This window comes from Molossus molossus, unplaced genomic scaffold (genome assembly GCF_014108415.1).
Source record: "Molossus molossus isolate mMolMol1 unplaced genomic scaffold, mMolMol1.p scaffold_m16_p_31, whole genome shotgun sequence".
NCBI lineage: Eukaryota > Metazoa > Chordata > Mammalia > Chiroptera > Molossidae > Molossus > Molossus molossus.
The window spans coordinates 1856-555424 of NW_023425368.1; the positions used below are offsets into that span (position 1 = coordinate 1856).

General features: G+C 61.4%; 11 protein-coding genes and 1 non-coding gene across 22 annotated transcripts in view; 6 read left to right on the plus strand and 6 right to left on the minus strand.

Moving 5' to 3' along the window:
• The first annotated feature begins 24533 nt into the window (after positions 1–24533).
• On the plus strand, positions 24534–37011 carry CD81 (CD81 molecule). 2 transcript variants are annotated; one of them, XM_036281129.1, is made up of 8 exons: positions 24534–24632; positions 33195–33309; positions 34139–34236; positions 34978–35052; positions 35324–35428; positions 35733–35831; positions 36304–36390; positions 36466–37011. In XM_036281129.1, exons 1-8 carry the CDS (start codon positions 24567–24569, stop codon positions 36526–36528), a joined length of 708 nt encoding a protein of 235 aa, XP_036137022.1. In that variant the 5' UTR covers positions 24534–24566; the 3' UTR covers positions 36529–37011. The 2 variants fall into 2 exon arrangements, with proteins under 2 accessions (XP_036137022.1, XP_036137023.1); XM_036281130.1 differs by lacking the exon at positions 24534–24632 and adding an exon at positions 31673–31796.
• Positions 37012–38190: 1179 nt separating this feature from the next.
• Positions 38191–41235, plus strand: TSSC4 (tumor suppressing subtransferable candidate 4). 2 transcript variants are annotated; one of them, XM_036281106.1, is made up of 3 exons: positions 38191–38234; positions 39233–39362; positions 39461–41235. In XM_036281106.1, the coding sequence occupies exon 3, from the start codon at positions 39483–39485 to the stop codon at positions 40452–40454; it is 972 nt and encodes a 323-aa protein (XP_036136999.1). In that variant the 5' UTR covers positions 38191–38234; positions 39233–39362; positions 39461–39482; the 3' UTR covers positions 40455–41235. The 2 variants fall into 2 exon arrangements, with proteins under 2 accessions (XP_036136999.1, XP_036136998.1); XM_036281105.1 differs by lacking the exon at positions 38191–38234 and having other exon boundaries at positions 38982–39362.
• Positions 41236–41760: 525 nt separating this feature from the next.
• Positions 41761–69264, minus strand: TRPM5 (transient receptor potential cation channel subfamily M member 5). The gene is given in 27 exon segments (XM_036281031.1): positions 41761–41867; positions 42117–42183; positions 42420–42492; positions 43059–43191; positions 43435–43616; positions 43991–44144; positions 46513–46687; positions 47201–47333; positions 47462–47580; positions 49126–49384; positions 49493–49585; positions 49753–49865; positions 50120–50265; positions 50566–50689; positions 50771–50914; positions 50916–51269; positions 51637–51755; positions 52348–52450; positions 52763–52954; positions 53105–53169; positions 54256–54439; positions 55023–55189; positions 55671–55851; positions 56238–56364; positions 65241–65310; positions 67364–67469; positions 69214–69264. Coding segments are annotated over 27 exon segments (3741 nt in total).
• Positions 69265–72456: 3192 nt separating this feature from the next.
• KCNQ1 (potassium voltage-gated channel subfamily Q member 1) lies at positions 72457–355863 on the plus strand. The gene is made up of 16 exons (XM_036281174.1): positions 72457–72788; positions 110766–110856; positions 142390–142516; positions 142985–143063; positions 143414–143510; positions 144035–144175; positions 152018–152128; positions 152979–153074; positions 155337–155459; positions 156242–156386; positions 198144–198264; positions 288903–288978; positions 293748–293842; positions 294514–294560; positions 295286–295347; positions 355613–355863. Exons 1-16 carry the CDS (start codon positions 72457–72459, stop codon positions 355838–355840), a joined length of 1971 nt encoding a protein of 656 aa, XP_036137067.1. The 3' UTR covers positions 355841–355863.
• Positions 355864–385060: 29197 nt separating this feature from the next.
• On the minus strand, positions 385061–387064 carry CDKN1C (cyclin dependent kinase inhibitor 1C). Of its 2 annotated transcripts, XM_036281156.1 has the most exons (4): positions 386934–387064; positions 386080–386747; positions 385414–385548; positions 385061–385325 (listed from the first exon to the last, which is right to left on the minus strand). In XM_036281156.1, exons 2-3 carry the CDS (start codon positions 386735–386737, stop codon positions 385415–385417), a joined length of 792 nt encoding a protein of 263 aa, XP_036137049.1. In that variant the 5' UTR covers positions 386738–386747; positions 386934–387064; the 3' UTR covers positions 385061–385325; position 385414. The 2 variants fall into 2 exon arrangements, with proteins under 2 accessions (XP_036137049.1, XP_036137048.1); XM_036281155.1 differs by lacking the exon at positions 386934–387064 and having other exon boundaries at positions 386080–386923.
• Positions 387065–401497: 14433 nt separating this feature from the next.
• On the plus strand, positions 401498–419359 carry SLC22A18 (solute carrier family 22 member 18). 2 transcript variants are annotated; one of them, XM_036281133.1, is made up of 10 exons: positions 401498–401750; positions 403900–403997; positions 404604–404764; positions 404967–405099; positions 411273–411391; positions 412323–412430; positions 412949–413049; positions 417089–417190; positions 417394–417514; positions 419172–419359. In XM_036281133.1, exons 1-10 carry the CDS (start codon positions 401613–401615, stop codon positions 419357–419359), a joined length of 1269 nt encoding a protein of 422 aa, XP_036137026.1. In that variant the 5' UTR covers positions 401498–401612. The 2 variants fall into 2 exon arrangements, with proteins under 2 accessions (XP_036137026.1, XP_036137027.1); XM_036281134.1 differs by lacking the exons at positions 404604–404764; positions 404967–405099.
• Positions 419360–421561: 2202 nt separating this feature from the next.
• On the minus strand, positions 421562–421991 carry PHLDA2 (pleckstrin homology like domain family A member 2). The gene has a single exon (XM_036281032.1). The coding sequence runs from the start codon at positions 421946–421948 to the stop codon at positions 421562–421564; it is 387 nt and encodes a 128-aa protein (XP_036136925.1). The 5' UTR covers positions 421949–421991.
• Positions 421992–430634: 8643 nt separating this feature from the next.
• On the minus strand, positions 430635–468564 carry NAP1L4 (nucleosome assembly protein 1 like 4). Of its 5 annotated transcripts, none has more exons than XM_036281069.1 (15): positions 468540–468564; positions 458228–458257; positions 457367–457425; positions 456460–456559; positions 454357–454498; positions 454042–454128; positions 452067–452198; positions 447239–447310; positions 443679–443818; positions 442304–442449; positions 438557–438579; positions 438088–438207; positions 435897–435926; positions 435434–435490; positions 430635–431621 (listed from the first exon to the last, which is right to left on the minus strand). In XM_036281069.1, exons 2-15 carry the CDS (start codon positions 458239–458241, stop codon positions 431583–431585), a joined length of 1161 nt encoding a protein of 386 aa, XP_036136962.1. In that variant the 5' UTR covers positions 458242–458257; positions 468540–468564; the 3' UTR covers positions 430635–431582. The 5 variants fall into 5 exon arrangements, with proteins under 5 accessions (XP_036136962.1, XP_036136963.1, XP_036136967.1 ...); XM_036281070.1 differs by lacking the exon at positions 468540–468564 and adding an exon at positions 461512–461537; XM_036281074.1 differs by lacking the exon at positions 452067–452198.
• LOC118643212 lies at positions 446066–446192 on the minus strand. Its single transcript, XR_004961967.1, has one exon. It is a non-coding gene; the product is annotated as a small nucleolar RNA SNORA54 (small nucleolar RNA).
• Positions 468565–475081: 6517 nt separating the features above from the next.
• CARS1 (cysteinyl-tRNA synthetase 1) lies at positions 475082–513563 on the minus strand. Of its 2 annotated transcripts, XM_036281147.1 has the most exons (23): positions 513483–513563; positions 506221–506469; positions 502789–502880; positions 501519–501607; positions 501043–501139; positions 500545–500643; positions 498914–499063; positions 491152–491292; positions 490981–491069; positions 489156–489277; positions 483630–483742; positions 483094–483222; positions 482602–482731; positions 482403–482506; positions 481232–481329; positions 480918–481107; positions 480595–480663; positions 478371–478452; positions 477882–477962; positions 477374–477441; positions 476684–476743; positions 476305–476388; positions 475082–475778 (listed from the first exon to the last, which is right to left on the minus strand). In XM_036281147.1, exons 1-23 carry the CDS (start codon positions 513505–513507, stop codon positions 475644–475646), a joined length of 2496 nt encoding a protein of 831 aa, XP_036137040.1. In that variant the 5' UTR covers positions 513508–513563; the 3' UTR covers positions 475082–475643. The 2 variants fall into 2 exon arrangements, with proteins under 2 accessions (XP_036137040.1, XP_036137039.1); XM_036281146.1 differs by lacking the exon at positions 506221–506469 and having other exon boundaries at positions 475085–475778; positions 513483–513533.
• Positions 513564–523245: 9682 nt separating this feature from the next.
• Positions 523246–532202, plus strand: LOC118643126 (tumor necrosis factor receptor superfamily member 22-like). Its single transcript, XM_036281033.1, has 7 exons — positions 523246–523311; positions 527288–527411; positions 528026–528154; positions 529757–529865; positions 531130–531203; positions 531583–531608; positions 531969–532202. The coding sequence occupies exons 1-7, from the start codon at positions 523246–523248 to the stop codon at positions 532200–532202; spliced, it is 762 nt and encodes a 253-aa protein (XP_036136926.1).
• Positions 532203–535844: 3642 nt separating this feature from the next.
• The window catches only part of LOC118643209 (tumor necrosis factor receptor superfamily member 26-like), a 22070-nt gene continuing 4345 nt past the window's right edge, over positions 535845–553569 (plus strand). Inside the window, exons 1-6 of one of the 2 annotated variants that reach the window (XM_036281179.1) lie at positions 535845–535965; positions 545470–545548; positions 546784–546909; positions 548801–548915; positions 550112–550188; positions 553205–553345. In XM_036281179.1, the coding sequence (XP_036137072.1) occupies positions 535924–535965; positions 545470–545548; positions 546784–546909; positions 548801–548915; positions 550112–550188; positions 553205–553345 (580 nt within the window). In that variant the 5' untranslated portion in view covers positions 535845–535923. The remainder of the gene's footprint in view (positions 535966–545469; positions 545549–546783; positions 546910–548800; positions 548916–550111; positions 550189–553204; positions 553346–553569) is intronic. The other variant, XM_036281180.1, reaches the window with a different exon arrangement.

Here is a 553569-nt window from a genome sequence, read left to right on the forward strand (position 1 = left end):
GAGGACCGGGTGCCCCTGTGCAGGAGTCTGGGCGCCCCAGTGATGGAGTTCCGAGTTTCTTGAAGGAATGCCAGGTGCTCCTGTGAAGGAGTTTCGGGTGCGTCTGTGAAGGAGTTCTGGGTGTCTCTGTAATAGTGTACCGGGTGTCCCTCTGAGGGAGTTCTGGGCGTCTGTGAAGGAGTTCCGCGTGTTTTTGTGAAGGGAAGCAGTTGTGGGTGTCTCTGTAAAGAAGGGCCGGGTGCCCTTTGTAGTACCGGGTGCGTCTGTGAAGGAGTTCCGGGTTTCTGTGAAGGAATGTCAGGTGCTCCTGAGAAGCAGTTCCGGGTGCGTCTGTGAATGATTTCCGGGTGTCTCTGTAATAGTGTACCGGGTGTCCCTCTGAGGGAGTTCTGGGCGTCTGTGAAGGAGTTCCCGGTGTGTTTCTGAAGGGAAACAGTTGTGGGTGTCTCTGTACAGGAGTTCCGGGTGCCTCTGTGAAGGAGTCCGGGGTGCCCTGTTAAGGGGTTCCGGGTGTCTGTGAAGGAGTTTCGTGTGTGTTGGTGAAGGGAAGGAGTTGTGGGTGCCCCTGGGAAGGATATTCAGGTGTCCTGGTGTCCCTGTGAGTAGGTCCGGGTGCCCCTGTTAAGGCGTTCTGGGGGTGTATGAAGGAGTTCCGGGTTTATTTGTGAAGGGAAGCAGTAGTGGGTGTCTCTGTAAACGAGGACCGGGTGCCCCTGTGCAGGAGTCTGGGCGCCCCAGTGATGGAGTTCCGGGTTTCTTGAAGGAGTGCCAGGTGCTCCTGTTAAGGAGTTTCGGGTGCGTCTGTGAAGGAGTTCTGGGTGTCTCTGTAATAGTGTACCGGGTGTCCCTGTGAGGGAGTTCTGGGCGTCTGTGAAGGAGTTCCGGGTGTGTTTCTGAAGGGAAGCAGTTGTGGGTGTCTCTGTAAAGGAGGACCGGGTGCCCCTGTGAAGGAGTTTCTGGTCCCCTTGTGAAAGAATTCCGGGTGTCTGTGAAGGAGTTCCGGGTGCCCCTGTGAAGGAGTTCCGGGTGTCTGTGAAGGAGTTCCGGGTGTCCCTTTGAAGGAGTTCCGGGTGTGTTTGTGAAGGGAAGCAGTTATGGGTGTCTCTGTAAAGGAGAACCGGGTGCTCCTGAGTAGGAGATCCGGGTGCCCCTGTGAAGGAGTTCCGGGTGCGTCTGTGAAGGATTTCCGGGTGTCTCTGTAATAGTGTACCGGGTGTCCCTCTGAGGGAGTTCTGGGGTCTGTGAAGGAGTTCCGGGTGTGTTTGTGAAGGGAAGCAGTTGTGAGTGTCTCTGTAAAGGAGGACCGGGTGCTCCTGAGTAGGAGTTCCGGGTGCGTCTGTGAAGGATTTCCAGGTGTCTGTGAAGGAGTGTCAGGTGCTCCTGAGAAGGAGTTCCGGATGTGTTTGTGAAGGGAAGCAGTTGTGGGTGTCTCTGTAAAGGAGGACCGGGTGCTCCTGAGCAGGAGTTCCGGGTGCCCCTGTGAAGGAGTTCCGGGTGTCTCTGTAATAGTGTACCGGGTGTCCCTCTGAGGGAGTTCTGGGCGTCTGTGAAGGAGTTCCGGGTGTCTGTGAAGGAGTGTCAGATGCTCCTGAGAAGGAGTTCCGGGTGCCCCTGTGAAGGAGTTCCGGGTGTCTCTGTAATAGTGTACCGGGTGTCCCTCTGAGGGAGTTCTGGGCGTCTGTGAAGGAGTTCCGGGTGTCTGTGAAGGAGTGTCACGTGCTCCTGAGAAGGAGTTCCGGTGCGTCTGTGAAGGATTTCCTGGTGTCTCTGTAATAGTGTACCGGGTGTCCCTCTGAGGGAGTTCTGGGCGTCTGTGAAGGAGTTCCGAGTGCCTCTGTGAAGTGTTTCGGGTGCCTCTGTGAAGGAGTGTCCGGTGCCCCAGTGAAGGAGTTCCGGGTGTCTGTGAAGGAGTGTCAGGTGGTCCTGAGTAGGAGTTCTAGGTGCCCCTGTGAAGGAGATCCGGGTGTCCTGGTGTCCCTGTGAGTAGGTCCGGGTGCCCCTGTTAAGGCGTTCCGGGAGTCTATGAAGGAGTTCCGGGTTTATTTGTGAAGGGAAGCAGTTGTGGTGTCTGTGTAAAGGAGGACCGGGTGCCCCTTTGTAGTACCGGGTGTCCCTGTGAAGGAGTTTCTTGTTCCCATGTGCAGGAGTTCCGGGTGTGTCTGTGATGGATTTACGAGTGTCTCTGTAATAGTGTACCGGGTGTCCCCCTGAGGGAGTTCTGGGGGTCTGTGAAGGAGTTCCGGGTGTGTTTGTGAAGGGAAGCAGTTGTGGGTGTCTCTGTAAAGGAGGACCGGGTGCCCCTGTGAAGGAGTTTCTGGTCCCCCTGTGAAAGAATTTCGGGTGTCTGTGAAGGAGTTTCGGGTGCCCTTGTGAAGGAGTTCGGGGTGCTCTGTTAAGGGGTTCCGGGTGTCTGTGAAGGAGTTCCGTGTGTGTTGGTGAAGGGAAGGAGTTGTGGGTGCCTCTGTGAAGGAGATTCGGGTGTCCTGGTGTCCCTGTGAGTAGGTCCGGGTGCCCCTGTTACGGCGTTCTGGGGGTCTGTGAAGGAGTTCCGGGTTTATTTGTGAACGGAAGCAGTTGCGGGTGTCTCTAAAGGAGGACCGGGTGCCCCTTTGAAGGTGTTTCTTGTGCCCCTATGCAGGAGTTCTGGGTGCCCCTATGAAGGAGTTCCGGGTGTCTCTGTAACATAGTACCGGGTGTCCCTGTGAAGGAGTTCCGGGTTTCTGTGCAGGATTTCCGGGTACCGCTGTGAAGGATTTCCGGGTGTCTCTGTAATAGTGTACCGGGTGTCCCTCTGAGGGAGTTCTGGGGGTCTGTGAAGGAGTTCCGGTTGTTTGTGAAGGGAAGCAGTTGTGGGTGTCTCTGTAAAGGAGGACCGGGTGCTCCTGAGTAGGAGTTCCGGGTGCGTCCGTGAAGGATTTCCGGGTGTCTCTGTAATAGTGTACCGGGTGTCCCCCTGAGGGAGTTCTGGGCGTCTGTGAAGGAGTTCCGGGTGTGTTTGTGAAGGGAAGCAGTTGTGGGTGTCTCTGTAAAGGGGGACCGGGTGCCCCTGTGAAGGGGTTTCTTGTTCCCATGTGCAGGAGTCCGGGCGCCCCAGTGATGGAGTTCCGGGTTTCTTGAAGTAATGCCAGGTGCTCCTGTGAAGGAGTTTCGGGTGCGTCTGTGAAGGATTTCCGGGTGTCTCTGTAATAGTGTACCGGGTGTCCCTCTGAGGGAGTTCTGGGGGTCTGTGAAGGAGTTCCGGTTGTTTGTGAAGGGAAGCAGTTGTGGGTGCTCTGTAAAGGAGGACCGGGTGCTCCTGAGTAGGAGTTCCGGGTGCGTCCGTGAAGGATTTCCGGGTGTCTCTGTAATAGTGTACCGGGTGTCCCCCTGAGGGAGTTCTGGGCGTCTGTGAAGGAGTTCCGGGTGTGTTTGTGAAGGGAAGCAGTTGTGGGTGTCTCTGTAAAGGAGGACCGGGTGCCCCTGTGAAGGGGTTTCTTGTTCCCATGTGCAGGAGTCCGGGCGCCCCAGTGATGGAGTTCCGGGTTTCTTGAAGTAATGCCAGGTGCTCCTGTGAAGGAGTTTCGGGTGCGTCTGTGAAGGATTTCCGGGTGTCTCTGTAATAGTGTACCGGGTGTCCCTCTGAGGGAGTTCTGGGGGTCTGTGAAGGAGTTCCGGGTGTGTTTGTGAAGGGAAGCAGTTGTGGGTGACTCTGTAAAGGAGGACCGGGTGCTCCTGAGTAGGAGTTCCGGGTGCGTCTGTGAAGGATTTCCGGGTGCCCCTGTAAAGGAGTGTCCGGTGCCCCTGTGAAGGAGTTCCGGGTGCCCCTGTGAAGTAGTTCCGGGTGTCTGTGAAGGAGTGTCAGATGCTCCTGAGAAGGAGTTCCGGGTGCCCCTGTGAAGGAGTTCCGGGTGCCTCTGTGAAGGAGTCCGGGGTGCCCTGTTAAGGGGTTCCGGGTGTCTGTGAAGGAGTTTCGTGTGTGTTGGTGAAGGGAAGGAGTTGGGGGTGCCCCTGGGAAGGATATTCGGGTGTCCTGGTGTCCCTGTGAGTAGGTCCGGGTGCCCCTGTTAAGGCGTTCTGGGGGTGTATGAAGGAGTTCCGGGTTTATTTGTGAAGGGAAGCAGTAGTGGGAGTGTCTGTAAACGAGGACCGGGTGCCCCTGTGCAGGAGTTGGGCGCCCCAGTGATGGAGTTCCGAGTTTCTTGAAGGAATGCCAGGTGCTCCAGTGAAGGAGTTTCGGGTGCGTCTGTGAAGGAGTTCCGGATGTCTCTGTAGTAGTGTACCGGGTGTCCCTCTGAGGGAGTTCTGGGGGTCTGTGAAGGAGTTCCGGGTGTGTTTCTGAAGGGAAGCAGTTGTGGGTGTCTCTGTAAAGGAGGACCGGGTGCCCCTGTGAAGGAGTTTCTGGTCCCCCTGTGAAAGAATTCCGGGTGTCTGTGAAGGAGTTCCGGGTGCCCCTGTGAAGGAGTTCCGGGTGTCTGTGAAGGAGTTCCGGGTGTCCCTTTGAAGGAGTTCCGGGTGTGTTTGTGAAGGGAAGCAGTTATGGGTGTCTCTGTAAAGGAGGACCGGGTGCTCCTGAGTAGGAGATCCGGGTGCCCCTGTGAAGGAGTTCCGGGTGCGTCTGTGAAGGATTTCCGGGTGTCTCTGTAATAGTGTACCGGGTGTCCCTCTGAGGGAGTTCTGGGGGTCTGTGAAGGAGTTCCGGGTGTGTTTGTGAAGGGAAGCAGTTGTGAGTGTCTCTGTAAAGGAGGACCGGGTGCCCCTATGCAGGAGTTCTGGGTGCCCCTATGAAGGAGTTCCGGGTGTCTCTGTAACATAGTACCGGGTGTCCCTGTGAAGGAGTTCCGGGTTTCTGTGAAGGATTTCCGGGTACCTCTGTGAAGGATTTCCGGGTGTCTCTGTAATAGTGTACCGGGTGTCCCTCTGAGGGAGTTCTGGGCGTCTGTGAAGGAGTTCCGGGTGTGTTTGTGAAGGGAAGCAGTTGTGGGTGTCTCTGTAAAGGAGGACCGGGTGCCCCTGTGAAGGGGTTTCTTGTTCCCATGTGCAGGAGTCCAGGCGCCCCTGTGATGGAGTTCCGGGTTTCTTGAAGTAATGCCAGGTGCTCCTGTGAAGGAGTTTCGGGTGCGTCTGTGAAGGATTTCCGGGTGTCTCTGTAATAGTGTACCGGGTGTCCCTCTGAGGGAGTTCTGGGGGTCTGTGAAGGAGTTCCGGGTGTGTTTCTGAAGGGAAACAGTTGTGGGTGTCTCTGTACAGGAGGACCGGGTGCTCCTGAGTAGGAGTTCCGGGTGCGTCTGTGAAGGATTTCCGGGTGCCCCTGTAAAGGAGTGTCCGGTGCCCCTGTGAAGGAGTTCCGGGTGCCCCTGTGAAGTAGTTCCGGGTGTCTGTGAAGGAGTGTCAGATGCTCCTGAGAAGGAGTTCCGGGTGCCCCTGTGAAGGAGTTCCGGGTGTCTCTGTAATAGTGTACCGGGTGTCCCTCTGAGGGAGTTCTGGGCGTCTGTGAAGGAGTTCCGGGTGTGTTTCTGAAGGGAAACAGTTGTGGGTGTCTCTGTACAGGAGTTCCGGGTGCCTCTGTGAAGGAGTCCGGGGTGCCCTGTTAAGGGGTTCCGGGTGTCTGTGAAGGAGTTTCGTGTGTGTTGGTGAAGGGAAGGAGTTGGGGGTGCCCCTGGGAAGGATATTCGGGTGTCCTGGTGTCCCTGTGAGTAGGTCCGGGTGCCCCTGTTAAGGCGTTCTGGGGGTGTATGAAGGAGTTCCGGGTTTATTTGTGAAGGGAAGCAGTAGTGGGTGTCTCTGTAAACGAGGACCGGGTGCCCCTGTGCAGGAGTCTGGGCGCCCCAGTGATGGAGTTCCGAGTTTCTTGAAGGAATGCCAGGTGCTCCTGTGAAGGAGTTTCGGGTGCGTCTGTGAAGGAGTTCTGGGTGTCTCTGTAATAGTGTACCGGGTGTCCCTCTGAGGGAGTTCTGGGCGTCTGTGAAGGAGTTCCGCGTGTTTTTGTGAAGGGAAGCAGTTGTGGGTGTCTCTGTAAAGAAGGGCCGGGTGCCCTTTGTAGTACCGGGTGCGTCTGTGAAGGAGTTCCGGGTTTCTGTGAAGGAATGTCAGGTGCTCCTGAGAAGCAGTTCCGGGTGCGTCTGTGAATGATTTCCGGGTGTCTCTGTAATAGTGTACCGGGTGTCCCTCTGAGGGAGTTCTGGGCGTCTGTGAAGGAGTTCCCGGTGTGTTTCTGAAGGGAAACAGTTGTGGGTGTCTCTGTACAGGAGTTCCGGGTGCCTCTGTGAAGGAGTCCGGGGTGCCCTGTTAAGGGGTTCCGGGTGTCTGTGAAGGAGTTTCGTGTGTGTTGGTGAAGGGAAGGAGTTGTGGGTGCCCCTGGGAAGGATATTCAGGTGTCCTGGTGTCCCTGTGAGTAGGTCCGGGTGCCCCTGTTAAGGCGTTCTGGGGGTGTATGAAGGAGTTCCGGGTTTATTTGTGAAGGGAAGCAGTAGTGGGTGTCTCTGTAAACGAGGACCGGGTGCCCCTGTGCAGGAGTCTGGGCGCCCCAGTGATGGAGTTCCGGGTTTCTTGAAGGAGTGCCAGGTGCTCCTGTTAAGGAGTTTCGGGTGCGTCTGTGAAGGAGTTCTGGGTGTCTCTGTAATAGTGTACCGGGTGTCCCTGTGAGGGAGTTCTGGGCGTCTGTGAAGGAGTTCCGGGTGTGTTTCTGAAGGGAAGCAGTTGTGGGTGTCTCTGTAAAGGAGGACCGGGTGCCCCTGTGAAGGAGTTTCTGGTCCCCTTGTGAAAGAATTCCGGGTGTCTGTGAAGGAGTTCCGGGTGCCCCTGTGAAGGAGTTCCGGGTGTCTGTGAAGGAGTTCCGGGTGTGTTTGTGAAGGGAAGCAGTTATGGGTGTCTCTGTAAAGGAGAACCGGGTGCTCCTGAGTAGGAGATCCGGGTGCCCCTGTGAAGGAGTTCCGGGTGCATCTGTGAAGGATTTCCGGGTGTCTCTGTAATAGTGTACCGGGTGTCCCTCTGAGGGAGTTCTGGGGTCTGTGAAGGAGTTCCGGGTGTGTTTGTGAAGGGAAGCAGTTGTGAGTGTCTCTGTAAAGGAGGACCGGGTGCTCCTGAGTAGGAGTTCCGGGTGCGTCTGTGAAGGATTTCCAGGTGTCTGTGAAGGAGTGTCAGGTGCTCCTGAGAAGGAGTTCCGGATGTGTTTGTGAAGGGAAGCAGTTGTGGGTGTCTCTGTAAAGGAGGACCGGGTGCCCCTGTGCAGGAGTCTGGGCGCCCCAGTGATGGAGTTCCGAGTTTCTTGAAGGAATGCCAGGTGCTCCTGTGAAGGAGTTTCGGGTGCGTCTGTGAAGGAGTTCTGGGTGTCTCTGTAATAGTGTACCGGGTGTCCCTCTGAGGGAGTTCTGGGCGTCTGTGAAGGAGTTCCGCGTGTTTTTGTGAAGGGAAGCAGTTGTGGGTGTCTCTGTAAAGAAGGGCCGGGTGCCCTTTGTAGTACCGGGTGCGTCTGTGAAGGAGTTCCGGGTTTCTGTGAAGGAATGTCAGGTGCTCCTGAGAAGCAGTTCCGGGTGCGTCTGTGAATGATTTCCGGGTGTCTCTGTAATAGTGTACCGGGTGTCCCTCTGAGGGAGTTCTGGGCGTCTGTGAAGGAGTTCCCGGTGTGTTTCTGAAGGGAAACAGTTGTGGGTGTCTCTGTACAGGAGTTCCGGGTGCCTCTGTGAAGGAGTCCGGGGTGCCCTGTTAAGGGGTTCCGGGTGTCTGTGAAGGAGTTTCGTGTGTGTTGGTGAAGGGAAGGAGTTGTGGGTGCCCCTGGGAAGGATATTCAGGTGTCCTGGTGTCCCTGTGAGTAGGTCCGGGTGCCCCTGTTAAGGCGTTCTGGGGGTGTATGAAGGAGTTCCGGGTTTATTTGTGAAGGGAAGCAGTAGTGGGTGTCTCTGTAAACGAGGACCGGGTGCCCCTGTGCAGGAGTCTGGGCGCCCCAGTGATGGAGTTCCGGGTTTCTTGAAGGAGTGCCAGGTGCTCCTGTTAAGGAGTTTCGGGTGCGTCTGTGAAGGAGTTCCGGGTGTCTCTGTAATAGTGTACCGGGTGTCCCTGTGAGGGAGTTCTGGGCGTCTGTGAAGGAGTTCCGGGTGTGTTTCTGAAGGGAAGCAGTTGTGGGTGTCTCTGTAAAGGAGGACCGGGTGCCCCTGTGAAGAAGTTTCTGGTCCCCTTGTGAAAGAATTCCGGGTGTCTGTGAAGGAGTTCCGGGTGCCCCTGTGAAGGAGTTCCGGGTGTCTGTGAAGGAGTTCCGGGTGTCCCTGTGAAGGAGTTCCGGGTGTCTGTGAAGGAGTTCCGGGTGTCCCTTTGAAGGAGTTCCGGGTGTGTTTGTGAAGGGAAGCAGTTATGGGTGTCTGTGTAAAGGAGAACCGGGTGCTCCTGAGTAGGAGATCCGGGTGCCCCTGTGAAGGAGTTCCGGGTCCGTCTGTGAAGGATTTCCGGGTGTCTCTGTAATAGTGTACCGGGTGTCCCTCTGAGGGAGTTCTGGGGTCTGTGAAGTAGTTCCGGGTGTGTTTGTGAAGGGAAGCAGTTGTGAGTGTCTCTGTAAAGGAGGACCGGGTGCTCCTGAGTAGGAGTTCCGGGTGCGTCTGTGAAGGATTTCCAGGTGTCTGTGAAGGAGTGTCAGGTGCTCCTGAGAAGGAGTTCCGGATGTGTTTGTGAAGGGAAGCAGTTGTGGGTGTCTCTGTAAAGGAGGACCGGGTGCTCCTGAGCAGGAGTTCCGGGTGCCCCTGTGAAGGAGTTCCGGGTGTCTCTGTAATAGTGTACCGGGTGTCCCTCTGAGGGAGTTCTGGGCGTCTGTGAAGGATTTCCGGGTGTCTCTGTATAGTGTACCGGGTGTCCCTCTGAGGGAGTTCTGGGCGTCTGTGAAGGAGTTCCGAGTGCCTCTGTGAAGTGTTTCGGGTGCCTCTGTGAAGGAGTGTCCGGTGCCCCAGTGAAGGAGTTCCGGGTGTCTGTGAAGGAGTGTCAGGTGGTCCTGTGAAGGAGTTCCGGGTGCGTCTGTGAAGGAGATCCGGGTGTCCTGGTGTCCCTGTGAGTAGGTCCGGGTGCCCCTGTTAAGGCGTTCCGGGAGTCTATGAAGGAGTTCCGGGTTTATTTGTGAAGGGAAGCAGTTGTGGGTGTCTGTGTAAAGGAGGACCGGGTGCCTCTTTGTAGTACCGATTGTCCCTGTGAAGGAGTTTCTTGTTCCCATGTGCAGGAGTTCCGGGTGTGTCTGTGATGGATTTACGAGTGTCTCTGTAATAGTGTACCGGGTGTCCCCCTGAGGGAGTTCTGGGGGTCTGTGAAGGAGTTCCGGGTGTGTTTGTGAAGGGAAGCAGTTGTGGGTGTCTCTGTAAAGGAGGACCGGGTGCCCCTGTGAAGGAGTTTCTGGTCCCCCTGTGAAAGAATTTCGGGTGTCTGTGAAGGAGTTTCGGGTGCCCTTGTGAAGGAGTTCGGGGTGCTCTGTTAAGGGGTTCCGGGTGTCTGTGAAGGAGTTCCGTGTGTGTTGGTGAAGGGAAGGAGTTGTGGGTGCCTCTGTGAAGGAGATTCGGGTGTCCTGGTGTCCCTGTGAGTAGGTCCGGGTGCCCCTGTTACGGCGTTCTGGGGGTCTGTGAAGGAGTTCCGGGTGTGTTTGTGAAGGGAAGCAGTTGTGGGTGTCTCTGTAAAGGAGGACCGGGTGCCCCTGTGAAGGAATTCGGAGTGCCCTGTTAAGGGGTTCCGGGTGTCTGTGAAGGAGTTTCATGTGTGTTGGTGAAGGGAAGGAGTGGTGGGTGTCCCTGGGAAGGATATTCGGGTGTCCGGGTGCTCCTTAAGGCGTTCTGGGGTCTATGAAAGAGTTCCGGCTGTGTTTCTGAAGGGAAGCAGTTGTGGGTGTCTCTGTAAAGGAGGACCGGGTGCCCCTGTGAAGGAGTTTCTGGTCCCCCTGTGAAAGAATTCCGGGTGTCTGTGAAGGAGTTCCGGGTGTCCCTTTGAAGGAGTTCCGGGTGTGTTTGTGAAGGGAAGCAGTTGTGGGTGTCTCTGTAAAGGAGGACCGGGTGCTCCTGAGTAGGAGTTCCGGGTGCGTCCGTGAAGGATTTCCGGGTGTCTCTGTAATAGTGTACCGGTGTCCCCCTGAGGGAGTTCTGGTGTCTGTGAAGGAGTTCCGGGTGTGTTTGTGAAGGGAAGCAGTTGTGGGTGTCTCTGTAAAGGAGGACCGGGTGCCCCTGTGAAGGGGTTTCTTGTTCCCATGTGCAGGAGTCCGGGCGCCCCAGTGATGGAGTTCCGGGTTTCTTGAAGTAATGCCAGGTGCTCCTGTGAAGGAGTTTCGGGTGCGTCTGTGAAGGATTTCCGGGTGTCTCTGTAATAGTGTACCGGGTGTCCCTCTGAGGGAGTTCTGGGGGTCTGTGAAGGAGTTCCGGGTGTGTTTGTGAAGGGAAGCAGTTGTGGGTGTCTCTGTAAAGGAGGACCGGGTGCTCCTGAGTAGGAGTTCCGGGTGCGTCTGTGAAGGATTTCCGGGTGTTTTTGTAATAGTGTACCGGGTGTCCCTCTGAGGGAGTTCTGGGGGTCTGTTAAGGAGTTCCGGGTGTGTTTGTGAAGGGAAGCACTTGTGGGTGTCTCTGTAAAGGAGGACCGGGTGCCCCTGTGAAGGGGTTTCTTGTTCCCATGTGCAGGAGTCCGGGCGCCCCAGTGATGGAGTTCCCGGTTTCTTGAAGGAATGCCAGGTGCTCCTGTGAAGGAGTTTCGGGTGTGTCTGTGAAGGAGTTCCGGGTGTCTCTGTAATAGTGTACCGGGTGTCCCTCTGAGGGAGTTCTGGGGGGTCTGTGAAGGAGTTCCGGGTGTGTTTGTGAAGGGAAGCAGTTGTGGGTGTCTCTGTAAGGAGGACCGGGTGCCCCTGTGAAGGAGTTCGGAGTGCCCTGTTAAGGGGTTCCGGGTGTCTGTGAAGGAGTTTCGTGTGTGTTGGTGAAGGGAAGGAGTGGTGGGTGTCCCTGGGAAGGATATTCGGGTGTCCGGGTGCTCCTATTAAGGCGTTCTGGGGGTCTATGAAAGAGTTCCGGGTTTATTTGTGAAGGGAAGCAGTAGTGGGTGTCTCTGTAAACGAGGACCGGGTGCCCCTGTGCAGGAGTCTGGGCGCCCCAGTGATGGAGTTCCGGGTTTCTTGAAGGAATGCCAGGTGCTCCTGTGAAGGAGTTTCGGGTGTCTCTGTAATAGTGTACCGGGTGTCCCCCTGAGGGAGTTCTGGGGGTCTGTGAAGGAGTTCCGGGTGTGTTTCTGAAGGGAAGCAGTTGTGGGTGTCTCTGTAAAGGAGGACCGGGTGCCCCTGTGAAGGAGTTTCTGGTCCCCCTGTGAAAGAATTCCGGGTGTCTGTGAAGGAGTTCCGGGTGCCCCTGTGAAGGAGTTCCGGTGCCCCTGTGAAGGAGTTCCGGGTGTCTGTGAAGGAGTGTCAGGTGCTCCTGAGAAGGAGTTCCGGGTGTGTTTGTGAAGGGAAGCAGTTGTGGGTGTCTCTGTAAAGGAGTTCCGGGTGCCCCTGTGAAGGAGTTCCGGGTGTCTCTGTAATAGTGTACCGGGTGTCCCTCTGAGGGAGTTCTGGGCGTCTGTGAAGGAGTTCCGGGTGTGTTTGTGAAGGGAAGCAGTTGTGGGTGTCTCTGTAAAGGTGGACCGGGTGCCCCTGTGAAGGAGTTTCTGGTCCCCCTGTGAAAGAATTCCGGGTGTCTGTGAAGGAGTTCCGGTGCCCCTGTGAATGAGTTCCGGTGCCCCTGTGAAGTAGTTCCGGGTGCCCCTGTGAAGGAGTTCCGGGTGTCTGTGAAGGAGTGTCACGTGCCCCTGTGCAGGAGTTCTGGGTGCCCCTATGAAGGAGTTCCGGGTGCCTCTGTGAAGGAGTCCGGGGTGCCCTGTTAAGGGGTTCCGGGTGTCTGTGAAGGAGTTTCGTGTGTGTTGGTGAAGGGAAGGAGTTGTGGGTGCCCCTGGGAAGGATATTCAGGTGTCCTGGTGTCCCTGTGAGTAGGTCCGGGTGCCCCTGTTAAGGCGTTCTGGGGGTGTTTGAAGGAGTTCCGGGTTTATTTGTGAAGGGAAGCAGTTGTGGGTGTCTCTGTAAAGGAGGACCGGGTGCCCCTTTGTAGTACCGGGTGTCCCTCTGAGGGAGTTCCGGGTGTCCCTTTGAATGAGTTCCGGGTGTGTTTGTGAAGGGAAGCAGTTGTGGGTGTCTCTGTAAAGGATTTCCGGGTGCCCCTGTTAAGGCGTTCTGGGCGTCTGTGAAGGAGTTCCGGGTGTGTTTGTGAAGGGAAGCAGTTGTGGGTGTCTCTGTAAAGGAGGACCGGGTGCCCCTGTGAAGGAGTTTCTGGTCCCCCTGTGAAAGAATTCCGGGTGTCTGTGAAGGAGTTCCGGGTGCCCCTGTGAAGGAGTTCCGGGTGTCCCTCTGAGGGAGTTCCGGGTGTCCCTTTGAATGAGTTCCGGGTGTGTTTGTGAAGGGAAGCAGTTGTGGGTGTCTCTGTAAAGGATTTCCGGGTGCCCCTGTGAAGGAGTCCGGGGTGCCCTGTTAAGGGGTTCCGGGTGTCTGTGAAGGAGTTTCGTGTGTGTTGGTGAAGGGAAGGAGTTGGGGGTGCCCCTGGGAAGGATATTCGGGTGTCCTGGTGTCCCTGTGAGTAGGTCCGGGTGCCCCTGTTAAGGCGTTCTGGGGGTGTATGAAGGAGTTCCGGGTTTATTTGTGAAGGGAAGCAGTTGTGGGTGTCTCTGTGAAGGAGATCCGGGTGCCCCTGTGAAGATGTTCTGGGTGTCCCAGTGCAGGAGTCCAGGGGTCCCTGTGATGGAGATCCAGGTGTCTATGAAGGAGTTCTGGTTGCCCCTGTGTAAATGATCCGTGTGCCCCTGAAAGGAGTTCCGGGTGTCCCTTTGAAGGAGATCCGGGTGCCCCTGAAAGGAGTTCCGGGTGTCTCTGTAACATAGTACCGAGTGTCCCTGTGAATAAGTTCCGGGTGTGTTTGTGAAGGGAAGCAGTGGTTGGTGTCTCTGTAAAGGAGGACCGGGTGCCCCTGTGATGGAGTTCTGGGTGCTCCTGTGAAGGAGATCCGAGTTCGCCTGTGTAGGAGATTTGGGTGTCCCTGTGCAGGAGTTCCAGGTGTCACAGTGCAGGTGTCTGGGTCTCCCTGTGAAGGAGTTCCGGGTGTGTTTGGGAAGGGAAGCTGAAATGGGTGTCTCTGTAAAGGAGGTCCGGGTGCTCCTGTGAAGGAGTTCCGGGTGCCCCTTTGCAAAAGTTCCGGCTCTGCCTGTGGTGGAGTTCCCTGTGTCTGTGACAGAGTTCCGCGTGTCCCTCCGCGTGTCCCTGGGCAGGAGGACCGGGTGTCCCTGGGCAGGAGGTCCGGGTGTCCCTGGGCAGGAGGTCCGGGTGTCCCCGGGCAGGAGGTCTGGGTGTCCCTGGGAAGGAGGTCTGGGTGTCCCTGGGAAGGAGGTCTGGGTGTCCCTGGGCAGGAGGTCTGGGTGTCCCTGGGAAGGAGGTCCGGGTGTCCCTGGGAAGGAGGTCTGGGTGTCCCTGGGCAGGAGGTCTGGGTGTCCCTGGGAAGCAGATCCGGGTGTCCCTGGGAAGGAGTTCCAGGTGTCCCTGTGAAGGTGTTCTGGGGTCTCTGCACATGAGAGTGGCACTGAGGACAGTGGACTCCGAGTAACAACCATCACTGTGCACAGCGAGGTGAGCCTCGTCCAATCAGTCGATGGCCCTCAGAGCAACGATGGAGCGTCCCCAGAAAGAAGAAATTCAACCTCAAGACTGCAACGCGGAAACCCTGCTGAGTGTCCTACCTTCCCACCTGCCCTACACGTTTCCGGTTTGTCCCCACAGTGGCAGGAACCTAGTCCTTAAACTCTCGCTCTGTGTCCTCTCTCCCTGTCGTCAATGTAAGACCCATCCAAACCTGGAAGAACTTTTTACGAGTTTATTTGAGCCCAAACTGTTGACAGTTGCTAGGAAGCAAAGTCTCCACGGATTCAGAAAACCCGAAAAGGGCAGCTTTGCCCTGTATTTCACACATGACGATCAGCGCAGGAGGCACAGGGCACGACCCTGGGATGGAGAGGCGGTGGGGGGAAATCTTTATCACGTGGGTGTCGGAGTTAACAGTGAGCAATTAACATGATATTAACAAGGAGGGGATTTGTGGTGGTGTGGCTGTGCTTTGAGGGATCTGGGAAACAAGAAAATTCACTTTGATTGAAATTTGATATTCCAAAGGTGTATTATCAGGTATGTTATCACAGATGCAAAAAAAAAAAAGACAAAGACAGGCTTAGTTAAGGTGAAGATTGGCCTTTGTCAGGGAAAAATACCGGCCTAGGACAAGCCTGCCTGCCGTAAACTGCTCTTATTTACAAAGTTTTCTTTCTTTCCTTTTTTTCAAAAAAATATTTTTCTTTACTGATTTTAGAGAGAAATAGAAACACCGATGAGAGAGAACATTGGTTGGCCGCCTCTTGCCTGCCCCCCACTGGGGATCGGGCCCACCACCTGGGCATGTGCCCAGACCGGGAATCAAACCTGCGACCTCTTAGTGCAGGGTCAACACTCAACCACTGAGCCACACCGGCCGAGCTAGTTAGAAGTTTTCATGTCAGACCATCCTATGTGGTTATTTCGGTCTCTGAGTTTGTAAGGCTGCTACCCAGGCCTCTCCTGAGCTTGCCAGGTGTAGCATGTGACCCCTTTTTGTCCACACAACACACACACAGGGTCATGTCCCAGGCTAGACTTTTCCCTGACAAAGGTCACTTTTTATCTTAACTGACCCTGTCTGTTGTCTTTTTTTTTTTTTTTTTTTTTTTAATCCTCACCCAAAGATATTTTGAGGATATTTTTCCATTTATTTTCGGAGTGGGAGGGGGGGAGAGAGAGAGAGACAGAGAAGCATCAGTGTGAGAGAGACACATCAACTGGTTGCCTCCCGCACAACCCTGACCACGACATGGACCACGGCCGGGGACTGGACCTAAACCAAGGTACATGTCCTTGCCCAGAACTGAACCCGCAACTCTTTGGTCCGCAGGCCGACGCTCTAACCGCTGAGCCAAACCAGCCAGGGCCTCTGTTGTCTTTTTGCATCTAGGGTAAGAGACCTTTGGGATGTCAGGGCAATTTCCTTTTTCCAGACCCCTCTGGGCGCAACCAGTGCGCCAAGACGGAGACTACAAGTCCTCTGGTTGCTGAGTTAGCTGCCGACTGTTAGCTATACCCACCTCTGCAAAGAGATGTGCCACCCTGGCAGGCGGTGCCACTCAGCCGCGCAGCATCCTGTGTACCAAAGGGGCATGGGTTTCGGGCTCCATCCCCAGTAGGGGGCGTATCGGAGGCGGCTGATCAATGTTTGTCTCTCTCTTTCTTCCTCTCTCTTTAAGATCAATAAAAACACCCCTGGCCGGTTTGGCTCAGTGATTAGTGTCGCCCCACAGACCAATGACTGGCGGGTTCGATCCCGGTCAAGGGCATGTTCCTCGGTTGCGGTTTGTCCCTGAGGCGTGTAGGAAGCAACCAGTCAATGTGGCTCTCTCACATCGATGTTTCTCTCTGTCTCTCTCTCTCTCTCCCTTCCTCTCACTCTGTCTGATGATAAATGGAAAAATATCCTCAGGTGAGGAATTAAAAAAAAATTTTTTTAATAAAATAAAGTCATTAAAAACATTTAAAAAAAAGAGAAAGAAACATTGCCCGGTTGGTGTGGCTCAGTGGTTGAGTGTCCCCATGCACCAAGAGGTTGCTGGTTCAGTTCCCGGTCAGGGCACAGGCCCTGCTTTGCTTTCTCCCCCCGCCCCCCCCCGATCTATCACAATGGAGTCCATGTCACTCACTGACGTCTCCTCTTGTGATTGTCATGTATAAAGTAAGGGGCAAAAGTGCCATTCTCGGGAGCATTTTCTGCATCCGTTGAGATTCTGCTTCCTGGAAATTGTCGACAGTTTGGGCCCAAATAAACCCACAAAAATTCTTTGTTGACACACATTTACTTTAATAGATGCATGAATGTAAGTTTGTTTGTTTTTTAAATTGTTTTCTTTATTGATTATAGAGAGAGAGGGAGAGGGAGACAGAAATGGAAACATCGAGGATAGAACATCAATTGGCTGCCTCCTGCATGCCCCCCACTGGGGATTTGACCCACGACCTGGGCGTGTGCCCTGACTTGGATCAAACCCTAAACCTCTTGGTGCCTGGGTCGACGCTCAACCACTAAGCCACACCGGCTGGGCTGAATGTAAGTTTTTAAAGTAAATTACAGACATCATGACCCTTCAACCCTAAATAAATAGTTCATCAAGGTGAGCATTTATCTCCAAAAACGGAAGGGATTCTCCAGCAAAACCACAAACCCACTGTTGCACTCAGCTGACAGAAAGTCCCCAATGGCATGAAAAAGGAAGCCACAGTCAAATGTCCCGTGTCCCCAGGTGGCTTTTATTGCTGGTTTGTTCAAGGTGCAATCAGGGCCCTTGTTTGGGTCTCGCTTTTTAAAAAAATATATGATTTTATTTGATTTTTTTGTTAGAAAGAGAGGAAGGAGAGAGAGAGAGATAGAAACGTTGATGTGAGAGAGAAACATCGATAGGCTGCCTCCTGCACACCCCGCAGTGGGGATCGAGCCTGCAACCCGGGCATGTGCCCTGACCAGAAATCGAACCGAGACCTCTCAGTCCATGGGACGATGCTCCATCCACTGAGCCACACTGGCCGGGCCCTGTTTGGGTCATATCAGTCTTTTTTCATTTACAGCACCCAGGACCTTACCCCTCACCTCCCCGCCGACGCCATGAGCTCTTTCAGGAGCCCAGGGCCCGGGGTCAAGTGCCTGACGGTCCCTGGATGCTAGTTCCACACGGAGCCACGCTCCTCTGTCTTCCTGTAACTGGAGGTTGGCGCTGAAGGATGGGTCGGATGGGAGCTCAACCACTCTGAGCAAGAGCCCTCCACTCCCAGGGACACGGTGTCTGACTGTCCCACATCAGCGAGACTGTTGGATCGCTGGGTGAGAGCCAGTATTTCCACTGTAAAGTTATATCTCTTCTTTGCAACTAGCCAGCAGTCTGTGGTGTCACCTGACACCCGCCCCCTCCTCCGGAGTTGGGCTGGCCCTAGTGACTGCTCCTGATGGACCAGATAAGGTCCAAGTGATGCATGTCACTTCTGAGATCAGGGGGCACGGCACTGAGCCATGTGCGGGTTCCTGGCCCGCAGAGGCTGGGCAGTGACAAATGGCTCATTTCAACGATGACGCTTTGGGCTGGTTGGCCCCGGCGTGTGTCCCTCAGCCGGCCCTCTGGGAAGAACGCTTTCCCGTGTTGCCAGGACGACTTGTGACCTTGCAAGATTCTTCATTTGATTTCCTCCTGAGTCCGTTTTGTCCACTTTTCATTTTCTAGCCATGTTTTCATTGCGTTGAGTTTTTCAAACGTCATGGCTTGGCGCTTTTTTTTTAAACACTCTATTTTGAGAACCATTCTAGATTCGCAGGAAGTTGTCAAGTGTACAGGGAGGTCGTGCACCCTTCATCCAGCTGCCCCTCGGGGGTCTCACCGATGCTGAAGACATGACACCCACGAGAAAACGGGGAGCGAGACGGGCAGTCGAGGGGGGTCCTAGCCATGTGGGAATCTTTGGAGGCCTAAGAAATTAGATTAACAAAAAGGACATGGTTGAGGGTGAACCAGAGGACTGAATACAGCACTCTCGAGGTTGGGTGGGCCAAGGGACCCCTTCTGGTCCCCCAACATTCAAGGGCCCCAAACGAGTCTGCTCTGTTTACCCCCCTCGGAGGGATTTAAAAAGCAGGAGGGCAGCCCTGGCCAGTTTGGCTCAGCAGTTACAGCGTCGGCCTGCGGACCAGGGAGTCCCGGGTTCGATTCTGGTCAAGGGCGCGTACCTCGGTTGCGGTTTGTCCCCGGCCCCGGTTGGGGTCGTGCGGGAGCAACCAATCGATGTCTCTCTCACATCGATGTTTCTCTCTCCCTCCCTCCCACTCTGTCTGAAGATAAATGTAAGAATGTCCTCGGGTGAGGATTAAAAAATAACAATAATTTAAAAATAAAATAAAAACAGCAGTAAGGCGGAGACCATGCGACAGACCTAGGATGGCCTAGGGGAACCATCAGGACGTTTAACCAGGATGCAGACCCAAGGGTCAGGGTCCCTGTGCTCAGCCCCCTCTGGGGGCCCAAAGCCTCTCGAACAAGAGCGGGTACAGGGTCAGGGGGCGAAGGAGAGGCGTTCCCATGACTCCCCGACACAGGAGCCCCGGGAGCCCGGGGTGCTGGTGCCACAGCCACTGGGAGACCCTGACGCAGCTCCGGCTGGGCCGGAGGACACGTAAGAGCTGCCGGGATGAGGAAGAATGAGACGCGGAGCCGGCTTTTGCCGGGTTGTATCATGGGGCCAGACATCGTGTCCTCGGGACCCAGAGCTGCCCGACCCCCACGCGTGCCTTTATGGGACATCGTTGATTAAAACTCATTACTTCTAAGAAACAAGGCTCCGAAAAGCAAACAAACGAATAAAAACCTTTGCCCGGCTCCCTAGCTGCCTAAGAGAAGGGAGATACCATCATAGATGACTCCAGTTGAGCGAGGCCTCTGGCAGGGAGGAGCCCAGCAGAGTTCTCTGATCAAAGTCCTCCCTGGTCCCCCTGGAAGAGCCGCCCGGCCAAACACTGAACAAACATTAACTCTTGTTATCTCCCTGTGAATCGCCTGCTTGCTCTTTGAAAGCAAGACCACAGCCCACCCCACCCCCTTCTCCTGAGCTCAGAACGGAGCTAAGCTTCAACTGCCCGGCTGGGGTCGGCCCTGGGGTCCCACATCTTAAGGACGACCCCGTACGTACATATGTGATAAATCTGGTTATGTCCCCTGTTACGGTGTCTCATGCTGATCTGATGATGCGTCAGCCGGAAGAACTTGGACAAGCAGACGGACCGTGAGTTTTCCTCCAGCACGTGTCTGACTGGGGGCGTTCCCCTACCCGGCGCTGGTAAACACGAGGCCGGCGATGCCCTTCCAGCAGGGGACACGCTACCCGAGAAGCGTGCCTGAGCCACAAGGAGTGGAGCAGGAGCCAGAGTGTCACCAGGGACACCTTCTCTCTGCGGTGGCCCTACGTGGGGCGTACACAGGGGCTCAGAGCCAAAACCTGTGCGCACCTCCCAGCGATGACCACGAGGACTTCAGACCAGAGAATGTCCGTCTAGGGAGCACCGGCGAACTTGTCAGCGGGTATTAATGGAAACTGCCCTGACTGAAGGACATGAAATACTCCTGGAACCTGGTATGCCCGTGACCTCTTGGGCGACAGCAGAGGAACTAGGTCCTGCTGGCCTGTGCTCGGAGGAGCCCGAGGGGACGCTCGCGAGGGGGAGACTCTGGTTCTACTGTTACGTGGGTGGTGCCCTGTGAACAGCTCTCGTCCGACCCGGCAGGGAGCTGCCTGCTTTGCGGATGGCAGTCCCCCGGTGCCTGAACCTCTGGATCGGAAGGCCACCCCCCGCACGGAGAGACGGAAGACAGGCCAGCCCAGTGGGCGGAACGGGATGGTTTCCCCGCACTGATGGAAGAGCTGACCGTGGAACCAGCCCCATGGTGGGGTGTCTGCTGACCCCGGGCAGTGACAACGGCTTGGCCATGTCGTCTGGCATGGGGGCAGCGGAAACCCGGCCTGTTAGGGAATGCACGTAGGGGGCACGGCCGCGGGGAATCACTACAGGAAGTTGAGGGGTGCATCAAAGGAGGGCATGTCAGTGCCCCCTTGCAGGCTGGGAAGGTGACTGGCATCCAGAAGCTGATACCCCACATGCTCGCACACGGTCCACCAGTACGACCACTGTGTTTTTCCTCTCTCCCCCACGCCACCTCATGTTCCCCCTACCGGATGCACTGGTCACAGGGCCCAGGCTGCTGCTCCCAGTGTTGGAAGCAAGGGTGATCCCCCAAAACACTACGTTTTTATTATTTTTTTAAATCCTCACCCGAGGACATTTTTCCATATTTTACTCAGATAGAGCAGGAAGGAGAGAGAGGAAGAGAGAGAAACATCGACGTGAAGGGACACATCGAGTGGCCGCCACCCACACGACCCAACCAGGGCCGGGGACAAACTGCAGCCAAGGTACGTGCCCTTAGCGGGAACCGAACCCAGGTCTCTCGGGACCGCAGGCCGACGCTCTAACCGCTGAGCCAAACCGGCCAGGGCAAAACACTACGTTTTTAAAGCTGACATCCCTTCCACAGGTGGCAGGTGTTGGGTGTACATGGCGAGCAGGAGGAACAGCAGCTGAGAACAAAGGCGTGGGTCACGCCGGTGACGAGGGAAACCACGGGGCGGGCTCGGCTGGAGAGAGGCTGCGGCTGGAGATGAGCTCTGAGCCCGCTCCTCCCGATGCCGGGGGCTCGGCTGCACGCGGGCCCCTGGAGCCTGGCCCCGGGGAATGGAGGCTGCTGCCGGGGGCTCGGCTGCACGCGGGCTCCTGGAGCCTGGCCCCGGGGAACGGAGGCTGCGGGATGGCGAGGCTCACTCTGGGCTCTCCTTTGCTCTCCAGTCTGTCCTAAGCCGGGACCACACTGTCTTTGGTGGCTCCGCCGTAAGTCTGAATTGGGAACCGTGTGTCCAACAACTTTGTTCTTTCCCGAGCTGATTTTGGCGGCTCTGGGGCCCCTGCATTCATGTGGTGTTTGGGGTGAGCTTGGAGAAAGGCAGCGGTAATTTGGGGAGCACTGCCCCGTGCACAGCGGCCATCTTTCCACGATGTTAGGCCTCAGTTCCTTTTGGACAATGTGTGGCCGTCCCCAGTGCACAAGCCCCACACCCCTCTCCTAAACGCATTCCCAGGTATTCTGCTCTGTTTGCCGCTCTCCCAAACCAGAGGGCCTTCTTCGTTCCGGGTCCGCGCACTGCTGGGGCACGGAAGTGAAATCGATGTCTGCGTATCGATCTGACCTGCCCACTGCTGAACGCATCTATTCGTCTGCGTGGGTTCTGGGTGGGTTCCTCGGGATTTTCCGTATGGGATGTCGTGTCCTCTGCAAACGGAGAGAACTCACGTCCTGCTCCCGGGGCGGGTGCCTTTGATTTCTTCCTCTGCTCGACAGGACCTCCGGGAGGGTGCCGAGGGGCAGCGAGCGGGCCGTCCGCGTCCGGCTCCTTGGCGGGGGGACGCCCAGCCTCCCACCGTCAGGAGTGGCGTCAGCGGGCGGCGTGTGTGGATGAAGGAGTGCCCTTCCATCACGGGCAGCCGGGGGTCTCGTCTTGACCCAGTGTGGCTTCATCACCTGCCCCCCCTGCGTGTACTGAGACGCTCGTGGGATGCCTGTCCTTTGTTCTACCAACACGGTGTAGCTCCTAGGTTGTTTGTAGGAAGTTCAGGTCTTCCTTTCTTAAAAAAGTATAGCACCCGCTGGTGTGGCTCTGTGGCTGAGCATCAACCCTGCACCAAGAGGTCGCGGGTTCGATTCCCGGTCAGGGCACATGCCCAGGCTGTGCGCCCGATCCCCAGTGGGGGGCGTGCAGGAGGCAGCCAGTCGATGTTCTTGCTCATCGATGTTTCTCTCTCTCCCTCTCCCGTCCTCTCTCTCAAAAATCAAGAAAAGGGAAAAAAAAGTGTTAAAAAATATATAGGACTATCCCCCTTGAGGGGGCCTGCCTTTGGGTCTCAGTCGAGTGCCCTGAGTGTGGCCGACTCCCTCATGCGGCTTTCCCTGCATCAGCTCCCTGTCTCGTTCATTGGGGTGGGCTTTGTTTGTTTCCACAGGAAATCAAGGCGCAGGGCGGGGTTCAGCGCTCCCCCTACAGAGCGCGAGCCCCAGGAGAGAGTGAGTCACTGGGGCCTGGAGCTGCGCCTGGCAGAGAAGCCGCTCAGTCCAGCAGCTCAGAGGAGGCAGCAGCCTCCTGCCTCCCACGGGCCAGGCCCCAGGCCACGTCCTCGAGCCCAGCCTCGCGCTCTGTGGGACCACCGAGGAACCAGCCGAAGTCACGGGAAGGGGGACTCAGAGCCTCACGCAGCAGGGCAGCAGGCCTGGTCTCCCCTCACACCATCAGCCCCACCTGTCCTTGGTGGTGGGTAGGGGGGCCCAGAGGGGGTGTCCCATCCCAGGTGTGGCACAGGCCAGCCCCCACCCCACCCCCCACCCCTGGCATTCTCTATCACAGCCCAGCTGGGCGCTTGTCTCTGAGTCTCCACCATCCAGCCCCAATGGGAGCCTTTCCCAGGGTGTGGTCCCGGGTGCCCACCTGCCCTCACCACATTGGCACACATCATTGCTGCCTGTGAGGGTCAGTGTCGTGTGTCAGTGCGACTGGCCATGGGTCCCAGATGGGACATTCTTTTAGGGGTGTCCCCAGGTGAGATGAGCGTTTGAGTGGGTGGGCTCGGTGCAGCAGGGGCCCTCCCACGTGGGTGGTGGCGGGTCATCCAGCCCACGGAGACCTGAGCGGAACCGGAGGCGGAGGAAAGAGGAATTCTCCCGTTTTTCCTGCCTGGCGGCTGAGCTGGGACACGTCGTTTTCTGTCGTTTTCTCCCGCCTTCCGTCTGGGACTCAGACCGTCGGCTCCCTGGCTCTGGGGCCCCCAGACGGGAATTGAACGACCCCACCCACTTCCCAGGTCTCCGGCTCACAGGCGGCAGGTGCTGGGCGTCCGGGCTCCATAATCTCCTTTATAATATATAGTATGTCACACACACACACACACACTGGTTCTGTTTCTCTGAACACGGGTAGGTCCTCTTCAGTCCTCGTAAGCTCAATTGGTGGACCACTGGGCCGGGCACTTCCGAAGGCAGCCTTGGGACGGCCCACATGTGCCAGCGCCTGGAGGTGGCCCTGACCTACGTGGCCCATTTTCCCAGTGAGCCCCAGGTGCCTGTGAGTATGGGTCCCACCGGGGGGCCCAAGGCCGCCGGCTGCCACTCTCGAGGCCACTGAGCCTGGGAGGCCTCCAGCCGCGCTCCCTGCAGTCAGGACGGAAGGAGCACCGCGCTGGCCTCGACCCCCGTGCCAGCCCTCCTCCCCACCTGCCCTACGCCATTCTGCGGTGCTCTTTCAAGCATCCTAGGAATTTCCTCCCTTCTTAGAATTGACATGAGACACCGTGGGTTGACATCTGTCACTGTCACCAGGGCATAAGGACCTTGAGGGGAGGCGTCCTGGCTGCCCAGCTCCTCACCGGCTGTACCTGGAATAGTGCCTGGCACACTGAATATCCGATGCTGGCACAACCAGCTCTGGGGATGGGCACCAAGGACCGGAGTGCATGGTCATAATGCATGGTTCTGCCCTGGCCCCGTCCCTGAGGGTGGGCTCCATGTCCTCTCCACGCCCCTCCCAGAGGGCCCAAGGAAGGCCGTTCTCCGAGGGAGGGTTCAGGTGACTGTGGACAGGGGGGCTGGGGGTGGGGAGCAGGTGCCCGGGACATCTGAGTGAGTGTTTCCTCACGCCAGAGGCCTGTTCTGCCTCCTCAACGAAAAGAAACCTAGCCGACCCCCAAGCAAAGACTTTTGTCACTCTTACTACAATGTCGCTTGGACACGCACAAACGTGACGCTGGGTTCCCGCGTACATCTGGAGCTATCACGCAGGCGTGAAGCCGCAACACGTGTTTAAATTCACCAAGGACGCTGCAAAGCCAGTGGGCACAGATGGACACGAAAGGCTGCCCCGCCCAGCACGCGGCCCCTGGCCACCCACGGCTGCTGCTCACGAATGCAGTGAAGACCCGGTTCTCGCCGCGGCGCTGGCCAGATGTCAAGTGGTCAGTAGTCATTTCCATGTCTTCCCTGGCTGTCACCTTGCTGCAGGCTGTGAGGTCTGGCCCCCACACTTCTGCAGGAGGTGGGGCACCACCCCCACCCCTTGTGCATAAAATACACAAGATGGGAGCTTCTCCTACAGGTGGCTTGGGCTTCCTGAGCACTTGACACTAGTCTAGGGGACGCCCTCAGTGACCTGTCCAAACACAGACTCCTGTGACAGCGTCAGCAGCTCCCGGGGCCACAGGGAAGGGGCTCAGCTGCCCGGAATCGCCTTCCAGGATCTCGGCAGAGGCCCCCCGCTGCTCTCAGGCCTCATCACCCACTCGGGCGCCCCGCCGCGCTGGGAGCAAAGCGGGCTGCTCTCCTGGCCTTAGCCTTTGCTGGCACGTCACCTCTTCCAGGGAGCCTCCGTGGGTAGCGCGAGGCGCCTGAGGAGGATGGTGGGAGGGAGGGAGAGGTTCTCCCCTGGCCTTCCTGGCTGCAGGCCTGTTCTCCGACGCAGCCCCTCGGGGGCTCCAGGGTGCCCAGCACGGCGCGCCCCGGGCTGGGGCCCTGGCTGCACCCAGACCCTGGAGCACGCAGCGCGGGCCGGGGGCGGGGCCTGCGGGGCGGGGCCTGGCGGGGGCGGGGCCTCGCCCTCCGTAAGTAGCGGCGCGGGGCGCGCGCTCCATCAGACAGCGAGCGCGCAGCGGCGGTGACGGCTCCACGCGTCGCGACCCGGCCTCCCGCGCCACTCGTCCCGCGCCCCCCGCGCGTCCCGTCGCCCGACCCCGCCGCCGTCCGGGCCCCCGGCTGCTCGCCAGGCCCCAGCGCCGCGCCCCGCCGCCCAGCACCGGCCCGCGCCCCGCAGGCCCGCCGCCCGCGCCGCCATGGGGGTGGAGGGCTGCACCAAGTGCATCAAGTACCTGCTCTTCGTCTTCAATTTCGTCTTCTGGGTGAGCCGCGGCCGGGGGGGACGGGCAGGGGCGCCCCCAGAGCCCGCAGGCCGCGGGCCCCGCTAGGCCACGCCGAGGGGCGCAGTCGGGCCGCCAAGTTGTGGGGCCACCTGTGCGCGCCCCACAGTGCGGGCTGGGGGTCCTGGGCGGGCAGGCCGCGGCGGGGGGTCGTTCAGGCCACCGCGTCCCTCGCTGGCGGCTTGGGGGGCCTGTGGTCGTCGGAGCCCGGAGCCCCGCAGCCGGGCCGGGGCGTTTCGGGGCCTTTCGGGGCCTCGGGTCCCTTCCCGCTTGGTGGTGGGTGCGCTGCGGGGCGGGTTCGGGCTCCTGTATCCGGCCCGCTAACCCCCTGGCTGCTGTCTCTGGGACCACCCTGCCTCGCGGGGTGGGGGTGGGGGGCTCGAGGGCGGGGCTTACGGCGACCCGCCCCCATGAGCTCATCCGGGCCACCGCCCCTAGGTGGGTGGCCCGTCTGGGGGGGTTGCATCCTGGGTCTCAGTCTTGGGGACCGTCTACCCCACTCCTGGCCCAACCCAGCTCATGCCCCAGTCAGCTGTTGCCACTCTGGGGATCGCTTGGGGGGGGGGGGATGTCCAGACTCCCTGGGCCTGGTGTGGCCTGTGTGCTGCGGTGCCTGCACCCTGGTGGCCCCAGTTTGTGGGGCCCGATCCTCTGCCCTCCTCACCCAGACCAAGATTCCAGCCTGGCTTTGCCCCTGGCGGCCAGGGAGGCCTTCAGGGGAAGGGAATGGGGCTGCCGCAGCCTTCTCGTTGGCACAGGGCAACCGCCTGAAGACCTGGGGGTCCCTGAGCTCGGGGGCCTGGGTCGGGCCTTGGGCACCCACTTTGGAAAGAAGCGCCCGCAGGATGGTCATGTTTGGGTGCAGGAGAATCTCGGGGCTTCAGCCTGAGAGTGTTTCCTGATCTGGGTCTCAGCCAGTGACGGTCGGGCTTTGACTTTTGTTTTCACTTCTGTGGTGTTGGGATTGGAGAGGGGGTGGAGGGACCGGGACTGGGCGGGTGTCAGAAGCCCCTCATGGCCATGCCCTGCCTCCCCTGGCCGGTCCCCTCCCAGCCCCCTCCACGCTGCTCTGCTGCTGGGCTGCTCACCCCTCTTCAGGTAGGACCAGGATGCTGTCGGGTAGACAGTGTGTTTCTCAAGTGGACACAAGAAGGGGGAACTTTTAAAGTGGCTCCTGGAGCAAGTATGTGGGGTGAGGACATCTACTTTCCACCTGGACAGCCAGGACTCCAGGGTGGTTCTCCGGCAGCGAGGGATTTGGGGTGGAGAGGACAGGGACTGGACTGAACCCTAGGGGTGGAGTGGGGGTGTAACATCAGCGTGGGGGTGGGCCAGGCGTGGACCAAGCAGGTCCCAGGGCCTTTGCTGAAGGGGTGGCCTCATCATGGACTTAGTGTTTGCCTGCTTTGGCCCTGACAACTAGGGGTCAAAGGGGCACTCGGACACCCCCCTGTGGCCCCTGAGCCTGGATGTGAGGGCAGGGACTCTGTGCAGGAAGTGGACGGTAGGCGGAGGAAGGGGACTTCACCAGGACTGTACTGTCCCTCCCACCTGCCCAGCTGGGGCTGTCTCCAGGGCAGCCCGCCCCGCCCCGCCCTGCCCCCCTCTGAGTTCAGCTGGTGAACCTGGTGGTTTCCCAGGCAGCTGGGGTGGAGGCCTGACACTCCCCAGGGGCATTCTTTATTGAGACAGAAGAAAATGTTTCCAGGGCCTCTCCCCTCCAGGGCCTGCCCTGCCCACCCATAGTCACCATGGTCCAGTCACTGTGGTCTCACCCACCCATCTGGGTCACCCTGAGGTGGGGGATACGGAGCTGAACCGTGTGGGCTGGGGCACACCCTGGAGGAGCCCCTCGTACCCCCCTGCATCGCCTGGCTGAGAGCATGGTGCCTTGGCGTTGGACCTGGGTAGAGGCCCCTCCCCACTGCTCTGGTCCTGGGCCTCGGCTTCCTCCTCTCTAAAGCGGGACCCTCCGAGTCCTGTCTCCCAGGAGTGTTAGGGATGAGCTCACACCCGGGCCAGGCTCAGGAGATGGATGTGGCCTGGTGTGGGCCCTGCCTTGGGGAAGAGGCTCCGGCCCTGGGTGGAAGGAGGGTCCCAGTGCCCCGCCTGATTTGCTTGTTGTACATCCCGGTCACAGAGCAGGAGTGGGTGCCGAGGGCGGGAGCCAGAGGAGAGGGTGATGGTGGTGTCTGGATCCGGGAACGTTTAGGTTACATTTCGGAGAGTAAGCGGCTCCCATGTGGAAGTGGCCTCAGGCAGCCTGGCATGCGTGTCCAGGAAGGTGCCCGGTCGCCCTGCACGCCCACACAGGCATGCACCCCTGCTGAGACCCTGGGCCCCAGGCGGCATCCCCTCGGTGTGCCCGCCCACCGCCTGCTCGGGGGGCTCCCTGGCTGGCCGGGCATCGGCTGTGCGGCAGGGACAGTGCAGGAGGCCCAGCAGCAGCCCGGCCTGAGCAGGGACAGTGCCAAGCAGCATGGACGTCCTGCCCGTGGGGGTGGGCCGGGAGCTTCCTGGCAGAGGTGGCCGGAACCCGAGGTGCCGCTGCTGGGCAGATCAGGGAGGTGCTGACCTGAGCTGCTGACCTGGGGCAGGCGACTGGTCTCACCTGGGAAATGAGTGTGACGATAGCCCTGGAGGTGCCACTGGTCCTTGCGGGAGGAGAGCAGCGAGTGTCCCCTGCCTGGGACTGGCGGTCCCCCCACCGAAGGCCGTTGGTGGCTGCCATCCAGAGGCAGGGTGGCCGGCCTGGCTGGGAACTGATGAGAAGCCTCGCTAACTGGCATTTAATTTCCCTCCCAGACAGCACATGACCGTCTCTCAGTGATTCCGCCGCCTTCCTTCCGGGAGAGTGGTTGTGGCCCTGGCAGGCTCTGGGCGGGGTGGGCGGGCAGGGATTTCTTGCGCCTGGTTTCAGGGGGTGGCGAGTGGGCACCTCGTGCTCCTGGGCTTTGGGGAAACAGCTTTGGGTGAGGCCAGGTTGAGAGGAGGAAGTCTGAGGTCTGTCCCTGGGGCGGGGGGGCCTCAGCGAGGGGCCTGGGACCCTCCCCGTGGCGTCCCCAACACTCAGCCCAGTTATGCTTCCTGTCTGCACGGACGGCCCCAAACCACCTGCCCAGGGACTCGGGCCCAGACTCCGCTCTGCGCCGGAACCATGAAGGGGAGGAGCTGGGCTGTAACATCAATAAGGATGATAGTCCAGGAGCCGGTGGGCGGGCGAACCGTCACCTTTGCCCTGGCCCCGTGGTTTGGAGAGGGCCCTGGGTGGGGGGTGGGAGGGAAGCCCAGCGGCCCTGGCACCCCAGGCCGGGCACTAAGCGAGGGCTAGGTGCTCAGCCGGGAGAGAGCAGCTGTGGCCAGACAGACAGGCTCACCTGGGCCTCCCTCCTGCCCAGCAGAGTGTGCTGTGAGCCAACATTTCCAGAAGCTTCTGGGCCTGCCCGTCCCCACAGACACACTTTGTACTTTGGGGCCTGGCCCCGCCCCTCCTGATGGCAGAGCAGGCTTGCATAAGACCACTCGGGGGCCTCCACGTGGCCCTCAGATGCTGGGGAGAACCCGAAGGCAGCCAGGGGCCATCCCCAAAGGGCTGACAGTTGGATCTCCCATCCTAAGCTGGCCATCAGTGCCTTGGCAGTAAGGACACCTGGGACAGGGCAGCCACCCTCCCTGGGCACAAGGGTTGTGAGGGTGCTCCGGGCAGGGTGGCACCCTAAAGTGCCGTGGAGGTGTGGGGAGCAGGGACCTGCTCTCCCTCTTCCTTAAAGCCATGGCCCTGCTACTAACTTTGGATGTTATTGGTGTGACGTGATCATTGTCAAGGAGCTGAAGGGCCAGGAAGCTAGGGCTGCCCCGCTGGGCAGAGCAGGTAGGCAGGTGACCCACCTGGCGGCCTTGCCGCCACACAGGGATCTTCTGTACTGACCGTCCTGTGCCCAGGTCAGCCTCAGGGAGACGTCTGGGGCACCTGTAACCTGTCTTTCCTGTGCTATTACCTGTGGGTGGCACTGAGGTTGGTTCTGTGCTGCAGCTGAACCCAGCTCCTGGCGGTGGGCATGGAGACTCGGGCCAAGACCCCTGAGGTTCAAGGCACTGGGCGCAGGTGTGGGAGCAGGAGAGAGGGCCCCAGAGCTCCCTGCTGTGGGGCTTGGGTGCGGGGGCTTCTGAGGACAGTGGTTTGGGAACCAGTGACCGCAGTGTGCCCTGCCGCCCGGGCTCACAACTGCTGCTCTGCTCCCCACACGAGGGGCCCGGTCCCCCACCTTCTGGAGGGACAGGCAGCCCTTCCCTCTGTACGACCTGGTAACAGCTCCGCTCACACGAAGGCTGACCCCTGTGCCTCCTCCTGGGCCAGGCCCCTGTCACGGGGAGATAAGGACACTGAGGTTCACAAGTGACCATGTGAGGAAGTGGTGGGGCAGCTGCACGGAGCTGCAGACCCGCGTGGTTTCTAGCCCAGCACGGCCCCAGGGCCCTGGGCTCCCCGGGCGGGCGGCCACACCTGGCGGGGAGCGGTGCTGACCCTGGACTAGCCTGCGCCAGGCAGCTTCTCGGTGCTGCTGGCCGGGGACACCCTGCCTGGGCCCACCCACACCCATGTCCCTCCCCAGTGGTGTCAGGCCCACCCAGGTGTTCCTTGTCGGAAGTGTGGCCCCTGCACCCTTGTCTGGCAGGGCGCTGGGACCTCTGTGTCCACATGTCAGCAGGGCCCAAAGGGCAGAGGGGGGCTTCCCACAGCAGAGGCCTTCCAGCCAGTGCAGTGGTCTGGGGCGGGGGGGCACAGGCCACCTCCTGGACTCCCTGAGCAGGCAGTGGGCAGCCAGCTTGGGGTCTGCCCGGGTCCACTCCCCCGTGCACTGAGAGGTGGCTGGGGTTCCAGGGGCCTGCGGTCACCTCTCGGGGGGAAGTGTCACCTGTGTTCCCCAGCAGTGGGGCCCAGGAGGGCCAGTGTCCTCCCGGCTCAACTCCCACACCTATTTTTAGATCCCTTGCTAGGCGGCTTTGTGAGGTCAGGGAGCCAGGGAGGTCTCTGCTTCCTGGTGGGGTGGGGTCCCTGCTCGTCCGTCCGAGCGCACGTCTTCCTGCCTCATCCGGCCGGGGGCAGCGCCCACCTCGGGGGAGCCTGAGATGGGCCCTGGGTCACCAGGAGGGAGTCTGGCCCTGTCCGCTCACGGCGAGCGGGGGCGATGGCCAGCCTGCGGGGACCTCTCCCCCACTGCCCTCCTCCATTCTGCGTCTCGTCTGGAAGTGTCTTTGCTCGGCTCTGGCTGGTCCCCCGTGTCGCCAAGGGCGTTTCCTGCCCTACTTCCTGCCTCTGGCCTGCCCTGGTCTCCAGGCCCCAGGACCCCCAGCTGCCCAGCCAGGCAGGGGGGTGCAGGGCGTTTCCCCAGCGAGCATGCGCTCCCCTCGCCGTGGCGGGGGAGGTGGGGAGCAGAGCCCGGGCCCTGGGTGTCCCTGGCTGGCACCCTCCCTGGTCACAGTGGGCTGCCCTCGGAGAGGATGAGCACTGGGGCCGGAGCTGGAGACCGGCCGTCCTTTAGAGGGAGTTGTCCTGCTGCCGTGGAATGCGTGGGCAGGACTTGGGGGGGCTCCGGGGCCTGCCTGGTGGGGGTGGGGAGCCGGATGGCTGGCCTGGGGGGTGCCCCTGTCTGGGTCTTTGCAGAGGGTGGGGTGCCAGCTGGGCTCTGGCTGGGGGTGAGGGCGCCTCAGGCCTGCCTGGCAGCACCCCCCGGAGTTCCCTCGCAGCAGCTTCTTGGAAACGGGGCGGCTAGGCAGCCGTCCAGCCAGTGCCGGCGTGTCTGCTCTCGGTAAGGCGGGGTAAGGAAACAGACAGCCCTCCGGGTCACGGAAGCCAGCGGGGGGGGGGGGGGGGGGGCTCTGTCCCAAGAACTGCCTGCCCCCCAGTGGGTGCTTCCTTCCCGCCGCCAGCTGGCAGGAGAGGTGCCTGTGGCCCGTGTGCATGGCCGGCGACACCTCCGATCAGCCGGACTCCTGCTGGTGACGAGGCTGCCGTCCGAATAGAGCAGCACGGTGCCCGGCGCCCACGGATGTCAGCCTACGTCCGGTCACTCCCTGTCCCACAGGAAGGACGTTTCTGCTGGCCTCCCTGAGCGCGGGGCCTCGTGAGGGGCCCACGGGGGTCCTCGGCCCGTGCTCACTGGGGCCGCCGCAGAGGGGCCCAGAATGTCCGCTGCCCCTGATGGGCCACAGCCACCGAGATGACAGCTCAGTCCTTTGGGACCCAGAAGAAGCCTACCCCTAAGGGCCTTGCTGCCTAGAAGCTCAGCCACCAGGGGGTTGGGGGTGGGGTGTTGTTTTTTTTTAAGTTCTGATGTGAGTAGAGGCTGTGAGCCCGCCCCGCCCCCACAGCGGTGGGCAGTCCGCCAGCCCCACGTGTCCTGGCCCCGCGCTCCCTCCAGCCCCCCAAAGCCAGGCAGCCGCCAGCCTGGGGGGCGAAGAGCTTGGGGCCCAGCGTGGGTTTAGCCTCAGCAGTAGCCGTCCCGTGGCAGCCCTGGTGGGTGGTCCTCGGCAGCGTCAGGTGGCCCCTCTCGTGGTTCGGGGCCTCGTGGGGTTTGCGCGTCCCCGACGGCCGTGACGGGAGCTGCTTTCCACAGGGGCGCTCGCCATCCAGATGTCCTCTCTGGGGAGGCGTCTGTTCGGAAAGTTGGGCCGTTTTCTTACTTGGTGTTTTGAAAGTGCTGTGGCAGCTTGGGGCGCCGGCCCTCCTTAGCGCACCCAGCCCGGCGCTGCTGTTTCGGGGCCAGGGTACGGGTTCTAGGCCTGCAGACGCCTTCCCACCTCCCTCTGCTCTGCAGTGTGGGCAGCTGACCTTGCAGGCCTGGGGGGACCGGGGCCGCTGGAGGGGGCACTTCAGCCAGGCCCCCACCCTCAGGCCAGGCTGGGCATCTGGAGGAGCCCTTCCTCAATGAGGGTGACGGCTGTGGAAGCCCCCAAGGGGTCCTGGGGTGAGGAGCTAGCTGCGCAGGGAAGGTGGGGTGGCCCAGGCGCCTCTGCACACTGGGCTTCCCTCTGCCCGGAGACCCAGGCTCTGACTGCAGCGGGAGGCCCTGGACGGGCTCCCGCCCCTCCCCCTGTCCTGGAACATCTCACAAAGCCGGCTCTGGACCACAGTTTCAAAACAGAGTAAGTGATGTTTTCAGGCCAGAGTTACCACGGCAACCCTCAGCCTCCCCGGAGCCACAGATGGCAGCCAGCTCTGAGAAGGGAGGACTCTGGGCACCTCCCTGCCCCCTCCCACCCCTCCCCCTGTGCATGTCCAGGGGCCCCCCAGCCCTCTCACAGGTGTGACAGGCACCAAAGAACAGGGACAGGATGTGGGGTGCCTGGGGCCCCGCCCTTCCAGGGGCATGCAGGGGCCTTGGAAGGGGACCTTGGCCAGCAGGTGCACAGGGGACCCTCAAGGATGGAAAGGGCTTCACCGCCGTGGCCCCTCCCTCTCTGGGTGGGGGGTGGGGGACCCAGGCCCCAGCCAGTGGGGGTGGAGGGTGCCAGGGGTGCCAACAGTTTCCCCTTGGTCAGAGCCCAGCTGCTGCTGGATGCCTGCGGTCCCTCGAGCCGCGCAGTGTGGAGGGTCCCGGGGGTGGGGCGCAGCCCTCCTGCTGCTCGCCGTTGCCCGTGTTACCTGCCTGGGAGTCCCTCGGCTCCTCGGCGGTTTCCTGGGGGTGGGTGGTGGTGCTGGGCCTGAGTGTCACACACAGAACGTGTGCCCCGTTACCCAGACCTTGGGGACGAGCACGGGGCTGGTCAGCTGGCTTCTCGGGGTCTGTCTGGGTTTTTCTTCCCCAGTGGACACGTAGCCGTGGGTGTGGGGTCCCCGTCTGGAGGTCCTGGTGCTGCGCTGGGAGGGCCTCGGCTGACGCGTGGACGGCAGGGAGGCCGAGGCGGCGGGAGCTGGGGAGCTGGCAGGCTGCGGGCCAGGCCTTCGCCAGAGCTGTGGGAGACGTCCCTCCTCGGTGGGCACTCCGGCCGGGAGCCCGGCGGGAGGCCTGGGCAGCGGGCTGCCACTTGCTTGCCTGGGTTGGTCAGATGCTCAGGTGGGCAAGGGCCCGGTGCAGCAGGCTGGGCTCGTCACCAAGGGCAGACCCCTTGCCACTGAGCCACAGTTCGGGGAGGGCCCTGGGAGTCCCCACCCCTCGCAGGCCCTCCTTCCTGCCCCCTCTGCTCGGGCAGCTCCCTCCCGGCCCATCTGGAGAGTGTGGCGGGTGCTTCCTTCCTGGGGCTGCAGCTGCCGTCCAGGGGGCACTTGGGTTCATCCCGCACGCCGGCCCCTCCCTCGCCCCGGCTGCCTCCCCTCCTCCGCACCAGCCCCAGTGGTGGGTGGGGGCCAGCAACGTGGTCCCTGGTGGTCGGAGCGTCCTCGAGACCCCGGCCTCCTGGGGCAGAGCAGACAGCAGAGGCCCTCGGGCCACAGGCTGGCGGAGTGGAGGCCGGCACCTGCCTCTCCGGTGGTGCGGCGTGTTCCAGGTCCCACATGCACAGTGCTGTGGGCCACCTGTGACACCTGCCCTGTCCCTTCCCCAGTTGGCCGGAGGCGTGATCCTGGGTGTCGCCCTGTGGCTCCGCCATGACCCGCAGACCACCAACCTCCTGTACCTGGAGCTGGGAGACAGGCCCGCACCCAACACCTTCTACGTAGGTGAGTTCACGTGGGCCGCCTGTCCTGGGCTGGGCCAGCACGGTAGCTCAGCAAGGTATCTGGTCATGAGCTCCACGTGGCCAGATGGTCCACGAGGAGCCAGGGCCGGAGTGGGCTTGTGGGGGGCTTGTGGGGGGCTTGGGGCTTGGGTGGGCAGGAGGCCATGAGGAAGGGCTTTCTGGGCCAGAGGGGAGACGGAGCCAGAGAGCCTGTGGGGTTCGGTCAGCCTGGGGCCTCGAGGCCGGAGTGGGGCATCGGGGCCTGGGCACCCCCCACCCTAGGTGTCCAGGGACCCTCCCAGCCTTCAGGCTAGCCCCCAGGGTGGGGCCTCGGGCAGAGTCGAGCCCCAAGCACCAATCCCAGGCGCTGCCCAAAGCCGCCAGGTTTGACCCCCTGCCCAAGGGCAGGGCAACAAGTGGGCGCTGCATGTCACCAGCAGGGGGTGCAGCAGAGGATGCCCCCAGATCCCCAGGCTGCCCCCTCCACCCACCTCCTAGGCCAACAGCTGGGCTCTCTCCACCATGGCACCAAGACAGGGTGGTCACCCTCTTCGGCCCACCATGGCCCAGCGACCTGTGGGAAGCAGAGCGGTGCAGGTTGTAGGGGTCACACAGGGAGCGGTCCCCTGAAGCTCGGACACCTCGTTCTCTGAGCACTCTCCAGAGTGCCACTGGTGCCGCACAGCGACTGGGCACCGGGAACTCACTGGGGCTGAGCTGCTCCAGGAGGCGTCGGGCATCAGCCCCTCCCTGGGCAGTGGTGTGCGCACGGCCCCCGGGGTGGCCCCGGGCCAGCGGGCACTGAGGGGCCTGTGTGCCCTCGTTCTCAGGCATCTACATCCTCATCGCCGTGGGCGCCGTGATGATGTTCGTCGGGTTCCTGGGCTGCTACGGGGCCATCCAGGAGTCGCAGTGCCTGCTGGGAACGGTAGGTCCGGGGCAGGGCTGGGAGGCGGAGGGGGCCGCGGGGGAGGCTGCGCGACCTGGGTCTGGAGCTGGGGCGCCCCGCTGCCTGTCTGGCCTTGGCGGCGGGGTCACGGCGGCCTGGCGACCGTCCCCGAAACGCTGGTGCCCCTTTCCCTGTTCGGTTCTTCACCACCACCGGGGCCGGCTGCTGCTGCGTCCAGGTCCTCAGTCCAAGTTCCCAAGTTGCTGTTTTTGTTTCTTAAAATGCCACAGATACAGTAAGATAGGGAGTGAGGCCCAACCTCGGGTGTCCCTGGACATGCCTCTGCTGACGTAAAGCTGAGATCTGGCCGTGGCATCCAGGGCCTGGCCCGTCGGGAGGCATGGCTGTGGGAAAGGCTCCAGGGGGGGAAGCAGGCACCCCACGTGGCCCCCTTCCTGTGGGAAGAGGGAGGAGGGGGCATCTGTGCCTTCCACTGGCCAATCCCCGACGCCATGGCCCTCCAGCTGCCGCCCTGCAGAGCCCCAGCCCGTGGGGATGACGGGAGCACAGGGCCACGCCTCGGACTCCGTGCCGCTCGCTCCCTGTGGCTCTGGGATGTGGGGGGGTGGGTACTGCCATCCACATACACGCACCCGTTGGTCATCCGTGGAAGTCGAGCCCCAGCCCGCATCCCCGGGCCAAGGCCCCTGGCAGCCCTGGGTCATCCCTGACCTGCTCTGACCCCTCCTTCTCTGTCCCCACCTGGCCCTGCCTTTCCAGTTCTTCACCTGCCTGGTGATCCTCTTCGCCTGCGAAGTGGCCGCGGGCATCTGGGGCTTTGTCAACAAGGACCAGGTGAGCTTGGGTCCACTCGGAGAGGAGGGAGGAGCACCCACTGTTCAGTGTGGGGGGACAGGTCCGACTGGGATGCTGTTTGGGGCTCCTCCTGGGGCCGGCCTGGTAGGAAGGCCCCAGAGGGCTTTCTGGAGGGGGTGGCATGGGGGCTGAGCTTGGGGGGCAGGGCTAGGATGGCTGGATCTGTCCTGGAAGCGGCCCGTCTTGGAGAGCCAGGGAAAGCATGTCCCCCGGGGACCTGCCCTCAGTTCTGTGACTGTCCCATCCCCAGATCGCCAAGGACGTGAAGCAGTTCTACGACCAGGCCTTGCAGCAGGCCGTGGTGGAGGACGATGCCAACAACGCCAAGGCCGTGGTGAAGACCTTCCACGAGACGGTGCGGGGCTGGGGAGCTGGGAGCCGAGGGACGGCGCGGTGGGGTAGGGGCGGGCTGTGGGGCCCCCTCGGTAAGCAGAGTCAGGGGTGCAACCTGTGTGTCCCTGGTGGGAATCAGATAGGCCAGGCCTGCCAGGGTGCTGGGGTCTCTGAGCAGCACAGCTGAGCAGGAGGAAGGGAGGGAGGGAGACCTTCCCAGCCCCCACCCCTAGGTGGGGCAGCTGCAGGGGCTCAGGGTCCTTGGCCACCTCCCCTCGGTCATTTCCCTGCTCATGCGGCTGACTGTGGGCCTCCCTTCTCTGCAGCTCAACTGCTGTGGCTCCAACGCACTGACCTCACTGACCACCTCCATTTTCAAGAGCAGCCTGTGTCCCTCCGGCAGCTCATTGATCAGCAACATCAAGGTGCGTGGAGGGGCGGGGCCTTCTGGGTGGGTCCTGGGTGGTGGCCAGGCTGCGAGCAGGGACTTGGCCCCACTGGGTGGTGCTGTGTCCCGAGTCAGGTGCTCTGCCCAGGAATTGTTTTGCCAGTGGCCCAGGGGGAAGGCAATTGGGTTCCCTGTTCTGATGGGGCAGCTCTCTGAGTCTGACTGCCAGTGGGCGTGGAGGGCACCCTGACCTCCTGGGTCAGCGCCCATCCTGTGCTTAGCGATCTCCGAGTGGAAGAGGACGCACACAGCAGGTCCCCCGTTCCGACTTTATTTTAAAACGATGTCAGATAGAACACGGCCGAGACAGGCCCCGATCACGCTTCTCCTGAGGGGCCGGGCTCCTGCGGCCCAGCGCTCTTTCCGCAATGACCCTGGGCTGCTGCACTGCCCATGGGGTCTGGTTCCTGGACATCGGCGCCCTGACCCCCCCTGGCTGTCCTCCACAGGAAGACTGTCACCAGAAGATCGACGACCTCTTCTCTGGGAAGCTGTACCTCATCGGCATCGCGGCCATCGTGGTGGCCGTGATCATGGTGAGTGGGGTGGGTGGGGCATCGCCTCAGGCCCCCGGGGCTCCTGGTACTGAGCGGCCTGCCCCCCTCCTGCAGATCTTCGAGATGATCCTGAGCATGGTTCTCTGCTGTGGTATCCGGAACAGCTCCGTGTACTAAGGGCTTCGCCACTCAGGCCGCTGGGACCCCTGCGGTGCCCCGGGACCTGGACATTGCCGAGGGGCTGTCATCCCTGTGTGTGTAACTTCTCTGGTATTACTCTGCTACACCTACGGGCCTTTTTACTTTCGAGGTGTTTTGTCCTGAAGTTTCCCGTTACCCTTTGGAGCTGACATCACCCAGAGGTGGCGTGTGGCCTGGGGGACTGCAGGGCAGGGTTCCCTCTGCTTCCGGGGCCACCTGGGCGCCTGCCTGCCCGCCCCACCAGGCCTGTCCACCGGGCAGGCACCTCTCTCCAGCCCCCCAGTCCCCATGGGTCACGTGGCTCCCGCCTTTTTAACCCTGTTCCCGTCCTGCCCCGTCTCTCGAGCTGGTCTGTGAACAGCCTTTGTCGCACCTGCCCTTTCTAACGCGTCACTTTTCATTGTAACTACACCTTGGAAATCATTCAATAAACAAGGAAAAACCAGGCATGCTAACAAACCAGCCGGCCCCTTCCTGTACCCAGTGTCTGGGACCTGGGGGCCCACGGGGCGGAGGGGCCCGGCACAGGCGCTGGCTGTGGTCCCGGCTGGGCCCAGGTGTGCCGCCCTCCCTGTGGTGGGAGGTGATGGGGTCCCCGGGGGCACCCTGAGTGGCAGGTGCCCTTTGCCGGGCCCTGCGCCCCAGGGAACATCCTGCACCCCAGCTCAGCCACTCCCACTCCCACGTGGGCTGCGGGAGAGCGGGGGGGCGGGACGGGGCGCAGGTGCAGGTGTGCTGGGGTGGCCTGGGCTCCGAGGACGGGTGCGCTGCCCCCTGGGCGCTCTGCAGGGGCTGGGTGCGCCCGCCCAGCTGCACCCTGCAGCGGTTGCCGGGGTCGGCACAGGCCGCTGCAGTGGACCTGGCCCGGGTCTCCTGCACCAGGCTCCCGCCCCGCGGGGAACGCCGGGTGACGTCACCGCGAGCCTCGTGCTGTGTGTCCTTTAATCTGACCCCGAGGCCACGAGGGCCTGGAGGCCTCCGGCGACCTCCCCGGGGCTGACTTTGGAAAGTAACCCCAGCCCCGCAAAGGGGGCCGTGGGCCGTGGCAGGTCGGCCCCTCCACAGCCTGGCCGGGCGGCGGGCTGGAGAGCGGGGTGCCCCGGCCGGGACCTGCCCCGCCTCCGGCCGCAGTGACCGGGGGCGAGCCAGGCCCACTCCCGAGCGGGGAGTCCCGGCTGCAGCCGGCCGACGGCGCAGACAGCGCTCATCCGGGGCTTGCCCGCTCCCAGGACCCAGAGAAGAGCGGCCGGCCCCTTCCGTCCAGGGCCGGAAGTGCCCGCAAACGACGCAGCGCCCGCCGCGCTACGACGCACTTCCGGCCTTAGGGTCCGCTATCCTCACGGCTTCCGGCAGGGGGCGCCGGGGCCTCAGGAGGGTGGTGCTGACCGTTAGACGCCGAGCATTCTGGGAGTCGCCGATCGGTTCCCCCAACCCCTTATATTCAGTTCCGGGTTATCTTCGTAAAGGAGTGACGCCATTTCCGGGGAGGGGAGGCTAGAAAGTGGGCGCATGCGGAAGGATTACATTCCCGATAGGCCTCGGGAGTAGTGGCCCCGTGCCTTGTGGGAGATGTAGTTCTTCAGGCATGGCAGCTGCGGCGCTCGGCCGGCGAAGGACTCGGTTTCCCAGAGGGCCGCGCGCCGACGCAAGATGGAGACGGCCGGGCCGCAGTAATCCCGCAGGTTTGAGGAGAGGGAGCGCGGCGGCGCGGGCCGGTCGCACTTGGGGGTGGCCTCTGTGTGTCCCGTGCCTCCAGGCCTGGCCCTGGGGACGTCGAGTGTCATGAGGCCCGGACCGCGGCCCACCGAGCTCGGCTTGGCCCCGAGACCCGGGCCTGCGATGGGAGAGCCCGCTGCGCGCGGGGCGAGGCTCCGGGCACCTCCAGCGGAGCAAGTCAGGCTCTGCTTGCAGGGCGCAGCGATGGCGGGACGCCGGGGGCCCGCTCCCAGCCCTCCGAGTTAGCCGGTGCTCGGAGAGCGCCTCCCGGGGCTCCGTCCCCGTCCCCGCCGCAGTGCCCCCCGCCAGGCCGCTTCCCCGGGGGTGTGGGGACGGGGGTGCGAACTGGGGCAGGAGTCGGCTCGGAACCCCGGCCTGGCCTGCAGCCCGCCCCCGCCGGCCGGAGGTGTTCCCTCGTTTGGGGAGCTGAGTCCCGGGGACGGCCTGGGGGCCGGGCGGTCCCTGGACCTGGAGACCGGCTCGAGGGGCCACGCGGGGCGCCCAGAGCCTGTCGGCAGCCCGTCTGCGCGCAGCTGGGGAGCGGGGCCCCTGGGAGCGCCAGCGGCATTGCTGGTGGACACCCCTGTCCCGCAGACCTGGGCACGAGGCTGCACCCTCTGGAGCGCCCGGGGTCTCCCCGCAACAGGCCAGGCGGGTGCCGGTCCCCGTGGGGCGCCTGCTGCGCGCCCCGCGCCGCGCTCAGCGGCCTGTAATGGTCACACCTGGTTGAGGGTGTTAGGGTAGCGCCGACGCTGCTTTCGGCCCTGGGTTCGAGCCCTGGCTGCCTGCTGGGTACCAGCCCCCCACCAGCAGGCCTCTTAGCCGCTGCATTTAGACCTAGTTGAGAGGAACGTTGATGCTGAGCGAGGTGACTTGTCCGAGGACCTGCTCCCTGGCCTGGGCACTCCCTGCTGGTGGCACCGCTCCTGTGAGTCCCGGTCTAACGTCGCTGTCCCTCCCGCAGCCGCAGTGGAGCAGCCAACAGAGCCCTGCCCAGGACGCCCGGGTTGAGGACACAGGCCAGCCATCGCCGCCTCGGCCAGCACCTGCCCACCAGCGCTTGGGCATCAGTGCTGCCCCTGGCACACCGGAAGGTGAGAGGGGGGCTTTCGGGGGAGAGGAGGACCCAGGGGCAGGGGCTTTGACCGCCTGCTGTCCTCAGAAGCCAATCTCATGAGCCGGTCTGGTCTAGGTGTGCTGTGGCCCAGGGACACATGGCGGAGGTGGGGGCAGGCGAGCCTTCCCCTGCCTTGGAGGTCGAGCAAGGGACGGAGTATGACGTCCTGCCTCGCCATACCGCCTCCCTCAGTGACTCGGATTCGGACTCCAACCTCAGCCTGCCTGGCAGTGCTGACCTAGAGGCTCTGTCCCCAGAGGGGCTGCCTGCGGGGGCCCCAGGGGACTCGGGCCCCGACACACCACCCTCACCACCCAGGATCCTTTCCGCAGCTGCGGTGCAGCCTTTCCACCTGCGGGGCACGAGCAGCACCTTCTCCCAGCGCAGCCGCAGCATCTTCGACTGCCTGGAGGGGGTGGCCAGGCGGCCTGCACCCCCGACCGCCCAGGCTGGCGTAGGCGGTGGCGGGAGCTTCGAGCAGCCCCTGGTGCCCTCAGGCCAGCCTCTAGCAGAGAGCTCAAGCAGAGCCAGTCAGAGCCTCGTCCCCCCGAGGGTGCCCCCCGTCCCCGACTATGTGGCCCACCCTGAGCGCTGGACCAAGTACAGCCTGGAAGACGTGGCCGAGGCCAGCGAGCAGAGCAACCGGGCCGCCGCCATGGACTTCCTGGGGTCCCAGAGCTTGACTGCCCCCAGTGACTACGCACCCTCCTTCAACCAGGACCCCTCGAGCTGCGGGGCAGGGAGAGTTGTCTTCAGCAGGCCGACCCGAGCTGCCGAGGCCAGACCTGAGAGGAAGAGGGGTCTGAGGAAGGCGGGCGAGCCTGGCGGGGACGAGGGGTCAGTGCAGCTGGCCCACCTGGCCAGGCCTGGGAGCCCAGAGGCTGAGGAGTCAGGCAGCCCACACGGGGGCCTGCAGGAGGTGGGCATGGCAGAGGGGGTCCCCCACAGTGGGCCAGTGGCAGGCGCCCCGGCAGTGGAGACTGTTGGCTTCCACGGCAGCAGGAAGCGGAGTAGAGACCACTTCCGGAGCAGGGGCGGTGGCCCTGAGGCCCCAGGTGCTGAGGGCTGACAGCAGACTGCCCCTGGGGCAGGGAGCCAGGTGGACTGCCTGGAGGTGGCACCAGTGGCCCTGGCTGGGGCTCAGGCAGAGACTCGCTACGGGGAGAGTGGAAGCCCTGACCCACTGGGTGCCCGTGGGGAACAATAAAAGTTTTGGGTGTGCTCAGGCTCAGTGTCTCTGTAGCTGCCCCACAGACCCATGTGGCTGGGTCTTCCCTCCTCAGCCCACCCCGTCGCCTGGTTCTCACACTGATTCTCCTGAGTGTCGTGGGCTCGGAGGGGTTTAAGTTCCTGTGTTCACCAGGGCAGGTCATCCCAAAGGGATTGAAGTGACCCCGCTCTGTCCAAAGAAGGCCCAGGGCTCTTCCAGGGGTGGGCTTGTGCCTCAGGCATGCAGCCTGTGCCCTAGAGGTCTGCAGAGCCAGGGTCAGGGGCAAGGGTGGTTGATAAACTTGGTGCGAGGAGGCCAGGGTTGGGGTGGAGGCCTCCGCAGCCCTGGCCATGCTTGCCCCTCTGGCCTGCCAGGGCCACATGTGAAGATGCACTGTCCTGGGACCGGGTTGCTATGACAACTGGGTTTGGTGCCGTGCTTCTAGCAGCCAAGGGAAGGAGGACGGTCCCCTCGGTGCCGGGGAAGGCAGCCAGAGCAATCACAGCTTCCGGTGACGGGCAGCAGGATTTGGGGTGAGGGGTGCCAGCCTGTGGTGCTGACCCCAAGGGAAGGAGGGACAGAACTGGCTGGCCCTCACCTGGCACAGGTGAGGCCTCTCGGCTGCACATGGTCTATGACGGTGGCCTGCATGCCTCCCACACCGAGGGGTCCACCTTGGTGTGTGGGCTGCAGCCCTCCTGTGGGCCTGTTCCCCAGGTCCCTCCCAGGGAGGCGGCTCCCAGGTGGGGGCCGAGCGCAGGGCAGGAACGACGCGCGCTGAATCTGGCCCAGGTCTTTCAGGGAAGAAGTTCTAACCAACATGGCAGAGACATCAGCTTCTTAGCAGGCTACACAGGTGGGGTAGGGGTTGGGGTAGGGGTTGGGGTGGGCCCCAAGACTGGTGTCCCCTCAGTGGGAGGCAGGCAGGCTCGGCGTGCGTGCTGTCCCCATGGAGGCTGGCTGCCTCCAAGGGGCTCCGTCCACCGGGAGGGCCCCCAGGCTGAGGGAGGCCCCAGAGCCAGGAAGGGTGGGGCGGGGGAGCAGCGGGTCAGTGGGCCCTGGGTCACCAGCGAAGCGCCATGGCTCCCGCCCATCCTGGTCCGGGCCAGAGGGCCAGGCCTGGGTTCTGGGGGAGGTGGGCCCGGTGTGCCGACAGTCCTGTGGCTCAGATGTCCGCCGGCAGCGGGCCAGCCTCCAGGTGCTGCCTGTCACCTAGGCCCCTTCTGTGCTCAGCAGGAGCCTGCTGGGTCCGGAGGCCAGAGTCCCAGGAGCCTGTGGGGAAGGGGCTGCTCAGCTGCTGGGACCAGGGAGGCAGGAGGGGGCAGCTGCCTAGCAGCGAGCAGCCAGATGGGAAGGACTGGGCAGAGCCTTGGGGGTTGAAGGGACCACAGCCTCCTGACTGGCTGGGTCACTGGGCTCGGTCAGGGGCATCTGCTCCACCTGGACTATGGGCCAGGGGAGGGCCCCACCCTGGGAGGGGACGGGACGGGACGGGACATGACAGCACGGCCTGACACTTACCGTGGTAGGCGCTGCCCAGGCCCATCCTGTTGGCCATGGAGGATAGGAGCACCGTGCAGTAGCCGACCTGCCAGAGGAGAGGCGTCGGGGAGCCCAGGCCGAGCCCCAGAGCTCTGGGCACAGCACAGGCAGCCTGCCCAGCCGCCCCCCCTCTCCTGCCAGGGCCCCTGCTTCTCCAGCTGGGCCGGGAGGGTGCGGTTCCAGCGAGTGCAGAGTGGGAGGGCACCTGGCTCAGGGACGGTGGGGCAGGGATGGGTGCCGAGGCCAGGTGGTGCACAGTTTGGAGGTGGGTTTGAAGCCCACCTGTGACTCCAGGCCCCGGATGCGTTTCTCCTGCTCTCTCAGCCCCCCGAGGTGCTTGGCTGTGATGTCCACCCTGTGGCAGAGCAGGGGGACAGCAGGCGACCATTGGCCACAGGACGCTCTGAATTTAGGGACTTCTGTCCTTCCTCATCCTCTTCTCCAGGCCCTTTGGGGTCACTGAAGCCTCTGGGTGCCTGAGTCTGGGGTGCTCTGGCCCGCCCCCCTTGCCCCAGATCTGAGTTCCCAGCGCTTCTGCGCTCCCTGTGTGCACCAGGGGAGCTGGGCACCCTCCGGAGGGGCAGGACCACCCCTCCCCGGGCAGGCCGACTGGGGGCCTAGGGAGGGCTGGGGTGCACCCTTCTGGGGAGCATCTGGAGAGACGGAGGAAGGGTGGGGTTCCACTCGGGGCCCTGGAGCAGGGAGGACACCACACATATTGGCCCCTGTCACCCAAATGTGGGGCAGGCAAGGCCCAGGAGAGCCCTGTTCAGGGTCAGGAGGCAGGGTGCTGGGTTCCCGAGACCCGGCCATGTCCTTGCCCCTCAGCCAGCCTCAGTTTCCCCAGCTCGCCCTGAGTGGGGGCCACACTCCGCTTTAGGGCAGTGACGAGGGCCGGAGGTGACCTCAGCCCGCCTGCACCTGTGTGCGGTCCTCCGCAGAACCTCCTCCTGGCTGTCTCTCTTCCTCTTCTCCAGCTGGCTCAGGTAGCTCTCCTTCTGCACCGCCTCCCAGGTGACCATCTTCTGGTCCAGGGGCTCCGGCAGGTCTCTCTCTGGGAAGGCCGGGCAGCCTGGGCTTGACTCCAGCCAGGTGGGCCTTGGGGGCAGGGAGCCCAGGGCAGCCCCCACCCCGCCCCACGTCAGGTCAGGTCACTGTGCCTGGGGCCAGGACACATGACCCCGCTGCAGGGACCTCAGGCTCAGCCTGTGCCAGTTGCCCCAGGGACTGCGGAGGGGGCCCAGGCCCCCCCCCACCTGCCCACCCAGAGTGCCCTCTCCCAGCCCCGTGGCCTCACCCAGCTGTGCCCGCTTCCGCCGGACCTCCTTCCGGAAGACCCTCTTGAGCACCAGGCTCAGGTGGCTGAGCAGGATGAAGGGCGGGGCCAGGGCGGGGCGCTCCTGGTACTCCACGATGAGGTGGCAGCGCTGGAACTTCCAGAAGGTGTCGGCGTTGCCCTGCACCACCTGGAACGTGTAGCTGCGGGGCCGCCGCCTGAGCCGCCCGCCCGCACCGAGCCCGCCCCATTCCCGCCCCTCGGCCCTCCTCTGGGGTCGTCCCCCCCGCTCTGCTGTCCTGGGCGCATCGTCAAGACCCCTGCCCTGCTCGGGGGTCGGGGCGGTGCCTGCGGAGCAGGGACCTGGGTGGCCGCCCCCACCCCACACCTGCCTCTGCACCTGCCTGGGGCCTGCCCTCCACTTCCTGCCCTCCAGGCCCGCCGGACGGAGCCAGGGGACGGCGACCCCTCCGCACCCAGGCCTCTCCCCACTCGGCCCCGTCTGGAGGCTTAACGCTGGCTGGGACCAAGGAGCTCGGTCAGCAAGGCCACCCACAAGGGGACGGGCTCAGGGCACCTGAACATGGCAATGAGCAGGTTCATGAGCAGCACGTTGGTGACCAGCAGGAAGGTGACCAGCAGGAGGATGACCAGCCAGTTGGCGTAGAGGTTGGGGCAGGCGGGCGAGCCCTCCCGCAGCAGCTGGTGCACAGAGCAGTTCACGCGGGCTCCTGAAGGGAGAGCAGGCGCTGGGCAGCCTCCGGGGCGGGGTCCCCAGGGCAGAGGGCCTGGCAGGGTGCCCCCTCCCCTGGCTTTCTGGTGTTAGTACTGGGACACCCCCTCACGGGACACCCCAGTCCCCGGCAAAGCGGATGGATGGTCAGCGCTGGCCCCTTCTCCAGGCTGCAGGAGAGCTCAGGCCATTGGGCGGGACAGAGGCCCCAGCGGCTGCTGGCTGCTTGCTGGGGGATTAACGCTGCCCCTCCCACCTCCGCCAGGCTCTGCTCCAGGCACTGGGGTGAGTGAGGAGAGCTGGCCTAGGGTGGCGCTCCTCAGGCCTTTCGTGACACCAACGCTGTAGCACAGCGCCCCTGGGGAGCAGGCTGAGCGCCCCGCCCTGGTCAGGGACATCCTGAGGAACAGAGCTCAGCCCCTCAGCAGCCAGCCCTGGACCCCAGCCCAGCCCTCAGCACAGGAGGGGCAGGAGAGGCCCCAGGTGCTGGGGTGTCCCGACAAAGGGCACAGCGAGCTGTGACTGAGCCCAGGGGACCAGTTCTCTGTTCCGAGTCTGCGTGTCCCCGCCACTGTGCACGCCTGTGGTGGCGGGCCTGTCTCCGTGTGTCCCCCTCGCCGGCATCCCTCTCCTTTCTCCTGGGGTCCTCCCCGCCCCCGCCTTCCTCTCCTTCCCAGGGCTGACTCCTGACCCTCCCCCTGCCCAGGTTCCTGGGAGGTGGGCTGGCAGCCCTGGCTGGCGGGTCTGTGAAGCTGTAAATCTGTCTGATAAAAGCGGTTCTGCGGTAATGAGACCCCCAAGCTTCCCGTGACTCACCAAGGCGCCACCAGGCCGGGCTGCAAATTAAATTGTCCCCAGGGCCTGGAGCCCAGAAGGAGCCGTGCCCTCAGCTCAGCCCAGGGCTCCCCCAGCCTGGCGCAGGGAGGCCGGGGACTGCGGCGCCTGAGGGGCTCACGGAAGCGGCAGGGTTTAACCCCAAGAGGTCACTCTGGGTGTGGGGACCTTCGCCCAGCCCTGGTTACAGGGTCCCCGCTGCAGGTCTCTGCCTGCCCGGCCACAGCAGCAGTTCATGCCCCCTCGGGGAGTCTGCACGCCCTCTGCCCTCCCCAGCGGACCCCACACCACACCCCACCCCAGCCCTGGAGGAGCCCCCTCGTTCTCCTCCTGCCTGTGCGGCAGGGCACCATCCCCCGCAGGGGGGCCCGATGGCCAGTGCGACGGGGTCTGCTTAGCAAACAGCCTGGAAACTAAGCTGTGGAGGAGAAACACGGAGGAGAAACACGAGGGGGCACAGAGGGAAGGGGGTGAGAGAACAGCCCGTGGAGATGGGCCCCTCGAGACCCCCCCCGGGAGGCCGTTTCCAGGATGCAGCCCCCCCTGCCCGCCTGCTCACTCCAATCAGTCAGCCCTTTGGCAAATGTTTGCCGAAGTATCTGCCTCATTAGCCTCGCGGGTCAGGTCAGGTCTCAGGCCCGGTGTGCTGTGACTGCCTGTGCCCTCCACCCCTGCTCTGCGCCCCAGGAGTGTCCCAAGGGGCAGGCGCTCTGGGCCCCCACACTGGTACCGGGCTGCTGGCTCACCTCTGTGCAGGGGGCCAACCCTCTCCCCTCGGCCTCCCAGGGGCCTGTACTGGTACCGGGCTGCTGGCTCACCTCTGTGCAGGGGGCCAGCCCTCTCCCCTCGGCCTCCCAGGGGCCTGTACTGGTCCCGGGCTGCTGGCTCACCTCTGTGCAGGGGGCCAGCCCTCTCCCCTCGGCCTCCCAGGGGCCTGTACTGGTGTCCCCGTCGCCCCAGGCAGCTCTGCGCCTGCTGGGTCCCTACTGTGGGGACTTCTTGGAGTCTCCACGAGCCCCCTGCCCAGTGCAGGGGTGTCTTGAGACACCATGCCCTCAGGCCACACAGCCCACTGTAGGGAGGGCACATTGGGTGGCCCCAGAGAAGCTAGGGCGCCATCAGGAACGGCCTGGCGGCAGAGGCCTGTCCAGCAGGCGGACCCAGGGCCAGGGAGTAGGTGACAGGCAGGTCCTGCAGGGGGGCAGAGGCCCGGGGACGTGGGGCCAGCCCTGGGCCAGACTCCAGGCGATGGTCAGGGTGGATGGGCATGGATCCGCTGTCCCTACAACAGCGTCCATCCCCGCCCCCGCCCCCGCCCAGACCGTCCAGAGCAAGGCAGCCCGGGGGCTCTGCGGCCTGGCCTGTGCGAGTGTGAGGTCTAGGGCTGGCCTCAGGGACTCCCCGCTCTCGGCCGGCCAGCTCCAGGCCACCTGGGGTGTCCAGACCACACGCCCAGGGACTTGCAGAAGGAACCTCGGTAAACTGCACACAGCTGGGTCACCGAGGCGCACCCCACCCCCGTGGAGGCTGACCGTCGATCTCGTCCAGGGGGATCTGTCCGAAGATCTGCAGGTAGGGCCGGTAGAGCACGCGGCGGAACACCCACTCCAGGCGGCTGTCGTGGGGGTGCAGCAGCGCCTGGGTGGCCACGCCGTAGGCCACGAGCCACACGCTCAGGAAGAAGAGGAAGAAGAAGACATCCTTCATCTGGGTGTGGGCGGGGAGAAGCATCCACAGCTCAGGTCAGTGGGGCTCACCATCCACTCGGGGTCGGGGCCCCGGGTCATTGGGGGTCATCGGGGGTCATCATCCTGGGTCGGGGGGCTCACCATACCCCCGGGGTCAGGGGTCCGGGTTAGCGGGGGGCTCATCATCCACTCGGGGTCAGGGGCCTGCATCAGTGGGGGGCTCACCACACCCTGGGGTCGGGGCCGGGTCAGTGGAGGTCACCATCCACCGGGGGTCAGGGCTGGGTCGGGGGGGTTCACCATCCGCTCGGGGTCGGGGGCCCGGGTCAGTGGGGGTTACCATCCACCCAGGGTCAGGGCTGGGTCGGGGGCTCACCATCCGCTCAGGGTCGGGGGCCCGGGTTAGTGGGGGTCACCATCCACCTGGGGTCGGGGCGGGGTCAGGGGGGGCTCACCATCCGCTCGGGGTCGGGGGCCCGGGTCAGTGGGGGTCACCATCCACCCGGGGTCGGGGCTGGGTCGGGGGGCTCACCATCCGCTCCACGACGATGATCTTGGGGCCCAGCTGCTTGTGGATGGCGAAGATGTGGATGAGGCGGAGGGTGAAGACCATGAAGTCCATGGCGAGGACCGTGCGTCCAGCCTCGAACACCGAGGGCAGCATCCTGCTGGGCCGGCGCTGCTGTCAGAGGGAGGGCCCCCGACAGCACGGTGGGGGGGCGGGATTCCTGAGGCCCCGAGGGCTCCGTCCCGGTGGGCCCTGCCCACTTGAGGCCGCCCCCGGGCGGCAGACCTGCAGGAGACCCCGACGATGAACAGGAAGATGGCCACCATGTCACACTTGTTCCAGTTGTCATCCACGTAGAGCGCGAACTTCTTCCTCAGGTTTGTGTCCTCGTCCGTGAAGAAGCCCTGCCGGAGGGCCAGACAGCCACCGGCGTGGGCTCTCCTCGCTGCGCAGCCCCCAGGCCGGCTGGGGTGGATGGTGCTCGGGGCTCAGTCTGGGGCCGGGGCCGGGGCTCAGTCTGGATCCGGGGTCGGGGCTCAGTCTGGATCCGGGGCCGGGGCTCAGTCTGGGGCTGGGGTCGGGGCTCAGTCTGGGGCCGGGGCCGGGGCTCAGTGGGCTGGGGTCGGGGCTCAGTCTGGGGCCGGGGTCGGGGCTCAGTCTGGGGCCGGGCCGGGGCTCAGTCTGGGGCCGGGGTCGTGGCTCAGTGGGCTGGGGTCGGGGCTCAGTCCTGGGGCCGGGGCCGGGGCTCAGTCTGGATCCGGGGTCGGGGCTCAGTTGGGCTGGGGTCGGGGCTCAGTCTGGGCCAGGGGTCGGGGCTCAGTCTGGAGCCAGGGGTCGGGCTCAGTCTGGGCCAGGTCAGGCTCAGTCTGGGGCCGGGGTCGGGGCTCAGCTGGGGCCGGGCCGGGCTCAGTCTGGGGCCGGGGGTCGGGGCTCAGTTGGGCTGGGTCGGGGCTCCAGTCTGGATCCGGGGTCGGCGCTCAGTCTGGATCCGGGGTCGGGGCTCAGTCTGGGGCCGGGGTCGGGGCTCAGTCTGGGGCCGGGGTCGGGGCTCAGTCTGGGGCCGGGGTCGGGGCTCAGTCTGGGGCCGGGGTCGGGGCTCAGTCTGGGGCCGGGGTCGGGGCTCAGTCTGGGGCCAGGGGTCGGGGCTCAGTCTGGGGCCGGGGCCGGGGCTCAGTGGGCTGGGGTCGGGGCTCAGTCTGGGGCCGGGGTCGGGGCTCAGTCTGGATCCGGGGTCGGGGCTCAGTGGGCTGGGGTCGGGGCTCAGTCTGGGGCCGGGGCCGGGGCTCAGTCTGGATCCGGGGTCGGGGCTCAGTGGGCTGGGGTCGGGGCTCAGTCTGGGGCCAGGGTCGGGGCTCAGTCTGGAGCCAGGGTCGGGGCTCAGTCTGGGGCCAGGGTCAGAGCTCAGTCTGGGGCCGGGGTCGGGGCTCAGTCTGGGGCCGGGGTCAGAGCTCAGTCTGGGGCCGGGGTCGGGGCTCAGTCTGGATCCGGGGTCGGGGCTCAGTGGGCTGGGGTCGGGGCTCAGTCTGGGGCCGGGGCCGGGGCTCAGTCTGGATCCGGGGTCGGGGCTCAGTAGGCTGGGGTCGGGGCTCAGTCTGGGGCCAGGGTCGGGGCTCAGTCTGGAGCCAGGGTCGGGGCTCAGTCTGGGGCCAGGGTCAGAGCTCAGTCTGGGGCCGGGGTCGGGGCTCAGTCTGGGGCCGGGGTCGGGGCTCAGTGGGCTGGGATCGGGGCTCAGTCTGGGGCCGGGGTCGGGGCTCAGTGGGCTGGGATCGGGGCTCAGTCTGGATCCGGGGTCGGGGCTCAGTCTGGATCCGGGGTCGGGGCTCAGTCTGGGGCCGGGGTCGGGGCTCAGTCTGGGGCCGGGGTCGGGGCTCAGTGGGCTGGGGTCGGGGCTCAGTCTGGGGCCGGGGTCGGGGCTCAGTCTGGGGCCGGGGTCGGGGCTCACCACTGACCTGCCGGATCTCCTCCAGCACCAGGGTGAAGACCCAGAAGTACAGGGCGACCTCAGGCCCTGACGGCCCCTGGGGAGGCGGCCTGAAGTCCACCAACAGGACGTAGGTGAACAGGAAGAGGAAGGCGAAGTACATGACCACGTTCCCCAGGAACACGGTCACAGGCGCACCCCAGAACTTCCGCCAGCGTGTGAGCAGGAAGGCCGCGCGTGGGCCCCGGCCGCCCTGGGTCCTCCGTGGCTCGGCCGGCTCCTCCGCCCTGGCACAGAGGAGGCCACACCCTGAGGCAGTGCAGGGCCGCGGGGAAGCCCAGCCCTCGGGTGCCCGCTGGGCCCTGCTCCCTGTCCACCCGCCTCAGGGCCCGTACCGGCCGCCCGGGCCCCCGAGCAGGCTCTTGTCGGTGTCCAGGCTGTCCAGCTCCTGCAGGTCCTCCAGGCCCTTCTTCAGGGGGGCCCCCTCGCTGCGAGCACAGGGACCCTCAGGGCCCATGGGAGGGACGCCCTGGTGCCCACCACGAGGGATGTGGGGTGCACAGAGAAGGCTTGCAGGTGGGGTGTGCCCAGTGGGACCCTCAGGGATGCTGGACCGAAAGCCCCCAGCGGCCAGAGCCGACGGCCGCCCGCAGACCTGAAGGCGATGAGGCCGGTGTACAGGAGGGCGGGGCACAGGAAGGCGCCCAACAGCCGCAGGATGGGGGTGCCCGTCGCCATGTCCCCCCACCAGATCTTGGTCAGGAAGGCCTGAAATAAAGGCTCTGCTGCGGCCTCGCCCTTCACCTCTGCCCGAGCGGAGCCCTGTGCTAGGCCGGCCCGCAGGGCCCCGCGGGAGCCTCGCCCCTCCCAGCCCTGCCTCCTGGGCCCCGTCCTGGTGGGCAAGAGGGGAGGCCAGGCGTGGGGGGGGGGCGAGGAAGTGGCGCTTCCGCTGAGGCCCGAGGGCCATGGGCACGCGGAACAGCGGCCACCCCTGCCCGCCCGCCCTGGGGCCAGCGGCTCACCTGCACCCCTTCGTGGGCGAAGAAGGCCTTGGTGTCGGCCTCGGTGGCCAGGTGCAGGCAGGTGGTGCGGCTCCAGGAGCGGTTCCGGCGCACCAGCAGGGCGAAGGCGCGGTCCTCGCTGTTGCGGTAGCACTCGGAGAACAGGCCTGCCCCCGGGGCACGCTCGGACCAGGCGCCCTGGACTCTCCGGCCGCCTACCGCCAGGGCACCCCCCACCCCCAGCCAGGGCACCCCCCGCCGCCCGCGGGCCCTCTGTCTCCGTCAAACCTTGGGAACCTCAGCCACCCCGAGTGGCCCCGTCCCTACCACAGGTCCAGCGCGTGCTGGGGATGGGGCTGTGTCGTCGACACTGCCCATCTGTCCCTCTGTTGGGATGCTAAGGCCCCCACTGCGGTCACCCCGGGCCCGCACCGCGTGGGTGGGTCCGATGCCAGGCAGAGGCTCACCCAGGGCCAGCTGCTCGTACGAGGCCTCTCGCGTGGCGCGGTCCACCTCGGCCTCCGTCTCCAGGTGCGACATTTCCCTCAGGATCTTGCAGGCGGCCAGCGCGGTGGCCACACCCTCCTGGCCCTAGGGCAGGGGTCTGAGGAGGCTGGCCTGCCGCCCTGCCCCCCTGGGCGCCCCGCGGAGTGTGGCAGCCCGGCCGCTCACCATGGCCCAGAAGTAGGTGGCCATCTCGTGGCGGTGCTGCAGCACGGCCCACAGGAACAGGTCCCTCCACGGGTTCTCACTCCTCCGGCTCAGGTCCAGCAGCCACTTCTGGCCGGCCGGCCGCCTGGCTGGGCCCCTCTCCTGGAGGACAGGCCGTCAGCCGTCTGGCCCCGCCCCGCCGCCCCGCCGCCCCGCCGCCCCTCACCTGGTAGAGCCCGCGGCAGGCGTCCTGCAGGAAGTCCTTGAGCACCCGGGACACCTCGTGCAGGGAGAAGGCGGGCGGCCCTGCGGGCGGGCCCCGGGTGTGCGGCACCTCCTCCAGCTTCCGCTGCAGCAGCGTGAACAGCAGGGACTTCGGGGACACGGCCTGGTACAGCTGCTGCAGCCGCCCGTAGGTCAGGAAGTCGGCCACGTCTGCACCGTGGTCCACGAACAGACGTACGAACTCCGGCTTGTCGCTCACCAGGGCGTCCATCATCACCTCCTCCAGGTCGCAGGACTGAGCGGCCACGGGGACCAGCCAGAGGCAGGGACACAGGGAGAGTGAGGGGAGCAGGTGGAGAACCTCGGCACAGAGCCCCGCTCCCGGGCACACAGCCTGTCCCTCGGGTGAGCGGGCGGGCGGAGCGCGGGGCTTCGGGCCGCTGAGGGTGTTCCAGCCTCCGACCCATAACCAAGGGTTGCTCAGCCCATCCCGTGGGGGCGGTGCAGGGGAGCTGGTGAGTGACCTGGTGCCCCGGCCCCCACTTGGTGGCCCCAGGGAGAGAAGGGACCCTGGCCCTTAGGACACCGCCGGCCCCCAGGCCCTCAACAAGTTCCCTGGCCTCCACTGGCCGGAAAAGCTGACCCCAGGGCAGGGAGGGCACCTTCCACTCCACGTCGCCGTTGAAGATCTCGCTCTTGGCGATGTCCACGCGGTCCCAGGCCACCGCCAGCTTGAGCTCGTCCAGGTAGTCCTGCGCCTTCTGGCTGTGGTTCTTGCAGGCTGCAGACGAGGTCACAGGGGTGAGGGCGAACCCGGGCCCCCCAGGGGGCTCTTTGCGGGACAGGGCTACGGGAACTCTGCCCTGCTTCGTGCCCTCTGCATAACAGCGAGAGGAGCACAATGCACACGTGCCCCGAGCCAGCGCCGGGAGCCCCGGCAGAAATGCCAGGCCTCATGCCCTGGGACCCCCACGGGGCCAGGCGGGTGCGGTGGCCCCTCCTTGCCTGGGCCCGTGTCCGGCGGCCACCGTCAGCCCCAAGGTGTTGCTTATCACCAATAAAAAGGTCTCTGAGTCTGGCCGGTGTGGCTCAGTGGTGGAGTGTCGCAGGTTCGATTCCCGGTCAGGGCAGAGGCCCAGGTTGTGGGCCTGATCCCCAGTGGGGGGCGTGCAGGAGGCGGCCAGTTGATGTTCTCTCTCATCCATGTTTCTATCTCCCTCTCCCTCTCCCTTTCTCCCTTTCTAAAATTAATAAAGGGGAAAAAAAAAGCCCTCCGGGCCAAAAAGTGGTCAAGGTCTAAGTGTCCCTCGACACCACCCGCCCCGTGCCCCGTGCCCTGTCGGGCCTCCGGCGGCGAGCTGCCAGGCCCTCACCTTTCACCAGCGCCTTGAGGATGACAGTGTCCAGCTCCTCGGAGCCCTCCTGCTCGAAGTCGTGCACGGTGAGCAGGTGCGGGCGGGAGGCGATGTTCTGCAGCTGGGACACCAGGACAGAGGAGGTGGCCGTGGGCAGGGGAGGGCCAGCGTGGGTGGAGGCCCGGGCAGTGTCCCCAGCCGAGCACCAGCCTGCCGCCCTGTGCACCAACACCCCCTGGCCTGGCGCGGAGCCCTGCACACTGGGGGCGGGGGGCTCTGTTCCCGGGACCCCCGCTCCACAAGGACCTGAAGCCGAAGCGAGCTTGGGGGCTGAGGGGTGGGGGTGGGGAGGGGGCACAGAGCTTCCCCGAGGAGTGGGGTCCGAAGCAGGGAGCAGGGGTCACGTTCCTAACGGGTCTCCGGGGGCTCCTACCAGCTCTGTCCAGTGCAGAATGTCCTCCCAGGAGAAATGCTCGCTGGGGAACTTCTCTTTAAACTGCTTCTCGGTCACCTGGGGGACCAGCAGGTGCGGCTGGGTCACCAGTGCCGCCAGCACGTCAGCGATGCCCCCGGAGCCCGCCAGGATCAGCCACGGGGCAGCCTGCTCCACCGCTCTGCAGACCCTCTGAGGTACGGGGGGACAGAACCCCCGGTCAGTTCCTGGTGCCGTCCCGGCCCCCAGGTCACGGAGGGAGACAACCCCCCATCAGCTCCTGGTGCAGGTGTCCCCGGCCCCTCCCCCTCACTGTCCTGTGGGGAGGGCCCCCACCCCTACCTCCAGGGTGCTGGGGTCGCCGTTGACCAGCAGACAGAGGACAGGTATCTCGATGCTGCTGGTGCCTGCGGAGGGGGCACTGGTGAGGTCCTCCCAGGTGCTGGGGCGAGCGGGGAGCCTCCCCCTCCCCGGAGGCCGAGCATCCAGGCCTCAGATCCTCAACCTACCACGTTTTCTGAGCAAACACTGGCCAAGGGGCCTTTTCTAGGGGTCTGTGTCTCAGAGGCCCTGCGACCTGGGGACAGGGACACCCACCCTCCCACCCCCGGCTCTATTCTGTGGTTCTTTACACGTAAAATAACTCAAGGGCAGTTAAACATTCCGTCCCGGGCTGCACTGGCCACACTAAGCGCTGGGCCGCTGTTCCCATGACAGCGGAGGCTTCGTCCACCCACTGGTGGGAGGGGCCGAGGAGAGGCCTGGGTGTCTCCAAACGGGCCAGCGAGGAGCCTGCCGGGTGAGCAACATCCCTCCAGAGATGGGGCCTGTCGAGTCTGCTGCGAGGAGCTTCGGCCCCTGACCAGGGTCCCCTCTAACTCCGGGGGTGCCTCCTGCCTACCCCTGAGGGGCGCCAGGGCGTGTGGCCCAGCCAGGCTTCCGCAGCCCAGAGCGACGGTGCCCACTGGTGATGGTTTAAACACCGCTGTTGTGTTTTCATCTTTCAAGAGTAAACACTGTCGGTAAACACTTCGTATTGTTTATAAACATAAGCAACTCGACACCTTGTTTATAAATATTAGTAAACACTTTTGGCAAACACTTCCTATTGTTTATAAACATAAGCAACTCGACACCTTGTTTATAAATATTGGTTGCACAATAGTATTTCTTAGTAAACGCAGTTCTCAAAGCCCACAGCGGCTCCCATTCCTTGGGCGGCACTGCCCCCTGGTGGCGGTGCTCCTCATGGCCGGTGAAATGTGCAGTTCATGCTTCCTCCCAAAGCCCTGAGACCCCGGCCAGAGCCTCAGGCCGGGGGAGGCCCAGGGGCCACGGAGCGGCAGCTACTCCCAGCAGGATGACTCCACCAGCTTTGTGCCCACCACCCCGGCGGCAGCTCCCCCGCCCAGGCCCCCATATGCCCCTTGGTGCCTTCTGCCTGGAATGCCCTTCCCCGCCCAGCTGGGGGTGGCCTCCCTGGGCGTCCTCACCCCCGTAGCCGGTCCTCTGCTCTGAGATGTGCTTCTCCAGCCTCAGCCACAGCTCCGTCGGCCCGTCGCCCTTCCTGGGGGCGCCCGGCTCCACCAGGATGAAGTGGGACTGGTTGTTGTCCAGGGAGCACAGGGGGCCTTGGCCACAGCTCTCATCCATGGGGTAGTGGACGAGGCTGTGCTCCTGGACCCCGTGCACACTGTGAGGCCGGGCACACCTGCTGCCCGGGCCTGTTCCTACCCCCTCGGGGCTGGGCTTCTGGTCAGGGGTCCCCCAGGACGAACTCAGAGCTACAGGAGGCCCCTCACCAGGGGCAAAGGGCATCTTCTGGCCCTAGACACACCCTGGGGTGGGAGCAGAAGCCACTGCCCGGGCCGCCCAGGCTTGTGCTGCAGCGGCCGACACGGGCACTGTCCTGGCCTGGGTCCTCGGAGCCCAGGTCCCCTCCCAGGTCTGCACCCCTGCCCATGCCCTTCCCTGGGCAATGCTGCCACCTGCTGGCTGTGTGCCAGGCACAGAGCTGCCCGGGCCCCGGTCCCCTGCCTCTCACAGGGCACCTGCCTCGCTCTCCCCAGCCCCCCGAGCCCCGAGGGCAAGGTCTGGTCTGCACAGCAGGCCTGGCACGTGGAGAGTCCGTGGACGGCGGGGTGTGGTCAGTCTGAAAGACCATGCTGGGGGCCTCCGAGGTGTGCCTCCCTTCCCCCAGGGGTGGGCGAGACTCGGGGACCGGGTTCCTGGGTTCACTTGCTCCAGGCTGGACCCTCACCTGGGCGTCATCCAGGAGCCGACGGTGCAGCACCTGGCCCAGCGAGGCAATGCCGATGGCCACCACGCGAGCCTTGGAGGACGTGCTGGCCAGTGAGTGGTCACGCACCGCCTGCCCGACGTACGGGGCGAGGCCCACGCGGAGAGCACTGGTCAGGATCCAGGCACCTGCGGGCACAGGGTCACTGCCTGGCGGCCCCAGGCCCTGCGTGGCGCCCTCCTGCCTGCGGGGCGGCACCACCCGGGTGCACAGGGCAGTGTCCAGCCTCCGGGGCGGGGCCAGAGCCCAGGGAGGTCTTCTCCACACAGCTCTCCTTCGCTCAGTGCGGCTGTGCACTGGGTTCTCTGCAGACCCAGGGGCCTGAACGTAAACCCAGGGGTTTGATTCTGACCCTGACGACTGGCCGGCCAGACTGTGCACTGACAGTCCCTGCCCTCAGGGCGTCTCGCGGAGGCCGTGGGCCCTATGAGCGGAGGGCTTCTGCCCACAGGGTGGCCCTGACCCTCCTGGGGGAGGCTCTGGACCTGGGGGCAACCCTCGGTCCCTCTGCCATTTCCCAGGGCTGTTCCCGCTGCAGGCCGGGCAGAGGGAGGGTGGCCGTGGGTGGGCGCTCCACTCGGGGGGCTGTGGGGGCCTGGGGGACCTCACCTGTGCTCTGAGCTGCCTTCACCAGCCCCTTGCGCAGGATGTCCCGCAGCCAGGACTTCATGGTGAAGGGCTGCTCCATGCCCACCAGGGACACCACGAGGTTGGGGGCCGGCAGGTGCCACTCAGATGTCAGGAGGTCAAAGAGCACGGAGGGGGCCACGCTGCTCGGCACCTTCACGAACTGCAGGACGGGGTGGCCAGCAGCCTCAGGGTGCGGACGGGCATCCCAAGATGGGCACTGGGCACGAGGGCATGGGGCAGGCAGCAGGAGGCCGGTCTTCAGCCTGACCTGCCCTGTGACCTGGGCAGTCCCGGCCTCAGTCCGGGCCTAGCTTCCGCCTCCATGCCAGGCGAGGGCTGGAGAGGGAGGGTCCTGGACACACCTCATGGGCGGGGTGCAGGGGGCACTGCCAGCTCTGAAATCCCACCCACGGGGGCTCTGAACAGCCCCGACAGCAGCCCTGGGGAGGCAGCAGGTGCTGGGTACTCAGTGTTCCGGGGAGGAAATGGGGCCCAGGGACCTGGGATCGCGTGGGGCTTGTCGCCCAGGGGTGGGGGTGGGCTTACCTTGCTGCGCTTCTTCCCAGACTCTCCGAATTCGATCTCACCCCTGCACAGGCCTGGGCCCCGCCTGTGCCCAGCACCCCTGGGGCTGCCAGGACAGGTGCCCCCTGCACCTGGCATGAAGACGTCTCTGCAAGGACAGAGGATGTGAGAGGCGACCCTGCCTCCCTCCCAGGGGACGGGGCCTTTGCCGGAAGAGCGCCGTGCCCAGCAGCGTGCTGGCAGCCGTGTGGGGCCACCGAGAGGGCGCCTGCCCCGGGCCCTCCCCACTCGCCGGCCCTGCCTGATGCCCACTGCGGGCGCCTCGTCCCCGTCCACGCTGTCCCCGGAGCACCCACTTCAGTCACCGGACCGTCCGCTGCGGCCGGGTGGGGATGGGTCCCTCCCGGCCCCCCACCTGTCTCCTGACCCCCCCTGTCTCCTGACCCCCCCACCTGTCTCCAGGCCCCCCACCTGTCTCCCGGCCCCTCCACCTGTCTCCTGACACCCCCTGTCTCCTGACCCCCCCCACCTGTCTCCCGGCCCCCCACCTGTCTCCCGGCCCCCCCACCTGTCTCCCGGCCCTCTTACCTGGCTCCTGACCCCCCTGTCTCCTGACCCCCCCACCTGTCTCCCGGCCCCCACCTGTCCCCTCCCGGCCCTCCACCTGGTCTCCCGGCCCCCACCTGCTCCCGGCCCCATCTGTCTCCCGGCCCCTCCACCTGTCCTCCCGGCCCCCCATCCTGTCTTCCGGCCCCTCTACCTGTCTCCTGATCCCCCCTGTCTCTCCTGACCCCCCCCACCTGTCTCCCGGCCCCCACCCTGTCTCCCGCCCCCACCTGTCTCCCGGCACCCCCTGTCTCCTGAACCCCCTGTCTCCCGGACCCCCCTGTCTCCTGACCCCCCTGTCTCCCGGCCCCTCCACCTGTCTCCCGGCTCCCCCACCTGTCTCCCGGACCCCCACCTGTCTCCTGACCCCTCACCTGTCTCCCGGCACCCCCTGTCTCCTGACCCCCTTGTCTCCCGGCCCCCCACCTGTCTCCTGGCCCCCCACCTGTCTCCTGGCCCCCCCACCTGTCTCCTGGCCCCCCACCTGTCTCCTGGCCCCCCACCTGTCTCTTGGCCCCTCCACCTGTCTCCCGGCCCCCCACCTGTCTCCCGGCCCCCCACCTGTCTCCCGGCCCCTCCACCTGTCTCCTGGCCCCCCACCTGTCTCCTGGCCCCCCACCTGTCTCCTGGCCCCCCCACCTGTCTCCTGGCCCCTCCACCTGTCTCCTGGCCCCCCCACCTGTCTCCTGGCCCCTCCACCTGTCTCCCGGCCCCCCACCTGTCTCCCGGCCCCTCCACCTGTCTCCCGGCCCCTCCACCTGTCTCCCGGCCCCCCACCTGTCTCCCGGCCCCCCCACCTGTCTCCCGGCCCCCCCACCTGTCTCCCGGCCCCTCCACCTGTCTCCTGGACCCCCACCTGTCTCCCGGCCCCCCACCTGTCTCCTGGCCCCCCACCTGTCTTCGGCCCCCCACCTGTCTCCCGGCCCCCCACCTGTCTCCTGGCCCCCCCCACCTGTCTCCCGGCCCCCCACCTGTCTCCCGGCCCCCCACCTGTCTCCTGGCCCCCCACCTGTCTCCTGGCCCCCCACCTGTCTCCTGGCCCCCACCTGTCTCCTGGCCCCCACCTGTCTCCTGGCCCCCCCCTGTCTCCTGCCCTCCCTGTCTCCCGGCCCCCACCTGTCTCCCGGCCCCCCACCTGTCTCCTGGCCCCCCCACCTGTCTCCCGCCCCCCACCTGTCTCCTGGACCCCCACCTGTCTCCTGGCCCCCCACCTGTCTCCTGGCCCCCCCACCTGTCTCTTGGCCCCTCCACCTGTCTCCTGGCCCCCCACCTGTCCCCTGGTCCCCCCACCTGTCTCCCGGCCACCCACCTGTCTCCCGGCCCCTCCACCTGTCTCCCGGCCCCCCACCTGTCTCCTGGCCCCCCCACCTGTCTCCTGGCCCCTCCACCTGTCTCCCGGCCCCCCCCCTGTCTCCTGGCCCCCCCACCTGTCTCTTGGCCCCCCCACCTGTCTCCTGGCCCCCCACCTGTCTCCTGGACCCCCACCTGTCTCCCGGCCCCCCCACCTGTCTCTTGGCCCCCCCACCTGTCTCCTGTCCCCCCACCTGTCTCCTGTCCCCCCACCTGTCTCCCGGCCCCCCACCTGTCTCCCGGCCCCCCCACCTGTCTCTTGGCCCCTCCACCTGTCTCCTGGCCCCCCACCTGTTTCCCGGCCCCCCACCTGTCCCCTGATCCCACTTCTCACCTCTTGCGGGGCACCACGGGCAGAGCACTCCTGTCGCCACTTCTGAGGAGGCTTTGGTGGGGGGTGTCCTAGAAACCCCAATAGACTCAGCAGAAGTCCCCCAGACTTCCGGACATGCAGCCCACCCACCCCACCCCACACCCCTGCAGGGACCTGGGTGGAGAGGGGTGGGCAGGTGAGAAGGTGAGGGGGTGGAGGGGTGGCTGGGGCGGCAGGGAGCTGGGGAGGCCGTGGGGGGCCTGGGGAGCTGGGCGTGGAGGAGGGGTGGACCCTGGGGGTCCGAGGAGGAAGGCTCTAGCTGCCCCCCCCACCTGGGCTCTTCCCTCCAAGTTCCTGCCCCCAGGCTCCCTGCCCAGTGCTGTGCCCGTGTTATCTCCCCGCAGCCCCGAGGGATCCGGGGTCTGGCATGTTGGCCCCACTCCACGCAGCAGAGACCCGGAAGGCCAGGGGCCAGGACTGGCCAGTGTGACGAGGAGCTGGAGCCCACCAGCCCAGAGAGGCTGGCCTGCTGCCTGCTGCCCAGTGTCTCCCACACGCCAACCTCCAGCCACGGCCTCCACGGCCTCCTGGCCACCACGGCCTCCACGGCCTCCTGGCCACCACGGTCTCCACGGCCTCCACGGCCTCCTGGCCACCACGGTCTCCACGGCCTCCACGGCCTCCTGGCCACCACGGCCTCCACGGCCTCTATGGCCTCTATGGCCACCACGGCCGCCACGGGCCTCCACGGCCGCCACGGGCCTCCACGGCCACCTCGTCCACCATGCACCATCTCTCTCGAATGGCTTCCTCTGCAAACTCCATGGAGTGCATCTACCTCTGCACCCCCTCCCAGAAACCAGCACCCACTTGAGGAGCAAAGGTGCCCTGGTGGGGCCCGGGACAGGGAGAACCTCAGGCCCAGCCCCTCGAGGCCCCGTGAAGCTCAGTCCACTGCTCCATGCCAGCCCAGCCGGCCAGCGGTGTTGGCAGCCCCCCCCGCTGAGCCGCTCCCTGCTTCTCCGTCGTGCGCCCAGCCCTCTGTCCCTGGAGGCGGCCTGGGCAGAGCCCGGCAGGATGGCCCTGTGAGCGCAGAATGGGTCCCCTTCCCGCTGGTGGCCCTGGTCTTAGGCCCGTCCCCTGTATACGCGAGGGGACGGAGGCAGGAGAGAGGGTGCCCGCAGGCAGGACAATGACTTGCATTGTCACAGTCCCCCCAGGAAGGTGTGTCTAGGTCCTAAGTCCTGGAACCTGTGGTGGGGCCTTGTGGAAATCAGCTCTTTGCAGGAGGAAGCGGCCGGGGCAGGTCTTCATCCAGGGGCCGGTGGCCTTAATAAGAAGCATGTGGCCGTGGAGGGGCTCAGCCACAAGCCAAGGAGGCCAGGGTCCCCGAAGCCAGCCAAGGTGGGAAGGAGCCTTCCCGAGGGAGCGCGGCCCCGTGACACCCGCTGTGGGACGTCTGGCCACAGAACTGGAAGAGCCCACCCCTGTTGTGCCCAGTCTGTGGCCATCTGCTGTGGCTGCCCCAGGGCACACGCAGTTACCCCCAGGGGGCCGCTGAGGCACTGGCGGACTTGGGCCCTGCGCTGGGCTGGACACACGGGCCTCAGCTCCCTTCCAGCGCAGGCACTTGGTGCCGGGGCTGCAGGGCAGCAGATTTGAATACAGTCACTGTTTCTACACCGCTGGCGTCTGCAGATGGGGCCTGCGTGTGTGGGGGGACACGACAGGAGCCGTGTGGGCGTGTCCCGGGGCAGCTATAACACAGTCCCACACTGGGCACCCAGGTGTCCCCAGGCCACCACCCCCCACCCTGAGGCTCCAGAGGAGGGTCCTTCCTGCCGGTCCCCAGCTGCCCGGGCTCCAGGCCTTCGTCCCTGGGCTTGTGGCCACGTCCCTCCAGTCTCTGCCTCCGTCTTCATGTGGCCTCCCCGTGTGTCTCTCTGCCAAATCTCCCCCTTGGGACAGGGACACCGGCACTGAAGCAGGGCCCACCCTGCTCTGCCCTCATCTGAACTGAGCACATAGACAAAGGCCCTGTTTCTAAACAGGGCCGCATCCCGAGGCCGTGGGTAGACGTGCATTTGGGGGCAGGCCTCACCCCAGGATACAGGTGGCGAGGTGGGGAGCGTGCCACCCTGGCAGAGTGAGGCGTGCAGGGGCCGCCCTCGTCCCACTCGGGCCCTGTCCTGCCAGGCCACCAGGAGGGCCACTTCTGTCCACATCTGGACCTGAGTCCCAAGCAGGGGGGTTCACATCTCTCTGCACCCCCTTCCAGGATGTGTGTGGGTTGGGGGTTCGGGGCCTGGACTGGTGCTCATGCCCGGGCCTCAGGCTGGTGCAGAGAGGAGGTGGGGGCAGCCCCTGCCAGGGGTCCTGGGGCTCCAGTCTCTCCTCACCGACGGGGCAGCTGGTCCTTCCGGGCCACCAGCCCTCACCCCACACGCCACGGGCCTGGGCCGTGCCCTCTGTGTCCTGGGTGAGGGGTCAGTGGGGCACCGCAGACGCCAGGCAAATGGGGCCACCGAGCGGGCAGGGATGTAAATGAGTGGGATTTGCATGAGCAGGTGTCCGAGTTTCACTGTCCCCCTTGTTCCTGGAGGGGGTGGGGCAGCTGGGGTCCTGCATGCCCCTGGCTGGAACCCTCCTGCAATCCTGAGAGGAAGACAGAGCTCAGCCCCAGCCCGGAGGTGCTCTGGGGGCGGGGAGATGGCCCCCGTCATCGAAGGCCATCAGGGAGAAAGCTCAGTGTGGGCAGAGCCCATCAGTGCAACCCTCCATCCCCTCCGACTCTCTGGGCCCCGTGTCCCCTCCATGAGATGCAGGAAGGGGCCGTGACAAGGAGGCCCTGGCCCACCGGCCCACGCTCAGCAGGCCAGTGGTCAGCACCATGGCCCTTCTAACCAGCAGGAACTCAGGGGCCGCCCCAGGCTCTGAGCCCCACGCCCTCAGGCTCTGAGCCCCACGCCCCCAGGCTCTGAACCCCACACCCCAGGCTCTGAGCCCCACGCCCCAGGCTCTGAGCCCCACGCCCCAGGCTCTGAACCCCATGCTCCAGGCTCTGAACCCCACACCCCAGGCTCTGAACCCCACGCCCTCAGGCTCTGAACCCCACACCCCAGGCTCTGAACCCCACGCCCCAGGCTCTGAGCCCCACGCCCCAGGCTCTGAGCCCCACGCCCCAGGCTCTGAGCCCCACAGCCTCTCCTGGCTGCTGCACATCTGACCCAGGGTAACAGAGCTGTTCCCCCTCCCATCCCACCTGTCCTTCCTGCCCAGGAGGAGGGCACCCCACTCCTCCCCACCTGGGAGCCGATGGCGGGGGCACCTACCTGCCTGCCGTCTTCCTGGCGCGCTGACATGCTGCTGGCCAAGGGCAGGATGGAGGCTGCCGTCGAGCAGAGTTCCCGCAGCCAGCGGCTGGCTCCTCCTCCTCCCCGCCCAGCACACTGGCACCTGGGCTATGGGGTGCGGGGTGGGGGGGCACCTCAGCATAGCCTGGCCTACAGGCCTGCCCTGGCCAAAGCCAGGGAGGTGACCCCAGGTGGGGTGGCTGCTGGGCCACCTTATTTGCCAGGACTCCCTGTGGGCTACACCTGGGGATGGCCGCTGGCCCGGAGCTAAGCCCAGACTGTGTCTCCCTGACATGTCTCAGTTTCCCGCCCAGCCTCAGTTTACCCCTCCAACCAGTGGGACCAGCCGACTCCAGGGCGTGCGGCCCAGCGGCCCATGGGGGTCCCGTGGCAGAGGTGGCCCTTCCCCCTCCTGGGGTCCTGCGAAGCCCCAGGGCGTCAGTCCCGGGGGGTGTTGTCCTTCTAGGGAGGTGGTCACTGTCAGTCACTGTGGGCACCACCTGGGTGCTGTCCCTTCACCTGGGGCAGGACGGATGCCAAGAGAGTGAGCCCTCTGGAGTCTCACAGTCCCGGCTCACCTCCTGCGTACGCTTGAGACTCCTGAACCGCTCTGCGCCTCAGTTTCTCTGAAAAATGGGGGCCCGGCCTTGGGGAGCTTGTGGGTAACACATAACAAACCAGAACCTGCAAAATACTTGCGTGTGCCCCTTCCCCAGAGAGCTCCCCAGGGCCCCCTCCCAGAGCCCCTTTGTCCCCCCAGTTCCGGTAGCGGTGGTGGGGACAGAGTCCAGGCCCTGCCCGCTACAACTCCCGTCCTCGCCAGTCTGGCCTGTCAGCCACCAGAGGGCGCCCCAGGACCGTCGGCGGAGGCCCAGGCGGCGGCCCTGCCTGCCACCTCTGCTCTGGACCAGGACTCAGGTCACCCCACAGCAGCCACCTGAGGGTTACGCACGCGCTGTGGCCTCACCTGGAGCCACCCGGGGAGGAGCAGGGCTGCCGGAGGTCCCTCAGGAAACAGCGGAGTCCGGTGAAATGGGACTTTGGGGCAGGGGCCCCACAAGCTGATGGGCCAGGTTCTGAAAGCAAGAGGCTGAGCTTGGGGACCCTGGCAAGGCCTGAGTGCCCCACCCCGCTGGCCTGTGGGTCCTGCCAGTGTCGGGGTATGTGGAGAGTGAGGGGTGTCCCAGACCCTCGGAGACTGAGGGGCGGGTGCACACTTCCTCTTCCAGCCCTGCCCCTCTACCTCTGAGCCTCCGCCCCCAGCCCAGGACCAGGCTGTGCTCCTCCTCTGCCTACAACCCTCCATGGCTCCCTATTGCCCCAAGGAAAACACGGAATCACCAGCCTGCAGCCCTGCCCTACCTCTGCCCTTCCCACCTCCTTCCCCGTCCAGCCTCAGAGCCTTCCCCTCCGCTGCCCTGACCCCGGGCACGCCAGCGCCGGGCTGCCCTGGGTCTCCTTCCCCGCCGCTGGCGTTACTCCCCAGGGAGCCGGACCCTCGGAAGTCCCCTTGCATCCGCTCACGGCCCTCGGCTTCCCGCTGGGAGCGGCTGCCTGGGCCCAGACCAGCTGCTGGAGGAGGGGGTGCAGGAGTGAGCAAGTGTGTGCTGGGTGTCTGCCTGAGCTGCCGCGGGCAGAGGGGGTCCCCACAAGTCCCTGGGACCGTGGGCTGTGGTGCCTGGTGGGCAGGGCAGGGAGGGGCCGGGCTCAGCTTGGCTGGGGCTCCACAGCCCAGGGTGGGAGGTGCCCGGGGACCACCTGTGCTCACTGACCCAGCTGGCCCGTGCTCCGGGCTGTACCTTTGGCCCCTTCTGTCCCCTTTGCTACAGTTGGCCCCAGGGCCAGCGCCGCACAGGACGGGCCAAGTTCAGGCGATGCTTCCTCTGAGGGAGAGGGAGAAGCCTGCCCGCAGAGCTCGGGCCCAGCCCCCAGCCTCTGCTCCGGGACACAGACCCGCCGGCCACGGCCACCCACCGGTCTGCCACTGGCCCCGGCCTGCAGGGAGGGGGAGGGCTGAGGCCAGTCTCCCGGTGCATGTGGGGGGCCCATGTGGGGTCTGACTTGCAGGGAGACGCCAGCCCTCTGACGCCGCTGCTGCTTTGTCTCCTAGGACGCGGCCATGAGCCCGGAGGGGCCTCTGCCAGCCACGCCGGAGGCTCTGCAGGATGGGCCACCGCTTGTGGACTCCGGGCCGACCCAGCATCCTCCGGGAGGCCGAAAGCCCAGTGGGCACTCCGCGTAAGGGACACCCATGCTGAGTAACCCGTCCCTGTCGCAGTGCGGTGGACAAGCCCTTGCTGACCCCCACACTCTCAGGTCTTCTGTGGCCTCACCCACAGGGCTCAGGGGACCCAGCAGCCCCTCCTTCCCGCAAGGGGTCCCACCATTTAGCAGCTGTGCCTTGTGGGTCCCCACAGCATGGCCAGTGTCCTCTCCTGAAAGGGGCCATCAGGGTCTTATAAGCCCTGGATCCTGCATCCAGAGGGTGTCTCCTAGTCTGTGACCTCTGACCCCAGAGCAGAGACTGGGAAGGGCCAAAGGGTGGCAGCCAGGCCTCTGGCCCGAGTCCCATCTGGCTGGCCTACAGTTGGCCACCCCCCTCCCGCGTGCCGGTCCTTCCGTCACCCTGGAGGGGCACCACTCTGCACAGGTGTGGGGACAGAGGCCGAGAGGCCGGAGGCCGGATGGAGCTGAAGCTTGCCCTCTCCCTCCCCCAGCCACTCTGTCCCCAGAGCTTTCTGGGGCTCCAGGAAGGAGGCCTGAGGGTGCTTGGCGGTCACACGGCAGGACTGTAAATAAAGGTGTGCCCCCTTCCTCGGACGTGCGCTCTGGCCACTGGAGAGGGTGCCAGCCCGGAGAGCTGGGTGGGCAGCCCCGGCGGCTCCCTGAGCAGCTGCGGGTCCAGGGCACCGCCACCTCCTGGGCCTGTGCAGGAGGGCACCTAGGACCGGCCCAGTCGCTGGACCCGAGTGCCCCTGGTGCCCCCGGCTTCCAGTGAGAATCCGGGCGAGGGCCAGTGGTATGTGTGTGTGTGTGTCTGTATGTGTTTGTGTGTTTGTGTATCTATGTGTGTGTCTGTCTTGTGTGTCTGTGTGTATGTGTGTGTCTGTGTGTATGTGTGTGTCTGTGTCTTGTGTGTGTCTGTGTGTCTATGTGTCTGTGTGTGTCTGTGTGTCTGTGTGTCTATATGTCTGTGTGGTCTGTGTGTCTATGTGTGTCAGTGTGTCTGTGCGTCTATGTGTGTCTGTGTGTGTCTATGTGTCTGTGTGTGTGTCTGTGTGTCTATATGTCTGTGTGGTCTGTGTGTCTATGTGTCTGTGTGTCTGTGTCTGTGTGGACACAGGCTCTTGCCCTGCAGGTTCCAGGGGAGCTCCCGATGTGGCATTAGCCAGGGGGACCCACCGGTCCTCAGCTGCCCCTTTGTCCCCTTCCTCTTGGCCCCTGTGGAGGCTGAGAAGCCAATTCTCCTTTTCTGGGGACCACAGAGGAAAAGAGGTGTTTAGGTTCATTACACTCCAGGCACCTGAGGACCCTGCCCCGCTCTGTCAGGCCCCGTTGTCCACCACCCACTTTCTCAGCCACCCCTCACACGGCTCATCGTCACTGAACAGATTTGTGAGTGACTTCCACGCGCCAACAGCATGCTGGGCGCCAGGCAAGACGGACAACGGACGAGAAATAAATAAGAAGTAAGAAAAGAAAGAAAGAAATTATGCAAATGGTGTGGAGAAAAATAAAGCAGGGGAGAACCAGTAGTTGGGGGATTTTATTTTTAAATGAGTTGGTCAACCCATTTATTGGGGAGGTAACATTTGTGCAAATCACTGGGAGAAAGGTGGTCCATCTGCCCACCATCCATCCACTCACCTACCCACCCTTATCCATCTAAACGCCCATCCATGCCTCTGCCCACCAGTCACAATCCATCATCCATCCATCCATCCATCCATCCATCCACTCATCCATCCATCCATCCTTCCATCCATCCATCATCCATCTACTCATCCATCCATCCATCCATCATTCATCTACTCATCCATCCATCCATCCATCCATCATCCATCTACTCATCCGTCCATCCATCCATCCATCCATCATCCATCTACTCATCCTTCCATCCATCCATCCATCCATCCATCATCCATCTACTCATCCATCCATCCATCCATCCATCATCCATCTACTCATTCTTCCATCCATCCATCCATCCATCATCCATCTACTCATCCATCCATCCATCCATCCACCCATCCATCCATCCATCCATCATCCATCTACTCATCCATCCATCCATCCATCCACCCATCCATCCATCCATCCATCCATCATCCATCTACTCATCCATCCATCCATCCACCCATCCATCATCCATCCATCCATCCATCATCCATCCATCCATCCATCCATCATCCATCTACTCATCCATCCATCATCCATCCACCCATCCATCCATCCATCCATCCATCATCCATCTACTCATCCATCCACCCATCCACCCATCCATCCATCCATCCATCCATCCATCCATCCATCCATCCATCCATCCATCATCCATCTACTCATCCATCCATCCATCCATCATTCATCTACTCATCCATCCATCCATCCATCATCATCCATCTACTCATCCGTCCATCCATCCATCCATCCATCATCCATCTACTCATCCTTCCATCCATCCATCCATCCATCCATCATCCATCTACTCATCCATCCATCCATCCATCCATCATCCATCTACTCATTCTTCCATCCATCCATCCATCCATCCATCCATCCATCCACCCATCCATCCATCCATCCATCCATCCATCCATCTACTCATTCTTCCATCCATCCATCCACCCATCCATCCATCCATCCATCCATCATCCATCTACTCATCCATCCATCATCCATCCACCCATCCATCCATCCATCCATCCATCATCCATCTACTCATCCATCCACCCATCCATCCATCCATCCACCCATCCATCCATCATCCATCTACTCATCCATCCATCCATCCATCCACCCATCCATCCATCCATCCATCCATCATCCATCTACTCATCCATCCATCCATCCATCATCCATCTACTCATCCGTCCATCCATCCATCCATCCCTCATCCATCTACTCATCCGTCCATCCATCCATCATCCATCTACTCATTCTTCCATCCATCCATCCATCCATCATCCATCTACTCATCCTTCCATCCATCCATCCATCCATCATCCATCTACTCATCCATCCATCCATCCATCATCCATCTACTCATCCTTCCATCCATCCATCCATCATCCATCTACTCATCCATCCATCCATCCACCCATCCATCATCCATCCATCCATCCATCATCCATCCATCCATCCATCATCCATCCACTCATCCATCCATCCATCCATCCATCATCCATCTACTCATCCATCTGTTTGTCCATCCATCCATTTGTCCGTTCTTCTACCCGTCCACTGAGCCATCCATCCATCCACCCAACCGCCCATGCATTCATTCCTCTCTCTGGTCACCCACTCACCACTTGTTAACTTCTGGGTGCCCAGGCACACAGAGGGTGAGTCAGCTCCAGCCCTCAGGGCGTCCACACACTGGAGCAGGGACAGCTGTCTCACAGGCTCATGCAGCTGTGGGGGGAGCAGGACAGGGGTCGGGTGAAGCACAGCATGTGAGGTTGTCACATGGCTTCTCCCTCAGTCTCACCAACAAGATTACGATCCCCCAAGGGCGGGCCTCGCCTTCCGCTCATGTGGTCTCCCCCATACTGCCAGAGCCCCGTGAGGCTGGGAACTCAGTAGGCGCCCAATAAAGGCAGGCCAGCTGAGTCATCCCTGCCGCCCCCTCTCCCCCATTCATCCCATTTTACTGTCGGCTCCGTCACCCCAGACTCCTGCTGGCGGTGGTCTGACCGGCTCACCTGGCCACTCCGAGTCTGCTGTGCTGAGGCCCGGCCTGGGGTCTGGCTCTGCGATGGGCCCAGGGCCAGCGGCACAGGGCCAGCCCCACCAGCCGAGCGCGGTGGACAAGGCGCTGGCCAGGAGCCTGCCTACCATGTCCCAGAAGGACTAGGGACAGGCCACCCAGCCCAGGTCTCCCGCCCTCCATTCTCCAAGGGCTCAGGGACACGCGCCTGGCTGCCCGCCAAGGCAAGGCCTGGCCGCTTCTCGGGTGCCCAGACAGGTCCGGCCTGGCTCCTCAGATAGGCGGAGCCTGCTCCCCAGAAGTGCCACCTGAGGGCTCGCGTGGTGGGTGCTGGCTCTCTCGGGCCGGGGACCCGTGAGGGCTGGGCGGTCTCGGGTCCTGGGGGTCAGAATAGGGGCACGTTGGCCCTCCCTCACCCCCAGCTTGCTCTGGGCAGGCACATGCCCCGGGTCCCCCCAGCTTATGGAGCCTTCTCGACCTCAGGCCACGCAGGAAGTGAAGGATCAGGGCGAGCGCCTGGGGGTGCACACTGAGGGGTGATCTCACTGGGGAGGACCCCAGCCTGCGCGTCCGAGGACAGCTGGACACAGTCGAAATGAACTCGCGTCTTGATTCCGCAAGTAGTTGGTGCCAATGGCCAGCATAGGCATCACAGGGTGGAAGCTGCCCGGAATCCCACACCTGCCCTCCTGCCCTGTGACCGCTACTCGGGCCTGCGGGGGAGACCCTGCCCGGCTCCAGGGCACTGGAGGTTCTCGGGCTGGTCCCCAAGACACCCACTTGGAAGGCTCAGCACGGGTGGGAGGGTCACTGGAGGGGACCCCGGGGAGCTGGCAGCACTGGTCACAGCCCTTCGCCGAAGCTACACCCCCCCCCCAGGCACAAAGCAAGTGCCAGCCGCCCCCAACTTTTCTAAGTCTCTTGCTCGGCTGGGACAACTGGACTGGAGCCCCCGTGTCGGGGCTTTCTATCAGCGGGGCTGGGCCCTGGGCTCTCTGGGAACAGGGCGGGGAGCATGAGACTCACTCGAAGGAAGTGGCCACATCAGATGATTGTACCTCAGACCAAAGAAGACACATGGGAAGCCCCCTCCCCGGCACTGGGGGCCCCTGGGCCCTGGGCGGGTGAGTGTGGGAGTGTGGTTCCACTCAGGGCAGCTGGGCTCCTCCACGGCTGGCCTCTGACCCCACAGAACGTGGGGTGGCATGGGGAGCAGAGGGGTTTGAAAGGGCTGCTGAGGGAAGGTGGGTGCAGTGTTTCCAGAATGTTCTGAGGCCTAGAGACAACCATGGGCCTGCATGCGGAGAGGGGTGCCTCAGGTCCATTCATCAACCTCTGTGTCCAGGCTCCCAGGATGTGCCATGTGCACCCCGAGTGAACTCGGACCCCCACGCAGGCCCGGGGAGGAGGCTGCGGCAGGTGGATTTCCTAGGCAGAGGGGAACCGGACCCAGGGGGCTGGGTCAGGCCCATCGTCCACCAGTGAGCAGGCCTGGCTCATGTCGCCTGCTTCCGTGGGCTGGCCCTGCCCACCCCACCCAGCTCTCCTCCTAGACTCAGCGCCCTTCCTTCCCTGAGCCTGGCTCAGCCCCAGCCCTGGCACCGCACCTGGGCACCTGGCCTCCCTCCCTCCACTCACCCGCCCGTTGTCCCCAGTCCCCCACCCCCACTCCTCTGAGCTTGCAGGAACCTCCGGGAGACCCCTTTCCAGCCCTGGCTGGTGTGGCTCAGCAGTTAGAGCATGGGCCCGCGGACCAAAGAGTTGCAGGTTCGATTCTGGTCAAGGGCACGTGCCTCGGTTTTGGTTCGGTCACTGGCCCTGGTCGGGGTCATGCAGGAGGCGACCAATCGATGTGTCCCTCTCACATTGATGTTTCTCTCTCTCTCTCTCCCCCTCCTAGTCTGTCTGAAAATAAATGGAAAAATATCCTCAGGTGAGGATTAAAAAAAGAAGAGACCCCTCTCCAGCCCCCCCCATGTCTCCGTGGCAACAAGGCCAGGACTCCTAGAGCAGGCTCCCGGGAGCTCAGGCGCCGCCTCCAGAAGCCTCCCCAGGTGCTGGGTGGCAACTCGTTACAATGTTTCACACCCGGAACCAGGCACAGAAGTACAGCTCCTACCGCGACTGTATTCACCATCAGCTCCACAATGGCCAATTGAGAGGCCGGCGGGTTTATCTGCACCTTGACTCCGGCCCCTCCCTGTGCATTATTGATAATGTTCGTATTAATAATGGGCTGCATGCAGCTGCACCATAACACTGAGGGCGTTTGGGTTGTTTCCTGTCTGTCATTAACACAAGGGATGTCGCAATGAATGACCCTATGTGTAAATCATTCTCTATTTTTCCTCGTATCTCCGGATCAGGTCCTAGGCGGGAACTGATTTGCTGGGTTCAATGGAACCTGCACTTTTGTTAACACCGCCAGGCCCCTTCCCCGATGACGCGGGCGCACCTGCTTCCCTCGGCCCCGCCCATGGAGCCTGAGGCTGGCGCCTGGACTTTCCCTGATTGCCCCGGTCAGCAGCGGTCTCAGCCCTTTCAATGCGCATTTTTCTTGTTACAAGTGACGCTGGATGACTGAACCCATCCTTTGCCCACTTCTCCATAAGGCAAGCATTTTTCCTCGGTTCGAGATGTTCTTTTTTAAAACTTTTTAAAAAATTGATGTTAGAGAGAGGGAGAGGGAGGGAGAGATAGAAACATCGATGAGAGAGAACATCGACTGGCTGCCTCCTGCATGCCCCCCACCAGGGACGAGGCCCACAACCCGCGCATGTGTCCTGACCGGGAATCGAACTGGCGACCTCTTGGTGCCTGGGTCGGCGCTCAGCCACTGAGCCACACCGGCCGGGCAGTTTGCGATGTTCTTAATGTATCAGTGCTATTCATTTTTTGCCCGTGATTTAACCTACAAGGACAGTTCCCACTGGTCCCTTCTCCATTTCCTTTGCCGATTCCAGCCACTGTCTGGGTTGCAGACAGGTGGGGACCTCTCCCCACGCGCAGGTTGTTGAGGACCCCCCCCCTTCCTTCTGGTAGAATCCACACGGCTTCACGTCTGCGATTACCCTGCAGCCTCTCAGTCATTCGAAGTGTATTCTCCTGCGCTGTCTGCAGCTGAATCAACCTCGTCTGTTTTTTCTTTCTCCGCAGGTGTCCTCCCACGGCCTAGGAGAAGGCCCCCCTCCCGTAGACACTGTTCCCTCACCGCATTCATTCGGAGAGCGTGGCCAGGTGAGAGCCTGCTGTGCGCCCTGGCGGTGCCCTGCGGCCCGGCCCTCCTCTGGCTCTCTGCCCGTTTGCCTCCGAACCTACGCGCCTCCCAGCAAGGTGTCCTCGCTGCAGCGGCCGGCTTCTCTGGTGCCCGGCACAGGCTGGGACCCTCATTCATTCTCCTGCATGAACTGCCCACTGTGTGCAGGCACCACGGAGGGTGGGAGTCAGGGGAAGGGCCGAAACGGCTCTCTGTCCACCGTCAGGAGCTGACTTCCTGCTGGGGTTACGGTAGATAATTCACCCCGGGGTGCTCAGTGAAGACCTGGAAGTGTCTCATAAGTCACAGCACCCTGACATGGCGGGGACAGTTACGCCTGGTCCCAGCAAGGTGTCTGGAGAGAGGCTGCTTCTTCGTCACCCTATCTCCCACCCCCCCATGTCCACTCACTGTGCAGGGACACACCCAAAGGCCGGTGCAGCGATGGCCAGAGGCCGTGTGGGGGCTGGAGTGACCTTCTGACCTCACCCCTCCTCTACACCCACCCAACCAGGGAAACCCACTGGGTGCAGAGGCCGCTCTGTCAGGCCAACAGGACAGAACAGCCATTCCCCATGCCCCTAGGGAGCCAGACAGTCCACCCACCGTGCTTGTGGGCCAGAACCCAGCCTTGCCCTCTCCAGCAGGCCCCACTTCCTCCCCACCCACAGGCCTCCCCCTGGGCTGCCCCTGACCTTCGATGGCCCCCCCTTGCCTCCCAGGTCGGACAGCCCTAGTGGGCACTGACCCCTCGGCACCCCAGGGGAGCTCAGAGTGTTCAGGGACTAACACACTATCTTGCAGGTGTCAAGAGGGTTAGTCCGCCAGCGCCTCAGGGCGCCCCTCCTTCCCCTTTTGCCCCACTTCTTCTTGGGAGAGACTCAGAGGGGTAAAGGGGGAGCTGGGCCCTAAACTGGGCTTCTGACTGAGCTGCGCCTTCTTCCGGGTTCAGCTAGGGGCTCTGCTCTGGGCGGAGCAGGTGGGCGTGGGGACAGGTACGTGGGTGCAGGTGGGCCTGAGCAGGTGCGATGGGGCGAGCACGTGGGAGCAGGCGGGGCCCAGAAAGTGGGCGTGGGGCGAGCACGGGAAGGGGCGAGGGCGGGGCAAACAGGTGGATGCGAAAGGGGCGGGTCGGGCAGTGGGCAGAGACGGGGCGGGACCCAGCCGGTGAGCGGGGATCCTCGCAGGCTGGGGCTCTCTGCGCGCCCGGTGGCCGGGGGCGGGGCGTCTGGCCCGGGGCGGGCCGCTCAGTCCCTGGGGACCGGCCCGCGGCAACCGCCCCCTCGCGGCCCCGCCCCCCACGCCCGAGCAGGGCGGGCAGCGGCCCCCAGCCGCGGGGCTGGCATCAGAGGCCGCCCGCGCTGTGCCCCGACGCCCGCCTTGGCTGCAGCTCCCGGTGCCGCCTCCCGGCTGGCCCGCGCGGGCCCTGCCTGGCCATGGCCGCGGCCTCCTCCCCACCCCGGGCCGAGAGGAAGCGCTGGGGCTGGGGCCGCCTGCCGGGCGCCCGGAGGGGCAGCGCGGGCCTGGCCAAGAAGTCCCCCTTCTCGCTGGAGCTGGCGGAGGACCGCCCGGCGGGGGGCGCGCTCTACGCGCCCGCCGCGCCGCCCGCCGCCGACCTCGGCCCGCGGCTGCCGGTGAGCCTCGACCCGCGCCTGTCCGTCTACAGCGCGCGCCGCCCGCTGCTCGCGCGCTCCCACCTCCAGGGCCGCGTCTACAACTTCCTCGAGCGCCCCACCGGCTGGAAGTGCTTCGCCTACCACTTCGCCGTGTGAGTGTCGCCGCGCCGGCCGCGCCCGGGGCTCCTCCGCGGCCGGGAGGCTGGTGGGGGCTGTGCCCGCGCCACCTGCAGCCGCCCGCCGGCTGCGTGCCCCCCGCGCGCTGGGAGGGAAGGACGGGGTTCGTGGGAACAAACCCGGCCGCCCCGCGGAGCCTGGCCCTTGAAGTTCAGGGACGGTGGTGCCTGACCCCTGGGGGACACCTCCGGCTGAGGTGGGAACTCCCCGCTGGCCCTGCCTGGGCATGTGTGCCAGCTGGGGAGGAGTGCCCAGCCCAGAAATTGGCTCCACTCCTCCTGGAGGGACGTCCAGGTGTCCCCCATTCTGGGAGGGGATGTGTGCTAGGGGAACATGCCCTTGGTGCAGGGGAGACAACTCCCCAGGGTGGCTGGCACCCTCGAGAGGGGAAGGCTGCTCCCCCAGCAGCATCCCAGCCGCTCCAAGGTGCAGGCAGGCCCCTCGGGTGGGCTCCCGGCCAGCGGGGGCAAGGCTGCCCTGCAGGGTGGCGTTCCTGAGGGCCGGCGTGGTGGCAGCAGCGAGTGTTCACACCTGGTCAGGCTCATGAGAACCTGGAGGGAAGCAGAGGAGACTGAAGGGCACATGTGGGGGGTTCCAGCTGTCAATCAGAGCAAGCTGTGCCCTATCAGCAGCCCCTGCGGTTACCAGGTGGCTCCAGCTCCCAGGGTGGCATGCCTGCGTGGGGCAGGGCAGGCGCTCCATTGCTCAGGGACAGGGGCACGAGGAAGTGAGCTCCTCAGGGCTCCCCTCCTTGCTGCCGGCCCCCACTGCCAGGCTGTGGCCCCAGTTCTCGAGTGCCTGGCCAGCTGCCCCTTGGTAGGGTGCCAGCTCCCACTCTCTGAGCCTTCACTTGGTCGTCCCCATGCTGATCTTGGGTGCTGCACGGGTGGCTTCCTTCTGCCGTCCGACTGTCATTGCTCAGGCCTGCTGCCTCTGCTGCCCGGGGTCCTGTGCTCTGCCATGGGGGCCCCTGGGTGCAGCGGGACCCCGGCCCGCCCGGTTGGAGCATCACTTTGGGCAGGTGGGGCAGGAGGGCGAGGCAGCCTCTAACCTTGGTCCTCTGGGAGCGAGTGCGGCTAGTGCCAGGGTGGCTGCCCTCCGTGCTGAGAGGGGCAGGCCTTCCATGGCAGGAGCGTCAGAAAGCAGTGTCCCCAAAGGCATGGATGGGCCACCGTCTTGGAGCCCCCCCCCCAGGCATGGGAGGCTCGTCTGCGGGAGGGTGGCTCTGCCCCAGGTATTAGCAGCAGCAGTGCTTGTGTTGGGATGTCTGATGTGGTGACCTCAAGGGACCCCACCCGAGTCCCAGTGCCACTCTGCAAACACCCAGCACTGCCAGGCTTGCGGTGTCACTGTGCAGGGGGTCCCTCCTGGCCGTCACCTGCAGGACCCCACACACCTTGAGAGGCCCGGCGGTGGGGCCCTGGTGTGGGCCCTGTCCAGCTGCCTCTCCGTCCTGTGGCCCTCGGTGCCCGCTCCCAGCAGAGACGGGAGGTGTGGGCAGAGGGATGCCAGGTAGGGCTGCAGTGCCCCCCAGCCCGAGGGCCACCAGACACCCCCCAGGTTGGGCCCTGGGGACCCAGGCCGGGCGTGCGGCGCGGGCGGCTGCCGCAGCGGTGCCGGTGGAGGAAGAGGGCTCGCCGCGCCCCGAAGGAAGTCTCTGCTTACACTGTGTTTTCTTCCTGGTTCCGATTGTTCAGCTCTCGGAAGTTTGCTCAGCAGACTGCCCTTGCCTGGCCTCCCGGGAGCTGGCGGGCAGGGTGGCTTCCCTGCAGGGGACCGGGAAGGGCTGCTCCTGAGGTGGCTGTGTGACCCTGGGCCATTGTTTCTGCTCCCTGAGCTCCGTCCCCTAAGAGGCGGCCCAGGGGAGTACGCCCGCTGAGGTCCCCGGGTGGGGGCACTGCAGGTGGACACTGGCCAGGCAGGTGCCCCGCGCCCCGATGTCTCCAGGAGGGCCCCAGGGCCCCAGACACTCTGAGGGGACCCGCCTTTGAGCAGGGGTTGCAGGGGTGGCCTGGGGCTGAACCCCATGATGGGGTGGATGGCAGCCCTCCGGCAGTACCCCAGAGCGCCAAGGAAAGAACCCTGTCCTCGGTGAGGGCTGTAGAACGTGCCACCTGTCTGGCTGGGCCCCCAGGCGAGGACGAGCCTGGCCTTGAGGCTGAGCCTGCGTGTGGGAGTGGAGGTGGCAGCCGACTCGGCGGCCCTGCAGGGCGGGCACACTCTCCCAGGCGCGGTGAGGGTAGCAGCCAGGATACCCTGTCCCCTCCTCGTCCCCTTCTCATCGGGGACCCCCTGCCCCATCCTGTGTGTGCCTGGCCTGCCCTGCCTGCTGGGCCAGGGAGCAGGACGCCCCGGACACAGCTGCGGCCCACGCCCACGGGGCTTCCTGCCTCCCCGCCTCCCCATCCTCTGTTTCAGTCACTCGCGCCCCGCTGTGTGGCAGTGCCCACCGGCTGATGGCCTCGGGGTGAGTGGGGCGTGGGTCGGGTAGGGGAGATGCCCACGCTAGAATGGGAGCCTGGGTTCCCGTAGTGACCGGTCCCTGTGGAGGGCAGAACCCTAAGGCTCCTCACCCGTCCCTGGCTGCTGAGGGACTTCGAGTCACGGGAGCCCCGAGGAGCCCCGAGGAACCCACACCGCCCCTCCTGCCTCCTCCCCCCGCCCCCCCCAGCTCTGGGCTGCAGGGTGAGAGGTGCAGCCCTTCTCCAACCGTTTCTATCCCGCCCTCCCCCTCCCCGGCAGCCGTCTCTCTCTCCTCTCTCTCTCTCTCTCTCTCTCTCTCTCTCTCTCTCTCGCCGTGGCCCCTCTTCCACGACTCGTTTCCAGCCGCAGTGCTCGGCGGGTCCCCATCAGCATCCACGGGGCCAGGAGGCGGGAGAGGAGGCGTTGGGCGGGGTCCCGGGCGTGAGTGGGCAGGGGCTGGGCTCGCAGATGGCTGGGTGCCCTCTCCCCACCCTCCGGCCGCTGCCTGTCCCAGAACTTTCCGGTGGCTCTGGCGGCACCTTCGTGTGGTGTTAATCATTGACGGTGCTGGAAGGCGGCCCTGGCGGTTTGTTGGGCTGAGCCTGCCCACCTTGCCCAAAGTGAAGGCCAGTGGACCGGCCACGTGCCCGCTCGGTGGCTCCGGGGCCGCCTGGTGGCTGGCTCCGGGGAGAGGCTGCTGCGGGGCGCTGGCCCGGGGACAGTGAGGGAAGCAGGCAGGATGTCCCGTCCCCTCCGCATCGGGGACCCCACGCGGTGCGTGGCCCTGGGACGGAGGACAGGCTGCTGGTCTTTCTCCACGGCCCCCGAGACCACCTCCTGTTCCTCGGTCCCCGTTGCCGGTGACTGACAGCTCCTGCTGCAGCGTTCCTGAGCCTCGGGCCTGGTCCCCGGTCTCAGCCGGCTGTCCACAGACCCCTCGCTGCCCTGCCACTGTCCTGTGTCTAGAGCCGCCGCAGCCTGGCGTCGGAGGGCTGCGGGCATCCCTGGGGCTGTGGCCACCAGCTGGGCAGGAGAGGTGGGCTCGGCGGGACCTCGGGGCCCCGGAAGGTGGGGGAGGGCCTGGAGAGCCCAGTGGGAGAGCCGGCGCCGCGTCTGGAAGGCCCTCCAGCGTGCCCTCGGGTCTGGGCTCAGGCCACAGTGTGGGATGTGGGGCAGGGACGGGCCTGGTGTCCGAGTGCTGCCCTGTGGCTGGGCCACCTCGCCAGGTGAGCTCTCTGAGTCTCACCTTCTCCTCTGTGACAGGCTTGCTGTGCCAACTGCACTGCCGGGCAGGGGTGCGCAGGGGGCAGGAACATCCACCCACGTCCCGAACTCAGTGGCTCTCCGTGGGCTGGGCCGTGGCCTTTGCCTGCCCCCATGAGCGTGCCGAGGGTGCTGGAGGGACAGGAGGGTCCCTCTGCACTGCGACTGTCGCACACTGAGCCTCAGCCATGTCCCAGGGCTGGGAAGACAGACTTGGGCCCCTAGGGCTGCCGAGCTCTCGTGGGGAGACCTGCGGGGGGTGGGGTGGGGCCGGTTGGGTGCTGGGGCCCCAGCTGCTGAGGGCGCTGCGGGACCGGCCACCGTGTACGCCGGTGGTGTTGGCACATGGGCTCCTGGTGGGTTTGCGCGGGTCCCCTTGGTCTGGGTTGAATTGTGCCCCCCAAAACAAATGTTGGGCCCTGGCCGGTGTGGCTCAGCTGGTTGGATTGTCGTCCTGTACACAGGAAGGTTGGGGGTTCAATTCCCGGACAGGGCACATACCCAGGCTGTGGGTTCGATCCCAGGTGGAGGCGCATATGGTGGATAAACGGTCAGTATTTCTCTCTCACGTCGATGTGTCTGTCTCCCTGCCCATCCCCCCTCTCTGAAAATCAAGGAACATGTCCTCAGGTGAGGATTTTTTTTTTAAAGTATGTTGGAGTCCTGACCCCGGCATCTAAGAATGTGGCTGTACTTGGAGATGGGTCTTTAGAGAGGTGATTGAGGTAAAATGAGGTTCCTAGGGTGGGTCCTCGTGCAGTGTGACTGGGGTCCTTGTAAGAAGAGGCGAGGACACAGACACGCACAGAGGGACGACCCTGTGGGGACACGGAGAGGACGGCCGTCCACGCCAAGGCCGGGGAGGAGCCAGCCCTGTGACCCCTGGGCCTCCAGCCGAGCCTCCCGGGCGTCACAGGGTCTGTGTGGGTGGCAGGGCCCCTGGGAGCTGTCTTGACTTCACCTGGTACCAGGGTCCCTGGTGTCCAGCACGAAGCGTGTTCCCTGCTCCCGGCCCCGCTGCAGCCGGGGGTGAGGCCTGCTGCCCAGCAACCCCGAGCCCCAGTCAGGCCGGGGCCGGGGCCGCCCACGTGCTGGCATTTCCGCCCAGTGGCCTCCTGAGCGTGGGAGACGCCTGAGCTCAGAGAGTGATGGGCAGAGGCCTCCGGGACCCTCCTGTGTCTGCTGGGAGCGCTCTGGGGGCCCTGAAGGCGGGGTGCTCCTCAGAGCCCTTCACCCAGCCCGCCTGGGTCCGGGGTCCAGCCTGTGAGAGCGGGGCCCGCGGCTGCCCGCCCCGGGGACTGGGACCCTGGAAGAGACCCTGACACGTGGCTCGTGCTGCCCAGGAAAGCTGGTCCGTGTCCACCCGAAGCTCCCACGATGCTCTTCAACCTGCAGGCAAGGAAGCCTCCGGGCGTCAGGGGCATCCTCGGTGCCCCCCACGTGCAGGGGCTCCCTCCAGCAAGCACCTGGCAGCTAGCTGCTCCCCACCTCCCAGCTCGCCTGCCGGGCACTGCCTCTCAGCAGTGGGCTCCCTCCTGGTCACCCCACCTGCAGGGTTGGGGGCTGAGGCGTCCCTGTCTCCAGGCGGCCCCTCTCGCTCGCTCTCCAAACCCCACTCTGGGCAACCGAAGAGCCCTCAGGACGGTGGCTTCCCACACGTTCCTGCCGAAGCCGCCGCTGAGCCCCATGTGGAATCAAAACAGGAACTGAAGCCAGGCCAACCAGAAGAGCCACCCCCGCCCCCCGCCCTTGTTGGGAGCACCCCTCCCCGGAGCACTGCCCGCGACGGCCCCCTTCCCCTGCAGGCGATCACAGCCTGCCCGTACGAGGGAGCAGAGCCCCGAGCCAGGGCACAGGCCTCTCCCCCAGACGTGCCCCCAGCCGGCGAGGGGAGCGGCCGGGAGCCCACCACAGCCTCGGGTGATGCCGGAGCAGCCCTGGCAACCACCTGCTTTGATGCTGGATCCCGACAGGGATTCTTCCGTCTTCTGTTCTCTTATGTCCCCAGCCTGGCCGCTTGTCAAGTCACAAGTCACACCCACACTCTCGGCCGGACGGCTGCAGATGTTATAAAACACACAACTCGGGTCATCACGACAGGGAGGCACGGCCCTGCGCACGGCAGTTGGGCCTCGGGGCGGGTGTGCACGCACCTGCCTGTGACGGGGCGGCAGAACCCGGGCAGCGTCTCCAAGGGCTAAGAAGACGGGCCTTTCACGTGTGATGCCAAGGAACTGGGCTGGCACGAGGAAGGAGGTCAAGCTGGACCCGCTCCCCGCAGGGCACACCAGGGCGAATCCCCAGTGGGCTGGAAAGACGGTCCTGAGCCAGGCGGGTGGAGGAAGGAAGGAAGGCATACGGAGGCTGCTCGGCGGACGACGGTTACGTCCTGACGGCACCGGACGCTGGTCGAGTGTGGGCAGGACACTCGGACACCACGGCTGCACGGACGTCCCTCGCACAGCTGCACGTGGTCCCCAGCTGAGGGGTGTTCAGGCTTCCGTGTCCCAGCTCTCGTCAGCACAGCCGTGCGCAGGTCCCCAGAGGAGAGGGCGATGGCTGCCGTGGAGCTAGAGGAGGCCCTGTACCCCGGCCCGTGTGGACGAGGGCCCCTCAAGGGAGGCTGGGTGAGCGAGTAGATGGCTGGACAGACAGGAGAGATGATGGGTAGAGGCATGGATGGGTTAGGGCAGACGGACGGGTGGAACGATGGATGCACACGTGGACAGGTGGGTGGGTGGATGGATAGGTGGGTTAGGGGGGATGGACAGGTGGGTGGATGGATGGGATAGGGCAGACGGACGGGTGGAACGATGGATGCACACGTGGACAGGTGGGTGGGTGGATGGATAGGTGGGTTAGGGGGGATGGACAGGTGGGTGGATGGATGGGTTAGGGCAGACGGACGGGTGGAACGATGGATGCACACGTGGACAGGTGGGTGGGTGGATGGATAGGTGGGTTAGGGGGGATGGACAGGTGGGTGGATGGATGGGTTAGGGCAGACGGACGGGTGGAACGATGGATGGACACGTGGACAGGTGGGTGGGTGGATGGATAGGTGGGTTAGGGGGGATGGACAGGTGGGTGGATGGATGGGTTAGGGCAGACGGACGGGTGGAACGATGGATGCACACGTGGACAGGTGGGTGGGTGGATGGATAGGTGGGTTAGGGGGGATGGACAGGTGGGTGGATGGATGGGTTAGGGCAGACGGACGGGTGGAACGATGGATGCACACGTGGACAGGTGGGTGGGTGGATGGATAGGTGGGTTAGGGGGGATGGACAGGTGGGTGGATGGATGGGTTAGGGCAGACGGACGGGTGGAACGATGGATGGACACGTGGACAGGTGGGTGGGTGGATGGATAGGTGGGTTAGGGGGGATGGACAGGTGGGTGGATGGATGGGTTAGGGCAGACGGACGGGTGGAACGATGGATGCACACGTGGACAGGTGGGTGGATGGATGGATAGGTGGACGGTTGGACAGATGGACAGGTGGGTGGATGGATGGATGGGTTAGGGCAGACGGACGGGTGGAACGATGGATGGACACGTGGACAGGTGGGTGGATGGATGGATAGGTGGACGGTTGGACAGATGGACAGGTGGGTGGATGGGTTAGGGTGGATGGACAGGTGGACAGGTGGGTGGATGGATGGATGGATGGGTTAGGGTGGATGGACAGGTGGACAGGTGGGTGGATGGGTTAGGGTGGATGGACAGGTGGACAGGTGGGTGGATGGATGGGTTAGGGGGGATGGACAGGTGGGTGGATGGATGGATAGGTGGACGGTTGGACAGATGGACAGGTGGGTGGATGGATGGATGGATGGGTTAGGGTGGATGGACAGGTGGACAGGTGGGTGGATGGGTTAGGGTGGATGGACAGGTGGACAGGTGGGTGGATGGATGGATGGATGGGTTAGGGGGCATGGACAGGTGGGTGGATGGATGGATGGGTTAGGGGGGATGGACAGGTGGGTGGATGGATGGATGGGTTAGGGTGGATGGACAGGTGGACAGGTGGGTGGATGGATGGGTTAGGGGGGATGGACAGGTGGGTGGATGGATGGATAGGTGGACGGTTGGACAGATGGACAGGTGGGTGGATGGATGGATGGGTTAGGGTGGATGGACAGGTGGACAGGTGGGTGGATGGATGGGTTAGGGGGGATGGACAGGTGGGTGGATGGGTGGATGGGTTAGGGGGGATGGACAGGTGGGTGGACAGGTGGGTGGATGGATGGGTTAGGGGGATGGACAGGTGGGTGGATGGATGGATGGGTTAGGGGGGATGGACAGGTGGACAGGTGGGTGGGTGAATGAATGAACCAGTGTAGGGAGCACTGGGCGGCTGCATGTCATCCAGCGCCCCCTGGGCACCCTGCTCAGCTGCCCACGGTCCTCAGAGGGGGCTCTGGAGAGGGCTCGTCGGTGGCTGTGGCCCTGGCCAGCCTTGCCCCCACCGTGGTTGGGTGGGTTGCTGTCCTGTGGTCTGTCCTGGTGACAGAAGCTTTCTGTGTGTCCTGAGCCAACATAGCCAAAGCCTGAGACTGAGAAGGTGGCAGAGTCGCCAGTTCAAGGAGGAGACCCAGCCCCGTCGACTGTCCAGGGGGTGTGAGGAGCTGGGTTCTGGATGAATGTGATGTGGGTGGACACGAAGGCTGTCCCCGAGGCCACTGTGTCCCTGCACATGAGGTGGACGGGCCTCTGGACCCGAACGTGGGCGGCCAGTGGGGTCAGTTGTGGGGCCTCAGTCTCTGGCATCGATTCACAACTCCTGTCCCCCTCTGACGGGTTTAGCCTGAGCCCCACTCCTGCCCGGGGGCTCCCCGTGGAGGCCTCAGTCTCTAGAGCCGTGGTTCTCAGCCTTCCTGATGCCATGACCCTTCGATACGGTTCCTCGTGTTGTCTGTGGGCACATCTGCATGCGGGCGGCCCCCGGAGACCGACAGGAGCGAAGTCTCGGTTCCTTAGACCATCGGATACGTGTTTCCCGGTGGTCTTGGGCGACCCCTGTGGAAGGGCCGTTCGACCCCCAGGTTGAGAACCGCTGCTCCAGAGTGTGCTCTGGGCTGTGGGGTGTCATCTCTGAGCGGGGGGCCAGCATCACCGCGCCTCCGCGTACGGGTGCAGGGCCGGTACAAGGGGCCTTGCTGCTGTGGGCGCGTGCCTGGGGGGGTGCTCCCGGGTGCCCCCGCCTGAGATTCCAACAGCTCTGGGAGGCAGGCCCAAGAGGGAGGGAGCTGCTGAGGCGGGCAGAGGGCGGGTGGCATGGGCCGGGTGGCTGTGTGCAGACCCAGGTGGGGCTGGCCAGGAGTCCAGGGTTCTGCACCAAACAGCCACGGAGGCTCTCGGGGGCGGGGTCCCGGCTGGTTGAGTCGCTCAAGCGGCTGGGTTGGGGTACAGGCAGGGGGCCTTCTGGAGACATGGAGGGCAGGGTGGGTTCCAGAGCCCAGGTCGCGTGAGCTCAGTGGGGACCCTGGCACGCTGCTCTGCGGTGCCTGACCTGCTGTGCGCCCTCGGGAGCGGCCCGTCCCTACCTTGTCGGACGGGATAAATGGGAGATGGGGACGTGGGGGCGTCCCCGAGTCCCCGAAGCCCAGGAGCTGGGGGCTGCTCTTGGCCCCCGAGTCTCCCCTGGATCAGAGGCTGCTCAAGGTCCCCGTGATAAACCCGAGGAGGTGAGGTACCTCCTGGCACCTCCTGGGCAGCGCTGGAAGGTCCTGGCTGCCCTTGGCACGGGGGGAGGGGCAGTGCTGGGGGCTCCGCAGGCCTGGCTGGCCTGTCCCCAGGGCAGGCCCCGCCTCCTGTGCTCTTATCAAAGCCTCCCTGCCAAGCTCCGGCCACCTCAAAGTCACGCTGCCCCAGGGCTTGAGGTGGCGGTCACTCAGGGACTGTGGCTCCGGGAGCTCCGGGAGGGGCCGAGCTGAGGTTTGGGGGATCGAGGCCCCACTTCCTCCGGCAGGACCTTTGCTGTCTGCGCTCTGGCCCCCGTGAGCACTGGGCTGCGAGGGAGCCCCCCTTCCCTGCGTCCTCCAGCCCAGCCCACCTGCTGCTTGTCCTGAAGTCCCCAGCGTCCTGACCTGGTCTGTGTCGAGCCATCCATTTTAACAGGGCCCTTGTCCTGGGCCACTCTGAATAAACCCAGCCCAGCCCCCAGCGAGCCCCCCGTGCCTTACTGTCCCCCTCTGACGGACTTGCAGTTCCTGGGGGGTGACGCTGGGTCCCTTGGGTGTGGGTTCTGGGTGGTAGTTTTTAAACTTCTGCTTAATCTCAACTTCCTACTTTTAACATATGGGTTGTTGAAAGATCATAGGTGGTGGTTTTATAAAATGAGTGACGAGATGGCCCCACGGTCATGCCCCCTGGAGTTTTCTAGCTGTTGTTCCCCGGGCGGATCGTCCCAAGGGGGGTGAGCACGGTATTCGGCCACATGGGTAACTGGTCTCCGGACAGGGCCCTGGCCGAGCCTCGGGGCTGTGCGGGGTGGGGAGGGCCCTGTGGACGGGACCCCAGCCTCTCTCGGGGTCAGGATCCTGCAGCCCATGTCAAGGTCCCCGCTCACCCAGGTCTGGGAGGACCCGCGGGGGAACCCCACCCAGTGGCTCTGTTGGGAGGCGGGGAGGACATGCCCATGGAGCTCTGGGCCCGCCACCTTCAAAGGCCTGACCCCTGAGGAAGGAAGCACATCCCTGGGGACCCCGGCACTGGGCTCACAGCTGGTACTGTGGCCCTGACCTGTGTGACCGGCCTGGGAGGCTGGCTGCCGCCCTGAGGCCAGCAGTGGGGCAGTAGGACAAGGTGGCCCTCTGCCCAGCTGGTGGCCCCAGGCGCCCACTGCTCTGTGGCCACCAGGCGAGCCGGGTCTGATCCGAGGGGTCACACCCACCGGGGCTGAGGAGAGACACTGGCCCAGAGTCCGAGGGCTGGGGGTGCAGGGCTGGTGCTGGGCCCCCCGGGGCTCCCTGCCTGGCTCTGTGCCGGCCCCTCGCTCCGGTCCTGCTCACACCGTGTGCGCTGGACAAGCCACGTCCTGGGGGCCTGCGGGGTGCTGGTGGCTGCTCAGGGCAGCTCCCCCAGACCCAGGGAAGGCCACTCCTCCCGGCCTGCTGTCCCCAGGGTGGCTGGAATCGGAGCCCCAGGGATGCTGTCTGGGTGGGTCTGAGCCCAGCCTGCCTGGGTGGGCGGGCAGGGCAGAGGGGTCCGGAAGGGGCCGGTGGGCTCTGTGCTCTCCAGGGAACTTGCTGGCCCGAGGTGTGTGGGAGGCGGTCAGGGAGGAGATGTCCTGGGCCCCCACAGCTGCCCAGTGCGCCCCACGGGCGAGACCAGCACACACCTTGGCCTGCAGCCCGGTGCCCGCTGCGTGGCTGGGGACAGGGTGCCTTGAGCCTGTGCGGCCTCAGGGTGGCCAGCCCTGCCGCTCACCGTCAGTGCCTCCTGAGAAGGTCGCGGTCATCTGGCCAAGGTGGCCGAGCTGAGCCTTCCCGGGTGGTTCTGGATCCGGACGGTTCTGGGGGCACCTGCCTGGCTTGTAATCCGACCTGCCTCTCCCCAGGGAGCTGGGGCCTTCCTGCCCCTACCCTGGTTGGGGGGTGCAGTCAGGGCTGGGCGCCAGGGCAGAGCAGCTGTCCCAGGTCACCCCGGGAGATTCAGGGGCGTTCTGGCTTCTCCCGAGGTCTCTCTGCCCACAACGGGTGGCCGGCAGGCTGGACAGTGACCTTCCCTGCTGAGGAGGTTCGGGTAGGCTCCAGCCACACTGCCCCGGCCTGCACCTGGGGGAGGTGACGCCTTGGCCAAGCTCCAGCCTGGACAGGGTACTGTGGGCGGTGAGACACCCCGGGCCCCCCCCACGTCCTGCAGAGCCCTGGGGTGTCCGCCACTATGCAGGAGTAGGGCTCCCAGAGCGAGAGGCACGGAGGAAGTGGGGTGCTGGGGGTCCTTCCTCATGGTCTTGGGGCCACTGTCCTCAGAAGGGAGTCAGGATGGTGCCATGGACATCTGCCCAGCCTCACCCAGGGGATGTGGCCCGGGAGGCCGGAGACCTCTCTCGGGAGGGATACCAGCCTTTGCTGCCCGGGGCTCCTGCCAGGAGAGCAGAGGGGGGGCTCTGCTCCCGGGGGCAGGCTGGCATCGTGGTGGCTTAACCTCTCGAGGCCTCACCACTGCTCTGGAAACAGGGGTCACGAAGTCTTGGGTGCATAGAGCACTCCTGACGTTCGGCTTCGGACCCTTCTCTGTGGGGCGTCCTGGGCACTGAGGGTGTCTGCAGCCTCCCTGGTCTCCACTCCCTGCGTTGTGACAATAAAATCATGCGAATATGCTCGTGTCCCTGGGGGCTGAGCTCAGACCCCTGTGTGGGGAGCAGGTGCCAGAGGTCAAAGGGCACGTGCCGGCCTCGGGACCACCGGGCTGGTGGGAGTCCTGAGCCAGCCAGCCTGCCACTGGGTGGCCCCCGGGTCCTGCGGGGACGGCCCTAAGGGAGGGTGGTGGTCTGCCCGAGGATGGCCCAGGCTCCCGTGGTTCTCCGTGGCCCACGGGCGAGTGCCTTGCGGTGGGTGGGGCACAAGAAAAGCCCCGTGATGATGGCGGTCGAGGAGGGAGGAGGCCGGGCTGCCCGGGAGCTCTGGGCCCCGGGCCCAGCTGACCTCAGCTGCAAGGTCCCAGCCCAGCGTCCAGCTCAGGATTCAGGGACAGCCACGCCAGACCCGGACTTGCAGAGAGGCGCCACGATCCCGGGTGGACGGCAGTGGGGTCTGTGCATCGTGCTGAGGCCCTGGGGTGGGACACGGGCTGCCCGCCCGGGCCCCACCTCACTGCTGGTGCCCTGGGTGCACAGCTCTGGGGGATTCGGGGCCCAGCCTGGCCCAGGCCTTGCCCTGCAGGGGTGCCAGCCACCCCCGTGGCCCTGCCCCACTACCCTGTTCCTCCTGCCCTGGCCCTGGGCACTCACCCCGACACCACAGCCCGCCCGGTCACTTCCCAGGGGCCACTGCGCTCCCGTTCTGTGGCCTGCAAGGCCCAAGGTCCGAGGATCCCCGGCTGCCTGCTCCGGGCGGGCAGAGGTGCTGGGGCCTGGCCTCCGCTCTCCGGCGCTGTCCCCGCCCTGCTCCCTGTGAGCGCACCATGGCCCCCCACCCTGGCAGGGCCTTCCCGGGCATGCTCGGGCCGCTCGGGGCTGCAGGAGCACCAAGGGGTCTCCCAGGCGGGCAGGCGGTGACCTGAGGTGAGGGCCAAGCTATGGCGGGAGAGAGGGACGGATGGGGCAGTGGGCTTATCCCCTGTGGCACCTCGGTGTCCAGCGGGAGGTGGGCGCCTGGAAGAGGCCAGCACTGGCTGGGACTATCTGCTCTGGGCCCCTCCCCCTCTGCTGCCCCTCTTCTCTGGATCACCCGGGATGGGGTGGAGCTGGGGCTCGTTGGGCCCATTGTCCCCGTTGCCCGGCCGGACAAGGCTGTCCCAGGGGCTGTGGTGTGGTCTGGAGGGTCAGCTGAGGGGCCACAGGAAGGCAGATAAGACTCAGGAAGCGGCCCTCGGACACGGGGCCCCTGGGGCCCTGCCGATGGCGTGGGGGGCAGCGGGGGTGGGGGGAGGCCGGCCTCACCCTGCCCTGGCCATGGCCCCTCCCCAGAACAGCTCGGGTGGGACCGGCTCCACCGAGGTGTCACTGACACAGGACCGCGCCGGCCTCCACCTTGCATGCACTCGCGAAGACACAGTCGCCACGGCCTGGTGCCCTGTCCCTCTGTGAGCCCTCCTGCCCGCCCCCGGCCACCCCCAAGTGAGCACCCGCCTGCCTTCCGTTTCCTGGGTCGGTTTTCGTTTTGTAGCTTCTCAGAAAGGACAGGGGTGCGGGCCTGGTCCCCTCCCTCACCGGCGGAGGGGTGCGGGCCTGGTCCCCTCCCTCACCGGGGGAGGGGGGCCGGCCTGGTCCCCTCCCTCACCGGGGGAGGGGTGCCGGCCTGGTCCCCTCCCTCACCGGCGGAGGGGGTGCCGGGCTGTGGTCCTCCCTTTGCTGCTGCCTCGTGGTCCTCTCCCCACGGCCCCCGTTTCTTTGTCCAGGCACCTGGTCCCCTGTGGCTGGACATCCGGGCTGTCCCCCGGGTGGGCTGTCTCATGGAGAGCTGCAGAAGCAGGGGGACAGTCTGTGTGGACTCGGCTTCACCTCCTGGGGTGGGGGAGCTGGGGTGAGGAGCCCGGGGGGATGGAGGAGCACATGGGCGGCGCCTTAACCTCAGAGCGATACCCTCGGGGTGCGGGGGCCCCTCGGGGTGCGGGGGCCTCACAGGGATTTGTTTGAATTTCCCCAGCGCTGACGCTGAGCCTGTCCGCGTGCTCACTGGCCGTCGGCTGTCCTCTGGGGAGGCGGCCCTCGTGTCCGGCGTCTGGCAGGAAGCGGGGCTGTCCCTGGTCTTGCTGGTGAGCCCCAGCAGCTCGGCTCCCTTGCAGACAGAGTGCGCTTGGGCCTCGCCCGGCCAGGTCCCCTCCAGGCTGGTCCCTTCATCCCTGACTGTCTTCAGAGGGGAAGGCGGTCACCTTCCTGACGTCGGATTTGCCCTGTTTGGGCGAGCGTCCAAGGGCCCCTTGCCTAACCCGAGGGCACAAAGCTCCCGGTTTTCTCTGCAACCTGTGTGGTTTGGTTTCCACTGAGGCCCGGGTGGGCGGGGGGCTCCCGGCTGTGCAGGGCCTGAGCACCTGCACCCCCCGCGTGCAGCTGTTTGCTGGGGGCCCCGCCGTGTCCAGGGTCCTGGGCGTGATTCAGGAGCCGACTCCCTGCCCACCTGCTGGCAACAGAGGCCGGTCCTGGAAGTGCCAGCAGACCCGGCGGGACCCACGGCCCCGCCTCACTCCACACGCACGTTCTGGGGTTGTGTACGTGTGTGTGTATGCATGTGCACATGTGTGTTCGTGTGTGTGCACGTGTGTCCTTGACTCACACGGGGAGAGAGCAGGAAGGGGCAGAGAGCCCCAGAGGCTGGCCTGTGCATCTCGGGGCGAGGTTCCAGACTAACGGCCTCGCTCCGAACGCCGGGCTGGGTGTGGGGCGGCCCAGGTGAGCCCCGGAGGAGGACGGACAGAGGTACCTGTCCCGTTGTCCAGGGACTTCCTGCAGCTGGCGGTTCAGGTGAGGTGCCAGGAAGGGTGCAGGGCCGGCCGGATTCTTCTGGTTCAGGGTGCTGAGGGTCAGCCTTACCCCTGGCTGACCCCGCGTGCACCGGCGCAGTGTGGACTCGCTCCCAGGGGTCTCCCCATCCCGCACTGGCCTCCTCTACAGTGGGGGCCGCGGCGCAAGGGCAGAGCCAGCTGGGAGCCCAGGTGCTGGACTTCAGAGGTGTGCGTGAGGCGCCTGACTCGGGGTGCACTTTGGTACTGCAAAGCACACAACAGGAAATGCACCGTGTTAACCGCTGGAAAGTGTGTTTGGTGCGTTCGCCACAGTGTGTAGACATCACCTGCCTGAGCCCCTCGTCACCCCGACAGGAAACCCTGTGCCCCCGGCAGCCAGACTCTCCCGTGTCTCTGGACTCTCGGCTGGTCCTTTCCGACGGCTCCTCCAGTGGCGGCAGGGGTCAGAGGGCATTGCCTTCAGGCTGATGATATCCGATGGTCGGACGGACGCCATTCCGTGTGTCCGCTTCTCCGTCCGTGGACCCTGGGCGTCTGAGCTGTGGGCTGTGCGCTGTGCCACCGTTTGTTTGAACACCTGGTTTGGCTCCTTTGGTGTCTGTACCCAGAGTGACCGAGTCAGGTGACTGCCAGTCAGAGCTGCTGAGGGCCCCGCCCTGCAGCAGGGCCGGGGCGCCCCACTGGCGGTGGTTTGCATCCCATCGGCCCCTCCGGCCGCCCCCGCCCCGTCCCACTCACTCTGGCCCTGGACGAAGTCTCCTCTGCTGCCCCCCACCTTAACCTCATCACACCGGGTGCCGGGCTCTCCCAGAGCCAAGTTCCGCCCTCGGCCTGGAGGGGCAGCAGAGCCTCAGGCCCCAGTTTCCACCTGTGTGAGAGAGGGCCACACCCACGGCCCCCCAGGCTGTAGGCAGGGACGGGTGTGCCCCAGCACTGACCCTGGGGAGGGGCTGCCTCCCAGAGGGCTGGCAGGAGATTCCTCCCTCCCCTTCTCCCCTTCCCACCACATGGGTCCTTCCCATGCAGGTGCCAGCCCTCGCTGGGCAAGCTGCCCGCTTCAGCTTGTAAGCTCAGTGCTGACGTGAACGCCAGGCAGACAAGGCAGAAAACTGCAGACCGATGCTGCGCCGCAGAGACAGGAAAACCCGAGGCACACCAGAAGTGCATGAGCACCCCCACAGTGCATGAGCACCCCCACACGTGGAAGCAGTCCCTGTGATGACATCAAGCCCCCGCAGGCCCACTGAGCACCCGTGTGTCTGTAGGTCAGCGGGGCTCCCCGCGGTCGAGTGCCCGCCGTGAGGGTGGAGGGATAGAGGGCGGCCTCAGTGGCTGGGGTTCCGCTGGCTCACAGCCTCCCCGTGGGACTGGTGAATTACAAGGAAAGTGCCACTTTCTGGAGACAAGACCAGGAGACACCTGCCCTCACCCTGGCGGTCAGCCGTTCCAGGAACGGGACAGACCCACGTCAGAAACCCCAAGGGGGTGTCCCCAGTTAGCTGTGTGCTGGCCAGAGACACATGCCTGGTCTAATCGTGGAGGGGACCAGCAGATAAAGCCACACTGAAGGACAGTCTCAAAGCTGAGTGCTTCAAAAATGTCAAGGTCAGCAAATGTGAAGAAAGACAGAACTGTGCAGGGGAGAGAGGGAAGAAGGTGGGGTGCTGTGGGGAGCCGGTTCCGCCCCGCGGAAAGAGTCCTGCAGAACTGGGGTGTGCGCGGGGGGAGGCGTCGGTGTGACGTGTCCTGACTTTGCCACCCCAGAGGCCTGCGCGCCCCTGAGACGCGCCCTCGGAAGCATCCCGCAGGAAGAGGCCGGCTGTCTCCAGCTCGGTCTGGGAGGCTCTGGAAAGCCCCGGAGGGGAGCGTGCTGGCAGCGGCCGGGACACTGGCGGACCGGACCGGGGCCAAGGGTGCTCAGGAGCTCCTTGCGCTGTTCTAGCGACTGTCCTGAATGTTTGAAACGAAACCATGTGATGCAGTGACCACAGCCGCTTCGGCTTCCTGTCGGCCGCGGGAGGGGGCGGCACCGGTGGAAACGCACTGATAAGGGGCCTGCGCCCGAGACACGGGTGACGCGCCTGTTCGGTAGCTGCTCCGCCCCGTCTCCCCACACAGGACAGGAGGCTCCCGTTGGGTTTTACAGCTGAGAAGTGCGGAGAGACCCTTCGGACATTGTAGCGGAGAAAACCAAAGTGGCCCTACCACCATCTGGAAGTGCCTTGCTGTCTTTTCTCCAGGGTAGCATGTGCATGCGTGAGTGGGTACACGTGCATGTGTGTACATATGCATTGTGGGTGCATGTTTGTGTGCGACGTGGGTGCATGCATGTGCACACATGCTCACACGTGTGGGTATGTGTCCACATGTGTGTACATGTGCATTGTGGGTGCATGCATGTGCGCGCACAGGTGTGGGTACATGTATGTGCACTCACATGCGTGGGTGCATGTGTGTGCACATATATGTATGCGTGTGCACACATGCCCACCCGTGTGGGTGTGCGTGCACATGCTCATGTGTGTGTGTGCACACACATGTATGTGCTCACATGTGTGGGTGTGTGTGTTTTTAGTGTGTGTGGACACACCTGGTGCCTCAGCAGTGAGGGTGGGTCCACAGCTGGACTCTCTCCACACCCTGTGGCCACTTTCCTCGCCTGTTTGTGCCGCAGTCTCTCCAGCTGTGACGTGGGAGTGACGAGGGTGCTCGCCTTGGCGGTCGTGAGGGTCAGGAGAGCTGACGAGCACAGAGGGAGTCAGGCGGTGAGTCTGCACGTGGTATCTGCGGAGCCACGTGTCAACTGAGACAGCCACTCCCTTGTCCCTTTGTGTCACCGGACGTATGGGAATGTCACCCCATCGTCCATCCTTCTTTTACTCGGGATTTTCCGTGGCCACCTAGCGTTTCCTTGCACCTGACCTGGCGCGTCGTCTCCCCGCTGCGGACACCGAGTCATTTCCTACGTGACACGTGACTGACACTGAGGCGGGTCTGGGCGCGCCCGTGCTTGCCCGGAACCTGCATGGCTTCCTTGGGGCACGTGCAGGGAGGACGCGGACAGGTCAGAGGGTGCTCGTGTTTTCATGACTTGGACCCCTCTTCACGAGAGCTGTTCCTCCCTTAACCCCCTTCCACGAGGCTGCGCCCACTGTTTTCACCCCCTCTAAAGCTGGGTGTTAGCATGAAAACACTTTGCCATTGTGATGAGGTGACAATAACATCTTGTGCCCAGCCTGTGGCTCAGTGGATGGAGCCTCGTCCCCTGGACTGAGAGGTCCCGGTTGGATCCCGGTCAGGGCACATGCCAAGGTTGCAGGCTCGATCCCCAATAGGGGGCGTGCAGGAGGCGGCCGATGGATGTGTCTCTCACGTCAATGTTTCTCTCTTTTGCTTCCCCTCTCTCTAAAAAAATCAATTGAAAATATTTTTTTAAAATAGCATCTTGTTATATGTACAAAGTGCGGGGGATGCCCTTATGTCTGCCGGCCTCTGCGTGTCCACCGTCCGTCCACTCGCGGCCCCGCCGTGCCCTGTGTGCGCCCGGCTGTCTTCTAGGTCCTTGCGAAACCATGAGTTGATGAGGCAGGGTCACTGCCCTCCAGGAGATGATGCCTGAGAGAGTGCAGAGGACAGCGAACCAGCGTGTACGGTGTCACACGGTGGCGAGGGCCTGAAGGCCTAGGGCAGCGAAGGGGCAGAGACAGCGATGGGGTGCCCTGTGGGGACGGCATGGTCAGGGACAGCCTTTTCAACAGGGTAGCATTTGTGAAGAGACCTGAAGGAAGAGTATCTGGCCAGCGGAGACAGCATGTGCAAAGGCCCTGGGGTAGGGATGTGCTTGGCATGTGTGAGGAGTAGCAAGGGGCTGGGGAAGGGGGTGGGGACGAGGGCTATGATTCTCAGAGCAAGAGGGGCACCAAGAGGCTTGAGTGAGAAGTGATGGGATCTGTCTTTTTAAAAATTTAATTCTCACCTGAAGACATGCTTAGAAAGAGGAAGAGGGGGGAGAGAGAGAGAAACATCGGTCGGTTGCCATCTGTACATGCCCTGACTGGTGATCAAACCAGCAACCCAGGCATGTGCCCTGGCCGGGAATCCGACCAGGAGACTCCTGCTGCACAGGGTGATGCTCAGACAGCTGAGCCTCTTCGGCTGGGCTGTCCTTTTTTTAAATCCTCACCTGAGGATATTTTTCCATTTGTTTTCAGATCGCGTGGGAGGGAGGAGGGGGGAGAGAGAGCAAGAGAGAGAGAGAGAAAAATCAATGTGAGAGAGACACATCGACTGGTTGCCTCCCGCACGACCCTGACCAGGGCCGGGGACTGAACTGCAGCTGAGGTACATGCCTTTGACTGGAATCAAACCTGAAACTCATTGGTCCGCAGCCCGTCCTTCTAACAGCTGAGGAAACCGGCCAGGGCTGTCCTTCTTAAATTCTTTTCTTTATTGATTTTAGAGAGAAAGGAAGGGAGAAGGAGAGAGAGATAGAAAAATCGATGAGAGAGAACATCTATTGGCCGCTTCCTGCACGCCCCCCACTGGGGATCAGGCCCAAACCTGGGCATGTGCCGGAATTGAACCAGCGACCTCTTGGTGCAGGGTCGACACTCAACCACTGAGCCACACCGGCCGGGCAAGGCTGTCCTTTAAAAAAAAAAATTAAATTTACAAAAAAGCTCGAAAAGGGTACAGAGAGCTCCTCACTCACTTCTCGGAACAGTCACAGCTTCTGCGGCCAGAGACAGCTCTCCAAACCAGCGACCAGTGTCACTCTCAACTGAGCTCTTGCAAATGCCTCGGGGTTTGCCCTGAGGTCCCCTCTCTCTCCATGATCCCCACTTTGCGCTCAGTGACCCCACGTCCTGCGGCCCCGGTCTCCCCGCGTCTCTCCTGGCCTGGACATCTGTGACGAGCACAGCCCGGCTGCTCTGTGACCTGCCCCTCGATTTGGGTCTGGCAGACGCGTGTCACGGTCAGATGGGGGTCATGCATTTTTGGCAGGAACACCCTGGGCAGGGCCTTCCCTCGGGCACATGATGTCTGTGTGTCTTTTCTGTGCCTGCATTGACCTTGATCCTTTGGGGAGTCTCCCCTGCTGCAGATGTGTGGCTGGTGACGATCCAGCCTCTCGTCGCTTAGCTCAGGGCTCACGGAGCCCCTCGGGCTGGCCGCCCTGCCTTCCCACGCCTCGGCCTCTGTTCGCGCCGCCCGCCTGACACCCCGGTGCTCCGGCTCCCCCTGCACCTTCTGACCCATTTCGAAATCAACCCCTCCTCCAGTGAGCCGGGCTCTTCTTTTTAATCCTCATCCAAGGATGTTTTCAATTTATTTTAGAGAGAGAGGGAGAAACATTGATCAGTTGCCCCCGTACACGCCCCAACCAGGGATCGAACCCCTAACCGAGGTATGTGCCCTGACCGGGAATTTGGTGTACAGGTCCACGCTCAACCAACACAGCCCCCAGGCTCCTGTCGCCGACGAACGTGACACCGAGACCGGGTGCGGCTGGGCCCCAGCTCTAGGGGCCCGTGCGGACCGACCCCGGCGCGCCCCCACGCTGTGTGTGCAGATACCACAGGCAGGCGGCCGCGCTGGCCTCAGGCACCGGTTCGAGCCTCGCCTGTCTGGGGGGAGCGTCTGGTTGACGGCAGGACCTGGCTGTCATTGTCTTTGTCTGTCTGCCCAGCCCGAGTGCGCCCGTCCGTCACAGGGCTGCTAACCCGCCGCGAGATGCGGCTTTTCCAGCCAGAGCGCGTGTCTGTGCCCCGTCCTGCCGGTCGCAGGCTTTCCCGCAGTGTTCTGTCCAAATGCCGCCCCCACCACTGAGAAGGTCCCTTTTCTCCCGCCCCTTCCGTGTGGACCGCAACTCTGCTCACCTGCGGGGTTGGCACTCCATCTGGGGTCCTGAGCGGCTTGGTTGCTGCTGCTTTGGGGGTCTGGGAAGCATCAGAGCTGCTTGTTGTTGTTTTGTTTTGTTATCCTCACCCGAGGACATTTTTGCATTTATCTTCAGATAGAGCAGGAGGGAGAGAGGGAGGAAGAGAGAGAGAGAAACATCGATGTGAAAGGGACACATCGAGGGGCTGCCACCCGCATGGCCCAACCGAGGCCGGAGACGAACTGCAACCGAGGTACGTGCTCTTAGCGGGAACCGAACCTGGGACTCTCTGGTCCACAGGCAATGCTCTAACCACTGGCCAGGGCTGCTGCTGTTGTTTTTTTTTAATTTTTTTTCTTTATTGACTTTTACAGAGGAAGGGAGAGGGAGAGAGAGCTAGAAACATCGATAAGAAAGAACATCCACTGGCTGCCTCCTGTGTGCCCCCCACTGGGGATGGGCCCACAACCTGGACATGTGCCCTGACCGGGAATCGAACCGGTGCCCTCTGGGGGCAGGGTCGATGCTCCACCACTGAGCTGCCCCGGCCGGGCGCATCAGAGCCTTTTGGAAAACGGTGTCCCCAGAGGACTGCTGCTCCCCCTGCCTCCCTGCTCACCCTCCTGTCGCTGCGCCCCTCCTGCCCGCCGAGAGCGGTCTCCCGGCTCTCTGCTCACCTGCCTGCTGCCAACGCCCGTGTACTTTCCGTCCCACACCGAGGGAAGCACACTGCAGAACTCTTCCGAAAAATTGTCCACTGTGGTGAAATGCCCATAACATAAAATTCCCCATCGTACCCATGTTAGGGGCACAGCTCAGTGGCATTGAGCACACCACATTGCTGCAGCCGACGGCACCATCCTCCCCAGAACTTTCCACCCTCCCACACGGACACTCTGTCCCCATTAAACACGCATCCCCAGCCCCCGGCACCCACTGTCCTACTTTCTGTCTCTGTGATTTGGATGACTTTAGGGACCTCATGTAAGTAGAATCATAAATATTTATCTTGTGTCTGGCTTATTGCACTCAGCACGCTGTCCTCAAGTTCCGTCCAGGTTGTGGCAGGTGGCACAATGTCCTCCCTTGTCAGGGCTGAATAATATTCCACCGTCTGTGAGGATGGACCACGGCGTGTGTATTCACCCAGCGTTGCACGCCCGGGCTGTCTCCACCTTTGGCTATTGTGAACAGCGCTGTAGTGAACAGTGTGTACCGAGGTCTCTTTGAGACCTGCTTCCAAGTCCTTTGGAATCTAGACCCAGGAGCAGGATTGCTGGAGCACATGACAATTTTACTTTCAATGCATCTCCCTGACGATTAGCCACGTTGAGTCTCTCCGAATGCTTGCTGTCTTCTTGAGAGAAATGTTTGTTCAACTCCTTTGCCAGTTTTTTTCCAGCTTTAATGAGGTCTAATTGACCAATAAAACTAAGATATATAAAGTATACAGGTAGTGATTTGATATACATGATGGAAGGATTTCCCCCATCGAGTTAATGAATACAACCGTCATCTCTCAGAGTTACTGTGTGTGTGTGGAGAACATTTCCGTTCTAGTCTCTTAGCAACTTTCAATTGTAAACAGTGTTGCTAACGATAGTCACTGTGTAATCTATTAGCTCCTCAGACCTTATTCATCTCATGGCTGAAAATCTGGAACCTTTCACCAACTTCTCCCCATCTCCCCATCCCCCAGGACCTGGCCACCACTCTCCTGTTTCTCTGAGTATGTCCTTTTTTTTTAGATTCCACATGTAAATGAGACCATGGTATGTTTGTCTTTCTCGGTCTGACTTATTTCACTCTGCACAATGCCCTCCAGGTCCCTCCAGGGTCACCAGTGAGGAGAGTTCCTTCCTTCTTATGGCTGGAAAATGTTACGTTGTATCTGCTCCAGGTTCTGTATCCATGCAGCCCAATGACACTGGCTGTTGGGGTCTTTCCACCCTTGGCCATTGTGCACGGCCTGAGGTGAGCCTCATGTGCAGGTACCTCTCTGAGGTCATGGTTCTGCCACCTCGGATAAATACCCAGAAGTGGAATAGGTGAATTGCGTGGCAGCTCGATCTTTCGTTGCTTGCAGACTCTCCACGCTGTTCTCGAGAGGCTGCCCCAGATGTACGTTCCCACCAACAGTGCACGGAGGAGCCCTTGGCTCCACATCCTCGCCAGCACTCACTTCTCGTCTTTTTGGTGCGAGCCATTCTAAGGACACCGAGTGGCGGTGGTGGGGCCCAGGTTCATTGTCTCGCCAAATCGATGAAGGAGTTCACCAACAAAGGGACAAGTGAGAGGAAAGCTTATTTGGAAAACAGACAGGTTCCCCACAGTGGGGAGGAGACCCCAGAGGGGTGCCGGTGAGACTCTGTTGTCTGGGGGAAGATATAGGCCCTGCTAGCCTCCCATGGGTCCTTCCAAGGAATTCTGCCTCAGCCACATGCATACAGTTTAAAGCTTGCGTTTCCACCTGACTGGGCTTAGCCCTAGGCCAGCCAGCTCTAAATGCATATGATCCTTCAGGGAAAAGCACATGTGGGCATCGCTGATTTTAAGACTCACTCATCAGGTGAATCGGGGCAGATTTGATGAGCAAAGATATATGTTGTCCCACAACATGCTCTAGCTGGAAGTGTGCAGGTTTTTATTTAGAAGCAGACGTTGAGGAGCGAATCCTGACATTTGTGCAGAAGCTTTACTCCCAGGGAGGAGACAACTTGGGTGTGGTTAAGAACAAATAAAGTAGCCCCAGTATCTACAGGGCCTTAGTGGCTTCCCTTTTTGTGATAATTTCAACTCCTCCCAGACTGTTGGTGAGGAGGAGGAGACACCCTGGAGCAACCCTGTGCTTGCTTTCGGTTACTTTTCTAAATCCAGCTTTGGTTTCCTATAATCCTTTTAAGGTGACCCAGCTTTCTGCAATAAAAACACGCTCTGTAGCTCAGCCGGTGTGGCTCAGTGGTTGAGCATCGACCCGTGCACCAAGAGGTCATGAGTTCCAGGTCAGGTCACATGCTTGGGTTGTGTGTTCGGTCCCCAGTGGGGGGCGTGCAGGAGGTGGCTGGTTGATGTTCCCTCTCATCGATGTTTCTGTCTCTCCCTCTCCTTTCCTCTCTAAAATCAATAAAGAAAAAAAATAATAACAACACACTCTATAGTTTTGCAGCATAACTTATTCAGCAATCCTGTTGCCTTGCTCCCAAAAACATGTAGGTATATCAATTGGAATAGGTCAGCCTCGCCAGCACTTTATTCCTGAGCAGATAAACATCATTTGCAAACCCATCCAGGTCCCAGAAAAAGGAACTACACAATTGCTGTTTCCCTCCTGCCTGAAGCCAGTCTTTCTGTTTTTTTCTTCTTTCTTTCTTTTTTATTGTTGTTGTTGTGTAATCGACCTGTGTTCCTTCCTGGAGCTTCTCATTTGCATTTCTATAAATGGGGACTGGTGGTTACTGGCTGTGGAGGCACAATTTCCCATGTTGATTTTAGTTTTATTTTGAACTCGTAGAGTCTGAATAAACCCCCAGATCTGGGTTGAAGTGTGGTGCCTGTGTGCTGAGCTCCAAGCCATCTCAAACTTCCCCACGTGGCCCAGCCTTCTCTTCCCAGGGTGCCATCGCTTACTGCCTACCCGGCCTCTCTCTCCACTAACAGCCGTGACTACCTCATTTTCTCCCTTTCCTTCGGTTGCCTTTCATTTTGTTGAGGGTTTTCTTCACTGTGAAGAAGCTTTTTAGTTTGATGTGGTCCCACTTGCTTATTTTTACTTTTGTTGCCTTTGTTTTGGGTATCAACTTTTAAAAAAATGTCAAGGAGCTTATGTTTTCTTTCTTTTTTTAATCCTTGCCTGAGGACCTTTTTGCATTTCTGCTCTTCAGATAGAGCAGAAGGGAAGAGAGGGGGGAAGAGAGAGAAACATCACTGTGAGAGGGACACATCGACCGGTTGCCAAGGAACTGAACCCGGGACTCTCTGGTCCACGGGCCAATGCTCTAATTGCTGAGCCAAACTGGCCAGGGTGAGGAGCTTATGTTGTCTTCAAGGAGTTGTATGGTTCTAGTCTTCCATTCAAGTCATTAATTCATTTTGAGTTGATGTTCATATATGGTACAAGATAGTGGTTGAGTTTCATTCTTTTACATGTATCTGTCCAATTTTCCCAGCACTAATTTATTGAAGAGACTGTCGTTTCCCTAGTGTATATTTATGGCTCTATTTTCATAAATTAATTCACTATATATGTATGGTTTATTTCTGGACTCTCTCTTCTGTTTTATTGATCTGTGTGTCTGTCTTCATGCCAATGCCTTACTGTTTTGATTACTATAGCTTTGTAATATAGTCTGAGAGCAAGGAGTGGGATGCCTCCAACTTTGCTGTTTGTTCTCAGATTGCTCTTGCTATTCAGGGTCCTTTGTGGTTCTATACAAATTTTAGGGTGTTTTTTCATTTATATGAAAAATGCTATTGGAATTTTGATAGCAGTGCATTGACTCTGTAGAGAGCTTTGGGTAGTATGAACATTTTAACAATAGTCTTTCAGAACATTTCCAATTATTTGTATCTTTAATTCTTTTCATCATTGTATTATAGTTATCAACATACAGATATTTCACCTCCTTGGTTAATTTTTTTTTGGTAAATGGTGATTATTTTCTTAATTTCTCTTTCTGATAGTTTGTTGTTGGTATATAGAAATGCAATTGATTTTTTAAAATATAATTTTGTGTCCTGCAACTTTATTGGATTCATTTATTCTAACAGGTGTGTGTGTAGTCTTTAGGGTTTTTTATATATAATATCTGCAAATAAAAACAGTTCAACTTCTTCCTGTCTGATTTGGAAGCCTGTACTTTCTCTTTCTTGCCTAACTGATCTGGTTAGGACTTCAGGTACTATGTTGAATAGAAGTGGTGAGAGTGGGCATTTTGACTTGTTCCTAATCTTAGAGGAAAAATTTACAATCTTTTACCATTGAGTATGTTAGCTGTGGGCATATCATATATTGTCTTTATTATATTGGAGTATGTTCCCTCTATACAAAGTTTGTTGAGAGTTTTTTATGAAAGGATTTGGATTTTGTCAAATGCTTTATATGCATCTATCAAGATGATCATGATTTTTATCCTTCATTTTGTTAATTTGCCACATTGCATTTATTTATTTACCTTGTTGAACCATCCCTGCATTCCTGGAATAAATCCCGCTTGATCATGGTGTATGATCCTTTCAATGGGATGTTGAATTCAGTTTGCTAGTATTGAGGATTTTTGCATCTATGCTTATCAGGGAGACAGACCTGTAACTTTCTTTTATTGTTCTGTGTTCATCTGGCTTTGGTGATGCTGATCTCAGAAAATGAGCCTTGATGTGTTCCCTCTTTTGTTTTTTGGAAGAGTTTGAGAAGGATTGGTGTTAATTCTCCTTTAAGCGTCCAGTAGAATTCCTCAATGAAGCCATCTAGTCCTGGACTTTTCTTTGGGAGTTTTTTTTAATTTTTTTTATTTAATTACTAATTCAATATCCTTACTAGTAATTGGTTTGTTCAGATTTTCTATCTCCTCGTGATTTTGTCCTGGTAGGGTGTCCAATTTGCTGGTATAGAATTGTCCATAGTAATCTCCCATGAGCCTTTGTATTTCTGTGGTATCATTTGTGATCTTTCCTTTTTCATTTATTATTTTATTTTAGTTCTTTCTCTCTTTTTTTCTTGGTTTGTCCATTTTGTTTATTTTTTTTTTAAACTAGCTCTTAGTTTCATTGGTCTTTTCTACTGTCTTTTTAAGTCTCTCTCTAATTTATTTCCACTCTGATAATTTTGTGGACCATAGAGTCCTGGGTTTGATTTCTGCCAAGGGCAGTTTGTCCCCAGCCCTGGTTAGGGTCGTGTGGGGTTGTGTGGGTGGCAGCCACTCGATGTGTTTCTCTCACATTGGTGCCCCCCCCCACTCTATCTGAAGATAAATGCACAAAATGTCCTCTGGTGAGGATAAAACACTATATATATATATATATATATATATATATATATATATATATATATATATATAGTCTATCACTATAACTTTTCCCCTTAGAACTGCTTTTTCTATATCCCATAAGTGTTGGTTGCTGTGTTTCCATTTGCTTCAAGGCTTTTTAAAGTTTCTCTTTTGATTTCATCTTTGACCCTTGGCCAGAGCACATTGTTCTGGTGCCACGTATTTGTGACTTTTTCAGTTTTCTTCTCGTGATTGACTTCTAGACTCATAGCCCCGTGATCAGGAGAGATGGCTGATATGGCGTCGGTTTGCTGATATTCATTAAGATGTGTTTTGTGGCCTAACACGTGGCCTGCCCTGGGGAGTGTTCTGTGTGAGTGTGAGGGCTCATGCGCGTGCTGCTCTGCGTATGTCTGTCAGGTGCCCGGGGCGAACGTGGAGGTTAAGGCCCATGTTTGCAGACAACTTCCCGTCTGGGTGATCTGCCCATTGTTGAAAGTGGGGTGTTGGGTTCCCTGCTGTTATTGTATTGCTGTCTGTTTCTCCCTTCAGCTCTGTTAATACTTGTTCCATGTATTTAGGTGCCCTGAGGTTGGGTGCGTGTGTGTTTACAATTGTTATATCCTCTCGATGAATCGGCCCTGTATTGTTCTGTAATGACCTTTTTTCTTGTTACCGTCTTTGCCATTTTGTCTGATGCAAGAACAGCTACTGTGCTCTCTCTTGGTTTCCATGGGCAGGGAGTGTCTTTCCATCCCCCACTTTCGGCTGCTGCCCTTAGGCCAAAGCAAGTCTGTCTTAGGCAGCAGCATGTGCGTGGGTCTGGCCCAGTTTCCAATGGGGTTTCTGCTGTCGGGTTCTAGGGGTTGTGGACGCGTTCTGGATGCATAATTTGTAAATACTCTTTCCCATTCTGGGGGTTGCCTTTTCACTTTGTTGACCTGTCCTTGGCCGCACAGGGATTTTTAGTTTTCATGAAGTCAAGTTGATCTGTTTTTAATATTTTCTCTGTACTTTCGGTGTCATATCCAAGGAGTCTTTGCCAGATCCAGTGTGGGAAGTTTTTCTTGTGTCCCTTCTAAGAGTTTTACAGCTTTCGGTCTTATGTATAAGTATTTACCCATTTTGAGTTCACTTTTGTATATGGTGTGAGGTAAGGGTCCAACTTACCCATTTTGAGTTCACTTTTGTATATGGTGTGAGGTAAGGGTCCAACTTACCCATTTTGAGTTCACTTTTGTATATGGTGTGAGGTAAGGGTCCAACTTACCCATTTTGAGTTCACTTTTGTATATGGTGTGAGGTAAGGGCCCAACTTCATTCTTTCACATGTGGATCGCCGGCTGTCCCAGCACCACTGGTTGAAGGACGAGAAGCTCTTGGGATTTGTGTTCCCCACGGAACCGTGTATTCTGGAAATCTCTCCACATCAGTTCGGGGGCTTCCACATTTTCGCAGCTGCCTGGAATTTCACCTGTGGGTGCACAGAGATCAGTTCTGATGTTTTGCAGTTACAAACAATGTTGCAATTTTGTATCACTGTCCATAGCATAGATCCCTAGAAAGGCAAGTGCTGGGTTGAGGCATAAGGATGTAGTCTTATTAGGTAGGACCAAATTTCCCTCCAGAGGCTGTACGCCACACAGCCGCCCAGAGATGCATGAGCGTGCCCAAATGTGTGGGTGCTGCACCAGCACTGCAAATCCCGCCCCTGCCCTCGTGGGCTGGAGGGGGGGCGCCGCATTCAGTCACGGAATTATACAAACCAAGAAAGCAAAGTTCCAGTGGGAGGTGAGGTCCACAGAGGGAAACGCACAGCACCAGGCAGATGCGTGCAGAGTGTGTGTGGGACTTGACTGAGCAATCTAGGAAGGCTTCCTGGAGGAGGTGTTGTTCAGGGTGAAGAAATTGTTTCCAAGTGTACCACCAATCCCATACTGGAGAGCTTGAAGGGGGGGCTCTGAGGGCAGGGCTGTTTGTAAATGAAGTATAGTGCACAGCTCAGACTAGGAGACAGAGCACCTGGAGGTTTATATCTGCTGCTCCACGAGACAGAGAATTTCAGTTTTTAATATCATATAATAATATGTCAGGAGGGTGGCTTTGGGCCCCAGGGGAAGGCGCTTCCCCTTGGTGTCAGTCGTCGCTTCCTGTCCTGCTCAGGTCTGGCATTCTGCTCCCAGGATCCTCTGTCCCTTGTCCGAACCCTGTAGGGGCTCCCTTTGCCCTGGTGGGTGCCCAGTGCCTGGAGGGCTGGGCCAGGCAGCGTGGGGTGCTCAGTGACCTGGGCGGGAGTCTACGTCACGGGCAGGGTGGCCCGCAAGGCCGGGGTCTGGGTGGACTGCCCAGAGGATGTGTCTGCTATTCTGGGCGGCGGGCAGGAAGTGGCAGCTCCCGCCGGGTCCGAGGACAGGACAGCGCGAGGCGAGCCTCTGACGGTTGTGGAGGTGTAGGCATTTCCGGCCCGCGCTGTGCTGGCCTCGCTGGTTCCCCTTTTCCTCCGCTGGTTTTGTTCTGTCCTCGGCTGTGGGCTCTCTGGAGTGGGGCCAGGAGACAGCCCCTGTGCTTGAGAAAGACCCGAGGGTCTCCTGGGGAAGGGCAGGCCGGTGTGGGCCAGGCCTCATGGCTGGCGCGGGGCCCCTGTTTGGGAGATGCCCTCAGTGGTGACGCACGGTGGCTGGGACGGACCCGCTGCTCACGCCTCCTGTCTGGACGCGTCCGGCATCTGACTGGTTTCCTGGGGTTCAAAGCTCCTGCGTCCTTCTCTGGCCTCTGTACTTGGCGCACATGAAAGAGGAGCGTTGCCGACGTCTGCTTGGCGTCTGCTTGGGGTCTCTGGGGGCCCCGGCCAGGAGCTCGGTTGATAAACAGCAGATCCTCCGCCGGTCCTGGAGGCCTGGAACTCTGGCCTGAGATGCCGTCCTCAGCCTTCAGGATGCTCCCGGGCCTGGCCTTCCTCCGACCTCACCGCTCCTGGCTCCCGGGTCCTTCGTCCTGCTCTGAGCGCCCAGCCTCCAGCCTACCGAACCCTGCCTCAGGGCCTTTGCACGGCAGTGTCCTCTGCCGGGAGTATCCATCCTCAGCCCTAGCTCACTGTCCCCTCCCAGAGCAGCCTCCCGCCCTGTCACTCGCTGTGACAGCCCCTTCCTGTTCCCTGGCAGATTGCAGTCTGCTCTGTGGCCTTTCCCCTCCTGTGTGCCTAGTCCCTGAGCCCAGCACGGTGCCAGGCACCCGGCTGGTGCTTTCCTGCTGGGGGTGGGATGAGGGGCAGACCCCGGCAGGCTTTGCAGGCAGGGCAAGGAGTGTGTATTTTATTCTGAGGCCTGGGGTGCCGCTGGAGGGTTTCCTGGGGGTGCCGCTTGTCACCTCTAATGCCCGTTCTGAAAGCACCCTCAGGGCGGGCATCCTCTCTGGCAGGTGGGGACCTGGTTTAGCTGCGTCCCGCTCCCTCCTTGGCCTGGGGATTCTCCCTTCTTTTGGGGGGCAGGTGACAGAGGGGTGTGTCTTTGTGCCCTCGCTCGGCCAGCGGGGGCTCAGTGCCCTCTCTGGGCGGGAGCCGGGCTGCCATTCTGCGGAACTGAGGATACCGAGGCCAAAATAAAACTGCCAATTGCATCCGGTATGGGCAGCCCCACGCCTGGCCCTGGGAGGGGCACCAAGGCAGGCTGTCCTGCTGCACAATTAGCCACTTCCTCCTGCAGGCCCGGAGGGGCTCGTGGCGGGAGGCTGGGCCCGGCTGTGGGTGGCCGTGTGATGGTCACTCCGCAGGGCACGTGCACCCTGGGGCCCGCGCCTGGCTCCTTGCACACGCCTGTGGGAGCCCGGGTGTGTGTTGGGCCGGAGGGCATGATGAGAGCGGGGTGACCTGGGAGGGGACCCCGAGGAACTGGGCTGTTTGTCTCAGGCCAGCTGGACAGAGAGGAAGCAGGCGCTTCCTGGACACGCTGACCTTTCACAAGTGGCGGCTCGAGTGGGCAAGGTCGCGTCTGGTCCCGGGATGACGGTGGGAAGCTTCGGCATCAAGTACCTGCCGCGCGCCAGACCCCTGTCCCTCCAGCCCCTCTGTCCGCACAGACGCCAGGCCCCTGGGGGCCGAGCGCTGGGCCAGGCTCAGGGCCGCTGCTCTGGGGACCCTGCGGGCTCCTCGGGGCAGCTGAGGGCGCTGAGCTGGCCAGAGTTGGCACGGGTGTGTTGCTCCTGCCCAGGCTGTCTGGGGTGTCGTCCTCCACCTGGGTGGGGGCCAGCGCGACCCAGCACCCTGGGCGTGTGTGGGGCTCGGCTTCTCCCCAGCTGGTGTGTCCAGGAGGGAGTGGTTGGTGCAGCCGAGGTCGCGATGGGTGAGGGCGGGTTTCTTGAGCCGCGGGACAGCAGGCTGCGGTCCCCCTGACCAGCGCCCGGGGCCTGGACCTTGTCATCCCAGCGAGGGCTGGGCCCTGTGTCCGGGGTGGACTGGTTCATGGCAGCAGCTGCTGGTCGGGGACCCCCAGGCCGTCATGACCGGCCCTGGCCTGGGGTGGAGAAGATGCCAGCAGCGGATGCGCCCGGATGGCCCCTCGGGGTGCCCTCAGCACGATGGAGATGACGGGGGGCTGCATTTGCGGGCCAGCAGGCAGGTTGTGTCTCCATGGTGGGCAGTCAGGGAACCAAGGCTGCGCCCCACCCTTGCCGCTCCCCCTTATTCCACCATCGGCGGGCTTCTGGGTCCAGAGTCAGGGCACCGCCACCTTGGGCCTGAGGCGGCCATGCTGGGCCCCGGGGCACTGCGGAGGAGGTGGGCAGAGGCCCTGTCCCCTTGAGCCCCAGGACTTCCCCTGGCGAGCGGAGCTGGGGCTGCGGCCCAGGGGAAGGGCCCCCACGGGAGCCGGCCGGTGTGTGGCTGTGCCCGCCATGGGTTCTTGTTTGCCGGCAGAGGGCTTTCCTGCGGGTGGGGAGCAGCCCAGGGGCTGTCCCCCTGTGCAGGTGGGGGAGGCCTGCCCTTGTCCCTGTCCCAGTGCAGGGCCGGGAGGGGAGGAGCCGGCGTCTGGCTGGGAAGGCAGTGCAGGCCTGAGGCAGACCCTTCCTCCTCCCTGGGGGAACCTCCGTCTCTGCCTGGAGCTGCCACGGGGGGCCGAGGCCACCGCGTCACGGAGGGTGGTCACACACTCACTCACTGTCCGTGTCCACTGTGTTGACAGGAATGTGTGGACTGCATTTGACCAGACAGCTGGCCCCGGGCCGAGGCGACCCTCACTCTCATGGATGTGTGGCGAGGGTCTCCGGGGGTGGGGGCCGCTGGCCAGCCTCTGCAGCCTCAGTTTCCCCAGAGGGGTGGGAAGGCTGCAGCTTGCGGGCTCTCGAGGTGGTGCCTGGTGCCCACAGCTCCTCTAGGGCCACTGCTCCGGCCTCGGCTGGCTCTGGGGGCGTCCGGGGGTCTGCAGCTGCCGTGTTGTGGCGCCTGGCCGGGGGCTGGCAGGAGAGGCCCCGGCTCTTACCGTGTCCTCCGGGTCGCAGCCCGGGCGGAGTGAATGGTGCCCTCCCCCATCCCGGCCGGACAGTTCACAGGGAAGACGAGTGCGTCCCAGGGCAGATAAGGCCCCTGTCTGTGAGGTCACTTCAGTTTGTTCTATGGCACCTTCTAAATATACCCTGTCAGGGGCTTCTTATCACAGGCTCGGCCGGGCTGAGCGTAGGCGACACTCTGGGACGAGCCTGCCCGCTCCGCCAGCCGGCCCCGTCTCGGGGGCGTCCCCAGCCCGAGTGCTCAGCCAGCCTGGGAGGTGCGGCCGCCGGGACCCGAGGGCTGGGGCCCGCACGGGCAGCTCTCGGGTGGGCAGGGAAGCCCAAGGGCCTCCTGCTCCTCGCTGGCCCTGGGCCGGCCTTTCCTTGGAGACATCAGTCAGTGCGGCGGGAGGCCCCGGGCTGGAGTCGGGCTCTCTGCTGACATGTGGGGCTCTGGACTCTGGGCGGGGGCTCACCCTCGCTGAGCCTCCCCTGGCTCCTGGGAGGGGGCAGACCCACTCCCCAGGCCTCACGTGCAGACTGGAGAGAGCAGGAAGGAGTGGGGTCTTTCCCACCGGCCTGCCACGCCGCGGCCTGGGACCGCCAGGCACGGGGGCTCCGGGGGCGGCCCGGGCCCGAGGGGAGAGAGGGTGGGGCCCCAGCCCGCGGCGGGCATTCCTGTGCCCTCGTGAACACAGAGGGCCCGGGGCTGGCCCACGGCGGGGGCCCAAGTTCAGCCATATGCAGCCTGATGCTTGGACACGATGCCCGTCTCCTGACTGTGGGAGTGGATGCCCTCGGGGTCGCATATGCGCCCGCCCCGGAGACGCGCCCACCCTGCCCCACAGCAGTCCCTCCTCGGCTCTGAAATGACAGCCTGGGATGGCCTGGCCAAGCCCTCAGCCAAGGTGTCCTCACCTGCCCCCAGGTTGGCATGGCCCTCCGTGCTCTGCAGGCACGAGACATGAGGGGACACAGGCGTTGGGGGCAGATGTGAGCACAGCCATCAGCCAGGCCGAGGGGTGGCCCTGGAAGGACCCCACGGCCCACGGTGGAAAAGCATGGCCAATGTCAGGGACACCCCTGTCCCCAGCCCTTGTCACCTCTTGGGGGTGCAGGGGCGTATCTGGCTATCAGCCCTGACAGGCCTGAAGTGTCCCCAGCCAGGGCGCTCCCAGGAGGCTCCAGGACGGGATCCGGTCCGTCTGTGCTGCGTGGTCGGGGGTCCCTGAGCGCGGCTGCAGGGTAAGTGACCGCTCCTCGTCCCTGGCAGCAAGGGGGGACCTTCCATCTTGTTCCGCGTGTCGTACCCATGTCTTGGAGAGAGGCCCTGTGGACGGTGTGGGCCAAGTCCGGGCTCATCACTGCCGGCCTGGTGGTCTCGGAGCCTCCGCAGATGTGGAACTAAGAGCGGTGCCTCGGCGGGTCCCCGGGGCCCAGGGTGGGTGGTGTGGACGGCTGGGCCGGGAGCGGTCTCCCCGAGGCCTGCTGTCCCCTGCCCGGACCGGGGCCTGTCACCCAGGGCATCCTGCCCTCTCTGCTGCCATCCTGATGCCGTCCTGGCAGCTAAAGTGGCCGTGCCTGCTCCCGGCTCACATTACGGGAGGCCCCTTTCTGCCCAGTGTTGGCATGTAGCCCGGGCATGTGTGTGTGTGCGGAGAGCTGTCTTAGTGCCATGTCCTGGCCCCTTGGAAGGCTCTGTGGGGGCGGGACAGACAGGGCAAAAAGGGAAAGAATGAAGCAAAAGGATCTTACTTCTTGGTGCATCCTGGAGGCCCACCTGGAGGAGGTGGCACTGAAGTCTTTTAACTAAGCAGCTCAGTTCAACCGAAACGTGGACTCGGTTATTCAGCAGTCACGCGCCAGGCCTCACGCTGGGCCTTCCGAGGGGACGCCAGCAGACAGGCCCCGCCTGGGGAGCCCTTGTGGGTCAGGGAGCAGCAGTGGGCAGCGGGGGGGCCGTGGTCTGACGAGAGTGGGGCAGGGGCCACAGGGCCCAGCTGGGGCATCAGAAGGCCTCCCTGCAGGGAAGCCCAGGCCCGGGGGACACCAGGAAGGTGGGTTTGGGTTTCAGGCTTCACTGGGAGGGTCGTGAGCTGGGGGGGAAGGGGGGCTGGTGGAGTTGTTTCCACCTGCATGCCCAGTGGGCACCGAAAGACTGAGGGGCCGGTGGGGTGTGGGTGCAGATTCCGGGGCAGTCCCGGAGCCCCCAGGGCGGCGGTGACCCCTGGGCGGGAGAGAACAGGCATCTGGGGAGGGCCCGGCCGGAGCTCGAGGTGGGAGGGTCTATGTCTCTGGGTCCCCAGCCCAGCCTGGGTGCCCGCTGAGATGCACCCCGCCCGGACCAGGCACGGCCAGGCCAGCCGGTGGGGCTTTGGCGTCCGGTGGGGTGGGGGCCTGAGGCCGCCCTGTCGGGGAGGCCAGGGTCATGTGGGTGTCCACGTCCAGGGCCCCGAGGTCGCCAGCCCTGGGCTCGGCAGGGCTCTTGCAGGCGACTCTTGTACGAGGGGAAGCCCCTGGGCTGCTCTGGGGAGAAGGCGTCAGCACTCACTGTGGAGTCGGGCATCGGGACCCTGTGCCTCGGGCTCCAGGTCGCCCATCGGCTCCTCCGGGGAAGGACCCAGCCCCGCAGGAGCTCGCGAACCTCGGTCCAATCTGTCGCAGCCTCCGCTAACCCGTGTCTGAACGGCACTGACTTCGTTTTCTTTTTTTTTTTTAATCCTCACCCGAGGATATTTTTCCATTTTTTGTACAGATAGAGTGGGAGGGAGAGAGAGGAAGGGAGAGAGAGAGAGAGAAACATCGACGTGAAGGGACACATCGAGTGGCTGCCACCCGCACAACCAACCAGGGCCGGGGACAAACTGCAACCGAAGTACGTGCCCTTAGCGGGAACCGAACCCAGGTCTCTCCGGACCGCAGGCCGACGCTTTAACCGCTGAGCCAAACTGGCCAGGGCTGACTTCGTTTTCTTTAAGGAGTTTTAAAACCGTGTTGGCCTGGCCTGGCTGGTGTGGCTCAGCGGTTAGAACGTCGGCGCGTGGACGGAAGTGTCGTGGGTTTGATTCCCGGTGAAGGGCACGTACCTGGGCTGCAGGTTCGGTCCCGGCCCAGTTTGGGGTTGTGCCAGAGGCAACCAATCCCTGTGTCTCTCCCATCGATGTCTCTCCCTCCCTCCATTCCACCCTCTCTAAAAAAACAATCAATGGAAAAATATCCTCGGGTGAGGACAAACAAAAATAAATAAGTAAAAAATATAAAGAAAACATTTTAATTGTGGTAAAATACAGATGACATGAGATTTCCACGTTCGGTGCACAGCCGGGTGGCACTGAGCACAGCCACGTGGTCATGCAGCCACCAACACCACCGTCCTCTCCAGAACTTTCCACGCTCCCAGACTGAAGCTCTGTCCCCACTAATCACTCACTGCCCAGCCCCCAGCGCCCACTGTCCTCCTTCCCGTCTCTGTGGTCTGACTCCCCCGGGGCTCCTGTGAATGAGGTCACACAGCATCTGTCCTGTGACGGCCTCGTTCCCTCGGCAGAGTGTCCTGGGGTGCCCCTGGCACACACACCGTTTCGTCCGCACCAACGAGCGTTTCCAAACCCGCACTCACTCCGCGGGTCCTGTGAGTCCGTGGAGCGGCCTCCGCGGGGCGGGCAGCCCGGGCGGGGCCTGGACCGTCAGCCCGCTGCCCGCTCAGCTCCCGATTCCTCGGCGTGGGCCCTGTGTGGTTCTCGGTACCGGCTCCGACGTCACCGGGAAGTGCCCCGAGGTGGGGGACACCGTCACCGTAGGTTCAGGTGCTCCCGAGGGTTCAGGGCACGTCCCCTGCCTTCCCCAGGTGTCCGGCCTGGGTTTGGTTGTTGGGTCACCTGAGCTATGGTGCCGTGGGCAGGAGGAGGCCTGTGGCTCACCTGCCGTCTGCCTCTGGCGTGCCCTCCGCCCCCCGGCAGGGCTCTTTCACGTCCTCAGGGCACCTGGCCGCTGCAGTGATGCCCGATAACGTCCGGATGTCCCTTGGGACCGGAGCTTGCGGTCACGGCTCCTGAGGCGGCTGGCGGTCAGGACACAGACGAGGCATTGTTCTGCGGGGCGTGGAGCTACCCTTGCCCCTGGCGGTGGCCTCTTCCTGCCCACACTCATGCACCCTCCTGGATTGGGTCAGGCCGCCCTGGGGTCCAGGCGGCCTCTGGGGTTGGCATCTTCCCTCCCAGAGGCCGTGCTCCACGGCCTGTGTAGAAAATGGGGCCTCGTCTCCTCGCTCTGGGGGTTCGGGGCTGCCTGATGTTGGAGCTCGGGACTCGAGCTGGGACAGAGGGCTGGTGGCTCAGCCTGCAGAGGCAGGAGGGGGTGCCACGCACCCCAGGTGTGAGCCCGGGCAGGGACCCTGTCCTGCGTCCCCGGCACAGGACAGAGCAGGCACAGCACACTCCGGGACACGCTTCTTCCTGTAATGAGCTCAGTGTGTGTGCTGTCTGAGCAGCCTGCAGGTAGTGACGGGCCCCTCCCCTCAAGGTCGCAGGCCCAGCAGGAGCTCGGCGGGCAGTGACGACCCGCGGCAGGCAGACTGCCATCTGGCAGGAAGGGACTGAGGGACGACGATGTGCAGACATGGGCTTGGAAGGTGCTGAATCTGCGGTTTGCAGGCGAGAGACGCTCCCTGCAGTGGCCCGTGTCACCGCCTGGCAGGAAGTGGTCACCACGAGGCTGAGACAGCAGAGACGCCGTAGCCGGTCTCCTACTGCTGGGGCAGGGACAGAAGATGGGGAACTTCCCGCTCATGGCTGGGCGTGGAGCTGGGGGCCGGGGCTGGGGCAGCAGGACCCACAGACCTGAGTCCAGACCCTGGCCCGAGGGAGCCCTTGCTCAGGCCTGTGTCCTTGCCTGTGAGACATGGAGGCTTGGGGACAGTGGTATGGGGTGTGGTGCGTGACTCTGATGTGGACGGCTTGTTGATGTGGCAACTGTCGGTCAGCTGAACAGTGGCCCCAGGGACGTTCGTGTCCTGATCCCTGAACCTGTGATGGGCGACCTTCCATGGACGGGGCCTTGCAGGGGTGGATTATCCATGGTCCTCACTATCATCACAAGGAGGGTCAGAGGTCAGGGAGGGAGAGCAGCTGTGCCTCAGTTTCCCCGTCTGTAACGTTGGTCCGAGGACGGTGCGCTGCCTGTCGTGGGAACTTGTCACTGTCTATTTCAAGTGCTGGTGGGCAGGGGACATGGTGGCGGTCGGTCCCGTGGCTCCACAGAGAGTGATGGACTCACCCCCCCAGGCTGGGTGGGTGGCTCCATCCCTCCTCCTCCTGTGTCCGTCTGTCCTGCGTCCATAGTCCCACAGGGAAGTGGCCATGGGCTCTGGCTTGTGTCAGGGAAACTGAGGCAGGGGACCTACCTGGGCTTTTGTTCCTGGGGTGCTGCCTGCCGACACAAGACCTCCTCTGTGCAGAGGCCTCGGGGCCCCGTTAGCACCCCTGGGTCTGGGAGTGGGGCCGGGCACACGTCACTGGCCCTCAGGACGTCCCAAAGCTGAGCATGCCTGAAACTCAGAATTTTCGTGACCCCAAAAGGAAAGCCTGTGCCCCCTGAACCTTTTGGCTACCTCCGCACTTGCCACCTGGTTCACTGGCTGGTGGCTGGTGGGGTCTGGGGAGGGGTGTTTGCGGGGGGAGGGGCAGGCTGGCCACGGGAGCCGGCCACGAGAGCTGCCACGGGAGCTAACCACGTGTCCTGCTGCCTTACAGCTTCCTCATCGTCCTGGTCTGCCTCATCTTCAGCGTGCTGTCCACCATCGAACAGTACGTCGCCCTGGCCACAGGCACCCTCTTCTGGATGGTACGTACACTCGGCGGCCACGGCTGCCCAGGGGCTCTGGGCTCCCAGCCATGGGCGTGGAGCAGGGTGAGCTGCTGCGTGGTGCCCGCTGGCCAGTGACTCTGGAGGTGGGGGGACCCCTCTAATGCACGCCGGGATGTGAGCATTGGACTGGTCGGCCTGAGGCTGGTGGTCTGGGAGGGCTTCCTGGGGGAGGGACCTTCTGAGCTGGGCCGGGAAGGAAGGACAGGAGGGCATGGCCTCGAGGAACTGGAGTTGTGGTCGGCAGGGACTTGCCCAAGCCTGCACTTTGGCCCAGGTCTGGGTGACGCTCGAGCTGGGTCTGTCCCTTCCACCGAGTGACTCCACCCTCACACCTGGTCCCCGGCCCCGAGGAAGGACTCAGGGGTGCTGGGAGCACAGCAGAAATGGCTCCTCTCTCCCCAGTCGCCTGCGAGCCCCTGGGGCAGGGCCTGGGAGTGGGGAGCCCGTAGCCCTGCTGGGCCAGTGCCGGGGTCACCTCCAGGTGGTCACCTCCAAGGGGACCCGGCGTGCAGCTCCCTGAACACTGACAGCTGACTGTGCCGCTGTCTGTCTGGTGTGTTTTGTGTGTTTCCGTGTCTAACTGTGCACCCACCACCCACAGGCGGAGGGAACCCCGGCTCCCCCGCCTGCCCGTCTGCAGCCCCAGGGTCGGTCACCCCTGCGTGGGCCTCATCTTCCTCCCGGCTCCGCGCCTGGAGCCGGGCCGTCTCGCGCTCTGGCGGCTCCGGAGGAATCAGCAGGGTTCTTCTCGCACCCGCACCGGTGGTTTGTGGTCTCATGTGGTCGATGGCCCTTGGGAGAGACCTGACAGTGTCGGAAGGAACAGGGTCCCGCTTGTCGGTCCCTGTGGTCCTCAGCCACCCCAGCACCACTTACTTAAAAGTCCACCTCTCCTCCCCGGTGTGAAGTAGCATCTAAGAAAACCCCTTACCCGAAGACATGGTCACTGGTGTTTAGAGAGGAGGAGGAGAGAGAGAGAAACAAGCGCCGATGTGAGAGAAAACATCGAAGGGTTGCCTGGCACGCACGCCGACCGGGATCGACCTGGGGATGTGCCCTGACAGGGACTTGAACCCGGGACCTTTGAGTGTCCAGGACAACACTCCAGTCAGCTGCATCGCCGGCCAGGGCCTGCGGTGGCGTTTTTATCGTAAACGAGATGTCCAGGTGGCAGGGACCCACTTGGGGGGACGCTTGTTCTGGGCCACTGGTCTGAGTGACTTCGCGTCCCGGGGCCACCTGCTTCGGTGACACGTGTACGGAAACCTGTTTCATTTTGCGGTTTCATTCCACACACGACTTCTTCAGGGACCGCCTTCCCAGTGACCGTCGCAACCAGCGTGTCCTGTGCCTGGAAAACCCGACGGCGTTGGCGGCCTGAGTGTGGGGACTGCCTGTCCCTGAGCCGGCGGCTTTGTCGCGAGGGCTCCAGACCGCGGTGTTCGGCTCATGTCCAGGATCAACGATGGTGGTCCGTACCGCCCGCTGCCGCCCCGATGGGGTCCCCTCGCCTGCTACGCCTCCTGTTCTCACTCCTGTTCATTTTCCCCGTGGCTGTGACTTCCGTCACTTGAGTGGCCTGTTCCGTTTGCAGCACTTTTTCTCCGGTGCTTTCCGGGTACGAAGCTGGCGAGCAGAGGCGCTGGCGGCCTGGTCAGCGCGCTGGGCCGCCCGGAGACTCGGGCCCGCGGGCCGCTCTGGCTTCGGCCGGCCTCGGGGCCGGGCCCTGGAGTCCACGCCAGGGCGTGGTTTTGACTGCGGTGTGGCTGTGTCCTTCCCGGCTCCGTGGAGATGCCTGGGCGGGGGCTGTCCCAACGCTGACCCGCTTCTCCGGGACGAGCCCCCGCCCCCGGGGCGCGGGTGTCAGATTTGACAGTTTCTAGCTGCCTCGATTAGACTGTGTCTCGTGTAGAAGTAGGGACAGGCTCCCCGGCAGAGCAGGACGGCCGCCAGGCATCCTGGGTCACCTGGCTGTCCCTGCCCTCCCCTCCCCTGTTCCCAGGGACCCCTGGGAGAAGCCCCGGGGCCAGGCCGCGTGCACGGAGGCCCCGAGGCCGCAGCTCCCTGCCTTCGGACGGCGTGTCCACCCAGCGGCCTAGAGAGAGTGTCCCACGGCCCCGCTCTGGCCGGTCCCTCTCCCCTGCTGGCGAGCCGCGGGCAGGAGCCGAGCGGCCGACTGTCGGGGGTCCCAGCTGCCCTCAGCTCCTGCGTCTGCTTCCGGGCCTCCTTCCCCGCCAGCTGCCCGGGCGCGGGCGCGGACAGCGGGGTCATCACACGGCACCGGGAGCGGCAGCCTGGACCCACACAGCATGTCCGTGCTCGAGTGGCCCCTTGGGTTCACTTCTCGTGGCCGAGGTGCCCGAGCTACTCACTCAGGCCAAGGTGACCGAGCTACTCACTCAGGCCAAGGTGACCGAGCTACTCACTCAGGCCAAGGTGCCCGAGCTACTCACTCAGGGGGAACCTGAGCCAGGAGGGGCCGGGAAGACCCTGCCAGGCTGGGGCCCGGCTCCAGGGCCCCCCGGGCAGATCCCTGCCCACGGAGCACTGGTGGGCACCTAGGCCGGGGAGGGACCAGGGGCTGGGACCAGGGCCTGGTCAGCCTCTCGTCTCTGTGTGAGGGTCCTGGAGCTACCATAACAAAACCCCCAAACCTCAGGCAGCTTAAACCACAGACACTGTCCCATCCCGGACACTGGGGCCCGAGATCCAGGTGTCGCAGGGCTGGCTCCTCCCGAGGGCTCTCTCCTTGGTGTGCAGACGGCCACCCCCTGCCTCTGTCCCCCCAGGGTCATCCCTCTGTGTCCCAATCTCCTCCTCTTATGAGGACACCAGACCTATGCGTTCTGACCCACCCCAGTGACTGCATTTTACCTTCGTCACCTCTTTAAAGACCCCATCTCCAAATGTCACATTCTAAGGTGTTGGGAGTCGGGGCTGTAAGGTGTGAATTTTTGAGGGACACAGTCCAGCCCATAAGGCTCCTGGATGACTGGGGTTGTTTCTCCACAGCTGGGAGGGTCGCCCTTGGGTTTGCAGTGGCTCCGGCCACACAGTCCCAGGCTAGTGTAGGTGCACAGGCGTCCCCACTCAGACCCCATGTCCAGCAGGCAGTCGGGACCGAGGGTCCCAAGTTCAGGTGGCGGCTGACCATGTCCCAGCGCAGCGGGCAGGCCCCTGGGAGCAGCACAGCAGGGGACAGTCGGCGGCCGGCAGGGCCTGGCGGAGGGGCCCCTCCCAGATGTGCCCTGTGCACCTTTACGTGCGACTCTTAGGAGTCTCAGGTGGGCGGGGGGCTGCCGAACCACAGCCCAGGGTGGAGGCAGGCCCTGGGGCCTCGGGACCCCCCATCTGGGCTGGCCAGGAGCACCTCCCTCCCCAGACAGCGCTTCTCCTGTTAGACAGAACTCTGTCACAAATTCCACGGCACGGGGCGGCCCAGAGCAGGGGGAGGTGGCCGAGGGCTCCTGTCGCCTCCTGGCCGTTACCTGCCCGCTGCCCCCTGCCCCTGCCCCCTGCCCCTGCCCCTGCCCCCTGCCCCCTGCCTGCTGCCCCTGCCCGCTGCCCCTGCCCCTGCCCCTGCCCCCTGCCCCTGCCCGCTGCCCCTGCCCCCTGCCCCCTGCCCCTGCCCGCTGCCCCCTGCCCCTGCCCCTGCCCGCTGCCCCTACCCCTGCCCGCTGCCCCCTGCCCCTGCCCCCTGCCCCCTGCCTGCTGCCCCTGCCCGCTGCCCCTGCCCCCTGCCCGCTGCCCCTGCCCCTGCCCCTGCCCCCTGCCTGCTGCCCCTGCCCCTGCCCCTGTCCCCTGCCCCTGTCCCCTGCCCCTGTCCCCTGCCCCTGCCCCTGCCCCCTGCCCGCTGCCCCTGCCCCTGCCCCTGTCCCCTGCCCCTGCCCCCTGCCCCTGCCCCCTGCCCCTGCCCCTGCCCCCTGCCCGCTGCCCCTGCCCCTGCCCCTGCCCGCTGCCCCTGCCCCTGCCCCTGTCCCCTGCCCCTGCCCCCTGCCCCTGTCCCCTGCCCCTGTCCCCTGCCCCTGCCCCTGCCCCCTGCCCGCTGCCCCTGCCCCTGCCCCTGCCCCCTGCCCGCTGCCCCTGCCCCCTGCCCCTGCCCCTGCCCCTGCCCCTGTCCCCTGCCCCTGCCCCCTGCCCGCTGCCCCTGCCCCCTGCCCGCTGCCCCTGCCCCCTGCCCCTGCCCCCTGCCCGCTGCCCCTGCCCCTGCCCCCTGCCCCTGCCCCTGCCCCCTGCCCCTGCCCAGCTTCCTTCCTGGGGGCCTCCCTCCTGACATTTCTTAGGTCTGCCTGCCACCTGGTGGCTGATCTCCAAACTGCAGGGATGAGGACTCGGCATGGGTTGGGGACAGGAGAGGGGTGTCTGTCCTGCACCCTCTCCCTCTGGGACCTGGGTGGGCATGACTAAGCACGGAGTCCATTCCCACTTGGGTCCCCCCTCCCTTCCTTTCCACCCCTCTGAGGGCAGAGACCTGGGGCTGCCTCCTTGGCCCCCCTTCTCCTGTCACACTCGTCCCCGCTACCCTGCTGCCCCACCAGGCACCTCTGCACACAGCAGTGCTTGCTTGTGTGTGGGGGCGAGGGTGGGGAGCTTTCTTTCAAAACTTTGATCGTTGCAGAAGCTCCCTGTGGCATTTAGGGTACATTTGGCCTCTCTGGGCCCCAGAGTGTCCCACACTCAAGCACCCCTCCCCGCATGCCTGCCTTTATCTCCCCCACCCCACCCTCCACTCCCGTGCACTCTCGCTGACCCTGGGCCACTCCCGGCTGCCTCGGGCCTTTGCTGTGCTCCCAGCCAGGCTGTGTCTGGCATGTTACAGGACCAGCTTCTCGCCCGGCGCCTCCCCTGCAGCCCTCTGGGGGCCCCGTCGCCCCTGCTCTTCTCAGCCCCGTGTGCTGGGGGCTCTGGTGGGCTCGGTCTCCCCCGCCCGTGTGCCAGGGTGGGGCTGTCCGGTCTGCACCCAGAGCTGCCCCTGTAGGACGACCCCAGTTGCTGTAGGGTCCTGGGCCTCAGTTTCCCCACCTGTGAAGTGGAGGGGGTGGGCCGGACGGCCTCGGACACCCTCCACGAGTCTTGCTGGGTTCCCAGCGCATGATCTGGCTGCGTCGGGCTCAGAGTCGTGGCCAGCGTGGGGGGGATGCTAGGGTTACGGGGGGCAGATATGAGTGAGGTTGGGACTCGCTGGGAAGGGGGTGCACTGTGAAGATGGACATGTCTCAGGGATGCTGAGGGCTTCCTGGAGGAGGGGACACCCCGATAACGGAAGGGGAAGGAGAATGTAAGCGGTGCTGGGGGTGGCCCAGGCAGGCAGGACCCCCTTCCACAGCTTGCAGGCTCCAGGGTAGCCCCGGGGCTCTCAGTGCAGGTGGGGATCAGGGGGCACCCCAGGGAGGCTGCAGTCCGTAGGGTGGGGAGGGTGCTGACCCCAGCAGAGGCAGAGTCTGGGGAAGCTGAGTTTGCAGCCCCCGGGGTCTGCAAACAGAGCCGCACAGAGCCGGGCCACCCGACACCAGGTGGCGCTGTTGCCAATGAAATGTGGGCCCTGCTGGCTGGGGCCCAGAGCGCGGGAGCCAGACCACAGCCTGGAGCCAGGAGGGGCCGAGGGTGGGCTCCGTACGAGGGTTCGGAGAGCAGCAGGATGTTTAAGTGGTGGAAAAAAATTCGCTCAAAGCTGTGTTTTCCCAGAGAGCCCATATTTCTTGCTTTTTTTTCATAGGCTCTGCTTTTACGGTGCCAGAAAGCTGTTATCTCAGCCCGGGGTAAGGGAGCCCCAGGCGGCCTCGGAGGGATTAAGCGTTCTGCTGAAACAGGGATATTTGGTGGGCCTGAAAAAGCCATTTTGTTGGACTCTCATCTCTGCTGCGGGGTCTGTCCGGGGCCAGCTAGCAGACACGGTTGAGATCCGAGCTTTGTTTGTGGTTTCCCAGGGGATAGGGCCACTTTGGGGCTGCCGTGACTGCCCTGACATTGTTCCCCGGTTCAGAGGAAGCCTTGTGTGTGCACGGACGTGCGTGTACACGCGTGTCTGCGTGTGCACGCCGCCGTGCGCACGCGTGTGCGTGCGTGTGTCCACCCTGGGTGCCCGAGTGTCCGGGTGTGTGCCCCACAAAGGAGGCTCGGGTTTGGGGGGCTCGCCCGCGTCCCTCCCTGCCCTGCTGCTGTGGCCGAAGCCCCCTGCTCTCGGCAGGAAGAGACCCTGCCCGGCCAGGTGAGAGGCTGGGTTTTGTCTCTCAAACGCCCGCTCGGTTTGTTTTCCCTCCAAACCCCACACAAAGAGGGAGGCCCTCGAAGCAAAGACAAACACAGGTAGCTGCCGGCCGTGAGCATACCAGAGAATTGTCCTGCGAGCTGCTGCGAGCATGCCCGGAGGCCTGGGGGATGAGGTCATTGCTGCGGCTTCCTCCCGCTGCGGAGGCTCCCCAGCCCTCCTGCCAGCTGCACCCCCTCCCCAGCACCGAGAGACCCTCCCGGCTCTGGGCCCAGCTCCTCCGGCAAAGCCAGGCCCCGGCAGGACTGTGTGGGCCCCTTCAGCGGCCTCCGGGGGTCCCGGCCGCGTCCCCGGCCCCACCCCCGCTCGCACTCAGCAGGCCCCTGCAGATCCCCGGCCCCACACCCTTCACATGTCAGCAGAGGGACTTTGTGACTTTGTGAAGGTCAGGGCCGGCGGCGGCCACACCCTCTGTGGTGTCCTTCGCTCAGACAGGATGAGACTCAGAGCTTAAGTCACTTCTGCCCGGGGTCAGGGCACAGGGGGAGGGGGCGCCTAGATTTTCCATGAAGAAGCGCCGAGATCTTATTTTCTCTACGGCCTCTTGCTTGGGGGGCTGTGCTCGGCCCTCACCTCTGCGTGGTGAACTCCTACTCATCCAACAAAGCCCCACTCCCGCATAGGTGCTTCTGCGTCACCTTCCTGCTCGCCCAGTGGGGTCCCCTGCTTCCTCCTCGGGGCCTTGGGGTGCTCTGGGAAGAAAGACCTCCTCTCCCTGCCTTGGAACCTCGAGCTCCTTTGCCTTTGTCCTCAGCACATGGAAGCCACCAGCTGAGACCGGCTCCCACCGCCCCGGCCGCCTCTGCTGCTCTCCCTTGGAATGTCGCCCCCTCCCCCACCACCCAGCCGCCCTGTTCCCTGCGTTTGTTCAGCCAGCAAACACTTCTGAGGCCCCGGCCACCTGCCAGGGTCAGTGTGCAGATAGGTGTGGGGTCCTGAGGGCGGGACACGGCTTCATATCTGCACCCCGCACCCTCCCCACGGGGCCCTGGGAAGAGGGCGTCGGTGCCTAGGCGTGGGGGGGCCTGACCCTCCCTCCCAGGAGCCAGAAGGCAGCGGCACATGTGCCCTCTTGCGTGCACACCCGTGCGTGCGTGTCTGTGTGCACACGTGTGTTCCGCTAGGGCGCAGCGGCTGGCCCTCTGTGTGGGGGCAGCGTTGTGGGCGAACCGGAGCCTCGCAGTTTGGGTGGGAACATGGGTGACTGAGGAGCCCACACCGCCGCAGTCCACCCTCCCGGTGTCTGGAGAGAGAGGGCGCAGGAACGGCTTGGAGCCCGTGGCCGGCTCTGCTGCACAGACGCTGTGCCCGGGACCGCGCTCTGCCTGCAGGGCGGGCGGGGGCTCTGCCTTGTGCGGGGCCCCTGCCCCTCTGCCCTAGCCGGGCCCAGGGAGACAGGGTGTGGAGGACGCTGGCCTCTGGGGCGGGGAGGTGGGGAGGTGGGTGTGGGGTCTGGGGACGGCCTGGACAGTGCCTGTGTGGCGGGGCGGGTGCTGGGGGGCTGTCCTTCCTGTGCTGGGTGGGATGGGGGAGACCTAGGCAGCCTACAGCTCCCCGTGGGTCTAGGTCACCCGTGACGCCCCCACACGAGTCCGTAAGCAGATGCGTAGGGGCCACCAAGCTGCCCTCAGGGGACCAGGCTGATGCGCCAGAGCCCCTGTGCCGGTCAGCAGGGACCCCAAGAGTGATAGTCCCTCCCTTGCTGATTCTGCAGACGCGGCCTGAGCCATCTCCAAGCCCCTGAAGCAGGGCCTGGGGCCCTGTGCCTCCGTCTCGCGGCGTAGGGGTGCCCTGGACCCGGAGGCCGGCGGCGCCCTGCCCACCCTCCCGCGTTCATAGCGTGGGTGCCCCCTTCCTCATCTCATGTGGTTGTCCTGGGTTTGGGCACCTCAATCTGGAGGCCTGGGCCCTCCTGGGCTGTTTCCTGGGCCTCGAGGGGAGAGGGCTGCTGTCCCCTGTGTGAAGGGGTCCGCTTTTTGGCCCCCAAGGGTGTCCGAGCAGGAGTGGGCTCTGAGGACCTCCGTGGGGCCCTGGGCAGGGGCTCGGGCCGTCCCCACCAGGGACAAAGCTGCACCCCACCCGGGCCTCATGGTTGTGGGGTTCGGCCTGGCTGCGTTCCTGGCCCGGAGGCAGCTGCTGGGGGGGGTGTGCAGCTGACACTGGTTCTTGCACGGTCGGCGCCCCGCGGAGGGGAGCGTGAACACGGGGATCCCGCTGTAACCAGACCTTCTTCCAGGACACCAGGCCCCGCGCTGGGGGGGCAGCGGGGACTCGCTCCTGTAACAAAGACGTTCTCTGTGAGCCCACAGCCGGCCGCGTTATCTGCGGCCAGGATTGTCAGATCGATCAAGTCTGCTCGGAGCAAGGGGTGGGGGCAGGAGGAAGAGGAAACTGGAAAATGTTTGAAACCTTCCCGAAAAACACGTAACCTGATCCTGTGGACGGGTCTGAGTCAGGTGGACTGTCCTGGCGGGCGGCCGTGTCCCCGGGCGGTGGGAGGGGAGCCGCCCACCTGGGAGCCAGGGGGACGGTGCGCATCCACCTGCCCCCTCCAGGAAGTGGGGTGCGGGTTCCCCCTCGTCCCTCCACCAGCTTCTCTCCCCCGTCCCCACAGGGGCCCCCAGGCTGTAGATTTTCAACGAGGCCTTCCGAAGAGAGAGGGGGTGGCCGGTGGCTTATTTGGAGTGCTGGGTCCCGTGGGGTCCTAGGGAGACTTCGGACACCAGCTGGGGCGCGGGCTCCCACCGGCTGTAGGAATGGCCTGCGTCCGGGCCTGTTTGTATCCACAGCATTTCCTGTTTTCAAGCCATAAAACCGTGTGATGCAGAAGTGAGGGCTGGCATCTGAGACCTTCCTTCCGAGGGCATGGCTGCGGGGCGCCCCCCTCCCGGGAGCCGTCCTGCCTTGTCCCCGGGACCCCGCTCGCCGGGCCCACGGCCGACACGTGGGCACAGGCGTGTGTCCGCGTGCACGCGGTTTCCAGGCCTCCCTGCCTGCCCCGGCCAGGTGTCTGGGTGGTCTCGTTCTCCACCTCTCCCCCTGCACCCTCCTCTCGCTCCTCCTCTCAGAAATTGTGATGATTCAGCTCCAGGCCGGTAACCAGAGACGGAGCCTCCCTGGGTTGGGGTGCAGCATGGCGGGGATGAGTGGGGCCCACTGGCTCTGCCCAGATGAGGAGCTCAGCGTCGCTGGAGGGCCTTGCGGGGGAAGACACGGGGTCCCTCTGCCCTCCTCAGAGGGGGCAGTCGTACCAGGAGGGCTTTTTATTGTTTTTACCTGCACCCAGGCTGCCCACCGGCCACCCTGGAGGAGGCCCCCCGGCGCTGTGCCCTCAGACAGGGAGGCGAGGGCCGGGCCGTCTGCGTCCCCAGGCCGACTGTCTCTCTCTCTCTCTTTGCCCTCGTCATCTCCCTGAGGCAGGGACAGGAGTGGGGGGGGGTGCCGTGGGCCCCCCGCACTGGGGATTGAGTGGGATTAGAGAGCCGAGTCCTGGGACAGGTGCCGCCTTTATGCTCTGCCCGGCCTGGGAGAAGCCGGTCATTAGTGCCCCATCCAGCGGGGGTCTCGGCTCGGGTGCAGGAGGGCCGGTTTTGTTAGGGCCTTGTTGTCACATCTGACCCCGGCCAGCTGGAACGCCTTGTTTTAAGCGCAGGGCGGCAGCTGACATAACATGACGGAGCTCAGGCTGAACGGCAGCCGTGTCGTGGGGCGCAGGCGGGGCCTGGCACTGCGCTCCACATGGGGCTCGGGGGCTGCCTGGGACGTCGCGGGGATAATGGGATGAGCCGTGGGGTGCGGCGCGGCCTGCCAGCTGTCGCCACCCCGACAAGTGGGCTGCCCGAGGGGCTGGGCGGGGGCGGGGGCTGTGCAGTGCAGAATGATGGCCCGCCCCACCCCTCTCCCTGGCCCCCGAGCCAGAGCACAGCACCTGTGCCTATTGTCCCCCAGCTGTGGATCCGCGGGACAGCCGGGCACACGCAGGGGTGAGGGTGACCCCCAGGGCCAGGGCTGCTGGCAGCTCTGCCCTGTCACTGGGTTGGAGATGCCCTCGACCCAGGTGCAGCCCAGAGCTCTGCCCATCCGTGGCTTCTGGGCCCGAGGGAGCCCATGTGGGCACAAGAGGACCTGATGTCGCCCGTCAGTGTGGGGGCTGAGGAGCCCTCCACATCGTCAGGGTCGTAGGAACTGGGGCCGATGCCCCTCCCCAAGTGTGCAGGTCTTTACCGCAGTAACCCCGCCCCGTGCTCGTGGCGAGGGGTGCCCACGCGCTTTCCAAGTGGGCCCACCACCCTCGGGCCAAGGAAGTCCCCTGTGCTGAGAACCAGGTGGCCGTTCCCCGCGGTGCTGGTCCCCAGCTTGGTGGCAGTGCACGGGGTTGAAGCCGCAGGGTTGGAGATGCCCTCGACCCAGGTCCAGCCTGGGGAAAGCGTCCCTGATCCGCCGGACGCCTGGCCGAGAGGTAGGCGCGCAGGTACCCACGGAGCTGCAGAAGCGTGTGGAGGCACAGCACCCACAGTCCCACCCACACAGACACGCCCAGGCACACCACACATGCAGACACACGCGTGGCCGCGCGCATGTGACGGGCGCATTCGGGCGCACATATGCGTCTGCGTGCACACGTGTGCGGTCGGCCCTGGAGCCTCGGGCCAGCAGAGGAGAGACCCCCTCGGGGCCGCGTCCCCTTTGCACGTTCAATCCAGACTGAGCACAGGAAGCGGACGAGAACAGAGCGTGAAGTGTGTGCTGAGAGGTGCAGCCTGCCCCCTCCTGGCGCGGATCTGGTCCGTTTCTGAGGACGATGTGCTGAGAATAACTTGGGCATTCAGAGTGGGGTTCGGTGGGGGGCCGTGGGGGGGCGGGGTCTTCATGTCATTTTCAATGTCTTGAGCTGGGCCTGTGTCTCTTCCCTGGGCGTTGTCTGAGCCCAGCCAGAGAGGGTCGGGGGCCCGTGCCGCTGTCTTGGGGGGTGGGGGTCGGGCTGGGGTCCCTGTGTTATTGCCGACCCCCTGAGGTCCCTGGTCCGGCAATCACTGCGGGAGTCTGGGCTGGACCACGAACCCCGTGACCTCACTGTTTTCAGGGTGCTGGTGAGCAGGGCTCCATCCCCTGGTGGGATCCTCTCCATTTTCCCCCAAACACCTCCCTTTGGTTCAAGTTCTACATCTCAGGTTCAAGGTGACTTTTCTCTGGACTGAGGACATCTGTTAGACCACTTGGGAGCTCTGGGACTTTGGGAGAACGCCCTCTCGTCCTGGGGCGTTTGTAGGAATTCCTCGCTTCCCCATAGTGTTCAGAGAGCCTGTCGTAAGTTTCCATCACTGGTCCTCCGTAGACGGGCCGCCGAGGGGGTCAGGGGCTGGGACCGCCTCTGGAGGCCTCCAGACCCCCTCTTCATGGAGGTGCAGGGGCGAGCAGGCCTGGGGCCTGCAGGGTCCCACCCTTTCTGGTTTGTGGGAGGCCTGTTGTGGGCGTGGCTCTCCGAGGCCCCCGGCGCCTGGACCACACAGACAGACAGACTGCGGGAGGGGGTGGGGTGTCCAGACCCTCCAAGACTGCCTGGTGGGCCCACACATGTTACCCACTCTCTGTGGACCTGCGTTTCCTTGTATGTAAAGTCCGGGTGATGTCGGTGGCCCCAGGCCTGGGACGTGGGGGTGGACACACAGGGCGTGGGGGTTCTCAGTCCCGAGCCGATGGCCTCCGGGGCCGGAGGGAGAGTATTCTCCTCCTGGCAGGGACAGAGCGCGGGTGGGGTGCTGGGGGCATGGATGGCAGAGCTGCCGTACCACTGACGGTGCCCAGGTGGGAGCAGCGAGTTCGGCCCGCAGGCTGCAGCACCTGGACGTTGTCCTGAAATCCAAGGGGGGAGAGACAGACGCCCAGGTTTGCCGTGGTCACCCGTCTGGTCTACACAAGGTGCTGCTGCCTTTGGTCTATTCACTCTGCTCCCTAAAGCCCAAACCAGCTGTAGCGAGAGGCAGATGTGGGCATGGGGAGATGCCACGAGACCAGCCCCCACCCAGACGGCCAACACTCCCTGATCCCCGCAACGTCCTTGTGACCTTGGGGCCCCTCCTGCCCCTCCCCACTCAGGTGGGAACCGCTGGTCTGTCCCTGCCTCAGTGGACTCGGTGCATTCTCTAGAGGTTTCTATACCTGGGCTCGTGCACTGGTCCCTGGCGGGCTCCTTACACGTGGCGTCGCAGTGTGGCGGTCCGTCACGTGGTCATCCACGCTGTCTGACGGCCGAGTCCCGTCCCAGGGCAGGGCTGGGTCCTGCCTGCACACCCACTCGGGCTGGTGGGCGTCTGGGTCGCTTCCCGCCCTGAGCTGTCCGAAGCGCGGCGTGTCCGAGTCTTGGTGAGGACTCGGGTTTCTGTATGTAGGAGGGGGAGCCGAATGGTTTGGCCAGCGTGGATGTCACTGTCGGAGAAGCCACGCTGTTTCGCGCCCCGCGCCCCGAGAGTATCCCGTGCCTCCCCGTCCTCACCTGCACCGGGTACGTCGGCTCCTGTCAGCCAGTCCCCTGGGCCGGTGGCCGTGCGTCCTTGTGTCACATTAAGTTCGCTTTCATGTTCTATTACCATTTTAATAAGTTGTTGGACTTAATTTGCTAAAGTCCTGCTAAGAACGTGAGCAGTGTTGTCTACCATTTCCTCACGTTTTCGGTTTTGGTACCAGAGGGATGCCAGGTGATGCGTGAGCTGGGACGTTGCTCTCTTCCTTCGGGAGAAGAGTCTGTGTGGAACTGGTCTTCTTGCTCGCCTGCGTGCGCTGTCCAGGCCTGGACTTCTCCTTGCCAGAAGGTTGTTAGCGTGATGGAAATGTATTCGATGGATAGATTCAGGTTCTCTATTTCTTCTTGGGTGAGCTTTGGTATTTTGTGTGTTTGAAGAAGTTTGGTCATTTCACCCAAGGTGTTAAATGTGCTGGCCTAGGCTGTCCCTCGAGCCTGCGGCTGTCCGTGCAGCATTTGTGGGCTGTGCAGTGGTACCTCTTCTCTCCTGCCTGAGCTGGTATCAGCACCTTCCCTGTGTCCTCTTGATAATCAGTATGGCTGGAGTTTCCGTGACTTTATTGATCTCAAAGAACAAGCTTTTGGTCTTGGGTTTCACTGAACTTTTCTTCTCTGTGGTTTTGTTGATTTCTGCTCTGATATTTATTTTATTCTGCGTACCTGGTTTTAACTTGCTCTTCTTTTTCTAGTTCCCCCAGGCGGGAACTGAGGTGGCGGCCTAGAGACCTCTCTTCTCTCCTGGGACCGGTGCTTGTGACCTCTCTCTAAAGACCCATTTCTTGCTCCCCACAGACTTGGATGTGTTGTGTTATTTTTGTTTCATTCACAACCTTTGCTGATTCCCTCTGGGGTATGTGGGTTATTTAGAAGTGTGTTGCTTTCCACACACTTGGTGATAGGCACCACCCTGTCACTGATTTCTCCTTGAATTAATCTGCAGTTCGAGAAAATGCTTACTATGATCAGATCCTTTTAAAATTTATTGACTTGTGTTTATGGCCCAGCATCTGGTTTGTCTTCATAGATATCCTGTTGTGCACTTGCAAATGCGTATTCCGCGGGTCTGCAAATGCGTATTCTGCGTATTCCACACGTCTGCGAATGCGTATTCTGCATATTCTGCGGGTCTGTAAATGTATATTCTGCGGGTCTGTAATGCGTGTTCTGCGGGTCTGTAAATGCATATTCTGCGGGTCTGTAATGCGTGTTCCGCGGGTCTGTAATGCGTGTTCTGCGGGTCTGTAAATGCGTGTTCTGCGGGTCTGTAAATGCGTGTTCCGCGGGTCTGTAAATGCGTGTTCCGCGGGTCTGTAAATGCGTGTTCTGCGGGTCTGTAAATGCGTGTTCCGCGGGTCTGTAAATGCGTGTTCTGCGGGTCTGTAAATGCGTGTTCCGCGGGTCTGTAATGCGTGTTCCGCGGGTCTGTAAATGCGTGTTCTGCGGGTCTGTAATGCGTGTTCTGCGGGTCTGTAATGCGTGTTCTGCGGGTCTGTAATGCGTGTTCTGCAGGTCTGTAATGCGTGTTCTGCGGGTCTGTAATGCGTGTTCTATGGGTCTGTAATGCGTGTTCTGCAGGTCTGTAATGCGTGTTCTGCGGGTTTGTAATGCGTGTTCTATGGGTCTGTAATGCGTGTTCTGCGGGTCTGTAAATGCGTGTTCTGCGGGTCTGTAATGTGTGTTCTACGGGTCTGTAATGCATATTCTGCGGGTCTGTAATGCGTGTTCTGCGGGTCTGTAATGCGTGTTCTGCGGGTCTGTAAATGCGTGTTCTATGGGTCTGTAATGCGTGTTCTGCGGGTCTGTAATGCGTGTTCTGCGGGTCTGTAAATGCGTGTTCTATGGGTCTGTAATGCGTGTTCTGCGGGTCTGTAATGCATGTTCTGCGGGTCTGTAAATGCGTGTTCTATGGGTCTGTAATGCGTGTTCTGCGGGTCTGTAATGCGTGTTCCGCAGGTCTCTCTCATCAATGTTCCTCCCACGCCTCCCTGTGTTCAACCTTCACTCACTCATCCCTCCCCCTCCTTCGGCTGCAGCTCAGGGATCCCCTCCTTGGGGAGCCTGTCCTCCAGCCTCTCCTCCCCCCCCCAAACCCCCAGCAGCTGGATCCCAGCAGAAAGGGAACCTCCGTGGTCAGTGCTGGGGGTCTCGGCAGGGAAGAGCCTGAGATAGTGCGGTTGGATTTCCTCCATGCGAGGGGCCCTCCCTGTCACCCCCTGTCCCCCCGTCTGGTCACTGGGGGGGGGGGTAAATGCAGTGGGTGGGGTGGAAGGCGGGAGATGCCAGCATACTTTGGGGGCCACAGGAGGTCCAGAACTGGGCCAGTTCCCTGCTGAGCACTCCCAGGGTGCGTGGGGTGGGGGGCTGGGGAGACACTTGAACTGAGCTGGGTGCCGAGTGCCTGACGGGCCTGGGATGTATCCCCAAGGCAAGCACTAAGGGGACTGGGGGGGTGTATCCCCAAGGTCAGTGCTGAGGGGACCAGGGGGGAATGTATCCCCAAGGCCAGTGCTGAGGGGACCAGGGGGGGAATGTGTCCCCAAGGCCACTGCTGAGGGGACTAGTGGGGGGAATGTATCCCCAAGGCCAGTGCTGAGGGGACCGGGGGGGGGAATGTATCCCCAAGGCCAGTGCTGAGGGGACCAGGGGGGAATGTATCCCCAAGGCCAGTGCTGAGGGGACCAGGAGGGATGTATCCCCAAGGCAAGCACTAAGGGGACTGGGGGGGTGTATCCCCAAGGCCAGTGCTGAGGGGACTGGGGGGGTGTATCCCCAAGGCCAGTGCTGAGGGGACCAGGGGGGAATGTATCCCCAAGGCCAGTGCTGAGGGGACCAGGGGGGAATGTATCCCCAAGGCCAGTGCTGAGGGGACCAGGAGGGATGTATCCCCAAGGCAAGCACTAAGGGGACTGGGGGGGTGTATCCCCAAGGCCAGTGCTGAGGGGACCAGGGGGGAATGTATCCCCAAGGCCAGTGCTGAGGGGACCAGGGGGGGAATGTATCCCCAAGGCCAGTGCTGAGGGGACCAGGGGGGGAATGTGTCCTCAAGGCCACTGCTGAGGGGACCAGTGGGGGGAATGTATCCCCAAGGCCAGTGCTGAGGGGACCGGGGGGGGGAATGTATCCCCAAGGCCAGTGCTGAGGGGACCAGGGGGGGAATGTATTCCCAAGGCCAGTGCTGAGGGGACCAGGGGGGGAATGTATCCCCAAGGCCAGTGCTGAGGGGACCGGGGGGGGATGTATCCCCAAGGCCTGTGCTGAGGGGACCAGGGGGGGAATGTGTCCCCAAGGCCAGTGCTGAGGGGACCGGGGGGGAATGTGTCCCCAAGGCCAGTGCTGAGGGGACGGGGGGGGAATGTATCCCCAAGGCCACTGCTGAGGGCACAACGGGGCTGATGTCAGACTCAGGCTGGTCTTTAAAACGTCTCCAGAAAGCAGCTCTTAAGGGAGCCCACCTCTCCTTTCCACCCATGAACTCGTCTTTCCACGATCAACAATGTCCTCACAGGTCCCTTAGGCTGGTCTCGCCGTTTCCCGACCTCTAACAGTCCTGGGTTCAGGCTTAGGAGGTCTCGCTGGGGACAGAGCCCCGTCTCCCATCTCAGGTCCAGGCCAGCGAGTCCTGTGGGCAGTGTGAGCACACCACAGTCCAGACCTGGGATGTTCCCATGGCTCCGGGGATCCGGTGCCCCCGGGCGGCACCGGCACCTGGTAATCACGGGTGCTTCCTGTCCCTGTCGTCTTGCCTTTTGCAGACGTCATGGGAAAGGCTTGCTCCGTGCGGCAAGCCTGCATCTGGCTTCTTTCACTTAGCAGAACGCATGTGAGCCCCACCCCACTGTGGCCTGCGTTCAGGACTTGGGGTCCTTTTAATTGGAAGGGATGAAATGTACCACAGTCTGTTTATCTGTTCGCAGGCTGACGGACGCTTGAGATCTTTCCAGATTTAGGCTGTTATGATTGCGGTGCACAGGTTGGAGCGGTCACATGTCTCCGTCTCCGGGGTGAATCCCGGGAGTGGGGTGTTGGACGGCGTGGGGGTGCCTGCTGACCTTTGTAAGAGACCTCATGCTGTTTCCCACAGTTTGCTCTGTTTTTTATCCCTTCCACCCCAGTGGGATGGTTTTTGCTGCCACATTCTCACTGACCCTTAATGTGGCTGGATCGTTTGGGCTGTCTTCCTCGCGGGCGGGCACTGACCAGAGCGCCGAGGCTCTGCGGCGTCTCCCGGTAGCTGGTGAAGCGAGCACCTCTCTGCACCCGTCTGCCTGCAGGCTCACTGGCCTGTGCTAGCAACGGCTGCGTGCCGCCGCTGAGCTGGGGAAGTCGTTCCCGGGTGTTGGATAGAAATCCACACACTCGAGTCCAACGATCAGATTTGTGTTTTGCGAATATTTTCTCCCGATCTGCGGCTGCTCTTTGCTCTTTCTTAACAGTCTCTTTCAAAAGAGCAGAAGTTTTTAATTTCAACGATGTCCAATTTTTCAGGGTGGTTTTTCCCCCCCTGTAAGATTCATGCTCTTTGTGTTCTGAGAAAGATCAGCCTAATCCAAGGTTACAAAGATTTTCCTCCTATGTTTTCCGGAGCAGTTTTACAGTTGCACACTTGATGCATGATGTGTGGCCCATTGTGAGGTTAATTTTACACACGGTGACCGGAATGGGTAGAGGTGAGCTCCTTTGGGGTGTGGCTATCTGGGTGTCCTGCACCTTTTTTCCGTGGAATTAGTTTGATATGTTGATGGAGATCAGTTGGCCGTATGCGGGGGTCTATTTCTAGACTTTCTCTTCTGCCCCCCACCCCTGCAGCCCTGCCCCCCCCCACACACATACACACTGTCTTGGTTAATGTAGCTTTCATAGTAAGCCTTGAAATCAGGCTGTGTTAATCCCTCAACTTTATTCATTTTCAAAAGTATGTTGGCAATTCCAGTCCTTTGCATTTCCATGTAAATCTGGGAATATATTTGTTCATTTCTACCCAAAGACCCTGTGGGGAATTCTGATCAGCGTGGCATTGGCTGCTCAGATGAGTTTCAGTATCGCACAGACTGAGTGTTCCGTTTTGTGCACACAGTGTCTCCACACTTAATTAGATCTTCCAGACATCCTCAGCAGCCTTTGTCCTTTCCGCTGCAGAGCTCACGTAGCCTGCGAGATCTGTTACTAAGTATCTCGTGTCTTTGACTCCTGACTGGTGTTGTTTCCCCGTTTAGATTGCTTGTCGCTAGTATGTCAGCCTTGTATCCTGCGGCTTTGCTCACTAGTTCTGGAAGCTTTTCTTTTTTTTCTTTTTTAGGATTTTTCTATGGAGATGATCATTTGTCCCAAACAGTCACTTCTATTTTCTCCTTTTCAACCTTTATGCTTTTTACTCCTTGTTCTCACCAGGCGCTCCAGCCGGGACCTCCGTGGGTCTCTGGCGCCATTTCTGGCTGGGAGTGTGCTGGGGGCTGCTGGGTTGGTCAGACCTTTTCCCCGTCTCCGGGGCTGATTAGGGTTTTCTCTTTCTTTGTCAACATGGAGAACTACACGGGTTGCTTTCCAAAGAGTTCACCAACTCTGACGTTTTAATATCAAGTCTATTTGGTCATGATGCATTTTTTTTTTTTTTTTTAAAGATATTGCTGGACTTGATTTGCTAGCGCTCTGTGCGGACAGAATCTTCGCCTCTGGGATCATGAGGGAAGCTGCCCGGGGTTCGTTTGCTTGGAACAGCTTTGCTTTTGGCTCAGGTGAGGGGCCTCACAGAACACGCCGGGAAGCGTCCCAGCTCTCCTGTTGGGGAAGAGTTAGTGCACCATGTGGAATTTCTTCCTTAAACATTTGACAGACGACGTGAAGCCGCCCAGCCCTGGAGCTGTCTTTGTGGGAAAGCTTTCTGGTAGAAATTCGGTGTCTTGCCTAGATCGAGGGCCATTCAGGGCACCACTTTCTTCTCGTAACTTTTGAGACTCTGTCTTTGGAGGTACTTGTTTCCAAGGAGCCGGAGCCCCAGCCAGATCTGGGAACAAGGCCACCTTGTGATGGATGTCATCCCGGGAGCCTTAGGGACTGTGGGGGTTGTAGACTCTGTGCAGCTGTTTGAATGCAGGGGACCCTGCTCAGTGCCCGGAGAGGGGACACAGGCTGGTGGCCTTTGGCTCCTTGGCCCCTGTGCTGCTAGCCGTCCAGCTGGGCACTCCCCCCCCCCCCAGCGCTCTGGGGACAGGACACAGCCCGAGGGGAGGGACGCGGAAGGTCAGACTTTGGCTGTTCCCTTCCAGCTGAGCTCGGGGGGAGGCAGCCCCGCGCAGGCATGAATTCCGCGGAGGCCCTCCAGCCCCTGCAAGTCCTTTTTGTCTCACACTTTCACTCTGTGAACTCCAGCCTTAAAACAACATGCGTTCTCTGAAGCTGTTCACGTATTAGCTCTTAAAACAGCAAAATCTGTGCACAATTTCCTCTCAATCCCTAAAAACATTCCTGAAAAAAAAAATGTTTAAATGCACCGCCTGTCATGAAAATCTCTAGATGTCAGAATGGGAATGAAATGCCCAGCGGTCAGACGCAGGGCTGCCCAGAGCACACATGCACTGCACATGTGCATGCACCAAATGTGCTCACAGCTCCTGTACCACACGTGCACCCACACCGCACATGGCAACCGCACTCCATGTGTACACACACTGCACGTGCACCCACACCGCACATGCAGCCGCACTCCATGTGTACACACACTGCACGTGCACCCACACCGCCCATGCAGCCGCACTCCATGTGTACGCATACCGTACATGCAGCCGCACTCCATGTGTACACACACTGCACGTGCACCCACACCGCCCATGCAGCCGCACTCCATGTGTACGCATACCGTACATGCAGCCGCACTCCATGTGTACGCATACCGTACATGCAGCCGCACTCCATGTGTACGCATACCGTACATGCAGCCGCACTCCATGTGTACACACACTGCACATGCAACTGCACTCCATGTGTACACACACTGCACGTGCACCCGCACCGCATGTGCACCGGCACTCCATGTGTACGCATACCGTACATGCAACCACATTCCATGTGTACACACTGCATGTGCACACACACCACACGTGCAACCGCACGTGCACATGCACCGCACATGCAACCACATTCTGTGTGCACATAAACTGCATGAGCACACACCACACATGCACACACCACACGTGCAACCACATGGGCACATGTATCATATGTGCACACGTACCACACATGTACACACAGCACACATGCACCCGCACCACATGTGTACACGCCTTGCCACACAGGCCTCCTCTCTCCAATCTCCAGCCCGAGCCCTGGGTCCGGGCACCTTTGGCCTCCACTTCGGGAAACACTTTGGCAGCACGGCCCGGCAGAGCCTTTCGGCACCTGCACCAGGTGGTTGGAAAGGGTTTCATGCAGGGCCTCTCTCGGTTTGGTGAACTTCGGGTGTTGGGTACTTTTTAACTAAGACGTTTTTAGAAGCTCCAGCTCTGGGCAGATAAACATACCGCCTCCCCCTCTGCCCTTTCCCCATCCCGCCGGGTAGGTAGCGATCATAGGGTGGGACTTCTTTTGGGGTTAACAGCCCTCAGCAGTGGGGTTCCAGGGCTGAAAATAAACCCCACTTAGCTGCCTGTGGACGGAAATAGCCCGGCCTGGGGAAGACGGGGATTTTCTTTAAAGTGTAAGGCTGGCTGCCGGCGGCTAATGGTGTCTGCAGCGGGCACAGGCGGTCTCGGGGCCTCCCGCGCCCCCACCACAAATTGCAGGGCGGCCAGCCCGGGCCACTCCTGTGTGTGCGAGGCCCTGTGTGTGATTCACGGGGGCTCCTGGCCCTGAGGCCATGCAGTGGGGCTCGGGGGGTTCAGGACCTGCTTTCTTGAAAGCCCCCACCTGCCTTCCCCAGCTCAGAGCCCTGCCTGCTCTCCCCACACCCAGCTCGCCCTGCCCCCAGCCCTCCTCCAGCCCTTGGAGTTGATTTCAGAGCCCAGATGTCCCCTGCAAGGAGAGCGGAGGACCCTGCCTCACCAGGGCCGGTGGGACCCCTCCCGGGAGAAAGAAGCTTCAGAGCCCAAGGCTAGACAGCCCAGGGACGCTTGTCCAGCCCTTGGCTTGACCTTGGCGACAACCGGGAGCCCCGGGTGTCTGCCCCCTTCAGGCTAGACGTCTGGGAGCACGTGTCATCAGGGTGAGGGGGAGTCTGGTCCGGGTCCCTTCCTTCCCCTCTTCTGCTTGTTGGCTGTGATCTGTGGGCTTCCTGGGCTTGGAGAAGCTTCACCCAGTCTCTGCCTTCACGCTCACGTGACCTTTTCCCTGTGTCCTTGTCTGTGTCCATGAAAGAGGACACCAGTCATACTGGATTGAGGCCCACCCTACTGACCTCATTTTAACCAATTACATCTGTAGAGACCCTATTTCCAAATAAGGTCACGTGCACAGGTACATGCACAGGGGGCAGCACTTCAACACATGACTTCGGAGGGGGACACACCTCCACCTGAACAGTGACTGAGGCATGGGAGCAGTGTGGGCCTGGGGAGCAAGGGGCACTGGGGATCACACTGATCTGGGCTCTTCTGATGCTCGAGATGAGTGGCTCTGGGTGACTGTTGTCACCTGTTGTACTAATGACTCCATGCCAGAGCCTTGCCCAGAAGGAGACAAGACAGACCACTGTGCCCAGGCTTCTCACACAAAAGTAGAGTTTTTTGTGAAGTCTGTAAAAGTGATGTTGGAGATTGCTTTACTCAGTTACGCCACTGTTGATGGGGGCGGAGGGAGAGGGATGAAATTCAGTCACGCGCACAGTCCTGTCTCACCGAGGAGGAAGCTGCAGGTCAGAGTGGGCGTGGTTACGAGTTTAGGGCTCACAGTGATGGGAGGGTTCAGTGAAACACCCCAATTCATGAAGAAGAAGGGAATGATCATCTCAATGACTCAAAACCAAAAGTAAAACAGCAAATGGAAAGGAAGATGGGAAGAAATCAGATGTCTCCAACTTTACACTAAAGGTAAATGGTCTGAATTTCTCTATCAAGAGGCGGAGGACTGTCGGAAGTATTTTTATTTTTAACATGCACTGTTCAGAGGACTTCGATCGAGCAAACGGTATTGACAGTTGAAAAATAAAGAAATGGCCAAAGCGATACCACGCAGGTGCAGACAAAGGGGGAAAATCAGGATGGGCGGTGCCGGTGTCTGCTCCTGAGACAAGTCCGGACAAGGCAGCGTTTCTGGAGGAGGCGTGGCCGTGAACTTTTATGTGCTGAACAATATAAAATACATAAAACAGAAGCCACTGGGAATGCGAGGACGAGGGGGTTAAATACTATCTTTGGGGGAGATTTCGACACACCTCTGTCAGAATAGGACGATGCTCGCGGACACAAAATAAGAGAGGACATGGATGGTTACATGTCTGTCCCTGTCATCTGCAGCTCCGTAAAGAGGGTCTGCAAATCTGGCACCTGTGGTCTCTCCATGAGCTCACCCATCTGCGTGTGCGCAGGGCCCTGTGGGACGGCTCTGCCGGTGACAGACTGGGACCGCAGGGCTTCCCGACAGCTGGCTTCGGGAACAGGGCCACAGACGGAGTGACATCACTCAGCTGGTTTTTGGTCAAGCAGTCATCCTAATAACCAAGACATTTCCTTTCCTCGTGCCCCCCGAACACCTAGAAAACCAGTTGTTGTCGTCGCCATAAGGAATAACACGCTGTGGAAAAGTTGCAGTGTAGCTGGCCACGTTCTCTGATCAAAACCCCATTAGAAACCAGTGGTTACCAGGTTACAAAAAAGGCTTAAGTATTTGGGAATTAAGTGACACTGTCCTAAGTAACCGCCAGCCACAGAGGCGTGTGGAATGAGGCTACGAAGAATAGGCCCCTCTGCATGGTGGGAGGGGGCCCCCCGCCCCGACTGACTGCTCACACTTGTCATTTTCATACCATGGCCCCCAGGGCTGGCCGGTGGCTTTGTTGTGTTTTCAAGCAATGTCTCCCCACACAGGTTGAAATTCCCTCATTAAAAGCCAGTAATAATGTAAAAAGCATGCATTATTAAACATGCATTTTATGTTGCTTAAACACAGACATGCATGTGTGTCCAGTGCCTCCCAGTGCCCGCCCTTTGCTGTGAGGTGCCCGGGGGCCGCCTCGCCTTTGCTTCATCAGGCCTGGGCACAGAGAGGACGGCTGGCCCCTGGGCCCTCTTCCCGACCAGACCTGCCTCCCAGCCCGGCCAGGTGCTGCCGCGCCCCGCGCCCCTCTCCTGACCCAGGGAGAAACAGACCGGGAGAAGCGGTCGGTGCTCAGGCACCCTCCGTGCAGCGAGCTGGGTCCTGGGCTGGAGGCACCTCAAGAAAACACCTGATGTGAGTGTAACCAGTGGGCCTGGGACGGCACCGTCCATGTGACAGGGCGGGAAGCCTGAGGCCTGGGACGGTCTTGGCCCCATGATGGTGGGCCAGAGTGTGCCAGGACCCGGGGGAGCCTGGGTCTCTCGTCTCATCCTTATTCTGCAAGGGGTGCAGACCCGTCTTTGCAGAGCCGGTGGCAGGCGAGGAGTCTGCAGTGACGAGCAGGACTGGACACAGAGGACAAGGAGGGGCCGGAGGCCTCCACGGAGCTTGCCCAGCCCCACGGCGTGGGGACTGCCGAGCTGCCGGCTGCAGGACGGGTTTGCACCGGGGGCCGCCTCCCATTTTTCTTGCTCCCTGAACGGCCCTCAGGATGCCCATGTAGGGGCCGTGCCAGGCTTGGCCCAGTTGGCCACTCAGTCCGTAGAGCTGTAATGATACGTTTGAAGGTGGCCTCCATGAGGCCCTGGGTGACAGTACCAGGGGTCTGACCCCAACGGGGTCACCAGGAACCCCCCAGGCAGCTGCTCGGGGGTGGGGCACAGGATGGAGACCCCGTGGTCACCCTGACATCCTGGACACCGGACATCAAGCCACCTTGTCGGGCAGTGTGGAGTCAGGGGCAGAAACCAGATGGCCGCTGTCCCCGACTGGCAGGGCCTGGCTGCGGACGGATGGCTGTGGGGGGAAGCTCCCAGCCTCTCCTGACCTGTCTGCAGAAGGGCTGCCCCAGACAGCTGGCTGGGGGTCTGGTTCCCCGGGGTCACCCTGAAACTTGTGATTGCTTTTGACGGGTAGGGTGAGCACACAGGGCAGCTGGCCCATCGCTCTCTCAACCCCTGAGCCGTGGCCCCTACCTTCCCCTGTATCTGAGGACCCTGGGGATTCGAGGTGGTGGGCCTACCAGGGAGAGGCTAGGGGGGACCCCCAAAGCACCAGTGACTTCAGGGAGCTGAGCCGCAGACCAGTGTGGGGCCGAGTCCCAACCACGGGGCAGCAGTGTCGCCTGGGGGCACCTTGGGTCTTCCAGGTCCCCTGTGGCCCCCAGAACGCAGCCCCAACCCTACGAGGCTGGGGGGAAGCAGGCGTGTCCCCCTGGGGTTCCCCGTGCTGGGGGTCGGTGCTGTTCCAGGTGGAAAAGGCAGGCGCGGCCGGGAGGCCACTGGACAGGGTGTCCGCTGGGCTGGGCTGAGTCCCCTTGCCTGGGCAGGAGAGGGGCAGGCCGGGGAGACAGGGCCAGGCCTGAGGTGTGTCCTACGGGCTCCGGGGTCAGATCAAGGGTCGTCTGTGTTGTGGATGGCACGGGGCTCCTGAGACAGGCCAGAACAGGCCTTCCTCCAGGCCGCCCCATGCCCCGCCTATGCTTGGGATCCTGTCCCCCACCTTCCTTTAGGAGGTCACTTTTCTCTTGGGGCCCATCAGCACCCCCTAACGGTCCCCCTGGGCAGCAGGGTCACCCCTTCCCGGTACTCCCAGAGCCTGAACTAGAAGGCCGCATAGAACAGGGGCAGACTCAGGGTCACCGTGGACAGCCAGGACCTTAGGCAGGATGGAGAGGGGCCAGGGTCCAGGTGTAGGGCTCTGGGGCCCCGGGCGGGCGGCTGAGCACAGGGCTCCCGCCCCTAACGGAGGTGGACTGGGCGAGGGGGGGTCAGCTCCCTGGTGGGGTCCTGAGCAGACAGACAGCACCCACCCCTGCGCCTGCTCTGTGGGCCACTCTGCTGGGTGCACCTGGGCGCCTGCCCCCGCCGGCGACAGGGGAGGGGGTGGGGCCGGCGCCCCGCAGGGCGGTGGAGTGTGCTCAGGGGGCCCAGCTGTGCCCAGCACGTCACCGGGAGGCCCGGGGCCCTGCACGGCGCGGCGAGCAGCTGGCCACAGGCGGGCCCGGAACAAAGGGCGCTCTCACAGCCTCGCCCGCTCGCGCCGTCCGGCCAGCTGACCCTCCGGGAATGCTGGGGCCCGCTCCCGCGGCGGCTCCTCGGCCATGTGGAGGGGACAGCTGGCGCCAGAGACTGTCGGCCGGCTCCGTGCTGCGGCGACCCTCCTGGCCCAGGACACAGCTGGCCCACAGGGCTTCCAGCCTGAGGGAGGGGGCGATACCCCCACCCTGCTCAGCTGCACCCCTGCCCTCACAGGTGGCCCGGTCTGGCCCCTGCGCCCACCCCTCCGGGTCTCGGCGCCTGCTCTCCGCCTGGCCCGGGAGCTCCTGCCAAGGTCCCCAGGCCGTGTCCCCGAGGCAGCCACGTCTGGCATCCACAGGGCCTCCAGGGCACCCCGCTGACTCTTGTCCTCCACACCAGTTCCTGCCTTCAGTCAGCCCTGACCTCAGCCTGAATCCCCGCCTGAGACTCAGCCCTCGGTGAGGTCACCTTGTGCAGAGAGCAGAGCAGCCCCGGAGACAACCCGCGAGGCTTCCTCTGTTGTGTCACAAAAACCGCAGGAAAACAGCGCTGGGTCCAGAAGGTCAGGCCGTGACCGCCATCGAGTCCAGCCTCGGTGCCCGCGGCGGAGCCTCCGCACGGCCTGCCCACCTCGCCCCACCCCGAGCAACCCTCCGGCGTCGAAACGCTTGAGTCACCGCCGCCTCGCCCCTTTGTGTGCCTGGGAAAGAACTGCCCTTCTGAGTCCTGTCCTCCCGCAGCAGGGCTTCCCAGACACCCGCCGCCGCCGTGACCGCCGCGCTCCTGCGCACGGAGCTTCCTGGGGCGGGGTCCTGCTGTGTCCGCCGCGGGCGCGGCTCGTCCTGGAGAAGGCAGTCCTGGGGCTGAGCACGGGCACCTCGGGGGAGGCCGCACCGCGGGCCCCATCCCTGCCGCCCCAGCCCGGCCCTCCACATTCGCGTCCGGAGCTCGGGTGGGTGGCTTGGCGCCGAGCAGACAGCGCCTGGAGGAGAGGGGCGAGGCTGGGCTGCCGCAGAGGCGCCCTCCTGGCCGCGTGGAGTGGCCTGCGCGCCTGCCGCGCCCGGGCCCGTGGACACTCGTGTGTCTGCGGTAGGACACCCACGGCAGAAGACGCCACTTCTACTGTTGGACACGCGCAACTCAGCGGCGTCCGGCGGATTCGCTTTGTCACACAACCACCTCCTCGGTCTAGTTCCAGAACTTTCCATCACCCCCACAAGAAATGCCACGCCTGTGAGCAGGACTCCCCCGCCCTCCCTCCCTGGCCCCTGGCCCCTGGCCCCTGGCCTCCACTAATGTGCTTTCTTGTTATTAGAATTGCGCTAAAATGCGCACGACATGCAACTCCCCATCGGGCCATGTCAGGCGCACAGCTCGGGGGCACTGAGCACTTTCACATTGTGGTACAACCGTCCCTGCCGTCCTCTCCAGGACTCCCCACCCTCCCGACGGACACTGTCCCCATTAAACACTCGCCCTGCCCCCACCCCGCCACCTGCCACCCACTTCCTGTCTATGGATCTGACTCCTCTAGGGACCTTGAGAAAGACGGATCACAGTGTGTCCTTTTGTGTCTGCTCGTTCCCTCAGCACATGTCCTCCGGGTCCGTCCACGCCGCAGGGTCAGGCTGTCCTTCCCCTTCAAGGCTGAGATAACCTCCTGTGTGGACAGACCATGTTCTGTGTGTCCCCCCTCCATCCATGGACACTCGGGCTGTCCCCACCCCTTGGCTGCTGTAACTGACTGGCTCTTACTTCTGAGTCTGGACCAGAGGCGGTGGCTGGTCACCTGGTGGTTCTAGGTTTACTTGGGGCCCCTCCGTCCTGCCCACACGGCAGCCGCAGCGGCCCCGGCCCCGCACGGGCTCTGGTCCCTCCACGTCCCCCACATCACGTCCCCCGCACGGGCTCTGGTCCCTCCACGTCCCCCACATCACGTCCCCCGCACGGGCTCTGGTCCCTCCACGTCCCCCGCACGGGCTCTGGTCCCTCCACGTCCCCCGCACGGGCTCTGGTCCCTCCACGTCCCCCGCACGGGCTCTGGTCCCTCCACGTCCCCTGCACGGGCTCTGGTCCCTCCACGTCCCCCACATCACGTTCCCCGCACGGGCTCTGGTCCCTCCACGTCCCCGCACGGGCTCTAGTCCCTCCACGTCCCCCGCACGGGCTCTGGTCCCTCCACGTCCCCCGCACGGGCTCTGGTCCCTCCACGTCCCCCGCACGGCTCTGGTCCCTCCACGTCCCCTGCACGGGCTCTGGTCCCTCCACGTCCCCCGCACGGGCTCTGGTCCCTCCACGTCCCCCACATCACGTCCCCCGCACGGGCTCTGGTCCCTCCACGTCCCCCGCACGGGCTCTGGTCCCTCCACGTCCCCGCACGGGCTCTGGTCCCTCCACGTCCCCCGCACGGGCTCTGGTCCCTCCACGTCCCCCGCACGGGCTCTGGTCCCTCCACGTCCCCCGCACGGGCTCTGGTCCCTCCACGTCCCCCGCACGGGCTCTGGTCCCTCCACGTCCCCCGCACGGGCTCTGGTCCCTCCACGTCCCCCGCACGGGCTCTGGTCCCTCCACGTCCCCCGCACGGGCTCTGGTCCCTCCACGTCCCCCGCACGGGCTCTGGTCCCTCCACGTCCCCCACATCACGTTCCCCGCACGGGCTCTGGTCCCTCCACGTCCCCCGCACGGGCTCTGGTCCCTCCACGTCCCCCGCACGGGCTCTGGTCCCTCCACGTCCCCCGCACGGGCTCTGGTCCCTCCACGTCCCCCGCACGGGCTCTGGTCCCTCCACGTCCCCCGCACGGGCTCTGGTCCCTCCACGCGCTCGCCGACGCCTGTTCTGGTCTGTCATGTGCTTTACTGACCCTTTGTGTCTTCCTGGGAGAGACACCTGGCAAGGTCTTTGCCACTGTTTGATGAGTGTTCGTCAGGAGCTTTGTCTTTAACAATTATTCTCTGTTATACCCATAATACCTCTGAGAGCCCCCCAGTACCCCCACTCATGTCAGTGGGGATGGGGGTGCCGGTTGGCTGCTCGGACCCCTCGTGTCCTTGTGTCCTCAAGTCTGGCTGGTCGGGTCTACACCCCAGTCCCAGCACCCAGACTGGCCCCGAGGCCCCGGCCATGAAGCCAGCTGCAGCGAGGAGGTGGTCTTGTTGCCTGAGGGTCTGTGACCTGGCGGGAGGGGTCCTTTGTCCCACCCGACACGAGCCCCTGTCCTCGCACGGTAGAGCTCATGGCTATCCCTGACCCGGGTGTCCCGTCGAGGGTGCCCAGTTTTGAGGTCCAGCCTTGGCCTTGGCCCCGAGTGCCATCCCGCCCAGCACCTGAGGCACATGGAGATCACTTGATCCCCGAGCAAGCTGGGGCCTCCGTGCTGCCCCTCCCCAGGGCCGGCAGCCACATCCGTGAGCCCAGGCCTGGGGCCACTTTGATACGGTGAGCCCGGCAGCCAGCCGGCCGGCTCTGCGTCCCAGACTCAAACAGGATTTGGGGATTAGCATTGTTTAAAACCATTCCTACACCTCACCCTCCCGCGCGGATCCTGCCTCTCGCCCGGCTGCTCCCGAGGGCGGGGCGCCGAGCTCCCCGCCGGGGTCCCCTGGAGCGTGAGGCCCGGAGAACCGGGTCACGCAGCCCCAGCAGAGATTCCCGATGGGCATTTCCGTTCAGGTCTAGTACTTCGGGTCTGCTTCGGACAGGGCGGAAGGAGGTATTGAAACAAGAGCCTGCTAAGGGCCCGGCCAGCCCCACGGTGTGTGGGGCTCCCCACTCCTGTGGGCAAGACGCTCGGGAACCCAGTGAACAAGACAAAGCCGCTACCAGGGAGCTCCCGCCGGCTGGCGTCGGTCTGTTCGTTCTTCCCTCCTTTTAGGCTGTGTCAAGTGCCCATCAGGGCAGGATCTGTTCTGGGGCTGGGGAGAGGGTGTGGACAGGGAAACGTGTCCTCTCCCCTGCGGGCTCAGCCAGCTCCCAGCCAAAGCCACGGCCCCTGAAGCTGAGGAGAGAGGAAGGACCAGGACCCCACCATGCGGCCGGGGCCCACGCCCACTCGCTCTGCCACCATCTCCCACGTGCCCCGAACCACACGCCCCGGCCCCCTGGAGGACTCCACGTTACAAACCGAGAAACTTTTTGCAAAAGGAAAGCAGTCAGTATTCCCACACGTTCTCCCGTTACCCACCCAGCTCGCCCCAGGCACAAGCCGGACGGGATACGTATTATTTCGTCCTAATGAACAACACATGAGCGCCAGCCGGCAGTGTCCAGCACCCGCTGCGGGCTCCGGGGCGGGGAGGCACTGGAGCAGGGCCTGCTTCTGTCACCCGTGGGAACAGAAGCCCCCGCCAGGGCCAGGCTCGGGGGAGGACGGGCAGCTGGAAGCAGGTCCCGATCATCTCATGTCACTGAGCACAATGGCCCGCAGGTCCATCCACACTGTGGCCTGTCAAGATTTCCTTCCTCTTGCAGGCTGAGTGATATTCCATTGTGTGGATGGACCACGTGTCGTTTTTGCTAGTTTGTGTCCCTTGAGAGTCCCTATAAATTTAAGATGGCTTTTTTCTATTTCTGCGAAACACGCCCTCGGGCTCTGGAGAGGCGTCCCCTTGGATCTGCAGCTCCCCCTGCGGCGTGGCGACACCCTCACGGCGACACCTCTCCCCATCCATGAGCCTGGGACGTGTTGCCATTTATTTGCTGTCTCTGGTTTCTGTAGGCAGCATTTCCCACCTGCGGCTAGGCCGGTGTGCCGGCCCAGCGTAAACAGAATTGTTTTTGTAGCTTCCTTTTCAGATCGCCCATTGTTTGTGGAAACAATGTAACTGATACAGACAGGCAACGATTTGTGCGTGTTGACTTTTCATCCTCCTCGGCGGGACTCGTTTATGGGTTGTAACTGTATTTTGTGGTATCATTAGGGTTTTCCACAGGCAAGTCCGTATCGTCTGCAAACAGAGATCATTGCATTGCTCCCCCACCCCCCGCGTGGTGCCTCATGTCCCCCTCTCCTGCCTGACTACGACCCAGGACTGCGCGGAGTAGAGGTGGTGAGGTGGGCTTCCTCGCTGCGTTCCTGATCCCAGGGGGGAAACGCTCGTCTTTTATCACCGATGACCGACGTTTGATGTGGCTTTTTCTTATAACTGTTATTACACGGAGGCCGTTTCTTCCGCCTGCCAGTGTGTGGAGTGTTTTCTATCCCGAAAGGGTGTTGAATTTTGTCAAACGCTTTATCTGAGTCGGTTGAGATCATGTGTTTTTCCCCCCTTCATTCCGTTAGTATGATGTATTGTATTGATTGATATTCATAGGCTGAACCGTCCTTGCATTCCAAGAATAAATCCCACTTGGTCACTGTGCATAATCTGTTCAACATGCTGCAGAATTCCATGTGCCTGTATTTTATTGGAGATTTTTGCATCAATGTTCATAATAGATATGAGTCTTTTCTTTTCTTTTCTTTCTTGTAGTGTCTTTTTATTTTTTGGCTTTGGTATAAGGTAATGCTGGACTCACAGAATGAGTTAGAAAGTGTTCCCTCCTCTTACATTGTTGGGGGAAGTCTGAGAGGGATCGGTATTAGTTCTCCAAATGTTTGGTAGAATTCACCAGTAGAGCACCAGGCCCAGGACTTTCCTTTCTTGGGGGGTTTTGATTATTGACTCAATCCCCTCACCAGTTACAGGTCTATCAGCTTTTCTACCTTTTCATGGTTTGGTCTTGGGAGGCGGTACGTCTCTGGGAATTCGTCCATTGCATCTCGGTTGTCCAGCTTGCGGGCATAGAGGGCTTTCCTTTAGAGACCGATTCTTACACCACCTGTCTTCACTCGTCTATCCACCCACCCCTCTCTCCCTTCCTCCCTCCGTCTGTCTGTCCACTGTGCACCATCCACTGTGACCCAGATGCTAGTCCTTGGCTCCTGGCCTCCCCCCAAGCCCCCGACTACAGACTGACGTGTGGCACCCACTCTTCTGGAGCCCTGACCGTGGCAAGGGGTCTGCCCAGTGGCACTGTCGCAGCCGACACTGTACCTGCCCTGCCTCTCAGCACGGTGCCAGTGATGCCCGGGCCCTGCTCCTCCTGTGGTGGGCCAGCTTCCTGGAGCCCTGTGAAGGCTGACCAGTGACCCAGGATACGGCGTCCGGTGGCCCTGTGAGGCACAGGCGTGGCGGAGCCATGAGGGCAGAGGCTGTCTGCACCCCGAGCTGGGATGCACAGCTTTGGGGTTCAATGCTTTAAACATGCACGGGCTGTAGGCCCCAGGCCTCAGGCTCCCGGGCCTGGGGTGGATGTGCCCGGGCCTGGAAGGGCCCTGGTCTGAAGAGCAGGGGCCTGGCCAGGTGGGCAGCGCGGGCTCTTCCCATCCCAGCAGGCCAGCTGCTGTCGGTGCCTCTCGGCGGAGGCTCCCGGTGCCCGGGCCCAGCCGCAGGTGAGCTCACGGTCTCTCTCCCCACAGGAGATTGTCCTGGTCGTGTTCTTTGGGACAGAGTACGTGGTCCGCCTCTGGTCAGCAGGTTGCAGGAGCAAGTACGTGGGCCTCTGGGGGCGGCTGCGCTTCGCCCGGAAGCCCATTTCCATCATCGGTGAGTTACGGCTGCCCCAGCCCTTCACCCTGGGGCCTCAGGCTGGCACCTGCACCCTGGGAGGGCGGGGCTGGCAGGGCAGACCCCCATCACGAGCACCCCCGGCCAGAGTCCCCGCGGACGGAGGACCCCCAGGCCACTCTGCCTCTGACGGGGAGGACCCCAAAGCCAGCGGGGTGACCTCCCAGGGCCTCCAGCCTCAACACCCAGCCCCCTGCCCTCAGACGCTGCTCACAGGATGGGCTTTTGGTCGAGCTTGGGACAGTGTGGGTGTCCGGTGCCCTCAGCGGCCTGTGGCCAGGGCTGAGGGGTGGGATCGGGTGGGCTCTGCAGGTGCCTGAGACGGGGCTGGGGCTCCCGTCCGAGGCCCCGTATGTCCCTCTGTGGGGCCCCGTCCCGCCCCACTGCCAGACTCGGCCCTCTGAGCCGCTGCCCGGCTGGTGACGGTGGACACCTGCTGCCTCCTAGACCTCATCGTGGTGGTCGCCTCCATGGTGGTCCTCTGCGTGGGCTCCAAAGGGCAGGTGTTCGCCACCTCGGCCATCAGGTACGCCCGCTGCCGCTCTCGGGAGCCCTGGGCAGCGTGTGGGCGGGAGGAGGGTGGGAGGAGGGCGGGACCCAGGGCCCGAGCCGCCGAGCTAGGGTTCCAGCCCCCACACGAGCTCTCGCTTGCTGGCTGAGGCCGTGACCTCCCCATCGGGGACCTCAGTCTGCTCGTCTGTAAACTAGGGGGATCTGGCTGAAGGCCACCGGGGCACGGGGAACGAGGAGGCGTGTGGTCTGGCCCCATGCTGGGGGGCCGGGGGCGGGCTCACGGCCAGGTTCGAGGGAGGCACCGAGGGCGGTCGGGTGCTCTGGGGGGCGTACCCAGTGGGGACACGGGCGTCTTCTCCGCAGGGGCATCCGCTTCCTCCAGATCCTGCGGATGCTGCACGTCGACCGCCAGGGGGGCACCTGGAGGCTGCTGGGCTCCGTGGTCTTCATCCACCGCCAGGTGGGGGCCCGGGCGGGGGCGGGGAGGGCAGCGGCTTGTGGTGCTGGCATCCCAGCCTGCCAGTCTGCTGATGTGCCCACGGTCCTTCAAGCCGGGGACAAGGGCCTACTGGGTAAAGGGAAGGACAGACATGAACTACAGGAAAAGGCCTAAGAGGCTCCGAACCTAAAACTGAGCCAAGAGCAGCCCCAGGAAGGCCAAGCGGCTCGTTCCGTCGCCTCAGGTTCCGGGGGAAGGGAGCCGGACAGTCAGTGGAGCCCGTGCCAGCCCAGTCCGCCTGCCCAGATGGTGGGACTTGCCCGGCCCTGGGGGGCGAGACCCCCACCCCCCGCGCAGCGGTCATTTCTTAGAGTTTAGAGAAATAGGTCAGAGTTTTGAGAAATAGGTCAGAGTTTTGAGAAATAGGTCGCTGTGAATCTGATGTCCGCGGGAGACGCGGCGGGATCCTGTGGAACTGGCGGTCGGTGCAGTGTCCCCGGCGGCCTGCTGGCTGCGCTGACCGCCCGCCCGCCCGCCCGCCCCAGGAGCTGATCACCACCCTGTACATCGGCTTCCTGGGCCTCATCTTCTCCTCCTACTTCGTGTACCTGGCCGAGAAGGACGCCGTGAACGAGTCTGGCCGCGTCGAGTTCGGCAGCTACGCGGACGCCCTGTGGTGGGGAGTGGTGAGTCGGGCCTTCCGGAGGCGCTGTCCTGCGTGCGGGCCGAGAGCTCCTGCCCCTGGGCCCGAGCAGCAGAGGGGACAGTTCATCGCCCGTTGGCCCTCGGGCTCTGGTGTTTCGAGATGTTCTGCCTCCTTGATGGGGACTTCAAGCCCCAAAGCCGGAAGTCCTGTCTGCACAGCTGGGTGGACACCGGCGGACATGGCTGTGGGGGCCAGGGTGCAGGCTGGGCCTCACTGCCGCCTTCCCTGCGGGCACAGCGCTCTGGGCTGGGGTCATACGGAGCCACAGCAGTGCCCTGAGCTGTGCCAGGGCCGGGGAGGGTGGCAGGCCTTGGGGACAGCACAGGGTCCGAGGGGCACTGGGCAGGGGCTGTTCCAAGGCCGGGCCGTGTTTCTCCTTCCAAGAAGGGCGGCCCACCCCAGCTTGTCCCGGGTGGGGGGAGACCCCTCTGTGGTCCCAGGCAGGCACAGGCCATAGCTGCTTCTGTGTCCCCACCCTGGGAGGCCAGGCTCACAGGGAGGGCTCCTGTGTTTTCTGGAAGCTTCCAATGTGCCAGGCAGCTCAGTGAAGGCAAGGGCAGGCTGACCCGCTCCCGCAGCGGGGAGGGCCTGGTTCCAGCCCCTCCGCACCCCTTCCCTCCTCCGTGTGTGCCCTGCAGGCCCGGGTGCGGCAGCCCAGCAGCTTTGAGGGGGCTCAGCCCTCAGCAGAGAGCCTGTGGTGGGCAGGTCCTGGCGAGGGGCGGGGGGCTCCTAGGGGACTGGAAGCTGAGGGTGCATGCTGGGGCTCAGCTAGTAAGTGGGGCCTGGCCTTGGTGCTGCCCCCCACCTCTGGGCTGCTCCTGGAGCTGCGGCAGGAGGCTCCCCCTGCCCCCGCCCTCGGCACAGCGGCGCGCCCACTCCCACACCTGTGCAAACATCCGCCCGCCAGCCAGGAAAACGGCCCCTTTGTGCCCGGCTTGGCACCGGTGCCCCGGCCTCGCTGTCAGCTGCAGCCCCAGCCTCGGCCACCGTGGGCCCTGGCCCGGCCATTGTTCCCGCCGGGCCCTGGGCTGCCCTGGGCCCCCGACACCCGGGCCCGGGGGCAAACGGCTCCCACTCACAGCCCGGCTGCCCTGCAGCTGTCCGGGCGGCCCCCACAGCGTGAGTTATGGGCTGTGTTCCTGGCGCGTCTCGGACAAACAGAGCGGCAGAAACTGCAGCCGGGCCGCCGGGCCGGGGCTCCCAGCCAGCGCGCGTCTGTGGCCGGGCCGTCGCTCTGCGGCGGCTCCTCGCGTCCCCCTGCCTTCGCCGGCCACGGGCACCCCCGCCCCGCCCGAGAGACAGAGACAAGGGGCTTCTACCCAATGGGTGGCGAGGCCGCTGGGCCCCTAACAGGGCAAGGGCCACAGGCCAGGCTCTTTCTGATCTGGGGCCACCCAGGAGGCAGACCAGCTTCTCAGAGACATGCGGCTCTGTCCCCCCGCAGCGGGGTGGCTGGGCTGCGGGGAGTGCCGTCCACTGTGCCTCCTTCGGAGAGCCGCGGAGTCCGGGGGGAAGCTGCGGGTGCAGACACCCGTGCGCCCAGCTGTAGGTGCCGTGGGGTGGCCTGGGCGCCCTCAGCCTGTCGGCCCAGCCGGGTCTGTTGCACAAATGAATGAATGAATGTGCCTGCAGGGCGGTGCCTCCGTGGGACGGTGGGGGTGTCCGTCTCCCAGGGCCGCCACTGCAGAGCCCCGCAGACTGGGGTCGTAAGCAACAGACACGTGCTGTGCCGGGCGGGGGAGCCCAGAAGTCTGAGATCAAAGTTCCGCACAGCCCAGCTCCCTCCGAGGCTCCGGGAGGGTCCTTCCTGCCTCTTGCAGCTCCTGGGGGCTCCAGGCGCCCTGGGCTTGTGGCCACATCTTCTGTCTCTTACAGGGACACTTGTCACTGGGTTTAGGGCCCATCTGGGTAACCCTCACCTTAATCGCCTTGACAAAGGCCCTATTTCCATGTGAGCTCCTATTTTGAGGGTTTGGGCGGACACACATCTTGGGGGGCGGACACGATTCAGCTCAGGACGGCAGGTGTCCCGGGCGGACTTCGTGAGACAGCCCCCCCTCCCCTCCCCGAGCCTCGGTTTCCAAACTGCAGCGAAGGTGCCGGCTCGCTGGCGGGGTGGCCCTCCTGTCCGCCCGCCGGTGGGGACCCCGCCCCTGCGGCGAGAGCTCGCTGCGCCCCACGTGCGGCGCCCACGCCTGGTGCTGGGTGTCGGGAGGGCTTGACTCCCTGCTCTGCCCTGGAACAGGCTGCGTCTGTCTGCTGAAGCCGGGCGGCGGGAAACGGCTTTGACAAACACGGGCTGCTCTGTTCCGCGCCCCGGCCTCTGAAATCAGAGGCTGCTGGGCTCTGTTTACCCCTGGGTCTAAATTTAGAATTTAGAGCGAAAAAGCTGGAAGCCTGTCCCCGCGCTCAGCCACCATTTCAAATAGTCCGACTTCTGTTCCCCTCCCCTCCGCCGGCGGCTGCAGGAGGTTCCGGCCGCGCAGGCTGCGTTGCCCACTGCAGAGAGGTCAGGGGTCCGGGGCCCGTGTGGGCGCCTGGGTGCGGACAGGGTGTGCCTGACACTCACGTGCAGGCCCCGTGGGGCCGGTGTCAGGACTTCATCTGAAGCTGGGGGAACTGAGGCCCATGGTCCCGGGGTGGCAGCCCAGGCCCGCACCCCAGCACTCAGATCCCACCCGATCTGGGACTCATGCTCTGCCTGGAGCTCTGTGCAAAGCCTGGGGGGACTGCTGAAGGTCTGCAGGACCCCAGGCTGCTGCTGGCCCCGTAGACCATCTCGGCTGAGGTTACCTGTGGGTTCTGGGAGCCTCGTCAGAGAGCCTCCCCCAAGGGGGGCTTTTGCAGCTGGGTTTTGCAGGATGAGTACAAGTCTACAAGGCAGGGCCGTCTACTGCCCACTGGCAGATACCTGGGGGCTTCTTACATGGGCTAGGCAGACCCAGTGGGGGTGGTGTACAGGATGGATGGTCTTTGGGGTGGGGTTCACCTCCTGTCAGCCAGGGTAAGACCTGCCAGCTTCAGCCCGAGGGAGAGAAACACGGTCTGCCTCAGGAGACACGGGGGACAGGAAGCGGCCTGGTGACACCGCGGTCGAGAGCTCGGGGCCGCTGCAGCCGGATGAAGAACAGCACCCCAGCTTCACCACTGCCCTGCTGTGTGGCCCCGGGCAGTTGACCCCACCTCTCTGGGCCCATCTGTGAAATGGACTGAGATGAGTGTGTACTTCCAAGGAGTGTTCGAGTGAAGTCAGTGAGAACACAGCCCGGGGTACCAGGGCCTGGCAAGGACATAGTGAAGCTGGTTATACATTCGAGGGGCCTGCCCTGGCCGGTTTGGCTCAGCGGTTAGAGTGTCGGCCTGCAGTCCAGAGACCCGGGTTCGGTTCCTGCTAAGGGCATGTGCCTCGGTTGGAGTTTGTCCCGGCCCTGGTTGGTCGTGTGGGTGGCAGCCACTTGATGTGTCCCTTTTTTTTTTTTTTTTTTTTATCCTCACCCGAGGATATTTTTCCATTTTTTTGTACAGATAGAGTGGGAGAGAGAGAGAGGAAGGGAGAGAGAGAGAGAAACATCGATGTGAAGGGGCACATCGAGTGGCTGCCACCCACGCGACCAACCAGGGCTGGGGACAAACGGCAACCGAAGCATGTGCCCCCAGCGGGAACCGAACCCGGGTCTCTCCGGACCGCAGGCCAACGCTCTAACCGCTGAGCCAAACTGGCCAGGGCTTGATGTGTCCCTTTCACGTCGATGTTTCTCTCTCTCTCTCTCTTCCTCTCCCTCCCTCCCACTCTGTATGAACAAAAAAAATGTCCTCGGGTGAGGATAAAAAAAAAAATTTTTGAGGGGCTTGTTACCAGCCACAGTTCTCCTGGCGTTCCCTAAAGCCAGACACTTAGGGTGGGCCCAGAGCAAGCCAGTTCACACTAAAGTGGTGATGGCTGCCATGGTCTAATCACTCTCTTGAGCCCTCTGATCTTGAGGGTCCTGCTGCCCTGACCAACTTCCCGCCTCCAGCATCTTCCTCACACAGCAGCCTCTCTCCGTTCGCGTGGTTTTGGGCCCCCGCGGACCCCAGGGCCCGGACAAGGCCAGCAGCGAGGCAGGTGCTCGTGGGTCAATGACAGGCTCTCTCTCAGGCGGCGCAGCGGAGACAGGGAGGGCAGACCCTGCCGTCAGCTTCCTGGCGTGGGCAGTCCGCATCGGTCTGCACCACCGAACTGGCCTGGGGCCAGCGCAGAGCGTGTGACTGCTCCATGCCTCGGTTTCCCCGGCCGCAACACGGAAGACAGCAGGTTCCAGCGCCGAGGGTGATGGGCTCCCTGAGAGGGCAGCGACGATTCCTGTTGCCACGAAGACTTTCCTTGGACCACGAGGCCCTCGTGCATGAGGCACACTTCCACACGCTCGGGCCTGCCGTCGGGGCGCCGCCCAGCCGTGCTGTGCGCCGGGACGGGCCCTGCCCTCGCCTGGGTGTCCACAGCCTCCTGTCGGCCTCTGTGTGGGGCTTCTGGGTACCGTTCCCGAGGCGGGGGGGAGAGGTCCTGACCCCCAGCTGTGCTGCTGTAACGGGGCCCCCGGCACAGGCCCTTCTCAACAATCTGAGTGTCCGGACCCAGTCTGGCTGGTGCTCGGCTGTCCATGAGCCGCACTGGGGCAGGGACACGGGACCTGGCCGGTGCCCAGGCGGGGCTGCACCGCGTGCATAGTGGGAAGATAAACCACTCGGGTCCGCTGCTTCGACTGTGGCTGCCCTGAGAGGGTCCTGCCCCCTCCCAGCCTCCTCCGGGCAGCCTGGTGGCTGGAGGGTGGGTGAGGTCTGGGCTGTGACGGGGCAGCCTCTTGCCTTCGCTTAGTTGCCCGGCCTTCCTGGCGTCCGGGTGCAGAGTCCGGGGCTGTGCAGGCCTTGGGGTCATGCCAGCTCCGTCCCTTACCAGCAGGGATCCCTCTGACCCAGTGCCCCCCAGCCTGTTTCCCCCTTCGTAGCATGGACCCCTCACTCAGGGCATCAGTTTCAGTTTGTCAGATGGAGGTGCCACCCGTGGTGAGCCCCAAGTGTCTGCTCCTGGCCGCCCCTCCCCCTGGAAAGACACATCCAGATGTGCCCGGCCTGCGGTGGCGGCCGAAGGCTGCCCTCCTGCCCAGTGAGGTCAAGGTTTCTGGCCGGCCCGCTAGCTCCTTGGAGAGACTACAGTGGTACCAGCGCCAGTTTCTCGGGACAGAGCTTGGGGGCTGGGGAAGGGGGAGCTGGGAGGTTCTCTCGCGTCCTGTCCTTCGACATGTGAACGCAGACACAGGCTTCCGGGAGGACGAGGATGGCTCCGCAGGCCTGTGACAGGCCCACCACGTCCGCGGGGTCACGCCCGAGCTGCCCGGCGCCCGGGGGGGGGCTGCAGTGGCCTCACTGCGCCCCCCCGAGTTTGTGGGCCCGCGGACGTGCCGATCTGCACTCCAGCTCACCCTCGTCGGGGGCACGTCCCGAGCACAGCAGCTGTAAAACGTCCCGGCCGGCCTGTGTCTGTGAGCTCAGGAAAACAAACGGCCCTGGGGGCCGGGTCTCCTGGAAGGACGTCGTTAACTCGACAAAGAGGGCCTGTGGCAGGGCCGAGGGGCCTGCGTCCCCGCTCTGGGCGTGTGTGCTCCCGGTGGGGGCGGGGACCCCTGGCCCGGGGCACCCCAACCTGTGCTGACCAGCGAGCGGGCAGTCCCTGCACCTCCCAGCTGGTGTGGGCCCCCCACCCCCGTCCCCCGGGGCTCTGTTGCTGAGGGAGAAGGTCCCAGGCTTCCTCGCTGGCCACCGCTTTCTCTGCCCCAGAGCCTTAGAGCTGGCCCTTCCTCCTCCCACCTGCGTGCATTTTGATCACTGAAAAGGTCGCATTAAATGTCATTTTTTTTGTTTTCTGGCACCCCTTTAAACTTTGTACCCCAGGCATGAGTGCCCCACTGGGCACTCAGAGGTCACCTTGCTGTGCAGTCCTTGTCAGGACCTTTATACTCTTAATTATCAAACATTCCAGAGATCTTGTGTTCATGTGGGTCATGTCTATTGATACTTAATACATTAGAAAACTGAGAAATTTTTTAATGTTTTCATATTAAGTCATTCAAAAAGAATACATGTTTGCCCTATGTTAGTAATATAGGTGCACGTAAATAAAACAAGCTCATGAAAAAGTGCTCTTGCCTAGAGGGCTGGGGGCAGGGTCTCTGGTGCCCTGCCCCATGTGCAGCCCCAGATTTGCCTTTGCTCCGAGTGCCCAGCCCTCCAGGGAGGATGCCCTGCCCACAAGGGGCCCCTGGTCTCCCCCAAGGTCCCCTTATCTGCCAGGCGGCCATCAGCCTTGCCTGTGGCCCCAGGATGGCCTGGCTACACCCTGCAGGTCCCCGGGCCGTGCTCCAGGTGTGCACGGTGTGTGTGCATGCGATGTGGATGTGAGGTGTTGGGTGAGAATGTGCCCGGGGTCGACACGGCAGCAGCCCCTTTGTGTGACCTTGCCATGCGCATGTGTGCACCCTGCGTGTACGTGTGTGCACCCTGCATGTATGTGTGTGCCAAGTGCCTGCCTGCACACCAGGCCCTGCACATCCTGGGGCGTGTGTGTGGTGTCCACCAGTGTGAGGCCGGTTTGCGAGTGAGCGCCCACTGATGGGCCCCGGTTGGTGGCGGCTCCGTGCTCCTGCGTCTTCCGTGTCCTGTGCGGTTTCCTGCCGCCGGGCTTCCTTCCCCGCTCCTGCTTCTTGCCGGCCTCTGGCCTCGCTCCAGTGGTTCCATGCGTCCCTGCACCCCGTGGGGCCTGTGCGGGCCTCCCTTCAGGTGCGCGGAGGCTGTTCAGTGGGCCTCCCAGGCCCTGCCTCCGTGTCCCCACCCCCTACACCAGCTCACGGGGCGGGGGGTCAAGAGGAGGCTCCCCGCAGAGTCCCCGGGCCCGCGGAGGCTACTGTCACTGGCCTGGTCTGGCTTCCCACCCTTAAGGGGAGAAGTTGGGCTGCCCGGCACGGGGCTGGCAGGTCCATGGGGCAGGCAGGCCCAGCTGGGACGATCTCACACGGGCACTTTGGGCCACCAGGCCTGCTGTCTTGATGTACAGGTGTAAGTGCCAACAGGACAGCTGTGACCTGGGCATCCTTGGACCCTGTCGGGCTCCAGCAGCCCCTGGGAAACCCAGCAGCCCACAGCCCAGACTTGGGGGTCCGCTGGGGGCAGGGACAGCGTCCCTGCTGTATGTCACCCTCAGGAGCACACTGGGGACCTTGGGGAGGAATGTCAATGGCAGCAGGAGGCCAGCCCGGGGGAGCAGCCCCAGCCCCACTGTGACAACACAGCCCTGGACGGACGGCCCCCCACCAGGAGGGATCAAGCTGTGTCTGCTTCTCTTGGGGGAAAAAAAAAGACACAAGAAACATGTGGTGCTGGGGTGGCGTCAGGAAGTGGCGTGTCATCCCCGTCCGGCTCTTTGTCGCGGACTGGCCTCCTGGGGGCCGGTGCACAGCGACGTCGGTGGCCTGGGTGGCAGCCCCTCCGGGACGGGCAGGCGGGCGGCGGCAGGCGGTGGCCAGGCCTGGTCTTTCCGAGGGGTGGCCCTGGTTTTCCAAAGGCGCCGGGGCCCCGTGCCCACCCCGGTGAGCTGCTCCGTTGCAGGGCGCAGTTTGGGGGACCCGACCACCCGCGGTGCCACACAGTGGCTCTGGCTGGGCGATGCCCTTTCAGTGAGACCCCTGGTCTCTGTTCGCAGGTGGTGGGTGGAGGTGTGTTCAGGTTGGACAGATGCCCCTGCTGAGGGTCTGAGACCTCGACCGCTGACCACTGTCCCTCCCCTTTGCAGGTCACGGTCACCACCATTGGCTACGGGGACAAAGTGCCCCAGACGTGGGTCGGGAAGACCATCGCCTCCTGCTTCTCTGTCTTCGCCATCTCCTTCTTCGCGCTCCCAGCGGTAGGTGCTCCGCGGGGGCGTCTCCGCTGCTCAGGGCCTCCAGTGGGCTCCGGCTGGGCAGGGTCCCTACGGAGGCAGCACAGGCGAGCCTGGCTCACCGCCCGGGCCCAGCAGGTCCCCATGATGAGTGCGGGGCAGCCCGCGGGGGGTCTCTCCCAGTGCACAGCGGTGCGGGCGGCTCATCTGGTCCACGAGGGGCAGGGCGAGCCCCATGGCAGCCGCCACCTGAGTGCACCTGGTGGGCCGCACGTGGTCCTGCACTGTGGCCCTGCACTGTGGCCGGGAGGGGCTTTGATCCCTGTCCTTTCTAGAAATTACAGCCTGTGGGGGGTGAATCTCCTGGTGCACGCTGGTGTGTGCGTGTGGTGCGTGCACGGTGTGTGTGCCCGTGTGCCATATACTAGAGCTGTGTACACACATGTTGGGTGTGCATGTGTGTTTTACGTGTATACATGTCACTCCGGTGTACACATACTGTGTATTTAAATGTGCTTGCGTGCACGCGTGTGCTTTGTCTACACCTGTGTTCTGTGTGTACATGCGTTGCGCGTGTGTGTGTGTGTATAGCATGTGGGGTGCATACATGTCACAGCTATAGCACAGTGGAGTGTGTGTGTATGCATGCGCGCATGTCTGTGTCTGACTCGGACCCCTCTGGACGGAGAGTTCCCTCTCTGATGAGCTGGGCCCCACCGTCTGCCATCCTGGCCCGTCGGGGGGGCCACCTGCCCCAGCGGGCTGGCCCGAGCTGCTGGCTCCATCTGGGGCCCATGCCACCCACCTCCCCGGCTGCGGGTCCTTCAGGCCTCAGGGATGGGCCGTGGAGCCCTGAGCCGGCCGCTCTCCTCAGGGCATCCTCGGCTCCGGGTTCGCGCTGAAGGTCCAGCAGAAGCAGAGGCAGAAGCACTTCAACCGGCAGATCCCGGCGGCGGCCTCGCTCATCCAGGTGAGGTGCTTGCCTGGCGGCCTCCCTGCCACCGCGTGTCCGGCTGTGTCCGCTGGGTACAAGCAGCAAGTGTCCACTCTGGGCGTGGGGACTGCTCCTGGCCTGGGCTGACCTGGCCCCCAAGACCCTTCTCTGCAGATCCTGCAGAATGTGGACGAGTCGCCTCCCCAGCGGACGTGCTCACCCTGCGTAACTGCTGCTCAGGGAAATGCCCAGGCGATGCCAGAGGGCGGGCACCACAGAGCCCTCCTCCCTCTGCCAAGCCCCATGAGGCCTCCTGGGTAGTCACGCCCTGCAGGCTGGGCTGGGGGTGAGAGGTGGCCTGGCCACGAGGGACCTGCTGTAGCAGTTTGGTGGGCCCCTCGCCATGCCCCACGGCTTTGGTGTTCCCCCCGATTTTGTCTCCCCGAGGCCCTGCCCTCGCTCTGCCTGGGAGCAAGTCTGGGAGGGAGAAGGGGCCACAGGCGGCCGTCCCCCAGGTGGTCAGCGCCCTGCCTGCGCAGCATCGGCATGTCCGGCCACTTGCAGGCTTCGTGCACCGTGGCCACGGCAGGTGGGGACGGTGCTCTGACACAGCTCAGCTCTCAGACGGCCCCGCTGTGGCCGCGCTTAGCCCCGTGGCTCTGGGTGTGCTTGTGCTGAGTGCCCGTTGGGGACCCAGGCGAGCCGGCCCCTCGCTCCCCTCAGCCAGGGTCTCTGACGGGCTGTCCCGGGGCGGGGCCGGGGGAGGCGGAGTCAGAGCAGTGAGTAGGTGCGGTGGACCAGGTGCCGGCGGCCCCGCGCCTGGATTCATGGCTCTGGTCTGTGACCGGGCTCCAGGACCCAGCAGAGAACAGGCGGCCCCTTGGCGGCACTGGGACAAAGCTCTGCCTGCGCTCGCATCCCGAGGGTTCTGGGCACTGGCCCTGCGGGGCCAAGGAGCAGGGAGAAGAGGGCCCAGGGCCTGCCCAAGGAGGGAGCGGGCCGGGAGCGGGTGTCTGGCCATGGATGTGGGACCCCCTGCCTAACAGGGTGTCTCAGCACAGGGTGGACCCCTTTGAGGCCCAGAATGCCCCCCAGGATGCTCTGGGGTCCCATCCGCAGCCTAGTCTCCTGAGCTCCACCACCAGGCCACGGGGAGGGGTGAGCAGCGGTTGGGAGCTGCCGCCAGGCCTCAGCGGCGGCCTCACCACGTTCCTCGGAAGCCCATCCGGGACCCTCGACCTGGGGCCTGGACGCTGTACCCGGACAGACAGGAAATGGGCAGCGGCCATAAAGCCGGGGGTGGGCTCTCCTCAGGCCCAGTTACGGCCCAGTTCTCCTTCCGCAGACCCCGTACCTCAGGCCTGGCCCGTGGGCAGACAGCCTGCAGGAGGCCCTCACGGGGCTCCCAGAACCGCATCACCTCTCGGGGGACCGTCCTCAGGAGTGCAGGGTTCAGGGGGCGGGACACGCCGCCACGGGAGGCCCGGAGCCAGGCCCAGCGGAAGGGGCCGTGACGTGAACCACGGCAGGAAGGGGGGTGGCCGGGCGGTCGTGTCTGTGGCAGGACACACGCTGGGGCTTGGGACGAGGACATGGAAGCGGACTGGCTTCCTGTGGCCCATCCCTGCCTCCTGGTGGGTGTGAGGACTGCCAGGTTCCTGCCAAGGTGGCCTCTCTGCCCCCAGGGGCTCCACCAGTGGACCAGCCCCTTCCCCACCTCATCCCCCCGCGGGCTCCACAGCCAACAGGGACAGGGCCCCCGGACGCGTCCCCACGCGGGCTCCTGCCCACCTTCCTCCACGTGGAGGCCCCCACCGCTGCAGGGCCACGCCAAGCACCTGGGCCCCCACTGGGCACTGAGAGGGGGGCTCCGCTTCCTGGCTCCTCAGTCTTGCCCCCACCAGCCCCAGGAGCCCTGCTCCTCCGTGCCCTTCCTGGTGCCCCCCGAGCTCCAGGCCTCCTGGCGGGAGTGGGGCGGTCCCGGTCTGCACCTGTCCCTGCCCTTGCTGTGCCTGCCCCAAGGAGAGGCAGCCGTGGGCCATCCTACAGGAGGGGTCACAGTCGCGGTGTCTGGGGGTCTGAGTTGCAAGTGACAGCCTGTGAGGGGGGTGCTGCCCGGCACAGGGCGGAGCTGAGCCAGGCTGTGGGCAGAGCTCCGGGAGGTGAGGGGCCCGGCTTGCGCCTGGGGTTGGGTGCTGGCACACAGGCGGGGGCACAGGCAGGATCAGTGGGCTGCGGCTTCTGCACGAGGCCTCGCCCGGCGCCTTGGCAGGTGACAGCCTCCCCTTCCGACCCCAGACAGCGTGGAGGTGCTATGCTGCCGAGAACCCTGACTCGTCCACCTGGAAAATCTACGTGCGGAAGCCGATCCGGGGCCACCCTCTGCTCTCCCCCAGTCCCAAGCCCAAGAAGTCTGCCATGGTAACTGCACCAGACGGGCCCTCGAGCGGGCAGGGAGGCTGTGCGGTGAGCTCCTGGCCAGGGTTCAAGCCTGGGCCTTCAGAGTGTTGGCACCATTCTGGGCGCTGGGAGTGTACACCCCGCGCTGGACCCCACCATCCCACGGTCCCAGGCTCAAGCCCAGGGCCACGGCGGCCCAGGGGAGGCTCCCTGGAGCGGACAGGCTGGGTCCCGGCTGCTGCTGGAGAGAGGAGGGCTCTTCGAGCGCCTTGGCGTCCTGGCTGGGCCTGGCGCCCTGGCTGGGTCGCGGCTAGGGGAGCACGGAGGCTTCGGGCCGGTCTCGCCGTGTGGCGGGCGGCGAGTGAAGGTGGGGGGCCCTTGCCCACACCCTCCTGGGAAGGATCCAGCTCCACGTGGACACTTTGCAGCCGCCGTTCCTTTGGCCAGAACATCTCCCAGACTCCACGTGGCCTGTCCCTTCCGTCCTCCGGGTCTCGTTCTCCAGGCCTTTGCTGGCCCCGTGGGGCCCCGGCCCTTGTCACCACCGCCCCGGAGTGTGCTTGTACATTCATCTGCTTGCGGTGTCCGGTCCACCTGTCCCCTGGCCACCAGCGCTCGGGGCTGCGACTGGGCCGAGCCCCCACGAGACCACAGGGCGCCACCCTCTGCGTGGGAGGTGCTGGAGCTGGGCCCCCGAGCCCCGGCTCCCTGCTGAGCCCAGCAGCCTGGCTCAGGTGTTCTGGGGCCGGCGGAGCCCACACATGAACTGCCAATGACTGTCTGTTTTGTTTTTTTGTTTTCAGGTAAAGAAAAAGAAGTTCAAACTAGACAGGGACAACGGGGTGAGTGTGGGGGAGAAGACACTCACGGTCCCCCACATCACGTGCGACCCCGCCTCGGAGGACCGGAGGCTGGACCACTTCTCCGTGGACAGCTACGACAGTGCCGGTGAGGACCCGTCCCCGGGAGGCTGAGGGCGGACTGGGCTCAGTCCCCGGCTGCCCGCCACCCCGGACCACCCACCGGCTCTGGTGGGCATCAGGTGTCCCGAGGCCTCACGCTGGCCCCCGCTGGCCTTGTGCCTGCCTGGCAGAGGCCTGTTGGCCGGTCCCACCTGGAGGGACCCTCCTCCTGTCTGTCCTGGACTCTGGGCTGCTGGGCACCGGGCCCTGCCTCGGTCATGCAGGGTGGCTGATGCCCAAGTGTGGCAAAGAGGAGGCGTCCACATGTGCCGACCCCCATTCCGGTGGCGTGCACGCCGGGCCCGGAGCCACGGGTGTGCCCTTCCCCCGTGCGTTGCTCTCGTGGTTTCGGCGCCCACCCCTCCTCCGCTGGGCACCCCCCGGAGCCCAGCGGAGCGTCCGGCTGGCGGCGGCTGTGAGGACAGCGCCACTGCCTTGGAGACAGCAGAGGGTGACATGCTCGTACTGTTCCCGATGCTCTGTGCTCGTGGGCGCTGGTGCCCGGCCCACCAACCACGTGTCTCGGGGCAGCGGACCCTCGATGTGTCTCCTGTGTCTGGTGGCTGTGCCCGGCAGGAGGGCGGGAAGCGTTCTGGGAAGGGGCCGTGGACGTCCGCTTGGGGAGCCGGGCGGGCAGGCCGAGCTGGCGTCCACCCGTAGGGCACCAGGCTCCCGTGGCCTCGTTGGATGCCGCCTGGATGCGGCTCTGGCCCGCCATGCTCGGCGGGCCCGTGATGTGCTCTCCGCCTGCCCCTGGAGCGGGCACAAAGGACAACTGTGGCAGCGGATGCCCAGTGCCCCCACAGCTCCGGATTCGGGGGCAGGACCATTGTCGTGATGCAAATAGGGGCTTTCTGCAAATGCTAATGGGCAGGTCGGGTGTGGGGAGAAGCATCCCTGCCGTTGGCTGAATGCAGAGTGGCCAGCGCTGAGTCCATTCAGCCCGCGGGTGTTGCCCAGTCCCCAGCGCTGCCTGCAGAATGCTGATGAGGCCCGAGCGCCCCGAGTAGGCGCCTGGTATGGGCGCTCCGCACCGAGGGGTTTTCCTCCCCCAACTCGGTAAGTCAGCCCAGCCCAGCGCCACCGAGTTCTGGAGCCAGAGTGGGCGACCAGGCCCCCAGGACTCAATGTGGCCCCCACCCCACAGGTTACCCGAGGCGGGGGCCATGGAGAGCCCTGGTGCGGAGCAGGGGTGGGAATCCGGGCCGATGCCATCACTGGGGAAGACCCGTGGCCCCAGCTCCCATGCAGTGTGGGGCCTGAAGCTTCACCAGGTTCAACCGCCCAGCCCGGCCCAGGCCTCTCTGAACCTTGCAGGTGCACTGCAGGTGCTGCGCCAACTGGAGTGTCAGGCTGAGGTCACCTCCCTGCCAGTGCACAGTGCCCGTCTGCAGCACCCACCTGTCCACAGCACACTTCCACACAGCTGCACACAGCGCCTACCTGCACACAGGGCCCACCTGCACACAGCACCTACCTGCACACAACACCTGGACACAATGCCTGTATGTAACATCTGCACACAGCGCCTACCTGCACACAGGGCCTGCACACAGCGCCTGGACACAACGCCTGTACGTAACACCTGCACACAGCGCCTGCACACAGTGGCCACCTGCACACAGCACCTACCTGCACACAACACCTGCACACAGTGCCTACCTGCACACAGCGCCTGGACACAACACCTGTACGTAACACCTGCACACAGCGCCTGCACACAGTGCCCACCTGCACACAGCACCTACCTGCACACAACACCTGGACACAATGCCTGTATGTAACATCTGCACACAGTGCCTACCTGCACACAGCACTTGCACACAATGCCTGCACATAACACTTGCACACAGCGCCTACACACAGTGCCCACCTGCACACAGCACCTACCTGCACACAACACCTGGACACAACACCTGTATGTAACACCTGCACACAGCGCCTACCTGCACACAGCGCCTGCACACAGCGCCTACACACAGTGCCTACCTGCACACAGCACTTGCACACAATGCCTGCACACAGCGCCTGCACACAGCGCCTGCACACAATGCCTGCACGTAACACCTGCACACAGCGCCTACACACAGTGCCCACCTGCACACAGCACCTACCTGCACACAACACCTGGACACAACGCCTGTATGTAACACCTGCACACAGTGCCTACCTGCACACAGTGCCTGCACATAACACTTGCACACAGCGCCTACACACAGTGCCCACCTGCACACAGCACCTACCTGCACACAACACCTGCACACAGCGCCTACCTGCACACAGCGCCTGCACACAGCGCCTACACACAGTGCCTACCTGCACACAGCACTTGCACACAATGCCTGCACATAACACCTGCACACAGCGCCTGCACACAATGCCTGCACGTAACACCTGCACACAGCGCCTACACACAGTGCCCACCTGCACGCAGCACCCACCTGCCTACCTCTCCCCACCTGGTGCTTTCTCTCCGTGTCTCGGGCTCAGTGTCTCTGAGCTTCTGTCCTGTGACCCTCAGGCCTAGTGTCACTCATGTCCATGGCCTCCAGAGCCTCGTCGAAGCTGCTGGCACCGCCAGGCAGGTCCCCTGTCCAGGCAGATGCCGCACCCACAGCTGGTGGCCCGGCTCAGTGAAGGCTGGCGCAGGGCCCAGCCTCCGCAGCTCCAGCCTCCTGCAGGTTCTTGCTCTGTGCAGAGCAGGTGAGGCCCCTGGAGGTGGCAGGGGCCTGACCGTCCCGAGAGGAAGGCGGGCCTCTGACTGACGGGTTTCTGAGGGGTGACTGTGGCCGAGCAGAGCTGGGGAGGGAAAGGAACAGCGTGAGCAGCCTGGGGGACAGTCGTGCCTCCTGGCGTCTCCACGCCCTCACTGGGTGACCTCGTGTGTGAGGTGGATGCTGACCTCGCCCACCTCACGTGGCAGCCCCCGAGGGCCCCTCACGCGCTGGTGTTGCTTTGGAGGCCTCGGCATGGTAGTGACCAGGACCCCGGCATCGGAGAGGCCAGGTCCCCGAGCTCCACAGAGCAGGGGTGGCCGTGGGTCGGCTCTGGGCTCTCCCTGGCTCGCCTGGGGTGACACAGCAGGCAGGACATGGGGGCAGGCTGGCCAGGGCCTGAAATGACTGTCACAATGGGGCTGAGGCGAGGACGAGGAGCTGAAAACCAGCGGAAGGGGGACTGCGGACTTGGGGACACGTCTGTGTGTCCTTCCGAGTGGCTTCTGCTTGGTCTCAGCCTCCTTCAGACTTCAGACTTTGGACTTTCGGGTCCCTTGAGCATGTTGATTTTGTCGTCTCTGCCCTACAGCTTCATCTCTGGGGTATTTCCTGACACACGTGGCATCTCGTGGCTCGTGGCTCGTGAGCTGAGGTTGTGGCTGTGGAGGCTTTAATCGGTGCAGTCCCGGGGTTCAGATGGAGGAGAAAGTGTCCCTCTGCTTGCGCAGGGGACTCAGTCAGCTGGTCCAGGACATTTGTGCTGTGGGTCTGTAGGGGTGGGGTTCCCCGGGCCAGCTGCCTCTCGTGACAGCAAGCCTGAGCCACGCACACCAAGAGGGGACCTTTACTTAGACTCGGAGAAAACAGGGAAGACGGTGGGTTGCCTCCTTCCCCTCCACTGGCCAGTGTGGTTTGCTTTGCTTGTCTGATTTCGTCACCCTTCATGATGGGTCCAGCCTCCCAGCGGCCAGGTGTGCATGCGGAATCTCGGTTCCCAGTTCCTGCCTCTTCTCCGGGGCGCAGAAACCAGGGGGGACAGCCTGGCTTCGCCCCGAAGAAACCGGAAGCGAAGAGCAAAGGAAACCTGGGAGAAACAGCAGCAAGGACACAATGCAGATCAGAGGGGGAGGTGAATGATGTCCAAAACAGGAGCGCGATAGGAAAAATAATGAAAACAGAAGCTGATTTTTTAAGACGATGAATAGAATTGGTAAACCTCTACCCGGACACATCAGGAGACAAAGAAGGCTGGAATGATCAGCGTGCAGGACACGTTATCCCGACAGTAAAGGGATCACAAGGGAATATTCTGCACGGTTGTTTAAATTCAGCATCTCCGGTGAAATGGGCGCATTTCTGCAAAGATGTAAACTGCTCAGGAACTGGCTACCTTGAATGGTTCCATGTTGGTTAATAAAGTCAAAGTTGTAGTTAAAAACATCCTCCCACAGGATATCCCAGGACCGTGTTTACAAACATGTGAGAGAAAAAAATAAAATCAATCCTAGACGACATTCTCTAGAAAGTTGAAAAGGCAGGAATACTTCCGAACGCGTTAGGAAGCCCCGATATGAAAACCAGCCACAGGTATTACGGGAGGAGAAAGCGATAGCCAAGTAACCCTCGTGAACATTCATGGAAAAAAACAAAACAAGAAACCACAAAACCTAAGCACAATTTTGGCAAGTCAAACAATATAGTAAAAAGATGCTAAATTGTGACCAGCTGGGGCTCGGGGTTGCAAAGTGTGTTGGACATTCTAAAAACCGGTCAGTTGGGCACAGGAACAAACGAGAAAGAAACACCCCACGATTACCCCAGTGAATGCGGACGAAGAACTGGACAGAATCCCAGGGCCCTCCTCCTGAAAGGTCGCAGCAAACAAGAAAGGGAAGAGACACGTCCACCTGATAAAGGTGATCAACCACCACATCAAAAACGACAGCCAATAACCGTAAAGACAAGCGACTTTCCCCCTGAAGATCAGGAACTTGTTTATATCACGTACACGCAACAGTAAAGTGGAGATTCTAGCAGGTAGAATAAGGCAAGAAAAAGAAATGTAGCCCTGGCCTGTTTGGCTCAGCAGTTAGCACGTCAGCCCGCGGATGGAAGAGTTGTGGGTTTGATTCCAGTCAAGGGCATGTGGCCCGGTTGTGCTTGGGTCCCCAGCCCTGGTTGGGGTCGTGTGAGGGGCAACCAATCGATGTGTCTCTCTCACGTCGCTGTTTCTCTCTCTCTCCCCCTCCCTCCCACTCTATCTGAAGATGATACATGGGGGGGGGGGGGGGTTAGGCATCCACATTGGAAAAGAACCAGAACTATTTGCAAGGAACATGGTCACCGATGAGAAAACCTGGTACGTGCATGGGTGACCCCCAGAGCAAGCTGGCAGAGAGGAGGCCAGTGTGCAGAAACCGGAGGCAGCAGCACATCTGAAGCTGAAATTTTGAAAATGCCACAGGCAGCCGCATTGAAAATATGAGACCCTGGGAGAGTCGTCCTCCGAGATGTGAGAACTGACACGAGAGAGGACGAGCATTGCCGGGGGCACTGCGGAGCGCCTACGTGGACGGCCGCGGCCGCGTCAGTGTGATAGCCGTCAGCCCAGCAGGCGTTTCGTAGAAATGGACGCTGATTCGACCTCCGGGTAGAACCGCAAATGCGGTCAAATCCTAACCCCGTCTGCGTTAGTGGAGAGCTACTCACATCCGTGATCTCCATCTCGGTCTCTGAATTCAGTGAAATAGTCAATCAACACCCGGGAGGCATTTCGTAGAAACTGACGCTGATTCTGACCTTAGTGTGGAAGCGCAAATGCGGTCAAATCCTAAAACCACATCTGCGTAAGTGGAGAGCTACTCACATCCGTGATCTCCATCTCGGCCTCTGAATTCAGTGAAATAGTCAGTCAACACCCGGGAGGCATTTCGTAGAAACTGACGCTGATTCTGACCTTAGTGTGGAAACGCAAATGCGGTCAAATCCTAAAACCACGTCTGCGTAAGTGGAGAGCTACTCACACCCGAGATCTCCATCTCGGCCTCTGAATTCAGTGAAATAGTCAATCAACACCCGGGAGGCATTTCGTAGAAACTGACGCTGATTCTGACCTTAGTGTGGAAGCGCAAATGCGGTCAAATCCTAAAACCACGTCTGCGTAAGTGGAGAGCTACTCACACCCGAGATCTCCATCTCGGCCTCTGAATTCAGTGAAATATTCAGTCAACACCCGGGAGGCATTTCGTAGAAACTGACGCTGATTCTGACCTTAGTGTGGAAACGCAAATGCGGTCAAATCCTAAAACCACGTCTGCGTAAGTGGAGAGCTACTCACATCCGTGATCTCCATCTCGGCCTCTGAATTCAGTGAAATAGTCAGTCAACACCCGGGAGGCATTTCGTAGAAACTGACGCTGATTCTGACCTTAGTGTGGAAGCGCAAATGCGGTCAAATCCTAAAACCACTTTGAAAAGAAACGGCCTGAGGACGAAGGTATGAGCCGAAAGATGAGCGAGGAGCTCAGAGGAGCGGAGCAGAGCCCGCTGGACCACCCGCTGTTGGCGGCTGACTTGTGACCGAGATGCCAAGGCGACAAGGTGGAGAAAGGGAGGGTCTTCTCCACAGAGCGACATCCACATGCCGAGAAAGGAGCTTCTCACGCCCTGCACACAGGTGAACTCCACCTTGATCATCGCCCTGAGTCTGAAGCCTCACACTTACGAAAGAAAGCCCAGGAGCACATTTTTGTGACTTTGACTCAAAGATTCCTTGGCCTGATGCCGACAGCACGAGCTGCAAGAAGAACAAACTGATCGGACTTAACGCGATGAAAACCTGCCCTTTGAAAGGCGCCGTAAACAGAATGAAGAGGCAAACCAGAGTCTGGGAGGAAGAAAATGGCAAATTACCCATCTGACGAAGGACCTGTGTCCAGACCACGCAGGACACTTGGCGCGGAAGAAGCGCAGCAAATAAAAACGGGCCAGAGGTCTGAACACATCCTTCTCGGGGGAGACGTGGAGGAGCACGTACACGGGGGGGTCAGGGAGCGAAGTCAGGCCCCGGCGCTCCTGCTGCCGTGGTTACACCGGCTGAAGTTAAGGTTATACCGGGGAAGCGGAACCCCGGCCTCCGCCGGCGGCTGTGGGCAGCGGCAGCTTCCTTAGGCGTCCGTGTGCCGGCCCGGTGATTCCGCCACGCCGATCCCGGGCGCCCGGGCGGAGAAATGAGGGCAGACGCTGGCTGACGTTTGCACAGGGCATGTCCACTGCAGTTTTAGGGAAGCTGGAAACAACCCAAATGCCCACCAACTTTTAAATAAAGTCTTTTAGGTTGTAGTGTGTCCATACAACGGAATACTACTCAAAAATAAAAGGGAATCAACTGTTAATGTACATAGTAGCCTGGATAAATCTCACAATAATAACAGCTTTTTAAAATTGACTTGAGAGAGAGAGAGAAACACTGATTTGTGGTTCCGCTTATTGATGCATTCATTGGGTGGTTCCGGCAAGCGCCCCGACTAGGGCTCGAACCTGCGACCTTGGTGCAGCAGGGCCATGCTCTGATCAACTGAGCTACCCGGCCAGGGCTCAAAACAATGATGATGCGTGAAAGAAGCCAGACAAAAGAGGAGTACATGCTGTCTTATTTTATTTATTTAAAACTCAGGAAATGCAGGCCAGTCAGAGTGACAAGTCCCTTGGTTGCCCAAGGGCAGTTCTGGGAGGAGGCATATGAAAGACCCAAGAAATGGGGGGCGGGGGGGACAGATATGTCCCTGGTCTTGACTGTGGTAACGGTCCCATCATGTGTCAGAACTTACCAAGTTGTCCACTTCGAACACATGCAGCTTATTATATGTCAGTGGACAAATATGTATAAAATAAAACTATTTTGCAAAGCAAAAAATAATAATTTGGGGAAAACACTTGCCACTCATTTCAAAGAGACGGGGCGAATTGTATCAATATATTACGAAGCTCTTGTAAATCATAAAGAAGAAAGGATTCAAGATGTAAAAAACAGTTCTCAGAAAAGGAAATTCCAATGAGTCTTAAGGATGAAGAGATGTTGATAAGCCCGATTATGATAAGAGAAATACAAATTAAAGCGTTGGAATTTTTTGCTTATCTGATCACTAAATGCTAGAGTCCGATAGTACCCTATGGGTGGGCCAACCTCAGTCACTCATGTGGGCAAAATATATTGATAACAACCTCCATGGGGACAAGACAGTTTCCATGAAAGTTAAAGATGTACATGCCCTTCGACCCTTCCAGAAAGGTATCCTACACCGAAGTTGCACATTTGCTAAACAGTCTGTTACTAGGACACCAATTTGTGCAACTGTTACACAGCAAAAACTAGCCAGTGACACAGCCACCGGTGGAGGTCTGCTCAAGGAGTATCCTGTGTCCCTTAAACAGCCATTAAAACTGAAACTGTCCTCTCAGCCCGATGAAAGACACCCCTGATATCTGACCCTAAAAATAACAGAGCCTGGAGTTCAGGAGAGCAGGGGGCTGCCCATTGTGTGTGTGCAAACGCATTGCTTACTGAAGGGCGGTCTGCCTGCCTCTGTCCTGGGGTCTGTCCGAGAACGTGGAAGGACCTTCTCCTCGAAGGGTAAATATCAGAATGAAGTGGTAGAGCCTGTAAATGCCTGGTGCAAGTTTTCAAGATCTTGAAGCTCTTTTTCGTCTGTTTTATGGTAATTTGTTCTGAGTAAATTTACCGCGTCTCTTTGGGTAATTTACACATTGCTATTTAATTCCTCAAGGACTTTTTTCAACTGTGTTGCCACTTGGTAGAAAGTTTTTCTCTCAGTGATTTTATGTTTGGTGTCCATCATCTTTTTTTTTCTTTCTTTTCTTCCTTGAGCTTTAGAGTTTTACTTTTTTAAAAAACCAAACTCATGAGAGATTTATGTTTTATTAGGCATTTATTCTCCTCTCAGAACACCACTTTTTTGTTGATGCTAGTTTTGTTTTCCATTTTCCCAACTTGGGTTTTTGTATCTATTAATTCCCTCTTCCTGGTTAACTTTGTACTTTTTTGAAACTTACTTCAGAGTAATAGTTCGTTTATTTAAAATCTTTCTTCTAAAAGGCATCTAAAGGTTATAAATTTTCCTCTGATTGCAGCATTAGCTGTGACACATAGACCTCACTATGAAATATGTTCCTTTTCATTGCTTTCTCGACAGTTTTTATTTTGTGTTTTGATTTTCTCTTTGATCTAGAGTTCTTTTAAGAGATGTTTTCTTAATTGTGAAGCAGTACATTTTTTATCGCTGTTATTTATTTCTAATTTACCAGGCTTGCAGTGAGAGAATGTGGCCTGTGACATCTTTTTGTAAATGTAGATTTTCTGAGTCTAAGCACAAAAATAAAATCTTTGCTTTTGCAAATGTTCATGGACCTGAGTTAAGAAGATATATTCTCTATCTGTAGAACACAAACTTTGCACACCCAGATAACACACATGTAGAGATGGATCATACATACTACTTGCATATACTTATTTGTTGCATCACTCAGATTTGCTCCAACCTTCCTTATTACTATTATTTTCTATCTATTATCTCTGCTGCCAAATTCTGAACTAGAAAAATTAAATCCTGCCTTTGCAATGATGTGTTTTAAGAGTCTAGTGGCTGACTTGTGGAGGGGTTTGGAGCACAGCTTGATGGCCAAAGCCTGGCTCTGCCTCATCTCCTGTGTGACTCTGGACAAGCTCCTGCCTTCTCTGAGCCTCAGTTTCTGTATCTGTCAAACAGGGATCTTAGCAGGGCCACTCCCAGGATTGTCGCGGTGACTAGTAAGTCAGCACACGTCTGGCATCTGCATCTTCTGCTCTGACCCTCCCCTCCCCTGCCAAACAGCTCACACTCCGTTGGCTCCCCATGCCACAAACCTCGGGGCTGGTCTTTTTCTTTAAAGCTTTCTTAAACTATCATTTATCTACAGGGTTCACGCACCTGACTCGACAGGTGTACAGGATGTGTCTGTCTGGTGCCGTCCTTTGCCTGCCTGGCCCCCTCCCCTCTGTGACCTGTGTTAATAATCTCACGTTGGTCTCAGTGCTCATAGTAGATGATGAGCTAAATGTACACGGTCTAAGGGGGGCTTGGCATCGATTTCTGAACACGTGGGACCGTGTCCTGTGCTCCCTATGCTTTGCCTTTTCCGTTTCCTAGCGACAGTGAGCATCCCTCCTAGGGCACTGGAACGGTTCGCTCCAACATTCTGACTCCCCGCTGGGCCCAGGGCGCGCCCCGCGTCTCAGTGGCTGCGAATCCCGTGCCTCAGGTTTCGGTTTGCTGAACCCTCCTCGCACCGTCCACCTCGGTGTAGAAGTCCCGTCATTCCTATGTGACAACTTCCTGAGGTATTAGTTCGCTGGGGCTGTCAGAACCAAATACTCAAAGGGGGGGGGGCTTAAGCAACAGAAATTCATTTCACATTCCTGGAGCCTGGAGGTCTGAGACCCAGGTGTGGGCAGGTGTCTCCTGGGGCCTCCCGTGGCGTGTAGACGGCTGCCCTTTCCTTGTGTCCCCACAGGGTCGTCGCTCCGTGTGTGTCTGTGCCCGGATCTCTCCCAATAAGGACCCGAGTCACCCTGAATGAGGGCTCCCCCCCGTGACCCCACGTTAATGGCTCTGTCCCCCAGTGCAGTCATGTCTGAGCTACTGGAGTCTGGAGCTTCAGCATGTGAGTCTGGGGACATAGTTCAGCCTGGAGCACAGGTGTGTGTGTCCTTCACTGCGCTGGGCATCGCCAGGTGGCTGCCAGACCCGGCTGTCCCGCAGCAGGGCTCCCGTCCCGCAGCCATCATTGGCAAAGCCATTCCCTGGCCCGTCAGCCGAGCGGGCCAAGGTCTGTCCACCCGGCATCAGCGACATTTGGGCCACGTCCTTGCGGAGGGGGCGGTCGGGTGCGTTGTAGGCAGTTTAGCAGCATTGTGAGGCCTGCGCCAGGGCCCCAGCAGCACCACCCCTGGGTTACAACAGCTAAAATGTGTCCAGATACTGCTGACTGTCCCCTGGGTGGGTAGGGGGAGGCGGCAGAATCCCCCAGGTTGAGAACCACTGGGCTAAATACACACCTCAGGGTCTGCGGGCTTTTTACAGACCGTTCCTTTGGGCGTGATTTTGAACTACAGAAAAATGGCAAGAATGTGATAGGGAGCAGCCTGTACCATTTACCGGGCTCTGCTGCACTCATGGTCATTTCGCCCCATTTATCGACTCCTTTGCGTTCCTTGCTGTGTGTATATTCACCTGACCTTTCCGAACCATCGGCGAGGAAGCTGGATTCGCTTCGCCCCTAGTTTCGCTGGGTCTGCTGAAAAGCAGGTGTGGGTATCAGCCTCCGCGGGAATGCCAATCCCACCCCCTGGCCGCGCCCCTGCCTCCCACCCCCACCTGCCTCCGGTTGGCACGGCGTCGGCCCTGCAGCACCCTCGCCTCCTGTGGGCAGCCGGCCAGGGCCCTGTCACTCTCCCTCCACATCGCCCTACCCTCCTCTAGTCCGGGATCCTCCAGCCTGTCTCCGTGCTGTTGACATTTCTGAAGGCTCCCGCCCCACCACGCCCTGGCGACTGTCTGATGTTGCCGGACATTCGGTCTGAGCGTCCCGGCCGCCCCGCTGCATGGCGTGGGGTTCCCAGGGTGTCACGTCCGAGGCACGTGATGCCATCCGCCCCTGATTCGTGTTCCGTAGTCCCCAGCTGACACACCGTGCAGCCGCCTGGTAACCAACAAACAACCCGCGCAAGAGGCTCTGAGGCCACCAGAGACCCTGCTCCTTATCAAAAAAGCCCCCAGATTAAAGGCTTCCAGGAGCCGGGCGCGGTTGTGGTGGTTGCAAAATGCCGAGTCTCCAGCTCCGGGGCCTTCGCAGATGCACCGCAAGTCCTGCTGCCCACGCTGCTCGCCGGGGCGGGGTCGCGTTCTGCAGCTGGGACCCCCCGCCACCGGTGGATTTCCATCGACGTGTTGTCCACACGCACGCTCTGTGGGTGTCCACGATCATCCCTTGCTGTCCTTCGTGAGGTCGATGTTGGCTTGTCCCGGATGGGGCCCGACTCCTGCAGGCTGGTCACCGTGTCCTCTTCCTTTACGGAATCTCTGTATGTTCTGGCTCATTCCGTGCCCTCCTCTGCCCCTGCCCTGGAACCAGGCAGTGCTCCGTGGGGCCCTGGTTCCTTTAATGGGGAACAAAAGCATAGAAACCTGTGTTACGTCTTGGATACTGGGTGCGCTCATCGCTACGAGGGAGCTTTCCTTCTAGGCCTTTCTGTGCACAGAGCTAAGGAGTAGATGCATCTGTGTGCACGTGCAAATGCACACGTACTCACATCTACACGCACACGTAGATGTGCCCGCACAGAACCGCACACACCACAGAATCCGGCCCCCGCACCGGTGTTCTCTCCCCAGCTGGTCCTTCCCCGTCTGCCAGCCCCTCGGTCCAGTGCGACGCCTGGTCCCCAGCCTTCCAGCCCCCCTCGGTCCAGTGCGACGCCTGGTCCCCAGCCTTCCAGCCCCCCTCGGTCCAGTGCGACGCCTGGTCCCCAGCCTTCCAGCCCCCCTCGGTCCAGTGCGACGCCTGGTCCCCAGCCTTCCAGCCCCCCTCGGTCCAGTGCGACGCCTGGTCCCCAGCCTTCCAGCCCCCCTCGGTCCAGTGCGACGCCTGGTCCCCAACCTTCCAGCCCCCCTCAGTCCAGTGCGATGCCTGGTCCCCAGCCTTCCAGCCCCCCTCGGTCCAGTGCGACGCCTGGTCCCCAGCCTTCCAGCCCCCCTCGGTCCAGTGCGACGCCTGGTCCCCAGCCTTCCAGCCCCCCTCAGTCCAGTGCGATGCCTGGTCCCCAGCCTTCCAGCCCCCCTCGGTCCAGTGCGACGCCTGGTCCCCAGCCTTCCAGCCCCCACCACCACTCAGTGTGCAACGCGTCTGAACACACACTTTCTCCTCCTTGCGGTCAGATCAGACCCCCAGAAAGAGTCCCAGGTGTGGGCATGCTCCGCCTCCGCCCCTGGAGTCAGACACCACGTCTGATCACAGGTCACCTGCATTCGCAGCCCTCTCGCCCCGCCCTCTCCTTCAGTGGAGTTACATTATTTCTTTGGAAAATTCGTTGGGTAAACTTCATCGTAGACTCATTTTCTAAAGCACCACTTTGTCGAGGTGTATCTCACACACCACAGCCACCGTTTTCAGTGTAACTTTAGTAACTGACTGGCGTGTGCCACCCGATGGCCTCGGGGCTTATAGCCCCCTGCCCCGTCCTCAGGCCCAGCGCCCACTCCAGCAGCCGGCAGCCCCGCGGTCTCCATGGTCTGGCCGCTCTGGACAATGCGTGGAGATGGGTCCTCTAAGACGGAATCTCCCCTCTGGCTTCTTTCAGCACGTGTTCGAGGTTCACGCGAATCATGACACATGCAACGATTTCATTCCTTTTCACTGCTGAAAAGTGTCCTGCTGTGTGGATATAAGACAACTTGTTTGGCCGGCCCCCAGGTGGGGGACGTTTGCATTGGTCCACCCGTGGGCTGCTTCAGCGTGGCCGTAAGCACCACACGTGGGACTCCGTGTCCACACACGCCTCCGTCTCGGGTGGACGCCCAAGTCGACTGGTAACTCTATGGAACTTTCTGAAGAATTGCCAACCTCGACTCTACAATGGGTGCGCCGTGTTACGTTCCCGGGCAGTCTGTGAGGGCGCCCACGTCTCCTGCCCTTTCCAGGGCTTGTCGTCGTCGCTGTGTTATCACCGTCCCAGGGGGGCTGTGATGCTGTCACTGTGGCCTTGGCTTGTATGTCCCTATGGATTGAAGACGCTGAGAACTTGCCCATGTGCTCCCTGGCCAGGTTGTTACATATCTTCTCTGATGAAATGTCTATGGAGATGTTCTGTTCATTTTTAAAAGTTAAGCTTTGTATCCGCAGCCATCCACCTGCAACCCGGGAAATGATGCCGGGGTCCCGTGCGCCCTTACCCAGTCCCCCCAGTGGCTGCTGCCGGCAGCACGGTGTCCCCGCCAGGGGTCCACGCCAAGACAGGCCCCACAGAGCGCTTTCACCCCACGAGGGTCCCTGCTGCTGGCCTGGTGTGGCCACGTCCACTTCCCCCCGAATCCCTTGACACCACCCATCTGTTCTCCATCCTCAAGTCTGTCATTTCTAGAATGATCTGTAAGTAGTCACGCTGCACATGACGTCTGGGGCGGGCCCTTGGATGTAGCGCAACCCTGCTGAGATGCATCCCAGCTGCCGCGTGGCCAGCCGGCTGCATCACTGCGTGGGCCCCGCAGCGCTGCGTCCGGCCGTGGGCACGAGCGTTGGCTGGTTGAACGCCGGCGTTGCTTCCACGTTGGGGCTGGCACACACTGTGTTGGGCGGGACAAGGCCCCCAACGTGTCCAGGTCCTATTCCGAGAAACAGTGGCAGTGGCCCCTGTGGCAGACAGAGGAGCTAGCTCTGCAGAGGGGCTTCATGAGGGACGTGGGGGCAGAGGTTGTCCTGGGTCCCCGGTGGAGCCGGGGAGACGTGCTGAGGAAGGGACGGACCCGCACTGGGAGCGGGGAAGCGCGTGATGTGACGGGCAGGGGCTGAGGGGTGCCCGTGGCTCCCCAGAGAAGGCAGGGGCGTCCCCCTGCCGGGTTTCCCCGGGAGCACTGCGGGCGGCCGGCCTCACTGTCGGAGAAAATCTACTGTCTAAGCCCCGAGCTGTGGCAGGCGCGAGCACGGCGGCCGAGGACCCACCCGCGCGGGGACACAGGGCTCATCTCGGGGTAGCCCCAGGAGCAGAGTTGCTGAGGCGCAAGGCAGCTGCCTGTGTCGTTTGGAAAGAAACTTCCAGGCTTTTCCTTGGTGGCTGTACCACTGTGTTCCATCCAGCAACGCATGGGTGACCCGTTTCTCCGGGTCCTGGCCACCGCCTGGTGTTGGCACTGCCATCCGTGCCCTCCTCACAGGTGAGGCCTGACCTGGGGCGTGTTAAGCGTGCGTCCTCCCAGCGGCTCTGAGCTGAGCACCCCGCGCCCTCGTGCGCCAGTCGGCCAGGGGCTTGCTCACACTGCCCATTGTCCAGGTGGGTCACTTTTCTGCAGTGATGTGTTTTGAGAAGTCTTTGTACATTCTGGACACTCATCCTCGCTCGGACATGTGTTATTGGCTATATATATTTTTTTATCCTCACCAGAGGACACTTTTCCATTTTTGGTTCAGATAGAGTGGGAAGGGGAGAGAGAGAGAGAAACATCGATGTGAAAGGGACACATCGAGTGGTTGCCACCTGTATGACCCAACCAGGGCCGGGGACAAACTGCAACCGAGGTACATGCCCTTAGCGGGAACCGAACCCGGGTCTCTCTGGACCGCAGGCCGACGCTCTAACCACTGAGCAAACCGGCCAGGGCTGCTATTGACAATATGTCCACCCGCACTGTAGTTTCTTTCTGTCCTCTGAGTGGGTTCCTTCACAGAGCGAAAGTTTTTATCTCAAATTAAATCCAATGTATTCTTTTTATGGGTTGTATTTTTGGTATCAGGTCTGAGAACTCCGCCTGACCCTAGATCCTGAATATTTTCTCCCATAGTAATTTTTTTATTTTTTTGGCTAATAGCTTTATTAGGATATAATTCACGTACTTTTTCTTGGGAATGCTCAGCCCCATGGTCACCCTGTGTTTCATGTTTTGAGAAATAAACACGTTTTCCAAAGTGAGTGCACCTTCGTCCGCTCCCGCCGGCAGTGCCGGAGCGCTCCGGTGTCCCGCGTCCTCACCAGCTGGTTCTTGTCGGTCTCCTACATGGTCCTCCCATCGCCATGGTAACGTGTACTCCACGGGACTCGCTGTGGCTCGGTTAGCGCTCCACAGCGACCGGGCTGGGAAGACTTTCCACGTTCTCGTTGACCGTGTGCATGTCTTCCTTTTTGAGGAAATGTCTATTCAGATCCATCGTCCACTTTTAAACACTGGGACAGCTGTCTTTTTCTGGGTCAGCAGTACGCGCTCTTCATATGCCTTAGCCGCAGGCCCCTCGGCAGCTATGTGGCACCCGGGACCCCCGCCCTGGGCTGCCTCTGCGGGTCGACGGTTCCCGCCGCTGCAGCTTTCTAGTGGAGGCTTTGCAGTCCTGCTTCTGGTGTCAGAGTCCCAACCTCGCCACCGAGGTCCGCCGGCTGTGCTCTGCTCGGAGTGTCATGGTTGCAGCCTCGCCTTCGTCCCCAGGCCACTCTGAGTTGATGTGCGTGTGTGGTGTAGGCAGTGGCCGAGTTCCCTTTGCGTGGGGCTGTCCGGTTCTCCCCAACACCATTTCTGAAGCGCCGATCATTTATTTGCATGGTGTAAACCAAGGCGCTGAGAGTGGGGGAGGGAAGCAAGGCTGGGGAGAGGGGCAGGGAATGCGAGGTGGTGGCAGGTGGCGTCCTGCGTCCCCTCCACCCTTAAAGAAACAGCAGGTGTGCCCGCTGGCTACTGGGAGAGCTTCCCTTTGGCCGGACTGTTTGGAGAAACGTGCTTTGCAGCCATTCAGGGAAGAAGAGGGGATCTATCCACCTGGGTCTCTCTCATCTCCCATTAGTCCAACGTTACTTCTGGGTTGCTAGTGGCTACTTGAGATGCCAGGCCCCATGCCCTGCAGGGGGGCATTCCATCCGAGTCTGGACGTGGTGGGAGGAGGCGGGAACTCTGGGCATGTGGCTGGTGAGTGCCGGACAGATGACTCCTCACATGAGATGTGTCCCAAACAGTCCCAGACTGTTTTTCTCATTTACCCAGAGAGGAAACGTGGCATGGCCTTTCCCAGGGTCACACGCTCGTAAGTGGTAAACTCAGGATTTGAGCAGAGCTGGGCTCTGGAAACTGCAAGACCAAGATAAGGAGCTGGGATTTTATGAGGCAGGCGAAGGAGAGGCTCTAAAGTGTTCCAAGCTGGGGAGTGACATAGTGAGATAAAGGGCTTCTCAGTTAAGCTCCAGCCTCTGCTTTGCTCCATCTCTCCATGTGGCTAAACTCAGAGAAGTCGCTGGCCCCCGGGAAGTAAGGGTGTCCAAGACAGTATTTGACTGGTCCAAGCTCCCAGGGGTTTCATTCAACACCACCTCGTTCCTCTCCGTCTGCAGCTGAGCGTGAACCTGCCAAAGAGATGAGCTGGTCAGAGACAGGCAGGGTCTGGGTGGAGAAGCCAAAATGAGGAGGAGAGGAGACTAACTCAAAGACCAGAAGCAGGACCAGCCACCTGTCCATTATTGGCCTGTGGATTGGGGGGGGGGGGTCCTGGCACCCGCAGATGAGTCCTTTGGGGTTGCCTGAGATGGTCAGAGCTCATGAATTGTCGTCCACACCGATCACATCTCTGTGGTGTGTGTCTGGTGTGCATCCACTCCAGTGTCGTTGATTGAAGACTGTCCTTCCGCCACTGTGGATTCTTGGCTCCTTTGCCATAGTTCCTTGGCCGGGTATGCATAGGTTTATTTCTGGGTGCCCTTCGGTCCCATCAATCTGTGTGTCTGTTCCTGCCGGTGCCTAGCTGTTTCCCTTACTATATTTTATAATCTAGTTTGAAATCAGAGCGTGAGGCCTTGTTCATATTTTTAAAGGACTTTCGCATCTATATTTATGGGGAAGATTGGCTTATGGTTTTTTGGTACCGTCTTTCGTTTTCAGGGGAATTCTATTCCCACCAAATGAATTGGAGTGTTCTATTTTGTGGAGGGTGTCGTGTGACATTATCATGAATGCTCCTCTAAGAGTTTGGGAGCAAAACCATCTGGGCCTGGAAAGCCCTTGGGAATATCTTCCCCACCACAGTTCTTAGCCGATGAGCACGCTCAGGGAAACGCTGCACCGTCTCTGCAGGTGAAGTCGCGGCAGAACCTTCCTCCCCCGTCCTGCGCCCAGCTCTGGCCTCCGCAGCCCTGACCCCCGCAGCCCTGACCCTCCTCTCTGTTCTCGGTTCCTGCCTCTGTTCTCGGGGTCTTCTTCCCACGTGGGCCACGTCTCGCGAGTCCGTGTTTGGTGCGTGACCCCAGGAGTCATGAACCGTGCCAAAGCAGTAGTCTGCCCACCGCCCCAGTGGGTCCTGCATTGTCACAGGGATGACGTCTGCACGACCTTGTGCACTTTGGCTCGTTTTCCCCAGATTTCTGTCTCGGGCGCTGTCGCCTTCCCAGGGAGGAGGCCGTCGAGGAGCCCTGGTCTCCGCCGACGTCAGCGGCGGTTGGTCATGGACGTCCTGCTCCGGGCAGTTCCTGCCTCGTTCACGTGGAGGCTGATCTTCAAGCACCCAGGGAGGAAAAGAGCAGGAATTTCTAAATTACAAATCTAACCTCCATAATATAGTGCTACAAAAATTACATTTCACGTTGAGCGAATTGTGGGTTTCTGTACTTTTTGATGAATTTCATCTAAGTTGCCAACCTGATGTGTGTAAAACTGTTTGAAGTTTCCCCTCATTTCTCTTTTTTTTTCATACTCACCCAAGGCTATGTTTTTATTGATTTTAGAGAGGAAGGAGAGAGGGAAACATCGACGTGGAAAACATCGGTCAGTTGCCTCCCGTACACACCCCGACCAGGCATTGAATCCCCAACATGGGTATGTGCCCTGAACAGGAATTGAACCTGAGACCATTTGGTGCTCAGGATGACACTCCAACCCACTGAGCCACCCTGCCAGGGCGCCCTTATCGTTCATTTGCTGTCTGCAGTGTTTCCGAGGAAGGAGTGGAGTTTTCTCAGGAGCTGCCCGGGTGTGCCTGTATACACGTGTGGTCGGTCAGCCTACTGGTCTCAGGCTCTGCTGCTCTGAGTGGGCTGTGGAAATCTTTTTACTGGGCTCCTCTTATGCTCGCCTCTTTCATTTCTTCTTAAAATATTTATTATTGATTTTTTTAGAGAGGGAGGAAGGGAGAGATAGAAACACTGACGACAGAGAAACATCCATCAGCTGCCTCCTGCACGCCCCCTGCTGGGGATCAAGCCCACAACCCGGCCATGTGCCCTGACCAGGAATCGAACTGGGACCTCTCAGTCCCTGGGATGATGCTCCATCCACCGAGCCACACCGGCCAGGCTGTCCTCACCACTTTTTAAATGCAGTTGTCTTACACCCTGGCCTGTGTGGCTCAGCAGTTAGAGCGTCAGCCCTTGGACCAAAGAGTCGTGGGTTTGATTATAGTCAAGGGCATGTACCTTGTTTGCGGCTCAGTCCCTGGCCCTGGTCAGGGTCATGTGGGGGGCAACCAACCAATTGATGTGTGTGTCTCTCTCTCCTTCTCACTTTATCTCTCTGTAAAATCAAGAAAGGAAAAAAATTAAAATGCAGTACTTTCTGCTCACCCACTGAACCCTATCTTAGAGGGTAACTTTTTTTTTTTTAATCCTCATCCGAGGACATTTTTCCATTTTTTGTTCAGATAGAGTGAGAGGGAGAGAGAGGAAGAGAGAGAGAGAGAAACATCGACGTGAAAGGGACACATTGAGTGGCTGCCACCCGCACAACCTAACCTGGGCCGGGGACAAACTGCAACCAGTATGCACCCTTAGCGGGAACCGAACCCGGGTCTCTCTGGACTGCAGGCGACGCTCTAACTGCTGAGCCAAACTGGCCAGGGCGGGGGTAACTTTTTATGCTATTCTTTAACAGGAGGTTTGCTAGCAACCCGTTCTGTTCCCTTTCGTCTGAGAATGTCTTTCCCTTGTGTTCCTCAAATACCTTTCTGCTGGTTATAGACTTCACTGTCGACAATTCCTTCCTAAGTATTTGGAAAATGTTATTGCACTTCTGGTCTCCATGGTTTCCGATGAGAAATTCACAGCCATTCAAATGAGTGTCCCTCTGTGAGTAATGTGTCATTTCTCTTCGTCCAAAATAGTTCTGTCTTCGGTCTTCAGAAGTTTCCGATGCACCTTGGTGCAGGTTTCTGGGGTGTTTATGCCTTGTGTTCACTTAGCTCCCTGAATCTGTAGACTATTTTAGAACTCTGTTGGTAGTTGCATATATAATTTGTTTTTGTTATCATTTTTATACATCTTGCTTATAATTTTTATTTCTTCCAGATGAACTGAGCCTTTAGTCATTATAAATGTCCCTCATTATCTCCATTAACATTGCCTGTTTTAGAGGCTCTTCTGTCTGATATTTAGCATCGCTCCTCCAGCACTCCCGTGTTTAATGGCAGCACGGTGTCTTTTTCCGTTCTGGTTCTCGGGCCGTTTGTCTTTTTAATGCGCAATATATCTATTTTAGGGAGTATTACCTGGCTCCTGTTTTAGGCAATCTGGTGATCTCTAATCATTTACTGAGTGTTTAATTCACTTACAGCTATGTAATGACTGATATGGTAGGATTTATAGTTTCCATTTGCTGTTTGTTTTCTGTATGTCCTGTGCCTCTTGTTCCCTTCCTCCTTCCTGCCTTCCGTGGCGTGGACCAGATATGTTCTAGGACACTGTTCTGGCGCCTTTGTTAGTTTCCTTCCTTGTTTTTAAAGTTATTTTCTTAGTAGTATAATCTAGGGATTACAATAAGCATCTTAACCGAAAACAATCTGCTTCAGGTAAATACTAAAGTATCTCTTCAATTACGTGTGTGCGTTTGTTATTAATCCTTACCCGAGGATATTTTTTCCATCGCTTTTTAGAGAGTAGAAGGGAGGGAGAACGGGTGGGGGAGAAGAGAGGAACATATGTGAGAAATACACATCAATTGGTTGCCTCCTGAATGCACCTGACCAAGACAGGGGAGCAAACCTGCAACCCAGGTTCGTGTCCTTGACCAGGAATCAAACCCACGGCCCTTTGGTGCACAGGGAACCGAGCGCTCTAACCACTGGGCACAATGGCCAGGGTGCTCTCTTTGAATATTTTTGTCTCTCTCTCTCCTGTCCTCTGGGGACTGTTGTGACTGACAGTGCTGTCCAACAGGTCTCAGCATTGTCCAGTTAATGTCACTCTTTTGTGCTCTGAAGAATGCGTCATCTGTCGGGGTCTATCGTCAAGGTCATCTGTTCTTCCTTTCTTCTGCCAGCTCTGCTGTTTAGCCCCTCTTGTTTTTCATCTAAGTTGTTGTGCTTTTGAACTCCAGAGTTTGTGTTTGGCCTGTGTTACAATTCCTATCTCTCTATCGGTATTCTCCGTTTGATGAGTCATTGTTGTTATGTTCTCCTTATTCTTTGAAGGTTGTTTCGTTTCGTTCTTTGGACATATGTATGGTAGCCACTTTGAAGTTTGGGCCTACTAAGGCTAACATTCGGGCCCCTGCAGAGATTATTTCTATTGACTGCTCTTTATTTCTGTTTGCGGGTTATACTCCCTGTTTCTTTGCCTGTCTCAAAATGTTTGGTTAAAGTCTAATCCTTTGATATAATATAGGAACTCTGGGTTCTGATTCTCCCTCCTCACCAGGGTTGACGTGTGCTGGTTTATGTCTCCTTCAGCATGAGGCCACTGATGTGTCAGCTCAAGTGTTTTTCGCTTCTTGTTTGTTTTCTGTTTTTAAGTCTGGTTTCCTCGGTGTCAGCATAGCCTAGTGGTCAGACTGGTCGGAAGGTTTGTTTAAGTACCTTGGACCAGGCGGCTTTCCCCATCTGCTGAGGTGGTCTGTGTGGGAGCTGAGACGTTCATATCTCTGGCTGTTTACAAGTCTGTCCTGGCCATTACTTTCTGCTTGAACAGGCCCCCCAGTCAGCCAAGGATAAGCAGATAACGGGTCGTCTCTGGTCTCTCTTGACAATGTCTGCTGTCTTCCAGGTCTCAGGGGTCCCTGTCAGATCTCTCACTCCTCTGCTGCTTGTCCCAGAAGCACTGCAGCCTTCTGTGGCTGAGGCGGGCCTTCCCCAATTACTCACCACTGAGATCACTTTGTGCAGGGGTTTCCACAGAGCTCCCGGCTCGGGTAGCCCTCTTTGTGGGTGCTGAACTGAAGGTCCTCGAGGCTGCCGTGACACTGAGCAGCCCCACGATAAACTGCCCCAGGCCCTGCTGTTCTTACCAAGGTTCAGGAGTTTTTTCTCGAATAAACACTTTTCAATGTGGTATATGCCTTTGGTTAATTTCTGGAGCTCTCGATTGGTTGTTTTTGACCATTTGTCCAGTCTTGTCACGGATTTCTAGGGATTTTTTCTAAACCATAGTCTTCATGCCACCATTGCAGAGGTAGCTTCATCTTGCTGCTTTGTGTATTTTGTATATCAAACATTAATATACTTCCTAGGTCCAAACTATGCAAAAATGGTCTTTGAGAGAAGTACCCCCAACCCATAGCGTTCCACACCCGTTCTCTCCGCCCCTTGGACGTAACTCATCTCAGTGTTCCCTGGTTTATTACTTGTGTAATTGTATGTGTTCTTTACCAAACATGTCCTCGTTTTCTCATCTTGCCTCTCTGTTGCAGAAGATGTGGCATTGTACACGTGCCCTTAGTACCTCGCTCTTCACGCCCACAGTACCTCCTAGAAACACTGAGTACCCACTCGGGTTCCCCTGCCCGCTCCCAGCTGCTGGTGCTCCTGGGTGTGTACCAGTCCCTTCAGCCAGTCTCCTGTGTCGTGTGGACGGGTGGGATCTGGATGGCAGCCATGTACACCTTTCCGTGGCCTGGGCTCTGGTTCTTCTCTAATGTTTTATAATCACAACACTGCACTGAATAACTCTAGGCTTTTTTTTTTTTTTTTTTGCATATTTTTGGTGGTGTGTCCTTAAGGTAAATTCCTAGAACTGGAATTGCGAGGTTGAAACAGAAACGCACATTTTGTTTGTTACATATTGCCAAACCCCTCCATCGGGACGGTGCCCTGCACACGGGCAGCAGGAATGCTCGCGCACAGGCTCACCACAGGAATGTTATCACGATCGGGAATGTTGGTGGATCTGATATGGGGAAAATGGTATCTCCAGTGAGCTTTTGCTTGCATTTATCTGTTTTGAGTGAAATTGCAATATTTTTTAAAAATTTTAAGGGCTGTTTATATGAATCACTTTCTGAACTGTTTACATATTTTACCTATATTTCTACAGCCATTTTGGTTCTTTGCTCCCTCATATTTTTTTAATTTGTTATATTTATTTATTTGTTTTTGTTACAGATGTTTCTCATTTTTTCCCCCACTGACACCCTCCTCCCCTTACTCCCCGCCTCATCCCAACTTTGCTGTCTATGTTCATTGGTCATGCACACATGCATGTAAGTTCTGCGGTTTATCTCTTCCCCTACAAACTCCCCTCCTCTGAGGCTTGTCAGTCTGTACCCCACCCTGCTCGCTCGATTTTTTTAAGTTTTGTTTATATCATAGCCATTAGCCCTCTGTGGGTGAGTGTGTTGCAAAGATTTCCTTCCATTTTGTCAAATGTCTTTTGATTTTGCTTAAGGGATTTTTCTGTGCAAAAGGTACATTTTAATATAGCTGAAGTCAAATTTGTTGATCTTACATCTAGACTGTAGTCCAGTTAGGAAGCCTTTTTCCACTCATTGTTTATAGAGGAATTCACGCCTGTGTTCTCCCGGTATCTGTGTGGTTATATCCAGGGAGTATCCATCCGTTTGTATTTTCACAAGAGTTTTTATTAGGCATGATTGATGAATTCTCGGAGGTAATCATATGTTTCTTCTTAAACCTATTAATATGGGAAAATATGTAGGATTTTTCCCTCAGCATTCAGAAATAATGGGAAAATATGTAGGGTTTTTGCCTCAGCATTCAGAAATAATGTCGGCCTTTTATTTCCTTTTTATGTTCCACTTTGATCAGGTTTATAGATCAATTGACACTTGCCGAGAAGTGCTTGGGAATGCTTCCTCCATTTCCTGTGCCCTGAACCACCACGTGTACCGCTGACCTGTGGCCCCGCGCGGGCAGGGGATCCCGGGAGCGGCTCTTTCGGTTCGGGTAGTCCCTTGACAGCTTTCTTAGGCCCTTGATAGCTTTCTCTATTTATTTTTTGGAAATGGGTGTGTTTAGGCTCTTAATTTCTATTAACTGAGATCAACTTGAGATAAACTGCATTTGCAAGGAAATTATCCATTTCATCCAAGTTGTCCAATTTTTTTGCAGAGACGTGTACCTAGTAGTCTTTTAGGAATTTCAGAAGTTCCCTCCCAACGACGGCTACTCTCTCACCGTTTCTTTCGTGTGTCGGTGCTTTTCCCCTTCATGAGAGCTTTGTCTGTTTTAACTTTTGCAAATAGCCAGGATTTGATTTTATGAAAGTGGTCTGTTTTACTGTTTCCTGCCTCACTACGTTCTGCTTCTATCTTTGTCATGTCTTCCTTATGCTTGCTTTGGACTGACTGGACTTTTTTGGGCTTTCTAAGTTAGTCATTTGTCTTTTTACCGATCTGTGTATGGAGACCTATAAACGTGGGTTCTGCTGTCATTGTGGCCTTTAGGCCTTTGATACCGGGCTGAACGCTTTCCAGCACTAATCCTTCTGCACGGGAACCATAACCCCTGCTTTCTCGATGTTTCCATTTAGCAAGGAAATCTCGATCCGTTTCTGTATTTTTCAGCCATTCTGATCACTGAATTTTAGATGTGTAATTTTTTGTTTACTGCATACAGTTGAAGTTTGCTCGATGAAGCAATCTGAGTATGTGTTTAGGAGGCATGCTTTTACTCGTGTGTATTAATAATGGGCACGTGTGGCTTGATGCGATCACACATTGCGGTCCTCGCCCAGATTGGGTTGTACTGACGCCGCTGCGTTTGTGTCAGCTCTGCTCTTCCATGTTATCTGGTACGTGAGCATGCTTCCATGTATGTTTTACCCGTGCCTGCCTTTGTATTCCTGATTTGGTTGTGGTTCAGTCACTTTTCTTGTTCCATGTTATTCCACACGATGCACCATTGTAACTCCGTGGCCCCTCCATCGTGCACAATCGACTCGCTCTGTACTGTATAGAATGTGTGCAGTCTCCTTCTCCCCCTTTCCTCCCAGGACCGTGTTCTGTTTTGTCAGGACATGTGATGTTCACATTTTATTATTCAACTGTGACCCGACCCAGGCCTTCATCTAGCTCTGTAGTTAAATAGAGTGTTCCCACAGTTCTGCCTGGGCTTCCCGGCTTCCCATGCTTCTAGTAAGTTCCCCAGCAAGGGCTCGCGTGTGCAAGACTCTGTACATATGTGAACTGGTTTTCTGTTACCTTGATACCTGGAGGTCAGCTCGACTGGCTCTAAAATGATTGGTTTGTATTTCTACACATTTCTTGAACATTCTGTCCCACCGTTGCCTTGCGTTGTGTGCTTTGTTAAGTCTAAGTCGTCTGCCAGTGCGGGTCTCTTGCCTTTGTGAGGCTCGGAGGCCCTACGGATTTCTTCATTTTTCAAGTCCAATAGTTTTACCAGGAAATGTCTCAGTCGTTTGTTGCAGATCAATTTCCTTGGTACCATGCAGGTCCTTTCAGAGTGAGTTATTTTACTGTGTTGACAGAACTTTTCTGTTTCTGTTGTATTGGTTGGATTTCCTTCAGTGACTTCAGTTATGCCCTCCTGGCTGTCCCCTGCCGTCTTCCACTCCAAGCTGGTCCCTCAGCCTCTGTCTTGATTACGTTTCAACGAGCTTAGCTGTTTCTTCTATTTCTGTCTTAGTTCCATCACCTGTTCTCAGTCCCCATTTTTTTTCTGTCCATTTGTTTTCAATGTGTTTACTACTGATTCAAGGTATGTTTCCACACCCCCAATGTTGAGGATATTTCACTGCCTGGAGTATTGTCTATAGTTGTCTTCAGCCTTCTGGCTGGAGTTTGGAGAATTTTATAGCAGAAAAGATGATGTACTCACGTGCTGACTTTTCCCTTACAGGTGGTGCTGTTGTTAGGGGTGGGGCGAGGGCATTGGCATGTCTTCTTTGTCTCCAAGTCCCGCAGGATTCTCCCACTTCCCGATTTCTTCCTCGCCTCTTCTCCCACACCCTTCTCTCCCTGAGCCTCCAGAGAGGCGGCTCCGAGGCCGCTGTCTCTAACCCCAGTCACTCCAGGCCCTTCATTGCAGCGGGTGCGGGAGCTGCCTATTTTGACTCGTGTTCTCTATTTTCACATTCACTCTTGGACTTTTTTTCTGGGGATGATTCAGTCTGTGGTTTTCTGGGGATGATTCAGTCTGTGGTGCCCATTTGTTTGAGGTGAAGCTCACATCTTAGAAAACGGACCATTTGAGCCACACAATCCAGCTGCGAGAGAACTGGCAGCACTTGCTTCTCCAGCCATTTGTCACCCAGCGCAGAGCCAGTGAGCCGATGTCCTCTTCTGAGAAATGGAGGGTCGTGGCACTTATATTTAGGCCGCTAGTCCATTTTGAGATTGTTTTCATATGTGGTGGGAGGCATGTGGCCAGCTCCCTTCCTCTGCACAGGGATGTCCAGTTGTCCCAGCACTTGGCTGAAAAGACTGTTCTTTCCCAATGGAACGGTCTTGGTGCCCTTGCCGAAATCCCACTGACCCTACATCAGGGTTTATTTCTGTGTTTTTTCTTTTTTTTCTTTATTGATTTTTAGGGAGAGGGAGAGATGGAAACATAGATGAGAGAGAACATAAATCGGCTGCCTCCTACATGCCCCCCACTTGGGATCAGGCCCACAACCTGGCCATATGCCCTGACCGGGAATCAAACTGACAGTCTCTTGGTGCGTGGGTTGCCGCTCAAACACTGAGCCACACCGGCTGGGCTATTTCTGGTTCTTTCATGCCAGTGTCTCATGGTCCTCAGGCTGGTACCATGTTGTCTGGATGCCATAGCTCTGTGCAAGTTTGGAACCTGAGAAGTGGGAGTCTTCCAACTTTGTTCTTTCTCAACTGTTTTAGCTATTCAGAGACCCCTTGCAATTCTATAACCATATTATGGCCGGTGTTTCCGTATCTGCAGAAAAAGCCATTCAAATTTTGATGGGGATTATAGCTCAGATTTTTCATTGCCGAACTCGCTTATTAGCTCTGGTTATTTTCGGGCTCTCCGGAGGTGCTGTTCATCACATTGAAGTTCCCCCCTTTTCCTAATTAAGTATTTTTATGCTGAAAGGTTGTGGGATTTTGTTGAATGCCTTGTGTGTCTATGGAGATGATTCTATTAATGTGGTGTGTGTGATGTTGATGGACTTTTCTTATGTTGAACTGCCCCCTTCCTCCCCTGAGATTAGTGCCACTTCTCATAGTGTTGAATCTTTTTATTGTACTGCTGGAGTCGGCACGCTAGCATTTGCTTGAGGGTTTTGCATCTCTAGGAAAACCCTCAAGCGATGGTCATATCTAGGCTTCTTTTCTGGTGGTGGATTTGTCTGGCTTTGGTATCAGAGTAACAGTGACCTCACAGACTGTTGCAAAGTCCTTCTTCCTGTGGTGCTTTGTTGTGAACTGGTCTTAATTCTTTACATGGAAATGGCCAGTGCGATTCACCAGGGCAGCGCTGCGCTTCTTCGCTCAGAGGTTCTTAATAACCGATTCAAACCTGTCACTTGTCACAAGTTCAGAATCTCGATTTCTATTGTTCGTTTTTATAGTTCATGTGTTTCTAAGAATTTGTCCACTTCCTCTAGGTTGTCTGATTGATCGTGGTACAATAGTATATAGTATTCTCTCATTATATACATATATATTTATTTCTGTAAGTCCCCACTTTAATTCATGATTTTATTTCTCAGCATCTTCTCTAGTCTTTTGTTTTAGTCATTTCTAGCTAAATGTTTCTCGATTTTATTGATCTTGTGTAAAAGAAGCGAGTTCTGGTTTAGTTGATTCTTTCCTATTCTCTATTCATCTCTCCACTCTCATATTTATAATTTCCTTCTATCAACGTGCGTTTAGATTACTTTTCTGTTTGCAGTTCTTAAGCTACAAAGGTCTGTCTTTCTTCCTTCCATGCTGGGACCTATTATCGCTCTATTTTCTCTTTGAGCACTGCTTTCTCCATCAATCCCGTATGTTTGGGTGTGTTGTGTTTTCATTTTTATTTCAAATCACCTTCAAATTTATTCTGTAATGTCTTCTTTGACCCATTAGCTTTTAGAGTGTGTTGATTAAGTTCCACATATTTGTCATTCTGTAATTTTCCTTCCATTGTTGATCTCTAGCCTTATTCCATTTTGGATGGAGAAGACACTTTGTATGATTTTTATTCCTGAACTTTACTGAGACTGCTTTGTGGCCAAACACGTGGTCTCTCCAGAAGAAAGCTCCACGTGCATCTGAGCAGAACGCGCTCCACTGTTGCGGGGTGGAGGGTTCCACATGTACTTGTTGGCTCTAGTTGGTGTATGGCATCTTCAAGTCTTCTGCTTCCTCGCTGATCGTGTCTGTCTGTTGTACCCATTATTGACTGTGGAGTATTGAAGTGTCCAACTAAAACTGTAGAACTGTTTCTCCTTCCAATTCAGTCAATACATGCTTCCTATTTGGGGGGTAGGGGCTCTGTTATATGTATATTTGTCACATCATCTTGATGAATTGATCCTTTTCTCCATATATGGTGTCCTTTATCTCCTGTAACAAATTTTTACTTAGTCTTTTTTTTTCTGCCATTAAGGTAGCATCCCAGCTCTCTGTTGATTACTATCTTTGGATCAAAAATGAGTATATTATAGACAGCATAAGTCAGATAATTTTTTTTACTCCATTCTGCCAATTTCTGTATTTTGAGTGAAGAATTTAATCCCTTTACATTTGTTTTCTGTATGCTTCGTGTGTGTTGTTGTTGTTCCTCATTTCTTCCTTGACTGCCTTCTTTTATGTTTATATGTTTTTGTTTTGGGTGCTCCGTGGTAGTGATTCTCTTCTCAATGCTTCTTGCGTATGTATTTTAGGTATTTTCTTAATGGCTACCGTGAGGATTACACTGAACATCCTAATCTTGTATGTAGTTTTAACTCCTACCAGCTTAGTGTCAATAGCATACAGAAAGTCAGCTCCCGTACATTGTATCACCAATAACACAGATGTATATTTATTGTTTTAAGTTGTATAGGAAACAAAAAGGAGTCACAAACTAAAACTTTGTGTTTGCCTACGTGGTTACCTTATGATGGAATTCTTTCATGTTTTGTGTGCTCACTGAACTTGTTGGAGGTATAGACTCATGTTTTTCATCCAATTTGGAGCAACTGATTCTTCTGCCCATCAAATATGCTAATAAAGGCCCAGTGAGTTTTTTCATTCCAATTATTGTACTTTTCAGTTCCAAGATTTGTGTTTAATTCCCTTTTATAATTTCTATCTCTTTATTGATATTCTCTATTTATTCATATGTTGTTCTCCTGTTCTTTATTTTGAGTATATTTTTAAAAGTTGACTTAAAGTCTTTGTCTAGTAAGTTCCATGTCTGCACTGCCTCTGGGACCATTTCTGTCCATTTATTCTGTGAATGGGTCATCCTTTCTTGTTTCTTTGCATGCTTTATAATTTTTTATTGAAAATACTTCAGATATTAAATGTAGTAACTCTAGACATCAGATTCTTTCCTCCCAGTATGTTTTTCCTTGTTGTGAGCTGTAACTATTTAGTGAATTGTTTTTGTGAAATGTGTACTTTGTCATGTGGGACCTCAGAAGTCAGTTTCTCCAGCTTGAATTCAATTGGTTTTTTCACAGGGATTTTCTTGAGTGCCAGGAGTCAGGAAAGGGGGGAGGGATGAGGGGCGAGTAAAAACTCCCAATCTTTGCAGATTAGCTCTGTGCTGGGTCAATCCTTTAAGAGTTGGCTAGTCTACTTACAAATCTGCCTTTGCCTTCACTTCCTGTTTGAGGTGGGCACCGAGGTCAGCCTGAGGTGAAGGCTTAGTGTGTTCTCAGGAGTTTTTCCTGAGCATGCATCCTGCCCTGGGCCTGCTCCCTGCTCTCAATTCTTCAGCACACATAGGTGCTTCTGAATGGCCTCATTTCCCAACGAAACCTTCTGCAGCATTTCCTCCCTTGCTTCCAGTGCGTGCTTGTTTGCCTGCACTGCACGCTGTCCCCAGGGGGCTGCGACTTGTTTGATTCCCTCACAGTATTTTCAAGGAATGTTTTCCGCCCTGGGTTAGAGGAAACAAAGGCAATCACCCTGCGTCAGTCCTTCAGGCAGCCCCCGGACAAGACAGAACAGACACGATTCTTTGCAAATAAGCTCTGCTAGTCCTGAGCCAGGGGCCAGGGCTCCACACTGGGAAGGTGGGCTGCCGTCGGGGAAGGGCATCCAGAACATGCCAGAGCTTTACTCCCACTTTCAAGTCGCCTGTTTGTCGGTCTGGTGTGTACTTGGTTGCTGTAGACCTTTGATTGCTTAGCACCTTAGGCCTCAACTCCCGACTCTGCTTCCAGAGGCTGCCAGCGCGGGCAGGGGGCGCGGGCACTGTTGGGACTCAGTTCGCTTCCCCGTTCAGTCCATTTGAAGGCCACAGTGTTGCTTCTTCGTGCCAGTGAAGGTGTGAATGCTGAATAGTTTTATTTGCACTTCATGCTGGTTTTATGCTTTTGATGAGGGTAAGGAGGGAGATTTGAAACCAGAGTTGCTCTCTAAACCTGGCTGGAAGTCTCTGAAAACTGGGCCCGTTCCTTGGGGCCTCTGTGGACTCCGTCAGCAGGTCTTGTCAGTTTTCTGGACTTTGCTCCCTTTTTGCCTTCTCTCCAGCCACCTCCCTGGTCAGATCCACCACCATTGTTTTCTGCCTGGGTGGTCGCCCTTCCCTCTCCCCTGGTCCCTGTTTCCGTCCTTGCCTCCTCCCCTCCATTCTTCCCAAGCGAGTTCTTTAAATACAGAGTGAACTCGCTGCTCCCCCTTTTAAAATGCCCCCACAGCTTCCTGTTACTGTCTTGGGTCAGTTTCACCGGATACAGAGACCAGCACAGAATCCGCAAGCAAGTTACATATTGACAGAGCTCCATGGAGGCTGCTGGGAACGGAGCTGGGGCATTTCTGTCACTGCTGAGGGCTGCCCTCGGAGGACTCGCTCTGCATCACCCTGGCCTCCCTGTGCATGGCTGAGTGGGCCCCGGGCTCGGAGATAGTGCAGGATGCCATCTGGCAACGCCGTGGGGCGGCGCCCTCGGCACGTATGGAACATGAGTGCTGAGGGTGCGGGGTGGGGCCCCATGCTGTGTCCTGGAGAACAGGGACAGCCTGTTCTGTACCTGTGTCCCCAGAGCTCATCATACAGCAGGGCCTCTGAGGAGCTCTGCAGAGCTGCCCGACCCCTCCCCCACTCAGTGTCTCCCACAGCCAGTTATCAGCCACGCACACCTCTGTGCGGAGGGGCAGGACATTTCCCGAGCATCGTTTCTGATTACTGCACATTCCTCACATCCGACCCATTTGACTCCTGGGCCCAGGAAGGGGCCAGCAGTACTGGAAGAGAGCCACCCTGGCCGGATGCCACCGTGTCTTCTCACAAAGTGGTGCTCGTACGGAGGGGTCAGAGCCGAGTCCCTTGGAGTCCATTACCCTCTCCCTGCCTTGTTGAACGGCAGCCAGCAGGGCCGGGCTGGGGAACAGGCCGAGTGGGCTATTTTTCACATCAGTTGTTGACATAATTTTGACATGAAACCTCCCCCAGCTCTGGGGTGGCTCTGTGTCCAGGGTCTGGCTTGGGGAGCCATGGGGAGCCTCTCGGCCCCGGATCTGGCCAGGCTGGGAGGCGGCCTGGGAAGGGACCTGTGTTTCTCCAGCCTGCGCCCTCGGGGCCTGGGGGTGGGGCCCGAGCAGATGTCTGGATTTGGTAGCCAGGGCCTGGGGCCGGATGCCGAGAGAGGCCTGCAACTCATTTCCCCATTAAACATTCTGAGAACATCTGCACCGGTTTCCAAGACTTCTCCCTCACTAATTGCTCTGATTATCGTGTGAAGTTACACTGGCGCATTTCCCCGGTGTTGTGATGAAGGTGAGAAGATCGCTCTTAATTAGATTAAAAACATTTTTTTCTTCCTCTGTAATTTTGCCTTGAAAACCAAGGCCACTTTTTCGTTTTCTTCGGCCAAAGACCTCCAGAAACGTTCCTCCCCACCTCTCCAGAGGTTTCTTGGGAATGTCCTGTGAGCTCAGCGCTTGGAGGAGACAGCGCTGAGCCCAGATTCCATTGTATATTAACGTTTCCTGGGGCTGCGGGCTGCCGGCAACCGGGGCTGGGGGACCTGGCCAGTGACTCCCGGAGCACAGACCCCCGAGGGTCGCCCACGTCGTGTGGGTGGCTCTGCTGCTCCTTGTGCATTTCCTGTGCTCGGTCAGGGCCAACCCTGTCACTGCCTGTCCTGCTCTGCGTCCCCATGCCCGGACCCCACCCTGAGGCCCACCACCACTTCCCTCCCCTCCCACATGTGTGTGTGTGAGCCTGCGAGCCCCCTTGTGAGGGGCGGTGCTGGGAGGAGGGTCCTCTGCGCCCTTATCTCTGGGTGTGTGGAAACCTATGTCCTCCATGGGATTGGGCAGGGTGTCCAAGGTTGCCTGTGGCTGTCACATCCCTGTCATCATGCTCCTATCAAATGTGTTCTGCACGCCCTGGACTGGACGTGACACTCAGCATGTTCCACAGTTCGCTCCAAGCATCATCTAACAGGGTGTGGAGAGGCCTCACTGGAGGGTGGGGAGCCGGGGTCGGCTCGCAGCAGAGTCAGCCACAGGCTTCGGGGGGCCCCTTTCCCGAGCTCCCTGGGCCGTCCAGGGGGAGCCTTTCCTGCCAGCTCCCCTCCCCTCCCCCTGCGCCCCTCAGAGCTCTGCCAGGAAGTGTACGTAGTTCAGCTGTGTGTAACCTCGACCCCCAGAGCCATCCCCTCCGACTCGGGCCTCACCCGTTTGTCACACACATTCCTTAGGACTCTCTGGGTAACAAATGATGGAACCCAACTCAAACTAGCCAAGCACAAAAGGGATATTTTTTTGGCTCACACATCTGGACCCAGCTGTTTCAGACGCAGCTGGACCCCGGGGCTGGGACGATCTCCCTTGCTTGCTCTCCCCACACCCGCCTTGTTCCCTTGTTCCCCCTCTCCAGCTCCCTCTCCCCATTGCCCCTGGGATGGTCCTCGGGCAGCCACTTTCCAAAGAGACCACCCCTTTCCCCCCATTTCTGCCGGAGTCAGGGGCCTGGCTCTCTGTTGGCTCCCACTGGGGTACGAGACCTGCCCCCGTGCCTCCTACGACCAAGGCCCGGGCCACGGGCTCCTGTGGGGACTGCCTGTGGGTACCTGAGGCCTGCAGCCCGGGAGTGGGGGGGAGCAGCCCCCCTAAGGAAGATCCGAGCTGTTCCCAGAAGCCGGGCCTGGCTGCCGGACGGGCGAAAACAACAGGTGTCCTCCAGGCAAGGTCTCCTCCTCCGCGGCCGGTGCCAGCGGCGCGTATACGTTTCCACTCCGCTCCGCGCCGCTCCTGGCAGCTGTTGTGGGAGTGACTTTTACACTTTCTGCCCGTGTCCCTTACTTCTCGCCTCTGAGTGGAGACACAGGTGGCGGCCCGGCCGCGCTGGCTCAGGGTCTGCAAGCCGGGCACGGGCAGCTGGCACCGGCCCGGGGCCACGGCTCAGCAATGTCACGCAGGGCCTGCATGCAGCTGTCCGGATGCCCTGGGGAGGGGGTCTCATTCACAGGGCAGATCTGCAGGGCTTCGGTGAATTTGCCAGGAGGGGGTAGAGTCGGGCTGGGGGGAAGAGGCTTAACTTGGGAAGGACAGGGGCAGTTATTTACCCTTGAGGGGTGAGCTGGCTCAGGGGGTGTGCCCGTGCCAGGTCCTGGAGGGCCCTAGGGAGATGAAGGCAAGGCCCCAGGCGGGAGCAGCAGACCTGACGGGCAGGGGCACCCAGCCCTGTGCCCACCAAGCAAGGACCACCTCTGGGGCCCTGAGCCGGTGGAGGACCTGGATTACACCTGGGGGCTCAGGCCGAAGTGGGGGTGTGTGATAGTACCAGGTGGAGCCCAGATAAGGCTGCGACTCCCTTGAGAACAGAGGGCAGCGGGATGGGGCTGGAGGCCTGGCCTTGTCATGTGCCCCATGGCACCCACTGTAGCCTTCCCGACCTCAGTGTGCTCATCCGAAACAGGCATCAAAGCTGCCACCCCACGGGGTTCCAGTGACAGTGAAATGAGGTCACACTGAAGCAGATGGGGAAATGGGACTTCCCTCCCTGCATGCCCAAGGAGCCAAGGGTGTTGGGAATGAACTGGCCTCACTGTGAGGGATGGGCAGGGGCTGGGGGCTAGGGGCTGGGGCAGAGGCAGAGACTGGGGGCTGGGGCAGAGGCAGAGACGGGGCAGGGGCAGAGGCAGAGACTGGGGCTGGGCCGGGGCTGGGCAGGAGCAGGGGCCGGGACTGGGCAGGGGCTGGGGCAGGGGCAGGGGCTGGGGCTGGGGCTGGGCAGGGGCAGGGGCAGGGCAGGAGCAGGGGCAGGGGCTGGGGCTGGGCAGGGGCAGGGGCTGGGCAGGAGCAGGGGTAGGGGCAGGGGTAGGGGCTGGGCAGGAGCAGGGGCAGGGGCTGGGGCAGGGGCTGGGGCAGGGGCTGGGCAGGGGCAGGGGCTGGGCAGGAGCAGGGGTAGGGGCAGGGGTAGGGGCTGGGCAGGGGCTGGGGCAGGGGCTGGGGCAGGGGCAGGGGCTGGGCAGGAGCAGGGGTAGGGGCAGGGGTAGGGGCTGGGCAGGGGCTGGGCAGGGGCAGGGGCTGGGCAGGGGCAGGGGCAGGGCAGGAGCAGGGGCAGGGGCTGGGGCTGGGCAGGAGCAGGGGTAGGGGCAGGGGTAGGGGCTGGGCAGGAGCAGGGGCAGGGGCTGGGGCAGGGGCTGGGGCAGGGGCTGGGGCAGGGGCAGGGGCTGGGCAGGAGCAGGGGTAGGGGCAGGGGTAGGGGCTGGGCAGGGGCTGGGGCAGGGGCAGGGGCGGGGCTGGGGCTGGCAGGGCAGGGTCAGGAGAGCAGGGGCAGGGGCTGGGGCTGGGCAGGGCAGGGGCTGGGCAGGAGCAGGGGCAGGGGCTGGGGCAGGGGCTGGGCAGGAGCAGGGGCAGGGGCTGGGGCTGGGCAGGAGCAGGGGCAGGGGCTGGGGCTGGGCAGGAGCAGGGGCAGGGGCTGGGCAGGAGCAGGGGCAGGGGCTGGGGCTGGGCAGGGGCAGGGGTAGGGGCTGGGGCAGGGGCTGGGGCTGGGCAGGGGCAGGGGTAGGGGCTGGGGCAGGGGCTGGGGCTGGGCAGGGGCTGGGGCTGGGCAGGGGCTACATGGCAAGCCACAGGGAATGAGACCAGGTGCTCGAGGGGTCAGAAGTCTTGGGGACGTTGTGGCAGGGCAGGTGCAGACCCAGTGGAGACAGGGGCCTCTGATGCAGACAGGGACCTGCCACCTGGGCGAGGCATAGGCACAGACGGAGGCCTGCCACACACTAGTGCTTCCTGACTCGGGAGGGAGAGAGAACGACCTGGTCTTCACCCAGGAACGGTGACTCTTTTGAACTATTTCCTTCTGGTCTTTTTTCTGTGCCCCCTGCTTTTTTTTCCAAGAGAAAATTAAAAGGACTGTGCTGAGCAGGGCTGCCGGCAGGGAGGAGGCCGCCGCGGTGTTTGGTTCCTGCTCCCTGGAGAATGGGTGCGACTTGGCAGCCGGGGTCGCCAGCTGTGGCAGTCGCCACGCCAGAGGCCGCGCTCGCCATCCAGACCTCCCCTTTTCCTAGAAAACAGAACTGTTTGGTTCAGCCCTGAAAACGTCGGCCGATTCCGGCCTCGACAAGGCCAAGGCAGCCAAGGAATGAAAGCCCGAAATCAGGGCTGTTGTGTGAAAGTGGTGACTTCGGTCGCTGGCACGCAGTGGGGAGGGGCTCTGACGTGGCTCCGGTGCCCTCCTGGGGCCTGGGTGCGCTGCCCCGAGTCCCCACGGGCTCGGCCTGCTCCGCAGCTCCCGGGCCAGAGATGTCTACTTGAACCTGTGTGAGTCACTCCCCCGAGGCTCCCTGGAGGTAGGGGTAGCATCTGGGACCTCTTGGGACACAGCAGTTGCCCCCAAGCCCTTGATGGAAGGGGGCAGCCTGCCACTCTGACTACTGAGGATCCCAATCCCCACCTGGGCATTCCTGGCTCCTTCTCGAAGGCTCCTGCCTGGGCTGTACACAGGTGGGACATGGGGCAGGGGCTTGTGGCCCTGGCCACCGCCTGCCGGGGGGACAGAGGCAGCAGTCCCCACGGGCTCAGACACAGGCGCCGCGGGAGCAGCGCCTTTCCATTGGTCGGGGAGAGCAAAGCCACCCTGTGGCACCTTCTCTCTGCCCCTCCGGGGACCGGGGGCCGTGCCCAGGATGAACCCAACAGCGCACATTCCTCTGTGGCAGGTGCGGCCCCGCCCGCGCAGGCAGCCAGCAGACGTGCACCCGGCTGGGCCTTTCTCAGGGCGCAGGTGGCTCACCCTGGCCCGCGGGCTGGGAGATGGCACTTGTCATCTCAGAGATTCAGAAAGCAGCCCCAGTCTCCAGCCAGCCCTCCTCCGTCCCTTCCTTCTTTACCAAGTGACGCAGACGTGAAAATATGCGTTTGTGTTCTTTTTCCCGTCCTTTTTTTTTTGAAAGAACATTTGAATCCTGGACGAAGTTTTAGCTCTGTCACTTGACAAGTGGGTAACAGAACCCAGGGTGCTCACATCGAAGCCCCAAGCCCCGTGCTGGGGGTGGGGGGGCTCCCGCAGGTCCGGGACCCGGGAGCCCCAGCGAGCACTCGCGTCCAGGCGCCTGCCACGCTCCCGCGCGTCGCGGCCCGAGCCCTTCTCCGGTGGGACTGAGTCATGTCTGTGCAGCTTCCTGCTGGAAGGCTGCCCTCGCCCCACGGGCTGCGAGCTCCGAGCTGCCAGGCGCACACCTGTCCCCGGCTCTGCGGCCGCGGGGTCCCTCTTCCGCGACGGGCTTGTCTGCCTGGCGCCCGTTTCTCGGTGTTGTTTGCACTGCTCCTATTTCCGTGGATGGTTTTATACGCGTCGTGGGCATGGTTTCCCATGGTTCTCTCCGCTCTGGGTGCCGTCGATGATCAGGTGGTCTCTTCCTCTTCGGTTAGTGCTCCGGACCCCGACGTCACAGATGTTCTCCTGGAGTCAGTCACAGAGGGTTCCGTTTTGTTTTCCTTCGTTAGAGGCCAAGGATGAGTTTCTGTGTATGGTGTGAGGGAACGGCCATTCTAACTCTTTCTCCTTGTGGCCAGCCAGCTGTCCCCGACCATCTCGGCCACCATGTGCCAGCCGCTTGTGACGCGCGGCAAGCGTCCCTAAGCGTGGTTCCGACGCCGGCCTGTGCCCTGCATCAGCTCCGCGCCGTCTGGACGGTGCCTGCCGTCGCTCAGGGCTCCTGCCCACTCCGTCTCCGTGCGCGGGCCGAGGCCCCAGCACCCAAACCGTGGGCGTTGAGCCAGATCTGGGAAGAACAAAGCACATTTCTCCACTTGTGTATGTCTTCGTGAACGTCTCTCCTTAAGGTTTTATCATTTCTCCTTAGAGTCCTTGTATATCCTTAATTAGACACCAAAGATCTTTTTTATTTACAAAAGAGGCAGAAATATACCGCGTCCCATGGACCTTTTCCCGCTTCCCGCGATGTTACATCTTTAACCGCCGCAGTGATGGGAAAGCATGGATGCGGGGCGACACTGTTACAGCCCAGTGTCGTTCCTTTATCTGGACGTCCCCAACTCTCCTGATGGCCCTTTTCTGTTCTGCGACCCATCACCGTGTTCAGTTAGCAGGCCTTCTCCATGTCCTCTGCTTGGGGACAGCTTCTCAGCCCTGCCTGGTCCCTCATGATCTTGACACTTGTGAGTACCAGTCAGGTGGCAGTGTCCTTTGGTGGGGGCCTCACGTTCTCAGGGTTAGACAGACATTCTAGGTTTGGAGAAAGAAGGCCACCAAAGTGAAGTGTCTGTCTCACTGTATCACATCAGGGGACATGATGTCAACACCCTTTGCCACTGGGGACGTGAGCCTCCTCACCTGGGTAGGGTGGGGCCAGCCAGGCCCCTCCACTGGCAGTTTCGTTTGTCCCTCTGCACAGTGTAGTCATGAGAAGCGTCCCGGGTGCAGCCCCCTGGTGGGGAGGGAGTTCGGCCCCACCTCCTGCAGGAGGGGCTAGCAAAGAATCAGCACACAGACGGTCAGACCGCCACAGCGCCGAGTGCATATTTGAGGGGAGATACTCTGAAGCTGCTCCTTCCAGGTTCACCTACTAATGTCAGCCGTCACCCGCAGATCTTGCCTGCGGCGAGTGTCGCCGCATTCTAATGGCACCTGTTCGTTCTGCATTTGCCACTCAGACTCTTCCGCGAGGAGCTACCCCTCTCCTCCAGCTATTTCACTTGTATCGGTCTGGATGCAGGACCATGTTTTGAGCTAAAATCCAATACTGTTGTTATTGATTGTGTTGTTCAGATTAGGTCTTCATTTGAATGGCCACTGGGTCAGGAGCTCTTTGGGGTTACTGGGTCTATGTTCTGTTCACTTTCTGTCTTTCCCTTCTGGCACTAGACCATACTTCAGACTCATCTTGTATTTTCCCTACAAATCACCCCTCAGCCAGAGAGCCCTGGTCCTCCCACTGGAGAATGAGTGGTAGTTAGAAACCTGAATCTGGGCCCGGAGGGTGCTTCTGGCTGCAGGGTTGTTTCTGCTCCCAGGGCCTCTCAGCAGACAGAGCTAGCGAACCTATGTGCGCACATAAGCGAGTATGCACATCAATAGTCGTGTCTGTACCAAGCTCGATGAGTTCGTACTGATGTTTCTGACCACAGGGAGCTCTCTCTGTCTCTCTCTCTCTCTCTCTCTCTCTCTCTGCCTGTCTGTCTCTCTCACACACACACACACACACACACACACTCCATTTACTTGTTACTTTGTTCTCCAACAGTGAGAAGTCTCACCGCTATTATCTATCATTTATTTACTCATTTGCTTGGTCTGTGTGAACATGTAGTGCCCCTAGGAGAAACCAACTTAGCAAGCTCATACTGTGTTTACCAGTTGTTGATTGTGGTGGGTTTTTTTTCCGTTTTGTTGTGTTTATTTTCCTTCCAACTGCAGCCATGTCACGGCCAGTGCACAGCTTGTTCCCCGAGGCTGCGTGGGCCAGCTCCTTCTTCCCTTCCCTGGCGCAGACACTCGTAACCGACTCACTTGCCAGTCTGCTTGCCACCCGAGGATCCTCCCCCAGGCTGGGGTTTCTTTTTAGTTTGCACACAGTGAAACTGACTCCTGGAAATGTGGAGTTCTGTGGGTTCTGACAGATGTCACCTATCCGCCACCGCAGCATCATACAGAGGTCTGTCGCCCTAAAACTGCCCTCTTGTGACCCTTCTGAAGTCCAGTCCTCCCCCTCTCCAGAGCACTAGCAGCCACCGAGCTGTTTTATGTCCCTGGCTTTTCCTTTGCCAGAATGTCATGTAAATGGAACCATAGAATACGTAGCCTCTGCGCCTGGCTTCCTTCACTGTTAAAGAACACGCACTCGGGATTCTCCCGTGGTGCGTGCATCGCTAGCTCGCTCTTCAGACTGCTGAGTGGTATTCCGTCATAGTACGAACCCTTTCCACTCACCTACTGACGCACACCTCGCTCGTTTCCAAGTTTGGGCCATTGCAAGCAAAGTCACTGTACACATTTACATACAGGCTTTGTGGATGCATACTGGGATCAGTCCCTGAGGGAGGGGCAGCTGTGTCACAGAGCGATGTCTGACTTCATAAGGAACTGCCCAACTCTTCCCGCGTGGCCGCCCCATTACACATCCAGCAGCACGTGAGATTCTGGTTGCTCCATGCCTTGAACACTTGGTATCAGCAGGCTGCAGCTTCTCCTTCTTTACGGGAGGAGAGGTAATGCTCTAACTTGGTTTCTCCTGACGCCAACACTGACAACATTTCAAAAAGTGTAGCCATTCTAATGAGGGCGTAGTGGTAGCTCATTATGGATTTAATCTGCATTTTCCCAAGAACCACTGATGTTGACTAGAAAGCATCTTCTCATATGCTTATTTGTAATCCGTTTTCTAAATTGGGTCGTTCGCTTTCTTGCTGTCAAACTGAGAGTTCTTTGTGAGACAAGTCCCTGACCAGACAGGTGACGGATGGACGTTTTCTCTGTCACTTTGTTCATCTCCTCAGTGTCTTTTGCAGAGCACACACTTTCCATTTCGGTCAGATCCAGTTGTGCCACCGTTTCCCCCTGATGGATGGAGCCTCTAGTACTGCAGTTAAAATTCATGGCCAGATCCTAGGCCCGGGGATTTTCTCCTGTTTCCCTCAAGGAATTTCGTAGTCTGAGTTGTACTTTATTGTTCTGGGAAAATTGTATATAATACCTTTTCCATTTCATTTTCCGATTGCTGGTCTCCCGCGACGTTGGGTATGAATGCTAAACATACTGAAATTCACACACACACTCGTACATTTACGGTACACACACGTTTAGGAAACAGCTGCATTACACTAGGGTGGGAAAACCTCCCCTTTTCAAAAAGCAAACGATAGGTATACCATTTTAAAAACATAAAACGTGCCCCGGGCGGGTGGCCCAGCTGGTTGGAGTGTCATCCGGTACACCAAAAGGTGGCAGGTTCGATCCCCAATCGGGGTATGTACAGGAGGCAACCAATCAATTTCTCTCACTTTCTTTCTCTTCCTCTCTCTCAAAACAAACAAACAAACCCATATCCTTGGTTGGGAGTGGACGTGGGAGGCCGCCGCACGCGTACCTGCTGGCGGACCGAGTGGCTTCAGTGTGTCGGAAAATGACCAGCCACGTGTTAGTTACTCAGGAAGCCCCTCCGGCCCCAGCGCGGCAGGTTCTCCTAAAGATGGGGTGCAGCTCTTTCTTAAGGTAGCAGCTGGAGCTCCTGGAGCCCTAGGCCATGCCACTGGCCGGGCTCCCTGTGGCAGACTGAAGCTACACTGTTGCGGCACTACGAAAATCAAATGGCCCTGGCCGGGCTGTTCAGCAGTTAGTGTCAGAGCCTGCGGACCAAAGGGTCGTGGGTTTGATTTCCAGTCAAAGGCACGTATCAGGGTTGTAGGTTCTATCCCCAATCCCAGTCTGGGTCGTGCGGGAGGCAACCAATCGATGTGTCTCTCTCACACTGAAGTCTCTCTGTCGCCCTCCCTCCCCTCCACTCTCTGAAAATCAATGGAAAAATATCCTCAAGTGAGGATTAACAAACAAATTCTAAAAAAAGTAACTAAGACTGGCCTCCATGTCCATACACCTGGTAGAAAAATGAGATGAGCACGTTCGGAGTACTGAGGACAGGACGGTCACAGGTCTAAAAGCCACTCCTACTTCGCGTCCGCAGCTGTGACGAGGAGAAGGGTGAGCTCGGACCCCAGCGGCCGGTTCACACGACGACCTGGGGGCCGCGGGCCTTCGCAAACCTTTTTACAAGGACTGCTTTAATGCTTTTACCATAAAAACTTGAAAGAACAAGTCCAGGTGGAAAATTGGGAACCGACAGGTGTCGTGTGAGGCCACAGCGCCTGGGTCGGATCGCCGAGGGCAGGCCGGGGACCTCACTGTCCCAGCGGTTTGCTGGGCGGCGCCTGCACCTCCCTCGGGAGCTGAGGTGGCATCTTGGCGTGAGCGAGTACAGGGGCTCTGTGACTGTCCCTCCCTCCTGGGCTTTCACGTCCTCAAGGACAGGAGTCCTACCACCCTGGGCACTCTGGGAAAATGCCATCCGTGTGACAGTGATAGCCAGGTAGCAGGGTCCGTATGTCTGTCTAGGGTCAGCACTTGTCTGTTCTCTTGACCTGAGCTTCAGGTGTGAACCTGGGAGAGGCCCAGACACCCCGGCTCAGTGGCGCTCAGTCCGCACTGAGGAGGCACCCTGGGCCTCGACTGCCCCTTGGCACGTGGGGCCAACGTAACCCCGCCCCCTCGCCCCGACCCGGGTGGTAAGACTCCGTACAGCTTCCTCCCAGCCCCAGTGGACGCCTCATCCATTTGTGAGAAGACTCCCAGTGGGAAGGGCAGTCCCATGCCAGGGTGGCAGGCTGGGGTGGGCATCGAAGGCCAGCTCTGGCGAGCCCTGGGCCCCTTCGGCCATCGAGCCTTCAGGGAGGCCTAACGTGCTGCCCACACCTCTCCTGCAGTGAAGAAGAGCCCCGCACTGCTGGAAGTGAGCACGCCCCAGTTCACGAGAACCAACAGCTTTGCCGAGGACCTGGACCTGGAAGGAGAGACACTGCTGGCCCCCATCACCCACATCTCACAGTGAGTGCCCGAGCCCGGGGGACGGGGGGCTCAGACCGCTGCCCGTGTGCTGCGCCGTCACAGGGAATGTCCAAGCCCAGGGGACGGGCTGGAGGGCATGAGACTGTGGATTGTGCTGGGCCAGAGCTCAGGTCGACTCGCCCAGTGCTGCCTTTAGCCGCCTGCACTTAGGGGCCACAAGCCACTAGGGTCTGTTGGCCCCAGAGTCGGGCAGCAGGCGGGAGGAGAGCAGGGGCATCTCCCGCCGCGGCTGGAACATGAGTCTCCTGTTCTGACTTATGGAAAACCAGACCGATCATTTTCCACTTGTTTTCGTGCTTTGAGTGTCTGAGATTGTTTTTCTCTCCCCCAGCCCCTCCTCTGCTCCCCCAAAAAGAGACGACTTTGTTTTTGAGCATTTCCCCATGGAACCCTGGCCAAAGCCCCGGGGCAGATGCCGAGCGCCTGCAGTTGCCGCGGCCGTCCTCAGGGGCTCCTTCAGGAGGAGATGGCCGACGGTCCACGCCCCCGGGCGGCCTGCCGAGGCCCAGCTGGCCTGGGGTGCGCGCCTGGCCTCCGCTGCTGGCACGGCGTCCCCAGGCTGTCCCAAGGGCCCGCTGCACTGTGTGACCCAGCGTCCTCTGCCAGGGCACCCAGCAGGGACAGCCTGGGTGGGTCAGTGGGACAGTGAGGCTCGTTCTGGCTGGCACCCACCTGGGGTTCCGCAGAAGTCCTCTTGTGTCAGGATGGGCAGGGCTCGCTCAGCACTCCGTCCTGTGCGCACAGTCCACTGGCGTCCTCTGGTTCTCTGGACGCTCTGGGCTCCAAGGCCGTCCCGAGCCGTGGGTGCCGCTGGTGGAGCGTGGCCCTGGGCCTGCTGCTGCCGTGGTGGTCGGCGCAGCCTCTGCCTCGCGGTGACTCAGGCCTCGGGACCAGAACTGCAGGGCGCCCGGAGGAGTCGGTGGCGTGGAAGAGAAGGCCGCGGCTGTCTCGGGGCGGTGCTGCGATCAGATAGGACCCAGGCCACCTTTCGAGGCCCCTGTGCTCACGGGGAGGCTGCCAGGTGAGCGGTCGGCACGTGCCCGGCACTGCAGCGGCTGCTGGGCCTGCGAGTGGGGTTCTGATCTCCGGGCACGTCCCGGAGGTGACCTGACAGGCTCGCCTGGGACCTGGGTGACAGCAGAGGTGTGGGCAGCAGCGTGAGCCAGGCAGGCTGGGCAGGTCCAGGTCGGCGTCTGAAGGCAGAACACCAGCCTCACTGGCCGAGAGGCCTGTGCAGTCTGGGCACGAGAGGGCCCAGAGCAGAAAGTCAGGGTTCCGGGGCTCGAGCTGAGCACAGCACAGGTGAAGTGCCTGCGCAGAGGGTAGCCCAGAGCTGCCAGGACCACATCCCGCATCGAGGGGCACCCCCAGGCCGCGCTGTGCCGTGCCAACTGCCCTTCCTGTGCCCCGGTGGTGCTGTCGTCCTTCAGTCTCGGGGAGGCCCGGCTCCCCGACACCCACACAGGAGTCAGCCTGGAGCACAGGCCTGGCACCTACCACCCATTCAGCTGGCCTCTCGGGCCTCGCCGGCACCCTGGGCCCTGTGAGGCCCCTGCAGAAAGGCCCACGTGAGGGTGGTGAGGCGGCGGGCTGGGTGCCCACAGCTGCCCCGCACAGTCGCCCCCTCTGGGGTGAGGGCTGTCCATCTGGCACCAGCACACACCCAGGGGCTGCCCGCCCGCCCGCCCAGGGACACCCAAGAGGCAACCCAAGGCAGCTCGGCTGCAGGGTCAGGGGCGCGCCCGTCTCCGGTCCCTTCCGCGCGCCAGGCTGTCGGATGCCAGCTCTGCCTGCCGTGGGTCTGGTGTGCCACCGTCCCGCGCCTGCTGCGGACTGCCCAGGCCTGTGGGGGTGGGGGCTGTGGCGCGCTGGCTGGGCCCAGGCGGGACCGAGACCCCAGCCCGCATCAGGACCCCGAAGGCCTCCGCGGTGTAGACACGCTGAGCAGCGGCGCTGGGTGAGCCAGCTGGGAAGCAGAGCGCAGGCGCCGTGCTCGGGCTGGGTCTGCGGAGGGCCTGGGGCGGGGACCAGGGTGTCCTCAGTAGTCAGGGTACCTACCATCCCTCCGGGGAGCCGTGAGAGGGCTGGGGCCCCAGGGCTACAGGCCAAGCAGAGGCCCACCCCACCACGGCTGGAGGCGGCGGCAGCCCCAGTGGGCACCGTGTTTCCTGGGGGCTGCGGCCACCTTCAGGGCAGGGGGGAGGAAGCCAGGCCCTTGTGCCCACCCTGGGGCCCATTCCTTTGCCTCCTGCACAGACTGCCTGGTGCTCGACGCCCCAACCTAAGCACCCCCGCTGCGTGGGGACAGCCCGTGCCCGCCCGGGGAGAGGCGTGTGCCCCGGTGTGTGTGAGGGGCAGGGATGTGCACGGGGTCTCGCAGGGGGCACAGCGGGCGGGAGGGAGTTACTGAGAAACAGATCCATTTTTCTTCGGCATTTTACTGATGTTAAGTGTATTACCACGTTGGGCTAGTTCCAGAATTCAAATTAAAAGCATAAATAAAGACACATTTTGTTTCCATCTCAAGCTCTCCCCGCCCGAAGGGCCCCAAGGAGGTGAGGTCACCGCAGCCTTGATTACGGGAAGGTCCCCGGGGCTGGGAGAAGCTCCGCTTTCCGGGGCCTGTTGGCCACCGATGGAGCAGGGGTAGGGGCCAGAGGTCAGTGAGCTGACTCGCTGCAAACCAGGGAGTCCCAGTGAGCTGAGCTGGGGTACAGTGGGCCGAAGAGAGTGGCCTTAGCCACCAGCGCTGGAGGAGCCCAGAACCCCGTGCAGCCCCCCACATCTCAGGCCGAGTTTGTGGTCTCACAGGCCAGAGGGGGCGCTTCCCGTGCCTGTGGCCCCCCTCAAAGCCTTGCACGGGGCTTCTGAGGGGCAAGCATGAGGTAGAGACATGTAGTGCAGTATGAGGACTATGTGAGCTCCCCTCCCCAACTCCATGAGCGAAGGGGAGCCCTGAACCCCAACAGGAGCCGGGAGAGTTCCCAGGCTTCTGCTCCACCCACCATCTTCTGCCCACCAAGGGTCACAGGCACAATGGGAGTAGGAGAGGGTCACTCTTGTGTGTCCCCGTGCCTTGTGGGTCCCCGTCTGAACACCCTGATCACCCATCTGCAGCCTCAGGTTCCCCCTCACCCTTCCGCAGCTGCTCGGCCTCTGAGGCCCAGGGAGCCTGGGGGTGCAGCCGTTCTGCTCCCGCTCGAGGCCCTTGGTCCCAGCTCCCTGAGCTGTCGGCTTGGGCCCTGTGATCCCCTTGGGTATGTTTCCTTGCCCACCCCCCAGCTTTCCTGGGGAACAGGGCACATGCGGCCAGCCCTCTCAGCCTCTGCTGCCCCAGCACCCCTAAAGCTCCAGGCCAGAAGTAGCTCCAGAACCACAGACAGGGGCCCCCGCCAGGGCCTGCCAGCTCCTCCCAAGGAGGGGCAGGGGCTGTGGCACCTCAGTGCTGGCCCACAGGGTCGGAGCCAGCGGGGGCAGAACGAACCCCGCTACGAGGCACTGTGGTGCTGAGATCGGGGGCTGTGGGTGGGGTTGGCTTGGGTGTCCTTCTCCTGGCAGCCTTGGAGGACTGGTCCCCAGCTGCGCCATCATCCAGGACCAGCCTGGGACCCACGTCTGCCCATCAACTGCATGGATATCCCCAAGACTGGGGGTGCAAGAGGTCAGGCCCTCCGTGAGCACAGTGGCTTGTGGTTCCCCGAAGGGTCCCCTCCAGCTCTGCTGTCACGGCACCTCGGACAGGGGGACCCAGCTCGTTTGCCAGCATCCTGCCCTGCTCTGCAGGGTCGTGCAGGGCAGAATCTGGGCCCCGATGTGGGAGGAAGGCCGCGGGCAGGCCGAGGCTGGGACACGCCGGAGGTGACCGTGAACACCTCTGCACACATGTGCGCCCCAGCCTCCTGAGACACGACAGCCGTAGATCCTTGAGCAAAACCAGCCCTGGGTGTGTTAATTAGAATTTCCATGTCTTCAACTTTCTCTGGACCCTGCAGAATCTCACGCCAAAACGTTCCAGTTTCTCTTTTCCAGCGAGGCCGCTGTGGCCTGGCTTTCGTCCATATCCCTGCTCATGTCTCCTGAGTTCTGTTTGTCAGCGAGGCCGGGGCCAGCCCATCCGTGCCTCCTGAGTTCTGCGTTCATCAGCGAGGCCGGGGCCAGCCCATCCGTGCTTTCTGGAAACGGGGACAAATGTCACAGGGCTCGGCCTGCACTCGGCTCCAGGGGCCCCAACACGAGCTCTCTGAACAGGACCGTCTTGCCTACGACATTTCGGGGCCACTCGGTTCCCACTGTGACCCACGCCCACGGACCACAGAGGCACGGGCGCTGCACCTCTGCCTGTTCCTTGCTCTATTTCTTGCCCTCGAACGTTGGTGGGGGAGGCTGGAGAGGCTGTTCTGGGGCCAGTGTCCGGGGGGACGTGGGAGGGGCTTGCCAGGGACAGAGCAGACCAGTCTGTCTGTCCAGACTGGTGTCCTGTCTTCTTCGGAGCTCAGACCACCTCCGTCTGCGCGAGGTGCCAAGGCGGCCCCGAGGGAGGGCTGTGTGACTCACAGGCTCCCGTCCGAGCCTGACGGCCCGGCTGGGCTCAAACCCGGCTCTGAAATGCGGGGGGGAGGGGTTACATGTTCTCCTAATTAGATTAGGAGCGAGGCAGCGTGGCTCGGTGGGAAAGAGACTGGCTGGGACTGGGGTGCCCTCAAGCTGGCTCCCAGCCGGCACCGGCACAGCTGCAGGCGGCCCCGGAGGCCCCCAACCTCGGGGAGCTTCATCCACCCGAGCAGGGGAGGAGGACGCGACCGGCCTGTGGGCGCCGCTGACCCGGCGGGTAGGCTGCTGCCTGGAAGGCCCAGAGAGCGGGAGGCGCCTCCCTTCCTCCGCCACCCTGACCTGGTGCTGCGCCCTGGGCCCGGGCTCTGCCCTCGCCCTTCTCAGGCCCACGCAAGGCCACCTGGACCAGGGAGGGGGTGCACCCAGCCCGACACGGGGCTGGAGGACGAAATGACCACGCGCTGCACGGTTGCTGTGCGGACATTTCTGGAGGCTGGGGGTCCTGCGCGTGCTCGACCTAACCCTGGACCAGGGAGGGAGCGCACCCAGCCCGACACGGGGCTGGAGGACGAAATGACCACGCGCTGCACGGTTGCTGTGTGGACATTTCTGGAGGCTGGGGGTCCTGCGCGTGCTCGACCTAACCCTGGCAGGAAAGCCTGGCCGGGAGGCTGGAGGCACTTCTCGGCTTCGGGTCGGGAGGGCCTGCCCGTGTACAGGGCACCGCGTCTCCACCTGGTTAGGTGAGGGCTGAGGGCACACAGATGAGGGCACACTCTCAAGTGTACAGCTCGGTGCATTTTCACCCACGGGGCCCATGTGACCAACACCCAGTGAGGCAACAAAGCCTCCCAGGAGGCCCCTGTGCCTGTACCTCCCGTTAGTGCCACCCAGGGGCGCGGGTCCTGGCAGCAGGACGCAGCTTCACGCCCTCCTTGCCGGCTGGCACTCCGCATGGGAATGGCCTCCTCCGTCCGTGAGCTCCCCTGTCCAAGGCCGCGCGAGGGGTCCCCAGCGTAAGCTTATCACCGCTGGGGCTGTGGCACGGGCTACTGGTGACTGCGATGGCGTTTCCGGTGAGCGTGCACCAGGTGTGGGCTGCTGGGTGGTTGGACGGGCATGTTTACTTCCAGCGAGCGCTGCCCGACCATCCCAGGGCGGTGAGCCCGCCTTCACCCCCAGCAGCAGGGGGCATTCTGGCTGCGCCCTGTCCACCCTCAGTAACATGGGCATTTTCCTTGTTGCCTGTGTGGTCACCCCAGTGGCGTCTAGGGTCTCTGTCCACAGCGACCTGACCCCTGACATTTGAGCCTACGGTGTCTCTCCTTAGTTGGGTCTTGTTCCTTGCAGAATGGCCATGTCTTCTACCATTTCATTTGGGTCTGACCTCTTTCTGTTGGTTTGTGGGAGTTCCTTTTCTGTCTCACACATCCCGCAGAGGAGTCATCTGTCAGAAACACGTGCCCACATTTTCCAGAGAAACAGCATCTCCCGCCCCAGGCTGCCTTGTCCTTGCTCGGCAGGTCCTTGGTGAACAGAGGTCTCCATTCCCAGGGGTCCGGCCAGTCAGACATCCCCTCTTGGAAGTGCCCTCTGCGTCCCATTTAAGAGGCTGGCTGCTGCCCGGCCGGTGCGGCTCAGTGGTTGAGCGTCGACCCTGCACCAAGAGGTCGCCGGTTCGATTCCCGGTCAGGGCACGTGCCCAGCTTGTGAGCCCGATCCCCAGTGGGGGGCACGCAGGAGGCGGCCAGTCGATGTTCTCTCATCGATGTCTCTCTCCCCCCCCCTCCCTCTCAAATCAGAGAAGGGAAGAGTAGAAACGAGGAGGCTGAGCAACGCGAGGCCACGAACAGCCGTGCTGGCAGCCGCCGGCCCCTCCACGCACAGGTCCGCAGTCCTAGCATTGATCGCGGCGGCCAGCGTGGGCCGGGGTCAAGGTACACTGCCCAGCCTGGATATCCAGTGTGGCTCGGCCTCTGCCGAGAGGACCGTCTCCCCACACTGCGGCCTCAGCCCTGCTGTGAGCAGCTCCCCGGCGCCTGGGCTGCTCCTGGACCCGACTCGGCTCCACTGGTCACAGTTGAGTGCTTTTCTCGTTTGTTCTCCCTGCAGGGCGGGCTTCGCTCCCACCGCAGTCTGATGCTCGGCCTGGGTGCGGGGGGGGGATGACACTGGCCGGCCGGCCGGCTCTCCTGCTTGCGACCTGGGGCTGTCCTGTGTGGCCCCGCTCCGTCCACTCCAGGAAGCTCCTAGTGTGGGGAGGACACACCTCTGCTCTACTGAGCCTCGCACTGTGGCCTCCGTGCGTCCCCACGCTCTCCCGTCGTCTCTCCCCGGGGCTGCGCGCACCTTGTCTGAGATTCAGTCCTCGTCGGCCACTGCGGTGTCCCCTAGGCAGGGCGCCCTGGCCAGCCGCCTCCTCGCCGAGCCTGTGTCCTCGGACGTCAGCTGTGTCTCGCGGTGCTGGTGTCAGCTCTTGTGACGGGGTCGGGCGTCCGGCTGTGGACCTGACTCAGCAAAACACCTGAGAGATGTTACCCAGCGCGAACCGTCTCCGTGGGAGGGGACCCTGTTGGCCCAGACGCTTCGGGAACTGGCAGCTCAGAAGAGTCCGTGGATCACACGGCGGTCCCGGCGCGGGGCCATGAGGTGCTGTCCTCACCGAGAAGTGCCGAGAGCCCAGGTGGGCTGGAGGCAGGCGGACCTCCGACGGAGCGCAGGGCTGGGAAGGGCTCCTGAGCAGTCGGCTGTGTGGAGGTGGAGGGCTCATGCTCCGCTCCTGGGGGAGGGAAGGCCGGGTGGCCTCGTCCCAAGGTGTCGCGGGTGTGCTTCTGCAGTCTGTCCTCCGCCAAGGGGAGTCCTCCTGCCTTCTCGGCCCGTGTGTCAAGCACCAAAGGCGCCAGCATAGCTCTGTCCCTGGGTGCTGGCAGGTCCCAGCAAGGGCTTGGAAGAGGCTGGACTCCACGTTGTGCTAGGCGGAGGAGGGGAGGCCGCTGTGGGCTGACACACAGCTCGTGTCCTTGGTGGGGCCTTCAGAGGGCGCCCAGTGGGCCGGCTCCCTCATCAGAGGGGCTGCGACTCGCCAGCATCGCCCACGCAGGGCACGGCTCATTCTCGGGACGCCGTCCCCAGGGCAGCCTGGGTCCGAGGTGCAGGTGGGTCAGGAGTCCGAGCAGCTGGCAGGCTGGGGTGGGAGGTGAGAAAGCAGCAGAGGCAAGGGGCCTGGCCTCTAGTTTAGGCCTGCGCCTCCCGAGGTGTTTCCGGCCCGTCGGGCAGGAGAGAGGGGTCCGTGGGGCCCGCTGAACGACTCTTCGCGGCCACCTTCCGCGAAGGGGTCGCCCCGGCCACTCAGAAGGCCCCTGGCTCGCTTGGGCAGGCCGACCTGCTTTCCCGGGTGCAGAGGGGCAGGCACGGCTCTTTGGATTTGGGAGCCCTTTGTGGGCCATGCAGGAGTCCTGGGTGGGGCCACACCTTAGGTGCAAGTTCCTGGCAGTGCCCGGCTGGCGGGCAGAGGCCTGGCTGTGAGTCCTGAGGGCTGGCTGGCCCCACGGGAGGCCCAGGTGCCCTCTGGGAAGGGAACCCTCCTGGGAGGAGGAAGAGAAGGGGAGGGTGGAGGCAGAGGGCGAGTGTCGGGGTCCAGCCCCCGAGCCTTGCACCCCTGGCACTGCCGTCACCCCGCGCCCATGGGGGACCCCCGCACCGACATTCTCAACAACTAACCTCTGCGCGTGGGCAGCGGCCGGGAGGCTCCCTGTGAGGGGCTCTGGGAGGGTCAGGACAGGGGTGCACGTCTGCTCGGGGGTCCGCCGCTGCAGCGGCGTAAGGATGACTCGGCGGGGGTGCGCAGAGCTTGGGGTGAGGACCTTTTTAGTGGCGATTCAAGGGATTTTCAAAGGTGATTTTGACTCTACTTCGTCTTTGAAGACTGAGTCACCACATGAGATCAGCCGACACCGCACCCAAAGCATAATCTGAGCCACGGCAGTGCCCGGTGGTGCCTTCTGGGGAAACTGAGTCAGGGAGCAGTGCGCTGTGCCAGGCAGAAGCCACCGGGAGGTGGGGTGGTGGCCTTTCAGACAGGAGGTGTGCACGCGCATCGGGCCTTCCCCGCGGCGCCCGCCCCCGTGGTTTGGCCTGAGCCTGTGGCCCCCCGAGGAGGGGGTGGCACCAGGCAGCCAGCCACTGACCCCTCCTCGGGCAGCTGATCTCAGGACCCAGGGCACACAGTGCAAGGTCAGCCACGTGGGGACCTTTGGCTTCACGTCCTTGAGTGTCCTGGGTTTGGCCTCCAACTGAGCCCGGTCTGCTCTGGGGCCCGGACTGGGCAGCTGTCCTGTCCCAAGGGGGCCTTTCTCCTCCCCCCGATCCTCCCCGTGGTGCCTTCTGGAGGGGCTTGTTTCTCAATCTTCTCCTTGGGCTCACGTCCAGATGGGTTAACGGAATGGAATCTCCCAGGCAGGAACACTAACCCTTTCCTCCGCGTCTCTTTCTGAGCCACCGTGACTCTCAGCAGGGACGTGGGCTCCAGGTGGAAGCTCGTGGGGTCGGGCTCCAGGGCGAGGCCTGCAGCAGAGAAGGGCCAGGGCCGCGGAGTCGGGCGGCCTTGGGGGAACAGTGCTCGGGGAAACTGGTCCCCACTTTGAGCTCGGGCTGTGTGCTGAGATGGCCGGGCCCAGGGGCTCAGACGGCCTCACTCGAGACGTTCCCCCGAACCCCAGACCATCACCGTGCCTGGGAGCTCCGCGCGCGAGGGCGCCCACCACCTCCTGTCTCCTGCCTTGGGGCAGTGACATCATCAGACCACGTGGCCTGGGTTTGGGTAGGTAGGTGTCAGGAGATGGACAGACTGGGCCACAGGAGCCCAGAGCCCAGAGATGAGACGGCCTCGCCAAAGAACATGGCAGCGCCTGCCGGGCTGGGCCCCAGGCCCCCGACTCCACAGCCTGGGTTCTTTGCTGCCCTAGTGGGGCCTGAGCTTGTCCCCTGCGCCAGGTCCAGCCAGCCCTGCACCAGGCCTGGGACAAGTGACCACAGTCCTGGTGGCTGGCCAGGGCACGTCCCCGAGCATCATGCCTCGGTCGCCCAACTGCCAGGAGACCCCACAGGGCGCTTCCTCGAGGCCACGGGGCTGGTCACACTCTGCTCCTCATCTTGCCACTTCTCCCACACACAAGTCCTCCCTAAGGGCCAGGGAACAGTGTCCCCCTGCTGAGTCCTTCGCCAGCCACAGCTGGGGGAGAGCGGCGGCCCCCAGGCATTCCATACGCACTGACGCACGGGTCTGGGCTGGCCAGGACAGCGAGCCCGCCTCTCGGGCCAAGGCGGGACTTCAGGGTACTCAGCCAGGAGACCCCGGGGGCGAGACCAGCAGAGCAGCTCTGAGCAGAGCCGGAGCCCCACGAGACTGAGCCCGGGCCGCACAACCGCCCATCCCAGGGGCAGAACTTCGGGCCCCCAGGGCGACCGCTCTGGGAACAGCCTCGGGAGGGAACAAAGAAGCTGGGGGAGGGAGCGCAGCTCAGCCCTGGTGTAGCAGAGGATGCTGTACCTGGGCAGCAGGCCTCGGCCGCCGTGCCTGCCTCGGTCCCAGGTCATCACAGTCCCCATCAACCCTGCTGACCCACAGAAAGAATCCTCTCTGCCTGTTGCTACCTGGCCACGCAGGTGCGGGGTCCCAAAGGCTCGGGTCAAAGGGAAGCTAAGCGTGACCACCCGGTCCCCTGTGCTGGCTGATCACGACTTGTCTCAGTGACCGGGCGGTGTCGGTCTCTACCTGTCAATGTTTAACCTGGAGGATGCCGGTCTCGGTGCTCGGAAGGCCCAGGCTGGACAGGGGTGGGGTGGGGAGGCAGCTCTTCTTGCCGGTATGGGGCACCCTCAAGTAGGGAAGGGCAGCCGCAAGGAGAGTCAAGGCTGGTGCGAGGAGACTGCGCGGGGAGCAGAGCCCCGGGCCAGCTCCGTGTGGAGTGGGCGCTGCCTTCGTGGGGGAGAGAGGCCACGGGTGGGAGGCCCAGCCCGAGGCGGCCGGCTCGTCGGGCTGGGGTGCGGCCTCACTTGTGCTTGCAGCAGCCCCGCGAGGGCCTGGCCGAGGTCTCCCTGCCGAGGGGAGGGAGGTGTGGAAGCTGGCTAGCGGGGGCCACCCAGTGTGGGCTCAGGAAGGGAAGGAATGTGGCTGGGGCGGGTGTGGCTGAGGGGAGCGTTACTAGCTGTGGGTTTTTCCTGGGGCCCAGACAGACGTGAGCAGAGATGGAGGCCCTTCCTCTCAGCCCCCAGCGCACACTGGGACCTTTCTTCGGCGTTCGGCTGCGGAGCGGGGGCCAAGGACACCTTCTGGAAACCTGAATTCCATTCGCTCTTGGCCAGGAGCAGCTTCCTGCTCGGGGAAGGTGTGTGTACACGCGGCCGTGGGCGCACGTGTGCACACGCCATGGGCCGGTGCAGGGGAGGCGCGGGGGGACGTGTGTGGTGACTCGGGCTCCCGGCACCGGGCAGCCCGTGCCCAGGCGTTCAGACAGGTACCCGGAGGGCGCGGGCAGACGTGCGGGCTGGAGCAGTCACGGCAGAGCGCGCCTTGGAGTCCGAACGCCAGGACTGTGTGCAAAATAATTCAAAGAGTTTGTTGAACCTTAAACCTTTCCTGATGAGTCTTCCCTCTGAAGTTAACTCGTTCGAGTTGCCCAGCCTAGCCCGGTGCCAGACCAGCTTCCTGGAAAACCTCGCCAGCCGCTGGCCCGGGGAAGGCTTGTCACCCTAATAGCTATAAAAAAAAAAAAAAGAAAAAAAAACGCGCTCGCTGGGCACCTTGGCCGCAGGGTCTGAAAAGTTCTTTGTGCTCGCTCCAGCTGCAGAGTTTTTCCAGGCCTCGCTCTGGGGCTCGCTGGAGCTGCTCCTCCGGGCTTCCTCTCCCAGCGCGCCGGCCGCTTCCCGCCAGGTCCACTGCCAGCCGCGCGCCTGGGGAGGCCGGGCACGCGCATGTCCCGAGGGGGCTCCAGCCTCATCTTCCCTCGGGGGAGAGACGCGGGTCACCTCCCCAGGACAGCCAGGCCCAACCAGCTCCTGAGCAGTGCCGTCTCCAGAGCAGAGATAACTCTGCTCCCGAAAGCCGAGGGTTAGCAACAGAACGCATGGAGGGAAAGTGGGGGGTGGTCTCAGTTACAGTTTTACCAGAAGGGTTTAGAACTGTGAGGCTGCGTTAGGAGACATTTAAATGAACACAGGCGCGAGGCGCGTCCTGGAAGATGCAGCCAGTGCTGCACGGTGGCGCGGACGAGAACCAGAGGTCACCTGAACGAGGAAGGAGTTACGTGCAAACGCCCTGCTCAGAGCAACCCGGGCTGCACACATTCCTTTCTCTCGAAACCACTCCTCTCCCGGACGAAGCATATGTAACGTCTCACTCCCGGGGGAAGCGTGTTGATGTGCAGATGGGTGGAGGGCACCCCTTCCCCCTGGAGGGGGTGGGATCCCTGGGAGCCTGCCCAGGGCCTGCGCTCGCTCCAGCGCGGCCTCTGCCTGTCAGAAGCTCTTTGTGCGGCGCAGCCCTGCTCCTGGGAGTGACATGAAGCAGAGCCCGCAGCGGCAGGCACCCCAGCCCCGCGGCGTGGCGCCTGCACCCCGTTCTGCACGTATGAGAACACCCTGCAAAAAGTACTAACAGAGTGGGCTTCACGGGCCCCTGGTCAGACGGGTTCCGAGCACAAGGGAGTGTGGGGGAGGGGGACATCAGGCTGTCCCCACCCCAGGCCCTAAGTCCTAAGTCTCCTTCCCTAAAGGTTACCTCTGTGCTGTTTCCTGGGGTATTTTTCCAGAGCTGTTTAGATGGATAAGTGTGTGCGCGTGCGTGTGCGTGTGCTTGTGCGCGCCGAGATGCGCCTCCCTGTGCACGGTGGGGGCATTGAGTTCATGTCGTTTGCCCTTCTGGATGTAACATATGGGGGGTTGCCCAGACAAGACCGCTCTCTCAAGGGGCAGCACACCTGTGAAGTGTGTTCACGTCAGTGGACGCGTGGCTTCCTCGTGGTCTCTGCTCAGTGACCTGGGCTGTGCTCCTGACACTGGTGTCTCCGGCTGTGTGGCCACTTCTGGTGTGTGCAGGGCACAGGCCGCCAGAGACAGCCATGCGGGCAGAGTGGCGGGAAGGCCTGTCACCCCAGGTGTAGGCAGCCAGCTTCCCACCCAGGGGGACAGGGCAGGCAGCCCGTGACGGCCTGACGGAGGCCCTGAGCACTCCAGGGGCAGCCCTGATCTGACTGCGGTCGGCGCCGTGGCCCAGGGCACCTGGAGAACAGAGCCCCGGCCAGTGCGCGGCGCTGTCCCCGCGGCCCCCGCACACACTGAGCTCTGGGACAGACCTGCACCGGTCCCTGGAGTGTCTCCTGTACATTAACAGCCGTAGAGCACTGCATGGAGCAGGTCCCCTACAGATGGACGTCCAGGGCGGCTGGCGACAGCCACCAACCATTCACGTGCTCACCGACGGGCAGGCCAATGAAATGCTCCTGTGACACGCCCTCCCTGGAGCACACGTGGTCCTCCCCGAGTCTTAGTGCTGCTCTGTCTCTGTTGACCGAGGCCCTGTCTAGGCTGTCCCTTAGCCAGCAGGGGCCCTGTAAAGTACATCACTTAGAAAAAAGAACCGTAAATCTTGCCGCGATGGGAGATCTCACGAACTGAAGTGAAACTGAAGGACCTCTTGAACAGAGATTAGGAGATTAGGCCGCGCTAAACCTGTTATCAGATGAGGAGGAGAAGCAATGCTGCCCAGATAAGCGTTTCAAAGCCGAGCAACAGCGCCAACAGGAGATGAGGGGGCCCTCGGCCAGGCCACGACGCCCTGCCTTCTACGTGACGTGCCTCCCTGTGGAAGTGCCCCCGGGTCCACGGAGAGGTCCCAGATGCCCTCCCTGCTGGGCGCCATGCCGTGTCCTACAGATACCGTGCACGGCCCCTCAGTTCCTCTTCCTCTACGCCTACGAGTCAGTGCCTGCAGTTAGAGCGACCGGTCATCCGAGTTTTGTAACTATTATTGTTATTTCTCAAGGTACTTTCCCAATCAAATCTCTTTTTCGTGGTATTTTGGTCTCTATTTTAATGGATTCATTTCAAGAGGCTCAACCGGCCCCCCTGCCATTTCCAGCAGGGTTAAAATATTTGTGTAGCTTTTGTAGGTACTGCCAAGCAAAGGCTGTACCCACTTCCACTACTGTGAATTCCACAGGCGTGCCCGTACCACACCCTCACCAAGTGGGTCAGCGGGGCTTTTACCGTCGCTGCTCCGATCGATGAGAAATGTGGCTGCAGTTTTCATTGGCGTCGCTTACTGCCACTGCGGTGTCTCTCTTCTCAGATAACGGAGCGCGGGGTTTCCCGTTTCCTGAGCCCTCTCTCCACACCTCTTCTGACTGATGTGTAGGAACTCTGTCATGTGTTGAAAATATTTAATCCCAGCTTTTCTTTTGGTTTTTTGTTTTGTTTTGTTTTTCTTTATTGATTTTGGAGAGAGAGGAAGGCAGAGGGGAGAGAGAGAAACATCGATGAGAAAGAACTTCGATTAGCTGCCTCCTGCTGGGGATCAGGCCCACAACCTGGGCATGTGCCCTGACCAGGAATTGAACCGGCGACCTCTCAGTGCATGGGTCAACACTCAGCCACTGAGCCACACCAGGTTTCTTTTTTTCAGCTTCTTCTATAGTGTTTTTCTGCCGGTAGGATATTAAAATTTTGATAGTCAACTTCGGCAGTCTTTTGTGAGTTGGGATCCTAGTCTTACATTCTGAAAACAAAAACATCACACGGAATTCAGTGAGCCCGTAGAGAACCGAGAGGAAGTAAGTCTCACCGAAGGAGGGAAAATCTCAGTCAGAAACAAAGTTGGGACCATGCAGCCAGCCCTCCCGCGCCGACCACCGAAAAGGCAAACCCGGACATGGTTAAGTGTCACAGCTGGCCTGCTGTTCCCACTAGCATGGGTCAGACCCGTTTCATGTCCTGACTTGGACAGCAGGGACTCAGTGTCCTTGCCTGACCCGAGCCACCTGCACCGCGCAGCTTGTCCTGCCGTGGCCCCGTGAAACCAGCCTAGGAGGGCGCTGCCCCTGCGCTGCCCCCCCCCCCCGCCCCGCCTGGTGCTCCCCTTCGCTGACTTATGAACAGAAAGCAGCACGTGTGAGCAGGTGCCGGAGCACAGCCCATGTGCACGCCAGGCGGCACCGAGCTGCTGGACCTCGAGGGGGTCCTTAGACCCCCGTCTCAGTCTCCCTATCTGTCAAATGGGATCATAAGAAAGAGTGCCTTCCACAAATGGTTGTTTCGTGTTTAAAGTTTTTAAACCACTTCACAGCAGGATGATGGACATACGGAATCTATATGTAATTAACGCATGCACAGGATGAGTTTGGAGATGAGCGTACGTGAGAACATCACCCCGATTGAGGACATGAACATGCCCATCACCTCCAAAAGTGCCCTCCCGCCCTCTGTCATCGGCCGTGTCCCCGTTACTTTGTAAGCATGCTTAGGCACTGCGTCCTGGCCACCTCGGAGGCTCACGGCGGAGCACCGCTGACTGCGGCGCCGGGCGGGCCGCTCAGTGTCTGAGTGTGACTGCTGCAGATTCCTCATGTAAGTGGTATCATACGGTATTTGTCCTTCTGTGTCTGGCTTATTTCACCCTCCTGCACATTCATCCACATCGTCACAGACGGCAGGATTTCCTTCTGGTGAAAAAATCCCGGTACAACAATTCTATTTCTGCATGCTCTCAGGATTCGGAGGACAGCTCTCTCTACACCATGTGCGTCTGGTACGGGGTGGCAGGTGAGCTCCCCGTGGGACAGATGCAGGGGCCAGCATCCCAGAGCGGCCTGGGGGCCCGGGCATCGCGTGGGGCTGGGCGCAGGGCCGCGTTTGCTCCGTCTCGGCTCCCTCACCACCAGCCCACCAGGCCCACCTGTCTTTCTCTCCGACTCTGTGACCTGTAGTCATCTTGAAGCTCCCTGCCCACCCTGCGTGGAGGACGGTCTTGAGGCTGGGGTGACTGCAGACACGGAATGGGGATCCCGTGGAAGCTCTGGGGAGGGGAGGGATCAGCTGACCCTCATGGCCTCAGGCTCCCCTGATGGCACACAGTCCTCAGTAAAGCCCCCAAACCGTGCAGGCTGGGCCAGCCCATGAAGCCAGGGGAGGACTTGCCTTTTACTTCTCTGGAGGTTTCTAGCTGTGTGCCACCCACCAACCTATGCCTACACTGAGCTCAGCAGGGCAGAGGGCAGCTCCGTCCGGATGCCCCCGGGCTCCCCCAGGGCTACGGAAGAGGTCCCGGCTGTCAGAGCTGAAGGGGCCTGGAAAATGCAGGGCAGTGCCCTGAAGGTGGAGGAGGACAGGGGGTCCGGCTGTGCGTCTCCCTTCCTCCACGAGGGAGACGTGACGGAGCACACAGCGTGGCCCCGAGCAGTCCCTGTCTCGGGGGTTCCGGCCTCATGGTCAGCGCTCCCCGGTCACCGCGGTGTCCCAGCGGAGACTCAGCATGGCGGTAGGCGAGGAGAATACCGTCCCTGCACAGACCTCGGAGCGCGAGAGACGTTCCAAACAGAACAGCGCCCGCCTCCCGCAGCCGGGCCCCGCTGAGCGCGCTGCAGACACCGGCTGGCATCGCTCCTGCTTCGTACACAACTGAGCTGAGCTTTGCAAGGTGAAGACTAGGGCCCAAGGTCACAGAGCAGCGGTGACCGAGCCGGGGACGGCTTGAAGTCACCCCAGCTCCTCAGACGTTCTCGGGGGAGCCTGTGAAAGAAGCCCAGCTCTCTGGCCCTGGCCTCAGACGGGCCGCAGAGCACCCAGACCTTCCCTGCGCACTAGGGCGGAGCTGTGCGTGCCCTGGGGAGGGTCACTGCCGTCCCTGCGCTCCCACAAGGCCGGCCTTTTGTTCGGCGTCATCTTCACTGCTCAGTCCACGTGTAGCGGTCGTGGCAGCGCTGAGTGTCGGATGGATAACCACGTGAGGGCGCAGGCGCGGCCGTGTGCAGGCTGGCCATCCTCCGGGGCCCAGGAGCAGCCTGCTCGGCCTCTGCCTCCAGGGCTCCGTGCACAGCAAACGGGGTTCCAGGGGCGCTCAGGTCTGTGCGCGCTGAGGCCGGGGCCTCCCACCTGTGCTCTGCCCTCCCGAGAGGAGGTGGCTCCAGGCTTCGTGGTGAGACTCCCGCGAGCCTGAAAACCAGGGCCCCTCCAATGCTCCTGTTCCCGGGATAAGTCTCCCCAATGCAGGGGGCACAGAGACAGGCCAGCAGCCAGTCAGCAGCCCCGACTGAGGGTGCGCAGGGTGAGGGACGGAGCGCCCACCGGCCTGAGTGGGCAGCAGCGCCGAGTCGCCACGGCCAGCCGCCTGGGGCCAGCTTTTCCATGCCACACACCAGGCGGGCTCTCCCTGTCACCACTGCCTGCGGAGCTGGTCCTGGGCTCTGGCTGGCTGCGGAAAAGTAGGAATTGCATATGGACCCATCAAAGATGGTTTTCCTATTAAAACACAATTCGTTAAAACAGAGCTTAGTTCAGAGTAAACATCCGAACTGCTGAGAAGTGGAGATTTATCACAGAGCAAGACTGAGAGAAGCCGCAGGCCCCGGGCCGAGGCCGAGGAGGCCGCCCCGGCCGGCCAGCTCGCTCCCAGCACCCTCCGGACCCTGCCCCTCCATCTGGGCTTCCTGGCCCGGCCCTCCCCCTGCCCTCCTGCCTGGGATCAGCTCAGAGCAGATGACCGGCCCCAACCCCTGGCCGGCAATGCACAGGGCACTGCGTCATGCCCCTCCCCCAGCCCACACTCCTGCGGCCCCTCTTCCGAAGCAGAAACACAAAAGATGGCCAGAGGGACACTCTCCACGAGGTTTTTCCTGGTCGGACAAAACCTAATGGCTCCTTTTGTTTCTTTCCATTTAGAAGCATTTCCCTGGCAACCCAGTCTCCCCTGTCAGCACCAGCCCGCTCCGGCCGCTCCGAGACATTGTTCGACGCAAACAGCTGTTAGCTGGTAGAGCGCCTTCCCCGCCAGCCTGCAAGGGGCCCTTCCCCGTGCAGGGGGCAGGCGGCCTCGCGAGAGCAGGGCTCGCGGGGGCTTGGTGGGCTCTGCCAGGGCACAGGCATGTGGCCTCAGGGTGGGTGAACTAACTCCACCGTCACTGTCCCTGGGGTCTCTCCTGTGCGGGCCCAGGCATGGGTCTGAAGGCCCTGGGGCTGCTGGCTGCCCCCCCCCCGATTCCTCAGCTCCCCAACAGCATTCTCTCTGATGTGCAGACAGGCTCCTTTGGTGTCCAGACTTCGTTCTAGAACTTTCTAGCGGACCTCTCTTTTCTTCCTCCTGTTATGCTGCTGGGTGTTAGAAAAGCAATAGCTGGCTTTCTCGGTGTCCCTGAAGACCGCCCCTCGTCTGTGGCACCGTGTTGTGGCTAAGCGTCCCTGGGCAGAGGGGCCTGACTGGGGCTTTGGCTGGGGGAGTGGAGAAGCCCCCGGGACGGACCCGCCGTCCAGGAGGGGTGAGGGCAGGTTCTGCCTCCTGCTGTCCCCACAGCTCTCGGGTCACAGGCAGAGATCGGGGTGTCTCCTGCTGGGGCAGACCTGTGACCAGCCCCCCCGAGGCCGAGATGCGGGTTGTTCTGCAGAGACCTATGCGATCCACACGACACGTCATGTTCGCCCGGGACAGAATGGAAAGCAAGATGGCTTCCGTGTCGTGGGCTCCGCTTTGCACCCCGGTTCTCGGCCATCGGCACTTCCACCTCGCGGCACCGCTGCCACCTGGATTTGGGCACGTGCCTCTGGGGACAGCCGCGAGCAGCAGACCGCGCCGGGCGGGCTCCTGTGGGGAGGTCTGGCGGGCTCCTGTGGGGAGGTCTGGCGGTCAGACCGGTCGGACAGGGAAGGGGCCACGGGGAGGGTCCCACTGGACGGCGCTCCCTCAGGCCTCTGACTGACACCTCCCACACCCACACACGGGCCGTGGCCGCGCCACACCAGCCCAGCACGCGTCCCACACTCCGGGGCCCACCACACCAGCGGTGCCGGGCGCGGCTGCGGGGCTCCTGTCACTGGAAACGGCCCCTAAACAGAACGTCCTCGGGTCTCCAGGAGCCCAGGGCATCAGTGTAAGGGGCCACGCCAGCAGGTCACCTCCCCAGCATGGGACCCTGGCCCCACCATGCAGCAGGCGTCACACGGAAACGAGAGCCCACAGGTTCCAGGCAGAGTGGCGTCCGTGCCCCTGCGCGGGGCGGGGACAAGCCAGGCGGGCCCCTTGGCCTCTCACTCGGGCACGGGGAGTCCAGATCCCACGTGGGCTTCGGGTCTGGGGTCTGGAACTGGTGGGGTGGCCCTGCCCCGGAGCTCTGGCTCGGGGCCTCCCCAGGAGAAGGCTTCCCGGGCGGAGTGGGCTGCGGCGTTTGCACCCGGACCCTGGCCAGAACAAGGGAGGCCGCGTGTTCTCTGCGGACGGGCCTGGGTCCTGCCTGTTTTCCATCAGCCTGCTGGGTGCCCGGGTGCGGGCTGCGTACCTCAGGCCTCAGTCTGCTCGCGAGAGTCGGGGAGCAGAGGGCATGCTCCGGCCCCGCTGGCGTGCACCCTCGGGAGACGGGGAGCAGAGAAGCGTGCTGGGCCAGCCCCTAGCAAGTCTGAGTTGCCCACGAAGTAGGGGTCTTCGCCCCATCTCACCCCCTCACATCTGGGGTTTTCTGTGCTTCCTGAGAACGCAGCTGTGCCTGCCCATCCCGCCCCCTGCCCCCCAACGGCTCCAGCCTAGCTGTGTGACCCTCGGGCCCTGCGGTGCACGGAACAAACCTTTCCCCCCACTAATGCTGCTGGCCTGGGTGGGCCAGACGGCTCTCCGTGCCTGGCCAGAAGCAGGCTCACTTGGGTTCATCGGTGGTGTGAGCACCTCAACCCTGACCAGGAGATCTGGACCCCGTGCCCAGAGCCGAGGCCTGCCAAGTTTCCGGGACTGTTTGAAACGATTCCCACCGACAGACACCCCCACGCAGCCCCTGTGAGCAGCCCCAGCCCTGCGCAGCGTCCCTGGGAGGACAGCTGCTGTAACCCGATCCCCAGCCTGGCTGCCAGCACTTTCCACATGAGCGCGCCTGCCCTCGGGTCAGGCTCTGGCTGTCCGAGCCTGGCTGCTGGGCCCGAGGGGGGACCCGCCGGGATGGCAAACCAGCCTTCGAGGCTGGGGTGTCCTACCGAGCCATTTCAGCCTGGAGCCCGCAGCTTCCAGCTGTGAACGGCCCCCCTCAGAACAAGCAAAGCACCCCCCTCCCCTGCAAAGCACAACCCCAGGGGCAGGCGCTGTCTCTGACCAGAGGGCCCTGCAGCATGTTGGACAACCCAGGTCCATGAGGGCCTCGCTGACCCAGGGCTTGCCTGGCCCATCCTCCTGGGCAATGCGAGGACAGGACCGGGCCCGGCTGCTGAGGTGGAAGCCAGAACTCAGGGTGAAGATGCTGAGCCTCATCTCTAGGAGGACAGGGCCTCCGGGAACGACATGGTCGCCCTGAGTGGGACATACCAAGTAGACCTCACCCACACACTGCACTGGGGAGACCCGGCCCTGGGCTCATCCCCAAGCACAGGGACTGTGAGTGCTGGGTCCCCAGGCCTGGTGGCCTGGTGGCCTGGTGGCCTGGGCTGAGGGCTGGGCTGGCCTGGCGTGCCTACGGCTGCCCTGCCTGCGCTCTCCGGAAGGCTCTCCGAGGTGGACCCGGCGTGGGCCCGGCCGTCCAGCCATTGTGCCTGCCTGCATGGGCTGCCAGTCTCTGAGGGACTTCCTGAGAACCTGGACTCAGGGCTGTTCTCTTCTGTGTGGTCCTAGCACAGCGCTCTCGGTGGCCCTGGCCCCCCACCCTGTCAAGGAGGTGTGGCTGATGGGACGGGGCGGGTTCGCATCTCTGTTGCGCTCGGGCCCTCTGCAAAATCTGTGGCCCTTCCTCCCTGGGTATAAGGTTCTGATGCGCCTGGGCCAACAGCCGGCAAGTCACAGGGAGACTGAGGACGGGGTGTCCTGGCGTCCCTGGCCATGCTACCGAGCCACCTAGCCAGCCCCTGCCCGGCCCCCACGAGCTCCGGCCCAAACCCTGGTTCCCGAGGAGCCTCAAAGGCCGGAGTAGGGGTGTCCTGCGGAAATCCTGGTGGGATGGAAAATCCCAGCCGTGGGGCCCAGGCTGGGCTGTGGCTGCACTTCTCCGCCTGCTGGGGGTCAGCGGGCCCACTGCTTCCTGCTGCCCTTTGATGTCTCCCGTGCGAGGGAGGGGTCGGCACCCCTCTGGTCTCGGGCACACGCTCGCTCGGCTGCGCTTGGCTGCGACGAGTCTGCTTCTGGGGCCTGGGTATGCCGGGGTCAGGCAGGGGCCCAGCGGGCGGGGTGGGGAAGGAGGCCGGTGGAAAAACCCCAGCCTGGGCAGAGAGCTCCGAAGGCGGGGAAGGGAGGGTCTGCCCTGAGCCCACCGAGGGAGGGCGGGCGCGTCCGCTCACGCAGGGCTCTCCTGCCTGGCTGGGAGGGAGGCGCCATGAAGGGCCTGTCTCGAGGAGGAAACTGAGGCCTCTGGACAGTCCCAGCAGGCCACCCACAGAGCTTCCTGCACGGACCTTCCTGTGGGGACCGTCCTCTGTCTGGGGAGCTTCTCAAGGTCTCAGTGGCTGCTGCCCTTGGCCGGCTCTCTGGGCAGCCCTCACCGGCTCACCCTGAGCAAGCCACGGTCCTGGGTGGCAGGGTGGAGGCTGTGCGCCAGGCCCGGGGGCAGTGCACCGTCCCCACGCACACTGCAAACAGCCCAGCACCCCGAGGAGGTGCCCGCTGGTTTGTGACCTGCCCAGGGACACCTGCCGCACCCGCTGGAGCTGGGATCCAAACCGGGGGACCTGGAGCTGCTGGCTCTGCCCCCCCAGGCCTGCCCGAGAGGTGCCCAAGAGGCTGAGGGCAGGCCGGAAGGCACACGCAAGGCTGTGAGCCAGCGGAGGTGGGGCGGGGAGACTCGCTTTCTGCCCGGGTTGAGGGGCAGGCTGGGGTTCTCTGGAACAGCCCTGAGGGAACCGCAGGGGTGACCGGAGAGCCGGCCAGGCCCAGGACGGGAACCCTGGAGGCCTGTGTGAGGGTTTCCAGGAGCAGTAGCCCCCCACATGGTGGCTCACCTGCCTGGGAGGAGGGTGGTCGGGCCCCCACCCGCCTGCGCAGGAAGGCCTTTGAGACCCTGAGGAGAGAAGCTGGAGGTGCAGGTGACTGGGGAGGCCGCCCCTCCCCTTTTAATGTTCAAACAGCTCAGCCCGCTGACTTTGATGCGAGGAGTTAGGCGGAGCGGCTTTGAAGTCAGCCCTGGGGGCCGTTCCTATCAGCCTCTGTGCAGATAATCCCCCACTACCCCGGGACTCGGTGCCCCTCTCAGGATGCACCCCTGGGAGCTCGAGGCCTTTCCTGGCGGCCTTGGGAAGAGGGCTTGGAGAGGTGGGAGAAGCCCCCCTGGGAAAAGGGGAGTGTGGGGGAGGGGCGGCCCTGCCGGCCAGGCAGAGACCCCTGCTCTCTACTCCGCCTCCCCCCAGACACTGGTGTTCCTCGGGGAGCCCTAGGGGCAGAAAGGGTTCTGAAAACCACCCTCCCTTCCTGGCCCAGAAAGAGCCTGGCCCCAGCCAGCTGGTGTGTCCCCCAAATGGTCCCCCTCACACTGGCTCCCTCGCCTGTCCACCCCCGGGAGTGCTCATCGGACACCCCATCTGACGGCCCGTGTCCAAGCACTGTGCTGCCTGGGGGGGCAGAGGGAAGGACGAACCCATGACGGACATGGAAATCGGTAGGAAGGGGTGTCTGGATCCCAAACATCCAGGCGTCTCGGGCCAGCAGCAGGGAGGGGCAGCGGGGTGCAGCATGTGGGGGAGCCAGGGCCAGGTGAGTGGCTGCCGGGGGGCGGGCAGCTGCCTTACACCCAGACCGGGCACAGGTCTCCGGGAAGCTGGGGGAAGCGTCTGCTCCGGAGCAGCCCGTGCAGGGAAGGAAGCGATGCCTCAGCGAGGTGGCACCTGGCCCTTCCAGGGGTGCAGCTGCCGCCTCCGGTCACTTTCTGGGCACCCACCCCTGCAAGTGTAGGCAAGGCCTCCTCCCCGCAGTGACAGGCCTCAGCCTGGCCCGGCTCCCTCTCCGGCCTGCCTCTCCCGGGCCTGACAGCAGCCCCCTCCTCCCAGGCTCGCGCAGGGGCCCCGCGAAGGCTGAGAGGACATGGGGGGCTGGTCTCCCCAGAGACAGGGCCAACTCCTGTCAGCTGGGTGCCCGGCGGCCTCCGAGAGGTGCTATGTGTGGCTAGGCGCCGGCACGTGGCCAGTGCCACCCTCGCGTGGGTTCAGTGAGGACCGTGCGGGCAAACGTGAGGACAGACGGCTACCGCGCTCTTGGGGGCGCTCTGCTGCCCGGTGACTGTCCTGCTTGTGACATGCACCTGCACTAAGAGGACGGCCCCTCCCTAAGGAAAGCAGCCCCCAGGGCCGGCAGTGCGACGGCAGAGCCCAGACCAGAGCCGGGGGCCTGGACAAGCACTGGGCCTGGCGGGGCCTCAGCTCCCACACAAAGGCGCCCTGGGCTGGGTGTTGGGGAGAAGTGACGTGACAAGGGGGCCAGGCCTTGTCGGGGTGCGGGTCCTGGCCTGGGCACCAGTGTTCCAGTGACGGAGTCGGGGCTGCGTGTTGGGGCCTGTGGGGGCAGGGGCCTGTTAGAATCCGAGTGGTTTTCAGCCCACCCCGGGGTTGAGGACGGAGTGTAGGCCCTGCAGCCCTCAGGAGGGTGCAGCCTGCGGGGGGTCAGAAGCCAGACTCTGGGAACACTGGCTCCCAGGCTGGTGCCCACCCGTGTTTTGCCTGGCTGGCCGTCTCAAAGCTTTGGGGAGCCATGGTCATGGGGTAGAACCCCCCAGCTGTGGACGGAGGGCAGAGGCTTCGGGGTGAAGTCCTGGCTTAGGCCTCAGAACAGGCTGGATGAGGGAGGGAATGGGGAGTCTTTGTTCTAGACGCACGTGGATTCCTGGCGGGTGGGGGTGGGGGCTGTGCGGAGGCCCTCTCGGGGCCTTCTGGGAGGGGCGCTCAGCTCAGCTGCGTTTAAAAATTAGCAAGCGGAGGAGTTGGAGGCTCTGCAGTTAACCCCTTTGGAGCCTTGGAGCCTGTCTGAACTGGCAATCCGGAAGGCTGGGCTGCAGGGCCGCGGCCCTGACGCTCCGGCCCCTCCTCGGCCATCTGCGGGTCCGGCACTGGAACCGGGACACTGCGAAGGCTTGGGGCCCCCTGCCCTCCGTGACTCCGACGTGGACGGCCTCTCTGTGCTCTCATCACAAGGCCATTTTCAGGGGGCGGGCCCCACGTTAACTGGGGGGATTTTCCACCCTTCCGAGGTTACGAAATATCTGGGCAAGGACACGGCCTCCCCCCCAGGCGACCCAGCTTCCTCCCGCACGCACGGAGGAGCCTCTTTGCAGCCATGATCCAGGGGCAGGGAGAGAGGGAGGGGACAGCAGGGGAAGGGGCCTTCCCGTCTGTCCTGGCCAAAGGTGGTCGGCAGACAGCCACAGGCTGGGGGTCCATCCCAGCAGGGCCACTGTGGGCTGGTGGTCGTCCCGCGCCAAAGGTCCGAGTGCAGGGGCACCAGTCCCAGCCTGGCCTCAGCAGGGCCATGCCCCTCAGGCAGGTGACTGTCCCTCTGCAGCCTCAGGCCTCAGTCTCCCTCCTGGCCTGGCTGCCACCCAGAGCTCCCTGGGCCGTCCAGGGCTGCTTCTCTTCTCCCTCATTCCCGAGCTGCTCCCCCAGAACCCGCAGTGTCTGGCACCGTCTGTGTGTCCCTGGCTCCCAGGTGTCTGTCTAGCCTGGCCCTCACCCTCCAGACCCACATGCCAGTCACCTGACCTCAGCTCCTTCCCCGGCCTCCTCTGCCCTGGGAGACCAGTCTCCGGACTCGCAGCCGCCTCCGCCCCTTCCAGTCCGTCTCTGCTGGGAGGGAGGACCTTCCAGAACACAGACCCCACCGAGCCGCTCCCTGCAGGGACCTCTCAGTGCCCTCCGGCTCTCAGAACAAGGCCCCGGGTCCGTGAGGACATGACGGAGGCCTGGTGGTCTGGCCCTTGCATGGTCCTCTCCCAGTTCACGCCCCGAGGCTCACAGGCTCCCTCCACCACGGGCCCTTGGCCTTTGTCCCACCAACCCCCACCCCTGCTGCCCTCCCCAAGGGAGCTTCTGGAACCCCACGCAGTCCTGGTGCAGACCCTCGGCCAGGCGGCTCCTGCGAGGGACCGCCGCCCCTCCCGCAGCACAGCCCTTGGGTGCACACGGGTCGTCTCGCTCCCCTCTGGGCCATGAGCCCCACAAGGACAGGGGCCGCTCAGTGCCTGGGGCCTGGGGCCTGGGGGGGTTTCAACAAAGACCCGTCCAGCCACCGAATCTGTGAAATGGGCGGAGTCACCGCCTGCCGTGGAGTCGCTGCGCCCGCCTCTCACCAGTGGCCCGTGTGTGACACCCATTGCTTGGGAGGGCCCACTGGCGTGCCCCAGAAAGGCGGGGGCCCCGTCAGCCCTCCTGGAGGGGAGCGGGTGCCCCTCTGTAAAAGCGATTTGCTCCAAGATGCTTTCCGTCCCACTGCTGGCTGTCCGACGTGGGGTCCGGCTCCGGGTCCCAGGCAGTCCCTCACCTGGGAGGGCCCCGTCACGGCCCGGGGGTGGCCACTCAGCTGACCTGTTCAAGCACACACTTGCGACACACTTGCCACAATTCCCCTTGAGCACCCGGGGGCCCGGCCCTGTCTCCCACCCCCACCCACCCTGAAGCCCAGCCAGAACCTCGGTGGAGGGCCACTCTGGGGGCCAGAGGCCTGCGGAGCTGGGCCCGGGCCTGAGCCGGGCACTGGCCCCCCAGGGAGTCCCATTCGATAACACTTAATTGCCACAATTAGTAGGAGAAAGGCCTATTAGATCAGCTTCTCCTGCTGGCTGAGGCCTGCGAGGGAGGGCGAGCCCAGCCCAAGGCCCTTCCAGGAGCAGGTTCTCCTCCATAAAGGAGGCAGCATTTAAGTGGCAAACAAGGGCTTGCCCAGCCCATGGAGGGCTCCCACGGAAAGACTTCAGTTTAGCAGTGCAGCTGCTGAAGGAGTAGGTGCATGCTGGGTGCGGTGCGGGCCCGTCAGTGCTGGGGCAGCGGGTGCATGCTGGGTGCGGTGCGGGCCCGTCAGTGCTGGGGCAGCGGGTGCATGCTGGGGCAGTGGGGGGCTCGTCAGTGCTGGGGCAGCGGGTGCATGCTGGGGCAGTGGGGGGCCCGTCAGTGCTGGGGCAGCGGGTGCATGCTGGGTGCAGTGGGGGGCCCGTCAGTGCTGGGGCAGCGGGTGCGTGCTGGGTGCAGTGGGGGGCCCGTCAGTGCTGGGGCAGCGCGGGCTGTCCAGGCCCCCCGCCAGCATAGAAGAACGCAGCAAAGGCTGGAAGGGCAGTGGGGGAGCCCCTCCCTCCGTTGCACGGCAAACCCTCTAGCCCCACAGGCACTCATCCCTCAGCCTGCAGTAGCCGAAGGGTAGCGAGCTACCCGAACTCTACCCAGGCCACCTCTGATTCCGACAAGCTAGGTGCCCACGCAAGGAGCAGCCTGGGACTGCGGGTGAAAACTAACTCCAAATAAAACCCTGGGTGGCGGGCCGTGGGACTCAGGCACCCACCAGCTCACACTGCTGGCTATGGAAGAGGGTGCTCTGCTGGCCAGGCCACTCTCACTGAGAGGTGAGGCTGTGGGGCTGGGCATGGCAGGACGCGGGCCAGGGCTGGCTTCATTTAAAGGGCCAGAGCAGAGACCATCCCAGTCCCCCGAGCAGTGGCCCTCACTGGGGGTGCCCCCCAGGGGACATGTGGCACTGTCTGGAGACATCTGTGATGAGCACAGTTGTGGGGCTGCTACAGGAATCTACCAGGTAGAGGCTGCTAAACATCGTACAACGCAGAAGACAGCCCACACCAGAGAAAGGTCCGGCCCGCGCACCAGTGTGGTCTGAGGGCCAGGTCCTCACATGCCGCTGGCTTCCTCGCTGCGCTCAGAAAATGGACGCACCCTTTCCTGGCCTGGCCTCTGCCTTCGTTCACCAAATCAATGAAGCCATTCAACAGAAATGCATGACGCACCCGCCGTGTGCAGACCCTGCGGAGAAGACAGACGCGCTCTCATGGGGCCTCCCTTCCGGTGGAGGAGACAGGCAGGCAACAAATAAGTAGATGCCTAAGGAACTAGAACATTCCATGGCGTAGCCTGTGCTTGTGGAGGCCTGAACATAGATAGGGTTGACCTCCGCAAGTGGCCAAGGGAGGTCACCCTGACCAGGGGCCTTTCAGGGTGAGACTTGAAGGACGGGAAGGAACCGTCACTGGAAAAATCATAGGAAAGGGTGAGCCAGGCAGGGGTGGCTGGTGCAAAGGCCCTGAGGCACTCGGCTGATTTGAGAACTAAGTAGAAGGCCTGCTTGACAGGAGCTCAGCGAGGGAGAAGGACACAGGGCAGGGCAGATCTTGCAAAACGATGGAATTAGGAGTTTTATTTCTTAGAAACAGAAGCCACTAGGGGGGGCCTGTTGGGGTGAGAGAGCATGCATTCATTCATTCCTTCCTGGCCTCTGCTTACAGGTCACGGGTTAACCATGGCCCTAAGTTCACGGAACACTGTCGCCCTGGGTTAGCAGACATCGCTGTCCCTTTCCCTGCTTTGTCACCGAATCCTGCACCCTCCAGCCTTGCACCCCCACACACAGGGCCATGTGTTTCTATCACCGCGTGTGTGTGCCTGGGGAATGCACGGAGCACCTTCTAGCACGTCTCCGTTGTGTGTGCTTCTCACATCCACCCAGAGCCGTGGATGGAGGCCCAACTCCGCCTGGCGTCTGTGTCCCTCCGCGCCGGCTCTGCACACGTCCCCATCGTGTGAAGTGTACAGCGAGTCCTCACTCTAACCACAGCGCCGCTTCCAGCTCCCCACCCCCACAGGCAGGGCTGCCCCGAGCGTGCACACAGCCCCTCGTTGTTCTGGTGAGAGCGGCTCGGGCTGTTTACCCAGCAGGGAAACTGCTGGGTTGCAGGTATTAAATATTTTATTTGAGGAAGACGTGCTGGACGGCTCTCCAGAATGTCTGTGCCTGTCTCCAGCCCCACCTGCAGCACACAGAGAGGCTTGTTTCCTGCCTTTCTGCCAGCACTTGGCAGGACCAACTTTCTCCTGCTCTTCCCAGGAAGGGTATCTGCTGCGTTTCACTGGTCACTGATGACCCTCCTGCAAAATGCCAATCAGCGCCTTTGGGCTTCCTGTATTTCTTACTGATGCGTAGGACTTGCTGATATATGGTAGCCATAGTTCCTTGTCCATTTTAACTGGTTCAAATGTCTTTTACTTTTCCATCGGTAACCTGGGCAAATACACGAGTGAGGATGATAAAGGCAAGTCACATCTCAGTAGTATTATGAAAACAGTTCTGACCTTTGTCACGACGGGTTTACTTCACAGAAACACTTGATTTGCATCTACTCCACATTGAACACTTTGGTCATGGAGTCTGTGTTTTCTGGCTCCACCCTGGGCCTTGAAATTACTCTCATAGTTTTCTTCTACCAAACACACTTCTAGGACCTTGGCCTTTTAGAGCTTTAGTTGTTTGGAGTCTGCTTTTTCTAGCGGGGCCGGGAGGGCTCCACATCCCTGTTTCTCCATCGGGGCTAATGTTCCCACTGTCATCTTCTCAACAGTGCCCCCAGGCATGGGCACCACCTCTGTCTCATGCCACCCTTCCACCAGACCCAGGGCTGCTTCTGAAGTCTCTCGTGGCCTCTGTCCCCACCTCTCCGATTACCGAGGTTTGTAGCGTGCCCCAGCCCTGCCGGGACAAGGCCTGCTCTGTTCTCCTTTGTCCAAGTTCGCCTAGTGTCCGTAGACCCTTTTCTGTCACATCCCTTCTAGAAGGTGTTCCTCCAGTTCCGCAGAACTCCGGGGGCAAGTTTAGGGGGAGTTGCGTTGAATTTACAGATTTGAAAAAACCTGACATCCTTCTAATGCTAAAGCTGCCCAACCAAGAGAGGAGACTCTCTCTCCATATCAGAAGGGCTGCCTTTACGTGTTTCCACAGTTTAGAACTTCCCCCCTAAACGTCTGCGTGGTCCTTCCTCGGCCTGAGATAAAGTTCCATCCCACGTTTTAGTTACTATTAACCTAAAGAAATGCTGGGGTCACCGACAGGTCCTTGAACATTTCCTTCAAGGTCGTACAACACGGAGGAGATGCCGCAGGAACTGGGCGGGTGTTTCTGTCAATCAGCCTGTGGTCAAAACGATTTCATCACACGTCACTTCAAGTCGTAGGGGCGACGGACGGCACTGAGTGAGGGCTTACTATACGTTCATCTCGTATCCAAAACTGTCGGTGCCGTCTCTTTCCAGTTCTAAAAAACTTCTCATTTATTTTTCCACGTAGCTCATCAGTTTTCAGAGTGCGGTCTGAGGACCCCAGGAGCCCCCGACACCGAGGCCAGAACCATTTCCCTAACACCCCCAGACGTGGTTGCCAGCTCTGCTCTCGGGCTCAGAGTTCGTTTTCCAAAGGCCGCAGGACCCCGCTGGGATGGCCCTGATTTGTACACGTATTGCAGTTTTAACTTGGAAGATGGTAACTATCAACAAATGTAAACCACGAAAGCTCTCTGGGGACGTCAGTCATTTTTAAGAGCACAAAGGGTCCTGAGATCAGGACGTCTGGGACCCTTGATGGAGGCGATCGATCTTTCCGATCAGCAGCTTTCTCTCTCTGGCCCTCTCCTGGCATCCTCCCCTCTGCTTGAGGAGGGCCAGGAGGGCCCCCTAGGCCCGCTCCTTATCTTAAAGGAACAGATATATTTTGGGTTTCTTAATCAAGTTTTCTGAAGAGCCAAGTTTATGTATATAACTTGTATCAAGTCAGCAAAGTTCCTTTCCAGTTCTGGCTGGCTGAGGGGTGGGCCCCCTCCCTGAAATCATGCACAAGCATTAAACTTTATCAGAGAATTTTCCTGCCTCTATTGAGAGAACCATATGGTTTTTCTCCTCTGGTCTCTTAATGTGGTGAATTACACGGATAGAGTTTCTGATGTTGGATCATCTTTGCATTCCTGGGAGAAATCCCACTTGTTCAAGAATTGTTTAATATACTGTTGGACTCGCTTAGCTGGAGCTGGACATGGGATTTCTGCATCTCCGTCCATAAGGGAGATAGTTCATCATTTACTTCTCTTGTGCTCTCCTTATTTGAATTTGGACATGCTCTGATTTGCAATTTCAAAAGACCCCTCTAGCTAGAGCATAAATCCTGAAACAGCCCACTTTTCTCCTCGGCATGTTTGGAAACATTAAAATAGAACCGTAATCAAGCAACCCAATCCTCAAATTTTTCTCCTAGTGAGTCTCTGGAAAACAGGTGCAGAAATGGATCATTTGAGACACCGTAGAAATCTGGTTAATCCTGCCTGCCTGCTTTCCCTCGGGTATGGCCTGAGCGAGGTGGTGTATCAGGCTCTGGGTGGGTGCGGGGAGGGTGCGGCGTAACAGAGAACAAAACAGCCAAGTCCCTCCCGGGAGCTCTGGTGCAGCAAGAAAAGGGATGGTAAATGCACCCCCAAAGTGAATATTTCTGTTACCAGCAACCTCCTTGTACCCTGTGACACTCAATCTAGGGCAGAACCCGTCGGCGTAGATGAATTATCCCTTCCCTACCAGGACATTCCTATGGGAAGGCACTCCTTCCCATTTGACAGAAAAGGAGATTATTTGACCTGCCTGGGAACACTGGGTTGTCCCCAGCTCTGCCCAGAGGAGACCCCACCTGATCATCAACTCCCCTCAAGACCAACACTAGTCCCAACTCAGAGTCCCCACCCCAACAAAAACCTCAGCTTCAACTCCCCACTGTGATCCCGGGCTGGGATCCCCAATTTGGATCCCCACTCCGAACCCCAATCACCAGCTAGGATCCCCCCGCCCAGGACTGGCTGGGAATCCGGACAGGGTTCCACACAGGGACCAGCCATCTCAGATAACCTCCCCCCAGGAACTCAGATCTGAACTGGGACTTCAGACCCACACCAGCACCCCTGACCCTTGTCTCAGAACCACAACATGGACTCCGAACCCCAACTTGGATCCCAGGCTCGGACCTCCAACGCGAGAATCGGATCCCCCATCCAGACCCACGAACTCCTGACTTGAAAATCCGACTCTAGGCTGGGACCTCCAACGGGAGAACTGGATCCCCGATCCAGATGCATGAATTCCCAAATCCGAATTCCGATCCCAGGCTCGGACCTCTAATACGGGCTCGGATCCCCGACCCAGACGCGTGAACTCCCGACTCCGATCCCAGGCTCGGATTCCAGGCTCGGATCCCCGACCCAGACGCATGAACTCCCGACTCCAATCCCAGGCTCGGATCCCAGGCTCGGATCCCCGACCCAGACGCGTGAACTCCCGACTCCGATCCCAGGCTCGGATCCCAGGCTCGGATCCCCGACCCAGACGCGTGAACTCCCGACTCCGATCCCAGGCTCGGATCCCAGGCTCGGATCCCCGACCCAGACGCGTGAACTCCCGACTCCGATCCCAGGCTCGGATCCCAGGCTCGGATCCCCGACCCAGACGCGTGAACTCCCGACTCCGATCCCAGGCTCGGATTCCAGGCTCGGATCCCCGACCCAGAGCACGAACTTCCGACTCCAAACTCCGATCCCAGGCTCGGATCCCAGGCTCGGATCCCCGACCCAGAGCACGAACTTCCGACTCCAAACTCCGATCCCAGGCTCGGATCCCAGGCTCGGATCCCCGACCCAGACGCGTGAACTCCCGACTCCGATCCCAGGCTCGGATCCCAGGCTCAGATCCCCGACCCAGACGCGTGAACTCCCGACTCCGATCCCAGGCTCGGATCCCAGGCTCGGATCCCCGACCCAGACGCGTGAACTCCCGACTCCGATCCCAGGCTCGGACCTCTGATACGGGCTCGGATCCCCGACCCAGACGCGTGAACTCCCGACTCCGATCCCAGGCTCGGATCCCCGACCCAGAGCACGAACTTCCGACTCCAAACTCCGATCCCAGGCTCGGACCTGATACGGGCTCAGATCCCCGACCCAGAGCACGAACTTCCGACTCCAAACTCCGATCCCAGGCTCGGACCTGATACGGGCTCGGATCCCCGATCCAGATGCATGAACTTCTGACTCCGAATTCTGATCCCAGGCTCGGACCTCCAACGCGGGAATCGGATCCCCGTCCAAGACGCACAAACTCCCGACTCCAAACTCCAATCCCAGGCTCGGATCCCCAACCCAGACACACGAACTCCCGACTCCAAACTCCGATCCCAGGCTCGGATCCCCGACCCAGACGCACGAACTCCCGACTCCGAACTCCGATCCCAGGCTCGGATCCCCGACCCAGACGCACGAACTCCCGACTCCGAACTCCGATCACGGGCTCGGACCTCTGATACAGGCTCGGATCCCCGACCCAGACGCAGGAACTCCCGACTCTGAACTCCGATCCCAGGCTCAGACCTCTGATACGGGCTCGGATCCCCGACCCAGACGCACGAACTCTCGACTCCGATCCCAGGCTCGGATCCCAGGCTCGGATCCCCAACCCAGACGCACGAACTCCCGACTCCGAACTCCGATCCCAGGCTCGGACCTTTGATACGGGCTCGGATTCCCGACCCAGACGCACGAACTCCCGACTCGGATCCCAGGCTCGGACCTCCAACTTGGGACTCAGAAACCCGCGCCCTGACCCAAACCGCGCCCGTCGGACCCCCTACCCAGAAGAAGGAGGCGGAATTCCGACGCCGCACTCGAATCCACGAGACGGACCCGCAACCCCGACTAAGAACCACGACTCGGAACCACGACGGGACCCCGGTGCCCAGCGCAGCTCTCCATGAGGCGCAGAGCGGAGTGCACCGCCAGGCCGGGCCGGAGGGCAGAAGGCGCTGCCCGCCGCGATCCCCACCGCGGCCGGTCCACCGCGAGCTCACCTCGGAGCGTGGCGATCGCCCATCCCTTGCCGCCCGGCCGGACGCGCCCGCAGCGCGGAGCGGCGGCTGCGAGGAGCGCGGACTCTGGAGCCGGATGGAGCAGCGCGGCCGGAGCAGCGCGGCCGTAAAGAAAGTCCGGAGGCCGCAGAGCGTGGACCGAGCTGCTTGCCGCGTGGCGCGCGGAGACCGTCTGCGGAGTGGGTGCGGCAGCCACCAGACCCAGGTCGACGTGGCGGCCGCGCCGCTGCTGATTGGACAGGCCCGCGGGCACGGATTGGCCGGCCGCAGCAAGCGAAGTGCCGCGCTCTGCTATTGGCCAGGAGGGTTCGCTGCTGGTGCTACCCCAGCGTGGATTGGCTGGGCGAGTCCAGCGCCACATGCCGCGCCCCGCCCTGTCTGCTCAGGCCTCAGAGACAGCGCCTCCCCCACCCCCTGGTCCCAAGATCCTGGATTCCGGTCGCACGTCTGCACCCGGGCAGAGTCGGGGTGCTGGAGACTGGGCCGCTCCTCTGTGTGCCAACCCGAGCCCCCAAGTGACTCCATAGGCCATTTGCGGCGCTCCGTCGCCCGCTGCAGATGCTTACTCCAGGGTCCAAGAGGGCGGGCGCTCGGGGGAGCCTGTGGGGCCACATGCTGGGATAGGCGGGTGGCTGGTGTTCCCAGAACAACCTGTGGCAAGGCCTCTGCTAAGGATGTCATGTTGTTCAGTCTTCGGGAGATCCTGGGAGGAAGAGAGGTGCCGGGACTCTGCCAGGCAGGGTACCTGAAGGAGCTTCCAGGACCTTCTCAGGTCACCCTGCAGAGGTGGCAGGGCCCATGTGACCCGAGGTTGGCTCCTGCCTTGACCCCAACAACCCTGTGTGTGAACTTCTCTTCCTGATTCCCTCACACCTGGAGGCCAAGTCTGTCTCTTGACTATCTTCACTAACTTCCACCCATCCATCCACCCATCCATCCATCATCCATCATCCATCCATCATCCATCATCCATCATCCATCCATCATCCATCCACACAACCATCCACCCACCCAGCCTTTCATCTGTTGGTCTGTCTGTCCACCCACCCATCCACCCATCCACCCATCCACCCATCCACCCACCCACCCATCCACCCACCCACCCATCCACACATCCATCCACACATCCATCCATCCATCCATCCATCCATCATCCATCATCCATCCATCCACACAACCATCCACCCACCCAGCCTTTCATCTGTTGGTCTGTCTGTCCACCCACCCACCCACCCATCCACACATCCATCCACACATCCATCCATCCATCCATCCATCCATCCATCCATCCATCATCCATCATCCATCATCCATCCATCCACACAACCATCCACCCACCCAGCCTTTCATCTGTTGGTCTGTCTGTCCACCCACCCATCCACCCACCCACCCATCCACCCACCCACCCATCCACCCACCCACCCACCCACCCATCCACCCATCCACCCACCCACCCATCCACCCACCCACCCACCCACCCATCCACCCACCCACCCATCCACACATCCATCCACACATCCATCCATCCATCCATCCATCCATCCATCTATCCATCCATTCATCCATTACACACCCATCCACCCACCCAGCCATTCATCCATTGGTCTGTCCGTCCATCCATCCATCCATCTATCTTGCATGGCTACTGAATTAATCCAGGGTACCCAGCATTGCCGAAACACTGGCACTCTACGCAAACAGCAGTCAGGAGGCCTGACCTCATAGGGCGCTCCATCCACTGAGGTGTTACCAGAAAGTCTGGGGCAGTTTGGGCCCTTCTAGGCAAACTGCAAAATGGTTTTGACACACAGAACTTTTAGTATGTTCTCAGGAGTTGTACCCCCTGCCGCCTCCACCCAGGGTTGACTTCAAAGGGGAGGAAGAAGGAGGTTGGAGCCAGCCAAGCAAGTGGTGATCCTCACACCCGAAACATGCAACATGGTCATTCATCTCAACTGTTTTTGTCTGAAATGTAGGCCTACAAGGAGCCAGGACTCTCTCCAAGGGCAACTGAATGGGTTTTTAATTTGTGGTTCAGCCTGGAGGAGAAAGGAGAAATGGTGTCACCTTTTCAAGGGTCAACAGCTTACTCTTTGACCTTCAGAAATGATGCCCAGGTTGGTGGTCTCCTCATTCCCTGCCCAGCCCACAGAAAAGCCAGATGGCAAGCTTGGGTTGGGACACAGGGGGTCATTTCCACCCTTCCCATCTGGCCTGGGTGTCTTTTGGCGTCTGCCTATCCCAGAAACAGGTTGTAACCAGGACTATCTCACGGGTTCTATGGTCTGAAGGGCCATAGGCTTAGGGTTTTAATGCTCTGCTGTCGCCATCTTGAAATTTGTAATAATTTTACCTTTGAACTTGTGTTCTGTATGTGAAGTCTAACAGGACAATGGTGTGCGCCGGGGGCGTGGACCTCAGGTTCACAGGTGTTCCCACCGCCTCCCTGCCTCCTTGGGACAGATTCCCAGCCGCCCACTCTCTTGCCTGCTCAGCCTCTCTTCTCCCCACTCCCACAGGCGACTGTTACTGTGCCCGTGGCAGAGGATGGCAGGGAGGGACTGGGGTCCCGGCCCACACTCTGCAGTGCTGGGTCCCCTACCTAAAGGAGGGGACATTGCCAGCCTCGTGGAGCTGTTGAAACACAGGAGAGACCCCACGGGAGCGCAGAGCTGGGGCATGGGGGTGAATGCAGCCTCGGGCACACCCTGGCCCTTGCTGCTGTGAGACGTGGAATTCAGTCCAGCTCGCTGCCCCTCGTGGCCTCCCACGTCCTTCTTGGGAGGCCAGGACCTTCCCAGGATGCCTCAGGCACGTCCATTTCCACCTCCCCGGCGTTGGGGAGGGAGGGAGGTATTCGGAGTGATTTCACCGAAACAGAAATCCCTGCCACCGTGGGGCTTTCAGTCCAGCAGGAAAGACGAGAAACTTCCCGAGCTCTGGGCCTTTGCCATCAGGACCTTCAGGCCCCGGGCTGCTCTGGTCAGCGGCACCGTTGGAAGCGTGTGGTTGACGCCCTAGTCCTCACTCAGGAACGCCATCTTCTCCCCAGCCTTTGGGTTTAGGTCAGGAGGTTGAGCGCGGGATGAAAATCCGCCTGATGCAAGTGCCCTCGCAATCGTGACGGCCCTGGCGAGGCGTGTCGAAGGGTGTCGATGGGGATTTCACGGAAACTGATTTTTCAAGTTGTGGAAATGGAGTTGATTTGCTCTTCTACTTGATAAAATGGGGGTTCTGATTGCGGACCTGGCTGGGGGCACATCTCACAAGTGGCCAGATCCTTCACGCGTGTCTTCATGGCATGGCGCTTGCTCCGCCAACGCCTCTGGCCTAGGCCTCAGGCCCTGGGTACGCGGGCTGTCTCCTGGTGGAGGCTTTCATGGTGCAGGCCCACAGGCGCCACGTCCCCGAGGCTGGCGTGACTCTGTCTCCGTGGAGCCAGGCTGCTGTCGACTTCGACACAGTTGTCGGGGAGGATGGCTGGAGTCATGCGGCCGAGTCCTCACCCCGTACTGCGCATGGGGTGCAGTCAATCAGCCAGTGCCGACTGCCAGCCTGGGCGCACCTGTTGTGGGCCCCCTGCCCCCTCTCCTCTGGTCCTTTAGGGGAGACAGAGAGGAAAACAGTCCGAGACTGAGAGGGGTTTGTTATCTCGTCGGGAGACGGGAGACAAGAGACGTGGGAATTGGCTGGAGAAGCACATGAGGCTGGGCGGACTCCAGGCCAGCCGGGGCCAACTGGGGGCTGCCTGGCAAGATGGGAGGGGGGGCCGGAGCTGGCCTTGGGCACGTTGGCAGAATATGGGGAGGGGTGGCACACACAGCCGGCTCCGTTCTTGGTCGTGTTGGGGTTCCTGCAAACCCAGACCAGCCCAGGGTCTCCCTGGTCCCCAAAGCCCTGGGATATGGTGCCTGGCCCTCCTTGGGCACAGGACGGCTGGGTGGGTGCAGGGTGGAGAGCCCTGGCCCCTGGTGGCCTCTACCCCGTCCCCCATGTGACAGAGGACGTCTGGTTCATCTCATCTGTGTGTGCTGGGAGCTGACCTAACGTTTTTCACAGTCCCTCCGGCACTCATATTCGGGGTTCAGAAGGTTTCCTCGCAGGCCCCCACACCCGAGTGCACGCATGCACACACGCATGCACACACACACACACGCATGCACGCGCACACACGCACACAGCTGAAGGGAATTAGGCTCAAAACGTCCACTCGGCTTTTCTCTTGAATCCGAGGTATTTAGAATGGGGGTGGGGATTAGGGGAGGAAGTGGCTGAGCTAATTCTCCTGCACAGAAGTGCAGATGGGGCCCAGAGCCCCTCGGTGTCCTGGGGGAAAACAGCAGCCCTCCTCCAGCCCGGGCAAGGCCCGAGGAGAGGCCGGGTGGGAGCCCTCGCCGAGCGGTGCAACGTGGCAGGCCCTGGCCACGGCTCCTCTGGGCCGCAGTTCATCCCCGCCCCGCCCCCACCCAGCCGAAGGGTGGGACCAGCTTCAGGCTCCGCCGGTTCCCGGAGAGCTGCTTCCCGAAGCAGAGAGGCCCAGCGCCACGTGGCTGCCTCGGCACCATCTTCCCGGGCGGGCCCTTGCTCCATGCCGCGCTCTGCCCCGGGCAGGAGCGTGGAGGGACGTGAGGAGCCCAGGGTGCCCCTGAGTGGCCGGTGCAGTGGCCAAGAAGCCGGCTCGTAAACTCGGTCTTTGCAGTCACACCACTGTCTCCATGTCCCCAGCCCCGCAGCCCCTCCTCAGGCAGCTCTTGGCACACACACAGTCCCACAGGCCACTGCAGCTGTCCTGGGTGAGGTCTCTGTGACCCCATGACCCTCCGTTTGCAGCTCCTCCACCGACCCTGAAGTGAAGGTCTCTGCTCCCCCTGCTTCCTATGTTCTCATCCTGAAATCTGCCTCCTCCTTGGCCTCTCGCTTCTCCTCCTGCCTTTACCCCGGCCCCCCTCTGCCCCAAGGGCTCTGCCTGACACAGACGCCCCGCACCCCCAGGCGGCACCCCCTCACGTCCTCGCCCAGAGCTCTTGTCCTCCACGGCTCCCTGCCCGTGTTCCCTGCGTCAGAGCTCAGCACCCCCGCTGAGGGCAGCCAGGCTCCCGGGCCCTCTGGGCCTCATAGGCCGTGGTGGGGTGAGGCCGTGGTGGGGTGAAGCCGTCGGTGGGCATCTCTGCGGGTCTGAGGGGCAGAGCGGCAAGGATCGCTTGGCTGCTGAGCGGAGAGAGGACGAGGGGAGACAGGAAAGGCGGGGCCGCGGGGGGCTGTGTGACACCGCCACCGCCCAGTGAGAGGCAGGAGGCCTGCAGGAGGTGGCGTGCGCGTGGTCAGGCCGCTCCTGTGGGAGGTGGCTTTCGCCGACTGCCCGGCCGGGAGCAGGGAGAGCTTCAGGTAGCCCGAGGACGACGGGGTGGGGTCAGGCTGAGAGTCCACAGAAAGCTGTGTCTATGGGGCCACCCAACTGCGTGGTCCCTTTCCTGCCTCAACTGCCCAGGGCCTGGGTGGGTCACAAGGCTCAGGGTGACCCAGGGTGACAGGCACGGGTCCCTGCCCCCTGGGTGGTCCCGTTCCAGGACAGCCTTGGCCTCACCCACCGCTTCTCCAAGAGCATCCTGGGAGCGGAGCGAAGGGGGTTCCATGAATAGGGGTGCCGCACGAGGGTTGGGCCCAGCGTGTCCTTGGGAGCAGATTAGCTCTCCCGCGCTGAGGTCCCCAGTAACTGGCGCCAGGCGGGAGGGGTCGCGGTGTGGGGTGTGGGCCGCTCCCATTTCCAGGGCAGCTGGGCTGGGCTGTGTGGGTACGTTCGGGCCTCGCGCAGCCAAGCGGTGATCAGCCAACCGGCTTCTCCCAGAGCCCCCGCTCCGCGGCGGGGGACGCGGCAGCTGTCTCCTGAGCACCTGCTGGGGACCTGGTTGGGTGCCAGGTGCGGGGCTGGGAAAGCAGAGGGAGCCGGGCCTCTGCCACCTCTGTCTTCCAGAGGCAGTTTCTTCTCCCAGTGCCCGGCCCAGGGCCCGTCTGCCCCCATTTCCCGCTGGCCTGCCGTTCCCACCGCGGACACTGTGCCCCCGTCTCCCCGGCCCTCTGGGTGCAGCGGGCCCAGGACTTTCAGGGCCAACTGCGAAGTGTGTTCGATGACCTCGCACGTTCTGGGACTGGTACGAAGAGGAAGCCCATCCCCATCGCTCTCCTGGTTATAGATCATTTTGAATCGAGGACAGGCCCTTGGTCAGTATTTGTGGTGAGGACAGGCCGTGTGTGCAGACGTCCACTGTAACCCTCGGCCCTTGCCTCGGAGGGTGTGTCCCCACCGGCCTCTGGGTACACAGGGGTAGGCTGTGAGGGGCCTCAGGGAACCCACGGGAATGTGCTAATTGAGCCAGGCAGGATGCACTTTGGACGGGAAAGAGAAAGAAGAAGAAAGGCGACCTCGCTGGGGCACCGTGCGTCCGAGGGCTGCTGAACGCTGTGAGGCCTGGGGGACAGACTCCTCCCTGCGAGGGAGGCAGCTTAATCCCTTCCCCGCGGTCTGGATTCACCCATTTGCTTCTGAGCGATAGAATATGATGGAAGTGACGGAGAGTGACTTCCGAGGCTGGGTCACGAGAGGCAGCTTCCTGCTCTCGCCCTCACCAGGCTCAACTGGCGGAAGCAGCCGCCATGTTGTGAGGACACTCAAGCAGCCCCGTGGAGGGGGCCCCTTGGTGCGGAACTGGGGCCTCCAGCCAACTGCCTCCTGCTTGAGCCATCTCGGAAACGGACCCTCCGGCCCCCGTCAGACCTTCAGATGACCACAGCCCCGGCCAGCAAGAGACCATCCAGAACCAACCAGCCACTCCTGGAGTCCTGAACCTCAGAAACCATGAGATGACAAATGGCCGTCTCTCTACGCTGTGAAGTTGGAGGGTGGTTTTGTTACTTGGCAGCAGCTGGCTGTGACAGTCTTCCTCGCTGGGTTCAGCCTGGCCTTGGCGTTCATCATCGGGGGACGGTGGCGTCTGGGCACTGGGAGAAAGGGTACTGCGGTCAACAGCATCTGCCCGGCACGCACATCCTACTTCTGCTCTCTCAAAATGTGACTTGTCTCCCAGGCCGGGGGCTCTCGTCACCTGCGGTGCCGAAGGGGACTGCCGCCTTTGGGCAGCAGGAAGCTGGGGCCTGAGGAGGGGGTGGCTTCATGACAACGTGCTGCGGTTTGGAGAAGGGGCGCAGGAGAGCAGCACAGAACTGGAACCACGGCTGCTTCTCCCCAGAGAGCACCCACCTCCGGCTCTTTGGGATATGGGTAGACAGAGGGCAATGCCCGCCTCTCCTGAGGCCTGTGACCAGGGACCCCGCCTCACCAGGCAACCTCCAGGACCCCGGGGCAGCAGGCCTGAGGGTGCTTTCTCGTCTGTCTCTGAGTGGGTCCCCACTGCTCAGTCCCCAGCCCAGCTCGGGGAGCACAGACCTGGGGCAGGCAGGAACCACATGCTGTAGTGGGACCCCCTCTCTTCTCCCTCCCTGGTGCCCCGCCTTCGGGGCTGGCAGTTCAGCCCCCATATCCTCTGGCTGCCCATGGCTGCCGCTTCCTGTCCTCGGCTGTGGCCCGTGGCCCTGAGGACTTGGCCTGCACTCCTGACGGTTATTATGTGATCAGGGCCCGGGGAAGGGACATCGACAGCCAGCGCTGTCCCTGATGTGTTTTCTGTGCCCGGGGATGTGAGGAGCCACGGGGAAAGGGGTGCAGGCACGCTGGGGTGACGGTGGCATGCCCCGTGTCGCGGCGAAGCCCCCGGTCTCTGGGAAAGGCCAGAGCTTTCCGGCAAGGTTGTTTTTGCTCCTCGGGCGCACCCAGATGAGACTGCTCAGGCCCGTCCCCAGGCCTGCGAGCGCCTGCCCGGCAGACCACCTGCGGACTGAGCCCTCTCCCCGTCCTGTCCGCAGCCCCTGCCTCCAGGGCCGGGGCAGACCACCTGCGGACTGAGCCCTCTGCAGCCCCTGCCTCCAGGGCCGGCTCTCCCCCTGGGCCCTTGCAGCCTGTCCCGCGGCCCGGACGCAGAGGAGCCCTGAGCGGGTGCGGCCGGGGCCCCTCCGCAGAGGGAGGCTCGGTTCCTCTCTCCGACGCCGCAGCTCGGAGTGGCCACGACATCAGATCCGGTTCTAAGGGCTTTAGGATAGGATGCGTTTACTCCCATCACAGCCCACAGTGGAGGTGGGGAAACTGAGGCACAGCCCGGTCAAGGGGTTTGCCAGGCAGCAGGTCCTGGAGCTGGGCTCTGTCCTTCCCTCTCCGCCTCAGGGCCTCGGTGTGAGGTCCCTGCTTGCACAGCGGTAATGTGGCGCCTTGGGCCGTCCCGTGGCGGACGCAGCATAACCAGGCAGGAGGCGCGTTGCTTTGGCCCATATTTAGCCTCCCAGGTGCTGAATGCAGGTGTGTGTGCCCCTCTGCCCGGGACTGCCCATGCGTGCCCTGTGGGGGGGGCGGTGTGGGCAGCTGAATCCCAGAGTACCAGGCCCCTTGGGGTTGTGCCCTGCTCCCCACGACTCTCTTAACAGGTGACCAAGATTGGGGACCCAGGAGTACCCTGTCCTTAATGGTCCACTTGCACATGACATCCATTCTCTGTAGTTGGGGAGGCCTCAGAGATTCTCCTCAGTGGGGAGAGGACTCCCCAGCCCAACTCACTTCTGCGGCCTTGACGTGGCCGCTTTCCCTGTCCTCCCCGGTGTGCGCCCGACCCCTGAGCGGCCGGGCCCTGCGCTCGCTCCTCGCCGGTTTCTCTCCCACTCCGCACTGTCCTTCCTTCCAACGCTGCTTAGGTGTCCTCTGACTCCCCGAAGAGGGCGGTGGCACCCCAGGAGGTCGGCACAGAGGCCTCTGGGAGTGCCCAGGGGGTGCTGGCGGGTCTCCTCCCGGGGCCTCTAGTTTTGACCCTCAACCTCCGGCTAAAGGCAGCGGGGAGCTTCACGCAGCCTCAGCGCCAGGAGGCGGGGATCCCCTCGGAGATGGGGGCCTCATTCCCTCTCCCCAGCCCTGCCCAACCCCGCGGCCAGGCCAAAGCCCTGGTGGGGACGTGTCGATGGCACCAGCCGTCTTGCAGCTGTGACGTGCCGCAGGCCGGGCAGCGGGGTGACTCAGAGCAGCACAGCACCCGGCCACCTTTCTCGGCTCGGAGCGAAACCCTTTTCTGGAAGCCTTTCTGGAAAATCTGAATCTTGTGGACCATCAGCTGTTTATAATCAGAGAAGCATATGTTTAAAAAGAGCCGAGGGGCCTTATAAACTCCGTGTGCAAATTACCTTTGGGGCTCCTGCTGCACGGCCCCTCCCGCCGCTGCCATCGCCGGCCAGGGGCTCGGGGCGCTGCGCGGAATTAGCTGCAGCCCCGCTGGCGTGGGGTCTGGTTAGCGTTCAGCCATGTCAGCTTGGCCCTGGAGCGTGGGAGCCTCCATCTCGGCTGCACGGCTTCCAGGCCCCCCGGCCCCCCTCCCCCCAGCTGCAGACGATTTCTGGCTCCCTATCCCTGGGCCTTCATGAGAAATGTCCACCCTGGGAGCTGTGGCAACACGTGGAGAGGAGCTCAGCCCCAGGGCCTGGGGAGGCTCCTCGGGTCCCCACATTCAAAGTGGGGGGCTGCTCTCAGGGCCTGCTGGGGTCCTGCGGGGTTCTTTGTTTGTTTTGTGTTTCTTGGTCCTGATTTTTGTTTTCGTAGCGGCTTGATTCAGATAGTATTCGCATACCATTCGATTCACCCATTTCCAGCGTACAAGTCAACGGTTTTAGGGTGTTTAGAGTTGTGCAGTCATCACCACGATCTCGTTCCAGAATGCTTTCAGCACCCCTGAATCCTATAGCTGTCATTCCCCACGCCCACTCCCACTCCCAGGCACCCTGGGCCTCCTTCCCGTCCCTGTGGGCCCGCTCTGGACACGGGTCCCTCGGTCTGTGGTCTTCCGTAAGCGCTTCTTCCGCCCGGCACGTACTCACGGTTCATCCGTGCTAGAACAGGGATCAGCGTGTCGTTCATTTTATGGCCAAATAATATTCCGTGGTACGTCTAGACCACCTTTTATTGATCCGTTCACCCGTGATGGGCACTTGGGCTGTTTCCACTTTTCAGCAATTATGTGTAACATTGAACATTCAGGCACAAGGTGGTGGTGTGTTTTTTGTTTTGTTTGTTTTTTTTATAGACAAAAGATTTTCATTTATCTTGGGTGTGCACTGAGGATGAAAACTGCTGGTAGCTGCGGGTTTGACCTTGGAAGGAGCTGCCAGACTGCCCAACAGCGCACCGTCTCTTGTCCCCACTGGCTTCGTACAAAGGCTCTGGTCTCTCCACATCCTCGCCAACACTTGTTACTGTCTGTCGTTGCGTTTTAGCCACCCTCGCGGGTGTGAAGCAGTACCCTGTGGTTTGGACTTGTGTTTCCCTGGTGGCTGATGGTGCTCAGCGTCTTTGTAGGTGTTTCCTGCCCGCGTGTGTGTCTCCTTTTATGAAATACTTATTTAGATCCTTTGCCCAATTTTTTTATTGGGTTACTTATCTTTTCCTTTGAGTAGGGTTATTTATATACTCTAGATAAAAACCCCTTTTCAGATACATGTTCTCCCATTTTATGGGTTTTCTTTTCACTTTCTTGATGGTGCCCTTTGGCTCACAAGTGTTCTTAACTTCGCTGAAGTCCAATGTCTTCTCTGTATCGGTGCTCATGTTCACGAAGTAACTTTGTGCACATCCAAGGCCGCAAAGGTTCGCTCCTGTGTTTTCCTCTAAGAGTTTTATGGGGTTTGCTTTTACATCTAGGTTTTTCATTCAGTTGAGTCCATTTTTGCATGTGGTATGAGATGGAAGTCTAGCTTCGTCCTTCGGCACGTGGACATCGAGTTGTCCCAGAACCATTTGTTGAAAAGACTGTTCTTCCCCCCACGGAACGGTCTTGGCATCCACGTCAAAACCAGCTGACTGTAAATGTGAGGCTTCATTTCCGGACCCGTGGTTCTGTCTCGACCTGTGTGTCTGTGTTGATGCCCATCCCGCACTGTCCTCATGACTGTCACTTTGGAGTCGACTTTAAAATCAGGAGTGTGGCCCCGGCCGGTTTGGCTCAGCGGTCAGAGCGTCGGCCTGTGGACCAAAGAGACCTGGGTTTGGTTCCCGCTAAGGGCATGTACCTCGGTTGCAGTTTGTCCCCCGCCCCAGTTGGGGTCGTGTGGGTGGCAGCCAGTCGATGTGTCTCTCTCACATCGATGTTTCTCTCTTTGACTTCCTCCCTCTCTCCCTCCCGCTCTATCTGAAGATAAATGCAAAAATATCCTCGGGTGAGGATAAAAAAATAATAATAATAATAATAATAATAAATAAAATAGGAGTGTGGGTCCTATGACTCTGTTCTTTTTCAAGAGTGTCTGGCTGTTCTGGGGCCTTTGCGTTTCCATGTGAATTTTGGGATCAGCCTGTCAGTTTCTAAGAAGTCAGCTGGGATTCGGAGGGGACAGCACTGAATCTCTGGGTCGTTTGGGGAATATTGGCGGCCCAGTGTTAGGTCTCCGGTCCACGAACATGGGATATCTTTTCATTTCATTTATATTTTCTTTCGAGAATGTCTTACAGTTTTCAGAGTATCATGTTTGCGCTTGTGTTGACCCACTGGCGTTCACGCAGTAGGTGGCCAGCAGTCGTCCAGCCTACCCCCGGTCCTGCCCAGCCTCCAGCCACAGGCTCCCGTAGCCTCCCACCGCGCCGGCCCAAGGCCTCTCTCTGGGTCCGACTGCTGCCTTACGGCCTGTCGCTGTGCACACAGGGGTGCCTGGGACATGTGATTTCCTCTCCTCTCTGAGCCCACCCTTGTGTCCGGCCGGTTCCCTGAGTGACCCCTCACACCCAGGGACTCTCGTGCCCCTGGAAGGGCTGCTTCACGTGCCTTGGTCAGTGCCCACCAAGCGTGAGTGCCCCTTCAGCCTGCGGCTCCTCAAGGCCGGGGTGGCTCTACCCTGCGTGCCCTCTGCACCCCACGGCCTGCAGCGTGTGCGGAGCCTGGGCAGGTCGGCAGGGGTGAGCGAGCCGTGTGCGGGGCACGTAGCTTCGGCGCAGGTCCCCGTGACGGTAAACAGCCTTAAACGCCAGGTGGGGCTTCTGGAGGCCTCTCCGCCAGGGAAACGGGGCTTTGGCAGCTTACTAAAGGATTCGAGTTTTCCAATTTCCTTTCAACTCAAGGGTCTCCGATCCAGCCCGCAGCCCCAGAGGGGAGGGCCTGGCCCTGCTTCTGAGGAGGGTGCCTTTGAGGGGGGCAGAGTTGGACCCAGCACGCTCGCCTGTGGCAGGTGGCCGGGGCTGCTCACCTGCTCACCTGTGTCTGTCCCGTTCGAGGGGGCTGGGCCAAGCCATTTGGACCAAATTGGATAACTGCAAACTGCGATGCCCGGCGCTGCCGGGTCCCCCGCCCTGTAACAGAGAGAAATACTACCGACATTCCCTGCCCCAGAAAGCCGGGGCTCCAGGAGGTAAGGGCCTACAAGTCCTCTGGAAACTGGGGAGAAGCATTGTGTGTGGATCTTACTTAAACTGAGAACAGCACCCCTTCTCCTTATTCCTCTTCGCCCCTGCACTTGGCGAGCGCCGTGGGCGTGCCCCGCCCTCTGCGAGGTGTGGGGATGCGTGCGGTAGCGGTGGGGACTGGTGTCCCTTGCCTGCAGGGAGCACAGGGTCCAGCTGGGTGGCCGGGCCTCAGGGAGATCAGGAGAGGCTGTCTGGGTGCAGGCCGAGAACAGGGACCCTGGGGAGGCTCAGAGCAGGGCTCCCAATTACCAGGGCGAAGTGCTGAGAGGCAGAGATCGGGGATCCCCTCCCCCCAGGGCACTGGGCTGGAACGACCCCCATCCAGCACGCACTGAGCGGGAATCTGCAGGCCTGGATGTCCAGCTCGGCCTTGCCCCCACCTCATAAGACGGGGAGGGTGGAGGAGCTGGTGCCATTCCTCTTGTAATGTACAGCTGGGTTCGAGGGGACCTGCAGTGGAGCCTCCCCGCGAGCACCCCAGCCTCAGGCCTTCCTCCACCTCCCACAGCCACACCCCGTGGCTTGGAAGCCAGAGCGCCGGGCGCTGGCGCCTTCCCTGCACGTGACTTTTTTGCCGCCCCTGGCACGGGGTGCGCACACTGTCTCCTGGCGGGTCGTCAGCTGGACGCGGGGAGGCGGGAAGGGGGAACGGGAGGACCCCCACCTCTGCCTCCCTGCGAGGCTGCTGTTCGAGCGCCATCAGCCCCCTGGAAGCCATGGTGGTAAAGGGGGGAGGGATGAGAAGCAGAGGCCCCACCTGTGGGGGCCACCGTTCTACACGGGGGTGCCCGGGAGGCAGCGGGCTGAAGACCCCTGCCATAGGATGCCCTTGGCGAAGGATTTGGTATTTTGGGGTTTTACATTGGGTGGGGATTCACAGGCCTCTGAAACGAGACCCCAGAGAGCAGCGGCCCCCACCCGAGATGCGGGAGCCCAGCCAGCCCTGACTCGGCTCCTCCCGCCCACGGATCAGCCCTGGACCCCACGTCCCCGCGCCGGCCTTCTGGGCCCTTCCTCTGCTGCGCCGCGAAAAATCCCCCCGTCATGTTTCCCGCTGTGGTTTTCATTGTTTTACTTTATTATCCCAGCTACACGGAGTTGGGAACAACTGCAGAAAGGGTTTCTTCTCCCCCGATTCCAGAACAACGTATGGCCATTGTAGATGTTCACGAAGGACCCCTTCCGTGTTCCCTCCCAACTTCATCTTCCTGGGCTAGGTGGGGTCAAGGGCAGGCGCCGGTCTCCACCCCTCCCGCCCAGGAGAGGAAGCGCTCGCTCCTGCTGGGCCAGGTTCGGGCGGGCTGCTGGCCCCTGGCTGCGCCTCGCTGGGAGCCAAGTGCAGGGTGAAGGCCTGGGGAGGAATCTGGGTTTGCTTGGCTGCTGTAAGATTACCCATGAAATCCGTGCGCCTCACCGTAGGGTTCGCGTCTGCGGAGCGTCCCGTCCTCCGCGGCTTACATGACTGCAACATTGTTTCCAGATGGGCGGACGCCCACTCTGCAGATGCGCCCGTGCCGCTCACCATCGCCCCTTTGTTCTCCGGGTCCTGCTCTGTCCCCACTCACACAGGGAACTCCAGGTGCTGTGTCTCCACTGGGGGAGGGGTGCCGGGCCGGCGGCCCCCGGGGTCTCCGCAGAGAGAACAGAGCGGGTGCCGGAAAGTCTCTCGGCCTGAGCGGGGGGCTGAGGCCTCCTTCCTGAGCTCTTCCTGTGGTCGGGGCCTGTTACAGGCATGGCCCCTCCGGTCCCGGTCCCGGGCTGCAGAAGTCCTGCTCGTCCACCCCCACCCCCAGGGATGAGTCCAACGGGAACATTCTAGCAGCGGGCACCTGACGGGGTTGGGTGGACCTCACCTCTGTTGCAGCCCCCCCACACACACAGCCTGCGCCCCGAGGTCGGCCCCTGGGGCCCTGCCTGGACCCTGCCTGCCCTCCCAGGTCCCCGAGGGACAACGCGCGGGCTCGGACCATGCCACCTGCGGGGCCGTGGGTTCCAGGCTTCCTGTGTGGCTGCTCTCGCAGCTCTGAGTGTGGTTGGGGTTGGATGCGGGTGTCTGCACATCCATGGGGATGAGGCCTGCTTCCCGCTTCCCCTGCAGCCTCTGTCCCCGGGCCTGGCCAGGGTTCGGACACCTGCCTGCTCCAGGGGACAGAGAGCCTCGCAGGAGCAGCATTGTGGGGCAGACAGGTGGGGGCTGGAGGGTCAGCCACGGCTGCAAGCACAGAGCTTCAGAGGAGGAGGCAGCACAGCAGGCAGAGGGCACAGTGCGGGCAAAGGATGGAGAGTAAAGGGACCTGGCCGGCCGGGCTCTGGCAGGGTCAGGTGGGACGGGCCTGGAAGACAGCTGGGAAGTCCCAGCACCATCTTTCAAACGGTGACATTCCCTGGTTGAGCAAGGAAATCACGCGGGCAGACGTGCCTTCCCCAGTGTCCTTGTCTTCCTCCCACACGTGTCCTTCAGCTCGTCGGTGTGTCCCATGGACACTCTGAAGGGAGCCCGGGCAGGGGCCCTGGGGGAGGGGCAGGGCAGGGGTGGGCACTGCTCACAGAGCCCTGGGCTGTACAGACCCTGGATGTGCCCGTCGCCGGTGTGGCCGAGGGGGCCACAGGGTGGGTGAGCCCGCGATGAAGATGCCGAGGGACACTTGGCATGTGGGGACAGCCGGTCCGCGGGGCCCAGCACTCACCTCCTGTCAGGACTCTCATGGCCCCAGCACAGAGACAGGCACCCACCTGCCCCGAGCCCCGCAGCCGGAAAGCGGCTGGCACCTCTCCTGGGAACCTCTGCTCTCCGGAGAGCCGGAAGGAGTCCGCTCCCAAAGGTCCTCTCCTGGGGAAGCCAAGGAGGTGGGGCACGGTGGGCTTTGCAGGTGACCCAGGTCCCTTTGGTGGCCAGTGGAGAATGGAGGGGCGCCCTGGCAGAAGGCACTGCAGCCAGGTCTGGAAGGGCTCATGGGATAGAGGAGGAGAGTGAGGGAGGAGCCAGGCCGGGGCTCCAGGGTCCGGTGCCTGCTGCGTGAGCGTCCAGGGCAGAGACGGTGCCCAGGGACTCCGGTGTCCAGCCCCAGGGTGGGATGGGGGCCTGCACACACTGAGGCAGACCCAGGCCCACCGCTGCCTCCTCTATGTCTCCCCTTCTGACGTCTCCTGGGAGCCCAGGAGCCCGTGACCATCCAGACAGTTGGGTCCAGGGGGACCTCTCTCGGGGGTAAGTGGGTGCCTTCCTGTGGCACCTCCATATGCTACTCTGGCCCGCTGGCCCCATTCTAGGCGGCCCTGCCTGTGAGCCCTGCACTGTCCCGGAGCCCTGTGCCCACCCGAATGCCACTCAGCCTCATGGGGGGCGGGGGCGTGAAGGAGTGAGGGGGCAGTCGGGCAGGAAACGGCGCTGGTGTAAACCATAAAACCACCCGGGTTTCCCCCGAACCCCTCCGGCCGGCCTGCGGTGATGGATGGGATGGCGGGGGAGGCTACCCTTTGCCGGGGCACTAACTGTGGACTTGACGGTCTGAGATAAAACAGGGCTTCCGGGACCACTGCAGGCCTGAGGTTCTGGGATTAGTTGGCTCCCATCAGAGCAGATTTCAGAGGGTTTAAGCAATTCCAGGCCACGCCCTACCTGTGACCTCTCCTGCTCCAGGGAGTGATGGACATGCTCGGAGGTCGGGGTGCTGACCCCACCCGGGGACGTCAGACCCCCATTTCTCACCCACTTCGTCTGTCTTGCTTGCCAGACCCATGTTGATTGCTATTTGTATCGCAGTTTTTCACACTGGGGGTGGTCGTAAATAACCCCAAAGCTACGTGTACCCCGTCAGGGCCAGGCTCAGGGGGTTCTCTCTCTGGGCAAGGAGCCCAGGACCCCAGCCCCGCTTCCTCGGACACGCCAGGGTTCATCTGTGCTCCCCCAGGTGCGGGGACGCTGAGGCTGGCCGGCCAAGCCGCAGTAAAGGGCAGCCCCGGGGTCAGATATGTGACCTCAGCAGGGCCACACCCACGACGGCTATCTAGGAATTGCTGGGTGTCCCTCCTCCATGGACAGCCTCCCAGGGCTGGCCTGCCAAGGAGGCTCCGTTCTGCAGGCCTGGTGAATTTCGGCCCAGCATGTCTTATCTCCAGAGCTTCCCAGGGCCGGCCAGGCCCCTGCTGGCCCCAGACGCAGGACTCCCACTGAGAGAGGGGGCTGCAGGGCGGGGCGGCCCTTCTGGAGGGGGCGGCGGCCCACACGGACGGGGCTCTGGTGTTGACTCCAAAGCAATACTCCTACGTCCATGTTCCCAAGGAGCCATGGGCTGCCAGGAGCCAGAGGCGAGTCCTGACATACGGGCTCGCGCTCCGGCCCATGGCCCAGCACCCAGCACCCTGGAGTAGGCGCTCCATGTACAACCAGCGAGTGAGCTCGGGACCTTGATGTCAGCGGCAGAATAGTCCATGCGCCCTGGGCATGGTCCGGGTCCCCTGAGTAAAAACCAGCCCCATGGTTTCACCCCCTCACGTCTGCTTGTCCAACCCAGGCCGGCTGGGGTCGGCACAGAAAGCCGGGCTCTCATCATGGTGACCCGGGGCCCCGGGGCCCCCTGGGCCTGCAGGCAAGGAGCCTGGGGCGCTGTGGAGTGTGGAGCTGGGGTCTCGCATGGGCACGGGAGGGGAGTGTCGAACGTGGGGATATGAAGCAGGGCACGGGGTCTCTTCTTTACGGCCCCTTTCTGGACGCAGGCCGGCTCGCTGGAAGGGCCGCTGGCCTTGACCGTGGCCGGGCTCTCGTCCCCATCTCCCTGGACACCCGGCTCATGGTGCCGGGCCCTGACCGGCTTGCATCCGCCCAGTCACCTCCGCGGCGCGTGATCTCAGCCCGACATTTCATTTTCCCGGGGATCGACGTGGGGCACACGACCTCCTCGAAGGACTAGTGTGCTTTAAATGAGATGCGGGCGTAAGAAGTGTCCGGCGTGTAAGGAACACACAGCAGCCGGCGGCTGGATTGTTATGGCCGCGAGGCCAGGCCTTCCAGGGCCTTCCACGTCCCGCAGCAGGCTCCAGCGATGGGGCCCCCGAGACCTAATGATCAGCCAGGGCTGCTGGCTGGGGACAGTGGCCCTACTGGAAACCCAGCTGCTCGGGGGTCCAGGAGGATGGACCGGGGTGCCAGAGCTGTACCCCAGTCCTCCCATCCAGCAGGGCTAACGAAGTCACCACCCCTGCAAGGGCGAGGTGGCAGGCTCTTCCCAGCACCCCTCCCTTGGACTCTGGGCCTTGGCTGGGTCCCCTCAGCAGCATTCAAGGCCGTTAGGGTGGAGGAGGGGGAGCTGGAAGTCAGCAGGGCCCCCCAGGCCTGTTTAATAGCAGACCATCCTTCCAAGTGCAGAATGCTCCAGAAATCTCAGTCCTGGAGAGTTGGAGGTGGCCGCGGGAGAGCTCCCTCCCTCCCCCCTCTGCCCTTTCCCCTGCCCCTCTCCCAGAGCATTCCTCCTGGCCCCAGCAGGCCCCAGCAGGCCCCAGGCTAGGAGGAGCCCTGGCGGTGGGGGAGGGTAGCTCCAGGAAGTCACAGCCCCTGCCCCTGCCCCTCCCCCACTCAGGAAAGTCGCAGTGACTGGCTTCTTACTTTGTTCTAAACACAGGCTCTCAGAGCAAAGCTGAGGGCCTGGGACGCCGGGAGGCCCCTCAGGAAGGCACGGGGAGGGGAGCGACAGGAAGGCTGCTCTTAGGGGAAGGGAGCAGGACCCACGGCCTGCCAGGGCCTCCTGCGGACCCTCCCGCCTGCCCTGACCTCCAGGCCCAGTACCCTGGGTAGCGGGCACCCTTCTGGGTCGCACTTCCAAATCGGGGTGCCTCCGAGATCACAGAGGACCGGGCGCTCCCCTGAAGGACGAGCTGCTTTTGTTTTGTTGACAGGGCGTTGCCCCGGTGCCCCTGGCAGCTCCCCGGCCCTTCTCAAGGTGACCCCTAGGCTGACAGGCTACATGCCTGGCCTGGCTCAAAGCCCTGCGGACTGCCCCCTCCCCGGGGAGCTCCGAGCTGCTCTGCAGCCCCCTCCCCCTGCCCTGGCCTTTCTCCTCCTCCAGTTCTGTCCTCCCCTCCCCGGGGCACCACCTGCAGGACCCCTGCAGACCCCACACTTAGGGCCCCAGCCCAGCCTCCCTGCCCCTGGCTGGGGCAAGTCATCTTCCTAACTCACAGAAACCTCCGGGGCCACAGCCTCCAGGGTGCCGGTGCGCAGGACTGAGGACAGGGATTGGCCAGCCCTGGGAGCTGGCTCCCGCTGGCTGCAAGGGTGACTTGGAAGCTGTCACCAGAGCTAGGCCATCCAAAGCCACAGCTCCTAGACCACAGACACAATCGCGGGCCATCCGAGAGCCCCTGTGAGACTCTGAATGGGCACGGGGCCCAGCCAATGCCACGGGCATTTGTCGCAGAAAGGCAGGGCCATTGGGTCCACACCGAGGTGTGCTGTCTACCCTGGTGTCGAGCAAGCCCCAGTCCTTGTGAGGGTGTCTGCCCTGTCACCCCACCTTGAGTTCATGCTGGCAGCGGGAGGCCCTGTGGCCGCTGAGGTCCGAGCCGGGCCACCTCCGAGCTGTGTGCTCTTGGGTTCACAAGACTCCGTGGGGTGACGAGCATTCCCGTGCTCCCCATTGTGAATAAGGGGTTTCCAATCCCCATGTTTAGCCTTGTCACACCTGGCATGCAGGTCCCAAGAGCTGGGAGAACCGTCTCAGCCCGAAAAGCCTCCTGGTTTAGCCGCACCCCGGCCATCATGCTGCCTTCTGGGTGACAAGCTCATCTGGTGGCCCCGGTGCCCGAGACCCCTGGCAACAAGCACAGTGGCCAGGGACAGCACTGCGGGCTGGGCGCTGGGTGCTTTCAGGGAGACAGACGGCCAGGTTGGCCTTGGCCTCCAGAGGCACCCTCACTGTCCGTGGTCTTCGTTACGGGACGACGGAAATGAACACAGGTCAAACTCATCACAGGTGTGTGACCAGGGCACGCACCTCACCCCGGGCACGTGCCTCCGAGGTGGGCCGCTTCCTTGGGTGCCAACACACTGAGCCCCCACCCCCCCGAGCTCCTGCCCAAGGCTGGCCGGAGGTCTGCAAGAGACGCCCCGGTCTGCAGATGGCCGGGAGGCTTCCCAGTCGATCATGTAGGTGTCCTTCAAAGACTCAGCCAGCCGAGCGTCCCCACGAAGGCCGATCTGTACACCCGGCCACACTCCCTCCTCAGCTGCCTTTGGGGGCCAGGCTGAGGTCAGGCCTCCTCCAGGCCAACCCTCACGGCCTTGCGAGGGGACAGCTGAAGGCCAGGAGGAGGCCACAGCCTTGGGAGAGCCCCCCAGTGTGGAGGCAGCCCTCCGAGGTCACCGGGCAGCTCTCGCCGGGGGAGGGGACAGCGGCCAGCAGCACCGTGCCGCTCACCCCTGCCTGTCCGGGACTCCGCTCCTGCGGGGCCTTCTCAAAGCCTCCATGTTGGGGACTTCTCCCTGGTGCTGGGGGCTCAAGAATGGCCTCTCCTTGGCCATCAAACATGGGAGCTGAAGCTCGGGCCACCATAGCCACGCCCCCTTGGCAGGCCAGCTCCCGGAGCCCACGGCCGCCCCGGGGGAGCTCCCGGTCTCTCTCACAGCTGGTGGGAAGTCAGGCCCTTGCCACGCTGGGGGCGACTGGGCTTCGTTTTCCTCATCAGATGGGGTGCAGTGGGGAGCAAGCCTTGAAGGGTAGAGCCCAAGGCCACCGGGGCCTGGTTCTCCGGGTCTCCCCGTCTTAGAGGCCAAGCCAGGGCCCCCCTGCCCTGCCCGCTCCAGCCGGAGCCATCTCAGTCCCTGGCCCCAGCAAAGGTCAGGCTCAGACACAAGAAAGGGGTTTCGTCGTCTGAAGCTTGTCCCAGTCGAAAAGGCGGGGTACCCCCAGGAGACCACTTCAGTGGTTCCTTCTGAGAGCCCAGGGGTGAGCGGCGGGGGCCAGACCGACGCCACGGAGACAGCCGGACACGTCACAAAACACGCAGCCGCGCCCTCGACTAATTTCCTCCCCGTTGGTCCTGCCGTGGAGGCCGAGTTAAAAGGCCTTGGGGGCTGAAAGACTCCCCGCCGGGGGCTGCGCACCAGGGGATCCCCAGCCTTTGGTGCCTTTGTTCACGGCCGCTAATAAGCCCACCCCTGCTGGGTGTTCTGAGGGCCGGACTGCACACCCCAGCTCGGCCCCTCGGGGAGCAGCAGCCTCATCTGCGGCCCCTGGCCGAGGGTGTGCCCGGGTTTCCTGTCCGCGGTGAGTGGAGTTAGCAGACTGCGTGGAGAAATGTTTCTAGGGATTTACATTCCGGCGGTCGGGTCTTTTCCAGGCTTTTCCTGTGTGCAGGGTGGAGGCGCCCGGCAGAGTCGGCCGGGGTGGCGGGGCAGCGAGGGGTCTCCTGTCCTCATCCCCACAGCGCCGGTATGAGGACCCCTGCTTGGCAAACAGTGCCAGGCGGTCGTGCGTGGGCATTTCTGTCCCCTACAGCTGTGGGGTGGCAGGCCTGCCGCGGCCCTGGCTGGACACAGGCTGAGGGTCTGAGGAGACAGGGGTCTGTCGGTCTCAGACAGCCATCTGTCTGTCCCTCCCTCTGTCTCCTAGCCCCTCCCGAGAATGCTGTCCCTCCTCCAGTTCAGGGAAGCTGCACGGGGACACCCACAGCACTCAGGGGACCTGCACCGACAGCCTCCCAGCCCGATTTCTGTGGCCACCTGGGCCTCCATGGGGCTCGTGGCTGGGTGGCTCGTGGAATGCCCACCGTGTCCAGGGGACACTGAGGCTGCCTCCTGGGTGCTGCTAGCAGAGGGGCCGTCCCGGGTGAGCCTGGGCACGGCTGGGGTGGGCTGGGCGGCGCAAAGCCCAGCAGCCCTGCTCCTCCAAGTCCACAGACGCCCTGGAGGTGAAGAAAGTGGGCGGGGCCAGGGCAGGACAGAAAAGCAGGCCCTGGCGCGGGGCTGGGTGTGGTGGCTTCTCCCTGCAGGGGACCGCTGGGCAGGACCAAGGGAGGCTGGCGTCCTGGGGGTTGTGATTGTGGCCCGTACAGGCCCTGAGAGGCCGGGTCCAGGTCCTGTGGGCCATGGGGACCCTGGAGGGCTGTGAGCCAGGGGTGACCACAGGCAGAGCCAGGCTCTGGGTGCATCCCGCCTCCTGTCCTGTCAGGGATGGGGTGGCTGCTGACTGAGCTGTGTCCATGTGGGGAGGTCCTTGTGTCTGCCCACAATGGCTGACCAGACTCCCCATCGCCCCAGGGTGATGACCCGGACATTGCTGTCCCCATTTACTGTTGGGACAATTGAGGGGTCACAGAATCACAGTGGCCTCCCAAAGGTCACTGGGCATGCAGACCTCTTCTTGGGGAGGAGGCACATAGAGAGGTGTGAGCCCACCCAGACAGGCTCCATCCTGGCTCCAGCCCTCAAGACCCCCAGCAAGTCCCTCCTTCTCAAACTTCGGTGTCCTCTCTGTCAGAATACCCTTTCCACTAAATTTAGGGAGGGGAGGGGCGTGGGTGAGACCAAGTGGCACAGTACGTTCCTGACACGTCCGGTGGCCCTGTGCAGACAGTCCCAGGCTTGCTCCAGGCCCGGGGTCTGTCCCTGGTGTGACGGGGCTGCGGGAGGCAGTGAGGAGCAAGCGCTGAGGCTCAGACACAATGTATCCGTTAGCTTCGCTGCAAAAGAAGCTGTCCCCACACCCAGCACCTCACAAGAGCAAATGTCCTGACTGCGCACACCTCAGTGGGCTGGCCCCGCAGCATGAGTGCTTCGGGTTAGAGGGGGCTGGGTGGTCTGGGCTCGCCTCACTCACAGCTCGGGCCCTCTGGCTGGTGGCTGAGGCCTCTCTTCCAACGGACTGGCTGGGCTGTTTCCGACAGTGGTGGCCACGGGCCTCTCAGAGCTGCCCACCCCGCTGTGCTCCTGACCCAGCCGCCGGAACCAGGGGCATGGCCAAACCCAGCTCCAAGGGGTGGGGAGACAGCGTTCCCCTGGCTGGGAATGTGGTGAAGTCACTGGCAGAGGGGGTGCCGCAGGCATGGAGGGGTTGGCGGCTGCCAGGATCGACCACAGGTGTGCAGGAATTCACCCTTCTCACCAGGTGGAGCAGAAATGCCGACCAGCTCTCTCCCTCTGACGCAGAACCCCCCTCCACCCATGCACCACCCCCCACCTCCCACACGGCACCCCGGTGCTGCCCGGGGGCCCATCCCCTTGAAGAAAACCAGATCTGGGCCGGGGTGCCCTGGTGAAATCATCGGGGAGCCAGGGACGAGCAGTCCAGGAAGGAAAGAGAAAGAAACCACGTCCACACGCCAGCTCAGACAATACGCGGTCTTCCCGCCGGCTCCGTATCGCTTTACGGTGTCGCCTTTCGGCATGTGGCCACTTATTCGGTCACGGGGGAGAGCCTTCCTGCTTTGCCAGGTGACGGCCCTAAATCCTCGGGGGCGACAGCCGTCCTCCTGCCTGGATTGGGTTTCTGCACAATGGGACGGGCGGCAGCCAGGGTCCCCCGGCCGCAGCAGGCGTGTGGTGGGGGCTGCAGCGTCGCCCCGGGAGTGGGAAGGTGGGGGGTGAAGAGGCAAAGAGGAGAAAGGTCAGGACATCCTGCCGGCGCCGTCGGTAGCCCCTCCCCACCCCATCATGGCACCCTTTTTGCAGTCCCTCAAGGAGAAGGACAAGAGGGGCCTGGGGGCCCCTGGTTGTGGCTCCAGCTGGTCACCAGCCATATGCTCTGCCCTCTGCCCATTCCCTCCAACCCCCAGGCTCACGACATTGCGATGGTGAGCAAGATAGTCAAGGCCCAAGCCTCGGTGTTTTCAGATATAAAGTGGGGACGGTGGCTGGTCCCGTAACTGGTACCCGGTCCTGAGTGCTCAAAACCAGAGGGTCCATCAGAACCATCACACCGGACTTCATTGTCACCAGAGCATCTGGTTCATTTGCGAAGAGCCAGAGAGCCTTCCCGTCAAGGGTGCCGTTTGCTGAGCACCGCCGGAGGCGTCTCCTGTGCGTGTCTTACACCAGGGCTAGCCCGTCCGCGCGTGTCAGCCCCAGGGAGCGCGGCGGGCGGGCACGAATCTGTGCCAGTGGAGACAGGAGTGAAGTGTGCTTGGGCAAAGGCCAGCCCTGGCGACCCAGTGGCGCGACTCAGAAGCTCCGAGTTGGTCCCCTCGGCTCTGCCATGGGGGAGGCAGCTGCAGGGCGGGTGCTGGTGAGGAAGCCTCCGCTTCTGCAAGTTGCCTTGGCTACGTGGCTGCTTCACTGGCACACATGCACACGCGCACACACGCACACACTGGCACACGCGCACACACCCTGACTCCAGGCTGGGAGCTGGGAGCAGCGCAGCCTCCCTCTTGAATCGGAAGAAGGGTTTTCATGGTGGAGATGCCCTGCCGTGTGCCGGAGGGGGGGGGGTCCCTGGTCTCCCCTCTGATGACCGAAGCAGAGATCCCATATTGACCAATTCTCCAGGATCCCAAGTTCGAGGGGCTTGCTTCCTGACTCCAAACTAGCTTCCTGGGCATACCCACCACTCAAGGCCCAGTGCCCTGGTCCTGCCTTCAGTGCCCAGACCCTTAGGCTCCAGACCCCAAGACCAAATTCAAGCTCCGAACGAGGGGGACCGAGGGAGGCGAGGGGCGGATGGGCTGGGTTTTCTAAAACCTTCGTCAGCGTGTGCAAACGCTGTCTCCCCCTGCCCGAAGCACCGGTCACCTGCTCGCTGACCATCCTGGCCCCAGGGCTGACCTAGGGCTGCAGGACACGGAGAGGCGGGAGGCCAACTCCCTGCCGCTCAGATTCTGCTGAACTGACTGAAACTCTAAGCTTCGGGCTTCCCCGCTCATGTGCGATAAGGCCTCGCCAAGAAAAACAGCAGGAGAAAGACCCCTGATTTCTTCACGAATTCCAGAGCGCTTGGTTCATTCCGGCAGGGAAGGGGCCGGGGCGGCCGAGCGTGCAGAGCCGCGGCGTGTGGGTGCGGGGCTGGGGACGCCTCCCCGGAGCCGGGAAGGGGGACCACCTGCCCGCTGGGGAGATTGCTTCCAGCTGGCCCAGCAGCAAGGCCAAGGGTGGGTTCGGGCGGCGGCTCAGCCACAGCGGCTCACGTGACGTGTGTGTGGACGTGGCCGGTGTGGGTGGGGGTGCCCGTGGAAGCCTGTCCACCAGGCTCCTGACCGGAGGAAGCTGGGGTCTCTGGATGGATTGGGGGGATCTGCTGTGCCCCCAGATCAGGGGGGCAGTGGTGTAGTTCAGTGAGTGCCGCCAACACGTTTTCAGAGACGACGCGGGGTGCAATGCTGACCTCTCAGAGCTGGGGAAACTGAGGCCCGAGGCAGAGGAGGGAGCCGCCCCAGGTCTCAGCACTCCCCACCCCCACCCACCGCAGCCCACGTGACAGCAGTGGCCGGGAGCCCAGAGGGGCTCTGGGTGGGACTGTGGTGACGAGCCAGTGGACTGGGGCCAGAGAGGGGTGAGGCCCGTTCCCGGCGCAGAGGAACAGTATGTGATATTTCTTCCCCAAATCACGTTGTTTCCGTGTTGGCCTGAGCAACAGCTGACTTCAGTGTGGGAGCCCGGCCTGCCAGCCTTCCCCGGAACGTGCCGCCCCTCGGCAGGCAGCCCCAGCTGTGCAGTGGGGCACGGGCCCGCCTGCCTCCCGGGGGCCTTCCTGGCAGCACCCCACAGACTGCGCACCCCCGGGAGGGATGGCCATGTCCGCCCCGCACACCAGATGCCTCTAGCTCCGACCCCAGGTGGAGGTGGCCCTGGGCATGGAGTTCAGCAGGGACACAGGACACGAGCCATCCCCAAGGGGGTCCTAGACACACCCTGCATGATCTCGAAGCATTTCTGCAGGAAAGCCCGCGTCTGACTTCGGCTCTGTCCGTTTGCTTTGATTTCTAAGGTCCAGGAACACCCCAAGGCAACGACGCTGGACCTGGATGGACTGGCCCCAGGGCAGTGGGGTTCAGGCGCAGTGGGGGTGTCAGAGCCCGGCCTCTGCAGGTGTTAAGGGCCAGAAGGCAGCTTGGAGGACCCTCCGGGCTCTGGGGCAGACGTCCTGGGACCCAGATCCTAGCTCACCGAGACTTGGGGCCTCGCACAGCCCCCGAGTGAGGCCTCCTCACCTAGGAAATGGACAGACGGAAGAGCTCACGGCAGACAGGGCCTGTGGGATCACCCACACTGGTGGTGGGGGTGCTGGGAACCACTGGGCCTTCCGCAGCACGTGGGGCTGGTGTCCTTGCTGCGGATCCTACGGGGACTCGGGACAGAGGGAAGGAGGGCAGCAGAGCCCTGGAGACTGAAGGTCACGGGACTAGTTCACCTTGAGGAGAGGAACAGAGGTCCCAGATGGAGGTCGCCGCTGGCCCCGGGCCGCTCCACGCAGGGAGACCCAGCACCACAGAGCCTGCGACGGAGCCCGCAGGGCCTGGCCTCCGAGGGCACAGCCCAAGGTGGGGCGAGGCTGTGGTCTGGAAGGGCGCGGGGACAGGAATCGAGAGCGCTGCTCGTGGGGAGCATGCATGGCTGTCCCTGTGCCTGGATGGGGCACGGCAGGCACTGCAGGGTCCCTGGGACCCCTCCCTGGGCACGCACTGTGTTCCCATTGCTCCAAGCAGAGGCTCCAGGCCTCGCCCAGTGCCAGGCTCGTGTGGCCAGTGCCCGCTCACCCCCGCCTCCTCGCCCTCCCATACCCTTCTCACTGCTGGGCCTTCTGGCCTGCGGTCTCTTGGCCTCTTCCAGCTCATTCCGGCCCCAGGGCCCCCGATGACCCTGTCCGGCCTCCCATACAGGTCTGCCTCTCCTGTCCCCTCCACTCCACCCTCTGCTGGGACTCTGACTGTGGCTCCTCACCTCCCCCGCTCTGAGGCTAGGACAAGGACCCTTGTCCAACCACCCGGCCCAGGCCGCTTCCTGCTAGGGATTCGAAAAGCCCCCAGAGGCGGCCTTGGGGAGGACAAGGGCGGGGGCGGGGGCCGGGGCCAGCCAGGCGGAGTTCACCGTCCTCCCAGGCTCAGGGGAGGCGGCCCCCCTGGTTCCTGAGGGCTCAGGGGGGGAGGAGCCAGGCGGGCCCTTCCCCAGGCAGGTGGCAGGCCCTTGGCAGCCCCTCTCCCCTCTGCACCTCCCCAGACCCTCACCACCCCAGAGGGCCGGCCTCGTGGATGCTGTTGAACCGCCAGAAACCTAATCTATTATTACACAGAAACTTCTGTGAAGTCAGGGGTTTGAACTCCCCAGAAGTGTTTGCCTGATTGGGGGCCGATAGCGGGGTGATTAATGCTGGCGATAAGGTGTTGATTGGTTTCTGGGAGCCGCTGCAGACACAGGGGCTGTTGTGTGAGCTGGGCTGGCAACTGTACTGGCCAGAACAATAGCCCATTTATCCACCGCCCCTCCTGCCACCGCCCACCTCGGACAGGCACAAAGGGCGCTCGGCCGGGAACCCCGAGCCCGGTGCTCCTGGGGAGAGGGCCCGGGGCGCCCGCCGTCCCCGCCGGCTCGGCGGAAGAAAGGTGCTGAGTCTGCCCTGTGCCCCCCCAGGTCCAACACCTGGCCCCACAGAGCCACACTGCAGGTGGCACCCCAGGCTTCCATAGCCATCGCTGTAAAATGGGGTACTCGAGTCCCACCCTGGAGGGCTGCCTGCAGATTGAATGAAAAGGGACAGAAAAGCCCTTCAGGAGAGACCCACATGGGTTCATCAGACGAATCCAATACCTGCAGGTAGGGATGAGGCCGTGGTGAATCAGATACAAAGTTGATACAAAGTTGACACAAAGCTGATACAAAGCAGGCCTATGGATACAATGTCAACACAAATCAACACAGAACTGACAGCTGCTGAGGCCCCAGGGCTGGGGGTGGGGGGCGTGGACAGTCCCTGAGGACCAAAGGCACCGCACTGAGCTCTTCATACTGACGGACACGGACCTGGGAGGGTACCTCGAGGCAGGCGGGCCTGGTGTGAGGCAGCCCTGTCTGGAACTGGGTCTGCGGGGATCCCGCGAAGAGGGTGATTCGCCCAGAGCTCAGGGTGGAGGGCGCGCCCTGGATGAGGGCCCATGGAGGAAGCTGGCGTGGCCAGGACCCTGGGGACCCAGGAGGAAGCTGGCTTTCAGGCACAATAGGATGGGACCCAACCCAGATGGTGATGGGCCAGGGCGGACCTGGGAGACCAGGGCGGAGGCCACTGCCCAGTCCAGGCAGGAGAAGGGACAGGTGCTGTGTGAACAGAGGCTGTTTGGGTGTCCTGTGGCCGCTGTAGCTGACTCCCGCACCTTGGTGGCCTTGAACACCACAAAGGCGTCATCTGACAGTTCTGGAGGTCGGAAGTCCAAACAGTCCACGTGGTGTCAGCACAGCTGGTCCGCCCTGGAGGCTTGGGGGGAGAGCCTGGTCCCGGGCTTTCCAGCTCCCGGAGGGGCTCGTGTCCCTCGGCTTGCGGCCCCTTTCTCGCCTGGCCGTGGCCTCTGCCTCCCTCTCTCCCTCCCTCCAGGAGCGCAGGGTGCACTGGAGATTCTGGGAGGGGAGCCATGTGGCCGACCGGGCCAGTGGGCAGACCACTCGGGGCCTGGAGGCCGGGGACGGAGGGCTTTGTCCCCAGGCAGGAAGTACTGTCATCAGGCTTTTGCAGCCAAGTCCCCCACTCCTGCCCTGGTCCCCAGTGGAGGTAGACGGGGATGGGCTGCCCGGTTGAGGTGCCGCCATGGTGGCCCGAGTAGCAGAGGTGGAGACGGAGAGAGGCCCGCGGCCAGACTGCAGGGTTGTTCCGGGGCCAGGCCTCGGAGGCTGTGGGTGGGAGCTGGCCTGGGTTCTCGGCCAGATGGACCGAGCTCGCCCTGGCGGGCCGGACCGCGGACACCAGAGCCTTGCCAAGGTGCCGTGCGGCTCTGGGAGCTCGGCTTCGCTTGCAGAAAGCGGAAGAGGCTTTGTGGTCTTGTATTGGGGGCCAAGTTCTGCCTCTGGCCCGACAGCTAAACGCAGAACCTGAAGGCCGTGGAGCCTGGCGGGGAGGAGGGGGCTGCCAGGGGCGCCCCCCACCGCCGTCCGGACTCTGGGACAGGAACCTCTGCGCCAGGCACGGCCCAGCCTGCGGAGGGAGGGGTCTCCCCAGCTTGAGGGTTGCTGAAGTCCCGGGGGCCCCGTCGACTCCACGGGTGTCAGCACCCCATTGTCTCCTGGAGAACACAACACCGGAATGCCCTCGTCCCACGGTCGGAATGCTGGGCCCCTCGGGAATTCAGGCCCTGGTGAGCCCGGCACATTCCAGCTGCCTGTCAGCGGGAGCCCGGGACAGGGAGCCAGGGCCCAAGGCCGCCCCTCACGCTCACTGCAGTGCCGGGCACAGGGCTGGGACGGGCCCGCAAGGCTCTGCCCCCGGAGCCGCTCTCAGGGGGCACTCGCCGCTCTTCTCAGCTCCCCGCAGGACCCTCTGGCTTCTCCTGTGTCCTCCATGGCCCTGTGTGACCCACCTGCGCGGGGACCCTCCGGTCCTGGGGGCCCGGGCCCTAGAATCACCCCAGACGGCACGCAGAGGAGGGCAGGGCCAGTCCAAGTGGAGGAGCCAGTTAGGGGCAGCTGGGTTCCCGCTCCAGAGCGGCCGCGCCGCCACGCAGCTCCCCGAGAGGCCTGCTGTCCCTTTGGAAGCTGCTGGAAGGCCTTCCCTCCCTGCCCCTTGTCCACCGCTCAGCCCGGGTCTTCTGGTGAAAGGAGGCCTTGGGAGGAGTTCCCTCAGCCAAAGTGGGTCACTGGGTCACTGGCAGCCTCTCATGGACGTCACCACCAGGACAGCCGTTTGGCTGGACCTTGGGGAGGTCAGCCGCCGACACGTCCCTCCCGCTGCCGTCCTGGTGGCCCTGGGTGGGTGCGGAGGCCAGCAGGTCCCCGCTTCCGGCTCCCGCCCGGCCGTGGCTGAGGCCCCACCCCTCACACAGCCCCATCTCCGTGGAGCCTCCCTCGGGGGGAGAACAGCAAGTGGTGGTAGCAAGAGGGGCCCAGATTAGGGGGTGACGTGAGGGCAGCACCCTGAGGCTGAACCCGTGGGCGCCAATGTGCCTTCCTTCCTCCCCACCAGAGAAAGGAGACCAGGCTTGGGTCCCAGGCTCGGGTCCCAGGCTCGGGTCCCAGCCTCGGGTCCCAGCCTCAGCCTTTGGGGTGGAGAGGAGGGAGAGCCGAGGTGAGGCCTCCACGCGGGGTCAGACGGTCGGTGCCTGCGGCGTCGGGCGCCATTCCTCCACCCGCTGCAGCCCGGGAGCAGCCTGGGCTCTCGGCTCCTGGGGTGGCTGAGGGCTTGGTCTGGCTTCAAGGGGTGACTGGCTGGCCTGACCCACTCCCGGGTCTCTCCTCCACCCTCACCCTGGCATCGCGGTGTCCAAGCACCCCAGGCAGCGCCGCCCCATCCGACCAGGGAGCACGCCGCCCCCTGTGGCGCTCCTCGTGCCAGAGACGTGTGCCTGCCCCGTGCCTGGCTTGACCCGTCCCGGGCACTGGGGCCGCGGGCTGCCCCTCCCCAACTTCCGCCGCTGCCCGGGCTAGGCAGGCAGACTCCCGTGTTCTCTGCCCTCCTGCCGTTGCCGGGCTGCCTGGCACCTTCCCTCCCTGTGCCAAGGCCCAGAGGTGATGTGCACGGGCGAGCCGCACAGCTGGGAGCGAGCGAGGGGCCTGAGGCCCCGGCTGCTTCCGACGGGGCCGAGGGGCGTCTGACCTTTCCGGCCTCGGGGCAGCAGTTGCGTGAGCACGAACAATCGCCCAGTGTGCAAGGTACAAGCGGCCTTTTCTTCCTGGCCAGGCCAGCGCGCAGCTCCCGGCCCGGCTTCCCTTGAACAAACATGTTTATTGTGGCCGCCACCGAGGGCCTCGCCTCGCCGCCGGGGCCCGGGGGCCTCTGTCCCACCCACCCGGGCCTGGGGAGGGGACCCCTGCCCTGGCGGCCTCCCCCGCCAGGCCCCCTGCCCTGCAGGCCCCAGTCTCGTCATGCCCGGGGCTGGGTGGCTCCAGTCTCCCCTTGGATGGCAGCTGGAGCTCCCATGAGGAGCCTGTGACCACCCACAGGCAGCAGGCCAGCTGCGGAGCGGCGGGCTCGTGGGAGGCAGGGCCTGGAGACAGCCCCGCCTGAGCCCGCCCTCACCTCCGGACTCAGTTTCCCCCTCACTAAGGTGGGAAGCGCCACCCAGGCACGCATGTCTGCAGATCCCTCCGCACTGGACTGCTCAGCAGTCAGGGCTGGGAGCGCCCCTCCCGCCCCCTCCTCTCCTGTTTGCTTCCGGGACTGCGCGTGTCCCGAGGGAAAGGGCTCCTGGGCCCCTCCCCGGGACACCCTGAATGGTGGGGTGAGCCTTTCGGGGGCTCTCAGCTTAGCTCAGCGCAGGGCCTCCCGAAATGCCATGCCTTCGCTCTCAGCACCCTTACTGCCCGCTGTCCCCAGGCTCCACCCGTGACTTTTTTGTTTAGCTCGAATGTGTGCCATCGTTCTGAGCAAGGGACCGGCGGAGTCACTAGAGCTGCTAGAACTCATGCTGTACTGTGTCCTGAACAGCAGACACGTCCTGTCCCGTCCTGGAGGCTAGAGACCAAGGTCCAGGCAGGGCTGACTCCTCCCCGGTCCCCACAGGGTCGTCCCTCTGTGCGTGTCTGGGTCCTGACCTCTTCTGAGGACCCCAGTCACACTGCATCAGGCCCACCCGAGGGAACTCACTTTTCCTTAATCATCCTTTTAAAAGCCCAATCTCCAAATACAGTCAAGCTCTAGGGCAGGATGGGATGGATCAGAGGAGCCCCCCCAGCTTCTTCAGTGTCTGGAGGAAGGTCATCCCCGCCCCGCCCCGGGACAGGAGAGTGTCTTGGGATGTGGGTACAGCATCCCAGGAAGCTCTCTGGGCTGGAGTCGGGGGCTGGAGTGGGCACCCCGCCTGCGTGCAGGGTCCCCTTCCCTGCAGGACGCTTCTGTGGCCACCACGCTAGGAGAGACAGGGCTGGGACTGGCCTGGGCCCCGTTCTAGGGCTCAGGGCCACAGGGGATTGGGGGTGACTGAGTCTGGGGCTCCTGGGGGCCTGAGAGTACCAGGGCCTGTGACTATCAGGAACCTGGACAGTCTTCCTTTGAGCAGGTGAGACCTGGACAGCCCAGACCCAGGCCTGTGTGCCAGTCCTGGGGGGCTCCCAGGCTCCGAGGGGTCCCCGGGGCCTGTGTGTATGAGGAGCCGCAGGGTCAGAGGGCAACTGCCCCATTGGAGAGCAGGGGCAAGGTGGGCTCCCAGATGGAGGCCCTGGCACCCGCACCCGCTGCCCGGGAGGAGCCTCCGGCTTGGACCCTTGGGGTGGACAGTGTGAGTCCTGGCGGCTTGCTCAGGCTGCCCCCCCCCCAGCTGCACAGCCTGTAAACCCCACCCAGCCGCTTCCAGGAGCCCCTTTGTGATCACCTGCCGGGACAGACCCAGGCGCAGGGGCTGCTGGCGGACACGGGCGTGGCCTGGAGCAAAGGGCAGCGCCCCGTGCTCACGCCTCTGCCACCTGCAGCGACTGCCCGCTGGGCTCCTGGGCAGGCTGGGGGGGGGCGGGCATCGGTCAGCAGCTCGGTCAGCACGAGACGGCGGAGGTCCAGGGCCCACCGTGCAGGTGCGGAGCCGGGGTTGAGCCCAGGTCAGCCTCTGGCCAAACCTGAGGTGCTGGCTGAGGGTGAGGAGGAAGCTGGGACCTGCCCTTCCTGGGGGTCCTGAGTACCCTGGAGCAGTGGCTGGGGTTCCACATCCCATCAGTGGGGTACAGAAAGGATCCCCGTGGGAAGGCGTTTGGACAAGGTTCTTGGGTTAGACAGGGTTCCCCAAGGAGGTGGGCCTGGGGGGGCAAAGAGAGGGGAGTGGAGGGATGAAGGGGGTGGTTGGTCACCTCTGCTGGTCACCCTGTGGGTGGAGGTGGGAAGGGAGCCCCCCACGCGGCCACAGGGGACCTCGGCGGGTCGGCAGGCCTGGGGGCCGGGGACCCCGAGACTGGAAGGAGTTAAGTCCTGGCCTCCTGGGCCGGCAAACTGACTCACAGAGCAATAAAATTCCTGTGTTTTAAAATCAGCATATTAGCTTAATTTTATAGATTTCAGAAGTGCTACTTGAAAATAAAATCTCCTAATTATATTTCTAATCCCGTCGTGAACCCACTCGACGGCGCTCGTGGGGAGGGGCGTTGTGCGTGACGCCAGGAAGGCCGCGCGGCTCAGCCTCCCGCGCCGTGAACCGCGCCCCGCGTCCCGCGGAGGCCTGGGTGCCGAGCCTCCCCTCTGTGTCCCGCCCGCCACCGAGGGTCAGAGGCCAGCCTCGAGGACAGCCCCCCACGCTGGCGTTGAGCGATTGGAGCCCTGTCACAGGCCTGTAAGAGCGAGGTGTCCTGACACTGTTGTGACCCTCAGGAGCTGCGAGGGGCACCGGAGGGCGGGCAAAGGCATCGGTGCCCATCTGGCCCTGGGAGGGACAGTCGAGGACACAGAACCGATGCAGTGCATGCTTGGGGGGTCAGGGGAGAACTGTGTCACCGTGGGCCGGAGGCAGGGGGAGGGTCCTGGCCTGACCTTGACCCGAGGCCTGTGTCAGGCGGGAAATGGAAGTGGAGAAGACGCGCAAGGACATCTTTGAGCAGGGGGCGGGGGAGATGCAGGAAGGTGGGCAGGCTGAACCCCCTGGGGAGGCTGGGATCCAGGGTGGGGGCCCGAGCAGCAGGCTTCTCTGCCGAGGCCCGGGCACAGCCCTGTCACGAGCCCAGCACGCTCAGGGAGAGCCCCCTGAGGCCGTGCTGTCTGCACTGGGCATGACAGGACAGGCAGGAAGTCCCCCTTCCAGGCTGAGGGCCAGACCGAGCAAACACAGATGGTGGGGCCACAGACACCCCGCTCGTCTGCCCAGGGCATTCCTGGGGGCAGGGACCCCCGTCCAGCTGTGGGGCGGACCGGTGCCTGAAGCCCAGCGCCTGGGGTCCCTGGGGTGCTGGGAGGCCACGGGGCTTGGTCTCCGGGTGTGGGAGGGTGTCTGATTTTCCTGGGGCCCCGGCCGGGCTGTCCGCTCTGCAGCCCACGTGCCGGGCGCCAGCCGCACAGACGCAGGGGCTGTCCTGCCCCGGCCCGGCCTCGGCGCGCCGGCCTTCCACAGGAATTTGGAGCGGGCCGCTGCGTGGGCTGTAACCGGACGCCGCGCGGGGCTCCCTGTTGTTGCAGGTGCGGGGTGGATGCCCGCGGCCAGGTGGGCGGGCACGGCGCCGACTGTCGCTCAGCAGCCGGGCGGGTGGAGACCCCTGGCAGGAGCAGAGGCCGGGGCGGCAGCGGGCGTTCGAGCCCTGCGGCTACCATGCTGCCTTCAGCTAGGACTTCCCTGTGAAGTGGGGCGACCATGACGGGGGATGGCGGGCCGGCACCCCATGCACGCCCTGAGGAGGGACAGGCCACGGTGCAGCAGGGCCCCTCCCCAGGCCGGCCAGTGGTGTGAGGTGCTGGGGGCTCTCCCGCAGGTGCACCAGTGATGCTCTAGAAGGTCAGTGGCGAGTCCAAGGTCACCCCAGGTGCATGGTGAACACGAGCACCAAGGCCCAGGGGCGCTGGCTCCTCCCACCCCGTCAGTGGTTCTGCTATTTGGACCTCAAGGCCCGTCAGAAAGTCCATGGTCCACCCCTGTTCTGAGAACAAAGTGGGATGGCATTTTTTTTTTTTAATATGTTTTTATTGATTTCAGAGAGAGAGAGAGAGAGAAACATGGATGAGAGAGATACATCGGTTGGCTGCCTCCGGCACACCCGGGCCTGTGCCCCGACCAGGAATCAAACCAGGGACCTCCTGGTTTATAGGTCAGAGCTCAACCCCTGGGCCACACCGACCGGGTGGGATAACGTCCCTTTCATTGTGCACAGACAGGACATTGTGGGAGACATTTGCTCTCACTAACTACCACCACTTCATTCTGGAAAGTCTGAGGACAGACCGGAGGGAGGAGCCCCACGTTCTCTGGCGAGACTGTGCTCCCCCCGGCCCACCGCCAGCCCCCCTCAAGCCCTGCTGAAGCGGCGAGCCCGCGGGCGCAGGGATGGGCGCTGAGGACTGCCGGCTCCCTCGGCCCTGTTTCCTGGCTTGGCCGACATTGGCCCAGTTGACCGTGTCCAAGGGACAGGGCTGTCAGAAGCCCTCCTGCCATGTGGCCTAGAGGAGGGGCCTGGGCGGCCAGCCTCTGTGGGCTGAGCCCAGAGGCTTCCTCAAGGTGGGGTCTGGCCACTAAGCACGAGGGGTCTGAGGTGTGGGCATGCCGAGGGAGCCCCAGGGGCGCTGGCCAGCAGGAAGCCCCCCAGGCGTCCAGGCCGCTGCCCTGGGCCCAGCGCCCCCTCGGCCTCAGCACAGGGAAATCAGTCAGGGACAGAGCCTGGTGGGCCAGTGTGACCCCGGCTTGCGTTAAAGCCACAAGGACCCCCAGACATGATTCTCTCTCCTGCTGTGAGATGGTATGTCTCTCTGGGAAAGGTGCCTGGGGGAACCCCCTAAACAGCGAGCGTGACCGGGGCCCCGGGGAGCACACCGCTGCCCCCCCGGCTGGATGGCGTGGGAAACGGACGAATTCAGCAGATTCTCTCTTTACTGGGCGTGTGGACAACCGCCGTTTGCTGAGGTCCCTACTTTCCAGCGGGCTCAGGTGAACGTCCACTGAGGAAAAGCACTAGGTAAACAGTGGCCCAGGTGTTCACAGACATGGCACAGTGACAGATGTGGGGAGGCGCTGGGTGTGGCCCCCGGGGACAGCGTATGCTGCCTTTGAAGTCTGAGCCTGGTGGGCAGCTCTGTGCCTGGGGGCCCCTTATGGGCCCCTCAGGTCGTCCGGGGGCTTTGCCACCTCCAGGTCACCTGCTCATGATCTCCATTCCGTCGCGATCTGTCTCCCCTGTGCTGTGTGGCCAAATAGAGTCCTGGGTCCCAGGGGCCGGAATGTGGGCATCTTTGGGGGCCATTGTTCTGCTCACAATGGTGTCCTGGGTGGGTAGGGCCCCCTGTGTCTCCCTGCACCCCCCCACAGGCCACCTCTGTGCTGCCTCAGATGAGAATTAAAGGGACCCTTAGGTGGCTTCAGACCAGGGTGTGGGAGGGTGGGTCTTGAGGCCAGGACAGGTCCCCGAGAGCTGGTGGAGTTGGGGGGTAGCCTGCCCTCCGCCAGACCCCGGCCCTCCCAATTTGGTCTCCTCCAGCCCCAGCCCAGACCTCTATCTGAGTCTCTGTCCTCCTCTTTTTAGCCCCTCTGTTACTGATGGAACATTCCAGAACTTCCTGCCACCACTTGCCTGCAGCGGTCATTTCATTCTGTCACTGTGAGTGCAGGCACTGGGCTGGGGACACTCTGGCTTCCTCAAAGGGATAGCTGGGGTTGGGGACCCTTGGCTCTCCTGGGAGAGTCTATTTCCTCTCTCCGCAGGGCCACGGCTGGTTGCTGCCTGCAAGAGCCCCCAAACCCCCCGTTGCACCCCTACGCCCCATAGTGCCCCCTGACCACTTTGTTGTTTCTGTTTTTGTTTGTTTATTTTATCCTCACCGAGGACATTTTTGCATTTATCTTCAGATAGAGCGGGAGGGAGAGGGGGAAAGAGAGAGAGAGAAACATGGATGTGAGAGAGACACATCGAGTGGCTGCCACCGGCACAACCCAACCGGGGCCGGGGACAAACTGCAACCGAGGTACGTGCCCTTAGCAGGAACCGAACCCGGGACTCTCTGGACCGCAGGCCGACGCTCTAACCGCTGAGCCACCCCGGCCGGGGCGCTCCTGGCCACTTTGTAAGCTCCCAGAATTCCCCGATCCCAGCTGCCCGTCAGCGCTGACTGCCGAGGGCCAGTCTGCTGGGCACTGTGGCGCTCCTGGGCGCTCTGCGTTCAGAGGCAGAAGCGGAGTGGGCTTCCCCTCCCTGGGGCCGGCGGGGGTTTCCCCCAGAGCTGCTGCCCCCAGGCTCTCCCAGCGGTCAGCGGCTCAGACCCCAGGCCACGCTGGCTGGAATCAGCCCCACGAGGTGGGCAGAACCACAGGGGCAGGGGCTCGCGGGAGGGGGCCGCGCAGAGGAGCTGGGCCTGGCCTGCCTCGTGCAGCCTGTCTAGGCGGCCACGGCCCTCTGGCCAGGGCACCCTGCTGCAGCGGCCCCCTCCCCTGTGGGGCCCGGCAAGGAGCCCGTGGCGCCCCTCCCAGGAAGGACTCGGCTGCCTGCTGGTGCGGGGGCCGGCCCCGCCGCCCCTTGGGCAGCTCACGCTTCAAGGTGAATCAGTCCGGGGCAGGAGTGCTGTGGCGGCTGCTGACTAATTCGGTTTTCTGGGGCCGAGGACGTTCCATGTTTGTCCAGCTCCGTCCCGCTGACCCTCGGGAGCTTTGCAAGCAGAGCCGGGGGGGGGGGGGGGGGAAGGAGGCCTCCCCTGGCCTCGCCCCTCCCCCAGGCTCTGGGCTGCCAGGCCAGGGCCTCCTCGCAGGCTGCCGAGGAGACGCAGGCCAAGGAAAGCAAAGAGCGCGCCCGGCAAGGAGCCCGGCCCAGGAGCGGGGAGCCCGCGCGAGGCCGCGGGTGGGGGCGGGGAGCGGCGCGAGACTGGGCTGGGGCCCCTGAAGGTCCAGGTCGCAGGCCAGCCGTCAGGACCCCAGGACAGTGTGTCCTTTCCTCAGACCCAGGGCTGTGCTCTCTCCCCAGACCCTGAGGGGGAATTCTCGAATTTTCAGCAAATTCTTTGCGAGGCTGCTGGCCCACACAGGCCTCGATAAGCATCAAAGTAGAGGCAGGTCACCGAGAGGGGAACTTGAACTTGGAGACTGACCTGAGTCATGTACTTGGACAAGGACAGGGACGTTCATGACAGTCACCAGGAGCCAACCGGTGTAACCTATAACACATCCGTGCCCCCGGGCCGCCCACGCCACACTGGCACTGAGTTTGTCTGCGGGGAGGTCGGGGTGCCAAGGGGCGTCCTTCTCCACTCCTTTTGAAGCAGCATTCGACCCCCTTGCCCTCCAGGCCCCCTGTCTGCTCCCTCCCCAGCCGACTCTGGGCTTGGACGTAACCCTGGTCCTGGCAGCACTCACGCCCGAGCCTGGGCCTGCGGTCACTCTGCCTGACCTCCCCGACAGCCGTCTCTCAGCGTCCAAAGACAGACGTGAGCGGGCGGAGAGAGGACCCCGCCACGGCCCTGCCCGGCTACGTCCCCTGGAGGAGGGCAGCCCTGCCTGGCCTCCTGGTGCCCGACTCCCGGGTCTGCACAACTAGGCCATAGGGTTCTGCGTCTGCCCCCCATGCCCAGGCAGCCGGAGCTGGCACCATACTAACTGCCCTGTCCACTCAGGGCCACTCCCTGCTGCCTCTTGGAAGTGCCTGGAACACAGGCCACAACCCAGACGCAGGACTCCTCTTCCGACGTCCTGGACACACACCACACACAGACACACACACACACACACGCACCATGTGCTGTGACGTCCTCTATTCCAATGGGTTCTATTCTGTGTGAAATCATCTTATTATGGTAGCAATAACAATGATTAATTAAAGGATTCGCTTCGATTATGTATAACAAATACGTAGAAAGTATGTCATACATAGAACGTGTCCTATAATAGAATACAATAATTATTGTTTTAGCGACTTAAAAAAAGTGCGGTGACCTGTGGTGTGGACACCCTGCTCAGCCACCTGAGCCCTGGCGGCACGTGGTCGCGAGTGGCCCGTGGAAGTTCACGCACGCAGGGAGACTGGGCTTTCGGACATGGACTCCCGCTGCCGTGCGACGGGGCGGGCAGCTCCGGACAGACCCGGCTCAGGTCCACCCGGGGCACACCGCCGATGGCTGCGGGGAGCCGCCGGGCGAGGTGTGCAGGGCGTCTCCCCGGAGCCCGCGAGGGCCGCGTGTCCCCACCGTGGAGGAGCCGCCTGGGAATCCTAGCTGCTTTCGGGCGTGGCGGGGCGGACAGGCCTTCGCGCTGCAGGCTTAGGCAGGGGAGCGCTGGGGTACGGTGAGGGCCACGAATTCCGCCTGCTCACCACCCAAGCGCCCAGCATTCCGGGCCCCCTGTCCCTTGCAGTGGCCTCTGAGGCCTGTTTGGTCCCCGCATGGCCTGGGGAAGGGAATGTTCCCTCGGCTGGTCGGTCTGGCAGAGCAGGATGCTTCAGGGCAGGTGACTCAGGAGTCTGCACAGGACCCAGAGCAGGTCTGGGGGCGGGGCCTGCCGCTGCGGTTCTCGGTTCTCACCCACCCAGCCTCCCGGACCCGGCCTGGGCCCTGAGCGTGCCCCTCCGTGGGGCCTAGGACACCAGCCTGCGTCTCCTCCCTCCCAGGACACACCCCGTTCCCCTAAACCAGGAGCCTTGGCACCCAGGCTCAGAAGGAGCTCAGGCGGTGGGGTCTGTTTGGTTGGAACTCGGGGTCCCCGGGGGACCAGGAAAACCTGTGACTGTTGAGTGTGTCCGTCTGTCTTCCCCTTGCCCTAGTCACTGAAAGACTTCTCTCTGGAGCCTAGGGGTGCCGGGAGGAAGCCGGGAAAGGGACACGGAGGGACCCAGGATTCAGGATCTGTGCTGGAGTGAACATTCTGGAAAGTTCTACACCTGGGTGGCCTCTGGGGACCCAACCCAGAGCTGTGGCTTTCGTCCTGCCTGCTTAGAGTGCCCTTGGTCCACTCAGCGTTTCTGCCTGAACAGGGGGCGACACCCCACTGTGAGCACAAGTGTGGGGCTCAGAGGAGAGGAGGTTCTAGGGGTGCTGGCACCAATGGGCCAACCAGCTGGGGTGTGTCCTGGGCAGCAGCGTTCCCGCAGGGCACATGTCTCGCTCACGCCCGTCCCGGTGAGCACTGCCGCCGGCAGGGGTCCGAGAGGCGTCCGTTTCTGGCCCCACCTGAGGCCAGGGGTGGCTGCGACTGGTTGGAAGTGGCCCCCGCCGTAGAACTGGCATGCGTGCGTGAGCGTGTGTGTGAGCATGTGCGTGTGTGTGTATATGTGTGTGCACATGTGTGCGTCTGCATCCATGCCTGCCTTCATCACTTCACTCACTCACTACTGTTCCCTGACCCCCGTGGACCGGGCACCACCCTAGGCCCTGAAGATACAAAAAAATCAACAAAAAAAGACAAAATCCCCAGCCACAGAGTTTGTAGGGAAAACAACAGGGAAAGAGAATTTCAATGAAGAGACGTGAGGTTCTGGCTAGGACACCCGATGGCAGGGACATGGCAGCCTGGCTAGCCAGACAGTGTCCTTCCCTGCGGGAAACCCGGAACCGTGATGTACCCGGTGCATTTGGCCCCTCCAGGGTCACCTTTGTGTGCTGAGTGAGAATTCACCCTCGTCTTCCTGTTTCACTAGCCTCCCGGCCTGTCCCGGGGTTGGTGACGGTATCTGAGTGGTCGGCTCTTCTCAGGTGGACAGGGGGTGCCACTGGCCTCCGGTCCACACCAGTGGCCTGCTGGCTGGAGGCCACGCCAGCACCATGCAGACCTGCGGCCCCGGCTTGCAAGTAGGCATCCTTGCCAGCAGGGCACCCGAGCCCACGTCCCCACGTGTCACCCTGTTTGAGTTCGGCGTATCTGCCTAGAAAGTGTTTTCCTGTGTCAGCTTTACTGCAAGTGGACTGAGTTCCTTCATTTAGTGGCAAGTTGGCTCCGGATGGCCTTGAACTTGCAGATTGCATCTGGGAAAACGGAAACCTCTGTCGGAGTAGCCTGGACGCCTGTGCACAGACAGGGCGTCGTCCTGGGGGGCCGGCGGCGGCGGGGTGCCCTTGGAGGCTGCGATACGGGCTGCTCGCCTGTTCCCAGAGAACACGTCCTCTCCGGCGCTACGTGAGGACCTGCTTTTCCCAGGCCCGTGTTGCTAGAAGAAAGGAATTCCAGTGGCTGGAGCTGGTTGATCCATTCGGCAGCTGGGCTGCATTTTTATTTTTATCAGTTCTAATAATTGATCTGTTGACCTCGCTGGTTTTCTCAGTAGGTGATCTTATCAGCTGCAAATAAAGACATGTTTTGCCTTTTTTCTCGCCATCCTCACACCTGTTTCTTTTCTTTTGCAGCAAATAGAAATCTTTGGGACCACGTTCAATAGTGTCAGGTCATGGGCGTCCTTATCTCATTGCAGGTCTGACTGAAAATGCACTAAAAGTTTCTCCATTCATTGGACGGTTTACTGTAGGTTTTTGGTCTATAAACAGCCAAGTTGAGGAAGTTGCTTCCTGTTCCTATGCTCTGATGATTCCATTTTTTATGATAGAAGCTTTGACCCCGATCAAATGCGTTGGGCTCTGATGGGGCTGATGATGTCCTGTCCCCTTGCAGGGAGAGTTCCCTTGGTGGATCCCAGGTGTCAAACCGTCTGTGCATTCCCGGTGGTGGTCCTGATTTGTATTTCTTTCTTTAATATACTGTTCGGTTTGGTTAGCTCATGTTTTGTTTAGGTCTTTTTATTTTCTTTCTTTATTGATTTGAGAGAGAGAGGACGTGAGAGAGAGAGAGAGAAACATCGACGAGAGAGAACATCGACTGGCCGCCTCCTGCGTGCCCCCCTACTGGGGATCGGGCCCACAACCTGGGCATGTGTCCTGACAGGGAATCGAACCGGTGACTTCTTGGTGCCTGGGTTGATGCTCAACCACTGAGCCACACTGGCCGGACTTGTTTAGGTCTTGACATCTGTGTTCCTAAGTGAAATGGGCCCTTCTTTCCATTGCCTTGTCTTTCCCTTGCATGGATTCAGAATCGAACTCACCAGCCTGCTGACATGAGCTGGGAATGTTGTTCGTTAGCATATTCCGGAGCGCCTTGTCGAGGGTCAGCACTTCCATTTCGGGTCTTTTACAGACTCGCGGTGGAGCTCACCTACCACTCGCCCAGGCGTGGGCTTCTGGAGGCGGCCTCTGATTACGTTTTCCATTTCTGAAACGCATACTTATGCAAATCCTCTGTTTCTTCCAACATCAATTCTGACATTTTATCTAGTTCTAGGAATTCATTTTATCTGGGTCTTCAAGGTTACTGATCCGAGATGTACACAATACTGTTATCTTTGTTATTTCTGCAGTTTCTGGTCTGCCTTTCATCACTTGATCAGAACCTAGATTGAAATCTCTGCTGGGCCTGTGCGCCTCCCCCAGAGACAGGCTTCTCCACAAGTCAGGCTGCGGAGGCCTGTCTGCCTCGGGCGTCTTCTCCAGGGGTTGAGAACCGTGCCCCACCCAGGTGTGCATGACCCAGGTGCCCCTCTACCCAGCTGTGCGTGACTCAGGGCCCCCCTACCCAGGTGTGCATAACCCAGGTGGCCCCCCACCCAGGTGTGCCTGACCCAGGGGTCCCCCCACCCAGCTGTGTGTGACTCAGGGGCCCCCCACCCAGGTGTGCGTGACTCAGGGGGCCCTCCACCCAGGTGTGCGTGACTCAGGAGCTGAGAATGGTCTTTCACCTTTTAATGGTGGGAACAAACCAGAACAAAAGAAGAATGGTTCTGACGCACAGAACTTACATGTCATCCAAGAGACAATGTTCAGACGGTCCCCTTACCGGCACCCAGCTGCACATAACCATCCGTGCACCGCCTACGGCCACTTTCCAAACTGCCCAGGCAGAGTGGGCTGAACCACGCTCTCGTCCAAGTTCCACGTCCTGGCCCTGGCCGCTGCGGCTCAGCGGTTAGAGCGAGAGCCAGGGTTCGCTCTCCGGTCAAGGGCACGTACCTGGGTTGCAGGTTGGATCCCTGGCCCTGGTCAGGGTAGTGTGGGAGGGAAACAATTGATGTGACTCTCTCCCATCAATGATTTGTGCTCTCTCTCTCTCTCTCTCTCTCCCCCCTCCCATGCTATCTCAAAAAAAAATCAATGGAAAAAATATCCTTGGGTGAGGATCCACAAAAAATGACACATTCCACGTCCTGGGATTCAGGGCCAGTCTGGTCTAACCTTGTCCTTGGCATTTCTCCACACACACCCCCACACACACACACTGCTGTTGCTTCCCACCTCGGGTGGTGCCCCACTTGGAGGACTTGCATTTCTGAGACAGCGCCGCGACCCAGCTGACGCGGCCAAGGTCTCGCTCCGTGCTCCCCAAGCGCACACACGGTGCGCCGTCCCTCAAGTTGACTGCGGCTCTCCCATCTCTTTGGGCGCTTATTCTGCCAGCCCTGCCTGGTCCTGGCACCGCCTGAGTTCCTGGGGTCCTTCAGTAGAAGCCGGGCCCAGGTAATGGTGCCCATTACATGGGGGTCAGGGACAGGGGCAAGGACGGGAGGTTTGGGAACAGCTTTAGAATGGCCGACCTGTCACGGAGGCCGTGCCGAGAGCCCCCTTACACGGTGACCCAGCTGTCAACCTCTTACACCAGGATAACGCCTTTGTCCTAACCCCCAACCGGCGCTGGTACCTTCTTAACTAGCATTCATGCCCCTGGTTCAGACCACCAGGACCCCGTCCTAGGACCCCCAGGACCCCACGTCACTGAGTCCTCACGTCCCCTTAGGCCCCTGGGCTGGGGCGGTTTCTCAGACACGGACTGTTTTGTTGACTGGGACAGTTTTGAGGAGACCGGACGCGCTCTGCTGGGGTTCATGTCAAGATTGGACTGGGGTTGTGGGTTTGGGGAGAACCCAGGGGTACCCTACTCACGCCGACATGACCCATCCCGGGAGGCTGGCCCCGATCGCAGGCCAGGCAGCTCCGGTCACTTTCCCCCACAACTGCCCTTGTCCGCCGTCCATGTCGTCCATCCCTAGGACCCACCGGCGTTGGACTCTGGGGCCCTGGGTCTCCCACTCCACCCCGAGCGCAGGGAGGGCAGATCCAGGAAGGGACCCCTGGAGAATGAGGCCTGGGGCGGCGGCTCGGAGCTGCGCCCCGGGTCCCGGGTGGGAAGCTGGGCGGCAGACAGTGTCAGGCCAGACGTGGGAACCCACACACGGCCCCTTCTCAAAGGCGGGTGCTGTCCCCAGGGCCCCCGGGGTCCTCCGGCCTCTTTCATCGGGCACATCCGCGCTGAGCCCGGCCCACGGTGGAAACGCAAATCTAATTAGTCTGGCATTGAGCCCGTCTTAAAAGTAGCGCCAGAGCCTTAAACTGTGCAGTTGGATGCGGATGAAGAAACGCCTCAGAAAAAAATGACCGGATGGTGACAAAGCCCCAGTTTATTAGTCTCCCCAACGGGGCAGTGCAAGGACGCTAATTACTTTAATGGGACTTATTTTGCTTCGTTGCCCAAAGTAATTGGTTTATTAACCTCTCCTTTTCGGGGGGAGGCGGGGGCGGGGGCTGGACCCCGAGAGCCTTGCCCGGCGCCCTGCCCCTCGGCCAGCAGGCCGGCCGCAGCCGCCAGCCCCTCCCCGGGGCAGCTAGCGCCCTGTCGTCCCGGCCTGGCGCCGCCTGGCACCTGCGGGTGGGTTCCCGTTGCCGGGCACTAGCTGTGTGTCAGACGCCGGGAATGCAGCGTGAGAAGGGGCCCTCGAGAAACGTGCCGGGCCCCCCGCGCTCCGGCGGAAGGGGCTCGGCTTTGGGCAGTGCGGACCTTCGCGCGGGCTTCCTGCTGCAGCGCCGGCGGCCGGAGGGGGCGCACGTGGGCAGGGGGTGCGGGGGCAGAGTGGGGGGGAGCGAGCAGGTTTCCAGGGCCGGGTCGGGGTCCTGGAGACTGGGAACAGGGTGTGCAGGGCAGGCGGGCTGGCCAGGCCTGGGAGGCCATCCCAGGCAGGAGAGAGACCGCCGGGGTGTCCATGCGACCCTCGGCGGCCGCGCCCCGCCCAGGGAGAGGTCCCCAGCGCTCGGCCCAGGGTGCCCTGAGCAGCATCTGGTCTCCCCCTCCCTCGGCCGTGCGCTGGGTGGGAGGCTACCCTTCACTCCTGACACCAGGATGTCCTCCGGGGAGTCCCTGAACCCGACAAGAAGGAACACATCCGAACCCTGGCCCCCTGAGGAAGTCTGGGACAGCGCAGTCTCCCGTGTCCCCAGACTGAGCCTGGGGGTGGGGGAGCCACTCGGGAAAGCTGGCCAAGCCCGCAGGCCCACCCATGCCCACCCGGGCGGCGCCAGTCCAGGATGGGGGGTCGCCCGCCTGAGGGACCCAGGGTAGCATGAGCTGTGTAGCTTTGGGCCCTACCAGGTGCTTCCCCCAGGTGCTCCTGTGTGAGGGCCCCCAGAGGGGCTGCCCTGATGACCCTCCCTCCAGCTGAGTTGGGGGCCAGGCTAGAAGCCAGGTGGAGTCTGGGCCCCAGGGGGCGAGGCTGGCAGGGAGGGCTAGACAGAGATCTAAGGCCAGAGCTGAGCTGGAGGGCGGGAGCCCCCGGCCACCTGCAAGGTGGGGTCTCTGCCCCCTCCCTATGGACAGGTGGGGAAACTGAGGCCCAGAGAGTGCAGATGAGGCGTACATGGCCACGGAGGACCCACTATGGGGATCCCACCGCTCACACCAGGCCTGGTCTCAGCACACGGGGCCCAGCTCACTCCTGCCTCTATCCCTGCAACAGCAGGGCCCTGAGCCGACGTCCCCCCCCCCCCGCCTCAGGGTGATTTGTCACCAGAGAAGGACACACTGGGCCTTGCTCACCTTCACTGTGAACATCAGGGCGGTGATCCACCCAGGGGGCGGCACCCAGGGGCCCGGGCCCACCTCTCATCTGATGGCTGGGTGTGCAGGGGCACCCCCACCCAGGGGAGCGGCACCCAGGGGCCCGGGCCCACCTCTCATCTGATGGCTGGGTGTGCAGGGGCACCCCCACCCAGGGGAGCGGCACCCAGGGGCCCGGGCCCACCTCTCATCTGATGGCTGGGTGTGCAGGGGCACCCCCACCCAGGAGCACCCTCCTCCCCTTTGCAGTTGTCAACTTGCCCTTGAGTACTGTGGACCAAGGGCCAGCTCCACCCTCTGTGCTTTGTCAAATGTGTATTAGCCGGACAGGACAAGGCCCCTGGGCAAGGGGAAAGCGTACAGGCCGTCCCCACAACCTTGGACATGTCAAAAGCAGCCCAGTGACCCCTCGGTTAGTGTGAATGGGGCTTTGAGAGGAAGGACCCTCCAGTCTTCTCCTTCATCCCTGACTTGGGGGCCTGTCCCCCCGGCAGCCCGGCAGGAAGAGTCGGTGGAGGCCATGCTTTTCAGGGGTTCAGGCTCTGCAAGAACAAAACAACCCCACACTCAACCTGAAGCCCCAGGGGCTCAGGGTACAAGACGGAGAGACCAGGGAGTGAGGACATGTTTGAGGCCCCAGCAGGGGACAGACAAACAGGAGGACGGGAGGAACCTGGAGTCAGCTCCCTGTGCGGGTTTGGGCCGGGCCGGGGCCAGAGTCGGGGCTCCGCACCCCTGTGAGCAAGGGCACACTGCCCGGCTTCCCACCTGCGAGCGAAGACAGGGGCCGTCACAGCCTTAAAGGGCACAGGCTGGACTGAAGGGGTGCGAGCGAGGAGAGGTGGGTGCCCAGAGGGGCAGAGGCAGGGTCTCTGGGGAAAGAGGAGCTCTTGGCCCTGGGGCCGTGGTCACGGGCTGGGCTGCAGCTGGGCTGGGGAGGGGCCTGGCAGGTTGAGGAATCTGTGGGGGAGGAGAGGCCATGGGATACTTCAGTGTCCCAGAAAGGGCTTGGCCCCGGCCCCTGGTGCAGGAACCCCACCGGCTGCGCCCACAGCAGAAGCCATCGGGCTAGGAAGGTCCCCCAGAACCTCAGGGGGGGCTTGCCAGGTCTCTGCTCAGAGAGCACGAAGGGCCCCCGGGGCAGGGTGGGGCTCTACGTGGCCAGCTCCGTCCTTCCTCAGGTGCCCAGGGCGTCCGGCAGCGCCTTCCCGCTTCCGAGTCCCAGGGCTCCCCAGTGGGTGTTCTCTGCTCCTCAGCTCCCACCCTCCCCTCCTGCCCAGGGACCGAGTGGCCGGCCCCTGAGGCCCGAGCAGGCGGGCCGGGGACCAGGTTGGTGTATAACTCACAGGCTTGGAAGGAAGTGTGTACTTTTGTAGAAAATCAATAAGAAGCCCAGTAATCCTTAGATGTTCAGGGTTTTCTCTCCCTTGTTTTAATCAACAAGTTCCCAGTAAGTCATTTCAGCCGGGCTGGTTCTGACAGCTCCTGACCCCCCGGGGCTGTGAAAGGGGACCCCGGCTCTGTCGCTGAAACGTTTCCCTGGGCTTCTCTCGAGCGGCTGGAAGCGGGCCAACTCCCGTTCCCTGGACTTAATGAGGGCTGACAGCCTGCAACAACCATCCTCCCAATCTCCTCCGGCTCTAAAGGGGGACCCCAGCCGCTGCTCACACCCCGACCCTCGCCCAGCCCCTCCCCGGGACGGAGCCCAGACAAAGATGCGTTTCTTCGCGGCCCCCTGAGCTGCTATGCCCAGGCCACCGCCTGCCTGCCCGCTGGGCACGAGGACCCCTGTCCCCACGCCCGGGGGCCAGAGCCTGGCCCCGTGATCTCAAGCCCAGGGCGGAGACAGCTCTCCTGGGCTCTGTGACCCTCCAAGGCCATGTCCTCGTTACTGAGACCTCAGGCTGCCCGGTGCTCTGGGGCCTCAGCTCATGGGGCTCCACCGTCAAGGAATGTGCTGGAATCAGCTGAGGCCCAGCCTGCGCGTCGGTGTCAGGTTCTCTCAGGCCCTCCTCCCAGCCCCCATCTCCTGCCCCGGGCTCTCTGGAGGAATGGGGGACAGCACGCAGGAGAGGACCCAGTCACAGCGCAGGGGTCTCCACCCCTGGCATCAGGGCCACCTCTCGCCTGCTTCCTGTCACCGTCCTGCCCCCATTAGCAGCCACCCCCCCCCCTCGTTCGCCCCTGCCCTCTGCCCCAGGCCAGCGCTGACCTACTTCTTGTCTCTCGGGATTTGCCTGTTCAGAACCCTTCCTATAACGGGGCCCTGCGCTGCTGGCCTTGGGGCCGCCCGCTTTCCTGAGCACGATCTGTCCAGCCTCCCCCGTCGTCGTGCGAGTCAGAGCTTCGTCCCTTCTCGTGGCTCCGTGGCAGTCTGTCAAGCCACGTACCACGCGTTGGTCGGTCGTTGGCTGGTGGGCACTCGCTCGGCTCCGCCTTTAGACCACTGTGAGCGCTCACGGACGCGCTCCAGTGGGTGCCCACCTCCTGCCGGGCCACGTGGCCCCTCTGTGGTCCTCATTCTCAGGAGTCGTCAGACCATTTTCCACCAGTGGCCGCCCCGTTTCCCCACCAGAAGCCCCGTTCTTGCCAATGCCTCTTCCCGCCCCGTGGCAGCCATCCCCGTGGGCGTGACGTGGTTCTGCCTCAAGTTTCCTTCAGGACTCGCGACCCTCAGCGTCTGTCCACGGGCTGACCGGCCGTTCGTGTCTCTTCTTCGGAGACTGTGCATTGGAGCGGTCCGTGCTCTCTGGATCCAGGCTGTGTGCCCGTGGACGGACAGCCACCAGCGCCCAGCGGACCCTCGCTTCCTGTGCTGCAGGAGTGGGCCTCGGAAGGCGGCCCGAGGGGTCCTGAACGAGAGCCTGGGCCGAAGGAGTAGCCCGGGCAGGGCCGGGACGGAATGAAGAGACGTGAGACCCACTGGCAGCGTTTCCGGCCGCCGTGAGCTGCCCCCCGGGGAGAGGGTGGCTTCGTTCCACGCTGTGCTGAGCCCAGCTCCCAGCTCCCAACGTAATTCCCATGGTCACTCTGAGTGCGTGAGGGGGTCCGTCCTAACCTGCTCTGGTCCAGCTCCCCAGCCAGGCGGAGCCCGGGGCCCCTCCGCCCCTGCAGAGGGGAGCAGGCTCCAGGCCTCCCCGCCCCGGCACGAGGGGCTGGTCCTCTGCTCCGCGTCCTGGCTCCGCGCAGGGCCCACACGGAGCTGGATGTGGGGAGGAGCGTGGGTCGTGCAGCCTTAGCCCCTGCGCGGGACGTGAACTACGTGGCGGTCCTGTCACGGCGGCCAGCGGTGGGTGCGCCCGGTGCCAGGACAGTGGGGAACCGCCAGACTTGAACAGGGGTGGGCTCTGGCCAGGGAAGGAGGTGAGGGAGGGCTGCGGCCTGCAGGGGATCCACCAGTGGGCGTGGGTGTGAGCGTGGCTGTGGCGTGGCGGGGGTTTGTGGACAAGGGTGGTGGTGGCAGGGGGGCCACAGCAGCCAGCCCCATCTGTCCTGGGCTGGACCTCCCCCCCAGCAGCTCCAGCCAGACCCTGTAGCCACGCTGGTCACCCTGGGGCCACCGAGATTTAGTTCAGGTCAGCAGGAGCCAAGCATGGTGTCTAGTAGCCAGTGGCTACACCTGTCCTTGGAGTGTGGTGGCTCCTCAGACCCTGCAGGGCCAGGCGGTTACATGTCCCAGCCTGTCCTAGGCTGTGTTTACTGGTAGCCGGTGGGCTGTGCGGGCAGGGCGGGTGGGTGAATTATCAGGTTAGTACAGTCCACAGCCTGCAAGGGCCTAGTCCTATCTGAACAGCTTACCTGGCGCCGCCGCAGAATGTGCCCCCAGCTCGTACTAGAGCCGCAGGCGACAGCTGCTCCAGGAGGACGGGGAGGGAAGACAGCGGAGCATCAAGTCTCCAGCAGCCAGGCCGAGCTGGGGGACACTGGCCACGCCCTGCCTCCACGCCGGGAGCCTGAGCCGGGGCAGGACAGTGACACTGGCCGTCCGAGGGACAGAGCTCACACAGCGCGGTGGCCAGCAGGGAGGCCAGGGCACAGGCTCCGCTTCCCCAGACCCGAGAAGGAGTCACCCTGCCTTCCTGCCAGAGCCCGCACCTGGCCCCAAGCACACACGGCCTGCCGTTTCCTGGGGCTCCAGGGGTCTGCACACCCTCCCCGTACCCCTCTCCTAGGACAGTCCCCAGGTCAGCTGCTGGGGTGAGGAGCAGGTTCCAGAGACCGGCTGCCGTACCTCCCTTGGGCCATGCCTGTCCCCACCCAGCTGCCCACACCCGACAGGCAGAGCCTAATGCCCAGGCGAGGCTGGGGTCCCCTCCGGCTGGGGTCCCCTCCGGCCGGGGTCCCACGGAGCTGCCCACCCTCCTCCTGTTTCTGCTGTGCTGTCGGACCACAGGGCAGGAGACGCAGCCATGCCCGGGCCCCAGGCCCAGCCGGCCAGCCTCCTCTCCCCTGCGGCCTTTGAGACTGACCCCTTGGTCGGGCCCAGGCATGGCCCCCTCACCGTGCAGGGGTTGGAAGATGTTTGAGGGGGACGGAGGCCCCGTGCGCCTCAGCTGCCGTCTTCACACAGGCCCACACCCGAGCTGTCCCAGGAGATGGCCAGTCCTTCCCCCCAGTGTCCCCAGGAAGGTCCCTGGCCCCCGTCAGAACAGGGCCCTCTCCCACCTGGGCAGCCCTCTGCAGGCCTGCCGGGCGGTGGGGGACTGGCTGGGCTCGGTGGCCGTGCCAGGGCGGGGTCATGACTGTCATAGCCCCACGAGGGCACAAGAAGCACCTGGACGTTGCCGGGGCTTCTTCCCCAGCTGGAGCCCCAGGCGGCACGGAGGGCCCTTCCCTGGTGACGTATTCCTTTGGCTGCCACCGGGCACCCACCACAGACACGTGCAGGCACCAGGAGTCCAGGCGGCCAGGGCAGGGCTCGCGCGTCTGGCAGGGTCCGAGCGTGGATGAGCACTGGGCAGAGGGCCGTTACTGGGGTCCGAGTGTGGGCAGGTGGCCTTGGCCGAGTGCACGGGCGTGCGGCAGGAGCACAGGTGTGCCCAGGTGAGCAGGTGTGCCCAGGCCTGGGTGCCCGGACAGGTATGCGCAGGTAGGCGCAGAGGTGGGGAAGCAGACCCAGCCCAAGTACCTTGCGCAGGTGGGGCCCCGTTCAGGCAGCGCGGGGGGCGGGGCTCCGGCTCTCTCTGAAGATCACCCCGTCCGTCCCACACTCAACAGTGGCCGACGCCGGGCTCGGCGGGAGCCGCCTCTCCCCAAGAGCTAGAAGCTGCTCGTCTCGAGAGGCTTCTGACAAACGGGGCTCTGGTTTGTTTGTGGCAAAGCCACGGGTCTTAAGGGACACGGCAGCTGGTTTTTACGAACACCCGTGCGACACAGAAACCGCCGTCTCCTGTGACGTTCGGTGTAACGTTCTCGGGATGATGTCTTTTGACAGACAGGCGGGCTTCCCTCCAGGGAAGGCCGGTCAGCAGACCCTTCTTCTACCGGAGGTGCTTCTCGTGTGTGGGCCGTGAAGCCTCAGCCTCTGCAGGGCACCGACACATTCTCCCGTGCTCTCTCCGTGCGGCAGGGACGTCCACATTGGCCCAGGACCGTTCACTGAAAAGGACATTCCTTCCCCCACTGGACTGAGACGGCGCCTTGATCACAAACCTAGTGACCACACCTGTGTCTGGCTCCCGGCCGTTGCATTCCGTCCATGCCGCGGGCACCTACCCGAGGCCCGTGTTACCGAGGTGGTGGAGTGCTACATGGATGTGGCACCGTGCGGGAGTCACCGGCGCTCGGCGGGACCCTTCGACTCTGTCCAGGGGAGTCCTCTAACTCAGCCGACCCCCGACGTCGTCTTGGTGATCCCCGGCTCTCTGCCGTTTCACGGTGACTTGAGAATCCGCTTGAAAACCGCCAAAACAGAAATGGAAGCGCTTCGGCATCGATGGGAATCATTCAGTCCTCCAGATGAGCATCTTGCAGCTAGCCCGTCTCCCAATTTGTGCACAGATTACACCCCCCATTCAGGTTGGCTTTCCCAGGCTCCGGCCACCGGTGTGTCAGACTCACTCACTTCAGTCGTGGGCCATGGTGGTGTGGGATTGCTGTGGCGATTGGCATCTCAAGACTTCATGTCCACGGGTTTGCTGCTAGCCTGTAGAAATGCAACTGATGTTTGTGCATTGTCTCTATTTTTTTTTTTTTTATCCTCACCTGAGGATATTTTTCCATTTTTTGTACAGATAGAATGGGAGGGATAGAGAGGAAGGGAGAGAGAGTGAGAAACATCGACGTGAAGGGACACATCGAGTGGCTACCACCCGCACGACCAACCAGGGTCGGGGACAAACTGCAACCGAAGTACGTGCCCTTAGCGGGAACCGAACCCGGGTCTCTCCGGACTGCAGGCCGATGCTCTAACCGCTGAGCCAAACTGGCCAGGGCTGTGCATTGTCTCTAAAAGCCGGTGTTTTGAATTCATTTAACAATAGGGTCGTCTCTCTGAAGATTCTTAAGGATTCTTGACATCTGTGACTATGTATGTCCTTTGCCTAGTTCTGTTTTGCTTTCCCTGCCCGATCATGCTGTCTTCTGCTTCCGTGTTCTGCCCTCAGCGCCCCGGCTGAGACGGTCGGGGCGCCGTTGGATAGAAATGGTGAGAGCAGGTACCCCGCCCCGCCCCCCCCTCGGGAGGAAGGTGTTTGGTATTTCAGCGGCAGGCGTGGCGCTGGTGTAGGGTTGCACTTTTTCTGTTCGGTGTTTGTTACTGTACATCGCCGAGTTCCCTCCGCGTCCCTGTTCCCGCAGGGTTGTGTTTTTAATTACAAGTGGGTCTTGAGTTTTATCACATGCTTTTCTGCATCTTTGGAGTTGATTATATGTTTTTCCTCACTGACTCTGTTGATGTGGTGAACGATGCAGACGGCGTCTTCAGATGTTAAACCAACCTTGCCTAACGGGGTCCGACGGCAGCACGTCCGAGTCCTGCTCTGCGGCGCCGGGTGCAGTGGCCGCTTTGGGGGGCCGGGTTTTACCTCCCGCTCGTGAGAGAGACTGGCCCGTGACGCTGCTTCGTGAAATACCCTCGCCGAGTTCTGATATCAAGGTTGTGCCGACTCATAGAAATCCTCCCAAAACGTGGGGCTACTTGGTGTTGTGTCTGCCGTAAGCATTTAGAAGAACCTACTGGGGAAGTCCTCTCGATGAAAGGCTTTCGTGTGTGGGGGAAGATGGGTAACATTCCAGATTTAATTTATTTCATTAATAGTGGGCAATTTGGATTTCTTTTATCTTTCTTTTTGCGTCTCCTTTTACGTATTGTGTTTTAAGTCATCACTCTATTTTACCTAAACTATAAAAATTAGTTTTGTACATAATATCCTCTGAATAGATTTTTTAAAATATCTCTAGGTCTGTAACGATGCACAATTTCTAATTCCTGACGCTGGCCCTTCGTGTGGCCCCCAGCGAATCTTGCTAAAAGTGTATCAATTTTACTAGTCTCTTCGGAGAATAGAAGTTTGGCTTTGTTGATTTTTCTTAATGTAATGTACATTTTTTATTCCATTGAATCATACTCTTGTCTTTAGTATCTCTTGCCTACAATGTTTGGGGTTAATTTGCTATTGTTTTAGCTTCTGGAGACAGATGTCAGCCTCTCTTCTCTAAGACAGGCATTGAAGGTCATGAATTGTCCTCTAAGCACTGGATGGTACCCCAAGCGTCACCTCACTGTACATCTTCATACGTGGCCTTTTTATTTTTATTCAAATAAAAACATTTCCCAATTCTCGTTAGAGGTCATCTTTCGCCCTTGAGTTACTCAGATTAATTTCCAAAACATAAGGGGTTTCCTGGTTATCTTTGTCTGTCTTGATTTCCAGCTTCATCTCACTGTGGTCAGGGAACAAACACACGACTGGATTTCTTGGGAAGTCCTGCGAGCCGGCTCTGAAGGCCCAGCGAGGGCCCCTCGGGGGCAGGCTCCGTGTGCCCGTGGAAAGCTGCGTGTGCTCGGTCACGGAGCCGCGGTCTGTGAGGGCCGATCGGGCTGCCTTGCGCTCACGGTGTTGGCGTTTCTCCTGTTGGGGTTTTGCTCGCTCTGCTCTGCTACTAGCCTGGAGCTGTCCTCTTGCCTTTTAGTTCCGCTGGGTTTTGCTTTGTGTGTTCTGAAGTTCTGTTTGCAGGCGCATACGGGTTGAGAATGGATCTCTTCCCGCCAAACGTGGGCCCCGTCTTACACGGAGGATCCCTTGGTACCTCTAAATTCTTACTGCTTGAAGTCTGGGGTCCATTCACCTCCGCCCACTTTCTCTCGGCTGCGCCAGGATATGGCTGTTTCTCTCCCTTCGCGGTCCGGTGTCTATATCTATGTATTTTAACGGAGATTTGTAAGCAACATCGAGTCCATTTTAATTCTGCCTGAGCACCTTGGCCTTTTAATCGGGACGTTCAGTCCCTTTGAAACGCGTGCAATCTACGGGCTTACGCCTGGTTCTCATTCCGTCCGGCGCTTCCTGTGTATCTCCTTCCCTGCGTCTCCCGGATTGATCAGGTGTTGTTACTAGTCAGCGTTGACCCTGCATGAGTCTGTTGAGTCTCCAGCCTTTGATTGTCCCTTCAGTGGTTGCCTGGAGATTATAAAATATATCCCGGATTGATCAGGTGTTGTTACTATTCAGCGTTGACCCTCCATGAGTCTGTTGAGTCTCCAGCCTTTGGTTGTCCCTTCAGTGGTTGCCTGGAGAGTATAAAATATATCCCGGATTGATCAGGTGTTGTTACTAGTCAGCGTTGACCCCCCATGAGTCTGTTGAGTCTCCAGCCTTTGGTTGTCCCTTCAGTGGTTGCCTGGAGAGTATAAAATATATCCTGGACCCATTCACGTCGACCTCAGGTGGACGCTTTCACCACCGTCCTGACAATACACGGCACTTACACCTGGGTAACTTCACTTCCCCCTCTGCCTTGCGTGATTCTTATCGCGTGTTTTAGCTCACGCGTGTGTGTGTGCCTTTAGGTGCATGCAGGGTTAGAATAGCTTTCTGTCAAATTGCCCGCTGTTGTTTTAACCCTAACCTGAGGACGTGCTTAGAGAGGGGAGAGGGGGAGAGAGAGAGAAACATCCACGTGAGAGAGAAACAGCAATCGGTTGCCTTCCATATGCTTCCCAACTGAGGATCAAACCCGCAACCCAGGCCCAGGTGTGCGCCCTGACCGGGAATCGATCCGGCAACCTTTTGGTGCACAGGACGGCACTCACCCGACGGGGCCACCCCAGCTGGGCTGCCCACTTTTTAAATGACGAGATGTCCCTCCCCCTCCATCTCCAGGAATACTTAAACCTCACGAAACTCTCTCATCAGTCTGTCCTTCCCTGTGTTCCCAGCCCCGCCCTGTATTTCCTGGCTTCCTTCTGGGGTCCTGCTCCTTGCCTGGGGAGGCCCCCAAGTCATCGCTCAAGGCCGCTCCCCTGGAAGTGAGGTCTGGTTTGGGCTTCACCTTCCTGTTAGTGTGTGGTGCAGTGTCCGGCTCCACCATCCTAAGTGCACAGCTCAGTGGCACTGAGCGCATTCACGGGGGGGTGCGGCCCTCAGCACCATCACCTCCAGAACTTTCCACCTTCCCTGGCTGACACTGTCCCCATTAAACACTCCCTCCCCAGCCCCTGGCCCCCACCATCCTCCTTTCTGTCTCCATGGCTCTGACTCTTCCAGGGACCTCACGGAGTGGAACCACACGAGATCTGTTCTGTGTCTGGCTTTTCTCACTTACACCTTTATTTATAAGGACGCATTTGATGGGTATAGAATGCTAAGTTGATAATTTTCCTTGACCACTTTAAAGATGTCATCTGGCTTTCATCGTCTCTGTTGACAAGTCAGCCATCAGGATCATGTTGTCATCATCCCCCTCCTTCCTTCGCCGCTCCGGGGACATTTCCGGTGCCTTTGGTCTTCAGCAGTGTCCCTCTGGTGGCCCGGGGCGGCGTCCCTGTTGTCTCTCCAGCGTGGGTCCACAGAGGGGCTGGAATTTGTGGCCTGATGTCTTCCATCACGTGTGGAAAGTTACCAGCCCCCAAGTCTTCAGAAGTAGCTGTTCTCCAGCATGTCCACGCTCCTGCCGAGGTTTCCCGAGTGTTAGAACGTTGCACCGTATCTCACGGGAGCACTGCATTCGCTTTCACTCCGCCCCCCACGTGGCTGGTCCCGCCGGTGTACCGGTTCCCTTCTGCCCGCCGCCTCTGCTCTCCGGTCCGCCTGCTGCGTTCTTAATTTCCATGATGACCTTTGTGGTCTGGAAGTTCTTTTCTCTTTCAGTTTTTCATAGAGGTTTTATTTCTCCGGTGAAATTGTCCCTCTTTTCATCGTTTTCCTTGAACCTGCGTGCCGTGGTTATTTAAAACCTCACCAAAAATCTCCAAAGCAGTGCTGGCTGGTTCAGCGCGGGGTTAGAGTGTCGGCCCACAGGCCAGAGTCATGGGTTCGATTCTGGTCAACCGAACCTACCTCGGTTGCATTAGAACCCCGGCCCTGGTTGGGGTCGTGCTGGAGGCAGCCGATGGACGTGTCTCTCTCATGTCCATGTTTCCACCTCTTTCTCTCCTTCCCTCCCACTCTGTTTGAAAAAAAGGAAAAATATTCTTGGGGGAGGATAAAAAAAACCAACTGTGAAGTAATCATGCACTTGCTTTGGAGTCTACGGGTCAGCACCGTGGGCTGCTCGTCTGGGTGGTCTTCCTTGGGCTCAGCATGTGGCAGTTGGTGTGGACGGTGGTCTCAGCTAGCCTCGTATCTCCGACGCGTTGGGGCTGTGGGCTGGGCGGAGGCTCCCCTCCCCACGGCTGTCAGCCCTGTCCAGACGTGTCCACTGGGCAGTGCATTCGGGGGGTGGGGGGGGGGTGCTAGAACATCTCTTGGTCCACTCTCACTAGCATGGAAATGGACCCTGTCTCTCCAAGAGGGGACCTGCAAAGGACTTCACCCATCTTTTTTTTAAATCCTCACCTGAGGGTAGATTTTTAGATAGAATAGAAGGGAGAGAGGGAGAGAGAGAGAAACATCTATGTGAGAGAGACACATTGACTGGTTGCCTCCCACACAACCCCGACAGGTGCTGGGGATTGAACCTGCAAACCAGGTACGTGCCCTTGACCAGGAATCGAACCTGTGACCCTTAGGTCTGCAGCTCAACGCTCTAACCACTTCGCCACACCAGCCAGGGCCAGTACCCCACGTGGGAAGCATACTTTCTTTTTCTGTCTATTGCTGTGAAGCAAACCATACCCAACTTTGGTGGCCTCACACCAACCTTTGCCCTTGCTCGTGGTTCCGAGTGTCAGCCATGTGGGAGGTGGTTCCGCTGGCTTGGCATGGGGTGCGTCACACCGCTGCAGGAGTCTGGTGGCTGATCAGGGCGGGACGGTCCAGAAGGCTGTGCCCACGTGTCTGCGCTGGTGCCGACGCCTGGCCAGGGCACCCGCTTCTCCACCTGGCCTCTCCAACCAGCTCCAGGGGGCTTCCCTGTGTCCTGCCCTTCTCAGGAAGGCTCAAGGTCACCCCAGGTTCAAGGACTGGGAAGCCATCTCTCCCCTGAAGGCATGGAGTCGTCCACATCTCTGGGTCTGTTCCCAGGGTCTGTTTTCCCCCTTGGTTTTCGGTCTTTTGAGGGTTGAGGGAATGCAGGGGCTCCATGTACCGTCTCCCAGAGGTAGCGTGGTTTTCCTCGGGTGTGTAGAAGGCAGGGACTGAGGTGACTCAGGCGACGGGGAACTCCAGTGAAAGCTCCCCCTTGGTAGAGTCTAAACCCCAATTCTTCTCGGTGACATGAGTCTGTGGTGTTCTCTGCTCAGCGTTTTGCTGTCCCAGCAGCTTCTTTTGCCGAGTTTACTGAAATCTCACCCCACACCTGTGCACCTTAATTCACAAATGCCTCGGGGGAGTTGCAGGGGAGGGGCTCCCTTCGCTGTGGTCCCCCACTCTTGTCTCTTCAAATCCCGGATGTCTGTACCCTGGACTCCCCTCTTATCTCACCGGCCGGGGGGCCTGTTCCCCTCTGGCCTGTATGCCCACACAAGCTCCGAGGACGAGGACAGCGGCCCCGGGGTGGCTCACGGGCCTGTGTCTCCCCTTCTGGGCTCTCGGCCCCCGGGAGGGTGCTCACGGGGCTCGTGCTCGCTGTCTGAGGGGTGCTGGTGTGCGCAGCGGGTTCGGTCGGGACGACGTCAGCATCAAGGCAGGGTCCCCGCTGAGTCTGTGGGCAGGACTTCCTTCCCGTCTTCCTTCTGTGCAAATGCCTCTCACTGACGGTGTTGTCTTTGTTGGCGATGTTTCCAGAAGGAACCTGAGAAACAGCACACGGTGGCTCAGGCAGTAACTGCCCACGGCTAACCGTCCCGCAGCCCCTCCGCCTTCCAGGGGCACGCCCGTTTGTGGGGTCTGGGGCGCCGTCTGTCTGACCTCCTCCCATCATACTTGGACCCTGAAGGCCCAAGTTGTAGCTCTGCTGTGAGGTAGGGGACAGCCCCGGCGAACCCGGGCCCCAGCTGTGAGGTAGGGGACAGCCCCGGTGAACCCGGGCCCTGGCTGTGAGGTAGGGGACAGCCCCGGCGAACCCGGGCCCCGGCTGTGAGGTAGGGGACAGCCACGGCGAACCCGGGGCCCCAGCTCCTGCCCCACGTCTGAGCGACAAGCAAAGCAGGGTCCCACCCTGCTAATTAAAGCCTCTCCCGCGGCCTCTCAGCCCCCACCACCCCAGGGCCGTGAAGATCTCCACGCCGTGAGGTCCAGCGTTCTCCGTCTCTGCAAGGCCCCCGGGCCACAGGGCACACGTGGGAGGGGCCCAGCCCCCAGCCCAGGGCGACCACTGACACCTCCCCTCTGTCTCCGAGCAGGCTGCGGGAGCACCATCGGGCCACCATCAAGGTCGTCCGGCGCATGCAGTACTTCGTGGCCAAGAAGAAGTTCCAGGTGAGTCCTGCGCGGACCCTCCTGCCCACACCCGGGCAAGCCCCTCTCCTGCCCACGGTGGAGGCTGAGTTCTCCGTTCCTGCCACATCCGACACCTGCCCCCCACCCATCAGACACCCTGGGATGGCTTCGTTACCCATCCCCACCAGCAGACCCCTGGAAGACCACACCCCTGATCTGTCCCGGCCCCTAAGGTCCAGTCCTCAGAGCCAGGGACCGGTGCAGAGCCTCGGGGGCTCACTGACCCCTCCCTGACTGATGGGAGGGCAGGACTCAGACAAGGTCCAAGCCTGCGTCACCTGGGCCGGAATTGGGGTCCCCCAGGCCCCAGAGCCCTGTCCTGTGCCGGCTCAGAGTTCTTGCTGCCCCCTCCCACCCTGTGTGAGGACGACAGAGAGGCGAGGTGGCCCCGCTCTGCGCCCCCAGCGGTGCCCACCTTGACAGAGAGGCGGGTCTCCTTGACTGAGTGAGCCGGGCCCGTGGGCTTCTGTTCACTGTCAACACTTCCTTCTGGGGGGGGGGGTACCCCGCGGCAGCCCCTTGGCCCTGCGCCTGAGGCCCCCGAGGAGGCCAGTTAGGGGCAACCTCAGCCCCACTGCTGCTTTGGGGACGGTGCTTGGTCCAAGGATGGGGGCCCGGCTCAGCCCTCGCTCTGAGGGTCGGCAGACAGGAGCAGGGCCCCTCAGGGTGGTCATTCTCTTTCCAGAAGGCTTGGCCACGGGTGCCTTTAAAGAGTGAGCTCTGCCCGGCCGGTGTGGCTCAGTGGTTGAGCATCGACCCTGCACCAAGAGGTCGCCGGTTCGACTCCCGGTCAGGGCACATGCCCAGGTTGTGGGCCCGATCCCCAGTGGGGGGCATGCAGGAGGCGGCCAGTCGATGTTCTCTCTCATCGATGTTTCTCTCTCTCTCCCCCCCTCTCTCTTCCTTTCTCTCTAAAATCAATAAAAAAGAAAAACAATTTTTAAAACGAGTGAGCTCCTGTGAGCTGGGCTCAGGTTCTCCCAGAGGTTAGAGCCAGACCCTGGGCTGGTCCCACTGAGCTGGGAAGGTTGGGGTGACTTGCACGTCCCGGAGTGTCCCCTGCTCCAGGCCTCGCCTTCCGTGCCAGGCTACCGATTGCCCCTGGCTGTGGTTCATGTGCCGCCCCAGCAGGGCCCACCCACCCGGCCACAGAGCCAGACTCGGTGGAGCGTTCTGACACAGACCCCGAACAGGAGCCCGAGGGGTTGGCACGAGACCACAGCATGCGTGCCTCACGCAGGCCGCGCCCACGGCAGGCCGGGCAGTGCCCTCCACAGGCCCGTCCCGAGGGCAGCCCTTGGCAGGCGAGGCCCTCCCAGCACTGAGCTCCTCCCGCCGGCCAGAGCGCCATGTGCCCCCTCGGCAGGGCCACCGGCAGCCTCTCAGGGGCAGTTTGCACACAGGGTCCTTTGGTGGTGTCTGCCGCCTGCTCCCACCCCCGGGGGGAGGCCCTTCATGAGCAAATGTGCTGAGGCCCCGCATGGCCTGGGACTGCTCATTGTCCAGACGAGGACACGTGGCCGGTGCCGGGAGGTCCGCCCTGCACTGTTCTGGGGGAGAGCCAACGGCCCCGGAGTGCGGGCATCTGGAGTCTCCGGCCTCCCCTGCCCGGGGCCTGGCTGCTCTGGCAGTACCCACAGAAGGCCGGAGCTGAGGGGCACTGGGGGTCTGCCTTCCCCACACCAGCCTGTCTGCGCCCCTCTCTGCCTCCGGCTGCACTCATGGGGGGGCCACCGCTGGGCCACCTCCCGGCTGGCCCGCCGATTCTGGGCAGGGGAGCCCGCGCCTCTCCGCCTTTGGGTTCTCCTCGAAGGCCCGTGGCCACTGTCGGTCTGTGGACGGCCCAGCACGGCCTCGGCTCATCTCGGGCTCCTGCCGCCGCCAGGGAGGAGGCCGCGGCCCTCTCCGGCCGGGCCCGGGCAGCCACTTGTCAGCGGCCTCCAGGAGAGCTGCCCAGACCCTCGGGGGACTCGTCAGCTCCGGGGGAGGCCTCACGGAGCCTGTGGGCACCGTGCCGGGTCAGCCAGGCATCTCCGGCCCTGCCGTGGCCTGTGCCCTAGACGAGGCGAGAGGGGAAGGCCCCGCTCACCGGCCCCCACTCCGCTCCTGCAGACAGACACGCGTGGACACACGTAGGCACACGCATGCACATGTGCACGCCCCGTCACACTCCTGCCCGCACTCACCACTCACTCTCACAGGCACATCTGTACACACTTGCACACACAGAGGACCCCAACACACGCTGAGGCCACACCCCCTGCTCGCCGTGGCCGTGGCCTCCTGGGCCATCTGCGGGCCCAGCACCAGGACCCGCTGGGCACAGGCCCAGTCGGCAGCACCTCGGGCTCTGCACCCGCCCGATGGCACCATGCCCGGAGGTGCCACCTGCCTCACAGAGCCCTTGGCCCTCAGGGGGCTGACCGGCATGGCCCAGGGCCAACCTGGGTGTGCAGGGAGGGGCAGCTCGCACCCGGTCGGCCACCACACAGCCACCTCCAGCGCTTCCGTGTGGGCCGGCTCCGGACGCCCTGACCTTCCTCACCGGTCACTCTGTGTATCTCCTTCCCGCTCCTGCCAGCCAGGGGGACAGGGCTCAGTGCCCGAGGCAGAGGGACACAAGTCAGGCTCAGCACCCCATTTCACAGAGGGGGGAGGTCAGCACCCCATCTCACGGAGGGAGGGAGGTCAGCACCCCATCTCACAGAGGGAGGGAGGTCAGCACCCCATCTCACAGGGGGGGAGGTCAGCACCCCATCTCACGGAGGGGGAGGAGGTCAGCACCCCATCTCACAGAGGGAGGGAGGTCAGCACCCCATCTCACAGAGGGGGGAGGTCAGCACCCCATCTCACAGAGGAGGGAGGTCAGCACCCCATCTCACGGAGGGGGGAGGTCAGCACCCCATCTCACGGAGGGAGGGAGGTCAGCACCCCATCTCACGGAGGGGGGAGGTCAGCACCCCATCTCACGGAGGGAGGGAGGTCAGCACCCCATCTCACGGAGGGGGGAGGTCAGCACCCCATCTCACGGAGGGGGGAGGTCAGCACCCCATCTCACGGAGGGAGGGAGGTCAGCACCCCATCTCACGGAGGGAGGGAGGTCAGCACCCCATCTCACAGAGGGGGGAGGTCAGCACCCCATCTCACGGAGGGGGGGAGGTCAGCACCCCATCTCCCAGGAGGAGCGAGGCTCTTCCCTAACCCGCAGTGGGCCAGCTGGGGTCTTCTATCGCTAGCACGTACCTCAGTGCTGTGTGTGACTGTCCTGAGGCTGAGGGTGTGTGGGGAGCCGGGAAGGCTGCCTAATGTCCCACTGCATCCTGCCCTGTGCCCCCAGGATGGGCCTTAGTGAGGCCGGGTGGTGCAGGTCCCTCTGTCGGGCACGGCTGTGATGTGGGGAAGGCCGGCTCCAGCCCAGCCCCCAGTCTCAGGATCGTGAATTCAGGGCCCAGAGAAGTGCCCGGGTCTGAGGGGCCTGCCTGCGGGTCTTGTGGGACCGCACCCCTGGGAGGGAGAAGGCCTCTGCCCTGCCTTGGATTCCTGGGGTCCAGCACACCGCTGGGGGCTGGGAGAACTCTGCCACACTGCCAGTGCCCCTGGGCATGTCAGAAGGTCCCAGAGATCTGGGGGCACCCCATCTCTCTGGACGGCAGCAGTGGCCACACCTCAGACAAGGGTCGCCCAGTCCCTGGGGTGCAGCCCCGGGAAAGTGAGCCTCAGGCGGGCCAGGAGACTGTCCCCAGAGACCCGGTCCTGACCCGCAGTTGGCACCTGCTCCCTCTTATCCTCTGCCCAGGCTGGCCTGGCCCCTGCTCTGCCCAGCTGTCCAACAGGCCTGGCAGGCCCTCTGCACTTCCCAGCAAGAGCCGGTCACCCCTTCTGCTTGCCAGTGCTTGGGGACCACCCCCTGCACCCCGCAGCCGGCAGGCAGAGTGGTGTGTGTTCCCACGTCGCCGGGGCCTGTGCGCGTGGGTGGGTGAAGGGCCTCCTGGGCCGTCAGCTCCTGCTTGGCCGGCCTGCTGCGGCCTGGGCTGGCCCCTCGGCCCACCAGCTCTCGGAAAGAGGCCGTGGACGGGGCTCGAGGCTTCACCGACGTCACGGGAAGACCCCTCCCGCTGCTGTGGCTTCTGATGCCGCCTGAGCCCCGGGCACACTTACAGGCTCAGAGCTGATGCCCGGCCTGGGTGCCCCAGGCTGCGGTGCAACCATCCCTCTGCCCTGGCAGCCTCGGCGCCCCAGCCGGCCTGCACCCAGAGCAGGCCCTGAACCACAGCTGTCACGGGTCACCTCAGCCCAGCCTGGAGGCCGCCTGGGAAGGGTGCACGGTGGGCCACCTCCCTACCTGAGAACAGTGGGCGCACCTGCCAGCCAGTGTGCTGAGGGTCGGCTGGGGGCCCGGGCAGGCGGGGGCTGCACGCGGTGCCCTCCCGGCGGCACGCCATGCCCCTCTGCCCTGGCCCTCAGCTGGAGCAGCTCTTCCAGGCGGTTGAGGAGGGGACTGGCGGCCTGCTGAGGGAGAGCGAGCAGGCCCCGGCGGGTGACAGGCGGGAAGCTAGGGCCAGAGAGGCTCACTGCGGGCCCGGGGCCACCCAGTTCCCAGCGGCCCAGCCAGGGTAGCTGAGACCCTGGGAGGACCCCAGCCGTGCGGGTGATCTCCTTGAATCCCCAAAGAGCCGGGCGCAGCACCACCCCTCGCACAGAGCCGGCAGGGCTCGGAAAGGCGGTGACCCGTGTCTTCTGGCCCGCAGCAAGCTCGGAAGCCCTACGACGTGAGGGACGTCATTGAGCAGTACTCGCAGGGCCATCTCAACCTCATGGTGCGCATCAAAGAGCTGCAGAGAAGGTGGGCACCCCCCGGGCTCTCCTCCCACCTTGGCCCCGCCCCACCCCCACCGGGGGACCCTCCGCCGGGGGGGGGGGGGGGGGGCCCTGCCAGGCACAGGGCCCACCCTGGGTCTCCCACCCTGGACCGGGAGGCCCTGGCCACTGGGAGCCCGTGTGTCTGGCTTCTGACTTGGAGCCTGGAGAGTCTGATCGCACGGAAGCAGTGTGGGGCCTGCACGGCTCAGACCGCCCTGCCTCCACTGAGGCTGGCCCGGCCACCTAGCCTGGCGTGCGTCCCAGGTACAGCTGGGCGAAGGTGTGGGCCCGACCTCAGACCAGGGGCTCAGGCTGTCACGGACCGGCCACTGGGACACGAGGGCCACCCAGCTCAGGAACCGGGCCGCCCCGGGAAGGGCCCAGCTGCAGGCTTGCCTCTCGGACCGCGCCTGCTCCGGGACACTTAGGAAGCGGCCACAGGACACGGGCCGTCCTGGGACCCTGCCCTGCCCAGGGGAGAAGTCTCGGGGAGGTGCCCGGCCACCGAGCCCTGCCTCGCCCCGTCGGGAGCATGGGCCTCTGGGGTCTGGGAGGCAGCTGGCAGGTTTGTGGGTGGCAGTGGTGGGTGTCCCCAAGGTGAGGTGGCCAACCGGGTGCCCAGGCGGAGTGTGAGCTGGTCTGTCTCCCTCCCAGGTTGGACCAGTCCATCGGGAAGCCCTCCCTCTTCATCTCTGTCTCAGGTGAGTGTCGCAGTGAGTGCCCCGGGCAGCGGCCGTCAGTCTCCCACCCTCTGGCTCCCACTTCACCCGGTCAGAACGGGCCGGTCTCTGCAGTGAGTGACCGAAAACCAGAGGGGGGCAGGGGATGCCCCGAGACATGGCTTCAGACCCACTTCACAGAGGAATTTCGGCGAGTGCGAGAACCATGTGGGTCCCCCCAAACGGCAGGCTTTCCGGGGCCGCTGAGGACCTGGGTCTGGAACCAGGACCAGCTCCTGCTAGGAGACTGGGGCGTGGGCTTGGGAGGCGTGGCGAGGCCCGGACTTGGGGGGCCAGAGGCAGCAGCGAGGCACGTGCTCCAGCCCTGATTCCCTGTGCCCTGGACGGGGCTGCGGGTCCCACCAGGGAGGACAGGGCCAGGCGCGTCCCTTGGGATTGCTTCCACCCAGCCTCAGTGGTAGCCGCAGGGGCCGTGGGCAGGGGCCGCAGGCGTTCCTGGGTCCGAGCCAGGCCTGTGCCGTGGGACTGGGCAGGGACTAAGGTCACCGGCTGGCCGGCACCCCACCACGCCCCACTGCACCCCACCATATCCGCACCCTCTGAAGTGCTTGCCACAGAAGTGCTTTTACCAGCCCAGAGGATCCCGCTCTCCACCCTCACTACCTCACTCCAACCCATCGGGGTCCTCCGCCCTGCCCCTGCCCGTCTGCCCCCCCACACCCTTGTCTCCATGTTCCGCCCCACAGAGAAGAGCAAGGACCGCGGCTGCAACAGCATCGGTGCGCGCCTGAACCGCGTGGAAGACAAGGTAGGCGTGCGCGGGGGTCCCGGCTGTGCAGCCTGGTGGGCAGCGCTCGGCTCTCCCCGCCCTCGGTCGCCCTCGTCGGGCCTGTGCAGGGCCACCCACAGCAGCCGCTGACCCGCCAGGCTCCGTCCAGGCCGACGCTGAGGGCGTGCCGGATGTGGACGGTGCTAAGGGTCTGCAGGGTCCCTCCTGCCCCCTCCCGTGCTCAGTGTGGACACCCCCTGCCAGGGGCTCCCTGATGGGGGCTTGTGCACACGCCCCTGCCCAGCTGGGCGGCGAGCTCCATGGGAGGAGGCATTGCCAGGCTGGCTTCTCGACCTCCGGCAAGTGGTGTCTTTACCGGCAAGTGGCACCCAGTGCCCTCAGGCCCGTCCCTGGAGTCGCTGAGGGTCACACTCCTGTCCCCCAGCTTGTGTGCCCTCGGGGATATCGGGGTGCACCAGCATCAGGTGGGAACGTGGGGCTGCACAGGGTCCGGACTGTGCCGGGCGGTGTGGGTGTCAGCTGAGGCCTCTGCTTAGGGCTCCGGCCCCCGGGCCCCCAGGCTGCCTCCACTCGCTGCCAGGCCCCGTGCCCATCCCAGCGTCCTCCCAGGGCGCCCGGGAGCGGAAAGGTTGCCCTTTGAAGTCTCTGTGGTCGGAGCGGCCAGTTATCTTGCCGAGCAGCTCGTGGGTCTACGCGGACTTTATCTGAAAGTAGCTGGGAGGCTAAAAATAGAGGCGTTTCGGTTGGGCCGGGGTGCTGCCCTTCGGTTTCCCCGGCAACACCTGGCTCTGGCCCATGTTTGTGGGCCGCAGCCGGGCAGGCGGGGCAGGGGCACGGCCTTTCGCATCCTGGGCGCCTCACCTGCCCCGCCTGCCCGGTCTGGGCTGGCCGTAGGGCCGTGAGACCCACTCAGCGGTCAGGCCGAGAGAGAGGGCCACCGTCCAGGTGCCCGCTGGGCCCTCGCTGTGGGCCTGGCCCGCTGGGGCCGTGTGTTACCCACACCCTGACACCGTCAGCGGGCCTGCCCCCTGGCTCTCGTCTCTGAGCTCGGGCAGGCAAGGGGTGGACACACCCTACAGGGCACAGCAGGGGCCAAGCCCAGGACAGCAGGCTGGGGACCCTGTATAGGTGCATCCAGACTTCCAAGGACGTAGAGGCTGAGCCAGGGGTGGACCCAGGCCCCCACCCAGCCTCCTCGACCGACTCCGGGACAGCCCTGGCCACAGCACCTTCGCTGGCCGGTCACACCGCGGGAACGACCCTGGGACCAGGTGCGCCCACCCCTACTCCATCCCGTCCTAATGTCTGGGTCTTACGGCTCTGGCCCCGGCTTCTCGGGACAGACTGAAGCCTGGTGTCCTGGGGAGTGACGATGGGTGACAGTGTCTCCCGGAGCAGTCCCCTCCCCAGGCTGGAGCAGCCGCTACCGTGGGGTCTGAGAGCCAGGACCAGCCCTCGCTGGGCCAAGGCCAGTGGGGAGCTGTTGGGGGGCTAGCACTGGCCTTGGGGTATCAGTTACATTCCGTCCATGTGGCACTTAGGACGACGGGGCTATGCCGTCTTCGTCCTCCATTCCGTACATGTGGCCCTTGGGGAGACTGGGCTGTGCCGTCTTCGTCCCTGCGCCGCACGTGGAGGGGAGTCATCTGGGCGCCCCGTGCCGGGCAGGGCCCCGCTGTCCATCCAGGCGCCGATGGAGAGGTGCTGGGCCCCTGGCGGAGGCCGCGGTGGGCGGCGGTGGCTCAGCGGCCCAGCCCCTCCCCTGCACTGACCGGTGCCCCCTTGGGGACAGCCCCTGGGAAAGGGCCTCACCAGGCGCAGAGGGCACAGGGGCACGTCCCGGGCCCCATGTTATCGCCCTTATCACTGCTGCCATCGGGACCATAAACAACCCTCGCAACCCTGCTGACTGCGGGAAGTTGGGGCAGGAAATCCAGCAGCCACCCGGCCCTCGGGGCCCAGCAGGCCTAGAGCAGAGGCTGGGCCAGCGGCCGCCAACCCGGCCAGAGCCCCCGGGCCTTCCCAGCCCCGCCCAGCTGCCCGGGCCGGAAGGGAGCCCGGCGCTGGCGGGGGAGCCCCTGCTCCAGCCCCCAACTGCTTCCTCGCTCAGCTCGGCCTGGGCTGTGCTGGGTCCCATCCCGGGCCGGCTCACTCAGCCGCAGGACGGGGGCCTCGGAGAGGGGTGGCACAGGGCTCTTTGGGGTTCATGGTCACTGGCTCCTGCTCACGGGGGCAGATCCTTCTGAGAGGCAGGGGCCTGGGTGTCCACATGCAAGGGGGAGACCAGCTCAGCTCGCTCAGGGGCGCCTCGGTTTCCCGCAAGGAGCCCCTTTCTCCTCACGTCCGGGCCGGCGCCACCTGGGAGAGAAGGACCATGCGCTGCCTTCTCGCCCCACACCCTCCAGGATGCCCCTCACCCCAGGGGGTGGAGCGCAGAAACAGCACCCCCGCAGCCGGGAGCCCCGCACCTCTCTGCACACAGGGACCTGCCCCCCGCCCCGTGGCTGTGAAGGGAGGGGCTGGGACCCACTGTGCCCCTGCTTAGAAGCCGCCAGGGTTGCCACATGCTCCTCCCACCACCTCTTCATTCTGGAAAGGACTCTTTGGCCCAAGGAAATCCTCTGTGACGGGTGGAGAAAGGGAGGCTCGGGAAGGTCGCGCCGTCGCCTAAGGTCACACAGCCAGTTAGGTGAGAGCCGGTCCCTGCAGAGGCCAGAGATGGTGGAGAGCCAGCAGAAACCAGGCCGTGCTTCAGAAACACGAGGGGTCTGTTCGAAAGGAGGTGGGGGCTGGACAAGGGAGCAGGGGGTCCCGGGGCTCTGTGCTCAGGGAAGCAGCAGATTCCAGTCGTCGGAGGGGCCTGGCCAGGCCCCGGGACGGGAGGCCTGAGAATGCGGCCGCAGCCCCAGCCCGGCCCCCCGCAGCCCCAGCCCGGCCCCCCGCTCCTGGCCCCAGGCCTGGGTCTCTCTGGCCCAGCCAGCCAGCCTGCCCGCTGGGGAAGCAGGCCTCCCCTGGGCTCCCCGGGGACCCCGGAGAAGAAGGCGTGTGGACCCCTCCCCCGTGCACAATCTCCGCTGGTCCCCAGGACCGGCTGCCGTGTTTTCCTTGAGCCCTGTTTACTTTGCAAGGTCAGCTCACGCTGCTTTGGGGAAGGGTTCTTTCTTCTCTGTTTTTGCCGGAAATGTTCATGGCTCAGAACCGGGCACAGGGAAGGCCTGGGTTTCCAGGCCCCAGTTCAGAGGTGGGTAGGCGGGGGCCCCGCTACCGAACACTCCTTCTACCCGCTCCTGGCCAGGAAGGCCCTTCAGCCTGGGGCCCCCCACCCCAGCTGTCCCTGGTCCTTCCCCTTGGGCCAGGCAGGCCCGGTTCCCCAGGACTTGGCATCTTCCCAGAGTCCCACTCTGTCCCTCTGTCCACCCAGGCCTACAGGCCGGACCCCAAGACACTGTCACCTCGACAATGTCACTGGTCCCCCGCCCCCAAGCTCGTCCTGCACAGCAGCCCCGAACCACCCCCCTGAGTTCAGGCCTTATCATCTCGCACTTAGATTATTTTTCCAGACATCTCCGGTCTCGCCCCCCGCCCCCCAACCCTTCACATTGTATATTATTTCTTAAATGCCCCTGAAATCCGCCCGTTAATGCTGTCTTCCGAATGTCTGTGTCCATGTTTGGGTGACATGTATACAGAACGGAGGGTTTCTTTCTGATGCTGTGCTCTGTGGGTTCAGTCCCAAAGGTCTGTGAGCCTGGCAGGGGGAGTTGAGACGTGTTCCCTCTTTTTCTGTGTTCCAGAATATTCTGTGGAGGCTCAGGGCTATATTTCCCCTTGCCTGTTGGTGTTTTCTTTGCGGGAAGTTTTCCTTCTGATGCCGTGACCCGATTGTGGGTGGGACGGTTCAGCTGTCGCTTCTTTGTCTTTTCTCCTGCGGGTTCCAGGAGTTTGCACGTCTCATCCTTGTGCTCAGATTTGCTAGCGTTTTAACGTCCGTGTCGTCAGTCACTGGGCCTTCCTCGTGGCCGAGGTTGTTTATTCGAGCCGTTAATTGTTTTTCTGTTGGTCAAGCTTGCCAGCTATTTGCCAGTTTTTGTTTTTCTTTAATCCTCACTCGAGGATAATTTTCCATTCATCTTCAGATGAGAGAGAGAGAGAGAGAGAGAGAAACATCGATGTGAGAGAGACACATGGACTGGTTGCCTCCCGCATGACCCCCAAACAGGGCCAGAGACTGAACTGCAACCAAGGTACATGCCCTTGACTGGAATCAAACCCGAGACTCTTCGGTCCGAGGGCCAATGCTCTAACTGCTGAGCCAAACTGGCCAGGGTGCTATTTGCCATTTTATTAATATTTTCAACAACCTTCTGCCCTTGTTCCTACTGAAGGTTTCGCTCCTCCTCTTGGATTCTCCTCCCATTTTCCTGGCCTTGGTACAGTGACCTTCCTCCAGCTCCTTAGGCTGGATAATCACTCCTCTTCAGGATTTCTAGATGTCTTAGGTGTGCATTCTCTCTCTAAATACCACTCAGATTGCACCCCTCCCAGTTACGCCAGTGCAATACCCACTTTTTATCCTCATCCAAGGACATTTTTGCATTTATCTTCAGATAGAGTGGGGGAGGGAGGGGGGGAAGAGAGAGAAACATCGATGGGAAAGGGACACGTCAAGTGGCCGCCACCCACATGACCCCAACCAGGTGGGGACAAAGTGCAACCGAGGTCAGCGGGAACAGAACCCAGGACTCTCTGTTCCGCGGGCCGACGCTCCAATTGCTGAGCCAACCAGCCAGGGCAACAGCATCCACTTTTAATGGTCATTCACTTGTGTTTGTTTCCAGTCTGCATGGTGGAGTCTCGTTCTCCCCACGGCTGTTTGTCGGCGTGGTCTGCGTGGCTGTGATGGCGGGGCGAGCCCCCTGGGGTCGCGGGAGGGATGTGGGTGCCCGCCATCCTCTGAAACAGCTCGTTGTGAACACACCGTCTGTGCCCGAGTGACGGGCAGGTCTGAAGCGCTGGGCTGGTGCTAAGCTTGCGTCTGTCAGCACACATGTGTTGATCCTTTGGAGACATTGTATCCTCACTGGAAAGTTTGTACCTGCCTGGGGACATTGTATCCTCACTGGAAAGTTTGTACCTGCCTGTCTATCAAAATGCCAACATGGTGGAGCACGTGTGTAGTTTTCTTTATATCTCGGCCAGTGTTTGCATTGTGTAGGGTTAGCTCTTAGGATCGGGGACTCATACCATCCAGACCTCATGCCTTCGTGGCCAGGCTCGCTGCTGACGTGGCAGGTGGTGTTTCTCCCCCAACAGTCTGTCATTACTATACACCCTTAATTTTGTTTCTACTTCTTTTTTTTTTTAAGCTTTATTGGGGTATAATTTAGGCCATAAAGTGTATTTCATTTATGCCAGAAAAATCCACCCAGTGTAAATGCACCACACATTTCAGTAAAGGTAGGGTTTGCAATCATCATCACACCTCTAAGTTTTAGGACATTTTCACCACCCCACCCCACCCCACCCCCGTGCCCCCAGCTCCATCTGCAGCCCCTGCCAGCTCCCGCCCCAGCCCCAGCCCGTCGCTGGTCTGCTCCCCGTCTCGGTACCCTCACTTTTCTCTGGAGCTGCAAACGCGCCTTTTCTGGACGCCCCTGTGCATGGCCCCAAGGCCTCGCAGTGTTTGTGTTTGGCTGTCCTCCCTGGCGGCAGCCTGAGGGTGCCGGCTGCCCACACGGGTCCCCCTGCGGAATGCTGAATAGACCAGTGCGGGGAGGCACGTCCTTGCACCCCGCGGCCGCTGACGGACATCTGGATGGTTTCCAGTCGGGGGCTATTGTGGGCACTGCTGCGACCCTTTGTTTGCGAGTGTCTGCGTGGACGTACCCTCTCGTTCCCTGGGTGAGGTGTCCCGCGTGGAGACGTGGCCGGTGGGGAGAGTTTCTGTTTCACTGGCTGCAGAACATCTCCAGGGTTCTCCCAGGGTCTCACCATCTTGATTCCCCACCAGTCACGTGCGGGGCCCGCTCCCTGGCGCCCTCGCTCGCCGGCGCGGGCTGCAGGCTCGGCGGGTCCCTTTCATGTCCGCAGCCCTGTGAGTGTGTAATGATATCTCATTGTGGGTCCGATTTGCATTTCCCTCCTCGCTAATGATGTTGAGCAACTTTTCATGTGCTTATTAGCCATTCATGGGCTTCTTTACGGAGATGTTGATTCAACTCGCTTGCCGATTTTCTCATTAAGCAGTTTGCTCTGTTATTCAGTGGCGGGAGCTGTTTATGGGTCTGGGTACAAGTCCTTTATCAGATACATGACTTGCAAATATTTCCTCCCATTCTGGGGCTCTCTTTTCATTGACTTAATCATGTCTTTTAAGGCACAAAAGTTTTAAATTTTAATGAAGTCCAATTTATCTCTCCTTGTACGGCTCACGTCTTCAATGCTGTATCCAAGACCTCTGCCGAATCCCAGGTCACGGACCGTTCCTTCGAGAGGTTTTACAGCTTTAACTCTTACCTTGACGGCGATTTTCTGCGAGCGGACGTTGGAGGGTGGTGTGAGGTAACGTGTAAGTCAGGTTTTTGTTTTCTTGCTGGTGGGTAGCAACAGCCTCAGACCGTTTGTTGAAAAGACTCTCCTCCCGTGGCAGCCACCAGTCGAACAGAAATGGAAGGGCTTGTTTCTGAATTCTCCGTCGGCTTGCTTGCGGGTGCCCTTAAGCCCGTGGCTTTCCCTGGGTTATTGTAGCCTGAGGGTACATTTGAGACCGAAGGTGTGGGTCTGCCCATTTTGCTTTCCCCAACTTGTTTGGCCCATTCTAAGTCCTGCGAATTTCTCTTTTAATCCTCACCCAACGACATGCTTTTTACTGATTTCAGAAAGAAAGGGAGAGGGAGAGAGAGAGAGAAACATTGATCAGATGCCTCCACACGCACGCTGCCCGGGGATCGGATCCCCCACCCGCATCTGTGCCCTGACTGGGTATTGAACTCGCAGTCTCTCGGTGCACGGGCTGACGCTCCAACCCACAGAGCCACGCCAGCCAGGGCAGTCCGTTGACTGCTTGCATGAATTTTAGAATCGTCGTGTCCGTTTCTACCACAATAGATAAATAAATAATACATGCCTGCAGGGATTCTGACAAGGTGTGTGTTCAACCTATAGATCCATCTGGGGGAAAATTGACATCTTACCAATATTGAGTCTCCTAATTCATGAACCTGGTGTACCCTTCTTTACACCTACTCTTACTTTTATTTCTTCCAGGAATGTTTTGTAGTTTTCAGTGTATAAATCTCACACGTCTTCTGTAAAATTTACTCCTAAATATTTTATTATTTTTAATGTGATTTTTTTTCAATTATTTTTTCTTTATTGATTTTAGAGAGAGAGGAAGTGAGAGGGAGAGAGAGATAAAAACGTCGATGAGAGAGAACATCGATTGACCGCCTCCTGCATGCCCCCACTGGGGATCAGGCCCACAACCTGGGCATGTGCCCTGACCGGGAATCGAACCGGTGACCTCTTGGTGCATGGGTCGACGCTCAACCACCGAGCCACACCGATCAGGCTTGATACGATTGTTAATGGAATTGTTATTCTTAATTTTGTTTTTGGGTTGTTTCTCACTCGTGTCTAGAAATACAGTTGCTTTTCTGACATCGAGCATGGAGAAAAACATGCAGCCCAGCAGTAAGTGTGGTGTCAACAGTGGGTCGTCTGTAGATTCTCTGTCAGGTTGAAGAACTGTTTCCTTCTATTCGGAGTGTGTCAGCGCTGACACCAGATGCCTGGTCTGTTTCTTCAGCGACGACCCCAGGGTTTTACCCCTCATCCTATTCACATGGTCTGACACATCCGTTGCTGCGGGAATGTGTCCCACCAGCTGCGGAGGGATCCTCTCTTCACAGGTTGCTGCATTCGGTCTGCTGATGTTTCGTTAGGGATGTTTGTGTGTCTGTTCATGAAGGGATTGACCTGTAGTTTTCTTGTAGTTTCTTTTTTTTTTCCTTCTGATGTTGGTGTCCATGATATTACAGTCTTTTACACATTTTAGGTGACTTTTGTAAACATGACCTGGTTGGTTTCGTGAAAAGGATGTAATACATTCGCATTTGGTCTAATGTCTTACAACTTTGGATTGATTCCGAGCCACGTATCTTGAACTTTCCACTCGAACTAAACTTCTTCATGTTCATTTTTCTCCTCTTTCCTGCCTCTTGGTGGGTGAATGACTGTTTCTCATTCTGTTCCTTCTTCTTCTGGCTTGGAAGCTATCTTTTCGGCTGCCATTCCAGGAGAGGCGAACCTAGAACATTCGAAACGGGACACCCAGCAGAGTTCACTGCTGTCTGTACCCACCTGTGTCATCAAATAAGGACCTCGAAACCCTCTCCTGCCGCCGTATATGCTTTGTTGTTGTGTATTTTAGTTCCGTCGTACTTTCCCATGACTCGTGGAGTTTTACACAATCAATACGGGTTTGCATCTGCCCCTGCGTCGCCTCTTTCTCCTCTCCTTGCTTATTTTTAATCTCAGATCTTACATCTGGGCTCACTTTTTTTTTTTTTTCCCCAGCTGCAAATTATTCGTTAGACTTTCCTTCCATGAAAATCAAAATCTCTCAGGTGTTACCTGTTTTTAAATGACTTTTCTTTTTCTTTCTTTTTTTTTTTTAACCCTTGTTCTTAAAAAGTATTTCCACTCTAGGCCCTCGGTTACCAGATGGTTTTCCCTTAGCTCACGGAAATCTCGCCTGGCGGTTGCTTGGCTCCATGGTTACTGCTGAGAACAGTGGGAATGGACGGTGACTCCTCGGAAGGCAAGGCTGTCTTCTCTCCGCTGCCCTGAGGCCTCTCCTCGGGCTCCGGCGCTCTGCTAGCAGGAGAGCTGGTTCTGTTTCTTCTGCTTGGAACTAGCAAGTTTCCTTAATCCGCAATTTGGCGTCTTGCATGGGTTTTAAGATTTCACTCAGCCGTTATCTCTTCGAATTTTACTTCTGCTCATTGCCCCCTTCTGGAATTTCCACTGGACACGTGACAGCCCACCTCGGTCCCCTCCATGTCTCCGAATCGCCCTAATTTTCCAAATAAAATCACGTCGCTCCTCCGGTCCACCTTCCAATTCACTAAGGTTTCTTCAACGGTGTCTGATGTGCTGTTACATCTGTGCAAAGAGTCTGGAATTCCAATTATTATTATTTTTCTATTTATGGAGATTCTATTCGGGTCTTCTTCATACCTCGCAGATCGTGTTTATCTTCCTCCTGGCTGGCGTATTTAAACTTTAGACGACTTCTTGGAGTGAATGAATATGGTTATTGCACGTTCGGTTCCTGGTCATGGTGGCATCGGCAGGCTCGGGGAGTCTGTCTCTGTCTTTGTTTTGGTGTCTGCCGTCATTCGCGATGTTCCCTTCTCTTCGAGGGTTTTCTTTTTTCGAACCGTAAGGTCACATCTCTCAGGATGTATCTGCGGGGAGTTCTGAGCCCAGTAGGGAGCTGAGGTCCTCTTCCTGCGCGGGAGGGGGCCCGCCGGGGCTTCACCCCCAGGATCGCGACCCCGGCCCAGCCAGGTGGGCGCGGCTCCCGGGGCGGATCGGGCTCCACGCCCGGTGCAGGGCAGTTCCTCTACGCACTTCCCAGGGAGCGGCCGTGTCTCATCGGCCCTCACACTGAAGTGAGAGCAACCGGAGGGGCCCAGCTCGACAGAGCCCCGCCGTGAGCCGCCGCCTGGGGCCGGCCCGGGCGTGGACACCTGGCCACCCACGGCCGGTGAGACTGGAGACCGGAGCGCAAGTCCTCGGCCCGTCAAACGCCTTCAGGGGCGTTTCCTCCGGGCGGTTCTGCTTCGTGTGTCCAGCCTCTGCCCTCCTCGTGTCCAGGTTCGCTCGTCCACCTGAGCCTCCCTCCAGCACGCGGTCGGTACCCTCCTGTCCACTCACTTGGCGAGGGGGATTGATGGGACTTCTGTGGGCGGCCTGGGTTTTGTGGGCACCGCGCCCCAGATCCCCGTGCTAGTCCTGACCCTGTGTTCCGTCTCCCTGTGGAACCTGGAACTTCGGGGCCTGGAACACATCTTCACGCTGGGCCCTTGGGGCTTAGTCCTGGGCGGGCCTCGTGCTGGGATTCCGGGGGGTCTGGGCTGGCCCAGCGACCCTCAGCGAGGAAGGACCCCCACTAACGGTACCGAAACCAGCCGCTTGATCCAGCCCGGAGCCTCGAGGCCAGGGGCCAGCACACTGTGGCCTGGGGGCCAAACTGGACCCCCACCTGTTTTCACATAAACAAACAGACAAACAGAAAAGCAAACAGAAGCCCGTGCTGTAGAGATCGCATGTGCCCCGTGCGCCCTGCCGTGTAGCCTCCGCCCTTCAGAGAAGTGTCCGAGCCCCATCGAGGCCAGCGGTGTCCAGCAGAAACGGGACGGTAGCCACAGGTATCATTTCAAGTCTCCTAAGAGCCACCGTTTTAAAAATGGGCTAAAAGCATTGCGATAGTTTGTTTGATTTAACCCCACAGGTTGAAACGTGATCATTTCACGTCTGGTCAGTGTTTTGGACTTTGCCGGTTCGCTCAGCCTTCCAGAGGTCTTGTGCCTGTAGCTCCGATGCGGAGTTTTTGTGAGGACAGCCTGGCCTGCGTTTCAGGATCATGAAACTCACAGTGAAAAACAAAGACCCTCGGGCCCGTCATTCCAAACACAGGGTTTCCCAGCGGCCGAATGGGGGTTCTCTGTTTCCATTTGAATCTGTTGAAATCTAATTAAAAGTCGGTTCCTCACTCTCACGAGCCGCATTCCCAGGGCTCCTGGGACAGACCGGGCTGGTGACGAGGCGATCACTCAGGGCAGCTTTACTGTCGTGTCCTCGCGAGCAGGGGTGAGTGAGGTTCCCCCAGGCCCAGCCCGGGGCAGTGGCGGCAAACACGGGCGGGGTGAGTGGGTGCCAGGTGCGGGACAGAATGGGGCAGCTGGGTGGGAGCAGCAGCTTACAGCCCGGCACCACCCCGCCCCTCTTCCCCCAACAGGGACTCATCCTTACAGACCCCTCCTGGGCTCCCATCCCCAGAATCGTCCCTGCATTCGGTCCTTGAGCCCTCAGAGCCCAGGGCCCATGCCTCCCGAGGTCCTGCCGCCCGTCCACCTGGGATTCCGGTTCTTGTACCCACGTCTGTCTCCCACCGGCCTAGCGTCCCCCACCGGGCTCTCAGAAGGCCGTCAGAGCAGCACTGGCTGCAGGGGGTGCATTTGCGCTGCGCCCCCAGCACCAGGCCATCTTGACTCCATGGCGCGCCTCCCTACCCACTCAGGCTGGTTGCATCAGAAAGTCTGCGGCCTCACAGGGCAGCACCGGCCCAGCTCCCCTCCTCTCGGTCCCCTGCCCAGCCCCCACCTCCCTCGGCCCCCCAGCACTTCTCTCTGCTGGTGAGCTGCTCTTGAGTGACGCGGCCGTAAATGGGCGAAGGTGTGGGGCTCTGGCTGATCAAAGGGCTCCCTTCAGAAGCCGTCACTCGTTGCTATTCTGGGAACTGGTTATTTTAAGGTTCGTGTATTTTTTCTTTCCTGAGGAGCCGACTCAGTGGATGGCGAGGTCCTGAGGTGCTGGCTCTTCGGTGAAACCACACAAGCCCTGTTCTGTCTGAGGTTTCAAAGATAACCCTATACTGAAAGCGGCACTTGACGCTCAGCGCCGCCACCCCCATTCCTGGCCAGAGGTGGGCGGGCCGCCAGGGGGTCCTTGCACCCTGCGAGCACCGAGGGGACGTGGGGGCCCCTGGAACGCGGCTGCAGCCCCCCGGAGGGAGACTGAGCTCAAGCCCGGCGGGCTTGGGAGTCTCAGGGCCCCTGGGAAGCTGTGCCCAGCACTGTCGCAGACACGGCAGCCCCCAAAGGCCCTGCCTAGCGCCTGGCTTGGCAGACATCTTCCAATACATGGCCCAGCTTTGGCCAACAGTCCTCTGGAAAGAGCCCCCCCACCCCCATCCCCCATTAGTGGCTGGAGAGCTGCACGCTGACATCAGAATTTCAGAAAATGGTAATACCCCGGCACGGGTGCGGGCAAACAGGCATTCTTACACACGGCCGGCGGGAACGAGGGTCACCCCTGTCACAGAGCTTCCAGAAAGGGGTCTATTAGCATTCAAAACACGAGCACCGGGCGTCTCTCCTCCCCTTCCTCCCTCCAGGCTCGAGCCCTCTGCCTCTCTCTCTGCTGAGCTCCAGGGGCCCTTCTTCCGCCTCCGTGGCTCGTCGGCTGAGCCCACGCAGCCCGGCTGGCTCACTTCTGCCACCTCTGTGAGCATCTAAGTAAACGTTCTCTTGTCGCTCAGCAAACCCCGGGACCCAACATCTGTGCCTGCGGGAGAAGCGCCCTGAGTCGGGGTGCGGACGGCGAGGACGGCCACCGCACTCGGGGTGGGGAAGGCGGGGAAGCAGGGGCCCCTCGGTGGTGGGCACAGGTGTGCAAGGCTGCGGCCCTGCGGCCTGAGGTGAATGAGCCCGTGGCTGTCAGCTGCTCTGGGGGCCGCTTCGGATGAGCTGCTAAGTCACCAACTTAAGATGCTGAGAATGGGGTCCCAGGTTTCTGAAAGCATGTCGCCAAGCCTCCTGCTCTGGTCCTCGGCCCTCTGCCAACTGGGGTCCCACCAGGATTCTCCCTCTGTCATGCCAGCCTGTGACCCCTTCCCCTGAGGTCCCTCCCCAGTCTCTGGGCTCGCTCAGCACGGCCATCCAGGTGGTGGCCATTGGTCTGAGCCCCTTTCCCTTCAGGCCTTCTCTGGGTGGAGATGGGGATGCTGTCATTTGGGGCCAGGCCTCCTCCCAGGCCTGAAGACCAGCCCAGCTCTTAACTACTCCAGCCAGAACTGATGTATACATCACCTCTGATCATCCCATTGGTTAGAATGAGTCACGTGACCCTCCCCCAGAGGCATCTGGGAAATGTAGTCCCAGCAAGACCGCCATTTTCCAGCCACACAGTGGGAGGACCAAGAATCTTTGCAGTGTCCATGGGATAGGATGTCCGTCTGTCCACTCAGGTGCTCGCGGGGCAGCAGGCCTGGCCACCTGAGCATGAGGTGACTTCTGCTGCCAACCTGTTCTTGCCCACCCACAGCCCTTTCCAGGATCCGACATCAGTGCCTGGCCATTGAGGGGGACCACGGCCAGTGCTCAGCCCTGTCCCTCCTGCAGGCGCCCTAGAACAGCCCGGCACCCAAGGGGCCGTGTGCTGGGATTTGTTCTGTGGGTCGAGGACGAGAGGGTACCCGAGGAGCGAGGCCTGGGAACAGACCCATGTCTGAGTGTCCGTCCCCAGCACAGGCTGTTGGCACAGAAGCAACAGATGGGAGGAGGCATGGTCAGTGCAGGGTCCGAGCCACCGTCTGAACCCTCCCCTCTCCACCCTCGCCCCACGGTCCAGGTGACAGGGCTGGAGCTGGGCCCTCTGGGGGGCTGGACCCGCACCTGCGGGGAACCCCTCACTAAGGTCAGAGACACGGTGGCCCGTCACAGGGCAGCAGGGCGGCCCACCGGCAGACACGCCCCATCCCGTCTGTGTTCTGGGTTCTGCAAGTGCTGGGAGTAATCATGTTCCCAGCCATTTCGGGGACCCCATCACTGAGATGAGGGCGTGGGTCAGGTGGCCTCGGGGACGACAGGCATGGACCCTGCCGTCCATCCGGAGGGACCCCTCAGGCCCCTGTGGCGTCTGGGGGTTTTGTTGCCAAGAGGCCACCATTGTGGGAGGGAGGGCGGAGCTCAGGCTGGGCTGGAGCTGAGACCTGGAACTGGCATCGGGGCTGATGCTCGGGGCAGCCTGGCGGGGCTGCTGCCTGCGCCTCTCCTGAGGGGACAGCAGAATGCAGGAAGGCGGGTCTCTTAGTGTGCCCCCACCAGCGGCCGCAGACCCCATGGCGGTGGCATCCAGCTTGGCCTCCGGGAAGAAGCATGAGCACTCGGGGCTCGGGCTCCGCCCTCTCCTGCCGTGCGGCCCTGGACAAGCCTCCCGAGTCCCGCCTCAGTTTCCCCAGGTGCACCCTGGCTCCTGCTTTTCCTGTCCTCGGCACCCCCTTCCTCTCTCCTGAGCGTTTCTCTGCCAGTCCGTCTGGGTGACAGTCCCCCCAACTAGGCCTCTCCTGAATGACTCTATTTATAGGCCTCAAGTATGGGCCAGAAAGGAAACTTACATTTTTAAAAATTTAGCTCAAGCTCGTGTCAACTTCTGTGGGTTGATGGCTGAGAGAGGCTGCCCGGGCCGGGCACAGACAGCCATGTGTGCCCAGGCGCGGGTGCCCGCTGCTTGGGTCGTGCATCTCGGGGACCGGGCTGGGCGGCATCGGCAGGGCTGGCCCGAGGGCCGCCCCAGCCTTGTCTTTGCGGCAAACCCTCCCCGGCTGCCTTGGCCGACCTCAGAAAAACATGTATTTTGATCAAAATGGGCCCTTTTTTAAACTTGTCACCCTGTGGGTCAGGGCACAGCCTGCCCCCGGCGGTCCTGCATATTAAGCAATGGCTTGGTCACCACCAAAAATAGATGTCCCAGCCCAGAGGCAGGGCCCGGGAGGGGACCAGCGGGAAAGGGGCAGCCTGCCCAGGCCCTGGAGGAGGCAGCAGGGACTTTGGGGGCCACCCCCAGTCCGGGGAGCTGGGCTGGGACACCGGGCAGCGGGAACCGGGCGGCAGCCTGGGTCGGGGTGCAGCCCTCGCCCGCCGTGCCCCATAGCAGGTGGAGGCCAGCAGGCCCATGGCCACAAAGCACACGGGGGTCGGGGCCTCCCTGCTGCGGGTCGGCCTGGGCCTCGGGCCCCGGGTCCCACGAAATGGCTGCCGCCAGGCAGACCCAGGAGCACGGCCTTCGCCCGGGGTCCAAGTGCTCCAGGGGCAGATGGAAACTTGTGTGGGTTAGAGCCAGCCGGAGGCGCGCAGGGCTGTTTGGGTTGGCAGCGCGCTCCCTCCCCACCCCCTCCGCATCCACGGCTCCCGCCCTCCCCACGGCCTTCCATTCATGCCTGGCTCCACCGCCTCCCTCCTTCCCCGGCCCTCCGTCTGCTCCGAAGGCCCTGGGCTGGAGGAGGCAGCCTCGAACCCCTCCCCGAGTTTGGAAGAGCCTGCAGGAGGGGGAGGGCTGACTAGGAAGGCCTGCTTCCCAAGAACCTTTCTCCAGCCGGGGGCCCCTCTGACCTCCAGATCCTCGTCCGTGAAGTGGGAACCAGTGGGAGGACCAGGCAAGCGGCATGTAAGGCAAGCCTGTGGGTGTTGCACCCAAAAAATGCCCAGTACAGAGGCTCTGTCATGGGTCCTACCTCCAGGAGGCAAAAAGGTCCCCCGGGTAGAATGAGGGCGAGGCCTGACACCCCTTCCGCTCAGGAGAAACCCTCTGCATCCAGGCAGGATCTGGGGCTTTGGAGAGGAGACTGAAGAGTGTGTTGGTCTGCAGGAAAGATCTCTGGGCGGGCGAAGGAGCAAGGCACAGGGGCATCTCAGGGAACAGTGTTCTGGGCAGAGGGTACAGCAAGTGCAAAGGCCCTGGGGTGGGACCATGCCTGGCTTGTTTAAGCAACAGCAGCGTGCAGTGTGGCCAGAGCCATGGGTTAAGGAAGAGTGGACAGGTAGAGAAGGGGACAGACCGCCGGGCCCTGGGAAGTACTGGAGGGACTTATGTCTTCGACTGGAGAGAGGTGGGGACCTCAGGCTGAGGAGGGCGGCGACCCGACTCATATTTTTAGCTGCATGCATCTGGTATGTTGAGAGTTGGCTGTAGAGGGGCGCGGGGACCTGTGAGGCCAGTGTACACTCCCCGCCCCCCGCTTCCTGCTCACCACCGCCTGTCCTGGGGTACAAGTTGGACAGCTGCACAGCCCCCACCGTTCCCTGCCGGCCGGGAGCGCAGGTCAGGTCTCGCACATAAAGAGCCATCTGTGTGAGCAGTGAGGTGGCCGGCATCCTGCCAACCGCACAGAGACGCTGTCTCCAGCAGGACCCACCTCCTCCCTGTCGGACCCGGCACCCACCCCCAGGCAGGGTGCCTCGGCGTGATGTGAGGCCCTGGCCCGAGGTCCCGGGGCCTGAGAGAGCCACCCCCCTGGCCACTCTTGTCCCCTGAGCCAGAGTCACGCTGGAGGCGGGGTGCAGTGAGACCCATCAGAGTGTGTCCCCTGGCAGGGCCGCCCGCGTGGTGTCCACCTGGGCACACCTGGAAAACACACGAGGTCTTGGTTTTAAGGCTCCATGACGTTACCTTTGGATAAGAAAGGCCACATCCAGTGACCAGGGTGGAAACTACACTCATGGGGTCCTCGGAGGGCGTCTTCTCAACCCTACACCTGCCCCAGAACCACGGGCGTCTTACAGGATGAGGCCTTTCTGGCCTGGGCAGAGGGAGCAGAGAGGAAGGAAGCCAAGGAAGAGGTCCCTGTGCCACACGACATACATGCGTGTCTCCCTCCGCGGACACCAGCTACATGCAGGGCAGCAAACGGAGCAGGACGGGCTGGCCCCTGCCCCTTGGAACACACAATCCAGCAGGCAGAGGAGGGGACGCACCAGGCAGGCAGGGGCTTCCCTGGTGGGGCAGCCGGGGGCCTGGAGCCGGCCAGGGGGGATGGAGGTGGAGGGTGGTGTGGGGTGGAAGAGTACCCAGCCTGTGCAAAGGCCCTGGGGTACACCTGAGGCTGTGAGGGTAGGTGAAGCAGAGCCTACAGAGTGAAACTCTAGCCATACCCTGGCAGCTGAATGAGGAACCTTAGAGATCACCCTGAGAGCCAGGGGTCGGGGCTCTGGCTTCCATGGGAAGAGGATTAGAGGCCGGTAGGGTGGGAACCCCGAGAGCAGAGAGGGGCTGCGTGGGGCTGCAACGCACTGCCAGTCTGAGGCCCAGGGCAGAGACCTGCCGGGCCGCAGCCACAGGCCACTGGACTGGGCAGGGAGACCGCAGGGACGGCGTGTCGAGAAAGACCTGGTTTCTGATGTGAGCACCTGGGTGGGGGTGCGTCTCCCGGAGGAATGTGGGGGTGGGACAAGCCGGAGGCCATCACAGATTCCATGTGCATGTGTCCAGGGGGCCGTTGGAACCCCAGTACTGAGAGATCAACGGGGAAAGGAAGATGGGAGGGGCTGGAGAGGGAGGGGACCAGAGCCAGGGGAGACCGGAGCCAGGAGGGAGGACATGGCTGGGGGCCAGCACTTCCCCAAATCTGACCTTGGCCAGGCAGGTGTGTTTGCTGACTAGAGGGATCGGCATGGCACCCCCAACGTCCGGGGGGGCTTCCTAGATGAGGAGGCCCTTGGGCCGGCCGTTCCCAGGGACTGGGGACAAAGGCAGGGAGGATGGGGGCAGCTCCGGGTCTCTTATCTGCTGGCCGGGGGGGCAGACAGGCTCCAGGCCCCTTAGATGCCGCCGAAGTCCCACACCTGTCGCTCCCCAGTCCTGCTCTCCTGGGCCGTGGGAGGTGGTTCCCACGGGCCCGTCAAACCTTCCTTGAAGGAAAACTGACTGGCTTCCCAGCTGCACACCTGGTGGGAGCCTCCTGGACAGGTGCCTCCCGGAGAGGCAGGTGGGACCCCCACCCCCTTACAAATGAGGAGCTGGAGGGTCACCACCAGGTGAGGGCCCCCCGCCCCAGGGCCACGCGGGATACGTTTCCCATAAGCTCCTGGCGCCCGGCCCGCTCGGTGACCGCGGGTGCCTGTGCGTGGCCCTCGGCCTCCCGGCACTGCGCTGGGACCGCTGTTTTCCGCACACGGCCATACAGAAAACACCCAGACGTTCAAACGCAAAGCGACGTCCAGCTGGCCCCCGACCCGTCTGCGCCGAAAGTGGCACACTCGCCGTGCCCCGTCCAGCGATGCTGCCCAAAGTCACCGCCACCCTGGGGGTCGATTGGAGACGAACACCCAGGGCAGGGGGCTGTGTCCGTCCCCTCCGCTCCCGGGTGCCTGGCAGAGCCAGTCGTGACGGTGTGGACCTGAGGCCCGGCGGTCACTCTGACCTTCGAGAGCGAGGCGACGGGAAACGCCCTGTGCTGTCCTCTCCTGGGCTGCCCCCCGCCCTTCCATCCTCCTTCACCTCCCCCCGAGGGACGTGGGGCGTCCCGCTCCCGCCTGGGGCGCAGCCCTGTTTCTGGCCTCCTCACTGGGGTGTTCAGTGACATCACAGAGCCTCGCGTGGTGCCTGTACCCTGCTCAGCCCCGAAGGGCCGTGTGCCCCGCCTGGGAACCGCCCATGAGGCACCCTGCAGGTCCGGGCAGTGGGCAGGCCTCACAGGTGTCCCGGGAGCTGGAGACGGCGGGCCGTCCCCCCCTTTGCGGCCTGTCCTTGTCCCCGCTCAAGCCCGGGCTGCGCGGTCCCAGCCCTCGTCTCCCCACGGACACGGTCATGACAGGACCACGGGGCAGGGACATGCTGCCTCGGCTCAGCACCCGCAGAAGCGGCCTGTACCCCCTGAATGGTTTCGTTGTCGAGGGAGGAGGGCTGTCCCGGGCCTGACCCCACCCCCACCCCCAGGGCCAGCGAGGGGAATGGGATCTGTGGGGACAGACTCTACGACGCGGGACTTGTGGCGAGTGGTGGCAAACCGTCCCCGCAGGGCCGCAGTGGGACACTGTTCCCCTCAGCTGGCTGTCTCCGGCACCCCCGGATGTAGAGGACTCTGCCGGCAGCCCCGTGGCCGCTCCGGGAAGCTGGCAGCTCGGGGGCCCAGCCCGGCCTCCCCCACGACAGCTGACCAGCCGTGATGTGGCCGCAGACCCAGCAGGTCACGCACCCCGGATGAGCCCCGTCTGCTGCGCCCGCCCCCACTGGCCAGGCAGGTTCCGGGGGCGCTGGCAGGCGAGGCCACCTTCCCTCGGGCCCTCCTTAGACCCAGGTCCAGCTCGGCCAGCCCCCCGCCCCCAGGCCCCCAAAGCCCCCGTTGGCACTTGCGTCCGTGCCAGCCCGTGTCCGCCGCTCATTCCTGGCCCTTAGCTGCACCCACCCTCAGCCTCACCCTGGGTCCTGAGGGTCCTGTCCCCATGCGCCTCTGACCACCCCGTGGATGTCGGGAAGGCTCCTGTCTGCGCGGCGAGGCCCACGTGGCTGTCACAGCGTGGACAGTGCGCCACCCCCCGCCGCCTGCCCGCTGCTTCCTCCGCCCGGGCCCGTCCTCGAGCACATGGTGCCTTTTCGCACCTCGAGCCTGGGTCCATGCTGCGCCCCTCCGGGAGGCCTCTGGGAATGGTGTGGGCAAGGGGGCAGCCTGCGGCTCCAGCGCCCTGACTGTGTCTGTCTGTCCCTCATCAGAAGGGGTCCTGGAGAAGTACCCTCCGTCCCCCTGCAGGCTGGCTCACTGCCAACAGCATGGGGACAGCCCGGGCCAGACCTCACCCGCCCGACCGGCCGGCCGTGGCCACCAAAGCCTTGCTCGGGGCGCTGGGCCGCTCCTCAGGGCCCCCTCGCCAGCCAGGGTCACCCTAAATATAGCCTCGGCGGGCTTGTGCCACCTTATAACCCTCTCCATGAGTTCATAAAACGGCGAAATGATGCTGAGTTCCCTAAAAAGAAATGTACCCACTCCATGTCCTCATTAACATAATTGCAAACAGAACTAATCTTTCCTGATTTCATGTAAACAACAGCTTGAAATAGTTTATAATCCTTGCAGGTATCAAATTAAGTTCTTACTTATGGTCTGGAAATTAATTACCCTTACAGCGAGACAAATGTGAAAACTGTGTATTTTTGACAAGAAAATTAAGCAGCTATTGGGGAAAATGTAACTTAATCGTCACAGAGAAAATTGTTTATAAATTGGTCGGGTTGTTTGAACTCTCGCCTCCGCGGCCCGGGGCCCGCTGATTTGTGTGAGTGCGTTTGCCTAATTTGGGGCTGGTTTGGGTTGATTATTGGGGTAACATCAGGGGAAGGGGCCAGAGGGGCCGAGAACAGGCCAGGGAGGGAAGGGAAGGAGGGAGAGCAGGGCGTCCCTGGGAAGGAAGCGAGACTAAAGGAAGGAGAGGGGACCTGGACGCCAGGCTCCGGGCAGCACCATCCTGGCCGAGGAAGCTGGAATCCAGTCCTGGGCGAGGGAGGGACTGGGGAGGACCCAGGCAGAGGGGCAGCCAGAGCCAAGGCCCTGGGGCAGGAATGAGTCTGTGGGGAAGTGGGTGAGGGGCGGGCAGGAGAGAGCCCTGCAGAGGCAGGTGGGCCGCACCCCGGGGTGGGGGCTCTCGGGCCCTGGGTGGCCGTCGTGGTCACTGCCAGCTGTGGGCTGTGAGCGTGTGGGTACAGCAGGGGTGATGCTCAGAGGAACCGCGCCACCGGTCGAGTTCTCACCATGATCCACCCCGTCACGGCACACCTCCTCCCACTCATTCTCCCCTGGTGTGGGTTTCACTTTTCCTGGGGTGGAATTTCTGGGCCGGTGTCAGGAACGTTTACAAGAAGTTCTCAATGGCCGGAGCAGTACAGGGTGGGAATGAGTTGCCCGTCACAGGAGGTGATCAAGCAGAGGCCAGCTGACCCCTTGCAGGCTGCGTGGAGGGTTCCCGGGGCTGTTCAGAGGGCGACCTTGGAAGGGTGTGACTTCCGTTAGCACTCCAAAGGCCCCAGCCCCCCACACTCTGCAGCCCTGTCCTGCTCCCCACCTCGGCCTCAGCCTCCACTCCCAGCAGCCTGCCCTGCCTCCTCCCATGTCACGTGCAGCCCTGGAGGGTGGACGGGGCGGCCGGAGCCCCCAGGACCCACCGCCGAGTGGACATGCCCGCTGGGCCCGTCGGCACTGAGAGGCTAGCAGGGGAGGGGGCAGGGCGGGCTTCTGGAGCGACTGAGGTCTCATCACACAGCCTCCCTGTGCCTCAGTTTCCTCAGCCCTGAAGTGTGAGCGGGAGAGCGTCCGGGGCTGTTGGAGGGCTGGGGATGCTCCCTCTTGCACCCCAGGGCCCGTGCATAGCATCCACCAGGGACAACGGCCGGCCACCACCTTCCACGTTGGGGTGATCCCGCCATGGAGGCATCCAGGGTGGGGCCCTCGATGGGGAGGAGTGGGTCGTGCCAGAGCTATCGGGTGCTAGACGCCAGCCCGGCCGGTGTGGCTCAGTGGGTGAGCGTCAAGCCCGTGCACCAAGAGGTCCCGGTTCGGTTCCCAGTCAGGGCACATGCCCAGGTTGTGGGCCTGGTCCCCAGTGAGGGGTGGAAGCGGCTGCCTGTGGTGAAGGCTGGGGACAGGCCAGGTGACGCTCCAGGGCCCCTGCTAACGGCCGAGATGGGGCAGTTAGTTGGAGGTCAGGAGGCGGGTTGGGAGCGTCCAGCACTCTGGAGATGTGAGCTCCGTCCCCCCGGGCGACCTCCATAGTCTGGCAGTGAACCGTCCCGGGCAGCGCGCTGGGCATCCCCTGGGCGCCCACAGCCCCTGCCCTCCGCACACCGAGGTGAGTCAGCGGCCCAGACGGAGGCTGGAGGTCCGAGGCCGGGCCGGCGGCGGTGCGGCCCACGTCCTCTCGAGGCCCCTTCGTGGCCCTGGGGTCTCGGCCTCTTCCTGTGAGGACACCGATCCCATGGGTCAGGGCCCCCCATGACCTTATTTACCTTCAATCCTCTCCCCGAAGGCCCCGTATCCTAATATAGTCCCACTGGGGTTGGAGCCTCAGCAGCTGAATTTGGGGGACACAGTTCAGACCCTAACACCCACCCACCACCGGGCACCCAAGCGTGGAGCCCAGCGTCCCCCGGCGCCCCCTCCCGGGGCTGTCCTACATGGGGCACGGGTGACGAGCAGGCGCTTGGGAGGGGAGAGCTGGGTGTCCTTGTCCCTCAGGGCCAGGGCCGCACAGCTGTCCAGGCGGTGACGAAAGCCTGTCCCACAGCCCCTGGCCTACAAGGCTCTGTCCCTGGGCCGGCCTGGCACGGAGGGGGCAGAGGCAAGGGCTGGGCCTTAGTGTCCCCGCGGGGGGAAGGGCAGGGAGGGGGCCCTGCGTTCTCCGGGACAGGGGGTGAATTTGCCAGTGTGGCTCTGGGCCTAGTGGGCTTGTTGTCTCGGTCGCCTCTTCCCTCCCCGTGGCCGGCCCCAGTTCCTCTCAGTCCCCCACACAGCCTTGTTCAGGGCGACAGTGGCCCCCTGGTCTGCGCCGCGGGGTACAGGGCAGGCGTTGGGGCCGGCGTCAGACCCTGCCCCGCTCCCCCGCGGCGAGGCCTGGGCTCAGCGGCCCTCCCTGAGCCTGCCTGTCCCGGAAGGACAGCCGGGTGACCACCGCCCAAGCCCCCCGCCTCAGGTCCCAGCAGCAGGGCCAGGAAGTCCCCGGCCCTGCAAGCAAACCTTTGGCGTGGCCGGGCTGCCCATGTCCCTGGCCAGAGGGCGAGGAGCACGTGCCCTGGGGTTGTCTGCCCCACAGGGCCACCCCTGGGCCCCCGCCTGTCCCTCTTTTCTGCATCCAGGGTGCCCATCCGGACGCACCCTGCCCCAGCCCTTCCCGGTGAGCAGGAGACGGTGAGCAGCACAAGTCCCGCGTGCACTGGGCATCCGGACACCTGCCGGCTTGGCACCAGGGCCTCCGGGCTGAGAGGGATGTAGCCTGCAGGGGCTCGGGGAGCTCTGGACCCCGGCCAGGCACCCCGGGGACCAGCACGGCCCTGCGGGATCCGGGGCTGGCCAGGCGATCCCCGATCACAGGGGCTGACCGGGGTCCGAGGTCGCCAGGGCCTCCTCAGGAGGCTTGGCAAGGGACGGGCATTTCGGCCCAGGGTTGGCCTGCGCCCAGGTGGGGGCCTGGCCTGGAGCCCGAAGGCAGGGCTAGTGTGTTTGGGGGGCTCTCTGTGGAGGTCTGTGGCACCTATAAAAGGAGGTTCTCAAGCCAGATAGTGCCGTGGTGTCCCCAAACCCTGCATGTTACCCCGTATCCCTGGGAGTTCTTGAGGTGCCCTGTGCTGAGGTTGGGAGCCGGAGCCCGGCACCCCCACCTCACCCTGCAGGGCTGGGAGCTGTGCATGCGGGGGGGGGTCTGTGCTGGGGTTTGGAAGGGGGCTCAGAGCAGCCCCGGGCCCGGGCCACACAAGTCTGGGCCTGTGCCCTCTGCAGCCCTGACGTCGGCCGCTTCCCTGCCCCCCTGCCCCGGCCTGCCCACTGCATGGCTGGGGGCCGGTGTCTGCCTGCAGCCTGTCCCCCGGTGCCCGGGGCTACGCCCTGCCCAGACGTGCCCGGGGTGCTCCTGGGCCCTTCTCTCGGGTCCCCGCAGCCTCTCTCTCCCCCTCCTGCCCCGGTTGGCCCCTTCAGCTGCCCCCTGCTGCCCCTACAGACTCCTGTGTACCCGCCGTGCTCAGGGTGCGCCATGCCAGCCACTGGCTCCGCTACCATTTCCACTGCCCCGCGGGCCCCTGGTCACCTCCTCCAGCCGCCGGGCAGGGCCTGTGCTCACGGAGCCCTGGGCCAGCGCACAGCGGGCCACCCAAGAGGACTTGAAGGCCAAGGGCAGAGGGAGCCGTCGCCAGCCCCGTGGGAAGAACTGGGGGCTGTGTCTGCACCTGAATTCGCAGTGTCCCGGGGGCCACTCCGCACCCCACAGCCACTAGCTCGCGAGAAGACGTGAGGGGGTGGGATGGCTCGTCCCAGGAACAGTGGCAGTTACACCTCTTCGCCCGGCCCTGCCGATGCTCCGCTTACTTGGCTGAGGCCTCCCGGGACGTCACTGTGCCGGAGGGAAACTGAGGCTGGGGGCGCTCCTGTGCCACGGGGCTGCCCGCTTGTTAGTGGGGAGGGGCAGCCGGGGCCCAGCGGTCAGGCCCGTCTGTTAACCGCACGCCCACTGCCCAGAGCAGAGGACTCGCCAGCTGATGCGAGGCGAGGTGACCTGGGCGGCGAGGGCCGGAGCAGCGAGGGCACCCCCACGAGGCCTGGGCGTCGGAAGGACACGCGCTCCCCTCGGGGTCTGGCTCGCTGCAGCCCTAACCAGAGCGCCAGGGGCGTTTTTAACTCACAGCGAGGCTCCAGAGAGCCCGCAGAGGAACCAAGACGTGGAAACAGCTCTGGTATTTCGGGGGAAAATAACCGACGAATGGGGTGGCCCTGCCCGGTGCTGGGAAACAAGCCACGGTCTTGGACATTGTCACGGCTCTTAGACCACAAAGACGGGCCAGCATCGGTCACACTACAGGCACCCGGAGCCCCTCCGCACATGGTGCCCCCACAAACGGGTGCTACTGTTCTTCCTGCCGTACGTCCCAGGAAACTGAGGCACGGGCCACGGCTGTAGAATTGGAACTGCCTGGAAGAGTAGCCAGCCGTCCTCGGGCGGTGGGTTCCTGCCCATGGGCAGCAGGCAGGGGTGCCTCTGGCCCCGGGGGTCAGGCCGAGCCAGGATCCAAGAAGGAGCTCAGTGTGAGAAGTGGGGCACAGAGCCCGCAGCCCCCGGGGCCCTCCCTGCCCGCCCTGTCCCCCCCACCACTGCAGCCGTCGATGGAGAGAGACGGTTTTTCCACATGGAAAGACTCCAAACCTTTGAGCGAAGAACTGAGGGTGGGCAAAGGACCCAAAAGACAGTTCACAAAAGAAGGACCACAAAGACTGGAAAGATTCCTCATTCCTTCCGTTCTCTGAGCCTGTGGGTCTAATCCGGCCCTCGGCCTGTTTCTGTAAATAAAGTTTTATTAGAACACAGCCACGTCCACTTACGTACAGTCTCTCTCTGGCAGAGTTCCGGAGTTGCAACAGGGGCCGCCTGGCCCTCAACACCTAAAATAGGTACCACGCGGCCCTTTACAGAGAAGTGTTCAGACCCTAGCTCTAAGAATTTAAACAAAGATAGAAAACTGGCAAAAATAAATGTCGGTGAGTGCTGTTCCTTGCTGGTGATGCTGAGGGGAAATGGGTCTGTGCAGGTCCACCCTCCGGGAAGTGCTCCAATGAGATGCATCGAGAGCATGGAGCCGGTTCCTGTCCCTGTGACCCCGTGACCCTGTCTGTTTCTGAACACGGCTCAGAGTTGCGCGCACACGAGTTCATCACAGCCGTATTTATGGCAGGGAGAAATTGGAAACAGACCCCACCGCCGGCGTTTGCGGGACGGTTGGTCCTGGGCACGCGCGTTGGGGACGGTTCTGCAGCTTCCGGGACCCGGGAAAGTGCCCCGGTACCAGGTGACAGACACGGGGTGTGGGGTGGTGCTGCTCGGGACACGCGTGTGCCGATGTCACCTTGCAGGGAACACGCCACTGCGCTGCTGCCGTCTGCGTGCAGAGCAGACTTGGAGGTGCGTCTTCGGAAAGATTTCCCGTTTCCCGAAGCGCGCTGTCATGAGGGGCTCTCGTCGTCGTGACTGGGAAAGGGAACGGCGGGTGTGAAGAGGAGGGAGACCTTTGAGGGCCCCCCGGAAGGGTGCTCACCCTCTGGCCTCGTCTCCCTCCGGACCGCTTGCAGTCCACGGCCACACTGGGCACTGGGCACAGCCAGGCCACCTCACCGGCGCCCGAGACTCGCCTGTCCCTCGCCCCAGCTCAGCCGAGTGGCCCGGCGGGTGACCTGCTTTGCCTGCTGAGCAGGGAGTGGAGCCTGCTCCCTGCAAGCCGTCGGGGCTGCAGCCCCCTGGCTGGGGCAGGACAGGGGCCTTGAATCACCCGGCGCCTCCCAGGCTCACCCTGCTCTGACTTGCTCACGGTGACCCTCACCCTCCTCCCGCCACCCGGCACCCCGGCACCCTCATTCATTCCGTCATCGGGCACTGTCAGATCACTAGCATGGGTACATCCAGGCTCAGGGGTACCCCTTAAGGAGTCCCCCCGGGTCAGGTCAGTGGTCCGCCTGCAGGCATGGCCCCCTTCGCACCTCTCTCCCGATGCCCTCCCGGAAACGGGGTCGGGCCCGGCCAGGGCCTCTCTGACCCCTCTGGCCTGGGCACAGCCTGCCATGTAGAGAGGGGTGAGGGGCCGGTGGAGAGACACTGTGCTCGGTGGCCAGGGGGTAGCAGGGCCCAGCCTGGGCCAGGGGCCCCCCCGCAGCCCCAGGGCTCCTCCCCGCCTGCCCCAGGGGAGGGCAGGGAGCCTGGGCGCTTTCCGAAGGCGCCAACACTTCCTTGTCACAAAATGAAGTAAATGGGACCATTAAGGGGGGCGGTTTCTAAATTGCTGCTTTAACCCATTGGGAAGTCTGCTAATTATTCTCTCGAGGAAAGAAATGCAGGTTCATTATTATAATGAGCTTTGGGCAAAATATTTCATCGAGTTTGACAAGCCGCAGTGACTCCCCGAGAGGGTGGCTGTGGTCTCAAAGGCCCCCCCTGACGTGCGGCTAATTGGCCAGGGTCTTCGCGTCCCTGTGTGGTTTGTGCTGTGTGACTGTGTTCATGCAAAACCCCGCTTTGATGTCTGGGACCAGATAAGGAGGCGCAGGGCCGAGTGGAGTGGGTCTGAGCTGCGCCCGCCGGGGGCCCCCCGCCCGCCGCCCCGGGCCCCCGGCCAAGGCGATGTGTCATGAGGTAACCGCACAAACAGCCTTGCCTGAAAAAATGTGCTTTTGCTTCACTAATAAATCTTCGGCCGGAGCACCCCCAGGCTCTCCTCTGCGCTGCCTGGCCGGCCTCTGCCCGGGGTGCAGTGGGACCCCAGGACGCATGGCGGGGCAGGGGGCACAGAGCGGGCAAGGGGACGGTGGTGGAGGGGCCCAGCTCGGCCGGTCCTGCCAGGGGCTGCGGCCCTCCGGGAGGCCTGGAGGCCTCGCTCCCCCTCCACCGCCCCCGCCCCACTCCGTCCTCCCGCCCACCAAGCTCACTTTCCAGTTCTCCTCCCTCACTTCCTCCCCACACCAGCCCCGTGACCTCTCTCTGCCCCCATCCCTCACCCTGGGCTTGGACCTCGGGGCACCCAGCCTGGGATGGGGGGCAGCTGAGGATGGAACCTCTGCGCCTTCACCAGCCTCCCCTCGCTGCCTGGCCTGCCTGTCTCCGGACGGCCCCTCGCAGCCTGAGGCCGGCGAGGGGGACAGTGGCCAGGAGTTCGGAGCACGGAAGGTAGCTCAGCCTGGCCTGCCCAGGACCACCATGGCTCCTGAGCCTTCTCAGCCAGGATGGGGGCCACAGTCAGGGGACACCCTGCCTTCCTGCCCAGGAAACCCAGGGAGCCAGCGCCCAAGGGATGTGCAGGGCCGAGGGGTCCACGTGGTGGGGGGCAGCTGGCGCAGCACCCCTGGGCCTGGCTCCCACCCCCTCTTGTCACCCCTCCCTGACCCTCTGCCCCAATCTCTGTCACTGGCCACCTGGCCACCACCCACTGCTCTCCTCTGCACAGACTAATCTTCCCTTCTCCCTCCTGCCTGTGCCCAGGCCGTGTGGCCCCCGGAGCACCCCCATCACCATCTAAAAGCCCCCTCTTCACTGGTCCCACCGGTCCCTGCGATCTCTTCTGGCGATAGTGTGAGGGGAGCCAGCAGAGATGAGTTTGGACCCTTGCCCTCCCAGTGCCCAGCCGTGTGAGCCCGGGCACCCCACCAGCCTCTCTGAGCCTCGGCTAAGGAGACAGGGACGCTCGCTCCGGCCCGCGGCCAGGATTACCTGGAGGCCTGTCTGTTGAGCACCTGGCCTGGCGCCCGGCACGTGGCAAGGTGGAAGTTCCTGCTTCCCACCCCTCTTATGGGCACCGCTGCGGGCACCGTTGTGGGTTCGTCTTCCCCACTGGCTGCCAAGTGCCAGACTGGGATTTGATGCTCTCTGCCTGGGCCATCAAGAGTCATGTGGGCTGCAGCTCAAAGTGAGCACCTCCAGGCTGACCCAGCGCCCACCCCCACAGCACCCGCCGAGCCCCGCCGTGTCCCAGACAGCGGGCTAGAGGTGCTGCTGAACAGGACAGCGTTCCTGGCATTGAGGAGCTGCCCCCAGTCAAAAATACACCACGTAATTACAGACCTGGATAATTACTGTGCAGGAACAGAGCAGGGCCCTGTGAGGAGGGAGCCAGGGGGGTCAGGGGAGACCTCCGTGGGAGGGGCGTCTGAAAATAGCACTCAGAGCTGCTATTAATAGGCTGTGGGCAGAACCCTCCCCAGGAGAGCACAAAGCGAGGACCCTGGTTTCTCCACAGATGACTACCATTAATTTTGTTCAATGGAAGGATTCAGATAGACTGATAGATATTTTAGTTCTCTTTGAATTTCTAGAAAATTCAAACAGTGGAGAAAGGTCAGAAAAGTGAAAACCTCCAGCACCTCCCTGCTCCTCCCTAAGGCTGTCCCTTGTTGTCCCAGAAATACCCATCATCCCACGCATTGCTGCATGTGGCCTAGGGGAGAGCAGGTGGGTAGACAGGCAGATGCGTGGACAGGTCGATGGATCTGTGTTTGTGGGGTGGCAGGTGGGTGGATGGATGATGGGTGGGTAGATGAATGGATGGATGGATGAGTGGATGGAGGATGGATGAGTGGATGGATAGATGAGTAGATGGATAGGTGGGTGAGTAGGTGGATGGATGGATGAATGGATGGATGGGTAGGTAGATGGATGAGTGGATGGATGGGTGAATGAGTAGATGGATGGGTGGGTGGGTGGGTGGGTGGATGGATGGATGAATGGATGGATGGGTAGGTAGATGGATGAGTGGATGGATAGGTGAATGAGTAGATGAATGGGTGGGTGGGTGGGTGGGTGGATGGATGGATGAATGGATGGATGGGTAGGTAGATGGATGAGTGGATGGATGGGTGAATGAGTAGATGGATGGGTGGGTGGGTGGGTGGATGGATGGATGAATGGATGGATGGGTAGGTAGATGGATGAGTGGATGGATAGGTGAATGAGTAGATGGATGGGTGGGTGGGTGGATGGATGGATGGATGGATGGATGGATGGATGGATGGGAGAGTAGATGGAAGGGTAGATGGATGGACGAAAGTTGGATGGACTAATAAAGAGACACAGCATCAGAATCTATTATAAATATGGTACTGCTACTTTTGATTTATTCATTTCTCTTAACAGAAAGAAACAAGGAAAAAGAAAAAAATCGTTAAATTCAGATAAATGTCTTTCTTTTTCTTCACCTAAGGAGAGGTCTATATCTAAATGTCACTTTCAGGGTAGGGGGGTAAATTCTAGAATGTGGGAAGTTGGAGTCACTGTGGGTTTCCGTGGTCTTCCCTCAGCTTCATGTGGTATGAAACGACACCGCGATCGCGCCCGCCCTCCTTCCTGCCTCCGGGGCGGGTCCCAGCTCTCTGATGTTTGCGTGCCGTTCTCGGGCGCTGCTTCCCACTGCCGGCTTATCTGGGTTCTGTATTCAGGCGGAGTCAGGGCTCACCACGACCCCTTCATAAACGTACCCTTCCCTCGGTTCTTTCTTTGGATTTTAATTACTCTCTTGATTGGTTCAATTTTTTTCCCTCAAGTAAGTGAGTCTAGGAGGTCCTTCAGCTCCTGCCTGCTTTCCTGTCTGCCTTCATTATCTCCTTCAATGAATGAGCTGGTGTCCCACCTCTCCTGTGGCCCCTTTGTCCTGGCCACATTCCCCTGGAGCCCCCCTCTTCCCGCTCCACTCTGGATCTCCCCCTGAGGTTTCCCGCCTGGCATCATTCCGGGACTCGGCTCTATGACTATCATTGGTTGGATGTACTGCTCCCTGGATCTTTTGTGTTCTTTAGCATTTGTTTCCTCCGTTTCCTGGGAAAACCACAAGTGCCTTCCCCCTAAGAAACGTGGGGAAGGTGAGCGTTCTGAGTCCTCACGCGTCTGAAAATGCCTGTATTCAACCATTAGGCCCTAGGGATAGTTTAACTGGGTATAGAATTTCAAGTTGAAAGTGATTTTCCTTCAGAACTTCGAAGACTGGTCTCTGGTCTTCTGGCCTCCAGATATGCCATGGAGAGTTCTCACACCTGCTTCATCGTCATGCTTGTGGTCTTTTCTTTCTTTTTATGGTTTTTTTGTTTGTTTGTTTGTTTGTTTTTTAGTGTTTTTTATTTTCTGGGAGATTTTAGCATGTGCACTCCAGCCTCAGGGGTCTGAATTCCTTTGGGGGTGACTTTGTTCATTGATTATGCTGGGCACCTGGCGGGCCCTGTGGAGAGAGACTGGAGTCCTTAAGCTCTGGAAAGCTCTCTTGATTATTTATTATCGCGTCCTTCATGGCTTCGCCTACGTTGTGTCTCCTGAGAATTCCTTTGAATCAGGCAAAAGGCATTTTTCGTGAAACTTCAACATCTCTTAACTTGACTCTCCTCCTTATAGGGCTGTAGCCTCGACTTACCGCTTCAGGGTTCCAGGAAATTTTATTCGCAGCCCTGTTGTTCCCACCCTCTGAGCCTGTCCCGCAGCTCATCGCTCCTCGTCCTTCCACAGATTCCAGGCACACCTTTCTGTCTTCGGGTCTGCTCGGTCCTCCCTTCTGTGTCTGTTTGGCCAGCCTTCCCTCTCCCACAGGCTCTGAGCACTTTCAGATATTTGCTTGGGACCTGAGCACGGGTAGCACTCAGGCTGTGTTGACCGTGATTAGGTGGGGGGCCAGTCATGGCACTAGGGGACCCCTATGTGGAGCCCCTGCTTCTGAGAGCTTGCCTGGAGACACTGGGCTGGTGGCCGGGAGTCCACTGGTTAAGGGCACTCGTTGTGGCAGAAGGACAGGATGGGGACCTCGGGCCTGGCCCGCCATCCGCTCTTGCCCTCTTGGTGCCACAGGCAACGTCTCAACATGGCATTCAGGCAGCCTGGCCTGGGCACTGTCACAGCCCCCAGCTGACAGGGTGGACATGGTCCAAGCGGCGGCAATGTTCTCGTAAATCCACACGTGTGTTTGCGAGGCAATGGCTGCGACTTCCTAGGCCTGGAAAAGGGGGACCTGGGGCTGTGCTGTGGCTCCGAGCACTGTTGTGAGGTTCATGGCCTTGGGCGGGGTCACGGAGTGAGCAGGAGCATGATGGTGGCGTGGGCAGAGGGCAGAGGACTCAGGTGGGGCCACCTGCTGAAGAGAGGGATGGCCGAGTGCTCCTGGGCCGAGGTTTTAGGGTGCGGGTATTCTGAGCAGACCACCACCCCGAGGGGGGCAAGGTGGAGATGCCATGGTGGGAGGGCGAGGGGGACAGGGTGGGGGTGCCAGGAGGGAGGGCGAGGGGGACAGGGTGGGGGTGCCAGGGGGGAGGGTGAGGGGGACGGCCCAGGAGCTGCGCAGGTCCAGGGTCAGGCAGAGGTCAGCAGGCCAGCAGAGCTGCTCTGCGCAGGCTCGGACTCCCAGCCCCGGCTCCCAGAGGGTCCTCTCCAGGGCATCTGGTCCAGAGTGAGGGGAGCGTGTGCTCGCTGGGCCCACATTCAGGCCCCCTGGGCCTCAGTTCCTGTGGCACCACGTGGGGACCTGGGCTCAAGAACATCTCCTCTGCGGCTGCCCTGCCAGGTGGCACAGCCTGGGCCCAGCAGGGAGGCTGTGTGGTACGGGTGGGGGTCCCTGGCCCCTGGCCCCTCCCAGGCAGTCAGCTCCTTCCCTCCGCTCCCCTCCTGGCCCTCGCCCTGGAGACCCCCCTCGGGATCTGGCTGGGGGACCCACCGAGACCTCCCAGGAGCCAAGGATGAATGAGAAATAGCTGGGGAGGCGCTTAAGACAGGGCCCGGCCGTCCCAGGTGGGCTCAGGAGGTCACCTCCAGCTTCATCGTCATTTGTGGGGCCACACAGATGTTACACTGCCCCCCACTGAGCTCCAGGGGCAGGGGCAGCAGGTGGTCTGGGTGGTGACGTCCGTGTCCCCCTCTCCCCAGGGGCCCACACCATGTTCTCGGGGTCACAGGTCGTGAGAGCAGAGCGAAGCCCCTTAGGGTCAGACAGACTCGGGAGCACCAGCAGTGTGACCTCCCCGAGTGTGTTCTCATCTGCAGCTGGGCCTGCAGCACTGCGGTGCCAGGAGGGGCACCGTGTCCCCTCCGTGTCTGTGGGCCGTGCGTGAGGCCAGCTCCCACCGCGGGCTGGCGAGCGGGCTCTGGGGCCCAGCAGGCCGGGGAGGAGACTCCGCAGCTCCCACGAGGCCGCCTCTCCCTCCGGCTCCACAGCAGAGCAGAGCTCGGGAGGGGCAGGGGTGCCTTCCCGCACACAGCGGGCCCAGCAGGGCCAGCGGCCCGGTCATCCCACAGCCCGCGGGCGGGCAGCACGGAGAATCCCGCCACTGAGAACGCCCCTGGTGTCAGCATCCTCAAGGAGAGACGGGGTCACAAGTCCTCTGCAGACATCCAGTGAGCACGTGCCGGGCCTGTCCTTACGCAATAGTCAGTTACACTGCGTAACAACCACCCCAATCGCAGCGTCTCCCGTGGGGGTTCACTCAGGCAGCCGCAGGTCAGCGGGGGGTCAGTGGGGCAGTGCTAACGTGCCACAGGTCAGGGTCTCTCCTCCCTCTGGGCCAGTGGCAGGCTGGGGCATGTTCTCCCGGGGATGGTAGAGGTGTGGTGGCCTGGCCTCTGTCCCCAGCGGCTCAGCGTCACTCTGCCAGCTCCCTGCAGCTCCCGCCTCTCAGACGCATCACCCCAGCACCCCTGGACCTGCCTGTGCAGGGCACTCCGCCTTTGAGACACAGGGTTTGAGGCCTAGCCCTGTCCCTGACCCCAGTGAGACGTCAGGCATCATGGGCACTGCTGCAGGTGTGGGTGCCCCAAAGCCCTCACCACTCAACACCCAGCAGCAGCTCAGACCTGCCTCGCGGCCTACACCCCAACACATGTGCCCACCCCACGCTCCTTTCTCCCGGCATCGTCGGCTCTGCGCCCTTCGGCCCGCCCCTCGTGCCCGTTCTAAGTCATTCCCTCCTTCGGGAAGCCCTCCCTGCTCTGACCTCCCCCCACTCCCAGCTTTGCCCAGTGTGCACCTAGAACCCGAACCTGGCACCTACTTTCCCTTTCAAGGAATAGAAACGCCCCTAAACCTTGCCTGAGCAGAGAAGGGAAGGTGTCGACTCACACACCGAAACTTCCAGGAGTGAGGCGGCTTCAGGTCCGGCTGGAACCAGGGACACAGCCCAGCGGCGGCAGCCCATTTCTCTGCTCCGAGTGCTTCCCCCGAGGTGGCCAATGGCTGTCAATAGCCCCAGACCTAACAGACCACCGCTTGTCGCTCCCCAGTGCTCCCCGCCGGAGTCCCATCGCTGGCTCTCACTGACCAGGGGGTTGCAGGCCCTTCCCAGGTGGGCTGCTTGCTGACCCGGACCGTGAGCGAGAATTCTGCCCGAGGAGGAGCAGAGGCCAGGTCTAGGGCAGCCAACATGGGGGCGGAAGGGCTGAAAGTCTCCAGCTCAGCTGCCCGAGGCTGGGAGACTCCCCCCCCACAGCGGGGAGACAGGCCCCACTGCAGAAGCAGCCTCGTACCCCAGGGAGAGTGGGGGCTGGGGGCCTCTGAGCCGGGAAGCCAGCCCCAAGCCACAGGGCCGCAGGGGGGACGGGGGAAGCAGATTCAACGAATAAAAATGTGTAATTTTTTTAGTATGAGTATATCCCAAATATTTCATGTGACATATTTATCCTATAAAAATTCATTGTTTATCTAAAATTCACATTTAGCTGGGCATTCTGGGCTCCATCCAGCACGCTTGCTCTGGAGAGGCTCCAACCCCTTTCTGAGCCTTGTCCCCCTCCCAGATGTGGGCCCCCAGCTCCCAGGACTAGAGCAGAGAGGACTGTCCAAGATTCCGGAGCCTCAGCCATGGGCCCAGGCCGGCACGCAGGCGCCGAGCGAACATGAACTCCCTCTCCCCTCCCTCCTGCTGGCCCGGCACAGGGAGGAGGGGTCGTGCACACGCCCCCACCCCCAGCCCCCTCACTGCTTGCCCAGTGGGGTGCCACCATCCCATCAGCAGGAACAGAGCCTGCTCGCTCATGGGCCAGGCCGGCCCGAGCGAAGACCCACACACTCTCAGAGGGGTCCTGGTCCCTGGCCACAGAGGCCTGGGCACTGGAGCCTGACCTGGGCCAGTGATGGGCTCACCGCTGTTCATGGTGTGGGGAGTTGCTCACGGCCTCTGGCCCGTGGCTCAGCTTGGGGACATGGCAGGAGCCCAGGCCAGCGCCCCCTCGCAGGGAGTCCCGCGCGGGGTGGGCAGCCGGCGCAGGTGAGGGGCTGCAGTGGCCCAGGGTGTCCACAGGGCAGAGACACTCCCGGCGCGGGACGCTCCTGAGTGGCAGGAGGCGGGCCTCGGGCCAGCCAGGTAAACAGTGCGCCCGCCCACGGGCACCGGTCACAAGTGATGGGGAGATGGACTTGAGTCCCAGCTGTCCTCCTGCACCGCCCTGCCAGGGGCGAAGGGCACTTCCGGCGCCGGGAACAGCGCGTCCAGGCAGCTCCCCTTCCCGAAGACCAGGGCCGGCCCAGTCCCCAGGGGCGCAGGCTCTCGCTCCCCCCACATTCCTGTCTCCGCACAGCAGCCAGAAGGACGTTTCAAACATAAACCAGAGCCCGCGCTCCCCGCTCCAACCCCGACGGCTCCCTTCTCCCGGAATGCAGCCAGGCCCTTCCCAGCCCGCGGCCCTCGCCCACCTCCCGCTCGGCCCTCCCGCTTCCGGGGGGCCCTCTCCGAGGCCTCGGGGTCTGCGCGAGGGGCCGTTCCCCGGCCGGGCACGCGGTCCCCGGCACCGTCCATCGCGGCCCCGGACGGACCGGGGCTGGGTGCCGAGCCTGGCTCCCAGGGCAGTGTGAGCTCCGCGGGGCAGGGCTGGCCTGGAGCCGTCCCCGCAGACCCCTGCGCCCGGAGCGGAGCCTGGCATGTAGTGAGGGGTGGTCTCGCTGCCCAGATGATGATGAACTGAGCACAGGGCGGGCCCTCGTGCCCCTGGCAGGCAGCAGAGCGAAGGTGCGGAGGGAGGGCGTCTTCCCGTCTCCCTCCCGCGGAAGGACCTCGAGGATCATGGCCCCGTCAGTGCCCACGGCCATGTGGGCTCAGGACCCTGAACCCGGCCCAGCCAACCCCTATGTCCCTGTGCATCTCCATGCAGGGAACCCCGGCTTCCCCACAGGGGCCGAGAGACAGGGTGCCCCCCCCCCCCCGCAACCCTGCCTTCCATGGGGGCTGTCTCTCAGCAGATGGCCCCTGTCCGCAGCGCCCGCCAACACCCTGGAGTCACCCGCCTCCTCCACCGGGTGCCTGGCCACTGAGCCCTGACAACACCCCACCCCCAGTGCCTGTCCCTGTGACCCCCTCTTTGATCTGGGACCACTTGGCCACATGGAGCATGTCTTCTGTCAAGAGCGGCCGGGACTCGGGGAACGGAGAGGGGCCGGCATCTTGGTGCTGGTCTATTTTTAGTTGGTGGCAGGCTGTCCCTCCCAAGGCCAGTGGCTGGGTCATCGGTGCCTTTTGATCTTCTCGTCGCCCCGAGATCCAGGTGGAGTGGGCGCTCACTGCTTGTGGACGGTGCGGGAGATGCAGCGGGTGTGACGTGCGACCAGGAGGTGGGGGGCGGAGCGAGGGAGGGAGCCCAGCAAACTTGGAGGAGCAGAGAGGACCCAAAGCAAGGACCGCCCGGTGTACGGCATGTGGGTGCCAAGTCCTGAGGCCGGTGTCCTTCCCTGTTCCCGGCCGGCCGGCCGCTGGGCAGACCGCCTGGCCGTCCTGCCAGGGCCTGGGTGTCCAGCCCTCTTCCCCCGAGCGCTGCCCCGCTCACGAGAGCACGGTTTTCCTCTGCCCGCTGTCTTCCTGGGCACCCACACAGGGACCTGCCGGCCCGGAGCCCTGTGGAGAGGGTGCCGTCCCTCTCCTGGCCCCTGGAGACAGAGGAGGTCCTGGGCCTTCCCTCTGTGTAGATCAGACGCCAGGCATCAGTTCAGGACCCTCCCCCGGGGCCCCTCCAGGGCCTTAGGGTGTGGGGCAGGGTTCCTGTCCCAGGTGCCAACCCCAAGGAAAAGATCTTGGCACCATCACCCCAGGCTGGCACAGGCAGACAGGGGCCCGAGACCTCCCTAGAGGGTGGAGAAAAGAGGGGGCCCCAGAGGCGCTGGGCTAGCTGCCCCCTCTGAGCCCCGGGCAGGCCGCGCAGGGGTCTCCAGGGCGTCTCCGCCAGCTGCCTGTGCCGAGGAATTAGAGGCAGCTGAGTCACCGCACACCTGCTGGGGCAGGGGCCTGGCCCGGTTCCCTGGCCGACCCGGGGCTGGGGGCCCAAGTGTGCACACAGAGGGCCGCCCGTGAGAGGGGCATGGACAGCTGACAGCCTGGGCCGGGGCGGCAAATCCCCCAGGAAGAGGACGCCCGTCCCGCCCTCCGCATGACCTTCTCCACTCCCCCTCTGCCCATGCGGCGGATCGCCCCGTTCTGGGAAAGCAAGTGGGGGCGCGCCTTGCTGTGGAGGGGGTCCCAGCTCCGGGTCGCCCAAGACCCTGCGGGTCAGCGTCCAAAGCGCAGAGTGACGCTCAGTGCTGGTGATGGGCGGGCACCGGCCCCCCAAAGGTTGGGGGGATTTCTGCGCCCATGTGTGGAGCAGAGGAGCCCACAGTCGGGATGGCCCCGGGGAGGGTCTTTCCCAGAGGCCTCCGCTCTGAGCTCCTTGAATTGCTAGGGACAGTCTCCTGCTGTCACTGAGGGTGACGGGCGATCCGGCCACAGTAAAGCCTGCTGGCCACGGGGACAGGGTGGCCGTGTGGCTTTACGGGGAAGAGAAAGAACCTTGCTCATCCCAGCGTGCTCCCATCGCGCTGGCGAGTCCCCAGGGCGCGCCCTGCCCAAGTACCTTCCACGTCCCTCGAACACCCCGGCTCCTGAAGGCCTTCCAGGCCCCCGACCCCAGCTGGACAGTCCAGCCTTTTCCTTCTGCCCTTCTTGGTGCGTCATCCCTCCCTGAGTCCGAGGTGCCACCTGGGAGCTGCGGGCTGTTCTCTTCTGGCTTCAGCCATGGCCCCACCCCCAGGAGGTGGCTGCCCCTCTGCCGGACCCCCAAGTCCTTGACGTCCTTGGCCAGCGAGCAGGTGGAGGCCGAGGCTGCGGGGCCCAGCGGCCCTGCCTGCGCCCGGAGGGCTGGCGGGCGCTCACAGCCGCTCCCTCCAAGGGTTAACGCACAAACTCCTCAGGCACCGCGCTCGCCTCTCGTGAAATGTTTCTGCAGCAGCCCGGACGCCAGCATTTTTGTGGTCACAGTCAGATGTTTTCAACTACATGGGACAGAGCTCACGACGGCTCTTCCCGAGCCTGCAGCCAGATTTCGAGTGCGACCTTGAACCCCCGTCGCACCCCAGGACACCTCCACGGCTCTGTGCAGAAATCAGTACCCCCAGAATGAAGCTGACCTGACGGGGGCCCCCGTCCAGCAGGCACGGTGCCACCCAGGAGGGCGAGGGCCCGCAGTGGCCACTCAGACCCTCACTGAGCCCGCCGCCCGCCCCGTGGAGGAACACGGTCCCCGGTTTCGGTTCCGGTGGCTTCAGAAGGCTCAGCCAGGGTCCACAGCCAGCAAGGCTCAGGGCAGAGACGCTGGCAGCACCCAGGGCATTAACTCAGGGTTGTCCCAGCTCCAGGAAGCCTGTGGGAGCCACCCACCCGGGCTGGCGGGAGGGCAGGTGGCAGGGACTCGGAAGGGCCGCCCCTCCCCGGGCCACGCCCTCCATGGCGAAGGCAGATCATGGAGTTGGGAAACCTCCCACCCTCAGGACACAGCTCAGAATTCCCTCCAGGGTCAGCGAAGCCTCGGAAACCTCTCCCGCCCTTCCCCACCCGGCGCCCACTCCCCAGCTCTGCACAGGGCCCGCCGTCCAGGGACCTAGCTTGGCTGAGCTCCGCAGCCCCCGACGACCACTATCTGCAGAGCCGTCCTCCTTTGGGGCAGAGTAGGCAGTAGCGTCTAACCCTCCTCTTGGCAGGGGTTCTCTTTCGCTGGACCGTCCGGGCAAACACAGGGTCCCCCCTCTGCACCCGTGCCCCACACTGCAGGGACCCAGCCTGTCCTGGCCCCAGAGCGGAGCTAGCGCGTCCTGAGCTCTTTCCACCCGCCCCCCCCCCTCCGCATGTGCACCCCCAGGCACCAGGCGTCCTCAGAGCAGCAAAGAGCCCTGTCTGAGCCCAAAAAGCCTGCGACACACTGAGCCAGACGCTGAGGACTGTCACAGGCATGGCCACTCTCTCCATTGTCCCTTCTCCTACGCCAGATCCTACCACCCCCACCACACGCACACGCACACGCACGCGCGCACACAGGCACACACACGCACGTCCAGGCACACATGCTCCGGGGCCAGGTCTGCCCCCAGGATGCTGCCCACCCTGCCTCCAGTTGCCGGTCCAGCTGCTGAGTCCCCAGCCCCAGCCTGATGACCCGGCCAGGCCCCAGCCTCAGCTGCCGGCACACCCTCCCCGACAGGTGTCCCCGCAACTGCCGGGGAGACAGTTTGGCTTTGCTGTTCTTCTCCCCCCGCCCGGCACAACTGTGTCCGTGGGGGTGGGCCGTGGGCCCCTGCCACTCCGGAAAGCAGGTGGCCTGAGGGGTTGGCCCGGCCTCCAGCAGCCGCCCGGCCCCGGCCCCGGCCCCAGGATCCCACCTCCTCAGACCGGCTCAGGCCTCTTCCGCTCTGGGAAAAGACGAACCACGGGGGCCTGCCCGGCGGCCCGGGGCGGCGGTGCCGGTCCTCACTGTCCCACAGGCATTTTGCCATGTGCCCGAGCGGTGGCCGGCTCCGGGGCTCTGAGGTCTGTTAGGAAGGACAGACAGGAATCAAGGACACAAAACGTGAGCAAGGTCGGTTCGTGGTGATGACACAGCCGTTCCCCCCATCCGTGGCTCTACTGTCCCCCGTGTCCGTGACCCGTGGTCGGCCGTGGTCTAAAATAGTGGATGGGAAATCCCCAGAAATAAACGATTGGTGAGTTTCAACCGTGCGCTGCTCTGAGCACCGGGATGGCACCGGGATGGCATCGGGGCCGTCCCGCCCCCCCGCCCCTTTGTCTCCCCACGCGGGAGTCGCGCTGCCAGCTGGGGGCTCAGGTCCACGCCCCCCGAGGCCGCACAGGACTTGTGTCCAAGTGGCCCTCGGCGGACCTAGCGGTCCCAAGCACAGGAGCTGTGACGCTGGCGGTGTGGATACGCCACGGAGGAGCCGGCGGGGCTCCTGCTGGGGAGGAGGCAGTCGTTCTTGACTTTAAGAAGAAAATTGTCCTCCGTCCGAGGTGGCAGATCTACAGCGAGAATGAGTCTTCTACCCGTGAAACCACGAGGAAGAAAAGACACGTGTGCCGGGTTTTCTCCTGCACCTCGAACTGAGACCCGCTGGGTTAGGAAAACCATCCACCTGTGGGTGAGGGACAGAAAACCTCCCGACTGACAGCAGGGACCCCTCCCAAAATGAGTGACACCGGGCCAGGCCCCCCCTGCAGGGGAGGGGACGTCTCCGATTCAGGGACAGGTGTGGCCTGAAAAGTAGAAGACTCCCTGGAGAACGGGAGGAACCCGTGGCTTCCACCACGTGCATTGTTATCACTGTTCCGTGTTGTGATGGTTGTTAATCTCTTCCTGTGTCTAATGATCAACTGCACTTTATCCTACGAATGTACGTGCAGGGAAAAGCACGGTGTAGACAGGGTACGATCTCAGGCTCAGGCATCCACGGGGGGTCTTGGAATGTGTCCCCCACAGAGAAGGGGGCACTGTTGTAAGCTCCGTGAGAGAGTGAGAGGGTTGTGATGGAGGGGCTAGAAGGAGCCAGCAGGGTGTCTCTGAGGACCTGAGACCCAGCCGGCCGGAAGGAGCCAGCCTGGCGGCGCCCGGCGGAGGACAGGGCAGGGGGAAGCCTTCAGGTTGGACTTCACTTGCCTTCGGGGATGTCCGTGGTCTTGACTCTCGGGCTGTGGGGGTTCCATCCGCTTCTCTCCAATGTAGGACTGGGGCCTGCGTCTTTGTGGCTGGGCTTGGCCTGGGATTTCCTTGCCTGGGTTGGGGACGTGGTTCTATCTCATAAGATGAGCTGGGCAACACCCCTCTTTGCCCGTGACCCAGACACTTTGCGTGGGATTGGCGGACTCTGCTTCTGGAAAATGTTGTAGAAATCACGCAAAACAATGGGCTGGAGACCTCCTGGAGGAAGCGAGGTGGGTTTCTGTTCATGCCGACTTTCCACTTCATGAGTCCCTTTGGCTATTTTGTTTCCCTGAACATTATCCTTCACATGAAGTTTTGAATCTTAGGCACAGAAAATTAAAAGTCATGATAAGTTACAATGATTCCGTTCCCTCTGCATCTGTAGCTGTTATTCTCTTCACGTTCCTAATATTTATTTGTTACGTTGCGTCAAGTTTATCTATTTTATTTGTTCTTGAAACGACCAGCATTGGGTTTTATTGACCAACTCTAGTTTCATAAAAATGTGTGTGTTGCTCATGTCTCTTTTTATCCTTTCTTATTTGTTTTCTGTGTTCATGTTGGTGTTCTTTGTCTAGTTTCTTGAGTTGAAAGCACAGCACATTCATTTTCAACGTTTCTGCTTGTCTGAAACAGCTACAAATATTCCCCTAAATACGCTTTTGGCAGCTCTCCACGGGTTTCCATATGTACACTCTCAGAGTGGACTGTTCCATAAATGTAATTGCAATTTTATTTTCTCTTTACTCAAAGAATTATTTAGAACTACATTTTTTTTTTAACTCCCAGGTATATCAACTTTGTCATTCTCCTTTTGTTTCTAAGGTCCCACCCCCAAGGTATAGACTTTGTGCAATGTATTGACTTTTCCCTCTGGGCCTCGTAAAGCCATTTTTGTGACCTTTCCATGAAGGTATGGAGGCCAAAGAGCCTTTTCTGTCCGCGGAGTTCAACTCGTCGGATGAGTTACTCGGTCCCTCTCCATCCTCGCTCTGTTTGTTGGATTTTCCCAGTGACATGTTGAGCTTCAGAGGGAGGGTTGCCAAGGTGCTGTGGGATCCTCGATTGATGGGTTCTGTTTGATTTTTCCCTCTCGGCACTCTGGACACGGGTGTGCTCTGTTAGGCTGTGGACGAGGCCCCGGCCCCCGGCCCCCGGCCCCCGGCCCCCGGCTCCCGGCCCCCGGCCCCCGGCTCCCGGTCCCCGGCTCCCGGCTCCGGCGTGAGCTCTTCACTGGCGCCCTCCTTCCGAGCGCCTCTGGTGGGCCTGGAGCCTCAGCCCCACTTCCCTCCCTGCCCCTGTCCTGGGCTCAGTGACCTGCCCGTTCCTCCTCCTTTCTGCAGCCAGGTGGGGGTCAGGCTTTGACCTCCGTTCCTCCCGCAGGTACCAGACCCTTCGTGTCTCTGAGGGCGCGAGGGCTACTCCAAAGCCTGAGAGACATCCTGCTCCTGCCACCAGCTCAGCTGTGCGCCCACCCAGGGGCTGCAAGACGCTCGTCCCGGGGCGGGCGCGGGCTCCTCACGTGTTTGGGATGAGATCCTGTAGCTGGGGCGTGGGGACCGGCGGGCACCGGAGCTCAGGGCCTGCCCTGCTTCCCGGCTGGGACTGGGTTCCGAAGGCGCGGCATGTGCAAAGGCCCCGTGCAGGGCCAGGGTGTGGAGAGTGAGGACAGGCGGGCCCGGCGTGGCGAGTCTGGGGAGCATGGTGCAAAGCCTACATCTTGGGGCTTCACGCCGGCCCCAGCGGAAGCTCTCGGAAGGTTTCGGGAGGCCACTGTGTGTTTTGAATGGTTGAGCTGGCTGCAGGTTGGGGGGCCCTTGGGGGCTGGCTGAGGGGCTCGTGCTGGAGCAAAGGAGGGGGGAAGCCAAGGGACGTTGTGGGAAGTGGAGGAGCCTGTGAGGGCAGAGCCCTTGCCCGTGCTCACCGCTCATTGGTCATTCGGGACTGTTCACAGTGGCATCGGGGCTTCGAGGGGAGCCCAGCCACTCTCCCTGGCCTCCCTCTGGAAGCCCCCTGAAGCCACTCAGAGCCGCACCCTCTCGCTGACCTTCACCTCTTTGCCCCTGAACCTCCCCCTCACCTGGCTGGTCTCTGAGGCGGCTCCGGAGAGGAGCTTCCTCCAGAAAGCCTCATGCCCCCCGGGAAACACACCCCTGCTGCGCACGGCCGGTGAGCCCCGGAGCTGCCCCTGCCCTAGTCCGCAGCACCCCGACCTCCTGGCACGAGCACCGGGCAGGTGCAGTTTAGGATCCTGAGATGGGAAGTCACCTGAGATGGTCCAGAGCCCCATGTCACCCCAAGGGAAGGTCAGAGGGCGGGGTGATGCCGTGCCGCGGGGGGCGCTGGAGGGAGGACCCCGGCAGGCGTGCAGGCAGCTCTAGAAGCTGGGAAAGCTCCGCGGGGGGCCCCGAAGCCACCTGGAAGGAGCCGGAGCCTCGGGAGCTGGGCTTGGGGCCGTCCGCGTGCACCCAGAGGGTGAGGGCCGCTCACCACGGGTCAGGACGCTGGTCTGAGCCCCGGCTCGGTGCCGGCGGGCAGGAGCCTGCCCTTGTGGGGGTTGCCCTCTAGGCGGTGGGGACAGGCGCATAGGCAGCTCACGCCGAAGGCTGAGAGGGAACAAGGGGGCCACATAGCAGGGCTGTGACCCCGTCGAGGAAGTCGGCAGAGACATCCTGAGGAAGCAGCTGCAGGCGCACACAAAGCCGGAGTGGAAACCAGCTAGACTGAGCAGAGGGCCGGAGGGCGCTCCCAGCCGGGTGGCACGTACCAAGGCCCCGAGGCAGGAGGACCGGGCCTGGCTCGTGGGGCTGCGCCCGGGCCAAGGCAGAGAGCGGAGCGAGGGAGCGCGCAGTGCGGGCCGGGGCTGGTGGGGCGCGTGGCGTGAGGACGGGGCGCCCGGGGGGCGTCTGGGCCACAGAGCTGATGGGAAACGTTTGCGTTTACAAGATGGCTCTGAAATTCTGAACGATAATGTCATCATTAAGCCAGGACAGGATGCTCGGAGAGAAGCAGCCAGAGACCCAGAAAGAGCTCTCGGAGACGTGAAGTATATGCTGCCGAGCAAAAACGCAGGAAAAGATGGAAGTAAATCTCCCGGCGCGGGAGAAAGACAGAGCGATGGAAAACAGCCGGCTGCAGCCAAGAAGCCGGAGACGCCGTCCAAGGAGATCCGATGTCCAACTCCGAGTCGCTCCAGAAAGGGGGATGAGAGACGGCCGAGGAGGGACGGGAGAGAGCAGGGCCCACCAGGACCCTGGGCCCAAGTCCGCCACCAGGGCCCCCTGTCCGGCCAGGACACCCCAGGAGCCTCTGCGGAAACCCGCGGACGACCTCCCAGACCGGGGCCTCGGAGTGGGCTGGCTTGCCGTGGAAAAGACTCACCAAGCTGCCCCTCTAACAAACTGCAATTCTACCCCCAGCTGAAAAGCCTGTCGGGGTGAGGTTACCGCAAAGGCATCTTCAGACACGGGGGTTCATAAACCTTACTTTCCACACCTTTCCTTGGGAAGTTCCGGAGCACACCCTCCCGCCGAGCAGGACAGAGGAGGGCAGGCGGCGTGATCCTGAGGGGGCGGCCGCTCCAGGAGGCTCCGTCCCCCAGGAGAGCGAACAGGGCGGGCTCAGACGTCGACCTGGTACCCCGGGGGGTCCTAGCGTTGCTAGGAAACTGGGGGAGAACCATGGCACTAAGGCCGGGCCTGGACTTCATGGTGGGTTGAGTCTAAATAAGGGTGATGCTCGGCAAGCTCTCACAAACACACACGCGCACACGCACACACGCACACACGTGCACACACGCACGTGCACACACGCTGAATTAACTCTTCCCACAAGTGCCCCTGTGAGGCTGGGACGTGATCGTGGGACCAGAGGGGATGGGGAGCCTCGTGAGGGCACAGCGAGGCCCTGGACAGAGGGAGCCCGGGGGCAGGAAGAAGGGCAGCTGTCAGGTGCACGGAGGAGGTGAAATCCTCAGGCTTGAGCAGTGGGTGGATAAGGGGCTGAGAGAGGGGTGTCCTCAGGAAGGCCCCAGGCTCTGGACAGCCGTGCAGTGGGGGAGGGGAGGCTGCAGGAACCCGGCAGAAGCTGGCATGTACGTCTGAGACCGCGTGGGCGCCCGATGCCGTCAGGGAGGGAGGCTCCCCGGAGAGGGCAGAGTTGACACCAGCCCTTGGACGCTGCTCGGCATGGACACAGCACCTGAGGACAGGGTGTGGCTGAGGTGACCGGGCATGAGGCTGTGGGGGAGGGGAAAGGCGGGGCTGCAGAATGACAGGCTGGCACGGGAGGCCTGGGGCGGGGGCTGGAAGAAGGGGTGCCCCTGCCGCCCAGAGGACGCGAACGGCCACGCCGTGGGGCCCCGTGCTCGGTCTGACTCGAGCTACCTCCGCGTGCACTCCGCCCTCGCGCACCACACCTGTCGGGAACACGGCTCCCGCCACCCGAGTCCCGGGTCCCCCTGCCGGCACCTACCGAGTGCCCACCAGTTCCGGTGGCCTGACCGGATGAGGAGGTGGACATTCGGGACGGCTGGGTGGCCGTCAAAGCAGGAGGTCCCTGGGGGGAGCCATGGTGGCTCCAGCACCACATGTGGGGACAGTGCCTCAGGGCGGAGCCCAAGGTCGGAGGGACCTCGAGAGGGGGTAGCCTTGTCCCCAGAGCCAAGCACAGCAAACAGACCCGGAGAGGGGGGAGTCAGCGCCTTTCGAAGGCGGGGCCAAGGCCAAGCGTGTGTGGACCCCCCTCCTCAGCAGCCGGGACCTTGAGCTCCTGGGTGTGGGCAAGCGGCCAGGGTGCCAGGGTGTAGACCCAGACCGACAGGGGGGCCCTGCCAGCCCACACGTTCTGCGTCCTCCAGCTGCCTCCGCTCGGCCTCCCTCGGGGCAGCGGCACTGAGCGGAGCCAGCCCCCTCCGCGCCCGCTGCCAGCCCCCTGGGGCTCACCGCCAGGGCCCCACTGTGCGCTAGTGACTCCCCCATCAGGTCGGATGTCCTTGTCCTCGACAGATATTCTCTGAACGTCCACTCTGTGAGGCCGGGGTGGGGGCCACGGGAAGTGTGTGGACTTGCCCCGGAGGGAGTCCCGCACCGTGGCCGTGGGCAGTAAACACAGTCGTCTTCCTCAGAGAAGGGGGTGCCCAGTGCGGTTAGTCATCCACACTTCCGTGGGAGCGAGCGTCTCCCATGCTTCGTGGGTGCCGGACGGGACCGGGGTGGACGCGTGTTCCAGGGAGTGGGGAGAAAGTGGGGGTCAGAGCAGGGAGGGGGCAGGACAAGCGCTTCCCTCAGATGCTTCCCCAGCTCCCTTGTTCCCCCTGCTTCCCCGGGGCCCCCGGGAGGCCCTTCCTTGGACCACCCCTCAGCCAGTGTCGGCCTCTCCTGGCCCGGACCCTCTCCCCGAGCCTCGCCCTCCCCACCATCCTGGAAACGATTCTGTTGTCTGCGGAGACCATGTGGACGGCCTGTGAGTTATAACTCTCCGGGGTGAGCGGCCTCTTACCTAACCGGGCCTGGCTCTTTCCCATGTCTTGAGTAATTATTGGGGGGCGGGGGGCCATCCAGCGTGGCAGAGCCTCTCCGAGGGACTGCTGCCTGTTCCGCGTCAGCTGCGTTTTAAGGCCACATCTCACATCAGCTGTGACTTGGAAGGAGAGAGGGCTCAGCCGCTGGAAAGTGAAGAAGTGGAGACCAGGGAGCAGGAGGGCAGCCTGACCATGTGGGCGCCCAGCTCCCAGGGTCGCCTGACAGACAGGCTTGTCGGGGCTCGGACCCGTGGCCAGCCTCAGCAGCGCCACTTGGCAGCGCCCGTGGAAACCATTGTGCGGTTACGCAGAGACCGGCACGGAAACCGGGAGGACCGCGGCTCAGGGCGCGCCGGCCCCGGGCCTCCCACCCGCCTGCGGTTCTCACCCCGCAGATGTGCGGCCGAGCACCCACAGTGTGCAAGTGGCCCGGCACCCCAGCCCCCCGCCCGTGGGCCCCAGGGAGAGGAGATGGGTGTCGCTCATGGCAGAGTCCCAGCGCTGCCTCCCCCAGGGACCGGGGGCTCCAGCCCCTACTGTGCGCCAGGCGCGGGAGGCCTCACAGAGCCGCCCTCAGGGAGCGCCGTCCAGGGCGCGGGACAGGAGCCTGCAGGCGCTGGGGCAGGGGCGAGTGAGCGGCGGTCTGCGGGGTCCCCAAGGTGGTCACACAGGGGCAGAAACAATGGGATGGGGCGAGCCGGACACATGGGAGCAGAGCAAGGGCTGCCCGAGCACCCCGGGCCCCTCCGATGCCTGGGCCCTGACGTTCCTGTTTCCGGCCTTAGGCCCTGGGCCGTGGCCGGTGGCCCTGTTGGTCGGAGCGTCGTCCTGGGCACCAGTCAGGACACACGCCCACGTGGTGGGTGCGATCCCTGGTCGGGGAGTGTACTGGGAGACAACCGGTTAATGATTCTCCTTCACATGGTGCCTCTCTCTCTGAGATCCTCCGGTGAGGGTTCAGTCAAGAAGAAGGTTCACTGCCTCACTCACTGCCCGTTCGCGAAGTCGCTCGGCAACCCTTTGCCAAGTGCCCACCGCGGGCGGGAGAGAGGCTGGAGCGTCTGGGGTGGGTGACACCGGGCCTGTGGGACGCAGCTGAGCAGGACGGAGTGAGGGCGGGGCACCGTGCCAGCAGGGGCCAGGTCAGGGCCCGGCTGCCCCCTCAGGTGTTTGGACTTCTTTTCAGTTGATCAGAAGCCACCAGAGGATCTCAGGCTGAGAGCTGACGGGCCCAGATCGACATGAGTCTGAGTTGTGTGAAGAAGGGGTGGAGGTCCCAGAGTGCAGTGACAGACAAGATTCAGGACATGGGGATGGGTTCCAGGTGTTGCTGAGGGGACACTGGTGGTCGCCTAGTCGAGAGTGAACTGTGCCACCCCGGGGGCTCCCGCCGAGTGGAAGCACCCAGGACTGAAGTGCACAGAGCACGGTACCGGAGCATGGTACCATGGCCCTTCTGTGTTCTCCACTGTCTGCAGCAAAGGGGCTGCTCCTGTGCTTGCCATCGTGTCTGCATCCCGGCAGCAGGAAGAAGGGAAGGGCCCCTGCACAGAAGCCACCTTCGTTAGCCCCCGTTGTCGTCATTGACCAGAATAGAACACACATCGCGAGTCACTGTCGGGCCCTGGGAAACCACCTCCCTGTTCCGGCCGCCAGAACCTCGTTTAGCTCCAGGTTCTGTTGGTTAAAAAGGAGAAAACGGCTCTGGGGACGTTAGCCACCTTGGCCCCGGGGCAAACTGCACAGTGGTTTGGAGGCTGGATAGAAAGGACTCAGGTTAAACTGGGTGTAAGGAGGGGACACTGCCATTTTCAGGGGGGAGACATTGGGGGAATAGGACGTTCCAGACTCTTCTAAGACACCTTGTGGTGAGGCCCGGGCCCCGGCTCCGTGAATTGTTTGGCCCCGAGGGTTCGAACCAGGACCCACCAGCATGTGACCGTGGTGAGCTGGACAACAGAGGGAGCGTCCACCTGGAGTACACAGGGCAGGACGACCGCCGTGCCAGGGCCAGGGGAGGAAGGGGCCACCGGGAGGTCACCGGTAGCTGGAGCCCTGGGATGTCAGGGACGAAAGTCCGGGTGAAAAGGCTGAAAAGTGTATATGCAACCTCTGGGTAAATGCGGCAAAATAACATAAGTTCCACCCCCTCCAGTTCCTGCCGGAAGGACAGAAAGGCATGAAACAACGTTACGGTGTAGATCGCAGAGGCGGTCATGAGAGAAGACGAGACCCCAGAAAATGTTGACAAAAGTTTGGGATTTGGGAAGCAGAAGGGCCAGTGGAGACCAGGGATGCAGACACAAGGCTGTAGGAGAGGAGAACCACCAAGCATGAGAGAGCTCCCAGCCCAAACCCCGGACAGGCTGGAGGATGGGATCCCCAGGTGTCCTCAAAGCGGGGGCCGGGCAGGACTGCAGACAGGAAGACATTCACTGAAGATCGGTCTGAGCAACAGATGCTCCTCAGGCGTCCCGCAGCCTATGAGGCCAATGAAGCCAAGTACTGTCTGGCTCTCAGCCTGGCTCAAGACGGGAGGTTTAGTCCCCAGAGAAGCTGAACCTGGGAGATTCTGAATTTGGGGGCACCAGGAGCAGCTGTGGGTGGAGGATGAGCCTTCATGATGAAAACTCAGTGAATGCTCCTGTGCTAAACAGTAAGACCTTTACTGTCTCCGCTCCTCAGTTCCCACAATGCCCTCATCAGGACACGTCATTGTGATTTCAGGACACCAGCAAATAAGGAGACACTCTCAGATTCCAGGGAGGAAAAGTGGGTCACACACAGAGGACATCAGATTTCTCGACAGCAGTGACGGAAGTCAGCACATAATGGACAAATGCCTTTCAACTTCCGAGGGGGGAAAAATCATTTCCAATCTAGAATTCCATACCCAGTCAAACTCGCAGGTTGGAGAGTAGAATACAGGCATTTTCGTACATGCACAGTCAAGTTTTACCTACCACGTGCCTTTTCTCAGAAAGTTACTTGGGCCCTGGCTGGTTTGGCTCAGCGGTTAGAGCATCAGCCCATGGACCACAGAGTCGAGTATTCGATTCTGGTCAAGCGCATGTACCTCGGTTGTTTTGATCCCCAGCCCTAGTCGGGGTCATGTGAGAGGCAACCAGTCGATGTGTCTCTCCCTCCCTCCTTCCCTCTCTCCCACTCTATCTGAAAATCAATGGAACAATATCCTCGGGTGAGGATTTTTTTAAAAAGAAGAAGAAAGAAAGTTACTTGGGACTCTAGGTAGATTGCTGACGTTCTCAACAAGATGAAGAGACGCTTTACAATTCTGGCAGAGAGTTCAAGAATGAACTAGTGACAACTGTGGTAAGAAGTAAGCAAAACATAAAGGCAATTCTTAACCCCAGGGAAATGGAAAAGCGGTTGTCTTAGAAGACGCCGTGACTCCGCTGGAAACAGCACGTACACAGTGATAGAGAGTGGCACAATGTTTACGTACATGACAGTAGTTTGCATACGTGTTTACACACACAGCTACTGTTTACATAACAGTAGTTAGCCTAGAACTGCAATGTGACTGCGCTGGGAGGGTGTCCTTTGTGGCAAACAGGTTTCGAACAGGGCTGTGGAAATGAAATGTTCGTCTCGGCTTCCATAGCAGGCACCCCTGCTGATGTCTGCACTGCAATGGCGCCTGCAGGGGTGGAGGGTTCCGAGCTCAGCTAAGGGGCAGCTGAGAGGGCGGGGGTGCCTCCAAGGTGGGGAATTGGGGGGCAGCTCGGCAAGCAGGTCAGTTGGCGGTGGCTGAAAACTCCAGAACAGGGTGAGAGAGGGCTGGTGAGGCCAACAGGGAGGCCAATGATGCCCTGTGGGGGGTTCACCTAGGAGCTGGGAATTTTGGGGGTGCGGGTGTGGGAAAGAGCAGGAAGGTAGGGGAGGGACACTGGCAGGAGCCCTCTGGGTAGCTGGGGGCTGGGGCCGCGCAGGACAGGGCGGTGGGAGAGAGGAGGGCTCACCACGGGTACTCCGTCCCCACCTTTAACTCGGGTGACAGAGAACCTGGGCTCCTGCTGGGGGTCAGGGGGTCCCCCAGAGCTGTAACCTAAGTGGTACCAGGAATGGTCTCTAAGGCCCCCAGGTCCAGGCCCAAGTGGGGGACCTCCAGGCTGTGACAGTGGGCGACCAGCCCTCCCGGAGGCCTGCAGGCCGCACCCAGTCTGGTCAGTAGGGTTCTCCCACCCGGCGCCCCGTGTCCCAGGTGCTGGTCCTCTGGCCCCGGAGCAGGAAGGGTGGGCTGGGGGCTGCAGGACGAGGCTGCGTCTCTCATCAGCCTAGGTCAGGCCCCGCCGGCCCAGCGCCTCCTTCCCGGGTGGAGGCCTCCCCGCCCTTCCGCTCACCTCTGAGCATGGTGGGCCTCCTGGGACCCCCTTCCGGCTCAGTTGCTCTCAGGCCTCCCAAGGACACCCCACACCTGTCCCTCCAGCACCCTGGCCACATGGCCACACACCTAGGGATCCAGCCGAGCTTCCTAAGGTCGGCTTTGGTGTGAAGGGGATGACCCTGCCTGAGAGCTCAGGGGAGAGAGTGAGGGTGGCCTGTCCCCACACAGGACCCAGCAGCAGGCTGGCCAGGGGTCTGGGTTTGGAGACTGGGGTGGGGACAATGCCCTCCTGGAGAGCACCCTCTTTGCTTCTCCATTTTGACCCGGTCCAGTGCCCTCTCCCTCCCCAAGTGTCCCCATGCAGGTGCCTCCGGCTGAGGCGGCAGGTACGCCGGGCAGCACAGGCTGCTGCCCCCTGCCCACCAGGCGGGGACAGGACCCTCCTCCACCATGCTGGAGTCAGGAGGCGCACAGGAAGCTGCCAGGCCTCGCAGTGCGGGGGCGTGCGGGGTCGGGGGCTTCATGTGCAGCAGAGACCACGGCAGGAGCCCCTGAAGGGGCGTGCAGCAGGACAGGGGACAGGGCCCCTCTCCCTTCCCTGAGCGGTGGGGGGCCTGTGGGCTTCCAGAGAAGCCAGTAGACTCGAGGCCCAAGGGCACCAGAGCCCTGCGGTGACCACTGCTATGGGCTGGGACCCGAGAGCCCCAGGGCAAGGGGCTGAGGGAGGCCACTGTGTCCAGAGACTCTCAGTCTAGGTGGCCCACCCTCGCCCACAGCCCTTCTGTTCTCCACCCAGGCTGGGGGGTGGGGAGGCAGAGGCCGAGAGTCGTGTCCCCCACCTGCCCACAGGCCCCAGCCCCCTGGGGTTGCCGTGCCCCAACCAGGAGCCTGGAACCCTTGGGGTTGGTGCCCTGCCTGCCGCAGGGCCTCTCTGAGGACCACCTGGATCAGTGGGTCATCTGAGCCCCGGAGTAGGCACTTGGGCATGCCTGCCATTCGGGGGGCTGCCCCGGGCACCCACCTACCCTAGTCCCAGCATCCTATGGCTCATCAGTGACGTAAGCAGCCTCCCAAAAACCCTCCCCTGGGGACAAGGAGCCTCGGTGCGGGGAGGACCGGGCTTGGGCAGGGCCACAGGGCGGGCAGGGCGGGCAGGGGGTGCAGGGCGGACTGACCTCCTGGCCTTGTGGGGCGCCCCTCGCACCCCGTCTTCCAGAGCCGGAGGTGACCAGAGGCTGAGTCCCCCATGTGCACGTGATTGAGCCTGGGCTGTGCCCGGCCAGGGGCGGGGGAGGGGGTTGTGAACCTCAAGGGCAAAGCCCCCAGAGAGGGGCCGCAGGGGCGGTGGGCCGGGAGGGGCAGGGGGAGGGCTGGGAATGTCCGCTGGGCTGATAAGGGGCCTGGAAGCAGGACGTGCCGCGAGCGGAGGGAGCGCTGGGGCCTGGCCTGGACCCCAGCTACTTCCTGCCCGCCCACTCCTCACCCACTTCCCGTGCAGTGGGCTCGGTGGGGGCAGGGTGCAGCAGCCTGCTGAGCCGCATGGAGCTCGGCCAGGGCTGGCCCCGGCGGGGTGGGCAGAGGCTTGGCGCCCCCCACGTGTCACTGAACATCTGTGTGTCCATGTGGGGTGGGCCGTGGGGAGGTGTTCGCCCCAAGCTGAGCCGAGGACAGTGAGGGACTCAGGGCAGGGGAGCCCAGCAAGGCAGGAGGCAGGGGAAAGTGGGGGCCAAGGCCCGGTGACCCTGGAGGGCCCCTCATTGTTCTCGGTGGGTGGAGGGCCAGAAGGAGACATGCCCGGTCTCGCCAGCTGGTCCTGCCTTCAGGCCTCGAGCAGTTGCTTGCCCACTCCTGCCCCAGCTCCAGCCTGGGGGGGGCTGGCCAGTCTGCGGAGCTCCACGCTTCGGGGCGACCTGCTCAGCTCCCCCAGCGCAGCAGGCGGGCTGGGGGCTGGGCTGCAGGGACTCAGCTCCCCTTCCCAAAGCCTGTGCATGCAGGGGTGGGAGGGAGCCACAGTGGAGGGAGGGCGGCTTGAGGGGCCTCTGGCTCCGGGGTTCTCGAGCTAGGAGTGTTGTCATGTCCAGGAGGTGGGGAAGGCAGCCCGAGCCCCCCAGCCACCCCCAGTGCCCCTTCACCAGGAGGGCAGGTTCCCAGGAGGGGCTGCAGCCTCCGCCCAGGGCCCATCGAGCATCTCCCTCCCCTCCAGGCTCTTCCAGGTGCCAGGAAAGGGGCTGGATCCCAGATTCCAGGCCTGGCCGCCCAGCCCCCATCTGGGACTGCAGCCCAGAGCCCCTGGGGCCCAGCCTCCAACTTGCTTCCAGCTTCAGGAAGGCTAATTCAGGGATCCCACCCGAGGGGGCTGCGCTGGGGGGAGGGCCGGGGACTGCCCACCCGAGTGGATTAGCGCAGCTGAAGCCTGGCCCTGGCCGGCTAAGGCACAGGCTGCTGTCTCCGGCCAGGGCCTCGGTGGGAAGGCAGGAGGGCTGGGCACCCCGGCACCTGGAGGGCAGGCAGGGCCTCCTGGCCTGGAGCTGGCTGACTGTACCCTGCTCTTCTCGCCCCCCTGCCCAGCTCCCAGCTTGCACCCACTCCCAGCGTGGGGCCAGCGCCGCTCCGATGGAAGTCTGCGTGCCAGTCCACAGTCACACCCACACACACGCAGGCCAAGCCCCTCGGCCCCTCGGCCCCTCTGCTGATCGCCCTTCCTGGGGCTGACCCGGACAGTGCTGAGCTCTTGGAAGTTCCCCACTCCCTCTGCCAACCTCTGCTGGGCACCCACTGTGTGCCCTGCGCTGGGCTGGCCGCTGTCATACAAAAAGCAGAAGCCCCACCCTGGAGAAGGCCCCAGCGCAGAGACAGAAAAGCAAGTCAGCTACACCGGGACGAGCCCCAAGGTGGGGACAGCGTCGGGGCTTGCTGGGCGCCCGAGGGGGCACCCCGGGAAACATTCATGCAGGGCAGGAGCCGCCCGGGCTTGTGGAGAAAGCCCCTGCCTCCCGTCGCAAGGGGCCCAAGGCAGGACCGGGCTGGACGGAGTGAGCAGGGCCGTGGGAGGACACGGCCAGACCGTGACAGGCCCCGAACCACCGCCGTGACCCTGCCCTCGGCTTTGAGGGCAAAGGGAGCCCTGTTTTAACTCCCCTCTCCTGGGCCAAGAGCAGCCATGGAGACCAGGTGGGAGGCCAGGGTGGCATCTGGGAGATGCTGTGTGGGCGGAGGCCCAGTGGATGTGCTGGGCCCTGGGGTCTCCAGTCCTGACCACGCTCGGAGCCTCTGCACCCGGGTCCGAGGGAGGTGTGAGCGGAAGGGTCAGGGGCCCTGGCGTCCCCGCCGGACCTCTCAGCTGAGTGGGACAGACTGGGGAGAGACGTCCGGTCCAGGAAGGACGCACTGCCCCCCAGATGCCCAGGAGCGGGTCAGTGTAATTTTGGGGCCCAGGCTGGAGATATACGTGGGGGGCCGTGGGAGTGTGGTGGGCACTCCCAGCAGGGACTGGGGCAGCCCAGATGGCAGAGGGGTTTTGTTCCGTTGTGGGGGGACTCGCCAGAGCTCATCTCGGGAGGTGGGGCATGTGGGGATTTGGGGGAGAGAATGCTGAGCCACCTGGGCACACTCAGGACAGGCAGATGGCCAGGCGCCTCTCCTCCAGGTCAGTGGGGAGTGGCGTCAGAGAGGGGGTGCAGGGGCTGGGAGAGGAGGGAGGCGAGAGGACCGGGAGGGCAGCGGGGGGCAGTGGGCACAGCGGGGCCACCGCGCCTCCTGCCCTGAAGTCAGGGAGGCCCTGGGCTGGATGTGGGCTGCCATCAGCCTCGTGTAGATCCAGTGTCGGGGAGCGAGGCCCGCGCGCGTGGAGCTGAGGCGAGGCCCGGGGACACTGGGTGCAGTCCAGTGTCTCCCTGACGCCGTGGAGTGGGGAGGTGACGGGGCAGCGGGGGGTGGGGGGTTCAGCCGGAGACAGTGGTCCCCAGGGTCGCATGCACAGTGGAGGCAGGGTTGCAGGAGGCCAATAGAGGGGTACAGGCTGCTGTGGGGTGACCGTGGGGGTGGCCAACGGTGCAGGTCAGGACCTTGGTAGGTGAGGCCCAGGGCCGGACAGTTGGAAGACCACGAGGGTAAAGACGAGAGTTCTGAGAGGGGAGCAGGGAGGCAGCGGGCTTGGGGCTCAGATCTGAGCCAACAGCTAGGGCTCTGGAAAGGAGACCACAGAACAGTCTGGGGGCAGCAGTGCAGAGTAGGAGGACCCCACCTACCTGCAGGGTGGCAGGGGGGACGGACCGTGAGCCCCCAATGCCCCCGCAAGGAAAGGGCAGTGGGAGCCTGGGGGAGCAGGCCTTGCCCCCCCACCAAGAGCTGTTTCTGGAGCAGCGCCCCCCCTGGGTCCCCTGGCAAGCCCGGGAGGGTGCTGCCCGGGTTGCAGGACGCCGGCTGCGCGGCCGCCCGGAGCCGGCTGAGGACGTGTCTCGAACACGGAGCGGAAACAGGAGCAGAAGCCTCACGCTGAACGCGGGGGACACCGTACCCCGGTCCAGGCCGGGTTTCCACAGCGCTGGGGGTCGCTCAGCCAGGTACCTGGGGAGGACCAGAGTGGGGTGACTGAGTCAAAGGCGAGGTTTCTGTGAGATGTTTGTGCTTTTTAGAGAGAATGTTTTCCAGGAGAACTTCTGTTTCGTGCAAAATCTTATGAACTGGCTAATTTGAAAACAAGAACTCCGGCTGGGCAGAGAGTGTTGGCAGGGGAGGGGACAAGGAGGGTGCTCCCCCGGAGGCCGGCAGGCGGGGGCAGACGGGGCTGGGGGTCCCCAGCTACCGATGAAGGGACAGCCTGGGAAGCTGTTCGGAGAGAGGAGGTGACCCAGGATAAGCGGGAACAACCAAAGGTAGCTTGAGAGAGGAGCAGAGAGAAAATATACCAGGCTGGGGGTACAGCCAATGTTGGGGGGCGGGAAGTGATCCGAGGCTGCTACGAAGTACTAGGGAGCTGGGGGACACACTGTGCCTTCTTCCCCTGAGACCCCACAGGCCTGAAGAGCTGTCCAGGGAGCTGGACCCTGACCTCAAGAGACCCAGACCACAGACACACAGGCCTCTGTTCTCAGGGCCCCTCAGCTGCCCGAGCCAGGCAGGCAGAGGGCCCAGGGTCACGCAGCCCGGCGGTGTCCCCGATCGCAGACATGAAGCGTGCAAGTGCCGGGCGGAGGTGTCGGCAACCAGGGCTGGGGGCAAGGGCGGGGGCCTTCAGGAGGAGACCCTCGCCTGGGCCTGAACTCGGAAGAGTCCCCTGGCTCTGGGCGCAGGTCCGCAGGAGCCCGGAGGCCTCTGGGAGCAGCGACTCGAGCAGAAATGTGGACGAGGCGAGGGCATGAGCCATGGGGGCCGGGAAGTTGCCCCTGTGCGTGGGCAGGAGCGGACCGGAGGCCTGTGGAAGAGCCAATTGGACCAGGGCGGCCAGGCTAGGCCCCCACGCCCCCCACGCCGTGACCAGGGCTTTGCCTCTGTCCAGAGCTCAGAGGTGTCTTCCCAGGGTTCTGAGCAGGGGACCAAGATGTCCCAGACTCGGAGCGCTGGTGTCCCGTGGGCGAGCTGGCTCAGCCAGCAAGAGCACAGCCGGCTGCCGCAGGGGGACCAGCATGTCACTTAGAGGCCGTGGTGCCGGTGGGTGTCCTAGGGCTGGTGCTGAGGGGGGCCAGCTTGTGCTGCCCCATGTGGCTTGCGATGAGGTTCCTGAGACCCCGCCCCGATCAGCGGTCAGCCTGGAGTGAGGCAGGACATGAACCCAGGCAGCCTGTCCCTGTCCCTGAGCCCATCCCAACACCCGGAGCCCCTGCTGGGCGTCCACACAGACGCAAACACCCAAAACGGGTCCTCACCCCAAGGCCTCCCGCAGAGGGGGCCGCACTCACGCAGACACCCGCATGCATGCCCATCCGCTCCCACAGCGCCATGTGCACGGGCCCACAGAGCGGCCACCGGGGACACAGGCCCCTCCGCCCGGGGACACAGGCCCCTCCGCCCAGGGACACAGGCCCACAGAGCGACCTTCGGGGACACAGGCCCCTCCGCCCGGGGACACAGGCCCCTCCGCCCAGGGACACAGGCCCCTCTGCCCAGGGACACAGGCCCCTCCGCCCAGGGACACAGGCCCACAGAGCGACCTTCGGGGACACAGGCCCCTCCGCCCAGGGACACAGGCCCGCAGAGCGACCTTCGGGTACTGGCAGTAAAACCCATCCGAGGGCTGGAGCACTCAAGTCAAACACGATCACACGTCTCCTGCCATAAATCTCGACATCATGAAGCGCTGTGATCCCTTTCCAGTCGGACCCAGCTCTGGAGAACCATCCAGCCCCCACGGAAGGTGATTTATGGGTGTTATTCCTGCGCTCCAGCCATGGGGGAGGGGCGTTCCCAAGCCCTGAGGAGTCGCAGAGGCCCCGAGACGGGGCAGGGCCCACAGGCCTGTCTGCTCTCTCTTCTGGGGAGGGGCCGGCAGCTCACCCCCGCAGACAGCACCCTGCATCACCTCCCTCCCCCTTCCGGAGGGTCCCCAGAGCTCTGGCGTCAGACCCCTCCCCCACCCACCCCGTGTCCCGTGTTCAGTCTGGAGCTGGGGGAGTGGGGGAGGACCCGGCTCCCAGCTGATTGTAGTGAAGAACAGCTCCGAGCAGCAGAGCAGCAGACACACTGTGCGCTGGGGCCCTGGAGACGGTCGGGCTCGGGCGGGGGGCGGGGGGGGGGCTGCAGGGCCTGGTGGGGGAGCTTCAGGGCGGAAGGTGCTGAGACCTGGGAGGGTGAGTGTCCAGGGAGCCGAGCCGCAGGGCCGAAGGCCGCCCCAGAGTGAACAGGGATGGGCCTGGGGCCCACGGAGGGCTCGGGCTGGGCCTGGAGCGGGATGGGGCAGGGGTCTGAGCAGGGCCGAGCACACAGGTCCGGGGTCTGTCCCTGCCTGAGCCTGGGTGTCCAGTCCAGAGGCCATCACTCGATGCCGTCACGTCAGGGTGGCCCTCCCGTCCGGTCAGGGAGGGGAGCTGGACACAGGAGCTCAGCATCACCAAGGGCACAGGGGGCGAAGGCCGCCCATGACCCCACCACCCTGACCAGGCGCAGCGTGCAGTGAGGGCGGGGGCCAGGGACAGTGCCTACAGGGGTGGGGCGTGACCATGGCATTCTGGGGGGATGGGCACCCCGAAGTTCCCAGAGGGGCCCAGACCACCACCCAAAACCCACCGAGCAGCCAGGGTGCCGCATCACCTCTCTCGGAGTAAGTCCTTCCTGTGTCCGGCCGGCCCGATGTCCCGGCCCGAGGCCTGGCGCCGCCCCACCGCCCTTGTTGCAACCAGCCTGTAGCCGGGCTCTTTGGTGGGGTGGACACAGTCACTCCTGTCTGCCCGACAGAAGCCACTCGTCAGACCCCATGCTGAAGCTCCTCTCGAACCCTGCGCGGCAGGGCTGGCGGGTGGCGCAGCCCCCCCCAGAAGAGTTGGAATGTGGCGGGGCCTGGACAGGGACTGCTCCCGGCTGACCAGAGTGGGCACTGGACGGTCCTCACCCACACCCTCCGGACCTGCCCGGGGTTGTGCTGGCCCCGCCGCCTCCCTCCGTGTCAAGGCCTCAAGGCCCGCCGCCCACTTCAGCTGCACCACCTGTCTGCCGGGCTCAGGAGTGGCGGGCAGTGCTGGGCACGCGGGTGCTGCAGGGAGAAGACGGGCCCTCTGTACCCGCACCGCCCCGTCCAGGGAGGTCTGCACCCTGTGCCGCCTGCCAGCATCCATGCTGCCTGGGTTCTGGGAAGTCGGGGTGATCGGAGCTGCTGTGGGGTGAGGGAGGCTGTGTCACGGCCTGTCCCCGCCTGCCCTGCCCTGAGCCTGGAACCCCAGCCCCCTGCACCCCAGCTCAGCACCTCGCTGGCATGCAGTTCAGTGCCTGGTGCGAACGTTTTGAGTATCGCTCATGAGAGTGGCTCTGTGGGTGTCCGAGCTAAGAGGGAGGTGACCTTCGCCCTGGGACCCTAGAAAGGGCCCTGGGTTGTCCTGAGAGGAGGTCCTGCCCGCGTTAGAGTCAGAGACCCCAGGCTCCCTCCCAGCGGGCTCCAGGCCTCAGCGTGCCTGGCCCCTCGTGCCCAGCTCCCGCCGTGGGCGGACACAGCCCGAGGTGCACGGCACCCGAGCCGTCGTCCGGTCCAGAGCTGGGATCAAGGCAGAGCAGGTTCTGCAAAAATTTCCCCGAAAGACTCTTTTTCAAGATTTTGGTTTGAAAGCAAATTCATCGGCACATCCAACCGGAGCCCTGTCGCCGAGGGCTTGCTCCCCAGCAGCCCGGGGGTCTCTGACTGGCTGTGACTCTAATGGCCTTTTTCTCTTCCAAGGGCCGTAGGACGTCTAAGGCTGTGCACTCGGGGACGGGAGGCAGGGAACAAGGGAGCTTTTGTTGGTCTGGCCTTTCACTCACTATCAAATTGCAAATAATGATAAGATTGCAGCTCCCCAAAGCTGACCTCCCCAGCAGCTCCTGGGGAACGCGGCCCCCGTGCCCTGAGGGTAGTGGGGCACCCTGGGCACCTGCCCCACAGACGTACCTCCCTGCAGCTGGGTTTGACCAAGGCCGCCCCTCCCGCTCAGCGGGGTCCAGTCACTGTGCATGTGAGACAAAGACCCCCTGTGCTCTGGACAAGAGGGTGAGGCGACCTCAGAGACCCTCCCTCTGAGACACATGAAGACCCAGGAGGACCAGCCCACCGTCTCCCTGGCCCAGCGCCCTCCCAGCAAAGGGGCCCTCAGGGCCGCCCACAGGCCTGAGCGGTGGAGCCCTGGTCCCACCCGAGACCCCGCCCCAGGGAACAGTGTCTGGCTCACGTCTTGCTCACACTGCTTACGTGGGCTCCTCTGTGGACGGGCTCACGTCACCCTCGAGACAGCCACTGGCACGAGAGCGGCCTCGCCGCGTTCCGGAGAGGAAGTCGCAGCAGCCGAGGGTCAGCCTGCCCCCGGCGCAGCCTCCCGGCCTGGCCAAGCCCGTGCCACCCGAGGGGCCGCGGGGCGGACCAGGTGTGCGGGCAGAGGCCACGACGCGCCCAGGGGCTCGGCAGGCAGGCTAACTCGGAGCACCAGAGCCGGGGGGCGCAACAGGCAGCCCCCGGGGGGGGAGGGGCATAGCGTCCAGCTGAGCTCCGGGAAGGGGCAGATCTGGGGGGGGCTCCATGGGGCTCGACCCGCCCTGTGTTCACCACTCCTTCTGCCCCTTCCCCGGCCACGCCCAGCAGCCCCCACTGCTCCCCGCACCCCGGCCACCGGGCACTTTCCTCTTCCTGAGAGCACCCCGCTAAGCCCACACCACGTGCTTGTCGGGAGACGTTGACAGGTGTTCACGTGCCGTCAAGTTCCGGTCAGGAAACCCCAGACCCCTCCCGCGACGTGTTTGGTGCGTCGATGGACGCCACGCCGGCTGGTGCTCCAAGCTGGGGTCTGGTGTTGAGTGACCTCAGGCCGCACCTGGACCAGCCTTGGTCAAGCCACCGGCATGCGAGGCCCAGCTGGACCCCAAAGCCCGGGCCGTCCCCCCACAGGCCTCCCAGGGCACAGAAGCTGGGGGACTGGGGGGCCAGTCCAGCTGCAGAGGAAGCCCCAGGGGTCTCGAGCCAGGAGAGGGGCGGGTTTGGGTGTGACCACGTCTCTTCCCTGTGTCCCTCCCACCTTGCTCACCTGAGCCCAGCTCGGACCCCTGCCCTCGTCCCCTCCTGCCAACACTGTCTTTCCAGCATGGAACCTGGGGTGAGGGCTGCAGGGGGCCAGCTGGGGACCCCGAGCCAGGCCCTTCTCCTCTTGAAGGTGGGGGTATAGGAGCGGGTCCTGGTCCCCACACAGCTCTGCAGAGAATAAGGGTGCAGCCCCCAGAGAAGCCCTTCCCCCCTCTGCAGCAGGGCTCTCTCACCATCCTGTCTGGGCCAACCGAGGGTCAGTCCCTCTGGCCTGGGGGATGGGACCACGGAGTGTAGCTGTCCCCAGGGACAGGTGGGGCTCGGCCCAGTGCCAACTGAGAAGGCAGAGACCAGGCCTGGCCTTCACGCTGGGGAGGGGTCACCTGGGTCTCAGCCTCCGGGAAGGGCGCAGCCCCCTCACAGGCCGCCATTCTGACGCAGGGACCAGGGCTGCCGGGCCCACCTGCCACAGGGACTCCGGTTAGGGGGCAGCCCTGTCTCCCTTCTCCCACCTCCTGGTCTGGTTCAGGGTCCACGGTGGGAAGAGGGCTGGTGACTGCCACACCCACTGCGGAGGCCTGGCCACCTGCCAGCCAGCACCCACTCACCTGGCCCTGGGCACAGACGTCACACACCACGGGGTGTCCAGGTGGACAGACCACCACAGCAGCCTATCCTGTCCTCGGTCGCAGGACTCACCCCGGAGGAGCCCCCTCCCCAGGCCACACTCTGCCCCATAGCAGCTCCGTGTTCTTGCCGCTGGCCCGTCAGTGGGTGGTCCGGCCACCCGTCCTTCCCACCACGACAGCACCCAGACAGTCACCCCAGGGGCACTGAGCAGGCCTCCGCCCAGACGCTGGCCCAGGCTGGGCCGCCCGAGCCCACACGGACACGCGAGCAGCCGCACACCCTCGCATCGCTCACTCGGGGACCCTCAGGCGCCCGCCAGGGTGTCGCTGCTGCCTGACTCACCTCTGCTCTGGTCCCCACAGGTGACACAGCTGGACCGGAGGCTGGTGCTCATCACGGACATGCTCCACCAGCTGCTCTCTCTGCACCAGGGTGGCCCCCCGGGCACCCAGGCCCCCGGCGGGGGCGGGGCCCACGTGGCGCAGCTCTGCCGAGGCCCCCTCAACCCCGAGCTCTTCCTGCCCAGCAACGCCTTGCCCACCTACGAACAGCTGACCGTGCCCCGCAGGGGCCCCGACGAGGGGTCCTGACGGGGGCCTGGGGCCTGCGAGGGAGACCCGGAGGAGCCCCCCGCCCGCCCCTCCCACTCAGCGGGGCCCCCATCTGGACCCCTCCTGAGAGGTCGCGAGAGCAGCACTCTGTCCCAGGCCTCGGGCACGCTGCCGCACGAGCCTGGGCTGGGGGTTCACTGGGGCCGCCTCTTCCTGGCCAGCGGGTACTAGAGATTGGCTGGGCCTGGGAACCCCTCTTCGCTCTGAGACGGTGGTCCCCACATTGCTTGCGTGGTGATTGGGACCCTGTGGCCGGGTCAGGTGGGCCCTCGGGGCAGGGCCTCCTGGCCCTTGGTCCATCCCATGAATGGCAGGAGGCAGGACAGGTACGTCCACCCAGGGTGCTTCCTGAGGGGGACCGAGGGCCCATGGCCACCACTGTCTGGGCCTGAAGCCAGGACTCAGGGGACCCAGAGGAGACAGGCAGGGCAGGGCAGGCCCAGCCCATGCCAAACAGGGGTGCCAATGAGCCCTGCTCCCAGGGCCCCCGGCCCGGGCCTGACTCCAGTCTTCAGCGACGCTTACTTGATGGGCCAAGGCCCAAGCTTCCAACAGAAGGGACGGGCCCTGCTGTCCCCAGAGCACTTCACTGGGGCAGAATGGCCACCCATGGAGTGGAGGTGGACAGGCGCCCTACTTTGGACTGGCAGCTTCTCCCCATTCCGGAGAAAAGGGGGGCCACCCAACCCCACTCCCATGCAGCCTCGCACTCCCTGCCTGGTCCGCGCAGCTGGGCAGACGCATGCGGGGGCGCCCAGCCCCTCCACGGGACAGCCCAGCTCACAGAAATCAGTCATTTGTGGTGATTTGGAATCTGTGTTTTAATGAGTTTCACGGTGTGATTTTGATTCTTTCTTGTGCCGGCTTTTCCTAATAAACGTGGGGTCACGGGGCTGGTCTCCCCACTGCTCTCGCCTTGATTCCTGGGGAGACCCCCCTTGGGGGCAACCCTGTTCTCCCTCAGGGCGGCCACCCTTCAACACGCTGGGGCTCCCTCGCTCTGCCCACACCTGCCCAGAGCTCACTGGCGTGGGGCCCCGGGAGCACCCGGACGCCTGGCCATGCCTGTTCCTGGCCCCAGCGTGGTCGGCTCTGTCCACATGCGCTGAGCACAGAGAGAGGAGGTGGCCGGGAACAGGCCCCACCCTGCGCCTTGCTCCTGCTGGAATACCCCCTCCCCCCCCCATGTGTTGAAAGTGTGCCCTTGGTCTGCAGCCACCCTCCAGGCCTCGTGACCCTTCAAGGGGACGGGGGAGTAGAGGAGGTCCAGCTTTCTGCCCCCAGGCCTCCCTCGTGGACAGGACCCTGCAGTCCCCTTGGGGGCAAGTGTCCAGGGGCTGCTGCTCAGGGAGCTCACGATCCCCTCCGCAGAGGAGAGAGCCAGGGTTCGGAGCCCAGAGAAGCTGCAAGACCCGGCCAAGGCTGTGGGTCAGCTCGGTGTCCCTCCTGACTGGGGCCCTCGTGGCTTTGGGGCTTCCCCCTGGGGTGGCCCTGGCCATTGGGTATGGTCAAGAGATGGTCACCGCCCTTCTCCTAGCAGCCCCTGGGGAGGTGGGCACCTCTTCAGAGCCCAGAACTCAGTCCAGCGCCTGGCCTGGTTGAATTGTGGGCACTGGGACTGTAGTCCACACCCCTGGGCAGCCACCTTAGGGGACACGCTTGGGCCTCTCCATCATTCCTCCGGGCCCGACTGGCCCTGTGTGAGGATCCATGAGCCCCGCTGAGAGCGAGGCCCATCCAGGCCCCTCCTCCCAGAGCTCGAGATGCACAGACCAAATCTTGATTTCGGAGGGTGCAGGGAAGGCCCAGAGCCCGGGGCCCCCGTGCGGGCAGGCCTGCCCCCAGGCCTCTGTGTCCCCAGCTCAGTACAGGTGCTCTCTCAGGCCCGGTCAGCTCCTCGGAGGCTGGGCGGGTCCCCGGGGCTCTGCGAGGCCCCTCCTCCCGCTCACAGGTGCGCACTCAGCCAGGGCGCGGGGATGGGGCCTGCACACACCCTTTGACGGCTCCCAGGCCCCCAGGGCTAGGGCATCGGGAGGGACTGTCCTGAGGGCGTGGGAAGCAGAGGATGGCCACGTCAGGATGGGACCCCGGCTTCTTCGTGCGGTGGCGGCTTGCCCCGAGGGAGGGACGGACCTGGTCCCCCTCTGCTGAGCCCTACTGTGTGTCCGTCCCCCAGGGGCTCCCCAGAGCCCAGCCTGGCCCCACCGTGGGGACTGGCCAGCGCAGGGGAGGGGAGGGGGCGAAGCAAGCCTGGGGCCGCCCCAGCCCGCACCACAGGGGAGGGGCGGGAGCAACAATTACTGGAAAGGCAGAAGCTGTTGTTTCCTTGTTGGGTAAATATTTGCGAAACCCCAGGAAGCGGCTGGCTGGGGAACAGGGCCCTCCTCGAGCCCCCGGCCCAGCCCCCGCAGCACAGGAACTGGCCCCAGCGCCTCTGCCCTCGCGGGCGCCCACCTGGGCCACGCGGCCCTGCGCCCAGCCAGCCTTGTCCCCGTGTTCTCCAGGGGGCACAGAGCACCCGAGGGCTCCGCTGCTGGACGGGCCGTTGAGCCCTCTCGAGTGTGAAATGCAATTTACCTGAAATAAAGCCCAATTATGGAATTAGCTAATTAAAGCCCCCGGTGGAGGCTGGGCCCGACCGACCGGCCCGGCACTCAATGCCCGCCCGGTGCCCGCGGTCTGAGGAACAGATGGCGCCCCGGCCCGCCGCGCCGGCCGCATTCCTTCACTCTGTCCCCCGATAACTGACTTCGACAGCACACGGCCATCTGGTGTATGACACGTCCTGTGTGCCCCGGACAATGGCCCAGCAGACCTCTCCGGGAGAGGGCCGTCGCCCGGGCAACGGTGGCATGTGCAGGCCAGGCCCATTCACAGCCCCTCCCCCGCCCTTTGTGGGCTCCAGGCAGCCCGGCTGCTCACACTGACAATCTCCATGAGCTTCGTCCTGAGCCCGCCTTTGTCTCCATGTAGGGCTCTCTTATCGAGGTCCTCAGTGTCCAATGGGTGCTGGGAGCATCTGCTGGGGGGAGGGGCGGGGGGCGGCTGGGAGGCTGTCCACTTCCTGGGGCGCCCACTTCCTCCGGCCACGTCTCTCCAGGAGCGTGCCCTCCAGAGCCCGGCAGGAAGATGGCACCTCAGGGCACCGGGCTTGGCCGTGGGCCCGTCTCCGAGGCCTGTGTCAGCTCGGCCCGGGGTTCTCCTGGGCTTTGGGCCCAGAGCCAGGAGAGGAAGGGCTGGAGGGTGCACCTCTGCCCTCTGCCCTGTCTGCAGGGGGCGGTGGAAGAGCCCTCCAAGGGGGCGGGGAAGGGCTGCTGGAGCCAAGACATGTAAACTCAGGGCCTGGTCGACCACAGCAACTGCTTAATAAAGGCAGCCAGAGGCGCCCTGGCCGGTTTGGCTCAGCGGGTAGAGCGTCGGCCGGCGGACCAGGGAGCCCTGGGTGCGATCCTTCGATCCGGTCAAGGGCGCACGCCTCGGTTGCGGTTCGTCCCGGCCCTGCTGGGGTTGTGCGGCAGGCAACCAGTCAGTGTGGTTCTATCACATCGATGTTTCTCTCTGTCTCTCTCTCCCTCCCTCCCACTCTCTCTGATGATAAATAGAAAAATATCCTCTGGTGAGGAATAAAAAAATAAAAGGCAGCCGGAGAAACGGCCCAGGATATGCCCGGGTTCCGGGCCCTCCGCTTCCCGGCTCGCCCCTGCCTGGCGGCGTGACCCCTCAGCTCGACCTCCCGCCCCTCTGCATCCAGCCTCCCCCCAGGACCCTGGCAGGGCCAGAGCGAGCTGTCCGCAACCCAAGTGGGCTGCTCACCACCCTGCACCCCCTGGCTTGGCCCCTACTGCCCAGCCCAGGCCCAGGCCAGCCTGTGAGGCCCAGCGAGCGGCCGTCTTGCCCATCACTGTGTCTCCAGCCAGGCCGAACTCCCCACAGCTTCTCCCTGCTGGGTCAGGCCCGGAGCTGCCAGCAGGCGCAGCCCCCTCCCTGCTCAGGACTTTTTGGCAAGCAGCCCCCCAACCGGGCTGGGTCAGAAGCCGTGACCTCCAGCCACCCCTGGGAAGGGACTGTGCTGGACTTTCAGGCCCGCGAGCAGCTGGCACAGGCCCTGGCCCCACTGGGCGCTCGGGAAGTGCCCGTTCAGTTAGGGCTAAAATGAGAGTTTGGAAAGAGGCTGCCGGGCCCAGCAGGGCACCAGGAGGCAATGCCCACTGGGGGTGAGAGGTCCGCCACCCTGGGCCCTCAGGCGGGTGTTTTGACTGGGGCAGCCAGACAGCGGTGGAGGGCAGTGGGGGTGGCAACGGCAGACATGGGCGGGGCTCCTGAGACAGCCTCGCCCGGGGCCCGAGCCAGCACCCCTCCTGTGGGGACCTGCCGGCAGGTCCAGGTCTGAGGCAGCCCTGGCCCGCACCCTTCCTCGTTCACCTACCCTCCCCACGCCCGGCTGTCCTGGGACTGCCCTTTGCCTCGGACCCGGTGGCTCGCTGGGGGTCTGAAAGCATGTCTCTGCTTCACCACAGCCTCCATCGGCACCCCGGCTCTGGCCCTAACCGTGTGGCCAGGAGAGGCACTCGAGTGGGGGACCCGGCCTGGCTCCACCAGTGCTGGGCAGCTGGGCCCGACGTGTGCCCCCGCCCAGAGCTGCCCGGGCTTCAGCTCCCGGCCCCCCTGCACGGACAGTCCCCACCGGGCCCTTCCCAGCCCCACGGTGCAGCGAAGCCTGGGCAACAGGCAGAGGGGCCTGGGGCTGGCGGCCAATGAGCCCCAAGCAGGTGGCCCCCGACCCCGCCGGCCAGCTGCCCAGCTCTGTCAGGCCTGGGCAGCGGCATGCGGGCTCCCGCATTGGCCGGACACAGTGGCCTAAAGGGGTCTCTAAAGGTAGGCTCCTGACCAGTCGTGGGCAGGGACCACCACTCTGCCCCGTGCCAAGGTCTCCAAGGCCCGGGCACCAGCCCCTCCCGCCCAGACCATAGGCCCTAGCTGTGTGGCAGGGTGTTGGGGGTCCACACTGAGCCCCAGACTCCTCTCAGTCAGCAAGTCCCTCTATGACCTCCCGGGCCTGGTTCTGTCATTTAACCTTCCTGCCAGCACCCCTGTGGGTCAGCAGCTGCCCCAGGGGAACACATGGGCCTCCCCAGGCCCCCCACAGCCCCCAGCGCCAAGCAAGGAAGAGATGGGGGGAGCTCGGCCTAGAGCAGAGTGGTCAGACCCTGGCTCCCCTGTTCCTAGCCATCACCCCAGTGGGTGCCTCCATGGCACCCAGAAGGGCTGAGTCTGCCCTTAATTCCCTGCGCAGTGCCCGTTCCGCCCCTCACCCCTTCCCAGCGTAGGCGTCTCTCTCTGGGCCTCGGCCTGAGCAGGCAGCAGAGGCCCAGGGCAGTCCGAGCGCCGGGGTCCATCCCGGCGCCCACTGTGGGCCCAGCTCACCAGCGTCTGCTTTCTGGGGGGACCCAGGTGGGAGTGGGGATTGAAATCTCATCTCTTGGACGCCACAGCGACTCCCACCTCCCAGGTCTCCCTCTCGCATTCAGCCCCCTGACACTCTGCTCGGTGGAACCCCTCCATGTTTCCAGCAGGAAGCGTGTGACCTTTCTGAGCGACCTCAAAGCAGAGGCCCGGCCTGCTTGGGCCCGTGACACTGCGGCCTCGCCGACCTGCCCTTCTCGGATTGGATCTCGGGCCGAGAGAGGCCACATCCACGGAAAAGATGCAGAAAATTCCCGGGCGGTGTGAACACAACTCCCCTGCTGGCTCATACAGGCCGAGGAGCCAGGATGTCCTCCCCATGTGGCTGAGTGCCAGGTGGGCCATCCAGACGCCCCCTGGTCCCAACCAGGCTGCCATTGCCCCGGCCACACGGGGAAATTCCAAACTTCCCATTGGATCCTCAGGACACTCTGTTACAGGTCTACCGATTCGTACCCCAATGACTTTGGTTGTTTCCGAGCTTCATCCCTCCACACTGCCACCCCCTAGACACACACACGTGCACACACACTCACACACGCCCGCGGTAGAAGCGCGGCCCCGGACTGTCGGCTGAAGGAAGACCCAGAGTCAGGGTCTGGACTCCTTGCTCCCATCCCGGCTCAGCCCGGCTCATCCTGCGTGTCCTGGGACAGAGCCCCTCACTCTCTCCGAGCTGCGGTTGGTCACCGCACCCAGACTTCACAGGTTGCAGGAGGGCGCTGAGCGAGCGTGTGAGAGCGGGACCGAAGCCGCAGCAGCCTCACGGCCGAGCACAGCGACAGTTCCCCGAGCTCCCCGGCTGTCGCTGGCGTTGGTCCTACACCGCGCCCAAGATCCAAGTCCCCGTAGCAAGTCAGGGCTCCGTGGGCGCTGCCAGTGCCTGGCCCAGCACAGACCGGTCGATGGGGGGAGGGCCTTGTCATTCTCCTCGGTTCTCCGGACGCTCTGGGGACACCAACTGTGGCCCAGGGTCCGAGAGGATGAGCAGATCCTGGAGCCAGGCCGAGATGCCGCCACTCCCGGGACGCCCTTGGAGCAGTCTCAGCCCCCTCTCGGCGTGCCCCTCGGCCAGAGGACCTGCCCGCGAGGCCTCAGGGGGGCAGTCTGGTGGCTCTCTCTCCCCCGACGGTGCCCTCGGCCCCGCCCAAGAAGACCCAGCGCAGCCCCTCTGCCAAAAACAATGGGAGTGACAGGCCAGAGATGGATGGCCGGCTAGGGGAGAGGCTCGTGCTGCGAGAGGCCCCAGCCCTGGGTGGGGGCGCCCCAGGCCCTTGGGGGATGGAGCCTCCGAGGCCCTGCCTGTTGACGGGCCGGGGTCTGGGCAGGCCCTGGGGACCACGGTTCTCCTGAGACAAGGGCCTTCAACAGAGAGGCTTTCTGAAGAGGGGGTTGTCAGGAGGGTGGGTAATGTCATTAAGTAATTTCAAAGGGCCTTAATCAAATCCCCTCCCCGTCCGCAGGACCGCGTCGAAAGGACTTGGGGAGAAAAGACAATCGCCCTGGGCCTTCCACTCGACTGGCCGGCCCTGGGCGCGGGGGCCCGCGGGCTCAGCCCCACAGCGCTGGTCCTCGCCCCAAGACTGGCCGGCCTCCAGCTCAGCCCCTGGGGTGCCCTGGGGGCCCCCGGGGTGACCATTACTGCCCAGTTCAGAGAACAGAAGGGGAGAGAAGAGGCTCCCTCCCGCCACTGCAGAAGGAAGCCTCGGACACATCCCCTCAGGGTCTCAGCTGTGCCGCCCCTGGAAACCGCCACTTGCAGGGGGGGACATGGAGCTCGGGAGCCACACGATGTGGGGGCTCAGAGCTTCTGAAGCCAGGGCACCCACATCTCTCTGCGCCTGTGTGCCCACCCACCCCACGTGGAGGAGACCACATCCCCCCGCGTGGTGGGGGACTGCGCACGGAGCAGGGAGCTGCCTGCGGCAGGTGCTTCCTGAATGTTCTGCGGCGGCTCAGGCCCACATCCCCAAAGGGCCATCCGTCACCGTCCGTCTCTCAGCGCCGCTCCGTCCCCCGCTCCGCTTCCTTTGCCTTTTTTTTCAAGGTATAAACATGAAAACATTCTCGTCGTGTGCTCCCAACACCCCATGTCCGTGGGCGGGGAAAGGGCAGGCGTCGCCCACCACCAGCCGGAGGGTCTCGGGCAGCCTGTGGGCCGCGCCCTGGGTTCCGTCCCGTGCGGCGCGCGGGCTGCGGTCCCACGGCAGCCGCCGGCTCTCGGAGCTGGTCCTGCTCTCCACGGAGCCCATCCAGAGGGGCCGTCCCGTTCTGCCCTCCCGCACGGAGCCTCTCAGTCCACGGTCCGCTCCCCCGACAAAGGGACATTCACTTGTTTCTAGGGTGTGGTCACTGAGGGCTGAACGAGGACACCCACCCCGACCCCAGGAGCCAAAGCCACTTCCCTGAAGCTGTACCCAGAGGGCCTGACTCTGCTCCCTGTCACCTCCGAGCAGGCTGGCCCCATCACCCCAGAAAGACCCTTCAGGCTCATGGGGAGCAGCCACAGCTCAGAGTGCGTCTCCTCTGGGACTCCAAGGCCCAGCCACCCTCCTCCAACCCTGCTGGCTGGTACCACGGGTCTCTGCCCTCAGGCGGCCAGGTGGACACACCCAGGTGGGCAGAACACACACCCCAGTGAGCGACTCCGCTGCAAAGGGCAAGGGACAGACGCAGGACCCCAGTCAGACACACAGTGATCGGGCACATCTCGCAGACTCCAAATACCCTGCCCCTCACCACCAGGGCACCTCTGCCCTCCCAGAGTAAGTGAGGAGGGCGATCCTGTCCTCACCTTCTGCAGAGCCCCAGCTGCCACGGGGGGCCAGGGGCCAGCGCCGGTCAGTGTGGCTCCCTGATACCCACCCACTCGATCCTCACCCACCCCCCCGCCTGTCCCCCAGCCGCCCGCCTCCAGGTGAAGCAGGCAGAGCCGTGCCCTGAAAATGCTCCACAAGACCTTGCGTGTGCCCAAGTGGCTTCGGTTACCCGGCCCCCGGCTGGCCAGCCTCCCACAGCCCTGCCAAGGCCTGGCACCGCCGCCCAACAGCTCCGCTCCCTGCCAGCCAGCCCGGGGCCTGAGGGGCAAGCAGATTGCGTTCCCGCTGCCAGCACCGCCCTGTCCCCCTGGGAAAAGGCCCCATTGTCCACCCCCCCACCCGGCCCAGCCTGGCTCAGAGACACCCCGGCTCCGGGCCTCGGGGTCACCGGGCCTCGAAGAATCCACCTGCAGCCTCACCAGCTTCCAGGAAACTGAATCCTGATGGCAGGTGACAGCGGGCTGTGGGGCAGAGCGCCGTTCAGCCCTCGTGGAGTGCCTGCTGCCCTGCGGCCGCCCCGGGCCCCCACCCTGGCCGCCCCTCCCCGGGCCCCCACCCTGGTCGCCCCTCCCCGGGCCCCCACCCTGGCCGCCCACCCCTGGCTGCCCACCCCTGGGCACCCATGCCTGGCACCCCCACACCTGGGCACCCCCACTTCTGGGTACCCACTCCTGGGCCCCCCACCCCTGGGAACCCCACCCCTGGGCACCCTCACCCCTGGGCCCCCCACTCCTGGCCACCCCACCCCTGGGCACCCCACCCCTGAGCACCCTCACCCCCGGGCCCCCACCCCTGGGCCCCCCACCCCCGGGCCCCCCACCCCTGGGCACCCCACCCCTGGGCACTAGCTGGAAGAGCCGATGTTGCCCAGGTGCCACAGCCATGGACAGAGGGCTGGGACATGCCCCTCCCTGGGTGCCCAGCATGGGCATGAGGGTGGGCGGGGAAGGGGGCTGAGACCCTCGCCATCTCGGGGCCTCACAGACGGCAGGCAGCCCGGGGCGGGCTCAGGGGTCCATCTGAGCCACATGTTAAGGGAAATAGTCCCCCAGCCCAGGCCCAACACAAGTCAGTCAAGTCTTACTGCCCCCACTTTATGGGTGAGGAGCCGAGACTGGGGTGTCCGACTCCACTGCCCAGGTCTCCGTGCTGCTGAGGAGCGGCGCCGGGTGCAGCCGGGTGTGTCGCTGGCCCCCCTAGGCCCCCCTGACTGAGCAGACGGAGAGGTGGCCTGGAGAAAGACCCGGGCAGAGCAGCAGCCTGGGGGCAGTGGGTGCAGGCAGCATCCGGGGCAAAGGCCGAGGGGCCCAGGTCTGCGGGAGGTCACCGGGCCAGGCCTCGCCGAGGACATGGGGTTCTTGGACCCATTTCACAGCCGGGCCAGCTGAGGGGACAGTCTAGGAAGCACATTGATACATGCGTGACATTGAGGGCAGAAGGCTGCCACCCTCCCTTTTTAACCCCCTGCAGGGAAGACCCAGAGTGAGTTGGGGTCCTGAGACCACCAGCCCCGATGGGCTTTCCGGGCTGCATCTTTTTTTTTTATCCTCACCCGAGGATATTTTTCCATTTTTTGTACAGATAGAGTGGGAGGGAGAGAGAGGAAGGGAGAGAGAGAGAGAAACATCGACATGAAGGGACACATCGAGTGGCTGCCACCCGCACGACCAACCAGGGCCGGGGACAAACTGCCCTTAGCGGGAACCGAACCCGGGTCTCTCCGGACCGCAGGTGGACGCTCTAACCGCTGAGCCAAACCGGCCAGGGCCCGAGCTGCCTCTTGTCGCCTCCCCCCAGGCCCAGCCCCAGCCCCACCCCACCCCTGGCCTCTGCAGGTGAGCACAGGGACCCCATGGAGGCAGTGGGGGCTGGGCCAGGCTTGACCCCAGGCTGCAAGAGGCCACCTGCCCTCCAGTGGGTCTCCAGCTGTGTGTCCTGCCCGAGTGGCCCACTGGCAGGCCAGGCAGGAAGAGGGGTGGAGCAGGCGGGGGGATGGAGGCGGGCCCAGGCCACCCCGAATCAGGGCTGTGCTGACCCAGGCGGCAGTGTGGGTGCTCCCAGGTTCCACAGCCAGGACCCCGGTTCCAGGCTGCTTCCAGCTGCCCCTGCCCCCGGCCAGCACTTGGCCACAGCCCCGGGGCTCAGAGGTAGACCTGCTCTGCGGAGGCCGGGCCCTTGCTGCCTGTCACTCAGCTCTTCTGCCCAGTTGGTCGCGATGAAAAGAGTGTCCCGTAGCCAGAGGCATGAATATCATCTCCAACCCAGCCCGGGGAAGCAGGGACTGAAACCCCGGCAGGAGGAGGCCAGTCCCCGGGCCCAGCCCCCCATTCTCCCACACCCACCAGCAGCTGCCCGCGCTCCTCTCAATCACCATCCACTGAATTGCCCTTCCTCCCCTGCTCCATTTAGCAAACTCCTACTCATCCAACAAAGCCCCAAGTAAGGGGCCCCTCCTCCGGGAAGCCTTCCTGAAGAGCCAGCCAACTGCTGCCCAGGCTGTCCCCTCACAGCCCTTGGCACCCACTGTCTGTGTCCTTTGCGGCTGGTCTTCCCTCCAGACAGGGCAGCGCCCCTCCCGTAAGTTATGGAGGGGACGATAACGCGAGAACCCATGAGGTTGGCCTAGGAGATGCTGGCCTGACGGAAGCCTGCCCATGCCACACCGGGCACTCGGCTCCACTACTCGGGGCTGGTTGGACCTGACCGTAGAGAAGGGGGATCCCACCAACAACCACAGAGGAGCTAGAGGGGCACACCCCACCTGTACCTGATCCCAAGGACCAGCTGTACTGGGGTCCCTCAGGAGCCCCGAGGGTTCCACCCCAGGGGGTGCCCCCTCCTCAGGCCCACCCACTGCAGAGCCCTTCTCACTCACATCCCACAGCTGTACAGTTTGTGTTTTTTTTAATCCTCATCTGAGGACATTTTTCCATTTTTTGTACAGACAGAGTGGGAGGGAGAGAGAGGAACAGAGAGAGAGAGAGAAACATCGACGTGAAGGGACACATCGAGTGGCTGCCACCCGCACGACCATCCAGGGCCGGGGACAAACTGCAACCGAGGTACGTGCCCTTAGCGGGAACCGAACCCGGGTCTCTCCGGACCGCAGGCCGACGCTCTAACCGCTGAGCCAAACCGGCCAGGGCCCACAGCTGTGCAGTTTTGAAGGCAGCCCAGGAGAGCGGGGTTAAGTTCTCTGAGCCCCGTCTCCTCCGTGGGCACGTCTGCAGGTATTTGGGAGAACGAGGTGCTGTGTGCTCAGCCCCGAACACAGACCCAACATGACCATCCTCGCCATTCTCAGAGTCTTGACTGCCTTTCGAGGCATCTCAAATGCGTAACCTTGTCCGCTGAGGCTCATTCCAGTCTCCTAAGAACACCTGAGTGCCAGGTGCCACCTCGCCCTTGGCACCACACCCCCCAGCACCCTGTGATAACGGCAAGAGGGGGTTACTCTGCCCATTGACAGAAAAAGTGCGAGACTCGGGTGGAGAAACACCCCACCCACGTTCTCACGGTTCCCCACCTCACAGGCAGGGCCCACAGAGGGAGCACCCCTGCCCCAGGGGCTGCTGGGAGCCGAAGCCCCGCACCTGCCGTCCGACACCAGGTTGGACAAGGAGCTTCCGCGTGTCCACACCCTCCCCATTGGAGCACACCTGTCCAAGAGGGTCCCTGGACCCCCAGTTTCCAAGAGAATTAGTTGGCTGACTGATTTTCACTAGAGTGTTATTGACTACTCAACTTTCGGCATACTCCTTCTGACAGTGTTAGCACCCTAGAAAGAGATCCTGAAGGAGACCTCCTCTGAGCCCTGAGGTCTCCATTTCTAGGGAGATTTGAGAACCCTGGCCCCTGCCCAGGGTCTATTTGAGGACCTCCGCAAGTCACGACTCAGGACCAGCACTGACCTGCGTCTCCAGCGTCCTCCCTCCCAGGCCCTAGCCCCCCTCAGCTGACCCCAGGACGGGCAGTGGTCCCTCTCCCGTCCCTCTGCCGCATTCGAGACTTAGCTCAGGCCTTCCTCCTCCGAGAAGCCCCACCATCGCTGCCCGGCTGGGTCGGGGTCTCCTTCCCCCACACACAGCCCCTTCAGGTAGGCCAGGAGCTGGTGATGAAGGGGAGGAGGGACATCGCACTGAACAAGATCCCCAAGACTGCCGCGTGTCCACCTGGGGAAACTGAGGCCCAGAGGCAGCCACACACTCCTCTGTGCCTCACTCCTTCCCCAGAGTCCGAGCAATGCTGTTGAAAGTCCAGGGGGCCTAGAGGGGCACCAGGGGACCCGGGCACCTGTCTCGGGGGTTCCCGGGCCTGCCTCCCGCCTCCAGGGACCTCGACCCTGCAGCAGCCGGCGTGGAGCCCCCCGATGCCACGGAAGCAAGGAAAGGGCGTGTGCCCACGGTGAGGGAAGAGCAAAGCCTCTTCCCTGGCAGGCAAGGCCTGTGAAATACTTCGAAGTCGCCATCTGCAAAGGGTCGGGCTCTCGAAGACCACGGAGGAAAATGTGCCCAGGTGGCCCGCCGGCCAGCTTTCCGTGTCTCCCCAGCTGAAATTCCCCCACCCCACCCCAACCCCTCCGGGACTACCCAGGAGGCCGAACCTCAGAAACCCTGCCCCGGAGGTAGACCGGGTCATAAAAGACCCAGAGGGGCGGAGCCCACGCCCAGGGGCTCCTTGGCAGGCCGGGACGGCCTGGGTGGGGGGCTAGCAGCTCCTGGCTGGCCGGGCCGGCTGCCCCCGGCACAGACCGAGAAGGACCCGGGCCTCGGGTGCCCGCCGGCCGGGCCGCAGGGGCCGAGGGTCGCGCTGGCGGGGCGAGGGCCAGGTCGGGGTCCGGCCAGCTTTAACACGCGGACAAAGCCTCATTTGCAGGTCAAAGAGGCGGCACACTCGCTGCTCCCCGCGCCCGGCGCCCTTTGTCCGGCCGCGCCCGCTCCTCGCGCCAGATGGCCACGGAAATGCTAATTTCAGCCCCCCCCCCCCTCCGCTTAATTGCGCCCTTGCAGATGGGCCGCGAGTGTGCGCTCCATGCCGATGAGCCCCGCCGGCCGCGCTGGGCCTGCGGCCGGCCTCGGACCCGTGCAGCGCCGCCGCGGGGGTGGGGAGGGCCGAGGGGCGGGGCGCTGGCACCCGCCCCCCAGCGCGCCGCCGGGCACGAGCGGGCACCCAGCAGGCTGGGCTCGGGAGGCGCACTTTTCTCTTTTCATTTCTCCAAAATGGGATCTTAAGTGATTCTGAATGAAAACAAATTGGCCGCTTTCTTCTCCAAACAGAAGTGCGCGGGGCGGTGGGGGCGGCGGGAGGGGGAGGGGCCACCGGCGGTGAGGGGTGGCCCTAGGGCTCTTGCCCCCAGGGCCCTCGCACCCCAGGCCAGCACCCCGCCCCCCCGGCGGCATTTAGGGACAGCCTGGTAAGTCCTGACAGGCACGGGGCCACCAGAATGCAGACAGATCCCTTCGCCCAGTTTCAAGCCAGAGACAGATGCCCAGGCTGGACCGGGAGATGACCGGCCATGGGTCAGCCAGGCCTCCTGCACTGTCTGTCTCCAGCACCAGCAGGGGCCCAGGCCCCCACACCCAGCCTCTGGCTCCAGTGGAGGGTATTCTCCAAATGCCAGGGCCCCCACCTCTGCAGTTCTGTGCCCGCAGCAGCTCTGGTCTGACCACAGGGGCGCAGGGGTAGGCAGGGTGAGCAGCGGGACTGTCTGGATGGAATGAATGAATGAATGAATGATGAATGAATGAATGAATGATGAATGAATGCACTGGAGAATGAATGAATGAAGTCACGGGTGGATGAGAGAATGAATGAATGAATGAATGAATGCATGCATGAATGAGAGAATGATGGGGAAGGTCCCTCTGTGACGCTAGTATTTCAACTACAGACTTACAAGCCCTGTGCATTGGTGGGGGATGAACTGGCCCCCCCACCAGCTGTGAAGCAGGGAGATGGCAATTTCTGGACCAGCAAGGCCTCCAGACCCCAAACTCAGGCCCAGTGACCATTGCAGAGTGTGTTGCATGTTTGTGCTCTGCTCAAGCATAGGGCTGACACACCACCACAGAATGACCTTTAGGCCGGGTCTGAAGTCAGTCTGCCCAGGGAACTGGTCCAGCTGCCACCAGCCCAGGCCTGGCGCGGCTGCCAGCCCTCCACCCTGAGCACCTGCGCTACCACCTCCGCCTGTGCCTCCTCCCAGCCGCCTCTGGCTGCTAGGGTGGCTCTCCTGATGGTCCAGGCTCCTCCCTCACCCGGCTCCTGGGCCTGCCCCCCAGCCAGGGCTCAGTGCCCGCCTGGGGGCATCGCAGGACTAACTCTGGCAGACACTCAGGCCGAGCCCATGGCTGTCCTGCTGGTCCTGGATCTGTGCCGTGGGCAGGGAGCAGTGGGGACACGCAGTCAGGGTGCACCATGGAAGTTTCCACGGTCATGAGATGATAACCGTTTCCTATCGCTGTGGAAAAATCAGGTGCCCTCAGACCTCCCCTTTCATTTCTTTCCAGGAAAGAGTTCGGATGGGATTTGTACACCCGTGTGACACACTGTGGCTTGGCCGTCACCCCCCACACACTTCGCTTGATCCGGGGACGCCAGCTCCCTCCCGGGCAGCCCGGCTCTCTCGCCCTGCGAGCTGTCCTGCTCTCGGGCATGTGTTTGCCGTCTCTTCTCGCTGCCTCTCGACGGCAGCAGCCCAACCCCGAACCTGGGAGAGCCCGGCCTTTCCTCGGGGCTCCCCGAGCTGTAGGGGTGTCTGTTCTCCTCTCAGTGTGCTTACATCTTTTTTTTTTTTTTTTTTTTTTGCATCTATCTTCAGATAGAGAAGGAGGGAGAGTGGGAGAAAGAGAGAGAGAGAAACATTGACATGAGAGAGACATATCGAGTGGCTGCCACCCACACGACCCCAACCGGGGCCGGGGACAAACTGCAACCGAGGTCCGTGCCCTTAGCGGGAACTGAACCCGGGACTCTCTGGACCGCAGGCCGACGCTCTAACTAACCGCTGAGCCAAACCGGCCAGGGCTGCTTACATCTTTTAAAATAAAACAATGTGTTTGCACATGTGTGTACACTTACATTCACGCTCATGCCCTGCGACATGTACTAAGTATGTACTTCAGACCTAAACGGTAAACATGAACCCCAACATTGTGTAGAACCGCAAAATGCCACCCATGGTTATCTCCAGGGAGAAGGTAGCTGGGGGACCTGTGACATGCTTTTTCATCCGTTCCTGTCTTGTTTGAATGTTTACCACGGGGCGATGCTACTGCACAGTCGGGAGAAGCTAAGGCCCCTCGTCTGGCGGATTGAGCCGCACGGAAGCACCGCGGGTCTGCAGCCCGGCCTGAGGGTGTGGCTGCTGCCGAAGCCGCGCAGGGCGGGGTCTGGACGGAGTCCTGGGGTGCCTCGGTCACCGAGACCCCGCGGGCAGAGGCCGGGGCAGGCCCTCTTCCCGCCAAACCCCTCGGGCCTACTCTGGGTCCCAGCAAAATCCCAAACTGAGTTGTTACTGTTAATATTTTGCAGTTACGTGACGTGTTTTCATGCGGGGAGGGTTCTGTCCGCCATGTCACCAGCTCCTCTCGCTCTGCCCGGGCTCGTGGCTTTGGCCCAGGTCGCCGTGTGGACTCAGCCTCGGCCTCCAGGCGTTTATTTGGATTTAGAAATTCCTCGGGGGAAGAGAGGAAAAGGAGGAAAGAAAGGCCAGAGTCCGGCAGAGGAGAAGGAAGGAGGGGAGCCACTCTGAGGGGCACGGGGCCTGGCAGCGCGACCACTCGGAGGCCCTGGCAGGGGACTTAGGCCTTCGAGGTGGCCCCGCCAGCCTTCCTGCCTGCACCCCTGGACCAGGGACGGGTTCTCAAACAGCCTTGGGCCTCCATCTCAGAGTGTGCGGGCGGCTGGGGTGGCCAGCATCCATCGGGGCCCCCGCTCTCCCGGGAGAGTATCCGTCCTGGAGGCCGGGGGTTGCGAGGGGCCCTCAGATGACGACGGGCCTCTGAAATGTGGGAGGCCTTGCAGCCTGAATTCGTCAGGAACCTCAGTCGGCACGCTGACCCCCAGCCCCCACCCGCACGCTGACCGGGCCTCGGGAGGCCTGCTCACAGCTGCCCACGCTGGGCACCCAGGGCGCCGAGCAGGAGGCCCAGCCTAGAAGCCCAGTGTTCCGGGCTGGATTTCTCCCGGAAATTCCCTTGTCGGAGGCCTGATACCCAGCCCCTCAGAATGTGACCTTATTTGGAGAGAGGGTCTTTAAAGAGGTGATTAAGTTGAAATGAAGTCATATGGGTAGGCATGTCCTTATAAGAAGAGATCAAGACACAGACACGCACAGAGACGACCATGTGGGGACATGGGAAGAAGATGGCTGTCTGCTCAGGCCTGGGAGGAGCCAGCCCTGGGACCCCCGGATCTCGGACGCCAGCCTCTAGGACAGGACAGTAAATGTTGGCTAAGCCCCGTCTGGGGGGGCTTGGTTATAGCAGCCCTAGCAAACTAACACCCCAGCATCCAGAGGGGATCACGCCTGTCCAGACCCACGCAGCAGGGTGGACAGAGAGACCCCGCCCTCGCCCGGCTTCGACCCTTCCCTGGCTGCGCCTGAAGCTGCCTCTCAGCTTCACTTAGAAACATCACCCCAATACTCAGGCACACAGCGTGAACACGGGGGTCCCCCAAACTGCTGTTTTCCAAGACCAAGACAAAAAAAGCCACGCGACAGTGATGTCTGTGGTACGTGCCCCTCGTGCTAAGCGAGACGGGGTATCTGGATATGGCTGGCGTGGGTGGCTGGGGAGGAGGGGTGTCCTGGAGGGCAGCCTGGCTGGACAGCCAAGTCGGGGGCAGCGAACCCCGTGCCGGGCCCCCCGAGGCAGTCCAGCTGGAGTCGGGTAATTAGCCCATCCCGGCGGCACAGGGCGTCCTTCGTGTCTGTTTTCCACCCACACATGTTCAATTAAATTTTGCTTTTGTCCCAGAGAGGCCTCTGGTGTGAGTGCTTCTGGGGAGTTTTTCCATGTTCCTGTCTGTCCTCTGAGCCGAAGTCAGTCACCACGTTTCAGAAAACACCTCCTGGTTTGGGGGGTTAGAGGCAAGAAAAACACAACACAGAACAAAAGCAGAGGGGAGCGGCCTGCGAGGGCGCAATTCATCCCGGGGCCGCTCCATTGTGGGGCGCGGGCGAGCCCCTGCGTTGGGCAGAAATGCAAATCCCTCCTCTCCCTTTGATTCGGATATTTAAATTTTCAAATATATATGCTGCGGCCATTGAATGGCAGCTGACCGCACTTATTTTCATAGAAGAAATGCGGAAGCCCTGGGCGGCAGTGGCCCCCACGGGGGGGTGGGGTGGGTGCGGGGAATAATCCTTTTATTCAGACATTTGGCTTAAAAGAATAACAAGGAGAAAAAGCTGGACCATAATTGCATTGCATGGAAAACAGAGAGATTTTCTCTCTCTCTAACGAGCTTTCTTTTTCCTTCCTCAAAGAATCGAGGCTCCAGGCCAGACGCTGTTTTCCTGGTAAAGAAATCGGGAGAGTGTCCTCCCCTGTGTCCCCAAGCCCCCACCCCCTGAGGGATTTTCCTAGTGAGTGGGCTGCCACCGGCTCATTCATTCATTCATCCATCCAGTAAACGGCGATGGAAGACATACTGTATCCCAGTTTGGCCCAGCTCTGTCTGGGCCCGTGCAACCAGACACCCCCAAATGCAGCTAGCTCCCAGCACCTTCCTTCAGGGCAAACTGGAGACTGATGCCCCCACAAAGTCATCCCCTGGCCCTTGGAGATGCAGGAAAGCACAGTGAGCCATCAATGCATGTGGGGGCCCCAGGCCACTGAGCACAGGGAAGGGCAGAGGAGGAGGGAGCCCTCGTGGGCCGGTAAGGCCAGCGTCTGCCACGGTGGCTGTTACTAAGTCCTGCTCCTGAGCCCAGGACTCCCAGAGGGCCCTGGCCCAGCCCATCAGCAGGGCTGGGTCTTTAATATTTAAAGAGCTCCCCGGACATTTCAAGAACTACGCTACACGACTTTCTGTGATGTGTGTGCTGTCGGGACATCTGTCTTCTATACCTAATAAAGTCGCCCGGTTCAGAATGAACTCCTCGGCGTGGCTTTGAATCCGGGCTCACATATGGTTGGTAATTAGCTGGCTATCTCTTGGAGTTAAATGATTTTTTTTCTCGCCGGTTCACATCCATAATAGACACGAACAGAGTTGTGATTGTTCCCTGTTGCGGGACATTCTGCGCCTGAATGAGCGGGGGCTGCTGTGTCGTCGCGGATTTGCCATATGGTTGCAGGGAGCCGGGAAGAATGGGCCCCTGTGTGTGTGCCCAGGACACGACAGCACGGGCAGTGCCAGCCAGGCCGAGCCCGGTGCCCGACGGCGCAGGAGGAGCGGGTGCCACGGCCACGGGTGCACCATCAGGACACGGGGTACCGGCGGGCGGCAGGCAGGTCGTGCTCAGGGACAGACGCCAAGCGCGCAGGGCCTGCTCCACGCCGATGGGCGCACGGAGGATGCGGGGGCGGATGCACCGACGGGAGCGCGGCGGGCGGATGGCGCGCGGTGGACGGATGGCCCGCGCCGCCCGGGGCCCTCGCGCCCGTGCAGGCCGCAGCGGGGGCCGGTACTGAGGCTGCAGCAGCCCCATTGTGAAGCCAGCGAGACAATGGGCGGCCCGAGGAGGCACCTGCTCGCCTGAAAGGCCCATAAATCGCTGCCGCGTCCAGCTGCCTTCCCGCCCCTCCCGGTGGACCCGCGAGCCCAGCACGGCCGCCCCCGCAGGGGGAGGCTCCCGCCCGCTGGCCTCCGGCGCCGCTGTCGGCCGGGCAGGGCGGCCTGGTCCTGCCGCGCCCGCGCCGCCTGCGCGCCCTCCTCCAGCGTCTTCCCCGAGGAGTCTTGCACCCGGGGCTGCTGTGTCCTGGGACGGCTAGACCTTCGCACCAGGTGTCCCGCAGGGCACCCAGGCACCCGCGCCCCAAGCCCGCTCTCTCGGACTTGCCTTTGACCCAGATTCTTGGACTTCTGTTGTTACTGTTGCCGGTGTTTATAATATTGGGAACCCGGGAAAGCACCCTCCTGGGAGTGCCAGCTCCCCACGGCTCCCCCAGGGCCCGGGGTAAACAAGCCTGCCCCTGCTCCCAGGGCTGCTGTGGCTGCCCCCCTGCTCAGCTGAAGGCCTAGCCAGCTGGCCCCAGGAGCCAGTACAGCCTGGGCCACCGCCCTTCCTCCCTGTCCTGGGTGCCAGGCCCAGGGCTCCTGCACTTCCTACCCACTGCCCCGCGGAGGCTGGGCTAGGCCTCCCGCTGGGACACTCCCTGCATCTCCCAGGACATGAGTATAAACATCTCTGGTACCACAAATCTCCCTCTCAGGAGGGTGGAGGCAGTGGGTGAGCTGCTCAGGGCTGTAATGCCTCCTGGAATGTGCCCAGACGCGGGAAAGGCTCGCCTTGGGGCACAGCCCACGGAGTTGGGGCACAGGCCTGCTCCAAGGTGCCAGCTTCAGGCAGGCACTGGAGAGGGGCCACCACCTGAGTCGAGGGCTGGTGTGGCCGTTGCCATGGACAAGGGTGCTGAGGCCAGCTCGTCCCCCTAGGGTAGCATCCCCTCCGTTGGCCGGACACCCTGCACCCGCCTCTCTCCCCGTGGAGGCACAGGACTCGGGCTCCGGGGTGTGTCCTTGGTGCGGCGCTCCTCTTGGGAATCTTCAGGTGTTGGCACACGGATTCAGCTGGGGTTTTCTTCCAGGAAAAGGTGTGCATTCAGCTCCCAGGTCTCCGGCAAGGCCAGGCCTGTGCTGGCGGCCGGCCCGGTGCACCCCGACAGCCGCCCGCCGCCCGCCGCCCGCCGCCCGCCGCCCGGAGGAGCTGGCTGACAAGGCCCGGCCTCTGCACGCTGCTCCCGGTACCAGCTGTGGCCCGGCCTCTGCACGCTGCCCCCGGTACCAGCTGTGGCCCGGCCTCTGCACGCTGCTCCCGGTACCAGCTGTGGCCCGGCCTCTGCCCGCTGCCCCCGGTACCAGCTGAGGCGCACATCTGCAGGGCTCCAGGCCTGCTCCTCGGGTCTCTGCTCCCACCCCCAGGTCTCCGGCTCCCGATTTTAATTATCTTTAATTATCTAGTGCCATCTCTTATCACGCCCTCCCCTCCCCTCATAAAGGGCCAGCATTTCCCGCTCCCTCTCCTCTCCCTGACATGTTAGAAGAATGTTTTCCCACTTCCTTTGATGTCTTTTACAAGTTCATCTCATTTCCTGCCTGGGCATTTCTGACCTCCAGCAACTTCCACCAGCCAGGCTGCACGGCTGTCTCCTCCGCGGGGCCCCGCCCAGACGCCAGTGTCCCCGCTCCCTGTGCAGTGGCCCAGCCAACCAATTTCCTCTCACCTTCCCACCGTCTTCCCAGGCCCCCGGGGGCCCCACTGGCAGGGAACAGAGTTTCCCAGGGAAGGTCCTCGCTGGGAGGCCCAGCTCCCCATGGACACCCCCAGGGATCTGCTTCCCCAGACTCGGGCTCTTCATTTCTGTTGCTCCTTTTGGGGTGAGCTGGGTGGAAGGTGTGAGGGGAGACGGGCCTCCAGCACCCTGGGCATGCAGACGCCTCTCAGGGGGGGCCTGGGAGCCCAGCAGAGCAGGGGGCAGGCTGCCCCCCCCAGCCGGGTCCAGGGGCCCCTACAGTGGCAGGTTTTCTCTCGAAAACCCCAAAATGAGCCACCAAATAGAAAACAAAATGAGAAAAAACAAACAGGTCTTGGAACAGAATTCAAATGCCCTGTCATCCCCCCCCCCCCCCCCCGACACATGGCTCTTGGCTTAAAGCACCAGCAGAAACCATGAACCTGTGAACGGGGGACCAGCTCTGCGGCTCAGGCGGGAGCTGGGTGCGGGACCTGGACACAGGCACCGCCCCTGGGGTACAACAGACGGAAAGGGACCTCCCAGCACAGGAGGGCCCTGGCTGAGGGGCGCGCGCACGAGGCACAGCTGGACTCCTCCACAGGGACAGTCGGGCGACAGCGTGGCGGAGGCTGTGGGTCGCCCCTGCCCACCAGGAGTGCTCTCTGGGAGAGTCAGGGTGCAGTGTGACCCCCAGCCCCCCGCCAGACAGCGACAGTCCGTGGACACCAATGCCAGGCACGCTCCCTCCTGGCCCTTGCTGTCCCTTCTCCACCCCAGCCCTCGTTTGCAGACCCCGCCGTCTGTCCACGACCAGGACGGAGAGGAAGTGTTTGGGACTGGAGAACCAACCCCACGTGGCCATCAAACAAAAAGCCCTCAGAAGTCCCTGACGGGGGCGCCTTCCCTCAGGCCTGCCGTAGTCTGCAAGGCTGTGTCCAGGAGGGCCTTGGGGGGCAGAATGAGGGACTGTGGGGGGCAGATGCGAAGCCATGGACGGCTTCATGGACTCAAAGAACATTCGGGCTGGACAGGCTCTCAGAGAAGGGAAACTGAGGCTCAGAGAGGGGAGGGGCCATGCCTTGCTCCCCTCACCATATATGGACCCCGTGGGAAGGAGGCTGCCAGACCCCAGCAAGGAGGGAAAGTCCCAAATGGGAGGCAATCAGCAAGACACCCCCTCTGTTCCTGCTCCTGCTGCCCCCCAAAAGGCTTCCTGAGTGTTAGCCACATTGGCCACGAGTCAGCCACCCCAGCCCAAGCCCTGCCCACGGGCCCCCAGTAGCCCCGAGGACGACCTCACCCCCACCCTAAGAGCCCCTGAGTCGGGGTGCTGGAGGCAGCCCCAGACCATCACACCTGGGAAGGAGCTGTGGAAATTTCCAGGGAGAGGGGGGTTGTTTGTGTCCATGCACAGACCACAGGGTGACTCCATGTGCCCCTGCTCCCCATGTGACATTTGCCTGCGGACATGGCCATGTGGACTACTGTTACTGTGACGGGAGAGGACCGATGGCTCAGGAGAGCTTCGGAACAGCAGCAGCAGACCAAGCAGCCGGGGACGTGGGGCTGCAGGAAGGATGTGAGGCCCTCCGGGTGGCGGCCGTGCAAACTGGGCTGGTCCCCTGGGCAGGGTCTCTTGTAAAACTCGGCGTGGTCGTGGCACGGGGGCAGCCACGGCTCCGTATCGTTTGCAAACAAAGCACAGAGCCTCGCTTGGACGCCAGTGACATTTTCCCCGAACACTGGGGCCGGGGGGGGGGGGGACAGGATGCTGTCAGGGACATTGCCTGAAGGTAGCACCTTCCAGATGGACACCCGCTCCACTTGCAAGGAGGGATCTGCCCAGGGGATCTGGTATTGCTTTAAAAACTAATAGGTGAAATGAAATTATAAATATCAGGTCAGGGAGGGAAGCGAAGGAACAAGATCAGGAGAACATTCTCTCCCAGCTGCTGAGCTGAGCTGCGCCCTGGGGCTCCTGGCTCTGGTAACTCTGTATCTGTTTGCTCGCTCCCAAAAGATTCTTTTTTAAAGGAGATACTATTGCTATTGCTAAGAAAACAAAAACAGCTACAAAGTTAACAAAACAGACATTATATAGCTGTATATACATGTGTGTGTTGTCTGTTACAATACACACACGGGCCACAGACCGGCAGAGCGGGCTGCTGGCAGTGTGCCCCGATCAGGTGTTGCCATGGCGCTGTCCTGCCCAGGCGGGCTCTCCCTCCTGCTCGGACCCAGCTCTGAGGTCTGCCGCGAAGCCACTCTTGGCGTTTGGTTAGTTCAGACGCAAGAAGTGCTCCGTGGCCTTTCTTTCTGTGTATTACTGAAAATCCATGCTGAAGGAAAACAATTTTGTTTTTCATTGAGGCAACAGTTGTTTTGTGAGTACTGAAATAAACCCCCAGGATGTGCTGGGTAGTCGCTGAGCCAGCGCTGGGCACTGCCAGGAAGGGCACGTGCCCCGATGGCCCCAAGTTCTTTGGAGAAGCAGCGAGCAGGTCCCCACCCTGGAGACTTCCCGAAGGCGGGCAGAGACCTGGCAGCAGCCATCCTGTGAGGAAGCCCAGGCGGGCCCTTGGAGAAGCCCCTGGGACAGGAACCGAGGCCCCAGCTGCTGCCGGCTCCACTCTGCGGGGCCGGGGCCCGAGCCACCTTGAAGTCCACCCCCCACCCTGTCAAACCACCCTGACTGACACCCACCGAGCTCCCCACCGGCGCGTCCCGGATCCCGACGCCCAGCTTCAGGCGTAAGCAGAGCAGTGGTGGGTTTACTTGGCCACAGCTCCTTCCTCAGGAGAGAAGGTGGTGCTCGCTGGCGCTCACCTTGCTCTGTGCCCACGCTGAACGATGCCACTGCGGCCGTGACGGGGCGGGCGGTGAGCACGCAGCCTCCGGACACAGGGGTGGGCTGGCCCCCAGGACAGAGACACACCCCCGAGGGCTTTCAGGCCCTGGTGGAGGGTCAGCCAGGCCTTCCCGTTGCCAGGAGGGTCACCAGCGGCCAGTTCTATGTCTTATTCCAAGGAGCATGTCCCAGTGACGTGATCAGTATCTTCACTACCCTGGACCTAAGTACCATTTTAAAATTTCAGGATAAGTGAGTCCAACCGTGGCCAAGGGGCCCCTCTGAGACCGTGACCCACCCAGACACCGGTGGTCCTCCTCCTTTACCAAAAGAAAACATAAGACAGGGACTGTACACAGGTGAGTGCATGTGTGTGTGTCCTTGTGTCTGTGTCTGCATATATGTGTGTATTCTGTGTGTGCATATTTGTGTGCCCAAGTGTTTCATATGTGTCTGTATGTGTGCATGACTACGTGTATGTTATCTGTGTGTCCACGTGTGTGTCCATGTGTGTGCATGTCTGTGCATGTGCATGTCTATGTGTCTGTGTGTAGGGGGTTGCCCACCCGTGGACTGGAGGAGCAGGTCGGGAGGAGGGAGGAGCTGAGGTGTGATGCAGAGGAGAGGTCTCAGCCAATCCCACGGGGCCCCAGAGCTGGGCTGTCCTTCAGAGCTGTGTGCCCAAAGCAAGGGCCCTGGCTTTGTCCCTGAACCCGCTGTCACTGAGGTGGGTCATCTTAGGGAGGGTGTGGCTCTCTGCAACCAGCTTCCTGGGGTCCCACCACCGCGGGAACGTGAGCTTCTCGTCCGCAGCCCGGCGCTCGGCGGCCGACAGGTGCCGGAGAGGCCAAGCGGCCACGTGGGTTTCAGTCCTCCGACCCTCCGGGCCCTGCTGCCCCAGGATGTGGTGGGGTGAGCCCACGGCCTCCACGTCGGGTGGTACGGTCAGAGTCGGGGTCGCTGTCACCCTGGCCGTGTGGGAGAAGTCCCCGCACGCTCCCAGGCCTCTGCGCCCACGCAGCCCCTCCGTCCGCAGGCTCTTGGTCTCACCTCGTGGACACGCTCGGAAGCCATACAGACGCACCAGCAGGCGGAGGCCGCCAGAGGGGACGGGGCCCTGCCACACCCTGAAAGACGCGGGCCCCAGCCCTACCCGTCCCGGGCGGACTCGGCCGCGGGGGATGCTGCGCACAGTGCTCAGAGGGGAGCCCCATTTCTGGACCCCTCCCGGTTTCCGGAACAACTTGCTTCCCCTCCTGGGAACCAAAAGCAGGGATGGGGGCTCTTCAGAGCAGGTGTCTCTGTCAGCTTCGCGGGCTGTATGCTGTGTGACAAAAATCTCCACGGCTCACAGCGACAGTCCCATCCTGGTGGACAGTCGCACCCGGTGGCACCGTGGAGGGATGAATCGGTGGCACCACACGCCGGCGTGTGAGGCTTCTGCTCAGCAAGGACATGTCACGCCAGTCCCGTGTCTGGCTAGAGCAAGCCCCACGGCCGCGTCTGCAATCACCGGGCGAGATGCAGTGTCCCCCACAGGGCGAGGCTGGGACCGACGCAGCCCCCAGGGGCCACTGGCCGAGGAGCGGCCGGGGCTCAGACCGCACAGCCCGGTCCTGCGCCGAAGCCGCCACGTCGCTGTTCATTTCTCATCACGTTTCTCCTTGTGCCCACGTTGTCATGAGGCTTCTTTTTGTCTTAAATCTGCCTAAAAGCCGGTGGTTGGTGTGGTGCACACGGGCGGAAAGTGTGAACACGGCGTGGGGGGCACCCGCTCCCACTGCGGCTGCTGGCGGGGTGACCCGGTGTGGGCCCCTCGGGCGTGTTCTCAGTGTGCTCCCGCGTGCGACCCGGGACACCCGTCCAAACCCTCAGAACACGCAGGACCGAGCGTGAGCTCAATAAAATACAGACGGTGGTTACTAATGGTTTCATTTTTTTTTTTTTTAAGAAACAGTCGTTGTAAGACAGCATCAGGAAGGGCAGCCGGGGCTATGGGCCGGGTACGTTGCCAATGAGGGGCCCTCGGCCACTTGCCTGGCATCTCTAAGCCGGGCTGCCCTCAGCCGGTACCCAGCGTGAGTGCTGAGTCTGATTGGCAGGACTCTTACTCCTAAAAGCCGAGCTCAGTCCCGGTGTCCACGGGCCGGGCTGAGTGGAAACGACAGCTTGTGTCCAGAAGGACGGCTTGGAGCCCTGCTCTCCGGCTCTCTGGGGAAAGCGTCCTCAGCCCGAGAACGGCCCACGCTCACGCTGATGAGCACACAGACGCCTCAGGGGCACCCACCCCCACCCCATCCGGTCCGTCGACACGGGTCTCCCTCTGGATGGATCTCACGGTGCCCCCACCCCAACCCTTGCTCCAGCCCCCTGCCCACTGTTCCATGAATACTGCAGGCCTCAGGGCCTTTGCACTGGCCACTGCCTCCACCTGAAACTATCTTCTCTCATTTAATCCTCCCGCCTCACCTCAGCCAAGCTGGGATGGCGCCTGCTGGGAGCTGGAGGGGGCTTCCCGGCCTGGCCTGCCCCAAACAGCACCCCTGTTCCCTGGGCTCTGCTCAGTTCACTCCTAGCTCGCTTAGCAGGTTATATTATGTCCCCTCTCGCCACCGTGCCCCATCATTGGCGGCAGGGTCTCTGGTGCCCAAAGCAGCGTCTGGCATGCTGGAGGCAACCAAGCATCTGCCAAGCTTGTACCCTGCCTGAATGGCCCCAGGAACCCCTCCCTGGTCCCCACTGACACCCGGCAGCCTCGGGGTGCTTTTATGTCACCTCAGATCCTGTCACTGCTGCCTCAGAGCCTCCTGGTTTTGGCCCACAGATAAAACCCAACCTTTGACCCCAGCCCATCAGACTCAGAAAGGCCCGGGAGACAGGGCGAGGCCAGGGCGTCGGGAGGCCCCACGGGAAGACCCTGGAAGGCACTCTTCCGTTGAATACTGTTTAAACCATGCCAGGCCCAACACCCACCCCAGGCAGGCCTGATGGGTGCCCAGAGGACCTGGTGCCTGGGGCAGTCCCCGAGCACCCCCACCCCACCTCTGCCTCTCCCATGGCCCTGGCCCTTTCTCACCTCCAGACCCCACCCCACCTTTGCACAAACAGTTACCTCATCTGTGGCTAAAGTGCCAAGCCCACCGCTGCGGGACAGTCCCTCTCAGCCTTGGCCTGGCTGTCACCATTTGGCTGGTTTATAGGTTGAAGGCTCAATATTCCGCCTTCCCAGCCGGGTCCAAAGGAATCTGCCATCTCTCTGGAGCCTGGCATTGCCCTGGCACACGGCACATGCTGAGTGAAGGAAATGCACCCTCCTAGTCCTGCAGCCCACCACGTGAGACAGGCCTGCACGCCACACTTTGCGGGTGTGAGCTCATGCCATCGGGGGCCTGGCCCCCCTCCCCACCCTTAAGGGACAGCGTCGTGCAATGCTTCCGGCTGCAGAGCGCGGCGGCCCGGGCCAAAGTCCCTCGGCCCTGCCAAGGTCAGCAGCCCGTTCTCGGGCAGGTAGCTGCCTGCCTCAATTTCCTCCTTAGACAGATGAAGAACACGTTGGGGTCTCACTGAAAACGGATCATGCTCAGCTCTTGCCTGGCACGGGGCAAGGACCCGACACTGAAAGCCATTCTGGCTCTTCATCAAGGTTGTCGTTGAGACTGTTGTTATGATGATGACCATGGGTCCCCAGTGGAGCTGGGGTCCCTTTGTGAGGAGGCAGACCCACCCGTGTGCCAGCTGCCAGCTGCTCTGGGCTTGGGCTGGGCCTGAGGACAGAGAAGGGGCCATCCTGACCCGGGGGCACGCACAGATGGGCAGAGCGCTCTGCAAATGGTGACTGCAGATCACCCTTGTCCAGGACACCAAAGGCGGGAAACTGAGGCCCATGGAGGGAAAGGAAGGCTTGCCCAGGGCCACATGTACCTGAGCCGCACGTGTAATGACACCCGTGCTTTTTCCCTATGAAAGGGCCCCTGGCACCCGGGCCCGCTCCTGCCCGGGAAGGAAGCCGCCCGAGCCAACAGGTGAGCTGTCCCTCATCCACGCAGCCCCCACCTGCCCCGAGAAGGCCGCCCCGCAGACACTCCTGAAGCCAGGAGGCCGTGGGCCTGGGGACCAGGGCTGGAGCAGCAGTGTGGGTGGAACCCCTGCAGCCATCGTGTTTGTGGGGTGCGTGGCCTCCAGATTTCGTCTCAGCCACGAGTTTTAATTCAGGTGGTGTGCTGACTCGCCTCTGCCCCCTCCAAGTCAGCCAGCATGGGCTGGTCCAGGGCAGCGGGCAGGTCCCCTCCCCCAGGAGAGGCTTGGGGCCTGCAGTCAGGCCGGCGCAGAGCTGAAGGGGGCAGGGGCCCACTCTTGGGGGGCACGTCTCAGCATCGGCCCCCAGCCGGGCCTCCAGGTAGGTTAACTGCAAGTCCACATGTCTCCGGATCGGAGGGCTGAGCCCAGCCTTTGTCCCTGACCCGTGGGGGACATCAGCCCCGAAACTGGTAACTTCAAGTACAGGAGTTCTCCGCCTCTCCTGCCCTAGCGAACCTGCCAGCCGTCCATTTTTGCTCTTTACATCACCCTTTCCATCCTAAGCCGCAATTCTCAGAGGTTTATAGGTCAGCTGTTTAAAAGTCTCCCTCCTTTTCGATTGAAAAGGAGCACTTTGAAACCAGGCTAGTGTGTGTCCGAGGGCGGACGTGGCCTTGAGTTCTTCCACGGAGCCGGGAGGGAGCCCACTGAAGTCCCTCGTTCTCCCCTCCCCCCTCCCTGCAGGCCTGCGGGCCGCCCCTCCCCCAGTGCAGACGGCGCATAAGGGGTCTCAGGACCCCACCCTAGGAAGCAGCAAACCCTGGAGCAGCTGGGGCTCCATTTTGTGGGGTGGATCCCCAGGGTGCCACCACCGTCGGGAGGGGGGTCTGCATTGGACCAGCCCCTGCCCGTGTGCCGACTGAGCCCATCAGGGTTCAGTGTAGGCAGCCGCCTGCGGTGGTCTCCTTGGAGCAAGGAGCGCGGTGAGCTCGAATGTTGGGGCACAGCCCGGCACGTCAGGGAGTGTGTGTGTGTGTGTGTGTGTGTGTGATAAACGCAGAGCCAGGGCGGGGCCGCTCATCCCTAATTAGGAGCCTGTCGCAGGTGGGCACCAGCCAGCCCTGCCAGGAAAAAAGTCCCCCTCTTTGGGGCTGCCCCCTGGGTGGAAAGCTATCTCCCTAACTTCCGGGGTGCCAGAGGGGTAGCTGGAGTCAGCACAAGCACACACGGAGCTGAGTTGCAGCATTTTTTTGGCCTCTTTATTTGGAACCCGCAGATGAGGGACGGGGCAGTGGTGGCGGCTCAGGAACCGTTTTAACAGAGTTGTCTTCAAGGTTAAGATAATCCTAATGATAAGAGACAGCGAAAGCGCAGAGACTGCAAGCTAGGTGGGCTGGTAGGGCAGGCGGGCAGCTACGGCTGGTGAGCGACCCCCCCAGAGTCCCTATGGGAGTAATTTACATGGATAACCAGGTGCGGGTGACGTGCCTTTGGCATAACCGATAACCGAGCTACTGCGTGGCAAGAGCGGCCCACGCCTCGACATAAATAGAAAATATAAGTTAGTATAATTTTTTTTTAAATTTTTTTGTACAAATATACATGGTTTTTTCATTTTTTTTTCATTTTTTTTCATTTTTCAGCACTGAGTTTCAGCAGAGATTAAACATTTTATATAAATGACTCTTAAAGCTTTACACCTTGGGACCAGTGTACTCTTCGTGCAGAATACATTTAGATATAAAAGAGTTATTAATACATTGCACAGTTTTCAAACTTTAAACACAAAACCGAACGCTGCTCTAGGGCAGCGGCCGCCGGTTGCTGCTACATGGACGGTCCCAGCCGAGGCCCAACGCTCCTCCTCCGCTGCCCAGCGGGCTCCCTCGGGCTCTTTGGGCGCGAGGCTGCGGGAGAGAAGGCGCAGTGAGAGGGAGGCGGGCGGGGGGCAGAGGGGACCCCGAGGGCCCCTCCCGCACCCGGCCTGGCACTCACCTCATCGCAGCCGCTTGCGCGGGGTTTGCTCCGCCGAGCCGACGGCCGGAGCGCCGCCAGGAGCGGTGCAGCCCCCGGGGACCTCGTTGGTCGACTTGGCCTCGGGCGCAGGTCTCTTGCGCTTGGCAAAGAAATCTGCGGGGACAGCGGGGACGGCGGGTCAGGGCGTGGCGCGCCGGGGAGCCCTCGGAGGGGTCGGGAGGAGTTTCGGGAGGCTGGCCGGCCCGGGTGGGGGCGTCCCCGCCCGCGCCGAGGTCCGCGGCGGGTCAGCTTTGTTTACGTCGCCTCGCAATGTGCTGTGTAAGCATTTCCCCTTGTCCCTCGGCCAAGCCCCCCGGGGCCGCCGCGCGCTTAACCCCCTCCCTGCCGCGAGCGCCGACACCGCCGCGCCCAGCCGCGCCCAGGAAGGGACTCCGGTGGCCGGGGAGAGGACCTCGCGCCAAGGGGCCAGGGCTCGCCGTTCCATCTCTCCCGCTCCAGCGAGCGGCTGGACAGCACAGCGAGGGCGGGGACCGGGTGCGGGCGCAGCCGCGCCCTGCACGCTGCGGGCCCTTTAATGCCACGGGAGGAGGCGGGGACCCAGTGAGGCCCCCGAGGGCCGGGGAGCCCGGCCAGCTGGACAAAGCAGGGCCGGGCCGGGCTGGGGCGGGGCTGCGCGGGACTCACCGGAGATCAGAGGCCCGGGCAGCTTCTTGATCGCGGCGCCTCCAGCGGCGGCTGCGGCGGCGGCGGCAGCGGCAGTGGTGGTGGCGGCGGCGGCAGTGGCAGCGGCGGCGGCAGTGGTGGCGACGGCCGCAGTGCCCGGCGCGGGGCGCCCCGATATCCCTGAATGCAGCGGCTCGGCAAGAGGCTCCTGATTGCGCGGCGGCGGGCCCGCCTCCTGCTCAGCGCTCTCCTGCGGCTCCGCGGCTGGGGCCGGGGCAGGAGGCACGGCCGGGCCGCTGGACGGCGGCGCCGGCGCCTCCCCCAGGCCGTCGAGGGGCTCCTCGGCCGGCGGCCCGGAGGGCGGGCTCGCGCCCGCGCCTTCCGGGCGGGGCCGGGGCGCCAGGAGCAGGCGGCAGCGCCCCACCTGCACGGTCTCGCGGTAGAAGGCAGGCACGGACTCGCTGTCCACCTCGGTCCACTGCAGGCGTCCCGGGCCCCGCAGCGGCACATCCTGCTGGAAGTTGTAGTCCCAGCGGCGCTGGTCCTCGGCAGTCAGCTCGGCGAGGCGCATCTGCAGCTCGCGGCTCAGCTCCTCGTGGTCCACAGGCCCGAAGAGGCTGCGGCAGGCGCTGCTGCGCGCTAACTGGGGGTAGGTGCGGCGGGAGACAAGGCGCTCCATTGCCAATTCGCTGCGGAGATACACGTCGGACATGGCCAGGGGCAGCGCGAGCCCCGGCCGCGGGAGAGGAGAGGAGAGGAGAGGAGGAGAAGGAGAAGGAGGAGAGGAGGGTGGAGGCCGAGCGCAAGTGAGACCCCGCGCAGTCGGAGTCTGCATTTGCACAGGGACGCGGAGGGCGAGCGGGCGCGGCGGCTACCTGGCTGTCGGGCCGTGGACGGCTCCTGAGTCGCGTTCGCTGTGTCGTCCGGCCGGTGGCCGCGCCCCCTCGATGCCTGTCCTCGCTCCTTCGGCTGGCTTCGGCCTGGTTGGCACCCACCGAGCGCAGAGCACTTGGCTGTGGAACGCCCAGCCCTCGCGCGCCCCTTTATACACGAGGGTCCCACCCCCACGGCTCGCGGGCCCCGCCGCGATTAGCATAAAGTAGTATTTTCAGTTTCAACAACACGGCCTCGATTGGCCGGCGCCGCTCCCCCCCGCTCCGCCTGCGGCCCGGCCCCCGCGCCCCGCCCATTGGCCGCGAGCACACACCCACCCGAGGCGGGCGGGGCGAGAGGGCAAGCGGGCGGATTGGCGGGGCGCGGGCGCGGGGAGCGGGAGGGCGGGGCGGGGCCAGAGTTAAAGGGCGCTGCGGGCGGTAACGTGACACCGCGGCGCCCCGCCCCCTCGCCCCATTCCCCCCCACCCGCTCCCGCCCCCCGCTGGCTCCTTTGTCTGCAGGCGGGGGCTGCACGGCCGCGGCGGCTCGGGCGCCCCCCTCCGCCGGCGCGCCCTCCCTGGCGCGGCGGCCCCGGCGTCCGACCGGGACGGACTCGCCCCCCGAGGGCGCCCAGCCCGCCGCCAGCACTAGCCATCGGGTTTCCCGCGCCAGCTGACGGGGCTTTAACCCGCCGCCGGCAGCTCGTCCCCGGCGGGAGCGAGACGGGGTCTTCAGCTGCCCCCGCGCGGCTGCGGCGCCCAGCGCTCACGTCCCCGCAGGGCTCGGCGCACCTGGAGCCCTCACACACCTGCTGGCCCTAAGGCCCTCGAGCAGGAGGGGGTCCGCGCCAGTCCGCCTCGGCAGCGGTGAAGCGGCAGGCTCCTTGAGTCCTGGCCCCGGCCCCCTGGAGCCCGCGACTGAAGCTCTTGGGGCCCTCCCAGCCCTGGCCCCGCGGTAGGAAACAGGTCATGCCCATCGTGTCATTGACCGGGCCTGGACCAGGCCACTCCAGGCTGCTTGGGGCCGCGTCCGGCATGGTTCTCACTGCCCGGGCTGGCTGAGGCTGTTGTGCTGGGTAGGGTATTGGACAGGGCACTGGCGTCTTCCTAGGGAGAGGCCTGGCCCCACCCAGCCTAGGGTCTTGACTGGCTGTGCCAGCCTTGTCCTTTATCACATGGGGCGCCCCCTTGGGGGTGCAGCAGCCCAGCAGCCCTGCTCTAGCTGTCATACCAGCCGCACCTCTCCTCCATACTGGAAGGCCAGCCAGCGCCCCTCAGGTGTGCCCATAAACAGTGTTGGTTCTTGGGGAAAGACACCCCTAAGGATGGCGGGGCACGCGAGCCACGGGGCCCCACCACCTTGTCAGGGACGAGGAGACTGGCTCAGAAAGGGGGGGACCTGCCAGGGTCCATGCCCTTCTTCCCCCCCACACGGCACTCCTTGGTATGACCCTGGTTCTCTCCAGGGACCGTCCCAGCAGGGAACACTGCCTTCCCTGTGGCCCCGCCTGCCCTGAGCCCCCAGCCCTGGTCCCTCGTGAGCTCAGTGGAAGAAGTAGGGCCCCTCACCCCCAACCAGCCTGCCTCCACCATGAGGCCGAGTGGATCCCGGGACAGCCCAGGGATAGGACGCCGCGACGGCATACAAATGTATACGGAGGAGGGTTGGGGCAGGCGAGGTTGGACAGGAGGGGCAAACAGGAGAGGGCACCAAGCCAGGTGAGGGATAGGCTGCATACCACTCTGGGCTCTGGACGGCAGAAGCAAGGGCCGGTGTTTTGAGTGTCGCTGTCTTTACTTTCTGCACCCTGCATTCCCATTGTCCATGATAAGCCCGGGTACTGCTGCTTTTTGTCTTCAGGAAAATAAAGAGAAACCGACAACACCTCCCTCGGCCATGGACCTCTTGGGAAGGGCTGATATCACCTGGCCTGGGGTTGGACGGAGGCAGGGCCTTCCCCGCCCTGGTGCTGTGGCCATACCAGCCTCCCCAGAGGCCGCGTGCACGGGGCCCCAGCCGGCAGTGACCACAAAACGTGGAACCACGAAGCCTCGTGCATTTCCCCCCACCAGCCCAGGCTCATCCTCCAGGCCCTCTCTCTTCCCAGAGGGAGGAGGTCCCCACCCTCCCCGTCTGGCCCGCACACACAGGGGAGCAGAGATTGCCCTGTGGTATGAGCGCCTGTCTGCCGGGCCCCCTAAGAGCAGAAGACCTAGTGTTCGCTTCGTGAATGAGTGAGAGCTGGTCCTGCTCTTGGCCTCCATGTGGCTGCGCCCTTCCCACGTGCGGATGGGCTGGGGAGGACCGTCCCCAACGCCTGTGGGGCCCACCGGAACACCACCATGAATGCCAGCTAGTTCCGGTAGGTGGGCCCCAGGAGCATGTGACAGTCCTGCCCAGGTCCCACGGTGTGGCAGTGAAGGCAGCTGTGAGGGGCCACTCAGCCAGGAAGGAGTAGGGTTCAGACCAGACCCTCCTCCAGCTGCCTGGCTCCCTGTTTCGTTTCTCTGGGGCCATGGGACCACCTTTTCTCGAAGCAGAGAGGTGACCTTATCTGAGTCTGTGCCCGCTGGCTTACTGAACCTGCAGGTCCCAGGACGGAGCTGGGGGGAGGACTCGGGGCCCGGGCGGGGAGTCTGAGGCCCAGTTCCACCCCGGGAGTTGCCCAAGCAAGCACACATCTCTCTGGATACAACCACCAGGCTCTACTTCTGTTATTAAAAATATCCGAAGGGAGAAAGGAGACAAAAGGAGCAATGCATGTGTCTGTCCTGCAAACCGCAGAACCGGGGAGGGTGCTTGCCCCAGGACAGCCCCAGGCCGGCCGCCACACCACCGCAGATCCTGCCGGGAGTCGGGGAGCCCTCTTTGGGGGTGTCAGAAACACGCTGACCTCATAATTCTGACCCCGTCCAGTGAGTCAGGTCCAGTCCAGCGTTCACCGTGCCGCCCTCTTCCTCCGAGCACGCGGAGAGGCACAGTCTCAGGGACAAAACTTGAGCAGGGCTGCTCTGCATCACAAGCCACCTTCTAAAGCCACCAAGCAGTCCTCTCCCCCTCCTCCCGCGCTGCGGCCGTGGGGGTCCAGGGAAGAGTGCCCGGGGCCAGCAGAGTGCTGGGTGGCAGAAGCCCCGAGTGACCACGCAGAGCAGAGCCACCGGCCTCACCAGCGCCCTCCGCACACCCACCTGACTGTGATGGGATGAGAAATAAACTTTTATTGCATTTTAATCCGCTAGAGTTGGGGTGTCTGTTACAGACACCACTTACTCTTATGTGACATGGGCACTTTCTACATGGAGAAAAGGAGGTTCAGGGAGGTTCAAGAGTCTACGAAGCTCGCAGGGGTCAAGACCGTTAACCCGCACCTAGTCCCGGTGGGGTTTGGTTCTCCCAACGCCGCCCCCATGGCTGGATATCGGGGCTCTTTTCACAGCTCAAGACACGGGGGTTCGGGTCGCCAACACTCGCCGAAGTGACCGGCGGCGCCTTCTATGGCCGCATGCTGCCCCCTGGTGGCGACATCCGCAGCAGCGCCTCTCGGCTGCCCCAAACCTCCCTTCTCCTGGGGAGCCCACCGAGCCGCTCGGGGGAAACCCATCGAACCAGTCTGTGTCCGGCCGACCCCCTCCCGTGCTCCCGGGACCCTACAGGGGTGTCTGTGTCTGCGCCCCTCCAGCAGCCTCCCTGCGGTGTCCAGGGCGGTGCCCTTCTGAGAGGCCCTAGGGATACTACAAGCCAGAACAATACCAGCCACGAAACCAGGGCACTACGGAGCCTGCCCTGCCAGGGCCTGGCCTCGTGACCCTCCAAGAACCGGCAGACGGAGGCACTTTGATGCCCGTTTTGCAGAGGGGGAACCCGAGGCTCGGAGAAGCTAAGCAGCCCTCTGCCCCAGCCCTGAGCCCCCGGCCGCCCGAGAGAGCCTGGCGGGCGCACAAGCAGAGCAAAGGGCTCACCTCCCCGAACACCCTCCAAGCCCCGGAGCCAGAGCTGGGCGTCGGTGGGGGCACAGCCCTGCCCCGGATGGCTGACCCCTCTAGAGCATCTCCCCCCTGTGGAGGGGTGCCCACACGGCCCTGGAAGGCCCACCCCTTTGGCCTCGAGCCTCATCCCCCAACAGAGGTCCTTCCACAAGGCCCTGGACAGACGTGGCGAGACCCCCTGGGAAGGCCCTGGCCCCTCAGCCTCCCCTTCTCCTCCCTAAAATGGGGCCTGGAGGCCCCGAGGGTGTGGGGAGTTACAGATTAACTAGCCGGCCCCCAGCAACAGGCGGGGGCCGGCTCTGCGCCCGCGCAGGGGGAGGCTTTCCGGCGCCTTGGCGGGGGCCCAGCGCCTGTGCCAGAACCTTCCTCCCGCACCGAGTTCCCGCGCTCCGCTCGCCCCGCCCCGGCCCCCCCAGGACGGGCTGTTCTCGCTGCCAGGCACGTCCTCCTCCGCAGGTGCGGCCTCCCTCCAGTGACGCGTCCACATGCCGCGCGGCGTGGTTCGAGAGCTCTGGTTACAGGGACTGCCCTGCGCGCGGGTCCGGCCGGGTCCTCACGACCCGGATCCCAGGGGCCTGGGGGAGGGGCGGCGGGAACCGGGAACAGCCCTGACCGCCAGCGCTGGGCTGCCCCATCCCAGCCCGCCCGGGGGTCTCAAGCAGGGACCCTCCCAACCGGTTTGGAAACGTTTCTGGTGTGAACACTGAACGTCCCAGGAGCCCCTGGACCAGGGGCCACCCCAGGCTCCCGCCGGACCCTCCCAGGGCTGCACGCTCGGTGGCCAGCTCCGAGCCCCACGGGCCTTCCCCCCTCCCCCCGGCCCTGCTGCAGGACACACAGTGGCCTGGTCTGGGGCTGGCGCTCACTTCGCCAGGGAAATGGCCAGAAACACGGGTCTGGGAAGGCAGATGCCCTTCCTGGACCTCGCACCCACTGTGCCCCGGGACTGATTGCCTGGTTTCCTTGGACTAGTGGGGACCCCTATGAGTCAGCGTCTTCTGCTATGGGGTACACCAGGAATGCCACATGGTCTTCAGAGAAGCCAGAAATGCAAGGGAGGAGACGGGAGGGCCTGATCCGCACCCCCGTCCCCCCACAGCAGGGACTTGGCCCGACAGTCGAGGAGGAGTAAAAGGCAGAGCCCCACCCGGTGTTCCCGGACCCCCAGAGACCTCGTTTAGGACGCGAGTGGAGCACCTACCACCCGGCAGGCACAGGGACCAGCCCCACAGCCTGTCCCAGGGTGCAGGGGCTGGCTCAGGCCCCGCTGTGGAGGCCAGGAAGGAGGACAGCCTTCCCCACGTCCTTCACCCTCATCCATTCATTCGTCACATTCTCCCAACGCTCCCAGCTCCTCGGAAGGTGAACAGCAGTGTATCGGGACCAGGTTAGGAGGTAGACGCGCCGACCCCTGGCGCATCCTCCTGGAGGCCACGGCCGCACAGAAATTGGGGCTCAGCAGAAAGGGTGCACGTCCCCTCCTTCCCCTGACAGGCTGGGCACGGAGGGGTGGGGGCTGAGGCAGGGGTGGCAGCCCCTGGGCCGCCTGCCAGACCAGTCTGACCACCTCCCAGCCAGCCAGCCCGGGGCCTGAGGCCCAAAGCTGGACGCTTGCTGCCCCCTGGTGTCCACAGACAGCACCGCCGCCAGCAGCCTGCAGGCCCAACGTCCTGGGGCTTGGAAAAGAGGGACCCCCAACCCCACGCTGCCCCTCACCTCCCGTCCCAGTCACTAATTCTTCACCATGTGAGTGACTTGAGCAAGGGCTTTACTCTCTGTGACCCCAAGTCTCCCCAAGTCTAAGAGGGGGTGTCTGCCCAATGTGGCCAGTCATAGCTATGTAGTGGGGAAACTTCATTTTCTAAAAAAATCACCCCGAAGTGCTTGGGGGGCTGTCACTCACACCTTAGTGGGAAATAGCACTCAAGGTGGGCAGGGGCCAGGGGAGAGGAGGAGGCACAGACAGGCTGAAGGCCCAAGGTGAAGGCCGGCCCTTCCCCTTCTATCCCCCACGCCCCTCCGCCCCCTCCCCTCCCCCGCTTCCTCTTTCCCTCCCCCTCCCCTTCCCGCCTTCCCTTCTGCTGCCCTTCAGCCCTCCACCCCTTCCTCTTTCCCCCTCTTCCCCAGCTCCTCCCCTTCCTTTTCCTGCGCTGGCCCCCACAGCCTGCCTCCCGGCGCCCTCTGTCTTCCTCCGCTGTCAGTGCGCTGTCCGAGCCCCCCGGCTGGAACGCTGGGAGGCTGACCTGGGCCTCCCCCTTGGGTCTGCACCTGCCACCCCTGCCTGCTACTGTCCTGGGCCTGGGTGACCCGGAGTGGCTCCCACTCGGAACCTGGGCTCCAGCGCTCCTGACCCCCAAGCAGTGGCCCCAACCCCCGCTGCTGGGCTGGAGCCGGGGCCCAGACACAGCCTTCTGAGCGGGAGCTTGGCCTGGGAGCAAGCAGGCCTGGGGGGGGGGGGGTGCCCCACTATCTCCATCCACTGCCACACCCCCAAATCACCCACAGCCCAAGGGAACCCCGGGGTCCACCTCCAAGCCACCCACAGCCAGGTACAAACACTGAACCTCACAGCGACCGGGATGACCATGCGGGAAGTGGGGTACAGCTGGAGCCCCATCAGGGTCACCCAGGTTTGGGAGGAGGAGCCTGGGAAGGGAGGGTGCCCAGCAGGGAGAGGGGCCCGGAGCCCCTCTTAGCTGACACTCAGACTGAGCTGAGGCGGGAGAGGGGACCAGGCTGGGGGCTGGGCCCTGCCAGGAGTTCCAGCCTGGGGTCCAGGCCTGTGACTGAGTAGTGGGTGGAGGTGCCACTACCCAAGGTCGGGAGAGAGGGGAGGATGGGCTAGGCCAGAGGCTCGGACCCTGGCGTGGGAGTGGAATGAAGGACAGGGAGGGAGGGTTCTGGGAGATGGTGGCAGCAGGGCCTCCGGGGCGCTGGAGCGCGGGTGCGAGGGAGAGGCCCTGGAGCACGACCACAGCCCCTGCATGGCTGCCCCAGGGTGCTGGTGGCATCTGCTTCCCCACCTCTGGCCACTCGTGCTGACAGCTTTCACACAGCTAGGGGGTGGGCTGGGGCAAGCGGGGTGCTGGCTGAGTCAGTCCTGGGGGCTTTGGAGTCAGGCAGATGATTGCCTCTTCCTAGCTGTGTGACCTTGGGCAAGTGGCATTACCTCTCTGTGCCTCTGCTGTCTCATCTAAAGGTAAAGGGCTCGTGATGAGGCTCGAAGGCCGTGTTCACGTGTGCCCAGCACGGGCCCTCCCCTCAGGAAGGCCGTGTTCATGTGTGCCCAGCACGGGGCCTCCCCTCGGGTAGGCCATGTTCACGTGTGCCCAGCATGGGGCCCTCCCCTCGGGAAGGCCGTGTTCATGCGTGCCCAGCATGGGGCCCTCCCCTCGGGAAGGCCGTGTTCATGCGTGCCCAGCACGGGCCCTCCCCTCAGGAAGGCCGTGTTCATGTGTGCCCAGCACGGGCCCTCCCCTCAGGAAGGCCATGTTCACGTGTGCCCAGCATGGGGCCCTCCCCTCGGGAAGGCCGTGTTCATGTGTGCCCAGCACGGGCCCTCCCCTCAGGAAGGCCGTGTTCACGTGTGCCCAGCACGGGGCCTCCCCTCGGGAAGGCCGTGTTCACGTGTGCCCAGCACGGGGCCTCCCCTCGGGAAGGCCGTGTTCACGTGTGCCCAGCACGGGGCCTCCCCTCGGGAAGGCCGTGTTCATGCGTGCCCAGCACGGGGCCCTCCCCTCGGGAAGGCCGTGTTCACGTGTGCCCAGCACGGGCCTCCCCTCGGGAAGGCGGCCTCACCCACACCATCATCTGCCTCTCCCCCAGCCCAGAGGGGTGGTCAGGGCACAGCCCCTGCAGGTGACCCACCCGGCTGCCCTGGTAATGAACACCGGACAGTTCGGAGCCAGGGAGGTGGGCTGGCGGGGAGACGCGGACACCAAGGCACTGCCCCCACGACGTGCAGCTCCCAACACTGCTGGGCAGGGCGACACAGCAGTTGCATAATAAGCAGCTTGGACAGTGCTCGGCTTCGGAGGAGTCTGGGTTGCAGACTTCGATGGCTCAGGTGAGTCTGTCTCCGTCTAACCATCAGCCTGTCCCAGTGCACACATGCCCGGCGCTCAGCCCCAGGCGGACGCCGGTCAGCACCCAGCTGCTGCAGGCGGCACACCTCTGTGTGCCAGGCAGCCCGGCGCAGTGCCGTTTGTGTGAATTATCGCATCGAATCCTCACAAGTATCCGATGAGGCAGGAATTCCTGTTGTCCCCATTTCGCAGATGGGGAAACTGAGGCTTGAGAGGATAAGCCCTCGTCAAGACGAGTCATGGAGATGCCAGCCCAGCGGGGCGGACTGCACAGCCGGTCTAGTCCCTGCCTGGCCACTGTTGGTAGCATGACCCTGGCAGCCCCCTTGACTATCACATCACGGCCTGGACTAGGGGTGTCTGATATGTGTCCTCACCCATGTCCACCCGTCCAGCCAGCAGACATCTGTCTCCCTGGGACCTCGGGGAGCCCTCCCCTGCAGGAACTTCCAGGACCGTGGGGAGGGGCAAAAAGAGGTGAATAAGCAGGGCCAACTGCCCGATGACACGGGTCCAGGCGGGTCCTCAGGGTCATGACTTGGGCAGAGTCCCACGGGGTATCTCTCCTTCAGTGTGCAAACTGTGAGCCAGACCTGGCCAGCCTGGAGCCCAGCAGCAGACCAGAGGCCCTGGGGCAGCCCTGGACCCAGCAGCCAGGCCAGGTGCCCAGAGCAGAGGAGGAGGGCGGCGGCTGCTTAAACCTCTGGAGATGTCCTCGCGGCTGCCCCACATGTCTGTGCAGAAGCCAAGGGCCAGGCTCCCCGGAACTGCCATGCAGGTGGGGGGGACCCGGCGAGGGCCGGGGCTCTCAGGGCGTGGAGGGTCCACGGGTTCTCGACCTCCGCCGGCTTCCTTCCGGATTCTGCCGAGTCCCAGCGGGTGAAGTCCTGGAAGACGCTGGAATGGGATGAAGGTCAGAGCGTGGGGGGGTCCCTTCCAGCTGGGGTACGAGGGCACCCGGAGCAGGCCCGCGTCCGTGCTGCCTAACCTGCCTCGGCTTCCCCAGCCCAGCCGATGAACAGGTGCGTCCGACTCCAGGCTGCCCGCCGCCCTCGCCCTGCCGCTGGGCCCTGCCTCCTGACCACCCGCTGCCCCCCCAGCCCGGAGCCCCGATGGGCAGTTTCTTTGAAACTGCTTCCAACCCAAGGACAGAAGTTGGAGAAAGGCGTCCCTTGAGGGGGCCTGGAAGTGGGCCCCATGGCCTTGGGTGTCCCCAAGCATCTTCCCTTCCTTCCTCTAGGTCAAGGTCCAGAGAGACCCACAGGAAGCCCCACGTCCCAGAAACACCGCAGTCCCGCAGCCGGGGCCCTTGGTGCCCGTGTGAGGGGCCTGCTCCCCCTCCTCCGCTACAGATGCAAGGGGACATGGCCACCCCCACGGCGCCGAGGTCTGTCTGCAGGCCACTCGCCAGGACTCGCAGCTTCCTGACCCACCGAGGCCTTCACGACTTCCAGTGTGGCCATCGGCTGGCATGGGCCCTCAAGTGACCCCCACCCACCATGTGGGGCCCTGCGGCCCAGCACTGGGCCAGGCACTTGCCCATCCCGGACCCCAGGCCTCTGCCCCCCTGCTGCCCTCCTTCCATGTGGCCGTGGGGTGCTGGGTCCCCAGAGGCCAGCGGAGAAGGCCCCGCTGGCCGGCAGAGCCCCCTGGGCTGTGGTCACGCTCACGCTGAAGGCCTCCGTCCCTCGAGCCCGCCCACAGGGTGAACTGGGACTGCCATGTAGCTGACAAGGTCCGGCCCCTGCCCAGACCCTCACCCCAGCACTCCATTCACAGACCCCTCTGGAAGGGTCCTTGGCACCCACCAGCCCAGCCCCTCATGGAGCTCCTGCAGGACTTTAGCCCTCCTGGACCCTTAACTCCTCCGAGACAGAGCTGCAGGGGTTGGGGTGCCCCTTGTAAGGCTGTGATTGCAACGACACCACGCTGGAGTCTGACTGCCTGGGGACACTGGACAGGACCACCTGAGTGTGGGGAGCATTGACCAGGCGCTGCTGTGTGTCTGGCGCCCCCTCCTGGCCATGGCCTGAAACTGCACTTCACCTGAGCTGAGAAAGTGAGGGGCAGGCAGGGGACCCACATCCCACCCTGCCACCTGCCCTGGCCCAGCCCCAGCAAAAACCTGTTTGCATCCCTGAAGAGGAGGTTTTCGAGGTAGGCCCTCGGGGGACATAAGTAACAAGCACTGTTCCCTCCCCTTTCCACAGGACCCTCACCAACCCACTCCTGCATGAATGTCTCCACTCAGGCTCCAGCGGACCCTCCCCTGAGAACCCGCTCCCGCCTCTTGGCCCCCAGGGGCAGCTTCACGGTGCAGGCCCCTCCCGGCCCACACCCAACTCAAGGACGCCTGTCGCTCTTCCTTCCCCAGATCTCGCACCCCCTGCCACCACCACCCACATCCACGTCACCCTCTTTGGGACCACGGAAGGGGCCCACCCTGGGGAGCACTGGGCCAGGGGTCCCTTGCAGGACATAAGGCAGCTCGGGGCTCTGCCGTGGTTCCGCTGTGCACAGAGCCAAGCACACGTGTTCAGCCAGCGTGTCACGTATAAGCCAGCCAGACACGTGGGGTGCTGTCTGCCTTCTCCCACACGTGCACACATGCAAACACACGCGTACATGCTCACAGGCACTCAGGCATGCTACTGTGCCAGCCACAAGAGGGCAGTCATCTCTGGGCTGACTGGCCCGAGCACCTGGCACAGAGCACCTCCAGTTCAAACACCCTCCGGGCCCTCGGGTCCTGCCAGCCCTGGGACAGTCAGGGGGTCTCTACCCTCCAGCACACCTGAGCCAGTCCCAGTCCTGGGGCACCCCAGAGCCTTACCACGACCTGCAAGACACTCGGAGATTTGGGCCTCACCCCCCCACCGCACACCTTTGTCCCTACGCCATCAAGAGTTCTCGGTTTCTAAACACCCAGAGCTCGGGCTTTGTCCGTGCTGTGCCCTCGGCCTGGAGTCCCTGCCCACACCGGGCCAGTCTGCATTCATCCCTAAGACTCCGTGGAGGCCTCCGTCACCTCCCCTGAGAAGCCCTCCTCCCCAGCCCACCTCAGTCAGGCCGGGCAGTTCTCCGAGGGGCGGGCGCCGGGAACGCCCTGGGCTTGGGTGTGGGTCCTGGGGCCCAGAGCACGTGGGGAGCGCTGTGGCTCCGGAGGAGGAACACCTGGTCCGGGGCCAGGATTCCGGGTGCTCCTCTTTCTTCATGCAGCCAAAGTGCAGTTTTCCCACACTCCCTCGGGACCAGGAAGCTCCCGCCCTCAGGAGCCCGTCCACGGAGCCTTCCACGGCAGTCACCGGGCGAGGTCTGACTGCTTCCTCCGGGGCCCTGCTGGAGGGAGAGGTGAGCGACCAGCCCCTGCCCGCCCCCCCAGAGGGCCCTGCCTGCCGCCTGCCCCAGGGAGACCGAGGCTCCCACCCCCTAACCTCTAACCCAGAAACCCGGAGGAGCCAGGTGGTGTCCCAGCCTCCTGGCCAGGTCTGCGGGGGCTCTGGAGCCTCTGGGGACAGTCCCGTGACCCCGTCCCCTTGGAGCAGGGAACCATAGGCTCCCATCCTCCGCCCAGGAGTCCTGATCTAAGACACCTGAGACGACGTGCCTCCCCCCCCCCCCCAGGAAAGCCAGGCTGGCAAGAGGCTCCGGCCCGGGCTCTCTGGATCTCAGTCTCTCTGAGACTGGCAGAGACCAGGCGCTCTGTCCTCAGACACAGACACACCTTCTCTGTTGCACTGTTTGGGCTGAACTCTTCCTCCAACACAGGCCCACTGTACAGAGCAGGGTGGGGCACGGGCCACGTGCCCTGCTGACCTCAGGCCCACTGCCCTGCCCCGGGCTCCCCGCTCTGCCCACCCACGGGGACACTGGCCTGCCCCCCGGTCCTCCCTGGCACCCAAGGGCGGGCTCGCAGGCTCCTGGCCCTGCTGGTGTTCTGCTCTGCTCTGTAGCTGACACATGACAGAGGGGACTTTGACATCTGGGCCTGTGGCCTGGCTCTGAGCTGCTGGGCAGGGGGCGGCTGGGTCCTAGATGGACATCTGGGCACTTCAGTGGAGAGCGGTGCCCGGCAGAGCTCCAGCAGGGCTCCGGGGGCGTCAGGCACCTGCAGCCCGCGCCAGCCCCCCAGCCCTGCAAGGGCCCTCTTGAATCCCCTGTACCTGCAGAGCAAGTGGCTCAGGTAGCCCTAACCAGGGGGCGGGGCCACCGCAGTGTGACAGCCAACATCCCTGTTACTCCTGGTTTGTGGGGGGAGGTTCCCAGAAATACTGGGCTCCCTGGCCCTTCTCTGGGTGTCTGTGCCCTTCCCTCCCCTCCTTCTTCCCGGCCCGGCCCTCGCCCCTCCCCCTGCCCACCCCGGGGCCGGACTGGACCCCCAGCGCTGCTGGAGAGAGCAGAGTTCCCGCCTCCCAGGCCCTGGGAGAAAGGGGAGCGCGGGCCCGTAGGGCCAAGTCAGGCCCGGAGGGAGGAGGCAGCGCAGAGGCGGGGGCTGAGGCGTGTGGGGCTCGGCCAATGAGAGCGAGGAGGCTGGGGGGCGGGGCCAGGGGAGGGGAGGGGTCAAGGGAGGGGCGGGGTCACGAGAGGGGACAGGGTGTCCCAGAGAAGGTGGGTGTCCCAGGTCCCTCTTGAAGGGCCAGAATCTCAGGTCACCCGAGAGGGTGGGACCCTGAGCCTAGCCCCGGATGAGCCAGGTTCGAATTCACCCAGGAGGGCTCACCCCACCAGACTGGTGCCCAGGCTGAGCGCTGCCAAAGAAGGTACCCAGTCACTGGGGCAAGGGCAGTCCCTGGCCGAACCCCTGAGGCATCAACCGCTGCCCAGCTAGGTGCCCCTGACCTGCTGCTCAGTCTCTGCCCTGCCCTCCAAACTCCCTGCACCCTGACGTGGGGGCAGCTGGGTGAAACAGGTCCCCTCTTTGCTGTCACCACCACTTCCCACCCCACCTCTGGGACATGGGCTCTGAAGGCCATTCCAGGGTCCAACTGTCTGGAGGAGCCAGGAAAATCATCCTTCCACTCGCAGCTAGCTGCTCCATGGGGTGCACTGTGGGCCTGAGGGGCCCCCTTCTGCTAGCTGCTCCATGGGGTGCACGGTGGGCCTGAGGGGCCCCCTTCTGCTAGCTGCTCCATGGGGTGCACTGTGGGCCTGAGGGGCCCCCTTCTGCTAGCTGCTCCATGGGGTGCACTGTGGGCCTGAGGGGCCCCCTCCTGCTAGCTGCTCCATGGGGTGCACGGTGGGCCTGAGGGGCCCCCTTCTGCTAGCTGCTCCATGGGGTGCACTGTGGGCCTGAGGGGCCCCCTTCTGCTAGCTGCTCCATGGGGTGCACTGTGGGCCTGAAGGCCCCCCTTCTGCTAGCTGCTCCACGGGGTGCACTGTGGGCCTGAGGGGCCCCCCTCCTGCTAGCTGCTCCACGGGGTGCACTGTGGGCCTGAGGGGCCCCCCTTCTGCTAGCTGCTCCATGGGGTGCACTGTGGGCCTGAGGAGCGCCCCTTCTGCTAGCTGCTCCATGGGGTGCACTGTGGGCCTGAGGGGCCCCCCTTCTGCTAGCTGCTCCATGGGGTGCACTGTGGGCCTGAGGAGCGCCCCTTCTGCTAGCTGCTCCATAGTGGTGGGGTACACGGTGGGCCTGAGGGCCCCCCTTCTGCTAGCTGCTCCATGGGGTGCACTGTGGGCCTGAGGGGCCCCCCTTCTGCTAGCTGCTCCATGGGGTGCACGGTGGGCCTGAGGGGCCCCCTTCTGCTAGCTGCTCCATGGGGTGCACTGTGGGCCTGAGGGGCCCCCTTCTGCTAGCTGCTCCATAGTGGTGGGGTATGCTGTGGGCCTGAGGGGCCCCCCTTCTGCTAGCTGCTCCATAGTGGTGGGGTATGCTGTGGGCCTGAGGGGCCCCCCTTCTGCTAGCTGCTCCATAGTGGTGGGGTATGCTGTGGGCCTGAGGGGCCCCCTTCTGCTAGCTGCTCCATAGTGGTGGGGTATGCTGTGGGCCTGAGGGGCCCCCCTTCTGCTAGCTGCTCCATAGTGGTGGGGTATGCTGTGGGCCTGAGGGGCCCCCCTTCTGCTAGCTGCTCCATAGTGGTGGGGTACACGGTGGGCCTAAGGGGCCCCCTTCTGCTAACTGCTCCATAGTGGTGGGGTATGCTGTGGGCCTGAGGGGCCCCCCTTCTGCTAGCTGCTCCATAGTGGTGGGGTGCACTGTGGGCCTGAGGGGCCCCCTTCTGCTAGCTGCTCCATAGTGGTGGGGTGCACTGTGGGAACGGGGTACTGGTGCCTCTCTGTGTAAGGAATGGGGCACTGAGCCTGGCTCATGCTGGGAGGAGGGCACCTGCCTCCAGTTCCAGGGGGCTGTGTGCCCAGGCACCGGGCCTGTCAGTAGTGGGGGAGAGGGCCACCTGCCAGGTTCTCCAAGGGCAAGGCTGGCCCAAGGTGGCCCGCAGGTGCTGGAGAGCCCAGGTGGGGTCCTGCAGCTGTGTCCTCCTTGCAGGCCCAGCACCAACTGCCTCCTGCCCAGCGTCTCAGCACCTCACCAGTACGGCAGGACGTTTGCCCCCTCCAGATCTGCCAGCCTCCTACGTGGATCCCTGCAAGGCCCCTGGCAGCACCTGCCCAGGATGCTGGGAGCAGGAGCCCCCCGGAGCCAGGGCCCTGCTGGAATGCGTGCCCTGGGCCGGCCGTGGGTCCTCCTACTCACCTACCTACTGACCACGCTGGACCTGACCAGCCTCTTCATGCAGTTTTCTGTCCTGCCGGTGAGCACCCCTCCCCAGGGAGCCAGCTTGCCCTATGGTCCCTCATCACCCATCTGTGCCACAGCAGGGGCCAGGGTGGGAACCTGATGCCACCCAGGCCCCTCGCTGGGGGAACCCAGGGACTGTGCCTCCTGACACCCACCAGCATGTCTGCTGGCCCAGCCAGCCCTAGGGAGGGGCTGCAGGGAGCCACCCGCCCTCCAGCCCTCAACTGTGTGTTCCTCCTGCCCCACTTGGGGCTTTTGCCCTCTCGGTCCCCGCCCCTCCTCCCCCACACGCACCTGCTCATCACTTCCAGCTGCACAGGCCTCTGCTCAGGCTCCTGTAGGGGGGCCTCCAGACCCCCGCCGGGCACCCACAGCCGCACCCCTCCATCCCCGGCCCCAGGAGGGTGGTGACAGCGGCAGCGGAGGACCAGAGAGTTGCTGGAGTCGGGGTCTGTGGTTAAGGCTGAACTTCAGGAGTGGCTGACGGATTGGACAGGGGTGTCCGAGAAAGAGGGAGGTCAGGATGATGCGGGGGATCTGGACCTGCACCCTTGGAAGGGAGGAGGTGTCAGCAGTGACACCCATCTTGGAGGGAGACCAGAGGGGACGACGCTGAGGGGAGAGAGGTGCGGGGACAGGTCGCTGTGCACCGCTGCTGAGCCCAGCGCCCTGTGGGACACGGTTTTCCCAGGGGGCTGGGCTCCCGGTGAGTCGAAGTAGACGTCAGGTTTGCAGGGAAAGGCGGGAGGATGCAGAGCAGATGGGATGGAGAGGAGGGAGGAGCAGGGAGGCTGGTCTGGGTGGTGGGGGCGGGGTGACCTCTGGGAAGGGGCAGGGAGACCTGGGGTGGAAGTGGACTGAGAGAGGGAAGGGGAGGGAGCGGAGAGACTAGGCAGCGCTTCCGAGGGGTTTGGTAGCCAAGGGAACAAGGGGGGGGTGAAGAGAGAGCAGGGGTCAGGGGTCATCCTCTAACAGGGGAGAAGGGGCTCTGGGAGCTCCCGCAGAGCCTGCCCTCAGGAGGCCAGAGGCTGAGACAAGCTGGGGGAGGAGGTGGCTGCAGAGGGATTCAGGACAGAGAATGGACTCACTAGGGCCATGTGTGACCACTGTCCAAGTGCTGTGCAGACAGACAGACGGCCGGTCCAGCGGCCCAGGTTAGCGGAGGAGCAGACAGGGAGGAGACAGACTGCCGTGGCCCAGGAGGACGCGGCCCTGGGCCGGGGCAGAGCGCACAGGAGACAGAAGGACGCAGTGGGGTCCCGGCTGGAGCTCCAGGACAGCGCAGGGCGGGCTGGGGGGCGGTGCTCACTTCCTGGGGCCCAGAGGGTCAGTCCTGTCTCCCGGTTCTGGGGGCCAGAAGTCCAAATCCAGGTGTTGCACCTCCCTTTGAAGCCTAGAGGTCTGGTGGCAACAGACAGTCCCCGGCTGTGGCCGGCCTGCTCCGGTCTCTGCTCCGTGTGTCCAAATGCCCCTTTACGTGGGACTCCGGTCCACCCTCGTGACCTCGCTGTAACATGATTACCCCCGGAAAGACTCCACTCCCATTGGGGTCACCTTCTGAGTGCTGGGCATTGGGACTTCAACATACCTTCTGGGGGGACACAATTCAGCCCAGTATAAGTGGGGTCATTGGAGGGAGGGGTGCAGGGTAAGGGGCTGCTGCAGGACTACTCATGGCAAGGAGACCGGGGTCCCCACCTCTGCCACTTCCCTGCATTTTGCTCCCCAGCTGGGCCCCCTGCAGGAGGGCTGGAGACCCACCGAGCAGGCCCAGGGCCTGCTGGGAAATGGGCCAGCTCCTGGAGGCCATCAGGGCACTTTGGGACAGTCCCTGCTGGCCTGGAGATACTACAGTCTTCACCACACCGCTCTGAGTAAGCGGAGCCAAAGGGTGTGGGTAGGGTGCTCCCCTCACCCCTGCGAGGTGCACCCCACAGAGGGGAAGGGGGGCCGGCAGCTGCCTTCACACAGCCCTGCCTGGACCCTGGACCCAGCGGCCCCCACAGGCCCCCCTTCTAGGTGAGCACCTGAGTCCCCTCTGGGGCAGTGATGAGCCGTCAGAGACAGACCCACGGTTCCCTCCCACCCTGACCACCAGGGACCCCGGCTTCCAGATCCTGGGGTCCTTCCCAGACCCTGCCCATGGGCCACTCCTGTTTCAGTACCTGTCCCGGAGGCTGGGCCTGGACTCGGCCGCCTTCGGCTACCTGCAGACCACCTTTGGCGTCCTCCAGCTGCTGGGCGGGCCCGTGTTCGGCAGGTACTGTGGGTCCCCCGAGCGCCCCCTGTTCGCAGAGGGCACACTGAGGCACCGGACAGCTTTAGCCCCTTCCAGGCCGGGTGTCCCCGCCCATGACTCCCACCAATCCCGGCTTGTGAGAGAGGGTTTCATGGTGAGACTCTCAAGCTGTTAACGCCCAGCCCCACTGAGCTGGGGGCCCCACCAGCAACTTTTCTGGAAAAGGCGCTTCTGGGGACGAGGACCCTCAGCCCCCTCAAGCCGCCTCCTCCCGCGAACTCTGCAGTGGCAGGAGTGGGATCTTAGAGTAACCCTGGGACGCAGTGATCCAGACGGAGCAGGTCCTGCAGAGCCCCGGGCGCTGCCCAGCACGGAGGGAGCCCCACCCAGCCTGGACACTGACATGCACATCCCTGCCCCCCTCGGAAGGAGCGGGCATGCCGGCTGGGTCAGACACCCGAGGTCACAGCCGCTGCCCCGCTGGAGGGTTGGGGAAACTGAGGCCCTGACAGGATGGAGGCCCCGCAGCAGGACAGGGTCTCCCTGATCAGCCCTGCGGGAGCGCGCAGTCCCAGGGGTGGGCGTGGGCCCTGCCGCCATCCCTGAGGGTCTCGGTGCGGGGGGCAGGTTCGCAGACCAGCACGGGGCGCGGGCCGCGTTCGCCGTGTCCTTCCTGGGCTCCTGCGCGCTCTACCTGCTCCTGGCGGCCGCCTGCAGCCCGGCCCTGCCCGGCGCCGCCCTGCTGTTCGCCTCGCGCCTGCCGGCCCCGCTCATGCACATGCTGCCAGGTACAGCCGGGCGGGCGAGGGGCAGCTCACCCCAAGGTGTTGGTCTGGACCCAGAGCAAGACGGGGTGGAGGGGCGACGGGGGGCGTGGGACAGCTCAGAGGGAACAGTGGTAGGGGTGTAGCCTGTGGGGGCGCAGGTCGGGGTGCAAAGGGTGGTTGGGGCCTGGCCTGACCCGCCACTCAGCCCCTGCTTCGCCCGCAGCCGCCCAGATGGTCATCGTGGACCTGACTGCGCCCGAGGAGCGGCCCGCGGCCCTGGGCCGGCTCGGCCTCTGCTTCGGCGTCGGCATCATCCTTGGCTCCGTGCTCGGCGGGACCCTGAGCGACACGTGCGGGTGAGTGGCGGGCGGGCGAGGGGGGGCAGTGCGGGTCAGGCTGGCCCGGGCTGGGTCGGCTCCGCGCCGCCGCCGCGCTGCGGTCCTGGGCTTCCCCAGCTGCACGCTAAGCAGGCTGGGTCGGCGGAGGACGACTTGCCGGAACCTACCCGGCGGGGGAGGCCGGCAGGGCAGGACGTGGCCGACAGGGGGCGCCATCGCCCCGAGCTGCAGCTCCCCTGGGTGCAGGCGCGCGTGCTCGCAGCCGCTGGCTTCTGGGCGCTCCCAGCCTGGGAGACCCGCCCAGCCGGTCGGATGTTAGGAAACCCGACGGCAGGCCCGGGGGCAACGTCCTGGGATCAGCCGCCTGCACCCGGGCCCGGCGATGGGAACACTGGCCCCCAGCCTCTAGAGGGGGTGAGGGCAGCTTAACTGAGGGGTTTAATAACTGTGTGAGATAAAGCCTCTGTCGCCCTCCACACACACACACACACACACACACACACGCACACGCCAGACTTGCACACAGAGGTCCAAGGTCTTCCCAGGCCCCAGAGCCCCAGGCAGCAGGCTCCTGGCCCTGTGGTGGGCTGCGCAGAGCCGGCTGTGCCAGGGCCTGGACGGGCATGAGCAGGCCGGTGTAACCCGGCTGTGCCGAGACTGTGGGGGCTGGGCCAGTGCAGGGAGACCAGCCGGGAGGCTGGGAGGCTTCTGTGCCGGCCCTGCAGGCCCGGGGTGCTGTGGGGGGAGAGGGGCAGAGGGCAGGTTCCGGCTTGGTGTTGCTAAGGGCTGGGATGCATGTGTGAGCTCAAGGCTGTGCCCGATTCCGGCTGGCCCTGGGGGAGCTGTGGGCCGGGCTGAGACCGAGCAGCCTGGGGCGCCAGGAGGCGCTCAGTCCCAGCAGGCTCAGGCGGGTGCCCTCAGGGCTAGAAGGAACCAGATGAGGGAGGCTGAGCCGGGAAGGACAGTGCTGCACTTTCCTGGGTGGGTTCCAAGCCCTGGGAGCTGGTTTGCATGGATCACAGGTGGTGGAGGGGAGAGGGAGGGTGTCAGGCAGGAGGCACCGTGAGAACACTCTGGAAGCCCAGGGGTCAGGGAGTGGCGGACCCTCCAGGCCTAGAGGCCGGAGTGAGCAGGGACTCCCGGGAGTGACGAGTGGCCTGCTGTGTGCGAGGTGGAGGCGGGACCTGACTCTGGAACCTTCGGGGTCCAGGGAAAGAGGGCCTGTCTCCCCAGGGAGAGAAGAATGAGGGGCAGGCGCTGCGGGTGAAGGGGCTCCCGGGTGAGGAGGGCGAGGACGCAGGGGTGGGAGAGGCAGGACAGGGGGAGCCCCCACCCCAAGCACCTGCTCCTCACCCCGCCAGGTAGTGTCACCTGTGAAGTGGCTCCTCCGCCCCCCCCTCGCCAGCCCTGCCCCCACTCCCTCCCAGAGCACCTGCCTTTTTCTCCAGCCCAGCCGCTGACCCAGGGGGTACCGCTTCTCTCTCCCTCCTCACAGCTCCCTGCCCTGCCTTCCAGAACGTTCCATTAGCTTCCCTCTTTCATCCCAAGATCTAAGGCACTTTATATCCTTGGAATTTCCTTTGATGGATGGGAAAACGGAGGCCCCGGAGAGGGTGGGGTCCCCCCCCATGAAGCTCCTGGTCCTTGCCCAGGGCCCAGGAGAGTTGGCTCCAGGACCCTGATGCCCCGTGGCAAAGGCTGGCACCCCATGTCCTGTCCTGCCTCCCTGCCCCCCCCATCCAGAAAGGCCCAGCCGAACCCCACCTCCGCAGCGGAGCAGGCGGGGCGAGGAGGTGGCCTTGGCAGCCAGGCTGTGCTGGGCAGCAGGTGCTGGTGTGACTGGTTTGGGCTCGGCCTGGAGCTCAGGCCTGGGGGGCAGGGAACAGCTCTGTGACCCGTGCAGGCCCAGCGGCCCAGCGCCTCACAGCCCGGAGAAGCCTCTGTCCCACCCTCCCCCAGGAAGGTCGTGTGCCTCGGGGCTGGGCGGCGCCAGCCTGCCGGGCCCACTGGAGTTGGGCCCCTGGGGGGGGGCATGTTCCGGGGTTCAGATGCTGCTAGTGGTGGACTCAGGGAGACCCCGGGCCTGATGGTTGGACTTGGCGTCGGGGATCTTTGGCTGGCCTCCCTGCCCCCTGAGAACTGTGGAGCTGCGCCCGTTCCTCCTCAGGGCACCCCCCTCAGCCTCCGTCCTCCCTCCAGCTCTGGGCAAGCGGGCAGGCCCTGGACTTCAGGGGTCTCGGTGCCAGCTCTCGGCCTGGCAGGGTCAAGGGTGCTCTCCCCTGGGCCTTGAGCTAGAGGAGAGCCCAGTTAGACCCAAGGAAGGCTGAGCTGCTCATGTCAGGGCCTTAAGCTCAAAGTAAGCAGAGGTGGGGGTGTCCCCAGGTCCCCACTGTCAGGGTGGAGGGGACCCCCTCACCTCCAGGCCAGCCGAGCTCCACAGCAAGTCATGGGCGCTGTGCCCCGGAAGTGGTCAGGATGCAGACAGAAACCCACCAGGTGGCCACTGTACAGGCGGGGACATAGCACTGGGCAGGCGACCGTCCAGCCAGACCACCCTAGAGGTCAGGCAGAGCTGGGCCTGGCAGTGGCCGGCCCTTCTGGGCACTAACTGGCTGGCGAGTGCCCGGCTCTGACCCCCAGCACCAGCTGTGCCCTGTGGGCCATCAGGGACTCGGCAGGTGTCCACTGCACATATCAGGAGGCCCGAGCACCGGCCTCCGGAGGAAGCTGTGATCCTGGCCTTGGTCTGGGCGAAGGCCTGGGAAATCTTATCAGGCTGATAGAAGGTTTCCTCCCGTAACACACCAGCTTCCCCTGCAGTTAATGAGTAGGCTGCGGGGTGGTGCTGAGCGTCCCTGGGACAGGAGTGACTCACCTGTCAGCCAGGCCGCCTGCCCCAGCTGGGGCGCAGGTGGCTCACTGAGGCCGTGCAGCCTGGCCCCGCCCCCGGGTGCACAGGCCCTGCAGACACCTGGGGTTCCAGGCACTGGGAAGCTCGGCGTGGGAGGGGCCGAGGTCACAGCCGTCCAGGCAGAGGGAAAGTGTGCAAAGCCCCAGGGCTGGAAGGAGCCGGGGTCTGCCTGGGGACCTGTGAGGTCTGGTGGAGGGGTCAGGTGCCCGGACACCCGAGGCTGCCGAGAGCTAGGCTGGGCATGGTTTCCGGGCCTTCTTCTGGGCCTGGACGCCAGAGGGAGGTTGAGTCAGGTGGGCCCCACAAGAACTTGATTCCACCCACTAGCCTCCTTGTTCTGGGATGTGTCACCTTGGCGGGCAAGGTGACCTCCGCCAAGCCCCCTCTGAACATCCAGCGGCACTCAATAGCCTCTCGTCATGTGTCCCATGAAGCTGGGTCCCAGAGGACCCCGGCCCAGCCTCCAGGTCGGACAGGAGAGGGGTGCACGGCCTGGGAGGCCCCACCTGCAGCCAGGCCGGGGTCCCTGGCCACATCCCGTCACCTCTCAGAGCCTTGGAGCAGGTGGCGAGGGAGGCTCCAGCTTCGTAACGAATGTCACCGGGAGCTGGACAGAGCCTGGCAGGGAGGTCCACGCTGGGCGGGCAGACGGCCAGGCCCCCGCCCTGTGGACCCTGTCGTGTGGGCAGACCCCGCCCTGAGATAGGCTCAGAGGAGCACCCCAGGACAGCCCCAGCCTCTGGTGGCGGCACAGCACTGGCGATGACGCGGGAGGGTGGCCCTCCTCTGAATCCGAGGGAAGGAGGTCCCCCATCGAGGGAGCCGCAGAGAAGGGCAGAAGCACGGCCCTTTCCTGGCGTCCATGCGGTCGTCCGTCCAGCCTCTTGTCTGGCCTTTCGCCCCCAAATCAAAGAGGGGGTGGACGAAGACCCAGGAAGTGGGGCCTGCCCTCGTGAGCGGCGCTCCGTGTGTGCGAAGGGTCCAGGGAGCCCCAGAGCGCCATCCGGGGTGAGCCTGCACCACGCAGGTCCCCAGAACGGGAGGCCCCGGCGATGGACAGGCTGGAAGGCCCCAGCTGCCTGGGCCAGGCTGCCTCTTCCGGCTGGTCCCTCCTTCCTCGCTACTCCTCGGCCTCTTGTCCTGGGGGAGCCAGAGCTCTGAGGAGGGAGGGCAACCCCGACTCCCTCCCAGGGCCCGCAGGGTCCCTGCGCCCCTTTAGTCAAGGCCACCACCCAAGGCGGAGTCCAGACCCCAGGAGAAGTGGCCTGGCTCCCAGCCACCACCCCTCGCCTGTCACCAGCCTCCCAAAATAGCCGGCTAAGTGGCTGCCTCTGCTCCCCCACATTTCCGGGGCATCTGGCAGAGAAAGCAGGGTTTGTCCCTCCAGCCCGGGCCGTGACGTCAGGCCCTCCGAGGCCAGAGTCTTGAAGAAAGAGCCTTTTTCTCTGGGGCCAGCCACCCCGCCCGGGTGTCCCTGCTCGCGTCACAGGCCAGTCCCTGCCGCCAGAGGAGGGGGCTGCACGGGGCCACTCTGGGGCCCAGCGCCCTCTGACCCTCCCGCCTGCCAGCCCCAAGCCGCCAGTCCACGGACAGGCCTGTTTGTCTGGGACCCTGGCAGTCGGAAAGCCTGGATCACCAGCTTCGTGGACAGTGGGCGTTGTGGGTGGGAGAACAGAGACAGGCCCGTGGGGGAGGGGAGGGTCAGCAGAGGCTCATGCAGGCTGGACAAGTGCCAATTCCACCCCTGTGTGAGCCAGGCAGGTCCCAGCCGAGAAACGAGGGGTGGCCAAGGGGCTGGTCCCCACCGACTTCTCTGGTCCTGCGTGGAACAGCCCTTCCCGCCTGTGGTTTCCCGGGAGCTCTGTGTGTGCGTGTGTGTGCATCTGCACACTCGCACGGCGGGGGTGGGGAGGGGTGTGGAAGCCCCCTCTGAGCTCCGTGGAGGGCCCCGGGCAGCTCAGGGTGGGCTGTGTTTGGAGGTGCAGAGGGCTCCTCCCAGGACACTGACCTCCCACTTGGGCCTGTGCCCCGAGGCCCTGACCAGGACAGATTTCGGGGTTCCATGTGAATGGCTCACACCTTTGTTCCACGGTCTAATGTCCACTAGGGTCTCGGCACAGGGTCCTGCCCAGGCCCACCTGCTTTCGGGGGACAGCTCCTGGCTATCGAATGGAGCGAGCCCTTGTCAGAGGCCAGGGCGCCCCTGCGGAGGAAGGCCGGGCTCGCAGAGAAGGGCCCTTGGGATGTGTAGGAGTTTTCTCTGCTGCCACGAGGGGCAATGCCCCTGTGCGCAGGCGCGGAGGGCAAAGCAGCCCGGCTCACTGAGAAGTTCTTGTCCCTCCTCATCCCCCAGGGGCTGGGCCAGCCCTCGGGAGGGGACGGGGGCAGGTTGACCCACCGGCCCGCTGGGCCCGTCCCAGGTAACAGCCTGCCCGCGCCTTCCTGCCGGTGGGGTCAAGGGCCGTTCCGGAGCGATGACTCACGTTGGGGGGACACTCCCTTAGAAGTGAAAGTGGAGGAAAGTCTGGGTCACAGCCTTGGCCGGGGTGTAGGCAGGTGGAAGTCGGCCAGAGGGTGGTGTCCCGGGTTCTTCAGGGCCAGCCCCGTCCCGAGATCCAGCGGACCTTGTGCCCCAGGAAGGGGGATGGGAAGGAGACTCCTGAGCCCGCCAAGTGCAGGCCTATCCCGGTGGCACAGACGACGCCACACTGGGGTCCATGCGGGTGGAGCTGAGATTCAAACCCAGACCCCTGCCCACTGGGCAGCTAGGGCCCCCATCTCGCCGCCGCCCCTTGCCGGTGCCCTGCGGCCTGGTGTGTCCCCTTCAGCCCAGTCACCAAGGGGAATGGTCGCATTCTCAGCTGCGCCTCCCCACCCAGGAGACCCCTCCAGCCCCGCCAGAGGGAGAAGGACTGAGGACCTGGGCCAGCCTCAGTTTCCCCCTCTGTAAAATGGGTGGGGCCATTGCCAGCAGGCGTCCGGGGAGCTCCTCTGGTTGGTTCTCGTTGCCCAGAAGGCGGCCTGCAGCTAAGGCGCAGGTCCCCAGGTCTCTAGCACCCCTGGCCGGGGCGGGGCCGTTTGCTGTGCCCGTCGCAGCTCCCCATCCTGCCCCGGCCACTGGCCGTCCTTGGAGGCCACCTGGGCCACTGCGCTTGGAACCCTGAAGGCTGCAGCCCAGTGTCGAGGCCCAAGTCTGAATAAAGGTGCGGTGGGGGGGACACTGCCGCTGGTACCCGTACCCGGGGCCTGAGCCCTGTGTGACCACGACTGTCGCCCCCAGGATTCAGTGTCCAGCCCTCGTGGCTCTTGCGGCCAACCTCCTTGGAGCCATCCTCAGCTTCGCCTGCGTCCCTGCCAGCACCAAAGGGGCCAGCGCCCACGCCCAGGCTGCCTCGCCAGGTGGGTCCCTCCAGACACTTGGCTCCGCTGCTCGGCCAGGGGGGCAGGCTCAGGCCCCAGCACCCAGCACCCAGGGCCACAGCTCGGCCTCCTCCCGTGCCCTCCCTCTGGTGAGAGCCGGCAGAGGCACGTGGGGGCCACTGACACCCCCTTCCTTCCTTCCTTGAGCCCCTCCGGGTGCTGACACTACAGGGGCCACGCTGGGTGTGCTCAGGGAGCCTGGAGGCTGCGTGAGGTCCGGGGCAGTGGAAGTGTGATGGGGGGACGCCAGGGAAGTCTGGGGAGGCCCTGAAGTGAGCACGGGGTGGGGGTGAGCCCTGAGGCCCAGGACAGCGGGGTGCTGCGGGGGGCTGGCCTCCGGAGCACAGCTCAGGGTGGGTGCCGAGGTGACAGCCCAGCCCCGCCCCTGCGTGCCTCTGCCCAGTGACCGAGAGCACCTTCTGGGACAGAGATCTACCTGGGAGCCAGCCTGGGTCAGGGGCCCTGGGCAGGGTGTGGTGGGCACTGGGCACCGAGGGGCCTACTCCCAGCAGCAGCCACTGGATTGTCCAGCTCTCGCCCCGGCCTGGGCAACGCTGCCCCAGGGCACTGTGCTTTCTGAGCACCTCTCGGAAGTCTGGGGTCCCCGGGGCCAGTGGGGACGGACGGCCCAGTCCTGGGAATGGGATGAGCTGCCCGGTGCCCGGCAGGGGGCTGGTGCTGAGGGGCTGGGGTGTTATCTGCCTGTTCCCCGGAGCAGGCGGCAAAGCCGTCGGGGGGAGGAGCTGCGGAGACCTGGGGCCGGGACAGGTGCGGGAGGCCGGTGCGGGAGAGGGGCCACCCTCACCTGGGGGCCTGGGGAGCTGTGCCGCCTGCAGGCCTGGGCCGGGCTGAGGGCCTGAACTCAGGCTGGGCCGGGTGAGGGCCTGACCGGCCTCTCCGGGCGTCCCAGGTGCCCCCCAGGCCGGCGTGTTTGACCTGAGGGCCATCTACCGCCTGCTGCTGCAGCCCGGGGTGCTGCCCGTGTTCCTGGTCAAGGTGATCTCCGGCTTCCCCTCAGGTGAGTCCCAGGCCGCGCCTGTGACTTCCCAGCCCCTCGGGACAATCTGAGAGGCCGAGACTGAAGTCTGAAGGTGCCCACCCCTGGCCGCCACCTGGTCCTCTCATGAGGGGGCTGGGGGCCGCACAGTCAGCAAGCTTCCCTGAGAGTCCCCTGCCCTGGCACAACCATGCGGGGGCCCCGGGGCGGGCTGGCAGCCCAGCCGGTGTCCCTGCCCGGCCAGCTCTTTGGCGCACAGGGACCGCGGCCACATCATCGATTTCCATAAAAGGGCCACGGGGGGTCTGGGGTCAAATCCTCCCACACTGTCAGCCCTGGGACTCCTGTCGCCCAGCTGCCCTCATCAGATGCCCACCTGTCGGAGGGGTCGTGTCCAGTCCCTTCCTGCTCACTGTCCCAGCTGCCCCGAGGGGCGGCATGTCCTGTGCCTGGGCCCTGGTCTGCGGGTGTCATGCTCCTCCCCGAACCTGGCGCTGTGGTCAGGGCCCTGGGACCTCACAGCCCTGCCCCCCACCTAGGGCTCTTCATGATCATGTTCTCCATCATCTGCATGGACTTCTTCCAGCTGGACGCCACCCACGCCGGCTACCTCATGTCCTTCTCCGGGGCTCTCCTGATGGTGAGTGCGTGCTGGGCACCGGGGCGGGCCAGGGTCTCTGGGCGTGACTCGGTTTCCCTCTGCACTCTGACCCTCTGCTCCTGCTCCCCCGAGCCCTCTCCACCTCCAAAGGGCTCCCCAGGGCTGTTCCTAGGCCCCTCAACCCACCGTCTGCAGGGGGCCCGAGAGGGCAGTGGGGACTCATCCCGGGGAGGCTGGGCGCCCTTAGCCTCCCATCCCGCAGCGTGTCGGGGTGCCTGGTCCACCGAGTGCCTCGGAGCGCCCGGTGGCAGATGGGCGGTGGGGGGCGCAGACCCAGAGCCGGCCTGTGTGCCGCAGACCAGCCGTGTGACGGGCGTTCCCTGTGTCTCCGCGTCCACGTCTCCGTGTCTGTCCCTGGGGCCGGGTGACTAGGCGAGCTGATGCGGAGAAGCAGGCACAAGGTGCAGCACCGGGCACCTCGGGAGCCCCTCCAAGCCCTGCCCTGGCTGAGGTCCCTGGACGCTCAGCTCACACACTGCCCCAGAGCCAGCTTGGGGGTCCTGTCTGCCAGCCCCCGGGCCCCAGCTGCAGGCCTGGGACAAGCCCTCCTCAAGTTCAGTGGCCCTTGGCTCCTCCGACCCGGGGTGGTAGGGACAGGTGGCGACATACTGCCGCCCAGGACGCTGCCCAACAGCCGGAGCGGGGGAGGGGCTATTCTGGGACCTGCTGGAGCGGGGGAGGGGCTCTTGACCGCCCCGGAAGCCTGTGGCATTCCCGCCACCTGCCAGCCATCTGCTCCCCAGCTCCGCCCGGATTGGTGGAGCCCCTGGTGTGAGAATAGCCTCTCCTGGGGGGACCTGGCCCCCACCCCGGGGCCGAGCAGGCCTCCACTCTGCAGGTGGGGCCAGAGACGTAAACAGAAAACAACAATAATAATACCCCTCCAGAGCTGCCCCTGGGCCTCCTTCTAAAGGGCTGCTCCCAGCCTGCTGGGCCAGGTCAGCCTGAGCTCTGGCCTGGACCCCCGGACCCTGGAGACCAAGCCTGTGCCCCCGTGAAGCCCGCAGACCCCTAGAGACCCTCAGGCCTGGTTGGGGGCAGGGGCAGGCCTGCCCCAGACATCTGTATGGGGGTGAAGACACCTGGGGTGGCAGAGAAGCAGGCCCCAGAGGAGCCTGGAACCAGAGTCCCAGGCCCGAAGTCCAGTGCAGGGGGGTGGGTGGGGGTGCGGACAGCGAGGCCCAGGCTGCGGTGCAGGGTGGGGGCTGGGGGCTGGGTTTTGTCTGCAGAGAGAAAAGCCTGAAACCACCCCCCTCAGGCACCTTCCCGCCCCCCCCACTAAGTGCTGGCCCCACTTCAGGGTGAACCTGCCTCCCATCTGATCCCTCACAGCTGTTCTCACACCTGCTGCTCCCGTCACAGGCCATTTCCTGCCCCCACTCCCTGTGTAGGTTGGGGCTGGGGGCTGGGGGGCAGTGGCAGCCCAGGTGGGCCTAACATGAGGGGATGGCAGCCCCCTGCCCCTGGTAGGCCTGCAGACATCGGTCCTTGCAGCCCTTCCTGCAGAAGCCCCCCACTGGCTCATCTATGTCCCAGGTGCGGCCACTGTTGGGGTAACTAGCAGCTGGAGAGAGGACAGCGGGGCCCCGTGTGAGGTGAGGTGGCTGCTTCAGGCCTTACCAGCGCAGATTGCTAGCTACGGGGCACAGAGGGGCTGCACGTGCGCAGGCCCTCAGGTGGAAACCCACTCCGGCCTGAGGGGAGAGGCCCCGGGTTAGGGGGTGGTCTGCAGGGCCAAGAAGGCCTGGCTTTACCTGGAGGACATGGGCTGCAGGAGGGGCCACTCAGGCCCCCCGGGCGTGGAGAGGAGTCCTGTGTGGAGTGTTGGGACAAAGTGAGACGCGGCATGTTTGTCCACAAGTCCAGGCTCTCCTAAGTTGCTATGTTGGGGTTCTGGCCTCTGTGAAAGGCTGAGGCCAGATGCGAACAAGGAGGGAGACTGAGCAAGTCCAAGAGCGGGGCTGTGTTTCCAGAAGGACCTTTATGGTTCTGATTCGAAACAGTGTTGCCATGTCAAGCAGGCAGGGAGGAGGTGGCCAGTGCCAGTCCGCAGGGCTGGGCTGTCCCAGGAAACGCAGCCCAGGAGGGCGCAGACCCCAGTCCTGCCCCAGCCCAGGAGGGTGCTGACCCCAGTCCTGCCCCAGCCCAGGAGGGTGCTGACCCCCAGCCCAGGAGGGTGCTGACCCCCAGCCCAGGAGGGTGCTGACCCCCAGCCCAGGAGGGTGCTGACCCCAGTCCTCCCCCAGCCCAGGAGGGTGCTGACCCCCAGCCCAGGAGGGTGCTGACCCCCAGTCCTCCCCCAGCCCAGGTGGGCGCTGACCCCCAGCCCAGGAGGGTGCTGACCCCCAGTCCTCCCCCAGCCCAGGTGGGCGCTGACCCCCAGCCCAGGAGGGTGCTGACCCCCAGTCCTCCCCCAGCCCAGGAGGGTGCTGACCCCCAGCCCTCCCCCAGCCCAGGAGGGTGCTGACCCCCAGTCCTGCCCCCAGCCCAGGTGGGCGCTGACCCCCAGTCCTGCCCCAGCCCAGGAGGGTGCTGACCCCCAGCCTTCCCACCCCCAAGCCCCAGGTGCCCCGGGCACTTCCTGTCTGCCCGCTGGGGGAAGTGCGAGGACCAGATAGGGAGCCTCACCCTGGCCTGGGAGTGGCTGGGCCTGCCCCTCTGAGTCATGTCGCTGGGTGTCCCTGCCTGGGTCCTTCCTCACCCTCAGCCAGCTCCTGGGACACAGCTGGGAGAGCAGTGTGAGGGGCAGGCGGGGCAGCAGGGACCTCGGACAGTGTGCTGCCGGCCTGTGGGGACGCCGCCTGACCAGGCGCAGGACCAGGCACCTGCTGGTGGGAGCCCCGCCCTGCCAGGTCTGGGACCCTGGGCCCGTGACGTCAGCCCTCGGCCCTCGGTTTGCCCTGTTGTAACTGGGATGGTGGCCTCCTCGGTCACGGGGAGGACTCAGAGCTCCTGGCCCAGTTTCAGCACAGGGATGGTCCCCAGGAGACAGGGCCCGGCCTGGTCAGGACAGTTGGACTGAGGACGCACACGGGCACCAGGACACTGGGCTGAGGTGCCAGTCCAGCCACCTTTCTCTGAGCCCCGACTCCCCATCTGTGCAGCGTGTGAGAGGACTAGGAAGCATCGTCGGGGGAGAGGGACCCAGGGGACCCAGGGGCCCCATGACCCTGGAGGGGCCTTCACTGGACCACAGGGGTCCCCAGGCTTGGACTCAGGACACTGCGCATTTTCAAATAAAAGATGGGCCTGGCCGGTTTGGCTCAGTGGTTAGAGCGTTGGCCCGTGGACCAAAGATTCCCGGATTCGATTCTGACCAAGGGCACGTACCTCAGTTTCGGTTCATCCCTGCCCCCAGTTGGGGTCATGTGGGAGGCGGCCATCGATGTGTCTCTCTCACATTGATGTCTCTCTCTCTCTTCCTCCCTCTCTCCCTCCTGCTCTATCTGAAGATAAATGCAAAAACATCCTCGGGTGAGGATAAAAAACAAACAAAAAAACCCAAAGACACGGTTTTTGCACCAGAACCCACTGCCGCCCCGCCTCCATCAGCAGCGAGCTGGCCCCTCTTGGATTAGAACGTTCATCGTGCCTGAAATGAGAGACGGGATGGGTTCTGAGTGTGACATTGGACCTGCGAGTGGCTGGCCGTGCACATCTGTGGATGTATGTGCATGTGTGTGTGCACACGTGTGTGGATGTATGTGCATTGTGTGCATGTGCGCGCACATGGATATATGTGCATGTGCGTGCGTGCATGCATGTGTGTGCGTGTGTGCATATGCATATGTGTGCATGTGTGCATGTATATGTGTGTGTGCATGCATGTGTGTGGATGTATGTGTGTGTGCGTGTGCATGTGTGTATGCATGTGTGTGTGTGTGAGGCACCCGGCCCCTCCCCCATCTCCTCAGGGACCTTGGGGCCCACCCTTCTGCCCTGGAACCATTACTGCTGAGGGGTGCAGGGTCCCCCAGCCGTGGGGCCGCTGCAGTCCAGACCCTCCTCTACCCCGCAGGTCATCCAGGGCCTGGTCATCGGCCGGCTGAGCCGCCGTTTCTCCGAAGCAGCCCTGCTCCGGGCCAGCGTGCTGGGCTTCATCGCGGTGGGGTTGGCCATGGTGAGAGCGGCCCCCGGGGCTGCACCCACAACGAGCCGGGTTCCTGGCCCGCTGCCTGACCCTCTGCATCTGCCCAGTTTGCCCTTGAGCCCCTGGGCCCTACCCCCACCCAGGGCCACCTTTAGGGGACCTCAGGGACGGGCCCTCCTGCCCTGGTTCCCGGGGCCCCCCAGTCACACGGCCCCCGCCCCGCCCCGTGCCAGGCGCTGATGTCCACCGTCTTCCACTTCTGCCTCCTGATGCCCGGCCTGGTCTTCAGCATGTGCGCACTCAACGTGGTCACCGACAGCATGCTGACCAAAGCCGTCTCGGCCTCGGACACGGGTGAGGGGCATCCGGCCGGCGAGGGGCAGGCCTGGGAGACCCGGCCCGCCTCTCGGGGAGCCTGCCGGTGGTTCCCGGTGGAACAGCTGTCGGGATCCGGGGCAGGGTCTGCCGACCCACTGGGTGTTGAGTGGGGTGGGTGACCTGGGATCTTAGTGGGCAGGGTGGGGTGAGGGGCTGAGAGAGGGCTCAGGTGAGGATTCTGGCCACCACTCAGCCCAGCCGGGCCCAGCCAGCCCTGGGGGATGACAAGAGGGCTTCCCGGAGGTGGCATCCAACTTGGCGCTAAAGCAGGGGCAGGATTTCACCAGGAAAGAGGAGGGGGAGAGGGCAGTGCAGGCTGGGCCCAGCTGAGCTGAGGTGTGGAGGTGTCTGCAGGGCTCCTTCAGGGGCCATTGGGGGGCACCGGGAGAGAGGGCCCGAAAGGGGGTGGGCTTCCTGCCAGGCGAGGCCAGCCCTGTCCCTCCGGAGCAGCGCACGCCCCTGGGGCCACGGGAATTCACACGGAGGTTAAAGCCAGGAAGCCAGCCTCCTGGTGGGACACGGGGTCCCTGGGCCCCACAGCTCCAGGCATGGTGTGGGTCGAGTTTCAGGGGCTCCTCTGGGCTGCTTGGGGGTGAAGGCGTCCCCAGTAGCCGGGTTAGAAGGTTAGGGGCCTGGCGGACCCTCGGTGCCCCACTTGTCTGGGGGGCTGACGGAGGCCTCCTGGCGTGGCGGGAGCGAGGGCAGCCGATGATCCAGGCGTGTTCCGGGGCTGCGTGGGAGCCTCCAAGCCTCTCGGGCCTGTGCTTCTGCGGCCCTGGGGGCCAGGGGCCTGGGGGGCTAGCAGTTTGGAGAGGCCAGGAGTGGGCAGGGGACAGGCCCGGAGGATGAGGGCAGGACTGGCCGCACTGTGCCCAGGCCCCACCCCTCCGCTTGGGAGCCAGGAGCCGGTTCCCAGCGCCAGCCTGGGAACCCGAGACCACAGAGGGGGTGGTAAACTGCTCCCCGGTGTCTGCGCGTGTGGGCGGCGGGAGAGGCTGCTCTTCAATCTCATCATGGCCCAGAGCCCGGGCGGGGCCTTGCCAGGCGGTGCCCAGCCCACCAGCCAAGCTTTCCCGTTCCCAGATCAGCTCCGAATGACCCTTCTGGGCACAGCTGGCAAGAGGGGGTGCAGGTGGGGTCGGGTAACCGGCCAGCAGGCAGCTCGGTGAACCTAGGAAGTGGGGTCAGAGGTAGTGGGGTGCCCTTTATAAGCCCCCTGAAGCCCTTCCCAGCCCTATGGGGTACATCCCCTACAATTCCTATGGAGGTGGTGGGGGCTGGTGGGGACCCTGGGGATGTGGCCTGCCTTGCTCCCCCGGCCCCGCCCTCACCTGGTGGCTCGCCTCTTACCGCCAGGCCCACGGCCCAGTTTCTGTCCTCTGCGCGCCATCCATCTCCGGGTGGCCTGGGAGGTGGGGCCCCTCCTGCGCTCGGGAACTTTCTGGCGCAGGGCGGAAGTGTCTAGTGTGGCCCTTTCATGGCTGAGTGGTCCATGGGGAGCAGACCGCAGGCTCTGGGGAGGGACGGGGGCAGAGTGGGGTTGGGAGACAGGGCAGGCCCCTGCGGTGTGCAGGAAGTGGGCGGCAGGGGCGGCCGCTGCGGGAACCCCAGGCCTGACTCGCCCCACCCGCAGGGACCATGCTGGGCCTCTGTGCTTCTGTGCAGCCGCTGACCCGCACCCTGGGGCCCGCCCTGGGCGGCCTCCTGTACCGCAGCTTTGGCGTCTCCATCTTCGGCCACGTGCAGTTTGCCGTCAACCTCCTCGTCCTCTTGGCTCTCTGCCGACAGCCTATGTCCCAGAAGACGCTCAAAGTCCGGTGACCTCGGCCACTGGACACAGACTGACAATAAACTCTCTCAGGACCTCGTCCGGCCTGATTTCTGCAGGTTCCCACTCAGGCCTGCGTCTAGTTGGCGGGAGGCCTGGCGGGAGGGGTGAGCCTGGAAAGCTGGAGGACTTCCTGGAGGAGGGGCCTGCGGCTGGGCCCCAGGGCTCTAGGGAGGGCACAATCACCCAAGTTTGTCCAGGCGGGAGGTGGGCCCTGCCCCTGAAATCCAGCACCACATCCCGTGAGAGTCCCCTCCACTGGCGCCCAGACAGCCCTGCTCCCACTCCAGGAGACGGGGAGCCCCCTCTGCCCCCCTCCTGCTCCAACACTGACCGAGGCCTCCAGCTAGCAGGCTGCCCCACAGGCCCTCAGGAACTCTCAAAGTTGTTCCTGGCCATGAAAGGGCATTTTCTTTTTTAAGATCAGGAATTCGGGGCTTGGGAAGAGCTGAGGCCAACAGCCCTCATTCTGTGGGGAGAGCCCGGCGGGTAGACCAGGCAACCAGACCTGAGAGCGGATGCACCATCCCCACCCCCACACTCCGACCCCACACTCCGACCCCGGCTCTGCGGACAAGGCGCTGGGGGTGCAGGAGGTCGGCTGGCTGCTGTGACCGATGACCAGTCCAGAGAGAACTGCCTTGATGGGGTGTGCAGTACCCCGAGACCATGAAGGCCACCCCTCCCCCACCGGCTGCCTTTAAAACAAGCTATTAAAACTCAGAATCCCTGCCTTCCAGTTCCAACTGGAAGGGCCCTCAGACACGCCTCCTCTTGGACCCCCAGTGGGGACAGGAATCACCCCTGACTGCCCATTCGCCCAGATGAGCAGGAGAGGTCTCCAGGGTGGGGCAGGGTGGGGCCGATCTTGGGGTCGGGGGACCATGGAGCCCCGCCGCTGTGGCACAGGGAAAATACCTGGCGGACAATGGTTTCCTCTCTGCAAAGCGACAGCCCTTCCAGGATCTGACCCTGGAGCCCAGCTCGGAGGCCTGTGGCGGCTCCCCTACCCCAGGGGCAGGGTGAGTGACCAGCGTAGGACCCAATTGCGGTCCTTCACTTTCCTCCCTGCTGCCTCCCCGACCCAGCATCCTTCCTGCCTGAAATGAAGGTCCCCTCGTCAGCTGGGGTCAGTGTCCTATGCCCTGTTCTCTGTGCCCGCTGGCTTGCCCATCGCGGGTGCACCTTCCAGGCGGAGGGACACCCCCAAGCCCTCCCTACACCCCACTCCCTCAGGCCTTTCCACCCCAACCACCGCCTGGGCCACCCAGACCTCAGCCTCAGGAAGGTCCACAGGCCTCTCCCCCACCTGCCCGGCACAGCCGCCTTGATGGTCATGGCCCAGCCTGGGGTGGGTCAGGAGCCCACAGGCAGCCAGAGGGCTGGCTGAGCAGTTGGCCTGGGGGTGGGAGGGGGCAACTGGAGTCGGGGGAGGTGCACTGACCTCAGTGGGGCCCTCTGTGAGTGACTGCCACCAGCCCCAGGTCACAGCCAGGAACGGAAGTTGGCCAGGGCTGAACCCCAACGCACTTCCTGCCCCTGGAGAGGCCACTTGGTAAGGAGGGTGCCAACCCATCCATTCATTCAAACACTTCCCTGACCTTCAGACCGGGGCTCCCCCGTTCATGACCCCACCGCTCCCAGGAACATCACCGCACCCACCAGCTTGTAGAAAAGCAAAGTGGTTTATTTGGAATGCCACCAATGCAAAAACAAAATATTAAGACATAAGACATATGTGGTTGAACGACAAATAACTCAAAATAAATACATAGATAGTCCAATAATTTAACGCGCCCGCGCAGCGGGGCAGGGCTCGGCGACTGAGAAGAAGGTCCCTTTCTGTGGGGCAGGGACACAGCTCCCACCCTGAGTCCTCCTCGTGGTCAGAGGTGGGCTCCCAACATCCCGGGCACCCCCTGGGCTTCACTGGCGCGGCCCCAGCCCAACTCGTCCAGTGTGTGGCTCCTGGGGGGAGAGGAGGGGTCAGGGAGCTGTGCCAGAGCCCGGCCCGGGCCGGGGGTCTCCCCTGTGGTTCGCCGGCAGCCCCGACGTGACAGGTGCAAGCGACGGCTCCTGGCGCGCGCCCCAGAGGCGCCGCGGTTGCGTGGCGGCCGATCCCCTCCAAAGTGTCCCCTCCGCAGGGCAGGAGGCCCCCACCGTCGTCCGTGCGGGCTGGCGGGGCCGGCGGCGGCTCAGGGCGCGCGGGGCTCGGGGGCCGCGGCGGCCGCGACGCGCTCCTGGCGGCTGCGGACCTCCTGCAGGGCGCGGCGGTTCTGGAAGTCGATGAGCGCCAGCGTGATGGCCGCGTTCCAGCAGCTCTCGCCCGCGCAGCGGAAGTCGATCTCCTTGTGGTCGGTGGTGACGATGGTGAAGTAGATGTACTTGCCCGTGCGCTCCACGCAGTCCACCTTGAGGATCGAGTGGAAGCGCAGCTCCTTGGGCCGCGCGCCCGGGCCGGCGGGGAACAGGCTCAGGCGGTCGGGGGTGAGCACGCCGCGCTTCTTCTTCCACAGCTGGAACAGGCTGTCGCTGCGCTTCTCCAGCTCGCCCTCGCGCAGCACCTCGCCGGGGACCTTCATGTCGGCGGGACCGCGGGCCGGTGCCGGGCGCGCTCAGGCGGTGGCGGCGGAGCAATGCGGCCGAGCGGCCCGGCCGCTGCGTTTATAGCGACCCCGCCCCGCGCTCCGGCCCCGCCCCGGCCCGGCCCGCCCCCTCGAGACACGTCCGCGTCCCCCTCCTGACCCCAGCCACCTGCGCCCACTCGTCCCTGCCCCCCAAGTCCGCCTCCCCTGCGGTCCGCCGCTTCTCTACCCGCGGTCACCCCTTCCTTCATGCTTGCAACTCGCAAGGCGCCCCCTCTGTCCCCCAGCGCCCCGGCTCCCCGGCTCTATGGGGTGACACGCGGTCTCCACCCCGCCCCGGACGCCGGCCCCCGTGGAGGAATGTCCCGCCCTGCCCGCAGTGACTCAACGCCCCGGGGCCCCAGGAAGCGGCCGCAGCCAGGGCCGGCTCAGGGCGGGTGGAGGGGACGGGGTGGGGCCCAGACCCTCACCCTCCTGGCGCCCGGACACTCAGCCCTGCCTGCGCTCCGCGCTCTTGGGGCAGAAACAGGTCGCGGCCCACTGGTTCCTCCCAGGCGCTGGGGCCCTTCGCGGGGAGACCCCGGTGGCTCCGCCACACCGGCCTTGTGGCCCGCCGCGCCGCCTGTGGGCCCGGCCCGTCCGGAGAGCAGGCGCTCTGACCCCCTTTTCTCGTGTGTAGATGCGAACGGGAACTTTTTCAGACTCGGTAACAAATGGAAGGTGCTGGGACAGCTCCAGCCTCCCTTTCGGGGGCCTGTCCTCCTCCCTGGGCCTCGAGTTTGGAGTCTGGACGAGGGCGGGGCAGTGACGGCACGTGCGGGAGCCGAGGGCGCGGGCGCGGATGCGGGAGTGACTGTCCCGCCGGGCGGGCGAGGGCAGCGGGGGCGGCTGAGTCATCCCGGCGAACAGGGTTTTTATTTACCCTTTTCCTTTAAAGGGTTTGACAGGAGCAGGAACTGGTGGCTGGCTCCTCCCGGTTCCCAGGGGTGGGGGTGGAGCCGGCCAAGGGGGTTTCTGGGGTGCGCAGCCGCGCCAGGGCCCCCGTCTTCTTCCGACGCCCACGGCGGCCAAGGGCAGGGGCAGCAGAGGGTGGGGGCGGGGAGAACCAGCCCAATGTGCAGGGCTGGTGCGAACTGAAAACGCAGGTTTGCCGGGGCCACAAGTATGAAACATTTCAACACGGGGGCAGCAAAGTGCAAAGCCCAGGCGGACTCGGTGCTGGCCGGGGAGGCTGGCCCTGGAACCAGCCCTGCCCCACCGGTCCCGGCTGCGTGGCCTTGGGCAGGTTCCCCTGACCTCTCAGAGGGTGGTCCAGAACCCTGGCCCTGTAGGGTCACTGTGCTGACCTGGGTTGGTCTTGGGTTGCTGGGCAGTGAGACCTGGTCATCTGGGCAGTGGGGCACCAGGAAAGCAGACCAGGGCTGGAGCTGTCACTGTCCCTAGGGAACCACCATGAGCCCACCACCCCGGTGCCCACCACTCTGCCTGGACCCTGTGAGGCCCGCCAGCGCCCTCCAGCCCGCCTCCCCGTCCCGGGGCCTCGGCACTGCCCGTGGGTGCTTAGCAGAGCCTGGAGCCGGCGCTGCTCCCAGCAGGACAGCAGCCCTGCCTGCCCTCGGGACCCCGTGGGGGGGGGGGGTGTGCGTGGGGGAGGGGTGCTGGGGCCGTGGGGCCAAGGCGGCAGCTTGGGCTCCAGGGGCAGGAACGAGAAAGGGTGCGAGGGGCCGTGAAGGTCGGCAGGGGTCAGGGTGCAGGCACATGCCCAGTCTCTGACCCGGAGACCACCCCGCCGGGCCATGCTCACCCCATCTCACTGGTGTGGAGAGGGAAGCCCCAGGAAACAGGGACCAGGGGAAAGGCCAGGAGAGAGCAGAGGCGGGGCTTCGAAAGTGGTTGGAGGAAGAGGATGTGGGAGCTGGAAGGGCAGGTGAGGCTGGGTGAGTCCCCGGGAGGCGCCCTTCCCCCGCCCCGCCCAGTGCTCCTCTGCGGGGTGGCCCGGCCGCTCTGGGGATGGGGGAGGGGTCGGTGACAGGGTGGCGCTCTAACAGGAGGGAGTTAGCGGGAGCTGGAGGGAGGGGGTCATAGGTGGTGGGGAGCCCACCGCTCTTCTCCCCTAGGAGGGGGGAGACCCCCAAAGAGAGGACACCCTGGTGGGCTGGGCCCGAGACACTGTGAGCAGAGGGGTGCAGCTGCCCCCACCCCGCAGCAGGCCCGGCTGGGGGTCCCTCCCGTCCAGGACATGGAAACTGTGATGCCTACTTCTCGGGAGACAGGCAAAGCGCTGACCTTGAAACAGCGTGAGTCTTCAGGGGCCGCCTCCCTGGAACTAGAGGACCCACCAGGATGGCTCCCCACCAGGACCGCACCCCACGAGGAGCTTCAGCCCAGGGGTCTGGGCCAGGCAGGTGCTGCCGGCCCCTCCAGTCACCACTGCTGGTGGGCACGTTGCCGCTCGTTCCGTGGAATTTCAGGGCATGAGGTGAGGGTCGGAGAGGTGACTCATGAGGCCACACAGCGGCCAGCGGGAGTCAGATCCATTCCACTGAACCCCAAGGCCTAGGGCAGGAAATAGCCCCCGCCCAAGTGGCTGAGTGAGGATTGGGCTGGGGACTTTAGGTGGCTACTTCTCAGGACAGAGGGGACGTGCTGGGCTTTGCCTCATCAGTGGCCTCGGGCAGAGGCAGTGGGGGCCACATTTACTGACCCGTCCCGGTGGACAGCACCTGGGGTGCTCAGAGTCCGCCTGAGGGGCGCCCCCAGGCAGACACGCCGGTCCGCAGACATCTGCCATCCTGTCCAGCCAGAGGAGGATGTCGGCGGCCTGGGAATGAGGGCACCTCTTCGAAACTCCCGGTGTGAGGTCATTCCCAAGGCAGAGGCGAAGCCAAGCCCTGAGGCTGTGGCCCAACCAGCCTGGTGAACTGCCTGTGAGGTGGCTGTGTGTCATAGCGGGTGCCTGGGGCTGGACACCACCAACTTCCTGTGGGGGCTGGTGCTCTCTACTGGCCTCCTCCAGGAAGCCCCCTTGGATTGCCAAAGCATACCCTCGGCCTGCTCCCACCACCTGCTCAAGCCCAGGGAGAGGAGGGGAGGCCCACGCTGCCTGGAGTCATACCACCTGAGCCCGACAGCTCATGGGCCACAACCTGTGTCTCGGGCCAGCCCTCCCCTAGAAGCCGCAGCCTGGGAAAAGCGAGAGGCCCGAGGGCAGAGAGCGGAGGCCTGTCCTCACTGGGTTTCCGGTTCTCGCTGTCGGCCTGGCCTTGGCCCCCCAAAAGCTGTGTCCCTGGTTATGTCTGGCTCCCTGAGCCCTTCAGCTGGGGTCTGAGGCAGGCCACACCTCACAAGACCTGGGGATCAAATGAGAAATGATGCTACCCAGAACACATTTTTTAAAAAATGTATTTTCTTTATTGAGTTTAGAGAGGGGGGAAGGGAGAGGGAGAGAAATAGAAACATCGATGAGAGAGAACACCGACTGGCCGCCTCCTGCATGCCCCCCGCTGTGGATTGGGCCCACACTCCGGCATGTGCCCTGACCGGGAATCGACGCTCAACCGCGGAGCCCCACCAGCTGGGCACACCCAGAACACTCTTACCCTCCTCGACTCCCTGGCAAGCTCCTATTCACCCCTCAGTGCCCTGCTTAGAAGGTACGATCAGGGGCTGGGTGTTCCTGGTCCCCAAATCAAGTCGTGACTGGATGTGGACCCGTGGGCCATGGAGGAGCTGGCCTTGTGGCCAGACGTCTCCGGCTCCAAGCAGTGTCCCCACAGTGCTTCCCCTCTGAAGGCCAAAGGCCGTGGCCACCCCCTGTCCACTCCCTCCTCCAAACCCTGTCCACTGCGCCCTCCTCGGCCACCATGGGCCACCCCGCCCCCCGCTCATGCACTGAGCCTCCTGCTGGACACCCCTGGCCGTCTGCCAGTGTCCTGGGGAAGCTGTGACAAATGTCCGCACTCTTGGTGACCTGGGACAACACGGATCTGTTACCTCCCAGGTCTGGAGGCCAGAAGGCCGGTGGGTTTCGGGGGCTGGAGTCTGTGGCCACTTTGCTATTTTGGGCACTTCCAGTGCTCCCGCCCCCGGCCCTTTGCTGTCCTTGAGGGGAGGGCAGGCCTCTGTCCCCAGCCAGGACCCAGCTGGGTGACCATTTCTTCCCATTCTTCTCAGAGCTCCTCCAGCCCTTCCCTGAGGGGACCCCAAGGACGGAACCTGGGAGTGCAGACAGCCCCCCTCCAACGCAGAGCTGGACAAGGGGCCCGGTGAGGGCGGGGCTTGTCCAGGTAGGGCCCAGGGAATGAAGGGGCTGGACTCTGCCACTCTCAGGTCTGGGGTCCTGACCTCAAGGACGGCAGCCCCAGGAGCCCTGCTGGAAATGGGGGCAGGCCGAGACCCAGGCCCACCCGGCAGGGGAGTCTCCGGGCCGAGACCCAGGCCCTAGCCGGCAGGGGAGTCTCCGGGCCGAGACCCAGGCCCTAGCCGGCAGGGGAGTCTCCGGGCCGAGACCCAGGCCCACCCGGAAGGGGAGTCTCCGGGCCGAGACCCAGGCCCTAGCCGGCAGGGGAGTCTCCGGGCCGAGACCCAGGCCCTAGCCGGCAGGGGAGTCTCCGGGCCGAGACCCAGGCCCTAGCCGGCAGGGGAGTCTCCGGGCCGAGACCCAGGCCCTAGCCGGCAGGGGAGTCTCCGGGCCGAGACCCAGGCCCACCGGCAGGGGAGTCTCCGGGCCGAGACCCAGGCCCTAGCCGGCAGGGGAGTCTCCAGGCCCACCGGCAGGGGAGTCTCCGGGCCGAGACCCAGGCCCACCGGCAGGGGAAGTCTCCGGGCCGAGACCCAGGCCCACCGGCAGGGGAGTCTCCGGGCCGAGACCCAGGCCCACCCGGAAGGGGAGTCTCCGGGCCGAGATCCAGGCCCTAGCCGGCAGGGAGTTCCGGGCGAGACCCAGGCCCTAGCCGGCAGGGGAGTCTCCGGGCCGAGACCCAGGCCCTAGCCGGCAGGGGAGTCTCCGGGCCGAGACCCAGGCCCTAGCCGGCAGGGGAGTCTCCAGGCCGAGACCCAGGCCTAGCCGACAGGGGAAGATGCCAGGCTGCCCTGGCTACTGCTTGCCTGTACCCCAAAGGCTTCCCTGTCCCCCAGTTCCCCTCCTGTCGTCCCAGACGGTTTCCAAGTGGGCAGGCACTGGGGAGGGCCGACTGGGCAGCCCCCGTCCTGGGGTCTGAGCAGAAGGGAGCGGCCTCTCCAGAAGGCTCCTGGGAGGAAGTGATGTTTTTGCAAGCAGGCCCGCGACTCCTGAAGCCCTGGGGAGAGCCCACAGCCCGGGCAGGAGGAAGGAGCCGTGGGCACCTGTGAGCGCTGCCTGCCTCTCCAGGTCCTGGGCCACAGTCCCCAGGAGTCGGGCTCCAGCCAGGCCTGTTAGGTCGTCATGGAAAGTAACATCCGGCCTCCGCCCATAGTGTACTGAGTCAGCGTGGCCAGGGTGGGCCAGTGACTGGCACAAGGGTGACATCTGGGTCGGATGGAGCTGTGCCCGGGGCACCAAGGTGACTTGGCCTCAGGAGTGTGTCGGGGCCTCGCCCTCCCGGAGCCCTGCTGTTGGGGACCACTGTGGGAGTCTCCTGAGGGGTGAGGGGGCAAATGGCCGGGTCTGAGGTTCCTTAGCAGCTCTCCTGCCCCCTGTTGACTGTTCCTGGAGGCCCATCCACCTCCAGAGGAAGGAAGCTGGGAAGTCACTGATTGAATGGGACCGAAGTCCAGGTGCCACCAAGCTGGGGGGCTGGGCGGGCCAGCTGGCGGGGAGCCAATGGCAGCTCACCTGGGCACTGCCCACAGGACTCTACCCCTACACAGCCTTCTCCAGCCAGGGGCTCGGTGCAGCAGGAAGGGACCAGGTCGGGAGGACACCTCCCACTGCTGGCTCCTGGCCCCTCCGCAGCCCACCACTCCTGTCCACCGGGTGCTCGGAGGGGAAGGACACAGGACACACATTCTGATTCCTATCGGGGCGGGACAGAGGTCAGCGGCACCACCAGGACTGGCCTGGCTGCAGCTAAGGGCCCACCCCCCTCTCTAGGAGCCCTTGGGCCTCGAGGGGCTGGGGCAGCTGCAGGGCCGGCTGGGCGCCATGAGACAGGGGCCACGAGCTAGCACACAGGCCCCTGCTGAGGTCCGACCACCACAGGTGTGGACAGAGGCCCCTGCCAGGCTGTGGGTGACCACACTCCTGACCTCTCAAGAGAAAAGCCAGTTTAAGTGGAATGATCCCAATTCAGAAGCTTTTGAAAAATCCACTCCACTGAGGTGTAATTCATACCCATAAACACGTGCACCCCGAGGCAGCCCCCGCTGACTGAAGCACACACCTGTGCAGCCGCTTCCTTCCCCAGAAGGCGCCCCACCCCCACAGGCGCTGGGCCGGCTCCAAGGTCACAGAAACCGGCCACCCACCTGCACTCCCTCCTTTGGGTCGTGCTTTCAAGATCCCTTGTTGTGGGGATCCAGCTGCTGGGACCTCTGTGCTGTGGGGTACACAACACTGCTAGCACCACCTTTAACTGCTGCACCTGCGGAAGCCCCCGAGCTGCCCCAGACTTCCCCAGGCCTGGGGCAGAGCCGAGGGCCCCCAGCCGTCAGTGGGAGAGAAAAGGCAGCCGGCCCGCAGCCAGTCTTGTGTGACAGACAAGACCAGGCCCTGAAGGGCAGGCCCTGCAGCCTGTAGAAAACAAGGTGGCCTGGGGAGTCACCCTAAGGACTGAGGGAGGGCAGCAGGGGCTGCGGGGAAGGGAAGTGGCCTTGAACACCCTCCTGGACGCTCCTGTGACTTCTGGGCCCAGAGTGGGGCTGGGCTCGCCTGGCCATGAACCCCTGCTTGGCTATGGCAGTCCAGGGGCCAGCAGGAAGAGGTGAGGTGCAGCCAGACGGGCGGCCACCCGGAGCTGCTGCAAGCGCCACCTTCCCCAACACCTCCTTGCGGGGGGCTCTGGGCAAACCTCTTGGGTGCTCCGATTCCCAGCACAAGTGGCAAGGACCAAACCAGCCTGCAGAGCCTCCAGTGTCCCTGAGGTCCTGTGAGCCGGAGTGGCCTGTGCCTGGCCACGGAAGGACCGCCTTCCCTTCCCGACTGCCCAGGAAGGGAGGAGTGGGGAGTGCAGGCCGAGGCGGGGCCACAGTGGACGGCCAGAGGGGGCACAGCCCCGCAGGGCTCAAGCTGGAGCCTCGGCCCAGTGGACCCGCGCAGCCGAGCACAGCCTGACCCACGCGCTGCACACGCACCCGCGGGGAGAACCCATGCCTGCGAGCACGGCCCGACCCCTGTGCTCCTCCTTTGTCCCGTGTTGTACATCGAACGGCTCAGCACAGGACGCAGAGTCGGCCGGTTCGGCACCTGCTATTCCTGCCCACACCGCCCAAAGCAGCCAGCTGCCCTTCTCCAGCTCCCTGTGCAGCCTGCGACTTCCTAGCGCCAGCACTGCGCACGCACCCAGGCTCTGCCCCTCCCCTGCCCCCTTCCTGCCCCCCTCCATCACATCCCGGGCACCCTCATCTTTGGCTCGTCCATGGGGGGGGGCTGACTATGCCCGTCCCCTGGCCCTGTCAAACCCTGCAGTGCAGCCGCCCCGCAGAGCACGCTGGAGGGTGTGGACCGTCCCAGGACGGGGTGGAGGCTTTCTCAGGCCTGCAGAGCGCGGAGCTGCCCAGGTCCTCGGCGCGGCGACACCCATCCTGGGCGGTGCCTCTGCGAGTGAGCGTGGGCATCACCACTGGGACACGGCCAGGGGGCTGGGCTCTCCCTGAACGACTGTTCCCCCGAGGGCCAGCGAGACCAGGCGCCCCAGCGCTCCGGGCCTGAGAACTGCCCAGGACGGCATTCCGTGCGTCTCTGGCCCCTCCCCTTCTTGTCAGCCTCAGGCTCACGCTGGACGCCCAGGGGACACCCGGGGCCAGGGCAGCGAGCAGGTGGGCTCGTGTTTGCAGCCTGCCCTCGGGGGGCCTGGAACAAGGCCCAGCAGCACCCCGAGCCACACTGGCTGGGGAGTGAGACCGGACTGGCTCTGTGATGGTGGGGGGCATGCCTCACCCTTTGGGGGCCCCGAGGGCCTGTTCCCGGGAGGAGCCAACCCTCTGGTGCGGGGCGGAGGGCAGCAGAGCAGCACCAGAGAGGGCAGCAGCTTCCCTTGGGCCTGAGATCTGACAGGCTCAGCCTGCACACCCTGAGGCCTCCCTCTCCTGGGGCAGGAGCAAATGCCTTCCAAGGCAGCAAAGACCTCACCTGGGGGCCCCAAACTTGCCCCCTAGGTGACGTGGGCCCGGAGACCCAACAGGCAAAGTAAATGTAGCCTGAGAAACAAACAACAACCAGAAACCGGGAAGTCCCGACTCTGCCCACCCCTCAAGAGCACTCCCGGGGGACACCCATGAGCCCTCCACCCCGCCTCCACCAGGACCCCCAGAGAGACTGCACATCCCTCAAGAGCACTCCTGGGGGTGTGACCACATCCATGAGCCCTCCACCCCGCCTCCACCAGGACCCCCAGAGAGACTGCACATCCCTCAAGAGCACTCCTGGGGGTGTGACCACACCCGTGAGCCCTCCACCCCGCCTTCACCAGGACCCCCAGAGAGACTGCACACGGCGCTGGTCCATGTTTCACAACTTTAATAGAATATTCTAACTATTCTGTACAAGTTGAAAACAGCGTATTCAGTTACAAATGTGTCTTAAGTAAGGCTGAGCACTCTCCAGGCCCGGTCACAATGTGGACCTGGCGCCCGGCTCCCAGGGACCGCGGTCACACACTCGGAAACCCACACGCCAGTCAAGAACAGGCCGCTCTGAACCCAGGGCTTTTAAGACGATGCACACGGGTCTGAGAAACGGGAGCTGATGAGACGCGACACTGGGACAGGAGGACAGATGTGCCCGCCCAGCTCTGCCACAAGACGGGCACGGCACTGCCCACAGCCCGCCCGGCTGGGAGGGTCCCCACGGCACGGAGAAGCCCTGGCCCGGCAGCGTGGCAGGAGGAAGTGCTCCTGTCCACACAGGCCTCGCTCCCAGAGGAGCTGCTGCCACGTCCTCCCAGCCGGCACCAGGCTCCAGTCACTAACGTGGTTTCAGACACTCGAGGGCGAGCGGCAGCATGTGTCCCGAGCCCTCCCACACAAAGGGACAAATAAATACGAGATGCACCCCAGAAGCTGCGCCTCTGCACTGTGGCGCCACGACCCCACCCCACCCCCAGGAAAACAAACCAAAGCGAGAACACACTGAGGAGAACGCCCTGCTCCCCAGCTCCTCCGAGGGCATCAGACAGAGGACCAGGTGGCCGGAAACAAAGCGTGGGGTGTCTTCAAACGAGACGGGAGTAAAAGCTGCCAGACGTCTGTCCTGGGCTCGGGGACCTTCCACCCCCACCCACATGGTCTACGGGTTCCCCTGAAGCAGGGCCTGGGAAAGTCTACTGAGCTGCACCCAAGGCCGTCGAGGGTGCTGGAATTGAACCTCCTACTCTGAAATGCATTTAAGTTGCCACTGTACAGGTTAAGCAAAACAGTAAGGAAAGAGAAGTGAAGTGAAAACCATGCACTTGAAAACAGGTCCGGTATGGGCGCTGCGCCGACAGGTCCTCCTGGCTCACTGCTGCTTGCACTCGGAGGGCTGGCTGGGCTCCTTCTGCCAACGAGAGAAACGAGACGTGTAGAGGACCTGTCCGCTTCCCACCCAGCTTCTCCCACCAGCTAGGAAACACCCATGCACTGTACAGTTCATTGTAACCGAAAAAAATGGCTACTGCAAATACACTTTTAAAACAGTAACAAAGAAACAAGCTAACTTCTCAAAATGTCACAGCAGAGCTGTCTCTTATCTAAAGAGGCCCGTGAGACGCTCCACTTCCGGGTGTCGCAGCGGGGGGCCTCGGGCAGAGTGGCTCCTTGGGCTGCAGGGTTCACAGGTGATAGGGGACCACGTCCCAAGGCTGGAAGGCAGCGGGGGCTCTGGGAAGCCACGGTGCTGCCCCACGCGTTCCCTGCCACCACGGACAGGGTCAACACTCACCTGGAAGGGTCCCCGCTCCCGCCCCATGCTCACGCGAAGGCTCTCTTCCCTGGGCCTCTCTTTGCTAACAGGGAGTGTCCGCAAAGCCATCACACCAAGGGTCTCCACAGACAAGCCCCGACCCTCACCGGTGTCCCCCAAGTGGTGGGAATCCTATCCTTCTAGAAAAAGGCAGCAAGAGAGAACCCTCCACCCCCAAACCACTTCAGCGTGGTCTACTGTTCACACCCCTACCACAGAAACTGTACCCAGCGACCAGTGAATGCTGTGTGGGGCACACAGCCACCCGCCCACCCATCCGGGCCTAGGCCACACTGCTCCGCACCACCTGGCCCGCGCTGAGAACCACCGGAGACAGCGTGGCTGACACTCTCTATGGAGCAAGCTAGGGCTACAGCTCGTCCTTCGGGAACTCCCATTTAAGGGATGAGAAAATACATAGAGGACACACACAGTGACACCTGGACCCTGGTCGTGGACCAGAGATCCTAGCCAAAAAGTTCCAACCTAAAAACTGTCATTTCAGGGGCTGCCCCCAACCCAGTGCTGCGCCGGCAGGAGAGGGGTGTGTGCCTATGCAACATCCTGGGCAAAGGCCGCAGGTGGGAGGAGGTGTGGCCCAGGAAGGGTTCTGCAGGGGACGGGGCGGGGTCAGGCGTACAGGAAGGGTCTCACAGATAACAAGTGCCCTGAGAAGGGGACACAGAGCAGCCCGAGCACACAGCCCGGTGCCCGGCAGGGAGGACAGGAAGCAGCTGCCGGGCCAGGGTGGTGCTCTGTGGCTGCACCAGCAGACCCTCACATACAGAGCCAGGTGGACGATCCCCGGTGCTGCAGAGTAACTGGCGGGGGCGGGGAGGGAGTGGGCTTCGGGCACAGCCTGCCAAATAAGCTCTTCAGACATGTGGGTGGCAGCAATTTAAGTGACCAGCCCTGACCTTAAAGCACCGAAGATCACTTCACTCCATCTAAGCTGCACCTTCAGCCCAGGTCCGCGCCTGGTCGAGGGAGACAGGACAGCGCACAGACCCTCAAGGGTGCTGATCGGAATGAGCACCAGGAGCAGGAACCACGATCCCAGCTCCCAGCTGCACGACTCTACCAGCTGCCTTCTGGCCAACAGGCAGAACCTGGGACTTCCCAGAGTCACCGGACTGCACCCATCTCTCAGTGTCTCCGTCACAGCCTCTCTCCCTCCCCTATCAGCACCACCGCTCCAAGTAGTGAGGTGACCCACACAGGGGACGTGGCTCCTGGGGCTGGCTGTCCTTACTGAACCAAGGCCGCGGCAGCCTCCGGGCACACACTAACCCACACCACACGGGCCAGCAGCTGTGCAGATAGAAATTCCAGCACAAAGTTCAGTTACCCCTTTATTATCTACTGGTCTGCACAATGCCTAAATTTTACAAGTCTAAATAATCAACAAATCCTGTCCAGAAAAATCAGGGAGCTGGCTCCTGCTGCCCCAGTGAGCAGGGTGGCAGGAGCCTAGGGGACAGCTGGGAGCAGCAGGGGCAGGGAAGCCTGTGGCCTCGAGGAGGACTGCGGGCCACTGGCACGTGTGCCCCACAGGATGCCCACCTCCCAGGGCCTCTCTTTCTGTCGTCTTCCTGGAGGCAGTCCCGCCGCTGAGAGAAATGCCACACCAGTTGCACCTTGGCTGTGTGGTCGCACGAAATACTGGGCTTGGCAAGCAGGAGCCAAGTGTGGTTTCTGTCCCTCGGTTCCAAAAGCACACACAGCAGACCCCTACACAAGTCTACTAGTCAGAGAGCCAGAGTGCAGCCTGGCACGGGTACCCGCACAGCAGCTTCCTCTGTACCCACCGTCACATCAAGACATTGTCATAAAGCACAGATCACAATTGGAAAGTAGGAATGAATGGAGCCCACCGTGCCTAGGAACGCAGGGACGACCGGCAGAAACGAGCCTGAGCGGAGCAGCTGTCGCGTGGAGAGAACGGAGGCGGCCGAGGGGGCTGCGAGCACGCTCCACGCCAGCTGCGGCCTCTCGCCCCGCTCCCCTGGTCCTCTCTGCGGACTCTGACGGGTGCCTCTGCAGTGTCACAGGGACAGGACCGCGGCCCCGACCGCACAGTGCAGGCGGGCCTAGCACCTCACAGCACCAGTCCACAGACTTCAGAGCTCAGACACTTCCCGAAGGGTGAGCACGAACAGCCTTCTACGTTTTGCCAGGTTCTTGGTGACCACATGGTAACACCTCTCCCAGAGACAAACGTGAGGAAAGAGGGCATCAGACAGCAACGAGAACGGGGCGGAGTGCCTGCGTCTCAAGGGGGCTCTAGAAGCCAAACCTTGACTGCGCTCAGCAGCACCCCAAGGGCAGACACAGCCAGGTCCACATAGCTGGGGCTCGGGCACAGCAGTGTGGAGTGCCCTTATCACCCATTTCTGTTAACTAACAGACAGCTCTCAGCTTCCCGCTCCCCAAGTGTGACCCACTCCAGGCCAGGCCCAGGTCCACGTCCCCCTTTCGACCCTCACCAGCCATCACTCAGAAGTGAGCACAGGTGTGTTTTCAATAGTTGCCCCGTGATGAACAGGCTGACTTATGAGAGATGAGGGTGTCCGTGGGAACACCGACAAGGGCTGACCCACCACCGCCCCCGCAGGGACGCCCACCACGAGCACGTGTGCACAGACACGCGCCATGTCAGATCACAAGGCTGCCCGGCACGCAGACTGCTCAGGGCACCGCTTCCTCTGGGCAGAAACGGGGAGACGCGCAAGCGCTGTCGAGGTCACTAGAGATCTGCGCTACGAGCAGCAGGTGACGGGGGTGTTCTGACAGCGTGGGTGAGGCAGGCGAGTTATACCCTCACGCAGCAGAGCAGGGCGAGGCCTTGGGAGGGCAGTTCTGTAGGAAATATGTGCTGACTGGCAAAGCACTTTCGTTTAAGGTGATTTGAGAGCTGGAGTAAAACTCTGGACTTACAGGTAAAATTAATGGGGCTGCCCTCTCATTTCTGTCCATTTTTTTTTAAAGCTTCCTAGTCTATTTTAAATTAGGAGACCTTAGACATAATTTCTAAGTTTTCTCAGCCCAATCCGATTGTGAATTACACTTACCACACCATCACTCTATTCACTTAAAAAACGCTAAGAACAACATCCTCCTCCCAAAAGCGCCTTCTGTGCACCCTTCCGAAAACGAGCCCACAGGAGTGCGCCCGGGGCGCCCTGCCGGGGAAGCGAGGGTCGGGACGAGGCAGCGCAGCCGTGGGGGAGCCGCGCCCTGGAGCACGCACACTCACCGGCACGAGGTGGCCGGTCGTCTCCCACGCAAGCATTTCCATGAACTCTGAGTTCTCTGCCGCGAGAAGGGCTCGCGTGCATCCCTAACACCAGTGCCTCCGAGTGGGGACGTGTTCAACAGCACGGCCGGGCAGCCCCAGAATAACTCACCTTGGGGTTCACTTCGGCGTCGTCCTCATCTTCTCCCTCCTCGTCTCCTTCTAATTCCTGTACCGAGAGGGGGGACAGGACTCAGTTGTGGTGGGCCCAGGGGCCACAAAGCAAAGCAATACTCAGTCTTAGAAGGAAACAAATTACTTCCCACAACTGACTAAGTCACGTCCTTGGACACGTATAGTGTTTTCGGGCGAGCTTTCTGTTCTCAGACAGCCCCGAGACTGACATGTGCTGGGAAGCAGGTTCTGCTGATTAAATCGTTATTTCCTAGGTGCCTTCCCGTCAGCTAAACACAAGGTCAGACGGGACACTGCCTGGCATGTGCCACCATCCCGCGGCGTCGGCGGGCGGACAGGCTGAGGCAGCGGCACACCAACGGTGCAGCCAGGTCCCGTGCACGCAGCACAGAGCCCAGCGCACCCCAGGCAATGCCGCTGCTGCTTCGGGCTGGACTTACCTCCTCTTCTCCTTCCTCACCTTCTTCAAACTGAAAAAGAAGAAATACATGTTTAGGTTTCGGAAGCATGGTGGCCACCTGACCCAGAAGAGGTCCCTGTCCAGCCCCCCACCCCAGGGCAGGCCTAAGAAAGGCAGGAAGTCCGGCTCTGAGTGGAGGGCAGCATGGCTCACGGCCAAGCTCTCAGGGGCCATCTGTGCTGGGCATGTCTGGGTGCCAACCCGTGAGCCGGCCAGGGCCAGCGCTGCAGGAACGCTCGTTCACAAGCCCTACCCTGTTAACAGGATGCCAGGTACCTGGAACCCAGTCGAAACAAGGACTGAGGATGGGAGCGGGGGTGAAGAAAGAAGACTGTCGGCTTGGGCGTCTGCTGGCCCAGCTAGGAAACTGGCTATCTCAGCAAACCAGCAGCACAACTTGACTGCATACAGGAATGTATGTGTCATTTCATACCTCACGCAAGGGGAAATCTTTATTAGAAACATAATGAAACACTGGTGTTGAATCTTTCAAGTCAGTCAGAACTGAAGTGCGCATGGGCGAAACCCCAGCACTGTGGCTGGTCGGGAATGAACTTCCCCACGTGCAAGGACGTCACTGGTCAGCTCTCATTCAAGTTCCAAACACCAGATGGGATCAGAACCATACAAACACATAAACACTTCACTGCTAGTGGCTACGCAACACGCGGCACACGCAAGCTCCGTGGGCTTTCCTGTGACACTGCTGTCTCTGGAGCCCACACACGTATTCCTTAGAGTCAAGCAGGGGGAGTTCGGAGTGCCTGGTGCTGGAGTGCCATCTCGAAGGGCGGGTCTAGCTGCCCACCCTCCTGCAGAGCTGGCCTGTGCCCGCCGGGAGCTGAGCGCCCTTCCCTTTCCTTCTGAGCGCTAACCCGCCCGGGCAGGGAAGACCTCTTGGTATCTTGGACCCACAAGACCCTCACCGCTTTCAGGTCCGATAGGAACCAGCTCAAAAAGGCTCAGGTGCGGTTTTTCTTTCTTTTTTCTTCCAATCCTCATGCAAGAATATTTTTTTGCACTGATTTTGACAGTGGAAGCAATGGAGGGAGAGGGAGAAAGAAACGCTGATGTGAGAGAGACACAGTGATCGGTTGCCTCCCGCACACACCCCAACTGGGGCGGGGGATAGAACCCGAAACCCAGGTAGATGCCGTTGACCGGGAATCGAACCTGAGACACTTTGGTGTGCGGGCTGATGCTCTAAACACTAGGCCACACTGGGCCAGGACACAAGTGTGGGCTCTTCTGAGTTTCCAAGCACATCCTTCCAGCTGGACCTCCTTAGCTCCGCACAGGCCTGTCTCAAATGCATCTCACACCTGGGTAGAGAGCATGGGTCACAACATGGGGGCACACAACCCATGGGACGAGCAAGATGGCCCAGAACAGCAGGGAAGACACAACCAGAACTCCTATATCCACTTCAACCAGCCTTTCCTAAAATTTAAGTCTCAGCAAATACTTGAGAGCGGAAGGGACAGCACGAGGCGAAGCCTTCAGCACAGGGAGAACTGGGGGAGCAGGCCTGCACTGTGACAGTGCGAGGGAGGCAGCCCTTGCTCGCCCCGCTCCTGCTGCGCAGCAGACATCGAAAGCCAGGAAACCCAGGAGCGTCCAGGAGGCGGAGCTCTGAAAGCAAGGGAACAGAGCACCCACCGCGCCCCAGTGACATGCTATAGAACAACACTCATCTCCACTGCTCAGGATCTGCGGCAAGAGCCTCGGTGCCGAAGGAAACTGCCCCAGGAGCCAGCCGCAGGGCAGCCGCAGGCTGTGCCCGGGGGACCACGCAGCTGGCTGGGGAGGGCTCGTCTCCTCGCAGCCGCCCTTCCTCAGTGCGCGGGCCGGTACCCTTTCGGGGTCACTGCACCGCAGGCCAGCATGAGTCGGCTCTGCAGCAGCTGCCTGTGTGGTGTGACCAGACCTCCAAGAACGAGGGTCCCTCCTGGTTAGCAGTCACCCAGAACTTACAGGTCTTAAGGAGGACATAGCAAACCCCCGGGGTCTTCAGGACACCCTAAAATGAGCCAGCATGGCGGTGTGGCTTACATGGGACCGCCCCAGACACCTGCTTCCCCAGCTGCTGTGGCCTTTCCCCTCCCTCCACCTCGCCACAAACACCAGAGCAGCGCCACCTATCCCGGGCGAGGGCTGTCCCCAGCACATACGTTGTCATCATCTTCTATGGCCTCCCCCGTGAAGTACAGCACGGCCCTCGGGACTATCCGCTCACGGAAGAAGTGTCCGATCTCAAAGTCAGAGGCTAACGTGAACTCGGAATCTTCATCCTAGGAGGGAAAACCTACGTGTTAACTCACTTCAGTTGGTAAACACCACATTCTCTCACCTACACCTTGCCCCGCACTTTGGTAACTTGGCTGAAGCCCCCAAGGCCGGCACTGCCAGGTGACAGCGCCATGGGCTGAGCAGCGTTAAAGGCAGCAGTGAGAAGGGGGGGCAGGAAGGTGCAGCCCAGAGGGAACGCGTGCTTTTGTCCCGCCCCAGAGGGTAGTGAACACAAATTCACCCCAGGATTTTAGGGACCAGGAACAGATTAAAAGAAAGTAGGTAACCATTTAGGAAATACAGACTTTAACAGCAAAGTTAAGAGGCTTTTAATAACAACACAAATCTTACCAGTGATTCTCCATCCCCAGACGCTAGAAAAAGACAAAACACATCCACGTTACGCTGACGAGCAAAAACGCTCCAAGCCCACACAGGAAGCTCAGCTGACAATAAAATGGAACATCTCCCAACTGGAGTTTTTCACTGGAAATCACCTAAGCTTTCTGCCTCCTGGTGGGCACCCACAGCACCTGCGCCCCACTCATCCCCACCTCACTCCTGGGCCCTGGTGGGGTACTGAGCTGCTCACAGACCCAGCTGAGGACGCCAACCTTCAGAGGAGCACTGACACCAGTTTAAACAGTAACAGGTGGGAGGTATGCCGAGTGGCCCAGGCCGTGGCCACTGAGTGCACCTGTGCTGTGAGTGGAGCTTTAACTCGTGTCCTGCAAAACCTCCCGTGACGATGCAGTAGACAAGGGGGACAATCTTTGAGCTTCGAAGTCCTAGAGAGGTCAAAACTGCATTCCTGTCTGTTTAGAAAGGAGGAAGGAGAGAACAGAGTGCTGAAACCTTCCTGCAAGATGAGAAGCTGCCCTGTGGGCTGGGTGCACTCACTACCGCCCCGCCACAGAGCATCCCGGCTCTGCACTAAACATGATGCCGAGATCTGGTTGCACACAGGACACAGACTGTGGGGAACTGAGCATGAGGGGAAAACTGGGACTTAAACCCACACTCAGTGAAGCCCAGTGACATTCAAATTATCAAGGGATCCAAAGCCCTAATTTTATTTACTTAATATTTTCTTTATTTTAAATATGTTCTTCTTATTGATTTTTTTAGAGAGAAAGGGAAAGAGAGAGAAACACTGATGTGAGAGAGCCGTGGATCACCTGCCTCCTGCACGCCCCCTACTGGGGGTCAAGCCTGCAACTTGGGAATCGAACGGGGACCTCTCAGTCCATGAGACGAGCTCAAGTCACTGAACCACACCAGCCAGGCTCAAATCCCTAATTTTAGAAATGCTGCTTCGAGGCCCTGACTTTCACCAAGAGTTGAGTGTTAAATTTGATGGCTTTATCAGTGCCTGTCCCCCTCCATGTGAGTCTGACTTTCCCAGGGTTGTCACACAGGAGGTGGCCATGCTGAGATCTGTGGAAACACCACCCTTCAGGCCGTGGTCCGCATGTAAGCATCCCATGGGCTGTTAAAATCCAGGTTTGGGGGCCCTGGCCTGGAGTCAGGGATCAGCACTAGGGCCTTCCTCACTTGACTTCTGAACCTGTTTTTGAGTTTAAGAACAAAGAGGCTGCCCTGGCCAGTTTGGCTCAGCGGTTGGAGCGTCGACCTGTGGTCCAGAGAGACCCGGGTTCAGTTCCTGCTAAGGGCACGTACCTCAGTTGCAGTTTGTCCCCGGCCCTGGTTGGGTAATGCGAGTGGCAACCACTCGATGTGTCCCTTTCATATCGATGTTTTTTTCTCTCTCTCTTCCTCTATCTCCCTCCCGCTCTATCTGAACAAAAAGTGGAAAAATGTCCTCGGGTGAGGATTAAAAAAAAAAGAGGCCGCTGGACTAGCCATGTTAATGTTTCCTTCATTTCAAGAATTATGTCATCGACTTTCCTTGGCTACCCCACACTGCCTCCCACTGCCAGCCACACTGTTTCCTTAGAGCTTATCACGTGAAGTTATGTTCACTTGATTACTTTAACAATACCAATATTGAGCTATAATTTCCGTACCACAAAGTTCACCCCCCTGAGTATACAATTCAGTGTTGCCTGGTACATTTTTAGTGTGGTGTAGGCACTACAATATAGTTTTAGGAAACACTGCCCCCCAATGTCAATCCCAAAATTCTCAAGTCCACTTTATTCCATTTTGATTTTATCAAGTATTTCAAATCCAGTTTAAGGAAACTTCCAACAAATCAAAGTGCTTCTGTGTTGTGAATCCACACAAATACCCTCCAAAATGCTACACACACACACACACACACACACGAGGCTCCAAAGGGATCTTGGGACAGAGAAAACTAAAGGACCGAATGTATGGCTGTTCTTGTCCCTCAAACCAATGCACACTTGTATCTTCTAGGTTCAAAGATAAGTCACAGAAAATATCCACTATGGCCAAAGACTGGACTTAGTGGTGAGCGGGAGCAGAACAGAGGGGGGCGCTAGGCTGAGACAAGGTCAGGAGGTGAAGGCTCAGCCTCGGCCAGTCTGGCTCAGCAGCTGGAGCATCGGCCCGCGGACCGGAGAGCCCAGGTGCAGTCCCCTCCAAGGGCACGCGCCTCAGTTGCAGTTTGTCCCTGGCCCTGGCTGGGGTCGTGTGGGTGGCAGCCACTCGATGTCTCTCTCACATCGATGTTTCTCTCTCTCTCTCTACCTCCCTCTCTCCCTCCAGCTTTTTCTGAAGATAAATGCAAAAATGTCCTTGGGCGAGGATAAAATAAATTAATTACAAAAAAAAAGACGACGACAAAGTCAAAGGCTCAGACTAGAGCGGAGACTCCGCGTGCCCGGGGAGTGCCAGGAGGACTGGCGGCTCCGTATCTCAAACCAGTTTTAACCATGGGAAGTAAAGAGCCCATGTTTTTCTCTTATCTACATTTTTTGTTTTTTATCCTCACCCAAGGACATTTTTCCATTTTTTTGTTCAGATAGAGTGGGAGGGAGAGAGAGAGAGAGAAACATGGATGTGAAAGGGACACATCGAGTGGCTGCCACCCGCACGACCCAACCAGGGCCGGGGACAAACTGCAACCGAGGTACGCGCCCTTAGAGGGAACCGAACCCAGGTCTCTCCGGACCGCAGGCCGATGCTCTAACCATTGAGCACACCGGTCAGGGCTCATATCTACATTTTAACATGACCAACTGTTCTGTCTTCACATTCTCTCAGGGCTAGAAAATTATATTGAGACGTCCAAGTAAGTATTCTGATAACCAGGTGCTCCCTCTCCTAACTCAGAGGTTCCATCTTTATTTTATGACTCAGGGAAACAACACACAAAACTGAAACTTCCCAGCTACGCTTCTGCTCTACGTCCCTCAGCACGGAAATGCACACACCTGCCAGCACAACACATACAGGGTGTGCACATAAAGCACGACCCCTGTGTTCCATCAAGCCGCATGCAGAGGGCAGGCAGGGACCAGCTGTGCACATGCACAGACGCAGGGAAGGCTGCAGGGCTGAGCCCCCCGCAGGGCTTCGTGGCACAGACAGGGCAGGGACGGAGGTCCGAGCAGGCATGGCGTTCTCTGAGTGGAGCTCAGGGTGCCACCTCAGCTTCCTGGAAGCACAGAGCCTCTGGAACAGCTCCGTCCCCTTAACAGCCAAGCTCTGAGGTTCACAAGTCCTTTTATATAAGCACAGGTCACCCCACAATCCAAAAGCAGAGTCCCTATGAAATCTGTCTTAAGCCAAAAGGGGTAAAGCAAAGAAGCAATTACCATTCATTTAGATGGAAAAAATTTTTATGTTCCCAGAACCAAAAATAACCTACCAAAGAACACATAAAACCTAAAGTAACACCGACAATAGCCCAAGCAGGAATGACATGATAGACAAAAGCACTCTGCAGCCGCCAACCACGCAAGCAATGCTTCCCATGTTATCCATGGGCGCCGCTCTGCTGCCGGCAGCTGTCAAGGCCATGTGGGTGGCCTTCTTTCCAAACCAGGTGTGGATGGTGGGCGCAGGCATCTCAGTGCACACGCTACGTCTTCATTTCATTCATCAAAACTGCCTCACGCTGCGTGCTACACCTGCACTCTCGGGCTCCCCTCACACCCACACACTCACCTTTCAGTGGACTGAAGAAGTTGAAAAATGAGTCGTTGGGGACTTGCTTGGTGATTGTTCTGACGGTGCCTCGACCCTTGTGTTTCTGTTTTTTCTTGATAGTTTTGACTGTAACATTTTTTCCTTTCTTCCAGTCAATAGTGCACCTAGGGACAAGACAGCCATCAAGGACACGTACTTCAGGAGAAAGACGGACCACAAGTGCACACAGCAAACAAAAGCCCAGCTCTGCCTGGCAAGTGCACTGGCCCGGGGAGTCTGCTAACCCCTGGCTGCAAGCACGGCACCCACGAAGCGCACGTGCGGGCCAGGGAGACACGGGCGGCCTGCACCACCCTGACTCAAGTGTGGGCTTCTGCACTGCAAGGGCATTATTTCCCCGAACCTTCCACGCAGACTCTGCACTGTGTTTTCAGTGAAGAACTCCAATCAAGGCTAGGCGAAGGCGCCTCAAGAGAGCCTGTCACCTGCTGCCTCTGGACACCCCAGAGTGCACTGGAAGTTACCACACACCCCCGAATTCTCAAGGCAACTGAGTGGGACAAGGTGGAGAAAGAAAGCAGGTGACCAGCGTCAACACTAACGACCAGTGCAAAACACACCCGCCGTTCCAGGAGTGCTGAGCAGTCCTTGGTGGGTCCGAGCACAGTATGCTTTCTAACTCTTTGAATCACCTTGGGCCAACAGGTAACACCTGATAGCATCCGAACAGTGTCGGCTCTAGAGAATGCCTGGGAAGCAGGCCTACTTCTCATATGATGGCTCCCTGGGAAACAGCCCTCTTGAAATTACTCAGCCCAGCAAGTCTATCAGGATTTTAATTAAGTTCTGAATTACCCACCCAGGGAGACTGACAAGGACAAGCGAATACAAATAACTGTTTCAACTCGAGATGAAACAGTTTCCCAAACCATCTCAAACTAACCAAAAGGAATAAACTCAAACTACATTCATTCCTTGGTGACCTACAGACTGGAATAGCCACAGTGCTCGACCATGAGTCAAAGGACAATTAAACTGCCCCATCAATTTGCAAAGCAAGCAACTGACCAACGCTGCTGTGCGTTGACTCATTCACTCATCAACAACACTGTGCTGAGGGTAATGACCACAGTTTCACCAATGGTGACTAGGGAACCCAATCCCCTAATTAAAACGAGGAAGCTGGGCCACTGACCCAAACCCTTCACACGTAACCACATTTCCCAACGCCGGCCATCGTATTTTCAAACAGAAAAACTATTTAATCTTTGTCTACTGGGCTTTGAAGCAGATCAAAGACTTCCTGCTTCATTCCTAATTCCTACCTTACTCATAAAGCTCGAGAATCGTCTCTCCTAGTCTTGCTGCAGAAGCAGTTGAAGGCATTCCTTACCCGTCACAGTCGACTATCTCAGGCCCTTCGAAGGAAAAGGGGTCGGCTTTGTCTGGCTCTGACTTCATCTTGTACGTCTTGGTCAGGACTGAGTTGGTGAAGTAGTCGTTGGGTTCGAAGTGGAACTCTAATACAAAGGACTGAAACAAAGACTCAGGGTGAGCACCACCTAAATCTACAAACACCTGGTGACGGATATCATAAGCCACACAGTACTTACTGGAAACCAGCTCCTACCTAAGCAGGATGCCACTGGCAGAAACCACACTGAAAAGCGCAACAGTGTGGCTATGTGACAAGAAAACCTTTATTGCAAAAAACACGCCACAAAGTTAAAAGCACAAATGGCAGGCTGGAGGTTCCTATTGCCCTCTGGTCTGCAGGAAGGGTGGGGGCGGGTTTGTGTGTCTCTCCTTCAGCGGAGGTCAAGCTGGGGGGGGGGGGTGGCGTGGAAGGTCTGGAGGGAGAAACTGGGCATCGTCGGCCCCACCCTCCCCTCCTTTCTCCTGGATGCAAGCAGAACATGGCTTTCTTTGTTCTGCAGTGAACTGGTGAGACCTCTCGGGGGCGGGGAGGAAGCACACACCACACCAAGGACAAGTTCACCCTTCAGTCACAATGCACTCTACACTCTGAAGAGAAACAGCATAACGGGGAAAACGGACAAGTACACAAAGTAGTCATAAACAAAACCAAACAGCCAACACAAAAGACAGCTACACTCGCGAGCACCAAAGTAAACGACAATAAAATCAGACGCCCTGCCCACTGCAGTGTCTGGGAAGCAGACGCACTCGCACACTGTGAACTGCTTTCTGAAGGACAACCTGCGATATCCAAAGATCAATAAAGTAAAAAACCTGCCCTGGCCGGTGTTGCTCATTGGTTAGAGCGTTGGCCCGTGCACCGAAGGGTTGTGGGTTCGATTCCTGGTCAAGGGCACATGCCCCGGTTGCAGGTTTGATCCCCGGCCCCGGTCGAGGGGCACGAGGTGGTGGGGGTGGCACATTAGGGGAATGCTACATAAACCATAAGACAGCAACAGATGTAATGAGAACCGCGTGCTGCCCAGCAGAGCCCACATGCCAAGGAAAGAGCAGTGTGGCCGTGTCCACACATTCCCACTCCACTTGCTACCATGTCAGAGTAGGGCCCAGGGAGGGAAAAGCTAATGTGCACGTGGTGGGTGGGGCAACACATTGGCCCTCTCATTCTGGAGCTAAGTGGCTTTATTTTGCCTTTATAGCTCATAATAACTGTTAAAGAACAAGACTAAGGGAAACTAGCTGCTGAGTTGCTTCTAGAAGACGGAGGCTGGCTTGTGTTTGCTCGGGAGAGAAAGAAAGCAGGCCCAGGGGACCCTCAGACAGTGTCCAACAACAGCTAAGGAAGAAAAGAGGGAACCGCCCTGGCCTGTTTGGCTCAGCGGTTAGAGCGTCGGCCTGCGGTCCTGAGAGACTCGGGTTCGGTTCCCGCTAAGGGCACGTACCTCGGTTGCAGTTTGTCCCAGGCCCTGGTCGGTTGTGCGGGTGGCAGCCACTCGATGTGTTCCTTTCACATCGATGTTTCTCTCTCTCTCTCTGTTCCTCTCTCTCCCTCCCACTCTACCTGAACAAAAAATGGAAAAATGTCCTCGGGTGAGGATAAAAAAAAAAAAAAAGAAAAGAGGGAACCAACTGATGTTTCTCTCTCACATATGTTTGTCAGTCTCCCTTCCTCTCCCCAAAATCAATAAAAACATATCATCAGTTGAAGGTTTAAAAAAAAAGACTGAAAAATGCTTCCCTCCTCTGACTGTCACAAACCCATCTTCCCCGAATACCTGCTACAGTGCGGAAACTGAACCTAGATGAATGCCGACTGAGAACGCAGTGTGAGGGGAAAACGTAGAATCTTAGAAGTGCGCTCACTCATGGGAAAGAATTCACGCAGCGTAGCAGACGAGGTCCCATGGCCACAGGCAGCCTCCAGGGGGCGCTATGGCAAAGTCTCTACACAGGTGAGAACACTTACTGGACAGAGGACAAGAGGAGGGCACTATGATACCCCCAGATGCTGCAATAGGGGAGAAGGGGTCCCCTCCGCCACCAGAGTGGCCTCTCAGCCTGGGAGCAGGCATCACTCTGGCTCATAACGCCACCTCACTGGCAGAAGGACAGCTGAATGTCAGCTGAATGTCACCTCCCAGAGCGCAGCAGACAGGAAAAGGGGAAGGGACATGTACAGGTGTGTGCCCCAGCCCCAGCCCACAGTGTCACCTGCAGGACTAGGGGGAGAGTCCCATTCACACTGGCCCTCATCCCCTGCCTGGGGCTGGTGCGCTGCCACCAGGAGGGAGGAGACCCAGGCGAGGTCCCCACCAAGATCCCTAACTCACAGCCCTAGGTGCTTGTCTCCAAAACCTGAAACTGAGAGCCACCAGCGAGTCAGTCAGTCACGTGTCATTGGAGCTGCTGTAGCACTGGAATGGAACCCGTTAGCCACAGCCAGATTAACAGGTCACGAACAGTGCTCCTGTGAGCACCCAGCTCAGCTAGGGCCTCCACCATCCCAGCATTTCCCCAGAGAAAAGCGAGGGCTGGCTGAGGTCTAAGTGGTAGGGGCAGACCCCCCTCCCCCAAGCACTAAAACAACACACTGTAGCAGGTATTCGGGGAAGATGGGTTTTGTGACAGTCAGAGGAGGGAAGCATTTTTCAGTCTTTTTTTTAAACCTTCAACTGAGGATATATCTTTATTGATTTTGGGGAGAGAAAGGGTGGTGGAAGCGGGGAGAGGGGAGAGGGAGGGAGACAGACATCGATGTGAGAGAGAAACATCAATTGTTTGCTTCCCATGCACACCCTGACTGGGGATTGAACCTGCAACCTAAGTAAGTGCCCTGACCGGGAATCAAATCTACCACCTTTTGGTTTTGGGACATTTTATCCAACCGAGCCCCCGGCCAGGGCAATCTGCAGGTACTTTTTAGAACGGACACCCAGCAATACTCGAGTACATACCCACCATCCTTCCAATCCGATATGATAGACACCAGATCTATAAAAACCTTGGAGGTGCTTAAAAAAAGGATGGCAGAGCCCTGGCCAGTTTGGCTCATCGGTTGGAGCATCGACCTGCGGTCCAGAGAGACCCGGGTTTGGTTCCCACTGAGGGCATGTGCTCAGTTGCGGTTTGTCCCCGGCCCTGGTTGGTCGTGCAAGTGGCAGCCACTCAATGTGTCCCTTTCACGTCGATATTTCTCTCTCCCTCCCACTCTATCTGAGCAAAAATGGAAGAATGTCCTCGGGTGAGGAATAAAAAAAAAGGATGGCAGAGGAACAGACCAGCTGAGAAACCACAGCACAGCACGGTGAGGTAAGAAGTCCAATCCTGTACCAGCCGCCACACACAGCAGGTGGCCTGAGTTACCTTCCAGGCAGTCCTAATCTCCTTGGGCAGCATCTTGCTCAAGTCACCCTGGCAAGATGAGTGGTGATTTATTGCCCTGGCTCTGAGCCCTTACCCTCAGTGGCTTGATGCCCCTGGCAGCAACCAGCAGCTCAAACAATCAGGACTCACCATAGGTTGTCCAGGGTCTGAAAACTTCACTTTAATGTCCTGAAGGTGTTTCAAGATCGGCTCGTCATATTCCTAGACACAAAGAGAAACAAAATCTCTAGTGAGCTTTTTGAACAACACACGTGTCCTTGCCAAGTCACTGTTGCATCACTCCTGGATGCTGGACAATGGGCCCTGGTGGAGTCCTGTCCTTATCAAGTACTGACCCCAAGAAAGCCACCCAATCTGTTCCCTGACAACCAGTCTGAGGGCAGAAGACGCCACATCGCTGGTAACCGTCAGTGCCAGGCACCCAGGGCAGTGCCTTCAATGCCAGGACCAGAGGCCTGGCCACTCTCACACCACAGCTGCACTGTGCACAGGGACAGAGATGCCATCACTAGCTGGTCCTGGGCATCTCTGAAGAGAAAGAACCACAAGAAACACCTGGATCAGCTACTGACATCGGTGGCCAATGCCCCACCCCCTCATTGGCACGTGGCAATAAATATCCAAAACCCACAGCATCCAATCGCTCGGAGTTAAGAACACCCATGAGGCATGTTGGAGACCTACAGTGCAGGCACTGTATGAAAGCTTCTAACAACAGAGCAAGTGACTGTCATGCAAACTCAGAAGTTTACTAATACCTGCCATTCAAGAATGTTTTCCAAGAGAGAAATCGCCAGAAAAGAAATGACAAGACTCTAAACCCAATGACCACATCCAAATGAGGTGTTTCATCTGTAAAACAGCTTTTTATTACTTTTTTTTTTTAATCCTCACCCGAGGACATTTTTCCACTTTTTGTTCAGATAGAGTGGGAGGGAGAGAGAGGAAAAGAGAAAGAGAAACATCGACGTGAAAGGGACACATCGAGTGGCTGCCACCCGCATGACCCATCCAGGGCCGGGGACAAACTGCAACCGAGGTACGTGCCCTTAGCGGGAATCGAACCCGGGTCTCTCTGGACTGCAGGCCGACACTCCAACCGCTGAGCCAAACCAGCCAGGGCTATTATTATTACTTTTTTTAGAGAGAGGAAAGAAGGAGGAAAGGGAGGAGAGAGAGAGAAAAACCCATGTGAGAAAGAAAGAAACACCGATAGGTTGCCTCTCTCACGCCCCCCAACTGGGGATCAAACCAGCAACCTGGGATGTGCCCTGACCAGAAACCAAACCGCCAAACCCGCCACCTTTTCTTTGGTATACAGAACAATGCTCCAACCTACTGAGCCGCACCGGCCAGGGCAAACAGCTACTTCTTTACCCTTAAAGGCTGGGGAACGAACTGAAAGATTCCTTGAGGTTCCACTAAGTTCTAAGAATTGAGTGTGATAAACACCAAGTTTCCAATTTTAAATTTGAATATTACAGAACAAAATAAGAAACAGCAGCACAGGCACACGTAAGTCTCTAAACAAAAAGTAACCTCAGCCCGGCTGGTGTGGTTCAGTGGTTGAGCGTCGACCTATACACCAAGAGGTCGCCAGTTCAGTTCCTGGTCAGGGCACATGCCCAGGTTGTGGGCTAAAACCCCAAGGGGGGCATGCAGGAGGCGGCCATCAATGCTCTTGCTCATCGATGTTTCTATCTTTCTCTCCCTCTCCCTTCCTCTCTCTCTAAAATCAGTAAGGAAGAAAAAAAAAAGTTACCTCAGTCTGAGATGTCAAACCCCGAATTCCAGAAAACACCTGATTCTAAGACTGCATCTCTCTGACGGTGCCCGTGCCTAGTTCTAAATGCCAAGGTGAGTGTCATCACTTGTATGTTTCCCAACATGGCACCAGGATCGTCACACCCCTCCCCTCAGCCCAGCAGTGCCCGCTGGCTTTCCCAAGTCCACGAAGTAAAAGTGTTCCTCCCATGCCTCAAGGACAAGACCTCCATGTGGGTGGGCCAGAAGAGCCCAAAGCCCCAAAGCCCTAGGTGACAGATTCAGAACAAAACGCCCACAGGCACAGCAGTGGGGCACCACAGGGCTGAGAGCTGAAGCAGCTGCCCCAGGTCTCCTCAACTCCCCTGCAGGCGTCCACTCTGGCCACCCCAAGTAGAGAAGCAAGGACTCAGTGAAGCCCGTCTCCAGGACTAACAACTGACCAGAATGGAACCTCTGACTACTCCCTGCTGCCAGGTCACAGTGCAAACGACATCTCACCACTGCCCATCCAGATGGCCATCTGGAAAGGCTAACACGTCTTTCTGTAGCCTTAAGACAAAAAGCAGCCAGACACTCTGTCTTAAACACTGAAGCGTGCACAGACATTAGGCTGGGGAAGGCGGGAGGGGGGTGGGAGCAGGAAGGAGGGGGGTAAATGGGGAGAAAAGGAGACATCTGTAATCCTTTCAACTAAAAAACAAACAAACAAACAAACACTGAAGCATGTCACTAATAGAGAGGTGCTGTGGAGAACAAAAGAGGTACCTCACTGAAGTGTGTCTGAGTATACTACTGCCCTCAAAACCAAGCAAATGCATGGATGAAACAGACACGGAGACCCCTAGATTACTAACTAACACCAGGAGCCAGGTAACCCAAGCAAGTCACCTACTGGCACCAAAAAGCCCCATCATAAAAACAAACAAACAAAAAAACCCCATGCAGACAAGTCTGCCACCATGCACAGTGTGCCCCACCAGCAGCGTGGCCATCACCGGGGGCAAATCAGAAATGCAGCCCCTCGCCCTGGCCGGTTTGGTTCAGCAGTAAGAGTGAAGGTCCGAGGATCAGAATCTCAGGTTCGACTCCATTCAAGGGCATGTACCTTGGTTGTGGTTCGGTCCCTGGCCCTGGTCAGGGTTGTGCAGGAGGCAACCAATCAATGTGTCTCTCTAGCATTGGTGTTTCTTTCTTTTTCTCTCTCTCTCTACGCCCCTCCTCCCCATCAGAAGATAACCGGAAAAGTATCCTAGAGTGAGGATTTAACAACAACAACAACAAAATGCACCTCCTCAGGCCCCACCCAGATCCGAGAAGTCAGGATGTACTTTTCCCTGGGATGGGCACAGCCACTGCAGTCGGAGATGAATGAACCTGAGTCTGTCCATCTGCTCTGCCGTGTGGGGGCCTTCCACCCCTGGGCACACCAGAATCCTTTGAGTTTCTATAAACACCTCAGATTCTCAGTGACATAGGGGTGCTGAGGCACTGTGGCTGATACTGAGATTTCAAAGTTGCCCAGGTGATTCTAACATGCAGTCTGGGTGAGAATCTGCCACATTGTATTCAATTTTTCCAATAAATTTCTGGATCGTGGCCTATGATCTGGTTTCTTAACCCATCTGACTTTCCCATGAAAAGGGAGCTCAAACAGGAAATCAGGATGTTCCCGCCACGTATTTTAGATGTGGCCCAGTTTGAAAAGGAAGTAGAAAATACACTCCTTCAATCTTTCCTGAGCTCTGGCCCATGGAGAGCACTGCACCAGGAGAAGCACTGCACCAGGAGCAGCACTGCACCAGGAGCAGCACTGCACCAGAAGAAGCACTGCACCGGGGAGCAGCACTGCACCAGAAGCACTGCACCGGGGAGCAGCACTGCACCGGGGAGCAGCACTGCACCGGGGAGAAGCACTGCACCAGAAGCACTGCACCATGGAGCAGCAAGCACTGCACCAGACAGGCAGCAGAAGCAGTGAGATGGTGAGTTTCTGGAAACCTCTAGAAACGCGTTGTGAAATCTCACGCCAAGTGCAGACAGCTCACTGTAGGCCCTGAGCTGTGCTTAAGAGAAGCACTGTGCTGACCTGCCGGGAAGAAGCCCCAATGCAGAGAACGTCACCACAGACTTCTGAGCAATGACACCCAGACAAGTTAGCCAGTGAGGCTTTGAGCAGGGCTTATTTCTGTATCTGGAAACTCCTACCATGACTCAGTTCAGGAAAAGTCAAATTTGTTTTAGTTAATTCATCATTTCATTACAGAAAACCTGAGAGACCAAGACAAAAACAAAGAGTGGCTATTCCAAATTTTTTTTTTAAGAGACTTTCTCAAGAGAAGCGATTAAAGAACATTAGCAATATCCATCAACAAAGAAGTGTAATAAGCACGTTAGAGCAAGTATGTGTATAGGCGTGCGCACACACGCACACACTCACACCCCTCACCACTTCCCACCTGTTCACATCACAGTAAGATGGAGAAGGGCTGCCCTGGCAGGGTAGTGCAGCTAGTTAGAACATCGTCTGGATGCGCCAAGGTTTCACATTCAATCTCCAGTCAGGGCACACACAAGAGGCAACCAATGACTGCATTAATAAGTGGAACAACAAATCAATGCCCCTTCCCATTCTTCCTGTTTTTTTTTCTTTATTGATTTTAGAGAGAGAGGAAGGAAGAGGGAGAAAGAGATAAAAGATCGATGAGAGAGAACATCGATTGGCTGCTTCCTGCATGCCCCCCACTGGGGATCGGGCCCACAAGCTGGGCATGTGCCCTGACGGGGAATGGAACTAGCGACTTCTTGGTGCAGGGTCAACGCTCAAACACTAAGCCACACCAGCCATGCCTTCCTCCCTCTCTAAAATCAATAAATTAAATAAAAAACTGAGCCATGGATTAAAAAGAAAAAAACAAAATAGAAAAGGGTCTCGCAGATGCTGACAGGCTTTCTGGGGTGAGACCACATCCCTTCCACAGGTGAGGCAACCCCGAGTTCTGCTCAGAGCTGCAGGCCTTCCCACTACAACTGCAGTAAGGGGGGGCTCCCCAGGAATAAATCTTCCAGTGAGATCAAGACTAGTCCTGAGTGGGGGTCACAGACAGTGCCTTCCCACCCACAGTGACCACCACCGAACCCCTGTGAGCAGTTCACGATCTGAGACCAGAGTCTCTGCTGGGAGCGCGCTCACCTGGACTAGCTCGCTCAGCATGTCCACGTTTCTGAAGACGGTGAACCAGAACTCCGGAATCCCCTTGGGGCTGGGCTCCTCTGCTGCTGTGGATTCTTTTTCTGCTATAACTACTTTATTTTTCACATCTCCCTAAAAATCAAAGGTGCAGAAGAGAACACTTACCACAAAGCAGCACGTTAACAAACAAGCCAGTGGCGGAACGCATTCATTTCAGAATCCCACACCAACTGCTACCACAAACCCTTGCCCTCTGACTCTGCATCTCCAAGACTGCTGAGCAGGACACGGTTTCAACTGTTTCGGGGCCCAGCACTCAAGGCACTGCATCCAGACGTCACTCCACGGTACAGTGTGAGCTGGTGGAAACTAAAGCGGTCTCCACGGGCTCCGCCAGGAAAGGCCATGCAGAGCTGGCTCCACGAGGGGTCCACCTGGGGAAGACCACCCATCGCCACAAGCAGCTCCAGGGCACCAGCAAGCAGAAACTGCCAAGCACTTTGCATGTCCAAGCACAAGGAGATGGCTCTGAACGTCACATGGGACAAACGCACTGTTCAAAAACTAGGGTGGTGCCCTGGCCGGTTAGACTCAGCGGTTGGAGCGTCCACCTGCGGTCCGGAGAGGCCCGGGTTCGGTTCCCGCTAAGGGCACGTACCTTGGTTGCAGTTTGTCCCCAGCCCTGGTTGGTCGTGCGGGTGGCAGCCACTCGATGTGTCCCTTTCACATCGATGTTTCTCTCTCTCTCTCTCTCTCTCCCACTCTATCTGTACAAAAAATGGAAAAATGTCCTCGGGTGAGGATAAAAACAAACAAAAACAAACTAGGGTGGTGACCAGAAAGGCTAGGAGGCAACACAGAGACACGGGGCCCAGGGAGGGGCAAGGCAGCGCCGCACTGCACAGGCCACAGGAAGAAAGTGCTTTGTCACAGGGGACCTTGCAAGGCAGCGGGCACACAGCCTTTATAAGTCAGCAGAGGCAGATCTGTTCTCAGAAATAAGGATCTGATTCACAGCTACGCTGATCCACAGCCGTGGCTTAAAGAAGGCCAGGCTCTGCATGTTTTTAGATCAATACACATGGCCCTGGCCAGTTTGGCTCAGTGGTTGGAGCATCAACCCACAGACCAATGAGTCGCGGGTTCAATTCTGGTCAAGGGCAGTTGCGGTTCGTCCCCACCCCTGCTTGGGGTTGTGCAGGAGGCAAGCAGTCGATGTGTCTTTCTCACATAGATGTTTCTCCCTCCCACTCTATCTGATGATAAATGAAAAAATATCCTTAGGTGAGGATTAAAACAAAAAAACACATAGCTACCAAAACTAAAATGTTAAAAAAACTAAAACAAAACCCCTAAAAGTGAGTTTTACAAGATAGAAGCTTCTTGTCTCCCAAACACAAACAGGCTGACCAAGTGAACGTGCAGCATGCTGGGACGTCTGTGGCACTGCATTGGGACCCGTCACAATAAAAGGCTGTGAGCAGGTGATGGACAGGGCATGCCACTACATGGACCTGTAACCCACTGATCTAAGGTGGTGAGGCACTCTGGCCACCTCATCCTTGCGATGGCCCTCGGGCAGGGCAGAGGGCTGTTTCCAGTTCTCCCTTTTCGCCACACCCCCGCCGGCTGGTGAGCACCGACACAGGATGCTTGACTTTCCCTGGTGTTTTCACAATCTGCACATCCAATACCATACCCCTTACACTGTGCAGAGTCGCTAGAAATGACTGAGCGGGGAGACTCGTCTGGTTCATCATATTAACTGACGGGACCCGGTCAGATGCCAGGCCTGCCGGCTGTTCAGTCTTCAGCCATAAAGGAATCTAAACACCCAACCTTAGGGTGAAACAGCACCTACTTATTGTCAGGAGATCCTTTCTTTGCAGCCATATGTATCATTAGAACCACTGAAAACATTTCTCGTTGCTAACAGCACTACAACAGAACAGAGGGGGCACTCTAAGCAACTTACAGCCAGCCTGTCCTCCTCTTCGTTCTCACTGTGCCATTCTGACTCCGCGTCCGTCGGCTCAGCATCGCCAGTGACAAACTCCCTTCTCTAAGTGAGAGGGAGACCTTCTTAGTCATGTCATTCAGAATGTCAACAGTTAAGGCCGTGAGTTAGTAAACAATGTCTACGAAAAGACTGGGAAACTGGAGGCGCCCATAACTTATTCTGCGATTCAGAGTCTCGGGGCCTAGAGAGTAACACGGGACAGCCCCCTGGGTGAATGCGGATGCCCTGCCTCAAGGAAGGCCTGCGGGTGCAGCACCAGGCAGCGCCCACCTTGTCGAAGAGAGGCTGGTACAGCGCCGCGTACTTCCTCTCCAGGTCGTGCACCTCCTCGTAGAACTTGGCTTCGATGTGAGCGCACTTCACCTGAAGCTGTTTCAGTGCGTTGATTCTTCTTTTTACCGCTTTAGGTAAACTAAAGAGAGCGAGAAAGAAAACAGCCACATGCTAACACTATGGAAAAGAGCTAACACCATGCAGAAAAGGATACAGCCCAACGGGGGAAAGGTGCGGGAGAAGCTGAGAAGATAATTCACGAGATAATAAAAATAATCAAACATGGAAGAAACGTCCCATCTCATAGGAATAGACATGAAAAGAATCCCTGTCTTTTTCTCACCAAACCAGCGAACGCACGCACGCACGCACGCACGCACAACGCCAGGTCTGGGAAGGCCGAACAGAGCAGCCCTCCACGGGACTCGTCTGTCTTAAGAGCAACAAGAACAATGAAACATTCTTTGGACCCAGTCATTTTACTTCTGAGAATGTATCCTCAGGAAACAACCAAGCATTGTGTGCTGAAGTGTCCACCGATGCATTTATCACCCGTGAACGTGAACACCTGGACAGTGACATGCTGAGCAGGTGACACGAGGCCCGCCCTACTGGGAGCCACGGGCGCGCTCACAGACAGCAAGGGGAACCCCGGGGAACACGCCTGTTTCCTTCTAGTCAGAGAACTAGGAACTTCTTTGCCTTTTGATTTTCTTCTATATTCTAAAAAGTATTTTAGTTTGTAAGCATTATTTTTATACATCAGAAGGAAAAACAATTTTCAACTCATCAAAATGACTTGTTCCGTCTAAAGCTGTTGGTCACCATCTAGAAGGCAAAGCAGATTCTCGGGCCTCATCGCAGACACTCGCAGACCCACATGACCATACCGGGCAGGCCCAGCCCAGCCCTGAGTCCTCCTCCACCTGGGCTGAGCCCTGGAGCTGGCACTGGCTCTACTGTACACACCCTGCCCATCCCCCAACAACACACAGCACAGGCAGCGCCTGTGCACACTGCTTACTAAGTGCAGAGACAGCCTTGAGTCACCAGACACCCCTGGTGCCGGGCGATCATGCTCAGGCCACCCCAGGGCGAGGGTCCTTAGCAGACCCCAACAGTCGTGGAGGACAGCATGGAAGCAGCAGGGTAGGAATTTAACCAAATGGTGACATACACTAGGATCTGCACTGCTTTTTGAAATTATTTTTTAACTTCTCGTCTTCGTAACAGTAAAAATAACAAAGGACTATAAACAAACTGGCCCAGGTCTGTCTCCCCACAGCAGGCACTGCCGTGTGCCCATCCCCGCACCGTTCTAACCACTGCCCGTCTCTACAGCCAGAGCCCTGGAGAGCACTGCCACCCGCACTCTGCTCCTGCAGCTAACCCGATCCCCATGGACACCGCGTCCCCACAGACACCCAGTCACTGCAGCCACCTCACGAGTCGTCTCGCGGGGAACCTTCTCTCTTGGGCAAAGCAGACCCAAGTGTCCCCTCCCCATTCTAAGCGCCTTGGAACACATCAAGCCCTGCGTGGGTAACCATGCAGGGAATGGGACACTCTCAGACCAAGCCCAACTGACTGCCCGACAGAAGCCCAGCAGCAGCCCCTCCCTTGCAGAAGGAAGACAGCCAGGCCCAGAAGAGGCGTCCGAGGAGCCATTCCACTGGGCAATACGACCAGGACACAGACCTGCTCTGCAAAGGCAGTTTCTGCTGTTGCAGGCCCACCAGGTGAGTCAGGGGGAGTGGCTCTCAGCTGACTCAGAGCCACCAGGAAGAGAAAGAGTTCCGCCCTCACCTGGCATGTACTTGTTCCCTGCCAACTCCTTCCTGTGCCACTCGATTCAGCCTCCAATCGCCACAGGATGGCACTACGGGCTCACCTATCAGACAGCTCCCTTGCTGCGTTCTTTCTATAGGTCCGAGTCTCTCCCCCAGGCTCTGACCCGAGCAAGCCTTCATGGTTGCGACCTCGTGCCTGGCTCAGCAGGCCTGTCGCTGAATGGAAAACATACTATTCCTATTCCAAGGGAAAGGGAAACAGTTCTTTGCGCCTTGAAGTTGTCCCAGGCCCCACCCACGGCACACTTACGTCTCGATGTAGCTGGAAGGAGTGAGAGAGGCACCGTCCAGCCGTCCCTGCAAGGCCGCCAGAACTTGAGGGTTCTGCATCACCTGGTCTGAGAGTTTCTCTATTAGGAGTTAAAAACAAAGCCAAATAACTTTAAATATGCTTACCACAGAAGAGCCAAGGGTCAGAACCACCAGCACGTATCTACTTAGCCTTGTTTATCTACTTTAACTTCTAAATGTAGCCAGTGGCTTTGCTAAAAACAGGTTTTTGTGTTTTTTTTGTGTGTGTTTTTTTAAATTGATTTTATAGAAAGAAAGGAGAGAAATAGAAACACTGAGCGAATCATCAATGGGCGTCTCCTGCACGCTCCCTAATAGAGACGAGCCTGTGACCCGGGCACGTGCGCTGACTGGGAATGGAACCAGGGACACCTCCTGGTACATGGGACAATGTTCAACCACTGAAGTACCTGGCCGGGCTAAGAACGTGTTCTGAAAACATCTAAGACCTACGTTAGACGGCGCTGGTTACTCTACGTCCACGTCGCTCACTTGGGTGGGCAGTCAGAGCCTACTGCAGGCACCTAGAGATTTCCGGGTCTCACCTTGGCTGTTTGAGCCCCAGTCTCCCCACTAAGGATACTGTCACTTCTGATCACCTCGCCTTCACTCCCCAAGTCCCACGTGCGGCCCAGAAGCCAAGGACAGGGTAAGTAGAGGGACGTGCCCTTGACTGGAATTAAACTCGTGACTCATCAATACGCGGACCGACGTTCTAACCACTGAGCTAGACCGGCCAGGGCTAGAATACACATTTTTAAACAAGTGCTGGTTTTTATCTTGAGTGCCCCTTCGCCACGTGAATGGCCGAGCAGGAGCCCGCTCTGCGTGCAGACTCCCCGGTAGCCTCAGGCTCGCGGGCTCACCTGTGGCACGTGCATCTTCAGCAGCGTCCACAGAGTCTGGAGGCGCCGCATCTGAAAAGCTAGAACAATGTTAAAAAAATTACTGTAAAGAAGTTCAAATACAAATAGCACCGGGTATTCTTCCTCTTTAGCACGATAAAAGGTGCCTCAACAGTGCCAAGGGTTTGGAGGGGAACTTTGGACACGTGTTACACATGAGAGCCTTGGTTACTAAAAGTCTACCACTAACAACCCCATCATCGCCCACACGCCACCCCCAAAAGTTCTCATTTTCAACCCTGGCCAAAGCTTCTAAATTTTCATTTCTTCAACTTCTTCCTCAAAAAATCTTCTCCCTGCTCTCAAACCACACCCACTATACCCAATCAACAAGGCTCCATGGTGTGGGTGGCTGCTGACTCAAGAAAAGCCACCTTCCCAAGTGCCCACATGCCCTGTAAGTTAGCCACATGCACTCTAAAACCACCAAACCTCACAAGCATTGTCTAAGTTGTCAAAGATACCTGGACACACCTCCCTCACCAAAAATAAACCACGTAAACCGCTTTCCACAACCAAATGTGACTTTCTGAACAACCCACAAAACAGAATCTTCCACTTGACCACAGGAGGGTACGGAATGTCAGGATGGTGTCAAGTCAATCACAGGACCTCACCTGGGGAGGTTCCAGCCAGAGAGCAAAAGGATCACTTCCCACAAAAGGTTTGAAGTATCAAAATCTGGACACATTTCATGTCAGAAGCAGCACACGGGGGTGTAAAGAGCCATCAGCAGAGCTTCTGACAACGCTCACAAATGCGGCTGCCTGCTGCTCGGCAGCTGACACGTCAGCTCCAACACACAGAGTCCACAGTGCTTACCTGCTATCTGCCATCTGAGTGTCTTATCTCCTGCAAATTAAAGAAGAGGTGTAACAATTAACATCACCGAACATCACAAACGAAAACGTGTCGAATGCATCTTTCACCAGTGCTGTCTAGGGATGCGGCCTGCTTACTGGGGGGATGGAAATGTCCGAGACCTCAAATGGGGTTCTTGGCAAAACTCATCAACCCTACACTCAGGAGTCACACTTTACTCATAAAACATTTATCTTGTTGGTACTAAAATGACCAAACTTTGTAATGAAAACAACCAATCTAATTGGCCTTGTCTCTGTAAGTTTTAGTACTAGGAATAGATCTTTATGCTAGGTCAGTTATTTTAGAGCAATTCAAAGCATTTACTAGTGTGCACCTTGTCTTTCAAACACTAACTCAAGGGCGATTTCAAAGGTTATTGTTTGCTCCGTGTTCTTACTCCAACCCTGAAGCTGCAGTGCTTGTGTAAAGACACCTCATACACTCTGCACGGTCCCACTTTTTTTGTTTTGTTATTGTAGTTAATCCTCACCCCAGGATATTTTCGACTGCTTTTTAGATAGAGTGGGAAGTAAAGGGGGGGGGGGGGGAGAAACACACTGATTGTTTGCCTTCTGCAAGACCCTGATCAGGGCCAGGGATCGAATCTGCAACCCAGGTACATGCCCTTGACCGGGAATTGAACCCTTGACACTCTAACTGCTGAGCCACACTAGCCAGGGCCACATGATCCCACTTTTATAAGACAGATCAAAGTTTATCTCCAGATTAAATGACTTATACCTATAAATATTAAAGGTGTGCTCTAGAACATTTACTTCTTAAAAAGAACTTGGGCCCTGGCCGGTTTGGCTCAGCGGTTAGAGCGTCGGCCTGCGGTCCTGAGAGACCCGGGTTCGGTTCCCGCTAAGGGCGCGTACCTCAGTTGCAGTTTGTCCCCGGCCCTGGTCGGTTGTGCGGGTGGCAGCCACTCGATGTGTCCCTTTCACATCGATGTTTCTCTCTCTCTCTCTGTTCCTCTCTCTCCCTCTCACTCTACCTGAACAAAAAAAAATGGAAAAATGTCCTCGGGTGAGGATAAAAAAAAAAAAAAAAGGGGGGGGGAGGAAGTAAAAAAAAAAAAAAGAACTTGGTAATAAAATTTCAAAACCCTATCTAAATGTGTAGAGTACTTAAACGAAAAATAAAATAAAGGCTTGGTGACAAAGGTCCTTAATCTTAGATATAGTAAATACACTTCAGTCTCTCTGAAGGGTTGTTCCAGGTTGATAACTGGTCAGTTTCACCTGCAGGTATTCGAGCTCAATCCAAACCCTGTAATCACAATGCTTTAAGGTAAAACAAAAGAATAAAACTTCCATTTTTAGAAAAGCAGCTTCTGCCCTGGCCAGTTTGGCTCAGCGGTTAGAGCGTCGGCCTGCGGTCTGGAGAGACCCGGGTTCGGTTCCCGCTAAGGGCACGTACTTCAGTTGCAGTTTGTCCCCAGCCCTGGTTGGTCGTGCGGGTGGCAGCCACTTGATGTGTCCCTTCACGTCGATGTTTCTCTCTCTCCCTTCCTCACTCTCCCTCCCACTCTATCTGTACAAAAAATGGAAAAATATCCTCGAGTGAGGATAAAAAAAAAAAAAAAAGAAAAGCAGCTTCAATCGGAAATAATCTGCAACTGTCTCATATTTAACTCAACCGCATTTTTCTTGGGTAGTTTTGTTTCAAAATAAAAATGCATTATTTTTAAAATGGAAAATACCACATAAATGTTACACTAGCTTTTTCTAAAAGCTAAATGATTTAAAGAAGCAGAAGAAAACCATAAATAAAAAGTAATGCGACAAATACGCCAATGGCCGACCACCTCCACCTGGCCTTACCACACCCAGCCAAGTTACAGCAGAGTTCGAAACCCTCCCAGAGTCCCCACTGCTTCTGGACCCCAGTCACTCCACACAGAAATCCCCATTCCTACACTTTGTTTTGTTTTTTTTTTACTTTTTTTCCTTCTTTATCGATTTTTAGAGGAAGAGGAAGGGAGAGAGGGAGAGATGGAAACATCGATGAGAGAGAGCATCGACTGGCTGCCTCCCACATCCTCCCACTGGGGATCAGGCCCACAACCTGGGCATGTGCCCTGACCAGGAATCAAACCGGTGAATTCTGTGGTGCATGGGTCATCACGCAACCACTGAGCCACACCGGCCGGGCCCGGTCCCTACACCCTCTAGCTCCGTTTGCCCAACACCCATTCCCAGCTCGTGTTCCTCTGCAGTTTGCTCCGTGCACAGACCTGCACTGACAGTATCACCAAGCATACGGTCTGCTCTCCCACCTCATAAATGCAAAATGTAAGACAGGTAGTCTGACGACATCCGTAGAGCTCACACACTTACCATTTGCCGGCTGTTAATACAGTCCTGAGGGTTTCCCTCTATGATCTACCTTTGACCATGTCTACATCAGTATATATGGCTTCCCATCCCCGAGTTCTCGCTATGGCAACAGCAGGGCTGTGGGTCAGAGTACGAATGGCTGCACATTGGCCCCAGCTCCAACCTGGCTGCAGGATGAAGTCTCCGCAGTCTAACGGTGTACCCAGCAGTCCTCCCAAAGACCACATGCTCCCTGACTGCTGGAGCAAAGGCACCCACTCTCCAGAGGCAATGCCACTGCCAGCTCAGTGGACAAACTCCAGACTTCATCACCCAATCAACAGCCACCAAGCCACACACCCAATCCCCACCCCCCTGAACTAGAGAGGAACGATGTGACAGGCACTCGCCTACATGGTATACCCTCACCACTCGCCCACCAAGGGAGCACACCCGGAGTAAGGACAGAGGCTGGGAAAAGTGAACGCTGAAACGCAGGCCACCTGACTAGTAGGGTGTGGACTTGGGTTTCCGTCAACCTAAAGGAAAGGAGGTGCACGGAGAGGAGCCCGAGATCCCAGAGACAGCGTGTTCGGAACAGCACAGAAACTGCAGCTCAGCACACGCGAACGGCGGCGAGCTCCAGGTGCGCGGAAGGGCTGCCTTTCCGGGCAGAGTGCAGAAGGGGAACATCCAACCAGGGCCCAGGGCAGGCTCGCTGGCTCACAGGGGGCAGAGACTCTGGACGGCCCTCACTGGTCAGAGGACGTGCCCACCTCCTATAGACGAAGTGCTCACACGTCAGTCTCACAGACTTTCAGGCTCATCTTTCCGAGGCCACATGTGTGCTACCCTCCATCTCATGTCCTTCATTCCATTTCAGACCCGTCTCACACGCAGACCCTCCTGACCATTCCCTACCGGCCACTCCACGTCCTCCAGCCACTTCCGCCTGCTCAGCTCAGGACTGAGCTGCTGTAGGACAGATGGCACCCGGAGCCCGGCAGGGCCAGGACCAGGATCGTGCAGGTCAGCAGTATGCCCGGGAAACTGTGTGCTGAGCAGTAGTGGGAAACACTCCCTCAGCCTGTCCATTCTGCAGTCCCAGGGCCTGAAACAGCGTCTGGCACAATAAACATGCTGAGTGAGTCAACACCCTATTGCAGACATAGGCCAGAGTTTCGCTGCCCATGTAATGAGACCACTCCAATGTAATAAACCCCATTGACACAACGATGCACTAATTTCCATCTATGAGAAAGTATGTGCTATTTTTTAGTCCTATTTTTGATGACATGATGGTAAAACAGTTAAATTAAACTGAATACAACATTCTAAAAAAAAAAAAAAAAAAAAGCTAAATCAAGGACAGAAACAGAAAAACAAACAATAGAATGAGTTTAAGCAATTGAAAGACAGCAACAAGCCCAGCACCCATTGTCTAGAACAAAGCTGACACTCTCTGCAGACAACCTGACTGTGATCTGGGTCCGAGTCCTGTCCTCACTTCTCCTAGCCCTGCGATCTCATGTCCAACGTCCATGCACTGCAGACAGAACACTGGGTGAAGCGCCCCGCCCCGCCCCACTCTGAACAGCAATGTGCTTCCAGAGCACTGCACCTGCTGCCTGACGGGACAACGGGTCCCGGCACTCTAAGCACTGCTCCCTTTACCTAAGAGAGATGACGCAGTGATGGCATTATAAATAAGCTGGCGTTCAATCAGTGAGTTTCAACAACACAAATTACTTACTTGTGTTTAGCAATCCCTATCTACTACAGTTAAAATAGAAAGTTACAGGGAAACACCTAATTTTTAGGTTTGGGAAATATAACCATCCATTTATTTTAAATATTATTATGCCGAGTTTAACATCAATTTTATGAAACCACAGCCCCAAGCCCCATCAGAAGGTGTTCCTACCTCTAAAAGGTAATCAAGTTAAGAGATGAAAGAGATACCAGGCAAAAGAATATTCTAAAGTTTCCAAAGAATGCCTGCAATTCTGAGTGTGGGCTGCACGCACACTCCCATGAGTGCACAAGTAAATGCTTTGCTTCACTGATCTAACTCACAATCCTACTTATAAATTGACTTATTTTTACCCCAAACAATAAAACTTTTGAGGGAGAAAAAATTTTTAATTTTTGTGGCAAATTATCCAACATAACATTAAATCCTTAATTTTAAACTGAAAAAATCTAGTCTACAGCTAGAGTAATTATATTACTTCAAATTGAGCCACTTGTGAGAGAGAAAGAAGGCGTGAGCTGGGAAATATAACCAAAATTTTTATACGTCTATCATATCTTAATCAAGTCAAAGGTCTCCAATGTCTTCCCATGAGATAAATGAATTAAGTGTAACTTAAATGGAATCAATGTTTCTGTAAGACCTTGAAGCCCCACTGCAGCCCCTACTTTCATTAAAGGTGGTAGTTGAGTAACCCTGCAGCGTAACTGCTAGGCTCACGTAAGGGAAGGATGGTGACCCCTCTGTCAACCTAAGCAGCCCCATCAGCCCCAGGGTCCAGGTCCAAACCTCCAGCAGCACCACTCAGGTTGGCTGAGGGCTGAGGAGCCACCTGTTCTAAGAAGGAATCAGGACACCCATGTAGGCCATCCACCGTATCCACCCACAAAACTTGGCCAATACACGCAGTCCCGAGACACCCCAATCTCACTGACATTGCTTTGATCAGTAGATTCTTTATCCAGTCTATCACTACATTCCTTAGTATTAGAAGATAACTGTGTGAGAATCAATATGCCAGAAGCAAAGTGAAAACAAACCTAAGGAACCAAATAACTTACAGAAGTTTCTGAATGAATGGTAAACGTTCTCGCTTAAACATAACCTTCACTTACACTTGTAATCTCTTAACAATTAAAAAAACAGGTGTTCAGATCCTAAACTCACAAAGAAATCTTGAAATTATGTTCAAATTGATTTCAATTGTATGTTAACAACTGATAATCAAATTTAATATATGCGCACTTCCTTCTTTCGGCATTTATCAAATATTTTAATTTTTAAAAGTGCTTATATGTTCACAGATGAACTAAAGCTGGCAACTAGTGAATCAATGCCACTCTGTATTAGGTGCAGAGACCACTACTTTCATGTGCGTTCAAAACTACTTCTTACCATTTTCTTTTTGGTTAATCCTCATCCGAGGATATTTTTCCATTGATTTTTAGATAGAGTGGAAGGGAAGAAGGGAGGGGGTAGAGGGGGAGGAAGAGGAGAGAAAGAAACATAGATGTGAGAAAGACACATCAATTGGTTGCCTCCCAAATAAATGTGCCCCAACCAGGGCCGTGGATCAAACCTGCAACTCGGGTACATACCCTTGACCAGGAACCGAACCCGCCACCCTTTGGTGCACGGGCCGACGCTCTAATCACGGAGCCACACTGGCCAGGGCTCCTTCCTACCACGTTTTAAGAAAAGAACTGCCTCCCGCTGAAGAACAAGCTCCGTGAGGGCAGGGACCTGTCGCCTTGCTCAGCACAGCAATGCCCGTGCCCAGCAAGGGGCTTGGCAGGAGACAGTGGTCAAGCATCTCTGCTCCACTCGCTCGGGCGCTGCTGCGGAGTGAGTCTGCCCTGTGTTACCTAGGTAGACCAAGGCTTCAGGGACCCTCGGACACCTAGCTTCTCCCAAGCACTTTCTGAGGACACACAGGAGGCCATGTCTGCTTACGAGATCGAGCTGCCACCAGACAAGAGTGATCTGTCTTTTTACAAACTTGCTAGAATCCAAGCCCTGTTTTCTAGAAGAAAGTAAAAACAATTTCCTTTCCTTAACCAAAACACTCAATTTTTACTCAAAGCACAGCAGGTCTTCATTGCTATAGCTCCAGTTTCCTCCTGTGCTCTCTGTTCTCTGCAACTCATTAGCATATGGCTGAATAAGACAAACATTTAAAAGTTTTTCTTAATCTAGTACTTAAAGATCTTGTCTAGTATTTAAAGATCTTGTCACCCTGTCAGTAAGACCTTTCCCTCTTTTTTAAAAAAAATATGTTATTGACTTTTTTAGAGAGAGGGAGGGAGAGAGAGAAACATCAATTGGCTGCCTCCTTCAATCCCCTATCAGGGATCCATCCCACAAGCTGGGCACGTGCCCTGACCTGGAATCGAACAGGGACCTCTCAGTCCATGGGACGCTCAATCCACTGAGCCCCACGGGCCCGGTAAGGCCTTTCCCTCTTCGCCCTATTTAAAATCACAACCCCAACTCCCTATTCCTTCTCTGCTTTTCTTCTCAAAAGCACCTACACCATCCAATTTGTCTGTTTCCCACTGTGAAAACAGGAGGGAAAGGTCCCCTGTTTTATTCAGTGTGATATCCCAGTACCCACCCAGTACACACAGATGGTGCTCACGACAGACTGAACAGAGTTGCAAAGCATTGAAAGCTACTTTGTAAACAATGTTGACAATGATAACTGGGTAAACAATGTTTTAAATCAGAACACAACTGCAGCTTATAACCTTTCTACACAAAGATTTAAAGTGTAAAGATGATCTTCCTACCACAAAACTATTAAGCAGAAATTTCATCTTGATTTTGAACAAGCTTTTTGGGGATAATAATAAAATGAACAGTGCATTATAAAAAATTATTAAAAAGGGTCCCACAGACCCAGACTGGAAGCACACTTAGTCACAACAGCTGACAGAGCACACTTGTAAGAAGGAATTTAAGGCTACACATGGTCAAGATCAAAAGGTAAAAATCACAAAGTGACCATTTATAGTTTTCTTACTACAAAAATACATTGCCTCTCCAATTACTAAATGCTCATGAAATTTAAATTTCAACGGCAAACAAAGTAAAGTGGCCCTGCTCTCTCTGAAGAGGGCAGGGTGGAAAACCAATGGCCTTCAGATAAAAAAACAATTTACACCATCATAAACTTTTTTTTTTTTTTTAAACCTTCACCAGGGACACGTTTTTATTAATTTTCAAGAGGGAGGAAGGGGGGAAGGGGGAGAGAGAGGGAGAGAGACAAAGACAGAAAGAAAGAGAAACATCAACTGGTTGCCTCCTGCATGCATTCTGACAGGGCATGGAGCGCAACCTGGGTATGTACTCTGGCTGGGCATTGAACCCATGACCTTTTGGTGTACCGGATGACGCTCCAACCAACTGAGTGAGCCATACCAACTAGGGCATAAAACTATTTTTTCTTTTTTTTGAATCTGTAACAGTCAAACACAAAAATGTTCACTGCCCATTAACAAGGGTTTTCCCAGTTACTATTGCTCATGGACAAATCTCCCAATTGCAGCTTAGGGGACAAGTATTTGCTAGACTAGGAAATACCATGCAAAGTAAGCTTAAGGCCAAATTTCCTGCAATGATTCCACATTAGCTACTTCCTACTTCTAAAATCATCCTGGTGGTAGAGCAGTCAGATTAGATAACATTAGCCTTTCACTCTGGATGCCTACATACAATTTCCCTTCTACAAACAACAGAAAAGTGAGCACTCCTTAAACAGCAACATCAGACCTGACTCCCGTCCCTCACTGCCGCCTCCGTATCAAGTGCAGCCATCACCAGTGAGGGCACCGAGCACACGGTACCGGGTTTAGCTGACAGTCCCCGAAACTCTGGGGATTTCAATCACGCTCCCACCCACAGATACTATTCCCCCAAAACAAACAAACAAATTTAGGTTCTCTGAAAACAGGAGCTTACCAGAAACAGCTCTGAAACATTTGAAAACTGGAAACAATGAATAGCAAACAAAAGAAACACTCTAAAAATAAGTAATTCTGAACTCCTCTATGCCTTCTTTATGTGTAAGTGTGAGGTTACCTCCTGCGGCTAAGAAGAAAACGCAAGACTTCAATCCTAACCACCACAGCTGGTCGGAGAACTGCAGATGCAGGGAGCTGGCATGCTCCTGGTACCAAGAGGCTACTAAGCTCCACAGGTAAACGCAAATCACACACCCCAACTTTATGTACCTAACCTCTACAAAATTATGAACTACCCCATTCAGACAAGATCTCAACTCAAAATTCCACAGAAGAGTCTGATAATCTACACAGCAATCACAAAACTACAGTGTCTACCCATTTTTAGACAACAGTGATTTTAAAAGTATCTTTTCCAGAATTTAGTTTACTAAGGTTATCAAACCAAAAACAATCAAATCAGCCACTGTAAATAACTTAATTTCTCCCATCACTATTGTATATTTGTTTTGAAAAAGTACACAAACCGCCCGGCCGGGGTGGCTGTTGGTTGAGGTTTGTCCCACGCACTGAGAGGTCGCCAGTTGGATTCCCAGTCAGGGCACATGCCCGAGTTGTGGGCTTGATCCTCAGTAGACTGATGTTTCTGTGTCATTGATGTTTCTCTCTCTCTCTTCCTTCCTCTCTTTCTAAAAATCATAAAAACATATTTAAGAAGAAAAGAAAAAGAATGCAAAACGTAACAGTGTTCAGATGTTACGATACAGAGGCACAGACAGCTGCAGACACTGTGAACTAGTAACACTGGTCAGCCAAGGCAAAAAGACTGCACATGTGTGCGTAATAACAGGCATTTAAGACAGCACTACAGCACTGAAATAATCTTTATATAATTAGAGACAATTATTTCGAGGATAAGTACTCTCATCACACCACGAGAAGAAGCCCTAAACTTCTAGTGAAAACGTCCCGAAGGAAACTGGGAGGGTGAGGATTCCTACACTTACTTCATCTCCAGAATGAGGCCCTTTGGCCACTACGGTTCTTTAAGAGGCTGAGTTTTGCAATGACTCTTTATTACCCCAGAAGGTCTTATCTTCAGTGGATCCTTCCAAGTCTGAGAGCAGGATAATGTGCCCTCAAAATCGGAAAAAAGAAAACGTCCTTGTCCCAAAACAAGCAAGAGAGCGGCCACTGCCTGGGGTTTGTTTCTTCCGCCGCCTGAGCGAGGGAGGCGGAGCGAGCTCCGCGGGCGCCCTTCCCCCAGGCTCGGTTCCATCCGCGTGACCCTGCCCCCGCCCCCGCCCCCTGCCGCGACCCCGGGGTGCCGCCGGGGTGCCGCCGGGCTCCCGCGCTGAGAACCGCAGCACGCACGCCGCCGGCAGCCGGCCGGGCCGGGCTAGAGCGCCTGCGCGGACCCCAGCTGTCACCTGCACGCGGCGGGGAGCGGGCAGCCGCGGGCACCGGGCGGCGGGGGGCGCGTCCCCAGAGGGGCAGCTCTGCGGCGGGAAAGGACTTCCGCACCCTGAGGCCCCACGACCCGGTCCTCTAGGCACCTGCCCGGAGCACGGCCACCGGCCGCCTCTGCGGGCGCACGTGGGGGCTGGGGCGCCCCGGGGGAGACAGGTGCGGCCCCGCAGCAGGCGCGCGCACCCAGCCGGCACCCCGGGCGGACACGGCCGCTCAGGGCGGAAGAGCCGCCGGCGCCGCCACCTCCCCACCGAGCGCTCCGGGCTCCCCCGGCGCAGCGGGCTGGGGCTCCCCCGCCTCGGGGCAGGCTCCGAGTCTCCCTCCCGCCGCGGGGCCCCGCGCCGCCCGGGCCGCGCCGTAAGCAAACAGCGCGCCCGCCGCCCGGGGCCGAGCCGCCGAGGTCGCGGCCCGCACGCCCCGGGGCAGCGCCAGTTCCGGACACAAAGGCCCGTAGGCGGCCCGCGCTCCCCCGGGCGGCACGGGGGGCCCGGCCCGCGACCGCGGCCTCCGCGCGGGAACAAAGCGCCTGCTGACCTTCAGGGCCGCGCCGGGGGCGGCGCAGCGGAGACGGACATCCGCCGCCCGCCCGCCCGCCCGGCCTCCCCGCGGGCCCGCGAGCCGCCGCCGCTCCCGGCGCTGCGGCCCCGCCCCTGCCGCCGCGGCCGCCCGAGACGGCGGCCGCCCTGTCCCCGGCGCCAACCCCCGACCCGCGGCCTCGCCGGCCCCCAGCGCGCCGTCACCCAGCCGAGACCTCGCGTGCCCACCTCACGCCTCCTGCGGCAGTGGCGGCGGCGGCGGCGGCTTCGCTCGCTCCGGGGATTGCGCCGCCGTGGCCGACAACAACGCCGTCTCCCATTGGCCGAGCCCTCTGGCCCCGCCCTCCGCGAGGAAAGCGGGCTGTGATTGGGCTCCTTCGGCGCAAGTCAACTACGCTTCGGCGCCGCCAAAGACGACCAATCAGAGGCTGCGCCGCTCTCAAACCCGCGAGCGGTCTGCAAATACAGAGTGCGACGCCAGCCCGCGTTCCTTCCGCCTCCTGGAGGGGCGGGGACGCGCGGAGGACGCGGGGAGGCACCTGCCCACCTGGGCCCGGCGCCAGGGTCCCGCGTGGGACCCGGCGCAGCCTCCCGCGCCCCCCGGCCCCTCCAGTTTGACTCCACCCCAGTAACGCGCGCGCCGCCCCCGCCGACCCCAACTCCGCGCCACTGGCCTCCCTCCAGGGCTTCGCACGTGGGGTCCCCTCTGACACCCCCGGCTTAACGCGCACGCGGGGTCTCTCCCGGGCACCGCCGGGCCCGCGCGCTCAGCGTCTCCGCCTGGGCAGGTGCAGATGCAGATGCAGGCGGGGCCGCGGGGTTGGGGGACCCCACCGTGTAGAAAATCATCGCACTGAAAACAGCCCGAGTGTGACGCCCGCTGGGTTGGAAAACCGCATCCCCACGCGGGGGCTTCCGAGGGCCTTCGTTCCCATTCCCTACCCGGAACGGAGGGTTTTCATTATTTTTGTTCATCTTTTCGGGAAGTTTATGTTCTTGGCATGGGGTGGCTTTTGAAAAAGTTTCTAACTTTCAGCAAGGTGTTCCTTCCTGTCCTAGGATGTTTAAGGGGTTGGTGGTGTGAAACCATCCGGAGGCCCCAGGTTGGAGGGCTCTCAAGGACACAAGGTCATGGGGGCCAGGGAGCAGCCCGGCAGGACCCGCACACCCAAGCCTGTTTGCTGGTGCAGCTGTGTCGGGAGGCCGTGTGTGATTCCTACTTGCCTTGGATTTTCTGACTTTTCTGACCTTGCTTTGCTGTAGGCCGTGCTGGGCAGAGCTGGGGGGAGGAGGTATATACTACAGCAGAAAAGCAAGCAAGCATTTTCAAGTTGGGAGGTCTTCCTGTTAATAAAGGCTCAAATCCCAGGGATCTGGCCCTGCCCAGATGTTGGGGGTTGGTGCAGTTGGCAATGAGCTGGTGGAGCCCCTGTGGGAGCTGCCCCCAACCAGTGGTAGTCGGGAAGCGGCTGGCCCCGTGGCAGGAAGCTGGTCCTGGTCCTTGGGGGATCTAAAGGTGGGCAGGCTGTGGTGGTGGGGACTGTCCCTGGGTGACCTCAGTGGGTTGGCAGGAAGGTGGGTGATGTTTACCCGAAGCTTTTCGATCCGTGACGGTCTTGAGAGAGCTGTTTTAATTCCCACCGCAAAATCCCACAAATGGGGGCTTGGAAAACACCACCGACATGGATTCTCTCACGGTTCCAGAGGCTAGGATAGAAATCGAGGTGTCAGTAGGGCTGGGCCCCCACCAAAGGCTCCAGGGGAGGGTCCTTGCTGGTACTTCAGGCTTCTGGGCTCCAGGCGATTCTGCTTGTGGCTGCATCACCCCGGTCTCAGCCTTTGTCTTCACACGGCCTCTGCCCGAGAGTCTTCTAAGGACACTGCAGTCGCTGCATTAGCGTGCACCCTAGTGGCCTCATCTGAACATGATGACATCTGCAAAGACCCTGTTCCCAAATGCTAAGTACACAGGTACCAGGAGTCAGGATTGGACCTATCTCTTGGGGGCCGCCCCCAGGATAGTAAGGTGGTCAAATGTCCTGGCCAGCCGGCCACGCAGCAGAGAACCAGGTAAAGGGACAGGTCTTCCTGGACCGGCCCCTGGGGCCAGAGCCCTGTTCTACCCGACTCTAGCGAGGTGTCTCTGGCCAAGAGCCTGTGTACGTATCCCCATCTGTAAGTTGGGGGCACTTGTGGGCCTGCTCAGCGGGAATGGGGGAAAGTTGGAACGGCACTGGGCCAGTGGCCAGCTTGGTGCAGGTGTGGGCTGTCCTGACTTACGCACCAGCACTGGTAAGCGACGAAGTGTCTGAGGACAGAGGTCAGGGGGTGGGAGGTCTTAAGAGCTGAAGCCCAGGCCGGTCCTTGAGTCCCTGCCCCTCCCCAAGGCTCTCCTCAGAAGTCGGTCCAGTGTGCAGTTCAGCCTGCATCCTGGCCCAGGTGACATCTGGTCCCCCCCAGGTCCTGGTGCTCAGGATGACAGAGCAGCCACCACGGGGCCTGCGTGCCGAGCCCAGGGCTGCTCTGGGCCAGAGGGGCTATCTCCTGGGTCCACTTGTGCCCCATGCTGCCTGGAGAAAGGCCAGGCCTGCCCCTTTGGGGATGGGATGGGTTCGGAAGAAGGCCCCTTTGGGGGGTTGTGAATGAGATCAAAGTCCTCATCCACGTTTTCCCTCCTTGGCTCCTGCCTGTCGTTTTGGTCCAGCTGGACAGTCACTTCCTCTGAGAAGCCTTCCTTGAATACCCCTCCACCTTTGCTGCCACCCCCCTGCTTCTCCATTTCCATCCAGGCACCCACCGTCAGCTTTCCCGAGGCGCTCCCTCCTCGCCCCCGGCCCCCCACCAAAAGGAAGCAGAGCTCATGCAGAGGCTGGGGTGGTCAGCACAGTGCCTTCCAGGGCCTACCGATGGCTTGTGTCCCTAAGTTAGTGCCAGGGAGCCCCGCGGGAGGCAAGCCCGGACGGGTGCCCGGGCACAAGTTTGCATGGCAGAGATTTGGGGGGACAGGGCGGTGGCATGATGCCTGGGGTTGGCTTCCTGGGTGTTGGGGGAGTGACGGGGGGCGCCAGGCACGGAGACCACCAACATTGCCATCCCAAGCAGTCCACCTGGGCCTGACACTTTCCCAGATCTCGGGCACGGGGTCCCACATTCCCCGGCAAACAGGGGAGTAAGTATCCCATGCAGGGGCTGTGTACGGAGTGGCTCTTCGGAACCTGCAAAATGTCCTATTCTTCTCTTCTGAAATTGGGCCGCAGTCCTCACCCACCTGCATTGTGACTGGACTTTCTGTCCCCCACGATAGCCACGAACAGGTGTATTTAGAGGGATGTGGGGCCCTGGCCGGTTTGGCTCAGCGGTTAGAGCGTCGGCCTGCGGTCCGGAGAGACCCGGGTTCGGTTCCCGCTAAGGGCACGTGCCTCGGTTGAAGTTTGTCCCCGGCCCTGGTTGGGTTGTGCGGGTGGCAGCCACTCAATGTGTCCCTTTCACATCGATGTTTCTGTCTCTCCTCCCCACTCTATCTGAACAAAAAATGGAAAAAATGTTCTCGGGTGAGGATAAAAAAACAAAAATAAAAATAAAAAAGGGATGTGGGTTTCCTGGGGCTGCCACGCCAAATGCCACTAACTGGGTGGCTTCGACAGCAGAAGCGTGTTCTCTCCCAGTGTGGCCGGTTCAGGTCCAAGATCGAGCTCCCTCCGGGTGCTCCAGGGGAGGGTCCTGCCTGCCTCTTCCAGCTTCTGGGGCTCCAGGCATCGCAGGGCTGCGGTGCACCCCTCCAGCCTTTGCCTCTGTGTCACATGGCCAACGTGTGTGTGTGTACGTGTATGTGTCCCGTCAGGACACCAGTCATGTTGGATGTAGGGCCCACCCTACTCCAGTGTGACCTCATCTTCACCTGAACAAGGCTGCAAAGACACTATTTCCAAGTAAGGTCACATTGCGGAGTTAGTTCCAGGTGGAGGACACTTCCACCCAGTACCAAGCTGTTCTGGAAAATCCGGGTCGTGGCCACTGCAGAGGGTCTCCTCCAGCTTCTGGGCGGGACGCCTGCCCCAAGCATCCCGGTCCTCCAGGGCCTCCACACTGTGTTAGAGGCTTGGCCCAACGCTGGGGTGGGGGCCTCCCACTCAGGGACCAGCTTTTTCTCTCCTAGGCCCTGGTGAAGTTCCCAGACACCTGGCAAGATGCCCACCCCCAGCAGCAGCCCCGCTGGCCACCTGGAGACATGGGCTCCCAGCATCTGGGGCCTTGTGTGTGAGGGTGACACCCCACCCTGGACCACAAGCTTCACGGGTCCGCTGAGAGGTTCCCCAGAGCCCCAGGCAACGAAGGTGGTCTCCATGCCGCACGGACACCGGAAGGCAGGCCCCGGCTCGTCGGGAGCAGCGTCCTGGCCTGCCCATGGCCTTTCCCAAACGCCCAGGCTTCGCTGAGCCCAGGGCCTTGTCTTGCTGGGCGTCTTCTGCTCACCCCGGGGACACAGTCCTTTCTGATTATCCCGACAGCAGGAGCACCAGCAGGTGGGCCTCCGCTGGGCGGGATCTTTAGCCAGGAGTCCCTGCTTTTCACCACCTAAGGCCCCTTGTTTCGTGGTTGGTCACAGCCAGTCCTGCCTGGGGGTCCCCAGGGTGCCGTCCCCCCCGTCCCCCACACTGCCCACCAGCACGCAGGCGCTCTGACCGCGCCGCTCCACCGCTCAGCACCCTTCTGTAGCTCCCTCCTGCCCCCAGCGAGCTCACAACAGGGCGGCAGGGCAGACCCAGCCTGCTGGGAAGCCCTCTGACGATGCCAAGTGCAGGCAGTGCTGAGGTCAGAGCCCAGGGGGTGGGTCCCCAAGGCCCCTGGCCACCTCGTGTGTTCGGTCTTCTGTGTTTTGCCTCTACCCAGCTCTGAGCTCCTGCACACCCATCACAGCCCCAGTGTGTGTGTCCTCCAGCCATCAGGAGCTCAGTGGTTCTCCGCCAGGGGCCACCCTGCCCTTGGCTACTGCTCCTTGGCCTGCCCAATCGACTGCTGCCCCCAAACTGAGCTCACGAAGAGGATGCCCTGTCTTCCTCCTCACCCCCTAGGGAGCTAAGCCTCATCTGTCACTGAATGATGGCACCAGCTTGGCCCAGCAGTGTTCTGGGTAGACGTCATCGTCCCCATCCTGAGATAGAGTCACAGGACGGGTAACTCCCCTAATTTAGAGATGGCTGGACCCACATCAACCTGGGCTCGGAGGGCTGCTGCTCAGAGTACCCCCGGAGCCGGCAGAGGGAGCTCTAGTGTGCGGGATCAGGAATGACCAGAGACCTACGCGGGGAGGGAGCGCCGTGCAAACCTCTCACCCTCAGGAGTTGGGGATGTCCCCAAACTGTGACAGGCTCTCGGAGATGGCCTTTCAGGGACATTCTCTGTACTAGTAATTTTCTGTATGACTTGACTTTCGAATAATGCTCTGTGATCGTCTTATGAGGAAAACACCAAAGATGTCCCTGTGGGGAGGAGGAGGAAACAAATCCGGCCCTGGGGGCTGGGAAGAGGCTGCGTACCCAGGGAACACTCCTCAGCTTCAGACCAGAAACCCGCCCGCCCTCTCCAGGACCTGCCCTGCCCCTGTGGAGCCCGCCCCAACCCTGGCGTCCCCCGGGCCCTCCCGTGGGCACCTAAATGGAATCACACAGCACGTGACCCGAGGTCGGCCCCTCCCGCTCGGCACAGTGCCCTTCAGATCCAGCCGGCTGTCAGGTGTCTCTAGTCTGTCCCGTGGCCTCTTCACGTGAGCCCGTCTGTCGGGAAGTTTCCCTTCTGGGCACCTGATGGTCTAGGGTCCCTGTGCTTCTGCTGTGGGCCTGGAAAAGGCCACCTCTCGAGCAGCCACATGGAGCCTGGCTCTGCGGGTGCTCGTCATGACCCGGCTGTCCCGTCGCAGTGTGCCCTCCCCCCATCTACACAGCCAGAAAATCCTCTTATGTAAACACCAAGTGCTGCCCTGGCAGGTTTGGCTCAGTGGATAGAGCATCGACCTGAGGTCCAGAGAGACCCGGGATCGGTTCCCGCTAAGGGCGAGTAACTTGGTTGCAGTTTGTCCCCGGCCCTAGTTGGGTCATGCGGGTGGCAGCCACTCAATGTGTCCTTTTCATGTCGATGTTTCTCTCTCTCTCCCCCTCCCACTTTATCTGAACAAAAAATGGAAAAATGTCCTCGGGTGAGGATAAAAACAAACAAACCAACCACCAAGTGCTGGTTCACGTCTTTCCAGTTCACATCTGGCGGTTGGGTGGTTTCCCTTAACTTCACCTCTACGCTCGACAGACCCTAGAAAGGCCCAGCGAGCTTGCGGCTTTGTGGAGGCGGGCCGCGCGGGCAGCTGCGGGTCTCCAGGTCCTCCTCAGGAGCCCCGCACCCCTCCCTCCAGGGGCCCCCCGCGGGACGGGCACCGCTGGAGCTGCCAGCAGGGCTGGACACCGCCCAGGTGGCCCCAGGACCAGGGGCCAGTGTGCAGACCATTACCCACTGACCATACTGGGAGACCCTGGCCCGGAACCGCAGAGTGGACAGCAACATGGTCCCGTTGGTCCGGGTGACTTGTCATGCCCTGTGGATGACCAGACAGTTTGTCTCACTCTGTCTTGGGGCCTTTTCCTCTTACTCGTTTAATTTTCTGGTATGTCGAACATTTACAAGGTTCAGAGGTCAGGCGGACTATTACCCGCCCTGTTCCCACCGTTTCCCTGGCCTGTCCCACTGCCCCCAACCCCCAGGCCCCACGTGTGACCGAGTGCTCCTGAGTGCCGCTCGAGGTCAGGGGGTGATTCTTAGCCCCAGTGAGCGCGAGTGTGGAGCAGGGTGGTGAGGGCCTGGTGACGGCTGCCCTGCTGTGTGACCCCCCCAAGTGCACCGGGGCAGCCAAGGCAGGGTGGCGGTAGCCGGCCGAGCGTGCCTGCTCAGCAGAGCCGGAGCCAACTGGGCAGCCTGTGTGTGGGGCCCGGGGGTGGGGAGTCCGGCCGTCTAAGCTGCCTCTTCTCTGCCGAGCCTCCGGGTGCGCCCACGCCAGAGGTGGGCCGACAGCAGTCTGCACAGGGAACCCTCGGTGGGCAGGGGCCGCACGGCTGACCAGGCCCCCAGGGAGGCCTGCTGGGCGAGCAGCCAGGGCAGGCAGGAGCTGCGGAGCGCGGTGCCTCACTGTGTGGGGAAGACTTTATTTCTGACGCCTCGGGGCCGGTGAGGCCTGGCCCCGTGAACAGCGCGCGGGCCGAGGGCCACTGTGCACAGGCGCAGGGCGGGCACCGCCGCGGCTGGCGCAGGGAAAGCAGAGCCGCGGCCGGAGGAGCACGCGGGCCCCGGTCACTGGGCGCCTCCGTTCTGGACCATCTGCAGATACTCCGTGTGCAGCTTCTCCTGGGCTTCGAAGAGCTTCTTCAGCTTCTTGGCTTGTCCTTTGCTCAGCTCCTTGCCTTCCGTGTCGTGGGTGGGCAGGCCCTGGGTCAGCGAGAGCGCTGAGGCCACCGCGGGGCACCGACCCTCCCGGCCCGGGGCTCACGGGGCCGCGCCCCTGAAGGGACGGCCATGGGCCGGGTGCCTGCTGCCCAAGCGCTCTGGGCTCAGCACACGGGTTCGCACGCCTGGCCCCCCGCTGGGGCGCGACCGGGCTGGCCCCCTCCTTTGTGGGGCTGGGGCAGCACTCCCAGCGGCTGTGGTCTGACAGGCTCAGAAGTGTGTGGTGAGGGACCAGGACCAGGGAGGGCCAAGGGCTCGAGGTAAAGCGACTGGCCATGCGGAGGAGCCTGGGGCCGAGGACATCTGTCCAGCCCGGGAGGGACAGACCCCGCAGATTCACAGGCGGTCACGCTCAGCACAGCCCTGGGTGCCCCGGGCCACAGGCGCCAGAGGACCCCGCCTCCCTCCCAACTGCACCCCAGAAGGAAAATCTGCTCCCCAAGGTGATGATTCCTGCCACCCAATGCAGTAGGTCTAATAGCTCGGGAAAGAAAAGTGGGATTCTTACGTTTTCATCAAACCGGGAATACTTGTCGCTTTCCGATAAAAACATCTCACGGGGCGGCACCTTCATCTTGGCCAGCCTGGCCGCCTGGGACAGACACACGGTCACGGCCCGGGCCATGCGGCTCACTCCCGGGCCCCAGCCGCTCCCAGCCCAGCCCCAAGCCCAGCCGGCCGGATGGGGGACGGGAGAGGACAGCGGCACATGGAAGCGGTGCCCTTGTGTCAGCAGTGGGGCTGCAGGGCTGTGCCCGGCCTCCAGCCTCCTGGGGGGTGCGTGGGGGGTGGGACGGGCCTGGGGGGCCTCGGGTTGAGGGCGGGTTGAGGGCGGCACAGAGAGCAGAGGCCACAGGGTGGAGCCCCGCCCCGCCTCCAAACTTTACCTCTTGTTCCTGCCTTTTCCTGGTAGCTTCCTCTCTCTTCCTCCTCCTCTCCTCCTCGACCTGGGGGCAGTGCACAGCCCGTGAGCAGGTCGGCCCCAGGCCCCTCTCTGGGAGGGGGGGACAAAGCAAAGCCCCTCTGTCCCCCGGGGTATGGACCAGCCCCGCGTGGACGGAACAGACAGGAAGGAGAGGTTTGGGAGGTGAAATCACAAGCTCCTTCTCGGACAGCCTGGGTTTCAGGTGCTTCCCGGCTGGGTGGCGCTCGGGCAGGTGACGGGACACAGGAGTCTGGGCACAGGTACGCGTGAGGCCCGGGAGCCCCAGCAGCCTGGCAAGAGCAGCGGCTGGGGGCGGAGACGGCGCACGCTGCCCGGAGGGCTGGCGCAGAGCTCGGGAAGCCAGCAGGGGCCGGGGCTGCTCTCCCTTCGGAGCCGGGCGTGTTCGCCTGCTGGGGGGCCTTCGCAGGGGTGCTGGCTACGGGCTGTGCTGACAAGAGCCAGAGCGGCCTGGAGACGCGAGGGTTGGGGTGCGAAGGGCCCTGTGCCCGTCAGGACCCGCCTCCGTGGCCACCCGGCCAGCCCGAGGGCCCGCGGGGAGAGGCGCGTGTGTGAAGCTGAGAAGGTCAGTGTGTGGACCCAGCGGTTTTCACGTTTCACAAGCTCCCACCGCGGGCCAGTTCGGTTCACTCACCCTTTTCTTCTCTTCTCTCTCTCTCAGTAAGGTTTCTCTGTCCACCAGCTTGACCACGGTCGGCAGTCCTGACAAGCAAGCGGTCCACAAGGGAAACTGAGGCCTAGGCCTGGTGTCCGTCTGTCCTGCCGCCCCCACAGCCTCCCACCTGACTCACCACCCCCTCCACCCCGGAGAAAAGCAAGGTGGGCCCCTTCCTCACTGCTCGTGACAGAAGCCCGAGTCACGAAATCGGCATGTCATTGGAACCTTGAACCCTAAGGGTTGTCTCTGCGAAGTCGAAAGACCCGCTGTGAACCCCGCTGGCATGAACCCCAAGGAGATCACGGCCAGATACCCACGGCTCTGGAACTGCTCGCTGTGCACAGACAGGGTGGCCTCAGGCCCCAGGCCAGGGTCTCATCTGTGGCTCTTTCCAGACACCCACCCAGCGTCCCTGCCACCTCCCTGCCCAGCACAGTGGCAGCTCCTTGGACCGAGTCCCCAGAAACAGCTGAGCGGAACCCACCCTCGTGGTCCTCGAGCCGCACTCCGAGCTCAGGAAGGATGTCGTCCCGCAGGGCGTCACTCAGCTGCAGGACCTCGGGGACTGGGGGCAGAGAGAGCCACTCAGGGGCGTCTGGAACCCGCGGGGGGGCGTCTGGAACCCGCGGGTGGGCCCCCTCCCCAGCCTCTGGAGGGAGCCGAGCAGCTCAGCGAGGCTGTGGGACACCCTAGAGTACCCAGGGCGTCCACAAGAGAAGGGCTGGTCCAAGGTCGGCAGTGCCTGCCCGCCCACCGAGGGCACGCAGCCCCGTGGGGAAGGGCAGCCCGTGGGGAAGGGCAGCCCCGTGGGGAAGGGCAGCCCCGTGGGGAAGGGCAGCCCGTGGGGAAGGGCGGCCCCGTGGGGAAGGGCGGCCCCGTGGGGAAGGGCGGGCCCGTGGGGAAGGGCGGGCCCGTGGGGAAGGGCAGCCCCGTGGGGAAGGGCAGCCCCATGGTTGCAGGCACACGGCCTCACCTTTCTTGTCGCGGGCGATCTTCCGCACGCCTTCCCTGAACTCCGACAGCGCCTGGAGGTACGGCATGACTGTGCCCTCGAGCTGTGGAGGGGGTTCCTTACTGAGAGAGGAGCTCAGCCCTGATTTACAAACCCGAGTCCGGCACACGCGCGGCACAGCCAGGAGCTCGGGGACACGGCGCGTGGGCTGCAGACACACGGAGCTGCCTGTGCCGGTCGTGGCAGGAGGGGCCAGGCCCGACCCCGTCCCTCCTGGCTGCTCACACACGCCCCCGGGGAGGCACTGACCCTGCCAGGCCCGACCCCGTCCCTCCTGGCTGTCCGCGCTGGGCTGGCACTCCTGAGCTGCCTCGTGAAGACAGCCATGCCCTCCACCCACCTGCACCCGCCTGCGTGCACCCTACTGTGCTGGGAACCAGTGGCAGGACCGGGACCTGCCCCAGAAGCCACAGCCTGCTGGGAGCACCGCGGGGAAGGGGTGGATCCAAACCAGCCAGGGCCAGCTTTCAGAATCTTTTTTTTTTTATCCTCACCCCTCACCCGAGGACATCTTTCCATTTCTTTGTTCAGGTAGAGTGGGAAAGAGAGAGAGAGAGAGAGAGAAACATCGACGTGAAAGGGGCACATCGAGTGGCTGCCTCCCGCACGACCCAACCAGGGCCGGGGACAAACTGCAACCGAGGTATGTGCCCTTAGCGGGAACCGAACCCGGGTCTCTCTGGACCGCAGGCCGACGCTCTGACCGCTGAGCCACACGGCCAGGGCCAGCTTCCGGGGTCTTGTGTGTCACTTTGCCTTCTCCCCCAGCCAGCCTGGGGCCAGGTCTCCTGCCTCCGTCACTCGGCAGCTCCGGGACAAGACAAGCATGAGATGCAAAGCTGGCGGGGCTGAGGGCCCAAGCTCGACCTGGGCTGGAGGGCGAGGCCCGCAGGCAGGAGCTGGGCTCCAGGGTCCAGGTCCTTCTCTGACCCGTGCAGGTGGAGCCCTGGTGGGGGAGGGGCGGAGGCTTTCTTGGCTGCCCGCCTCGCCACAGTGCGGCTGACCTGCAGTGCGCAGTGGGCCACTCTGTGCCCAGCTGGCTCACGACTCGAGCTGCCTCCCCTGCTCCCGAAACGGTCTAGGTTTGGGAGTGAGCCCATGAACTTCTGATGTGTGCACTGCGTGGCACCCGTGGGCCGGCAGGCTCACCCAGCACCCCTCCTGGGACCCGCATCCGCAGCTGGCTGGAGGCCCCACATCACCACCGGGACATCTAACGAGGCTTTTTTAAAAACAAACATCTAGAGTCACTTGCACAAGAGAACAGAGAAGCTGTGTGGTGTTCTAAGCACCGGGTTCCTGTGTGGTGACGTCCAGAAATGCCACAGCACCTTGCTCCAGGGCTGACAAGCCACGACGCTGTGGGCGTGGTCTGGCGGGGCTGCCAAGGACGCACAGCTGCTCTGGAAGCTGCTTCTTGGGGGACATCTCTGAACCCCATCTGCAGGCTTCCTGCCTTCTGTGCTGTATCCGACAAACTTCTCCTGTTCCTTTGAAGTAACAGTTGCTACATTTAAGTGTTTACGGGTGCGTCCCAGTCGCCGTGTCGGCGCTCCTGGCCGGGGAGGGCGCCGTTCCCCGAGAGCGCCTCGGCGTGCGCTCGTCCCGTGCGGCTGCCAGGCCGCGGAGCGAGTGTCTGCCCCGCGTCCCAGTCACCGTGTCGGCGCTCCTGGCCGGGGAGGGCGCCGTTCCCCGAGAGCGCCTCGGCGTGCACTAGTCCCGTGCGGTTGCCAGGCCGCGGAGCGAGTGTCTGCCCGGTGAACTCTCTCCGGGCACAGACCACCAGGCAGTGGTCCACGCGGCGTCTGAACATCGGGACACGGGTTCGGGATGAGCGAGTGAGGGTCCTGCAGCCGTGGGGCTGCGACCTCAGCAAGGGGACTGCCCTCGCGCCTGGCCTCCGGGCGCCACCTCAGACGGGCACAGGTCCTCCCGCCCGGCGGACAGTGAGGAAGGACCTTCCGCACAGAGGGGCAGCCAACTGCACTCAGTTCCCCCAGCCAGGTGGAGACGTGGCCGAGTGCCGGCCTCCGAGTGCCCACAGGGGTGACCCAGCAGGGGACAGGCAAGAGGAAGAGCCAGGTGTGGAAGGCAGGAGAGGCCCCTGGCAGTGGGCAGTTCCCAGGGGACGGGTGGCTGAGGTCAGCCCAGCAGGGAGACTCTGGGCCCAGGGGGCTGTACTCACATTTAGGCTGCTTCCAGGTCCTCCGACAGGGAACCCCAGGGAACTTTCCTCCTCGATGGCCCCGAAAATCTAGGGAGAGAAACACACGTGTGGGAGGAAGAGGTCTGGGAGATGACGCTCGCTGACCCACCCACGAAACGCACTGCTACACGGGAGGGAGGCGGCAGGTCACCCTCAGCGCCTGCCTGCAGCAGAGACCCCGGACCCGTCAGCACGAGGCTCACAGGTGCGCTGGCTCAGAGGAAGGGCCGCTGCACACTGGTCTGCACTGAGGGGCAGAGCGCACCCCGCTCAGCGCTGCCCCGGCGCCTGCAGGCCCTGACCTTCAGCATGTGGGTGAGGTACCGAGCGATGCTCTCCAGCAGAGCGCGGTTGGGCCTCCTCCGCGCAGACTTCCGGTTGGCCATGTACAGGTTGCACTGGCTGACCAGGGCCCGCATCTCTTCCATGGCCGTGCGCGTGTCCACACTGTCACAGAGGGCTTCGTGCACCGCTGTCTTCCTGCCGTAGAAACTGAGCGAGGGAGGAAGGGATGGGGCCGTCAGCCCACCACAGCCTCGTGGCCCGGCTGGCCCCGCTGTCGGGGAGCACGGGTCGCAGGCACGTCTACGAGCCCGGAGAACAGGTGCCCCCTCACCTCTCGTTCAGCTCGATTTCCTCCTCCTCCCACTTTTCGAACTGGCCGGTGACATCAACAGGAGAACGAAGGATGTCTTTCACGTTCAAGAAAAATTCCTACAGTTAGAGAGTCCGTTTGTGGCGTTCAGACAGCTTTCCTGCCCAGGAGCTGGCTGGTGAAGTGTCACCGTGCTGATGCACAGCCCGACAACCACACCACAGCCGGGCAACCAACCACACCGGCAACCACACGCACAGCCGGGCAACCACACGCACAGCCGGGCAACCAACCACACCGGCAACCACACGCACAGCTGGGCAACCACATGCACAGCCGGGCAACCAACCGCACCGGCAACCACACGCACAGCTGGGCAACCACACGCACAGCCGGGCAACCAACCACACACACAGCCGGGCAACCACACGCACAGCCGGGCAACCAACCGCACCGGCAACCACACGCACAGCCGGGCAACCACACGCACAGCCGGGCGACCAACCACACCGGCAACCACACGCACAGCCGGGCAACCAACCACACCGGCAACCACACGCACAGCCGGGCAACCAACCGCACCGGCAACCACACGCACAGCCGGGCAACCACACGCACAGCCGGGCAACCAACCACACGCACAGCCGGGCAACCACACGCACAGCCGGGCAACCAACCACACCGGCAACCACACGCACAGCTGGGCAACCACATGCACAGCCGGGCAACCAACCACACACACAGCCGGGCAACCACACGCACAGCCGGGCAACCAACCGCACCGGCAACCACACGCACAGCCGGGCAACCACACGCACAGCCGGGCAACCAACCACACTGGCAACCACACGCACAGCCGGGCAACCACACGCACAGCCGGGCAACCACACGCACAGCCGGGCAACCAACCACACCGGCAACCACACGCACAGTCGGGCAACCACACGCACAGCCGGGCAACCAACTGCACTGGCAACCACACACACAGCCGGGCAACCACACGCACTGGCAACCACACGCACAGCCGGGCAACCACACGCACAGCCAGGCAACCACACGCACAGCTGGGCAACCACACACACAGCCGGGCAACCACACGCACAGCAAGTACATGAGGCTCCTTCCTCTCTGGGGGCTCAGACACGCTGTTCAAGGACAACGGCCTGCTGGTTCTCCACCCTCGCGGACTCACGTTCATGAACTTCTCGTACTGCAGGGCCGAGTCCATGGTGTTGCTCGAGTAGTCCAGCGTGTCCTTCCACGAGTGCAGGAGGAAGGCCAAGCGCAGCTGCCTCGCTGCGGAGGGAACAGCGCACGGCCCCTCAGCGTCCGAGAGCGCCGCTGTCGCCGTCCCCCGGCGGCCAAGGTCTCCGGGAGCGGCCAGTGCTTACCCGAGTGCTTCTTTAAGGCGTCTTTGATGGTGATGAAGTTTTTGAGCGACTTGGACATTTTGCAGCCCGAGATCGTCAGGTGGCCCGTGTGCAGGAAGTATCGCACCCAGCAGTCGTTTTCAAAGTAGGCCTGCACGCGGGGGAGCGAGGGCACTGAGTCCCCCGGCGCCTTTCCTTGCGGGGAGGGTGCTGGCCCCACTGTAAGCCTGGGGTCGCCTGGGTTCACACGGCGCAGGTGGGAGAAGGTGCTGCCTTTTCTAGGTGGGCAACTGGAGCTCAGAGGGACAGCCCTGGGTCCATGAGCAAGGAGGTAACAAGTGGTTCGAATCTAGGCCTGTCTATTGCCAAAGGCCAGGCGGTTAATGTGGGAAATCAGCCTAGATAATTGGGGCTCAGTTTCCCACTGACAGACCGTGATGCGGAAGCCGGGTTCTACCCAGACAGCCCCTTGCGGACGGCCCCTGACCGCCCCACCGCGCAGGACGCGCCTACCTCCGACTGCGCCAGCTCGTTGTCGTGGTGGGGGAAGCGGAGGTCGAAGCCCCCTCCGTGCAGATCCATCGAGGCTCCCAGGAGGGTGCCCGCCATGGCAGAGCATTCGATGTGCCACCCCGGACGTCCCTAGGGAGCAGACCACCCCGTGACCGGCTGCCTGAGCTCCAGGCCTCCCTCACCCGTGTTCTGACCCTCAAACCCTGAGCTTTCCTGGGGCGGTCTGCACGGTCCCGTGGCTTCCCGCTGAGGCCGTGCCACTCCAGACCTCTCGGCACTCGGCCGGGGGCAGTGGAGCAGCCCTCCCCGCAGGGTGGGGTGTTGTCACGGGGACGGTCAGGGAGTGACTTGGTCCCGGGAGCTGGTAATACTCAGAGCCCGTGAGGAGCAGGGGCCTCCGAGGCGGCCCGGCAGCTGCACCCCAGCTGGCCCGCAGGCTCTGTGGCCCCCAGCTCCGGGATGGGGCGCTGTCTGCTCACGGGGGAAGGGCCTGCCCACGGTGGCCCACCACCTGCCCGCGCCTTCCCGGTGCTCACCTTGCCCCACGGGCACGGCCAGGAGGGCTCCCCGGCCTTGGAGGCTTTCCACAGGGCGAAGTCGTTGGGGGACCGCTTCTCGTTCAGGCGTTCTGCCGAGACGCTCAGGTCGCCTGCGCAGACACAGGAGGGGCGCTCGCCGGCCTGGATGCGTCTCACCGCAAGGCCAGTCTGCGCCCACTGCTCGGTCCCTGGCTAGTTCCCGTTATTCACACGGTCGAGCACCCTGCAGGCTCTCTGCCCAGACTGCGGCGTAGCCGTGCCTTGTTCACGGAACCCCACGCAGCGCACCGGACACAGCGCTGCGAACAAGCACGCCGCCCGGAGGCCGGCCTTCCTTCCCAGAGAATCCTTGGTGCCCAGGACGGAGCTGGGCGAAGGGGCCGAGCAAGGGCCCTCAGCCCGCACCCAGGCCCCTTTCTGGGCTGTCACCCACTCACGGAAAACTCCAGAACAGGAGGGACATTCTTTTTTTTTTTTATCCTCACCCGAGGATATTTTTCCATTTTTGTTCACATAGAGTGGGAGGGAGAGAGAGAAACATCGACACGAGAGAGACACATCGACCGGCTGCCTCCCACACGACCCCAAATAGGGCCCGAGATTCATTGGTCCACAGGCCGACGCTCTAACCGCTGAGCCACACTGGCCAGGGCAGGAAGGACAGTCTCAGTGTCCCGCCGTCAGGACACAGGCACGCTGCCCTGAGAGCCAGCAGAGGGGAAGCATGTGCGTCTCCACCTTCGTAAGACCCGGAGCAGCACAGGCAGAACCCTCGGCGGGTGCACGGAGAAGCGGGGAAACGGCGTGGTCAGAGCTCGCCGTGACCAGTCCCCACCGTGCTGTGCTGCTCTGCAGGCCTGGGTTCCTCAGGCCCCACAGGCCCGGCACAGACGCCCCACACGGGACACACTGCCCCGCTCCGCCGGCTCCCACTGCCCACGAGTGCTTCACCAGAGGCGAGGCGTGGCACGTGGCACGCGTCCCGCCACCCTTGGACAGGTGGTGTGCACTTAGGTTTGGAATTTGACGCGCGAACGTTTCTGGTTTTAAGAATCTATTCAGAAAAATTCTGTGACAGAGAGGAGCTTGCTCAGCACACCCCTCCTCCCGCCACCAGACGTCCCTGTTTGGTGACACTATTATTTGCTCGAGATTTTTTAAAGGAAGCGAAGCCGCACGGCCCGCTCCCTGTGCGCCCCCCTCGGCGGAGTGTCAGGAGGCCCCACTGGCGCCCGGCAGCTCTCAGAATCGCAGGCTGGCCTTCCCTGCTGCAGCCCCGGCGCTGGATGAAAGGTACTTCCGGGCTCCGTGCAGTGAGGGTCATCGGGCCGAGCGACAGCTGGGAAGCGGGCCTGTCCCTCTGCTCGCTGCTGGGCTCCTCTGCTCACCGTCACTCGGACTCTAACAGCCCGCCCGGGAGGAACAGGCCCGAGCACCGTGCTGTCTCAGGGAACAGCCGGCCGGGGCAGGCAGGGGACTCGGCACACAGCCCCAGCCCGCGAGCCCGCCCGGGAGGAACAGGCCCGAGAACCGCGCTGTCTCAGGGGACAGCTGGCCGGGGCAGGCAGGGGACTTGGCACACAGCCCCTGCCCGCGAGCCCGCAGCGGCGGGGCTGGCCCCTCGGGCTTTCCCTCCTGACGCCCCGCTTCCTGTCCTCGGGAGCAGTGGTTTCCGCCTTCATCACCTCACGGCTGTGAGCTGACAACCGAATCCCCACACACACTGAACACATTGTATCTTTACTGACATGACCAAAAAGGGAAGAGTTGTTGCTGTGTTGGCTATTGTCATTGTGTTGTTATTAATCCTCACCTAAGATATTTCCCGATATTCTAGAGAGAACAGAAGGGAAGAAGGGAGAGGGAGAGAGGGACAGAGAGACACACAGAGAGAAATACCGTCGCATCGACTGGTTGCCTCCTGCAGGACCCCAGTTGGGGCCGGGGATGGAACCTGCAGCCCAGGCACATGCCCTTGACCGGGACTCAAACCTGAGACCCTTCGGTCCTTGGGCCAACTCTAACCACTGAGCAGACGGGCCAGGGCTGGCTGTTGTCATTTTTCCACTTGGCAATGTGAGGAAAAGAGGTCAGTGCCGCCCTGGCCAGTTCGGCTCAGTGGTTAGAGCATCAGCCTGCAGACCAGAGTCGCGGGTTCGATTCTGGTCAAGGGCATGTACCTCGGTTGCGTTTCGTCCCCGGTCCCGGTCGGGGTCGTGCAGGAGGCAGCCGGTCAATGTGTCGCTCTCACGTCGACGTTTCTCTCTCTCTCTCTCCCACTCTACCTGAAGATAGACAGAAAAATAGCCTCAGGTGAGGATTAAAAAGAAAGAGGTCAGTGCCCGAGGGACCAGACGGGCGCCCGTGTCAGGAGTCCGAGTCCGCGGCACAGGCGCCTGGCTGCCCGCAGCTGCGCTGCACCTCGGCCGGGGCGCGCGTCCTCCGCGCCCGCATCGTCTCCCGTTAGCCAGCCTGCTGCAGCTTGTCTGCTGGTCTTGGTGACGAACTGGAGACCAGCTTGTCATCTCCGCCCCTCCCTGCTCTGTGCTCCCGTCCCCGTCACTGTCGCTCCTTCTCCAGCTTCGGACGCATCGCTGGCCTGATTTTCCTCCTTTTGTTTCCGTCCCTGGGCCCAGCCCCTCGCCGCGGCGCAGTGTGGACATCGCCCTGTCCACGTCCCCTTCCTGCAGGCACTCAGGAGAGCGGGCTCACGCGGGTGTGTGCGGGTGTCCTTCCTCCGTTCGGACTCGGCCAGCTGGACTCGGTCAGGTGACGCAGGCGCCTGCCTTCCCTGCAGGAGGCCGAGCAGGCGCTGCCTCGGCCTGGGCTCTGGGCAGGAGCTCCAGAGCAAGCGCAGAGCCCCGCTGTCCGCGGTCTCACGCGAGGGCGACGTGGTAGGTGGGGAACCCGGTCAGCCCGTTTCTCCTGGGTGCCGCTCCCAGGACACCTGGGCCGCCTTCAGGGCCGACGGAAGGTGGGTGACGTGCACATTTCCTTGTGGCCGTGGCACTGCCTCCTTTGCCCCCAGGCCCTGCTCTGACTCCGGCCTCTGGGGCCGCGGTTTCCTTCTTCACTGTCCGCACCATCTCCGTGGAGAGCACGGGCTGGTAGGTCTGCGTGTGCCCGCGTGGTGACAGTGCTCCAATCACTGAGATCGGCGTCTGGCCCCGTGAGCAGCCACCCTTCGGGGTTGGCTGGGGCTCCTTTATGTGGCCTGCTGTGTGGTCCTTCAAGGCGTGGACGTTCCTAAATTCCTGGGGACGATGTTCTGACGTGAGCCCTCGGCCGTGAATGTGTATGTCAACCCTGTGCCGGCCTCGGGCCTGCTGTGTGGTCCTTCAAGGCGTGGACGTTCCTAAATTCCTGGGGACGACGTTCTGACGTGAGCCCACGGCCGTGAATGTGTATGTCAACCCTGTGCCGGCCTCGGGCCTGCTGTGTGGTCCTTCAAGGCGTGGACGTTCCTAAATTCCTGGGGACGACGTTCTGACGTGAGCCCACGGCGTGAATGTGTATGTCAACCCTGTGCCGGCCTCGGGCCTGCTGTGTGGTCCTTCAAGGCGTGGACGTTCCTAAATTCCTGGGGACGACGTTCTGACGTGAGCCCACGGCCGTGAATGTGTATGTCAACCCTGTGCCGGCCTCGTGGGCCCGGGGCGCGATCGGCCCAGTTCTGGGAAGTGTAGCGACCCCTTGTGGGTGGGGGTGTCTACTTCCCAGGCACCAGGGGCGTGGAGACCCTGCTGTCTGGTCCAGAGTATGAATGGTCCCCGTGGGGGACAGGGGCTTTGGCATCATGAACTCGCCTCCTCTACTCTGATGAGCGTGTTCAGCCTTAAATGCCACGAGGTCTCATACTGACTCGGTCTACCTTTTCTGAACGTTTCTGTGTTGTCTCGTTTTGTTTTTGGTTCTGATATTTCTTTAGCACGGAGCCCTAAAGGTGAAATTACTTGATCAAAAGCATAAACATTTTAGTCCGGCCAGTGTGGCTCAGTGGTTGAGCGTCGACCCTGCACCAAGAGGTCGCCGGTTTGATTCCCGGTCAGGGCACATGCCCAGGTTGTGGGCCTGATCCCCAGTGGGGGGCGCGCAGGAGGCGGCCAGTCGATGTTCTCTCTCATCCATGTTTCCATCTCTCTCTCTAAAATCAGTAAATGTAAAAGCATGCTTTAAAAAATAAATAAGTACGTAGCAGAGCAGCTCCCTCGCTGCGATCTATTGAAAGTCAGCCCTCGACACAAGGGTTTGTTTTTCTTTTTTAGAAAAACGTAAAATACAGTGAAACAAGCACTCCGAGTGGCGAGTGGCGCCCGGGCAGTCGGTGGCGCCCCAGCTGCCCCAGGAAAGGCACCCTTGCCCTGCCCCCATTCCTGCCCATCCCGCCCAGCCGGGTCACTGGCTGCCCTCCCCGCCCGCGGTGCCGGTCCGGAACCTGTGGGGACCAGACCCACGACTCCACTCCCTCGCCTCCAACAGGGCCCTGGGCCTTCACTCCCACTAAGTGGGGCTCAGACGCTAGGGGGGCTCCCGCCCACCCGTGACTGGCGTGTGCCTCCTCATTCAGGCTGTGAGCTGCATGTTCCCAACACCCGGCTCCAAGCTCCCAACGGTCGCGCGCGGCCCACACCCACCTGTCCGGGGTGCTCTCGGCACCCACACTCCGACCAGCGCGGCCTCGAGTGTGCTGCGCTTCTCAAGGCAGCAGTTGGCGCACCAACCCCCGGAAAGTCCAGGTGCAGCTCTGACTCCCTACACCTAACCGCTGACAGCTGCTGAGGACTGGGAGCCTCCCCACCCGCGCAGCCAGGTGCCGCAGACCTCGTGCACGCGCTGTATCCTTACGGAAAGCAAGGCAGAAAGACGAGGGTGTTGAGAATGTCACGTGGGAGGGAAGTGCGTTCACAGGGCCCCTGAAAACACCCGCGTATAAGCGGGCCTGCGCGGTGCAAATTCGTGCTGTTCAAGGGCAAACTGAATTTATTTACTTGCTTATTAAAAATTAACACGTCTGCACTGGCCAGTTTGGTTCAGTGGTTAGAGCATCGGCCCTCGGATCAGAGGGTCACGGGTTCAATTTCTGGTCCAGGGCATGTACCTGGGTGGCAGGTTGACCCCAGCCCCAGTCGGGGCCATGCTGGAGGACCCCAATCGATGTGTCTCTCTCACATAGATGCTTCTCTCTCTCTCCCTCCCTTTCCGTTCTCTCTAAAAAATCAATGGAAAAATCTCCTCGGTGGAGGATTAACAACAACAAAATATACGTTTCACCCTGGCCAGTCAGCTCAGTTGGTTAGAGCATTGTTCTGATATGCCAAGGTTGTGGGTTCGATCCCCAGTCAGGGCACATATAAGAATCAAACAATTAATGCATAAATAAGTGGAATAACAAAGCGATGTTTCTCTCTCTCTCTCTAATCAATCGATAAAATAATTCATTTCATAGGCTCTGTAGAGAATTCCTAAAACCTCGGTGCTGGCCTTGACCATCTGACCCTCCCCGATCTCCACGGCCGCACTCACCTTCCCCCTCGTGCAGGGCTTTCTGATCCCCCACGGCCTCAGGCACCAGCTTCCCGTAGGAGTGTCCCTTGCTGGAGGCAAACTTCACCGTATCGAAGTAGACGGACCCGTTCGAAACGTAGCTGGAAAACAGGCGGAAGTTGGGGAAAGTGCAGATCCATCGGCCCAGAGCCACTTGGGGCAACCGGACATCTGAAGGGTTAGCTGGCTTCGGCCAGCCCAGCCTCGGCTCCGGTTCGCTCCTCCCACAGCTCTGTGACGCGGTCTTCAATCCACTGCGCCGTGCGGGCTGAGCGGGGACACGACGAGGACACTTCACTGGGCAGAGGCACAGCCCTCACTACCCAGCACGCAGCGCTCCCTCTGCAGACCTTAGCGTGTCCCTCTGCAGACCTCTGCTGCGTGTCCTGTGTGCACACAGCGTGTCCCCCTGCAGACCTCTGCTGCACGTCCTGTGTGCACACAGCGTGTCCCTCTGCAGACCTTAGCGTGTCCCTCTGCAGACCTCTGCTGCGTGTCCTGTGTGCACACAGCGTGTCCCTCTGCAGACCTTAGAGTGTCCCTCTGCAGACCTCTGCTGCGTGTCCTGTGTGCACACAGCGTGTCCCTCTGCAGACCTCTGCTGCACGTCCTGTGTGCACACAGCGTGTCCCTCTGCAGACCTTAGTGTGTCCCTCTGCAGACCTCTGCTGCGTGTCCTGTGCGCACACAGCGTGTCCCTCTGCAGACCTTAGTGTGTCCCTCTGCAGACCTCTGCTACATGTCCTGTGCGCATGCAGCTCCTCCCTGGCCCTGCCTGGGGACAGCACCCTCCTGGGTGACACACTTTGCCTCTGTCTACATTCTGCCCACCGGTGTGGCCCGCCTGGCATGCCTGTCTTCCCTCACCTCAGCCTGGCACATGTCCTTCCGTCTGCACACTCTCCTGCTGCCCTGCAGTGACTGTGCTCAGGGGGACAGAGGGGAAGCGTCATCTTGAGAAGCTGCACTGCTCGGGGCCCCGTGCTGGGAGTGCCCGCCTGCCTCCTCTTCCCTGGGAGCGGGGATGTCTCTCAGAGCAGGTGCCAGCTGCAGAGAGATGCCCGGCTCACGTCTGTGCTTGCACTGTTGGCTACTTCTGAACGCGCCAACTCAGGAGGCTTAGGGAGTTCCATGCAGTCAGAAAGTGCTAGAATGGCACACCGGGGGCAGGGCAGTGGCCGGCAGGGGCAGGGTTAGGAGCAGCACGCAGCAGGAGCCCACCCGGGCACGGAGCACCGCAAGAAACAGCCCTGCCCCGGGAGGCGACACGCACTGTGCAAGTGCCTGCCCATGACGTTGACGCCACGAAGACCGCAGTGCCCACGCACACCAGCATGCGGCTCTGGCCCCTGACCAACGGCGTGAGGGTGAGCGCGAGGGTGAGCGTGAAAGGGAACTGCAGGCTCGCTGTGTCCCCAAATCCGGATAGTGTGGTCCTAACCTCCAGTAACTCAGAACTGCCTGTGTTTAGCTCTTTAACGAGATCATGAAGGTAAATGAGGCGGCGAGGGTGGGCCCCAATCCACGAATGGCGTCCTTACAGAGAGAGGTGGCTGGGACTCCAAAGGAGACCCCGGGCACACATGCACAGAGCAACAGTGTGGGGATGTGGCGAGGGCGCAGCCATCTGCAGGCCGAGGAGAGGAGCCCGGCACAGCCCCCGGGGTCCCCGAGGACCAGCCCTGCCGACACCCTGACCGCGGGCTTCGGACTCCAGCCGCCCCGGCCGCTCCCTCGCAGCGCCGCAGCCACAGCGGTGCGCCACCCCCAGGCGGAGGGAAGGGCCCGAGGGCCTTGCGCTCACCCGTAGCCGTTGTCCACAATCTTCTGGACGAAGCTCACGATCTCCGGCACGTACTCGCTGACCCGGGTGAGGACGTCAGGAGGGAGCACCTGCGGGCGCAGACAGCCTGGTCGTCCCTCGTCACGCCCGCGCCCTGGCCCCGCAGCGAGGACAGGCCCCGGCAGCACTCACGTTCAGGGCCTCCATGTCTCTGTGGAACTCCCGCTCCCAGAACTGCGGCAGCTCGGAGAAGATGGCATTGCTGGTCACCTCGCTGCCCAGGGTGCAGTCCAGCCAGTCAGAGAGCAAATCCTTCGCTTCCTCCAACAGCACCTGGGGAGGACGGGACAGGGCATTCTCACGTGTGTGGTCGTGTGTGGTCGCACAGGAGCGCCTCCCGCGAGTGGTCTGCACCGTCGAAGGCGCACCCAGCCCTGCCCGGAGCCCTGAGGTCACCGTCTCCCGAGCCCAAGGCTCCCGCAGCTGACGTCAGCACTGTGACCAACATCGACCCGTGAACAGGAAGAACAATGCAACGGTCAAGGTCAGTCACTAACAAGAGCTCACAGGCCTTGCCCTGGCCAGTTTGGCTCAGCGGTTAGAGCATCGGCCTGCGGTCCCGAGAGACCCGGGTTCGGTTCCCGCTAAGGGCACGTACCTAGGTTGCAGTTTGTCCCCGGCCCTGGTTGGTCGTGCGGGTGGCAGCCACTCGATGTGTCCCTTTCACATCGATGTTTCTCTCTCTCTCTTCCTCCCACTCTACCTCAACAAAAAAATGGAAAAAATGTCCTCGGGTGAGGATAAAAAATAAAAAAAAGAGCTCACAGGCCTTACGGGTACACACCCAACAGCAGCTAACAGGCCTTACGTGTACACACCTAACAACAGCTAACGGGCCTTACGTGTACACACCCAACAGCAGCTAACAGGCCTTACGTGTACACACCCAACAGCAGCTAACGGGCCTTACGTGTACGCACCCAACAGCAGCTAACGGGCCTTACGTGTACGCACCCAACAGCAGCTAACGGGCCTTAATACGTAAACACCCAACAGCAGCTAACTGGCCTTACGGGTACACACCTAACAGCAGCTAACGGGCCTTAATACGTACACACCCAACAGCAGCTAACTGGCCTTACGGGTACACACCTAACAGCAGCTAACAGGCCTTACGTGTACACACCTAACAACAGCTAACAGGCCTTACGTGTACGCACCCAATAGCAGCTAACGGGCCTTACATGTACGCACCCAACAGCAGCTAACAGGCCTTACGTGTACGCACCCAACAGCAGCTAACGGGCCTTAGATGTACGCACCCAACAGCAGCTAACGGGCCTTAATACGTAAACACCCAACAGCAGCTAACGGGCCTTATGTGTACGCACCCAACAGCAGCTAACAGGCCTTACGTGTACGCACCCAACAGCAGCTAACGGTCCTTAGGTGTACGCACCCAACAGCAGCACATCCGACCATGCGAGGCAAAGACCGATAGAGCCACAAGTAGATCACAGGTGGCAATCTCGACACCCCTCCCTTGGAAACGGACAGCTCGGCAGCAGGAATGCAACACCCCGTCATCCATGGGGTGTGGCAGACACCTACAGACCACTCTACCCAACAACGGGCAGAACACACATTCTTCCCAGGCTCACGTGGAATAATCGGGAAGACCAATCACAGGCTGGGCCACAAAACACAGAACAAACTCAAAAGAACAGACATCATAAGTCTCTGCCATCAGACCAAGTCCATTAAACTAGAAACTAACCACAGAAAAATAACTGGAAAATCCCAAAACTTGTAGAGATTAAACAACACACTTCTAAATAACACGAGTTGGATATCTCAAAAAAAACACTTTAAAATATTTTGAACTAAATAAAAATGAACATACAACTTATCAAATTTTGTGGGATGCAGCAAAATCAGTGCTTAGAGAAAAATTCATAGTATTGATACATATATTAGCAAAAAACCTAAACAGCAGCTAACAAGTTTCAATCATCTTACAAGTTTCTACCTTAGGAAACTAGAAAAAGAAGAGCAAATTAAATCCAACTAGGCAGAAGAAAATAGATGATAAAAATTAAAGCAGAATACAGGAAATCAATAGAGAAAAGTCCACAAAGCCAAAAGCTGGTTCTTTAGAAAGATCGATGAAACTGACAGGCCTCTAGCGGGCTAACTGGAAGAGAGAGGACACAAACACGTATTATATCAGAAAGCGAAGAGGGACATCACTCCAGCTCGCATGGACAGCAGACGGACCGTGACGGACATTATGAGACGATTCCACATCCAAAAGGTGACAGCCGAGGTCAGCACACTCGTTCTCTGAAAGAGAATCTGCAAATCTCCCACAGAGATCTCTGACAGTCTGAATAAGTCTCATCTATTAAAGAAATGGACTCGCCCAGCTGGTGGGGCTCAGTGGTGGAGCGTCAGCCCCTGCACCAAGAGGTCACCGGTTCGATTCCCAGTCAGGGCACAGGCCCAGGTTGTGGGCCAGATCCCCAGTGGGGGGCGTGCAGGAGGCAGCCCATCGATGTTCTCTCTCATCGATGTTTCTATCTCTCGCTCCCTCTCCAAAATCAGTAAAGAAAAAAGTAAAAATAAAAAATACAGAAAAAGAAATGAACTTGATCATCAATCCTTTTGAGTCAGGAAGCACCAGGCCCAGGCTCCCTGGTGAATTCAAACACTGAAGAAAGAAGTTACACCAATTTTCTACGGTCTCTTTCGGGGGACAGACGCAGAAGGAACACTTCCTTTTCATCTTGTAAGGCCAGCATCACCCTAAAGCCCAAACCAGACAAACACGTCACAAGAAAACTAGACACCGACATGTCACATGAACACACATGGAGCGTCAGCAAACTGCGTGCACCCACATAGAGAAAGGACTGTACCCATGACCAGGTGGGATTGGCCCAGGGCGCGCTAGTTCAACGTTACAGAATCAGTGTAAACCATCGCGCCCAGGACCAGAGCAGGGGAACGCGGCAGTCCATCGGCACAGGCTGCACCTGACAAGCCCGAACCCGCCGTGATGAAACCCTCGGTGCGCTAGGCGCAGAGGGAACCCCCTCGCCGTGATGGAGAACACCCACAGGACCCACAGCGCGCATCCCACGGCGCGGGCAGCGAGGGTTCCTGCCGGGGTCAGGCCTGGGCACGGACGTCCTTCTCACCGCCCCTTGTCAGCTCCGAGCTGCAGTCCTCGCCCACACGACGAGACAGGACAAGGAGCTGAGCGGTGCACTGACCGGGAAGGGAGACGCGAACCACACACCCACCAGTGAGCGGGATGGGACGGAGAACCAGAGCCGCACACACGCACCCACGGTGAAGGCTTCGGTGCGGCTCTAAGAAAGTCCGGGCAAGCCCTGGCCGGTTTGCTCAGCGGTTAGAGCGTCGGCCTGCGGTCCAGAGAGACCCGGGTTCAGTTCCCGCTAAGGGCACGTACCTCAGCTGCAGTTTGTCCCCGGCCCTAGTTGGGGTCGTGTGGGTGGTGGCCACTCGATGTGTCCCTTTCACATCGATGTTTCTCTCTCTCTTCCTCCCTCTCTCTCTCCTGCTCTACGTCAAGATAAATGCAAAAATGTCCTCGGGTGAGGACAAAAAAATAATAAAAAGAAATAGGAAGTATAGGACAACGTGGAGGAGGAGGCTTCAGGGCTCTGGCGGAAGGACTCACAGCCCACCGAGCGGGCAGAGCGCACGCCAGACTCCACGCCCTCAGGGGCAGCTCTTCCCAAGCTGACCTGCAGACGCAACACGACTGCCATCAGCCCGGCGGGTCCTTCAGTGGATGGACGGACCGAGTCTGCGTTTACATGGGGAGGCCAGAGGAGCCAGCTCCTCGCTGAGGGACAGCAAGGCCGCAGGACCGACGCTCCCGACCTCACGGCTGGCTGCAGCTGCAGGGATCAGACATGGGCGTCGGCAGAAGGGCAGACGCACAGGTCGACGGAGCGTGACACAGAGCCCCGAGAGAGCCCCGAGATGTGGTCGGCCAACCCTGACGAGGGAGCGAAGCGATACAAGAGCAGAGACCGTCCGTCTCCTCGATAGACGGTGCTGGAGCAACCTGACAGCAGGTGCAGAAGCCGATGCACAGACCCAAACCCGGCACGAGATGAGTTCGAAGTGGACCGTGGCCCCACGTGCGGCGCACGGCTGGGAGACTCCTGGGAGACAGCACGGGAGAAGGTCGAGGTGGCCTTGGGTTCGGCAAGGACTCCTTACATCCGATACCAGAGGCACAACCCAGGAAGGAAAATACAGATAAACTCCAGACTTCGTGAAAAATTTCTGCTCTGGAAAGACAACGTCGAGAGAATGAGAAGACAAGCCACAGCCTGGGAGAAAATATTTGCAAAAGACACATCTGATAAAGGGCTGTTACCCAAAACACACAAAGAAGTTTTAAAACTCAACAAGAAAACACACAACATGATTTTTAAAAATGGGCCAAAGACCTAACAAACCCCTCACCAGAGAGGATACCCAGGTGGCAAACTGGCCCATGAAAAGGTGTCCTCAGTGCCTGTCACCAGGCACGGGCACGAGAAAACAAGACACCTGGGCACAGCCAGTAGGAGCAGGACCACCACCTAGTACTGGGAGGATGGGGCAGCGGGCCCCCTGCCGGTGGGGCTGCAGAAGGTGCGGACAGCCCTGCCAGGCGGTTTGGCGGGTTCTTACAAAGCTGAATACAGTCACCACGCGATCCACAATCACACTCCTTCGTTTACCCCGAGAGTTGAAAGCTTATGTCCACAAAAGTCCACACACAGATGTTGGCGGCAGCTTCATCCCTCAGTGCCAGACCGGCAGCGACCCTGACGCCCTCCGCAGGGCAGGGACCGGGGAGCTGCGGTCCATCCCGACGGCGGGATAGTCGTCATCAAGAGACGTGAGCCATCGGGTCACCAAAGGACACGGAGGAAACGGAAGCGCCCGTTCCTCGGGCCTGCAGCCACGAGACTCGGAGAAGGCAGAGCGGCGAGGCCCGCGGGGTGGGGGAGGGGCGGCGGACAGCGCAGGGAGGGCCCGGGGCCGTGGAAGGGCTCCCCACGAGACTGTACTGGAGGACACGGGGCATCACACTTCTGTCCCAACCCACAGAGCGCACAGCACAGGAGGGACTCTCATGTCAACCGTGGACTCGGGGGATGATGCTGGGTCCCCTGGGAGGCTGTGCGTGTGGGTGCAGGGGCACCTGGGAAACCTCTGGCCCTTCCCTCAATTTTACTGTGAACCTGAAACTGCCCCGAAAACCTGCTCTTTAAAAGACCGATGAAGCAGAAAGACAGAAGAGAGGACACCAGGGCGAAGGTGGAGCTGCAGTGATTCTTGGATACCGCGCTCAAAATCCCGCAGAGCCTCGCGTGGACTCAACAAGCTGAGAATTCAAAACGCTCCTGAAGACAAACAGGCCTCTGCCCTCCCCAGACCTGGGGGCCCGCCGCCTGGCACGCAGGCAGCATGGCTTGTATGACCAGTGGACCAAGCTGAGACCCCCCAGCTGACTTGTACCAAAGGGGCACTGATGATCCCCACTCAGCCTCTGTGGGAGCGAATTCTAGGGGATCGAAGACACATGCAGACCGTACAACTTAGACATCTCTAGAAGGGACACTGGAGTGTATCTTTATGTTTTAGGGTAGGGAACATTTCTTAAGACACAAAAATACTAAGTATAAAAGGAAACACACAGATTTGATAGTATTACAATTAAGACTTTTTTTTTAATCCTCACCAGAGGACATTTTTCTATTTATCTTCAGATAGAGTGGGAGGGAGGGAGAGAGAATGAGAGAGAGAGAAACACTGATGTGATAGAGACACATCCACTGGCTGCCTCCTGCACGACCCCGACCAGGGCCGAGGATGAACCGCAACCGAGGTACGTGCCCTTGACCAGAATCGAATCCACGACTCTGGTCTGTGGGCCAACGCTCTAACCACTGAGCGAAACCGGCCCGGGCAAGACCTTTTGTTCTTAAAAAGTAAAAAGAAAAGCGACAAACTGGGAAGAAGTGTCTGCAACACACTGAAATAACAAAGGGTAGCGTCACAGACACCGAGGGCTCCAGACCAGTGAACAAAGGCAGCGAGGCCGGTGGACGGGCGGCAGACGCAGCCTCCGGCAGCCACGCCGGTCCCTGACCACTCAGCCGGCAGCCCCCACGAGGAGGAGACCGTGCAGCAGACGCGCTGGGCACACGAATGCACGGGACTGGGAAGCCAGCGGGGCAGCACAACCTGCCGGCAGGGTGCCCGGGCTGTGTCCGGGCCGAGGTGTGGCCGATGGGAACACACACCTGCTCTCCTCCGGGGTGCGGGGTGGGGTGGGCGTGCAGGGGAGGTGCTGATGAGTCAGCACTCCACGCCTGCGCTGCGTGTTTCCTGGTGGGGAGCACGCTCTGCGCCCCTCGCCCCTGCAGACTCGCCCGAGCCTCTCCCGTGGCGGCGCCCCTGGGATAAACAAGCCTCGGGGGCGAGGACAGCGCACGCCGAGTCCCACATGTCCTTTCGGGGAGCAGCGACCGTGAGGGTGGTGGTGTTGGGGCCCTGACAGTCGCCCAGATACATCCCCACAGCCCAGCAACTCCACCGCCAGACACACCGCCAAGGGACATCCGGACCCAGATGGCAGTGCGATGCCACCCCCTGGGATGCCACCATCGGACGGGCAGAAAGGAGCGAGTGTGGCGAGGACGCGGAACCAAATCCCCGTGCTGCCGTGGAGAACAGCGCACTGGCCCGGCCAGCCCGGCTCGGTGCTGGAGCGTCGACCCTGCACCAGGAGGTCGCCAGATGGATTCCCGGTCCGGGCACAGGCCCAGGTTGTGGCCCGATCCCCAGTGGGGCGCGTGCAGGAGGCGGCCAGTCGATGTTCTCTCTCATCCATGTTTCTATCTCTCTCTCCCTCTCCCTTCCTCTCCCCTACATCAATTTTTAAAGTGTTTTTCAAAATAATGAAAAATAAAAAGATGGTAAATTTTGTGTTCTGTGTATTTTACCACAATTAAAAGATATATATATTAGTGCCCTGGCCAGTCTGGCTCAGCAGTTAGAGCGTTGGCCTGCGGTCCAGAGGGACCTGGGTTTGGTTCCCACTAAGGGCATGTACCTCGGTTGCAGTTTGTCCCCGGCCCTGGTTGGGTCGTGCGGGTGGCAGCCACTCGATGTGTCCCTTTCACACTGATTTTCTCTCTCTCTCTCCCTCCACTCTATCTGAACAGAAAAATGGAAAAATGTCCTTGGGTGAGGATAAAGAAAAAAAAAAACGATATTAGTGAAACAACTGGGAGAAAAGTCACAGCGGCACTGTCAACAAGGACACAGGAGGAGGGCTGAGGAGCTGGGCCCAGCCCCCACAGCAGTGAGGACAGCCTGCCGCTGTCCCATCTCAGGGGCACTCCCGTGGCGAAGCGCTGGTCCCGGCTGGGGCGCCTGACCCTCCTCAGGAAGTTCCCGGGTTTGAAGAGGGCGACCAGCAGGGGGCACTGGTGTAAAGGATAAGGGCCCTCGGCGGATCTGCCAGCTGTTGGCAGGGAGATGGCCCAGCCTGATGTCCGCAGGGGAAGGTGACAGGCGGCAGCCAGGCCCCAGCAGCTCAGGCTGGGAAAGCGGGAAGGGGCCCAGGGCAGCTCACTGTGCGGGGAGGCAGGAGAGCCAGCCCGCGGAGGGCCCAAGTCCAGGGAGTGCCCAGAGAGCCCACTGGGTAACCTTGAGATCATTTTGAGGGAAGGCCGCTCCCCACACACTCCAAGTGTACCTCCTGATTATCTGAGGGAAGTGGTGGGGACCCCACGGCTCACTGCAGCGAGAGGGGCAGGAGGCCGTGGGATGGAGGTGCGCCGACCTGGCGTGGGCTCGGGCACAGGACCACGCGGCGTGGTGAGCCCTGCAGCGGGCCGGCCCGCGCTCTCACCTGGGCGTGGCGGTCCACATCCTCGGCGGGGAGGCCAGACCGCAGGGCCTTCTCCAGCGGCTCCGCGGCGAGCTGCACCGCCTGCTGGATGCGCTCCAGCATCTGCTTCTTGTCGGGGTCCGAGGTCTCACTGAGCTTCACGGAGAAGGGCTGCAACCACAGGAGAGGGCGAGGCTGTGAGCCAGACCCCGCCGCCAAGGCCCCGCAGCCACGGCTGGCGGCGAGCGCGAAGTCTGTGTCCTCCCCGAGCCACCCACGAGAAAATCACAGAAAATTCTAGCAGTGGAGCATCCTACAAAGTATCTGATCAGCCTGGCAGGTTTGGTTCAGCGGTTAGAGCGTCGGCCCATGGACCAGAGGCCCGGGTTCGGTTCCCGTTAAGGGCACACACCTCGGTTGCGGTTCGTCCCCGGCCCTGGTTGGGTCGTGTGGGTGGCAGCCACTCGATGTGTCTCTCTCACGTCAATGTTTCTCTCTCTCCCCCTCCCCCTCTCCCTCTCACTCTATCTGAAAATAAATGCAAAAATGTCCTCAGATGAGGATAAAGAAAACCAAAAACAAAGGATCCGATCAAAACTGTCGGGATCATTAAAAACAAAGTCTGACAGCCAAGAGGAGCCTACAGATGTGAGAACTGACACACCGTGGTGCCCTGGATGGGGCTCGGGGCAGCAAAAGGACGTCAGGGAAAAACTAAAAAGAATCTAAATACACTGTGGACGTCAGATGATAATAATGTACCACCATGAACTCATTTGTTTCAACAATGCACCATCGTGACGTAAGATGTTAATGACGGAAGGAACTGGGTGTGGGCTACATGGGAACTCTTTGTACTGGCTTCTCAGTTTTTCTGTAAATGTGTACATTTTTCTGTTCTAAAAAATAAAATCGATTTTTTTTCATTAAAAAAAAAAAAAAGTCTGTCGTGAAGTGTCCCAGCTGTCCCCAGGTGGCAGGCAGGGCGGTAACTGGGAGACCGAGGCCCGGCCCCGGCAGGCCCGGCCACGCGCCCCTGCCTGCTGCTCTGACGCGAAGTGGGTGTAAGAACAGTCCTCCTGAGGCTGCGCCGGGGATGACACAGGGGTGTCACCTAGGACTTCAGGAGGCCCCCAGCCACGTGGGCCTTCCCCTTGGTTGGCCAGATCGCTAAGCTGTCGTTTTATTCCATTTGTTTAATCCAGAGATGAGATGCACCAGTAATTATTACTGCGATTACTAGAGATAGTGACCATTAAAGAGAGTAAGACGATTCAAGCTAAGCTCACTGGGTAGTGCGACAACTTGTAACGCTGTCTACCCAAACGAAAGCACCAGGCTGGCAGAACACGTCCTCAGCAGCCTGGGCATTTCCTGGGCTACGACTCGGCACAGCCTCTTGTCTGCGCAGCAGGCCTGACCGGCTGTGACCGGGCCGAGCAGGACGCCTGGCGACCACAGGAGCATCGCACGCCAGTGGGGTAGCGGCATGCCGACGAGTCCCGGCATCCCCCACAAGTGGCGGGACGGTCACCGACGCCGCGCCCCGTCTGTATGTCCGTCAGGTGACCGAGAGCCGGGTGACCCTGAGGGACAGCCACGACTAGCCAGGTGCCGTGACCAGGACGCAGGAGCAGACAGCGAGGGCCCACCTGCAGGGCGGCGCGCACGTCCTCCAGGAGCTGGGCCGGGCGGGGCTGCTTCCCCCGGTACTGCTCGAACAGGTAGCTCTGCCGGGCCCTTCTGATGATCTGGGAGCAAAGGCAAAGGGGGTGACGTTCAGAGCCCGCGTCTGACTCGGTGCAGCAGGAGCACCCTGGGTGAGGACGACTGTGCCCCCAGCGCCATCAGAGAACCAAACGCCACCCCCAGCCCCAACCACTGGCTCCAAGCCTGTCCTTGGGACCCCCAGCATCTCCCACGGGGACCCCCATGATCATGTGCCCACTTGGTCCGGGACACGCGGCTTTCAACCAGCATGTACACATCTGAACATGGGACACTGTCACTTGCATGGACTGGGACACTGATCCTCGAAGGGACTCCGATCACATTCTCCAGGTCGAGAGCTGTGCTGGCTCAAGCCTACCTCACGGTGTTCATTTATCCCAAGGTCATTTCTTTACAAAGTGACCGTGAACACCGTTTACCTTGTCGTCGATGTCTGTGATGTTCATGCAATAAAACACGTCGAACTTGAAGTAATCCCTCAGCACCCTTCTCAAGATGTCGAAGGAGATGTAGGACCTACAGCGGAGACGGGGCAGAGTTTTCCCACCGTGCCGAGCGCGCCACAGCCCGCCGCTGCCACGGGCCCCTCAGAGCCAGGGACTCGGTGCTGGGCCCTCCCGTCAGAGCTGCGGGTGGGGGCCTCCAGGTAGGTGGGAAACTGTCCCGGCGTGTCCGAGTGGGACCGACGGGCCGAGGGCGTTCTGCTTTTGGTCACCAGTATTCTCTAATTGCTCTCCAGTGACTGAGGACTGCTCATGGAAAGAACGTTTTTCTCTTAAAAGCGAGAGGGAAAGGTCGGGCTGATTTCCGCTGAACGCCCGGTTCCGGCAGCAGACGGATCTCTGCAGGGCTGGGGGTCCCGTGAGCCGCCCGCCCAGCGCCCGGCAGCGCCCACCTGGCATGTCCCATGTGAGACGCGTCGTAGACGGTGGGCCCACAGCAATACCACGTCACTCGTCTCCCGTTTTGAGGAACAAACACGTCCTTTGGGAAAAAGGAGGGAATGGTGATCACAAGAGAGGCGGCTGTGGGGGACCACCCAGGCCAGCAACGGACAGAGGCTGCGGCTGGTGGGCTTTCAACAGAATTCAACAGGGACCGTCTGCTTTGAAAAGGTCACAGAGTCGGGGCTGGTGAAGAGTCCAATCGCAGCCCTGACTGGTTCGGCTCAGCAGTTAGAGCATCGGCTGGCGGACCAACGTGTCGCGGGTTCAATTCCTGTCAAGGGCACGCACCTCGGTTGCAGTTTGTCCCCAGCCCCAGTCGGGGTCATGCGGGAGGCAGCCAGTTGATATGTTCCTCTCACATCATGTTTCTCTTTCTCCCCAACCCCTCCTCCCTCCCTCCCACTCTATCTGAAGAAAAATGGAAAAATATCCTTGGGTAAGGATTTAAAATCCAATTAGACTCTTGGAGGCAACTTCCCATGGACCCAGAAGCCCTGGTCGTCGAGCCTCTTCCTCCCGGGACTCTCCTCGGCCCGGAGGCAGAAGACACAAACACCCGTGTTTCCTTGGACACGCTGCCCTAGCAGGGCACGACCAGAGCCGGGCACCCACTGCGGCCAGGCCGCTGCGCGCTGGGCAGGGCCGGGACTTGCTCCTGGAGGCAGGGTGGGAGGCGGGCGTGGCTGGCGTCCTGCCACGGGTGAAGACCCCAGCCCCAAGCACTTGCCCAGGGCTCACGCCCCTAGAAGGCCGGCCTGGAAGCGGGACCGCTCGGACGAAGCCCTGGACTGCTCCACCCCTGAATGGCCCACCGCCTCCGCCCGGTTCAGGGGCCTCCGACATCCCCCAGGGAGCTTGTCGGCCCAAACACTGGGGCCACCAGCCAAGGAGAACAGAACACGCCCACACCCTGGCCTGCTCTGCCTGGCGCACACCGCGGTGTCTGCCGTCACCTAGGTCCTCTTCGAAAGCAGGCCAACACCTGGCTCGGCCCGAGGACCGCGGACATTCCCGCTCGGGCAGGGCCAGGGACTGACTCGGACTCCAGGCCGACGGCGACAGGCGGGTGGCCCTGCCCGGGCCTCACCGGAGCAGGGGGGCCTCACGCCTGGGCTCATGGAACCCGGAGCCCAGCGCCAGAGGCGGACAGTTCCAGGGTTGGCAGGGCCGCAGGACTCCTGCAGAGCTGCCCCGCCCCCACCGGGTGACCCTGCTGACCTTATTGCGGGTGAGGCTGTTGTACAGGCGCAGCTCGCAGGGCTCGGACCCCGCCGGGGGGGACCACGGGGGCTGCACTCGCCGGCTTCTGCCTGCAGAGCAGAGAGAGCAGCTGAGTCACCAGACGTGTTCTCGCAACAGAGACACTGTTTCCAATGAACCCGACACAATGTTGAATAAATGTTGAATAACCGACCCTGCCAGCACCGCCCACCTCAAACGCGACTGCTTCTCCATTCAGCTGTGCTCACCATCTGTGCCACGGTGATTCCCACGGCCACCCCAATCCCGAGCAGAGCCGGGGAGACCCAATGCACCCCACTGCCCTTCTCACAGGTGCCCTGCTCACACGCGCCAGCACCAGACACGGCTCACGGGTCAGGAGGAGGTGCAGGCCCTGCAAACATGAGTCACACTGCCGGTCTGCAGTGCAACATACAACTCGGGTGCCCTGTCCAGGGCACCTCCTTTGGCGCATGCCCGTGGGGCCAGTGCCAGGGCAGGAGAAGGCAGGCCAGGAAAGATACAGCTGCTGGCTCGTGGCCACAGGAAGTCAGTCAGAACGGCTGCCAGCGCTTGTCTGTCAGACGTGGGTAAGCAGGAAGCCGGCTCCACACCCCACGGCAAGCAGGGGAGTCCTAACAGGGCTGACCCAGGCACCCGCGGCTTCCAGCTCCGTGGGTCCTTGACCGCCTTGAAAACAGGCCGGGGCGTCCCTGTGCCGGGCAGGGCTCGTGGAGTGGCACCTCGCCCAGTCACCTTCTCCTGGCAGCCCACTCTCCACCTCTGCCCGCCTTAGCGGGGCCCTGGCCCAGGCTGTGTGCTCACTGCCCTTCCTGCGGCCCAGGCCCGGCCCACGCGTCCAGCTGGGCGAAGGCGGTCCGGGCCCCGCGCATCTGCGTCTGAGCCTCGGGGGCTGAGGCTGGGCCCAGGCCCAGGAGCTACGCTAAGGTGGTCACTCGCAGCCCGTGGGCATCGGTGATGGTCCCTCAGCCCTCGCCCACAACCCGCTCTGTGCCGCGCTCCATCCTGCACGAGGCGGTGCCCGGATGGGCCCCTGCGGAAGTCAGCGCCACCTGCTCCCCGTCTTCCCCACCAGCCCTGCAGCCACCCAGCTGCCCTCTTCCCGTCCCCTCCCGGCCTTCGCCTGTGTTGGCAGAGGGTTCTCTCGGGCGGCCAGCCTGCCACAGTGACACCCGCACAGGCCAGTCTATGCTGAAGGCAGCCCGGGGGTCACCACACGCTGCTTCCCATGCGAGTCTCGGAGAAGCTGGGCCTGGGACCCCACATCCGCCGAAGGTCACATCAGCACACAGAGGACGCACACCAGTGCCAGGCGAAGGGGAGAGGAAGGCAGGTGTGTGCACGCACAGAGACGGGGCGAGCAGGTGCAGGACAGACAGACGGACGGCTGGGTAGGTGCCAGCAAACGGACAGGTGGCCACTTGAGCCTGGAAGAGCCCAAATCCTCGCAGATCAAACGCTCAGCAGTCAGGACCCAGCCTGCCAGCTCGCAATGCCGCCACCCTACAGGGAGCTCTCAGCCATTCTGCCCTTGATGACTCCATCACCCCCGTCACACTGACTCCTGACCCTGGAACAAGGGCCACTGCCGGCTGGGACGACGGGGACTGGCCGGGCTGCCCTGCACTGCCGTGTACCCCGTGGCCACCAGCACGCACCCTGCTAAGCAGGAAGGGCTCGGTCCACAGGGCTGGAGGCTCATCTGAGACGACTCAGGACGACTGGCAACAGGATACGGCTGAGGGTGTGCCCAGGGACACCAGCCGGAGCGACGCTGGGCCCCAAAGGGCTGCTCTGCCACGTCCAAGGAAGCCTGGCACATACAAGCCCCTATTTGCCAAGGGGACAGTTGGGGCTGTGATATAGGACCCCTTATTTCAGAGGGGACCCCTTTCATTAGAGTCCCTTACACCAGCTGCCATGTCCCTGTGCTTTAAAGGACACTCATTAGCAGGTGTCCCGCCCTCACACAGCACCCCACAGCCAGACAACCGAGCTCCCCCACGCTTCACAGACCCCCAAACACAGCGGGGGGGGGCGGGGGGGCTGAGTCCCGGGAAGGGGCTGAGGCGGCACAGAGGGCGCCTCAGGCTGGAGACCCCGGCCTGGGGAGACGGCATGAGAGGTGGGAACTCAGACTGGAGGGCCAGCAGGAGGACAGCGACGAGCAAAGACGTTAGCTGCTGGTGACCCAGCGGGAGAAGGGACTGGGGAAAGGAAGGCGGGGTGCTTGGGAGCGAGGGCTGGAAGATACGCCCGCCCAGCCAGGACAGGACGTCGGAGCTGAGACGGCAGCTGCCCCTTGCTGAGGCGCAGGGACGCGGGCGAAGACCTGCCCAGGGCGCCGGGCGCACTGGGGCCACAGGCGGACAGGCAGCCACACGGGCCCAGGCCCCGGCTCGCAGGCTGGCAGGCGGCAGGATAACCCTCGCCGCGGAGTCGGTCTGGAGCAGCCTCGCTGGTCACGGGCGACACCCGCCAGAGTGGCCCTCCCTTCCGGCACCCGCAGGTGCAGAGACCTGTCCGTCTCAGTGTGGATGACGCCTACATCGGCATCATTCTTTCAGCAAGATCGCTCCTGGAACTCGGTGCCAGCCATGCCGCGGAGTCTAGGCCCAGGGGCACAGCCTGACACCACCGATGTCACCTGGGTCACTGTGCTGACACACGGACAAAAACGACCTGCGCAGCAACAGCCCCGATGCTGCAGCCGGGCGCTTGCCGCAGGGTCACCCAGAACCGCCCGGGGCTCCGCGGTCACCTGTCACCGGGGCCAGGCCGCGCTGCGGGTGTGTGGGCCGGTACACCACAAGGAGTCTGGGAGACCCCAGCAGGCCCAGGAGCGGCAGCAGGTGGCCTGCCCCTCGCAGGAGTCTGGGGTGCGGGTTGAGTGCCGAAAGATGAGGAGCAGGCGAGCTGCCGAAGGGCGTAGGGCGCATTCATCGGAGGAAAGGACGAGACGGGAACTGGGGCCCCGAAGCGAGGGGCCACGCTGCGTGGGACAGCACTGGCGGGCGGGGCCGTGCTCTCTGACGGTTTGTCCCAAAGCCACAGGTGACTGACTCCTGGTTCTGAGCAAGTCTGACATTTGTCGGTCACTCGTGCTTTGGGACAAACCATTCTGACCCGGGACACACACTGCCTCCTTATGGAAGAACAAGAGGAACGACCAGGTGGGAGCCGAGTCGGGCAAGGTCTTGGCTGAAAGACCACGGGGTCCTGGTCTCCAAGAGCCGGCTCAGGGAGCACTGTCTGGCCACCAGGCCGCTGGCTCCACGTGGTGACAGAAGCCAGCCCCTGGGCTCCTCTGGGCACTGTGGCCAACCAGCGCCATGCATCAGGGCCCTGACCTTGGAGGCGACCCGTGACAGGAGAGGTTCTCGGCTGGGGACCCGCCCTGCTACTCACTTGCTTGGAGCCCACCAGGCTGGCCTCCGCCGCGGGGGCTGCCCAGGACGGCTTCTACGTGCCTGAACCAGCGGGCCACGTGGAAGAGACGTGTGTCTGCAGGAGGGGCCGGGAGCTGCCTGAACACATCCACGTCTGCCCGGGACAGGGAGTAGCCCTGCACGTAGCTACGCGTGCTCAGGTGCTCGTCCAGGGCCCGCACCCTGGCTGCCTCGTCTCTAATGCTCAGGATGGACCTGTAGTCAGGAGCTGCAAAGACAGAGGCACACGGCGTCAGTCGGGCCGACAGGCACCCTTTGCGGGTAACCAGCTGTCCAGGACAGGTAAGCCCAGAGACAGAACGCAGACCCGCTGGTGGTCGCCTGGGCTGGGAGGGGGTGACTGCTCACGGGTTGCAGCTGGGGTTTGAAAACGTTTGAGTTGCTGCTCGCACAAAAGTGGCTGCACTGAAAGCCATGGAATCGTCCGTGTTCAAATGGGTAACGTGACGCCGCGTGGATTCGCCTCAGTTAAAGGAAAAGCAAACCCCTCTGTGTGGGGTGCAGCGCTCGGCCAGGCGCCGCAGCCTGAGCGGCGAGGGGAGGGTGAGACTGCAGAACTCAGTCCTAATGACCAGGTCCGAGCGCTGCCCCGAGAGGGGACCCTCCCCTTCTCAGAGCAGTCAGTGAGGGGGCCGGGAGCCCCAGCTCTCTTCCCCCACGAGGGTCTCTCGGGGACCGGAAGGCGCTGCCCTAGGAGGGAACCAGCGGGAAGGAAAGGCCCATCCCCGTGGGGAGGACAGAGTCCCAGCCTCAGAACCACCAGCGGGCAGGCGGCGCTGACTGCAGGACACGGACACACCCCAGCCCTCTGCGCACACAGAGCTCAGCCCTTCCCCACCGTCCAGTCCCTGAATAAAACCTGCTCTCACCCCTTCGATGCCAGCGTTCATCTCTGGTGTGGGGGATGGGGACCAGGCGCTGGGGGGGCACAGACCCAGGCTTGCCAAGCAGGGAGCAGGCCGCACCAGGCCCTCTGGCCAAGGGAAGGAGTCGGGGGGCGGGCTCACGCCTTCCCGCTCGGAGCAGCCTCCTGAGCTTGCAGGCGTCAGCGGGAAAGAACAAGGACGGTCCTCGCCCACGATTCCATCGGAGATGCAAGCAATAGCGGGCAGGGTAAGGCCTCGGTGGGGTGCCGCGCTGTCCCGGACCAGCGGGCACAGGGAGCTTCACGTCCCCGGTCATTTACACTCACGGCTTCTACACTAAGCACATCCGCCCTCTCGCGAGGGCACCGCGACAGCTCCGTGGCACGGCCGTGGTTTGGGAAGCTGCTCGGGGATGCCCGCGAAGGTGGTCCTCTCCTCCAGGAGGCGCAGGCTCCCGACAGCACACTGGCAAAGCTGGCGGGCACGGGCGAAACCACAGTAGTAAATGTTTCAAGGCCGCCTGGCATGCCGCCAGAGCCCAATCAGTGGGTATTTTTATTATCATCACTGTTGTGGTAACTATAATTACATCCGCCGCAGGAGTTACACACCCATTAACCACGGTCTGGGCAGCCTGGGCCTCCAGAGGGAAGGGAGGAGGCAGGGAGGGGGGCTGGCATCCGGGGAGCTCCTAGGACAGCCTCGGCTTGCAGGACGGCCGCAGGTAATTGCAGTCCCCGCACCAAGCGCGTATTGAGCAAACTAGGTCGCGATGCAGGGGCCAGAGGCTCCCGTGCAGAGGCCCCTCCTTGGAGCCTCCTGCCCGTCAGCTGGAGGGAACATCCCCCGTCAGCCAACTGGCAGCACTGTGCAGACACAGCACAGGAGAGCCGCCTTCTGGGGGCAGGAACGTCCTGAGCCTGGCCAGACCACCAGCTGAGAAAGCCCAGGGCTTCCTAAGGCCCCTCCTGAAATCACAGGCCTGAGACCAGGGGACCCCCAGCAAAGGCAGGAAACTGTGCACATCCACGGACCGCAGCCCTGAGTGAAGCCACAGGCACCTTGCCTCTCCCTCCCTGGTCCTCCCACCAGCAGGGGGGCCTGTGCCAGCCCCGCCTTCAACCACCTGGGCCCCCTCCCCTCTGCCCCACCCCTCAGGTCCACTCAGCAGCACCGCCAGCTCTGGGAGGCGCCCTGGCAGTGCCCAGCTCTGCGGATTCCCCCTTCCTCAAAGGCTCCCCCAGGGATCCTGCCCCTCCCTCTGCAGCCGCCCCTCCTCCTGGGCCCCCCCCTTTCCTGGGGGATGCCCAGCCTGCCCAGGTGGCTCTCTGAAAGGGGGCTGGGAAAGGCTTCAGGAAGGCATCCCCAGAGAGGCGTGCGCACCCCTGCTCTCCACCAGCGGGAGGGGGCAATGCCGCCCCGGGGGGACCCCAGGACCTCCTCCCTAGGGATCCTCCTCCCAATGCCCCCTCTGGTCCCACCTCCCTCCTGAGCACCAGCCCCTAAGTCCAGTTATCACTTGTCCTTGGGGTGTCCCCAGGCATCATGTCTCACCCCCAAATCTGGGCACCTCCATCGCTTACTCCCTTACCGAACCCCACACCAAGCCCAGTCCTCCCAAGCCTGCCCCCTGCTGCCATGGGCCCAGGCCACCATGGCCTTGGGTCCTTCCTGGTCTGCTGGCCTCAGAGGCCTCTCCTCCCTCCATCCCCCACGAGGGGGAGGGGACAGGTGACCCTTCCAAACTCAAAGCAAGACCTCGATTCTGGAAATGTGCTCAAGGCCCTTGCACACCGGCCCCGAGGCTGACCTCAGCCTCCCCTCTGGCTCACACCTTCTGGAAAGCAATGCAGCCGGTCCTCAGACCTCAGTGCCCACTGCTCGCCGCCCGACCCCACTCCTGTTCCTCCTCCGGGCTCAGCCTGCCCCTGCCCCCGCCACCCACCGTTCCTCAAGGGCAGAGTGCTGGGCTCCCCAGACCCAGGTCCTCAGTCCCTGGTCCTGGCTCGGGGCTGGTTTTGGCCAGCAGGCCCACCGCCCCGCTGAGCCCCCGAGTGGCCCTCTCGGCCTCCTGCCGGGACGACCGGCAGGCAAGGGTCCAGCGAGGTCCTGGCGGCCGGTGCAGCCCAGAGGGAGGCAGCCTGGTCTGAGCCACCTGGTGGGGCTCAGCAGCACCTGCCATGGGAGGTAGTGACAGGAGAGGAAGCCCTGTGACCCTTGAGGCTTTGGGGTTTCTGTTCCGCGGTCAGCCACCCTGACCTTCAGGCGGACGTACATCAGTCCTCACTGTCACGGCCCCGCCCCCGCTGACCTTGCTGTGGGGACTGTCCAGGCCGGCAGCGTGTGGCAGAGCTGGTGTTCGGCGCACACCTTCTGGGTAGGGAACCAGTTAAAGAGGCAGAACTACCTGAGTAACCACTTCCACCGCCAGTGACGCTGCCCCTGGGCCTTTGATTTCCGGTGTCTCACACATGCCTGTGGTTATCACAGTGTCCAGATGCCTTCACAGCTGCTGCTGCTGACAAGGTGTGAGCAGATGGCCCCCGTGCCCCCGGGAGGAGCAGCATGGACCCTGGAGGGGCTGATCTACACCCGAGGGCATGATCTCCTGACTCGTTTTTATTTAAATCCTCACCTGAGGATATTTTCCCATTTATCCTGAGATCCAGTGGGAGGGAGGGAGAGAGACATTGATGTCAGAGAGACATATCGACTGGTTGCCTCCCACACGACCCTGACCAGGACTGGGGACTGAACGACAACCGAGGTACATGTCCTAAACCGAATCAAACCCGGGACTCTCTGGTCCTCGGGCCGATGCTCTAACTGCTGAGCAACGAGCCAGGGCTCCTAGGAGAACGAAAAGGTCAGTCCCGTAAGCACGAGCTCACGGATGAGCACGTCTGCACTCTGGACACGTGCACGTCCCTTTTCTTGCACACGCAGCAGCTTCATCCCCGTCTGCCCAGCTCCAAGGCACCCTGCCTCCACTCTGCAGCCGACCGCTGAAGGCTGCCCGCACAGGGCGCAGGCCCCTGCTGCATCAGCTGCCCAGATGGCAGCTTCATCCCCGTCTGCCCCGCTCCAAGGCACCCTGCCGCCACTCTGCAGCCGACCGCTGAAGGCTGCCCGCACAGGGCGCAGGCCCCTGCTGCATCAGCTGCCCAGATGGCAGCTTCATCCCCGTCTGCCCGGCTCCAAGGCACCCTGCCGCCACTCTGCAGCCGACCGCTGAAGGCTGCCCGCACAGGGCGCAGGCCCCTGCTGCATCAGCTGCCCAGATGGCAGCTTCATCCCCGTCTGCCCCGCTCCAAGGCACCCTGCCGCCACTCTGCAGCCGACCGCTGAAGGCTGCCCGCACAGGGCGCAGGCCCCTGCTGCATCAGCTGCCCAGATGGCAGCCTGCCTCCGCCTCTGAGGCTGCACCAGTCGCTGAGCTCCTTGGGACCCTGGGCGTGTCGGCTGTCCAGGGAAATGAGGGCACATTCTGCCACAAAGGGCTGCTCTGAGGGTCCCAGGCCATGACAAGCACCCAGACCCATGCCTGACACACTCACGCTGAGGAACATGCCAGCCGCACTGTTGCCGTGGAGACCCTCTGAGTTAAGCTGTATGAGAAATCAAGCTGTAGGTCTGACCTCACCAATCTGCAGGGCAAGGCCTCGGGGAGGAGCTCCGTCCACCTGGGGTCCTCAGAGATGAGGCCCGTGCCCTGAATGGCCACACGTGCCTTCGAGCTGCAAAGAAGCTGTGCACCCGAGGTCATCACAGGGGACCCGACGTTCTGAGCCAAGTTAGGGAAGGTGACCGGGAATGGGAGGACGAGTGTGGAGGAGGAACTCCTGACAGGTCTGGGAGATGCTCACTCCCAATGACCGCGACCTTGGGAACAAACAGCACTCAGAGACTGGACACCAGGCACACCCAGGGCCCTGCTAGTTCCTGTCCCACGGAAGTTCCTCTGATGGGGAGCTGGGGACAGGGCGTGTGGGTGGCAGCAGGGGAGAGCCGGAGGCTGTGTCCTGGCTGAGCACCAGCCGGGAGGTGCCCTGAGCTCACGGACCAGGAAAATCTGTCAGGTGCAGACATCGGGTGGGTGACCCCAACCTAGGCAGCCCTCTCCAAAGCGGGGCACTTCTTACCAAGGCTCCAAATTCTCAAGCTTGGGAGCAACAAAACGCAAAACAATTTCCATTAGGTTACAAAACGAACACACTTTGCCCTGGCCGGTGTAGCTCAGTTAATTGGGCATCACCCCCTGCACCAAAAGGTTGCTGGTTTGATTCCGGGCGAGGGCACATGCCCGGTTGCCAGCTGTAGCCGTAGCAGGAGCCCAATCAATGTTCTGCTCTCACACTGATGTTCCTCTTCCCTTCTCCCTTCCTTTCTCTCTCTAAAAACAAGGTCAGTTAAAAAAAATAAACACTTTCATTTACAAGAGAATCGGAGCCAAGCTGCACTTTCTGCCCTGACAGCACTTTTGCCCCCTGGCCTTTATGTCCACTGCCAATCACACCCCCACATGGGAGGGAGGAGGTGTTACCCCACTGGACCTGAGGAAGGGGCAGAGCTGAGACCCCAGCCCAGCCCGCCAGCTCGCGTCGGGCTGTGAACCAGGGCAGTGTGGGTGGACTTCTGAGTGCTGTCAGGCTCTGGGGCGGGTGGAGAAGGTGCTGGAATCCAGGCGCACCTGTGGGCGGCATGGGCACGCTGGAAGGTGGGTACTAGTGCGGTTCAGCAGCCCTGCCGTCTGGTTACCGCCCACATCGGCGCGCTCCGCCCCTGGCAGCCCAGCGTGCCCTGAGAGCAGGGGGCCACAGGGGGCCGAGGGAGCCCGCACAGCCTGAAAAGAGGGCAGGGCTGGCCGTATCCCCGGGAACTGGCCTCGAAGCCCGCCAGCCAAGAGAATACATCCTGCACGGCGTTTTCCTGAGGAGCGTCGGCTCCAGACTTCCAGCACCTACAGGGTGGCTCACTGGGGGTCAGCCTCCAGAAGCCCCTGTCTGCCCCTCTGACATCAGTGACCCATGGGCAGCGCCGCAGCTGCTCCGGGAACCGCCCAGGGCCAATCAAGTGGGCCATAATGCCCTGGCCGGGCGGATCCCAGAGGCCACTGTTTACCAGCTGAGATGAAAGCGTCCATAAACCCCAAGCCATTTCGTGGCGTCGCGTACCCCTGGCTTCCACAGCCCCACTTTCCTACGTGCCAACCTCGGGTGCCCTCCAACCACCCCTGGATGCTGCCCGGCCTGGAATCCAAACAACCCTGGCTTGGCGGGTCCGAAGTCCAGCTGGGGGCTGAGGGGCGAGGTCAGCAGGGAGAGTAGGGGCAAGAGGACCCCGGCCAGCCCATAGGGGCGGAGCTGGCGGGGGTGAGGGTGCGGGGGGCTTGTCCTAGGGTCCCCCCCAGGCCCAGCACTCGCCGTCATGTCCGGGGACCCAGCCTGCTCAGACCCGGGGTCCCCCACCAGGCCTCGCACCAGCGTCACGTCCGGGGACCCAGCCCGCTCAGACCCAGGGTACCCCCGCCAGGCCCTTATGTCCGGGAAACCAGCCCGCTCAGACCCGGGGTCCCCCACCAGGCCTCGCACCAGCGTCACGTCCGGGGACCCAGCCGCTCAGACCCAGGGTACCCCCGCCAGGCCCTTATGTCCGGGAAACCAGCCCGCTCAGACCCAGGGTACCCCCGCCAGGCCCTTATGTCCGGGAACCCAGCCCCCTGCGACCCGGGGTCCCCTGCACCCGCCCCTCACATCCGGGGACCCAGCCCCCTGCAACCCGGGGTCTCCCGCCAGGCCCCCACCCGCCCTCACGTCCGGGGACCCAGCCCGCTCAGACCCAGGGTACCCCCGCCAGGCCCTTATGTCCGGGAAACCAGCCCGCTCAGACCCGGGGTCCCCCACCAGGCCTCGCACCAGCGTCACGTCCGGGGACCCAGCCGCTCAGACCCAGGGTACCCCCGCCAGGCCCTTATGTCCGGGGACCCAGCCCGCTCAGACCCGGGGTCCCCCACCAGGCCTCGCACCAGCGTCACGTCCGGGGACCCAGCCGCTCAGACCCAGGGTACCCCCGCCAGGCCCTTATGTCCGGGAACCCAGCCCCCTGCGACCCGGGGTCCCCTGCACCCGCCCCTCACATCCGGGGACCCAGCCCCCTGCGACCCGGGGTCTCCTCCCAGGCCCCGCACCCGCCCTCACGTCCGGGGACCCAGCCCCCTGCGACCCGGGGTCTCCCGCCAGGCCCCCACCCGCCCTCACATCCGGGGACCCAGCCCCCTGCGACCCGGGGTCTCCCGCCAGGCCCCCACCCGCCCCTCGCCCCAGGTCATCCCGCGGCCCTGTGGGGGCGCACTCACCCTGCTCCCCCGAGGAACCTGCCATCCTAGGAATCCCCACCGCTCCCGCTGCCACAGCTTCTCAGAATCTGATGCAACTGCTGACCCGGAAGTCCCGCCCCGCCCTGGCTAGCTTTCCGGGACACCCACGGTCGCTAGGCAACCGTCCTCGCGCCACGCCGCCTCCGCCTCCCGGGCATCCTGGGAGTTGTAGTCCTGACTTGGCCCCTGGTGCCCGGGAGCAGCGGCGCCAGGGTCACGTGGGGGAGGCGACTCGGCCCGGCGAGGCCCTGCAGAGAGCCGGGTGGGGTCCGCAGTCCCCCCTTGGACGCAGACCTCAAGGACGGGTCATCTTGAGGCAGGCTGCTGAGCCAGGACAAGCAGAATAGGGAAACTGAGACATACTTAAACAGTGGTTTGCAGCCACCCAGAAAGTCTAGATGCCACGGAGTTTGCAGCCACCTAATAAACCCTTATCTTCCTGAACCAAGGGCGCTTAAGAGCAAATGTTTGTACTTCTCCCCACCCAGAGGATTGTTTGTTTGTTTGTTTGTTTATTTGTTTGTTTGTTTATTTATTGCTTTTAGAGAGAAAGGAAGGGAGAGGGGGAGAGAGAGAGAGACATCTATGAGAGACAACATTGACCCACCGCCCACTGGGGATCAGGCTCACAACCTGGGCATGTGCCCGGACCAGGAATCGGACCATCGACCTCCTGGTGCATGGGTCAATGCTCAACCACTGACCCACACTGGCTGGGCAGAGGATAAATAGTTTAAATCGCCCTACTCAGGAGACAGAAATCCAGTTAGTGCCACTTGCTAACCACACCCAAGGACAGATGAAATTAAGGGAATTCATCTCCTTTTGGTACATCAGCATGAAACAGATGAATATTCTATTAAAATGCTCCTCAAGACCTCCCCTAACTGCCCAAACTTAATTTTTGTTGTGTAAAGAAAAAAATTGCATTTAATTTTTAAAAGGTGGTTGGGGAGGGGATTATCCAAAGGGAAGGGCTACACGTGACCAAGCCATGGGGCATTGAGTGGATGACAGCAGCACCTAGGAGCTGGAGTTTTGTCCTTATATGCATCCACTGGTGGAAGCTTTTGTCAGTGGGTTTTGGGGTGCTGGTTGGTGGGTTTGGGCAGGGGGGTGGGTCAACAGGAATGCAGATGTGCAATCAGGTGCTGCTTTGGCAGTTTCAGTTCCTTCTATGGTTTGATTCCTGGTGCCCGGCGTCTCCTGGTCTGCCAGTTCTATGCAGGAAGTTTGGTCTTTGTGCTCCTGTGGCAGAGAGGATTGCAAAATGGCCATTAGGAAATATATTGATTGCTATGTAAGTCCTAACATTTCCCTCCTCTTCCTATTTGTTGGTCATTATTCTTACGGAAGCAGGACAGACTTCTCTTTCTTCCGTAACTGCTTCCTGCTGGTCTGTGGGTGTAGGGTTCTCCCTCGGCCAAGTTAGTATGTTGGGGAATTGGGGAATAAGGGTAGAAATAAATTCTACAGGCCATGGTCAGGGCTGTTTGTTTGCCCGTAATAGTTCATTGTATGCAGGGTTTTTTTTGTTTTTGTGTTTTTGTTTTTGTTTGTTTGTTTTTTGGTACATGCCCCTAGTGGGAACAACCCGGGGCTCTCTGGTCCACAGGTTGACTCTCCCACCGCTGAGCCAACCCGGCCAGGGCCATTGTATGCAGTTTTGCAGAAAGGAGAGCGTGGATGGACTTCCGAAGTGAGCCCTACATTTCTGTAAACAATCAGGTGTTTAATACGAAGGATGCCTACGAAAACAAGGAAAAACAAAGGTTGCCCTGGATGGTTTGGCTCAGCAGTTAGTGTCAGCCCGTGGACCGAAGGGTCTGGGTTCGATTCCCAGTCATGTGAGCTCATGTTTACAGGACTAACTTTTTTTTTTTTAATTGATTGATTGATTTTAGAAAGCGAGGAAGGGAGAGAGAGAGAAAGAAACATCGATTTCTTGTTCCACTTATTTATGCCTTCATTGGTTGGTTCTTCTATGTGCTCTCACCAGGGATCGAACCAGCAACCTTGATACCTGGCCAAGGCTACAGGACTCTTTTTAAGAGTCATAGGAGCCCTGGCCGGTTTGGCTCAGCGGTTAGAGCGTCGGCCTGCGGTCCTGAGAGACCCGGGTTCGGTTCCCGCTAAGGGCATGTACCTCGGTTGCAGTTTGTCCCCGGCCCTGGTCGGTTGTGCGGGTGGCAGCCACTCGATGTGTTCCTTTCGCATCGATGTTTCTCTCTCTCTCTCTGTTCCTCTCTCTCCCTCCCACTCTACCTGAACAAAAAATGGAAAAATGTCCTCGGGTGAGGATTAAAAAAAAAAAAGAGTCATAGGAAATCGTGCCCTTGGAGTGTAGATTAAGCCTCATCCAGGGTCCATGTGCATGCCATCGGATCACCCACTTGTCATCAGCAGCAGATGGTGAAGAAATCTAGACATTCATGTGGACAAAAAAAGAGCCACATACTAAGCTGACAAGCTCAGGGGAGGCCTGCATGGTGGCCTTACAAACTCAGAGACCAAAAGTAACCACATAGGATTGTTGTAGACCAACGAGACAGACCAGACTCATACTCCGAACTGAGTTCAAATTAAGAGAGCTTTATTAGCCGCGCTCCCATCCTACTCAGAGGAGAGAGCAGCCCCGAGCTCAGGGGGAGGGTTGCTTATATAGTTGTCTTAGCCCCTGTTAAGGAATTTGGATTAAGGGTATGTGAGCAAGCAAGCAGTACAGAAGCAGAGATTTGCAGTTAGCTGTTATGCCTGAGGGAACAATCAGTTTCTGTGTACACAAAGCAATGGTTATCTATACAATGCAGTGGTTATCTATTAGCAGATAGGTCTTGCCATTCCCTTAAAATCCAGGGGGCAAGGTCATGTGTTTGTCCTTTACAGGATGGTCGGACATGAAAACTTAACTAAAAGCAAGTCATGACAGGTAGTCCTACCCTAGCCCGGTATCTTCCTTGGCAAAGGTCAATCTTTACCTCAACTGAGCCTGTCTGTTGTCCTGTTGCCTCTATGATAACATGCCTTTGAAATGTTAGAGTAAATCTCTTTGTCCAGACCCCTCAGGGCACAATCTCCCACCGGAACAAGAGACCACAGAATCCCTCATTTTTATCTTGTTTGCTCCATACCAACTCCGTGTACTGTGAATGCTAATTGTAAACTATTCTGTACCCATCAAGTCAAGAAGTATCCGTCTCTTTGTTTTACTCTTGATCCAGTCTGAGCTTTGCCTGCTTCGCTTTCTCCGGCCTTCCTAACTATCACCAAAGAATTTCATCCTTGTACCTCCTCTGACTGTAATGCATACAATAAGGTGCAGAACTGCCTTTTTCCGGAGCACTTTCTCAACCCGTTGAAATTTTGTTTCCCGGCAACTGTCATCACTTTGGCTCATGTAAACTCATACAAATTCTTACAGGTTTAGACTTTTCTTACACTGACACTGTGATAACCACAGGCGTGTGAGAGACACCGGGAATCAAAGGCCCAGGGGCAGCGTCGTGCCCACGGCTTCAGGGGGCAGCGTCACTGGCGGTGGAAGTGGTTACTCAGGTAGTTCTGCCTCTTTAACTGGTTCCCTACCCAGAAGGTGTGCGCCGAACACCGGCTCTGCCACACGCTGCCGGCCTGGACAGTCCCCACAGCAAGGTCAGCGGGGGCGGGGCCGTGACAGTGAGGACTGATGTACGTCCGCCTGAGGGTCAGGGTGGCTGACCGCGGAACAGAAACCCCAAAGCCTCAAGGGTCACAGGGCTTCCTCTCCTGTCACTACCTCCCATGGCAGGTGCTGCTGAGCCCCACCAGGTGGCTCAGACCAGGCTGCCTCCCTCTGGGCTGCACCGGCCGCCAGGACCTCGCTGGACCCTTGCCTGCGGTCGTCCCGGCAGGAGGCCGAGAGGGCCACTCGAGGGCTCAGCGGGGCGGTGGGCCTGCTGGCCAAAACCAGCCCCGAGCCAGAACCAGGGACTGAAGACCTGGGTCTGGGGAGCCCAGCACTCTGCCCTTGAGGAACGGTGGGTGGCGGGGGCAGGGGCAGGCTGAGCCCGGAGGAGGAACAGGAGTGGGGTCGGGCGGCGAGCAGTGGGCACTGAGGTCTGAGGACCGGCTGCATTGCTTTCCAGAAGGTGTGAGCCAGAGGGGAGGCTGAGGTCAGCCTCGGGGCCGGTGTGCAAGGGCCTTGAGCACATTTCCAGAATCGAGGTCTTGCTTTGAGTTTGGAAGGGTCACCTGTCCCCTCCCCCTCGTGGGGGATGGAGGGAGGAGAGGCCTCTGAGGCCAGCAGACCAGGAAGGACCCAAGGCCATGGTGGCCTGGGCCCACGGCAGCAATGGGCAGGCTTGGGAGGACTGGGCTTGGTGTGGGGTTCGGTAAGGGAGTAAGCGATGGAGGTGCCCAGATTTGGGGGTGAGACATGATGCCTGGGGACACCCCAAGGACAAGTGATAACTGGACTTAGGGGCTGGTGCTCAGGAGGGAGGTGGGACCAGAGGGGGCATTGGGAGGAGGATCCCTAGGGAGGAGGTCCTGGGGTCCCCCCGGGGCGGCATTGCCCCCTCCCGCTGGTGGAGAGCAGGGGTGCACACGCCTCTCTGGGGATGCCTTCCTGAAGCCTTTCCCAGCCCCCTTTCAGAGAGCCACCTGGGCAGGCTGGGCATCCCCCAGGAAAGGGGGGGGGCCCAGGAGGAGGGGCGGCTGCAGAGGGAGGGGCAGGGCCCCTGGAGGAGCCTTTGAGGAAGGGGGAATCCGCAGAGCTGGGCACTGCCAGGGCGCCTCCCAGAGCTGGCGGTGCTGCTGAGTGGACCTGAGGGGTGGGCCAGAGGGGAGGGGCCCCAGGTGGTTGAAGGCGGGGCTGGCACAGGCCCCCCTGCAGGTGGGAGGACCAGGGAGGGAGAGGCAAGGTGCCCGTGGCTTCACTCAGGGCTGCGGTCCATGGATGTGCACAGTTTCCTGCCTTTGCTGGGGGTCCCCTGGTCTCAGGCCTGTGATTTCAGGAGGTGCCTTAGGAAGCCCTGGGCTTTCTCAGCTGGTGGTCTGGCCACGCTCAGGACGTTCCTGCCCCCAGAAGGCGGCTCTCCTGTGCTGTGTCTGCACAGTGCTGCCAACAGGGCCGCTCCAGTTGGGCACCCCACTTGGGAGTCTCTCTTCTGAACTTGGCATTGAAAATGGTAGCCAGATGTAAACGCATGACCACTGCAAAGGTGACCTACTTTGTTTCCTCAAGGCACTCGAAGTGCAGGGACTGCAAGTACCCGGGGAGCCGTCTGCATCCGAGCTGGGAGCCCGTCCTGGGAGCTCCCCAGACCCCAGCTCCCCTCCCAGCCTCCTCCCTTCCCTCTGAAGGCCCAGGCTGCCCAGACCGTGGTTAATGTGTCATAATCCATGGGTAACCCCTGCAGACGGAGGTAATAATTGTAACGACACAGGATCTGTGATAATAAAACTACTCATCCCAGTGTGGCTCAGTGGTTGAGCATCGATCCTGCACCAAGAGGTCGCTGGTTGGATTCCCGGTCAGGGCACATGCCCAGGTTGTGGACCAGATCCCCAGTGGGGGGCATGCAGGAGGCGGCCAGTCAATGTTCTCTCTCATTAATGTTTCTCTCTCTCTCTCTCTCTTCCTCTCTTTCTAAAACTAATAAAGAAAAAAAAATGTTAAAAATAAAATAAAAACTCATAAAAAATGAAAATAAATAAAACTATGCCCTGGCCGGTTTGGCTCAGCAGTTAGAGCGTCGGCCTGCGGTCCTGAGAGACCCGGGTTCGGTTCCCGCTAAGGGCGTGTACCTCGGTTGCAGTTTGTCCCCGGCCCTGGTCGGTTGTGCGGGTGGCAGCCACTCGATGTGTTCCTTTCACATCGATGTTTCTCTCTCTCTCTCTGTTCCTCTCTCTCCCTCCCACTCTACCTGAACAAAAAAATGGAAAAATGTCCTCGGGTGAGGATAAAAAAAAAACACAAACTACTCATGATGGCCCTCTGATTGGCCGCTGGCTGGTTCCAGGCGGCATTAGAACATTTTACAACTATGATTTCTCTAGTGCTCACCCACTTTTCACGGTACCAGGAGAAAGGGAACAGAACGGGGAGAGAATGCCACCTGCGTGGTCAGGGAGGGCTTCTGGCCTGTCTGCGCAGTCAGGGAGGGCTTCCTGGAGGAAGATGCAGGCGTGCAGGGAGGAGCTGGCGGAGGGAGAGCAGAGTCAGTACTGAGATGGTGGGACCCCAGGAGGGCCCTGCTGGGAGAAGGGCGGAGCCCCGGTGAGGGCCCAGATGGCAAAGCTGAGCCCAGAGGCCTGGGCAGCCAGGGAGGGTAGCTACAAGGCAGGGGGCCCAGAGAACAGCCCGCAGCTTCTGCAGCAGCCCGGCCACACCTGGCTCAGAGTCAGGGCGGCTTCTGAGTGTCCTGGGGCCACAAAGTCCCACAGACGGGGCAGCTGAAACCGCAGACACTTACTGCCCACCCTAAAGGCTAGATGTTGGGGATCCAGGGGTCACAGGGTTGGCTCCTCCCGAGGCCTCTCTCCTTGGCACATGGTCGTCCTTCTGCCCCCGTGTGTCTGTGTCCTCATTTTCTCGGTTTATAAGGATCATTGGATCATGGCCGAGCTCCCTCCCTCTCCTGGACTGTGAGGTTGATGCAGACACCCTGAGTCCAAGCTGTCCCGGAGGAAGCGCGCTGGGTGATGAGGGTTGGAAGTCGGGGACACCCTCCCCTCCTCCACCCCCTGGAAGCCACAAGTGAAAACTCTGAGGCTGGGGAGGGGTGCCAAGCCAAAGCCCAGCATGTGGCCCCGGCTGTGGCCCTGGCCTGGGAGGAAAAACATCCCGGACGAAGTGGCCTGGTCACCTGAGGGTGGCTCAGAGCTGGAGCAGAACAGTGGGTGCCCTATCAGAGACACACCAGGTGACTCAGTGGCGGAGGGGGTGGGGGCGGCCGGGGTGGGGCCTCGAGGGATCCGAGATAATGTTGTAAGGACCCAGGAGGGAGACTCAACCAGCCAGGAGGCAGCTCTGCCTGGTGAACTCTCCCATCCTAGGCTGGCTGCCGACCTGCCGTGACCCTGCACCCCGCTCTCCTGCCGCCGCCGCTGCTCCGGCGCAGATGGGTGCGCGGCCCGGGGCTCCGGGGAGGGAACACACCGACAGCCAGGAGGGGCTCGAGCCCGAGCCCGGGGCGGGACAAAGTCTGAATCCTGGAGTCGGGTGCACTCTGAGCACCGGGATCCCGAGCGGCTCAGGACAGGACATCCCCCCACCCCAGGCCTGGCCGGGCCCCGCGTCCCTTCAATCCAAGAAGAGCGCGCGGAGCGAGCGGGCGGCGGGCAAGTCTCCGAGGCCACCGCTGCCCGTGGCTCTCCGGTGACCCCTCGGCTGGGCAGAGTGGGCGGCCGCGGGGGACACGGCCAGGCTCTTCTTCCTCTCAGCTGGGACGTGATGCTGCGCTGTGGTCCACGCCGGCCGCGCAACAGAGGCCCCTCTATTTCTCTGTTTTAAAGCACTGTATCAGCTTTACTGAGGTGTAACTGATACACATTTGCAAAGTGCACAGTGTGGTGTTTTCTTGTGTGCACACTCGTGGCTCCCCGCAGGAGAGTGGACACAGCCATCACTCCCAAAGTGCCCCTGCCCGCACCCCCAGCCGCAGGCCACCCACGAGCTGCCTCCTAGAGATTCATTAGCAAAGCTGTAGAAAGCAGCCCAGTCTTTCAAAATAGGATCTAAATCGGAACAAGGTTCTTCCGTGTCTCTCTGTGTCAGGCTGATAAGTACTAGAACGTCAAACAATTTTATTAAATTTAAATACTTGCTCGAAAGCGGTAAGTCAATTTGCCTGTGAGTTTATGGCCATTGACGAGGCAGAAGCGCTGCTGCTGGTTTGGATCAACGACAAGCGTTTAGCCAGTGACCCGTTTAGCCAGTGACCCGTCTCCGAGGCCGTGGGAGGTGAGCAAGATGCTGAGTACTGACCCTGAAGGACGCCCCTGGGGCCGAGCTGAAATGATTCCTCCAAGGCTGGTCGGGGGTGGTTGGATACATTTGGCAAAGAAGTGTTTGTTTATAGATTAAACAGCACATTAGACACGCCCTGTGTATAAGAAAGGTTAAAACAGGGAATCATTGGGGGGTGTAGAACGGATTAATTCCATTTACATGATTTCTCCTGGGAAAAGATGATTCAGTTTTCTAACATCGCTTCTCGAACAGCCGGCTGGAGTGAATTACTGTAAGCCCGAGACCGAGACTCCAGCTTCGCCAACAGGCGTGGTAATCAGTGCATGTGGACAGCTATTGTTCCGTGGGTGGCTGGACCTGCCTGGACTTCAGGAGACCCCCAGGCATCCGACCTTTGTCCCTAGGAGGACGGCAAGTGGCTGAGACGGTGTCTGAGTCACCAAGCTCCAGGGAGAAAACCCTCCGCCCAGGGTGCAGATGAAGGGTCTGGTCAGCAGATGAAGAAATCGCCGACTGTAGTTTTGTTTTTTTTAATCCTCAGTCGAGAATCTTTTTCTAGTATCTTCAGATAGAGTGGGAGAGGGAGAGAGAGAAACATCGACGTGAGAGGGACACATCGACCAGTTGCCTCCTACACGACCACCAAAGCGTGTCGGGTCTGCAGGGCAAGGCCTGGGGAGGAGCTCCGTCCACCCGGGGTCCTCAGAGATGAGGCCCGTGCCCTGAATGGCCACACGCGCCTTCGAGCTGCAAAGGAGAAGCTGTGCACCCGAGGTCATCACAGGGGACCCGACGTTCTGAGCCAAGTTAGGGAAGGTGACCGGGAATGGGAGGACGAGTGTGGAGGAGGAACTCCTGACAGGTCTGGGAGATGCTCACTCCCAGTGACCGCGACCTTGGGAACAAACAGCACTCAGAGACTGGACACCAGGCACACCCAGGGCCCTGCTGGTTCCTGTCCCGCGGAAGTTCCTCTGAGCAGAATTCCAGGGGCCTCTTTCAGGGTCCTGGTGTCAGCGACTGGTCTGCCCCAGGTCAGTGGGGTCATTACTCAGTGCAGTTGGTCCTGAGGCCAGCACAGGGGTGAGTGTCTGGTGCGGCTGCTTTTCTGGGCCTGGAGCTGAAATACAACTGAGGACTGAGTGCGGCCTCCAGGAGGAAAGGTTGGCAGGTCCAAACCGTGAGCAGAGACATGCTGATGTTGGGGGGGGGGCTTGTTTTCCCTGTTTACCCCTTGCTAGGCGGCAGGGCCTTTCTGCCCTGGTGACCTTCTTTCTGCACCTGGCCCATTGTCTTTGCTCATCACTTCTGTCGAACTGCCTCTGCGTTCGCCGGAGGCCTCTCTGCGCGGTGTGTGTTTACGGTCTTCTCCCTGTGTCCTCACAGGGTCCTTCTGTCCCTCCGTGCGTCTGTCACAATGAATTGGGGCGCAAGCTCATTCCTTTGCCAGGGCTGTGGGGTCCAGTACAGAGAGCCTGCTCTCAGGGAGGAAGCGCGGGGCAGTGAGGAGTGGGAACCCGGGACACCCGCCCCTCCTCCACTTCTTGGAAGCAACAGATAAACACTGGAGTTGAGGAAGTCCTCCTGGGGGTGCCTAGCCCGAAGCCCGGTGACTAACCCTGGCTGCTGCTGCGCCGGGTCCAAAGAGGCGGGTCCCCTGAAGGAGGTGCAGCGGAGAGGCGCGCAGCCAATAAGAAACGCGGCGGGTGAGTAAGCGGCGGGGGCGGGGGGAAGGAAGGACCGGTTCCTATATAAGGGCCGCGGCTCGGCGTCCGGTACCCGTGCAACATGGCCCTGCGATCCGATTCTGTGCTGCTGCCGCTGCTGAGCCTGCTTCTGCTCCTTGGGGCGCAGGTGGGTGCGCGGCCGGGGGTTCTGGGGAGGGAAGACACCGACAACCTGGAGGGGGCCCAGCCCGGGGTGGGACCAAGTCCCGGACAAAAATCTGAGTTCTGGAGTCTGGAGGGAAAGACAGAGCGTCCCGCCCCCCTCCCCCCTCCCCAGCCCCCGGATCCCCAGCGGCCCAGAAATGGAACATTCTCCCACTGCAGGCCGGGCTGCGCGCTCCGAGTCCCCTCAGTGGAGGAGGAGCCTGCGGAGCGAGCAGACGGTGGGCATGCCCCCGAGGCCACCCCTGCCCGGTGCTCTCCCGTGGCCGGGGGCTGGGCAGAGAGGGCAGCTGGGGAGGAGCTTAGACGTGATGCTCCGCTGTGGTCTATGCCAGCGGCCCGGTGACAGGCTGGTTTATTTATCTGTTTTTAGTGTGGGGGGGGCACTTTAATATATATTTTTTTGTCCTCACCTGGGGATATTTTTCCATTCGTCTTCAGACAGAGTGGCAGGGGGAGAGAGAGAGAGAGAGAGAGAGAGAGAGAGAGAGAGAAACACAACTACTGGTTGCCTCCCACAGACCTAGACCAGGTATGTGCCATTGATCAGAGTCGAACTCAGGACTCATTGTTTCCCCAGCCTGCTGTTCTAACTGCTGAGCCAAACCAGCCAGGGCCTCAGTGCTATTTAAAACACTGAAGTGTCGCCCTGGCCAATTTGGCTCAGTGGTAGAGCATCAACCTGCAGTCCAGAGAGACCTGGGTTCAGTTCCCGCTAAGGGCATGTACCTCGGTTGCGGTTTGTCCCCAGCCCTGGTTGGCTCGTGCGGGTGGCAACCACTCAAGGTGTCTCTTTCACATCGATGTTTCTCTCTCTCTCTCCCTAACCACTCTATCTGAACAAAGAATGGAAAAATGTCCTTAGGTGAGGATAAAAATAAATAAATAAATAAATAAAACACTGAAGTGTCAAACAGAGAGACAGGTGCGATGAAACAGTGTCTCTAACAGCTGAGAGGAGACAGGTGCCATGATACAGTCTCTCTAACAGCTGAGAGGAGACAGGTGCGATGAAACAGTGTCTCTAACAGCTGAGAGGAGACCGGTGCGATGAAACAGTGCATCTAACAGCTGAGAGGAGACAGGTGCGATGACACAGTGTATCTAACAGCTGAGAGGAGACAGGTGCCATGATACAGTCTCTCTAACAGCTGAGAGGAGACAGGTGCCATGAAACAGTGTCTCTAACAGCTGAGAGGAGACCGGTGCGATGAAACAGTGTCTCTAACAGCTGAGAGGAGACAGGTGCGATGACACAGTGTATCTAACAGCTGAGAGGAGACAGGTGCCATGACACAGTGTATCTAACAGCTGAGAGGAGACAGGTGCCATGACACAGTGTATCTAACAGCTGAGAGGAGACAGGTGCCATGATACAGTCTCTCTAACAGCTGAGAGGAGACAGGTGCCATGAAACAGTGTCTCTAACAGCTGAGAGGAGACAGGTGCGATGAAACAGTGTCTCTAACAGCTGAGAGGAGACAGGTGCGATGACACAGTGTATCTAACAGCTGAGAGGAGACAGGTGCCATGACACAGTGTATCTAACAGCTGAGAGGAGACCGGTGCGATGAAACAGTGCATCTAACAGCTGAGAGGAGACAGGTGCGATGACACAGTGTATCTAACAGCTGAGAGGAGACAGGTGCCATGATACAGTCTCTCTAACAGCTGAGAGGAGACAGGTGCCATGAAACAGTGTCTCTAACAGCTGAGAGGAGACCGGTGCGATGAAACAGTGTCTCTAACAGCTGAGAGGAGACAGGTGCGATGACACAGTGTATCTAACAGCTGAGAGGAGACAGGTGCCATGACACAGTGTATCTAACAGCTGAGAGGAGACAGGTGCCATGACACAGTGTATCTAACAGCTGAGAGGAGACAGGTGCCATGATACAGTCTCTCTAACAGCTGAGAGGAGACAGGTGCCATGAAACAGTGTCTCTAACAGCTGAGAGGAGACAGGTGCGATGAAACAGTGTCTCTAACAGCTGAGAGGAGACAGGTGCGATGACACAGTGTATCTAACAGCTGAGAGGAGACAGGTGCCATGACACAGTGTATCTAACAGCTGAGAGGAGACAGGTGTGATCAAACAGTGTATCTAACAGCTGAGCCAGGCCAGTGTCCATGAGGCTCCTCAGAGGAGGCCCTTTCCTTCTCCCAGGCACTGTTTCCAGCCCAGAAATAACCCAGTCTGGGCCTCAGCATATTCACTAAGCAGTGTGCACAGTGGAGGACTTTCTCCCTTAGAGTAGATTCCATGAGCTAGCCCCGGAAACAGGGAAGAATTAAGTTCTGAGTGGAATTAGGAGATCTCTGTGATTCAGGTAGGGAAGGTTTGTTTGTCTGGGAAAAGACTTGAACTGGACCCTGAAGATTTTGGGTAGAAAATAGCAGGTATCCGTGGTATGTAGATGACTGCATTAAAAGGGTGTGCTCAGTGGTTAGAGCATTGGCTAGCACACCGAAGGGCAGTGGGTTCGATACCCTGCCATGGTTCGGCACATGAGGGAGGCAACCAATCAGCGTGTCCCTCTCACATCATGCTTCTCTCCCTCCTTCTCTATGTCTCTCCCCTTCCCTCCCTTCGTTTCCTTCTCTAAAAACCAGTGGAAAAAATATCCTGGGTTGAAGATTAACAACGACGAAAACAAAACAGGGTGTGACTTAGTTGGTTGGAGTGTCATCCTGTGCACAGAGGGGTCTCAGGTTTGATCTCTGGTCAGGGCACATAGCTGGGTTGTGGGTTCAATCCCTGGGGGGTGGTGGGGAAGGGACAGGAGGCAGCTAATCAATATTTTTTTCTCACAGCACTCTCTTCCCCTGTTTAGGCCCCTCGGGTTTGCTTCACATGTTTTGAGGTCCTGGGATCAGAAGCATAAATGTGTGTTATTGTTATCCCTTCCTGCTACATTGATCCTTTTAGCAACACATAATGTCCTTCTTTGTCTCTGGTAACAGTATCTTAGCTAACGTGGATTTTGTCTGATCTGCATGCCCCCCCCCTTGGTGACCGTGCACCTCATACCCTTTGCCATCGTGTCTCTTCCAGCCTCTGTGTGTATTTGGACATGAAGTGAGTCTCTTGTAGACAGTGTGTAGTTGGGTAATTTTTTTAATCCATTGTGTCCATCTCTGTCTTCTATGGGAGAGTTTGATGCATTTACATTTAAAGTTATTACTACTGAGGAGGGACTTACTTCTGCCACTTTGCGGGTTGGGGGTCCAGGTGCTTGTGGCCCCCTCCCCTCTCGCTTTTTCTCCTGGAATCAAGCAGAGCCTCAGAAGAGGCCCCACACAAGTGCTGTCCCCAACAATGCTGTCACGTCACTGTTTCTGCCCTCCCCACATCTGTCAGCAGCCCCAACCCTGGCGCTCTGTCTGCAGGGGGGTCGCGGGGCCCAGACCTACTGAAGGGGCCCCTCTGAGCGGCTCAGGACAGTTCAGCCTGTTCTTGTTTCCCCCTGTCCGGCCACCCCCTCCTCCTTCAGGGAACCTGCTCCTTCGTGCCCCCTGGCTTGATGGGGTGGCCACTGTCCCACTTTTAAGTGTGGCCACCCCTGATTATGTTTGTCTAGCTGATGTCGATGTTACTGTTGCTAAATTCTTCTCCTTGGAAAACCTGAACATTGTGACACGTTCCACCCTGGGGGATGAGATGAGGAGGCTCATTTTCTGACCCCACAGGAGGCTCCAGTGAGCCCCTGACCTGCCCGTGGCCCAGGCAGCAGACACGGTGGAGTTCGCGTGGGCTGGGGCGTGTGCAGGAAGGCGCCCCAACTCTCCAGTGAGAAGGTCACGGGGGAGACCTGGCGCGGGGTCACAGTGCCCGCTGCTTTCCGGTGACATTGGGATTCACCGCATGTGACAGAGGGACCAGCCCAGCACAGGGCCCGTGAGGTGGCCAGTACCGAGGACACGCTCTTGTCCTTCTGCAGCTGGCGGTGGCCGCCTCGACCAAGCTGATTTCCAAGCTGAGCTGGGAGCCCCGCAGCATGATGAGTCCGTGCGGGCTCGACGAGTACCCCTCTGCCAGCAACTGCTGCCGGCGCTGCCCTGCGGGTGAGTCCCGGCGGTTCGCGTTCTGTCCGGCGGGTCCCCGGAGCCAAGACACATCCAGCCCGACCCGTGTGCTCAGTGATTGAACGTCGACCCTGCACCAAGAGGTCGCAGGTTTGCTTCCCAGTCAGGGCACGTGCCCGGGTTGTGGGCCAGATCCCGACTGGGAGGCAAGCAGGAGGCAGCCAGTCAGTGTTCTCTCTCGTCGATGTTTCTCTCTCTCTCAAATCAATTTTAACACAATATATATTTTTTTATCCTCACCCAAGGACATTTTTGCATGTAAGTTCAGATAGAGCCGGTGGGAGAGGGTGAGGAAGAGAGAGAGAGAGAGAGAAACATCCACGTAAGAGAGACACATTGACTGGTTGCCTCCTACAGACGCCCTGAACTGGGGCTGGAAACTGAACCCAGGACCCTTCGGTGTGTGGGTCGATGCTGTAACCACTGAGCCACGCCAGCCAGGGCCAGAGGTTATTCTGATGCAAAAGTCCAAGACGTTCGTATTTCTGTGCTGTCCTGGAGCGGCCAGCCCCAGGGACTGGGGTGCGGGCCTCACAGCGGGGACGCCAGGCGTGCCTGGCGGGGGTGTGACTCCTGCCCGACCTGTCGCACAGGCCAGTATGTCCGTGAGCCCTGCAGCAGCACCCACACCCAGAGCGAGTGTGCGATGTGTGATGAAGGGACGTTCACGGCCTTCCCCAACGGCCTGCGGTCCTGCTTGCTGTGTTCTTCCTGCTCCGAGGGTGAGTCTCAGCACACCCACCTTGCCTGACCTTGACACTGCAGCCCTGGACCCCGCTGCGGCCGGGCTGGGACTACGTCCCCAGACGCCCCGGACATCGGGCCTGTCCATGGAGCACAGGATGTCCGCTGTCAGCCCTGGACACTGCGAAGCCAGGTGCCCGTGCCCCAGCCTCTGGGGAAGGGAAGGACAGCACCCCCGAAAGCCCAGGCGCCCCGCTGCCAAGAGCTGGAGGACGTTGATCAGCACGAACGTTGTCCCCGTGGGTGGTGACTGTGCGAGACAGTGACAAGACCCGCAGGGACACCTGGTTCAGAGTTTGCAGCCACATTCTTCATTATGAATCTTTGTATTTAAATTGGAAATTAGAAAATTTGATCTAGGAAACTTGGAACACACACACACGGTATAAATAGGTAAATAATAGCCCCTAGTTAATGAGAAAATGTTAATTGCAAATTTTTTAAACATGTAGAAAAGTTGAAAGAACAGAACATAAGGCACAGACGACTAAACAGTTGGTAGTTTTGATCACATTTCTGTGTGTGTGTGTGTGTGTGCATGTGGGTGAGTGTATTCATGTGTGTGCATGTGGGTGAGTGCGTTCATGTGTGTGCATGCATGTGTTACACAGGGCGAACCACTTCAAAGTCAGCTGCAGACATTATTTTATCACCGCCCACACTTCCTAGGAGCACACTCATTCCCGCACAGACCCAGGGCCATCACCCACCCAGGGGGATCAGGAGGGTTCCCCAACATCCAGTGCAACTCGGATTTTCTGTCACCCAAGGTTTCTTTATTATATATATTTTTATTGTTTTGAGTGGGAGAGAGAGAGAGAGAGACATATGCATTGGTTGCCTCCAGCATGGCCCTAACGGGACCAGGGACCAAACCTGCAACCAAGGTACAAGCCCTTGACCAGGAATCGAACCAGTGACTCTTCAGTCTGCAAGCTGACACTCTAGCTGCTGAGCCAAAGTGGCCAGGGCCCAGTTTTTCTTTAAAATGTCCCCTTATTGTTCATCCGCGAGGACGGAGTAGAGACCTCTACCCCACAGCCCGCAGCCCCGACCCCAAGGGATTAGCTAAGATGACTTGGGTTTTCTGTCCCAAATCTGACGACGGTTACCTAACCTCAGACGGACACTGGCGTGACTTCTAGAACTTGGGTCCCTGGGGCACTGAGTTCCGTAACCGCGGTTACAAAGTGGGCGCCCCTAGGAAGCACCCTGTGTTCTGGGAGGCACCCAGGAGGCTGGCGAACAGGGCGAGGCAGGCTGTCAGCTTCGTAAGTGAGAGACCCCCCTGGGGACATTTTGAGACCGTGGTGCCCAGCGGATCCGTGGGACTCAGTTTCCGAGCCAGCACCCCGCCTGTCGGGTGGCCCTGGGGAGACAGGGGTGCAGAGGTGGGGGGCGTCCCCAGCAGGGTTTCCCACCACCCTCAGGACCATCGGGTGCACCTGCTTGGCTGGCTGAGGTCCTTCCTGCGGCCACACTGCTTCCAGCCCGCGTGGCCACGTGGGGGCACCCGTAGGCACCCGCGGGGACAGGAGGACGGCGTGGCCCTGGGACTGACCCCTCGTTCTGCCCTGCAGACCAGGAAGTGGTGGCGGAGTGCACTCCCACCAGCAACCGCAAGTGCCAGTGCCAGACGGGCCGCTACCGCCACCCCGACTCCAATGAGTTCTGCGCACCGTGCAGCTCGTAGGTGACCGCGCCGAGCCCGGGCGGGCTAGCGGGCTGGGCTGGGCTTCTGGGCTGAGCCCTGGACCGACCCCCCTCCCCTCCCCAGCTCGGAGCTCCTGTCGATGTCCAGGTCGTTCCCCATCTGGACAGGGCCTGTTTCCCAGGGATTTCCTCCCTCCTAACGTGTCTGGTTGCTGTCCCTGCTCCGTGCACGGCGTCCTTTCTCAAGGCCCGTGTTCCCCGAGGGCCCGTCATCCTGTCCGCCGTCCATCGGAGCTCGTGTCCCTGGGTCCCCAGCTACTCACCGCTCTCAGGGTCGCTCCCAGTGGCCAGGGCGCGACCTCCCACCCCGCCCTCCCGGCTCTGCCACCGCACCCCTCTCTGGGTGGCTCTTTGTTGTGCTGGAGGGGGTCCCGATGTCACATCCCGGGAAAGGATGAGGGACGAACTGGACTTCGGATCCTTGGCTTTTACAGACGCTCTGTCCTTCCCTCTCGACAACTGATCGTCTGTGTGTAGAATTCTGGGGGCATCTCACCATGTCCTCTGGCACCCGAGTTCCTGACCAGCTGCCCAATGCCTCACACCAAGGGCACGACAGCACCTTCGTGTCCGGCCTCCTCCAAGGCTGGGTTCAGTCCAAAGAGAGCAACGTGGCAGGCTGGGCGGGCTTCCGGATCCCATAGGGTGTCCAACCTGGAGGTGCTCAGTGGCTTTTCCCTCGTGACCGAGTTTGGCGTCTGGGAACAAGCCTCATGCCCTCAGAAAGGAGGTGGGGAGCCGGTGAGGGCCGCAAGCGTGGGCTGGGGACTCAGACGTCCCTACAGGTCGTCCTTCCGTGTGCGGAGAGCTGTGAGCACTGAGGTGCTGGCAGGTGACCCGCTCGTCCCGGGTCTGAGCAAACCTACCTGTGGCATCAGAAAGCCCCTCATTTGCAACACTTAGGAAGGGTACCTCATTGCTGAGCTGCGTTCACAGCTGGACGGTCCCTTCCCTCTGGCCACGGGCCTACACACGAGGGCTTGAGGCGTCCTGGGGGGGGGTCCATCCCTGTCCGCTAGGAGGGTGTGGGGGGCGCGTGGTGCCGGGTGAGAGCTGGGGCTCTCCCTGCCCCCGGGCCCCTTGTGGGGTGTCCGGGCACGGCACACGGTGCCCCCGTGAGTGGGATGGGGAAGCTCCCTCTGGAGCCAGCCCAGAGCCCACCTGGTGGTGCCAACGCCACCCCTGTGCCGGGGGCCTGGGCAGAGTGGAACGGGAATAGTGAGGGCATCTCCCTCCCCAGGTGTCCCAAAGGGAAGGTCGTCCTGCGGACGTGCAATGCCACAGCAGACACCGTGTGCGGCCTGCCCGGTCCAGGTAAGGGGCTGGTGTCGTTGCTTCTCGTATGTGTTTTATGCAGGTGAAATCATGGGGTAGAAAATGAGCCGGTTCACGGGGAACAGCCGCGTGGCTCTGAGCTCCACCACCTCTGGCTCTGAACACCTCAGCGGTCACCCAGCAGATCCCCGTACCCCCCCGCCCCCGCCCGCAGCCCAGCGACCCAGATTGCTTTTAGTTGTTAGCTTTCCCTCTTGGAGGAACCCAGACGTTGGGGAACCACACAGCTGGGGGACACGAGGCACACCAGGCCCCTTCCTGCAGCTTCCCTGGCGGGATCCCTGGCCCGGCCCTCCTATCTCAGAGGGGTCCCTCCTGCACCCTGCCCTTAACCACAGCGTGCTGTCTGTCTTTACAGGTGACCGTGACGGACAAGAAAGTGTGGTGAGTACCGGCCAGGGTACACTGAGCACAGTGCCCGTCCCAGCCCAGCCTCCCGTCCAGGGTCAGACAGCCCCACATTAGGAGGGCCGAGTCAGCCCCAGGACGCCCCTCACTGCTGGGTATCAGCCAGACATGAGCTGAGGGCCAGAGCCAGAGGACCTTCGACTCTGGAGGGTTCCATTCACATTGAGGAAACCGAGGCAGCCACAGGCCTCGAGGTGCCTTGACCGAGGCCAGCCGAGCCAGCTGAGACCAAGCTGACCACGCTGAGCCCTGGGATCCACGGACCGCTGATCTCGGGGTGGGGGGTTCAGACAAGGGTGCTGGATGCCCCACTCAATACATTTCCTTCTGTGTTAGAGGCCGGAAGGCTCGGCACCCTTCAGGTCATTGCACGAGAACCCGGGTGCGGACTCTCCGGGCCCCCGGAACCGAGACGTCAGCTTGGATGTGCCCTGTGAGACCCCGATGCTCCCCCGGACCCCAGAGAGCCCAGCGGGTGTGCAGGGCCCGCAGCCTGCGGCAGGGGAAGGGCTGGGCCCCACCCCGCCACCACCGCCTGCCCGTCTGAACCAGGCCGACCGCAGTGTCTGACCCTGAGGATGGGTGACATGGCCGTCGCATGTGTGTTGTAGGTGCCGTCGTTTCGCTCCTCCTCCGAGGGCTCTCTTAACATTTGAAATATAACTTATTTTTATAATACACAAAACAATGTATTATAACTGACTTCCAGAACTGCCCAAATCATTTTTTTAAATGATTTAAATTTTTTTTCCACATTTCTTTAAATGTCAAATTTTCTTTGGCAAATGTATCCAAAACATTCCAGTTTCATTTCAGAACTTATGTATTTATCTAATCGGGTGCCCTACATTGATGTTCATCAAGACACCTTTCTTTAAGCCCTAATGGTTTGAATGCTCCCTTTAAAATGTGTATCATACGTGGTCGTTCTCAAAGATGTTCTGGAGAAAAAGTTATGAATTCGACACCCATACATTCTTTGTTTCTGTTACAGCGCAGTAATTTCTCCTCTAACCCTAGGGGTGTGTCAGCTGAGCAGGGCTGCTCCCTGTCCTCAGAGCTGATGCAACTCATGAGGAGCCCTTAGCTCTGTTCCACTCTTACTCATTTCAGCCTCCCGAGAAGGTCTTTCCTGAATCAGCTTCCCCTACTTTGCCTTTTCCTCATTTAATCCTTTCTGGGGAAGATTCTCGTAAAGTCCTTCTGGAGATCACTGCAAGACCCTGTACCAGGTGATTTTTTTTTTTTTATCCTCACCCGAGGACATTTTTCCTTTTTTTTTGTACAGATAGAGTGGGAGGGAGAGAGAGGGAAACATCGATGTGAAAGGGACACATCGAGTGGTTGCCACCCGCACGACCAACCAGGGCCGGGGACAAACTGCAACCCAGGTACATGCCCTTAGCGGGAACCGAACCCGGGTCTCTCAGGACCGCAGGCGGACACTCCAACCGCTGAGCCAAACCGGCCAGGGCTGTACCAAGTGATTTAGAGTCACCTGCACTGATACTTGTTTTTTTTCATCCTCACCCAAGGACATTTTTCCATTTTTTGTTGAGATAGAGTGGGAGGGAGAGAGGAAGACAGAGAGTAGGAAACATCGACATGAGAGGGACACAGCAACTAGCTGCCACCCACACGACCCCAACCAGGGCCAGGGACAAGCCACAACCGAGGCGCATGCCCTTGGCGGGAACCGAACCCGGGACTCGCTGGTCCGCGGGCCGACGCTCTAACCGCTGAGCCAGACCGGCCAGGGCAATGGTATTTTTCAAATAGGAACTTTCTTCAAATTCACTGTCCATGTGTTTCAAATTACCTTGAAATTCCAGACGGTTTTCTTCTGTTGAGAGGCTGTTTCCTCTGCCGAGCTCTGGTGGTTCCTTCCTTCCCTGCTGGAAGACGCGGGACCACGCTGACAGGAATGACGGGACACTCCACACCCTTCTCCCAGGTGGTTTTCCGGGACCGCCTGCAGGGGGCGATGCTGGACCGGCACAGCCCTGTGGGGTGCTGGGGAACCACAGCTCAGTCTGAAGGGCTTTCCCTCTGGAAAATGAAATCTCCGTTTACCTCTCCCTCCACCATCCCCACAGCGCAGAAAACTCTTTTTTCCCCTTGGTTTGAAATAAAGTGAAAGGGAAGGAGAGAAAGAGAAACATGGAGCTGAGAGAGGCACATCGATTGGTTGCCTCCTGCACGATCCCAGCTGTACCCGGGGACGAACCTGCAGCCCAGGTACGTGCCCTTGACAGGAATCGGACCCGTGACACTTCAGTCTGCAGGCTGATGCTTGGACCGCTGTGCTAAACAGCCAGGGTTCTAGTGTCCTGTTAGTCAATCGGAGCAACCCCTTCAGGGGACTGCGCCCCGAGTCCCTTGAGGACCCTGAGTATAGAGAGGCCCCTGTACCGGCCCCGCCCACCACGGGGGAGCAGCAGGGCCAGCCTGGACCAGCCGGACCAGCGGTCACTTGGCCTCTTCCCACTGCAGGGGTCGCTGGCGTCACCCAGCAGAACTCCGGAGCGTCCGGGTGGGGGCTGGGGGACCGAGGGAGGGTGCTGCCTTCCTGGGGTCCTGTCCACGGTGACTGCAGACAGCCACTCTACCACAGCGGGGCCAGGAGTCCAAGGTCAAGGTGTCCCAGAGCTGCACCCCCTCCGGGGGCCCAGGCCTGATCCTTCCTCAGGCTTCAGATGGCCGCGGGCACCCTGGGCCGATGGACACGCTCCTGTCTCTGCCCCGGTCGTCACACGGCCCCTGCTCTGTGTCCCTCCTCTGCCCTGACGGGGTGCCCGGTCCTCGGCCTTGCTGAGTCCCTCTGAGCTGTTTGCACAAAATAAAGGCTCCTCCCTCACCGCACCCCAAATTGGGGTCTCTGTTGCAGATGAACTGACAAGCCTTGGCAGAGCTGGGGACCGTGGGGTGGGGTCTTCCAGGAGAAAGGGGAACTGCTTTCTCCGGACGGGGAGAGAGCAGCCTGGGCAGGGCGTGGGGGTGGATTCCTCAACCAGATGGCCCGGCAGGGCCAGCAGGGGGCACATGGGGAGTCCATGGTGCCTAACAAGGACCTAAGGCTTAGCCCTCACTGGGGGTCCTGTGGGAACCTGGAGGGGCAGGGTGGGGTGAACCTGGGCCCTGTCTGCCACTCCACTAACTCACGGGTGCATCTGTGGGCAGACAAACCTGCGGCTGCCCAGCGGGGCACAGGGACCCCCAGGAATGCAGAATCACTTACATATGTCCCCCCCTTTTTCCCCATTGACCCCCTCCTCCCCAATCCAGCCCCCTCCTGCCTTCCCCACACTATTGGCGGGTCCATTGGTTTCACCACTTTGGCTATCTCAGTGGGTTTGCAGCCTGCCCAATTTTCCCAGTGGGAGTTGCTGTTCTGCTGTTTGTGGCTCCCTCTGCTGGTTTGGGTGAGTGTGGGAGGACCCACATTGAACGCCACTGTCAAGTTTTGCTTTCCTGGGTAGATTTGCAAGCCCAGGAAAGGTTCAGGTAGCCTCTAGCTTTTTGCCTGCAGGCTATTAGTCTCAGTTACTTGAGGAGCCTTGGGTTGTAGCCCTCAAATGCATGAAAAACTCCCTCAGGGGTTCCGTGTAAGAGGATCTCCAGAGGGTGGGGCAGATGCTGTTTGTTAAAGATCAATAATAAAAAAGAATCTAAAGACCCTACTTAAAAATGAACATATGCAGGGTCCCTCCTGGTGGCCTGCCTTGTCACTTTCGAGTATAGGGACAATTTCTTTTCTTTCTTTTTGTTTGTTAACCCTCACCCTAGGATATTTTTCCATTGATTTTTAGATAGAGTGGAAGGGAGGAGGGAGGGAGAGGGAGAGAGACAGAAAGACTTCAATTGGTTGCTTTAGGAAGGACCCCGACTAGGGCTGGGATGGAACCTGTAACCCATGCACCTGCCCTTGACCTTGACCAGAATGGATCCCACCACTCTAATCGCTGAACCGAACAGGCCAGAGCAAGGACTATTTTTTAAAATATGTTTTTATTGATTTTCCAGAGAGAGAGAGGAAGGGAGAGACAGACAGAAACATGGATGAGAGAGAAATTCACTGGCTGTCACCTGAACGATCCCCACGTGGGGGATTTAGCCCCCAACCGTGACCGGACCGGAAATCGAGCTGGGACGTCCCCGTCCATGGGCGGAGACTTAGTTCACCCCGTTGCCTATCACTTTCGGAACCAGCAATCGGCTGATCAGACGCGAGTTCCACCGCGGCCGGCGCTCCCGGCTCCCGGCGCCGTGTCCGTTCATTGCGCGGCGAGCCATGCTGTGGGTGCTGGTGCTGCTGCTTCTGCTCCAGGCCCAGGTAAGGATGGTGCCCGGGGCGAGGGCGCCCGGAGGGCGATGCGTCCGTCCGGGGAAACCTAACGGTCCGGCCGGGAATGTCACCCCCCCCACTCCCCCGCCGGAGCTGCCCGGGGACAATGCGGGGACGCCGGAGCGACCGGAGCCGGGGTTCCTGGGGGCGTCCGCCCCTGCCCCGCTTACGCAGGCCCGGAGTCGCCCCGGCATTTTCCCGGAGGCGCCGGGAGTTGGGCGGGATCGCGGGAGGCCTCCGGGACTGGCACCAGGCGCCGGCCCTGACCCCTCTTCGGTCCTGTCGGCCCAGGGAGAGGCCGGGGCGCGGGAAGTTGGGCGCGAGCGCGGGAGGCCTCCGGGACTGGCACCAGGCGCCGGGCCCTGACCCCTCTTCGGTCCTGTCTGCCCAGGGAGACGGGCGCCGGGAGTTGGGTGCGAGCGCGGGAGGCCTCCGGGACTGGCACCAGGCGCCGGGCCCTGACCCCTCTGCGGTCCTGTCTGCCCAGGCCCCGCCCGGTCGGCTTTGCGCCGGCGCTGCAGCTGCCCGTGCGCCCGCGGGGTGCGCGCGCACCCTGATGGGCGACACGCAGACGCGGGGTGAGCCTGCGGTGGCGCCCCAGATTTTTTAGGGTAGCTGGACATTTAGCTAAGTTTCAGGCCTTACCTCCCCAGTCTAGCCACCGGCCCCCCCCCTCCCACCCCAGGACATCCTCCCCACCCCCACTTCCTGAAAAATCCCCGTAATGTTCTCTGCACTGGGGCAGGCCAGGCGGCAGGCGTTAGGCGGGAGGTGGGAGGCGGGAGGCGGGAGGCGGGGGGAGGGAGGGAGGCAGACTTGCTCTGCGCATGTCTCTGGGTGCAAGGGTGGGTCCTCCCAGGATGGGGTTGGGGGTCTCCCCCAAGCCAAAGAATCTGCAAGCCCAGAAACCCACATCTTCAGCAAAGGTGGAAAGATTTTTTTTGTGTTAATCCTCACCCAAGGATATTTTTCCACTGATTTTTGGTTTATCTCTTCCCTCCTCTCTACCCCACATTCCTCTGAAATTTGTCAGTCTGTTCCCTACTTCCATGACTTTGGATCTCTTGTGGTTAACAGCTTATTTTGTTCATTATGTTCCACAAATAAGTGAGATCATGTGATATTTGTCTTTCTCTGATTGGCTTGTTTCACTTAGCATAGTACTCTCCGTGTCCTTACATGTCGTCTCAAAGGATAAGAGATCTTTCTTTCTTACAGCTGCATAGTACTCCATTGTGTACATGTACCACAGCTTTTTTTATCCATTCCTCTACTGATGGACATTTGGGCTGTTTCCAGATCTTAGCTATTGTAAACAGTGCTGCTATGAACATGGGGGTACATATATTCTTTCTGATTGGTGTTTCAGGCTTCTTAGGGTATATTCCTAGAAGTGGATCACTGGGTCAAATGGCAGTTCCATTTTTTTTTTTTTTTTGTAGGTAACACCATAGTGTTTCCCATAGTGGCTACACCAGTCTGCATTCCCACCAGCAGTGCCCTAGAGTCCACTTTTCTCCACACCCTCACCAGCACTTGTTGTTTGATGATTTGTTGATGGCGGCCATTCTGACAGGTGTGGTGATACCTCATTGTTGTTTTAATTTGCATCTCTCTGATGATTAGAGATGATGAGCAGTTTTTCATCTGTCCCCTGGCCATTTGTATGTCTTGTTTGGAGAGGTGTCTATTCAGGTCCTCTGTCTGCGAATAATGACAGTGTCCCTTCCTCCTTTCCGGTTTGGATCCCTTTTCTGTTCTTCTTTTCTAATTGCTGTGGCTTTTCCACTGCTTTTTAGAGAGAGAGGAAGGCAGGGGGAAGGGAAGAGAAAGTAAGTGAGGCACATCCATTGGTTGCCTCCCCTGGACTGGACAAACCGGCCACCCAGGTTCATGCCCTTGACAAGAATCAGCCTGACACACTTGGGTGCAGGGGCTGGTGCTCTAACCGCTGAGCCCTCCAGCCAGGGCAAGATTCTTTTTTTTCTTTCTTTTTTTTTATCATTGTTTTTTCCTACTCTCTAGCAGGCACTCAGAAATGGTTTCATATGGATACTCTGTTTCACCATTTGCTGAACATTGCTAACATCTTTTCATCGCTTTCTTAGAGAGAGGGGGGGAGAGAGAGCGACGTCGACTGGCTGCCTCCTGCAGGCTGGCCCAGTGCACCACCTGAGCATGTGTCCTGGCTGGCTATCCCGCCTGCAGCCTCTTCCTGTGCACAGAGCTGTTCCAGCGACTCACCCCAGCAGCCTGAGCTTCCTGTTTCTCAAGCGCCATCGTTCTCATGGGGATATTGGCACAGCACTGGCCCGCAGCAAGCAGAGTGTTTCTCTCCCTCTGGCACCTCCCAGGTCCCAGTCAGGCCTCCCAGGCTGCACTCGGTTCCTCCCAACTTGCCCAGGAGCCCAGGGAAGCCCACGCCCGGCCACCCGAGGCACTGCCGAGTTCCCAGAAGGCAGTCTGCCGACTGCGTGGCCTTTCCCCTGAGACATGGCAGCGGCGCCCAGGGGCCTGTTTGGGGGGGGCAGAGCCTGCGTGGGCTGTGCTCCCTGGGCTACTTCAGGAGACCTGGCCCTCCTGCCTCTACCCAGCCCTCCAGCCTGGCGGTCAGCGGCTCCCTTCCTGGCACTGGTGCCCTGTGGCAAAGCCAGGCTGGGGATGCCTGCAGGGCCTCAAGTTGTACAGCTGGAATGTTTATCTACAGAACCTTTCCTTCCGGGCACCTGGGTGTGTCTCCACTCCCTCAGGGAAGGGCTTCAGAGTACTGTGCTCTCCCCCGGGCTCAGTGCCAGGAGATCCTCCCTCCCTGCACCTCCTGCATTCAGGCACCAGCCTGCCCGCCATGGCGAGGAGCACAGGCCTCTGCCCGGCACTCCTGGGCGGGCCCTGGCTTCCCAGGCCCCACCCCCCAGAGCCTTTCCAAGCAGGTGGCGGCCGCCTAGCCGGCCTGGCTTCCCACCGTCCCTCCTCCTACGTGGGAAGGAGGGCTTGCCCAGGGAGGCAGGCTGCCCACTTCTGGTGGGTGGCACATTATGGGTCACGTGAGTCCTTGGTGTCCCTCAAGCTCTCCAGGATTTCCTCACGGGCCGAGCTGGGCTCCACAACCTCCAGTGGGCGTGGGTGTCTGGTGGGCGGTTCTTGAGGGCTTTCCTAGCACAGCAGTGAAGGGGCTGGTGGGGAGCAGGCGCTGTGGGCACCAGCAGGGACACCCCGAGCTGGGGGAGCCTCTGGGATGGGGGTGTTGTGAGAGGTGGCCCATGGGTGGGAAAATGGGGAACCCTTGGTCATCTGCAAGGGAGTGACTGTAGGAGGTGAGTCGGGTACTCACGTCAGGTATGAAATTCACGGGGCCACCATAAGAACTCAAAGATAATATTTTGATGCATTATTTAAAAATGAAAAATCAATGCGGAATGCACGTTGGAAAACGTAGAGACCTTCTAAGTAAAGACAGAATTCAGCCCTGAACTTGGCCAGACTCTCCCTGGATTCACACCCCAGATCCCAAACCTGGTTTCAAAAAAACCTCATTCATGGCTCGGTTTAGCTCAGCGGTTGGAGCGTCAGCCCACGAACCAGAGTGGCTGGTTCGATTCCAGCCAAGGGCAGGTACCTCGGTTGCAGTTCACCCCTGGCCCAGGTCGTGCGGGAGGCAGCCAGTCGATGTGTCCCTCTCACATTGGTGCTTCTCTCTGTCCCTCCCTCCTGTAAGGTAGCCAGGCGCCGCCAGTGGGAGGTGGGAAGAAACCGAAGAGCCAAACAGCCAAATAAGCAGAAATCGGGCTTTATTGGGTACACTCCGGGCGGGTTCACAGACTCGGGGGGTCGAGTCCTGGAAGCCGCGCCCGATCCGATGCTGGGGTTTGTGATTTTATATCTGCGCCTATGGCAGCAGGAATTTGTTGTTAGGGTTAGGTCCTGCGGGGCTACCAGGGGGGCCCCTGGAATGTGAGTCTGTTGTCCCGGGGCAAACAGTTCCTGTAACAGTGGGAGTCTAGGATGTGTACGCCAGGTAACAGTTTGCCGGGAGTCAGTTTCCAGGCTATCAGACATTCCCGACTCTATGAGATAAATGCAAAAATATTCTTGAGTGAGAAGTTAAAAAACCTTTATTCACAAACGCCAGCGGCACTTTCCCGATTTGATTTTTAAAAAAAATATATTTGCCGTCCTGGCCGGTTGGGCTGAGCAGTTAGACCGTCGGTCCACAGACCAAAGAGTCGCGGATTCAATTCAGGTCCAGGGCACATACCTCCCTGTGGTCAGGTGCCCGGCCCTGGTTGGGGTCCTGCAGGAGGCAACCAGTCGATGTGTCTCTCTCACATCCATCTCTCCCCCCCCACACACACACACTCTATCTGAAGATAAATGGAAAAATATCTTCGAATGAGGATTTCCAAAAAATATCTGTATACGTAATTGCAGTACCTAGAATTTATCTTGATTCTGTCCTTGACCTGGGCCTGGAGGTCAGGGGTGCTGGAATGGGGTAGGTCCTGGGTGCCAGGGCGCCAACAGCCACGGAGCTGGGAGAAGCTGTGTCCCTCGACACTCACCTTCCTTCAGGGGGAGGAGTTGGAGCGGGAGCCTCCCCAAAAGCAGGAGAGCCTGGCGCGGGTGACTCATGGATGTTTCTCTCGCTCTCTCCCCAAAATAAAAAAAAACATTTTAACATAAAATGAAATCAAAGCGGGAGAAAAGCTGAGAGAATGGGCAGGGCTGGATGTGACTGACACAGTGACACCTCCTGGGGGCGTGGCAGGGGGAGGGCCCTGGAGCCAGCGGGTTGGGGCTCTGTCCTCCTTGGAGGGGGTGGAGGGGCCAGCCCAGAGTGCCCAGGGTCCTAGCGCCCCCTTGATCTGCCCCTGCCTGGCAGAAAAGCTGTCTTTCTCTGGGCTGAGATTCTTTTTTTTTTTCCCCACCAATTACTGTTTTTACCTCTGGTTAAATAAAAGGATAGAACAAAATTATTTTCTAGGGTCCCTTTTAATTCAAAGTACATTTTTTTGCTCCATGTTATAAAGTTCAACGTCAAGATTCTATCTTTAGACAGAATTCATTAAGTATAATGGAAGGATAAGCCACACTTTCTAATTGGATCTTAATGTTTTTTTAAATTAACTTATTTTTGTTACAGATGTTTCTCCTTTTGCCTCCACTGATATCCCCTCCCTGTCCCCACCTTCCCCTCCCTGTCCCCACCTTTGTTGTCCATGTCCATTGTTCATGCACACACGCATATAAGTTCTGTAGTTTATCTCCCCCCACCCCCTCTTCTGGGGATTGTCAGCCTGCACCCCATTTCGATGTCTCTGGGACTACCCCGTTCCTCAGATTGTTATGTTCATTATATTCCACAAATAAGTGAGATCATATGATATTTGTCTTTCTGTTTGGCTTGTTTCACTTAGGGTGATACTTTCCAGGTCCCTCCATGTCATCTCAAAGGATAAGAGATCTTTCTTTCTTACAGGTGCATAGTACTCCATTGTGTATATGTACCACAGCTTTTTTATCCATTTGCCTACTGATGGACACTTGGGCTGTTTCCAGATCTTAGCTATTGTAAATAGTGCTGCTACAAACATGGGGGTACATATATTTTTTCCGATCGGTGTTTCAGGCTTCTTAGGGTATATTCCTAGAAGTGGGATCACTGGGTCAAATAGAAGTTCAATTTTTAAGTTTTTGAGGTAACACCATAGTGTTTTCCATATTGGCTGCACCAGTCTGCATTCCCACCAGCAGTGTACTAGAGTCTCCTTTTCTCCACACCCTCACCAACACTTGTTTGATGATTTGTTGATGGCGGCCATTCTCACAGGTGTGAGGCGATACCTCATTGTTGTTTTAATTTGCATCTCTCTGATCATTAGTGATGTTGAGCATTTCTTCATATGTCTCTTAGTCATTTGTATGTCCTGTTTGGAGAGGTGTCTATTCAGCTCCTCTGCCCATTTTTTCTTGTTTTTTTTTTTATCCTCACTTGAGGACACCTTTCCATCCTTTGTTCAGGTAGAGTGGGAGGGAGAGAGAGGAACAGAGAGAGAGAGAAACATCGACGTGAAAGGGACACATCGAGTGGCTGCCACCCGCACGACCAACCAGGGCCAGGGACAAACTGCAACCGAGGCACGTGCCCTTAGCTGGAACCGAACCCGGGTCTCTCCAGACCACAGGCCAACGCTCTAACCGCTGAGCCAAACCAGCCAGGGCCCTCTGCCCATTTTTTAATTGGGTTCTTTGTCTTCCTTTTGTTGAGTTGTATGAGTACTCTATATATTTTGGAAATTAACCACTTATCTGATGTATCATTGGCAATGATGTTCTCCCATAGAGTGGGTTGCTTTTTTGTTTTGATGGTTGTTTCTTTTGCTGTGCAGAAGCTTTTGAATTTGATGTAGTCCCATGTGTTCATTTTCTCCTTTGTTTCCGTTGCCTTAGGTGATGTATCAGTGAAAATTCTGCTGCGTATAAATTTTGTTGCCTACATTTTCTTCTAGGATTTTTATGGATTCACGAGTCACATAAGTCTTTTGTCCATTTTGAGGTTATTCTTGTGTATGGTGTAAGCTGATGGTCTAGTTTCATTTTTTCTGCATGTAGCTGTCGAATTTTCCCAACGCCATTTATTAAAGAGGCTGTCTTTACTCCACTGTATGCTCTTGCCACCTTTGTCAAATATTAACTGAACATATTGCCTTGGGTTCATTTCTGGGTTCTGGGTTCTGTTCCACTGGTCTATATGCCTGTTCTTGTGCCAGTACCAGGCTGTTTTGATTACAGTGGCTTTGTAGTATAACCTGAAATCTGGTAATGTGATCCCTCCAACTTTGTTCTTGTTTTTCAAGATTGCTGTGGCTATTCGAGGTCTTTTTTGGTTCCATATGAACTTTTTTTTTTTTTTTTTTTATATCCTCACCCGAGGACATTTTTCCATTTTTTGTTCAGATAGAATGGGAGGGAGAGAGAGGAAGAGAGAGAGAGAGAGAGAGAAACATCGACGTGAAAGGGACACATCGAGTGGCTGCCACCCGCACGACCAACCAGGGCCGGGGACAAACTGCAACCGAGGTACATGCCCTTAGCGGGAATCAAACCAGGGTCTCTCCAGACCGCAGGCCGACGCTCTAACCGCTGAGCCAAACCGGCCAGGGCTCCATATGAACTTTTGAAGTATTTGTTCTAGTTCTGTGAAGTATGTTGTTGGTATTTTGATGGGGATTGCATGGAAACTATAGATCGCTTTGGGTAGTATGGACATTCTAATGATGTTGATTCTTCCAATCCATGAACAAGGTATGTGGTTCCACTTTTTAACATCTTCCTCTATTTCTTTTTTCAATGACCTTTAGTTTTCTGCGAAAAGGTTCTTTATTTCTTTGGTTAAGTTTATTCCTAGGTATCTTAATATTTTTGCTGTGATGGTAAATGGGATTCTTTTTTTAGTTTCTCTTTCTGTGAATTCATCATTGGTGTATGAGAACGCCGTAAATTTCTTTTCTTTTCTTTTCTTTTTTTTTAATTATCCTCACCTGAGGACATTTTTCCATTTTTTTGTTCAGGTAGAGTAGGAGGGAGAGAGAGGAACAGAGAGAGAGAGAAACATCGATGTGAAAGGGACACATCGAGTGGTTGCCACCCGCACAACCAACTAGGGCCGGGGACAAACTGCAACCGAGGTACATGCCCTTAGCGGGAACTGAACCCGGGTCTCTCCGGACCGCAGGCCAATGCTCCAACTGCTGAGCCAAACCGGCCAGGGCCATCAATTTCTTGATGTTAATTTTGAATCCTACTACTTTGCCAAATGCATTTATTAAGTCTAGTAAATTTTTGATGGAGTCTTGGGGTTTTCTACATATAGTATCAAGTCATCTGCGAATAATGACAGTTTCACTTCCTCCTTTCCCGTTTGGATCCCTGTTATTTTTTCCTCCTGTCTGATTGCTGGGCTAAGACGTCCAGAACTATGTTAAATAAGAGTGGTGAAAGTGGGCATCCTTGCCTTGTTCCTGTTCTAAAAGGGGGACTGAGATTTTTCCTGTTTGAAGGTTTTTCATGTTTAAAGGTCCGTGTTGCAAGAACCTCAGACTGAGAAAGTTCCTGTGGAAACTGTGGGAGTGATCAGGGCGGGGAGAACCTACACATGGCTCCGTAGCCTTTCTGGTGGTCGCCTTTGCTTGATGTGACTGTGAGCCCGATGAAACAATGCCTTCCAGGAAGCACACAATAAAGGAAACCAGCCCACCCTTCCCTCGCTCCCCGCAGATGACTCAGGGCGACATCTTCTCCGGGAACCTCGGGTTGGTCTCTAGGCTGCTTCCTGTCTTGGCAGCTGTGACCTTGGCTCGGTCTTGAGGTCAGAACCTCTGCCCAGGCTTTCTTTTCCTCCTCAACCTGACCGCGGCTGACATGTGACGAGTGATTTAACAGACTTGCCACTTGGACGGTCGGTGGTTTCTTAGAATAAATGCCAGGAGGGCGTTTTGGCCCACACGCCCCAGCGGGGGGCCATTCTCACTGCGCCCTCAGGAGACAGCTCGGGAGGCTGCGTGTCCGCTCCGGGTGTGTGCACTTTGATGACCGCTGGGATGGTGCTCGAGGATTCCCCACCGTGAGGTCCCCCCCAGCTCCCCAGGTGCCCTACAGGGTCAGGGACGTTGGTTCTTACCTGAGACCCTTCCTCCTGTGCTGTTTGCAGACGGTTTTCTTCTCGAAACCCAGCTACTGGGCTCTCGGGTGCGCGCCCTTCATTGTCCCAGGCGCCCTGAACCAGGAACGCTGTCCCCAGGGGTTTGCAGTGACGGGGGAAGGGATCTGGGGAAACGGAGTCAACAAAACAAGAGCCGGACGAGAAGGAAAGGACGGATCGAAGGGAAAGTATGATCGAGACGAAGCAGCGCCAGAGAAAAGGGTGGCGATGAGTCGGCCCAGGGCGGCCGTGCGCGGCCGGGGCCACGCCGTAGGGTCATCAGGCTGCAGGTGGAGGGACTGTCTAGCCGGGGGCGGTTTCTAAGAGCCAGGCCCGAGAGGAGAGACATGGGCCTGAGGGAGCAGCCCCGGTGGGGCGAGAGGGCCGCGGCAGGGCTGGCGGGCACCGTCCCGCAAGGGCGGCGGGGCTGCATTCGGACGAGAAGGCAGCGCAGGGCGGAGGGCAGGGCGGCTGCTGGGACGATGAACTGCGTTCCGGAGCAAAGGACTCAGGGCCTGGTCCCGGCCACGGCGGGCGGGTGCTGGTTCCGACCCTGCAGGCAGATGTGACATCCATGCAGGCCACCGGGCAGAGAAGAAAATGCCCCCACGGAACACTCACCCCATGTAGCACGTCCAAGGCACCGCGCTCTGAGAATGTTCCCAGGAGCTGCCCCCGCAGAGCGCACCCAGCGAGGGGCCCAGGGCTGTGCGGAGCACCGTCCCTGCGGAGGACACGCATACCCGTCCGGAGCAGAGGCCTGTGGGTAAAGCCCATCTCCTTTCCGATTGCAGGTTGTGACAACCCCGGTGACCAAGTGTCATGGAAATAAGTACGCGTTGGGTCGTCTCTGCTGTGACCTCTGCCCACCTGGTGAGTGTCAGGACATGTTCCTGAGCCTTCAGCAGAGCTGACCCGGGGGTGGGGTGCCCAGCTCCTTGATCAGAGCTGCAGGCCACACGGGGAGGGTGGAGCCTGGTGGGTGGGCCTCTCTTCCTCAGTTACCTCGGCCCACTGCCCACACCTCCTGTCCTCTGCACTGCCCTGGGGCTCTGTGAACAAGGGGTTTGTGTCCTCACTCAGCAGGGCTTGGTGGGTGGAAGTGGGGTACGTCCCCAGGCCAGATGCCCTCATTGACCCACCCCTGTCCGGGTAGTCGTGACAGACACCTGAGGGTGGGAACTCCTGGGGGGGGCGGGCACCGCCCGCATGCCCAGCAGAGCCACCGAGGCTCACTCCCTTGTTCAGATGGTTTGCATCGGCCCATAAACCAGCCGGGAACCAGGGTTCCACAGCCTGCTCTGCCCCCGTGCTGCAGGCCCCGCATGGCCAGTCCGTGCCAGGCAGCTGGGCCGGCTGTGCAGCCTGGCCAAGGCCACTGTCCCCACGTGCACCACCCACACACGGGCGGGTGTGCACAGGTCTTCAGGGAGCCCTGCCTTCAGGGCTCTATACTCTGATGGGCCAACCACACACCTGCTCCCATCACCGTCTGATCCCCCACGCACATGCCGCCTTTCAGCCAGAGCCTGAACCTTCCCGGGCCCCGGCTCAGGGACTGAGGCCCACACCCGGCCTCTCACGCTGCACACACACCAGCACACACACTGCACACATCTCCTCCTGCACACTCCGGGGCGTGCACGCCGCACAAGCCCTGAAGTAGCACGTTCAGGAACCCAGGCGCCACCGGTCCGACAGGCGGTCTGCGTGCTGGGCGGGTGTGCAGGCCCGTTGCTCTGGCGGCGAGCGGCCCTCGCACGGTCAGGCGCTGGGCCGGGCGGGCACCTGTGCCCCCGTGTGTGCGGGCCGGAGGTCCGCGTGGGGTGGAATCCCCAGCATCTGCAGGGTCTCAGGGGGGCTCCAGTGCCCACTCTACACCCCTCCTTCCGGAGGTGCAGGGTTTCTGTAAAAGCCGAGAGTGAGTCAGGTCCCAGGTTGGGACACGTAGCCGGGCATCAGTCCAGAACGTTCCCAGGAGGCAGGGGTTGGTACTGCGCATGGGACTGGCCACCAGGTGTTGGGGGACCTCCTCCCGCAAAGGCCTCAGGGACCAGGGCGGGTCTGTGCCCTGGGCCCCTCCTCCCCTCTGTCCCCTCCTCCCACAGGCCACCATGTCAGTGCCGACTGTACCGAGAGCCAGGCCACACGGTGCAGTCCGTGCCCGCCCGGCACCTTCATGGCTCATCACAACCACGACACCCAGTGCCAGACCTGTGCCAAATGCAGGGACGGTAAGTGGGCTGCAGCAGGGGGGGGGGGTTGTTCTCGGGTTTCAACGCGGCCCCCCTGGACCTGGCTTGTAGGAGTCACCCCAAAGGCGATCGCGCCAGGTGAGGGGGCGGCGGATGCTGGGGTGCGCTCACAGACGCGAGTTCACCAAGTGTCACAAGTGAAGCCACGCAGCGGAGGGAATGGCCAAGACACAGCCACACGCACAACGTGGTCCAGGACACGCAGGGGCGCCTAAAAGACAGCACTGACACCCCGCCGCTGCGGCTCAGGGGTGGAGCGTGGATCCTACACCAAGAGGTCACTGGTTCGATTCCTGTCAGGGCACATGCCCAGGTTGTGGCCAGATCCCCAGGGGGGGCGTGCAGGAGGCGGCCAATGGATGTTCTCTCTCATCGATGTTTCTGTCTCTCTCCCTCTCCCTTCCTCTCTCTGTAAAAAAAATCAAAAAAGAAAAAATGTTAAAAAATTTTTTCTTAAAAAAAGAACAAACAAACAAAAAAAGGCACTAAGAAGGTTTTTAAAATGCAAGAGTAGCCCTGGCCAGTTTGGCTCAGCGGTTAGAGCGTCGGCCTGCGGTCCGGAGAGACCCGGGTTCGGTTCCCGCTAAGGGCACGTACCTTGGTTGCAGTTTGTCCCCGGCCCTGGTTGGTCGTGCGGGTGGCAGCCACTCGATGTGTCCCTTTCACATCGATGTTTCTCTCTTTTTCTCTTCCTCTCTCTCCCTCCCACTCTATCTGAACAAAAAACCAAAAAATGTCCTCACCCAAGGATAAAAAATAATAATAATGATAATAATGATGATGATAATGATAATGATAATGATAATGAATGCAAGGGGAGAGAGACACAGACATCGCAGGGAGGAAGGCCTGTCAGTGACCCCGGAGCACACGGCCCCGCGGGCTGGAGACAGGTGACATCCGCGCAGCCTGCGTCCAAGCTGGTGGCCGTGGGCGAGGGCCAGTGAGGATCCTAAACCCACGGGACAAGTGTTACCAGGCCCAGCACTTTGAGAACCCGTGGCTCAGTTAGGGAAGATCAAACCTGCCCCCCATCGCGGCCCCAGTCTAGACCTGGGGGGCTCTGCCCCGGGTGAGCTCCGCGCCGGGGACAGTGTGCAGTGGCCCCAGGAGCCGCCCGTGCCCACGCACAGAAGTGGGAGAAGCACCATGTGACTGCTCGGTGCCCCAGGGAGACAGCGGGACGGGACCCAGCACAGGGGTGAGCCGAGAGCCAGCCCGGAGCCGTGCCCGGCAGGGCTGGTCAAGGGGGAGCTCAGACAGCCGGCTCGGGTGGGTCCGGGCCTCAGGCCGGGGCTGCAGCCCCACCCGACTTGTGTTTCTGTCTCAGGTCAGTTCATGGTTCTCTCCGTGTGCTAGAGGAAGGGGGCTGCCGGGCGGAGGGATCTGAAAACCCGCCCCCTGTAAAGCTGAGAGCTGGGGGCTTCAGGGCCCACCATCGGAGGCCGTCGGGGGGGCTGCGGGGTGTCCACTGTGACTGTGGAGGCGCCTGGGGTTCTCTGGGTCCCGTTCTCTGGTGGGTGACTTGTGTGGAGCACAGAGTGGTGTTGAGCTTCCTTGAGGGGGCAAAGAAGAAAAGAATAATTCGGGGGTATTTCCTCCCTAGGTGCTAGGTCACCCTCTGGCCCCTCCACAGACACCCCAGATTTTGAGGTTACCCACTAGCTTCTCCAAAGTCACCCTTGATTTCAGGGTCACCCTCTGGCCTCTCTTCAGACACCCCAGTTAGCAGGAAGGGTGTTTGGCTGTTACCTCGTCACCTGTAGATGTCAGAAGGGAAAGGGCCTGTGACTGAGCCGCCCCATGGGGCCAGTGTGGGTGGGGACGGAGACCCGGCCCGGGTGATGGACCCCCGCCTTCCCTCAAACAGATCAGGAGGTGGTGAAGAACTGCACCCCGACAAGTGACCAGCAATGCCAATGCAAGACCGGACAGTACTACTGCGACACTGAGAACTGCCCGGAGAGGTGCTATCCCTGTACCAGGTACCGGCTTCGGGGGTCCCCGCTCGCCCCCCCAGTGCTCGCTGGCTCTGGGTCACGGACGGAGCTGCCCCTCAGTTTCCTTATCTGCAACATGGTAGCACCGGCCACGTGCAGGCACCTTGAAGATTAGGTCAAACACATGGCCTGGCTGCCCCACCTGCGGCCGCCCTAGGGGCCCTGCTCCGTTTGCCCGCCGAGGCTCAGACCCACCACGGCTGAGCCCGCTGCGGTCTGCAGGTGGAGCCCGGGCCCGGGAGGGCGGGCGCACTGGGGCCACAGTGCCGGAGGAGGGGCGCTCTGGGCAGGGGGAGCAGGCCGCACGGCCCGGGACCGCCGATGGCCACTGTCCCCGAGGGAGTGTCCTGAGTTCTGCTGTCACAGCATCGCGACTGGCTGCTTTAACAACAGCAGGAGTGTCTTTCCTTGTAGCTCTGCGGGCCAGGAGTCCACGCTCGGGGTGTCGGCAGGGCCAGGCCCCTGCGAAAGCTCTGGGGAGGATCCTTCCTGCCTCCGCAGCTGTGGGTGGCGCCGGCGCTCCTTGGGGTGTAGACGCACTTGGCTTGCTGCGACCTCTGCCTTCACCTCTGCCTTCACGTCTTCCTGTGTCTGATCCTCTCTGCGTACGGTTTCCTCTTATGAGCACGGTGGTCGTTGGTTAAGTCCTGCCCCACTCCAGTGTGACCTCACCTTACTGCCATTATACCCACAAAGACCCTGTTTCCAAAAATCATTCTGAGGGTCCCGGTGGGCATGGATTTGGGGGGACCTTCTGGGGAGACAGTGGTAAAGCCACTTGCAAAATAGCTCACTTCTGTGAGGTGCCTTGCTGGCCCTTCAGCACAACTCAGACCATGTTGAACTGTCTGTTCTGTACCTGACAAGTCCAAAGTACGGCTGCCTGCAGGTCAGGCTTGATCAGGGCTCTGCTTCTCTCAATGTGCTTGCCTGTCTCTGTTTCCACGGCTTCACCTTCGGGCTGACGTCCCTGTGAGTGGGGTGTGGCCCCAGCAGGTCCAGTCCTCAAGCCACACACAGCTTTTTCCAGGAACAGAGAGGGTGTCCCTTCCCCACATATCAGAATCCCCACCTTCGCGCTCACGGAGCCCGCTGGGGCCCGAGCACCTGGAAAGGCCTGGCTGCGGGCCCTCCTAGGAAGGGGAAGTAATGCCCGCAATGTCCTCACTCCTTCCTCTCAGGTGTCCCGGCGTCACCCGCCACCCATGCACTGCCACACGGGACACTGTCTGTGCCACGGAACCCAGCCCAGCGCCAGGTGAGCGCGGATCCCACCTCCCCCGGCTGGGGCGGCGCCCCGACCCCAGGGCGGCCTTCCCGCTCTGTGGTGCTGCTGTCTGTCTGTCGGGATGGCCCGCTGCTGCTGGGAGAGCCGGACAGACGGCGCGCTTGGCTGTCAGCCAGCACCGCAGTCCACAGAGCCGCGTTCACACCAAATTCGTGGGGACTGCTTGTGCCTCTCCTTCCTCGCTCCCCACGTTGGGGCTCTGGGGGCCAGGCTCAGCCTCCTGGGTGACGGGGTTGCTCCTAGGAGTGTCCTGCCTCTCCTTCCAGGATCGCAGTGGGGAGGGAGGGCGGGTCCCCTCCTTTGGTGCCCACCGGTCCCATTTCCTCTGTCTCTGCCACGTTGTCCCGGATGCTGGGCCAGGTCCCGGCCCTTGTGGAATCTCACATGTGACTGACATGGGGACCTGAGGGGGGCCCGTGCCAGGGATGGAAAGGACGCCCAGACCATTTGGACTCTCGTGTGAAGTCTGTGCAAGCATGGTGCCCATTTATTTAGATTTTATGTATCGATTTTAGCAAGAGAGAGAAACACCGATTTGCTGTTCCACTTATTTGTGCATTTTTTCTTTATTGATTTTTTTTTCCTTTAGAGAGAGATGAAGGGAGAGGGAGAGATAGAAACATCGAGGAGAGAGAACATCGACTGGCCGCCTCCCGCATGCCCCCCTGTGGGGTTCGGGCCCACAACCTGGGCACCTGCCCTGACCAGGAATTGAGCCAGTGACCTCTTGGTGCAGGGTCGACGCTCTGCCCCTGTGCCACACCGCCGGGCTGTTTATGCATTCTTTGTTCGGTTCCCGTGCGCCCCAGTACGCAGCCAGGGCTCATGCCTTTTTTTTTTTTTTTTATCCTCACCCGAGGACATTTTTTTTTTGTTCAGGTAGAGTGGGAGGGAGAGAGAGAGAGAGAGAGAGAGAGAAACATCGATGTGAAAGGGACACATCGAGTGGCTGCCACCTGCACTACCGACCAGGGCCGGGGACAAACTGCAACCGAGGTACGTGCCCTTAGCAGGTACCGAACCCGGGTCTCTCCGGACCGCAGGCCGACGCTCTAACCGCTGAGCAAAACCGGCCAGGGCTCATGCCTTTTTTTTTTAACGAGATGAATAGCAGGCATCGGGGATTTTTAGTGAAACTATTCTGTACGGTAGTGTGATGGTGGACACGTCTGTTTTATATAATGATACGCAGAAAGGGAGGGGGAGGGAAACATCCACGTGAGAGAGACGCATCGATCGGTTCACCCCACACGACCCCACCGGGCTGCGGTCAAGCCCACCGAGGGGCGTGTCCTCGAACAGGAATCCAACCTACAACTCTGGGCTCTGACCACTGGGCCACACCAGCCAGGACTCAGTCCCATTTTTATTTTTTTTATTTCAGGGGAAGGAGAAATAAGGGTGGGTGAGGTGGGTAAGGGAAGGAAGGATAGAGGGAGCGGCCCTGCTGCCCCCTGAGGAGGGGGGCTGGGTGGGGTAGGAGGTTAGAGAAGAAGGGGAAAGGGACTGGGGTGGGGGAAAGGGAAAGATGCACACACTGGCCCACGCACCGCACGCACTCAGTCCCATTTTTATATAAGGTGTTATATTTGTATCAGGTTGCTTGCAGTTTGTAACAATTTATAAACATTGGTAACTATGTATAAACTCTGGATGCAGGCGCTTAGTTCCCCCTGTGTCCCCTCCCGTGGGCAGGGGCCTTGGTAACCGTTGGAGGGGTGGCTTGGTGGACTGAGGTCGTGCGTAGCAGCAGGGCCGGGCCGTGACGCTGTCCCACCTGGCGGTGCTGTCTGAGCCCGAGGGAGGAACGTCGCCCATCCCGGGAAGATCCCGCGCTCTGCCGGCAGCTGTCTCTCCGGTCGGCACAGGCCCCGGACCCGGGCTTCACGGTGCAGCAGGGTCCTGTTCCGTGTGCTGTCTCATCCACACTGCGGCCGGCGCATGTAGGGGACACGGCCCTTCCCGCTCTCGGGGCCCGTGGGGCGTGACCCAGCACCCGTGTGTCCTTAGCCCTGCCCCTTGTGTATCTCTGCATTGTCGGGGCTCCCCTTGGACTTTGGGGTGTCCTTTTGCGGTTCAGAATTGGCTTGTTGATTTTCATAAAAAACACCCTGACTGGAGCCCTGGCCAATGTGGCTCAATGGTCAGAGTGTTGGCAACGAGCCCAGAGGGTCCTGGCTTTGATTCCCGGTCAAGGGCATGCACCTGGGTTGCAGGTTCGATCCCCTGGCCCTGGTCAGGGTGTGTGTGGGAGGCAATGAATTGGTGTGTCCCTTTCACGTCAATGTTTCTCCGCCCCCCCCTCCACTCTCTATAAAAATCAAAGGAAAAAATATGCTCAAGTGACGATTAGCAGCCACTAAACGTTGATTCCAGAAGACAGAAACACTGAAAGGATATTTTATGCCAAAAACATAAGAGATGAGTGAGGCCCGATGAGAGACGGAAGGAAAAGCCGTCAGAGGGACCAGAGCACCGTGCGGAAGGGCCTCTGGGGGCTCCTCACTCCCGCGTGGGTGGCCGAGTGTCCACAGGCCTGGTGACCTCCCCGCACCTGTGTCTGTGTCTAGGCTCCTGTTGGGGCTGTCACGTCAGCAGGGTGAGACTAGGTCTCCCCAGTGTCTCAGCGAACTGCCCCTGGGGTGGCCCCTGCCCTGTCCCTTGGCCACCGTGGCCAGGCCATGCTGCAGTCAGGGCTGTCATCTCCCTCTTCCTGACCTTCTGGCTTGACCTCCTGCTGGCCCAGGAGTCAGTGACCACTCACAGCAAAGCCCCATCTGAGACACCAGGCCCTTCGCCCCTCGAACGGGGACGGGTCTGCGGCCCTTCGGGCTGGGATGGCGGAGCCCGTCCTGCCCCGACCTGGAGGGCTGGGGCCCGGAGCTGGGCGGCTGTCTCGCTCCGAGCTAGCGCTTCTGTTCTGTAGCGTGTCCTTCGGGCGGGGGACGTGTGCACCCGGCCACAGCGCCCTGTTTGCCCCTCCCAGGAAACCTGACCAGAAATCCAGTCACCACTGACAGTGGTCTCGTTGTAGGGATCCCCTGGTACTACATGGTCATCATCATCGTTTTTGTCACCTTCGTCGTCGGCTTCTGCCTCTTTATCGCCTACTACTTTAGAAAACGAGGTAAAGAGGAGGCGGAGCTACCCCGGGGACAGAGGATCGACAGCCACAGGACTCTGATGCGGGGACGGGCACCCAGAGGTTCCGGGCCGGGCGTTGCTCATGTAAAAGGCAGCTGATTCACTGTCTGCTGGGGCCTCTGAGCTGCTGCCCGGGCCGGGGCCATGGCCGCGTGCCCCTGACCAGGCGCAGCTGGCTGCAGACGGGCATCCGGGCGCCCTTGGCGG

Excerpts from the sequence above, each read along its gene's own strand:
- CD81 (XM_036281129.1), top strand. The coding sequence starts at position 24,567 with ATGGGGGTGGAGGGCTGCACCAAGTGCATCAAGTACCTGCTCTTCGTC. Across the intron at positions 35,053-35,323 it reads GCTTTGTCAACAAGGACCAG|ATCGCCAAGGACGTGAAGCA; the intron begins GTGAGCTTGGGT and ends TCCCATCCCCAG. Across the intron at positions 35,832-36,303 it reads CATTGATCAGCAACATCAAG|GAAGACTGTCACCAGAAGAT; the intron begins GTGCGTGGAGGG and ends TGTCCTCCACAG.
- TSSC4 (XM_036281106.1), top strand. The coding sequence starts at position 39,483 with ATGGCGGAGGTGGGGGCAGGCGAGCCTTCCCCTGCCTTGGAGGTCGAG.
- KCNQ1 (XM_036281174.1), top strand. The coding sequence starts at position 72,457 with ATGGCCGCGGCCTCCTCCCCACCCCGGGCCGAGAGGAAGCGCTGGGGC. Across the intron at positions 143,511-144,034 it reads TGGTCTTCATCCACCGCCAG|GAGCTGATCACCACCCTGTA; the intron begins GTGGGGGCCCGG and ends CGCCCGCCCCAG. Across the intron at positions 198,265-288,902 it reads CCCATCACCCACATCTCACA|GCTGCGGGAGCACCATCGGG; the intron begins GTGAGTGCCCGA and ends GTCTCCGAGCAG.
- CDKN1C (XM_036281155.1), bottom strand. The coding sequence starts at position 386,893 with ATGCAGACTCCGACTGCGCGGGGTCTCACTTGCGCTCGGCCTCCACCC. Across the intron at positions 385,549-386,079 it reads GCCCGGGCCTCTGATCTCCG|ATTTCTTTGCCAAGCGCAAG; the intron begins GTGAGTCCCGCG and ends CTGTCCCCGCAG.
- SLC22A18 (XM_036281133.1), top strand. The coding sequence starts at position 401,613 with ATGCTGGGAGCAGGAGCCCCCCGGAGCCAGGGCCCTGCTGGAATGCGT. Across the intron at positions 404,765-404,966 it reads GCTCATGCACATGCTGCCAG|CCGCCCAGATGGTCATCGTG; the intron begins GTACAGCCGGGC and ends CTTCGCCCGCAG. Across the intron at positions 417,515-419,171 it reads CGTCTCGGCCTCGGACACGG|GGACCATGCTGGGCCTCTGT; the intron begins GTGAGGGGCATC and ends CCCCACCCGCAG.
- PHLDA2 (XM_036281032.1), bottom strand. The coding sequence starts at position 421,948 with ATGAAGGTCCCCGGCGAGGTGCTGCGCGAGGGCGAGCTGGAGAAGCGC.
- NAP1L4 (XM_036281069.1), bottom strand. Across the intron at positions 447,311-452,066 it reads TGCTGAGCGAGCTAGTCCAG|GAATATGACGAGCCGATCTT; the intron begins GTGAGCGCGCTC and ends CTTTGTGTCTAG. Across the intron at positions 438,580-442,303 it reads CTTCTTCAGTCCACTGAAAG|CGTCTGGGGATGGAGAATCA; the intron begins GTGAGTGTGTGG and ends GTCTTTTTCTAG.
- CARS1 (XM_036281147.1), bottom strand. The coding sequence starts at position 513,507 with ATGGCAGGTTCCTCGGGGGAGCAGG. Across the intron at positions 501,608-502,788 it reads ACAGCCTCACCCGCAATAAG|GACGTGTTTGTTCCTCAAAA; the intron begins GTCAGCAGGGTC and ends TTTTTCCCAAAG. Across the intron at positions 475,779-476,304 it reads ATTCCCGGTTTGATGAAAAC|GGCCTGCCCACCCACGACAC; the intron begins GTAAGAATCCCA and ends TCGCTGACCCAG.
- LOC118643126 (XM_036281033.1), top strand. The coding sequence starts at position 523,246 with ATGGCCCTGCGATCCGATTCTGTGCTGCTGCCGCTGCTGAGCCTGCTT. Across the intron at positions 528,155-529,756 it reads GTGTTCTTCCTGCTCCGAGG|ACCAGGAAGTGGTGGCGGAG; the intron begins GTGAGTCTCAGC and ends TCTGCCCTGCAG. Across the intron at positions 531,204-531,582 it reads GTGCGGCCTGCCCGGTCCAG|GTGACCGTGACGGACAAGAA; the intron begins GTAAGGGGCTGG and ends CTGTCTTTACAG.